General features: G+C 47.3%; 1 protein-coding gene across 2 annotated transcripts; it reads left to right on the forward strand.

Annotated features, from left to right (window-relative positions):
- The first annotated feature begins 170,673 nt into the window (after nucleotides 1-170,673).
- Nucleotides 170,674-485,660, forward strand: PSAP (prosaposin). Of its 2 annotated transcripts, none has more exons than XM_069610721.1 (14): nucleotides 170,674-170,858; nucleotides 186,631-186,764; nucleotides 190,155-190,229; nucleotides 217,918-218,043; nucleotides 246,809-246,991; nucleotides 271,713-271,853; nucleotides 319,089-319,145; nucleotides 368,521-368,628; nucleotides 397,263-397,355; nucleotides 411,213-411,399; nucleotides 443,875-444,032; nucleotides 459,622-459,702; nucleotides 484,341-484,445; nucleotides 484,753-485,660. In XM_069610721.1, exons 1-14 carry the CDS (start codon nucleotides 170,819-170,821, stop codon nucleotides 484,786-484,788), a joined length of 1,524 nt encoding a protein of 507 aa, XP_069466822.1. In that variant the 5' UTR covers nucleotides 170,674-170,818; the 3' UTR covers nucleotides 484,789-485,660. The 2 variants fall into 2 exon arrangements, with proteins under 2 accessions (XP_069466822.1, XP_069466823.1); XM_069610722.1 differs by having other exon boundaries at nucleotides 170,678-170,858; nucleotides 459,622-459,706; nucleotides 484,348-484,445.
- The last annotated feature ends 91,056 nt before the right edge of the window (nucleotides 485,661-576,716 follow it).

The following is a 576,716-nucleotide window of genomic DNA, read 5'->3' on the forward strand; positions in this document are numbered from 1 at the left end:
TCTCGGAGAGGACATAGTGCAGCCTGAAGCGGAGTGTGTGTCCCGGAAGCATCATTTACTTATTGGAATCGGGGAGTACGGTGGATTACTGAAGCAACGCTGAGTGAGGGAGGCCTAGCATTAGCTTCACACAGACTTGCATCATTCAAATGCTTCAGTGAGCGCAAGGTGCTGGAATATTGTCATTATGCGATCCCGCCGTTGGATGCAACCACCACCACTATTTACATTTAAGTTTATTTTAACTTTGCAGATTTAAAGAGTTTGGATTACTTGCTACTTTTGGGGAACAGTGCTTCAGAGGAAGAGGTTTGCTTGTACTGGGGGTGACAGTATCCAGGTTGAGACATGGCAAACATACCGGCTCCAGTTTTCTTCCTTCCAGCGCCAGGTGAACCTAGAGTGCGTTGGATAGACTGGAAGGAGGGCTTTTACAAATATGTGCTGGCTGCATTTGGCCCCAACTTTTCCAATGAGCGCAAAGAGGCACTCCTCTTTCATTGCTTAGGTGCTGCTGGGCAAGAAGTGTTAAAAAAGCTTCTGGAACCTCCAGATATTCCTGAGGGGGGCCATTTGAAAAAACTTTAGCAAAGTTGGACAAACATTGTGTTGAGGAGAATATAATACTAGAAAGGTACAAGTTTGCCACAAGAGACAAGAAGAGTGGGGAGAATATTGAAGAATTTATAACTGTCCTTAGAGGTTTGGCTATTAAGTGTAGATTTGGTCATTGTCATGACGAACACATAAGGGATCAATTGATGATCAAATGTTCAAATGACAATATCAGAAGGGATTTATGGAAGGAAAGGAATCCCTCTCTTGACAGGGCGATTGAGATAGCGAAAATGGTAGAACATACAGATAAATGTATAAAGGTTCTTCTACAAGACAATCCATCGCATGATAGGCCCAAGACAGATGACAATGAGGCTGCAATACAAAAGGTTTCAAAAGTGGTACAGAAAAGTGTTGCAGGGCCTCCCCGCCGTCCTTTGCAAATGAGCAGGAGGACAGAGAAAAGTCAAAGTCTTGCCACCAGGGCACTGGGCCAACAGTGGTTGTCCATGAGGGCAGCCAAAGGATCATCCAGTGAGACTAATGCATGTAAGGGTGGTAGAGATTCTAGTTACTCGAGAGGTACTCCAATAAGGAGGTGCTTCAGGTGTGGAAGTCTGTCACATTTAGCAAAGAGTGTTATGACAAAGAGTGTTATGCGATCCACATAATATGTAATGACTGTGGAGTGAGAGGACACATGGCCAGGTGTTGTAGGAATTTCAATGCGAGCTCAGGTCAGGTACATGAGGTCAACGTAGAGCATGAGTATGACCCAAATGATGATGATGGAAGGGAGGTGGTGTTTTCAGTCAATGCCATTGATGGGAAAGTGAAAAAAAAGAAAGCATATGCCACAGTGATGGTTGGAGGTATACCTGTGTTGATGCTCATGGATAGTGGAGCGGATGATATCTTGATAAGTGTGCATGTGTGGAGAGAAAAGTTTGGATGCTGTACCTTATGGGAGAATATAGTAAGAGCGAATGCCTATGGACATGTACCGATGGAAATTATAGGATGTTTTGAAGCGGAGTTGCAATTCAAGGATAGGAAGTCAACAGGAACAGTCCATGTGGCCACAAGAGGTGGGGAACTCCTGTCCTGGAGTGATCAAGCTGAACTGAAAATACGGCTTGAAGCAATTCACCCAGATCAAGTATTGGCTGTAGGGAGTGAAGCCACCACCGCCAGTACTGTGGTAAATGATGGGAGAGCACAATCTAATACCACAATTGATAAATTAGGATGTTTGAAAGGGTTTGTGCATAAGATTCGATTGAAGAGAGATGCCACTCCACAAATTACTAAATTACGTACCATCCCATTAGCCCTCCGAGAAGATACAGAAAGGGAATTGAAAAGAATGGAGAGTGAAGGAGTAATAGAGAAAATTGATTCCTCAGAGTGGGTTAGCCCTATAGTGATTGTGAGAAAGGGTAATAAATCTTTACGAATATGCATAGATCTCAGACATCTTAATAAGATGGTGGTAGCTGACAAATTTCCACTACCCAGGATAGATGATTTAATTGCAGGTGTATCTGGTTCTAAAATATTTTCCATTATTGACCTAAAATCAGCCTATCATCAGGTGGAGTTACATCCTGACTCCAGAGACCTTACAGCTTTCATTACTCCAATTGGTCTTTTCAGGTGCATGTGTATGCCGTTTGGATTGGTTTCGGCGGTGAGTGTGTTCCAGAGCATAATGTACAAGTTACTAGGAGGTGAAAGAGGTGTCATTTGTTACCAGGATGATGTGCTAGTGTGTGGAAAGGATGGAATGGAACATGATAAGAGACTAGAGAGAGTGTTGAAAATATTTAAAGAAGCAGGTCTTGCAGTGTCCCTAGAGAAATGTATATTTAAAGCTAACAAGGTAGAGTAGCTTGGTCATGAGATCACGGGGGAAGGAGTCAAACCCAGGGAGAAGGCCATAGAAGCCATATGTAAGATGGAAGTGCCAAAGTCAAAGGCAGATGTATTGCCTTTCCTTGGCCTGGTTGAGTTCTTTGGAAAATTTGTCAGAGGGCTGTCTCACATATCAAGAAATTTGAGAATGCTGACTCGGAAAGGTGTTACCTTTAAGTGGGATGATTTATGTAGGGAGGAGTTTGACAAGATTAAGGATGCCATTGCCAATGCTCCCATTTTGAGTATGTTTAAAGAAAGTAGACACTCATTACTGTTTGTAGATGCCAGTGAGTATGGTGTTGGAGCAGTCTTAATGCAGGTGGATCAGGAAAGACTGCACACAATAGTGTTTGCATCTAGGTCACTCAAGGGACCTGAGAGTAGATACTCTGTAGTGGAAAAGGAGGCACTAGCTTGTGTCTCGGGAGTGGAAAAATTCAAAAGGTTCCTGTGGGGCAGGGAATTCACTTTTTGCACAGACCATAAGCCTTTGATTGGTATATTCACCAAGGGTGGTCTGGAGGGAGTTTCCAGGTGCATTATGAAATGGGTGACCTCTTTATAAGGATTACAATATAATATGCTACATGTCAAAGGAGAAACCAATGTAATTGCTGATGCCTTGTCCAGATCAGTGCTGAGAGAAACTTTGACTAAAGAGGAATTTTCAGGTCATGGGAGCGATGGTGAAATATTTCAGGTTCACGAGTCGATAAAGAAGGACAATTGGGACATTGCTTGTTCCAAGGATGATTTGTATCTGTTACTCACCACACCAAGATTCGGAAGATTGAAACCGGATCTCGAAGACAAAAGTGGTGGAACTCTTGGAGCAACCAGTCTCGACCTCAGCTACCCTGATTTTAGTAAATCAGGCTTCCTCAAAAGAGGGCCTCTTTTCTATGATGTATCCCTCTGCTGTGTTGATAAGACAGACAGGGGTATCAATCAAATAAAAGAGCCGGGTAGACCCATCACCGCTAGACCAACAGTTGAAAAGAAACCACAGAAAGGGTTATAAGCGGTACGGATAAGAATAATAATTGTAAGACAATCAATTATTCATGAATACCTGAATAACACGTTGGTTGGAATAGCAGAGTAAATACAGAGCCTAAAAGAACAATGCAAATGACAATAAGGAACTAGCTTACTGAGTTAACAACTCCCCTTGAACTCCTAGGGAATGCACAACTGACCTGGAAGGAGATGGTTGAGGAGCCAAGAGGGAAATCCAGTTCAAAATGACACAACGACAGGAGAAAATAATAAACAGGAATTTTAGTGAGGGAGGAAACACCCGAACGGCACGAGGGACGCACTAGGTACGGGTTGGTGCAGGTAACTGGAAAGCGTCCTGAACTGCACTTGCAAGATAAGAGTACAAATCCAGCACATTGTCCAAGAAAAGTAATTTTCTTCACAGAGGAATAGGCAGTGGTTATCCAAGAAGCAAATCACAGGAAATTATGACCACTAGAAATGAAGACACACTTACTGAAAGCAATTAGTGTCAGGCGATGATTGTTTCGATGCAGCCCTTGAGGAAGGAACCAAAAGGCTACACAGCATAGGAAAACGACTTCTAACAGCCATCAACAATCCAGGAAACGTTCCGAATCGTAACAGCGTGTAGAACCAAAATCAGCAGGGCAATCCGTGAACAGTCCGAGTGGAAGGCAAACTCGAAAACCAGGGAAACTAAGTTGGAAGGTTTGAAGAAGGAATTTAGCTCGAGGGCTAAACACGTAAGAGTACGTGTAGACTACAATTAGCAGCAACGAGCCCCGAGAGGAACCGGATTAAGAAGGCAAGGGGCGGGGCATTGGTGTTCGCGTAGTGCGTAATGCGCGTGTCAGCTGACACGGCGATACTGATGCCGACGTCCATACAGTCTCCATGGAAACCAATGTCTTTCCTCGGACGGTGTGAACCGGTGTGACTGCCGAGGACGACTGGCGAGAACAGCGCTGCCGGAGCGTGACAGCACCACAGTGTTGGATTTGGTGGTTTCGCCAAGGTTAGAGATGAACTCTGGATTGATAAAGGGTATCATCAGATGGTGGTACCCCTCAAGATGAGGAAATTGGTAATTGATCAAGCTCATGTTGGGCACTTGAGACTAGCCAGGACCAAAGGTTTGGTTAGGTTTGGTTAGTTCAGAGTTCTGGTGGCCTGGCGTGGACAGAGACACAGAAGAAGTAGTCAACGGTTGTAGTGATTGTATTGAAGGGAATAGAGTACAGAAAGTTCCCATGACCGTGAGGAGATCACCTACAGTTCCGTGGGATGAAGTTGCCTTGGACTTGTTAGGCCCTTTTAATAAAAGGGGTGGGAGAGATACTTATGTATTGGTTGTCATGGATTTATTGTCTAAATGGCCTGAAGTTTTTATACTGAAGGATATTTCGAGTGGTGGAATCATAAAACATATGGAGCAATTATTTTGGAGAGAAGGATTTCCCAGGAAATGTTTGTCAGATAATGGTTCTCAATTGGTGTCCAGGGAGTTTAGAGAGCTTCTGAGCAGTCATGGCACAGAACAAGTAAACACCTCTTTGTATCATCCCCAAACCAATGGGTGCATAGAACGCTTCAACCGCACCCTCATGGATGCCATTAGAATTGCTGTGGCCACTAGAGGTGATTGGATGAGAACTGTAATGGAGAGGACATTTCAGTACAGATTAGCTCCACATAGTGTTACAGGTGTGTCTCCTTTTGAGGTGCTGAGGGGATCGAAGCCTAATTTGCATATCTGTCCTGGTTGGATGGGAAAATCAAAAGCAGTGGGAGTGAATGTGGAAAGTGTGAGAAAGAGAATATTGAGTCAGGGGTCAAATCCAAAGAGCGATATGACCAAAGGAATGCCTGTAGAGAGTTCAAACTTGAGGAAGGTGACTGGATTAAAATTAAACTGCCTACTAAAGTACGCAAAGGTGCACCTCTCTTTTCCCAGCTTAAAAAGGTTGTGAAAGATTTAGGATCTTCTGTCCTTGTCAAAGGAGGTGGTATTTGGAACAAGGAGAGGATAGCACTTTGCAAGAAGATTAATGGGACCAATGTAATTTAATATCATTTTTCCAGTAACCTATCCACTTTAACAACTGTTATTTCAGCAATGTTTTTTTTTTATTGCTTGTATACTTTTATACTTTATTATTGTTCTGTTCTTTGATTTGGTGTGAAAGGAAGGGAGGTGTTAGGAGATGCTTAGTACCAACTTGAGATCTCATCTCCCTGTGCAATATTGTTGTCACTCATGGCATTGGGTATCTTAGTTACAAGGGAACCATGGCTGTGTTGACTCAGTAAGGGTTCCAGATTCCAAGGGAGGTTGAGAGCTGAAGGAGAGAAGTGGTTCACTGCTGGGGGCCGTTCTCATGGATGTATATTTTCTGAATAAAACCTCTCAACTAATTTCAAGTCTCTGAAGTGTATTACAGAACCTTTTAACAGGAACTTACGTTGTCTCCTGTGGATCCTTCATACACTTCAATGGCCTAGGAATAAGGGATGTATCTTTTTTAATTAATATGATATGATATGATATGATATGGCATTTATAACGCACTTATACATAAGTGTTTCAAAATTGAAGGGAAAGCAGTCCATGGATCACTCTCCCCCTACTCCCATCTGGCTCATGTCCTGACGACCTTTCAGTTGTCCAAGGTTGGTCTGTAGGGAGCCAACCAATCAAAACTGCCAATGTTAGGCCGCCCAGTACCTAATAGACTAACCAATAATATATTGTAGAAGTGATGTCTTTTTATTGTTATCAATTTAGAGGTGTCCACGGAGGAACCATCAGATTGTTGTTATCCAATTAAAACTTTAATCCTCACAGAATGTATATGTAGTCCATCCACTTAACTAATCCCCTCATCCAGTAGGTTTTGGTAACTATGATCGTATGATGACGTTGCTGATGACACTTTCGCAGTATACAAATTGCTGCATTTGATAAGCACGCTAAGAGTATTCAGATTTGTATACTTGTATGCTGTCACTCCTTTATTTGAATGTTAATAAAGCTGCGTTTTGACTTTCACTTTGAATATTTCCATCATTGAGTCCAGTTTCTCTGGATCCTTATCTTATCGTAATTATGGGGTGCTCTAAATGACGCAGGTCACAGTGGTCCCAGGAGAACTTCACAGTTGAGCCAGGCCGAGTCAGTGTTTATCCGCCACGAGGTGTCAATGAGTGACGGGGGGCATCGATGTGCAGGTTGATCAGGTGGTCATTCAGGGGCTAGCTGGGCTGAGCCACGGATGTAACCCCTAGTCAGAGTAACAGTGTAACTCAGCAGTGATTCAGATCGGATCACAGCATCAAGCAGTCAATTCAGTGATGGGCTTTGATAGGGCACAAGGCAGCGTCAAGCTGGTACGAAGTGCCAGCGCCTTTCCACTCATTCATGGTGCAATAAACACGGATCAACCGGTTCGTAGAACAGAGAGCTTTGGCTGGTCTGGCCCTACAGCTGCTGTGAAGCCTGCTCATGGGGACTCAAGGACAGGATGGTTCCCTTCAGGATCTGCTCTGACAGATTCAGAAGATTCTTATGCAGATTATCATGTCCTGGTCCACCATAAAGGTCACTCCCGATGTGCCCTCGGACTGGGTAGGGTGCAGACCTTCCCTCCGCCTTGGATGGCTCCCTATTCATCTTAGGCAGAGGGCTTTGAAAAGCACAACTTCCCCAAAGGAAGTCCGGTGAGTTCTTCTCAGACGAATCTTCATGTCTTGAGAGGATATGAGAGGATCTGCGAGAATACAATGAAGGGGTGGCAGACCCCCTCTTTTAAAGGCAAAGGTCTTGAACAGAGAGGACCTTTTCCATCTGATTTCACACCCAAAGTGATTTTCTACAGAGGAAGAGGAGGAGCCAGTTAGGAGAAAGAGAGAAACATGATGGGAGTATCCTTCCATTGACCAGGCCCTCCTGCCTACTCTAATCCCAACCCCTTCCCTTGCTAATAAGAACAAAGGCCCTTAGAGATGCAGCGCCCTGGTGCAAAGCTACTCCTTTTGAGTGGGTGTGCTCTTTTGATGCCTGGGCCCAGGGCAGCTTTCTCTGGCAGAGGGGGTTACCTGCCCTTACAAAGAGATGAAAGAAGCAACCCGGTCCACCAGGTTCCTGTCCTGCCATTTGGCAGTCGCCATCCAGCTGGCCAGAATACACATCACCTTCCACAGCAGAGCTGACTCACAGGTGCTAGAACATGTGCGATATCAATTGGGATGTGGTGCACCATGCCTAAACTCAGGCATGGCTTTATTTAGAGTTTACCCTGCCACCAGAATGGGACCCTCATGATCATCATAGTTTTGGTACGGGTGTACATCTTAAATGCATGCTGTTGAGTGGGCATCTTCTGACCTAGGAATCTGCTCTACGATACGTGCAGATCAGGCGCTGTGGATCAGGCAACAGTTGAACAGAGCAGAAGTACACTATGATTTTCACACTGTGTACATTCTAAAATGTGACATATATCATGCTCAGAAATTGATTGACATTGATCAAAAGGGACCCATAATATAAAAAGCTACATCTCAAAGAAGGCACAAATTAAAGAAAAGTAAAGAAGAGATGAAGAGGGCAATTATAAGGGGATTTGAGAAATGCTAACATCACTTCCCTTTGCACATTTTGCATAAACCAGTAAGGTAAGTGGATAACAATGAAAAATGTAGCAGCTATCATTTATCTTGCAATGCTGTTCTTGCTATAAAAAGTATTGGTGTGAGGAAAGACATAAAACACCACTAACTTGACCAGCACAATAATGACGCTATTTTAGTTTACATAACTAGTTCTTTTTATTACAGGTATGTTGTTTAGTAGAAAAGTAAGTGCTCCTATCAACAGCACGTATATACACAAATATGAACCCAACATACAAACACATATCTCTGCAACAAGTACTGAACTCACTGATCTGTCTTCTTCACCATGGTGAAACTCAAACTTATAAATATTCATTTCAACTTTGATTATTGTATTTTATTAATATAGTCAATAAAGAAAGATGGAATCGCCACAAAGGTTATGCTGGATTGAATGCACAAACATGTATTGCCATGATGTGTTTAAGTCATTAAAAAAAGTGTACAACTTGTTTGTTGGATAGCCAGGTGGAGGCTCCTATCACAGTACAACATCTCAGAGTATGCAGTACTTGTCCTGCTGTTATTATTATTGATTGTGGGGGGCAGACAAACAGTAATAGTGGTGGCGAGATGCTAAACACGGGCCGAGGGAGGGTAGAGGCAGAGCAGCAGCCTCAAGCAAGCTGCTGTAGTGTGCCACCTGCACAGGAGCAGGGGAAGCATCCAATCCAAGGCAGGCAGGAATTAGAATAGAAGCCAGGGCCTGCTGCCAATCAAAGACTAGGCCCTCTTGCTGCTTTTCTCTGAGGCCCCTGCAGGATGCTCACTCACATTTGCACCCAGAGCCACAGCCAGCAGTCAGGGAAGGCAAGGAGAACACTGACAAATGATAGGCTCACTTCAAGGCAGGGTGGAGCCATCAGAAAACACGAGGACCTCCATGTAAATCATCATTACTGTTTTTCTAGTTTGGGCCACTAGGTGTCGCTTTAGTGCCCCCTATAAGCCACAACTATTGCTTTAGAGTACAGATAGGGAGAAATTGCATATTAGAAGGGACACAAAGCTTGTAGGTGCTGTTTGATTATTTGCCCATCAATTGACTGCACATGGTCATGCTAATCCCTGTGTCTATTCCCTCCCAGTTCTTGCCCCTCCCCACCCAAAACACACTCTTTTAGCTCGTTTTAATGAAGCCTTACCATCAAACTTTACATGCAAAGCACCCTGACATTTAATGACTTAACTGATGTAATAAACAAGCTACTGGCGTAATAAAAATGTCTTAACCGGGTCTGCCCCCAGCCACTCGATTTATATGCACCATGCGTGCCTTTCACTGAAGGCCTGTTAAAAACAAGCATTGGCAAAGCCAACAGTTTGGTCTTGCATATAAGTATTAGGCATTTACAGCCACTGTTATTGCACACCCAGGTACTCACATCATTTTGCAACTGCTACCATCAATATTCACTTAATACCACTGCAACAGTGCCTGGAAAGTGTCTTTCCTATGCCTACACAAAAGCCCAAACTGGTGGCATTGCAAATGCGTGTTTCTATATTTTTCTAGGTGCTGGCTGTCATAACCGCTCTGGCGCCAGCAGTGAGCAGCATGTGTCCAATAAACAAACTGATTGGGTGCCATGTGGTGGGGGCTGTATGGTCTGGGGGAGCAATGAGTCATCTCATTAGTTTGGGCTATTAGGCAGCAGAGATGCCTATAAGCCAAAACTAATGCTCCTCCATCCACATGGTCTGTATATAAGTGCATGGTTTCAGAAAGCAGGAATGTATAGCCCGAGAGGGCAACAATTCTGAAAGCAACTTGGTATAGTTTTTGCACAGCATGTCGTATAAGCTAAATGATGTCCTAGTCTTCTAATTGTTTGTATAGCGCCTTGTACCACACATAGTCCGGCGAAATGCTTTCTCCGTCAGATACAGGGCCACTTCCAAGCCATGGAACATTTGATTGACAGTTGTTATTGACTGGGGTAGCCTCCCTGGAGCCTGTGTCTCCAAGAGAAAACAAAAGCAGGTGACAGATAGGCTGCATCCCCAGATGTAACAGGAAAGTAATACTAATGGAAATTATGTTGACCAAATGCACAATCAATCCGTTTTGGTGTGTGAAGGCTTTTGTTGAGAATTAGTTCTCCGGCAATTATGTGTGCATTGAACTGTTGTAGGAGGAGCTGTACAAATTAGAATAAACAGAACATAGGTTGCATTCCCAGCTTAGTCTCTGATGCTCAATGTTGTCAATCATTTCGAAAAACAAAAAACACTGATATGCTTACTTCTCTGCAAGTGTGCACTTTGCAACATGCCTGTTGCAGTTTATCTTTGGTGCACGGCTGGCATCATCACCCTAGCCATTAGCACCTTGTAAATCTCGATCAGCGCCTAGCTAAGGTGATGGGTGAAAACAAAAGAGCGACAGCAGGCAGGACAAGTGTGAACTATTTGTATGCATACCCTGAGATGTTACATTTTGGGAGGGGCCTCCACCTGGCTACCCAGCAAAGAAGTTGTTGCAAAGAAGTTGTTGCACTTTTTTTTTAAAGACTTCAATATATTCTCGATAATGAATAGTGTGCTGATGAAGTATTGCAACTAAGTTCAGATCAGATCAACTAAACCTCTAAATGCCCAGTTTGTGCATTCACTTCAGCACAACCTTCGTGGCGATTCCATCTTTCTTTGGGGAATATATTAATTAAATGCAATAACCAAAGTTGAAATTAATATGGCCAAGATTGAGTTCCACCATGGTGAAGAAGACAGCTCAGTGAGTTAATCACTTATTCCAGAGATCTGTGTTTGTGTGCTCGGATCATATTTGTGTATATACATGCTGTTGATAGGAACTGTGCTACTACATACCTGCAATAAAAATAACTAGTTATGTAAAAGATAATAATATCATTATGGTGCTGGTCTAGTTAGTGTTGGTGCATGTCTTTCCTCAAACCAATATTTTTATAGCAAGAACAGCCGTGCAAGATAAATGATAGCTGCTACATTTCTCAGGGTCACTGTTCGACTGGTTTGCTCAAAATGTGCAATGGGAAGTGATGTTAGCATTTCTCAAAGCCCCTTTATAATTGCCCCCCTTACCTCTTCTTTACTTTTATTTAATCTGTGGTTTCATATTATGGGTGCCCTTTGATCAATGTCCTGTTTTTTAATCAATTCCTGAGCGTAACCTTTGTCACATTTTAGAATGTACACAGTGTGAAGAATTGCCATCTGGCAAGGGTGCAAAGCCCTGGCTTTTTTATTTCTGTTAATACATCAAATGATGCAGGTAATTCCATCTCCAAAAGACTAATTTGCCAACCAGATTCCCCTTTTTGTCAACTCCATGCCAAAATCATAGTGTGCTCCTGCCCGGCTGCATCTGTGACCTGATCCGCATCTCCTGCTCGTGGTGTAGTTCAAATTAAAAGGTCAGAGGATGCCCACTCAACAGCCACAATGACAGGCACGTTTCATGTGTTTCAGATATACCCCCACAACAAAACCACAATGATCATGAGTAACCCATGCTGGTGGCAGGGTAAACTCCAAATAAAGCCAAGCCTGAGTTTAGGCATGGTGCATGGTACTACTTATGATGATGGCCATCACATGCCAATTGATATTGCACATGTGCCAGCTCCCATGAGTCAGCTCTGCTTTGGAAGGTGATGTGTATTCTGGCCAGCCAGGCGGAGACTGCCAAATGGCAGGACAGTAACCTGGAGGACAGTGTCTCTGTTTTGATCTCTTTGAAAGGGCACTTAACACCCTCCACCAGAGGCAGCTGCTCTGGGCCCTGGCATCAAAGGAGCACACCCATTCAAAAGAATTAGTCAGAGTACTTCATCTCTAAGGACCTTTGTTCTTAGTGGGAAGGGAAGGGGGCAGGATTAGAGTAGGCAGGAGGCCCTGGTCAATGGAAGGAGACTTGCACCATCTTGTTTCTCTCTATCTCTTCTTCTCTTTCCTGTCCCCTCCACTTCCTCTGGAGCAAAGCACTTTGGGTGTGACATCAGAAGGGTAAAGTCCTCTCTGTTCAAGATATTTACCTTTAAAAGCAGCGGTATCCCACCCCTTCATTAGATTCTCTCAGATACTCTTGGATTCTTTCAAGACATGACAATTCATCTGAGAAGTACTCACTGGACTTCCTTGGGGAAAGTTGTGCTTTCCAAAGCACCCAGCTTGAGGTAAAGAAAGTGCCATGGAAGGTGGATAGAAGGTCTGCCCACTACCCACTCCCAGGGCTCATCGGGAGAGATCTTTGAGGCGGACCAGGGCCTACCACTCTGCACCAGAATCTCCTGAAGCTGTCAGAGCAGACACTGAATGGACCCACCCTGTCTTCGATTCCCCGTGAGCAGGCTTCATTGCAGCTGGAAGGCCAGACCAGCCAAAGCTCTCTGTTCTACCGTACCAGTCAATCTGTGTTTATTGCACCATGGATGAGAGGAAAAGCACAAGCGCCAGCTTTTGCGCTCCTCCACCAAGTCGAACTATTGCTTTCACTTCAAACCAGCTTGTCGCTGCCTTGTGCCCTATCTAAGCCCATCCTTTTGCAGCCCGAATCCACTGCTCGATGCTGGTAGCTGATCTGAATCCCTGGTAAGTCACACACCGACTCTCACAAGGGGTTGCAATCGTGGTTCAGCACAGCAAGCCCTTGAACGGCCGTCTCACTGGCCTGCAAATCGATGCTCCCAAAGTCACCATTTCAATGACCGTTGCCCACCGACTCGAAATGCTGGAGCATTACTCATTGACCCCTCCCAGCGGTTAAACCCTGACTCGGCCTGGGTCAACTGCAAAGCAACCCTGGGTCCACTCGGACCTGCATCATTGAGAGCACTGCTTCTGTAAAGACGGTCTGGGAAAACCCCAAAATAATGTAGAGGATCAGGAGCCAGAGAAAACTGACTCAATTACGGAAATAGACAAAGTGAGAGGCAAAACCCAGCTTTATTAACATCCAAATAAAGCAGGGACACCATAAAAGCATAAACATATCAATTTTGATACTATGAATGTGTCATCAACAACATCATCATACACTCACTGTTGGCAAAACCTAAGGGATGAGTGGATTGGTTAAGTGGATTGATTACATATACATTCTGTAAGGACTAAACTTCTAATTGGATAACACAAATATGATGGCTACTCATGAGACCACCTCTAAATTGACAAAAATAAAAAAACATCACTACTGCAATATTTGATTGGTTAGTCTAATACGTACTGAGTGGCCTAACATTGGGGGGTTTTGATTGGTTGGCTCTGTACTGACCAACCTTGGACAACTGGCAGGTCATCAGCACATGGGCCGGATAGGAGTGGGGGAGAGAGGCCCATAGACTGCTTTCCCTTCAATTAAAAACGATACCATCCATTATTCCTACGCCAGGAGCCAGAGTGATTCCTCTGTAGTTGGCCGTGTGTGGCGTCTCATGTCTGGAATTGTGTGTGAGGATTGAGGCAGGTGTCCTATCTGTGTTTGTTGCTAATGAATAGACAGTGTTCTTCAATTATGGGTCACGGTTGCAGCCCTCCTGGGGGTGAGGTCGCTCGGGTCCGACTTCGCCCTCTGTGCTTATGTGGTGACTGGTGGTAATAGGTGATGCTGCTTGGGATTGCTCCTGCGTGGAGAATAGGGGGCGTGAGTATGCCAGCCTGTGCACCTGATCCCCTTCCAGACCCCTTCTTCCAAACGGTGGTACTCGTGGGATGCACTGTCCCTGGAAAGCTCTCCTGTTGATTAGTTTTGGCGAGCACTCCATCCTGCTGCCTCTGGCAGGGGCGCTTGTATGATCTGGACCGAGTTCCTTCACTGGTTCCTTGCACATGTTAGTCCAGTGCTGCTGCAAATAAGCCACTATACTTCAGGTAAGTGTTCCTGTTTGCCTTTGTCTTTCTTTGTATGTTTTTGTTGCATTGTAAAGTTTGTTGTCTTGTATTGCTGTCCGTTCCACTTTTGATGTTTGCTCTTTTGCTTTCTTCCCTTACAGGTGATGTTGCCGGCCCGCCAGAAGCTGCAGAGCTCGAGGTGGCAGCCGGAGGGAATGAGGAATGAAACTGCGGCAGTACAGTAGCTGGTCATTTGTTAACTAGGGGAGCTCAGGGTTCAAATGAGGCGCGGCCCTAGGATGGATGTTCTAACCTTGTCTTTCTTCTTCTTCACAGGGTCCGAGTTCGTGGATGCGGAGTGCGGTGCTGCTGCGTTGGGATCAAGATCAATGGATGTCAGGAGATGAGTCTGCAGATGAAGCGATGAAGCACTGGTTTCCTGGAGGTGAGTATGCAGGAGGACGCCTGATTTCAAAGGTAAGTAAACTGGTCCAGCGGCGGGGAGCGTCACGTTGCATGCAAGTGCACAGTAACGCGAAGCACCGGTCTTAAGGATGGAGCAGTTTATATAGCTGAGCTTCTGAAGCCATGCCCATCAGGTTCAGCCTGCCTGCCACACCCTGCCACACCCGATGAGTCAGCACATGAAGACCAGACCTAGGGAGCAACACCCAAAGAGTCAGCACATGAGGATGTTCTCTGGAATAAAGGCTTTCAGCTCCTGGAAATTTCTTGTAAAATAAAAGCACTCCTGCACTGAAATAAAGTAAAAGCACTCCAGCACTGAAATAAAGTGTTCCTGCTCACATCTCTATATGAGCCTGGCGCCAAAGGTGCCAGGACTGAGTCCAGCCCTGGCCCTTGTGTTTATGGGTCCCAAAGGGACATAAGTGAGTCAGGTGACCCATTGCCCCCATCACTAGATGGTGTGGTTTTTGTGTTCTGGGACCTGTGGCGATGACAGTAATTTCATAGGCATTACTTGGCAGAAGAAAACCCCCTCCATCTCCAACAAAAGGCAAGATCTATACCAGTGGAGGGTGTAGATGACAAACCATTATCTTCCGGACCCATACACATGGAAACTGGTCTGGTCCAAGTAACCATGGGAAGTCACTCAGAGACTTTGATCTTCGATGTGATCAGGGCTGCACATTTCCCTGTTATTCTGGGTATTCCGTGGTTAAGGTTACACAATCCACAGATTGATTGGAGTGCCAATCGCTTAAGGTTTGCATCCGACTACTGCTGTCAACATTGTCACGAAGAACGAGAGACTGAAACTCTACAGGGGGATTCTGTCACCCTAGGACAGTCTACTATTTCGTCCATACCCAGAGTCTACCAAACCTATTCTGAGGTGTTCGAAGACAGAATGCCTAAACTTCTACCCCCTCATAGACCAGAAGATTGCAGCATTGATCTTAAGACAGATGTTCCTGTGCCTTTCGGAAGAATGTATCCTTTGTCCTTGCATGAGAAAGTGGTTCTGTGTAAATACCTTGATGCTAATCTGCAGAACAGACTTATACAAGAGTCTAAGTGGTCAGGAGGGGCTTCTCTCTTCTTAATATCCAAGAAGGGTACGTCGAAATTGCGCCCCTGTATAGATTACAGGGGTCTCAATCAAATCACTATATGGGTTCGCTACCCCATACCTCTTATCAGAGACATCCTAGGGGCAGTCCAAGGTTCATGTGTATTTACCAAACTGGATCTCAGTGGGGCATATCACCGGCTAAGAATCAAGAAAGTGGACGAGTGGAAGACCACATTCCGGACTCCGTTGGGGCTGTTTGAACACAGGGTTATGCCTTTTGGACCGGTAAACACTCCGGCGGTCTTCAAACTATTTATTGATAAGTTGTTTTCTGACCTACTGTACATCTCAGTCGTCGTCTATTTAGACGATATATTGATTTTTTTCCCCTAACTTGAAGGAACATCGTCGATATGTTGAGAAGGTGCTCAAACGTCTCCGGAACAAGCAGCTTTATGCCAAACCTGCGAAGGGCATTTTTGAGCCCTCTGAAGTCTCTTATTTGAGGTACATATAATCTTCTGAAGGCATAAAGATGGATCCGGAAAAAGTTAAGGTGATTCTGAATCGGGCTGCACCTACCATTGTGAAAGAAGTTCAAAGATTCTTGGGACTTGCAAATTATTACAGTAGATTCTTCCCCAATTGTTCTGCAGTGGTATTACCCATTACTTCCCTACTCAAAAAAGGAGTGTCCTTTTCATGGAGTCCAGCACCAAGACAGCATTCCAGAAGCTTAAGATATTGTTTACTACTGCTCCAATTTTAATCGAACCAGATCAGTCTCTCCCATTCATACTGGAGGCGTATGCCTCTGGGGGGGGGGAAATAGGAGCAGTTATCTTGCAAAAGACCCAAGACAACCTGGAGCACCCTGTTGCCTATTTTTCACGGACCCTCATCTCTAGCGAGAGAAATTACTTTGTGCTAGAGAAGGAATTGTTAGCCATTCAGCAAGCATCTGAAGAATGGAGCCATTTACTTCAAGGAGTAACTCATCAGTTTGTGGTACGCACTGACCATCGCAATTTGAAGGTTTTGAAACAGATGCAGTGTACCAACTCCAGACATGCCTGTTGGGCCTATTTTTTTCTCATTTTGATTTTGTTATAACTTACATACACATCCCCTCAATATTGTGGCAGATGCATTATCCTGGAGTCTGGGGGAAGACACTGGCATCTAAAAGGGTAGTGAGAGATTACTGCCAGAGGATCCTTTTTGGCTGTTATCAATCCTTTTTTGGAAGAGGTTTGAGAGGAGTCCAAGCTCCTTAGGGAATCCGACCTTCTTCGTTTTCAGTTAACAGAAAAGGGGAGGCCCTGTGTATCTACCTAATGAAGTTCTCCAAAAGAAAGCCCTATAATGTTGCCACAATCTTCCTTTAGCTGGGCATAAGGGACAGAAGGCAACACTGGATTTGATATCCAGATGTTTTTGGTGGCCTAAGTTGAATCAGGATTTCAAGTTTTATGTCTTCTCTTGCCCAGTTTGTGCCTCACATAAAGTCCCTAGAAGCAAACCATTGGGTCTTCTCCAACAAGATATACTGCCGTCTCGACCTTGGGCACATGTCTCACTGGACTTCACTGTAGACTTGCCTCCCTCTAAAGGCAGGACTGCCATCCTCGTTGCTATAGAGTCTTATAAAATGGCCCATTTTTCTACCTTCCCATGAGTACCTTTGGCTTCAGCGACTGCAGCTGTGTTTCTTTGGGATATAGTAAGACTTCAGCCTTCCCCAAACCATTGTGAGTGACTGTGGTATCCAATTCACCTCTAAGTTCTGGACAGCCTTATGTGATCAACTTGGTATCCAGAGAGCACTGTCGTCTGGTTACCAACCTTAGTCTAATGGCCAAACTGAACAGTTAAATACCAACTTGGAACAGTTTATGCGCTGCTTCTGTAACCAGAAACAAGAAGACTGGGCGGTTTTCATGTCCTTGGCAGAATTTGCCTACAATAATACCCATCATACAGCAATCAAGATAAGCCCCTTCATGTGTAATTACGGGTATAACCCCCAACATTTACCTTTGTCAGGGTACTCCACTTCCAAATCCCCTACTGTGGATGGACTATTGTCAGGACTCTGTCAGGCTCACAAAGATGCCTTAAGAGCCTTGGAAGACAGCCGGAAAGGCTATAAAAGATATGCCGAACTAAAGAGAGGTCCCAATCCGGAGTGGAAGCTGGGCACACAGGTATGGTTATCTACTAAATATCTGCCATGATGGACTACTTGGGCAAGTTCGCTCCATGATTTATTGGTCCCTTTCAGATTTTGTCACGGGTCAATCTAGTGGCCTTTAAACTCCAGCTCTCCGCTAAACTCAAGAGGGTTCACCCGGTTTTTCATACCTCCCTTCTCAAGGCCTATGTCAAAGACCCTTTCAAAAGGACTTACAACAGAGCCTCTCAGGCATTACCATCCAAACCTGAAGAATATGAGGTGTCAAGGCTCATTGATTCCAGATACAAAAGGGGAGTGTTGCAGTACCTGGTACATTGGAAGGGGTATCCTGATTCTGAGCGAACATGAGAACCAAAGTCACATGTACATGCCCCCAGGCTTGTGTGACAGTTTCACCGTCTCAACCCGGGGTCCAGCTGCCTCCGTGTCTTCATCACGGCGTTCTCGCGGCTCCCGCCTTCAGCATGGACGAGTGCATGAATCGAATGCGGGGCCGCAGGAGCATCGTCGGCCGCAGAGTCAGCGGCGGCCAGGGAAACATCAGAGCTCCCAATCGCTTTCCTTGCTGGATCCAACGGCGCCTCCGCGTCCTGGAAGGCGGGGGGCCCCGCGAGGTCGGGTGGGTCTCCAGACTCTCCACCGCCGCCTGCGCGGACCAGCACACGGATCTGGACCCACCAGAGGTCCTCCTCTCGACTGCAGACACAGCACCCCCTCTGGGGCAAGCCGGTAAGCGAGCGAGGAGAGGCATGGTGGGAGGGATCGTGTTTGGTGAACTTGAAGCGATATCAGAATTTGAATGTTGACTTTGGATAATAGATGTCTCACGCTCCTCGAGTTCCTCTGGTGGTTTCAAAAGAGGCTCAGTTGAAAATTGGGGATCATTCAGCGTCGGCCACAGGCTTTTGGTTAGAGTCCTTGTGGGTAATTTGAATACTTTTTTTCCCACTTTGTTTCCTGCAATTTTGGGAAGTTTGGTGGTTGGTGCTGAAGTATTTGGTGAGTTTTGCAGGTCTTCTAGAGGGAGTTTTTCGAAGGGTGGACGGGGTCGCAGAGTTTTTAATCGCCCGTTATCTTCTTCTAGAGGAGTGTTTGGGGGGGCAGTCAGACCAGTCATGCCAGCCATGACTGCAGGACTGCCACTCTCCGCCACTCCACGTCTGCTCCGCGGTAGGTCTCAGTCTTTATGGTGAGCAGGGTAGGTTTGACTCCTCCTTCAGGTAAGGGTGGCCAGGGAAAACAGACCAACAGAAAGTAGACTGCAGGACTGCCACTCTCCGCCACTCCGTAGTCAGTTATACCTCGAGAAGACTCTCACAAGAAGAACTTCTGGAGAAAAAACAGAGTAGAATGTCGGTTCAGTGCATGTTTCTAGAGGGATTATAAATACATTTGTCTGCCATCATTTATAAAATTGGTTCCTATGAAGAGGCCCTTAATATTAATGGAGTGAACTGAATCATCCCTCACACCCTCCTTAGTTGGCAAGCTAGGCAGGGGTAATTCTAACCTTAACAGTGTTCAGAGTAACTCGATAGCTCAGTGGCAAAGAAGGAGTTGGTTTGCTGGTTGGGTAATGACCTATCCCTCACCTCTCTACGCGAGGTGCGTGTGTGCCGAGTCGTCAGGTGTCCGGATCTCGAGGTGCTTCCTCCGGTCCGTGAACTTGCGAATGTAGACTGTGTTAGGTGTTGTTTAAGTACTTTTACGCATGCTTTTCGGCGGGCCAGGCCGCTTCCCAATCGCGCATGCGCATGTGGGGTGTTTGTAACAGAACCCACTGCGCATGCGCGGGTGATCAGCGCGACGCTCATTTCCTGATCGCATTTCGTTCTGCGCGTGCGCAGAGTGTGCAGCGCGCCACCCTAAGGCTCGCACACTACCGACCTGCGCATGCGTGCGTGCTTCTTCCCCGTTCCTGCCAGGGAAACGAGAATGTGTTGCGTATTTCCATGCTGATGGTGTCTAAGAGGTCCTAATAGTAGGTCAATTACCGGACTATTGGGGGCCACTGTTCTTACTGATGTAACCATATGATCATGGACAATTCTACTAACTCTGTGTCTCCCTTCCATATCCCACTACCTGGAGACCGATGTGCCAGATAGCAATGCCTGTTGAGCCTGATTTTTTAGAAATGCCTGTTAATCCTGTTGATCCTGATTTTTGAGATTCAGGGCCACGACGTCTTGTTAATTATGGGTTATTAATAGGTGTAGGAGATTCTGAGTGCTAAATGGGGAATCGTGTCATAGGGCCACAGCTCAGGTGAGTGGGGAGTAGCGCAGATAGTTAGTCTGCTCGGATCCCCGTCTATCCTATGCTGTAGCCAAGTTGGCACGACTCTCAGTCCCTCCAATTCTGGCTTTTGAAGAGGGTACATTGTTGACTGTATACCTAATGTTTTACATAGCCATGGGGTTTACTAGCTCGAATGTGGTATCATTCTCTCATCTGGTAGGGGCTTTTCCTGTCTCACTCATTACGACAAAACTTAGTCTTATTTTATGTACATTCCACATTTGTCCCTGCTGACCTGCCGGCTCGCACTCTACAGCGATTCCTCCTGTACCTTAGTTTCACAATTCAACCCGAACAAAAAGTTTTGAAACATGTAACAGACATATTTTAGTGTGTATTATTTTAGAGATCATCATATGACTTTAGGTCAAGGGCCCTTCACACCCTTAAGGTCAGGCATCAAGAGAGATCTACTTCTCGTTCATATCCATCAAACAGAACATATCAGATCGAACTCCAAATCAACTTTACATTGTGATACATCAAACAGAACACATCAGATCGAACTCTACATTCATGCCTCTAGGGCTAAGACAGTCAAGGGTATCAATCCATGTCATCTCCCTCTGGTGGAGAGCTCTTACAATATCTCCACCTCTAGGGCCCAGTTTCACATGTTCAAGTATTACACATTTCATTTGTGCTACGGAATGTCTGGCTTGTGAAAAGTGCATTGCAACAGGCGATTTCTGACTTTTTGTTCTAATGTTGGATTTATGCACTGACCATCGGATTTCAGCTTTTCTGGTGGTCATGCCTACATAAAATAGGCCGCAAGGGCATTTGAGTCCATAGATGACATTTGATGCATGTAACGCTCACCTGGTTCCCATGGAGGCGCGGCGTCGAAGGCGCAGAACTCTGAAGAAGGACAGGAAGGGCCCCTCTATTCTGGCTTCCCTGGCTCGTTGGATACCCTCCTTAGGGTTTGGAAAGATGAGCTCTCCATCCTGCTTCTGATGCAGGGGCGTGTTGAAACCCAGTTACTTCACTGGATTGAGGATTGATGGGAGTTCAGGTAAGCTTGACTGTTCAGGTAAGGCGCTGTAAAAGTTCTGTTCAAAAGTTCAAGCTTAATAATAATGTTCGTTGTCTAATTGCAGCAAGCGCTAATGCTTATGTCTTTTTCCCCTTAGGGGCCGGGGTTCGGAATGCCGGAGATATGGCGCCGACCCCAAGTGAAACAGTTCTGGATGAGCGCTCAGGTAATGTCTTTGCATTCACTCATTCAATGTCTTTGGGCCTCATTACGACCCAGGCGGTAAGTTACCGCCTGGGCCGTGACTTTACCACCATGGCGTAAACTACGTTTACGCCATGGTGGTTGGCGGACTTACCGCCCCATTCCGAGGTCGGCGGGGCGGTAAGTCCCCAATCCCCATTTACCCTTCCCCATTCCCATTTTTGCCCCATAGGGCATAATGGGAGTGGGGAAGGCGTTAATTACGCCACCGTAAATTACGGTGGCGTAATTAACTCCATGGTCCCTTAGCGTCATGGATTTTAACACCTGCTAAAAGCAGGTGTTAAAAGCGCCATGGCGCTAAGGGACCTCGTAATTGGCGGTAAGGGGTCGGCGCAGCTAACGCTGGCGTTAACCCCTTACCGCCAGGGTCGTAATGAGGCCCTTTGTCTTTTTTCCCCATAGGGGCCGGGGTCCGGAGATGCCAGGAAGCGGCAGGACCCGAAATGCAGTGGGAATAATCCAACAGGTAAGACTTAAAAGGAAACTGAGCTTTCCTTATTCCTTTTCTCCCTCTCACCTTTGTTCTTGTCTTTTTTCCTCTAGGCGCCGGGGCGTAGCTGAATCCGGAAGATCGCTGCTGAAGATGGAAGCGCCTTGCAAAGGTGAGTAAAATGCAGCGCTGCAGCGATCGAAACGAAATGCCTTTAAAATGATGTCTTCCTTTTCAGGGCCGTTGGAGAAATGACTCCGGGATGCAGATTAAGCAGGTAAGGGCTTTTCTTCTCCTATTCTCTTCCTTTCTCCCCTTGCAGGTGTTCCAGGGTGCTGGCAGGCGTGGCTGAAGTCAGGATGCAGGAGCTGACACGGTGAGCGTCCAGCTGCTAGGTGCAGAACAACGCGAAGCATGTGTGGCTGTTCGGGTGGGGTTTAAATAGCCTTGGAAGAAGTTCCTGGTATGTATCCTTCTACCAATCAGGTATGTATCCTTCCCCGACCACACCCGGGTGGTGAAGTAGTCCTACAGGTTAAGTAGTCCCATTCAGGCCTCAAGAGGGCCTGGATGAAGCAGCAAGGTCTGCATCAGGTAAGTGTGCACCCAAGCACTTAAACACATATCCTCTTCTATGAGCCTGGCGCCTAAGGCGCCAGGACTGGGGTCCGCTATGAGCCTGGCGCCTAAGGCGCCAGGACTGAGTCCAAAGGGCCCCGACTTGGGCCCGCTGAGACTTCCCTGGGGAAAATGATGTCTGCCTCTGGGGTTGCTGGGCCCGGCCTGGCTCCTTAGAGGTAGGCATCATGACAATGCATCACATGTGCAGGAGTGTTTGAGGGGGATGGCTTTCCCTGTATACAGGTGACTGATCGTGTTTCCTTTTAATATATTGCCACAGTGTTGGCAGTTGTGGCATGGGACCGTCCCTTTGAACGTGATTTTTCCGGTTCTCATGGTTGTTATGTCTGCTCTGATCAGGCTGTTGCGTAGAGATTTGTTATTCTTGTAGGCGAATGTTGGGATCTCCGGGAAGAGTTGTTGTAATTTTGGATCCATTTGTAGCAGGTTCCAGTGTTTCTGGAAGATCCTTTTTATCCTCTTACTATGGGTAGAATAAGTTGTTACGCATAACAATTTCTGTTGTCACTGGATACTCCTGGTTGTCAGGAGAGTTTCTCTTTGGGTCAAATTCACTTTCTCTTTGATTTCAGAGATTACATTTCTGTCATAACCCCTTTCGGTGAATTTCGTTTGTAAGGATAATGATTGCCTCGAGAATTCTCCCATTTCCGATATATTGCGTCTGTATCGTAAGAATTGACTCAATGGTACACTATCCAGTGTTCTTTGTGGATGAAAACTTGTGGCTAGAAGTAGGCTCTTCCTATCTGTCTCCTTTGTGAAGATACGTGTCTGCAATTTCCCTTTTTCACCTAGACTTCGACATCCAGGAAGTGTATTTTGGACTCACTGGTAGTTGTTGTGAACTTGATTCTAGGATTCATCAGGTTCATTACGGCAAAGAATTCCTCCAGCTCTTCTCTTGGGCCCGTCCAGATTCCAAACACGTCATCAATATATCGTGTGTAAAGTGATAGATGCCGAGACCATCTGGGGGAGGTCAAGATATTCTCATGTTCCAGATAGAACATGAATATGTTGGCGTACCATGGTGCCATAGCGGCTCCCATGCTGGTTCCTGATACTTGCAAAAAGTAGAGCTCTCCAAATTTAAAGAAATTATTCATTAGAACCAATTTCAGTAACGTCAAAACAAACACCGTCTGCTTTGCAATCTGCTGTTCTTAGCAATATCCATTCTACCGCCTCCAGACCCGTTTCATGTGTAATATTAGTGTAGAGGGATGTCACGTCCATGGTGAAAAGGATGTTGCGGCCCTCTGCAAATTCGACAACTTGTAGTTTCTGTAGAAAACTTGTTGTGTCCTTCAAATAAGTTTCTGTGTTCTGAATCAGTGGTTGGAAGATCCGGTCCAGATACTGTGCAAGAGGTTCTAAAATGCTGTTTGTAGCTGCAATTATTGGACGGCCAGGTGGTTTCAGTAGTCTTTTATGGATTTTAAGCAATATGTATAAGACAGGCATGATTGGATGTTTGTTATTTAGAAATTTATGTTTTTTACGAGATTTTCCCCATCTCTTCCGCTTCGTCGAGAGTTTCTTCGATTAGTGTCATAATCTGATTGGTGGGGTCCGAGTTAATTTCTCTGTAAGTTTCTGTATCTGCCAATTGCCTATCAATTTCGTCTTGGTAGTCACTTTTGTCCATTAGGACAAGAGCGCCTCCCTTATCTGCGGGTTTGAAAATTATTGTCTGGTTGTCCAATAGATTCCTAAGGGTTTGTTTCTCCCATGCCGAGAAATTACCATGGCTACTGGTCTTGAATTCCTGTTTTTTGAGGTCTTGAAGTATCATTTTTTCAAAAGTCGATAGTACGTGGTTCTGAACTTGAGGGTTGAAACTGCTTTTCGGGTTAAGTTCGAGGAACTCAGATTTCTCATTGGGGTCTTGGTCTTCTTCGAGGTCATCGAAGAACACTTCAAGTTTAATTTTCCTCAGAAGCCTGAAAAAGTCTATTTTTTCTTTCAGCAATGTACTATTGCTCTGAGGGACAAAGGACAGACCTTTCCGAAGTACCCGAAGTTCCAAGCGGGTCAGGGTATGTGATGAGATGTTAATCACTAGGGCCCTCATTACGACCCTTGCGGAAAGCGACTGACCGGAGCGCCACAGCGTAAATAGCGTTTCCGCCATTGCACGAAGGAGCAAAGTGCGGCCCATTCCGACCCATCGGGCACGAGCACCACGCCACGGCGGAAGTGCAAAGTCCGCGATGGCGGAAATGACCCCAAAACGGCCCACACCGCCGCCGTACGGCGCCCTAGGTGCAATACCGCCACCCCTCTTAGCGGTCACCGCAGTGTGCGCCTACCGGAAAGTACGGTGACCGGAAATATACGGAAACGGAAGTTAAAACATGGGCCCGGAACGGGAAACATCCCGGCGTACACCTATAAAAACACTAAAACCACACAACCACTAAAATCACTACCCTGAAACACACCCCAACCCGTCACCCACCCTAGCGAAACCAAGACAAATGGGAAAAGTAGCGAAGAAAGCGTGCGACCGCAAGCGGCAGGTCCACTTCTCCCGCGAGGAACTCACCGTGCTAACAGAGACCCTCCAGGAGAATGCTGCCGTCGTCTTCTCCACGCAAATGACCAGAACGGCACTTGCAAACAAGAAGACCATATGGGCTCTGGTGGCACAGCGGGTAAGTGCGGTGGGGACCGCACCCCGCACCCCACAGCAATGCCGCAAGCGATGGGACGACCTGCGGATACGCGTCCGCAGCATACTCTCTGCCAACCGCAACATTGCCACAGCCACCGGGGGAGGTCCTGAATCACCCATCAAGTTGACCCCCTGGGAAGAAATCTGTGCCTCCACCATCGGAATGGAGAGCATAGAGGGAGTCGGAGGGATGGAGAAAGGAGTGCAGACATCCGAAGATTCAGGTAGGTGTACCAGATAAAACAATGCCAAATCCACACAGTCCATCCATGTGAAGTACCATGCGTCCACATAGTGCAACAGAAACACATGTCCAGGAGAACGGCCACACACATCGGCCTGATAGCGCACGTTAAAACCCACAATAAATACATAAATAATTAAAAACCCCTAATACACGCACTACACGTGCAGCAGGCACACCCTAACTGCAGGCTGCCAAACAACTGCACCCTCACTCCACACACAAATCAAAGCACCTCCAAGGACCCGACCCAAATCACCCTCAGGTACCACCCCAGAGCATGTGATACAATGCCATTCCAATTCGCACAGACCCATCATTAACCCTCGCCCTCCTTTACTCCACCACAGGGTCCGATCCAAACGACGAGCTACAGGACACCCCTACCAGCACACCTGCAAAGAGGGCCAAGACCAACGGCCAGAGACCCTCCACCTCAGCTGCACGCATCAAGACACGGCAGCAGCACAAATCAGGTGGCAGCACAGAGGAGGGAACATCAACAGGCACCCCAGCAGCCAGCATGCCCACAACACCACCACCACAGGTCCCCCCAATGGATGCCACAGAAGGCACTGCCTCTGGTGGCAGCAGCACCATAGGTGACACCCCATTGATGGCAGCATGCTCCGACACAGAAAACGGGGATGTCGAAGTCAGATCCATCCATGACCTGTCCCAATCCCCCTGTCTGTCCCATCCCGTACAACATGAGGATACCACGCAGGGGCACCCACAAGACAACGACTGGCCATCCCCCCCAAGCCCTGTGGCAAGGCAACATGAGGACAACAGCCCCTCTGTGACACCCCCGCAAATGGGCATGGCCCAGCAGAGGCAACAGTCCCTCGACCAGTTAATCGTGCAACAGCAGCAAATGGCCACGCTCCTCAAGGACCATGCCGATGAATGTGGGGGCACTAAGGCAGACATAGAAACATCAACTGAGACACTTAGGGCAGAAATGGAGAGAGGCACAGAGACGCTGAGGGCACAAATGGAGAGTAGCACCGAGAGCCTGAGAGTCCAAATGGAGAGAAGCACCGAGAGCCTGAGGGGGGAACTGCATGCGACGTCCAAAGACGTATGTGCCGAACTTGCCGCAGTGCGCCGTGTGCTCACTGAGCTCTCGCAAACCCTTAGGGACATGCATGGACGTGAGCAGGCAGACACATCATCCGTTGCAAGTTCCGTCCAGGGCAGCCCCCAACGTAGATCTGGAAGGAACCTGCGCTCCACAGGCAGGGGTGCCCCTGATACCCGCAGAGGGGGCTTGCAATAGCGACAGCCCACTGACAATGAGCATCTTTGGACACTGGGGTTCGTGGGGGAGGTAGGAGGGTGGAGGGGGTGTGTTGGGCTCACTTGGGTGGCGGGTCGATAGGGTGTTCAACATGACATCACATATGCCATAAAAAGTGCACGATCAACCAATGAGATGTGTGGACATTGATTTCTGTGTACTAGGCCATCATAGGCGTACAGTCCATGTTGTGCATGTCCCAGACACGCACAGTGCCACGAGTCCCGTGTCCATGTATCAGCCACCAGGCGTGAGTGCTAGAAGCATGCATCAATGAGATGCTGACGAATGTCACGGGCCTCCGGTGCCTCGCAGACTCCATGAGGTGCTGCCACATCCCCACCCTCATCATGACCATCATCAGGTGCTTGCAGTTCTGCGTCAGGGGGCATGGGCACATTTCTACGTACGCACATGTTGTGGAGCATGACACATGCCATCACCATCTTTGCAACCTTCTCATGGCGGTACAGGAGTGCCCCGCCAGACCTGCTGAGGCAGCGGAAACGAGTCTTCAGTAGGCCGAATGCCTGTTCAATGACTACACGGGTACGTGAGTGGGCATGGTTGTAGTCCTCCTCATGCTGGTCCCGTGGGTTCCGGACTGGTGTGAGGAGCCATCTCTTCAGTGGATATCCAGCATCACCTGTATGTGGACGAGAAACGTATGATGTGGAATGCCATTGCTACGTACGCACACCCCCCCCCTTCCTGCCAGGTCATTGCCAAATCACATTCCCCACATAATCATGCATGTAATGAGACTCACCGAGTAGCCAGGATCTGTTCCCTGCGTGTCGCTCCATGTAGCGTGGTATTGTAGAGTTCCTCAAGACCATAGAATCATGGGTTGATCCAGGGAATCGGGCACAACAATGTGTAATGATCCTGTTGGAGTCACACACCATTTGTACATTCAGGGAATGAAATTGTTTTCTGTTGCGGTACTGGGCCTCCATGGCATGTGGGACGACCAATTCCACATGGGTGCAGTCGATGGCACCAATGCAACCCGGTATGCCGGCAAGTGCATGGAATCCCACTTTTGTGTTGGTAATTTCCTGCTCCGAGCGTGGTAGAGAGATGTAGTCGTCTGCGTGCTGCAGGAGGGCATCGAGCACTTGCAATAGTGTCCGTGAGAACAGTGGCTGAGAAATGCCATGTAACTGTCCGACTGTGTGCTGGTAGGTGCCTGTGGCCAGGAAGTGGAGTACAGACACCACCTTCAGTAGGGGTGGGATGGCGGTAGGGCTATCTATCATGCTGACAAGGTCAGCCTGTGTCATGTCCACAATGGCGGCTATGGTGTCCCGGTCCAGACGGTAGAGGGTGTGGATCTGCTCATCAGTGAGGTTGAACGGATGTGCTCGGAGGCGTGGGATTGCGGGCTGCCTGCGTGGTGGTAGTGGCTGTGCTGGCGGCCCTTGCTGGCCCTGCCTTGGCCTCCTCCTCCTCCTGCGTCTCCTTCGTGCGGCCGGTAGCAGTTGGTGTTCGTCTTCTTCTTGGAGTTGGAGTAGTTGCAGTGCTATCAGGTCCCCCAGGGCCAACATCGCGAGTCCTGCCGGTAGCATTTCGGTGTGGTTGTGGGAGGAGACTGGCTGTGCAATTTATGTGTTTTCAGGCTGTATGGCCTCCACCTGTGGTGATTAATTCCACCTGTGCAAGCTGCTCTCCCCTTTGGCCGAGCACGTCCCGCGCACAACGCTGCAAATCTGGGAATGGCATCTTGCTATTGCAATCATGTATTTGTACCCGATGGCCGTGTAACATTGGTTGACATGTTCATTCTGCTGTGGTCCCATTGTTGCACATACTATCTGTGCAGTCGCGAACAGACTTGTGAAGGGTCAGTGGAACGTAGTACTCGAGTAACGGTGGGCCCTCATGCATCACTTTACCGAGTTGCAATGACGGGCGGGGCGTCCCATTTGTGGGTGAAGGCAGTTGACATTTTCACACACAGCCGCACTCGATGGAATAATTAGTGATTTCAAACGGCCACAGATGCCTTTTCGGCGTGATGTTGCAAATGTGGAATTCCAAGGGCGGCGCTTTCGGTTTCCAGCTAGCGGCGAGGAGATGCCCACAGGTCTGACTGCAAATATAACGTTCTGTTGTTCAATGTCCTTGAGACAGGGCCCATGGCGAGGAAGCAATGATTGATATGAATAGTTTGGGATGCGCAATTGCTACGTGGGCGATGAGGCCGGCCGTTCCCACATACATGTTACTTCACAACACTGGAATTACGGGCTGGGGCACTGTGGATTTTGCAGGCTGCATAACGCACAGACTCAATGGATGTTTCTAATGTTATGTGAGTAATCATTCAGGCGTTTTGATTCCGGGATGAGGGAATGATGAATGGATGCATGGGCAGGGGATTTGATACAGAGTTTGCCATGTACAGGGCTTCTTGGGATCTATCCGCCTCCCCTACGCTATGTGATGCAGGGCTGCCATGGTGGGACCATCGTCTATCTGGCCTTGTTGAGCCCTCCCTGTCTCGACACGCCCTCAGACACTTGTGTCCATGCACATTAACATTCCCATCTGATGGATTCTGTTTTGACAGACGCATGCACAGGTACACTCGTTTGTGATGGTGTTTGCACCTCGATATAGATGGTTAGGAGTCGCAAGTGGTTTTGGGGTGGTGATGATCCTTTGGAGTGGGCTAGCATGCATATGGCTGTGGATTTCGTGTGATCATTGAAGTGAGTTGTTGGAATGTAGTTCTGATGGCCATTCTGTTCTTTTTCTTTTCTTTTGGTTGACAGGTATCTCCTCCCCTTTTGCCACTGCCATCTGTATGCCACTCCTGCAGATGGGTTTTACTCCCGACACCTGCTGCTTCGTGTTAATCAGTGGAGCAGCATTACGATCTTATGGGACGATCGCCAATGGCCCACATGCCCTTACGCAGTACTGGTGGCTCGGAGCAACATTTCGGCCTTTCAGCTGGACTAGTGCCTCCCCATTGGGACGGCCCTGCGGTTCTGTGCGCTTCCATGTTGCCTTTTCGTACGTGAATGTGGCTCTGTGTACCATGAGGGAACAGGACGACACACAAGTAGTGGCTGGTCATTTCTTGCGGATGCAGCCCACAATGGTGATTGGTGTTTAGGAGTTCATGGCCTGATGGCTGTATGGGCTTGTTGACTTTGATGTGCATTAAATTTCTATTCTGATTTGGCCCGTGTAGCGTTATTCTTTGCAAGTGATGTGGCATATGCCTATTTGGGGGGCGATGTATTGTGAGGAGATCTGCATTGGGTTCCAGCTTCGGAGTTTAGTTGCGTGGTACTGTACTGTGCGCGTTTGCCTACTAAGCCCGTGAGGTCAGGGATGGGGGCTGCCAATATGACAGTTTGAATGTTGTCATGCTCAGGGGCGGGGGATTGGGTTTTGTGTAACAGATGCCGGTCAGCCAGGTGGACTGGTGGAATGATGTGATTCTCGGAATATGGCTGGTCACAGGTGCCTGTGTTTGCGTGCGTTTCTTGGTGGGGGACTGTGGTCATGTCCATTGGGATGGCTTCTGTATTCGTGCCATCTGTGCCCTGCAGCTCCCATTGGCCCCTCTTGTGTTTCTTTTGTTCGTTGCCATGCACGGGTGACTTGTACATTTCAATGGTTGCATTGTGGCTTCATTGCGCCTACGGGGAGTTGTACTTTGTGGGCAGGGAGCGGTGTACAGGCACTCAGTGGGGCCGTTTACGGTTGATTCGCGATGCCGTACTTCTCACCATGGCGGAATGGTACATTACGCCATGCCTGATGGCGTTAGGTACATGTCCGCTAGGGTCGGAATTGGCGTACCGTTGCGCCATGGTGGTGTTTGCGGTTTCGCATGGCGCGCGCGCGCGTGCTTGGTGCAGTTAGCGTTGGCGTTCACTACGGTGTCGCTAATGGCTTCGTACTTTGCGGTGACGGGTCATAGTCGCACCGAGCGCTATTCGATGGCGGTATTGCATTTCCGCCATCGTTTTCCGATTTCCGCAAGGGTCGTAATGAGGGCCTAGGTCTTTTTCTGGGTCTTCTTTCTCTGTGCGTTTCTTCTTGTGTCCCCGTCTTGTTGGCCTTTTTCTAAAAAAGGCAGTTCCTCTGTTGCCGGTGTTTCTTTCAATGAACCGGTTGCTTGGGAGGTTTCCGGTATCACTGTCGGGTCCATTTCCATACTGGATGCGTCTGAGGTTGTGGCTTTGGTATGTGCTGTGGATTGTTTTGTTGTCTGTCCCTGATAAGGCCTGTTTGGACGTTGTCCATAGTATTCCTGCCATGTGTACACTATGGGCCTCATTATGACCCAGGCGGTAAGTATCGGACATTACCGCCATGGCGTAAATAGCGTTTACGGCTTGGCCCGATGGCGTAAAGTGCGGCTCATTCCGACCCATCGGGCACGAGCTTTACGCCATGGCGGTAATGTAAAGTACGCGATGGCGGAAATTACCCCAAAACGGCACTCACCGGCATCGTCCGCCGCGCTAGGTACACTTCCGCCATCCATCTTAGCGGTCACCGTACTTAGCGGTGACCGTAATTAGCGGTCAGCGTACTTTACGGTCACCGTAAATAAGCGGAACCGGAAGTAGCGCCATCGCGCCGGAACGGGAAAGAGCACGGCGGCCATCTTGAAAAACACAATCCATCGGCATCCTCCGCAACCACTGGACATCTGACCCTGAGACCCTGCAAAAACCAATACCTACCCATTTCCCTGCTCGAAAATGCCCAAATCTGTCCGAAAAGCCTGTGACCGGCAGCGGCAAGACCGGTTCACAAGGGAGGAGCTCAATATACTTGCTGAGACCCTACAGGAGAATTCCGCTGTGGTCTTTTCCACACAGATGACCCGGCCGGCTATTGTGAAGAAGAAGGCCATATGGGCCTTAGTTGCCCAGCGGGTTAGTGCGGTAGGGACCGTCCCCCGCAACGCAAGGCAGTGCCGGAAGCGCTGGGACGATCTCCGGCTCCGCGTCAGGAGCATCCTCTCGGCGAACCGCAACATGGGCATGGCGACCGGGGGAGGATCTGTGTCCCCAATCAAACTACAGCCCTGGGAAGAAATATGCGCCTCAACAATCGGGATGGAGTCCATTGAAGGGGTAGGAGGGATGGAGCGAGGAGCACCGGCATCAGGCGATGCAGGTAGGTGCCTCAAATGAAGCCATGCTAGAGTCACTGAAGTCCATTCATGTGAAGCCCAATGTTACCCCATAGTGTAAATGCAACACATCAGCAGGGCACTGCCTAGAGCCACATCTGACCTCCACCCAGTACGCATGCAATATGCACACCCTAACTGCAGGCACCCACATACCTCCATGCTACTTCCACGCAAAAGTGAGACAACCTGTATGCCCCTGCCTCAAATGTGCCGCATCTAGTAACCCAAATGATGTCATCCATCAGGATGCACGCGCAATGTACGCAGACCCATCAATAACACTCTTCCTCCTTTGCTCCACCACAGGCTCAAACTCAGAACCCGATGATGAGGACACACCTGACACCACACCTGTCAAGAGGGCCAGGACCACAGGGCCAACACTACAACCCTCCACCTCTGCTGCAGCAGAAAAAACACCACAGCAGCCAAAAGCCGGTGCCAGACAACAGGACAGGCCACTGACCGGCACCCCAGCAGGTAGCAAGGTAGCTGCAGCAGAAGCAGTAAACATCCCCCAAATGGTTCCCACAGAGGGGACAGGTTCAGCAGGAAGCAGCACTATGGGGGAAACTGCTGCCATACCAGCTTGCTCAGACAGTGATGCAGGAGATGCAGAGGATACTGATGTGGGACCCCCCACTGCCCACCTCCAATCCCCCACCCTGTCCCAAAGCAGCCCACATGAGGATGCCACACCGGTGCAAATCGATGATGGCGATTGGCCATCCCCCCCAAGCCCTGTTGTAAGTCTGCAGGAGGGGAGCAGCCCCATGGACACACCACAGGCAATAGGCATGGCACAGAGGGAACAACAGAGCCTGGAGGAGCTCATAACTCGCCAGCAGCAACTCTCCTCGCTCCTTAATGAGCATGTCACGGAATGTGGGGGTGCAAGGGACTCAATGGAACACTGCACCGAGACCCTGAGGGCAGCGATGGTGCAAAGCACCGAGACCCTGAGGGCAGCGATGGTGCAAACCTCCAAGACCCTGAGGGCTGACATGCAGTCCTGCACAAAGGACATTTGTGCCGAACTTGCTGACATGCGGCGCGTGCTGTCTGAGCTTGCACGCTCAATTCGGGACATGCATCCAACTGAGCAGCCAAGCACATCCTCCGCTGCCAGTTCCACCCCGAGCAGCCCCGTCCGCCGATCAGGCAGGACCCTGCGGAGCACAGGCAGGGGTGCCCCGGGGTCTGGGAGAGGGGGCTGCCAATAGTGCCTGCCCGGTGCAATAATACATCAGCCACTTGATCACAGGGGGTGTTGGGGTATTCAGGGGGGAGGGGGGAGAGGGGAGTGGGTGTGTTGGGGTATTCAGGGGGGAGGGGGGAGTGGGTGTGTTGGGGTATTCAGGGGGGAGGGGGGAGTGGGTGTGTTGGGGTATTCAGGGGGGAGGGGGAGTGGGTGTGTTGGGGTATTCAGGGGGGAGGGGGGAGTGGGTGTGTTGGGGTATTCAGGGGGGAGGGGGAGTGGGTGTGCCACGACATGTTATCTCCGAAATACACTTTTTGCTTCTCCAAAATGAATTGTGTCGACATTTTCATTGCATATGTGTGCTTTATTGGTGTACAGTCCACAGTGTGCATGTCCCAGGAACACACAGTGGCCCAAGTGCAGTCGCCATGTGGTACACACCAGCCGTGTGTGTTAGAAGCAGTGGTCGATGATAGTTTGGCGCATTGCATGCCCCTCCTGGGCATCGCCTCCTCCATAGGGTGCCGCCCCATCTGCACCCTCCTCATCCTCATCGTCAGGTGGTTGCAGTTCTGCGTCAGGGGGCAGGGGCACATTCCGTCTGACGCACATATTGTGTAGCATGACACATGACATGACGATCTTTGCCACCTTCTCATGGCGGTACAGGAGTGCACCACCAGACCTGCTGAGGCATCGGAACCGTGCCTTCAATAGGCCAAATGTTTGCTCTATGACCACACGGGTACGTGTATGTGCACGGTTGAAGTCCTCCTCGTGCTGGTTCTGCGGGTTCCGGACTGGTGTAAGGAGCCACCTCTTCAGGGGATAGCCTGCATCACCTGTATTTGGGCGAGATTGTATGTGTCAGTCATGACGTATGACAAAAACATGATGTGCCACCATGGCTTGTATACAACTGTTACTTTGGATCACTCCTACATGCACTGATCAATTCACACAATGCAACAAGTATATGCTCATGTCTCCCATGGCCTGTCTTGCATGCCATCACCCAATGTATGCAGTGGGGTGGAGTGCATTGTGAGTGCCCATCCACTGTGTCCGTTCATGCCGTTTGGTTAGTTGGCCTGGCACATGTCCTGTAATGGCAATGCGCACATCATTGCAACATTTCTGTGCGCCTCATCATGGCCCCAGTGAGCGATGGTGATGTGGACAGGGCCATTTTGGGGGCCCTGCTGTCTGTGTAATGGTGTGTTGATGTTTCTGTCCGTCATGTGCCTCCTTCGTGGTCAGTTGTGGGGGACAGGCCTGTCGGTTGATGGTGTTTGGTGCATTTAGGTGTTCTGCATTGTTGGCAATGGGGTCTGATTTGGTAAAATGCACATGCAGATGGTTGTGTCATGGTTGGGGCACGACCTCATTCACAGGGGAGGGCTGCATACATTGGGTATTGGCTTTACTGGCGTTGGGTGGAGTCTGGGTTGCTCTAGGGTATCATCTATCTCCGTTCTCTCTGCTACTCACAGCCAGGTGGAGTATGCATCATTCCCCCCCCCCCTTTCAGCCAGGTGGAGTATGCATCGGTACGTCATTCACCTACCCACTTCACATTTCCATGGTCATGACATTGGACTCACCGAGTAGCCAGGATCTTGGGCCTGCATGTCGCTCCATGTAGCGTGGTATTGTGGAGTTCCTCAGGACCATTGCGTCATGGGTTGATCCGGGGAATCGGGCACAACAATGTGTGATGATCTTGTTGGAGTCACAGACCATTTGCACGTTAATTGAGTGGTACTGTTTCCGGTTGCGGTACGGTACCTCCATGGCACGTGGAACAACCAATTCCACATGGGTGCAGTCGATGGCACCAATGCAACCAGGTATGCCTGCTAGTGCATGGAATCCCACTTTGGTGTTTTCTATCTCCTGGGCAGTCCGTGGTAATGAGATGTGGTCATCTGTGTGCTTGAGGAGGGCATCGAGCACTTGGGTGAGCGTACGTGAGAATAATGGTTGTGAGATTCCATGCAAGTGCCCCACTGTGTGCTGATAGGTGCCTGTGGCCAGGAAGTGGAGTACAGACACTACCTTCAGTAGGGGTGGGATGGCGGTTGGACTTTCTATCATGCTGACGATGTCGTTGTGTGTCATGTCTACGTTGGCGGTAATAGTGTCCCGGTCCAAACGGTACAGGGTATGGATCTGCTCTGCAGTGAGGTTGAATGGACTGGCTCTGATGCGTGGGATTGGGGGCTGCCTGCGTGGTGCCACTGGCTGTGCTGGTGGGGCTAGCTGGCCCTGCCTTGCCCTACTTCTCCTCCTGCGTCTCCTCCGTGCAGCCTGTTGTTGTTGTTGTTGTTGTTGCTGCAGTTGTAGCACTCGCATTGCTATCAGGTCCTCCAGCCCCAACATTGCTAGTTGTATTGGTATCGTTGTGGAGTGTGACTGGGTGTGGGAAGGGGTGGGGTGTGCACTTTTTGTACTTCCTGAGTCTGTATTGCCTTCACCTGTGCTGTTTCTGTGCACCTGTGGCAGCTGCATTCACTTTACATGTCCCTTTACGGTTGGTTCGCGATGGCGTAATTAGCACCATGGCGGTAAGGTACTTAACGGCCTGGGTGATGGCGTTAGGTGCATGTCCGCTCGGGTCGGCATTTGCGTACCTTACCGCCATGGCGCTAAGTACGGTGTGGGAGGTCGCGTGCGCGCTCCCTTGGTGCAGTTAGCGGCAGCGTTAACTACGATGGCGCTAATGGCATCCTAGTTAACGGTCACGGGTCATAATCGTGCCTGGCGGAAAACGATGGCGGTAACCATTTACCGCCATCGTTTTTCACTTAGCGCCTGGGTCGTAATGAGGCCCAATGTCTAATTTATAGTCAAGTGTGTCCCTTTGAAATTTTCGTATTTTTTTAGTCTCCAGTTCCTGTTTGTATTTTTGAAGTTTCTGATTGGTATCGTCCAAAACCTCTTTAAGTTGATCCTCTTGAGTAACATTTACTCAAGGATGCTTTAAGGATACCCACGTCTTCACTCAGTGTTTTGAGGTTGTGTACCAATTCTTCTATAGTTAGGAGTATTAGGTCCAGTGAGCATTTGTTTAATATCTGGCGCCACCTTTTAACAAATGCTGGGTTTTCTTTGCATAAAGTTGGTTCCAAGTTAACTCTTAAACCGCGGGGTATTCTCTGTGCTTTAAAATAGCGGGCTTGGGTCGAGGCATGTAGTTGGAGGTTGATTTCACGTCTTATTTTCCACTCCAGTTGTCTGATAAGAGCCTCTGGTTTTTCTGAGGTTGTCAAGTCTTCACTTGTTAATTTAATTAGTGCTAGGATCCGATTTGCTTCTTCCTCACTGAAGCCTAATGTTTCTGCTCTTCTATCTGTAGTTTGTTCAATTTTATTAAAGGGCATTCTGTTTGAGTCGATTACTGGGTGGATAGGTATGTGTGCTCTCCCAAAAATCGTGGCCGATAGAACAACAATTGTAAGGGGATGGAGAAGGAGGCACAACTGTTGTTTCAATTTAAAGTTTCTACTGCTTCAAAATATGTGAGATTCTATTTGTTGCTGTTGTATTGTAGTGAAACTTCAGGTGCACCAGGGCGAATGTCACGAGGCCACTCGGGACTGGTAGAAAGACTAGGGAAGAGGGCATGTATTGCTACATGCCAACCCTTAGTGCACTCCAAGGGGAGTTCAATCCCAAAAACATTAATGTTGCCGGCATGTGGGGTCTAACACAGTTCCCACTGCTTGCTGTTCAAAGTTTAGCGTACTATTATAAAGGCTTATATTAGGATTTCAAAATACAAATGTTCAATGAATTGTAGGACCCAGACTGCAAAATCGAAGTGACAAGTTGGACACTGGCAGCAATGGGAAAGGGCCACCCAACAGCCAGTAGTCAGACCTGTCCATTGTCCGCCACTGACACATAGGGCCTCATTACGACCCAGGCGGTAAGGGGTTTACGGCGCCGTAAACAGCGCCGACCCTTACCGCCTGAGTACGAGGTCCCTTAGCGCCATGGCGGATTTAACACCTGCTTTTAGCAGGTGTTAAAATCCATGGCGCTAAGGGACCATGGAGTTAATTACGCCACCGTAATTTACGGTGGCGTAATTAACGCCTTCCCCACTCCCATTATGCCCTATGGGGCAAAAATGGGAATGGGGAAGGGTAAATGGGGATTGGGGACTTACCGCCCCGCCAAGGTCGGAATGGGGCGGTAAGTCCGCCAACCACCATGGCGTAAACGTAGTTTACGCCATGGTGGTAAAGTCACGGCCCAGGCGGTAACTTACCGCCTGGGTCGTAATGAGGCCCATAGTCATACATTGTTTGCAGCACCAGGTACACTGCGAGCTGGGAACAGCGATGGTCTCAGGCTTTGGGGCTCGCGGATGAACCAATCAGAATACAAGGGGCTAACCACTGACGACACTATAGTTTAGCCAATCACTAACTTTTCCCATGTAATTATTTTCATGTAGCAAATCTTAGGGACGACCCAAGGGTGCCACTTGACCCCTTCTCTACCAATAATATTTCCTTCTATATGGGTCTATACTGACCCTACCACTCGGGGAGCCAACCTGAGATAGTCTTAGGTTTATGGGCTAGTTTTCCCAGGTGATGCACGTAGTTGCATCATCCAGTTAGAAAAAGGGCCTGCGATCCCATCACCAGTGAGATGTTCCTTGGGTACCTATGCTCCGAGAACCTGTCTCTGTCTGTTTTGTGCAATCAACAGCAGTAACTCTTTGCTCTTGTGTGTGCCTCATACTCCTTTGGGACGCTGGAGGAGTTGGGGCCTCCCCAACCCCGGAGGTCCGTGAACGGCCCTGCCGACACCTGGGAAATTACCCCGATAAGTTGGAGGCGCTGCTGAGATGGTGAGATAGACCACAGCGAGGCCGCTTGCGTCAAGGTGGCCCGGCAATGCAGCCCCCGCTGCCGTTGCCCCCTTTGGAGGACTGCAGGACCATTGCGGAGCTGAGAGACGACCGGACTGCGCAATCCGGAGATTGGCCATCGGAGCCGACTTCAGGAATATCCCACCCGCCATTGGCGAGTGTCCAGACATGGTCCAGACGATGGAAGGCGACAAGCTCATTGGGAGGGGTGCCCGCAGCCAAGCGGCACCAGCAGGCGAGAGCCCGATGTGAGTATGGCACACGCAACCAGCATTATAATGTTGTGCGGGTGGCAGGAGGAATTGTGAACAGGGTGGCGGGTGGTTTCACAGCGTGTAAGGAATGATTTTGGTCATTGAGGGGCGATTGATGTATAAGGTGTAGGAGAGGAACAGAGAAAAAGCTGTCCCTTCTGCTGCTACGGAGAGTGCTGGGTGGGGCATTGAGCTCTCATGTGTTGACTGGCAGACCGTGCTAATTGGTCTAGATCGCTGACACCTCTACAAGGGGTGTGGCATTCCTATGTGTTGGCGTTGTAGGTCAATGAATAGATGAGGATTCCTATTAATTCAGTGTTATAGCTCGGTGAATAGATGACGTATTCCCTCAGGAGGTAGCTAGATTGTTTCTTAGTGTTGAAGATATGTGGCTGGTTAAGCCCCCCTGGGGGGGGGGTCTATCACACACGAGGCACCGCAGCGGGTGCAGCACAATTATAATAACGAATGTGATTAATGAATACTCCACTCCGGGTGCGGTGGGAAGACAGCTGTGGGGATTGTGGGGAATAACCTTGTCAAAATTGGCATGCATTTTTGTTGCAACTGTACATACCGGTAACACATCGTATTAGATGGTGACGTCACCCATAGGACTTACATAGGACATCGCAGTCTTTTTCAGCGTAATTGGAGAAACGGCACATGGTTAAAGAGGGGTGAAAGGGGACAGGCGGCCGTGCACGGAGAACGCGGCACGTCCTCAACCGAAGGGGTCGTGCTGAGCAGCGGTGCAACCAGTGGGAGGGGGAAGAGGCGGCCATACACTGCGCAGGCAGTGGGGACAGAGAGAAAGGAGGAGGGGTTAGAGGAATACCGCAGGGGCGCCGTGAAGGCGGGGCGGCTCAAAAGCATGCCACACAGGGCGCAAGGATGCAGGGGGCCTCTCGTGCCATGAGTCGAAGAGGGCCCTAGTTCCGAACGGAGGGGTTTAAAGGGGCCAATAGCATTGTGAAGAATAAAAGGGCGGTAGTGACCAGCACAAAAGTATTGTAATAACAGCATTGCTTTTACTTGCAGCGGAAAGTCAGAGGTCCTCAAATTACAGGGCCAAGTAACGGCGGTAATCAACATCTGCAAATTTCAAAATGTCTGTGTATTATGGGATAGGGGCAGGGTATGGGGCCAGCACATTAACAACACCACTCCAGCATATCTGCGCAACACTAATACTGCACAGAGATAAAATAGTAAAGTACAGCATTGAGTGGACTCAAGGGACAGATGACAGGATTAGGATACCTTGGCCGCCCAACGGCAGCTTTGATATGACCACTCAACATTCACTGCTAGCATACCTACACAACACCTATAAGGCGAACAAGTTAGCAGGCACCTAGAAGTTTTCAATCTCTGGAGAATGTTTCAGGGGTATGCACCAGGGATGCTGAGCATGCAGGAGGTAAAGAAGGAGGAGGTGAGCGAGGCGGACAGGTGTAGCGCACCCCAAGCTCCCCCTACCGCTGAGGAGAGCAAGGAAGAGGCAGAAGGATCATACCCCATTGCAGAGATAAAAAAGGAGAGTGAGGAAGAGACACCCCCAATTAAAGAGGTGAAGAAGGAGACAGAAGGATTGTATCCAATGAGGGAGTTAAGAGAAGCAACACGACTGCAATTAACAGCTGCTGAAGGGTACTCAAACCCTGCATACAGCCCACCGCCATAAGCACCAGCAGACAACCACCAAAAGGGGCGGGGTGTGGGGAGTACAGTAGACACCAAACAGGCACAGGTAGGCTCCGGTTGCATAAAAAATACACAAATAGATTTGTCAAGTATAGGACCAGACGAATGGATAGCAGCACAGGTGTTATTAAAGCTTTGGGGGACGTTAACAGGAGAAGAGGAGGAAGTGATAAAAAAAGGTAGGTAAGGAGGAGGTAGAACACACTCAGAGAGGGTACGAGGTAAGTACAAGGGAAAAGGGAAGCATGACAAGGTAAGAAGAGGCGGTGTTGGAGGCGAAACTAGCAGAGCTGAGGGAGGCGCGAAGCGTGTTGATTAGACAGCGCGAGCAGGAAGAGTGGGAGAGAAAGGTGAAGAGGCAAGAAGGTAAGGAAGTGCAAGCAGGATGAAACCAGCAAGAGGAAGAGAGAAGGAAAAGGGAAGATGACTGCATAAGGGGGATTGCAGAAAGAGTAGCACGCATGGAGCAGCGGTAGATCTGCAGGACAAGAACGGTGTTAGAGAATGAAGGAGACCAACGAAGCAATCAAGGGCTAAGAGGAACAAGCCAAACACCTATGGGTAAGACCCATGCGTGTGATAATAAAGAGGTAACGATGACACAAGTACGAGTAGACACGGAGAAGACAGGTGAGTACACAGACATAGACTTAGAAACTGTAACAGTGGGGGGAAACGGCAAAGCACAAAATTGACATTCTCAGACGGTTTTTGTAGTGAGGAGGAAAAGGAATCTTGCAGAGGACGGAGTGATGGGAGTGGAGAGGGGCTAAGTAAATTATACATCACACGCACAGACTGTGGGTCGTCATGGGAGTGCAAGACACAAGAAGAACGAAAGACAGGATATGAGGGCAAAAAACAACAAAGAAAAGGGACAAAACGACCAATGACATCACCAGCCCAGCACACGCCATATGTTAACAGGCTTAGAGACCTCCCAGGACGCAGAATGGAGGGACCAGCCACCCCACATAACAAGTTTCACTTGGGTCAACGGAGAGGCCATAAGGGCGTAGGGGACACATGGCTTATACAACACCTTACAAACTTTCTCGAAGAATTTTCCGTAATTGGAAGAGGAGAGTGAACACACATACACATCACCACGTCGCCAAACGCCAGACGAGATAAAAGAATACACACAAATTCCATTATTAGAGAGAGGGGGGGCAAGGCCACAGTATGTCCGATGGAAGCATGCAGACAAGGAGACTATTAAATGTAGACTACCATCCTTGAGCAGAGGTGCGGGTAAATGGATAAATAAATAAAATGGAGAAGCTAACTGCATGGTACAAGCTAGCAGTAGACGATGTCAAAGGGTTATTAATTTCCGCAATAGGTGACACAGCAGATGACATTTGGAAAAGGGCGAGATTCCCAGGGGTGACCAATCAGCGACACGTCGCATGATGGGGCGCTATTTGCAAATTGCAGACACGCACTATGGCAAGCCCTGAGGGTACAATATCCAGACACTTCAGACATAGGGGCAATAACGTCATGCAAAATGCATGAGAATGAGGACCCTGTTAATTCCATCCAAGAAATTCAGGAGAAGTGGCGCTGGAAATGCTGGAACCGTGGGACAAAATATTTTTACCACATACTGGTACAGGGGCTCCCAGAACCAATACAGAGGCAGTAAATAAAATTGGTAGGAATGGAAGCAAAAGCATGGCCAGAAATACATTGAACAATAGTACACCATTGTAGGCTATGGCAAGAAAAGATGAAGCAGAAAGAGGAAGACAGAAAGGCAGATGAGGCAAAACTGGTCCAAAAGAAACTGTCAAAGTATGCCATGGAAGGTGCGCTAATAACAAGCCCCGCTCAAGTGACACCAGTACCAGCCGCACCAACACCAGCAACTACACGGCAGTCGCAACAACCAGCACCACCACTGCAGCAAGCACAAATTACGACACAGCAACTGCCACACTGCCTCCATACACAGCCCAACACATATACGCTCCTCCAATGGGGGAGGGTACACGCAAGTGGGAAACGGCTACACAAACAACTACAGGGGGAGGAGTGGGTTAACAAGAGGGAGGGGATTTGGACCAGCAGCAGGCCAGCCAAGGGGAGGGTTCCGAGGATATAACCAATACGAACAACAGGGGTACTTAGACAACATAGGAGGATAGCCATGGCAAGCACGAGAGCCGCCAACGTGCTGGACTTGTGGACTAGTAGGACACGTAGCACGCACATGCAGGGCAAGGCCAGCACAAGCAGGATGGGGAGAGCAAGGGCAACAGGGTTACAACGGGGGACAAAACTACTACCAACAACAGCAGCTACAACAAATGTCCGATACACACATGCAACAGAAAGGGGGTCTGGTACAACAAGTGCCACAACCATCACAGCAGTAAATATATATGACGCCCCTTGCACAACAAATACAGTACCAACCAGCCCAACAACAAGCACAACAGCAAATGACAATGTGACAACTACAACACATCCACACAGTACCACAGCTCACACAAATACAGGACAATAAACAACTACCTACGGACACACCAATACCACAGACGCAAATGGGAAAGGTGACGATACTGGGTCACAACCCATAAACAGGAAACAAACAATCACTATACCCCCAATAGGACAGCCCACAGACGTCCTTGTTGTGTCCCATCCTGTCGGTAACACCTAACCCTGTGGAGGAACCACGCATAAAGATGGCGATAGGTGACAAAACATTTTCCTTCCTAGTTGACAAGGGGCAACTAGATCATGCATTAGGGAAGGGAAGTTCAACTTGTCAGGCGATGGCATGCACACTCAAGTATTCTCTGGGGCTCGAGGGCTGGTTCCTTTTACCAATAACATCTCCTTATCTGTCAGAGATCACAACCTATCTCTGCCACTGCCATATGCAAAACAATCACCAGTTAGTATACTTGGGAGAGACATCATGAGCAGATTGAACATGACTATATCCTTCACTGACAAGGGAATAGTATGCTCCACGCCAGGCATACACATGCTCACCGCATGACATATACTTCAGGCTTACTGTGGCAAGACAGTGGCAAGGGCAGAACCAGTGGACGGGGACATCTTCCAATATGGGACAGACATGGCAATAGCATGGCTATCGGGAATTGAGGACAAGGTGTGGAGGAGGCAAGCAGCATAACTCTTCAGACCGGAAACGCCCACTAGTGAGGAAGAAGGGGCAATAATATCAGTGGACATCGAGAGTATTGTGGCAACGAAAGACTACATTGCAGACACTCAGGATGGGGAAGGGAAAGCGTGGAGAACAGTAATAGCATTGGCTGAAGGATGCAGGCTAACGCAGGTGTCAGACGAGGAACTGTTCTCTGACGACGTAGGAGATGAGGAGCTGGTGTTCCAGATGAACGTCTATGTTTGGTTGAGAGCGACCTACAAGGAGGTAACACAGAAAATGGCAATGGCACTAGAAGCGCCCGCCCCGCACAAGCGGACATGTACGAGGAAGACTTAGCAGCTGTACCCGCCTCACTATGGACTACTAGTCCCTATGATGTGGGATGCATAAAAAGCATTGGAGGAGTAAAAATAAAGTTAAAAAAGGGAGCTATGTCACCCAGGGTGAAGCAGTACCCACTGTCCAAAGAAGCTGATGAAGGGATTTATGAAACAATAAGTGCCCTAGTGCCCAGGAATATTGGAACCATCAGAATCTGCATTCAACACTGCGGTATGCCCTGTGCGCAAAGCAAAGGGAGGGTCTTGGCGTTTCATACAAGATTTGAGACCCCTTAACCACATTGTGGAGGCAGAGTACCCGATAGCAGCTAACCCAGCCACAATACTGTGTGGAATACCAGCAGAAGCGTCACGGTTCACCGTGATTGACCTCAAAAATAGATTTTTCTCAATTCCACTGCTCCCTGACTCACAAGATTTAACAAGTTTCACATAATGCAACACAAAGTGGAAACACACTAGACTACCCCAAGGGTACTGTGCGTCACCATCAATCTTTAACAGGGTAATACAAATGGACCTAGGGAACATAGACGTGGAAAGCACAGTGCTACAGTATGTGGATGATATCATCATCTGCAGCGCTACTGAGGATAAGTGCAGAAGGGACTCTGTAAAAATGCTCACAGTGCTGGCTGAGAAAGGATACAAAGTTGACAAGGAGAAACTGTAGTACTGTCAGGAGCAAGTATTATATATCAGGCAGATAATTTCACAAACAGGAAGGAACATTGCACCACAAAGGGCACAAGCAATAAAGAATACACTACAGCCACGAATGATAAGGGAACTGCAACAATGTATTGGCTTATGCAACTATTGCAGAGCATAGGTTTTCGACTACAGCACATACACAGGACCCCTATTAGAGGCTCTCAAAGAGGCACAGAGGGGAGCGAGAAAGTTAGGATGGACAAGGGAGATGACTGATGCATTTAATGAACTAAAAGAGGCTATTTCAACGGCATCAGTTCTGGGTACCCCTAACTATGATAATGAGTTTTACATATTCTCACATTGCGATGGTGTAGTAATGAAAGCAGTGCTAACACAAAAGACAAGCATGGGACACAAACCAGTAGCATTTTACAGCAGCCATTTGGATCCTGTAATGATGGGACACTTTCTGTGCGGACAACACTTAGCTGCAGCAGCATTTGCAGTAGAAAAATCATCCTCCATCACTATGGGTTGCTCCACCACACTACACGTGAAACATGCCCTCTTCGCAATATAAAACAAGCCAAAATCAACACTGACTACCCAGAGAGCAACAGGGAATGAGATTATTCTTTCCAGACTTGAATTTAAAATAGTAAGGTGTAAGAATGTCAATCCAGCACAGTTCATAGCAGCAATTTTTCTCATCCACTCGAAAGGTAGAGGAAAATGCCTTAGAGGGGGTGAGTTGTTACACACTGATGGGTCATCAACAATTGATCAAAGTGATGGGATGAGGAGGACTGGAGCAGCTGTAGTGCGACTGAGGGAGGATTGGGCATACACTCCAGTCAAATGTGTTAGATTACCACAACTGTACTCAGCACAAGCAGCAGAATTGGTAGCACTGATAATAGCTTTAGAAGAAAGCAATGAGAAAAGAGTAACAATATACTCTGATAGCGCATATGTCACTTCAACAGTACACTCAGGGTTGATAAAGTGGCAAAGAAGAGGATTCAGAAGAGCAGATGGTACTCCAGTGCAACACGCTCTCCTCCTAGTTGAACTAATAGAAGTAATAGCATACCCAACAGGAGTAGCCCTAGTGAAGTGTCAGGCACACACTAATGGAGAAGATCAAATAACAAGAGGTAATGAAACAGCAGACACACATGCAAAATATGCTCCATACTTTGGCGAGACATGGGACCTCCAAGAAAAACAAAAAGATAAAGGGTGGGTAAGACAGATGATAATGAAGGATGGGTATACACACATCCCAGAGACACAGATTATGGAACTGCAGGCGGCAGCCCCAATGGCAGAAAAGGAACTGTGGGTTTAAAGAGGATGCACCATATCCCCCACAGATGCACTATGGTGACAGAATAATACAGGGAAAGTTGTGATGCCCCTGGCCCTACTGAAAACAGCTCTGGCACAACTACACCACCCCACTCATACAGGGAAAGAAGTAATTGCAGCACGAGTAAAAGAATCATGGTTCTGCCCCAAGCTAAACTCACACCTTTGCAAATTTCATTAGCAATTGCCTCACATGTCAACAATGCACAGCCGGTCAAATGCTGCAAGTGATCAAAGGTACAATACCCCGACCTGAAGGACCCTTTCTACACCTACACATTGACTACGTTGACATGATCAATGTATGTCAAGGATACAGATACATGATTGTAGTAGTGTGCCCATTTTCAAGGTGGATTGAGGTCGACCCGTGCTCTCATGCAGATGCATTTAGAGTAGCAACATTTTTAGTATGGGAGGTCTTGCTGCGGTGAGGGGTTTGTGAAGTATTGAAGTCAGACAATGGTCCCCACTTTGCCAATGAATTATTTCAGCACATAACTGCCCTTATGGGGATCAAACATCAATTTTCCTGTGCATATCACCCACAAGCCAATGGTGTCTGTGAGCACCTCAATGGCCTCCTGAAAGAAGCAATAGCAAAGATCCAACAAACAACCAAAAAGTGCTGGCTCTATTGCCTCCCTCTGGCTTTGTTTGAATTGAGGAATAAACCAGGTTCGGACCACCACCTCATCCCACATGAAGTGGTGACCGGACACCAAATGCACCTCCCCCTCACACCACTGTCAAGGGCAATGAGTTTTTGTCATACTGCAAGTACTGTTTTTGGTGAAGAAATGCACGAGTATATCTCTTCCCTGGTTACTAGTGCCGCTTTTATCTGTCAACAGATTCAACGAACGCAGGACGGGTCAAAGAATAACCAACAGGAAACAGCAACCAACGAGGAACAAGAGCTGACTGAACAGACGAAGTTCTCCTGAAAAACTATCGGAGAAAATGGAATGCCCCTAGATTTACGGGGGCCCCACATCGTCCAGAAAGTAGCCCCTAGGGCAGTTAAATTATCCGATAAGGACTTTTGGACACACCTTCACGACATCAAGCCCTACACAAAGCCCAGACCTGGCCCCATCTCTACAGCGAAAGGGCCAACGCTTCAGAAACGACAGCTAATAAGAACGACACAGCACAGGCACCAGATACCCTAAAAGTCACAAATGACCAACCACCCATAGCCCACCCCATGACCATGAGGTCACAGACAAAGCATGCACACACACCAGGACAATACAATTATTATCGTTAAAAACTGGAAACTCTAAGTTTAATTAAGTAACACCCACCAACAAGGATGCTATCAGAGAGATCTGTAACATACACCACACTGTGTAAACACGTGCATGCTCTCTTCTCTTTTTTGTCTCGCACACGCAGGTATTACGCATTGTTACTGTATATGTAAGAGGAAAATGCTACCCACATATGATATCCCAGAAGCTCTGTCACACAAATTTGTATACGTTATAAAAAGACCAAAACACTTAAGACCACGCAGAATACGCATCTATTATAACGCGTTTCTCATGCTTATAGTATGCTCGTTTCCACACCTCCACGCAGCATTACCTGCCTTGAGAGACAGGACGGTAAGGAAGGCGTGGAAAGAGCTTTTTGCCTGGGGCATTGAATGACCACAGGCTTGATTAACAAGTACTAACAGTAATAACGCACATTTTTAGAGATTTTCAGATGGGCACCTATATCATCTAAAGTAATTAGCTGCAGGACAGCAGCAAAGATAAGATAAAAATGCCAATGATAATAGCAACTGTAATAAAGATGTTGGGGATATTTTTCACCACTGTTCTGATAACTGCCGCTGTCTGTCTGGCAGGCATACTCTGCTTTTCGTGTGACTGCTCCTCCCAATACTAACATTTCCCCTACCACAGCTGCAAGGAGAACTGTGTCAAGTGGTACAAGTAACATGGGGCCCAACGTAAGGAGGGGTAAACGTAGTGTTTCTATTGATGTACATGGGGTGGACACATACATTACAGAATCTGCACATGTCTCCAACAACATGTGGTATAAGCACATGGTCAAAATTGGTAAGGACACGACAAAGGACAACTGCTATGTGTGCTCATTGATCCCATACGCCATGAGTGCCTCAAGAACATTTGTGGCAACTGAGGTACCTGCAACGACTGCAGATTGCCTGTTATATTTAGCGTTGTTTTAAACACGAGGACGATTTCAAGGGAAAACGGCAACACTAAGATGGAAATCAAGGTCAACATACCCCTACGAAGACAACGTCATCAAAACACTACCGATGTTTGACAATTATTGGCAGCTGACCGAAGGGCTCCAGTACATAACAGACAGACCCGACAAGGGAGAAACAAAATAGGTAACACTGAACTACCTGCCATGCCAGTGGAGTGCAAGAGAGATTGGAGATGAACCAGGCTGCCGGGAAAGACCACTAATACTAGTATATGGCAAGGTATATACGAAGAACGGATGGGTGGATGGAGTTGTGGGAAGTAAACCTCTGAAGTTGGCAAAATCCTCAGTGATGACAGCGCCAGAAGAAAATGACAAATGCTACAAGGAGCGGACAAAGGGTGCGGCATTGGTAACATGGTTAGACAAAGAGGAAGAACCCATATCAATAATTCCCTTTACAAAACCCACACTATGTTACAGCATGACGGGGAAATTGATGTTGGAAAAAATGAAGAGTGCAAAAGAACGATCAAGCTTCCTGAGGGGGGTGCGGGATCAGCTGTATTGATGGCCACTACTGGGTCTGTAGAACCAGAGCATACAACAGTTTGCCACAGTCATGGAACGGAATGTGCACTATGGTACACATCAACGTACAATCACTGGTAGTACTGCAAAAGAACATCAACATGGAGAACTTCCCTAAGATGGACGAAGGGAACAAAAGGAAAAGAAGATCACTGAGGCAAACAGATAGCAAATCACAGAGCTGCACTGCACAAGACAGCCAACTATCCAGAATAAAAAGACAAGGAGAACCACTGACAGGAAATTACCTGTGGGGACGGTCACAAACAGCGCTAAGCAAGATTCCACCTGCACACAGACTAATCAGTAGGGAGCAATGTTCTTTTCATCTGTGATACATCCAGGAATACAGGCATATGTGAATGCAAAGTGGCTACAAATAACAAGGTGGGAACTGATGATGACGATTAACTCCACAGTGAACGGATTCAACACGATTAAAGAAGAATTAAGAGTAATTAGGATGGTGGCCCTACAGAACAGGTATGTGCTGGACCTTCTAACAGCAATGGAAGGAGGTGTCTGTGCAGAAATTGGAAGTTCCTGCTGCACATTCATTCCTGCAAACGACGAGGACAATGGCACTCTATCTGTAGCAGTATCACTGCTGGCCAAGATGCATGCAAAAATGGATGAAGAAGCTAAGGGGGTGAAGAAGAACGGTAACTGGTTTTCATACCCCTGGTCCTGGATGCCATCATGGCTGTCGGACACCCTCACGGTTTTGGCATGGTGCATGATCCTGGGAATGGCTTCTCTAATGGAAATAAAATTATGGATGGCAAGGTTGAAGAGTACTGCTGAGGAAATGATCGGCATGCACGTGCGAATGCCAGCTGAAGATGACAAACACACAGACATCATCATCAAGGAACACGAATGACTGCACCAGGAGATAGTGGAAGCAGACTTGTACCCACCATCCATAAAAGGTGAGAATCCAAGAAACACGAAAAGCTATGTTGGAAAATGGGTGTATTGCAAGCCCGGTGGTGGATGTGTATATATGTACTGGTCATTTGAAGACCATGTGGACCGGTGCAGAAACCTGGCAGGAATAACAAAGGTATGGCGAGTACGAGGAGATAAGAGAGTGGATAATGTTGTGGTCGACAAGTCAACTACAGGGGAGACTGAAGAGGCAAAATGGGACGATCCCTTTCCCCCATCCCCATACAAACTATGGCCTATGACCCACCGCGGGATGAGTTCAGCCCCTTGACCGCTGCCCCGGACATCAAGATCCACCGTGGCTACGCCCCGCACACCCAGGAAAGCTGTGCATCATCCAAGCCACGTGGTGGGACCTCGGGTGGAGCTGAGACCGACCATATGGACCAACTCAATTAGGCAATACCCACAAATATCGCCATTGTTAGAGATGACATGACGACATAGCCAACGGACAAGAACAACCATGCCACCAAGCACCTGGATCAGACACACACCAACCCACATGAAGAACATACTCAGTGGTATGACATAGAGGAGGACTCACTCTCACACATGCTTCATTGTTATTTTTCACATAGGCTAACTACAGCACCGCAGAAATGCAAAACACCAGAAGAGCTCGTGTATATGCTTGCAGACGCTTCCTTGCTACTAAAACCATGATGATGTAACCCTGTAGATGGACTAATGTATGAGAACCCATGTCGCCTGCACGACCCCCATGTTATGGACTGTATGCCGCCACCCATAGACTAGGCCAAGGTAGGCCACAAACCAGAGTCCCCAGGCCAGAGCAGCTCAGACGGAGCTGCAAGGTGCTGATCATGCAGAACAAACCCTGAGGAGAGTCCCACAGCCAAGGCCATGAAGTTGCAATCTACACGCTGCGCTCCCCGTGACAAGGCCACTGCTAAACACTCCTCGGAGCTGAAATACAAATACAAATCAAATACATGTAATTCTGATTCAGCCACGGTCTTCCAACACGTGACCAGGCCGACCTGATATGATGCCAAGCTCCAAGGACCACAGAGGCTCTGGGGTCATTTGTTTGGGACCCAGACTGCAACAACGAAGTGACAAGTTGGATACCGGCAGCGATGGGAAAGGGACACCCAACAGCCAGTAGTCAGACCTGTCCATTGTCCGCCACTGACACATAGTCATACATTGTTGCCAGCACCAGGTACCCCGCAAGCTGGGAACAGCGATGGTCTCTGGCTTGGGGGGTCGCGGATGAACCAATCAGAATACGAGGGGCTAATCCCTGACGACACTATAGTTTAGCCAATCACTAACTTTCCCCATGTAACTATTTTCATGAAGCAAATCTTAGGGACGACCCAAGCATACCACCTGACCCCTTCTCTATCAATAATATTTACTTCTATATGGGTCTATACTGACCCTACGACTCGGGGAGCCAACCCGAGATAGCATTAGGTTTAGGGGCTAGTTTTCCCAGGTGATGGAAAATGGCCTGTGAGCCCATCACAGGTGAGATGTTCCTTGGGTACTTATGCTCCGAGAACCTGTCCCTGTCAGTTTTGTGCAATAAACAGCAGTAACTCATTGCTCTTGTGTGTGCCTCATACTCCTTTGGGATGCAGGAGTAGTTGGGGCCTCCCCAACCCCAGAGGTCCGCGAACGGCCCTGCCGACCCCTGGGAAATTACCCCGACACATTTCGTAACAGAGCAGACTGTCTTTGTATTGGCAGCCTCTAGCAGCCTTGGAACTTGAGCCAGCAGCGTCAGAAGTGTATACTTCTGAAGGGAGGGCTGTTCTTATGGCCATCTCCGAGGCCTATGGCATTCCACAGATCAGCTGTGCTCTGCAACATCACTTCCATTGCTGTTAGTTGTTAGGCGAGTCCTTATGTATCCGATGAATCTCAAAGAAACCAAGAGAGAGTGCAGAATCAGAAATGCAACATGTAACATGTGCCCCTCTTTTTTCCCTCTCTTCTCATTTTACCTATGAATCGCTGACCAAAGCCTTGCACTACTTCTAGAAAAAGCACACTGAAATTAAACTATTCTTCCTCAATAAGGAAGCAAGAAAATAAAAAACATTATCAAACTAAGATGACTTATTTATGTCTTAACTAATCAAAAGCCATTCATTCACTGTACTGTATTGCATAAACACCCCCACCTATTAGCATCAGCCATATTCTATGGTGCATCTAAAACACCAAAAACAAGCATTATTACATGTTCCTCCCTTTCTAGCTCTGAGCATCTCTGTCACTCTCACATTCAGCACCAACCCTTTCAGGTGTCTCTCATGTTTGTGTGCACTGTCCAAGTCAAACGCAATGGGCCTCATTACGAGGTGGGCGGTAAGGGATTACTGGCACCGGTAAGGGCACCGGTAATCCCTTACCGCCCTACGACGAGTTCCCTTTGAAGGTCCTTCCTTAACGCCTGTTTTTTTCAGGCGTTAAGGACTTGACCCGCAAAGGGACTCTAGAGCTAATAACGGTACCGCAATTTGCGGTACCGTTATTAGCGCCTTCCCCATTCCCATTGATCCCTACGGGGGCTTAAATGGGAATGGGGAATGGCCCTGGTGAATGGGGAATTACCGGTCCCACCAACCTTGGAATGGACCGGTAATTGCTCCATTCACCAGGGCGGAGTCGGAACGAGTTTGGAGGCAGCCATAGCGCTAATAACGCCATGGCTACCTCCAGCCTCGTAATGAGGCCCAATGTCTCCCTTACTTTCCAGTATATAGTAAGCCTCTAGTACCTCCCAGTCTCTAAGGTGCACCCGCAGTCAGTGTCAGCAGCAACTTGTCAGTGCTTGTCATATTTTTCCCAAATAGCATCTTGCATGGTGAATACATGGTCTCTGACCGCTCTCTCAGTGGTCCATGGAGAAAAAACAACAGCCATTGTTTCCACTGTGTGCCTTTCATATCCATCTGTTTGAACTGCTCTTTCTTTTGCTCCTCTTTCTGTTTTTTCTTCCAATGAAACACACAAATGTCCATGTGCTCCTGCCAGCCTTCCTTTGCCATGGGCCACCAGGCCATCTCTGTCGGGCACTTAAATGCATTGTCTTGCCCTTTCTCTGCATTGATATATTGCATTATTTTTTCATCCTCTGCTTTCTAAATGACCAGGAGCCGCTCACATTTTGTCATGGTCATGAAGTCAGGGGCACAGGCATGCAGGGGTCGCATGCACAGGAGACCCGGGTGGACACTGTCCTGGTGCCTTTGACGGCAGGCTCATGAACAAAAGTAAACAAGAACATCCATTTAACACCAAAAAGCTTTTATTATGGACATAGCACTTCAGATGCATTAACCTTGAACATTCCATCCATTAAGCAGGATGCATTGACCTTGAACATTCCACCCATTAAGCAGCCCAAAGTGTATTCTTGGGTGTGGCTGCTAATGGATTGCCTTTGCACGTGCTCACTCTCTAGGAGTGGCAGGGCGTGGCTGGTAAGCCGGCCCTAATGGGCATGCCCACGATCTCAGCTATATAAGCTGCCCCGATTCCCAAGACAGACGCTTCGTGTTATTCTGCACTTGCAAACAGTGTAACACTCACCGTCGCCTGAGGTCAACCAATTTGACCAGAGGAGGGAGGCCTGGCTTGGAGTTTGGGTGAACTGGTTGGTCCCACCAGTTCAGGGGAAGAAGATTCCTGGTAGATCTTCTCTGTCATTGGAGTTTGAAGATTCGGACTTGCAGCAGGGCTTCACCGGGTGGTTCACTCATGGTAGGGGTCCTCTTCTGTCAGCTCCTCATCGGTTCTCTCGTTCCAGTGGCAACACTGCCTTTACAGCCCCAAAGACCTGCTTTTTAAGCAGTTTTCCCCCATTCACACAGCCTGGCTGTCAATCACACAACAGGGTGGCTGTCCTGCTGGGACAGTCACCACAACCAATCAGAACAGAGTGCGACATGGGTCTCCAAGGAGACCCTGTGCAAGGAGTCCTAAACCCCTCCCTCACATCCTGTCCCCCCCCCAGACATACAGGTGCCTAAGGAGGGCTTCTGTGTAGAAGCCCGCGAAAGGTCGGCGAACAAAGGAACCAAACCTGGTTTGGCGCGCAGAGTAAAACACGAGAAAAACATTTTCAAAAAGAAATGATGAATAAACCCAGCCAGAACCGTATAAAAACATATATGGTCTAGCGTATTTAAGTTCGAGGCTACCAAGATAGCCTAAAACAATACCAGGGTTATTTAAGATAACCGCGGTAGGAAAAATAGGGTAGTTACCACTGCCACCAGCCAAGTCTTAATGAAAAGGGAGCAAAACAATGTTCCAAGAGAAACAGACAAAAAGGGATAAGTATTAACCCTTTCCAGTACTCTATGTAAGATAGTTTGTACTGGGTCTGTGGATTTAAAGAGACTAATAAAGTTAATGGCAACTTTACATGTTCTGGGAGACAGTAGTCTGTCCCAGAAAATGGAGTCTGATTTGGGAAGTCTAAAAGACAACCCTATGTCACTGCACTGAAGGTGCTGTGTAACACACAGTAAAAAGATGATGCCTCTGCAGTAGGTGAGGCTCCACAGTCTATGAACACAAGAAAATGTTAAACACACACAGCAAAACACATGTAAGAGTGGGAAAAAAGGTCACACTCTTACCAGGTGAAAAAAATAAATCCTAGAAATCCAGCAAAGCTGCTGAGGGACTCAGTAGGTAAGGGAAATTAGACATTTTGGAGAATTCTCTGTAACACCCGACTTATATGACAGATCTGCCCCCACCTCATGCCTGGTTAGTGGACCGGCATCTTCCATATTGTTACTGAAACTGTAATTTGTCATTTGTCTTCTTCCAATTTAACTCAAGCTTCCAAACTCACACTCCTACCCTGTGCCCCTTACAGCATAGACCCTACACCGTCTTTCCATGACAGGTACTCTGATCATATCACAGGTGCCTAAGAATGCTCTGACCTTATTGCAGTCCTGTAGTTGCCCATGCAACCCTGTACTGTTTCACTACAGCACTCTGATGCACTTTTTCTGTATTATTCCTAGAGGCCCCCAAGGCTCCAAATTCCACTAGTCAAACGTGCAATAGGTACATCGAAAACATTTTTCCACTTAGCCATTGTATTGCTGTAATCCGCAGTCATGCACTTCATGAGGGGGAGCTCCAGGGTTTAGGCACCATATGTCACAGTCTTGTCCAGTGTCATGACCCTTGCCCTTGGCCCTCACTGGCAAGTCAGCCTTCCAGTTAGGGCCAGGTTAAAGGCCTTAAAACCTCATCCAAGACTCTCTTGGAGTCAGTCCTGGCGCCTTTGGCGCCAGGCTCATTACCATCATGATGACCAACATTAGAATGGGACTATTTACTTGGGATTATTTAACTTGGGGGGGGGTCCAGCCAACTTGGAAGCACACACATAGCTCGGTTACAAGGAACTGAGCTATGCGGTCTAGTCCTTTGGGTGTGGTAAACTATTTTACCTGCACTACTTTACCTGAGACTATTTAAACAACACCCAAACAGCAGAACGTGTTTGCGTTATTCTGCTTTGGGCAGCGTAACGCTCACTGTGTCCAGTTCTTTGATGCCATCTTACCTGAAACCAAGGACCTGCAGAGAGAAAAAGAACACTACGAAACTTACCTGGAACAGTATCCTGTCTTCAATCCAGCGCCGACTTTAGTTCCACTCATCTGAAGGTACAAACTCCATCATCCGGCACTGCATGCATCCTGGAATACCATAACCTGGAAAGAGGAGAAACAAAGACAGCATTAGTAAGCGTTTACTCACGTTTCCTCCCGAATGAAGAAAGCCACACAATTTTTACCTGGGTAGTCATCTCCTGGTCAGTATCATTGCTGGAACATTACGGGTCTCAGCTAGGAACATCGCACCTTGCAAGGAGAGAAAAGACACATGTTAGCAATATAAAAGGCAAAACAGCGCCGCGCATTGCGCATTACTCACCGGACAGCATCGCGCACACCGCGCTTTCACCTACCGGCCCATGCTCATCTTCAAACTGCATGACAACACCAAAATACCTTTCCAAACCTAAAAGGAAAGATGCAAGACATTATTATTCGAACTAAGAGGAACATAAGAACTGCATATAAAGACTGATTCTCCTGAGTCTGACTCTGCCAAAGGGAATGGGTTTTCTAGGTTGGTCTCTAATACTGATGGTCCCGCAACAGATAGTAGTTGGGTACCAAAAAAAAAAAAAAAAAAGGCTCAGTATGGGGGGTTTTAGGGCACGCGGCTTAATAAAGGTAAAGGCTGGTCGAACTTTCAGTATTATTCTATCCCACTGTTGTATATTATAATGAGAGAGTTGGAGGGTATCTAAGAGTATTTGTGTTTTGAAGAGCAGATTTCGTTGAACAGTCGGGATTCTTAGCTGAGAAAGTAAAACCTCTTTTAGAGTGGATGCACAGTCATAGTCAAGAGGATACAGTTCCAATTCCAGCATCTGGGACTTCTCATCTCCAGTCTCTTGATTCTGAGGGCCTGATGTCCCAAACAAAAATAGAACGTAATTTTCTTCTTATAAATATCTGATTTTGGTGTCTCTCCCTGGATCCCCCTCGGTGGGGCTCAGATCCCCTTTATTTTACGATTTCAAAAGTATTCCTTTTCAGATGACTCATGGTTCACCCCAGATCCCCCCCCCAGCTGGCCTCAAATCCCTTTAATCCTTATTGGGTGACTCAGGGTTCACCCCGCATCCCCCTCAGTTGGGCTCAGATCCCTTTATTCCTTCTTGGGTGACTCATGGTTCACCCCAGATCCCCCTCAGCCGGGCTCAGATCTCTTCTTTTCATTCAATTAGTCTCCCTCAGCCTGGCTCGGACCAATTGCAGTTCACTTTATACTTATAGAAGACTTTTGAATGTGCACAAGGTTTAGCTCGACCTGTTGCCGGACCCTTCGATACAAAGTTCCTTTTTTTACAATGCAGTTGCCACTCAGTTGGATACCTTACAGAGACCTTCGAATGAGCACCCATGTGCTGCCGGACCACTCTGTACCTGGTATCTTATTTAGCTTTTTCAAAATACATTAATTCCTTTAGCTTCCACTTGTTTGTGCCTCTCATCACTGTCCTTTGTGGATTTCATCATACAATGTTTCCGCTTGCAACCTTGCTTCCAACATAAGCTGATTTCTTATTGGTTTCTCTGACTCACCGGCTGTGCTGCTTTTACTGGCGTGGCTTTCTTGTAGGAGCCAAGGTCAGTACCACGGCGGCAATCGCTCTTGCCGGCCTGGGTTCTTAACACAGGAGTGCCCCGGATACCTTTGATGCACAGTGTTGGATAGATCAGCGTAGGTTCCCGGACTTAGGCTTCTTACTCTCCAAGGCTCCAGAAAGTAATGGTTTCTAGAGGTCAAGGGCACTTCCCTCCTTGCAAACCTCTCTGGTGTCGCCGCCTTTCCCCTTGTGTTAAATCGCCATCTTGGAACTGCTGCTTCTCCGTGTGCTTTTCCTCGCTCAGAGTGTGCTTTCTTGCTCCGCCTTTTATCCATGTGGGGAAGTGTGATGGGAGTCAGGTGTGTGTAATGATTAGTAATTGCCTGACCTTGCCTGACCAGGGTGTTGGGACATGTCAGGTACACGCGCTGGTGCTAGTCCGTTATCGCTCATGGTGAACTCTCCATGAGAAAGTGTTTCTGTCGGGAAAGGGGGCAGGGGAGGTGAGCTTCTAGGTATCCTACCTGGTAGGATGGGGAAAAGGTGTTACAGGAAAGGGGATACCGCGTCTCACCCTTCGGTGTCCCACTTCCACTCCCCACTCTCATCCAGGTGATCCTCCCACACTGGTCCACCCCCAGGAACTGGATCCAATAGCGATGGCCACGTCCTAGCCACCTGGATGACAGATCCCCGGAGACTAGCGGGTGAGACAGCTCAGGTGTCTCACAGGTTGTACACATTCTTGTATGCTGTTTTTACATATATACTTCAATCCTATCCAGCTCTAGTGAGACGAACCATTGATATTGTCACCTTTTTTGGAAATCCTAAAACAGCCCCCATTATTCGCAGGATCATCATTGCAATATTATTACAATTTCTGTTATAAAAAGGTGTGGTTATTATAAAGAGTAACAAGAACTAAATGATGATAAAGGAGAATAGGAATCTTCCATTTTGTAAAATAAATGTCATATCATATCATATCAAGATACACATTGCTAGTGAGAAGGCTGCTTAATATGCAAAATACAGTATGGCGCATTAATTATTTTGTAATATTCATTGTAGCTACATTTTGTACACTGTAGTTTGTATTTTGTTATTCTTATAGCATTTCGTCAAAGGATGTTTTACAATTTAGATGGAGTGCCCAACAATGAGACATCTGTTTCAATCCCTAACAAAAGCACAAGTGACATTTTCCCTGATATTTCTAAATAAATTAATCAGCTGGAGAAGATTATCAGGATGTAAATGCATACCTTCATAAGTCAGCCCATTACAAAAAATGGTACCAGCACATGAGTAAAATGGGGAGAGGAACATCACATGATATGCATGTTCTCTCATCCCTTATGCCATGAACACAGACAGAACATTTATAGCAAGAGAAATACCCACAGAGGATGTAAAGTGTCTTAGCATCTAGCAGCATGCATGACAAGAGGGCAATTAGAAGGGAAGTGGGCAACCCTATGATGGGTGTCAAAAACAATGTTCCCATATGAAGATGCCTACATAAAAACACAGAAGATGATAAAAAACCCTAGATGAAAGAGCAAAATTATCCTGTATGCGTTGAGTGCTCTGAATAGAGAAGAAATGAAGATTGTTGAACAAAAGAGACTGGATTGTTCAGATACATGGGAAACACCAGGATTGACAGGATGATGGGTGAGACCTCAGCTATTCGTATATGGACAAGTAGCCACCAATACAAGATGGGAAGAAGGAATGTTCGGATGTAGTGCACACCTTTTGATGATAGCACCAGTGTGAAGATAGTGTAAGTAGTAAATGACAAATGTCTTTATTGTTATGAAGTTGTCTCACTGTATGTAAATAGTTATGGCCATGCTTGCTATTCATAGAGAGCAGGGTGTTCACTGTGTATGATGTAGTATAGTTCTATGTGGAATGTCTCAGTGTAATATAGTTCTGAGCAGGGTGTCATAGACTACCTGTGGCCAGAGAATGTTTACCCTTAATGTTGCTTCTATAACTGTTTTCACTAGCCAGCCAGGTGTAAGGTTGAGCTGGAGGTCTGTACTTCATGACCTATAATAAGGGTTATTTTATCTCACTGGAAACTGTGGGGGACTTTTCTTCATTGGCGACAAAGATCTTCTGACAGACCCCCGGCACTGCAGACTAATGGATTAGAAACCCATTTGCTCAGCAGTTACAACCTTGAAGCCGCTCCGCCATCCGGCGTTTGCAGTGGCCAACGTGGGCGCTACAAGGAGTGACTTGCCTTGACATATTCACCTCCAGATTGAGAAAAGCCCCAAGTCGCTCCGCCTTATATTCCCTAATTAAGGTGTTCGTAGCGGCCAACATTGGGCAAGTAAAGCAACAGTGACATTGTGCGCATGAGTGAATTGAAAGACTCAAGTACGTTAGCATTTACTGTGTGAAACGATATTGGGCTGAAAAATCGAAATATTAAGTTTACACTAAACGCATCAGCAAGCAAAACAAATACTGCAGAAAACAAGGAGAAAGAACTGAATGATCACTTCATTTACATATACAAAATAAATTAAACAGGTGCAAAGCAGACAGCACTTACCTTTAAGACGAAATGCACAAAAAGTAAGAAATATCACCAAGCAAAATGTATTGCAAAATGTAAAGTGAAAGAACTAAATAGAAATTTAACCTACGTAAAGAGAGCAACTAAACAAGTGCACAGGAGAACATGGCCATGACAGGTGTGCCGGGACCTTCATTGTTTATGGCATGTCCAGGAAACCAAAAGGTGAAGTGGCCTCAATGGAAGGAAGGGTTTCAACACTACATTAGGGTCGTAACTCATACTCAATGGAAAGAAAGGTAGCACTGCTCATCCATTTTTTAGGTTATATGGGGCAGAGGATATATGACACTCTTCCAGATATAACAGGAGCGGGAGACGGAGATGACATGACAGAGTTGGATATTGCCTTAAAGAAGTTGGATATTTATTTTGAACCTAAAACAAGTACTATTCTTGAAAGATACAATTTTGGGGCAGGGTTCAAGAATCCGGTGAAAGCATAGAGGAATTTGTAACAGCATTGAGACATCTAGCTTTGTCATGTAAATTCAGAGACTAATTTGATGAACGGATAAGGGATCAATTTATAATCAACTGATGAAGTAACAAAGTCTGTGAAGAACTATGGTTGTGAGATGAACCTTCATTGGATGAGGTACTCAACATAGCAAAAAGAGTCGAACACTCCTTGGCATGTGTTGTGAAGTTGTCAGAAAAGGATGGCAATGAAGGAAAAATTGAAGTACTCAATGTATTATATCAAAACAGAAGAAAAAGCTGAAGGAAAAATGGTATAAAAAGGAGAAGGAGAAGCCTGAATTCAAAAAGGAAGCATGGAACTGGGAAAGAAGGAGAAAAAAGGACCGTCTATGTTTCAGGTGTACGAGTAATTCACATTTTGCAGCAGCATTAGCATGTCCTGGGAGGAGGACAATATGTGCAAAGTGCAAAAGACGTGGGCATTTTGCAAACTGTTGTAGAAATTACCAATCTTTCCAAAGAAGTGTTTCAGTAGTAAATGATGAGGAGAGCATTGGGTATTCAGAGAAAGAGGAAAATCCAAATGTGGAAAGGATTATGGTTAATGTGATAAATGATGATGATGAAATGGAGTGTGAGCATCCATATACTAGTCTGAAACTTAATGGGTGTGATGTTAGGATGATGGCAGATTCGGGACCTAAAATTTCATTGATGTCCAAGAAGGTGTTTGAAGAGGAAATGAATGGGGATGTTAGAAATGTACTTGAGCCAGACATTAATCCTGGTGGGTTTAATGAGGACCGGATTGAACTTTTAGGATACTTCATCGCAGATTTTGAATTTAAGGGAAGGTATGCTAAAGGAAAGGTTTACATCACTAAAAAGGGGAAAAAATGGGTGTGATTGAAAGAGCTGGTGGTGTGGAATGGATTTCACCACTAGTGATTGTAAAAAAGCCATCTGTAGATTTGGATTTAAGGGAGGCAAATAAAGCGATTATAGTTGATAGACATCCATTGCCCAATATGAGCGAAATGTTATCAATGGATGGGCAGGGAAAAATCTTTTCCAAACTTGATATGGTGTCTGCTACCATCAGGTTGAACTTGAAGAGAAGTCCAGAAAGTTAACGGCTTTCATCACTCATGAAGGTGTATTTCAGAACAAGCGTATGCCATTTGGCTGGTATCTGCATCCTCAGTTTTTCTGAAAATTATGGATAGGATGTTTGGCAAAATAAGTGATGTATTTTGCTTTCAAGATGACATTCTAGTATCTGGACAGAATGTGGAGAAACATGATCAGAGGTTAAATGAAGTGTTGAAAACTTTGAGTGAGAGTGGCATAACTCTATGGAAAGAAAGGTGTGTATTTCGTGGTGACATGGTAGAGTGCATGGGACATGTAATATCTGCCCCAGATATAAAGCTGAAAGACTCACTGGTCACTGCTATCAAAGAGGTTGCAGATCCCAAGAACAAAGGGGAATTACGATCTTTCCCTGGAATGTTAGAGTTGTATCAAAAATGTATAAAGAATTATGCAGAAAAGGTCACAGAGATGAGAAAGTTATTGAGGAAAAGTGAACAGTTTGTGTGGAATGATGTGTGCCAGATGGAATTTAAAAAAATTAAGGAGGAAATAAATCTTGCTGAACGTTTGAAGAAATTTGACACAAGAAGAAAGTGTGTGCTCACCGTTGATGCGAGCCATGTGGGTTTAGGGGCGGTTCTGTCCCAAATTAAGGCTGAGGGAGGTGAAGAAATTATAGCGCATGCCTCTAGAGCATTGAGAGGTGCAGAATTAAGGTACTGAGTACTGGAAAAGGAGGCCCTAGGTTGTTTATGGGTGATTGAGAAGTTCAAAGTTTTCGTATGGGGCACGCATTCTGTGATTAGAACCGACCACAGGCCATTAAAGTCTATTTTTGAAAGAAAAGGATTAGATAAGGTATCCCATAGAGTTGCGAGATGGGTTACCAGATGACAGTGTCATAGCTTTGAGGTGGTGGTCATATCAGGAAAGGACAATGTATTTGAGGTTTGTTTGTCCAGATTAGCGATGAAGGAGAATAAATAAATAAATGGTTTGGGCCAACACTGATAATGTGGTATGTAAGGAGTAATGGGTGAGAGCAGAAGATAATGATGAGTTGTTGTCAAAAGTGAAAATGTATATTCAAAGCAATTGGCCCAGAAAAGTGCCATTTTGGGAAGTTAGAGAGGAATTGAATATTGAAGACGGCATTGTGTTTCGGTGGCGCAAAGCTGTGGTGGAACAGGATGATTGATATAGCCCATAAAGGTCACACAGGGATCATCAAAACAAAAGCAGTTTTGAAGGTGGATTATTGGTGGAACGTATTTGACAAGGAGGTGGAAAAGAGATTGAAAGATTGTATAGAATGACAGCGGTAAAGGTTTGGTAGCGAAGAAACAGGCCATAATCTTTAAGGATATCTCGGGAAGACTGTGGGAGGAGGTGGCATTTGATGTTTTGGGTCCTGGGGAAACGGGCTATGGGAAAGTAAGGTTCATATTGGTAATGGTTGATGCATTCTCCCACTGGGGCGAGTATAAGATAGTTATAGACATAGATGGAGGTAGTATTGTTAAGTTTTTATGCGATTTATTTGGGAGAGAAGGATTTCCCAAGTATATTCTGATGGATAATGATCTTCAGTTGACAGGAGGATGCTTTAAAGAATATGTGAGGAATTATGGCATAATACATAAGAAGGCTGCATTGTACCATCCCGAAAAGAATGGGTTGGTGGAAAGAATGAACAGATGTGTTATGGAGGGTGTTCAATTGGCGAAAGCGTGTGGTGTGAGTAGGAGTTTGGCAGTAGAAGAAAGAACGGGTGCGTTGAGAATGGCACTGCATTCTGTTACAGGAGTTTCACCATTTGAATTGATGAGAGGGCACAAAGGATATTCTTTGGTGAGTCCTCCTTTGGATGGAAAGGGGAGTGGAATCAGATTGTGAGATTGAAAAGTTGAGAAAAGATCTCAGAAATAAGAAAGAGCAGTTTGTTATGAGGGAGAAACCGGAGAAGAGGGAATGAGGAACTCAGAGTGGAATGTGGAGATTATGTGGTGATCAAGAAGAAGGGAGATCCATTGTATTTGGATCCCGTATGTGTGGTAGCAGTGTTGAGGGGTGCTGTGAGGGTGAGTGGAGGACAAGTTTTTGCATAAAAATAGAATCGCTGTGGTGAGAAGATCTTGTGGGTAATAAGAGAGGGAGATATGTTATGAGGTTGTCTCACTTTATGTAAATAGTTATGGCCATGCTTGCTATTCATAGAGAGCATATGATGTAGTATAGTTCTATGTGGAATGTCACAGTGTAATATAGTTCTGAGCAGGGTGTCATAGCCTGCCTGTGGCCAGAGAATGTTTACTCTTAATGTTGCTTCTATCACTGTTTGCACAAGCCAGCCAGGTGTAAGGTTGAGCTTGGGATCTGTACTTCATGACGTATAATAAAGGTTATTTTATCTCACTGGAAACTGCGTGGGACTATTCTTCATTAACGAATGGGCCATGTATTCAAAGTTATTAACATCTATCTCTCTCTATCTATAGGTTTTTTATATTGCGCCACATGCCCGAAGGCCTCAGGGAGCTCACAAGACAAAAACCAACAAAAACAAAAACAGAGAGAATACATAAAATCCAGGTACCCAAGAGTCAGGAAGGTCAGTCTATACCCTCATCAAAAAGAAATGTTTTTAAGCATTTTTTGAATTGCACTATTGTGCGAATTCCAGTATGCAAGGAGCCCAGGCATCAAAGCAGGATCCTCCTATCTTCTTTAAAGCATCACAAGGCTGAAACAGCAGGTCATCATTGTTAGAGCACAAAAAGCATCTAATAGGTGCTTTCCTGCTTTGAGAGGAGAGATACACAGGGGCATGGCCAGTCAGGCATTTATATACCAGTCTAGAGGCCTTAAAACGCAGTCTTTGGTTCAAAGGAAACCAATGCAGCCTCTGGCGAGCCTCAGACACATTGGACTACCGTCTCATTCCACAGACTGCATGAACAGCCCCATATTGACTGACCTGGAGCCTTTTTATATTGGCCTGAGTCGTACCCACAAGAACACCGTTACAGTAGTCTAGTTTTGTGGTTAGGATGGCAGCTGCCATCAAAGCTCTATTGGTTTCAGAGAGATATGGGTGAATCTGCCACTGCAAGTGTATCATGTAGGAACAGGATGAGTTTAACTGGTATAGTGTGATGGATGGACGCCGTAGCTGGTCGCTGTGGCATCACTGGTGCCATGTTTTGGGTTTACATATTGGTCCTCGCAAGATGGCGTCGACTCTCCTACGCAGTGATGCATGCATCTCTGAGATACTGACAGGATTGACTCTGCCCTCTGTTCCAAAGGCAGTACTTCAGGAACTGCAGCCAGAGCAACAATGCATTGCTACTCTTCTAGTCGCCACGCTACGTGAGTTTGCTACTAATATTAAACTTAGATCTTCGTTAGAATAGTGCATCTTGCCTCTTTCACCTATCCGTATATCCTGTTTCATTGTTTTTATCTCCAGGCGTGGCTCCCCATCGGGTTCCGGCTCGTACACTCACGAACGCCGGAACACATATCAGACGGAGTAGTTCCAGCCCCTTGAAGTATGTAACTGAGCCCTATCTTCTGAACACGTTCAGTTCTTTCCCAAACCATTCACACGCTTACCGATCTCTATCTTGCCCGTAGCACGAACCCTGCATGCTTCACTTCCAGATTACAATTACCAGCGGCCTTCGCTCCTGTCCATGTCTCCCAACACAGTCTCCTTTGTTGTGTTATAACAGCGCTCGACACCCGGTAGGTTTATATTGCTTCTATACCCGCACTTTCTCCTTCCTTACTGCTTCATACTTACCTTGACCGCTTTCCAGATATCACCCACCATTAGGGTATCATTATTGGAAGCTGTCGAACCGTTTCCTTTCCGTCGGAAACACTTGACGGATGAATACTGAAGCAGGGTAAATCACCAGATAGTTTACTTAAGGCAATAGTGAAACGGAAACCTCCACTTATTGTGTGTATTTCCATCCAGTGAAGACAAGTCGAGCTGAAGGGGATTCACCCGGGACTTTGGACTACAAACATGACATCTCAAACCTTCGCTCTCAAGCCACACAGGGTTTTCCCCGCCTCACGGTTTTCCCTGGTGGCCTCTCTCTGCTCTGACGCTATTATAGGAGCAGAGAGGGGTGACCAGGTATATTCTCACATCAGCGGACCGTTGTACTGGATACAGATTAGTGGATGCCAGCTATCTTGACTGTGTGTATTGTGTATTCGGAAAGGTATTTTAGCACTGAACTCTTAAAGCTAGCAATGTTTCTAAATGGAAATAACAGTCAGATATTTGGCATCCGGCGACATGGATCACCAAGTGCAACAGTTAGTCGCAGCAGTACAATCACTGACAGCAGAAGTGCAGCATTTGAAACAGGAGAACACTATGTTGCAGCAACAAATGGTTCGTTCACCTCAGTGTTCCGAAGTACCACTCAGACCTTTACCTACAGGTCGTTTTGATGGTAATCCCCATAAATTTAAGGAGTTTGTAGAATCCTGCACAGCGCAGTTCATATTTAAGGCAACATATTTCCATACAGACCGTGATAGAGTCGGACACATGATTTCCTAAATGACAGGTGCAGCTTTGGCTTGGGCAACACCATTAGTCACAAGCAACAACCCTATCTTAGATTCCTATCCCGCCTTTTGCAACAGTATAAAGAGCATGTTTGGGAGGGAATACGTAACCATAGCCTCACAAGAGAATTTACTTGATTTCAAGCAAGGGAATCAGGGTCTCTGACATATATAACCAGGTTTAAGCAGATGGCCTGTGATACAGCTCGGCCAGATGATGCTTTAATTACTATTTTTCGCAGAGTATTGACTGAGGAATTAAAAGATGAGGTATCACAAGTTCCTCGTCTCCACAATTTGACCAAATGTATTGCTTTAGTGATGCAATTAGATTACAGGTTACAGGAGTGACATCAAGAACGGAGGAAGGGAAGGTCTTATAAACCTCCTCCAGAAGGAATCCCTTTCGCTGTAAAAGTCCTTCCTCAAGAAGAACCAATGCAGTTAGGCACAGTTAGGGGCCCATTATTAGTAGAGGAATGCACCAGGCGAAGATCGCAAGGTCTTTGTATGTATTGCGGGTTCAATACACATACTGTAAGAAAATGTCCAATTGCACCACCCAGAAAGTCGGGAAACCCCAGCGCCCGGCCGTAGATGGAACCACTGTTCGGGATCACCAACATAAAAAAGGTTCCCCTATTTTTGCACATTCCTCTCACCAAGTCTTCCCATCAGAAAATGCTATGATGGTATTAGGAATCTCCTTCATCTGGGGTGACACTCGACTCAATAAAATTCCTGCTTTAATAGACAGTGGGGCTGCAGGGAATTTCATAGATGAACTCTGGGCCTCTATTCATGGCTTCCCTCAGTCAGCTAAGATTATAGCTATTCCAGTCGAAAGTGTGGACGGGAGTCCTCTCATTTCCGGTCCAATCAAAGACCAGACCCAACCATTAATGGTGAGTGTAGTATCTCACCAGGAGACAGTGGTATTGGACATCATTAAAGCAGCACATTATCCCTTGATATTGGGATTACCTTGGTAAAGGGAACACAACCCCTACATTAACTGTTCTGCTGGAACCTTTTTTTAGGATCTGAATATTGCCTACATCATTGGTCTGGGTAGCACTTCAGGGGAACAAGTAAAGGCTTCCAGTCCAAGCTCCAGTACTAAGGGGCTCACAATGCTCAACCATATATCGGCTCTTCTCCAGGAATACAAACATTATCAGGCCTTCTCTCACTGAATATTCAGAACTTCCACCACATAGGAGGGATGATTGCGCTATTGATCTCATCCCTGACAGCCCTCTACCTTTCGGCTGTATCTGTATACTCTCTGCCAAGGAGAAGGAAGTCCTCAAGGAATACTTACATACTCATCTGAAGAATGGTCTAATCACTGAATCTACCTCACCTGCCGTAGCCTCGCTTTTTTTTTATTCCAAAGAAAAATATGTACGAACTTCGTCCATTCATAGATTTTCAAGGACTTAATAATATCACTATACCCGACAAATATCCTATGCCTCTCATTCCAGATATACTCGAGGCCGTGAAAGGTGCCACTATATACACCAAGTTGGATCTGCGCTGAGCCTATCATTTAATCTGTATAAAGAAGAGCGATGAATGGAAGACGACGTTTCGCACACCCTTCAGACATTTCCAATACTGAGTCATGCCCTTTGGTCTAGCAAATGCACCAGCCATCTTCCAACAGTTCATGGACCACTTATTTGCAGATATCTCACTACATTATGTTATCATCTACTCAGATGACATCTTGATATTTTCAGCATCTGCCACCAACCGCATCCAACGTGTATAGGAAGTTTTACGTCGTCTTCAGCAAAGCCATTTATTTTGCAAGCTAGCAAAATGTGAGTTCAATAAACCCCAAGTCGCTTATTTAGGTTACATCCTGTCTGCAAGAGGAATTGCAATGGACCCAGAGAAAGTCACTGCAGGTCTAGAATGGCCAACTCCTGTATCTGTCAAGGACATCTAATGTTTCCTTGGGTTTCCACATTTTTATAGGTGATTTATTCCACATTTTACCACCCTCACACATTCTATGAATCACCTCCTTAAAAAAGGAATTGTCTTTGTCTGGTCCCAGGGGACGCAACAAGCCTTCACAAGACTAAAAGAATTGTTTACTAGAGCCCCAATCTTAGTTACTCCAGATCAAAGCCGAAAATGTATAGTGGAGTCTGACGCCTCTCACCACGCCTTATGGGCAGTATTGCTACAAATTGATTCACAGGATGTAGAACGCCCAGTAGCTTATCTATGTAAAATGCTATCCCCGGCTGAGCTGAACTATACTGTTCTAGAAAAGGAACTTTTAGATTGGGGTGTTTGAAGAATGGTGTAATCTTTTGCTAGGAGCCCAACACCCTATTGAAGTGAGGACTGATCACCATAATCTCTGAGCACTCCAATATGCACAAACTCGCAATAGCAGACAAGCACAGTGGGCCCTTTTTTTCTCCCTACAGAATCATTTTCACATTTATCCTGGCCGAGTTAACCTCCCGGCAGATGCCTTATCAAGGAAAGACCATACGTCAGTATCTAAGTTCAAATCCGAATTGATTTTCCCTGAAGCCATATTTATTCATGTGGTATAAAATTTTCTGCAAAAGATTTAGGAGCAATCAAAAGACATTGAAGACGCACACCCCGAAAGTCATTCTAAAACATTAGCTTACCAAGAGTGGATTAGAAAGTATACATCCCTACTACAGAAGGAAGTATTGCGGATGTGTCACGACACCCAGGCTGCAGGACATAGGGGATTCATCAATACTTTAGATTTAGTGCAGAGACACTTTTGGTGGCCTTCATTTAGGCAGGATGTGCATGACTACATCGCCTCTTGTACCATCTGCCTACAAACTAAGACTCCTTGCATACCCCTAGTAGGCGAATTAGTGAAGATGCCAATCCCTACCAAACCATGGCAATTTATCTCAACAGACTTTATAGCAAATCTATCAACCTCAGGCAATTGTACCGCGATCATGGTCACTATTGATTCACTCACCAAATTGGCACATTTCATTTCATTACCCGGCGTTCCTTCAGCTGCTCAGATGGCAATGATATTCATTAATCACATCTTTTCTCTCCACAGTTTACCAGAAACCATCATTTCAGACCGGGGTTCACAATACATCTCATTGTACTGGAAACAGGTCTGCACCTTTCTTGGCATATCCTGAGTGCTCAGTTCAGGGTACCCCCTACAAACCAGTGAGCAAACCGAGCGTTTGAACCAGATACTGGAGGGGTACTTCACTGGTACATTTCTTCAGCTCAAGATAAATGAAAGGATATCTTACCTTTGGTGGAATTTGTGTAAAATAATGCTACACATTCTTCTACCAAGACCAGTCCCTTCTACTGTACCTTGGATATCATCCTGCGGTTTTTCCAACCCTGGTTCCTCCTGCCACCTCTTTCCCTGATATTGACAGACTGATGGACAACATCCAGCAGGGCCATCTGACTGCACATCTCGCTTTGCAGGAGGCACAGTCCAGAATTAAGAGCTTCGCAGACAGGCATTGGACACCAGCTCCCTCTATCGCAGTTGGTGACTTGGTATGGTTGGCTTCACTGTTTCTTCCCCGGTGTATGATTCCTTCTAAGTTCTCTCCCAGGTATTTTGGCCCTTTTCATGTTTTGGAGCATAAGGGGTCTGCTGCCACCAGATCCAAGCTTCCCAGCTCTTGGAGTCGTATACATTCTACCTTTCATATTTTCCAACTTAAGCTGGATGTCACACCCTCAAGAGCACACATCACGACACGATACCTGTACCCGGGTCCCCTCCCAACAGCAACAACGTGTCTCAGCAAATTGTCACGGCCCTTGCCCGAAACCCCTTCTGGCAAACCCATTGCCCAGGTGGAGTCAGGACTCGGGCCTCTAGAGCCTGGCATCCTCTTCCAAAACCCTCTTGGGGCCACTCCTGGCGCCTATGGCGCCAGGCTCATACACCATGAAAAACAGGTGCTTGGGAACTACTTAATGTGTTATCAGCCAACATGGAGGCTTACACAAAGCGTGGTCCCAAGGAACCAAGCTATGCGGTCTAGTGTTTTGGGTGTGGTAGCCTAGGGACTACTTTAACTGGACTATTTTGTTGGGGCTATTTAAACCATACCCGAGCAAGACAACACGCTTTGCGTTACTTTGCAGCTTGCAACGTGACGCTCACCGTGTCCAGCTATTCCCCCGAACCTCGGAGAAGCAGAACCTGCAAGGAGACAAAAGGAACATCATTAGCAGCAGCATCTTACCTGCAGTCTTCATCTTCAGCCAGTCGCAGGTACTGAGAACAGCTTCCTTGAATCTGCACGCCTCCCGGACAGAACGACCTGAAAGAGGAAGATAGAGTCAACATTTAAGAAAGCAGTAGAGACATTTGCAAGTTACGAACTGCTCAAAAGGCTTACCTGGCTGGTCACCTCTCGGCTGGCACCACTCCGGACATTCCACTCGCGCTGAAGAACACTGCGACCTACAAGGAAGGAAGACACAGTTAAGCAAAGGCAAGACTTTGCAGCGCTGCGCATAGCGCTTACTTGCCGCATCATAGAGCTCTTAATACGCCATCATTTACCAGCGGGGCTCAACCAAGCCAGTCCGCTGCGCTGAAGCTCTGCATACCTAAGGGAGAAAAAAAGAGACCTTTTAAACAGAGAAAGGCATGCAGGATAGCAACAAAACTAAAGAACAGCAATAAGACCTACCTGAACAATATCAAACTGGCCGGCGTCAGTGAAGTAACTGGACCGCATACACCCATGAAAGAAAACATGCCCCTGCAAAGAAAGCAGGACGGAGAGCACGCCTAACTCTACCACGAGGCAGAACCTTCCCTGCAGACCACATCTGGGCAAAGCTGAGAAGCATACAAGCGAGTAATCTGGCTGGGTGGCGTCTGTGGATACCAGTTGAGCATAACACAAATCCACGCCACGGCCATCAGTCCGTAAGAAGATCACTGTGTCCTCGGGCATGGCGGCTGTGGTCACGATGGCATTGGCAGTTGCCATGGCTCTCGAGGGGCACCCGCATCAAGCCGCAGTCCGTCCTCTCTCCTCGTCCCAGTTCACGTGATCTCACGTGGCCCGCTCACATGACCCCATGAGGGCTCGCTCACGTGGCGAACCAGGAAATACTCTGCAATAAAAGAACGCCGGACGCTCTGAACCACACATCTCAGCTGTTTTCTTCTGCGGCGAGTGGCGTTTGGAATCCTGACCTTCAGTCTCCTGGTATCTTGGACTTTGCATCACGTTTACCGACCTTGCCTTGCCTTATCCCTTCGATCCGACGCATCAGCTATCTGTCTTCACGGTTTTCTTCAAAATTTGGCTTTTGGACTTATGGACTGCATTTGGATACTCGTTTGGCAAAGTTACTCTGAATGGACATCTGGTTTCTGGCTTTCAGTGCCTATGTTCTGTCACAACCCCGTTCTTGCTTCTGACACCTGTTACTTCCTGATTCAGACTCCAGTGACTAACATCAGAAATTGCAGGAACCTAACATCACAGATTCCTATTCACCCGCTGCTATTACCTTGCTGCTGCTGGGTTCTCCCCTCTCTCCATCTCGCAGTCTTGGGGAAGGAGCCACAGGGATCATCCTCAACCACATAACATCCTCAAGTAGGTGTCATATCATTGTACTTACTTGTGGGTATTCCTTGTACTACTTACATTTTGGGGTTTCATGTGTGATTGACTGCTTCCTTTGCAGCTGCCTGGATACCAGTGTTCCTGTTTTCATCACCTGTGGCCTTAATAACTCGCAATGGAGTGGGTTTAGTTCGTCCCTGGTTGGTGCTTGGGGACGGAGGTATACATAGTCTGTGCGGAGCTGTTCCTTGACAGACTGAGAAGCCTTCCGCCTTGACTATGGATGCAGCCACTGGGGACCCGGTGCTTGCCTTGGTGCAGGCAATCACAGTGCTGCAACCTGATATGTCGGCCGCCACGGCTGCCATCCATCAGCGTTTAGATACAATCCAAAGCGAACGCCATGCATTACCCGCTGGCCCTGAGTTCGCGGATGCATCTCCCCAAGCAGGCCCACCTAGTACTCCCCCGACACCAGCACCCGTTTATGTGCCTACCCCGTTTCCTCTGGCACCACCCGAGAAGTTCCAGGGCGACCCCCGTAAATTCTGCACCTTCCTGAATCAATGTAAGCTCCACTTCTTGTGCCGCCCTCAGGCTTTTTCGGACTCCACGACGAAGGCAGCCTTCACTCTTTCACATCTGGGAGGCATGCTTGGGCCAATCCTTTACTGGAGGGCGATAGTCCCGTTTTGTACGATTTTGATTTACTGGTAACCGAAATGACCAGAGTCTTCACCACCCGGCACAAGGCCCAAGCCCGTGATTTAGAGTTGTTGGACCTAACCCAGGGTAAAACCACCTTAGTTGACTACATCACCCGCTTTAACCAGTTATCGGTAGAAACAGCCGGGCCAGAGAACAAGAGGCTTAGCGATTCAATGAAAGGTGCCTTAGCCGTAGTGCCCTCTTTACCAGCCCAGTATCCCGAGCTAGTAGATCTGGCCTGACAGGTGGATGCCCGAAGAGCAAATAGGCAAATGGAATCTGGGAAAAGAGTATGCCTTTCTCTCCCAGCCCTTCTCCCGCCGAAGCCTTAAGGGAACCCATGCAGATCGGGTGTGTTCACAGTCCGGTCACGGCTATAGAAAGAGAACGCCGCAGGACCTCAAATGCATGTTTTTACTGCAGACTCAACAGCCATTTTGTTAGGGAATGCCCTAGACGCCCCAAACCCAAACCACTGGGTTTTCAGAAGGCTTGTTCCTAAGCATGGGGGCACGGACGGGCCTATCACTGACCCCCCCAGGAGCCCTTTCCGGTCTTATGGGGTCTATGCTGATCCACGCCCTTTTGATATCGGCAGACAACACTCGACACCATGTACCACTAGTGTTTGAATCAGGGGCCACGGGCAATTACGTGGACATCTCCCTGGCCACCTCTCTTAATTTGCCCCTTCAGAACAAGAGACTGCCGGAACCTGTACAGGCTGTGGATGGTTCATCACTAGTATCGGGCACAATCAAAGAGCAGACTGCCCCATTGACCCTGATCATCCATGATGTACATAGTGAGACCTTGTCCTTTAACCTAATCTCTATACCCCAGTTCGGCCTCATCCTTGGTATTCCTTGGTTGCGAATACATAACCCGGTCATCGACTGGTCCCGGGGCGATGTATTCTTTGAATCAACCCATTGCCAGAACCAATGTCTCGTCTCTCCGGGCGAAGTTGTATTGCCTTCCAGGGCATTAGGTGCTCTTGCCCATTTAACGCTCAACGACGACCAAGCCATAGAGCTAGACTGACCAAGCCATGTTGTGGGGACAACAGTTTCCGGTATCCCGGTGGAATACCTAGACTTCTCGGAAGTCTCTGACAAGGGGTGTGCTGAGCATCTCCCACCCCACCGGTCATACGATTGCCCCATCAACCTCGTCCCTGGGGCCATCGTTCCCTGTGGGCGGATCTACTCATTATCACCCGCTGAAGACCAGGCTCTGAAAGACTACCTACAGACAGCCTTAACAGTGGGCCATATCTGTCCTTCCCAGTCACCTGCAGCTAGCCCCATCTTTTTTGTACCGAAGAGGGAAGGTGATCTCCGTCCATGTGTGGATTACAGACAGCTCAATCAAGTAACAGTGAAGAACCAATACCCCATCCCACTCATCAATCCTCTACTCGACCATCTTACACATGCCACAATCTTCACAAAGCTTGACCTCAGGGGGCCTATAACCTAATCCGAATCAGACAAGGAAATGAGTGGAAGACCGCCTTTTGTACCAGGCATGGCTTGTATGAGTATACAGTCATGCCTTTTGGCTTATGTAATGACCCTGCAACCGTTCAGAGGTTAATGAATGATGTATTCCATGACATCGATTCCTACGTCATCGTACACCTGGATGACATTTTGATATTTTCACCATCCCTCCAGACCCACATGGATCATGTCCACAAATTACTCCATCGACTCAGAATCCATGCCCTGTTTGTGAAACCTGAGAAGTGCCTCTTTCATGCCACAGAAGGGGATTTTCTGATTTCATATTAAGTCTAAAGGGCTTTTCATGAACAATGCTTGTTTCAATGTTTACAATGTGGACAATTATTAGTCAATTGAATTTGCAATCATATGAATTGGAACAGAAAGTTCATACGCAAAATTCTATTTTTTCAGATAAATGAATTGTTTTAGACTATTGAAATTGTATGGTATGTATCGATTATGAATTATGAATCAAAGCATTAGAAATGATCTTTCATCAAATTAGATTTGTATTTTCATACCTCAAAATAACCTTTTTTTTAAAATGAAAATAAAATAATGTTTATCTAGCTGCAGCTGTAGTCTCTACCTTCCTGTTTTTTCCCTATTTCCATCTTGGACCTTGCATCACGTTTACCGACCTTGCATTGCCTTATCCCTTGGATCTGATGCATCAGCTATCTGTCTTCACGGTTGTCTTCGAAATTTGGCTTTTGGACTTACAGACTGCATTTGGATACTCGTTTGGCGAAGTTACTCTGGATGGACATCTGGTTTCTGGCTTTCAGTGCCTCTGTTCTGTCACGACCCCGTTCTTGCTTCTGAACACCTGTTACTTCCCGATTCAGACTCTGGTGACTATCAGAAATTGCAGGAACCTGAACATCACAGATCCCTATCCACCCGCGGCTATTAACTTGCGGCTGCTGGGTTCTCCCCTCTTACCATCTCGCAGTCTTGGTGAGGGAGCCATAGGGATCATCTTCAACCACATAACATCCTCAGGCAGTCTACTGGTAGGTGTCATATCATTAGGTTGTAGGTCAACTGGTCGAAAACGAAATGATCGAATGACCATTTGATTGAAGTCAAATGGTCGAAAAAAAAAGGTTGTTTTTTTATTTTTTATTTTATGGGGGGGTTCCCTCCCCAACCCCCCTTTTTCTTTATTAAAAATATTGTTTAACCAACCAAAACTAAAGAAAAATATATAAATAAATAAATAAAAAAAATCGACCTTTTTTTTTTCCGACCATTTGACTTCGATCAAATGGTCATTCGATCTTTTATTTTCGACCATTTGATCGGACAGCATATCATTATACTTACTTGTGGGTATTCCTTGTACTACTTACATTTAGGGGTTTCATGTGTGATTGACTGCTTCCTTTGCAGCTGCCTGGATACCGGTGTTCCTGTTTTTGTCCCTGTGACCTCAATAACTGGCCATGGAGTGGGTTAGTTCCTCCCTGGCTGGTGCTTGTTCCTTGACACCGGATAAAAGCAGTCTATTTCATTGTGCGGTGTCTGTAAGACCCCCGCCGATTCTGACTTCCTCTGGACCATTGTTTGAGGTGGCCTGGATATGTGATTCCCGCTACCATAGGGGCTCACTTCAATATTTAGTTGATTGAAGGGCTATTTCCCTGCTGAACGCACTTGGGAGCCTGCTTCTGCGGTTCATGCACCGCATTTCGTCCGATCCTTTCATCTCCATCACCCGTGGAATCCAGGGGTCTCTCCCCTTCGCAGGGGGCATACTGTGATATTTGGATGCCATTGCTGCTCGCTGTGGCATCACTTACGCCGTGTTTTGGGTTTACATATTGGTCCTCGCAAGATGGCATTGACTCTCCTACGCAGCGGTGCATGCATCTCTAAGGTACCGACAGGACTGATTCCTCCCTCTGTTGCAATGGCAATACTTCAGGAGCTGCGGCCAGACCAAGAGTGCATTGCTACTCTTCTAGTCACCAAGCTATGTTAGTTTGCAACTAACATTAGACTTAGATCCTTGTTAGAATAGTGCATCTTGCCTCTTTCACCTATCGCTATATTCTGTCTGATTCTTTTCATCTCCAGACGCGGCTCCCCATCGAGTTCCGGCTCGTACACTCACAAACGCCGGAACACATATCAGATGGACTAGTTCCAGCCCCTTGAAGTACGTAACTGAGCCTCATCTTCTGATCACATTCAGTTCTTTCCGAAACCATTCACACACTTACCGATCTCTGTCTTGCCCATAGCGCGAACCCTGCATGCTTCACTTCTGGAGTACACTTACCAGCAGCCTTCGCTCCTGTCCATCTCTCCCAACACGGTCTCCTTTGTTGTGTTATAACAGCGCTCGACACCCGGTAGGTTTATATTCCCTCTATACCAACTCTGTCTCCTTTCTTACTCCTTCATACTTACCTTGACCGCTGTCCACACATCACCCACCATTCAGGTATCATTAGTGGAAGCTTTCGAACCATTTCCTTTCCATCAGAAACACCTGACAGATGAATACTGAAGCAGGGTAAATCACCAGATAGTTTACTTAAGGCAATAGTGAAACCAAAACCCCCACTGTTGTGAGTTTCTCCTTCCAGTGAAGACAAGCCAAGCTGAAGGGAATTCACCCGGGACTTTGGACTACAAACCTGACATCTCAAACGTTTGCTCTCAAGCAACACAGGTTTTACTCCCCCACAAGGATTTCCCTGGCAGCCTCTCTCTGCTCCAACGTTATAATAGGAGCACAGAGGGGTGACCAGGTATACTCTCACATCAGCGTGCTGTTGTACGGGATACAGGTTAGTGGATGCCAGCTATCTTGACTGTGTGTAATGTGTATTCAGAAAGGTATCTTTGCATTGAAATCTTACAGATAGATGTTTCTTAAAAGTTAATTGAGAGTCTATATATGCTCCCAATGTTTTTACATATTCAGAAACATGAATAATGTTGCCAGAAATCAAGAAATAACTATAACAGTAATCCAGTTTTTTTAAATCTGCGCCAGTACTGAGAATAAGCAAATCTGTTTTTTCATCATTCATGGCAAGCAAGTTCATTGCCATCAACAAATGGATAGCAGTACAAACTTCATTATCCAGCTCCAGATCTTTAGCATATGATCCAGATATTTCCAGGATGATCTGGGTGTCTTCCGCATATTTGGCAAACTGCATAACCAGATCATCCAGGAGATCGCACAAAAGTTTGGAATAGATATTTAAGAAAAACTGTGAAAGACACAAGGCCTGCGGTACACTGCAAGTAAGGGACGTTGTTTGAGAATATGCATCATCTTTAAACCAACCAGCAGCGCCATTAGAACATCTTCCTGTCCCGACCAATCTGTTCGCCAAAATATCATGATCCACTTAATCAAAGGCAGCAGAGAGGTTGAGTAATAGAAGGAGCGCTATTCCACCTCTGTCAATGATTTTTTACTATACTTGATTTCAAATCTACAAGGGCTGTCTCACTGCCATTATTTATCAGGAAACTGGATTGTCCTGGATTTACAAATGTCTGATATTGGGGCAAGCCGCTTTATCAAGTACTTTCAGCAAGACAGGCACATTCGTTATGGGCCGGTAGTTGCAAGGATATCCAGGATCAAGATTCTCTTTTTTCAGCAAAGGTGAGATCCAGGCCTTTTTAAGACATTCGGGAACATTGGCCTCTAAAAAGGATCGATTTATAAATTTAGTGATCCAGGGAACAAACAAACCTAACTATTCTTCATAGTAAGAAGCTGGGCAGGAATCTCCTTTGCAAGGGGTCAGTTTGATCCCCTGGAAAATCTCTAGAGTATCATTATTTGATATCTTCTCAAAAGAGAAAAGTGTGAGCGCAAGAACAAAGCTAAATTAACAAACCTCTCTAAACTGTATAAGAAGGAAATAATTAGCACAAAAAAGAACACATTTAACAACAGAATATCCAAGGCTAAATCGGACACCAAGGAACTGTTCTCTATCCTTCGTGAAATGGAATCACCAATACCACAGGTTGATAAAATTCCCAAGGACAAGCCTTGCTGTACCGACATACAAAATGCTCTATCGAATAAATCCACCTCACTCCAAATCAAAATAGCCAAAAAGAAAGCCTCTCTGCTCTTACCTGCGGAGCCCCTACCTCAACAGCAACTACCTCCAATTACATATATATATATATATATATATATATATATACACATACATACAATAGTACTACCCCATCCTTCAGCTTCAAGAACATTTCCATCGCTGAAACAGAAAAAAATCATACTCTCACTTAAACCCTCTAACTGCAAAGGAGATAACTGCCCAGCTCAAATTATAAAGGATGCAGCTAGAGACCTAGCCCCTTTCATCTCGAAGCTTATCAACGCCTCATTCAAGACGAATCTAGTGCCCAATAACCTCAAACAATCCTGGGTTCTCCAACTGCTCAAAAAACAAACTCTAGACCCTTCTATTCTTAATAATTATAGACCTATCACCCCAGTCCCTTTCTTGCTTAAAATCAATGACAGAGTAGCTTACCTACAAATACAGGACTACCTAGAAGCCAACAACCTATTAGGATCACGACAGTCTGGCTTCCGCCCCCTCCATGGCACTGAAACAGCCTTGCATGACCTCAAGACCCAAATTGATGAGTTGAAGGACAATGGGAAATCAGCTATGCTACTCCTGCAGTCTTATGCAACCACCTTAGGTCAGCCTCCTATTTCTCAAGTGATGCCATAACCTGGGTTCAATCCTTCCTAGCGAACCATACAATGAGAGTCTTCTCCCCTTTAGCAGCCGCTGATCCCATACAAGTCTCCTGTGGCGTACCTCAGGAATCATGTGTATCTCCCACCATGTATAACAGCTTTACTAAGCCCTTGTTTGACAAGTTGGACAGATTGGGTGTCACCTACACTAACTATGCAGATGACACCCAGATCCTCATTCCCCTTTTGGGCAACTTCTTGGAAGACTAAGCCTTAGTAAATAAGATATACCTCCTCATTCAGGCATGGATGGCATCCCATGGCCTATGCCTGAATGACGAAAAAACTGAGCTATTGATCTTAGGTTCGGACACAGCCATTAAAAAACTGAAGCTTAGCTATGCCTCATTTAACATTGACAATAATGTCATCAATGTGATGCCTGCAGTAAAAACCCTTGGCTTCTACCTTAACTCTGCACTCACCTTCAAGAAGCAAGTCAACTCACTAGCATCATCGACAGCATATACTTGTACATTGATCCAAGCCTGCAGACCATTTCTCTCCGAAACCAGCCGTATCACCTTAGCCAATGTTCTTATATTATCTAGACTGGATTACTGCAACTCATTATATGCGGGATCCAATAAGTACATTATTGACAAAATGCAAAGACTCCAAAATAATGCCCTCAGAGCAGCTCTAAATCTTCCGAACAGAGATCACATCTCTGCATTTAGAAGAGATGTCCACTGGCTCAAGATTAAGGACAGGATCCTCCTCAAAACACTTTCTCTCACATCCAAATATCTAATCTAAATAACATAGCACCACCCTACCTTATAGAACGAATAAACAAGAGAACTTCTGACCGACCCATGAGATCTGCCAATGCCTACACCCTAGAGGTTCCCAGATATAAATGGACTACAGCTGTTGGTTATAGCTTCCCGGTTATAGCTGCTCAATCTTGGAATGGACTCCCTTTAGATATTAGAACAGACCAACCCTACCCTTGATTTAGACGAAAAGTCCTCACCTGGTTACGGACCAATGATGCCTAATCTTGCCGACCACTTCACCTCCTATTGATCCCCCGCTGTACCCACACCTTGACTGCTTATTCTATATAATGACTGCTATATATGTTCTATTGTACTACGCTACTGTATTTTTTGGGATCACTATAAAATATGTAACAGTAACTACTATGTTTACCGCTCTATGTATGTACATATCTACCCTGTAACTAAGCTTTTAAGGGCCTCATTACACGGATGGCGGTAAGGATTTACCGGTACCAGTAAAATACCGGTACCGGTAAATCCTTACCGCCTTACTACGAGGTCCCTTTGCGGGTTGGGGGATTTAACGCCTGCTTTTTGCAGGCGTTAAAATCCAACCCGCAAAGGGACCTCGGAGCTAATTACGGCACCGCAAAATTGCGGTGCCGTAATTAGCGCCTTCCTCATTCCCATAGAGCCCTATGGGGCAGAAATGAGAATGGGGAAGGGCAATGGTGGAAGGGGGATTTATCGCCCCTCCAACCTTGGAATGGGGCGGTAAATCCCCTTTCCACCAAGGCAGTGCCGGTATTTTACCGGCATGAGCCATGGCGCTAATAGCGCCATGGCTCACCGCCTACCGTGTAATGAGGCCCTAAGTCTCTTTGTAATGATTGCACCCAGCTACCTGAGGGTTTTGGTTGCGCTTTATCAAATAAACAAACAAACAAACAAACAAATAAACTGGCATATCTGAGATATTAACTCGGTGAGAAGAATGTATCTCAGTTTCTGTACTCTCTATCAGTTTAACTCGTTCAAGAACACAGACTTGGTGATGCAAATTGTTCTGGGTAAAACCATCATGAATTTGCAGACACCAATTGTTATCAATAATAACTTGCGATTCAGCCATTGTCCCTTTTTATTTGTGCAGAATCAAAAACAAATCCCTTGAATTTGATTTTGTTATTTTGATCCGATCATCTAAATTAATCGCTTTTGCTTTAAAAATGACATTCTTAAAAGAAAGTACTGCAACCTTTATAGGTTTTAAGAGTAGAATCAGAGGGATGTTTCCTCCAGCTATGTTCGGCCATAGGTTTGATCCTCTGGGCAGATAAAACATTTTGTTCTACTGCTTTCTTCTAGGTTTGCTATGTATATTAATATAAGAAAGGAGATGGAGGTCAAATAAAAGAAGGGAGTGTTCGGACCAAATTCAGCTTTGCAGAACTACTGGCGAGATAACCTGATTTTTAGTCATAACCCAATCCAGGATATAGCCCTCACGATGTGTAGCAATTCTCACATGCTGTTGGTAGCCTAAGGCCTCTAAAGTATGCAACAGTAGGGAGGCAACTTGGTCCAGTGGATCATTTGCCCACAAATTGAAGTCCCCAAGTATTAATAAAGATGAAGAGTGTTTAGAAACAGCCCCGAGGGAGGCTAACAATTGTTCCCCAAATTGTGGTGTCTGTATAGGTGGTCTATATATTAATACATTCTAAGCTTAGTGGCAGGGTTAACATTTAACTTAATTAAAATGGATTCACAAAAAGCCAGCTCTACATTTTCTGATTTAAAAATATTCAGATGTTCTCTAAAAATCGATGCCACTCCACCTCCTCCTCTTGATCCAATACGATCAGTATGAAGGATGTTGCAGCCTTTAGGGGTCGCAATCTGAGTGGTATGTAATGTAGCTTTCTGAAGCCAGGTTTCTGTAATAGCTATAATATCTAGTTTTGACTCAAGAATAAAATCTGCCAACTCAACAGCATGACACACCATAGAGGGGTTGTTTAGCAATACAACTTTCAACACTAATGGTGTAGTTGAGGAAAAAGACTGACTATGATAAAAAGGGTTTTAAATGGGTTTAGTCATAACCAGTAATTGAATATGGCTTTTTAATTTCCGTTTTGCCAATGAGCCAATGAAAAAGCAACCAATATTGGGTACTGGTGTAATAGAGGGGGAGTCTGCCTCAGAATTAGTAAACAGAAATAACTTTGTGCCCATAGGAGAGTCAGATAGTGAAGCAGTTAATCTTGGACGGTGATTCCTTTGGATAACAGCAAGGAGATTGCAGCGTGATGTCATTATTTAACGTGGATCAAAAACCATTCTGAAAATGGATAAAACGTACCAATATAAGTAGGAGCGGGCAGCAACTGTGTGGCAACCAGTAGAACACTATCCAGACACTAATCGGTACAAATAGGCCCCGACACGCCGGTGCTGACACGCCTGACTCTGGGATAAATAGGTGCTCAAACTACAAAGATTATGGGAGTTGTAGTTGTATTGCGATGCATGCGCAGAAAACATGTTTGGAAGGCTAAGAAAGTGCGATGGCAGCTAACATACTTCAGAAACAGTGGGCTTCATTCCAAGTATGGTGGTCCAGAAATAAGGGTGCCAGCGGCAACCTACCGGCACCCTTTCCAGACTGCCATCCTTAAATGATGCTGGTAGGGGCCACAGATCCCCAGCAGGCCTGACCTGCCGGGAGTTAAGGCCATATCAGCATGGTTGTCACAGAAGCACTGACACCATTAGCAACAGTGCTGGTGCTTCTGTATCTCTATTTCGATGGAGTCCTACGGGCACCATAGAAATGGGGGTTAAACTTTACCGCCGCTGCTTGTGATAAGGCTGCAGCAAGGGTGTTATGGACAACATCCAGCAGGGCCATCTGACTGCACGTCTCGCTTTGCAGGAGGCACAGTCCAGAATTAAGAGGTTTGCAGACAGGCATTGGACACCAGCTCCCTCTACCGCAGTTGGTGACTTGGTATGGTTGGCTTCACAGTTTCTTCCCCGGTGTCTGATTCCTTCTAAGTTCTCTCCCAGGTATATTGGCCCTTTTCATGTTTTAGATCGTAAGGGGTCTGCTGCCGCCAGATTCAAGCTTCCCAGCTCTTGGAGTCCCATACATTCTACCTTTCACATTTTCCAGCTTAAGCTGGATGTCACGCCCTCAACAGCACACACATCACGACACGATACCTGTACCCGGGTCCCCTCCCAGCAGCAACAACGTGTCTCAGCAAATTGTCACGACCCTTGCCCGAAACCCCTTCTGGCAAACCCATTGGCCAGGTGGAGTCAGGACTCGGGCCCCTAGAGCCTGGCATCCTCTTCCAAAACCCTCTTGGGGCCACTCCTGGCGCCTGTGGCGCCAGGCTCATACACCATGAAAAACATGTGCTTGGGAACTACTTAATGTGTTATCAGCCAACATGGAGGCTTCCAAATAGCGTGGTTCCAAGGAACCAAGCTATGCAGTCTAGTGTTTTGGGTGTGGTAGCCTAGGGTCTACTTTACCTGGACTATTTTGTTGGGGCTATTTAAACCACACCCGAGCAAGACAACACGCTTTGCGTTACTTTGCAGCTTGCAACGTGATGCTCACCGTGTCAAGCTATTCCCTCGAACCTCGGAGAAGCAGAACCTGCAAGGAGACAAAAGGAACATCACTAGCAGCAGCATCTTACCTGCAGTCTTCATCTTTAGCCACTCGCAGCTACTGAGAACAACTTCCTCGAATCTGCACGCCTCCCGGACAGAACGACCTGAAAGAGGAAGATAGAGGCAACATTTAAGAAAGCAGTAGAGACATTTGCAAGTTATGAACTGCTCAAAAGGCTTACCTGGCTGGTCGCCTCTCGGCTGGCACCACTCCGGACATTCCACTCGTGCTGAAGAACACTGCGACCTACAAGGAAGGAAAACACAGGTTAGCAAAGGCAAGGCTTTGCAGCCCTGCGCATAGCGCTTACTTACCGCATCATAGAGCTCTTAATACGCCATCATTTACCAGAGGGGCTCAACCAAGCCAGTTTGCCGCGCTGAAGCTCCGCATACCTAAGGGAGAAAAAAGAGACATTTTAAATAAAGAAAGGCATGCAGGATAGCAACAAAACTAAAGAGCAGCAATAAGATCTACCTGAACAATATCAAACGTGCCGGCGTCAGTGAAGTAACTGGACCGCACACGCCCATGAAAGACAAGGCGCCCCTGCAAAGAAGGCAGGATGGAGAGCACGCCTAACTCTACCACAAGGCAGAACCTTCCCCGCAGACCACATCTGGGCAAAGCTGAGAAGCATACCAGCGATTACTCCGGCTGGGTGGTGTCTCTGTGGATACCAGGTGAGCGTAACAGAACGCAAAGCCTACCATAACACATCCACCTGGGCGCCATGGCGACATCAGAAATGGACCAATTGGTCCAATTACTTGGAGAGCTTCGTGCTGAGGTTCATTTTGCCCGACAAGAGACTAATGCCCTCCGGAGAGACCTAATAGTGACCAAAGAACACACAGAAGAGATTAGCAGGCAATATTTGCAATCACAGGCAGGACAGACGCCTCTACCTGGAAGCAATCCAACGATGCAAAACCCTGCCATACCACCCACTCCGGTACAGATCACGTTACCTGGAACAGTGCCCCTGGCACCACCAGAAAGGTTCTCAGGCGACCCACAGAAGTATGCGGCATTCATCAATCAGTGTCGCCTTTATTTTCTTTTTAGGCCTGGAGCATTTCCAAACAACCAAGCTCGGGTAGCTTTTGTCTTATCATACCTAAGTGGTAGTGCAGCAGATTGGTCGGTGCCGTTGGTAACCCATGATGATCCTCTATTACATGACTTTGGGGGGTTCCAGAGAGAAATGCAAAAACTTTTTTCTCGCCATACCCAGGAACAAGCAGTAGACAATGAACTCTTGTCCCTCCGACAGGGGAATTAGGACTTGTTAACGTACATTGCTACCTTCAACAGACTGGTTGCCGAAGCTAGGTGGCCAGAAAACAAAAGAACCACATTATTCCCTCGAGGCTTACGAGGCGAATTAAAGGACGTCTTAGCCCAGGTGGTTGATCCACCTAGAGACTGTGCAGATTTCATAAATCTGGTCGTGCAGCTAGACCACCGGTTGCAGGACCGAAAGGCAGACCATTCTAAGACGGACCCCCGGACCGTGTATGTTCGACCAAGGGAAAACACACCCTGTGTACCTGAAAATGCTGTAGAACCCATGCAGATTGGAGGGATACAGCCTCCATTAACAAAACAAGAGCGGGACAAAAGAAGACAACAACAGCTTTGTTTATATTGTGGGAAACCAGGACATTTCCTGAAGGACTGTCCAATAAAACCCCCAAGACAGTCGGGGCCACAGAGAAGGATGAAGCTAAGGAATCGGAAAACTACCAACCTCAACAAACATAGAGGTCAGTTTGTCGAGTGAGAAGAAAGAGTTGCTGACCTGGCACTTTGCAATACCAGTGATCTTAATTAACCACCAACAGTCGTCAAGAATACATGCCGTTGAAGCATACATCGATAGCGGAGCAGTTGGAAATTATATTGATCAAGAACTGGCAGCAGAGATGGGGCTTCCTTTGTGTTCTAAGCCAACTATGGACAAGGTAACCACCGTGGATGGGACAGAAATCGCTTCCGGACCAGTAACCCAGTGCACAGCCAGGGTAACCTTGCTGTGCCAGCACGGACATCGGGAGTCTATTTCATTTGATCTCATCAAGGCACCTCAGTTCAGGCTAATACTAGGGATAACATGGTTGGTTGCTCACAACCCTTTGATAGACTGGCGGGCATTAAAATTAACCTTCCCAGGTGACTGCTCCCCTGCCTGCTATTACCAAGAGGAGAAACCCGACGTCTGTATCCCCATGACTCCCGGAGCGACAGTATCAACCCTCGGAGCAGCTAATAACTTGCCAAGTGAATACCATGATTTCCAGGATGTTTTCCGAAAGGACCAAGCCAATACATTGCCGCCGCACAGGCCCTATGACTGTCAGATCGACCTTGTTCCTGGTGCACAAATCCCTTGCGGCAAGATCTACGCTCTCACAGAACCAGAAAACCTTCATTTGAAATCCTATTTAGACCAGTACCTTGCAAACGGATTTATCCATCCTTCGAAGTCGCCCGCAGCCAGTCCTTTGTTCTTCGTACCGAAAAAGGAAGGAGACTTGAGAACCTGTATTGACTACCGCGCATTGAACCAGATCACCGTGAAGAACTGCTACCCCTTGCCACTTATCTCAGAAATGCTAGACCAAGTTAAAGATGCCCAGATTTATACCAAATTGGACCTTCGAGGAGCGTACCATCTGGTCCGAGTCAGAAAAGGAGATGAATGGAAAACGGCCTTCCGTACTAAGTACGGCTTGTTTGAATATCAAGTCATGCCCTTCGGGTTAAGCAACGCTCCTGCGGCATTCCAATATTTCATGAATGACGTCTTAAGGGAGTTAATTGATGTGTGTGCCTTAGTGTACACAGACGACATCTTAGTATATAAAGAAAAAGGAAGACGAGGCGCACACTCCAAGTCCTGTTCAATTAATCTGTTGCCAAAAATTAAATATATCTGGGTTAAATCCCAAAACAAGTTGCTCAGTATTACCAGGGTTAAATCCCTTCAGCTGCAGTTCTGTTATCTGTCGTTGTTCTCCTTGTAGCGCTTTCTTATCTCAAATAATCTTCAGGAAGGCTGTGTTTCACTTGCAGGTGTTAATGATTAGTCTCAAAGGCTTCTGGTAGTTGTAGTGAGAGAGTGTTTTCCAATTCAGAAGACCAGCAACCGACACCCTTCCAATAGCACAAGTCCTGCCCAAATTTGGGGGAGGGGAGAGAACCATCAATGTGATTCTCCAAAGTGGGGCAAAGGCACCCCGGTGCAGCTGCCTCTGGAGCCCGGAACTCCCATGACAGTAGGTAAAGAAAAAGGAAGACGATGCACGCACTCCAAGTCCTGGTCAATTAATCTGTTGCCAAAAATTAAATATATCTGCGTTAAATCCCAAAACAAGTTGCTCAGTATACTCAGCCTCGAAACAAGATCATGTCAGGCACGTTTGTTCAGTCCTCAACAAGCTCCGTCAACATCGCTTGTTTGCAAAGCTTGAAAAATGCTTTTTTCACGTCACAGAAGTAGAGTTTCTTGGTTTTATCCTTACTCCAGGAGGCATCAGAATGGACGTGCACAAGATAGATGCCATTCTGAAATGGCCTTCACCGACGTCTCTGAAAGGTGTACAAAGCATGCTGGGCTTTGCGAACTTCTACCGCCGGTTCATCCCACACTTCTCTCAGATTGTGCACCCAATCACAGTACTATTACGAAAAAACAATAAAAAGTTTATTTGGACCGAAGAAGCAGAAGAAGCCTTTCAGGAACTTAAACAAAGATTTACCTCCGCTCCAATCCTGCGACATCCTCGTCCAGACCTCCCTTATGTCGTTGAAACTGATGCGTCCAGTCTCGCAATGGGCGCTGTCCTTTCACAGAGAGACCCGGAAACCGGCCAGCTACATCATGTGGCCTTCTGGTCGAAAAAGTTCTCACCTCCAGGGATTAATTATGCCATCACGGACAAGGAACTCCTGGCTATCAAATCTGCCTTTAAAGCCTGGAGGCACTACCTTCTGGGGGCCAGACACACCATTCCAGTCATCACAGACCACGGAAACCTGCAATATCTCAAAACAGCCAAGGCCCAGTCCTCGCGCCAATTACGGTGGGCCCTTTCTTCCCCGAATATGATTATGTAATCACATTTCGACCAGGAGTCAGAAACGGAAAGGCGGATGCCTTATCTCGCATGGGCATAGATGAAATAGTATATACAACTCCAGAGCCAGTACCTATTATACCTGAAGACAAACTCTTGGGTATCACGACAGCCTTAACACAAGCATAACTACGAAAAGAAATCCAACGGACAATGAATCCCGATGCCTTCCTCGCATGGCAAACCCAAAGAGAACAATATACCATCAAGGACCATCTACCCTTTTTTAGGGATATCCTATATGTACCCAAGAAGGAATTACAACAGCATATTATTTCAAACTATTACGATTCACTGATCAAAGGGCATCCTGGTATCGCCAAAACCCTAGCTAAGGTGAACGAGAACTTTTGGTGGCCTACCTGGCGTAAGGACATCATTCAGTATATTCAGTCCTGCGGTGTCTGCGCACAAAATAAATCACAGAAACAAAAACCATCTGGTCTCTACAACCATTGGACATTCCTCCAGTTCCATGGCACACTCTTTCCCTTGACTTCATCAATGATCTACCTCCAAGCCAAGGGTTCAACACCATCCTTGTAGTTGTGGACTTATTCTCGAAGATGGCCCATTTTATTCCTCTCAAAGGCCTCCCGGACGCAGCCACCTTAGCAAAAGTGTTCCTGGAGGGCGTGGTTAAGCTACATAGCTTCCCTTCGGTTATGGTCTCTGATAGAGGCAGCCAGTTTGTTTCAAACCTCTGGAAAAAATGTTGTGCAATGGCGCAGATCAACGTTCGGCTATCTACCAGTCACCATCCCTAAACGGACGGCCAAACCAAGAGAACCAATCAGACACTCGAGCAATATTTACGGTGCATGCTGCACCACGAACAAAGGAATTGGAAAGACCTACTATGGATAGCCAAATATGCATATAACAATTCTTTGCATTCAAGCACGGGACAAAAGCCCTTCTATACCCTTTATGGCATACATCCACATACCTCTGATCTAGACCTTCCAGCCAGCTTGGAAATACCAGCGGTAAAGATCCTACACACAACCATTACTCAGGCTTTCAAAAGGGCAAAGGAACACCTTATTCATGCCAAAGAAAAACAAAAGAGATTCGCCGACCAACACCGGAAAAGGCCTCTGATTATCAAGTAGGAGACAAAGTTTGGTTAGCCGCTAAATTCGTACCCATCAAGGGAACCCGGACCTTTTATCCCAGATTCTTAGGACCCTTTACCATTAAGGCAATTATCAACCCAGTTGCCGTGAAACTGGATTTACCACCTAATCTACAAATCCACCCGGTATTTCATGTGTCACTCCTAAAACCAATGCAACCCGGCACACGGATTGGGACACCACCTAAGCCCATACTTGTTGACGGAGAACCAGAATTCAAAGTCATATCTTGGACTCTAAATACTCTAGGACAAAGCTACATTATTTTGTCGATTGGAAAGGATTTGGACCACAAGATAGATCCTGGCAGCCCAGAGAGAATATCCATGCACCACGTCTAATCAGAAAATTCCATCGGAACTTCTCAACCAAACCTGGGCCAGACAGAAGGAACACCATGGGAGGGGCCTTAGGGGGGAGTGCTGTCACGAACCTCGCCCGAAACCCCCTCTGTCAAACCCATTGGCCAGGTGGAGTCAGGACTCGGGCCTCTAGAGCCTGGCATCCCCTTCCAAAACCCTCTTGGGGCCACTCCTGGCGCCTATGGCGCCAGGCTCATAGACCATGAAAAACATGTGCTTGGGAACTACTTAATGTGTTGTCAGCCAACATGGAGGCTTCCACATAGCTTGGTTCCAATGAACCAAGCTATGCGGTCTAGTCTTTTGGGTTTGGTAGCCTAGGGACTACTTTATCTGGACTATTTTGTTGGGGCTATTTAAACCACACCCGAGCAATACAACACGCTTCGCGTTACTTTTCAGCTTGCAATGTGACGCTCACCGTGTCCAGCTATGCCCTTGAACCTCGGAGAAGCAGAACCTGCAAGGAGACAAAAGGAACATCATTAGCAGCAGCATCTTACCTGCAGTCTTCTTCTTTAGCCATTCGCAGCTACTGAGAACAGCGTCCTCGAATCTGCACGCTCACGGACAGAACGACATGGAAGAGGAAGATAGAGGCACCATTTAAGAAAGCAGTAGAGACATTTGCAAGTTGCGAAGTTTTCAAAAGGCTTACCTGGCTGGTCACCTCTCAGCTGGCACAACTCCGGACATTCCACTCACGCTGAAGAACACTGCGACCTACAAGGAAGGAAAACACAGGTTAGCAAAGGCAACACTTCGCAGCGCTGCGCATAGCGCTTACTTGCCGCATCATAGCACTCTTAATACGCCATCATTTACCAGCGGGGCTCACCCAAGCCAGTCCGCCGCGCTGAAGCTCTGCATACCTAAGGGAGAAAAAAGAGACATTTTAAACGAAGAAAGGCATGCAGGATAGCAACAAAACTAAAAAACAGCAATAAGACCTACCTGAACAATATCAAACTGGCCGGCGTCAGTGAAGTAACTGGACCACACATGCCCATGAAAGACAACGCGCCCCTGCAAAGAAGGCAGGACGGAGAGCACGCCTAACTCTACCACAAGGCAGAACCTTCCCCGCAGACCACATCTGGGCAAAGCTGAGAAGCATACAAGCGAGTAATCCGGCTGGGTGGTGTCCCCGTGGATACCAGTTGAGCGTAACACAAATCCACACCACGGCCATCAGTCCGTAAGAAGATCACTTTGTCCTCGGGCATGGCGGCTGTGGTCATGATGGCGTTGGCAGTTGCCATGGCTCTCGAGGGGAACCCGCAGCAAGCCGCAGTCCGTCCTCACTCCTCGTTCCAGTTCACGTGATCTCACGCGGCCCACTCACATGACCCCATGAGGGCTCGCTCACGTGGCGAACCAGGAAATACTCTGCAATAAAAGAACGCCGGACGCTCTGAACAGCGCTTCTCAGCGGTTTTCTTCTGCGGCGAGTGGCGTTTGGAATCCTGACCTTCAGTCTTCTGGTATCTTGGACCTTGCATCACATTTACCGACCTTGCCTTGCCTTATACCTTCAATCCGACGCATCAGCTATCTGTCTTCACGGTTTTCTTCGAAATTTGGCTTTTGGACTTACAGACTGCATTTGGATACTCGTTTGGCGAAGTTACTCTGGATGGACATCTGGTTTCTGGCTTTCAGTGCCTATGTTCTGTCACAACCCTGTTCTTGCTTCTGGACACCTGTTACTTCCCGATTCAGACTCCAGTGACTAACATCAGAAATTGCAGGAACCTGAACATTGCAGATCCCTATCCACCCGCTGCTATTATCTTGTGGCTGCTGGGTTCTCCCCTCTTTCCATCTTGCAGTCTTGGGGAGGGAGCACTAGGGATCATCCTCAACCACATAACATCCTCAGGCGGTCTACTGGTAGGTGTCATATCAATGTACTTACTTTTGGGTATTCCTTGTACTACTTACATTTAGGGGTTTCATGTGTGATTGACTGTTTCCTTTGCAGCTGCCTGGATACCGGTGTTCCTGTTTTCGTCACCTGTGGTCTCAATAACTGGCCATGGAGTGGGTTTAGTTCCTCCCTGGCCGGTGCTTGGGGACGGAGGTATACATAGTCATCACGGAGCTGTTCCTTGACACCGGATAAAAGCAGTCAATTTCATTGTACGTGTCTGTAAGACCCCCGCCGGTTCTGACTTCCTCTGGACCATTGTTTGAGGTGGCCTGGATATGTGATTCCCGCTATGATAGGGGCTCACTTCAATATTTAGTTGATTGGAAGGGCTATTCCCCTGCTGAACGCACTTGACAGCCTGCTTCCGCTGTTCATGCTCCGCATTTAGTCCGATCCTTTCATCTCCATCACCCGTGGAATCCAGGGGTCTCTCCCCTTCGCAGGGGGCATACTCTGATGTTTGGATGCCATTGCTGGTCGCTGTGGCATCACTGGCGCCGTGTTTTGGGTTTACATATTGGTCCTCGCAAGATGGCGTTGACTCCTACGCAGCGGTGCATGCATCTCTAAGGTGCCGACAGGATTGATTCCTCCCTCTGTTCCAATGGCAGTACTTCAGGAGCTGCGACCAGACCAACAGTGCATTGCTACTCTTCTAGTCACCAAGCTATGTTAGTTCGCTACTAACATTAGACTTAGATCCTTGTTAGAATAGTGCATCTTACCTCTTTCACCTATCGCTATATTATGTCTGATTCTTTTCATCTCCAGGTGCGGCTCGCCATCGAGTTCTGGCTCGTACACTCAGAAACGCCAGAACACATATCAGATGGACTAGTTCAAGCCCCTTGAAGTACGTAACTGAGCTCCATCTTCTGATCACATTCAGTTCTTTCCCAAACCATTCACACACTTACCGATCTCTGTCTTGCCCATAGCGCGAACCCTGCATGCTTCACTTCTGGACTACACTTACCAGCAGCCTTCGCTCCTGTCCGTATCTCCCAACACGGTCTCCTTTGTTGTGTTATAACAGCGCTCGACACCCGGTAGGTTTATATTCCCTCTATACCAGCTCTGTCTCCTTCTTTACTCCTTCATACTTACCTTGACCGCTGTCCACATATCACGCACCATTCGGGTATCATTAGTGGAAGCTTTCGAACCATTTCCTTTCCATCAGAAACACCTGACAGATGAATACTGAAGCTGGGTAAATCACCAGATAGTTTACTTAAGGCAATAGTGAAACCAAAACCCCCACTTTTGTGTGTATTTCCTTCCAGTGAAGACAAGCCGAGCTGAAGAGAATTCACCCGGGACTTTGGACTACAAACCTGACATCTCCAACATTTGCTACCAAGCAACACAGGGTTTACTCCCCCACAAGGATTTCCCTGGCGGACTCTCTCTGCTCTGACGCTATAATAGGAGCACAGATGGGTGACCAGGTATATTCTCACATCAGCGTGCTGTTGTACGGGATACAGGTTAGTGGATGCCAGCTATCTTGACTGTGTGTAATGTGTATTCAGAAAGGTATCTTTGCATTGAAATCTTACAGATAGATGTTTCTTAAAAGTTAATTGAGAGTCTATATATGCTCCCTAATGTTTTTACATATTCAGAAACATGAACAATGTTGCCAGAAATCAAGAAATAACTGTAACAGTAATCCAGTTTTTTAAATTCTGCACCAGTACTGAAAATAAGAAAATCAGTTTTTTCATCATTCATGGCAAGCATGTTCATTGCCATCAACAAATGTATAGCTGTGCAAACTTCATTATCCAGCTCCAGATCTTTAGCATATGATCCAGATATTTCCAGGATGATCTGGGTGTCTTCCACATAGTTGGTGAACTGCATACCCAGATCATCCAGGAGATCGTACAAAGGTTTGGAATAGATATTTAAGAAAAACTGTGAAAGACACAAGGCCTGCAGTACACTGCAAGTAAGGGACGTTGTTTGGGAATATACATCATCTTTAAACCAACCAGCAGCGCCATTAGAACATCTTCCTGTCCCGACCAATCTGTTCGCCAAGATATCATGATCCGCTTAATCAAAGGTAGCAGAGAGGTCGAGTAACTGAAGGAGCGCTATTCCACCTCTGTCAATGATTTTTACTATACTTGATTTCAAATCTACGAGGGCCGTATAACTGCCATTATTTATCAGGAAACTGGATTGTCCTGGATTTACAAATGTCTGATATTGGGGCAAGCCGCTTTATCAAGTACTTTCAGCAAGACAGGCACATTCGTTATGGGCCGGTAGTTGCAAGGATATTCAGGATCAAGATTTTCTTTTTTCAGCAAAGGTGAGATCCAGGCCTTTTTAAGACATTCAGGAACATTGGCCTCTAAAAAGGATCGATTTATAAATTTAGTGATCCAGGGAACAAACAATCCTAACTATTCTTCATAGTAAGATGCTGGGAAAGAATCTCCTTTGCAAGGGATCGGTTTGATCCCCTGTAAAATCTCTAGAGTATCATTATCTGATATCTTCTCAAAAGAGAAAAGTGTGAGCGCAAGAACAAAGCTAAATTAACAAACCTCTCTAAACTGTATAAGAAGGAAATAATTAGCACAAAAAAGAACACATTTAATGACAGAATATCCAAGGCTAAATCGGACACCAAGGGACTGTTCTCCATCCTTCGTGAAATGGAATCACCAATACCACAGGTTGATAAAACTCCCAAGGACAAGCCTTGCTGTACCGACATACAAAATGCTCTATCGAATAAATTCACCTCACTTCAAATCAAAATAGCCAAAAAGAAAGCCTCTCTGCTCTTACCTGCAGAGCCCCTACCTCAACAGCAACTACCTCCAATTACATAATATATATATATATATATATATATATATATATATATATATATATATATATATATATATATACACATACAAACAATAGTACTACCCCATCATTCAGCTTCAAGAACATTTCCATCACTGAAACAGAAAAAAACATACTCTCACTTAAACCCTCTAACTGCAAAGGAGATAACTGCCCAGCTCAAATTATAAAGGATGCAGCTAGAGACCTAGCCCCTTTCATCTTGAAGCTTATCAACGCCTCATTCAAGACAAATCTATTGTCCAATAACCTCAAACAATCCTGGGTGCTCCCACTGCTCAAAAAACAAATTCTATACCCTTCTATTCTGACTAATTATAGACCTATCACCACAGTCCCTTTCTTGCTTAAAATCATTGACAGAGTAGCTTACCTACAAATACAGGACTACCTAGAAGCCAACAACCTATTAGGATCACGACAGTCTGGCTTCTGCCCCCTCCATGGCACTGAAACAGCCTTGATTGACCTCAAGACCCAAATTGACGAGTTGAAGGACAATGGGAAATCAGCTATGCTACTCCTCCTGATGGATCATGCAGTCTTATGCAACTACCTTAGGTCAGCCGCCCATTTCTCAAGTGATGCCATAACCTGGGTTCAATCCTTCCTAGCGAACCATACAATGAGAGTCTTCTCCCCTTTAGCAGCCGCTGATCCCATACAAGTCTCCTGTGGCGTACCTCAGAAATCATGTGCATCTCCCACCATGTATAACATCTTTACTAAGCCCTTGTTTGACAAGTTGGACAGATTGGGTGTCACCTACACTAACTATACAGATGACACCCAGATCCTCATTCCCCTTTTGGGCAACTTCTTGGAAGACTAAGCCTTAGTAAGTAAGATATACCTCCTCATTCAGGCATGGATGGCATCCCATGTCCTATGCCTGAATGACGAAAAAACTGAGCTATTGATCTTAGTTTCAGACACAGCCATTAAAAAACTCAAGCCTAGCTATGCCTCATTTAACATTGACAATAAGGTCATCAATGTGATGCCTGCAGTTAAAACCCTTGGCTTCCACTTTGACTCTGCACTCACCTTCAAGAAGCAAGTCAACTCACTAACATCATCGACAGCATATACTTGTACATTGATCCGAGCCTGCAGACCATTTCTCTCCGAAACCAGCCGTATCACCTTAGCCAATGTTCTTATATTATCTAGACTGGATTACTGCAACCCATTATATGCAGGATCCAATAAGTACATTATTGACAAAATGCAAAGACTCCAAAATAATGCCCTGAGAGCAGCTCTAAATCTTCCGAACAGAGATCACATCACTGCATTTAGAAGAGATGTTCACTGGCTCAAGATTAAGGACAGGATCCTCCTCAAAACACTTTCTCTCACATCCAAATGTCGAAATAACATAGCACCACCCTACCTTATAGAACCAATAAACAAGAGAACTTCTGACCGACCCATGAGATCTGCCAACGCCTACACCCTAGAGGTTCCCAGATATAAATGGACTACAGCTAGCGGTTCTAGCTTCCCGGTTATAGCTGCTCAATCTTGGAATGGACTCCCTTTAGATATTAGAACAGACCAACCATACTCTTGATTTAGAGGAAAAGTCCTCACCTGGTTACGGACCAATGATGCCTAATCTTGCCGACCACTTCACCTCCTATTGATCCCCCGCTGTACCCACACCTTGACTGCTTATTCTATATAATGACTGCTATATATGTTCTATTGTACTACTCTACTGTATTTTTTGGTATCACTATACAATATGTAACAGTAACTACTACGTTTACCACTCTATGTATGTACATATCTACCCTGTAACTAAGCTTTTAAGTCTCTTTGTAATGATTGCGCCCAGCTACCTGAGGGTTTTTCGTTGCGCTTTATCAAATAAACAAACGAACAAACAAACAAACAAACGGGGATATCTGAGATATCAACTGGGTGAGAGGAATGTATCTCAGTTTCTGTACTCTCTATCAGTTTAACTCGTTCAAGAATACAGACTTGGTGATGCAAAATGTTCTGGGTAAAACCATCATGAATTTGCAGACACCAATTGTTATCAATAATAACTTGCGATTCAGCCATTGTCCCTTTTTATTTGTGCAGAATCGAAAAGAAATCCCTTGAATTTGATTTTGTTGTTTTGATCCGATCATTTAAATTGATCTCTTTTGCTTTATAAATGACATTCTTAAAAGAAAGTACTGCAACCTTTATAGGTTTGAAGAGTAGAATCAGAGGGATGTTTCCTCCAGCTATGTTCGGCCATATGTTTGATCCTCTGAGCAGATAAAACATTTTGTTCTACTGCTTTCTTCTAGGTTTGCTATGTATATTAATATAAGAAAGGAGATGGAGGTCAAATAAAAGAAGGGAGTGTTCGGACCAAATTCAGCTTTGCAGAACTACTGGCGAGATAACCTGATTTTTAGTCATAACCCAATCCAGGATATAGCCCTCACGATGTGTAGCAATTTTCACATGCTGTTGGTAGCCTAAGGCCTCTAAAGTATGCAACAGTAGGGAGGCAACTTGGTCCAGTGGATCATTTGCCCACAAATTGAAGTCCCCAAGTATTAATAAAGATAAAGAGTGTTTAGAAACAGCCCCGAGGGAGGCTAACAATTGTTCCCCAAATTGTGGTGTCTGTATAGGTGGTCTATATATTAATACATTCTAAGCTTAGTGGCAGGGTTAACATTTATCTTAATTAAAATGGATTCACAAAAAGCCAGCTCTACATTTTCTGATTTAAAAATATTCAGATGTTCTCTAAAAATCGATGCCACTCCACCTCCTCCTCTTGATCCAATACGATCAGTATGAAGGATGTTGCAGCCTTTAGGGGTCGCAATCTGAGTGGTATGTAATGTAGCTTTCTGAAGCCAGGTTTCTGTAATAGCTATAATATCTAGTTTTGACTCAAGAATAAAATCTGCCAACTCAACAGCATGACACACCATAGAGCGGTTGTTTAGCAATACAACTTTCAACACTAATGGTGTAGTTGAGGAAAAAGACTGACTATGATAAAAAAGGGTTTTGAATGGGTTTAGTCATAACCAGTAATTGAATATGGCTTTTTAATTTCCGTTTTGCCAATGAGCCAATGAAAGAGCAACCAATATTGGGTACTGGTGTAATAGAGGGGGAGTCTGCCTCAGAATTAGTAAACAGAAATAACTTTGTGCCCATAGGAGAGTCAGATAGTGAAGCAGCTATTCTTGGACGGCGATTCCTTTGGATAACAGCAAGGAGATTGCAGCGTGATGTCATTATTTAGCGTGGATCGAAAACCATTCTGAAAATGGATAAAACATATCAATATAAGCAGGAGCGGGCAGCAACTGTGTGGCAACCAGTAGAACACTATCCAGACACTGATCGCTACAAATAGGCTCCAACACGCTGGTGCTGACACGCCTGAGTCTGGGATAAATAGGTGCGCAAACTACAAAGATTATGGGAGTTGTAGTTGTATTGCGTTGCATGCGCAGAAAACAAGTTTGGAAGGCTGAGAAAGTGCGATGGCAGCGAACATACTTCAGAAACAGTGGGCCTCATTCCAAGTATGGTGGTCCAGAAATAAGGGTGGCAGTGGTAACCTACCGGCACCCTTTCCAGACTGCCATCCTAAAATAATGCTGGTAGGGGCCACAGATCTCCAGCAGGCCTGACCTGCCGGGAGTCAAGGCCATACCATCATGGTTGTCACAGAAGCACTTACACCGTTAGCAACAGTGCTGGTGCTTCTGTATCTCCATTTCGATGGAGTCCTACGGGCTCCATAGAAATGGGGGTTAAACTTTACCGCCGCTGCTTGTGATAAGGCTGCAGCAAGAGTGTTACAGGGTTACCGCCAACCACTTAATGAGGCCCAGTGACTATGAACCAATTATTAAACACTGGCGAGTCCTGAAGTCTTTTTAAAACAGAATAAATAGCTGCTAAAATCTGTTCCTAAATCAATCACAGTAAATGCAGCACAATAACTAGCACAGACAATGTACATGGGTCAAAGGTGAAGCAGGACCCATATCCATATTGCCAACGAAAAATGTGAAACTGTGTTTCAGAAACAGTGGTCAGACCAAAGTTGGAAGAAATAAAGGCTGCAAAGACATAATTGATGTACCGGGAATGAAAGGAGGAACTGTTTTGCTGATGGACCACTATTGGGCCTGTGGATCCAAATCTTATATGAAGTTACCTATAAATTGGGAGGATATGTTCTATGGTGGTAATACATGTTCCTGCCCCCAAAGTGGTCTTCACATGACCAACGTTCCGGAAATTGATGCCCCTCAAAGAAAGAAGAGGTCCAGATGAGCATACATTGTTCAGTAGGAAGGCAGCGATCTTTGCAGCCATATTCATGCCAGGAATTCAAGCTGCAACAAACACCAAGTGGTTACAAATCACAAGGTGGGAGCTGCTACAAACAATGAACACAGCAATGAATGGATTTAATATAATTAAAAAAGAATTGATGGCAATCAGACTCATGACCCTCCAAAGCAGTTATGTCCTGGACTTAATAACAGCAGTGGAAGGAGGGGTGTGTGCCAAGATCAGGCCTTCTTGCTATACATACCTACCTGCCCATGATGGAGAAAACAGAACCCTGACAGAAGCTATAACTCTGTTGCCAACCCTGCATACTAAAATGGTAGAAGAAGTAGATGAAAGCGAAGACAAAGATTGTTTTTCATACCTGTTCTCATGGATTCCAACCTGACTGGTGAATGCATTCAATATACTGTGAGAAATGCTAGTGTTAGTGTTGCTGGGATTCTGTCTTATAAGAATAATCATAGTACAATGTAAGAAGACGGCAAAGAAAGCTGTTGGGATGAAGATAATGATCGATGTTAATGCTGTGACTAACTAACACACACAGACCGAGAACACCACCCATGAGCACCTGAAAGGAAGCCTTATGGCACCCCTACGAACAAAGTTTTATTACCCCTGGGAGCATAAGAATTATGTGGGACATTGGGTGTTCTGTTTGCTGTCTGGGGAGTGTTGCCATTTGACCTGGAGTGTGGATGAACACATAGACGATGCAGGTGACCTGAGAAGGGTGACAAAAATATGGATTCAGAAGAAACCATCATGTGAAGAAAAGTTTAAGAAAATGGAGGAGGTGATTGAGGCCTCAACCAAAGGGGGGAATGTAGAGAGGGAGATGTACACATCATTTACAGAGCCCACTGTCACGCCGTTTCCTCCGTGGTGCCTTTGGGCTAGATGGACTTTCCAAAATCATTAAGCCACCACGTAACTCTGATACACGGAGTTATGGTATAGTTGTTTTAACAATATGGCCGCCACTGGGTGAGTTAAAACACTCCAGTGTTCTCAACGCTATGCGTTGCAACCTTTGAGTGTCCTCTTTGGTTAACGCTACTTTAGTGCTCTCCATGTGCTAATTCTTTCTTGCCTACTTGCCTACTCTGCTTGTTTTGATCCACGCTCCTCCTTCTCATTGGACGCTGCTTTCTTGTAACAAGCGCTCTCCTTGCTTGGCTGGGGATTCTTCTGCTGATGTCCCTCTGGGCCCTGGATTCCTTGTTGGTTCATCTGTGGGCGCTGGACTCCTTGCTGGTTCTCCTGTTGGTTCCCCTTTGGGCGCTGGACTCCTCTGCTGATCCTCTGTGGGTGCTGGACTTTCCTGCTGGTTCACCTGTTGACTCGCTGGACTCTCTTGCTAGTTCTGAGGTCTCTCGCTGGGCTCACTATCTCTGGTTTTCCCCCCCAGTAGTCTGTGAGACTGCTCTTTCCCTTGATCCTCTGTGAAACTTGTGTAACTTACCTGTCTCTCCCCTGTTCTCAGCCTCCAGCCATTTCCTTGGTCTAGTGGAGTGTTTCTATCTTTCATCAGATCCAATACTCACCTCAGCCGACTGAATCAGTTCTCAAGGATACAGTCTTTGAAAAGTCTTCAGACCAATCCTCCTCACGGTTTTTTGCCTTACCGGCTTTTTTCCCTACTTGGCTGTTCCGGGGAGGGAGCCACTAGTCTGCCTGTTCAGCCAGACAGACATAGTGGCTTCCATCCAGGACAGACCATATCTCTTCAAAGAAAGAAAGACAACCAAGAAGAAGAAGAAGGGAAAGAAGGAACGGGTAGAGGATCCCACCAGTCCACCAGTCTGAGGAAATCAAGGGAGGAGGAAGGGATTCATTCTGATTCCGAAGACAGTTTGGGCACCCACCCCCTCACCTTCGTCATACTGGAAGAACGGCAAGAAAACACTGTGCATGACACCTGGTATCATCCCAATACCACATCGGACATATGAGAGATGGTATGCGCTCAGACACTGTATTGAATGTATCCCTGAACTGAAGGGGTAGACATGAGCCTGCAGACAGCACTGGACATAGAAGAACTATAAGTGATGTCTGACAGATGTGAAGTGACGTCAGGAAGAATGAAGATACGAGGATGCACTGAAACCAACATATGAATATCTAAAGAATGATGATGCGACTGAAGTGACAAAGTAAATGTATGTGCAAATATGAAGAAAACCACATGCACTAAGAAGATGAGTAACAAGAGATGTAGTAGATGTATATACGCAGAAATGCAAGGTAGATAAGACAACGTAGAAGCTTGCTAAAGTAGGAAATAGAACGTGGGCAAAGCAGCCATGTTGAGAACATTTATGTTGGCAAAGTGTAAAAATAAGCGAGAAACCTCTAGAGGAAAGACCAAGGCTGCATAGCTGACAGGCACTGGAATACAGAATCGTGCAAGAACAAGGGGCATTTGCTTGGCTCAGAATCAAGGATGCCACAGCAAGAAGCAACTGCAAGGCTTGAAAGGAGTCAAAGAGAATAAGCTACAGATGCAGGACACATTTCCCTTAGATTAAGTAAAGGAGTGAACAGTTGCGAGTACAAAGTATTGTTTAAGTAAAGATGCAGAAAGCCCATGCAGAATGGAGCAACCAAGTCTCCAGAGGCCAAGGAGAGTAATAGCACCCAATATAATCGAATCAAATAGCACTAAAGAGAAGGGCAAAATGGACATTATCATGGTCTCCTCACACGATTCATGATCGGAAAACAAGACCTAGTCATAAGCCGCTAGATGAAGATAGAAATGTAACTTCACTCACTTTAAAGTTCTGAGAAAGAGAACAGTCAGCTTTGGATTAGGGCCTGACTGATGAGAGACGGTTGGATAATTAGCTAAGAAAGACAGTTGTCTGATGTTCTCTTGCACACTCCACTCTGACAACGTTTGTGCGCTTGTCACGGTTTGCTAGCACTCCTTTCTACTTGCCTCTTGTGACTGCTTTTCGCATGATCTGGAAGCATTCAACGACCACAACGGCTCCCTGATTTCATCAACCAACATTGATTTCTGAATGGTCGCTTCTGTAACTAATGAAACGTATTCCTCAGTCAGGCATTCTTCATCAATCGACCTGATGTTGCGATAGGCAGGGTGTCTAACAAATAGTCTGCTGTATTATCGCTCCCTGGGCGATATACCAAGGTCACATTGTATTCTTGGTGGGCCAGCATCCACTTCTCGATTTGTGCTGGTATCTTCGAAGATGATCCAGCCAGAATGGGAAGGAGAGGTCTGTGGTTGGTGATCACTGTCACCGGCTTTCCGTACACAAACAGATGAAAATGCCTGCAGCCCCACAGCACTGCCAGCACCTTGTGTTCAATCTGCGAGAACCGCTGCCCAGTGGCCAAAACCGCTCTGCTTGCGTATGCCACAGACATCACCACACCCCTTTTGTTTGCCTTTGCCCCCTGGCTGAATGGACTTGCATCCACGACCATCTCTGACCTTGGCCAGGGTCAAGAAACGCCCTTGTGCTCTCCGCTGTGAGTGCACATTTGATGTTGTCAGAGGCTGCTCGTTCCATTGTTGTTCACTGAAATGTACTCTCTTTCTTCATCAGATTATGAAGGGGCTCAGACCGAGTAGCGAGATCCTTGATGAACCTCCCAAAATAGGTAACCATACCCAGAAAACTCTGCACCTCTGGCACATTTTCTGGAGATTTAGCAGTCTGGATGTCTTTTACTTTAGCAGGATCCACTGAGATACCTTCTTCTTGAAATACAAAACGGAGGAACTCCAGCCTCCTCTATAGAAATACACATTTTTCTTTGTGCAAGATCAGGCACAAGGATCGCACTCTCTTCAGTACCTTCTCTAACCGTTCCAGGGCTTCTACCTCAGATCGGGCAAATACCATAATGTCATCACTTACGTTTATGGCCCCCTGTATGCAAGCACGTGCCCCCTTCACCGAGTTCTGAAATACCTCTATGGACGAGGATATTCCAAAACTCAACCCCTTGTGGCAGTATAGTCCCTTGCGAGTCGTGAACATTGTGATGTACTATGAGGCAGGCTGAAGGACCAACTGATGATAGTCAACTCGGAGGTCTAACTTTGAGAAGAATACCACTCCCTGCAGGTCAGTCACAACGTCATCAATCGTTGGTATATTGTGCCTCTCACTTTTGATTGCCTTGTTTGGAGAGGCATGTCCACACAGATTCAGACAGAAGTAGGTTTTTTGGACTTGTATGCCACCACAATCAGGGATACCCACGTGATAGGACTGTTAATAGGCTCAATGATGTCCATTTGCACCAATTTTTCAGTCTGTTGCTCCACCTGTTCTCTTAGGTGAAAAGGTATGCATCTATACTTGAGAGCCACAGGCTAAACATCTCATCCACATGTAATTGAATACGGTCTCCTTTCATCCTCCCAATGCCTGAGACTATGTCACAGAATCACTCAATTAGCAACTGCACATCCTCAACATATACTCCGAATGCACAGTTCACAATTTTGAGAACCACAGCCGCCGCACAGTCAAGCAGCATGCCTTTTCTCACTTTTGTTACATGAAACTTGACCCTCATTTTCTTGGCCTGAGGTGACGAACATGCCCTTCAACAACAAAGGATTTGTTCCCCCAAACATGAATATTCACACTCATGTGCTATCCACTGATGGGCTTTACGTAGAGCTCTGTAATGGGATTAGGCCATCACATTCACTGACGCGCCCATGTCGATGAGAACAGTGGTATCCGTGCTGTATACACCTCGGTTGACATTTTCATTACCTCTCTATTTCCAGCACACTGGAAATGAAGAACACGCCTTCCTCATCGTCACTCATGGCTGACTGGTCTTCCTTCTTGGCCGGCTCTACCTATGCCACCTTCTGTCTTCTTCCATAAAACTGTTGTTTCAATTTCACTTTGCCCCTTGTCTGTACCGCTGGCACTTGGGCATGACCCACTCTTGAAAGATTATTCAGGACACCACATCTCCCACATGTGTGGCTCTTGACTGGGAAGTCTCCTGAGTGTGGCAGGTCATATCCACACTGTGGGCATATTGATGCAGGCTCGGCATGATTTTCTTTCTTGAATCACGTATTTTTCTTAGACAACCTGTTTATCTGCGGCTTGTCCACTGCACACACATCTTCCAACTTTATGGCCTTCATTGTTGCATCTGTTTTGGATGCTCTTACATCAGTGAACTCATTTCATCTGCCTAGCTCCAGTATGCTCACCACCGGGATTCCAGGTTCTTGTAGGACCCGTTTCCTCATTTTCACCAAAAAACAACCTTGAATCAATTGTTGCCAGACCTCCTCCTCTTCATTGGCCAGAGCAAATGTAAACACCAACTGGAGGAGCCTACCGTGGGAGAAATCAATTGTTTAATCCTATCTCTGCTTAGCAGATCTCATGATCGTAGTCAATCACTATAGGGGTGAAATACTCCCTCAACATCGCAGTGGCTGCAGAGTATGAATTGTCAGCTGGGCAAAGTGTGTTAAATACTTTATGCACAGCCGGACCTGCAGAATACAGTAAAGTAGATGTTTTTGCATTGTTGTTTACTTGCCAGTGGCATTGAAGTACACCTCGAGCATCTCAATCCACAGATTACATCTTGCACTGAGGCTTGAGTGGGGTCCCTGAAATGTCAAATTCCACCAATGGGGCCATCGACCCTTGTTGTCTCCTTAGCCTCCCAGCACCCTGAGCTTCTTCCATTTCATTCGCCATATGGGCAATCCGGGAAGAACAATATTCACAGTGGGAGAACCACTGGGATCAGCAACTGTGCTGTAATTACACACTAGCGGAGTGCACGCTCTGCACTCACTCCTGCGATACGGGCAAAAGGTGGGGTCCCATCCTAGGGAAACCACAGAGGCACACAAGCATGCCTTGTGGAGCCGCAACCTCCACCACTGCAATCAGCATGTAATCCTGCAGTGATGTTGTCTGCGGAGCTCAGTATTCATCACCACCTCAATATTAAAATGATCGATCAGCAGGCATCTCCTACCCGCTGTGAGAAACCTGAGGGTGTTCTCTCAAGTAGACCTCAGTAAACCCTTATTCGGGTGGCCAGGGGAGGGCTGGAGCTCTCAGATCCCAACCGTGGGGGTGGATGAGCGAGGGAGGATCCCCTGGATAGAGGTACCCGGGGTTATGCTCAGGGGAATGCCCCAGGTGAGATGCGGTATGTTACATGGGGAGAAGATGAGGAGAGTGATATCCCTGAGACCTTTATGGGCTGTGCCACATCTGCCCCCCTTCTTCCCATTCAATCCCTCTTACCCAAATCTGCCGACCCCTCTGTATATAACTGGTTCCCTAGGATATTAAAACCTGTCCCCTTTAGAAACCGTTTCTCCCAAAACCCCTGTAGTTCCATGCCGTACCCGCATACACCTGGTCATTCTTTTCCACGCCCCTCTGGTCCCTCTTTCCTGCACTCCCCTTTTGTTCCGACAGAACACTACCCTTACCACAATTCCCCCTGTTCACTTCATACTAATAATTCTAGTCATTCTTGTTTGCCGCACAAACCCTACCAATCCCTCCCCCCTGATTGTCATCTTCTGAACACCCACTCTACTATGACAAAATACTACCGTCCCCACGATCCTCTATGTTCTGTTCTTCATCCCAGTCATTCTCATTCATGTCACAAACCTTCCCCATCATATCCTGTAGGATATTCAAATTCTTTAACTTTCCCCCTTTTTCGGCACAAACTCCTTTTCGCGACGGACTTGTGATGTAAAACCTGTGAACCTGACATGTCCAAGCCCTGGCGTCAAGCAAAGTCAGGCAATTAACCTGAATCGCACACACCAGACAGCCCTTTCCTTTCCCCATGGGAATAAAAGGTGGAGCAGGTGAGGCCAGTACGAGCAAGGCAAGCACAGCAAATAGCACAATGAGACGGCTAATCAAGCACAGCAGTTCAAGAGAAGGAGAATTTTGGCAGGAAGTGAGAAGGTGGCAAGGAGAGAAGTGACCTTGCCCTTTTCGTCCCTGACCCGCAGACCCTTCGTGGAAGAGAGCCTAAGACCGTGGACAATAACACCAGGGTCTTGCAGCAGATGTCAACGGTACACGGGGCAAGCGTATGCAGATAAGCAGGAGCGAGGGAAGCTCCCACGCCCATGGTACCGGCCTTGACTCCAGAGAAGCCAAAAAGCCAAGTGGTTCATTACAGCCAGTGAGTCGAGGGGAGAGCTGGTAAGAACTGGGCTGTGTGGAATGATAATCGCAGAAGTGGCAAGTTTGAACCATGTGCAACAAACTTTAAAGAACTGTAAAAAGTGCTAAGGAGAGAGCTAAAGAGGGAGACCGGCACCATGTGGGTGCTAAACTCAAGAGACTCTGGTCGATATCCCCATATGAAGGAAACTACAGATATCAGAAGGCCGAAGGAAGGCCACCAAGTGAGGTCAAAGTGGTCATACGTGAGGTCAAGCAAAATCCCTGTACAATCGAAAGACTTTAATATACAATCTGTTAAGTGAAAGAAAGGGAAGTGAATCCCGCAGTGTATGTGAAAGCAAGGGAGACGAATCCCGCCATATGAGAAAGCAAGGGAAGTGAATCCTGCAAATACAAGCAAATGTGAAGTTGGAAGAGGTGAACCCGAAGGAGGGATGCCAGAGATGAAGCTATCACCCAAGTGCTAGCAGTCAAGAGGTTCTAAGTCCAGCGGAGAGAGACCAAGGGTTGAAGCCATCACACGAGTACTGGCAGTCAGCAGAGGTCTGAGGCCAGCAGAGGGAGATCCAGGGGTGAAGCTATCATCCAAACTTCAAGAAAACAACTAACATATAAAATGAAGGAATACGATACATGAAGGGTCAACTCCCAGAAGAGGGAGACCCAGGGGTCAAGCCATCACCCTATTTGAACTGTGAAAACAATTTAGAAGGGTCAGGGCCCAGCTGAGGGGGGCCCAGGGGTGAACCCATCACCCAGCGAACATTGGGAACAAACTTTCTTTTGTTAAAGGAACTTTATTTTTGTAACCAGAGAGGCCCTCGAAAACGAGAAAACATAGATATCTGGGGTCTTGATATAGATTAAGATCTTTCTAGGGATTTGCGCCCAGAAGAGGGGAATCGCGGGGTGAAAGTCGACACCTAACGCCCATGGAAAAGAGACTGTGTATTTATTTTGGTTCGTTGAGTCCATCAGGTCATCGAAGGCAGGAGACATTCAAGGAAACGAGACTTGGCCATTGACGGTCCTGAGAACTACCATTGGAACTGTTGTCTCGTGCTGGAGAAGCCCGAGACTGTGCTGTGCTCCCATATTACCCCGTGTCCAAAACATGGGGAAGGGAGACCCAGACTACCGCATTCTGATATATTATTTGAGAACACTTCTTTCTTTTCTTGAGAACTATCCCAAACCCATTCTTTGTTTTAGTTGTGAGACTTGCCAATAGGTTTCTTAGTATAGGCCTTCTTCATTTTGACACAATGCCACTAGGACTGCCTTATTTTTCATTTGATGGTCGAAGCTTGCTCCCATCTTAGATTTAGGCTTAAATTAGCCATTTTTCTAACCCGTATACAACTTTCATTGTTCAATAAACACCCTTGAACTGTGATCGCTTGTGTAAGTCTTACTTGTTGTCACCATGAGTTCCTCACACCGCTCTTCGTAGTCATCATACTGAGCGCTCTTTTTTTTCTCATTCAGCAGCCAGGCCATTATCTCCTAAGGACTTCTCTCACCGTTCAGAATGAGCGAGTGTCTCACAAGTTACAGGTTGCAGGACATAATGCTTCATGGAGTCGACACACAGGTTCAGGGCTCACTGAGCACCATGGCCCAGCGCACCCAACCCCCTCATTGCCATTGTTGGGGCCTGGGGGAATCAGCATCACCTAAAGACCCTCCGGCATAGGAACCACTCGGACACAGTATTGCTGGTATCGGGCTCCGATCCTGCACTGACTGTCTTCTGAACGTGACGCCCCTTTTATTACACAAGCACACCGAAATCACAGCGAGACTTGTCTTAAAGAGACCGCAACACGCGGGTCCTTGGGTGCAGACCCTCATTTTGTTTTCAAAAAATTGACAGGTCTCAAACATGCCAACATTATGAAGCACCTGGGAAGGACATTTTGCCAAGGAAAGAGAGAGAAATTCATTTTCACATAGAATTATTTTAGGAAGAAGAAAGCGAGAAATTAGCAATATTTTCAGTTGAAAACTCGGGAGGGTTGTCATGTATGCAAGGTCACTGTTAGAGGTGTGTGGTAAATACCCTGGATTGATGAGTACTATCCACACCAGACCAGTTGTGGAGCCATGATGGTAGTGCAGGTAGCTTTATTGTACATAGGTACATATTTACATATCTCCAGTTACTTGTATGGTATTTACAGAGTGCATGGGAAATAGATCAAGGTAAACATCCAGTGACACAGGAGACACCCACCGGCCATCCTCATCCATCCAGCTCAGGCCTCCAACTGACATTCATGGAACACTCATACATCACACTCACTCAGCATTCCCCTTAGCTGTCATCATCCATACACCAACATTCTCTAAGCATACATTCAAGGCCAGTGAGACAGAACAAGACCAACTCACAACATAACAAGGGGGCACCGCAAAAATGAGACGGACACAGCTGTTTGTTCTAGGGACACCACTCGTGCACTGCCAATGTGCTGAGGGTGATGCCCTTTTATTAGAGGTACACAGTGGCGTACCCCGTCACCGCTTCTTTACAGTGATAACACCAAATTCCTTTTTCAAATCTGTTTCAAAGAAGATCAACATGAACTATACTATACCATTACTTGGACACATTTTCAAACACTTATTACCACAGTTTTCAAATGTCCATCACATAGTCCCAGAGGCAGGTAGGACGACCTCTGGATACCCTCGAGGGATACCCCTTATTGGCTCTTGGACACATCCACCTTGGTCAGCTGGGCTCTCTTCATCATCCTCAGCTGGAGGTTTTGCATTGTCCATGTCCTCTTTTAACTCTGCCATCCCCAGGATAAAGCACTCATCCTGCCGTACATCTTCCTTTCTGCTCTCCTCTGGCGATCCCACCAGCTTTCTGAAGAAACTGGAGTTTCTCATGAGTGTTATGTCTATCCGACACTGCTATCATGTACCCTTTTACATCTACCATTTGGAATGGATGAGGCTTATATGGGAGGGTCAGTTTTCCTCCTGGGCCTCTTGAGTGCACCAATACTTCATCTCCCTCGCCAGCAGGTAGTCACGGAGGGAATCCGTACAAATGTACAAAGGAATAAAAACGAACAGGAAAAAATGCTGAATATGGCATATGAAAAAAAAACAAATGGAAAATATTTTGACCAAGGGAAGCTGGGGTGTCCCCCGCTCACCTTGATCGACATTCCGGGCCTTGGGGTCGCAAGGGTGTCCCCTGCTTTCTTAAAATGGAAAGGTGGAGACAAGTAAAGTTATTTTAAAAAAAGAAGACACATAAAAGGAATGTACCCTGCAGCGCCAGTTCCCTTCCATGTATGTGAAGTGAACCGGCATCGTAGGGGGATTTCGGAAGCAGTGGCACACTTCACTGTGTGCCACCAGAAGGTAAGTAAGAGTTTGGGGGGGGGAGCAGGTGGTCTGAATTGTCTGTGGGAGACAAAACCAAAAGTTCTTTTTGAAAAAATTACTTTCATTTTATTCTCCCTCAGACATTTCGATTTCGATTATTTCTCAGTAATCTGTCAGAGAGCCCTCTCCTGCTACTTTCTGCGTTGTTTGCCTACCTCTGCTGGTCAATGATCACTTGATCATCAATCACTCCTGGACTGCGGGGCACGTGATCTGGGAGAAACCCACTTGGACAGTGTTGGAATAATGTCTCTGCTGGGGGTACTCCCGTGGAGCAATGTGGGGTGGTGCGATATTCCAACAGGAACTTGTATAATGCCTTTTTCTCATGCCTGCCTTGCCCACAAGCAATTCTGAATACTTTGTTCAGGGTCCACATGAGCCTTTCAGCCTCCCCGTTGGTCCCCAGCAAGAGAGGAGTGATTTTCCGGTGATAAATCCCCCTGGTCCACAGGAACTCCGAAAACCCCTCACTCTGAAACAGGGGAACGTTGTCAGAGCATACTGCACCCAGCAGCCCATGTGTTGCAAAAATCTTGTCTCTCACTGGGATGACGTCTGAGAGTGATGTGGATGTTGCAAACTGTACTTCGGGATATCGCAACCTCTGGTCCACCATTACAAGTCCTGATGCACAACGTCCCAAGGCTGGCAGCTTCTGGTCATAGACTCAATACGTGGTTGCTTTTGTATGGGGGCTGCCACATGACGCCAAACACAAGCTTAGACACACTCATACACTTAGCCCTCTAGGCCAAGGAACCACACCTTGAGCCTAAGGAGGGCGTTTGTCTTCGCCGTTCCCTGGTGTTCATGATGTGCCAGCTCTATCACTCGAGGGTCAAGCTTGGTGGGGACTACCATCTTGGACCCTCTCAACACTATGCCATTGGTGTTAAATGTTAGTTCATTCCTTATCCGCCATAGTTGTTTGAGCGTCAGTCGCTCCTCACAAGTACGCTTGTCCAGTCTTGCGAGCACACTTTTCCACTCCATTTTCGCTACTGCTTCCATTGCCTCTACAAACATTTGAATGAATTCCTCAGTCTCACCTTCTGCCATACCTATGTCTGCCCTGTTGGGAGTGGAACGCCTGGATAGGTAGTCTGCTGCATAATCATTCCCTGGGCAGTATATTAAGTCCACATTATATTCCTGGAGGGCTAACATCCACTTTTCAATCCTGGCTGGGGGTTTTGACGATGAGCCTGCTAGCTTGGGATCAGTGATCACTGTCACTGATTTTCCATAGATGTATAGGTGAAAGTGTTTACACCCACACAGCACTGCAAGGGCTAGACATTCAATTTTGAATATCTTTGTTCAGTGGCCGATAGTGTCCTACTGGCATTCGCCACTGGCCTCACCACGTCTGACCGATCCACTCGTGTCAAGTCTGCCAACAGGCCAAGCAGGCTTGCATCCACTATTATTTCTGTCTTCTTCCTGGGGTCTAAGAAAGTCATCGTACCGACTGCTGCGAGTGCATTCTTGATGTCTTCAAACGCAGCCTGCTCAAGGGGCGTCCATTGACAGGCACTCTCTTTTTTCATCAAATTTAGAAGGAGGTTCCGAAATAAATAGTCACCAAGGTTTTTATAAACCTTCCAGAATGTGTGACCATCTCGAGGAAGCTTCTTACTTCTGACACGCTTTCAGGGGCATCTTGTATGTCTTCTACTGTTTAAGAATCCACAGAGATATCCCATTCTTGAAATACGAACTGAAAGAACTCAATTTTTTTTGTTAAAAAGGCAATTTTCCTCTGTGTGGGTCAGACCATGTGATGGTATCCTTTGTAGGACTTTCTCCAGCCTCTCCATGTGTTCAACCTTGGATCTGGCGAACACCAAAATGTAATCGCTGATATTGATGACCCCTCGAATATCACCCAGAGCTCCCCTCACTGCATTTTGCAATACCTCAGCAGCAGCGGATATATCAACATGTTGATGTTTATATCTATGCTAGCAGAGGTACCGTTCTCGGAATGGGTTCTGTAGACAGACATGATAACACTGATCTTGTAGGTCGCTGTTCTGATTCGCTTATCGCTTCATGTGCTTTGCACACTGAAGTAAACTGCACTGAGCAAGGGCGCATGTGGCTGGCTGACATAGCCCGGAGCAAATGTTGGAGGGAGGCGAGAGTTGGTGTGCTGCTGCATACTAGGACCTTCTGTGCACTCTCTCCACCTGTCGCCTCACCCTGGCACGGTGCAATTCATTGCAGTGCATTGCAGCGCAAATATATTGGAAACCGTGCATCCTAGAATCTAGACCTCAAGTTTTGTTCCTCGTGTCGGGACCGGTTCTTCTACAACTTCTTTGATGTTTCGCACATTTCAGGCAACCGTCTCATGTGTGAAGGTGCTTAAATCCAGGGAAAGGGGTACGGTGTCCAAATGTCATGTAGCTAGTAATGTCCTTAGGGTCCTCACAGGTAACTATGCAACATTTGGTGCAGATTGGTGAAACGGTGTGTAACTGTATAAGGAACAATGCTTCGCCAAGTCACAAACCCACAGACAAATGTTGACCTTTGCTGAAATCCACAGAAAGGGGTGGGGTGTCGAAATGTCATGTAGCCAGTAATGTCTGGGGGCCCTTGCAGGCAACTATGCAAAATATGGTGCAGATTGGTGAAACAGTGAGGAACAGCATTTTGCCAAGCCATAAACCCACAAACACATTTTGACTTGTGCTGAAATCCGGGGTACCGGGTGGGGTGTCCAAATATCATGTAGCCAGTAATGTCCAGATGGTCCTAACAGGTAACTATGCAAAATTCGGTGCAGATTGATGAAACGGTGTGGAACTGTATAAGGGACAACGCTTCACCAAGCCACAAACCCACAATCTCACAAAAAAATGTTAACTTTTGCTGAAATCCAGAGAAAGGGTTGGGGTGTCCAAATGTCAAGTAGCCAGTATGTCTGAAGGGACATAACAGGCAACTATGCACAATTTGGTGCAGATTGGTGAAACAGTGTGGAATTGTATAAAGAACAACATTTCACCACAAACCCCCCCAGAAACAAACACATTTTGACTTTTATATATATAGATAGGCCTCTGTGAGTGGTAAAGGTTGGTATGTACCTTGAAGCTAGGTCAAGAACCAACTGGTGGCAGCCTGATCTCAAGTCAAGTTTGGAGAAGTGCACCTCACCTAGCAGGTCGGCCACAATGTAATCGATTGTGGGCATGATGTGCCTCTCCCTTTTGATGGCTTTATTGGGGAGACACATATCCAATCAAATGCGGACTGAGGTTTTCTTGCCACTACTACTATGGAGGAGTGGGACGGGTATGCCCAGACGTGGATCCCGTGCCTGCTAAGCCTAGAGATCCACGCTACTCCTCACTGATGAGGCCCAACAAGGCTGAAACATGTTTGGGGATGCTTGTGGTCTCGTGCAGAGGGATGTGACCTAGCAGTTGGACTGGACTTCCCCTTTGGGGGTGGGACCAAGCATGATTTGCATATGGTCTTTCCCCTTTCTGTAATGGCTTGGCAGGTGAAGAACGATGGTCTGGAGGTTGCTCAGAGCAATGCCAGATGTTAAGATTAATTCTAAACCTTCCAGCCATCACCTCTTTTGTTTTGCTTTAGTCACCATGAGTGGGACAGGTATGCCCAGACGTGGGTCACGTGCCTGCTGAGCCTAGAGACCCAGGCTACTCTTCACTGATGAGGCCCAACAAGGCTGACACATGTTTGGGGATGCTTGTGGTCTTGTGCAGAAGGGATGTGACTTAGATGTTTGGGCTGGACTTCCCCTTTGGGGGTGGTACCAAGCCTGATCTGCATATGTCTTTCCCCTTTCTGTAATTGCTTGGCAGGCGAAGAACGATGGTCCGGAGGGTTGCCCAGAGCAATGCCAGAGGTTATGATAAATTCTAAACCTTCCAGCCATCACCTCTTTAGTTTTACTTTGGATGTTCAGTAATGTCCATTCGCATCAATTTTTCCAGGTCCTGTTCCACTTGATCTCTTAGGTGAAAAGGAATTTGCCTGTGCTTCAGGGCTATCGGCTGGACCGTTTACTCAATATGCAGGGGTACACGTTCGCCTTTCATCCTTCTGATTCCGGTGAACACATCTTGAAATCGTTCAAGCAGTAACTGGATATCCTCCATGTGCACCCCAAATGCAAAGTTTACAATGTGGAGCACTATTGCCACTGTGCAGCCCAGCAGGGTCACGTCACTTACTTTGGTGACAAAGAACTTAACCTTAATGGTCATCCCATTGTGTTGGACTGGGGCCATGAACACTCCTTCCAGAGATAAGAGATCTGTTCCTCTGAATTTGAAGATTCAGATACGTGTGTTCTGGAGTAGTAGGGAGATCCAGGGGTGAAGCTATCATCCAAACTTCAAGAAAAGAACTAACATATAAAATGAAGGAATACGATACATGAAGGGTCAACACCCAGAAGAGGGAGACCCAGGGGTCAAGCCATCACCCTATTTGAACTGTGAAAACAATTTAGAAGGGTCAGGGCCCAGCTGAGGGGGACCCAGGGGTGAACCCATCACCCAGCGAACATTGGGAACAAACTTTCATTTGTTAAAGGAACTTTATTTTTGTAACCAGAGAGGCCCTCGAAAACGAGAAAACATAGATATCTGGGGTCTTGATATAGATTATGATCTTTCTAGGGATTTGCGCCCAGAAGAGGGGAATCGCGGGGTGAAAGTCGACACCTAACGCCCATGGAAAAGAGACTGTGTATTTATTTTGGTTCGTTGAGCCCATCAGGTCATCGAAGGCAGGAGACATTCAAGGAAACGAGACTTGGCCATCGACGGTCCTGAGAACTACCATTGGAACTGTTGTGTCGTGCTGGAGAAGCCCGAGACTGTGCTGTGCTCCCATATTACCCCGTGTCCAAAACATGGGGAAGGGAGACCCAGACTACCGCATTCTGATATATTATTTGAGAACACTTCTTTCTTTTCTTGAGAACTATCCCAAACCCATTCTTTGTTTTAGTTGCGAGACTTGCCAATAGGTTTCTTAGTATAGGCCTTCTTCATTTTGACACAATGCCACTAGGACTGCCTTATTTTTCATTTGATGGTCGAAGCTTGCTCCCATCTTAGATTTAGGCTTAAATTAGCCATTTTTCTAACCCGTATACAACTTTCATTGTTCAATAAACACCCTTGAACTGTGATTGCTTGTGTAAGTCTTACTTGTTGTCACCATGAATTCCTCACACCGCTCTTCGTTGTCATCATACTGAGCGCTCTTTTTTCTCATTCAGCAGCCAGGCCATTATCTCCTAAGGACTTCTCTCACCGTTCAGAATGAGCGAGTGTCTCACAAGTTACAGGTTGCAGGACATAATGCTTCATGGAGTCGACACACAGGTTCAGGGCTCACTGAGCACCATGGCCCAGCGCACCCAACCCCCTCATTGCCATTGTTGGGGCCTGGGGGAATCAACATCACCTAAAGACCCTCCGGCATAGGAACCACTCGGACACAGTATTGGTAGTATCGGGCTCCGATCCTGCACTGACTGTGTTCTGAACGTGACGCCCCTTTTATTACACAAGCACACCGAAATCACAGCGAGACTTGTCTTAAAGAGACCACAACACGCGGGTCCTTGGGTGCAGACCCTCATTTTGTTTTCAAAAAATTGACAGGCCTCAAACATGCCAACATTATGAAGCACCTGGGAAGGACATTTTGCCAAGGAAAGAGAGAGAAATTAATTTTCACATAGAATTATTTTAGGCAGAAGAAAGCGAGAAATTAGCAATATTTTCAGTTGAAAACTCGGGAGGGTTGTCATGTATGCAAGGTCACTGTTAGAGGTGTGTGGTAAATACCCTGGGTTGATGAGTACTGTCTACGCCAGACCAGCTGTGGAGCCATGATGGTAGTGCAGGTAGCTTTATTGTACATATGTACATATTTACATATCTCCAGTTACTTGTATGGTATTTACAGAGTACATGGGAAGTAGATCAAGGTAAACATCCAGTGACACAGGAGACACCCACCGGCCATCCTCATCCATCCAGCTCAGGCCTCCAACTGACATTCATGGAACACTCATACATCACACTCACTCAGCATTCCCCTGAGCTGCATTCATCCATACACCAACATTCTCTAAGCATACATTCAAGGCCAGTGAGACAGAACAAGACCAACTCACAACATAACAAGGGGGCACCGCAAAAATGAGACGGACACAGCTGTTTGTTCTAGGGACACCACTCGTGCACTGCCAATGTGCTGAGGGTGATGCCCTTTTATTAGAGGTACACAGTGGCGTACCCCGTCACCGCTTCTTTACAGTGATAACACCAAATTCCTTTTTCAAAACTGTTTCAAAGAAGATCAACATGAACTATACTATACCATTACTTGGACACATTTTCAAACACTTATTACCACAGTTTTCAAATGTCCATCACATAGTCCCAAAAGCAGGTAGGACGACCTCTGGATACCCTCAAGGGATACCCCTTATTGGCTCTTGGACACATCCACCTTGGTCAGCTGGGCTCTCTTCATCATCCTCAGCTGGAGGTTTTGCATTGTCCATGTCCTCCTTTTAACTCTGCCATCCCCAGGATAAAGCACTCATCCTGCCGTACATCTTCCTTTCTGCTCTCCTCTGGGGATCCCACCAGCTTTCTGAAGAAACTGGAGTTTCTCATGAGTGTTATGTCCATCCGACACTGCTATCATGTACCCTTTTACATCTACCATTTGGAATGGATGAGGCTTATATGGGAGGGTCAGTTTTCCTCCTGGGCCTCTTGAGTGCACCAATACTTCATCTCCCTCGCCAGCAGGTAGTCACGGAGGGAATCCGTACAAATGTACAAAAGAATAAAAACGAACAGGAAAAAATGCTGAATATGGCATATGAAAAAAAAACAAATGGAAAATATTTCGACCAAGGGAAGCTGGGGTGTCCCCCGCTCACCTTGATCGACATTCCGGGCCTTGGGGTCGCAAGGGTGTCCCCTGCTTTCTTAAAATGGAAAGGTGGAGACAAGTAAAGTTATTTTAAAAAAAGAAGACACATAAAAGGAATGTACCCTGCAGCGCCAGTTCCCTTCCATGTATGTGAAGTGAACCAACATCGTAGGGGGATTTCGGAAGCGGTGGCACACTTCACTGTGTGCCACAAGAAGGTAAGTAAGAGTTTGGGGGGGGGGGAGCAGGTGGTCTGAAATGTCTGTGGGAGACAAAACCAAAAGTTCTTTTTGAAAAAATTACTTTCATTTTTTTCTCCCTCAGACATTTCGATTTCGATTATTTCTCAGTAATCCGTCAGAGAGCCCTCTCCTGCTACTTTCTGCGTTGTTTGCCTTCCTCTGCTGATCAATGATCACTTGATCATCAATCACTCCTGGACTGCGGGGCACGTGATCTGGGAGAAACCCATTTGGACAGTGTTGGAATAATGTCTCTGCTGGGGGTACTCCCGTGGAGCAATATGGGGTGGTGCGATATTCCAACAGGAACTTGTATAATGCCTTTTTCTCATGCCTGCCTTGCCCACAAGCAATTCTGAATACTTTGTTCAGGGTCCGCATGAGCCTTTCAGCCTCCCCGTTGGTCCCCAGCAAGAGAGGAGTGATTTTCCGGTGATAAATCCCCCTGGTCCACAGGAACTCCGAAAGCCCCTCACTCTGAAACAGGGGAACGTTGTCAGAGTATACTGCACCCAGCAGCCCATGTGTTGCAAAAATCTTCTCTCTCCCTGGGTTGACGTCTGAGAGTGATGTGGATGTTGCAAACTGTACTTCGGGATATCGCAACCTCTGGTCCACCATTACAAGTCCTGATGCACAACGTCCCAAGGCTGGCAGCTTCTGGTCATAGACTCAATATGTGGTTGCTTTTGTATGGGGGCTGCCACATGACGCCAAACACAAGCTTAGACACACTCATCCACTTAGCCCTCTAGGCCAAGGAACCACACCTTGAGCCTAAGGAGGGCGTTTGTCTTCGCCGTTCCCTGGTGTTCATGATGTGCCAGCTCTATCACTCGAGGGTCAAGCTTGGTGGGGACTACCATCTTGGACCCTCTCAACACTATGCCATTGGTGTTAAATGTTAGTTCATTCCTTATCCGCCATAGTTGTTTGAGCGTCAGTCGCTCCTCACAAGTACGCTTGTCCAGTCTTGCGAGCACACCTTTCCACTCCCTTTTCGCTACTGCTTCCATTGCCTCTACAAACATTTGAATTAATTCCTCAGTCTCACCTTCTGCCATACCTATGTCTGCCCTGTTGGGAGTGGAACGCCTGGATAGGTAGTCTGCTGCATAATCATTCCCTGGGCAGTATATTAAGTCCACATTATATTCCTGGAGGGCTAACATCCCCTTTTCAATCCTGGCTGGGGGTTTTGAAGATGAGCCTGCTAGCTTGGGATCAGTGATCACTGTCACTGATTTTCCATAGATGTATAGGTGCAAGTGTTTACACCCACACGGCACTGCAAGGGCTAGACATTCAATTTTGAATATCTTTGTTCAGTGGCCGATAGTGTCCTACTGGCATTCGCCACTGGCCTCACCACCTCCGACCGATCCACTCGTGTCAAGTCTGCCAACAGGCCAAGCAGGCTTGCATCCACTATTATTTCTGTCTTCTTCCTGGGGTCTAAGAAAGTCATCGTACCGACTGCTGCGAGTGCATTCTTGATGTCTTCAAACGCAGCCTGCTCAAGGGGCGTCCATTGACAGGCACTCTCTTTTTTCATCAAATTTAGAAGGGGGTTCCGAAATAAATAGTCACCAAGGTTTTTATAAACCTTCCAGAATGTGTGACCATCTCGAGGAAGCTTCTTACTTCTGACACGCTTTCAGGGGCATCTTGTATGTCTTCTACTTTTTAGGAATCCACAGAGATATCCCATTCTTGAAATACGAACTGAAAGAATTCAATTTTTTTTGTTAAAAAGGCAATTTTCCTCTATGTGGGTCAGACCATGTGATAGTATCCTTTGTAGGACTTTCTCCAGCCTCTCCATGTGTTCAACCATGGATCTGGCGAACACCAAAATGTAATCGCTGATATTAATGACCCCTCGAATATCACCCAGAACTCCCCTCACTGCATTTTACAATACCTCAGCAGCAGCGGATATATCAACATGTTGATGTTTATATCTATGCTAGCAGAGGTACCGTTCTCCGAATGGGTTCTGTAGACAGACATAATAACACTGATCTTGTAGGTCGCTGTTCTGATTCGCTTATCGCTTGATGTGCTTTGCACCCTGAAGTAAACTGCACTGAGCATGGGCGCATGTGGCTGGCTGACATAGCCCGGAGCAAATGTTGGAGGGAGGCGAGAGTTGGTGTGCTGCTGCATACTGGGACCTTCTGTGCACTCTCTCCACCTGTCGCCTCACCCTGGCACGGTGCAATTCATTGCAGTGCATTGCAGCGCAAATATATTGGAAACCGTGCATCCTAGAATCTAGACCTCAAGTTTTGTTCCACGTGTCGGGACCGGTTCTTCTACAACTTCTTTGATGTTTCGCACATTTCAGGCAACCGTCTCATGTGTGAAGGTGCTTAAATCCAGGGAAAGGGGTACGGTGTCCAAATGTCATGTAGCTAGTAATGTCCTTAGGGTCCTCACAGGTAACTATGCAACATTTGGTGCAGATTGGTGAAACGGTGTGTAACTGTATAAGGAACAATGCTTCACCAAGTCACAAACCCACAGACAAATGTTGACCTTTGCTGAAATCCACAGAAAGGGGTGGGGTGTCTAAATGTCATGTAGCCAGTAATGTCTGGGGGCCCTTACAGGCAACTATGCAAAATATGGTGCAGATTGGTGAAACAGTGAGGAACAGCATTTTGCCAAGCCATAAACCCACAAACACATTTTGACTTGTGCTGAAATCCGGGGTACCGGGTGGGGTGTCCAAATATCATGTAGCCAGTAATGTCCAGATGGTCCTAACAGGTAACTATGCAAAATTCGGTGCAGATTGATGAAACGGTGTGGAACTGTATAAGGGACAACGCTTCACCAAGCCACAAACCCACAATCTCACAAAAAAATGTGAACTTTTGCTGAAATCCAGAGAAAGGGGTCGGGTGTCCAAATGTCAAGTAGCCAGTATGTCTGGAGGGACATAACAGGCAACTATGCACAATTTGGTGCAGTTTGGTGAAACAGTGTGGAATTGTATAAAGAACAACATTTCACCACAACCCCCCCCCCAGAAACAAACACATTTTGACTTTTATATATATATATAGGCCTCTGTGAGTGGTAAAGGTTGGTATGTACCTTGAAGCTAGGTCAAGAACCAACTGGTGGCAGCCTGATCTCAAGTCAAGTTTGGAGAAGTGCACCTCACCTTGCAGGTCGGCCACAATGTAATCGATTGTGGGCATGATGTGCCTCTCCCTTTTGATGGCTTTATTGGGGAGACACATATCCAATCAAATGCGGACTGAGGTTTTCTTGCCACTACTACTATGGAGGAGTGGGACGGGTATGCCCAGACGTGGATCCCGTGCCTGCTTAGCCTAGAGATCCACGCTACTCCTCACTGATGAGGCCCAACAAGGCCCAACAAGGCTGAAACATGTTGTGGTCTCGTGCAGAGGGATGTGAACTAGCAGTTGGACTGGACTTCCTCTTTGGGGGTGGGACCAAGCATGATTTGCATATGGTCTTTCCCCTTTCTGTAATGGCTTGGCAGGTGAAGAGCAATGGTCTGGAGGTTGCTCAGAGCAATGCCAGATGTTAAGATTAATTCTAAACCTTCCAGCCATCACCTCTTTTGTTTTGCTTTGGTCACCATGAGTGGGACAGGTATGCCCAGACGTGGGTCACGTGCCTGCTGAGCCTAGAGACCCAGGCTACTCTTCACTGATGAGGCCCAACAAGGCTGACACATGTTTGGGGATGCTTGTGGTCTTGTGCAGAAGGGATGTGACTTAGATGTTTGGGCTGGACTTCCCCTTTGGGGGTGGTACCAAGCCTGATTTGCATATGTCTTTCCCCTTTCTGTAATTGCTTGGCAGGCGAAGAACGATGGTCCGGAGGGTTGCCCAGAGCAATGCCAGAGGTTATGATAAATTCTAAACCTTCCAGCCATCACCTCTTTAGTTTTACTGTGGATGTTCAGTAATGTCCATCCGCATCAATTTTTCCAGTTCCTGTTCCACTTGATCTCTTAGGTGAAAAGGAATTTGCCTGTGCTTCAGGGCTATCGGCTGGACCGTTTACTCAATATGCAGGGGTACAGGTTCGCCTTTCATCCTTCTGATTCCGGTGAACACATCTTGAAATCGTTCAAGCAGTAACTGGATATCCTCCATGTGCACCCCAAATGCAAAGTTTACAATGTGGAGCACTACTGCCACTGTGCAGCCCAGCAGGGTCACGTCACTTACTTTGGTGACAAAGAACTTAACCTTAATGGTCATCCCATTGTGTTGGACTGGGGCCATGAACACTCCTTCCAGAGATAAGAGATCTGTTCCTCTGAATTTGAAGATTCAGATAAGTGTGTTCTGGAGTAGTAGGGAGATCCAGGGGTGAAGCTATCATCCAAACTTCAAGAAAGAACTAACATATAAAATGAAGGAATACGATACATGAAGGGTCAACACCCAGAAGAGGGAGACCCAGGGGTCAAGCCATCACCCTATTTGAACTGTGAAAACAATTTAGAAGGGTCAGGGCCCAGCTGAGGGGGACCCAGGGGTGAACCCATCACCCAGCGAACATTGGGAACAAACTTTCATTTGTTAAAGGAACTTTATTTTTGTAACCAGAGAGGCCCTCGAAAACGAGAAAACAGATATCTGGGGTCTTGATATAGATTAAGATCTTTCTAGGGATTTGCGCCCAGAAGAGGGGAATCGCGGGGTGAAAGTCAACACCTAACGCCCATGGAAAAGAGACTGTGTATTTATTTTGGTTCGTTGAGTCAATCAGGTCATCGAAGGCAGGAGACATTCAAGGAAACGAGACTTGGCCATCGACGGTCCTGAGAACTACCATTGGAACTGTTGTCTCGTGCTGGAGAAGCCCGAGACTGTGCAGTGGTCCCATATTACTCCGTGTCCAAAACATGGGGAAGGGAGACCCAGACTACCGCATTCTGATATATTATTTGAGAACACTTCTTTCTTTTCTTGAGAACTATCCCAAACCCATTCTTTGTTTTAGTTGTGAGACTTGCCAATAGGTTTCTTAGTATAGGCCTTCTTCATTTTGACACAATGCCACTAGGACTGCCTTATTTTTCATTTGATGGTCGAAGCTTGCTCCCATCTTAGATTTAGGCTTAAATTAGGCATTTTTCTAACCCGTATACAACTTTCATTGTTCAATAAACACCCTTGAACTGTGATCGCTTGTGTAAGTCTTACTTGTTGTCACCATGAGTTCCTCACACCGCTCTTCGTTGTCATCATACTGAGCGCTCTTTTTTTTCTCATTCAGCAGCCAGGCCATTATCTCCTAAGGACTTCTCTCACCGTTCAGAACGAGCGAGTGTCTCACAAGTTACAGGTTGCAGGACATAATGCTTCATGGAGTCGACACACAGGTTCAGGGCTCACTGAGCACCATGGCCCAGCGCACCCAACCCCCTCATTGCCATTGTTGGGGCCTGGGGGAATCAGCATCACCTAAAGACCCTCCGGCATAGGAACCACTCGGACACAGTATTGCTGGTATCGGGCTCCGATCCTGCACTGACTGTCTTCTGAACGTGACGCCCCTTTTATTACACAAGCACACCGAAATCACAGCGAGACTTGTCTTAAAGAGACCACAACACGCGGGTCCTTGGGTGCAGACCCTCATTTTGTTTTCAAAAAATTGACAGGCCTCAAACATGCCAACATTATGAAGCACCTGGGAAGGACATTTTGCCAAGGAAAGAGAGAGAAATTAATTTTCACATAGAATTATTTTAGGCAGAAGAAAGCGAGAAATTAGCAATATTTTCAGTTGAAAACTCGGGAGGGTTGTCATGTATGCAAGGTCACTGTTAGAGGTGTGTGGTAAATACCCTGGATTGATGAGTACTGTCCACGCCAGACCAGCTGTGGAGCCATGATGGTAGTGCAGGTAGCTTTATTGTACATAGGTACATATTTACATATCTCCAGTTACTTGTATGGTATTTACAGAGTACATTGGAAGTAGATCAAGGTAAACATCCAGTGACACAGGAGACACCCACCGGCCATCCTCATCCATCCAGCTCAGGCCTCCAACTGACATTCATGGAATACTCATACATCACACTCACTCAGCATTCCCCTGAGCTGTCATCATCCATACACCAACATTCTCTAAGCATACATTCAAGGCCAGTGAGACAGAACAAGACCAACTCACAACATAACAAGGGGGCACCGCAAAAATGAGACGGACACAGCTGTTTGGACTAGGGACACCACTCGTGCACTGCCAATGTGCTGAGGGTGATGCCCTTTTATTAGAGGTACACAGTGGCGTACCCCGTCACCGCTTCTTTACAGTGATAACACTAAATTCCTTTTTCAAATCTGTTTCAAAGAAGATCAACATGAACTATACTATACCATTACTTGGACACATTTTCAAACACTTATTACCACAGTTTTCAAATGTCCATCACATAGTCCCAGAGGCAGGTAGGACGACCTCTGGATACCCTCAAGGGATACCCCTTATTGGCTCTTGGACACATCCACCTTGGTCAGCTGGGCTCTCTTCATCATCCTCAGCTGGAGGTTTTGCATTGTCCATGTCCTCTTTTAACTCTGCCATCCACAGGATAAAGCACTCATCCTGCCGTACATCTTCCTTTCTGCTCTCCTCTGGCGATCCCACCAGCTTTCTGAAGAAACTGGAGTTTCTCATGAGTGTTATGTCCATCCGACACTGCTATCATGTACCCTTTTACATCTACCATTTGGAATGGATGAGGCTTATATGGGAGGGTCAGTTTTCCTCCTGGGCCTCTTGAGTGCACCAATACTTCATCTCACTCGCCAGCAGGTAGTCACGGAGGGAATCCGTATAAATGTACAAAAGAATAAAAACGAACAGGAAAAAATGCTGAATATGGCATATGAAAAAAAAACAAATGGAAAATATTTCGACCAAGGGAAGCTGGGGTGTCCCCCGCTCACCTTGATCGACATTCCGTGCCTTGGGGTCGCAAGGGTGTCCCCTGCTTTCTTAAAATGGAAAGGTGGAGACAAGTAAAGTTATTTTAAAAAAAGAAGACACATAAAAGGAATGTACCCTGCAGCGCCAGTTCCCTTCCATGTATGTGAAGTGAACCGGCATCGTAGGGGGATTTCCGAAGCGGTGGCACACTTCACTGTGTGCCACCAGAAGGTAAGTAAGAGTTTGGGGGGGGGGGGCAGGTGGTCTGAAATGTCTGTGGGAGACAAAACCAAAAGTTCTTTTTGAAACAATTACTTTCATTTTTTTCTCCCTCAGACATTTCGATTTCGATTATTTCTCAGTAATCCGTCAGAGAGCCCTCTCCTGCTACATTCTGCGTTGTTTGCCTTCCTCTGCTGGTCAATGATCACTTGATCATCAATCACTCCTGGACTGCGGGGCACGTGATCTGGGAGAAACCCACTTGGACAGTGTTGGAATAATGTCTCTGCTGGGGGTACTCCCGTGGAGCAATGTGGGGTGGTGCGATATTCCAACAGGAACTTGTATAATGCCTTTTTCTCATGCCTGCCTTGCCCACAAGCAATTCTGAATGCTTTGTTCAGGGTCCGCATGAGCCTTTCAGCCTCCCCCTTGGTCCCCAGCAAGAGAGGAGTGATTTTCCGGTGATAAATCCCCCTGGTCCACAGGAACTCCGAAAACCCCTCACTCTGAAACAGGGGAACGTTGTCAGAGCATACTGCACCCAGCAGCCCATGTGTTGCAAAAATCTTCTCTCTCACTGGGATGACGTCTGAGAGTGATGTGGATGTTGCAAACTGTACTTCGGGATATCGCAACCTCTGGTCCACCATTACAAGTCCTGATGCACAACGTCCCAAGGCTGGCAGCTTCTGGTCATAGACTCAATATGTGGTTGCTTTTGTATGGGGGCTGCCACATGACGCCAAACACAAGCTTAGACACACTCATCCACTTAGCCCTCTAGGCCAAGGAACCACACCTTGAGCCTTAGGAGAGCGTTTGTCTTCGCCGTTCCCTGGTGTTCATGATGTGCCAGCTCTATCACTCGAGGGTCAAGCTTGGTGGGGACTACCATCTTGGACCCTCTCAGCACTATGCCATTGGTGTTAAATGTTAGTTCATTCCTTATCCGCCATAGTTGTTTGAGCGTCAGTCGCTCCTCACAAGTACGCTTGTCCAGTCTTGCGAGCACACTTTTCCACTCCCTTTTTGCTACTGCTTCCATTGCCTCTACAAACATTTGAATGAATTCCTCAGTCTCACCTTCTGCCATACCTATGTCTGGCCTATTGCGAGTGGAATGCCTGGATAGGTAGTCTGCTGCATAATCATTCCCTGGGCAGTATATTAAGTCCACATTATATTCCTGGAGGGCTAACATCCACTTTTCAATCCTGGCTGGGGGTTTTGACGATGAGCCTGCTAGCTTGGGATCAGTGATCACTGTCACTGATTTTCCAAAGATGTATAGGTGAAAGTGTTTACACCCACAAAGCAGTGCAAGGGCTAGACATTCAATTTTGAATATCTTTGTTCAGTGGCCGATAGTGTCCTACTGGCATTCGCCACTGGCCTCACCACCTCTGACCGATCCACTCGTGTCAAGTCTGCCAACAGGCCAAGCAGGCTTCCATCCACTATTATTTCTGTCTTCTTCCTGGGGTCTAAGAAAGTCATCGTACCGACTGCTGCGAGTGCATTCTTGGTGTCTTCAAACGCAGCCTGCTCAAGGGGCGTCCATTGACAGGCACTCTCTTTTTTCATCAAATTTAGAAGGGGGTTCCGAAATAAATAGTCACCAAGGTTTTTATAAACCTTCCAGAATGTGTGACCATCTCGAGGAAGCTTCTTACTTCTGACACGCTTTCAGGGGCATCTTGTATGTCTTTTACTTTTTAGGAATCCACAGAGATATCCCATTCTTGAAATACGAACTGAAAGAATTCAATTTTTTTTGTTAAAAAGGCAATTTTCCTCTATGTGGGTCAGACCATGTGATGGTATCCTTTGTAGGACTTTCTCCAGCCTCTCCATGTGTTCAACCTTGGATCTGGCGAACACCAAAATGTAATCGCTGATATTGATGACCCCTTGAATATCACCCAGAGCTCCCCTCACTGCATTTTGCCATACCTCAGCAGCAGCGGATATATCAACATGTTGATGTTTATATCTATGCTAGCAGAGGTACCGTTCTCCAAATGGGTTCTGTAGACAGACATGATAACACTGATCTTGTAGGTCGCTGTTCTGATTCGCTTATCGCTTGATGTGCTTTGCACCCTGAAGTAAACTGCACTGAGCATGGGCGCATGTGGCTGGCTGACATAGCCCGGAGCAAATGTTGGAGGCAGGCTCGGACTGGCGGCATCGGCCATCGGCCACTGGCCGATAACCTTTGAGGACCTGGGGGGCCGGTTTTCATGAGGCCACCCCAGGGCCGTTTTTTTTTCCCGTAAAAAAATGTTTACATTCTGCAGCAGGCTGCCAGGCAGGCAGGCAGTAGTGACTCATGTGATGTGGCCGAGTCGGGCCCAAGCTGGACCATTTTTTTTTCCTCTATTAATTACATTGTGTTGATTGCTATATCAATCGAGCCTCCCTGATGTGACAGTGCCGTCACCACTCACCGTGGCGGCCTGGCGCGGGCCGGGGCTGAAGGCGCGCAGCTCGCCTAAGAGGTTAGGGGCTGTGCGCTGGCGCCGGCCGGGCGCTGGAGAAGGAAACTGACACACACTCTCTCTCTGAGGGGATGCGGGGGCGGCCGGGTTACTTTGTTTAATTTCATCCAAGTTCCACTTCCAGATGCCGCCAGTGCCAGGCCAGCCCTGGCTTAGCCCATGGGGAGCCTGGAGGCGGTACTGCTGACGACGACGGTGACCTGACTGACCTGGAGAGAGAGCGGGACTCGGAAATTGCAAATTGCATTTGCAGTGCAGGTGAGAAGATGCATATCATATGCATGAGATGAGCAGCAGCATGCATGAATGCATCAAGGGCCGGCCACCGCCAGCGCCAGCCAGGCCGGCGGCGGCGCAGCAGGCCACCCCTGTGCCCATGTCGTGTGGCCCGCGGGCCTCCCCGTGCTCCTTTGATGTGGGGAAGTTCACAGACAAGTTCCTTTCAACTTTGCAGGAACTAACAACAACTAAATTGTTGTTGCCCTCAATGCCCTGCAAAGTTGAAAGAACTTGTGTTGTGCGCCTGGCCTGGGGGGTGGGCGCTGGCTGCCTGGGGCCGACACTCCGTGCCATTGGACACGTGACGTAACTCTCTCTTCTCTCTGAGTCTCTCTGAAAGAGAATATAGGACCACTCCCCCCCTCTGTTGGGCATTACACCCACCCACGACCGTCGACCACCACCGCGCCGGCCACCGCAGTGCACCCTGCCTGACCCACCAGCCTGATCCCTGAGCCCCCACAGCAGCAGGCAGAGTACGAGGAGAGTCCGCCGTCGCACACAAGTTGCAGCAGTGAGCCGCTTTCCTCTGAATGATTTCTGTGTCCGCTTTTTTCCACTGTGACTCAGGACGGAGGCATAGAGTGACTGCCGTCTACCTGGAACCCCAACGGCAGGTAGGCGGGATCATGTAACCTCCTTGTGTCTTTAATTGTGAATATGTTTAATGTAAATATGTATAAGAACAGACAGCAGTACAATGTATTGTCTAAATTACATATCCCTCTCACATCCTGGTTTCTGTGATAGGCAGGCAGGCAACTCATGAACAAATTGCTCCTTTTAATAAATGATTCCTGTGAAGCACCCACTGCCCTTCATGCTGGGTCAATGAAATATTAAATATACATTTTAAAAAAATGCCTATTATAGATTGTGCAAAGCCTGCCGGCTTAGGTAAGGGTCCGAGGAGAGGAAATTATTATGATGGCTATATGTCGAGCCAAGGCTCTGCAACCTTTGTTTGCCATGCCAGATGTTTTGACATACAGCTCCCATTTGCATTTGTTAATGGTGAAGGATCATGGGAGATCATGTAGTCCAACATATCTGGAGAGCCGCGTGTGTTGCAGACCCATGACCTAGGCACTCTGTTGCATAGATCCTCTCAACTTTCTGGCAACACCCTGTGGTAGTTGGCAACCCCTTAGCCTGATGTAAGTGTGCAAGCGAGATGGCCGAGGAAAGCGATATTGTTGCTGATGATTTCATGCTACAAAGCGTGCAATGCAGAGGAATTAACCTTGCATATATTCTATTGATAAAAAATATATTATTTGAGCAAGTTTCATCTGGTTTGGCACAAAGAGAAAAAGGACTTTCCCCGCTTGATGTTATTTTAGGGTCTTGCAAAGCGCTTCTCTTCAGTTAACTCTCCTTCGATGCACTTTGACAAGGAAGTGTAAGAAGCACTGGGTTGAAAGATGTTTTGGTGGTTCTCAAGGTGAAACGTCTGCCCTATTAGTCCCTATTCAGTCATCCTGGTGGTGGAAAGCTTGGAAGGCAGTGTTGCGGAGTCAAAGGTCAACATTACTCAAGAAGTCGGAAGTACTATGAGGCCTTTTTCCAAGTTGCACTGCCGCTGTGGCCTGCTTGCAAATCTCGTTGGTTTTAGTTCATAGTTTTGCATGGAGCTTGGTATGCTTCAAATACACGATGTCTCCCCTTGTGCACGCGTTCCCTGTTACCCCATGCATTTCATTAGTCGCGTGCAGAGGCGTTGCTAGAGGGAGGCTAAAGGGGCTATAGTCCCGGGTCTTTTGGTTGTAGCCCCGGATAGAAGCTCAGGTGCTACAACCAAAATGCTAGCTAGCCCCGAGTCCCACCAGTCCCGACATTAGCTTAGCCCCTGATCTTTTCCAGACCTAGCAACACCCCTGGTCGCGTGCACAGGCATATATCGGGTATAGTCATGGCATTGGCAAAGTAGGGGAATGATTCAGCAGCGGCAGTAATGCGATGTACCTCGTTCCTGCACGCCATCTGCTATGGCTTGATTTCTTGTTACAGCATGTTCTCAGGAAAGAAAAAATATGTTTTGCCACCCATTTTTTAGCAACCTATTATGTTGCTCAGAGTAAATAATGTCCTATGAGTGCGCTCTCTTTCCCTATTTTTGCCAACCTCTGAAGCCTGAAAAGTAGATGACCGCAGGGAGCAGTAACTGAAAGGAACATCTTCTATTACATTTACAGAAGGCTAAATTTGCACCAGACGTGCAGATGAACTTAACTGGTCTGCAGTTAAATCTCAGTTACCAGTTTAATGGAATCCACACTACAGAATAATTGCTCATTTTATTATAGCCAATATGATAGCTCACTGGGTTGAGTGCTGGCTGCTGCAATGTGTGTGTGATCTGCAGGTTGCAAGTTTGAACCATCTCAGCCTTTCATCCTTCTGAGGTCGATAAATGAGTACCAACACAGGTTGGGTGATATTGTATGCATATTTGTTCTATAAAAAAGGGCTTAAGCGTAAGTGCTATTCAATAACATATTATCATTTGGCCTTGGACGTATGTTTGCATTCACAGTAATTTTACAATATGGATCTTTACACACAGATATTAATGGTACATATGGTGATCCATTCTTGTATGAAATGAATATCACATTAGTGAAATCATAACCATATTTTTCGTAGTGTACTTGGGAACAATGTAATTTGATGCCTCTTCCTGTTTTGTCAAGGGGTGAAAGGTCGTGTTCATGCCACTCCTGCACCTCGGAGCTGTGGACCCTGTCACAGAACTGTATGCAAAGTTATGTTATTTTATGAGTTGTGTTGTAATGTAAGAGACACATGAACCCTCCATAAGTAGCATTTTCTGTAAAGTCATGAATTGACGTGATTCATGGATGATGCTTTGAGGGAAACTTTTTTGAGGCGCAGGGTGGCCACTTTTTTGAGGAGAGGGGTGGGCCACTTTTATTTGGTTGTCCGGGCCTATTTCTTGTCCCAGTCCGACCCTGGTTGGAGGGAGGCGAGAGTTGGTGTGCTGCTGCATACTGGGACCTTCTGTGCACTCTCTCCACCTGTCGCCTCACCCTGGCACGGTGCAATTCATTGCAGTGCATTGCAGCGCAAATATATTGGAAACCGTGCATCCTAGAATCTAGACCTCAAGTTTTGTTCCACGTGTCGGGACCGGTTCTTCTACAACTTCTTTGATGTTTCGCACATTTCAGGCAACCATCTCATGTGTGAAGGTGCTTAAATCCAGGGAAAGGGGTACGGTGTCCAAATGTCATGTAGCTAGTAATGTCCTTAGGGTCCTCACAGGTAACTATGCAACATTTGGTGCAGATTGGTGAAACGGTGTGTAACTGTATAAGGAACAATGCTTCGCCAAGTCACAAACCCACAGACAAATGTTGACCTTTGCTGAAATCCACAGAAAGGGGTGGGGTGTCTAAATGTCATGTAGCCAGTAATGTCTGGGGGCCCTTACAGGCAACTATGCAAAATATGGTGCAGATTGGTGAAACAGTGAGGAACAGCATTTTGCCAAGCCATAAACCCACAAACACATTTTGACTTGTGCTGAAATCCGGGGTACCGGGTGGGGTGTCCAAATATCATGTAGCCGGTAATGTCCAGATGGTCCTAACAGGTAACTATGCAAAATTCGGTGCAGATTGATGAAACGGTGTAGAACTGTATAAGGGACAACGCTTCACCAAGCCACAAACCCACAATCTCACAAAAAAATGTGAACTTTTGCTGAAATCCAGAGAAGGGGGTGGGGTGTCCAAATGTCAAGTAGCCAGTATGTCTGGAGGGACATAACAGGCAACTATGCACAATTTGGTGCAGATTGGTGAAACAGTGTGGAATTGTATAAAGAACAACATTTCACCACAAACCCCCCCAGAAACAAACACATTTTGACTTTTATATATATAGATAGGCCTCTGTGAGTGGTAAGGGTTGGTATGTACCTTGAAGCTAGGACAAAAACCAACTGGTGGCAGCCTGATCTCAAGTCAAGTTTGGAGAAGTGCACCTCACCTTGCAGGTCGGCCACAATGTAATCGATTGTGGGCATGATGTGCCTCTCCCTTTTGATGGCTTTATTGGGGAGACACATATCCAATCAAATGCGGACTGAGGTTTTCTTGCCACTACTACTATGGAGGAGTGGGACAGGTATGCCCAGACGTGGATCCCGTGCCTGCTAAGCCTAGAGATCCACGCTACTCCTCACTGATGAGGCCCAACAAGGCTGAAACATGTTTGGGGATGCTTGTGGTCTCGTGCAGAGGGATGTGAACTAGCAGTTGGACTGGACTTCCCCTTTGGGGGTGGGACCAAGCATGATTTGCATATGGTCTTTCCCTTTTCTGTAATGGCTTGGCAGGTGAAGAACGATGGTCTGGAGGTTGCTCAGAGCAATGCCAGATGTTAAGATTAATTCTAAACCTTCCAGCCATCACCTCTTTTGTTGTGCTTTAGTCACCATGAGTGGGACAGGTATGCCCAGACGTGGGTCACGTGCCTGCTGAGCCTAGAGACCCATGCTACTCTTCACTGATGAGGCCCAACAAGGCTGAAACATGTTTGGGGATGCTTGTGGTCTCGTGCAGAGGGATGTGACCTAGCAGCTGGACTGGACTTCCCCTTTGGGTTGGGACCAAGCATGATTTGCATATGGTCTTTCCCCTTTCTGTAATGGCTTGGCAGGTGAAGAACGATGGTCTGGAGGTTGCTCAGAGCAATGCCAGATGTTAAGATTAATTCTAAACCTTCCAGCCATCACCTCTTTTGTTTTGCTTTAGTCACCATGAGTGGGACAGGTATGCCCAGACGTGGGTCACGTGCCTGCTGAGCCTAGAGACCCAGGCTACTCTTCACTGATGAGGCCCAACAAGGCTGACACATGTTTGGGGATGCTTGTGGTCTTGTGCAGAAGGGATGTGACTTAGATGTTTGGGCTGGACTTCCCCTTTGGGGGTGGTACCAAGCCTGATTTGGATATGTCTTTCCCCTTTCTGTAATTGCTTGGCAGGTGAAGAACGATGGTCCGGAGGGTTGCCCAGAGCAATGCCAGAGGTTATGATAAATTCTAAACCTTCCAGCCATCACCTCTTTAGTTTTACTTTGGATGTTCAGTAATGTCCATCCGCATCAATTTTTCCAGTTCCTGTTCCACTTGATCTCTTAGGTGAAAAGGAATTTGCCTGTGCTTCAGGGCTATCGGCTGGACCGTTTCCTCAATATGCAGGGGTACAGGTTCGCCTTTCATCCTTCTGATTCCGGTGAACACATCTTGAAATCGTTCAAGCAGTAACTGGATATCCTCCATGTGCACCCCAAATGCAAAGTTTACAATGTGGAGCACTACTGCCACTGTGCAGCCCAGCAGGGTCACGTCACTTACTTTGGTGACAAAGAACCTAACCTTAATGGTCATCCCATTGTGTTGGACTGGGGCCATGAACACTCCTTCCAGAGATAAGAGATCTGTTCCTCTGAATTTGAAGATTCAGATACGTGTGTTCTGGAGTAGTAGGGGATCAATTAACTGTCGATAATGTATGTCTGCCATTACATTTACGGATACCTCCTCCGCAATCTGCCTCTTTCCTCCCTTCATCCTCTGCAACTAATCCAGAATAGGGCTACAAGATTTATCCTTGGCCTCAAGCCAAGGGACTACATCTCTACAGCCCTAAAATCTCTCCGCTGGCTCCCAGTGACTACAAGGATCAAATTCAAGACCTTTTGCATCATCCACAAGGCTGTCAGAGGCCTGGGACCTCTCTACATCCAGCTTTCTCTACCTAAATACCTTCCTGCTAGAGTCCTTTAGTCCTCTAGCTCCACCTCTCTGCAGGTCAGACACTTCTCCAAGCAGGGAGTGGGAGGTGGATCCCTCTACTCGGCAGGAGCCTCACTCTGTAATGGCCTCCCTGTGCCCCTCATACTTGAGCTGAATCTTCTTAAGTTCCAGACATTTCTCAAGACTTTCCTTTTCTCGTCCTCCATCTCTCTCCCCCTCCCTTGATGATGTCCCTATGCTGCTGAGACTGTTGCCTGGTCCCTTATAGGTCTTCAGGCCCCAGGACCTCCTTCGGCCAGTCTCCCCCAGCATCCCTAACTAGCATTTGCCTCTGGGCACCCTTCCCGGACTAGCCTAAATCTGGTCCACCACCTCCATTGAACTTGTCTTCCCTCTCCCGCTTATCCTCTGGAACTTGCCCTCCGTGGCTACCCGCTGCACTTGCTCTGCCCTTTGAGCCCCCCCACTCCTGCACTTCACCCCCTCTTTGTCCCCTCCCCGCCCTTCCCCCTATTTCCACCAACACCCTCTGCACTTCTTGTCTCTCTACAACTTTACCGGATTGTTCAACTTCTGCAACCTCATGGACCGTCTTCTGGAACTGCACTCCTGCTGTAGCTTATCCTCTGGAGTGAATTGCTAGCACCAGAGTGTGACATACTATTGCAAAATGGTTCATTGTTCCACATGTGCCACAAGTATGACCTTTTGCCGGGCAGTCTCCCGAGTGGGGGGAGATCATACCCGCATCAGGGACATATTGTTGAACTACCTGCATGGTTCTCTCTCTTGACCCATGAGGGCTTCTTACTTGACCTATTCGGCGGTGGTTTGTCTACAACACATACCTCTTCTAGCTTGATCGTCTTGATGCAGCATCCATCTTAGATGTCCTGATGTCCACAAGGTCATGTGAACGACCGAGCTCCAGGATCCATACTAGTTTAATGCCTGGATCCCATAGAATTTGTCACCTCAGTTTCACAGACGAGCACCCTTGGAACAGTTGCTGGCAGACTTCCTCGTTTTCGTTGGCTAGGGCACATGTGAGCACAAGGTGGCATAGCCTTCCTTGGAATACATCAAGAGAGTCACCTTCTTTCCTGCTGGGCAGATCTCATTCTAACATAATTGACATTGACCATAGGCATGAAGTATTCTCTGAGTGCCGCCTTAGAGGCAGCATGCATGTTGTCAACGGGCCGTAGGATCTTAAAACCCTTATGTACTGCCGGGCTAGCAGAGTAGAGCAGAGATGACTTCTTTGCATGGTCAATGAGCTCTCCTGTGGCTTTGTTGTACATTTCTAGGCATTTGATCCATAACGAGCCTGCAATGTAAAGCTCAACTGCGGGGCAGCGAGCGATACCTGCTGACGTGGCAATCTTCATACCTTTAGAGCAGGGTTGTCCAACATGTGGTCCAAGGGACGCAATGCGACCCTCCAAGCCATTTTATGTGGCCCTCAAAGCCCAAGAGCACAGACAACGCATTAGGGTTAATTTTGTACCTTTTGTATTTATTTTATATTCAGCGAGCGTTGTGGCTGCAGTTTCAGGGTAGGAATTGTAGTCCACACACATTACGATTTCCATTGGCTGAGAAACAGCCAATGGAAATACTGTTACTATGCAAGGCACGTCGTAGTAGTGGAAATAAATAAAATATATAAATGCATTGCATGGTAACAGTATTTCCCTTGGCTGTTTCCCAGCCAATGGAAATCATAATCAAGTAATGTGTGTGGGTGGAGTGACGGGCACACAGCGCCACCTTCACACATCTGTGTTGCCAAGCCCAGGAAAGGGGTCCACTGCCAAACTGAATTAATTGGGTGTGCTATTCACGTCTTTCAACATCGACAGCAATGTAATTGAAGTAGCCAATGTCGTGAAAACTCTAGGAATTTACATCGACACTGCGCTTACCCTATCGAGACAAACCAGTGCCTTGGCATCCTCCACAGCTTATACCTCCAAGCTCATTACGGCCTGCCGCCCATGCTTGACTACAACTAACTGCATGTCGATAGCCAGAGCATTAGTACTATTAAAGCTTGATTATTGTAATGCCCTCTACCTGGGTACGTCACAACAAAACCTTAAAAAAACGAAAGTCATGCAAAATAACGCTATCAGATCAGTCCTCAACCTACCCAGGAAGCAACACATCTCTGAGACCAGATACTCAATAAACTGGCTTAACATTAAGCAAACTACAACGTGCAGGTGGAGCCAGCTTCCCAGTCCTCGCGGCTAAGAAATGGAATACACTCCCAGTATCATTAAGTGAGGAACTGTCTCTTCCCTTATTCCAGAAAAAGGTTAAAACCTGGCTTCATGAGCTAGACCTTAATGTGCTAGGCTAATTGGATACAACCGCTACCTGTTGTACATATGTAAACTTGACTAGTTTGTAATGTTGACCTTGTATATTTGTATATACGTGTATCTTCATCTATGCTCATTTCTACTGTACTCCTGCTCTGTATTTTCTCTGTTGTAACCCGTATGAATAGCGCCCAGATGCCCGTGGGCTTGGTTGTGCTCTACAAATAAGTAAAATACAAATACAGAGCCTGCGTGAGCAAGCAGCTCAGCCCAGCCCAGGCTCACAGTGCTACGTGAGGTGCACACCGAGGCCTAGTTCTTCTTGCCTCCAGCAGTGGGAAGTACTGCCAGCTATATTTTCCGACGTGACATGATTTTACCACATGTGGGAATTAATTGCTTGCCAAAATGGCTAGGCAACACAATCACGCCATCCACACCCGGAAAGGTAGCACAGCGGGTAAAATGTCTGGAGCTCTAACTAGTTTTTGTTTTTGCAACTGATAAGTGCTAATCTGGATGAGGCAAAACAGCCCTTGGGAGGTGTCTGTGTCCCTGTTGGTGGAAGGCCAGCTGCGGGAGTGAATTTTCAGAGTGCATAACACCGTAGCCCACCAGATCCAAGACACTGTGGGCTTCACAGCAGACACCATCAGCTCAATTCCCTCCCCGGTTCCTAAAACATGGCCCTCAGCTCAGCTGGAGTGATCCGAGTACCAGCGCACCGGCTGCCCCTGGGCGCAGGTAGAGGAGGGCACTTGGCCATGTCTAGTTCTTCATACTTTAAGATTGTGCTCACATTGCGATTCTACTATTAGGTTCATCTTTGGGTGATCGCTTTTCCACATTTTATCTGTTGAATTGGATTATGCTTCTTTCATTATCACAGAAGTAATGAATGTGTATTACAGAGATAAACTGCCATATGTATTGGGCACAACACTGCACCGGCAGCATCACTCATTAACACAGAAGTCATGAATGTGTATTACAGAGATAAGCTGGCATTTGTATTGGGCACACTGCACATGCTCAGGCAGTATCAAACATGCTTTGTAAAGGACAATGTTGGCCTACATTGGGAATAGCCAGGATAGACATGTTGCTACAGAGGCCTATTTTGGGCACAACCAGCATGAAAATGTGTTACATCAGTGACAGTGCTGTCTTACACTGTGGTGAAAAGGCATAGGGGTCGTCAGGAGACCGTGCACTACCTACTACCAAAAATCACTGAATGAAATTAAATGCAAGGTAGGATCTGCTGTGTCCGTGAACTTCCACTGGTGCCCCTAGTAGGTACCAGGAAATATAAATTTAAATTATAAAGCAGTCAAATCTAGCGCACAAATCCTTGGTGATATTCATTAGGTCAATCCAAATGTCTTTAGAAAAATTGAGTCCTGCTCAAAAGTTCTGAGGATGTGGTAAATAAAGCCTTTGGCCCTCATTCCGAGGTTGGTGCTAGTCATGGCGCTATTAGCGCCATGACTAGCAACAATACCGGTACCGCCTCTGACATGGTGGTATGCGGACTCACCGGTTCATTCCGCCCTTTGCGGGACCGGTAAGTCCCGATTTGAAATGCCATTCCCCATCCCCATTTGAGCCCCCATAGGGCTCAATGGGAAGGGGGAAGGCGCCAATAATGGTACCGCAAATTGCGGTATCGTTATTGACTCCGGTATCCCTTTGCGGGTCCCGTCCTTCACGCCTGCTAAAAGCAGGCGTTAAGAGAAGGACCCGCAAAGGGACCTCGAAATAGGGCGCAAAGGGATTTCCGGCACCGGTGTCATTACCGGTGCCCAGTATCCCTTTGCGCCTGTGTCGTAATGACCCCCTTTATATCGAAATCATATGTTGAGTACAAACAGCCAACACATGTTTCGACCCCCAAGGTCGTTATCAAGGCTGTACAGATGCTCAAAAAATTAGAAATGTGAAAAAATTATTATCACAACAATTTAAACAATGTTAGCAAAACATGAGACATATATGGATGACATAATATTGTAAATTGAAAAGAAAATATAAAATTCCATACCATAATTCAGGTGTTCAGTATTGTAGTTGATACAAATGATGGAAAAGAAGGGGTCATATAAAAGGAAAAGCAAGGTCAAGCCATACTGGTGAGCACCATAATCTTAAGAAACACTTGACTGTTTTGCTAGGCAGAAATTGCTGATGGTGATGGAAAGTCACAGAAGTGATATTTAAAATAACATGTGCTCATAGTGTGTGGAGACATCCCATGGGTAGAGACATGTGCCCTGATGATTGTTATTGTTGGCTAACTGCCAAAATGTTGGATAAAAGAAATCACCCGTGTGGATTAGAAATCTGTGTTCAAAAGGAAAACGTGGCTGAATTAAAAATAAGTACTGAGAGCATACCGTAAATCCTTCTATGTAGTCCAGAAATATAAAGAAAATGGCTTTTTAAAAGCAAAGTGTGTAGCCACCCTAAAAGAAATAGACACAACAGCCTTAGGTAATGCAGGCGAAAAAGTGGCAAAATGATGAGAAGTAAAGCTTGGGAAAATAATGTAGCTTTCTTACCCTGTGGTGGTAAATGGTAACTGAAAATGTGGAGCAAAAAAGAGTACAATAGGTTCAAATCCTAGAAAAAGCATGAAGCTAATGTAAAAATGATGCGAGCGTCAGAATATAAGTAACAGCAAGGATTGGTATGAAAGTGATGCACAAAATACGTGAGCGGCATGGTTCAGGGGTCCAATCCCTATCAACAGGACATATAGCGGCAAAAATCTATTGAAAGAAAGGAGCGCGAGCTGTGTGTAAATAGAATGTCGAGCGGTAAGTCACGAACGCGTGCGCATCGCGCGTGACGTCACGCGTAGCCAGAACGCATGATGTCACGCGCATCATAGGGCGTCAGCGACGTACACAAAAGTAAATAAACAAGAATACTCGTTCCAATGGCTAGATTGAGAAGCCTACAAGTAAGGTGAGTTGGTAAATTAGTGATTGAAGCCACAAAGCTTATTAAAGGCTCAATTATTATGATAGTGTCAAAGAAAAGACAGTACTATATGAACATGCTGTGAAAGAAAAATGCTGTATGCAGACTGGACATTAATAGTCCTTAGATACTCACGGCCCCTGACACCAAAAGCTATCTTTGGGACTGCATAGCGCATCACTGCCTGTGATGCTATTGTGTCAAAGGTCACACAATATTGCTTTCTAATATACTGCTTTGGGTGAGGTTGTTGACTTTTGACTCGCCGGCCCAATGGGTGTCAAATAGTTAATGCTTCGGCCCCATATTCAAAAAGGTTGGACAAGCCTAGTCCTCTTCATCCGCCATGGTGTTCAGGAGGCAAAGATTTCCCCCTCGCCATCTTCCTGTACATGCCCTTTTCTGGAGATGCACAAAAGTTTTTCTTCCAAAAAGACACCTCTCTGGTGGTCTGATGTGGGGAGGGTCACCTGGATGTCAAAAGCAGGGACCAACTTTCCTGCTGCACCCCCTAAATGTATCCACCAGTAGCAGAAGTAGTGTGCACAGCCTTTTCTCTCCACTGGGGCACACGAGCAATCCAATAGGAGCTACTACCCCGGGCCTGCATGTGTTAATCCCTCTTGTGAGAAACCAGAAGGTGTCTCACCCACTATTCCATGCAGATCTCTCCCTCAGGTGGGCAGGGCACGGCCATCATCTTTGGATCCAGACCCTGGGGGTGGACCAGTGCGGGAGGATCACCTGGGTGAGGGGTCCTCGGGGAGTGGGAGTGAGACACCGGTTGGTAAGACGCAGGATCCCTCTCTTTCCTTTTAAGATATGATACGTAGGAACTCTACCCCCCCATACCCTTCATTACCTGCACAAACACTTTCACACGGACAGCTCTCTCTGGGAGAAAACAGACTAATACCCGAGCAATATACCTGATGTGTCCCAAAACAATGGTCAGGTGAGGTTAGGCAATTACTGACTATCACTCACAACTGAATTCCATTAAGCTTCCAACACAGATAAAAGGCGGAGCACGTAAACACACTCTGAACGAGGCAAAGCACACAAGGAAACAACAGTTTTGAGACGGCAGCTGAACGAGGGAAGAAAGATGGCAAAACAGGAGGGGAGCGCAAGGAGGGACGTTCACTTGACCTTTGCAACAAGAAACCATTACTTTCAAGAGCCCTTGAGATCAGAAAGTGTAAGACCAGGAAACCAGGCTAAAGAATCGTGTATTGTGCTGGAGATACCCGGGGCCCTCGCGCGTCACTGATCAAGCCGGGGAGAAGCAGCACCCGCCGTGATACCATTCTTGGCTCCAAGAGCAAAGCAGCAGCAGCAGTGAAATCAACACAGCCGGTGAGTTGGGGAGACTGATACAATAAATGCAGTCCGTTCCCAGCGGAGGAAGACCAATTCAAGGTTTTGTGTTAAAGTGAGTTTTGTGTTAAAGTGGGTCTGAGCCCGGCGCAGCGGGACCCGGGGTGAACAGTGAATCACCAGAGAGGTGGTGCATATGAGAATCCTTAGAAGAAAAGAACTTTGAACGTTTGTTTGTCGCATCAGGCTCACTGAAATAAGAGACTTTGAATGACAAAGAGACTTTGGCACAGAAGGTCCTGATGCTGAGATTTTGAACTGCATCCTCGTGCTAAGGAAAGTCAGAGTATGTGCTAAGCTCCAGTGTGCCGCCTTGTCCTGTGCTGAAAACGTGGGGAAGGGAAGCTAACGGCTAAACTATCCGGACATATCATTTCTTGAACACTTTTCTTTTATATAACATTGTATCCTACGCCATTTGAATTTAGAAGTAAGGATTGGCAATAGATTTATTAATATAGGCCCTTTTATTTTGGAAAGAAACCACTAGGACTGTGTTATTATTATTAGATGGTCGTAGTTTGCTCCCATCTTTAGATTAAGGATTAGATAGGCGTTTTTCAAACCCAGTGTTAAGAATGATGGCAAGGCGCGCACTTTGGTTCCCAGTCAAGTTTTCCTGCTGTAGCAACAAATTGTCTTCTCCTCCAAACGTTTTCTTGACTCCATCAATTATCAGGGAGGCTGTGTTTCTTTTCCTTTTCAGGCATGTTTAGTTACATTTCCTTTTCAGGTGTTTCAGGTTAAATCACATTGATGTCTCTAAGGATTCTGATACTTATGTTCTCACACTTTTTTCAATTGCAGGTGACTGGGAAACAACTCCCTCCAAAGCACAAATCTTACCCTTCACAGGGGGAGATGGGAATCCATGTCTATGGCTCTCCATAGTAAGGCATGATGGCCCTGGTGCAGCAGCCTCTTGAGCCCGGGACTCCTGGAACATAGTGTTAAGAATGATGGCAAGGCGCGCACTCTGGTTCCCTGTCAAGTTTTCCTGCTGTAGAAACAAATTGTCTTCTCCTCCAAATGTTTTCTTGACTTCATCAATCATCAGGGAGGCTGTGTTTCTTTTCCTTTTCAGGCGTGTCCAGTTACATTTCCTTTTCAGGTGTTTCAAGTTAATTCACATTGATGTCTCTAAGGATTCTGGTACTTATATTTTTGCACTTTTTTCAATTGCAGGTGACTGGGAAACAACTCCCTCCAAAGCACAAATCTTACCCATGATAGGGGGAGGGGGAAAACCATTTTTATGGCTCTACATAGTAAGGCATGATGGCCCTCTTGCTGCAGCCTCTTGAGCCCGGGACTCCTGGAACATAGTGTTAAGAATGATGGCAAGGCACGCACTCTGGTTCCCAGTCAAGTTTTCCTGCTGTAGCAACAAATTGTCTTCTCCTCCAAAGGTTTTCTTGACTCCATCAATCATCAGGGAGGCTGTGTTTCTTTTCCTTTTCAGGCGTGTCTAATTACATTTCCTTTTCAGGTGTTTTAGGTTGATTCACATTGATGTCTCTAAGGAGTCTGGTACTTGTATTCTCGCACTTTTTTCAATTGCAGGTGACTGGGAAACAACTCCCTCCAAAGCACAAATCTTACCCATGATAGGGGGAGGGGGAAAACCATGTTTATGGCTCTCCATAGTAAGAGTTCTAGGTCAAAGTTTTGAATGCAAAGGATCGAATGACCAAAGGGTCGAATCAAAACCACTTTTTTTTCCAAAACAGAAACCCACAAAAAAATATTTTAAAAAACAAAATTCGACCCTTTTGTTTTAAGTCAAATTGACTCTCACCTTTGGCATTCAATCCTTTTGAATTTGGTACTTTAACTGGACACCCATAGTAAGGCATGATGGCCCTGTACTTCCATTAAGCTTCCCACACAGATAAAAGGCGGAGCACAAAAACACACTCTGAGCAAGGCAAAGCACACAAGGAAACAACAGTTTTGAGATGGCAGCTGAATGAGGGAAGAAAGATGGCAAAACAGGAGGGGATCGCAAGGAGGGACGTTCACTTGACCTTTCCGACAAGAAACTGTTACTTTTAAGAACCCTAGACCAGGAAACCAGGCTAAAGAATCGTGTATTGTGTGCTGGAGATACCCGGGGCCCTCACGTGTCACTGGTGAAGCCGGGGAGAAGCAGCACCCGCCGTGGTACCATTCTTGGCTCCAAGAGCAAAGCAGCAGCAGTGAAATCAACACAGCCGGTGAGTTGGGGAGACTGATACAATAAATGTGGTCCATTCCCAGCGGAGGAAGACCAATTCAAGGTTTTGTGTTAAAGTGAGTTTTGTGTTAAAGTGGGTCTGAGCCCGGCGGAGCGGGGCCCGGGGTGAACAGTGAATCACCAGAGAGGTTGTGCATATGAGAATCCTTAGGAGAAAGGAACTTTGAATGTTTGTTTGTCACATCAGGCCCACTGAAATAAGAGACTTTGAATGACAAAGAGACTTTGGCACAGAAGGTCCTGATGCTGAGATTCTGAACTGCATCCTCATGCTAAGGAAAGCCAGAGTATGTGCTAAACTCGAGTGTGATGCCTTGTCCCGTGCTGAAAACGTGGGGAATGGAAGCTAACGGCTCAACTATCCTGACATATTATTTCTTGAACACTTTTCTTTTGTATAACATTGTCTCCCACGCCATTTGAATTTTGAAGTAAGGATTGGCAATAGGTTTATTAGTATAGGCCCTTTTATTTTGACAAGACACCACTAGGACTGCGTTATTATTATTTGATGGTCGTAGCTTGCTCCCATCTTTAGATTAAGGATTAGATAGGCATTTTACAAACCCAATTGAAGTTCAATAACACCTTTGAACTCTGATCACATTTATGTCTGTCTTGCTGTTTCATATCATGCCTTCCTTAAACTCTGCAGCGGGGCATGCTGTGATATCCTTACCTCACTCTGAGCAGCAGGCATGCTGCTCAGCGTTCATAAATCAGTCCTGCTAATTTATCAATCTTTTTTTGTATAGCTCCACTCACAGAGCACTTCAATCACTGCCACGTGGCCCAGGTCCCCAGTGGTGAGGAGCGCTCGCTGAGACAAGCCGCTCAGGGTTGGCACGCGGCCACAGTGAGGCACGCAGCAGCCATGACAACGTAGCTTGCTGGCATCAAGCGTGCCACATTTCCACGACCTCAGCGCCTGTCTGGCCAACCCTACCAGCATTCAGGGGTCTGAATTAGGCTCTCGTTGCCATTGTGAGAGGGGGGGGCGACTCAAGAATAGGATGGACGCAGCTGCTCATTCTAGGGGCTATACTCGTGCACTGCCAACGTGCCGAGCGTAATGCCCTTTTATTAGAGAAATGCAGTGACGTACCCCATCGCCGCTTCCTTATAGTGATAACACCACAGTCACCTTGTCCTGTTTTTATTTGGCATTCTGGGACTTGTCCCTGAAACCAAACGGAAAAGAGGACTGAATAGCCAGGAATGCCTTTGACAAATCTGAAAGCACTGCGTACAAACCCAAAGCCACAGGATGTTTTCGTTCCCCAATGTGTCCTCGGGTCTGTTATAGGCCTGCAGGGAGTTCGCAGGTCAGCAGCACAAAATGTCCACAGACACAGTTCTGATTGCTCTGGGCTCCTCTGCCGCACTGTCGCACTTGCCAGAGTTATGCCCATTTATTGACCTACTGTCTTGACGTCCTCATGACGGTGTTCCTTAAAGGGGCAACACCACACTCCTCCTTTTTCATAAAAAATAACCACAACAATAAAACTTTCTTAACCATAGCACAAACTGTTAACTAACCAAAACACAGTGGGCATATTGTAGTCCTCACCCACAAAAATCGATTGTCGAGCACATACTCCTGCAAATATGGAGGGCGTCCGTGAGATTCCCAGAGGGGGTATCTCCACTGCATCACCGCCTCACCAGCACAATTGTCATCATCCTGCTGGATCAGGATCGAGCTCTCATCAGTGGGGCAGGACCCTCCACTCACGTCTTCATCAAGGCCTCCACCTGTATCCTAGAATGGAACATCCACAGGCGAACTCTCTGAGACATCTTTGGCCACAACACCACACTTTCTGAAAAAAAACACAAGTTCCTCATCACAGTATCATGACCATTCAAAGCTGTTACCATCGATCCCTGCACATCGACTACCCGAAATGGTGATGGTTTGTAGATCAGGGATAACTTCCCAGTCAGATGTCTCACTCAGACAAGTACTTTGTCTCCTGTTGCAAGGGGAGATTTTCATGAATCCAGGTGGTGACCTCTCCCAATGAGGCCAGAGGAGGGCAGCCGCTACCTGATCCTGACCCTGGGGGGTAGTTTCATGAGGGAAGATCCGATGGGAGGAGACAGCTACCAGGGAGATGTCATGAGTTCACTGGATGAGACGTGGTATCTACCACTTTCCCATGAGGAAGACCCGCTTATACCCAAGACCGGTTTCCATGAGGAAGACCCTCTGATGCCCCAGTCCCTCATGGCATACTGTCAGATATGTGTTCCCATATTTGTATGGCCAAACACACAACCATGACACCAACTCACAATGCTCAAACATAACACCTTTTTCTTCTAATTTTCCTTATTGTAAAACTGGTGAACCAAACTATTCCAATGCCATTTATTTAACATCATCTAGGGGCTCCAACTCCCAGAATTCTCCAGGTATTGAGGTGAGGCAGATGTAGGAGTTTGAACCATGTACCAAGAACTTGAACCATAATGAGCAGACTGGTTGTTTTTCTAAAGCACCTGTTTGCGGTACATTTAAACCCAGTGTAGAGTAGCAGCCGAATGCCTCTGCAGGAAGTACCGGACCCCCTCCTGCCTATATGCTGGGAGCCAGAAATCACACCATGCATGGCACCAGTGATTGTGTCTGTTCCGCGGAGGGTCTTTGAGAAAAGGTATCCTCTAAGAAAACCCTATCTGATGTATCCCCGTAGAGATGACAATCTCTTGGAAGTGATCCCTGAAGGAATATGAAGATGAAAGAAAGAGAAATTGGTGACATCACAGGAGATGAGCGTGAGGCACTGAGAAGAGTGGCTGAAGGAGAGGAAGTATAGACCTTATGGAATCTGATGTCAAAGTAAAGAATTAGTAAACGTTCATATGCAAAGCAAAAAAATATGTGAAGAGCACTGAAGAAAATGCAAGCCGTTTAATAACTGTACAGATGCAGCAACGCAAGTAGACTAAGTAATCATAGAGGCTAGCAATACATAGTGAATAGACTGCAGGCGGTGCCGCGATTATATAGAATTGGACTTTGGTGTCATAACTTTAGTAAGCTCAAACACACAGAGAAAGAAGGTTTGAGAGCTGTGTGTCACAGCATGAAAGTAGCTGGAATTGAGGAAGGACTGAGAAAGGCTGTCTGGCCTGGTGTCAAAGGCTGGAGCAGCCAATAACTGGTTATTTAGCCTTGAAGAACAGTGAACGTGAGAGGTTGAGTCATCCCTTGTTAAGGTGCAAAGAAAGAACACTATGAGTGCCAAGGTTTATTCATTTAATACAATAAATGTTAGAAAAGGAGCCGAATTGTGGTCTCCTGTCACGTGGGCTATGGATAGAAATAGAAGGTGGGCATGCAGCTCCAGACATGCTCACATTCCCATATATTCCCAGGAGCAAGGATACTTTGCAAGGCCAAGTTCAAAGGCAATCTTCATGGCAGATGGCATGGGCGATGAGAGATGTTGGGCTATTGGGTGGGGAGGAAGTCCACCCACTGACACCTGGGGTACCAGCTTACGGGCTGCTAGTGAGTGGAATGTTCCAGAAGGGCACAAGCATGCCAACCAATTATAGAAGGCCATATAACGAATTATATAGTTTGATAGCCAATGATGAGCTGTGTGTCAAAGAACTGTTGAAGACGACTTGCACTAGGGGTGGGCATATGTTGTCCACCTGACTGTAGAGACCCAATCACAACCCGATCCCTTATAGAAAGTATACTTAGATGATCCCTTTAAGTCAACCACAACTCTGCGTAGGTTTTTCTTATTTGCCATGTAGTATGACGTCACGTGTGACAAGTCTTTACTATATAAATGTAATTTTTTATGAAATGCTTTGAGAGAGTCTCGAATGAGATATGCTGTGGAACGTCTATTGATGTCCATTTTAACTCCCTGTTTTAGACAATTAATATTAAAACAGTTAAAAGACTTTGCTTTCTTCCTGAGTTGTTTTATTTGGTGGAAGAGTTACTCTGCATCCCATCTACTGCACAATATGCTACTTATTTAAGTGTCATAAGCTAACACTTGGTAGCAGTGGTAGGATGGTTAGACCCATCGACTAAGTAACTCCAGTATTTCGGACGATCGGACATCCTCTGCTATCTAGCCGGAAGATCGCATGGTTTCCTGTGGAGATCGGCCAAATAGAAATCTTGCAAGATGAATCGAGACAGTGGGCAGGGTCCCTCTTTGACCAAATCCCTACCTGGTTTACACAGGCGCTTTGTGGACGGAAGGTGAAAGTGGACGGTTGGAGGAAGAGACGATACCGAGGGCCTTGAGTCAACTGAGCGAATGGAGAGTAGACTAAAGGGAATGGCAAACTAAGGGAACAGGGCTGTGGTCATTTTAAAAAGTAATCTTAAAAGTAACAAAAGTAACAAGAGTAACAGGAGTAACGGGAAATATTGTATAGAGATAAGAGAGATATATAGCACCTGAGAAACCTGACCCAAGGGGGCCAGAAGAGGTCGTCTCACATCCCAGTTGTGGTCCCTAGACTACGTCTAAACCGGTTTACATAAGGAGATGAGCTAAACTCTGTGATCAGAGTATTGATTAGAGGCAAAGAGGAAAAAGGGCAGTCACCGTGGTTTTTATGTGAAAAGTCAACTAGTTTGTCTGTTTGTGTTAAGTTGAATTAAGGTGTCGAAGAGCGATACGAACAGTTCCGAAAGAATTGAAATAAATGCAAGAAGTTATACTATCTATCTAGGGAAGTGGTTGCTACCAGCCCAGAGATAGACAGAGATAATTGGAAAATAGAGGTTTGAGTGGTGATTGTTGGAGCACCCACATATTTATTGTTTTTGGTGAAGGTAATTTATAAAGCCTGGTAAGTATTGACAGTCAATTGAGACTCGTCACAATGGGTGATACTCCTCTGATGCATTTATGTTAAACATTCCAAAACACATGCCCAAGCTCAAACAGTATAATGCAGAATGGGTGAAAGGCACAGCAGATAAGATGTTCATGCCATGGCCGAAAGGGTGATCATTGTCAAAAGCAGTATTAAAACACATGACCACATACTTGCATGCTGCGTATACAGGGAAGAAATTGGAGAGAAGGTTAGCTAGTTTAGAGCTTTGGAAAATGTACCAGGAAGAGAGGGAAGATCCAACACCCGAGGAGTGGATGCTTAACCAGTGTAAGGACGAAGGTATTGAGCTCTCAGCTCCCCTTTACTAACTAGACAATTGATATTAAAACAGAGTTGTTTTATTTGGTGTAAGAGTTACTCTGCATCCGATCTACTGCACAATATGCTACCTATTTAAGGGCCATAAACCAACACCAGCAAGCATACTATTAGAGGGGACAGTGAATGAGAAGACGTTGGCTCCTGTTCAAGAGCTCACAAACAGTACGTACCAGTGTGGCAGAGCAAAAGAGGCTGCCACGGGAGAGATGCTGAGTCAGAGACTGAAGTACTGTGGAGACGCTGGGAGCTGCTATGAAGGTCCTGGGTGCTCGGCGAGTCCAGAAGCTGGTGTTATCCATTTCGGATCTTGAAGGGAAGTAGACGTACAATCGCAGAGCCACGAGGGAGGCTGCAAGAACATCAACAGCCTGCACATTTGAAAGCTGGTGACAGCAGCACACTGTAGAGGTCCCAAACTGACCGGAGATGCTGAAAAAAGCCAGTGAGTCTACCCGAAGCCAGTGGGGACCCCAGGGCATCCAGCGACCAGGCCAAAAGCAATTTGAATATTGTAACTTTGTGAATACGACGAAAGGCTTCTTTGAATACCAAAAAGCAGAAAGGCAAACCCCAATGAACTGTGAATATCTGGAATGTAAATGTGGGGCCAAGCATAAAGAAACCTTACCACAAGTATACATATAAAGCCAAGCACCACACCTGCAATATCTATGATACTGAGAATGATATGAGTAGTCCTGCTAATGCAAGATACCACACCAGTGAAGTATATAAGAAAGTCCTGGTAAAGCAAGATACCAGGCAGGTAAATTACATGAGAGGTTCTGTAAACCAGAGACACCAGGTGAATGAAGCATATGAAAAGCCCTCGTAAACCAAAGACACCATGCGACTGAATCATATCAGAATGTCCTGGTAAACCAAAGACACCAGGCGAATGAAGAACATGAGACGTCCTGGTAAACCAAAGAGACCAGCAGAGTAAAGAATATGAGAAGTCTGGATAAACCAAAGACACCATGTGAATGAAATATACATGAGAAGTCCTGACAAGCAATACAACAAGCAATTGCTGAAGACATACATTTCCTGTCAGGGGAGTATACTAGGCAAGTGAAACTCATAAGTGAAGACCTGGCAGGTGAGTACACCAGGCAGGCAGCATTGCAGAAAGAAATTCAGCATGAAAGTACATCAGGCAGTCAGCATTGCAGAATGGGTCCTGGCAGGAGAGTACACCAGCCAGTTGGCATTGCATAAAGGAACCTGTCAGCAGAGTAAACCAGGCAATTTGCAAGCCCCAAGAAATAGTAAAGGAAAGATTGGCGTTAATTTATTGAACTCATGAAAGTTTGATGTTAAAGAAAGACATTGCTAGCCAGACCGCAGAGAAAGTTACATTAAAGAAAGACTGTTAAAGACTTGGTTGCCTAAACGTGAATTTTTGAGTCCAAACAAGATACCAAGGAAATGTTCAGAAAAGTGACTATTCTTCTTACAATTGAGAATCCAGGGGAAGGGAGCTACTCTCTTGAAACAAAGGTGCCCGCTTTAGAGAATATTTTTGTTGGAAATATACTTTAGTTGTGAATACTCTTTGGCCAGCAAACTATATTTTACCTTACACATTGCCATTTGTTTGTAGTGTGAGGGTCAAGATAGGATGTTTTTGGACACAAGGACAGTTTTTCAGTTATTGACATCCTGACACAGACAGATCCTTAGTTTTTGGTTTATAAGCAGGGAAACTCCTCTTTAGCATAGGGACAGAAAGGCATTTTCCCAACCCTTTTTCTTTTAATAAATATCTTTTGAGAAAACATCACAACCTTTTGTCCGGCTCTCATTCCTGGCCCCTCACAATATTCACATAATCTTCTTCTTGTGTTCTCCTCTTCATTTGCCCTCTCTCTCTCTTGGCCAACCATGATGTCATCAATCTCACAAGACATCCATGCCTCTTCATCTGAGATGAACCCATGAGGGCACCTTTGGAAGAGTGCTTCGGCTGTGGCCACTCCCGTCGAGCAGTGAGGCATGGTGCGATACTCCATCCAGTATTGATACAAGGATCGCTTAAGGCAGGTCTGCTGGCCATGTGCAATCCTAAGAACCTTATTAAGAGTCCTCATAAATCTCTTGGCATCCACATTTGCCCTTGTCCAGACTGGTGTGATCTTCCTGTGGTGGATGTCACACTTTCGCATGAATGATGCAAAATGTTCACCTTGAAATTGGGGCCCATTGTTCAAGCACACCTTCTCCGGCAGGCAATGGGTGGCTAACATTTTCTCCATCACCAGAATGGCGTCAAACAGGCTAGTGGAGACAACAAACTCCACCTTTGGGTACATGGACCACTGGTCAACCATCACTAAGAAATGGCGGTCCCTGCTGGTGGAGCCAAAACCAAAGTAAACAACTTCCCAGGGTGTTGTGCTTCATGATATGATATGATATGATATGGCATTTATAACGTGCCTATACACAAGTGTTTCAAGGCGTGATGAGGCAAGGGAGGGGGAACAGAGGGAAGACAGACAACAATCTTACTATGCCATGTGACATTGAGATTGTGCAAGTGCAGTGGAGGGGGACGGGGAAAAGTGCAGGGGATACTCAATCTCTGACTCCTACTGTGATGAAGCCGCAGCTTGGCAGCACACACAACTTTTTATTAATTCATCCACCTGCTCCTTCAGTCCTGTGAATTACATTTTCATCCCAAGGTGAACTTTGGTCTTGGTAGTCCCCTGGTGGGCTAACATGAGAATTTTAGGAATGAGCTTGGACGGTATCAACAGCAATCCGTCCTTGGTGAACGTCATCTCACTCTTTACAAGCCACTTTTGTTCCAATTACTTAGAGGCCTCTTCTTTGCGCTTGTCCAGGCCTACCAGCACACACTTCCTCTATCCTTTCATCAAGGCAGTTTGCATCATCTTGAAACATTCGTCATCTTTTGCTGCCATCTGGATCTCTTTGAACGAAATAGAGTTGGGAACGGTATCATTCTGAGGAACTCCCCTGTCCTCCATTCTTCATGTTTTGCCAGCTCATCTCAGGTGGAAGGGTGGCGGGATAAATAATCTGCGGCATTGTCACTTCATGGACGATAGACCAGGCTGACATTGTACTGATAGCATCCATTTCTCAATGCGTGCCGGTGGTTGTAACGATGACCACGCAAGGAAAGCAACAAAGGTCTTATGGTCTGTCATCACGGTCACCAGCTTCCGATAGGGGTACATATGGTAGTGCCGGCAACCCCATAGCACGGCTAATGCCACACGCTCAATCTGGGAATATCTCTGGGAATTTCATCAACAGAGCGCTTTGCTACCATATGCCATGGGCCTCACTTCTCCTCATTTGTTGAAATGAGTGAGCACTGCGCCGAGACCAAATGGGCTGGCGTCAACAATCAGTTTTGATGGTTGTCCCGGATCAAAGAATGCCATTGTGCTTTCTGATGTAAGGGCTTCCTTAATCTCCTCAAACATGTCCTGTTCTAGCATGTCCACTACCAAACTCTGTCCTTCTTCGTCAGATTTTGTGGAGGTTCAGAGAGGGTGCCAAGCCCAGGAATCTCCTGCAGTATTCGACCATACTGAAGAAACTGTAAACTTCAGACATGTTTTCTGGGAGATTTGCAATCTTGATGTCATGCACCTTGGCTGGGTCCACCGAGATTCCGCCTGCCTGGAATACAAAACCGAAGAATTCAATCTTCAATGGCAAAAATGTGCCCTTTTCTTTATGTAATATCAGTCCAAATGACTGAAGCCTCTCTAGTAATTGTAATTGTAATTGGTTATTTATAATGTGCTTAATAACCAGAGGTTTCTAAGCATGGGCCGGGGACCAAATCCGTGTTGCTCTGCGTCGTCTTGCTTCCAAGACGAGCGCATTGCCCTGTACTTTTTCTAATCATTCAAGATGTTCCAGTTCTGAGGATGCAAAGACAAGAAAATTATCGCTTATATTGATGGCCCCTTGGATGCTGGCCAGTGCTCCTCTTGCGGTATTCTGAAAAACCTCAGCTGGTGACCAAATACCAAAACATATAGCGGCACAGACATTTATGGGTAGTGAAAGTCGTTATGCAATGGGTATCTGGGTTTAGAACCAACGTGTGGTATCAGGTTGAGTTTGGAGAAGAAAACAGCACCTTGTAAGTCTGTTACAACATCGTCCATAGTCAGGGTAAGGTGTCTTTCCCTCCTTATGGCCCTGTTGGGAAGCTGCATATCTACTCAGGTTCGGACCGCGTCAGGCTGTTTCAGTTTCGCACCACCACAATGGGTGATACGGGCTTGATGATGTCGAGTTGTGCTAATTATTCCTGTTCACGCGCAACTTGATCCCTTACGTGGAAAGGAATGGGCCGATGGTTTATGGCTACTGGCCGATGGTGTTGTCAATGTGGAGACAAACAGGGTCTCCCTTCATCCTGCCTATACCCTCAAAAAACATCATGGAAGCATTTGTTATGCACAAGCATTCCGCTTAGAGGTAATGGTGCCCATCAAAAGAAAAAAGTACACACCCCTCTGCTTGTTAAGGAAGGAGGAGGATCCAGTGTGTTGTAATGCAAGAATGCCATCACGTCTACAGAGGCACCTGTATCAATAAGGACAGGGATGTCTGTGTCATTAATGCACAATGCGCACTTCGGTTGACACTTTTTCTTCTTTCCAATTTCAAGTACACTGGATATGAAGAAAATGTCCTCTTTGTCCTCTGCTCCCCCGACTGGTTTATGCTCTCCTTTTTCAGCATACTCCACCTGTGTCACTTTCTGTTCAGGCCGGTGAACTATGGGCTTCAGTTTAGCCTTGCCTCTCAACTGTGTAGCTGGCACTGGGGCATGGCAGAACCACACAAAGTGGATTGGCACCCCACATCTTGCATATGTGTTACCTTTTTGCAGTGTGAAGGCATCATGAAGCAAGACACAGAGAACAGAATTAAAGTCCAAATTAAAATACTTTATTAAATTAAATGTCAGGATGGTAGAGGCCTAACTTGCCCTATGTGAAAGTGGGATTTCCCTACCTGAATAAAATCTGAGTCAAAGAGTTCAATTTAAATGTCTGTCTGTGTCCAAAACCTATACTTGCCCTCATAACTAAAGCTAAACAATGTGTAGGGATGTCAATAATAAAAGAAATAGGGCCTCATTACACGGACGGCGGTAAGGGTTAACGGTCACCGTTAATGGTACCGGTGACCGTTAACCCTTACCGCCTTACTACGAGGTCCCTTTGCGGGTTGGAGAATTTAACGCCTGCTTTTTGCAGGCGTTAAAAACCAACCCGCAAAGGGACCAGGGAGCTAATTACGGTATCGCAATTTGCGGTGCCGTAATTAGCACCTTCCCCATTCCCATTATGCCCTATGGGGCAAAAATGGGAATGGGGAAGGGCAATGGGGGAAGGGGGAATTACTGCCCCACCAACCTTGGAATAGGGCGGTAATCCCCCTTTCCACCAAGGCGGTGCCGGTATTTTACCAGCCTGGACCAAGGTGCTAATAGCACCTTGGTCCACCGCCGTCCGTGTAATGAGGCCCATAGTGTTTAACTCAAAGTTCTGAGCTTCTTCCAGTTCCCAGCTCTCTTTCAGCTACCATTCACCAAGTGTAAGAAAGTTCCACAAAAGCCTCAAGATTACCTTTCTCAAGCTCTAGGCAATACAGTCCCAAACAACCCTCGGGTTTCCCTTCCCCAACTTCCAAGCAACTCAGTTCAAAAATAAAAGTTCTTGAGGTTCCGTTCTCAAGATGACACATGCAGTTCCTCAAGTCTCAGGGTTCCCTTCCCCAAGATTTTACCTTCATCACTTATATTTGTGCAGTGCTTTTCATCACAATGGGCCTCATTACACGGTAGGCGGTAGCCATGGCACTATTAGCGCCATGGCTACCCCCTTACCGCATTCCGGGTCCGTGTTCCCGGAATAGGGACTTACCGGGTCATTCCGACCTTGGAGGTCCCGGTAAGTCCCCATTCCGGGAACCATTCCCCGTTCCCATTTGAGCCCCCATAGGGCTCAATGGGAATGGGGAAGGCGCTAATAACGGTACCGCAAATTGGTAAAACCAGGCGTTAAGGAAGGGACCCGCTAAGGGACCTCGTAGTAGGGCGGTAAGGGATTACCGGCACTGGTGCCCTTACCGGTGCCGGTAATCCCTTACCACCTACCGTGTAATGAGGCCCAATGTCCTTGGTTTTCAGCATTCAGGGCTCACTGGTCTAGGCGCAATTGTCAGACCACACAGTTCACCCATCACAGGTCTCGCAACCAGTATCCCTGGGCTCTTCAGCCCACACAGGGTCTTTGCACCAAGTCACCTTCAATGAGTTACCCTTTATCTGACTCTTGGCTTTATGTGCAGATTTACACTCCTCTATCTTCTCTCTGTCAGCCTCGTGGCTCTGCCATCATGTGTCACACCCCTCTTGGCAGTCTTTGGCCTTGCCGCACTTCATTCGCTCATAAAAGTTCACTTGGGGGAGGGGGGTTTGTTCATACCCCACCTTTTCAAGTTGCTCTGTCACACGTGTCTTTTTCTGTTTTCACATGGGCACATGGGAAATCCTCTGTTACTTGCTTTGCCTATAAAGTTTTATTCCATTCAGTATTTAATATGCTTAACTTCAATGTTTCAGTCAATTTGTTGTTCAATATGCATTCATCTTGCTTAATTTTAAGTTTCCGTTCAGTTCGGAATTCAATATGCATTTGTTTTGCTTAATTTTAAGTTTCCATTCAGGTCAGTATTCAATTTGCATTTGTTTTGCTTAATTTTAAGTTTCCAGTCAGTTTGGTATTCACTATCCATTTGTTTTGCTTAATTTCCAAGGGCGATTGCTTATTTGCGACATGCTAGGAGTACCCTGGTGTTTGCGCACCCTCCCCGACACTCACCGACTTTCTGCGTCTCGACCTGGTGGCTTCCGGCTGCTTCCTCTTCACTTTGAAGCTGGAAGGTCAATGGTGCGAGCCCTGCTCACCTGCCAGTTGTTTCCCTCTGCATGCCGGCAACTTGAATGCTTCTTCACAGACGCGGGCAGCGTCCTCTCTTCTCATCCTTTGCTCGCAGCTCCTGCTGATCGCTCTGTGACACGGAGGCTCCCAGACCTGCGGCAAATACACAACCCACTTGTTCCATGTCCCACAGGTCCACTGGAATATCTGCTGGTGTCCTGGTTCCTTCACTGGTCCCACCACCGCTGCCTCCTCTTAAGATGGGTCTCCTGCTGCTCTGTCCCACACAGGCTTCTGTGAGAAACGCATGGTGACAACAAGTAAGACGGACACAAGTGATCACAGTTCAAGGGTGTTTATTGAACAATGAAATGCTGTATGTAGGTTGCAAAAACGCCTAATCTAAACCTAAATCTAAGATGGGAGCAAGCGTCAACCATCAAATGAAAAATAAGGCAGTCCTTGTGGGGTTGTGTCAAATCAAAAGTGCCTATACTAAGAAACCTATTTCCAACCTCACAACTAATACAAAAAAAGGGTGTGGGATAGTTCTCAAGAAAAGAAAAAAGTATACTTAAATAATATGTCAGGATGCGGCAGCCTGGGTCTCCCTTCCCCATGTTTTGGACACAGGGTAAGATGGGAGCTTGGAGCACAGCACAGTCTCAGACTTCTCAAGCACGAGCCAACAGTTCCAATGGCACTTCTCAGAACCGTCGCGGGCCAGGTCTCGTTTCCTAAAATGTCTCTTGCCTTCGAGGACCTGACGTATTTAACTAATAAAACCAAATCCACAGTCTCTTTTCTGTTGCTGTTGGGTGACGACTTTCACCCCGGGATTCCCCTCTTCTGGGCGCTAATCCCTAGAAAGCTCTTTAATGATATCAAGGCCTCAGATAGATACGTTTTCTCTCTTTCGAGGGTCTCTCCTAGTCCAAAAATAAAGTTCCTTTAACAAATGAAAAGTTATTTTCCAATGTTTACTGGGTGATGGGTGTACCCCTTGTGGGCGCTAACCCTTCTCAATTGCTCACAAATCTTGTTGTCTTTTCAAACATTTCTAGAAGACATGCCTCCGCCGAGTTCACTCTTGTCAACATACTGTTTCCTGGGACTTTAGACTTGCCCCCTTCTCATTAGCATCCCTCGGTCAGGCTCACTCTTGCCAACTTCAGACTGGCTTGAATTTGCGGGATTCACTTCCCTTGCTTCTCATGTGGCGGGATTTGTTTCCCTTGCTTTCACATTCACTGCGGAATTCACTTCCCTTTCTTTTCTTTAGCAGATTGTATATCAAAGTCTTTTGATTGTATTGGGATTTTGCTTGACCTCACGAATGACCACTTTCACCTCTTTCAGTGATTCTCCTACGGCCTTCTGAGACACGTAGTTTCGCTCAGATGGGGATCGACCAGAGTCTCTTGAATTAACACCCACGCGGTGCCAGTTTTCCCTCTGTGGCTGGTCTCACCTTAACACTTTTTACAGTTCATTACACAGTTAATTAGACTTGGTTCAAACTTGCCACTTTGCGCTTTTCATTCAACACAACCCGGTTCTTATCAATTCTCCCCTCGACTCACCGGCTGTGATGAACCGCTTGGCCTTTGGCTTTCCTGGATTCAGGCCGGTACCATGGCGCAGGAGCTTACCTCGCTCCTGCTTATCTGCATATGCATGCCCTGGTACCATTGAAATTTGCTGCAAGACACTCGTGCTATTGTTTCGCGGTCTTAGGCTCTCTTCCTCGGAGGTTGTGAAGCCCTGGGGTGATAAGGGCAAGGTTGCTTCTCTCCTCGCCACCCTCTCGATTCCTGTCACCTTTCTTCTTCTCTTGAACTGTCGTGTGGTAGCCGTCTCGTTGTGCTGCCTGCCGTGCTTGCCTTGCTCATACTGTGCTCTCTGGCTCCACCTTTTATCCCTGTATTGGGGGATGGGAAAGGGCCGTCAGGTGTGTGTGGTTCTGATCAATTGCCTGACTTTGCCTGTCCATCGTATTGCAACATGTCAGGTAAACGGGTCTTGTGTTAGTCTCCTTGTCCTTTGTGTTGTGCGAAAGTGTTAGAGTCTGGAAGGGGGTAGTGGTTTGGAATGTCCTACGTGAGAGGATAGGGAAAATGTGTCAAAGGAAGGGGAATACTGTGTCTCACCTGCCGATGTCCCACTCCCACTCCCCGAGGACCGCCCATCTAGGTGATCCTCCCTCACTGGTCGACCCCCAGTAACTTGATCCAATAGCGATGGCCATGTCCTGGCCACCTGGATGACAAATCCCTGGGGACCAGCCAGTGAGACAACTTCAATTTCTCACACTTCCCTGTTGCTCTTCCCCTGCTGTTCTCTGTCCCGTTTTTTTATACACCTGCAACCACTTGACAGGTTGCAGGTGTATATTCTTAATTGGGCTTACCTGACTATAATCAAAGGCACATACCTGACCCTCACAGCACTTTGCAGGCCTCTTCCTCATCCCAGTACTAAAGTGGTGAAATGGTATAGGGCCTCATTACGACCCTGGCAAATGGATGCGGACCCGTTAAACCCACTCCGCCTGATTACGAGGTCCCCTCGCGGGACTCAATAAGGACGCCTGGTAAACCAGGCGTTGTTACCGGGTCCTGCGAGGGGACCAGGGAGCTAACAACGGCCGGTCGTAATCGGCCCATTGTTAGCTCCCTGCACCCATTCCCATTGAGCCCTATGAGGACTCGAATGGGAATGGGGAAGGCCCGGGCCCGGGTTCCCTGAGGGAGGAATTACCGGCCCTCCAAACTTGGAATGGCCGAGTAATTCCCCATTCAGGGAACCCGGACCCGGTTTTGGTGGCAGCCATGCCGCCAATAGTGGCATGGCTACCCCCAAAGTCGTAATGAGGCCCATAGTGTCCATCACTCTTAGTCGCCTCTTCCTCGTCTCAGTACTGTCAAGTGTCACATGGGGAAATTAGGGGAACTGCCTTAAAATAGCCCATAAAGGTCGGAGGGGGTTAGGTTGGTAATCAATAGGGAAAGGGGGATACCATGTCTCGACTGTGTGCACCCCACTCCCAATCCCCAAGGACCCTCCACCCAGGTGATCCTCCCTTGCTTCTCCAGCCACAGGATCGCATTCAAGAGTGATGGCCTTTCCCTGGCCACCTGAGCAGAGGATCCAGGGGGAGTAGGTGTGAGAATACCCTCAGGTTTCTCACACCGGGTAATCTGTGTAATGTGGTAAGTCATACCCGCATTGCAATCATGTAGGCATGCCCTTGGTACAAGTGTCTTTCATTGGACATGTTCCTCTCTGGAAGGCCTACTGACTTGTTGTCTACCCAGTGCACAGACTTCTTCAAGTTTAATAGTCTTCATTGTGGCATCCATGGCAGACGCTCCCACATCCACTAGCGTGTGTGACGAGCCAAGCTCCAGGATCCTTGCCAGGTGATGCCAGGTTCTCTCAGGATCTGCCTCCGCGTCTTCACTGATGAGCACCCTTGGATGAGCTGTTGCTGGACCTCCTCTTCCTCATTCCCTAATGCACAGGACATGGCCAGGTGTCTCAGCCTCCTGTGAAAAGCGCTCAGCATCTCACCTTCTCACCTTCTTTCTATTTTGCCAACCTCATGGCTAACCTCTCGTAATCCACATTCACCATTGGTGTGAAATACTCCCTCAGTGCAGCTTTGGCAGCATCGTATGAGTTGTCTTGAAAACCTTACGGATGGCTGGCCCTGCGGAATGCAGTAACGTGTACCTTTTAGAATGATCATTTAGTTCACCCGTGGAATCAAAGTACATCTCAAGGCTCATCTCAAATGGATAAGCATTGCCTGCACCAGGGCAGTAATAAATGAACGGTCCTAGCTTCTAGACCACATCCTGGCTGACTACAAGACCATCCTGGCTGGCTATTATGCCACGGCATGAGGTATCAACCCCCACACGTGTACAGCCTTGCTAAATGCAGCTGACAGGGCTCAAACGGCACTCCCCCCACACAAGGTGTGGGCACAACGTCACATAGGGCGCACAAGCACTCCCGCAAAGGATCCATAACCCCACAGACATATCCTCTGCCCGAACAATTGCTTGTGCTTCTTTTTTGTTTTCTGACCCATTTTGGAGTCACAACACCCAAACCAGCCTCCACAGACGGGTCTGTGGCACTCCACACATGCAGGAATGCACACAGGGAAAAACAGCAGGCTGCTCTTTTCATCGGCAAGGGATTAGATCTGCTGTCAGGGAGGACCAGAGCGGGCACCCAGGGATCCATTAACTGTGGCAGCAGTCACAGCATAAACAACCACCTTGTCGCCATTGTGGTAGGAATGGGGTGTCCACAGGTTGGCCGCACAAAAGGTACACGGACACAGTTCTGTATGCTCTGGAATCCGCTGCCGCACTGTCACATGTGCCAGCGTGGTATGCTCTGGAATCCGCTGCCGCACTGTCACATGTGCCAGCGTGATGCTCATTTATTGAGCTACCGTCATGAGGTTTTAAAGGGGCAACACCACAAGGTCCCATACTGTAGAAAGCAGTGCTGAACTTAAAGTTAGTAAAGAGAACTGTGGTGTTGTCCCCTTTAAGGTGTTGAGTCATGACTACGTCATGATGTGCTCCAAATAAAAGGAGCTCACACAAGCACGTGAAGTCAGTGTTGTGTCCTGCCTCGCGGCCATGAGTGCATGGAGACAGGGGGTGCCGGGCCTAATGAGCAGGCCGCGGCATCGCAGCTCCAGCGGGAGCGAAATAAACACACGTCACACACTGTTCGTTGCTGTGCCCGGAACTGCCTCCCATGCAAGGGGGCGGGGCTTTAATTCAGACGCCCTGCGTCACCGCGGCGGATGTAACAGTCAGTACAGTGGCAGACTCCAAGAGAGGCAACTCTGTTTCCTGCTCATTATTGTGTGTAGTGTCATGTGCCCAGGGTCGTATGCATAAATGATCCGTGTGACCATGGATCCCTGTGTGAATGTTGAGTGATCCCGGCAATTCCAGCCATAACAATGGGAACGAGGGGCTGATGACCCCGTGGTGCTGTGGATGATCGCTCTGGCCGCAAGGAGGAGACTGCAGTGGCTTTCAGTGGCTCTGGACCATGATAGCTCTGCCCGCCCAGAGGCGTAGACAGGGCAGGGCCTGAGAGGCAAGGCCCACCCAAAATCTGTAAAATGCCCACTCAGCATAGCTGAGTGGGCATTTACAACTGCCACTGTGCAGCCTGAGCAGCAGGGTTCTCTCTCCGGGAAATCCACGCATTGAGCAGATGAGTTGGAGAACGGACCCTCATACATGCCAACCCTCCCGATTTAGGCAGGAGACTCCCGATTTTTGGGTGAAAAATACTGCTATTTTCCACGTTCTTCCGCCTAAAATAATGATTTCCCTAATGCAAATGCATGCCTTTGGGGAAATTGTTGTCTCCCGATTTCTCTGTAGAAATCTCCCTCCCAGGCTCATCAGAATGTTGGCATGTATGGACCCTGCTGCCTGCATGTCAGGAACCAGGAAGCTATCTCTGCTTCCTGGTTTCTGTCTGTGGTGCAGGAGCCGGAGGCCTAATGATCAGCTGAAGAGACGGCGGTGGCGAGTCTGGAGGGAAACAGGAAATGGAAGAAAACGTGTTTTTGTTTGTGTGCATGCATGTGTGTGAGGATTGTATGTAGGTATGAATGTATGTGCGCATGCTTGCGAGGGTGTGTGTTAGTGCATGTGTGTGTGTATGTACACATGTATGTATGTGAAGTGGTGTCTATAAGTGCATTCGCATAGCTTTCAACCATTTGTGTCGCAAAGGCTGGTGAAATCACCCTATTTTGTTTTTGGCGGGTGAGAGCCCATTGGAATGAATGGGTGTGCAGGAGGCTTGGTAGGTGAGTCAGCCCTATACAAGGCGGGTGACACCCACTAAAATCATGTGAGTTGAGAGCTATGCATTCGTATGAATTAATGCAGTGTGAATGGTGTACACCATACATGCCAACCCTCCCGATTTAGGCAGGAGACTCTCGATTTTTCAGTGAAAAATATTGCTATTTTTCACGGACTCCCGCCTAAAATAACTGTAGCCCCAATGCATTCCGATTGGGAAATGTGAGTCTCCCGATTTACCTGTGGAAATCTCCCTCCCAGGTGCGTCTGAATGTTGGCATGTATGGTACATTAGTGCGAGAACGGGTGTCAATGAGAATGCAGTTTGAATGTTCTGGGTGCTTATTTGAATGACAGACAAACTGTATGGCTATGTGACTGGTGGATGAATGTGTATAAATGTGCATCTGTTTGTGTGTCTGAATGTGTCTATGTGTGTGTCTTTGTATTTATTTATTTATATATTTATTTAGAAGTTCTAATAACATCACGCCACATGCCCATGGGCCTCATAGTGCACACACACAAGACCACATGATAGACAACTGAAACAAATATCATTAAAAACAGTGCAAGAGGATAAAACCAGGGGCTGAGTCGACGTAAACCAGCTCAAGATAAAATGTATGTGTGTGTATTTCTGTCTGTGTCTGTGTATGTGAGGCTGGGGCCAGCGGAAGGTCATTGGATCATAAACCATTTTTAACAGGAACATGGGTTTAACTGGTGTTTATGGGTGCAACAAAGCCAAATTGAATGTTATTATTTGAAGGAGAGGTCGGTGTAGGGGGAAGGTACTACACTATGAAAATGCATTGGAAACATCTTCTGTGCATTGTTGGTGACTTGGCTCTTCTAATGAATCCCCCATGATATTTTGGGCTCCCTATCTATGATCTGTCACTCCTGCGCATTCAGAACATATGCACGTCCCTCTACAGGCTCCCTTTAGGGTGGGCCCTACTACACTAGCTCCAGGCCCCACTTGTTACACAATCCTGGCTACACTTCTGTACCCGCCTTGCCCGCGCAATGAGAGCGCTCCTCCAAGAGAGTGCCTGGGCCACAAGAACAGTGTATTCTGTGCCTCTGTGATCCGAGCTACACACAAGGAAAAAGAAAAAGAGTTTGATGCCTCCGTGATCAGAGCAAGAAAAGCTGCTTTGTTGTGTTCCGTGCTGGGAGCATAAGCAGAAAGAAGGCAGTGTGATTGTGGCATGCTCAGTGACCCGAAATGGGGAAAGCCCTCTGGTGTCCCCGGACCACAGGGCTGTGATTTGGGAGCTCTGTGATCTGAGCAGAAATGAAGGTAAACACAATGAAGGTGCCACACACTTTGCTCTGTCTTTGGAGCTAGTGGAAACAGTGTACTCGGTGCACGCAGCCACAAGAGAAAGTTAAAAATGACTTCAGCATGCTCTGAGATCAGAGCTGAGAAAGCAAAAGAACTGTGTGGCTGGTGTCTCCAGTCAGTACTGGAAGGACACAGAAAGCAATAGTGCATGTTTGCAGTTACTGGAGGGAAGGAGTGCATTACAGTGCATGTCTGCACTTGCAAAGATAAGAGCTGAGAATTGTGAGAAACCTGAAGGCACTTTCACAACTACTCCCCAGGGATCTTCTGTTCAGGTGACCAGGGAAGGGTCATCTTTTTTGGATCCCGACCCTGGGGGTGGACTAGCAAGGGAGGATCACTTGGGCAGAGGGTCCTTGGGGATTGGGGAGAGAGTGCCAGAGGGCGAGACACGGTATCCCCCCTTTCCCAGCAGTGACTTACCTACCCTCCCACAGCCTTTGTAGGATATTGCTGTCCATATCCTAATGTTCTCCCTGAAATTTCACTAAATACTTCGTAGAAGAAGATGCTGGAAAGAGTAATGCAAAATACCTATAGGAAACACCACTATAGTGCTGGGACGAAGAAGAGGGATCCTGAAGACTACAGAGCTGAAGGTCAGGCATGTCCTAATAATTCATCTAATTGGTATCAGGTAAACCAGACAAGTGAATCACACCTGAAACCTCTTCATGGGATCAACGTGTATAAAAGGTGGAGCACCAGCAAACTTGAGTAGAGAGCAGCAGGAAGGCCAGTACAACGAGAAGCCAAAGGAGAATGGGACGCTGAGACACTGAAGGACTGCACAGTAAAACAGAGTGCAATTGCGTGGCGAGGGAGCCATGTGCCAGGGAGCTGGGGAAAGTAGGAGCAGGGAGCCGTGGAAAGTGTCGGTCCCTTTATTGTGGCCAAGCAGTGCTCGCTCCACTGAATGAAAGTAACAGTCCAGGGTTGTCTGAGGGGCAGGGGGTGAGACCCTGACCTCAAACACAAGAAACCCGCTTCACGAGGAAGCTAAAGAAAAGAGCATCGCGACCAGTGAGTTTCAAAACGTGTGAGAAACCTGGTGCGCGAATGAAAGTCAATGGGCCTCATTACGAGTGCGGTGGTAAGGGGTTAACGGCACCAGTAAGGATGCCGGTGCCGTTAACCCCTTAGCGCCGCATTCCGAGGTCCCTTAGCGGGTCCCACTAAGGCTGGCTGGTTTTACGGGAGCCGCTAAGGGACCAGGGAGCAAATAACGGGCCCGCTATTCGCGGGCCCGTTATTAGCTCCTTCCCCATTCCCATTGAGCCCTATGGGGGCTCGAATGTGAATGGGGAATGGTTTTCAGAATGGGTACTTACCGGGTCCTCCAATGTTGGAATGACCCGGTAAGTACCCATTCCGAGAACCCGGACCCGGTACGTGGTAAGGGTGTTGCCATGGTGCTAATAGCACCATGGCTACCTCCAACCTCGCAATGAGGCTCAATGTGTCTGAGAGTTACATTGGGCCTCATTACGAGGTTGGAGGTAGCCATGGCGCTATTAGCACTATGGCTGCCTCCAAACTCGTTCCGACTCCACCCTGGTGAATGGAGCAATTACCGGTCCATTCCAAGGTTGGCGGGACCGGTAATTCCCCATTCACCAGGGCCATTCCCCATTCCCATTTGAGCCGCCATAGGGCTCAATGGGAATGGGGAAGGCGCTAATAACGGTACCGCAAATTTTAAGATTATAATGGTTAGAACTGTATCCTGAAATTGAACAAGGAAACTAGAGACTGCTCCAGACTTTATTTTGAACACTATTTTAGTTAGAATAACCCTACACTACATTTCTGTATTAGACGTGAGGGCAAGCATAGGTTATGACACAGACAGACTCTTCATTTGGACTTACGGACATAGGGGGTCATTCCGAGTATGGAGGGCCATGCTGCTTTTAGCAGCATGGCTACCCCCATACAGGGTACCGGGTCCGGGTTCCCTGAATGGGGAAATACCGGGCTATTCCGACCTCGGAGGGCCCGGTATTTCCCCATTCATGGAACCCAGACCCTGTGCATCCCCATTCCTATTTGAGCCCCCATGGGGCTCAATGGGAATGGAGAGCATGCTAACAACGGGCCCGTTAATGACGGGTCGTTGTTAGCATGCTGGACCGCTCACGGGACACGCTAAGGACGCCTCGTTTTACCAGGCGTCCTTAGCGGGTCCCACAAGCGGACCTCGTAATGAGGCGGTAGGGGGTTAACAGTGACGGCAGCTCTACCAGCGCAATTAACCCCTACCGCCAGGGTCGTAATGACCCCCATAAACTTTCTTTTGTTTCTTTAGGTTGGGAAATCCCCACCATAGCTACTGAGCAAGTTAGGCATTACACCCATCCTGATATTTTATAAATATTCTACTGTTGAAGTCACAATATGTTGTCTGTGTCATCTCTTGATACCATACCTGCCTCACAGAATACATATATATGTTGAGTGGCATATGCCCAACAGATACAGGTGCGCCTGAAAGTACCTTCCAGTGTTGCGGCTCTGATAAGGAGTGTACATGCGCACTGGTTAGTCAACAAGAGTAATTCTGCAAAAGAGACTGTGCCAATCCAGTCTGCAGCGTCTGTTTTATAGTGTGGCGAGCCACTTAAGAGCCTGCAGAAACACTCCAGCACCACCAGAACCGGCCCAACACTGGCTGCATTGTTCCAACGGGACATGCCCCAGGCAAAGAGTCATAGTGCACGTTTGCACTAACTGGGGTGCCCACAACAACAGGTACGGCAAGGCCTGTGTGGGTTGCGGCTCCAGCGAGGAGTGACTGTGCGCCCTGAACAGTTGGAAAATTCTGGCCTCTGATTGTTCGCAACTTCTCACCCAGCCCTGTCTTGGTGGGGAGTTGAATCGGGGGTGATGGGCCGAATAAAGCCCTCCTACTCACAAGGCTGCAGTGTCAGGAAAAGAGAGCACATTCTGGTGGGGGCAAGCCAGACAGCATGCTTCCGAAAACCACAGCACCAGGAATGACCACCTGTGGCGATACTTCCAACAAGGCCCTGGTCACCCTGCCTGAACCACTGATTGGCCTCACAGGAGGTGGAGAAAAGGGAGTGTTGGACAGTCCAACTAGAGGTACAGAGAGAATTTTGGTCCTAACAACTGTCTGTGCAAATGAAAGGGGCCCGTGGAAGTGGGCGAGTGGTTGGTGGGGGCCTCAGGTGGACCGCCTTGGGGTAGAGACCCTTTCGGGTTGCAGGCCATCAGGGCCTGGATGACTGGCAGAGCGAACATTCTAGGATTAAAGTCCTTCCCGGAGCTTGGGTCAAGTCTCCATGTGGTGAACTAAGGGATGTATATGACCCAGGAATACCGGCAGTACTATTGTCCCAAGAAGTGAGCGAAATGGGTGCCAGGAATGGAAGGCACCCACTGCTGTACTGTTTAATAACATGTTTAATGCATATTGCTGTTTATTTGATCTTTTTTGAAAAAGGAGGAGTGTGGTGTTTTCCCCTTAAGGTGTTAAGTCATTACTCCATCATGACGTGCTGAAATAAAAGGCGCCCACGCCGGCACGTGAAGTGAGTACGGCGGCAGACTCCATGAGTGGCAACTCCATCTCCTGCTCATTATTGTGCGTAACGCTGTGTGCCCACAGTCGTATGCATAAATGATCCGTGTGACCATGGATCCCTGAGTGAATGCCGAGTGATGCCGGCAGCTGAAGAGCTGTGTTACTACAGCAGTATCCAGGTGTGCTGGGGAGCCCCCACCTGGTGGTGGCACTTAAACTGCTGTGTGGTATGCATCCTCGTCTGCAAAAACGAAGGAAATTGTGCTTTTTTGATGTGTAAAATAAAGAGATCTGCCTCCTTGAAATCCTAACAAAAGGGTTGTTTATTACGCATGCTGCAGGTTACCACTAACAAGGGCTTTAAAGTAAGAAAGCCCAGCTGAGGTAAAAGCCATAGCTGGGCTTCACAGGCCCAAGGTCCTTCGCCAAGTCTGCTTAATTGATGTCTTATCTTTTATTATTGGGCTGGGGCAGACACGTGTGGATTGGAGAATTCTAATGGCCCTTTTCCCTGACAAGTCACAGCTCACTGGGAAGGGGCCATAAGCATTCCAAAGCCCCTCATTCTGCCTATTCTCCACATTAAATGGCTGCACCACATAAACCTGAAACAGCGTAATGCATGCACACTTGCACATGTCATTCAGAAGATGCTTGTGTAAAACAATTCTGTGAGCGAAGACAAGTAGGGCAAAACACAGAGATGTCTTGTTGTCTTGTGCAGGTAAGACATTTTCAAGCATCAGGGTGTTGTAATTGTTTGTGGACTCTTCGGGCCTCATTCCGAGTAGGGCGGTAAGGGATACCGGGCACCGTTAACGAGACCGGTGCCGGTAATCCCTTACCGCCCTACTACGAGTTCCCTTTGCGGGTCCTTCCTTAACGCCTGGTTTTACCAGGCGTTAAGGACGGGACCCGCCAAGGGATAGTGGGGTCAATAACAGTACCACAATTTGCGGTACCGCTATTGCCGCCTTCCCCCTTCCCATTGAGCCCCATGGGGGCTCAAATGGGAATGGGGAATGGCCTTGGTGAATGGGAAATTACCGGTCCCACCGACCTCGGAATGGACCGGTAATTACTCCGTTCATCAGGCCGGAGTTGGAACGATTTTGGAGGTAGCCATGCCGCAAATATCGGCATGGTTACCTCCAAACTCGGAATGAGGGCCCTTGATTTTGAAAATAAGGGGTGTTTACGTGAATGCTAAAAACAAGGAAAGGGGGTGTTTTAAAGAAATGGAGGCAAGCATGAGTGAACTTTAAACTGAGAGTGCCACCGAGGGTGCACCCAGCACTGATCCGGTTTGGCTGTATAACCACATGTACAGCCATAACAAGAACAGATATGGTTATGCTACTGCGCGCAGGTGCGCAGTGCCATTGTGCTAAACTGGCTTCAGCCCCCTCTTCCCCGAAATGTGTGCTGAGGGGCGGTGCTTCCTAACATAGCTTTTTTTGTTAATCAGGGAGGGGAAGGAAGCCTTTCCTGAAACCAGTGGCTTTAAAGTGTTACTGTGTTCGTGCACAAAAACGTATTTGCACAAACGCAGCAACACTTTAAAGCTGCTAGTTTCAAGAAAGGCTTCCCTCACCTTTCTGCCTAAAAAAATCAAATGCACACATCAGCCCCCTCCTCATGGATGCGAGCGAACATATAACAAAGTGTGGGGACGCCGTCTCGCGAGACAGTTAGGACGCAATCTTGCGAGACTTCGGAGCGTGAAGCACGCAGCACGACGGAAGACACCAGAACTCGGCGGAGCTGGCTGAGAGTGACACACCGCCCAGTGCTCCTCCTGCCACCGGAGCCTGAATCTCCACGAGGCCCGCACGCAGTGGGGGCCTGGCAGCCAGGGCATAATACCACGGCTGGGCTCAGCCTCCTGAGTGCTCTGGTTGCACTGGTGTGAAATCCTGTCACACTGCAGCATACAGTGAAGCAACTGTATGAACTTGGACCCTCACCCCGTGAGTACTGTTATTGCCCCATGCCATGGACAATTGAATACCCCCTGTTGTGCATTTAAGTTCAGATGTGCCAATAAACACCCTGCCAAGCATCCATCTAGTCCTGTCATTATTCAAGGCCGCTACATAATTGGTGACGAGGACTAAAGACCCCCGGGCACAACCTGCACCGCGCCAAGCCACCCCCTGCTGTTCTCCCCTCTCCGGGCACCACAGGGTAGCAATGGGAACCACTGTTCTTCACGTACCTGGAGGCACTGGGTGGCATGGGATACGCACCAGTCAGGAAGAAGGCCATGCTTCTCAACGCCATGGGGGTTGAAGGACAATGTATTTTTGCAGGGTTCAAAGCCATACCCGTCGCAGACGAAGATGAAGATGTGGTGCTTCACTGGCTCAAATTCAACACCAGGAAGCAAGAGAGCAAAGAGCCCGTAGATGACTACATCACCAGGATGAGGGAGGTCGCATCCCTTGTGGGTTCATTGACAACCTCGAACAGGTAATCTGCGACATGCAGGTGGTCCACACGAATTCCAGGCAGGTCCAGGACAAATTCATACAGGAGAAGGAGATCGACCTGTACAAAGCCATACAGATCGCAAGGGCCGAAGAGGAGACCTCCAGCAGGTGCAAAAAGGTTTAAGGGCCATCACCCATTCCTGAAATGGCTGCGCTCCAGTAGAGAGGGCGCAGGGGAAGACAGCCCTGTGACACCGCCAGAGAAAAAGGACCCAAACTAAGGGAAGCACCCAAGTGCTAGAGATGCACCAGCACTAAGCACATGGCGAGTGATCCTGACTGTCCCGCAAGGAACAAAGAATGCTCCAAATGCAGACATTTCGGCCACGTGGCTGCAGCCTGCACTTGGTGGGAAAAAACTGTCACCCGTGTTGACGGCGACAGGAAGTCGAGTGATGACGACAACCAGCACAACAAACCCATTGTGATCATGGTCAATGTACCCCGAGCAAGGAGAGAAAAGCCCCATTGCATTGTGAGAGTAGATGGCATGGAGACGCGGGTCATGGCTGACTCAGGATCAGACCTCAACATACTCCCCATCCAAACGTACAAAGAAATGATGGGACGCAACCAGGTTGAAATCAGGAGTGCCAGACAGAAGCTGACGGTTTTCGGAGGGTCCTCCGTGGATTTACTGGGCTACATCAAGGCCAACATTGAATTCAAAGAAAGGTCCACCACCACGAAAGTGTACTTCTCGTCTCAAGGCCCAGCCATGTTGGAATGGGGGCGATCAACACAAGCTGGACCCCAGTACCCCCGATCAGGTACTACTGGTCTCTTCAGGAGGCGCGCTGAACCTAAAGGAGGTTTTCCTCAGCCTATTCACTGAAACGGCGGGAAAAATAAAAGACTACATGCACAAAATCGGCCTCCAACCCAATGCAGTTCCAGTAAAGCACAAAGTCAACCTGTACCAGCGACAGCGAGGTCAGCACTCGAAGCTCAGCTCCAGAAGATGGTTAACAAAGGCACCATTGAAACAGTGGAGTCCTCTGAAAGGCTGAGCCCAGTGGTACTCATAAAAAAAAATCATCAAACAAACTGAGAGTCTGAGAGTCTGCATAGACCTAAGAAGCTTTAACCTAGAAGTGGTCACAGAGAGTTTTCCGCTTCCCAGCATAAATGAGATGGTGCTCATGATGAAGGAAGCAACCATTTTCTCCAGGCTCGACATTCGTGATGCATACCCCCAGATAAGTCTACACAAGACGTCACGTGCACTCACAGCTTTCATCACCCCTTTCGGCAGGTACCAGTACACACGCATGCCGTTCGGCCTGTCCTCAGCGGCCTCTGCCTTCCAGAGGATGATGTGCTCCTCGTTGCATGCCATAGCGAATGTCTCGTACTTCCAGGATGACATCCTGGTGTACGCTAAGAACACAGATACCCACATCAGAGCACTAAACGCGGTACTGAGTAAGCTCCAGGAAGCTGGTGTCCACCTGTGCCACGAGAAATGCTTATACGGCGTGGCAGGGGTTGAGTACCTGGGCTATCGCATCTTAAAGGACAGGGTGAGCCCCAAGAAAAACCTACTCAAGGCAATAACCGATGTCCCAGCCCCGATGTCCAAGGACGAACTCCGGTCCTTCTTGGGCCTCGCAGAATACTATGCAAAGTTTGTCCCCAGATTCTTAGAAACCACATCCCCCATGAGGGAGCTCCTGAATAATGGTGTGGCTTACTCATGGGGGCCCCAACAAGATGAAGCTTACACTGAGGTCAAAAAGAGGATCCTGCATGCAGCCTGTCTCAAACCTTCCAATTCCGAATGGGAAACTTGCATCACAACTGACACCAGCGCATTTGGGTTAGGCCCCACCCTCACCCAAAAAAGGGGTGACACAGAGAACATAGTAGCCTTCGCGTCAAAAGCCCTATCAGCATCAGAGAAAAACTACTCCACTGTGGAGAAGGAAATGCTGGCGTGCGCCTGGGCCGTGTAGTACTTCTGATCGTACGTGTGAGGTACCAAGTTTCATTTGGTCACTGACCACAAATGCCTCATACACATGCTAAGCCCTGACGGCACCAAAACTGTGACTCCGAGACTGGCCAGAATAGCTGTGAAACTTCAGGAGTATATCTACGAAATCGCCCACATTTCCATCTGGAAGAATGCCCAGGCAGACTGCATGTCCATGCTACTCGACCAGAACGCCCCGGGGGCCACGTTCCTCAAAGACGAATGCGTGGTGGCATCCATAAGTGATCTTTAGAACAGCAAATTCATGGAGCTAAGCGAGCGACATTGGCAAGAAGAATACCAACAAGACGACGCCCAGAGTGGGTCTGCGCGGGATGGCCTGCGTCCGTACTGGAAAGTGGGCGACAAGATCACCGTGATGAACGGCCTCATACTGAGACACGACAGGATAGTTCCCCCAAGTGGCATCCGCAAGGTAATCCTTTGCAGAGCACATTCAGGTCACATGGGGAGCAACATGACAAGGCGCAGAGTCCGCGATGCCTATTGGTTGCTAGGCATGGACCAAGACATACGGGCAATGATTGAAAGGCACCATAACTGCATGAACAGTGACAAACGCCTGTCAGTGAGGTAAGCACATATGATTCCCACCGAAATCGTGCAAGGAGTGTGGCACAAAATAGGCCTGGACTTCATCGGCCCACTAGATGGCATGTCTGCGGACCACAAATACAGAATAGTCATGGTAGACTACTTTGTCAGTTGGGTAGAGATCGAATTTGTGGCAGACATCACCACGAGCACAGTTATAGAGGTACTCACTCCCGTTTTTCAACGAGAAGGACTCCCCGAGGAAATTGTGACCGACAATGGAGTGCAGTTGGTGTCCAGAGAAATGGAAAGGTTCCTGGGAAAACACAGTGTCCGCCAGCTGAGGGTGAGCTTGTACCACCCACAAGCCAATGGGCTAGTGGAAAGGGCGAACTGCTTCATCAAGGGCGCTTTGCAACTGGCGTGTGCGTCGGGGTTAGATCCCAACAAAACAGTGAAAGAGGCCGTAGCAGCCCACCACATCCCACCCAATGCCATCACTGGAGTTTCCCCATTTCAACTGTTGAGAGGGAGAAGGGCGGCGTCCATGTTAGTACCGCCGTGGCTACATCAAGTAGATGAGGACGTAGATATGAGAGACATCGTCTTCCGAATGCAGAAGAACAAGGAGACCATGAAATCCCAAGGCGATAAACGCAGAGCTGCTCATCGCATCGAAGTCAGCGAAGGCGACCTGGTGAAAATACACCTACCTCACAAAGATACCACAACTGGCTCCAAATACAGTAGGGCCATGTAGGTCACTGACAAGGGAACCAACCACGTCCGCACCAGCGATGGCAAGGGATGGAACCTATAAAGAGTGACTGTGTATCGCAGAAGAGCGTCCACCAACCACCCGTCCGTGGAAGCAGAGAATGACAATGAGCAGTGGGGTGCACCCAGCAACTCTCAACGTTCAGAGACAGATGCTTTGGGAGAAAGGGAGCAGGGTGAACAGACATACACAAGCCTCTCGCCCCAGTCCAGAGAACCACAAAGGGAGGCAACACAAGGAGGCTTGGCCCCACCCGAAACTCCCCACTTCATTGTTCAAGCCCCAGGCCTTGACTTCAACCAAGGCATACCCCAGCGTGAGAAAAAGAAGCCCACCAAGTTCACAGACTTCGTCATGGACTAGCCATCATCTTTTCCCACCAAAGGAGGTGTGTGGGGACGCCATCTTGCGAGATCATGAGGACTTTGGAGCGTGAAGCACGCGGCATGACAGAAGGCGACAGAACTCGGCGGAGCCGGCTGAGAGTGACACACCACCCCAGCGCTCCTCCTGCCACCGGAGCCTGAATCTCCACAACGCATGGGGCCTGGCAGCCAGAGCATAATACCACGGCTGGGCTCAGCCTCCTGGGCACTCTGGTTGCACTGGTGTGCAATCCTGTCACACTGCAGCATACAGTGAAGCAACTGTATGAACTGGGACCCTCACCCCGTGAGTACCGTTATTGCCCCATGCGCTGGACAATTGAATACCCCCTGTTGTGCATTTAAGTTCAGGTGTGCCAATAAACACCCTACCAAGCATCCATCTGGTCCTGTCATTATGTAAGGCCGCTACACAAAGTTATATGTTTTTCACATCCAAGGGGAAGGGGCCGATGGGCACACTTGCTTTTTGGTAGGTAGAGACATGAGGGAAGCCTTTTCTGAAACTAGCTCTGTGACACCTCTCAACTCACCCGCTTTTGGCGGGTGTCACCTGCCACTTAGGCAGCGCTCTCACCCGCCAAGCTTCCCACATGCCCATTGGATTCAATGGGCGTTTCACCCACCAAATACAAAATTGGGTGTTATCACCCGCCCGGGGCCAAAGAAAGGTTGAGAGCTATGGCACTGTTAAAGAGTGCTGCATGTTATCTCATGATGTATGCATATGTGCCAACCCTCCAGATTTAGGCGGGAGAAGCCCGACTTCTCAGTGAAAAATATTGCCATTTTTCACATTCTCACAAATAAAATAATTCCAGCACCAATGCATTCCTATGGCGAAAATTACATCTCCTGATTTCTTTCACAAAATCTCCCTCCCGGGTGCCTCGGAATGTATCAAATAATTCCAGCACCAATGCATTCCTATGGCGAAAATTACATCTCCTGATTTCTTTCACAAAATCTCCCTCCCAGGTGCCTCGGAATGTATGTGCGCAAGGAGTATGGGCCTCATTACACGGTAGGAGGTGAGCCATGGCGCTATTAGCGCCATGGCTCATGCCGGTAAAATACCGGCACCGCCTTGGCGGAAAGGGGATTTACCGCCCATTCCAAGGTTGGAGGGGCGGTAAATCCCCCTTCCACCATTGCCCTTCCCCATTCCCATTTCTGCCCCATAGGGCTCTATGGGAATGGGGAAGGCGCTAATTACGGCACTGCAAAATTGCGGTGCCGTAATTAGCTCTGAGGTCCCTTAGCGGGTTGGATTTTAACGCCTGCAAAAAGCAGGCGGTAAATCCCCCAACCCGCAAAGGGACCTCGTAGTAAGGCGGTAAGGATTTACCGGTACCGGTATTTTACCGGTACCGGTAAATCCCTACCGCCATCCGTGTAATGAGGCCCTATGTATTTAATGTATGTGTGAATGAGTCAGCGTGCCTGAATGCATACATGACAACCCTCCCAATTTAGACGGGAGACCGTGAAAAATAGCAATATTTTTCACTGAAAAATCTGGAGTCTTCCGCCTAAAATAACCATAAGCCCAATGCATTCCTATGGGAAAATGCATGTCTCCCAATTTCCCTGGGGAAATTTCCCTCACAGGTGCATCGCAAAGTTGGCATGTATGCTGAATGAGTCTATGATGTATGAGGCTGGGTGCGCATGTAAATGAGCGAGTGTATGGTGAATGGGATGTTTAAATGAGTAAGTGAACGTGTAATTGTGTGTGCCTTATGTGTAATGCTGGGCAGCTACCAAACCCTTGGGGGGCGGAGGGAGGGGGCACAACAGAGGGGGTGGAGCCTGTACGTTTGCCCCGCCCCGTTTCCGAAGTGGCCCCTCCCATCAACTGTTATTCCGCCCCCTAACCCTCCGAAATGTAGGTTTGCGCCATGACCGCGCGCCTTCCTCTGTATGGTGTCTGACCTCCGACAGCCGTTGCCTCCAGTCTAGTTTTAAACGGAAAACATTAAAATGGTATCGCTCCAGCCAGGTCAAGACTACCTGGTCAGTGCTATATCAATCTATATTTGTAAAATATTATACAAACATACTAAGTAGGCGATAATTTTATACAGATGCATAGTATTTTGAAGATTAAAATGCATTTTTCATAAATATTTCTATTTTATCTTTCTGTATTGTGGTTGTTCAGACGACGACTATGAAGAAGATTCATTACAAAGATGGCCACTTTGTTCACCATCACTTTGAAGAACTCACGCCTTTCCATCAAATGAGATAGAAGGAAGATGGCGGCAGATGTCACGTGAGAGCGGCGCGCGTTGCGCTGCTGAGTCAGGCTCAGATGATGCCTGTTTGAGGCGGGGCAGACACATTTTGATAAATAGGGAAGGAGGACTGTAGATCAGCTGACTTCTTACACTGGGACGCCGGGGTACAGCAGAAAAACGCATTGAAAGGAGTGCTGTGCGCGGTCTGGAGAGGGTAGCTTTGGACCATCCAACTCGCAGCTATGAAGTTTCTCCTCGTATTACCGCTGTTGCTGGCTTCGGGTGAGTGTAGATAGTGAGCAGGGTGAGCTCCGCTAGCATACATCCGCTGATCCACCGCCGCTAATGTGCACGGTCGAGCACGCCACTATACTAAATGCCTGAAAAAATGTACGGTACACACATGAATTTAACTAACCTAACCATACCGCTCCAGTAGGGAGTCTGACTGTGTGGATGGTACGATAATGGATACAGTCATGAAAGGGGTGGGTAAACGCCCTTGAAACTCAGACTAGATGCAGATGGACCGGTTTCAGAATCCTTTGGTAGAGAAGCGGAGTACAGAACATACATGGCAACATTTTAGATCACTCAAGCGCCTTCCTGCCGTGAGTCAGAAAGTAGGAGTGTTTTGTCAATTTTTTTGCATTTGGGTGAGCGATTGTAGGCGGGAGTCAGGAAAAATGGCTTCCGAAACCAAATAAAAGGACAGTTGTCCACCTAAATAGCGACCTCACTTATGTATGTATACAGGGATAGGTAGGTCGATACATGCCTTGGCGATGGGGTGTGCCATGCCTACAATATTGGCTAAATTGTATAGCCAAGTTCTCGTTCGGATTTTCTTTGTCATTCAATCATTGACTCCGCCACAAAGCTTTGGGCGATATTATGGCGTTGTCAACCGTAAGGGCTGTGGTTCGGCTCAGTGTGTTCCTACTCTGTTCTTAAGTGCGCTCCGTTATCCCTTAATAACTAGTGGCTCTTCAGTCCGTGATCTATTTGTGCCAGTCTTCCTTGTCTGGTGGGGCTATAGTTTTGTCCTTGGTCAGCTTCCAGATCTGTTCTTAAAGGCGTTTCTTTCTTTCATGTAGTGGAAGACTCGACAACCTGCTGCCCCTTGTTGATTCTTAATTTTTGTATATAAGACTCTTCTCTCCACGTTCCTTTTTTTTTTTTTTTTTCTCTGTATTTGAAATGTGCGGATTCTATGTCTACGCTGCTTTTGATACAAACCTATTTTGCTACACGCCCTCCAGGAGATTGGAATAAATAGGCAAGACCAGTTTTCAAGGTGGAAATCGGTGCCACTGGAAGCTTTATTAGATAAAGCCAAGGAGTTATCTTACAGGTGTTCTGTGTTTCTCCAACACAGGATATTCAATGCTGGGTGTGGCTTAAGTACACCCCGTCCCACTCCCCCAATGGCAGTGTCCTGAGGACCCTGCTGGGTGAGCCCGTTCCTCCCTAGACATTTCCCTCTCTACCCATGGCCATTTGTTTCCTTTTCGCATTTCACTTTCCCCAGACGATTTTTTTTCGGTGCCTTTATTCACAGTACACTGTCTTCTACTCTTCACTTTTGTTCCCAATTTCACGTACCTTCTTACATTCTAATTTTTATTCCCTTGTTCTATCCATCTACCATGCTAATTCTAGCGCTTAGTGTTCACTCCTTCCCTTCTATATACTATTTGTTTGTTCTGTCTAGTATGCTACTATTCAAATTCAATTTGCCGTCTTCATTGATCTTGCATCCAAACTTTTCTTCCATTTCCCCCCGCCCTATCTATTCCCCCAAGTTGCCGGTTCTAGCCATCGTCCCCCAGCAAGTTACTGTCCTCCCCTGCCATGCCAACCTTAACCCCCAGAGCCCTTCCACTCTCCACTCTCTCCCCCCCCCCCCCCCCCAAGTACTTTTTCTTTTATCTATTCCCCTACTTATTTCTTTCCCAAACCTTACTGTGACACCTTCTACCCATTTTGCATTTTCCATTCTCTATTCCGCCCCCCCCCCCCCGGGCCTCCCCTAAGTCTAGTACTCCAAGACACCATTCATTCTAAGCTATTGGCTGCGCAGTCCCTACGTGATCTGATAGTGCTTTCTATTTTATCGACCTGTGACGATGCCAAGACTCTCTGCTGGTTGATAGCGGCAGATGGTCCCCCCCCCCCTCCCAACCCCCTTCCAAGAGAACAGGTTGTGGCTCACCCTACTTCCTCATAACTTCTGCTTACCCGACTGCATTCACTTATCCGAACCTTCAATGACATTCACGAGGCCCTTTGGATGTCAGTGGCGTGCATGCACTCGCACTCATCCTAACATTAACTGCATTAAAGGGGCCCTGCGGAGGTGTCAGCGGTGTGCACAATTTCACTCATCCTGACATTAAAACATTAGAGGACCCTCTGGACATGTTGGGCAGCGTGTCGCAGTTGTAGAGGAGCACCAGCCTGTCCTTAACCCTCGTGAGAGTCTCTTGCGTCCACTGAGTTTCCACCATCACCTAATTTATTGTAGCCTGGTGCCCCTTCCCTCCCAGCGCAACCGACAACATACCCTCGAACCCACTTAACACAAAGAAATCCCCAGCCTTAACCAAAGGGTGACTTGCTTGTTTTTTTACCAACCTAAACCTTAGGACCTGTAAACCTGGGCCCAAGAAGTCTCGCTACATATATTCGATAGTAATGTTGGCCAACCTCTTGTATATCGCTGGCCATAACTCTTATAAGGTGCTGTGTTGTAAGCACCGAGAGCCCCAGGTGCATGGCCCAACAAACTTCCCCAACCCCTTCACCCCCCACACATAAACTTAAGGATTGATAGCTAGGTGTAAGTAAATATTGTAAATATGTGCCCAGAACAGCCTGCCACTCTCGTGGTCCACCTCCGCCTTGTGATGTGCTACCCCCATCTCTGGGCCTAAATTGGCCCTTGTTTCCTTGGGGTTGGCTGTGTGGGAGCCCCACTACGGGAGGCGCCTGCCATTTTGCCTCTGTTGTCGATGCGTTTGCCCACCAAGCCAGTGGTAGCACAGCAGCAAGGCTTATTCTCAGGAAGGGTTTTAAGTGTGTAGTGCTGAGTCCACACAGAGCAACATCAATCATTCTAGTTAAATGGAGGAGTGTACACATATTTACACTTGCATATCAATTCTGTACATTCCCCTTTAGGAGGAATAGCAATGTTTTCAGACCAGTGAAAGAACTCTATGCGCTCTGATGCCTTGGTCATAGAACAACTTTCTCAGCTCTTACAATGTTAAACAGATGGTTCGAGTCCTTGTGCCCAAAAGCTACTAGTGCCAAAGTCGATAATTCACAGGTAGGTTTTTAGTACTAGTTCAGGGATTAAGATTAGATAAGCAGAAGTTGGAGTTGAAAACAGCTCCTGGGTAGCCGGCCTAGACCAGAGAGCAGGGGCTAGTGCATAGCATTCCGCAAATCAAACTTCAACATAAGATGCAAACTAAACATTTTGCTTTTTATTTTGACTAAATTATGCTTTAAAGTGCATAGCATTCCGCAAATCAAACTTCAACATAAGATGCAAACTAAACATTTTGCTTTTTATTTTGACTAAATTATGCTTTAAATGTCTTATGTCCTTTGTCCCAACAGTTATTGTTTGGCATCACTTGGCCTGGGGAGCCAAAAGTAGCTTCTGGTTCTACACTCATTGGGCTCTGCAAGGCTGCAAGTAGGAGCTGAATGGCTCCCAGCTCCCTTCAATGTTGTACCCTGCAGTACTGTTAAGGAAAAATCTTTACTTTGCTAATTCCCTACAACCCCAGAGACCCTCATCTCTTTTGCTGGACTTTAGGACTTGAGTGAGATCTTTTTCTCACTCTTGTGTTTTGACCTGTTTACTCTGCTTTTGGAGCCTGACAAACTATGGGCATCTACCTTTTGTATGGTGACACACACCTTCAGTGCAGTGTCACTGAGAAATCCTTTTTAGATTTCTCATAAGGTTGTGACTTGCGGTTCCCAAGAATAGTAAGTGAAATTGACTATTTCTTTGTAGGTCCAGCACCCCCATCTTATGTAAGTGCTGGGGGTTTACCTAGTAGCCCCTTGTCCTACATTATCATGTAACATTTATGTTATCCTCACCACCTTAAATGGCTGGTGGCAGTGGTTTAATTTTTCTACTATTGTGCTTTCCTACCACAGGTTTAATTCTCAGCTGCAGTGCAGCACCCATGGATCCCCATTTCTGTCAAAATGGCCAGGTCTTTTTTTTTTTTTTGCTATTTTCTGTTTGCGGTCTTTCTTGCATAAGTCTAACACAAGTTACCATCTATGAGGGACAGAAGCATCAAAGTCAAGGGGTCGAGAAATCCATAATGAAGTGCATCTGAATCTGTCCAGGAGTCTCCTAAGCAGGACACCTCCCAAGCGCGAGTCCCCTCACGAGTGAAGGAAGCCCAACCGGTATCCGAGATCCCCAGTGGTATTTACCGAGCACTGAAACTGAAGTGCTGCTGAACCGAAAAGAGCCTGTAACTGCCTCCAAATTGCTGCCGCAGGAGCCTGCCAGACGTCATGCTTGTCCCCACGACTGGGGCTCAGGAACCCAGGGTCTGCACTGCTGCAGGACAATCCAGCTGGACCACATCAAACCAAAGATACTGTTGAGACTTGGGGTACTTAACTCAATGTCTACTTAGCTGTGCTCTTGCAAGTTGAGACTTGCATTAGCTTACTTTAGAGTTGGTTCTAACTCTGCTTTTCACAGCTTGTGACCCTGCACATGATATTTAAAACTCTAACTTTCTAAGACAAGTGCCTCAGGTCCCTAGACTGGGCTCCACTTGACTTTGGCTGTCCTGGCTCCCTGCAGACTCTTCTAGTCCATTGACTTTGATACTTAATCCTTCATAGATGGTAACTTGTGTTAGACTGTTATTGCTGGGAAAGGCTTGTCTAGACTTCATTGGAAGATTTAGTATAGTCAACCACCTGAGAACCTGTTTAACCTTTTTCCTACCTTAACCTTTCCTTTCTGCAAGTATAACTTGTGATGTATAAATGCCATTACACTCCTTGTGAATGAAGCCTCCTCCGGGTGTAGGAATTGTGTAAATGGCATATCCAGAGTATCCACCAACTTGTGCAGATTCTGAAATATATTTTAAAAGTATATTTGCTGCCTAAATGGCCTTTTTTTAAAGAATGCTTATTGAAAATTTATATTAGATAAATAACAGAAACCATGAGTATACGTGTTACTTGTAAATATAAATTTCATTGCTACAGCTCACATGTACCCCTCTTGAGATGGGTATGGCTGCTCATTCACACTACCAACTTGTGTATTAGACCAAAAGGTTGTTACTGAATACCAGCAGATAACTCTTGTGTAGTCTCGCACAGTGGGATTACTCCAATTCTTGCCTAACAAGTACTCAATCCCAGTCCTTTGGATAGTCCGAGGAAGTGATCCTTGAACATGCCTCCACTGACCAGACAAGGAAGAGTGATTTCGGGACAGAACTTTACACCCATTTAACCCCATCGAGTACAAGGTGGGGGATTAAAACAAGTATGTGAACTTAATCCCCTGACTTTGATTTCTCTAGAGACTACTACTACTGCTGGTGTTATGTATTCTGTTTGGGACACATTTTAGGGTTTGAAATTGAGGGGTGCTGGGTGTTAATCTACCGTTTGTGGCCTAAAGGAGCCTGGTTAGCTTGACTCCAACAGCTACTAGGAGTTACACTTGGCTCTCCAAGCCAACTAATGCTGAATAAACACTTCTATTTGTTTGAGCATTTGTAGCGCCCATACCACAGAATTGTTTCAAGGTCCCACACAGCTAAATATGGAAGGAAGGAACGAGGGGAATTCATAACAATTGCAAAACGGCAAATATACATTTGGTCCTACTAGGCGTGTGGCATTTGGATGTGCATTGAAGTGCAAGAGATGGGGAGGCGGGGTGGGTGGCTGGGAGGAAAGGACACATACTGCTGGATGCCTGTGAGGGAAGGCCTAGGGTGGACCTGCAAGGGACAGTGCAGTGTGGGGAGGTGGTGCTGGTGACTGGGCAGAAGGCCTCCTAACCTGTGAGATGCATGAGGACCATGCCACCAGTCTCGCTGGCAGTGGGGTTGTTAACAAGGGAGGGAAAGGGGTAGAGAAGAGCAGAGGCAGTGCTGAAGATGGTGGGGGCGGTGCTGGTGTCGACTTAGCAGAAGGCCTGGTAACCTGTTATTACTGAGGGACCAGGCTGCCAGTCTCGGTGGCAGTGGGAGTTACCAGGGGAGGGTAAGGGGTAGAGAAGTAAGAGTATTGAGAAGATTCCGGAACTTAAGGATTTCTGGCTGAATTATGACTGGAAAATCTATAAATAAATATTAGGGATCCTGTACAGTTTCCTAGTTCCCTAGTTGTAGCTGCATCTTCATGCTGGCTACCAAGGGGATGCTGCTATCTTTAAACTGCTGGGATGTCTGGTGCACTGGTCACCTGCACCTTGAGTTGGTTCAATTCGGTTGCAGTACTTGGGAATCTCTTCCAGATACCTTAAAACCCATTCTTGGGACGATTTCTGCAGGGCAGACCAACTTGGGACACCTCCAGGGATTGCAGGAGTATTGCAATGGCAGGCACCAGTCCTGTGGAGACAATCAGTGGATGAACAAATCGGGCCCAGCACAGCTTTCATTCATGCAAGAAGGCTGAAAATGCAGCAGCAGGTGTCTTATTACATAAGTTGAAGATCTGTGATGTAGTTGTAGTGGCTGCTGCAGTGAGGTAGCCCAGGAGAACTAGTCGGCACACTGCTTGGCCAAGGTAAGTACACTGCTTGGTCCCGGTACTCTAAGACCAAACAGTCATTAACACCCCCAAACGGGTATTAAGACTGCTTGGTGTGACTGGTTGAAGCACTGACTAGGGTCTTGATCAAGACAGTGGGGCTTTGCCAGGACAGCACTGGAGTTGATGCTGGCCAGCTGCGGGGGACGGCCTTGGTTTGTCAGCTGGCTGACTTCTTCATAGAGGTTTTCACTCCAACAACCTGTGGAAGGATACCTCCTTTTAGCCAGGATGTGGGCAGGAGGCATGTCCATGCCCAATTAAAACGGGCAATGGCTATCCAATCTTCAATTGCCACAACATCTTCCCAGCAAGACTTTCAGGCATCAGTTATGTTGGGACTGCAAAGTTCCTGCACCTTCTGGCCACACACAAACTGCCAGTGAGCCCCTGCTTTCCCTGGGAAATGGTATTCCTGTCTGAAGGCTAAAGAACAACCTAGCCAAAGTGAAAATCCTTTCGTAACCACGTGTGGTAAATAGTGCACCTGTAAATTGTTCAAAACTGTAAATGCAAAGCAGGTTAGTCCAAATCAAGTGAGGACAAACGTAAACAGACTACTTGTAGTAATATACAACAAAAGGCAATTTGAAATGAGCGGCAGAGGCAAGTAACATTTGCATAAAATGCTCAATTGGTTAAACGCACTTAAATATGAAATGCAACACATCAATACCAAAAAGACAAATTGTGACAGGGGGCAGGTGAACACATAGCTCAATATCAACTGAGTACCTGGTGTCACCACTTTGACAAATTCAAAAATACATAATCCAAATTGCATTTTTCAAATGCAGTTTAACATTTCAAAGAATAACATTTCTCATTGTCCATTTGTTTTAAATGTTGCTTGTTTTTATAGATTTTTGTCGTACAGTTAAATGCATAGGTTTGTTCCGCATCAGTCTGGTAGCTTGCTAGCCAGGCTCTTCTAGGTTATAAGCAGTAGCTAAATGGCTCTCGGCACTCCTCAATTCTGAACCCTGCACAGTGGGACAGACTTGTATGCACTTTCATGTGTGACTGAATCACACTATTAAAGTGAACCGCATTGTCTACACCTTCAAATGCCTTGCATTCTGACACTTTAGAGCAGATCTATATAAATACCATCGGTACTGTGCAATGTCAGATACTGTAGAGAATGCTTTCGGAGTAATGACAAACATGAAATTAATCGTATAACTGGGGCAAGTTGGCTCAATTTCATTCAGTATGTATTGCACCTGTTCCTGAAAACAGTTACACGATCTACTTTTGGATGCTTACAGTATTATGGCGCTTTGTTCTTGAGGTCTAGGACTGTGTGGGTTTGCCAGCAATGTAATTAAAAGAAATCTAACTTACTGTCCAAGCTTGGTCAATGTTGACATCTGGAGTAATTCACGATTCCTGGAGGAAATCTTAATCCCGATTTATATAAAAGGTTATTGGGCATAGCGTCTTTTACCATTGTTGTGATACGTGCTGTGAGTTGAACGCCCTCGGGGACCATAGTCGTCGTGGTCAATGGAAAAATAGGATGTTAAGTAGTGCGTGTGCACTCGGTGTGTGTGCAGGTAGGCTGAATTCTGCATTATAATACTAGGAGTGGTGTGGATATTGTGGGTAGCTGCATTATAGCAGGGGTGGTATCTGAGTGTGCGGCTAGGCAGTCTACTGTAGTCAATTTTGTTCTGCCGAGCATGGGAGTTTCTCTTCCTGGCTTAACGATAACAAAGTTGAATTTGGCCATTTCACAAACATGCTGTATCAGGTCTACTTGAGCGGTTAATTGCTTATAGGTTAAAACCTCAATGAGCAGTTGGATCCAGTTCTGTTCTGTTGGGATTACGAGTACTTGCTAGATAGTGGTAGGTTATTCAATTTACCTAAGACCATGCTGTTAATGCTGTGCCGCCTGACATTTTTAGGTGCAGTGGATGGCTGAGTATTCCATGTGTTTGAGTATTGGGCAAAAGCTCATTGTCATTTACAGAGATTGTCTCGCTAGATTCCTCACCTGATAAGAGCATTGTACATTGCCAGTAAAACAAATCCAGTACAGTCATGCTAATGGGCCCAGGGTTCTGAGTCCCAGGTCTTAGTGGATGGTTGAGTATTCCTGTAGTCTATGGTTTGAGTGGCGAGTAACACTGCATCATTGTCCCTTACAGGAGATGAACTTGCCAGAGACCTCCCCGATCAGGGTATACTGCATACGAGTAGGACAAAGAGTAAACCCCATCATTGGTACATATTGGCTACTAGGCCCTCTGGAGTTCTGGGCCTTCATTCGAGGCCAAGTTTTCAACATGTTAGTGCATAGGTGCTACTGGGCATTCATTGCCGACACATGCAAGGGGCCAACATAACTCAGTTGTTACTGGCAACTGGGTTCCGTCTGTTATTCTTGGCACATAGTGTTGACCTGGCAATGTCTTGGCTGCGGGTGGTTGGTCAGGAGGTATGGTTTCGTGGGGGTGCAAAGGCCAAATTGTTTTACACTTTTTTATGGGAAGAGCCAGTTTTAAGAGCTTTCTGGAATGCCATGTATTCTTGGATGTGGGGGGGCAGGTGGGAGCAGTGAGTTCCAGATTGATGAGTTGAGTAGGCTGACGTCCTGGAGGAATTGGAGGCAGGGACCACTAGGAGGGCTGTGCTTGACCCTAGAGTACAGGTTGGGAGGTAATGCATAATCTCTTGTATTTGGAGGCAGTTTGTTGAACAGCACGTTGAGTAATGCACAGGAAATCAATTTGTAACTATTAATACCTTCAAACGTACTATGCAATCCTACTTACTCCCCTCCACCACTATTGACAAAGCACCCAACTTTGCCACATGGACCATCTATTACCACCCATGCTCCCTGCCTGCCCTTGAAAAACGAGTTCCTAACTTCTGCTTGTTTTGAAAGCCCTGTTAATGTGTTCCTGCACCATCTGCTCTATTGCATTCCTAAATCTCTTCACTCCGTGACCACAATGCAATTTATCTCCCTTCCTCGCACCATTTGAACTACCTCTCCACGCTGAACATAATGCCAAGCTTCACTTGCACAATTCTGATCCCTCCCTGACCTCTGTAAATAACTCCACAGTACATATTTACCTAGTGTATACATTCACAAGGGACTTACTCTTTACTGCCTGGGCCTGTCTCTTCCATGTATTTTCCATCATTGGTATGAGTATTTCTCCGCGGATGTATGTCAACTGACTCAGGGTTTCACAGTTGAGTATTTCGTGGTCCACAAACCAGGTTACCCTCATACCCCAACAAGGAGGCATAACTGGCAGCTCTGATAGTTTGTGCCATATACTGGGTTTCCTTTGGGGTGACTGCCAGGGGCACCCAAACAACTACTTTGCTGCCTTTGTAAAATATAATGGGGCAATGGACCTGTTTTATCTGTTTCATGTGCCAATGATGCCAACCATTCTCTACATTTGCTAAAAATGTCCCCTTTGAAAAGAACAGAAAATGCCCAGGCAGTCCCTCACCTGCACCACGATAATGTCACAAACTGTCAAATTAAAGCTACACAAGAGGGTGTAAAGGTATTTTTATCTGCGTAACATAGGTTCATATCCAACTATTTTCACATCAGACTGATCCATATGCAATAGTGAATACTTTTAATCCACTGCACGCACCACAATCAAGGGCTTGTCAAATGTTCAGTCTTGAATTCCCATCCTGCAGTAAAACTTCCCACACTGATATTCTGAAGAAGCTTAGCTGCAAGTCGCTCAATGCAATAACAGTACATTTAACTAATTTCTTTACTTTCTGCTTAGGACTTGGTCTGGCACAAGCACTCTTATAGCACCATTGTTTCAGTTCACTAGAGGACTCGATTCAGTGCAATAGGCCAAAGTCAATGGGCTAGTGACTTGGATAAAGAGCAGTTTTTGTAGTAAACGGTAGTATTTGCCAATGTGCTCATGAGTAAAAAAGAATCATATGTTGGGTCACAAGCTGATTAGCCATGCAAATTGGGGAAAGTTTCACAAATTTACACGGTGAGTTAGTTCTCTCAATCGGATTGGCACCGTACCTTCTTAGTGTGAAGAAAGATGCAGCTGAAGACGTTGGTTTCCTGGCAGTTCCTGCAGATCTTGCTGTTCCTGAGCTTGTCGTGTGGACAAGAGGGGGATGCTGGTGACTCGTGCAGTGCACGGGTCAAAGAAGCTGGCAAAATGGAAGATCGGTTCAAGTAGCTGTTAAGCACAAGCTGGTGTCCTTCCCCCATGGTTAATCCTAACCAGCTCTGAGAATGGTATCCAGATGGCTTACGAGTTGATTGGCCCAACTCAAAGGAAGTCATCCGTGAAGGGGCTTCTCTGTTGAGATGAACTTGGCGATTCAGACCTGCAGCAGGGCTTTACCGGGCAAATCAACATTCCAGGAGTTGCAGCAGGCGTCCTCTTCCAGATCATCTTCAGTTCTTTCAACATACTCTCCTTTTTAAACAGTTTTCGTCCTTTCATTCCAGCCTAGCTGCCACTCACGCAGCAGGGTGGCTGTCCTTGCCGGACAGTCAGCCAGCCAATCGCGCCAGATTGCATTTTAGTCTCCTAGAAGACTAAGCACAGGGTAGTTTCAGGCACCTCCCTCACTTCTGCCCACCCCAGACACTGTCTTAAAACTTGATTATCCAAGAACATACACACACGTCAAAATACGAGTTGAAAAGCTCACTCTTTCCAGGTAAAAGAATCAAGCCCTCAATAAGTTGCTGGGGGTCTCTAAGGGGAAGGGAAGTGGCAGTTATGAGAATTTTCCCTAACACTGTTGTACCTGGCTTTCATTGTCTATTCGACAGCATTCAACAGTGTAAATCGGCTTCTGTGGGAGAAGTTGGCAAACTGGGGGTTGCCAGAAACCCCTCCTAAGCTGCATGAGGCTTGACCACTATGGCGTATTAGATTGCCCTGTTTACCTTGCTCAGCCTGTATTCTTCTCTTGGCCTCAGGGTTCTGCCCACCCACTTTCTCTGTTCACTGCAAGTTCAAAGGGGTTAATGAGTGCAGCTGTAATCCCCATTTTAAAGTGCCAAATGCCTGGGTGGGAGTTAATCAAATAATTGTAAATTAGTTGTTACAGTTCGCTTAAAGTATCAACTTTCTATTTGCTGAAGACCACTTTTTTTTAAAAAAAACCACCTGCTTTGAATCACAATTTACTTGATGTGCCTTACAAATGCGCAATGAACACAATCTAATTCCATGTGTAATGGGTGATTACAGTAGATCTACTGCAAACATGCATTTTCTTAAGTAGTTAGTGTAAGCCTTCTGTAGGGAAAGGTGCATCATTGAGAACACTTTTGAAAATGTACATTCCAAACGCTTTTGATGGAAAACCTCCCTCTGAACTGATAGTTGCATACATCTGTGCAACTGGTGCTCAACCAACGAGCTTATCCAACTCTTGTCATTCTGTTACCACCTATTGCTCCAATACATTTTACAAAGTACATAGATGACGATGAGGGGTACACAAACAGTACATAAAATTGATAACCACTTGTATCCGGAGACCCCGTTGTTGTGGGCATCTCAGATTCATGTTTCGGCCTTATTAGACACTATCCCTAGTGTCTTTTATATAGTCCAAAGTTAAAGGCCATCTTCAGGGCAACATTTCTTCAAAGTAATGGGTAATTCCTCTCTACCCCAAGTGGATATTCATGATTTTTTCCTCTCTACCCCAAGTGGATATTCATGATTTTTTTCAATCTCATTAGCCGAAAAAGTGGATTACAACAGTCGCATCTCATTGGACACACACCCTCCTTATTGCACGAAAACAAGGGAGAAAATATTATTGTGCTGCTGTAATGGCAGGTAACGGCAGCTTATTTTCGGTGGCATTGGAGACAAAAAAGCAGGGTAAACCACAAGGGCCACTTGTTGCGGGCGTCAGATTGGTCTCTGCAGGAGGAGTATGCGTTGGAGTCCTTAGTTATCGCAGTGACTGGTGCAGGATCCTCCAAATCGGAACCTTATGGCACAAAATGGTGCAGTGTGAGCTGTCTGCAGACTGCCAAGAATTGCTAACGTCACCCAGGCCTGGTGATTTTCTCCATTGGCTACCATTTCACCAACTACAAAATCCTTACATTGACATACAAATGTTTGGCAGGAAAAGCTCAGTGTTTAGCGATGAGGCTGAAGACTGCCCCTGCTACACTCTTTACGTTCCAGGGATCTTGACCTGTGCGAATTCCCCCTCAGCTGTTTTGCTGGACTTTAGGACTGGAGTGAGGCCTTTTTCTCACTCAATATATTTTTTTTGATCTGATTTGCATTCTGTATTTTTGAAGTCAAACGCCATAGGCATCTATTTTTGTACTGACACTGCACCTTCAGTGCAGTGCCACAGAGGTCCCTTGGATTTCTCATACAGTTATACCATCTCTTGGATAAACTGTTTCCAAGAGTAGTAAAGTGAAATTTACTTTACTCTCTGTAGACCCAGCACATGCATCCTGTGGGGGAGGGTGTTATTTAGTAGCCCATTGTCCACTTACTCATGTAACGTTTTTTTGTTCCCCTCACGACTTTTATGGCTGGCAGTTTTTTTGTGCGTTATTACCACAGGCTGAATCCTCCGCTGCAGTATTGCACCCATGTGTGGCCATTTTGCCACAATGGCCATGTCTTGATTTTTCGCCATTTCTTGCTTGTGAGGTCTGTCCTGTGTTTTACTATGTGCACCAAACTAGGTTTAACCCTTGTGCTGAAACCCGCCCTGGCTCCAGTGTCTGGCAGGAAGCGAGGGAGGTAACAAACTCAATGTCCTTGATTACCTGAATGCCACCCTGCTGAGTGACAGGCTTTGTACATAGGAGAAACCTGCCTAAACGGCATGCCTCTTGACCAGAAGGCAGTCGACCACTGGAAGAAACATCAGTCCAAAGACTGGAAGAGAAGCTTGTTGCACCCTCTTGGACTGTTTACTGCCCGGTGAACGCCTGATGTAGTACTGAAGCTCCAATTTCGTATCGATGAGGGAAGCCAAGAACGGATGACTTCTTTCCTTGGGTTGTTGGGACCAACTAACCCCAATACTAATTTACTGGAAATCCTCTCCCTGCTGGCTGTCCTTCTTTGCTGCTGGAACAGAGTGCCAAGGGTCAGGAAAACAAGAATAGAGTGCATCGTCTTTGAACTGGGCCAGGGCTCCAGGAAGATCCTGAGGACCCTCCTGAAGCAGGACGACCCATGTCACCTCACCAGAGGGAAGCCCATGGTGTCCAAGATCCACAGTGGGGCTATTGACGGGTGCTGAAACCGCAAATTGCTTCTGATAGACCCTGTCGTTGCCACCAACCTTCAAACTGCAGTGCAGGAGTCTCCATACGTCCTAACTCTTGTCCCCACGACCGAGGCCCAGGAATAGAAGCCAGCTGTATCCTCTTACAACCTAAGGTACTGTCTTGATTAAGGGTAACTTACCTCCTTGTGTCTGTAGTATTCTTGGTCTCACTGGAGCCTTGTAGCTGCTTTTTGCAAAGTTGATTCCAGCTCTGCGCTTCCCTAACCTTACAGCTTGTGGCCCAACAGTATCTTTTACTACAAACTCTGAAACGTTGCAAGACTTCTGCGCTATCTAAAGTGCCTCCGCTCCGTAGACCTTGGTCAAATTGACTTGGGCTGTCCTGGCGCCCTGCAGACTCTTCTAAAGCATGGATTTTGGTTCCAACTGTCCCTCATAGGTGGTACATTATAACTTGTATTGCTGGGAAAGATCCAATCTAGACTTCATTGGGAGATGTATTGACATTCTCTGAGACTCTGTAACCTTAACCTTTTCCTTCCCTAACGGTTTCCTTTTTCACAACCTCAGTGATATGCCAAACATTGTCCTAGCAATTGACGTCACCTAAGGTGTAGAAGATGTGTGGGGCATCCGATAAGGGTATCTAATTGTTGATCTTAAATCTGAACATGTTAAGGTATTTTTGCTGCTGCATATGGCCCTTTATTTAAAACAGACCTAAACAATTTTGCTTGACAACAAGTGTGATTTGTATAATCTCGGTGTTACCTCTAACTCTCTCCCTCTCATTTACCCCTCTTGAGATGTCTGGCTGCTTATTCACTCTTCTAACTTGTGTTGTACAGACCTATACCAATAGATGGGCTTACCCATTACCAAGAGGACACGACTGATGTAGTCTCCCACAGGGCTACTGCAGCCAATCTTGCTTAACACTTATTCCTAGACAAACTTAAACACTTTGGTGGTGCAAGCTTTGTCCATGCCCCTGGTCTCTGGAAGTATATCCTATTGGATCTGAGAAATCACTCTCCTTGGATTAAAACCAGTAAGGCTTTTCTCTAATTCTGATTAGATCTCCCTGATGTCTTTTCCTACTGATTTTGAGCCCTGATGCTGATCTTTCATCTCCTTACTGGGTTCCCTCTTGGTTTTCCTCACTTTTGCGCAATAATGACAAATGGTGAAAAGACTTGGGACATTTTGGGAAAATGGTGACCCCCATGGGTGTTGTCTTGCAGCTGAGCAATCTGCAAGCAGATGCATGGCACAAGCTAGTAAACTGCCACTGCCATTCTGTTTAACAGAATGTTACATGAGAAGTGGGATAAAGGAGTTGCTATTTAACCCCCAGCACTCCACATATTGTGCTATGTGCTGGACCCACAGAAGGAAAGCTAAGTAAAGAAAGGAGTGGTCTTACTATTCTTGGGGGGGGGGGGGGGGGGGGGGAGTAGTTTCCAAGAAAATGGAGTTAAGAGTCCAAGGGGTTTTCAGTGGCACTGCACAAAAGGTGCTGTCGCTGCAAAAGATGCCTATGGAGTTTACCAGACAGACTCCATTAAACGGTAAAACACAATGCCTAGCAAAAGTCCCACTCAAAGGTTAAGAGACCCAGAGTCCATCAAAAGAGCTGGGAGTTTCCAAGGTTAAGGGTATTGGCACACATGAAATTCTGCTTAACAATCATGGTCGGGTGTATGATTCAGCCACTAGAGCATTCAGTATTGAACAGCAAGACTGACTGTACAATAATGTGGTGACTGAAGATGATGCTGGGTTTATAAAGTGATGTAATGGTGCTTCATAGAAAAACGCATTTCTAACATTGTATTAATGTCCTGAGAGTGCCTGACAAGTTGACGGGGAGGTTCCTTAAAGATGCATTGCTAAAGATGTATGCACAAACATTGCTTGAATAACAGTTTATCTAACTTCTTCACAGTTGTGTCAATACCATTGTTGGGCAAGGAGCAGTGTGTCCATGGCCCAACGTTTTGGTGCCACAACCTTCAAACTGCATCACAGTGTGGGGCAGTCAAACACTGTCAGCAAAACGTATGGAACAAACCTACTGTGGTAAGTCTAAACTGGTCTTTGAGCTAGCTGCTTTGTCTACTGCCATCTTGATGGCTACAAAAAATGTTTAACACGTGTGCATTTAAATTTGAAATAGCAGTTCAAGGCAGCTTTCCTAGTCCCTCTGTAGGCTTGTAATATTCAAAAGACCATACCAGTATCTGGTGGCATGTACTCGATAAAGCACCATAAACTAACTTGGATTCCCCACAAACATGTTTGGTTTTTGCTCTTTTGGAATTTCAGTACAGGTGCTCTTGCTTTCAAATTGTGAAACTGCCATAATGAATTAATTGCTACTTGCTTTTTGTATTTCATGCAAGCCTGCTGCTTTGTTCATTGGATCAAAAAATGTGCTTTGGTGTAAAGTAAACGTGATTGGTAACTTGAATGCAAAGTAGCTGAAACTGCCTGGGTTTAAACGTATGTAACCAATCTGCAGGGATCAAAATTAAGACTGTAAAAGCAGCTCCTGGGTATACAGCAGTCACTAGTGTTATGCAAATTTAACTTCCACAAAAGATGCAAATCAATCATTTATTTCAGTATAGAACACCCTTATGCATTAAATGTTGTACAGCTGTCTCAACCTATATAGATTGATATAGGTGTGTATGGTCGGCATCAGTTGGCCGGGAAGCCAAAAGTTCCTCCTGTTAGATGTTGTCAGGCTAACCAGGCTTTTAATCTAGAGCCGGAATGAAATGGCGCCCAGCTCCCCTCAGTTAAAACCCTTATCTGTAGATGCTATATTACTCTTGGCTAAAAGGTAGCTTTTACTTCAGTAAATGTTGAGCACAATCCGTTTCCAACTAACTTTGAGTTTGTCTTACTTGGTGTCGGGCAAAGTTGTATGCAGTACCCTTTGTGACCACTACACACAACTAGGACTACAGGTGTAAGCAAACCAACCTTTGGTGTAAGTCTTGGTAGCGGAGATCTCCAGAGGGGAATGTGAGTAGTAATGTTACAGGTCTACAATCGCTAGTGTTCAAATTATTTGATAAATCTGTCAGTAATAAGGAGGCAATATAATCACACGAATATACTTCAATACTATTTCAGAATACTTTTCAAGAGGAGTAAAAGGCAAAGATTATTAGAACATGAAAGGTTACAATTAGGCGGCGCCAATACTTGTGTTCACCAGAAGAGTCCATTCAATAGGCTAGGCCAAAGTCGATGGGCTAAAAGTCTTGGATAGGATAAAGCGGTTCTGGTAAGTAAACGGTAAAGTCTCTGCACAAGGACTCAGAAGTAGTTTGTAACAAGAATTATCATATGTTGGGTCACAATCTGATTAGGTCTGCGAGTTGCAAATGTTTCTAGCACTTTCATTGTGAGAGGTAAGTACTGTCTTATTTTCACAGTACCCTACAATGAAGAAAAAGATGCAGCTGATGACTTTGGTTCCTGGCCGTTCCTGCAGATCTTGCCGTTCCTGCACCTCATGGGGACAAGAGGACGTCTGGACTCCTGCACTGGGACTGGTCGAGAAGCTAGCACTTGGCAAACTTCAGTGGCTGTGAGTAAATCACACAAACTGGTGTCTCTCTCCAGTGTCTCTCTCTCTGGTTATACGGCTTCCTGCAGCACTGAGTAAAATGCAACTGGCTCCGAGATTGGTATGCAGGTGGCCTGCTGTCACGTTGATTGGTCCCACCAACTCAAAGGGAGAAGCCTTCCATGTAGGGGCTTATCTGTTGATGTGAACTTGGCAATTCGGACCTGCAGCAGGGCTTCACCGGGCAAACCACCGGTCCAGGAGTTGCAGCAGCTGTCCTCTTTAAGCTTGTCTGTTTTTTTTCGTTCCATTGATTGACTCTGCCTTCCAAGCCAGTTCTCGCCCTTCATTCCAGCCTAGCTGTCACTCACCCAGCAGGGTGGCTATCCCTTGCCGGACAGCCAGCCAATCATCAGAGTGCATTTGGGTCTCCTAGGAGACTAAGCAGAGTTTTGGGCACTGCCCTCACTTATTGCCCACCCCTGACAGTCGGATGCGAAAGGTGGTCTTCACTCCTGAAGCCTGCCAAAGGTGAATGAACAAAGGAACAAAACTAGGTTTGGCGTGCGGAACAAAACTCTAGAAGGACCCTTCCACAATCGGTGAAAAAAGACTGGGACCTGTTTTTACAGAGGGGGCTCATTTTGAAAAATATAGGTCCTGTGATTTAACGCTACCATCACTCGTGGTCAGGAAAAATCATGGTAGTTTGTTGTAAAACCACTGCCACTTGCCATTTTGAGGAGAAGGGGTAGTGTTTGACTGCTATTATCTATACACAGGATACTAGGTAACACCCTCCAGCACTCAGGGTGTGCTGGGTTTAGGAATTTAAAGACTAGTAAGGTCAATTTCACTTTACTCTGGGAAACAGTAGTTTATCCAAGAGACTGTATTTAAACCTTGGCGTGGGGGAGGGAGGGGGAGAAGCGAAGCCTGAAGGGCTTACCTCTGTCACTGCACTGAGGGTTCTGTGTCACAAGAGTGGGTTAGACTACATAACCAAAAAAGAAACCAACACAACACATTGCTTTGGAAAGTCCCAAGTTTAGCAAAAGAGCTGGAGGGCTCGAAGGTGGGAGGAATTGGCACATTTATAAGACTTCTCCCTAACACAAGGCGCCCCCCCCCCTTGAATGGCTAATCATTTGCTTAAATTGATCCATGTGAAGTTTGCTTATGTGAGGATACTATTACTTTGCCTATTGCATAATGTGCTTCTGTGAAAAGGTGTCATGTCGTCATTGTTGGACTATTGCATGCCCATATCAAAGCCAACATTGGCAGCATGGAATTGCCATCTGGTCACCTTTGCAGCTTGAATTGTAATCTTCTTTTTGGTATTAAATTAGAATGGCCTTGTGTGATCTTTGGTTTGTTGGGAACCCTAACAGAGCCTGGCAAGTTTCTATTGCATTGCCAAAATGATGAGCATTTTTAGTAGGAAGGCCCCCTTGTTGAATAAGTCTCTATACTGATGCATTTTTCGGACCACCTGTATGGTGGGAAGTGAATGGCGATTAAGATAATATGCAGCATTTTCCAGATTGCATGACACGGGAACAGTCTGGGTAACAAAACACCCCAGACTGATTCAAACCTCATCACATGAGACTTAATGGAGCATTTGGAATACTGTACTTGTTAATACAGTTTACCCAGTTGCTTGATCTGAGGCTGGTATCTTCCTACGGGTCAAATTTGTGGTGTTCCCTGGCCTCTGCACCAGAGCTTGCTGCATAATTTATAGCGGTCTGGTTTGTTTCCCCTTCCCGCCTCCTCTCCCATCCCCTTACCCTGCTACCTCTGGCAAGCATTGTGGGATGACACTGGAACCTTTTTGTACATGGCTTGTTTCAGTAATTTATTTTTGTTTCTCATTCCAGAAAAATGTGATTTGTGATTTATGCAAACAAACCATATCAGTGATTGACAATATTCTGAAGGATAATGCCACAGAGGTGGGTAAACTCTTTGCACATTATCAATGTTTACACTTTCCAACAATTTAAAGCAAGATTGAGTAATGGTTTTTAAAAATCTGTTCTTGTCCATTCATATAGCAATATCGTGATCAAGTACTACATCCAAGGTGCACAGAGTAGGTTACCAGGCCCAAATGGCCAATTTTCAAGGCCCAGTCAAAGCTGTGTCTCCACTTTTCTCTGCTATGGATTATTATAGCTTTATAGACCTGCAGCTCGGGCTGTACTGGACGTTATGGGTCCTGAAGACCGAGTTAATGGCCCGAGCGAAGCAAGGGTCATTAACTCCCATAACGCCTGGTAAGGCCCGAGCTGCAGGTCTATAACGCTATTAGAGCACCCTCAGGGCCCGATTCTGAACTTGGCGCAGTGAATGTCCTAAAGCAGGATTCACTGTGCCAAATCAGTATGCCCAGTCTCCTCCAGTATTTTCAAGTGGGCCTGGGCGTCCTCATAGTGCCCGACCATGCACCTTCAGGATTGTGCCCGTTTGTCATAACTGGCGCAATCCTGAAATCTCAGCAGCATTTTTGTAAACACCATTCCTTATTTTACAAAAATGCTGCTGAGAACTTGGGTGTATATGAACACATTCACATAAACCAAAGTAAGCAGCTTTAAGGTTGCAGAATATGAACGTTGAAGCTGCTTTGCAAACACCCGATTTGCGGGCTCTAATCAATCTGCGGGCTAAATCGGTGGATATAGGCTGCACATCAGCTTCTCAGAAACACCACTAGGGTGTTGTAATTCTGCTTTGTTCCTCATCAGAATGTTTGTCATTTTTTTAACTCTACCACTAGAATGAATTATCATGTTGACATTAGACCAAAATGATCTACCGTCATTCAGTCCAAGTGCCCTTGTGATCTCCTTATACCCCAAAAACTCACACCAGGAAGTTGTTGGACCCTTAACCACCTTCTGCAAGACTGAGTGAATTAACTGTCATCTTCCACTCTACCAAAAATACATTGCTCTTTTCTTGGTTACTCTTGCAAACTCCTATGTCTACTACTTTGCCCCTGAATGAACTTGTGTATTTTGCAACATGAATGCTCGCACCGCCCATCACCTTCCCACAAGCAAAACCTCACCTGCAGGGAGAAGGGGGAGTGTTGTTGGGCATGGCACAAGTCTAAGGTTATTTTGCAATAAATAAGTTTCCAAGAGTGGCCAAGTACACTTGAGACTTATCTCAAGATTGTCGTTTTGTATATTAAGTTTGTCAAGTTTCATGTTTTGTCATACTACAGACCAGTGCACATTAACCATGCAAATAAGAAGCAATGCCTGTTGGTATCTAATGTGAGCTGCCAAGCACAGATTTAGCATTCCAATATGGTGTCTAGTAATTTGAGCAGAAACGTGCGACAGCCCACATGTGTATGTTGACCACTCGATAAGTGCCACGTTTGCAACAATTCACTATTTGGTAGTATGCTTAATTTGTCCAGGGTAGCTGATTAGGTGTGATTTTGGGGGTGGGGGGATGCTGGTGACACTGCCCAGCAACTGAGGCAAAAGATCACCACAAACCTATCCTGCTTCTTGTCAAGACCCATTAGCCAGAGTGTGCAGCTACTAGACAGAAATTGAGGTAACTGTGCTCCCTTCACCACTAGGTTTAAAGCCTCATGGATCAGAATAGTTTGTTGCTTGTCCCGCGTAAGTTAGCCAAATTCACACCATTACCCTGGGTGCTGGTTTAATGGGCAGCGTCTTGGTGGGCCGGTTTTCAGAGTTCTTGACGGCTAGCATTTATCTTAGACTTGCACTTCCCTGGCACTGGGACCATGCCTTGGTACAGTGGCACTGCATCAGCAAAAGGGCTGGGGGGGACGAAGATCCTGCTCTTTGATCATGGAAGAGCCTTTCAGCCCACTCATGGACTTCAGAGGGCATTTAATCTGATCAAACTCTCAATGGTAGAATGTTTGAGCTGTGAGGCTTGCGCTCAGAGGTTAAGTACCTTTTCACTTGATATGGTGCCCCTTGTACCCTTTTGCAGATCTATTTGACTGTTTTTCCTATTCTGGCTTGGTGTCTGCTTCAGAGTGGCTTTTTTTGTGCTCTGCTCATATAGCGGGTAGTCTAAAGGTGTCCCAGGGTGGAGTCTGGTTAGGCTGGGGACTGCTATTCCTTTATGGCAAATTACCTTCACCATGTGACATTATCTTTGTCGGGGCCCATCATTTTTGTGGGACTGATGCCACAGGTGTACAAAGTTCCCTGAGCTGGTGGCGGGGAGGTGGCTATAGCAGCCCTAACCAGACTGGCACATGTCTGTATTGGTGAATGTTTTTTGAGCCCCTTCCCAGAGTAATCTGTCATGCCATATTTGTTGACCTACCATTGGCGCTGTGCTGCATATTTAAATGCAACTTGCTGCTTACCTCAGCCTCCCATGTGGGGATGTAAAACCAATTGCTCTTGCAGTCTTCTGCAGCAAATCTGGACATCTGTTGCTCAAGCAATGGGTTTGAAGCACTACACCCGCATTTCAAACTCCAATCTGCTGAATAGCTGACACCATAGTTGCCAAGCAGGAACATGGAAATGTTGGTAGTTCAATCCCATCGTTTGGGTTTGTTTACTGAGATTACTGCATGTTTTGATTCCCCAGATAATCATGTGGCTGTTGATGCAGTAATCTACTAAATTAAGTTAGGAAATAAGTTTCAATAGAACCTATTCCTGTTTTCCCCAAGATACATACCTGTAACCAGCCTTTCTTTACCCTGTAGTTTAATGTTACTCACCCCATATTCCTGATGTTCCCACCCAATCCAAATACTTGTGACCAATGCCAATTACTTTATTTTTAAAAAGTACTCCCACCCATGTGCACCCCGCCTTTTGAGAGACAGGGTTCCATGTGTTAATATATATCACCCTACAAAAATATTTTTGCGGCGCGATTAAGGCATGGAACCTGCAGGGGACACCCCCACTCCCAAAATTATCCCCCAGGAATTTTGCCTATGGCTGTCTCAGTCAAGCATATATACAGCGGTATTATTGGTGGGGATAATATGTAGTGATACCGGAGACAGGCCAGCAGATGTGCATTTTCCAAGCAGCAGAACTCTAAACCAAGAGGGAAGGAGGGACCATGCAGGGCCTTAAACCCACTTACAGGGCCTGCCCACATCACTTGAGTGAACTTGGGAGTTGTTTGGGACTGTAAAGGGGCAGATGGTTGCCACAGAACTCTGGCACTTGGACTGGCCAAAACTAATTTAAGCCAATAGGAAGCTTCCTTTGCGAGCTCACTTGGGTTAGAACAGCCATTTTAAGGTCACCTGGTGGTTGCCCTAAACTACAAAATGACTGAGCAGGATTAATATAGACTGGTGACCAATGGCTACAATACAGTAAAATGGCTTTCACTTTTGAACAGAATTTGCAGCGCCACCAACTTTCTCCCTCCCTCTTATATAGGGGCACAGGCACCCCCCATGGTTGCCTTCTAGTTCTGAGGCACTGCTGGAACTGGATGCCTTTAGTCACCAATAGATATACCTTAAATAAGGTATTGTAGCAGTGTTTTCAAGTCACCTATATATGAATATACTTTGGGCAATACAGAAACGCCAACTCTTAGTAAAGCCTATACCACTCAAGGTAGTGATGATTATGATATGGCATTTATAACGCGCCTATACACAAGTGTTTCAAGGCGTGACGAGGCAAGGGAGGGGAACAAAGGGAAGACAGGCAACGATCTTACTAGGCCAGGTGACATTCAGATCGCGCAAGAGAAGGGTGGAGAGTGCGTGGGGAAGGGAGAGGGGAAGTGCAGTACATTGGGATAGAATAAATAAGATAAATGAAAAGCAGCTGGCTGGTGGCAGTGCAGACATGAGTGCTGGTAGGGGGACTGTAGGGATACAGAAAACATCCCTAGGTGCAGGATTGCCAGGGAGGCAGTGCAAAAGGCGAGGCCTGGGCCAGAGACCAGAAAGGGTGGCTAGGTGTCCAGTTTCAGCCAGGAGTTTAGCAGCGGAGAGAAAGCAGAAGCAAAGAGTAAGGTTTTGCGGTGTTTCTGGTACCGGAGATGGTTCACAAGTTTCAGGAAGGCTGTTCCAGAGGAGGCCCCAGCCGAAGAGAGATCTACCACCAACTCGTTGCTTGGAGAAGCGACTGACGCTGAGGGAGTTGGAGTTGGAGGCGGATGAGCAAAGAGCTCGAGGGGAGATTTAGGAAGAGTTGCATGCGGTCCCAGACCCCAGAAGGCCTTGTGATTGATATTTATTTCTATCGCGCTCGTACACAAGTGTTTCAGAGCATGGCAAGGCAAGGGAGGGGAACGGGGGAGAACAAAACGGCGATCTTACTAGGCCCAGTGACATTGAGAATGCGCAAGTGCATGGGAGAGGGGGGGGGGGGGAGTGCATGGAAGGGGGAGAAGTGGAAAGTGCGAAGCAGAGGAGAAACAGATAAATGACAATAAATACATAAAAAAGGCCGCAAACAGTGTTAATGCAGCCAGAAATTTGCAAGTGCTAGGTTTAAGGCAGCAGAGGTAGGTCTGTTAAGTGCAGGAAGAAAAAGGGGTGGGGAGGCTGCATGGGTACAGTTACAGACCCCAGTGCAGGGGGTGGCCTGGTGGCAGGGTGAGCAGGTACCTGAACCCGAATGACAGAGGGTGGCCAGGTGCACGGTGCCAAGAGAACAGATCAGCAGGGGAGAGGGGGAGCGAAGGCAGAAGACGAAGTTCTTGAGGTGCTTCCGGGACCGGTTCTCAAGTTTTAGTGGCTGGGAGGCTGTTCCAGAGGGAGGCCCCAGCTGAAGACCGAGATCTACCCCGGCTTGTTTCTTTGAAAAACTGAGAGCGAAGAGCTCGAGAGGGGAGGTATTTTGGACCCAGGCCCCAGAAAGCCTTGTGGACAGTGCAGATGGTTTTGAACTTAATCATCGCAGCCACTGGGAACCAGTGCAGAGATGTCCCATCCTGGAGAGAGATGATCCCTGGGCTTGAGGCCAAGGACAAGTCTTGCAGTCCTGTTCTGGATAAGTTGCAGAGGGCGGAGAGTAGAGGTAGGCAGATTTAGAAGGAGGCTGTTCAATAGTCCAGCCTAGAGAGAACCAGGGCTCTGGAGACGGTGAGCTTCTGGGGGAAGGAGGGGAAAGGAAGAATACCTGAGGAGGTGCAGCTGGTAGTGACTTCTTAGACGTCTGTGAGGAGGGAATGAGAGTGGAGTCGAAGATGACCCTGAGGCTTTTAGCCTTGCAGGTGGGAGCAGGAAGAGGTCCAAGAGGCCAGCAGAGCTGCAGGGAAGAAGGGAGTGGGTGTGCTGATGATTCTCTTACTGGCATTAAGACAGAGGTCATTGGCGGCACACCACTCCTGGATAGCAGACAGTCAGAGATTAGGGAAGGAGAGGAGGCTGAGGGCAGCCTGAAAATGAGCTGGGTATTTCCGCATAGCACTGAAAATTGGGTCAGAGCGGCGATGCAGTGGGCAAGGAGTGCCAGGTATTGGTTTAACAGCCAGGGAGAGAGGTTGGATCAGTCAGAATAAGCCTTCAGAATGTTAAAGGTATTTGTACTGCGCACCGTCACCACCGGCGTTGGTCACCAGGTTCTCTGGCGGATCTGTAAACAATAAGGTGGGATGGGTTAGTAAGGTCCAGAGGGAGTAGGGTAGTGATAGGAGTGGTGTTCTGTTGGCAGCTTCAACTCAGTATATACCGGGTGCTGTGTTTTGGTGCGGGTATTTGATAGGTGTTGGTCCGGCTTATGTGTTGCAGTGTTAAGTGCATGCGGCTTGTTGTGCGAGATGGTTGAGTTTTCTCTTAGTGAGATGAGTATGCAAAGTTTAAGCTTGTATTGGTTAGTGGGTTACCTGACATTCAGTTTTGTAGCACTTCACAATCTTATCTAGATGCGTTGCAGGCTTATGTTTAGAATGCTATCTAGGTGTGGGCATGCAACATTCAAGTTTCATCTAAGTGTGGCGCTTGTTGACCTTGACAAGTATGTTAGTATGTAATGCAGCTTCTACAATCCTGTCATGAATAGGTTGGTCACAAATCTTGCCTAGTGTGAGTTTATGGCAGTGTTATTGGAGGGTAAGTGTGTGGCAGGGGTTTTCTGGAGTAGAGTAGTTGCTCTACTCCCCTCCCATGCCACACTCAGTTTTTGTGGTGTCTGACTGCTGGCTTCACTGGCTTCCCCTGCAGACACATCTTGGAGCCGCCAATGTAGAAGCCGCCCTTTGCCTTGGGGCCCTTAGCTGAAGGGGGCTACTGGGCAGTAGGCTGCCCTGCGGAGGCCAGGTATGTCTGTGAGGTGGCCAATCACGGTGGGAGTGGTTGGGATGGGAGGTGGGAGGTGTGAAAGCACAGGAAGCTGAGGAACAATATAAGAGTAACACTCAAATATTCTTCATTAAATACTCAATATTTCTAAATCGGGTACCCTTTTGGGATGGCCCATAGATTCAACCTACACCCCCAGGTGACTTAAGTAGCTAGGGTGATGGGACATTAATATATCACTGTTGCATTTAGAATCGTCCATGAGTAAGTATTCTCTAGCAGGCAAATACTTTCAGATCCTCTGGCACCAGCTAAGCCAATCAATAGGCAAGTCTAGTTGAGCTGAAGCACTTTTTTGCAGGTAAGTAGAAAAGTCTTTGCACAATGCTCTAAGTCTTTGGAAAAAATAATCAAATGGGCCACATGCTGTTAGACTTGTGAAAAGTAGAAGATGCAAGCAACTCTACAATGAGGTAAGTACTCTCATACAGTAACTTTTTTGTATTGAAGTGCAGCAGATGACTTTGGTTCCTGTGCAGCTCTGCAGATTTTACTGTTCCTGGGCCTCAGTCGTGGGGACAAGAATGGGGGGGAAATCTGGGATACCTGCACTGCAATGGGATGGTCACAGCTCACAACTTGCAATCATCAGTGGCTGTTCAGTGTTTCAGCTCCCCGTGTCTACCGCAAATAGCAACACTGGTTTCTGGCTGTCGAGATGGGCTTTCCTTGCTTCTGGGGTACCGCACTCTGTTAAAGGCTCAGGCTGTCACTCCTGCTTCCTGGGAGTCTGCAGGATCTTCCTGGAGCTCTTGGCCAACTTAAAAGCAACACACAATCTGGTATTGGTTTCCAGCAGCAACTCTGTGGAAAGTCAACCAGCTCAGAGAATGTCCATGTGGCTTACATTGGAGTTGATTGGTCCCACCAACTCAAGGGGAGAAGTCCTTGCAGGGGCTTCTGTCAATACGAATTTGGGCTTCACCGGGCAAACAAACGGTCCAGGAGTTGCAGCAGGTGTCTTCTTCAAGTTCTTTGGTTCCTTCGCCAGTTGGTCGAGTCTGCCTTCCAAGAAAAAAGCTCTGCCTTTTTATTCAGTTCGCTCCCATTTATTCCAGCCTAGCTGTCAGTCACCCAGCAGGGTGGCTGTCCTTATCAGCTGGCCAATCGGAGTGCATTTGGGTCTCCCAGGAGACTAAGCGCGGGAGTTCAGGCACCTCCCTCACTTCTGCCTACCCCAGCCAGAGGCAGGTTTACTTGTGAATCCCGCCAAAGGCAAGCCAAATCAAATAAAGGTATCAAACCTGGTCTGTTGTGCAGAGTAAATCTCGAGGACCTTTCCACAAAGAAATGGTGAAAAAAGACCTGTGCCATTCTTGGGTGCTTCACTGCAGCTGCGAACACAGCCCGTGGCCATTGCACACCATGATGGTTAAACAAACCACTGCCACCAGCCATTCAGTGAGGAGAGGGTAACATCAAAAATTTTACATGAGAAGCTAGACAAAGGGATACTAGGTAACCCCTCGGCACCCTATTGTAAGTGTGTGCTGGGTCTAGAAAGTTACAAAAAAGGCGATTTCACTTTGCTGTGCTGGGAACAGTAGTTTATCCCCGTGAAGGTATTAAACCTTGGGGAAATCTGAACGACTTCTCTGTTTCACTGCACTGATGGTGCTGTGACATAATGCCAAAGATGCCTCTGGAGTTTGTCAGACTCCACAACCAAAAGACAGCGTATCAAATTGCATTAAAATACATAAGAGGGGGGTCTCACTCTCCAGGTAAAATCGTTTTCAAAATCCGGCAAAGTTGCTAGGAGTCTGTGGAATTGGCACATTTCTGAGAATTCTCCGTAACGCACCACTTATGATTTTAAATATAGGCATTTCTGTCCTTTTCCTTCCATTATCGACAATCATCGACGCGGTGGAAAACACCAGACAGCGCTGTCAGACCAAGTACAGTTTTGAATGACCCTTTCGGCCTTGGAAGGCCCACTGGGGCTAGATGCTTACAGTAAGGAGATTGGGGGGGGGGGGTTTGGGCGGGAGAGTCATTGTACAATGTATTTTTCCCACCTTTTCCCTGACATGGATAAAACACCCTTTAAATTCTGTCCCACATGTAAAAAAAAGTCAGTGGATCAACTGTGTGCATGTGCAACCTCTGTCTGAACCGTTACAACGAAGAAGGGCACAATTGAGCTTGCAAGCTCCTTACATCCAAGACCCTTCAAGATTGCAGAACCAAGCGCTGGGCCCATCACGCCATGCAGATCGAGGCCGCCATGGACGTGGAGGGAGCTTCCAGTGACTGCAGCGTCGCCGACGGGAAATGGACAGTTCCGAAGTGCATGCCTGACCCTAAAAGGCTGGCGGCTGTTACAGGGCCGACAGCAAGAGCACTTCCATTTCACACGCCACTAAGCACACACCCTGCGGCGATGCGTCGGCACCGCTGACCAAATGCCCAGATGCGGCGTCTAGGGTAAGATCTGCAGATTCCCTGTACTCTAGGTGCCGATTGCACTGACTGGCCCTGTGAACAGACGCTGCCCATAAAACTAACGTCGGCAAATGAGGCAGGGGTCCTTTCCAATACCGACACATCTTGCCGAAATCGGTTGTAACGTCTAAACACTAGGTTGTCACACCATGTCCCAGAAAGCCTGTTAAAGGCTACTCATTCCAAGAAGTCTTCCAAGAGTTCTGTCCCTATAAGACTTGTCCTTGGGATTAGACCAGTCTCATAAATGCAGATCTATCATAAATACAGATCTACCCCTTCTAAGGAAACTTTACTGGTCGCACAAGAGGAGGGTTCTTTGGCTGAGGCCTTTTTAGGAAAAAACCTCAAGCTGTCAAATGTTCAGATTATGCCTCCTACTGCTCAGGCTTCCAGCTCACAGCCCCTGTCTTCCACTTCTCAGCCACTGGCTTCATCCCAGCCACCAGCAAAAACGTCTCACTTTTGCTGACCTTTATGACATTCATACAGACGCAGAAGGGGATAATGAGGACTACCAGCACACTGATCACTACTATGATGGTGATCATGATGATGAGGCGGCAGAGGTGTAGACTAGTCCTTCACCAATTCAACAGGAATCCCCAGTTCCTGATTCTCCAGTAGATAATCGGGCCCCTTTTTAACGACATATTAATCAAAGCAGCTGAGCACTTCAGTATTCGAACAGAGTCGGCAAGACCAAGATTTCTTTCGAAGATATCCTGGGAGACCAGAAAGCAGCCACCCAGTTCATCTCCATCTTAGTCTGTCCAGTGAAGAATCCAACCTTAACTGGAAACGCCCAGTCAAACACGGGCAGTAAGCCAGTGGGAAGAAACTTTTCTGCCCAACGCCATCTGACCCTTTATAGATCGGGAGACAGCTTAAGCCTGATTTGCTTGTCACAACTACCCGAAAGAGGGCAGGTACACCACTAGCCTTGTCTGAGGGTCCTAGGAAAGGAGATAGTTAGGAATGATTGTATGCAGTACCCTTTGGGTGCACAACCCTGACCTCCTGACAGTAGGAACCCAACCTCTGGTATAAGTCTGAACTACACAGGTTGGTGGCATGTTGAGCAGCCGGGCTTCTCTCATGAGGGGTCCATGTGAGCTGTAGGGGCGTTACACAGATTCAGTTAAAGTATCCAAATAAACACTTGCACACAAGGTTTCTTGACTAATGGTTGAATGTGAGGTAGGGTCCCCAATAGAAATACTGCTGCGTTGGCAGTCATCTGTTGCAAATTTGGAAAACTGGGGATCTATGGGAAGAAATGTGAAATTTGAATGTACCCATAAAACGGGTCGTAGGATTGCTCACCACTAGGGGAAAGGGGATCTACATGGGTGAAATGAAGAGATGTGCACACTAATACTTTGAGCAGGGCCATGGTGAATTATGATTGTGAAGGTATGGATCCCAGGCAAGTGCATTAAGATCATAGAACACCGGGGGGGGGGGGATTTGTCAAATTCTTGATGCCTGTATAGTGGAAGACATTAGTGAACATGCAGACACTATGGGGAAATGGTTTTAGAATTGTAATAGGTGCTAAAATTGTGAATAGCAGATGCATACAAAATGGCAAGTAAAAATAGTTCACATGGAGATCAAGTAAAGGGGGGGAGGGATATGTGGCTCACTGAGGGATTATGTGGGGGGGGGATTGAGAAACTGGCATGAGCCGGTAATTATTGCTTGGAATAACAGGGTTCTGGTCCTTTCTACAGACAAAGTTTTATGAAAAACTATGTTTTCTTGAGACGTGTAAGCAGGACTCTCCTGATTGATGGGTTTAACAAATTGGTAAAACCTGCACTTAGCAGTGAATTTGGACGACTGGTGGTGGGGACTAGAGTATGGTAAATGTTTTACCTTTGTTCTATTTGTGATCATAAGAAATTTGGGAATGCTTATTGAATTGTTGGTGTGTATTCACATCCAGGTGGGCACATTTAGAATCTGTAACCATGGATCCCCTAAATCTGAAATTACGGTAGCGGGCAACTTTAATGCCTATTGTGACAAAGCTACTCACATCGTAGAAACATGGTATGAATTATGTGGTGAATTGGAGGTAGTGCCTCCACCTGAATTGGGACGAAGTGGAAAAGGTTTCAACTCCACCTTGCAAATCAACAGAATGAAATTGGTTAAAATGTTGCAGAATTGGGGATGATCTACCCAGACAATATAGGCGGTAAACATGTAACATGAAAAAGTGAGTTATCGAATTTGCTAGTAATGGTATACATGAACAATTGGATTCTTCGGAGCTCAGCAGGAGCATATGCAATACTATGGACCGAAAAAAGGCATAAATCTGATATGGTCAACCTACTAACCATAGATGGTGAGATTGCCACTACTGGGTTAGGGGTGTTGCTGAGTGTCACACATACTGGGAAGAAACCTGCTAATACACATGATCGTGTGATACAAAATGAGTAAATGGGGAAAGTAAATCAGGATGGACTGGGACAAATAGAAAGTTACCACCATATGTATGAAATTTATGAACTGGCTTAAGGCCCACAATCATGACCTCAATGCAAATTGGAGAAATCTTTACACTGCAAAACCAATGACTCTAACGTTGTGGTATTTGTATAGACTGTTAGGCAAAGTTTGCATGCAGTACCTTCTGGGTCCACTACACACAACTATGACTACAGGTGTAAGTAAAACCAGCCTTTGATAGAAGTCTGTACCACACAGTTTTTGGTAGCGAGCTGAGCAGCCAGGCTTATCTGAAGAGGGAATGTGAGGTTACACAGGTCTACAGTTACAAGTATTGAAATGGACACTTACACTCAAGCTTGCTTGGTAAAACACTTATTAATTGAGGCAATCAGTATCGCACAAATATTACAGTACTTCAGACATTCAGAGCATTTGAAGTAGGAGCAAAAAGGCCCAAGTTAATAAAACAGTGCAAATGGTTTGACTCCACCAGACGAGTTGTTCCAATGCACTAGGTAGACCAAAGTCAGTGGGCTGGAGTCTTTTTCTGGTATTTAAAATGAAAAGTCTTTGCCACGGTTCTCAGTAGTTCGAAGGATTCATGTCGGCTCACAAGCTAACTAGGCCTGCAAGTTGTCAAGTTTCACGCACTTTTGCAATGAGGGGGTAAGTTTTCTCGGGTGGGTTTTCTTACTACCTTCTATTGAAGAAAAGATGCAGTTGAAGACTTCTGTTCCTGGCAGATCTTGCTGTTCTGAGCCTCTGTCGTGGGGACAAGAGGGAGGATGTCGGGACTCCTGCACTGCACAGGGACTGGTCACACAGCTGGCAAGTCTTCAATTCCGGTAGTTGTCTTCAAGCACACACTGGTGTCTTCTCCCTGGCTATTCAGTTTACTGCAGCACTTTCCAACTCAAAGGAAGTTGTCTTTGAAGGGCTTCTCTGTCGAGATTAACTTGGCGATTCGGACCTGTTTGCAGGGCTTCAACGGGCAAACCAACGGTCCAGGAGTTGTAGCTGTCCTCTTCCAGCTCGTCTTCGGTTCTTTCGTTCCAGTGGTCGACTGCCTTCCAAGCCAAGACTCACCTTTTTATTCAGCTCTCCCATTCATTCCAGCATAGCTGCCACTCTCCCAGAAGGTGGCTGTCCTTGCTGGACAGTCAGCCAATCCCGCCAGAGTGCATTTGGGTCTCCTAGCAGACTAAGCACAGGGAGTTTTAGGCGCCAGAGGCGCGTCTTCAGTCCTGAATCCTGCCAAAAGCATAGGAACAAAAGGACCAAACCTGGTTTGGCGCGCAGAGAAATTGGACCTTTCCAGAAAGAAATGGCACAAAAAGACCAGGACCCCTTTAAACGAAGGCGGCTCAGATGCCATCTTGAAAAACGTGGCTCCCGCCATTTAACGCTACCAGTTTTCGCGGTCGGGAAAAATCATGGTAGTTAGTTGTAAAACCACTGCCACCAGCCATTTCTAGAGGAAAGGGTAGCATTTGGCTGCTACATGAGTTTCTAGACAAAAGGGATACTGGGGAACCCCTCCAGCCCTCTATTGTAAAATGTGGTGTGCTGGGGTCTAGAAATGTAAAGACTAAGTCAATTCAACTATACTTTCTCTGGGAAACAGTTTATCCCAGACAAGGTATTTAAACTTTGGGACAGCCTGAAGTCTTCACTGTCACTGCAGTGAGGGTGCTGTGTAAAACACATGAAAAGATGATGCCTATGGAGTTGTCTAAAACTCCCTAATCAAACATGAGTAAAACTCATCAAAATACATGAGGGGGGGGGGGGGAGGCTCACTCTACAAGAAAAAAAATCGGTCCTCAAAAATTTGCTGGGGGTCCTCCCTAACATTGACCACATCTAATAGAGGATATATTTGTTTTGGTAATGCGCACTGAACCCTTAAGTGGGTGCAGCAGAGACCAGTATACTTGAGGCTTAGTTACAACAGATACAATCAAGTCAACATGACAGACCTTAGTTCGCATGCGGATTACAGTGGTACTATAGGTCACAAAGCGCGGTCACATAGTGAGGAGGGGTTGACGACTTGGTTACAATAGATACAAAATTGCAGTAAACTCATAGGCCAGGGTTACCATGGTCATTAGGAATTTACAATAACTCAGATGGGGTATCTGAGTCGGGAAGAGGTCTGGGCCAGAATAGTCTGATTTATTTGTAGCCAGTTTAGCATATTGCATCTGAATTTTAGGTATGAGTGTTCAGTTTTCAGGGCTGATGGCGTGCATTCCAAGAAATGACTGCTTTGACGGGGAAGTTGGAGTCGCCTCCTTTGGTTCATTGAATCGCTAGAGGGTCGGCATTGGCTGATCTAGTAGGACGTGTTGCAGTTCTCCTATTTAATCTTTCTGCAAGATATGGGGGGGTGCTATGTTATGCAGACACTTGGATGTAAGTGATAATGTTTTGAGAAGAATCCTGTTTATTGTTAGCCAGCGGACATCTCTTCTGAAATCGGAGATGTGCTCTGTTGGGAATTCTCAGGGCTCCTCTTGGGGCATTATTTTGTAACCCTTGAACATTGTCTAAGATGTATTTATTGGCACCTAGGTACAAGGCGTTTCAATAGTCTAATTTGGACATTAGTGCATTAGCGAGAGTGATGCAGCTGGTTTCAGAGAGGGAAGGTCTACAGGCTCGGTTTACAGGTATAGGTGGTCGAGGAAGCTAGGGAGTTGACTTGATTCTTACTGTTAAGGTAGCATCAAGGTAGAAACCTACTACGGACATCACCTTGTGTTAGTCAATGTTGAGGTGTAGTTGGAGCAGAGTTTAAGTTCGCCTGAGCCCAGGATCAGTATCGGTTTTCTCATCGTTCAGGCAGAGGCTATGGGTTGCCATCCATGCCTGAATGAGGATGTATATCTTGTTTACCAAGGCCGTATCCTTGACAAAACTGCCCGATCAGGGAATGAGGATCTGGGTGTCATCTGCATAGTTTGTGTAGGTGACACCCAATCTGTCAAAGAGGGGCTTGGTGAAGATGTTATACATGGTAGGTGAGACTCTGGATCCCTGTGGCATGCTGCAGGAAATTTGGATTGGGTCTGCATAGGCTGAGGGAAGAAGACTCGTTGTGCAGTTTGCTAGGAAGGATTGGAACCTGGTTATAGCATCACTTGTGAAATGTGCAGCCGACTCAAGGTCTCTGCATAAGACTGCATGATCCACCAGGTCAAAGGCTGCCAATAGGTCGGAGTAGCATAGCTGTTTCCCCTTGTCCTTCAACTCATCAATTTTGAGTCTTGAGGTCTCTTAATGCTGTTTCTGTGCCATGTTGAGGACAAAAGCTGGACTGGCGGGATCCTAGTAAGTGGTTTACTTCAAGGTAGTCCTGAATTTGAAGGTAAGCTACTCTTTTGTTGGAAGGGGAGTGTGGTAATGGGTGTAATTGGAATAGCGGGGTCTAAAGTTTGCTTTTTCAATAGTGTGAGAACCCAAGATTCAAAAGTTATTTGGCACTGTTTGTCTTGAAGGAGGCGTTAATAAGCTTGGAAATGAACGGGCTAAGTCTCTAGCTGCATCCTTTAATTTGTGCCGGGCAGTTTTCTCCCTGGCAATTGGACTGCTTCAAGGAGCGTATAATTTTCTGTCTACAATAGATTTTTGTGAACCTAAAAGGTGTGGTTCTGTTGGTTGTGGAAGGAGAGGTGGGTTGCGGCTATTGGTTATTTTAATTTGGAGTGCTGCAATTTTGTTTGACAAGGCATTTTGATGTCAGTGCACCATTGCTTGTCTTTAGGAACATTGTAGGTGGGATAGGGGCTTCCATTTCAGAGGATAGTGAATAATTCTTTGGTATTGGAGTTGTCCTTTTTTTTTTTGTTACGTTGGCAAAGTTGGACTATTCTTTAAGGTGTGAGTAAACCAAGCATTAAGGTGTGATTTCTGCCTACTTTTGTGGAGTTCGACAGGTGCAATGGTATCTGGGGCCTTGGTCATACAATAAAGACCTCCACTAGGAGGTTGGGGTCAGTATTGCTGGCAAGGGTATTAATGGGGGACAGGAGGTGCGGTAGTAGTTTTTCTGCTGTGATATCCTTCATGCTTCTAGTTGGGAATGGAGGTGCCATGCCAATGGCTTTAGGACTATGATCTAGGGTGGAGGAGAAGCTGACTAGGTGGTGGTACGTCCATGATTGCAGGGCAATATTGGTAATTGAGATGTTAGTTAAGATTGGCCACCCAGTTGAGGGTCCTTCCTTTGATGTTGGTGGGGGCCAAGAACTTTGTGGGAGGCCATGATCTGCCAATATGGCTGCTATTGATTGGGTATGTTTATTGAAGTCTCCCATCAATAGTATCTGCAAGTCTTTCATGTTGGCCAGAAGTCTAGATAAGTCCTCCTCAAAGGTTCCCAGTGGACCAGGGTGTCTATATACCAGATCAATGGTTAATGGCTGGTTGCTGGATATGGGGAGTTTGGCTGGGAGTACTTCACATGATTGGCATGAGGGTGGAGTAGCAAGTCTAATTGCAAGGTTGGGATATAATGGCTAGTCCGCCTCCTCTGGCATTGCTAAGTATACGGTAACTATCTGGGATATCTATCATGAGGGCGTGCTGCATCATGAAGAGAGGGTTCTGTTATTGCTAGAATGTCCAGGTTCCCATTGGATAGGGTGTCTGCAATTTCAGTGGCATGTGCCACGAGTGATCTAGCATTAGTACGTGCTCCAGATAGTTGTGATACTGCTTGGTTTGTGGGGGGACCGGGCGAGGGGAGTTTAACTTTGGGTTTTGGGATGTATGCAGAGTTTTTTTATGCCTAGCCTCCTGCATTGGCCTAGACGTCAGTACCTGGGCCTGATAGTATTAGTCAGTAAGTAAAGATAGGATTGGGCAATGCTTACTGCGGCCTGGTCCTGCAATAGGCAGTTCAACCCTTACATGTGGTCCTGCGATATAAAGGCTAGTTGAGCATTGCATGTGGTCCTACACTAATGAGGTCCTATGATAGGCTATTTCAACATTATGGGGCAGTTCGCAGGTATTTGGGGCAATTCACAAGTGGGCTAATCCGAAATATACAGGCAGTTCAGCATAGGTTAAACCAACATATGTATGGCAATTGACAAATGGGCTAAGCTAACATGTGCGCAGCAATTGACAACCTAGGCTATTTCAGCATAGATGGAATGATTCAAAATGCAATACAGGATGGGCTGATCCTCATCCATGAGGCCATTGTTCTTCGAGTGTGCGCCCCAGTGTAGGATGGTAGTTTACATCACATGGGCTAGTTCATAGGGTTGTGCAGATGCTGTTAAGGATAGTCAGGCAATTGGGTGGTGGGGTGCCCTTTGGAATGTGGTGCAGCAGGGTTGTGTAGCCGTCGCATAGGAATAAACATACCATTGTGGAGGTGGCGAGTAGTTCGTCCAAGTCCTCCCGCATACGATGGTGAGCATACAATTTTGAATTCATGCACATTATCAGTGTATTATGTAATGTTAACAATGGATGCAGAGAGTAACGTACCGGGCAGGTACTAGAGGCATTGCGTGATGACTGCTTCGCATAGAGTAGGATGACGTTATCGATTCCGGTCAGAAAGGAGCAGGAGGAAGGTGTCAGCGATGTGATCCTTGGATGGGGGAGAACCGTGGAAGTTCAAACGGGTATATGCACACGGGTGCTAACGGGCACAAACCGGGTCTTCTCTCGAGGGCCTTGCCTTGAGCCGGCTTCCGCCTGCTGGTGGATATGCTCCAAGGTAAGTAGAGCCCATTGCTTAGCAACAGTATAAATGAATGGTGCAGGCAGCCATTTTATGAAGGTCGCGCGGTGCAGTTCCACAATAGTTGTTAGCATGATACTTGTGGGAATGGCTAGAATACAGGGGCCAGTTACATTATGTGGAGCACAGGGAATGCGGGATGACTGTTACTGCTGGGAAACTATATTAGGAGATTTAAGTATACTTGCATTCTTTGAGAAACAGTTTGACCCTTTTCTTTTAACCTTCCCTTTGTGCATCCTCAATCTGCATAACTAGTGATATATAAATGCCATATTGTCCTTGTCAAAACCTACAAGTCTAGGAAGTGTTAAAAAAAAAGCATCTGACAAGTATCTACTAAAAGTTGTGCTGATATATTTGATACCTATCTTGCCCTTAAAACTGATGTTGGATAAATGACTGTTACTTGGCTACTTTTTGTTTGCGAATTTCATTGCTACAGCTCATTTACACATCTTGAGATGAGCAGCCAGGCTGCTCAGTCACACTACCAACTTGTGTGGTACAGGCCTATACTAAAAGGTGGGTTGCCTAATACCAAGCAGATGAGTGCTGTGTACTCTGTGTTGCTACATCAATTCTTACTTGACAGTTACTATTCACACAGCTGGCCAAATCAGGTTGGGAGCATTCAGGCTGCGACCTATATGGTTCAGCTTTTCCATACGCATTGGTTCCAAGCCAAGGTGCAGTTTCTTGGTATCCAAATCACTGAATTCTAGGGTTAACTGCAGAGCACAAGCTGCAGACTATTTGACAAGTTCACATTTATGATCACTCTTCCTGACCCGTCAACCCCAGAACCTTTTGCTTGGTCTCTCGTTTCTCCCGCCACTTGAGGCCATCAATACTTAAACACTTCTAAAGGCCTGATTTGCAATCTGGTCTCCAATTCCTGAATGTATGCATCCCTGAGCTTTGATAATTTGTCCCACTCTTCAGCCCTGCCTCGTACCAGTTGTGATGACGCTGAGGGTCCAGGATTTCATTTCTAAAAGGGGAGCCCAAACGCAACTCATGGGAGCTAGCCACATTGAGTCATTTCTCCCTTATTCCACCACAGCTGCAGCAGTGTTCTTACTGCAAAATGATTGGCACTGTCTGGGTAGGACTTCTTTGGTGCCCAGAGCCATTCTCTGAGCGTCTCTGGTCTCAGTATATGGTATTCAATGGTCACCCACTGTTTCTGCTTATCCCCTCAAATGGGGCACTATGGCCCTGAACTGGGCTGCTAGATAGTACGTGTCCGGAAGCCCCTTTCCTCCTGCGGCTGGGTTAGGGCATCATAAGCTATACATTGGTCCCCCCCCCCCCCCCTGCCATAACCATTTGAGGATCCTTGCTTTCAATTTTATGGTGGGATCATGGGATGGAGATCGGGAGCATCTGGTACGGATGGAGAATTTTGGGGAGGACTACCTTATTTTTTTACTTAGGCAGCCCATCCACGATATCATTGGCTTAGCCCATCTTTCCAAGTCGCTGGCTACTTCTGCCCGCAGCGGGAGGTTTGCCTCGTACAATTTCTCTGCACCTTTCTTGACTAAGATTCCTAAGTATCTTAGTCTTTGGTGCTCTGCATTCCCCTGGGGGAGCATAACTCTGATCTGGGTGGTCAGGAGCTTTATATGGGAAGAGCTTTGATTTGTCCGTACCTTTTAGCCCGGCCAAATTACTGTATGGTCTTCAACACTTGGTTTGGTGTCTATTAACCACAGGAGTATGTAATCAGCAAACATGGTAGCTTGTTTTCAGTTTGCCCCCACCCTAATCCCCTTGATTGTGTGGTCTTTACTTATGCTCCCCACTGGCTCGATGGATGGGGCACAGTGGAGTGGTGACAGAGGGCACCCCTGCCTAGTCGTCCTTGCCCTCTCTAACTCAGATTATTGTTCACCGCCACGTTTCCCTTTGAGGGATTCAGGCCCTCTATAGATCCCCCCCCCCAAAATGAGCCCCTCCCCAAATCCCATGTTCATTACAGCCCAGTGAAAGCCCCAGTCGCCCCATCAAAAGCCTTCGCTGAGTCCATACTGAGGTCCCCAACCTGCCCTCTCGTGTGCTCCATGATAGCCAGGGTTTTTCGCATAGCGTCGGCCACTTGTCTCCCTTTTATGAAGGCCACCTGATCTGGGTGGATCAGGCGGAGCATTATCTCCATGCATGTAGCTAGGACTCTCGTGTAGACTTTAGCGTCTGCGTTAAACAGCGAGATTGGTCAGGTATGATTTGCTGCATGACAGATCTTTACCAGATTTTGGAATAACGACTGAGAATCTTGACCCGACTCTCGTATGGGATTAAACATGCTGGCTAGGTAGGGGGAGGGTTTCTGCAAATTGCTTATAGAATCTCATGTTGTAGCTGTCTTCTCCAGGGGAAGCCTTTTGGCTGCTTTTATTTCCTCTGGTGTTATGGTGAGTCTAGATGGGCCTGCTCTGTACAGTGCCAGACCCACCCTCTCTATATATTCCCCATCTTTCTGCCCGATTTCCCTCTGATGTAGAGATTTTCATAGTATTTGGCAAATTTGCTAGCTATTTCCTCTGTGGATCAAGCCCATCCACCCTCTGTTTTGACCCGCCCCCCCCACCCCCCTTTCTGCTCAGTCTAGCGGCTAGCATTTTGTCAGCCTTCTCCCCTTTTCATAGATTTTTTTGTTTGAATAGCTTGTTTTCGTACTAGGTTTCCTTCCCCAGCAATTTCAGCTCTTCCCTTTAAGGTTGCCAGATGTTCTGTGCAATAGGACCCCTGGGCATGTAATCTCTCCAAGCTTTGTGATTGCCCCCCTAGTTGCTCTTCCTGTAGCTTCTGCTCCCTTTTACGCTTCACTCCTTCCCTATTAGATGGTGTAAGAGTATTTAGCATTTTTCATGCAGCACCACTGCATGGGTTTGGTGCATTGCTAGAATGCGGTACAGCAAGGCATGTGTTTCCAGTGTGACATGGACATGTAAATGAAAACGGGCTATTCAGTCAAACGATTTCTACATCTAAAATGCACATTTAAAAGCATATATTTTTTCTCACCTGAAATTCCTCTGTTGCAGGAGACACATTTGATTAATGAACTAACCTCATTAACAATGCTAACGAATCTAACTCATTAATAATGTGTTCTCCAGTGCAAAATGAGATGGAAAATGACAGGCTCTGAAACGCGCAACCAGATTTTTTTTCTTTGCTTCTATCTGTGCTCTGTCCACAGTATTTGCAGGAAGCAAAGACTCGAATAAGCAGGAAATCAGTTTGGTTACAGTTGCAACTGTATAAGCCAAGCCATTGTTCAAAAGGAGGGTAGGACATGATTGAATTTCATTGGTTGAACTCATTTGGTAGGCTGTAACTGAGCTTTACTAATGAGCCTCAGGGAAGAAGAGAGGGAGAAGACATTTTACACAGCTGGGAGAAAGACGTGGCTGGGGAGTTTCCTGATTGAAAAAGCAGACCAGTGCACTGCTGCAGACTGGGAATTCCAGTCAATAAGCCCCGGTTTGAGTGACGGCAGATGCTCGTCCTTGCTGGGGTGATTTAAGAGGGACTTCCAGAAGGCGACCAGCCGAAGAATTTCACATGCTGGACAGGCTTGGTAATTATATTGCAGAGTGTGGGGGCAGTGTGTATGTGTGCGAACTACAGAGTAGAAGAGGGAATTCCAGTGTTTTATCAACATGTTTAATGTTGCAAATTGAATGTTCTCGCCGCTCTTTGTTACAGATAATGTTACTGTTCAATTTCCATTTATTTCTGTAAAGAGTAAGATTGTGATGAAATGCAATTTTTATAATGCACAAATATCAAAGCAGACGGGTAGTGATATTTCTCTTTTCTTTGTGCATCTACCATTACAGTACTGATAATATGGGGAGATGTTTAGACAGTGCAATTGTCATTTTTAAGGTAGCTAAAAATAAGACTTGGTGGTAGCTGTATGCCCGATTCCATTTAGTATATAAGTGTTTTCTGAATGGAACATAATGAAATAGCCTGCTGCTGGAGGTACATGAGTCAGCAGACATAAGATGTAGATAAGTTGGTGATGAATACCACATGTTAGCCTGCTGTCGTAGATAAGTCGGTGAGGACAGCCCATGGTGGCACTCCAAATGAAAATGTGGTGTTCCTGAAATGTAAGCCTGAGGCCTCTCGTGATCACACGAACAAACCCCCGCAAAGGTAGTCCACACAGATTCCCATTCGCCCTGAACCATTAGCCTTCCTTGTCTCTGGCCAGTGTCTTCCCCTTTCAACCCCTTAGCTTTAAATACATTTCCCTCACTAGCACCCTGCTGATTTTTGTGGAACTGCTTGTCCCTTACCTCCCCTCCCCCTTAACTGTAAACTTGGCTAAACCTGTTAACTGAGCAGCAGTCATCGTGAATGACTCTCACTCCTTGTAGTGAGACATCTTGGAACAGAGGGCCACCAAGGCTGAAACGCGTCCCTCTTTAGGATCTTCGATTTATTTTGCCACGTGTGTGTGTGTCATGGTGCATTTTTGTTAATTTGTTGGTGTCCCCTCCCCATACCTTGTCGGGGTGGATTGGTTGGCAATGCTGGGTTTGGCTTGAAGTATATTCTGCCCAATTTGCCCTTTCTCCCGCCACATGATAGTTCTTACTTGTCCTGTGGTCGAGGGGATTGGGTTCCCGTGGGACCAAGGGGCTCCTGGTATTACTTTGTTCTAACAAGCTTTTCACGACTTGTTTTGCTTTCTCGGTGTGGTTATTCTGTCGTACTCTCCCTTTCAAAGCTCAGGTCAAAGGGGTAGCCCCATCTGTAATGGGCTCCCTGCTCTGTGCCAGGAGGTGAGTGGCCTGCATGCCCTTCTCCTCAATGTGAAGCTAAATAGGTCCTGGAATTTTTTTTTTGAACATTGGAACTTGATGTCCTGTCTCTGCTTTGTGTCTTCCTTGTAACTGAGACCTTTCACCACAAATGAGTGGCCCCCCTGTGGGCCCTCTCAATGTGCACTTCGCCACCCTCTTCAAATAGGTGGCACCCTCCTCCAAATAGGTGGTTTACAATGTCCTGAACCTTTTTCTTGACCTGCTGGGGGTTTGCCTTCCTTATCCACCCAGCATTCGCAGGTTCAACCTGCTCCCTTTTCCATGTCACCCATTTTTAGCGTTGGTTCTTTTCGTAGTTCTAGGTCCATCATCCTGGCGTCTACTAGGTCCATGTTAGTCTGTGTTCCAGGTTCTCAACTTTCCCTCTATGCGTTCCATTTACCCTCGCAGCTCCAAAATGGATGTCATTATCTGATCGTAGTGTCTTAATTTCTGCCATAACCCTAGCAATATCCTTTGACGCCACCTCCCAGGGGTTACCCTGATACCACTGGTCGGATCTTCTATATTGCTGCAGTCTTGTCAGAGTTTATCTCCGCAGGATGAGGTTTCTCTGGCGGTGTGGAGATCATACCCTGAAGACATCTCCCTGGGTTGATGTTGCCAAGGTGATGCCCTTCAAGGGGGTTCCCTGAGGGTTGTTTCCTCCTACGGGAGGGCCGCTCAAGGTGGGTGCAGTGGCAGGGCCCTTCCGTTGTCTTTGTCATGTGGGCCCAAGCTTTGAGGGATGGCCTTTGCTCCACCTTCTTATCCAGTCTAGTGCAGCTCTTGTTGGAAGTTTGCCACAACTCTGGGACCCTCTGTGCCATCTCTTCGGATGTCCCTTGGTCTGTCTGCTTGGGTTCACCCCAACTTTTCAGTCCCTGCTGGTATAATCTTGCTAGTCCTCACCTTGGCTGTCCCCAGCTTCAGAAAATCCATGATCTGGTTTTGATTGGGGCAGTCTCTCAGGCTGTCGGCTCTCACCCACTCAGTTGTGATTGGGGGTTTTCTCGCCTGTATTGTCGCCACCGGCTGCCTTTTTCCGGCTACTTTGCTGTGGCTGGTCTCCTTGTCTCTTTGGTCTGGGACCCGATCTGGAGCTTCTGGTTTTGGTCACAGTACATTTCTCCCTCTGACGATCCCGCTGGGTCAGACCGCCACGGATCAGCCTCACTCGTGTACTGTTGCCGCAGACTCGGTGAGGGCTTTCTGCTGTCCTTGTTGGCCTCTCGTCTCCCAACATCTACCTTCTCTTACACCTCAGGAGTCCGTTGCTGGGTTGCACCAAGCTGCGCTTCTGCCGGTGATGACCTCTCTGTCCCTTCAGTCAGTGTTAGGGTGCACCTAGCCGCACATCTGCTTCGTTGGTCCTGCTTCACCTGCCAGTGTCCCACCGTGGAGTCCCTTGCGCTGGATGTTTCTTGCCCAGCACCGCAGTTTCGTTTTTTGCTCTGCTTCCTGCCCTTGGAAGCCATACCTGTTAAGGGTTCCACTCCTCCATTGGCTCAGCTGCCTTGAGAACCTGCTCGATTGCCTCCGTCTTTCCCCTGCTCCCTGGCTCTGGTTCTCGGGGGGGGGGGGGGGGGAGGCTGGCAGCCAAAATACTTTCCCACGGTTGCTCGGGTGTTTGAGGGCTCAGCAACATGCCTAGTGTCTGGGGCGGGGAGGGGCTCCACTGGGTGAAAAGCACTGCTGCTTGCACTCCGCCAACTGGGGTGTCTTGTTTGGCTGGAGCTCCACAGGGGAAGGGCGCCTCCGATCTCCATATTCTTCTCCCCCCCACGGACTCGTGGGACGCTTTCTCCTTGGTTTCTGCAGTTTTTGTACAGTTTTGTGGTGTTTTGTTTCTGGATTTGCTCTTTATCTCATATTTCCCCTCAGTGGAGAGCCGTGCTTCAGGCAGCCATTGCCATCTGCGCTCCCTGGTAGTTTCCAAACTAATGACTTAATCATTGCTCAGGTTATCAAAGCAGCTTCAGGAATGCCCCCATTATGCTAGAACGGTGGGTTTTTAAAAAATAAATTCTCCAGTTGCTCATTTTCTTGTTTGCAGTCTTCTGCCGTTCTATACTGGAAAGACTTTGAATTTTTTCTTCTAAGGGAGTTGAGGCTCAGTGTCTGAGAAGGCAGGAAGCGAGGGAGTCTAACTCTGCAGCCCTTCCACCATGTCTGAAAGGAACCAGTTCCCACTGGAGGTGCTGGCTGTCCTCATTGGACAGTCAGACCGCCCCTTTCTATACTGCAAGGAGTGCATTTAGTTCTTGCTAAATACTCCGATCCATGCCACTCCTGGCAGCTGCTAAGTTGACTAATCGAACAAAATCCAAAGAGGAAGATTAGGAAATGATGGCTGGAACAATTTCCAGTGAGCCTGATGTAACCCTTCCAGGCAACCTGGTGCCCCGAATGCAACTCCTACCCAGACGCTGTAGAGATCCACTAGTCTTGAAGTCCTTCAAAACCAGCCTTGCTGGGCTGCGAACCACCAATACCCAGTGATCTCAAGCCAGAGTGCAGTGCATCGTCTTCCAAGTCCGATTTCGTCAAACCTTGAGTTCTGCTGGACCTTCAGAGACATTATTCGAATCCCTGAAGGCCCCTCACCAGAATGCAGGGCCGAGTGTGAAGACTCTGAGGTTTGTCCTCCAGATGCCTGTAAAAGTGCACCAAATAGCTGCAAAGGATCCTTTCTGCCAAGCTTTCCTCCAGTGTCAATTTCTTAGTTTCCAGACCAAGGACACGGTCCTGTGCTGCTGCATCCTGAGGGCAACCACTCGGAAGCTCTTTTCTGCAGAGATATTGTGTTGACTTTGGTCATACTTAGTCTTGTGTGAATCCTGAGAGGCTGAGTGGTTATTCATGTGGTTGGGAGTTAATCCATACTGTTTGCTTAGCCCTAATGCTGGAATGCATAGAGGTAGCATTCTGTGAATTCCCAGAACACCTTTTAACTCTGAAGCAAATACATTTTGAGGATTGCCTTTAAGTTTACGGTTCCTGCAACTTAACCCTGACCTGACCCCTAGGGTCCTTCTGCAAAACTCCTGCTATAGACTAGGGAAGGACTTTGATTATAAGGATTCTGTCTTTTCAATTAAAGTACTTATTGAGTTGGTGTCATAACTGTATATGCATAGAATAAGTTGGTGTCTAAAAGTTAATACTTGCCTTAAGTTGCTTGTTGCACTAGTTAAAGATATCTGTACCGCGCACTGTCACCAACAGAGTTGGCCCCAAGGTGCTCTGGCGGATCTGTAAACAAGTGGGATGGGTTAGTAAGGTGAAGAGGGAGTAGGATAGTGAGAGGAGTGGTGGTCTGTTGGCAGCTTCAACTCTATACACTTGGTGCGAGCATTGGATCGGCGTCAGTCCGCATGCTGTTGATGGCGGCATGTGGTGTTGCAGTGTTGTGAAGTGCGTGCGACTTGTTGTGCGAGAGATGGTTGTGTTTTTTAGTGAGATGTATGCAGAGAGTTTGAGCTTACGTTGGTTAGTGGGTTACCTGACATTTAACATGCTAACATTCAGTGTGGCACATGCTAACATTCTTGTTGACCTTGACAAGTATGTTAGTATGTAGCGCAAGGCAGCTTCTACATTCTTGACATGAGTAGGGTCAGTCTGGTGGTCACAAATCTATCTTCGTATGCCTGGTGTGATCTATGGCAGTCTGTATAATGGGAAGGTAAGAGTGACGGGGGTTTTCTGGAGTAGAGTAATTGCTCTACTCCCCATCCGTGCCACACTTAGTTTTTTCTTGGTGTCTGACTGCTCGCTTCGCTTGCAGGCACCGCCAGGCACCTGCAGACACTCTGGAGCTGCCACTGTAGGAGCTGCCCTGGGGGGGGGCCTTAGCCTCAGCGGCTGCTGAGCAAGGGTCTGCCCTGGGAGGGTTCATGATATGGGGGTGAAGTAACCATGATTGGTGTGGGAGGGTTGGGGAGGCAGGATCGGGCTGGGGAAGGGGGCGGACATGGGGAAGACTAGAGTGCCGAGCGTGCGGATCACCATTGGTGCAGTGTTACCAATGTTTGGGAGGCATCTGGGGGGTGGCGGGGGGGGCAATGGGGGGTGAAGGCAAGGCTTCTGGGGTCAACTCGCCTTGGCCTGCTTCTTGTTGGAGCATGGAAGGCTGCAGCAAGTTCCCCTTTAAGATGTTACAACTTGGAGGTGGAAAACAAGCAAGTATGCTTACTCATACAATAAATAAGCTTTGCTGGCAGCAAATTTGCAAAAGACATCTGCCAAGAAATTCCCTTGGCACATGTGCTGCACGGCCATAAATAGGTCAGGAGGGGTGGGAGACGCACAAAAACATGTGGTAGTTTCAAACAAAATCGGGAAAAACCGCCACCTATATACCGGCCCGTGGGACCTCGTTCGTAGTTACTCCCTGATTGAAGTTATTTTACCGGGTTTGAATTGTGTTCATCACTTCTACAAAAAATATATATAAATTAAAAAATGTAATGGCGTTGGTAGCGTTTTGTATATCTATGCTTTTACACTGTGCTCTTCTAAATGTGGGGGGGCGGGGGGCAGAGGGGATGCATTCCCAGAACTATTTAGTGCCTGTCTGAAACGGTCTTGGAGCTAATATTTTGAGTTGCTTGAAGCCCCCCTTACTGTTCCTTACTTAACTTGAAATACATTGTTTCGAAGTGTGTAATTGGGTTATGCTTTCCCTGAACTGCTTTGGAGTGCCTCTAGCATAGTCATAAGATTGTAAATTTCACTTCTAAAATAACTTTGGTTATCTATAGTGTATCTATAGTGTAATGTGTAGATTTTTGTTGCACCCTGATGCCTGTGGGCTCTGGCGCAATAATATATATAAAAAATGGTTTACCTGCTGACCTTGAGTAGCTGCTGCTATAACAGTAAGTTACCACCACCACCTACTCTTACCACTTGTTGGTTGTGGTTTCTCTGAATTGCTTCTGGGCAGTTTCACCGAGTTCTTAACATGTCCATGAGTAGTTAAGGCCCCAAGTTTGAGTTCTAAAATAACATTTCTGTATAACGGTATCATTCAGATTAGAAGTTACATATGTTGCAAGATTTACTTGTAACTGTGTTGGGATGAGTTTAGAACTGATTGGGACCAATAGGGTCTACTGCACTTGAATTACTTAATGCATTCTGAGAGTATACCTAACCTGGTTCTACTCCCCATAAATAGCTTGGTTGCATTCTGAATGATCTAGGTGTAACTCGCCTTGACTAGTTATGTTTCACAAACCGAAGTATAACCTTAGATTACAATAAGCATTGAATTGGTTTTTATATTTGTCTTTATGCTATGGAACCCCACCAATGTGTCTTGGCATATTTGTAATTAAACCCTTTAATTTTACAGTACATAGTACTGTACCATATGTATGCAACAACTTCTTTGTACCAAGCTACAGCACTCTTTCCCGCCTAAAATGAGCCTGGCTGCTCTGGCTACACTATCAAATGTACTCTGGTGGGGCAGCCTTTACGAAGTGAGTTTTGTGCTGCCTCATGGTTTTGACACCACAAGGGTGTCACCAAACAGTGAGCATCTCAGCCTGATGGTGGGGTTTGGGGTGAATTGGAGGGGTGGGGGGGGGGGGTGTGGTAGAGGGTGGTGGCAAAAGGTTGAGCATTTGACTCCTGACCTGGGAGTTGCTACTTCCAAGGAGCTAAACAAATTGTAGCATCTCAGTGAAGCCCTAGATTTGGGCTGCTCCCCAGGGGAAGTTAAAGCAGGGAATCAAGTTTTGGGGTGCTCTAGGGAGGATGGAGAGGTACTTTTGACTCATTTTAAACTTTTTTTTTTATTATTGAAACAGACTAAAGCACTGGAGTTCCTGCAAAAGCTGTGTGAGCTGGTGCCTAGCAAAGATTTGTCTTTGCAGTGTAAAGAGATGGTGAATGCCTATCTCCCTGAAGTTTTCAACATCATTAAAGAAGAAATGGTGAGGTCTTGCTCGGTTCTTTTTAGTGTTGGTGCAGTGCATGATCCAGGCCTATAACTGTTACAATTGCACTATTTTCCTGATTGTTTGCTAAAATCACATTTGTGGGTATTACAAAAGATCCTTGGTGCAGTTTTCATTGCCCCTTATCAAGCATCTGCACCCATGTTTCTCAATTTGAAAAGAACTGGCATAAATCTAAAGTAATGTTTAATGTGTTCATTGTTTTAACTCGTTTTAATCTAAACATGGTACATTATAATGTTAGTTGTAGACTTTTTTGGACTAAAGGTGACATTCAGTCTCACTAAGGCCAAGCTCATCATTCTATATAGGCTTGATTTACATGTGGGGGGGAGCAGACGTCAGTGGGGTGCTTAACTTATTCTGTGTGCTCTCTTCAAACTTCTCCTATAGTAACGCTTCGGAGTTCTGAGGCTTGCTTAGAATCACATATGTATAGGCTCACATCTAGGTTTGTGCAGAGTATTACAAGATTACTTTTCAAAGTCATAGGTATAGTAGTATGCAAACACCCAATAGACAATCAACAATCTTGTTCTCTTCCCCCGTACCAATGCCTTCGATTGGTAACTGCTGGTGAAGATCTCTTTTGGCAATGTTCCCACCATAGTTCTGTGGACCCCTAAACAGTTGGTGACTTTTTACAGGGAAGTGAAGCCTCCAGCTTCAATCCCCTGTCATTGTCCTTTTTGTAACCGGGGGGAGGGAACTGGTAGTCTCTCAGATGCAGTACTGTCAAACTGTTTGCCTTTGACTTACTTTTGTAACGTTTTATCCTTGCACACTGCATCTTGGACTATAGTGCAATGGGGACACTGTTGTATCGCGCTAGTCTTTTACAGTAGTCTTTTACACTTGGGCTATGGTGGCAGCAGTTAGATTGACCATGTTTGCATTATTTCTAGTGTACATTTGCATTGACTGTGTGCCTAGTGCTCTAACATGGTCGCACCACAAGACTTTGTTTGGCCATGTTATTGGTTTGCCACCTTTCTGCCTTGCCAGGTAATCCCATATAAGGTCATGCACTTGCCCGTGAAAGCCCCGTGAAGGGGCTGGGTATGTCTGCGCTCTCCACATCCATGGTGCCTGAAGTCTAGGTGTTGGGGAGAATTTTCATTTTACTGTTTAATTCATCCCTCCTTGGACACACAGCTCTTTTGCTGGACTTAAGGAGCTTGTTAATTTTAACCTTGGAGTGAGTGAGCCCTTTTTCTCACTCACGTGATTTGATTTGGATTCTGTATTCTCTTCTGACAAACTCCATAGGCGATCACATTTTCTTTTGTGACACACTCGATCAGTGCAGTGTCACAGAAGTCCTTTGGATTTCTCAAAGGTTCAAATACCTTCTCTTGGATAAACTAGTGAAATTGACTTCACTTACCTTTTCTAACTTTGTAGACCCAGCCCACGCTAACTTCCAGAGGGGTTACTTCATATCCCCTTTGTCTACTTGCTCCTGTAAAATTTTAAGGTCGCCTTTCTACAATTAAATGGCTGGTGGCAGTAGGCGACTTTTTCCTACCATTGTCTTTTTACTGCAGGCTGAATCCTCTGCTGCAGTATTGCACCCATGGATGCCCATTTTGTCAAAATGGCCCACATTTATTTAAATTTTTGCCCTTTCTTGTTTTAAATGTCCTTGAGATTTACTCTGCACGCCAAACCAGGTTTGGTCCTTTGTTCGTTTTGTCTTTGGCAGGGTTCACTGATGAAGCCTGCCTCTGGCTCGGTCTGGCAGGCAGGTTCCCGAAACTCCCTGTGCTTAGTCTCCTTGGTTAAAGGAATGCAACTGTGGTCTGACGGCTAGGCTCCAAATGAATGGGAGAAACTTGTATAAAAGGTGAGGTATTTTGCTTGGAAGGTAGAGTTGACCACTGGATGAAGGTAGCGGCTTGCAACTCCTGGACTGTTGGTTTGCTCGGTGAAGCCCTGCTGCAGTGTTGAAGCTCCACATTCGCCTCGACTAGAGCAGCCCTGCAAAGGACTACTTCTCCCCTTGGGTTGGTGGGACCAAGACCCCAAGACTAACTCCTGCAAATCCTCTCGGAGCTGGCTGTACTTCCATTGCTGCTGCAGGACCAATTGCCAGCAGAGAGGAACACCAGAATCAAGTGCATCGTCTTTAAGCCAGGCCAGAGCTCCAGGGAGCAAGTCTGACCAAGCCTGAGCCACCTCAGAGTGCTAGACCCCAGAAGCAAGGAAAGTCCGAACTGCAATGGTGCTACTCGTGAGAAGCTGAAACCACAAAGTGCCACTGATTGCTGCTGCCAACTTTCAAAACGTAGTGTCGAGTCCCCAGACATCCATCTTGTCCCCACGACTAGGGCCCAGGAACGGGATCTGCCATACTACAAGAACAAAAGCCAGCTGGAACCAATTTCTTCAGCAAAGGGGTACTTTGCTCTTGCTGTGTAGTTTGCTTGCGCTCAGTTCAGACTTCATTATCTGGCTTTTTGTAGAGTTGCTTGCAGCTCTGCTTTCACAAGCCTCCCAGCTTGTAGCCCAACAGTGGTTTCTTTTGCAACAAAAACTAACATTGCAAGACTTTACTTGGCTTCAAGAACTTCAGCTCACCTAGACGTCCTCTTCTAACCTGACTTTGTTTTGATCTGTCCCTCCAAAAAGTCATACATTCTTTAACCCCTTCCCAGCTCCACGAGTAATCTACATTGCGGGTGGGGGCGGGGGGTTCAAAAATACTTACCAGTTTGAGAATTGTTAAACATTGATTTTCTCCTAACCTTTTCCTTAACACCATGTCCAGTGTCCTAGTTACTAAGTCATCTGAGGGTGTAGGAAGTGTCTGGACCATCCCAAAAGGTTATCTACTGATTTATTGAAACTGAGTGTATTTTGAAGTATATTGTGCATCCCTTCCTGCATCTGGCCTGGTGAAGTAGAACCAGGCCAGCCTATGTTAAGTTGGGAAGTATAGGTGAGCTTAAGCACTTGTAGGTAGTAAAGGTCTTGCACGTGGTTTTAGAAGTCTTTGGAGAAAAAGTAGGGCTACAAGCTGGAAGGCTTTTGAGCAGCAAAGATGTAAGCAACTCTAAGTTAACAGACAAGTCTCAACGTAGAACAAGTAAGGCTACACCACAAGAGGTAGGTCCTCTCAAACTTTACAGTACCTTTGGTTAGAAGAAATGTTTCCAGCTGGCTTCTGTTCCTATACAGCTTTGCCGATCCTGTTCCTAAGTCGCGGGAGACAAGAGGGAGGACTTCTGGGGACTCCTGCACTACAATTGCATGGTCCGCTGCAGCAAAGGGCAAACTTCAATTCAGCAGCTCTTTGCGTCTCAGAAAATAGCACCACCACAGTCTCTTGGATACCACTTTGGACTTGCTTCGCATCTGGGGTCCAGCACTCTGAGGTGGCTCAGGCTTGGTCAGTTCTGCTTCCTGGGAGTCCGGAGGATTTTCCACATGCTCGTGTCCTTAGAAGTGATGCTCTGTTTGGTGTTCCTCTCCCTGGCACTTCGGTACCAGCAGTGGAGTACAGCCAAGAGGATGTCACTTTGGAGTTGATTGGTCCCACCAACTCAAGGGGAAGTCGTCTTTGCAGAGCTTCTCTAGTCCATGTAAATTTAGAGCTGCAGCAGGGCTTCACCGGGCAAACTAACAGTCCAGGAGTTGCATCAGGCGTGTCTTCCAAGTTCTTTGGATTCCTTCGTCCAGAGGTCCACTCTGCCTTCCAAGCAAAACACCTCCTTTTATGCAGGGTCATTCCAGCCTAGCCTTCAATCACACAGCAGGGTGGATGTCCTACTTTGGGTGCATTCCTGTAACCAAGGGGATTAAGCAGAGTTTCGGGCACCTCCCTCACTGCACCTGCCAGACACTCTGGAGCCAGAGGCAGGCTTCTCTCATGAAGCCTGCCAAAGACAAAACTAACAAACGGACCAAACTGGTTTGGCGCACATCTCAAGGACCTTGCCAATAAGAAATGGCAGAAGACTGGGCCATTTTGACAAATGGGCACCCAAACACAGCCAGTAGTAAAAAATAAACTGCCACCAGCCATTAATTGTAGAAAGGGTTACATAAAATTGTTACATGAGAAAGTAGATATGAAGTAACCCCTCCAGCACCCTATTGTAAGATGGTGTGCTGGGTCTAAAGTTACAATTTAACTTCACTGTTCTTGCAAAGTTTCACTAACGGAAGGTATTTAAATGTTTGGGAAATCTAAGACTTCCCTGTCTCTGCACTGTAGGTGCTGTCACAATGTAAAGATGATACCTATAGAGTTTGTCATATTCCAAGTCAAAAAAGAGTGCAAATCACAGTAACTACATGAGTGGGGTGGGAGGAGAGGGGGTGGGGGGTGGGGTAGGGGGGGGGGGAAGGGTCCCACTGTCTCACACACTCCAGCTTAAACATTAAAAGGACTGTGCTGGGTCTCACAGGTAGTCGAGACTTCTCAGAAATGTGCCAATTCACACTGACCTGCTTTCTTCTCTAAACCTATCTTCATCTGTTATGTCAATCTGTACCCCTCTGCAAGAGTGATCACTGTTCTCCATGATCTACCCTCGTCATCGAACCCCTTCAAGCATAGCAATCTCTCATTGTACTATAGCTGCTTCCTGGTTATCGTCCGCCTGCCTTCCTCATACATAAGGATTGGAGTTCCAAATCAGGTATCGTTAAACTTTCTTACTAGCACAGGTAGCCATGTCAATAAAAGGCTCACTCCAGACAGGAAGCCTTCTGCATCTAACGGGCCTCCTTGTAGAGCCACTTGCCCTGTAAATGCTAGTATGAACTCTCCTACATTTAAATAGTGTTTCTGGAGTGGAGCACACCTGATAAGTTAATGAAATTGTCGTGTTGAGGTTTGTCATCAAATAGTCCAAGACTGCTCCCCATTCCTTTGTGAAGGATCAGCCTTAAAGACTGGAGGGGGGTCTGTACTTGTGCCTCTCCTCTACCATATAGAGAGCAGAGGCACAGAGGACCCCAGCCGAGATACTCTATTATGGTAGCAATGGACAAGCAATCGAGGCCTAGCTTCTCATGAGGTGATGCAGGCTGGTTCTAGTCCTCAAGCACCCTAGTTACAAGTCTTTATATAATGTTTATGTACAATATCGCCTCACTGTGCTTGGTTATCTACAATGGCAAATATCCAGTTCTACGTGGTACCACTATTACTATTAGATTGCATTAAAGTGCATCAACTGTACAGTTAAATGTCACACCAGTATGTAAAGGAAACCAACAATAGATATAGGAGGAAAGCAAGATGATAACAATAGGCAGAATACTAGCCTCTACCATTAGACTGTTCCGTGTGGAGATCCTACACTCCCTCCAGCAACCTGTAGAATAAAGATGTATCACAAGCCCAGTCCATATATCGTTCACAAGAATCTTTCCAATAGTTCAGCAACCCAAGTACCTGGTGTAGAGTTGCTCGTCGGGAAATCGATGGCCCTTCTTGAGTGCACTCCTTAGGCAGGAGCCACGAGTCATCGAACATCCAGCGATTACACGGTGAGCTATGGCGGTGAAGTGGCAGCTTCGTTCCTAGCGGTGCTCATCAACCGGGGAAGCGTAAACGCCCTGCAAGGAAGAGGCGTGCGGGGCACCTCAATGTCGATAGTTCTGGACCGCAAAGAGTTTGAAGAACTGTGCCCCAGCAAGGGGGTTGAGTTGTCGGCGTCTGGTCTTTGGGTGGTGGAAACCCACCGGCGGATGCTCCTCGGTGCTTCAACGGCCTGGCCGTTTCCGACAGGATAAGGTGGGCCGCGTGGTTGCATCCATGAATCGCAAGTTCTTGGGCAACAGGAGCACAGTGGCTCCAGTCGGCGAAGGCAAACAGTCCGGGCGCTTCTCTTGGGATTCTGCGGCAGTCCGTCTCCAGTCAGCAGCCTGTCGTAGGTCTGTCTACCAAGGAGCTTTGGCAAGGATCAGCTGGTGCACGATGGTCCCTCGTAGCTTGGGGAAGAGGGTGCTTTGCCTTACCAGGTCATATCTGGATCAGTCCTTGGAGACGCAGCAGCTTTCAGATTGATTGAAGTAGAGCATCAGCAAGAATTCTCTTCCAGCAGGGCTTCAAGGTTAAGCTTCAGTTTCAACTCCAGTTTCTCTTCAACTTCTGAACACAAATTCTAGCAGTGAGGCCCTAGATCTACTAGTTGATCATTCATTCTGCTGGGTCACTCGGGCAACCAATCGGTCAGAAGGGCATTCATGCAGGCAGGCATCCAATCGGGTGCATACAGGCCATTCACGTCTCTCCAGACACCAATTTATATGTATTGGGACAAGTACCCAGCCATTCAACACTCCACACTGCATTCATATCAGTTTAGGGCAGGGCTGTCTCAGTCATTGTGTCAAACACCAGATACTAGACCTCCACAACACAGAATGATTATTTGTCACAATTCACCCAGGTCCCACCCACAGGGTGTACCCACAACAGTCACTGGGAAGGCTCCAGCCAGTCTGGCCTGGGCTTCACAACACCATATATGGAACTTCCACCCAACAGCCAGTCGGGGGGGGGGGGAGAGACAGAGTAAGGGCTTCCCAGGACTTTGGGAAAACAAGGTAACGGGCAATAGAAAGCAAGAGGCCACAGGGGCCATCTTGTTTCCTATCAGGAATCAACTGGTTCCAATGGCAGGGCCTGGGTATCCCAAAATGGAGGATACTCAGAGCATCTGTCAAATTCAGCATGGAGCTGCCACCAGCCCATGCCCTGCTCTGTGGCCACACAGGTGCCCAAAAACATACACTAGGGGTACAGGGTTCTACCCCCACCCATGGGTGCCATAAAGGTATCCCATGGGTCTGTACACCAAACCAAAAGAGCTGCACTGCCAGGAGTCCCCCATGAACTCCTGCACCTAAAACACGACAGAACACACGATAAAAGGCAGTAATGGACAAGGATACTGAGGTCCTGTCCCTACAATGCATTTCCAGCATCACCCCGCCTGAGCCCTGAATAGTATGTGTTCGCTTTTTCATTGTCGTCTATGACCAGACATTCTGCAGCCATGTGTACACTATTGGTGGGTCATGCTATTGCTGCCCATGCCGCTATCACTAATTCCATGAAGCTCCTCCATTGTGATTTCAAGTGTTTCCTTGCTGCCTTATCTTTCATTCCATATAGCCACACCTTCTCCCCAACTGTTCCACATCTGGAAACATTTTTCCATCTGTCTTTACTTCACACCAGAAACCCTTGATCCCTGGGCAGTCCCACCAGATGTGTTTCCACATACCTACTTCTATGCAGCCTCTCCAGCATAAATTGGATGTATGGGGGGTTCGGGGTTCATTGTATGCAGTCTCTCAGGTGTGTAATTGGATTACTAGCTTTACCCACTTCTTCATCCCCTCCCCAACCATTCCTTCAGCACCCTTAGTTGCGCAGCTTGGAAATATTTTTGAAAGTGAGGGAGGGCCACCCCCTCCGCCCGATGGGTGCTGTGAGAACCGCTTCAGCGACCCACCAGTTTCCTTTTCCAAATATAGGATGTGATTGCATTTGATAGCGCTTTGAAAAATGATTTGGGAACATAATTGGGAGAGCCTGAAAATAGAACAACCTGGGGATAATCATCTTTACCCACTGTATTCTGCCCCACCATGAGACCAATAGAGGACTCGGCGCTCCAGATCCCTCCTTATGAGTTCTAGGAGTCGGGGATAATTTCCTTCATGTAGTAGGTCCACCCTATGTCAGGGTTATTCCCAGGTACTTGATTTCCCCCCTTTTCCATGATTGAGGTCTAGTGCTGCTGCCTTCCTACTTCACTTGCCAGCCAGGATTTTATTAATTTTTTTAATTGATTTTAAGGCTGAAGATGTCTCCAATTCTTATTGTTGCGGTGAGTGTCCTACCCGGGTCCGCTAGGGCTATCAACATTCTATCACTTATGAGGAAGGATTCTCTGAGATGGTTCCAGAAATATGGCATATAGGGGGGGAGAGGAGATAATGGGCATCTCGGTTTGGTGCCCCTTGAAATCTCTTCCCTATCTGAGACCCCCCCCCATTTATGGCTATCCTAATTGATGGATTGTGTAGTTGGCTCTTATCATATCTATGTATTGCTCTCCAAATCCATGCACTTCAGTGTTTTAAATAGCAGTGACCACTCCACCCGGTCGAATGCCTTTTCGGCATCTAATGAGAGTAGTATTGCCGAGTGTGCTTGTCTTCTCCAGTAGGTGTACGAGTCGTCTAAGGTTGACATGTGTTTGTCTACCCGGTACAAAGCCTGATTGGTCAGTATTTATCAGGTTGGGCAGAAGTGGGCACAACCTAGCTGCCGGGATTTTTGTGTAGATCTTGGAGTCCAAATTAATCAGGGCTATGTGGCGGTAAGAGCCAGGATGGGAGGAATCTTTAAGAGTCTGGTTAAGAATGGGGTTAAAATGTCAGCTTTTTTTTTTTTTTTTTTTTTATAGCATGGGCTTTAAAGCCATCTTGGCCGGGTGCCTTCTTTGGGAGATCTGATATTGCCTTTTTCACTTCCCTAATCGGGCTCAAGTGCCATTTCTATCTTCCGTTGTGGAATGGGGAGGGCTTGCAGATCCTTGTCTTGGGCGCTGCCATCCGGCTGTTCCGATGTATACAGCGCTTAATAAAACTCCCTGAAGGCCTCACCCATGTCTTGAGTGCTTGTTAGTATGTGTGCATTTTGGATATTTCTAATCGTCACTCCCTTTGTTTCTCGTGGAATTGTCTAGCCAATAATCTGCCTTGTTGGCCATGATGTAACTATGCTTGAGATATATAACAGCGTTCGTTTTTTTTTTTTTGGTGCCTAGCATTTCCAAGTGTCCTTGTACACGTCTCAAAGCTTGCTGCAGGTGGGGTGACTCAAACGTTTCTCTTTTATGGCAGCTATTTTCCTTTTCAAGTTCTTTTCCCACCTATGCCTCTGGTTGTCCCTGGCGTTTTTCAGTTCATCAATTTGCAGCAGATTACAGCTTTGAATGCCTCCCAGACCGTTCCCAGTGGGACATCTCCAGTGTTTTGTGCATATAACCATGTCACTTATCGATTCTCCCAATATCAGGTCCCGAAGAATGTCCTGCAGGAGCCTCCAAAGCCCACCCCCTTCCTAGCAACGCATGGTCTGACAGTGAGATTGACCCAATATCCATTCCCTGTATTTTGCTCTTCAGTCCCACCGATACCCAGAAATAGTCGCTTCTCGACAGTGTTGTATACATGCGAGAAATGTGTACCACCCTCCGTTTGCCTTTGAGTTCCCTCCGTACGTCGCAGAGAGCCATATGGTCACCTTTTGCCCGAGGTGCTTAGACGGCGCCCCTGGCCCTGGGACCTCCATGCTCCTATCTGTTCATGGGTACAATGCCAGATTTAGGCCCCCCTCCCTGTATCGCCTCTTTACAAAATCCTCCAACTTCCCCAGTGCGTCCCGTAGGAAGTAATCTTGCCCCGAGTTGAGAGCATAAATTGATGCCAGGGCGAGGCAATATCCACTTATCATGGTGTTGGGAACGGGAGGTTTGCATTTGCTATCAATTATCTTGTCTATTAGCCTAAAGTCAACCCATCTTTTACTGCTATCATAACCCCTGCTCTTATCTGTGCATTGGACTGAGCCCATATCTTATATCCTCTGAGGTGCACTTTCTGGTCATCTTGGGCTCTAATGTGGGTTTCTTGCAGGAGTATAATGTTCGCCTTATCCCTCCTGAGCAAGCTCAAGCTTTTCCTCTTCAGAGTTAAGGCTCCTTATGTTATAAATTAGAATTCGGAGCTTCCCCATGGTGTCTTAGCCTGTGGCCAATGTAAAGTATTCCCAGTTGCGGCGTCCCTTTCCATGTTCCGCCAACATTAAACCTTGAGCCGAAATTTGTCCCGAGGAGGGCCTGGGATCCTAAGGATGCTAGGGCGTTGCGCCCATCGCTCCCTGCCTTCATATACTCGGGGTGAACTTTGCAGAGGTTCCTATACCCTGCATCTACCTCTGTCCTCACCAGGTTCCAATTCCGGGTCCCTACCCCAGGCCGCTGTCTGATTCTCCAGATGCCATCAAGCGCTCACCTGGCCTTCTAGTCCTGCTGCCTGCATGCAGGTCATATCTAGCGTGCCCCTTTTACTCATCTGAGTTCGTTCTGCGGTTCTCTCTTCCTGTTTGCTTCTTTTGCCGAACCGTTTCCCATCCCCCTCGGCCTTCTCTGTTGCTCTCCCCTTGCTTTATTATCACTTTCGTCCTCCATCTGCTTGTATATCCCTAATGTGGAGCCCTTCCGCCCATGTGGTCACTCTTCGCTGTTTGCCCTCCCATGAGAACAGCAACCCAAAAGGAACGTCCATTTGTAGTGTATTTGCCTCGCCGCCAATTCCTTGACTAGAGGGGCCATTGCTCTTCTCTTTTGCAGTGTCACCTGGGCCAGATCTTGATACAGCTGGATTTCTGCCCCATTCATTCTGTGGTCAAGCCCCCTCGCTCGCCTCAAGATTTGCTCTTTCTGGGGTATGAGGAGAGGGCAACCAACATGTCTCTCTCCAGGTGCACCTGTTTTTTGGGGCCCACCCTGTGCTCCCTGCCGATCTGCCTCCTGTGCCTCTACAATGTCTGAACTCTTGTACTGCCATTTTAAGGTCTTTATCGAGTACTGACTCAGCCATATTTTTAATGCGAATGTTGGAGCTCCGTGAGCAGTTTTCGAGGTCTTCACATTGTATTTCTAGGTTGTGGGTGATCCTCACCAGATGTTCAGCGTCTCGCTGATATGCTGTGCTTCTATGCTCTGGAGTATTCTCTTGAGGGTATCTTGTTGCCACATCCAGCTTGAGGACCACCTGCTTCATGTCATTCCTTAACATGGCAAACTGATCCTGGACCGTTGATAACTTCTCTTGAAGCGCCCTAAACCAAGCATGCATGTCCCTTGAGAGTGGTGGTTGATGTGGGATGGGTGGATTGCAATCGTCGGAGGGGTCTTCCTGTGCCCTTCCTCTGGTTTGTACTGGGGTATCTGTGACCACATTTGAATTAGGTTGGCGTCCTGTTTGGAAGTTCGTTGGGGACGGGTTCCTTCCCCTTGGCATGATTCCCCACCCACCCCTGGGGTATTGCTGCCGGTTGGGGCACCTGGCACCTTAGGTTATCGTCGTACCTCAGCTCTCTGTATGTTGTCCCTCCGCTAGGTGATGTGTGTGGGGGAGGGAGGGAAGGAGGGAGGAATTCTGTAAGATGGAGGTGGCTTTTTTTTATATTTGCTCTAGGTAGCAGAGGACCTGCTATCTCCTGCCTCCACAGATGGGAGAACATGGTACGTAGCCCCAACCTGTTTGGGGCGGGGGGAGGGGAACACTTCACATCCAGACCCCCAACCGCCCAGTACCTGCATAGTGGTCTGAGTTGCTGGAGAAGTGGCACGTGAGCAGTCCAGCTGAAGGTGTTATGGTTGGGAGGTGTGTTGCGTGGGGGGCTGTCCCCTTGCCGCCTTAGTGGTGGGATGGGGAGGCCCTCACCTTCAATGCCAAGGGTGTAATCCCGACCGCCTTCCTGGTCCTGGGCCCTGGAACACTGTGCTCCCTGGATTACGGCCTCCCGTTCCCTCTCCTTACTCAGCCGAGGAACACTGCTGGCTCCTCCCTGAAGCGTCTTCACTAAAGCCTGGGGAAGCCCTCTGCTGTTCCCAGTGGCTGCCTCGGGTGCTGCTGTCTTTCTATGAGGGGCACCCCGCCAGTCATGGGCACTGCTTCAGCACAGGCGTCCCGGCTGCTGCCCATCACCTTCCACAGCAACCAAACCCCACTGTCGGCAGCCTCCCCCTGTGTTCCTCAGTGGGGGAGGCGCGGTCTGCGCTTCTCTTCTACTGCCCCTTTTGGACTGTATCCGCGGGGTCAGACCGCCTGCCACTTACGCCGGTGATGATGAAACTTATCTTGCGCATCCCGGCCTGTTTTGTAGCGCTTCTTAGTAGCGGCCTGGTGGGAGAGCGTCACATACGTCTCCCTGCCCTGGTGGACATCTTGGAATGTCCCTTGAGCATTCTTGGCAATACCTGACATGGGGATATTTCCCCTCCTGTGTACAAGAGCAAGTCGTCCAAGTGTCTACAAGAAACAAAGGATTTGCCTCCTTTCGTCACATCGACCCTTGGTTCCTGTGGGGGTGGTTAGGAAGGGTCTGGTGTCAGTACTGAAAACATCAAGTCACCATGTGAGCTGCCCTATTGAGGGTATAAATGCGTCCTTGTGAAAGGATTTCCTCCCTCCAAAGACACAGCACCTATCCTATGTCAGTATGTGCCCTCTATTTGTGTTTTGCTGTTTGCATAGGTGCTTGTTGCGACTGCCCTTACATTGGGTGCATTTGTACTTCCACCTGCTGTACTTGCTGTGTTTGATCCTTTTCAAAGGCCTCTTGGTTGTGTGCTGTATGGCGGTGGATAAACTGTCCCTCCCACTATCCGTTTTGCCCTTGATGGGGTTTGTTGTCTCATGGATGTGCCTGTCACACTCCGCCACTCATTGGTTGTACTGCTAAATAATCTAATTGCAGCATGTGAATCCACGAAAGATCCAATGCTGGATAAGGGAGTCGTTTTTTTAACCATTTATTTTTGATAGCATAGTCAATTACAACATATAATCATTATACTTTGTAACACAATGCAAATCAGTTTCATTTGGGGTTAATGTCACCCGATGTTGTGTAAATTGCCTCCAATTTTTAAACTATAAATTATTTTACTTTCAACAAATGTTCAAGAGTATAGCTTTTGACGATAAGAGTCTGCGTCATAACTTCGTAGTCTGCTGCTATACAACAGATTATTTCCTCACCCCCTACCCAGGTCCTTGATCTCTAGGTTCCAGAGTCTTTTGACCTTTCCGTTAATCCGTCCCCATATGAGGATTCCACTTTTGTGTTCCTGGCTGTCGGAGGGTATAAACGTTTTGGGAATCTGAGGTTTGAACAAACGGGCTTCCCTTTTTTTTTTTTTCGACAAAGATTCGTGAGGGGGAGCCAGTAGGCTAAAGTCTCTGCAGTGATCATTTCTTTCATACATAGGTTCTTGGGTGTATCGCTAACTCCCCCCCCCCCCTTACTTTTCGCCTTGTTTTTTTTTTCTCGTCATGCTGATTCTTTTTCTTCGCTCTGGCTTGTTAGGTGATTTCTGAGTGTTGTGTGGTTTATAGAAATGGGCTTCCCTGTCTCCAACCAAGTCTCTAAACGGGGACCATATGGATAAGTATCTCTGGTAAGGCTCTGTTCTTATGGCAGTTACCTTCTCCATTACTCCCAATATTTACACCCACCACCATGGTGTCGTTGGGCCCTCTGGCATTTTCCACCTTTGTGCCATATTCGTGCCGCCGATAGTAAGTGTGTTAGAGTGGATATATGCCCTGATGCTGCATATATACCCTCTGCCTCCGCTCCCAGCAGGATCACTTTAGGTGATGGTGGTAGTTCTCTGCCAGTAATGTCTTTGAGTCCCAGTATCTCCTTCCAATAGGTAATCGCCTTGGGGCATGTCCACCACATGTGGAACAGGTCTCCTCTCCCTCCACATTGTCTCCAACAGTTTGGGGGATATTCTGAGTTTATTTTGTGTGGTCTGTGGGTGGACATGTAGCATAATTTATATGTAACCTCTTTAATTGCTGTACATTTGGAGGATCTATGAGCTCTCGTCCATATCTGGTCCCACTCTTTCCTTTATCGGCTCTCCTATATCTTTTACCCATTTCTCTTTATCTTGGGTTGTCCATTGGTTGTTCATCGAGTAGCCTGTAAATTCTAGATATCCCTCTCTGGTTTCCCCTCTTGCATTGTTGGTTCCAAGCCGGTTAGTGTTCTTGTACCCGCTCTTTTCACTGATGGGTGGAAGATCCAGTGTTGTGTTGTATTTGCATGTATCTGAACCTTTCATTTTCCCCCAGATCGAATTTCTTTTTGCATTCTAAGAAAGGGATTGGGTCACCGTTTTGGTACATCACCTGCAGTGTTAGGGTATCTGCGCCTTTCCACCCTACCCAGAAATTCTTCTTCAAGCCTGGGGTGAAATCGATGTTATGTGTTATTGGGGATAATGGGCCCAACCCTTGTTTGATCTTTTTCATTTGCATGGCTCTGTCCCAGTTACTCAGAGCTGTTTTAGTAGGTTTCCTTCTGTTTCGCGGGCCTTGGGGTTCAGTGCTAAGAGCGCTGTTATCGGGATCTGTGTGGATGCTTGTTCTATGGCTCTCCATCCATTGGTGTCGGCTGGGTTAGCCCACTGTAGTATGGGGGGGGGGGGGCGCCAAGTGCGCTGCCATGATGTATCTGCCCAATTCGAACTCCCAGGCCTCCCAGGAGCAGAGGACGGGTCAGTAAACGTCTCTGTATTCTGGGTCTCTTTTTTTGCCCATAATCAATCCAAATACTGCGTTTTGAAGTTCTTTGATCATCTGTGGCGTGATCTCCGCGGGTATTGCACTGGTCACATATATTAGGCGGGGAGAAGGGTCATCTTTACTGCTGCTATTCTGGCAAACCACAACAGTTCCTGGTTATCCCATCTCAGCAGGTCCGCTTGTATTTGTTTCCAAAGAGTGGGGGGGGGGGGGGGTGATTTTTATATAAGTCCTCAAATTTCTTTGCCAGGTGAACTCCCAGGTATTCTAGAGTGTTTTCCTCCCATCTCAGGGGGAAACTCTGCTTCATGCCGTGTATTGTATTTGCGTCCTCCATTATGTTTAATGCCTTTGATTTATTGTAGTTGATGTGAATCCGGATATGGTGGCAAATTCCTCCAGTGTTTCAACGGCTCTCGGTAGTGTGTTCTTAGTGTCTCCCATATAGAGCATCACATTGTCACCATATAATGCTATTTTCTGCGTGGTCTCCTTGGTTTGCACTCCTTTTATAGCGGGGTCTCATCTGTACCGCGCTGCTAGTGGCTCCATAGCCATTGCAAATATTAGTGGGGAGAGGGGGCAGCCCTGGCGTGTACCCCTCCGTATCTCCACTTGTTTTGAGTCGCGAGTGTTTATCCGGAATGATGTTGATGGGCGTTGAAAGTTTGCCAGGATCATCCTGCTGAATTGTGTCCCGCATCGGAAGGTATTCCCAGTCCAAGCTGTCGAAAGTGCGTGAAGCGTCACTATTGCAAATTTCTGATTTGTACGTCTCCCCCATTCAATTACATTTATGGCTCTTCTAACGTTATCTTGGGTGTGGCGTCCCTAACAAAACCTGCTTGATCTTCGTGGATGATATCTGGGAGGATCAGCGATAGTCTATTTGCTAGTATCTTTGTGTATAACTTAGCACTCCTAAACACAGATGCAATCGGGCGGTAACTTGAACATTCGGCAGGATCCTTGTTTGGTTTCAGCACAAGGATTGTTGATGATCGTGCCATATCTGGGGAGATCGATCCAGTCTGTCGGGTGAGGAGGCCTAGTAGTTGTGTTCGGAATGTTTTGTAGTACGCATTTCCGAAGCCATCTGGGCCTTGGGGGGGGGGGGGGGGGGGGGGGTCTTGTTCCTTGGTAATGAAGAGATAGCTTCGTTGATTTCTTGGGCTGTGAATGGCCTCCCCAGGATTTCGGTGTCCTTGTCCGAGATTTGGGGTAGATGGGTAGCCAATAGATAAGATGTTTGGTCTGTCTCATTTAGGTTTGCGCCCTGTAGTAGTTCTTCATGAAGCCGGACCATTATTTCCAGTTTCTCGTCCTCTTTTGTGATAATGTCCCTGTTTTAATTTCTTAGGGCGGCTATATAGTTACAGTATTTCTGCTTGTTTAATTTGGCCGCCAGGAATTTATTTGCCTTGCCTCCGTGGGCGTAGTAGGATTGCTTTGTGTTAAGCAACGTCTGTGCATCCGCAGTGTGACCTTCTATTTGGGCACGAACCTTCTTTAATTCTTGCCAGGATTTCTGCGTTTGTTGGGACTTGTGGTTTTTCTCTGCCTCTTTTAGGACTAGTTCCATCCTCCGGTTTAGTAACGCCTGTTCCCTACAGTATATTGCTGCCTGGGCCATGAATTCTCCTTGGATTACAGCTTTCCCCGCATCCCAGACTGTTTTCCAGTCAACCTCGCCGTTGTCGTTCTCCTCAATCGTTGTTTATAGATTCCTCCATGTATGCCCTAAGCGCTAGATCGTGCAGGATCAGGTCGTTGAGTCTCCACGGCAGGTGTTTATTTTTCCCCTCTGTCTATTTCCAGGCTAACCAGTACTGGGGCGTGGTCCGAAATGTATTGTGTTCCTATTTCCACCTTTGTCACTTGGGGGGATTAGAGTTGCTGAGACCAGGATCATGTCTATTCTGGAGTATCCTCTGTGTACTGCAGAATAGTGAGTGTATTCTCTCGTGTCTCCTTGGAAGAAGCGCCAGGTCTCGATTACTTCTAGCTCTCTGAGGAACTTTCCCAACGCCGGTCTGTTTCTCTGGTCAGCTACTGTAGGGGGCAGGGTTTTATCGAGGCTAGGGTCCATTATGCAGTTGAAGTCCCCTCCTATGATCGTTTGGCCTTCGCTCCAACTCCCTATTTTCAGTAAGAGATCTGTGATGTATCGGTCTTGTTTGTCCTTGGGGGCGTATATCGCCAGGATCGTGTAGGTCTTCCCTTTGATAGTTCCCTTGATTCCCAGGTATCTCCCTTCAGTATCTCTAATTATCTGTTTGCGGAAATTCAGTCCCTTGGCCAACAGTATTGCGACCCGTTTTTGAGCCGCTGGAGGCGAAGTATTGTTGTGGGAATGCCTTGTTACGCATTCTTTTTTCATCCGTTTTCAGGAGGTGGGTCTCTTGCAGGATAGCTACCTTTGCAGGAAACTTCTCGAGCCTGTTGAGAATAGCTAGTCGTTTCCCGGGGGAGTTCAGCCCTAGTAAATTTAGCGAGACGATCAGTGTCTGCCATTTTTGTACGGGATATGTTTGTTGCTTCTGTCTTAGTGTTTTGTTTTAGTTTGAAGTGGCCCACCTGCTGTGTCGGGTGCTTCCTCCGTGTCGCTTCTTTATTTAGTGTCTTCAGGGTGTTTCGTTCATGAAATTTGAAGCGGCCTGCCAGTTTCTTTTCTGTTATGTCTTCTTTTCCTTTCTGATGACCATTCCCATTGGTTGTTTTGGCTGCTGGGTGTGCTATTTTGTGGGCTAGTTCCGGTTTGGCTTTGTTCTTCCTCAATTTGTAGTAACGCCAGGCCTTCCTCGCATGTACTGCCCCTTTGCTTCCCTTTCCAGGGGAAGGCTAGTCCAAAGGGGAATGTCCATCTGTATGCGATTTGTTCAGATTGTAGTGCTTTTGTGATTGGTTGCATAAGCTTCCTCTTATGTAGGGTAATCAACGCTAGGTCTTGGTACAGTTGGATTCGCCCTCCATTGATTGTTAGTTCTTTGTGGGTACGTGCGGCTCTCAAGATGTCCTCTTTCAGGCTATAAGAGTTCATGGCGGTAAGAACATCTCTAGGTCTCACTCCTGGTTCATTCCTTTTTGGGCCCACTCGGTGGATTCTGTCAAATTTGAAGGTGTGTGTGTGTGTGTGTGTCGTCGTTCAGGATGCTGCTGAAACAGTGTTGCATGGTGTCCCGTAGGTCTTTATCCTAGATTGTTTCTGGGAGGCCCTTGACCCGGATATTGGATCTTCATGATTTTTTTTTTCTTCCCCAGATCTTCGGTTTGGATCTCTAGGTTATTTGTAGCTCTGGCAACTTGGTCTAGCAGGCCATTGTATTGCTTTGCTTCCTCTGTCATGAGTCCATTTTCGAGTGTCCACTCTGCCTACAAGTTCGTCTATCTCTGGTCGTACCTCTTTCAAGGACGTCTTCAGCTCTTTCATTTTTTCTAGTTGGTTCTGGAGCGTGTTTGTTATCCTGGATTCCATGCCCCTAAGGCATTCAAGTAGTTCTTCCTTATTTATAGCCATGTCAGAATTGTTAGGCGTCGTTGATTCTCCCTGTTCTGGAGGGTCTTGAGGGGCACGTTGTGTTCCAGCAGCTTTCTAGCAAGCGAGTTTGGTTTTTCACTGGTGCTTTGGTTCTTGCGTGGGGAGTTTTCCCTTTAATCCCGGGCATCAGGTTCACTTCTCGTTGAGCCTCCATGTGGGTCTCCTGACACTTGTTTTTGTGGGTCTCCGCTAGGGGATGGCTTCGTCCGAGTCGCGTATGATTCGCCTTCACATGGGTTGGACCCCTGCCACGGGCCGAGGACAATGTTGATTGCTTTTGGGAGGCAGGCCCTCGTTTAGTTACAGCTTATTTGCAAGGATAAGTTGTCTTGTGGCCTTCTAGCACCCCAAAACAAACAGTGGTGGTGGAGGAGCTATGATCCCCTCTCGTTGGGACCTTTCGTGGTCCAAGCACAATTGTCTTCAGGGTTAATCACAGGTTTATCTGGAGATGTGTGATCCTGTAAGCCAGGGACGGTTTATTTTTGGGCCAGGGGTGTTGGAGGTGCGGCAGTTGGTGGTGCTGTGGGCCAGAATTGCTCCTGTAAACCACGTGTTCCACCCACCCACATGCAGGCTTGAATTATAGCCGAGTGCAGGGGAGGAGGAGTTCGAGGAGTCGACAGTTTTCTGGCCCTCTCCTGGATGGACTGTATCCTCCCACGTATTATGAGAATGTGAGAAGATGTAGCTATTCGTGCTGGCTTTCTCCCTGTGGCGCTGGTTCCTAACTTTATAGTGTTGGCGGGCCGCGTTCCGCCCCCAGTGCAGCCGCAGCTCGGTGTGCGCCCTTTGCGGCTTTCCTCCACCTCATTTGCGGGGCTGTGGGTGGATGTCGCTTCCACGGAACCCTGCCGTACTGTGGGACAGAGGGGGGAGTGTGGGGGTCTCCGGGTGCGCTCCCGTGTCGGCCCGAGGTGGCAGTAGGGCCCGGCTGGAGGACCACAGTGCTGCTGATTGGTGTGGGTCCAAGCCCCTTGCTGTTCGGATCCCAAAAGGGTGGGGGGAGGGCAGGGGGGCCGAATGCTCCTCCGCACCGGCCCAGATCCCAAAGAGGGGGCTCACCTGGGTTGGAGGCAAATCCGAGGGACCTCTCCTGTTGTCTTTTGCTTGGAAGGGCCCGGGCGCTCTCCCGCGACGGCCCGGACCGGTGACAGTCTTCACAGGGTGGAGAGCGTGAAGGACAGGCACCGCTCCCGCCCGCTGGAGGGGTGCACGGGATCCCCCCCCCCTCAGCGTCTCCGGAGCAGTGTGGTCGGCGGGGGCCCATCAGCCCACGCCACAGGAGCGGCCCCAGCGGGATGCCAAACTCCTCCCTCCGCGCCGGCGAAAAGCCTCGGCGCAGGCCTCTTTGTTGATGCAGGCGGACCGCCCGGGGGGGGGGGGGAGGCCTCGCAGTACGGTGTATCTCGGGCCCGGAGGGGGCTAGGATCTTCACCAAAAGACCAGTATGCACCCATGGGTTCGGACACCCGATTCTTGCGGTCAGCTAGGGTCTGGAGGACCATCCCGGGGTGACTCCACCAAGGGAGTCGTTTCTTGCCTGTAACTCCATTTCTCCAACGATTGCATCTTTCATGGATTCACATGTGCCTGCCGGCCGCACCTGCAGGCAAACCTGTTTGGGTTTCCTCTACTTTGGAGGTTACAATCTGAAGGGAAGCTTCAGGGGCGGGGCCACTTATACCACACGCCCTATTGGTGGGGCCTTAAGCACCCAAAAAGGACGTTGATGGGACACTAGTGTTTAACGTTTGCCATAGGAAAAGGTTAGGTTAGTGCTTCCCAACCTGACGGAATATTCACAGCATGTGAATCCATGAAAGATGCCAACGTTGGAGAAATGGAGTCACAGGTAAACTACTCCCTTCCCTGTGACACTGCACTGAAAGTGCTGTCACAATGTAAAGATGCCTATGAAGGTAAACAGGTCAAATGACAATAATACATGAGTGTGGAAAAAAGCTCATTGTCCAGGTTATATTTTATTTCTATCGCGCTTGTACACAAGTGTTTCAGAGCGAGGCAATGGAGGGGGAACAGGGAGAACAAAACATCTTACTAGGCCCAGTGACATTGAGAACACGCAAGTGCATGGGAGAGGGGGAGGGGAAAAGTGCATGGAAGGGGGAGAAGTGGAAAGTGCAAAGCAGAGAAACAGAAATAACAAATAATAAAGGCAACAGACTTTAGTTCAGCCAGCAATTTGCTAGGTATAAGGCAGCAGACATGGTAGGTCTGATAAGTGCAGGAAGAAAAAAAGGGGGGGTCCTTTATGGATACAGACCCCAGTGCAAGGGGTGGCCCGAAGGCAGTGCGGGGGGGTGGCCAGGTGCACGGTGCCAAGAGAACAGATCAGCAGGGGAGCGAAGACAGAAGAAAAGAGGAAGGTCTTGAGGTGCTTCCGGAACCAGAGATGGTTCTCAGGTTTTAGAGTGGCAGGAGCCAGCCAAAGACAGCTCTACCCCCAGCTCGTTTCTTTGAAAATCTACTGACCCTGAGGGAGTTGGAAGAGGAGCGAAGAGCTCGAGAGGGGAGGTATTTGCGGAGGCATAGCTGGTGGTATTTTGGACCCAGGCCCCAGAAAGCCTTGTGGACAATGCAGAGGGTTTTGAATTTAATCCTTGCATCCACTGGGAGCCAATGGGGAGATTTCAGGGCTGGATACAATCCCAGGGCTTCAGGCCAAGGACTCGTCTCGCAGTCCTGGATTAGTTGCAGAGGGCTGAGAGTAGAGGCCGGTAGATTTAGAAAGAGGCTATTACAATAGTCCAAGCTTGAGAGAACCAGAGCTTGGGATACCATGAGCTTCTGGGGGAAGGAGAGGAAAGGCAGTGTATCTCTGAGAAGGAGCAGTTGGAAATTTGACTTTAGAGACCTCAGATGTGGGTGGAGAAGGAAAGGGTGGAGTCAAAAATTACCCTGAGGTTCTTAGCCTCGCAGGTGGGGGGAGGAGGGCTAAGGGAGGCCGGCCAGAGTGAGGGGAAAGGATGGTCGAGGTGTGCCGATGAGGAGGATATCCGTCTTGCTGGCGTTCAGACAAAGATCATTGGTGGCACACCAATCTTGAATGGCAGTTAGGCAATCTGAGAGAGGGAGAGGTGGCAGAGGGCAGCCGAGTGTTAGCGTAGCACTGGAAATTAGAGCAGAAAGTGGCAATGCAGTGGACGAGTTGCCAGGTCTTGGTTGAAAAGCCAGGGTGAGAGGTTAGACCCCTGGAGAACACCACAGGTAGAGAGGAAGATGGATGAAAGGAAGGACCCAGTTTGGACCTGAGAGGAAAGGGGTCAGCCAGGCCAGAGCCTGATCAGTGATACCCAGGTTTTCACAGATGGTTGAGCAGGATGGTATGGTTGACCGTGTCGCAGGCAGAAGAGATCGATGAGGACAGAGGGAATGTTAGAGTCCAGGTTGGAGAGCAGATCTTCGCGGATGTTCAGGAGAGCAGTTTCCATGCTTCTGGCAGCTCTGAAGCCAGACTGGTGGTCATGGAGACAGCCAACGGAATTAGAATGAAGGTTAAGCTGAGATGGCCAACTTTTACAGGAGTTTGCCAAGAAAGGGAGTAATGGAAATTGGGCGATTAGCTGGACAAAAAGGATCGGCTGTGGGTTTCTTGAAGAGGCTGCACAAAGGAGTGCTTCGGAGGGGAAGGATCCAGAGGCAGAGGAGTGGCTGCAAAAATCAGCAAGGGTGTCATGTGGTCCTTGATGGTTTCAGAGGAACCGGGATGAACCTGTTTTGACAAGGCTTTCATAGATCGGACTTGTCTAGCGCCCTCGTCAGGGGAGGAAAGGACAGTGGGGTGGGTGGCTGAAGGAGGGTCAGCAAGCACAGATGGGGAGGGGAGATGAGGGGGGTGTGGGTGAAGAGGGTGGACAGGATGTCCTGGGTTTTGAATTGGGAGGCAAGGGCATTGCAAAGAGCCTCGGAGGCAACAGGCGGGGTAGAGACTGCAGCAGGTTTGGCCAGCTCCTTGGTTTGGCCAGCTCCTTGCAGATTTTAGAGTTCGACCGAGTTGTTTAGATGCCGCAGAGACACAAGCTTGAATGTGGACTCTCTTCTTGGTGAGGACAGTCGGTATTGCCTTTGTAGCAGGCGACAGTCGGAGGATGAACAGGAAGTCCTCCACTTCCTCTCAGCCACCCTACACTTAGGTTTAAGGGTAGCTAGGTCAGAGTCATACCAGGAATTGCACTTGGCTTTGGACTTCAAACGGATCCTCATGACTGGGACAAGAGCATCAAGCGTATCAGAGTAGAGATAGGGCTGTGTCACGATGCGAGACAGCCAAAGATGGAGGGGGGGGGGGGCGCGAGAAAGTGGTGGCAAAGCCTCAACTGACACACTTCATGGGCCGGATGTCCGAGAAGGTAGGTGGCAGTGTTGGGGTAGGCTTGGGTGGGGGGGGGGCGGGGGAGGATGAGATGAGTGATCTCTCCAGGAGAGAGGAGTGGTTAGAGGAGATCAAGACATCGAGTGTGTGCCCTGCAGAGTGAGTTGGGCCGGAGGGAAGGATGGATAGGGAGTCGCAGAGGTCCCGGGAGAGTAGAGGAGCAAGGAGTCTAAATGTATATTGAGGTAATCGAGAAGGAGTTGAGTGGTGGAGGCCAGGAGGAGAGGTCTGCCCACTCAGAGAAATGAGGTGATTTGACCAGGAGGCCGGTAGATGGTAACCACAGTGAGAGAATGGGTCGGTGAGAGCCTACAGACGAGGCATTCGAAAGAGGAGTAGGTCTGAGTGGGAATGATGGAGGCAGTAATCCACTCAGGAAAGATCAGGGCTACCTCCCACCAGGCTGGGAGGATCTGGGTGCTGAGAGGATCTTGAAGCCATCAGGGAGGAGTGTCAAAGCTTGTGACAGAGCTGGCTGTGAACCATTTCTTAGTAAGATCAAGGTCTAGTTCTTAAAGGAGGTGGCAGATGTCGGAGTGTTTGACGGCAGAGCGAGAGTGGCGATATGAAGAAGGTTGCCAGCCTTAAAGACCTCCCGGGGAGGGGTACAGATCAGAGGTACGCCCTGTGGAGGAGCCCTCGGAGGGGCAGAGTAGGAGCAGAGGGCAAGGTAGCCAAGGGGGAGAGGGGACAGCAGGAGATGAGAGGAAATTGAGGCGAGGGAAGCGCCTATCAAAGAGATTGGCCGGAAGGCCTTGGACCATGACAGTGCCTTTAGTTAGACATTGATGACTTTAGAGGAGTCGAAGGAGGCCATGAGAACTTCCCGGCGAGTGCCACCATTAATGGGGGAGGTGATGATGGGGCAGAGCGCCAAGATCATGAGTTCATAGATCTGGTGAAGGAACGACAAAGGATGTCTAAGGGTCTGTCTGGCGGAAGCTTGGAGTAGATGTTGGCGATAGGAAGACCAGGGTTGGAGGCCAAGATTGAACTGTTTCTTACCAGACTTAGTGAGAAGGGAAGGATAGTTGATGGAGAAGCAGTTGGAAAAGAGAGGAGAAACAAAGCGCCATTGGGTGGAAGCGAGGAGGATGGAGAAAATTGGGGGGCTAAGGTATGTAGGTGTGGGACAAGAGTGGTGGTACGGTATACAAACAAAGTAGAGAATTTCGCAATGGGCAGCAAGATTTGACTTTTTAGCACAAAGCAAAAACAGCAAGATTTGACTTTTCAATCTTGGAATCGGATGTTGGCAAGGGTTTTAGGAAGCACTGCGCATCAGGATGACAACATGGAAGTAACAAGCAGAAAGGATGACAAAATGGGAGTAACAAGCAGAAGGAACAGCGATGGTCAAAGGCGGTAGGAGTGAGTCCATAAGGAGGGAACTAACCCATAGTTCTGGAGGAGGCAAAGTCAAGGCAGTCTGGATTTCTTAGAGGAGTGAGTTGGCAGCATCATTGTGGTTAGGGTGCAGGGAGAGCCCCAATTAGCGTTCCGTAAGCGGACGGACTAGACTGGTGGGCCTTTGCTGAGAGGGCCAGCTGAAACCTGCCGGTCCCTGATTGGATGGAAGAAAACACTCCGCAACCAAAGGGAGTGCAGCACAGGGAGGAGATTCAGCACAGCCTGCCAACACAACAAAGAAAACCACAGTGGCCATCTTGGAAGGGCCAAAAAAGTCAAGCAGGCAATAGTGGGGGGGAAAACTTGTGCTTTCAAAATAGCAAGGCAGCTCGGGTATTAAGCTCAAATGGCAGCGCGCTGAAAATGCCAAATAACAGTCCTTTCCAGCAATTTAATGCAATTTCGTTTTTTCCAATTTTTTTGTTTTTCAGGTGCAGTAATGCACAGAAAGTGCACCTACCTAATGGACAGGTCAGCAGCCAGGCACAAACTCCACATGTGCAGGAGAACAGATGGCCAAGTGGGTGTAAACAGGACCTCACTCAGTGAGAAGCAGATGGTTCAAGCCAGTGGGCCTTGCTGAGAGGTTGGAAATTAAAGTCCTAAAGTCCAGCAAAAGAGCTGGTGGTCTCTAACATAGAGAAATTGCCACATTGCTGAGAATTCTCCCTAACCGATTTCAGTTTTATGCTTGGACTTCTGGACCTTCTGAATGAGGGCAGCCCCCCATTCTTTTTTGCTCTAAACATGGGAACCCTTGGAGGGTCCCTGTAATGCCCCTCACACCCTATGAGCATGACGGCCCGAAGAGTTAAAAACACAGGAAGTCCTATTCTCTGCCATTCAACCCTTAGCCAGTCAATGTCTTTATGGATACAGGTGCTTTGACATTGGTCATGGACCCAAATGCCACAATCAATGATGTTGATCAATGCTGAGAAACCATTGTGCTGATGTCATTAGTGACACCACGACATAACCACATTAGTCACAAAGTACACTTTCAGCCATGCACAGTTACACAAACACTTGTATACACGAACATGCATAAGCAGTTCTGTAGATGTAGGACCCATATGAACCTGGAGGCCTTGTCAAACGATAGGCTCTTTGAACGTGGCGCTCTACAATTAGTTGGCACACTAGTACCTTTCTGGAATATTCCACTTGTTGGCAGCCTGCAAGCTGGTACCCCAAGTGCTGGAGGGTTGGACTTGACCATACATCCCCACCCAATTAGCTCATCCATCACGCAAGCTGTCTGCTATAAAATAGTCAAATTGGTCATGCACATTTTGCAGCTCCTGGGAAAGAGTGTGAGCATATGCTTATCTTAAGGTCTTGGCGTAGCATGGCCTAGGCCATGTGGCTGTGGACCATGTTTTGAGCTACTTTGCATTTAATACTATTAAAATTGGCACTCATCTTTTCGTTGCACTTTAGCAGGAGCTTGCCTCCCACATTCATTGTATCTTTCCATAGACACAGATTCATGGTGGCCTCACCCTTGACACTGGGCCAAACCAGCCTTCTTGATTATTCCTCCACCAGCTGTTCTCTCTACTGCGCCACACTTTCAGCCCTTCTGCTCATAGGATCCCAGTTTGCTCAAATTCGATGTGGAACATCCAGATTCCATACATGTATATTGGCAGCACCGCCTGCAGTCTATTCACTACATATAGCCAGACTTCATGAATTTAGTCCACTTGCGTTACTGCATCTGTACAATTTTATTCCGGGCTCTTTACACATGCACTCTTCATTCTGCACATAAAGGGTCACTCTATTTACTTCAGCATCAGATTCTATTTGGTCTATTCACCAAGAATGGTCTTCTGAATAGATGTTTTGCTTCAAAGGCTGCTCGTGTTATGGGCATCATTACAGGTGTCTCCTTTTCCAGTCCCGCCCACATTTAGGCAAGATGGGGGTGGGACTTCAGTAGAGGGCTTTGGCTCCTCCTCTACACGTACATACTAGCTAAGTGCATAAACGCTGACCGCAAGGCAACCAAGATGCAGAGCAAGCTTGCAAATGATTATGGCAACTAACCCGATGGAACTACAAGAGCACATAAGGAGCCTGGCAGGACCAAATGACTAATCTATAGGAACATAGCTTCATATGTATAACCAGGATCACATAAGGCTGCGAGAAGAGGAGAAAGCAGAACCAGGCAGCACAGAACAAAGGCCAGGGCTTGCGGCCAATGTCACAGAAAAAGCAGCACATTACAAACCTAAAATGACAAGGGGCCAACTGCATAAAAATCTTCATAAATTGCAGACCAGAAGTCCTTGATTTTGAGGTCTTCAACCATGTGATGCACCCGCGCTAGGAAGACAGTTCTCAGCTAACAGACATGAAGTGAACCTTGAAAAACCTAATGTTGATTGCACTCGAGTGGTACTGCCAACAGATACACTGGGTACAGTCATTCACATCACCTTGAGGAGGTGCACAGTGCGCTGAGAACAGAGCTGGGACCCAGGTCTGGGGAGACAAGTTCCAGCCCGTCAGGGGACCAACATCCAGGGGACCAAGGGTCAATTGTAATGCTGCAGCAATGTAATAGATCTTCTTGTGGGAAGGCCAGCCACCTGACATGAGGGCCGAAGAGCCATAGGGGGCAATCCACTGCAACCACCCAAAGTGGGGTAGGTTTTTTTGGGAAAGTGCACATGTGACATTACTTTTCAGTAAAAAGGCATGACGCTGGTTTGCGAGCGATGCAAGATTTTTTTTGAATGTTGTAGGATCCCAGTCGGTTTATGTAGTAAGTGACGGTTCCAACTAGCCCTTGGCTGAGTGCTGTTTGTTCTGGGGAGGGTTGTTGGGAGCTAAACTGGTAAGATCGTAGTAGCCCCCAGACCTCTGGCATACCATACCTAACCAACACCCTGTTCTGTGCGTTTCACGTTCTGCAATCTTGCTTTCCTCCATACAATTTAAATGAATTTGTTTGACATTAACAGCACACAGCACACAGCACCTTGTGCAGTGTTTCTAGGGGGGCCTTGCGGGGTCTCCTTTTTGTTGATAGGGATACTTTATCCTTCCTAGGGTTTTCTTTTAAGAGATCAGCACCCCACCTTATGTGGTGTGCTGAGGGGCTACATAGTATCACCTTCCCGCTGCTCCTGTTATGAGTTACAGTAAGAAAGTTACAGCTGGTTGCAGTGGATGTGTTCTACCAATTTTCCACTGCAGGCTGTATTCACAACCCCCACTGCAATGGGGCGGTCACCACTTGCAACTGGCAATCTTCAAACGAGTAACACTTCAATGTTTCAGCTCCTCGTGACTACCACAAATAGCAACACAGCGGTTCCTGGCTGTCTGGATGGACTTTCCTTGCATCTGGGGTCACGCCCTCTGTTAGGGCTCGGTCAGTCCTGCTTCCTGGGAATCCAGAGTATCTTCCTGGAGCTCTTGGCTAGCTTAAACGCAAGACTCACAATCTGGTGTTCTGCTCCCTTGCTATTCGGTGGCAATTCAATCGTCTCCGAGGATGTCCAAGTGTCTTTCTTTGGAGTTGACTGGTCCCACCAATGCAAAGGGAGAAGTCTCCCTTGCAGTGGCTTCTCGTCAAGATGAATTCAGAGCTTCAACAAAGCAGCAGGTTCACCGGGCAAACCAATGGTCCAGGAGTTTCAGCAAGCGTCTCTTCCAAGTTCTTCAGATTCGTTCGTCCCATGGTCGACTCTGCTTTCCAAGCCAAAAAGCCTTGCCTTTTATTCAGGTTTCTTCCACTTGACAGCCTAGCTGTCAGTTACACAGCAGGGTCGCTGTCATGGACAGCACTCCAACCAATCGCTCTTGGGTTAATTCCTGTAACCAAGGAGTGTTGAACAGTTTCGGGCACCTCCCTCACTGCCTCTGGCAGGGTTCACTGCTGAAGTCTGCCTCTGGCTCCAGCGTGTCTAGCAAAGACCAAAAAGGACCCAACCTGGTTTGTCGTGTAGAGTATATCTCAAGAAGGACCTTTCCCGCAAGAAATGGTGAAAAAACAAGACCGGGCCATTTTGACAAAATAGGTCCCTGTGGGTGCCTTTTCTGCAGCTGCGAGCTCATCCCATGGTAAAAACGCAACAGTAGTAAAAAGTAAACCAGTGTCACCAGGCATTAATTGTAGAAAGGGTAACATAAAAATGCTATATGAGAACTTAAAGAGGACACTAAGTAACCCTTCCAGCACCCTATCCTATTGTAAGATGCTGTGTGTCAATTTCACTTCATTTGGAAACTGTTTCACCAATAGAAGTTATTTAAACCTTTGGGAAATGAGACTGCACTGTGAAGGCGCTTTGTGTCTCAATGTAAAGATGCCTATTGAGTTTGTCTCCAAAGTCAAAAGAAACTGTCCAAATCACAGAAGCCTACATGAATGGGAGAAGGGTCTCTCTCCAGGTTAGTAATTAAGTCCAGCAAAAAGAGTTGGGGGAGGGGGGGGGTGTTGAGGGGGGGGGGTGGACAGGTGTCTCTAGGGTATGTATGCTGCAATTTATTTGTACCGATCTACATCACTTGCTCCCTCCCAAGATGAGCCTTGCTGCTCTGTCTGAACTACCAAATGTCTTCCGGTGGTACACCCTTGTACTAAGAGTGGAGTTTCTGTATTGCCTCCAAACAGTTTTATGAATATTTAGTTGTCCTAACACTCCCACTTGTCACTGCCATGTAAAATGGATAGAATGTCACCCAAAGAGCTTTCTGCGATACCTAATCTACCTTGTGTGAATTACTTTGTTTTGTGCATGTAACCTCACATGCTATACCTTTCCACTCCTATCATCTTGGTGTTTTTGTGCATCTTACGATCAAGATTCTTAATCTATTGGAATGGCTTGGGAGCCAGTGCTACAGGCTCTTGTTCCTAGTAACAAAGTAATTAAAACTTCTGCATTGTCTTGGGCCTAATGTTTATAGGCACTCCAATTTGGATGGTTGACAGGTTGCCAATGTGTTCCTGATGCTCCTTTGTATTGCGCAAGTATTTAATGGATAAACACTTTACTTTTTTGGTTTAGGAAAACCCTGGTGTGATATGTTGTGCACTCAGATTGTGTACATCGCTGCAACACCAGCTTGGCGAAGAAAAACAGCATCAACTGAAGACCAATGAGATCCCAGAGACTGAATTACCCAAGGCAGAATCCCCTTTTATTGCTAATTTGCCATTTCTCCTGTTTCCTCCGAACAAGCCTCAGCAGGTAAATAGTGAATTATATTGTACTTAAGTTTTCTTGGTACTCTGTACATGTTCACTTAACTAAAATGCCTATGGAGAGATACTAGTGAACTTCATAGCTAAAACAAATGTGCAAAGTCAGTTACTTTTGTGAATTATGGGCATCATTGATGGCGGGAGGAAGAATTAGTTTGTGAAGAGTAAAGCTTGTTCCATAAGTTGTGGATGAAATGTAAAATGTGGATAATACTCTAACCTTTTGCCACTTCAAACAGTCATTGTGGCATATGTATTTTTGTGGAATGGCAGTGTAAACCATGGGCAGTCATCAAAGCTCTATGGTGTAGTGTGTAATGGGTGCCGGGATATTTTCCATAAATCGGCATCAGGTGTCCTGCAGACCAAAATACACTGCCTAACCTCATTGATAGTTCCAGGCTGTCATTTGTTCTTGGCAACCTAATTCTTTTCAAGTTAATACACTGGCAAAGGATAGGTGGCCTCCTAGTGAGATTACCAAACACATTGATTTGGTTTTAACACTGCATGAAGACTTGTGTGAAGAACCATCCAGCTTAAGGCATCCTGGATCCTATTAGCGAGTTTTGCGATGGTTTCTCTTTACTGCACCATTCCTTTCATTTTTAATGGAACCCCCAAACTTTTTGCTTTTTTGATCCTGACCTGTACTTTCTACAGTGCAGTGAAGCCTTAAGCCTCACTACAGTCTGTTTTGGGACAACTACTGGCAAACCTTGTTTCCCTTAGTCTAGTTACTTTGTTACTATCTTATATCACTTTTAAATCACTGTACAATGCATCTTACAATGTAGTACACTTTTTGTTTTTGCCCGACTAACGCTCAGGATTTTTGGTTGCCCTAGGTGTGCTAAATGGACAAAGCAAGTGGCAGCAGTGACTTGGCTAGTGACCAAACCTGGCCATGCCACAAGGGTTTTCGCGTGTCCTTTGGCCATCTTGTTGGCTTCCTGGCCTGTGAGGCCAGGAAAAACCTATGAACTTCCAGTGCCCATGTTTAGGCAAGAATTAACTGTGAGACACACTTGTCTACTTGGTATTGGGTAACCCACCTTTTTGGTATAGGGCTGTACACAAGTTGGTAGTGACTGAGCAGCCATGACTATCTCGAGGGGTAAATGTAAGCTGTAGCAATGAGAATCGCAAATACAAGTAGCCAATTAACACTATACTCAAGGTTTCAGTTATAATTATATTACATTTTTTAAATGAGGAAAAAAAGGTTAAGATATGTAACGATAGTACTTTTCTGGAATTGCCATAAGCTTAGTAGGTACTCTTTAGAGATGCTTTTTTACACTACACCTGCAGGTGACTGCATTCGTAAGGGCAGTAATGGCATTTATATAATAACTAGTACACTTTGAAGATTCTAAGGTTGCAGAAAGGGTAAAGGAAGGAAAAGGGTTTAACTGGTTGTCGGGGCTTGCAAGTGTACTTAAATCTTCAAATGAAGTCTAGACAAAACATTGCCCAGGAATAACAGTTCAAACACCAGTTAACAATCAGTCCGTGTACTAGAAGCCAAAGGCAGTTGGAGTACAGTCTAAGGAGCTGAGGCACTTCTTGCACAAAGTTAGTTTTGTGGAAAATCGCTCTAGGGTCACTTGTGGCGAGCAGAGCTGAAATCCACCAACAAAAGTAGCTACTGCAAGTCTCAACTGAAGTGGTCCTGCTGGATCTGTCCTGGTCTGATTCAGATCCTGGGTTCCTGAGCCTCAGTCATGGGGACAAGAGGGAGGATGTCTGGAGGACTCCTGCGGCAGCAATTTAGAGGTTGTCTGCAGCTATGGGCCCTTTTCGGATCAGCAGCACTTCGTGGTTTCAGCGTGAGGTAAACGGCACTACAGCAGATCTTGGATACTGGTTGGGCTTCCTTCACTCCCTGAGCCCTGCGCTGTGGTGGGACTCGTGCTCTGGTCGTCCTGCTTCTGGAGGTTCCTTTTGACTCCTGGAGCTTTTAGCTGGATTGCAGACATTGCACTATACTGTGGAATTCTTCACCCCCCTGGCATTTGCTTCCTGTATCTGCAAAGTACAGCCAGGGGAAGATGGTCCAGTGGAGTTCTCTGGGTTAGTTGGTCCCACTAACTAACCAAAGGTAAGTAGTCCCTTCCGGAGCATCTTTTGTCGAGCAGCACAGCAGTGCTTCACTGGGCAATTCAAAGGTCCAGGGGATGCCACAAGCTTCGTTAATGGCTTCTTCGGGTGTTCTTCCCAGTGGTCAACTCTGCCTCTAGTCCCAAAACCCTCACCTTTTTTAAGCGGGTTCCGCCCATTCATGTACAGCCTTGGCTGTCGAACAGCATGGTGACCGTCCTGAAAGGTCAGCCAATTGGGACTGGTTGCATTCCAGCACTCCTTGACAAAGGATGGGGGAGTTTCATTAACCTCACTCAGTTCTGCCCTTCCAGACACACCGGAGCCAGAGGCGGGTTTCAGAACTGAAGCCCGCCAAAGGCAGAACGAAGGGCCGAAACATAGCTTGGCGCGCAGAGTAAAACCCAAGGAAGACCTCCTAGTAAATTGTGAAAGACCGGGGCCATTTTGACAAAATGGTCACCCTTGGGTGCTATACTGCAGCTGAGGATTCAGCCTGTTTGGAAAGCACAGTGGTAGGAAAATTAAACCACTGCCACCAGCCATTTAAAGTAGTGAGCGTGGGTAACATAGAAAATGCTACATGAGTAGGTAGGATAAGGGGCTACTAAGTAACCACAAGCACTCCAGATAAGCTGATGTGCTGGACCTACAAAGAGAAAAGGGGGGGGGGGGGGAAGTAAAGTCAACTTATTCTTGGGAACGGTAGTTCACACAAGGAAAAGGTATCCACAAACTGGTTTGAGTGATACACATCTGTTCTTGCCAGTGGTCCTGATTGGACCACTGCTGGTGTGTGCGGCTAGTTCTGCTATTGGGAGTTTCTGCTCTTACCTGGGTTTGGGGATAAGCACATGGCTCAAATTGGCAATGTGCAACGCAATCACGCTCCAGCCCCCCCTTACAACATGCTGAAACAGCATCACGCCATCTTTGTCATCTATGAACTTGGCAGCCTTGCTCCTGAAAGCATAGATTGCTGTCATTTAAATCTTAGAGGAACGGAAACCCAACACCAGACAATGCTACTTCAACAAGTGGAATGAGGTTTGTTATGGTGCAGGTCACAATCCATAAATCCAATCGAATGGTCTCCAGCCAACGTTCTACATGACTTGCTTTACCTACTAGACAATGGCCTAGTATTTAGGTACTGGCGGCTCGATCAGCTTACACAACTTCACATAATGTGTCCTGGTGGAAGATTCCTGTCATTAAGGCGGAGTTTCGCGCTGAGTTGCAGTCTTCGGCAGTCACCCCTGTGAGGAGCTGCAGCGACTACCAGCGACTTCCTGATTCATTCATTTTGTTTATGTGCCTTTAAGGAAAATAAGGCCAACTTTCTACAAAAAGGCCTGGTCAGCGCGGAGCGCGCGCGGAGTTTCGTGCTGAGTTGCAGTCTTCGGCAGTCTTCGGCAGTCTTCGGCAGTCTTCGGCAGGAAGCCGGCTGCCAGGTAAGACCCTACGATCATGGACTCTCGTCCTCTGACTCGCTCAAAAGCAAAACAAACCTTCATGAGTGCTGGGGATGAAATGTCTGAACTTGATGTCTACTGAAGCAGATACAAGCCTCCAGAGTGTTGAAACAGGGGCTGGTAAGACTGGTGTTCTGGGAATGGGGGTTGTGGGGAATGAGACGGGATCATCAAGTTCCCTACCAAAGGGGCCGGTGGCGGTCGCTCCATCGACGCAAGCAAACTTTGAACCCCCCCTTTCCTATCTTTACTTCAGTAGTAGGACGGTCCAAAACGGGGGTTAGCACTCATCTAGCAACCTCGAATGATGAGGATAGCCTAGCACCCGGTGCCACTGTTACTACGAATAACAGAGGTGAAGAGTTCCGTAAATGAAGAAAACGGGCTTGAGAGAAATGCTAGTTTGGATACCCCCACAAAACCGCATTTTGCAAAAATTATCAACTAAACTCTCGAGTGAGCAAGAGCTCAACTCACAAAGCAAAGAGTATGTTGACATTCAAAATGTAGTAAGTGCCGTCCAACTGGCCTGCAAAAAGAATCCCGAATCCTCAAGAAAAACCACACACGTGTTTTTACCTAATGGGAACAACGAGGAAGGGGAAGACAACTCTCCCTTTGATGTGACAGATGCCGAGCTCTTGAGCGCAGAAGTAGCGCGGACTCATAAGAACATCAAAACACTAAGATTTCATTTCCGGAAACAGGCTCAAGAGCATTCTGTTACTCAAATTGAAGCTCCTCCTTCGACCCAGATAAGTCACCCACTGATTGGTCAACTGGCGACCAGCATATCATCGAAACTGGACACAATAAATATGGAGCAATTGGTGTCCAATGGAAAAGCGAAAAAACAAGTTGGCAATACACATTTGACTTCATAGTCGAGATCGAACAACAACAAAATGGATCAAACAGGACGGGAGGCCAGACTCAACCTGAGACTACAGGCTGACTTCAAAGCAATGAAGGCGAAGCTTGAAGATAGCTACTCAAAGGACAATCTTGGATCAGGCCGTAGGATTCGAAAAATGTCATCTTCAGAGCAATTGAATGCTCCGGAAATAGGAATTACAAATTCACAATCAAAATTATTCCATCAAGAGCAAAAGGCGACCACGGCTGTTTGTTCACTGAAATGGGAGGATGACACCTTCGGCCTACATTCGTCCCATGATAATGGAGATGGTCGGGCTGAAAAGAGGATCGAGGAAGTACAGCGACTGAAACCTTCTCTTAAAAGTGGAAATAACGCTCCAAACTGCTCAACCCCTTTAAATACACATACAGCTGAATTTCCAGAGACCCGACGAGAGACTGCCCATCCCTCGCGACAATTCGAATGAGCCAACTACAAGTGTCACTGTAAGGACAAGATAGTACATCCGACTGACTCAATATCAGAAGCTAAATCCAATTTATCTGTTGCTGCGGCAATTCAGATACACAATGTCCTAGCTGCTACATCACAGGCTTTAATCCCTTTCATAAAATTATATGAAAATCTGAACGAAACGATGCATAACGGAGCCATAATTGGACACCTGGCTGAAAAAATATCATCAATGGAATTCAATCAACACTCAAATCAAGAAAGAGTAAACGAACACACCGAGATAAACAAAGGTTTTAAAAAAATAATTCAGTTGGTTGATAAAAACTCAAATGAAGCCAGGATTCAAATGGATGAGTTGCTGCACTTTATGAAAAAGACTTTCGAACTTAAACCCAGTTTCTCCAAACTTGGCCAAATCAGGGAGTCGTAATTGTCTCGATTTAAGTCTAAATAAAAAAGCTCTACCACAAGCAACACAAACCGAAAATGATGTTTTCATAAGCGCAACAGCCAGTACATCTCTGCGGTCACACTTTGACATGGGGAATAAGAGATCTCACTCCAAAAATGATTGAAAATGAGCAAAAAATTGATAATCAAGCGAACCCCCAGATAAACACAACAGTTTCAACAACCAATCGGAGAGAGGCATACATGTAATGCTATAAAAGGATCAGTCCCCTCCAATGCCCGGGAGCCTTCATTTGTGGCATCGAGTAGCTCCAAACTAAAGGCGTCCTTCGGAATTTTTTATGGAGGGGCAAAACCTTTTCAACCTGAAAAAAATCCAGATCCAACTCATGACGACGGGCAAGGAGGTACAACAAGTTTATTTCAAAACAAAAAAAGAAAAAATATAGTTGTCAAGAAACATACCTCAAACTCGAGGAAATTTCTTAGAAACTTAACAACCCTTCCTAAACCTAAAGTCTTCGTCGATGGAAGGCTGTCAGGGAAAATGACGAACAAACAATCGTCAACGATCGCCTTGGGGTCAACAGTGGAGAATGAGCTTGGAAAAAATAAACAAACACAAACGACTCGTTTCTGGCTAACAACGATGTAAGACAGGCGTCTAAGAAAGATAGTAAAAATCCAAACAAGCGGAGGAGAGTCGACTCTGACTCTAGCTGTGTTTCAACAACTGATGATACTGAAGAACTTTGCAATCTATCTACTTATTCTTACGAGGAAAGTGAAGAAGATAGTAGTGCTCCATATGATAACATTTCGTTTGAAGGAACAACTCTTCACGATCAAGTTCAGAGCCAGCAGAATTTACTGAAAACAAAACAGACTCATCGTTTTCCAACACAAAGAGAAAATTGTACTACAGTTCCCGTGGAGCACGACAAACAAACGGTTATAAGTTGGAAAATCCTTGCAATAGCAAAGGAAAACTTGTAACAGTATTAAATCCAAAGCGAACTGCTCAAAAACAGAAAACTGGAGAATTAAAACCGAGGATATCCAGCTCTGGGCAACAAGCGAACTCATCAAAAAAAATAAAACTAGTGAATGTGTTGGCAGATGATGCTGATGTGAATCTGAACCGTGGTAACGTAATGCGTTTACTGCACTCAGTACCTTTACTACGGACAATCACCTCCGATCTACAAATCGTGGAATACATCTCGGAAGAACGAGTTGACTGTGTATTGTTACACATTAAGTCCAACGCAGTAAGAAGGCTATTGAAGGCAAAGGATGACATCTTAGGTCTCAGTTTCAAAATTTCAGAATATTTCGAGCCGCTAAAATCGAACGCTTTAGACGTCTCAGACAGGCACGAGACAGAGTTCCCAGAGACAACGGCGTGACCAGATTCGAAAGTATCTGAACTCAAATTCAATATCTGGAAAGAATAAGATCGATGTGCAAGAGGGAAAAAAACACTAACTAGACAACGATGGATTGGACACTGTTAATTCCTTGATCTCGTGGAACACCAGAGGCTTTAGCCATTTATATAACAGTGGATCTATCAGACAACTTCATAGTATGTTTGCAGGAAACTTGGATGCGCCATCCCCCTGTAAAGGATGGATATCAAATCTTGATAAACCCTGCAAGGAAAAATACAAGAGGACGTCCTTTTTCTGGCCTCCTGACGTTAATAAAAATAGGAACAAGTTGGGAAGTGGCAGTCAACAAATCCAAACGGATATGTGCAATCGACCTTGCTGATAAGAACAACCATAAGAGCTGGAAAAGTGGAACACCCACCTCAACACCTGCTGCTATTCAATGTATATTGGAATCTTGCAAAGATTTCGACTGGGACTTTTATCCAATCAATAACTACAATAATTGACAAAACAAAGACTTCTTCAAAATCTCTGGATAATTGTATGTGGTGACTTTAACATATCGTGGTTCAATGGAAATCAACAGAAAAATATTTGCTGCCGCGAAGATCAGAAGTCTTCCTCCAGAAGAACACGATGGTCAGAGGCAATGAAATCCAGAGATTGTACCATGGTAAATGGAAATGTGCCACCACAAATTACGTGGCAAAACATGGGGTTAAAAAAAACTCTGGATTACATCTGGGCATCGAATAACTTGATGCATAAAATAACCAACTTACAGATAACGCCATCGACCAATAGTGACCACTATCCATTGAAATTGTTGTGGCAACCACGGTGCAGATATCTGAGTGGCACAGCGAGTACTCAATTAGAAGTAAATCCTGGTCGAAACAGACTCAGGATGAACATAAAACAGATTCAGCAACTGACTTCTGGTTTTCAATATGAAAGTCTCCTCAGATTTCATAAATTATCCAGTCATTCTTCCTAAGCCGAATATAGCAAAGGCAAGAAACCCTCTGTTGGCATCAAATCACAAACATATGTGGAGCATGAGTCTGAACAATGAAAAGAAGAAACTGAGAAAAGACTTAAAGGATCTATGAACCAGATTCGGCACAAATGGTGCAGAAAAAATAATTAAACAACGAAAACAAAGATACCGAAATTGGCTAAAGGCATTTGTGCACCAGCGAGATCAGGAACGTGGGGAGGTGATGCTCTCCTTGATCAGAACAAACACAGATATTTGGAAAATTCTGAACCAAGGTTACTCAAATCAAGCAACAATGGCAAATGGAGTACCTGAGGCGAAATGGGTGTGTCACTTTCAGGAAGTATTCTCATCCAATGTTCAGCCTAAGGAGGCGGAAATTGACTCTGTGGATGTAGCCTGGCACACAAAGGAGACGGTAGACAACATAGTAAGTGCCATAGCAAAGCTAAATTCCCAAGCAGCCGGCCCGGATGGCATCTCCAATGTGATGCTAAAACAACATCCTTGTGAATGGGCCATTTTCATAGGCGAATTGTTTGAGATAATAGCGAAATCCAGGAAAATTCCATCATCCTGGTCTGAGGCAATAATTGTTCCAATCCACAAAAAGGGCAGCAGGGATGTCCCCGCAAATTATCGTCCAATTGCCCTATTGGACACCATAGGAAAAGTGTTTGCAACCTTCCTACAAGAAAAGATCTCGACTTGGGCCCTCGAGTTTGAATTAAATGATATCCGACAAACTGGATTCACGAAAGGAGTTGGAACCGAAAACAATTTAACCATACTGAATCTTCTGAAGTTAGAAACCTTGCGAGGAAAAGGAAAATTGTTCCTTGCATTTATCGAAATGCAGCAGGCCTTTGATGGCATCAATCGGGAAAAACTCGGGGAGAAGTTGAAGAATTGGAATTGTCCAGCGAACATTCTGAATCCCATAAAAGCTCTACATGACCAAACGTCAAGAAGGTTAAATGAAAACTGAGACCTTTCTGCACCAATTGTAACAAATAAGGGAGTAAAGCAGGGCTGCCCTTTGGTAGCGATGCTTTTCAAACTATATATCGCTGATGTATCTGGAACACTAGCGAAAACTCATTGCTCTCCTCCCAAAATTAATGGCAATCCGTTAAGTTATTTACGCAGATGACCTAGTACTGATCGACAAAACACAAGTTGGTCTACAGAGGTTATTAAATACACTAAAAACATACATGGTGGAAAACTATCTGAAGATCAACGTAGAGAAAACAAAGATAATGAAACTTGGTCATGTTGAGTCACAAAGACAAGAACTTCAAGTGGACAATAAATAATGCCCAGATTGAGGAAGTGAATGAGATCCGTTATCTGGGCATATTTTTCAGCACCTCGATAAGAGAATGGAGCTGGGTGACTGAACTTGGAAAAAGAATAAAAACCTTGGCTCTCCAAGGATCCAGAATTCATTCACAGTATGGGAAATTCTCCTTGATCACAGTACGAACCTTCTACATGCAAAAGGTGATTCCATCTATAACGTTTGGAGCCGAGACAGGCTGGAATATTGACCACAAGATCTGGGCAAAATTTGAAGGTCTGTTTTGGAGACGTGTACTAAGATTGCCTAAATATTTATCAATCATAGTCATACGCCATGAACTAGGGCTGGAGCTGATGCGTGGAACTGTTATTTGGAAATCGATGGCTCTGCTACGCAAGATGTCGTTGGAAAAGAGCGAACCTGCATTTAAATTCAGACCACAGACCAACTTGAAAACGGACAGTTTACAGAAATTGTGGTCAGAAAAAGTGAAGGCAAATATGCAGGTCGCCGATGTTTCCATGGAAAGTTTACAAGAACAACCTCAATATGCAAAGAAAAAAATGAGACATTGGCTATGGATTGGGAATTTGGAAAAATACCACGAACTAAAAACTGCCCTGGATTTGAGGCCGATGATGAACAAATTAGACAAACTGCCAAAATATTTGTGTAAATTTCCATCTCGACGTCATAGAGATGGCTTTTTACGTCTAAGAACAAACACATATAAGACCAGGCAAATGTGTTTCATCCGGCATATTGATAATATAAAGGATCCCTTATGTAGGTTCTGTGCCATTCTTCCAGAAACGCTAAAACATTTATTGATCGAATGTCAATTGCTTAAAGATTTAAGATCTGTACATCTACATAAATTTGCTCCTCTCACTGATAGCATGGACGAATTGTGGTTACGAATCTTAGGTGGGAATTCAGTGCATCTGACATGTGCTGTCATAAATTTTCTAGAGCAAGCACTAAATGAAAGCCTACTAAAACCTTGAGAAATGGCACTTCATAAGATGTGGAATAAAGAAGAGACTAATCAGTTGTAAGAAAATTGTAATAAAAGTTTGTAAGAAACTAGAAATTACAAAAAAAAAATTAAGGCCTTCATTGAAGGGGTAAAGAGGCTATGCCCTCCCATACCAACCCTCCACTGGGTTGGGATTTTAATGTCCTGCTCGCCAAACTCATGGGTCTGCCCTTTAAGCCTGTGCACAAGGCCAGCCTAAAACTCTCCTTTTTATAGAGGTGATGGCTACCAGGAATGCAGTTTTGTAGGTAGTCTATGAGCTACAGGCTTCAACTGTTGTGTAAGGTTTTCATAGAAAGAATCTTCCTGACCCGCGTACCCCAGAACCTTTTGCTTTTACTTGTGGATTATATTTTCTTGTACCTCAGAGCAGGAACCTTTGTTCCACTTTTTTTTTTATTTTTTTTTTTTAAATGGGTGTAATTGAAGACGCTCCATAGTGTTATCCTTTACCTTTTTGCCAATAAGCACCTATTGTTGCTGGGTTGCCCTATGGGCTCCCCTTTTACTGTCTCTGGCTAACCTTGTGAGAACTACAGTTCCCAAGGATCTTTGGATCTCACCTTATTAGGAGAGACCATCATCCCCCCACCTTATGTGGAGTGCTGGGTAGATGTGTAGTATGGAAACACGCAAGTTTTGGCCACAATGTACTTAATTGGTTAGGTGGTTGGTTTTATAAAGTTTATTTTTTACAGTACATAGTGTGCCAGTGTTTCTCTGGATCCAATGATTCTACAGCACTCCCTCCCAAGATAAGCCTGACTGCTGTCTATGCTACCCTGCTGTCTACGCTCCCCTGAACTTGGGTGGTAGAGCCTTATACTAGGAGTCTTGTACTGCCTCAGTTGACTGTTTTACTAAGCCCTTAGGTGGACTTAGAAAAACTGTGCTAACGACCCTTTCTTATCCACAAGGTTTTCCTCGGAACACACCCTAGTTTTTCACCTAAATTAATTTCAAAATTCCATGTTAATCAAACTTCCTACTTTCAAAATCCATTCAACTCAGTTGAAAGAAGCCACTATTCACTAGATGTACGTACGGCGGTCTTGTACCATGTGAACAAAACTAAACCCCCAAGAAGCTTTGAGATCGCCTTCTCGACCAGGTGCCATGGAAACAAACGCTATCTCCATATTGATCGTCAAATGCACACAACTCTGCTATTCCCATCAAAGATTGACCTTTCACTCCCAGGGCTCACTCTACCAGAGCTACCTTGGCCTTCATTGCAAAAACCCCCTAGCACCATTTGCAAAGCAGCTACATGAGTTCTGTTCATAAATTCACACAGCATTATTGCAATGTGTTTAGCAGAAGTTTGAATGCAGTATCAACTGGGAACACCACAAGCAACTGAGTACAGGTATAGATGACCCAACCTTTGGTATAAGCTTGTACCACAGTTTTGTTAGCGTGTTTAGCCGCAAGGCTCATCTCAAGAGGGGAAATGTGAGCTGCAGTTGAGTTAAAGATTCAGTTACAGGTATTCAAATAAACTCACCCAAGGTTTCTTGCCAAAACAATTTAAGCCTTCTTTAGAAGGGAGCAATATACTAGGAACACAAATACTGTACACTGACCAGTCCCTTTTGCGATGGCCCACAGACACAACCTACACCCAATAACAAGGGTGCTTGGGACAGTAACATATTGGCATTCAGAAAAGGTAAAAGGCAAAGGTTATTGGAACATGAGATCACCAATATTGGCAAATACTTTAAGATCCTCTTAGTCTTCATACAATTCAATAGGCTAAGTCAATGGGCAAAAGCCTTTGTATAGGATACAGCACTTCAGGTAAATGGAAAAGACTTTGCACAAGTTCTTAGTAGCCTTTGATAAAAAGGAATCAAGTAGGGCCACAAGCTGATTAGACTTGAGTTGCAGGAGTTACAAGCACTTCCACAGTAAAAGGTAAGTTCTCTAAGACTTGTGTTAACAGTATCTTGGTAAAGAAGAAAAAATGCAGCTGATGACTTTGTTCCTGTGCAGCTCTGCAGATCTCTCTGGTCCTGGGCCTCAATCGTGGGGACGAGAGGGAGGACGTCAGGACTCCTGCAATGCACTGGGACTGTCAAAACTTGCAACCAGTAAACTTCACTTTCAGTGGCTGTTTCGCGCTTCAGCTTGCAGGTACCGCAAATGGCAATAATGCGGTTCCTGGCTGTCAAGGTGGACTTTCCTTGCTTCTGGGGTCCTGCACTCTTGAGGGGGCTCAGGCTTGGTCAGTCCTGCTTCATGGGAGTCCGGATGATCTTCCAAAAGCTTTAGGCCAGCTTAAAAGCAACACGCACAATCTAGTGTTCCTTTCCCTGGCTATTCAGTTTCCTGCATCAACTCTGAGGAAATTCAACCAGCTATGAGATGAATGTCGAGGTGGCTTACTTTGGAGTTGATTGGTCCCACCAACTCAAAGGGAGAAGTAGTCTTTGCAGGGGGTTCTGTCGCTATGAGCTTAGCAAGTTGATACTGCAGCAGGGCTTCACCGGGAAAACCAACGGTCCAGGAGTTGCAGCTGGCGTCCTCTTCAAGCTCTTTGGTTCCTTCATCCAGTGGTCCAAGCAAAAAGACTCCTTTTATTCAGTTCTCTTCATTCCAGCCTAGCTGACTCACCCAGCAGGGTGGCTGTCCTTGCCGGACAGTCAGCCAAATGCCACAGAGTGCATTTGGGTCTCCTAGGATACTAAGCACATGGAGTTTCGGGCACCTCACTTCCTGCCTACCCTGGACACTCTGGAGCCAGAGGTGGGTTTCACGCAGAAACCCTGCCAAAGGCAAAATGAACAGGCCAAACCTGGTTTGGCGCGCAGGGAAAATCTCTAGAAGGACTTTTCCCCAAAGGCGTGGTAAAAAGACCAGGGGCCATTTTATCAAAGATGCCTTTGTGCCATTTTGAAAGATGGCTCCCGTGGTTGCTTTACCAGAGCTGCAAACGGTTGTGGTAAATGCAAACCACAGTTCAAAACAAAACCATTGCCACCAGCCATTCAGTGAGGAAAGGGTAACATAAGAAGCTAGAAAAAAGGATTCTACCTACAGCACTCTGTAAGAGTGTGCTGGGACTAGACAGTTACAATGCTTAGTAAAGTCAATTTCACTTTACTTCTCTGGGAAAAAGTAGTTGATCCCAGATGCATTTAAACCTTGGGAAATCTGGATGACTTCCCTGTCCCTGCACTGAAGGTGCTTTGGGACACAATTGTAAAAGATGATGCCTATGGTGTTTGACTCCATAGCCAAAAGAAAGTGTAGAAAATCTCTTTAAACTACATGAGTGGGGAAAAAGGGTCTGCTCTCAGTTTAAAAAAATAAATCCTCAAAATCCAGCAAACTTGGAGGGAATTATCACATTTCTGAGAAGTCTCCCTAACACAATGACACTCTAAAGCAGATTCACAGGTGGGGCAAGCGGCACCAAAATCTATTTTCTGCTGTATCTTCTCTCATCCCCACCTCACTAATCTATGCAGCGCATGTGATCTAGGCAGATCCACATGCTTCAGGATACATTACTCACCATAATCTAATTTCTGATGCTTAGATTCTTATGCGGAGGATGCGCCCACCCTTTTGGAGTCAAAAGCGCATGGATGTGTTCTGCTTTCTCACTGTTTCTGCTTGATCACATCTGTACTCCTGCTACACTTCATGCAACCTCCTGCCAAACAATCTGAGGAACCTCGACAAGTGAAGGTTTAAATACCCTTTCTTGCATGAACTATGTTACTAAGAATAGTAAAGAAATTGACTTCACTTTTTCTCTTTGTAGGTCCAGCACACACCATCTTATGTGGAGTGCTGGGCGGGCAAACTAACAGTCCAGGAGTTGCAGCAGGCGTCCTCTTCAAGCTCTCCTTCGGTTCCTTCATCCAGTGGGCGACTCTGCCTTCCAAAAGACTTGCCTTTTATTCAGTTCTCTCCTGTTTGTTCCAGCCTAGCTGTCACTCACCTAGCAGGGTGGCTATCCTTGCTGGACAGCCAGAGTGCATTTGGGTCTCCAAGGAGACTACGCACAGGGAGTTTCAAGCACCTCACTTCCTGCCTACCCCAGAGGCGGGCTTCACTTGTGAATCCCGCCAAAACTAACAATGGGACCAAACCTGGTTTGGTGTGCAGAGTAAATCTCAAGGACCTTTCCACAAAGATGTGGAAAAGACTGGGCCATTTTGACAAAAATGGAACCCTTGGGTGCTTTACTGCAACACAGCACGCATTAAATGCACAATACAGTAGTTAAAACTGCCACCAGCCATTCAGTGAGGAAAGGTTCACAGAGTGTGCTGAGTCTAGAGTTGCAAATGTTAGTCAATTTCACTTTACCGCTCTTTGAAACAGTAGTTTAACCAAGAGAAGGTATTCAAACCGTTGGGAAATCTGAAGACTTCACTGTGCCACTGCACTGAAGGTGCTGTGTCACAATGTGAAAGATGCCTATGGAATTTGTCAGAATCCACAACCAAAAGTATGTGTTCAAAAATCACATTAAAATACAGGAGTGGTGGGTCTCTCTCAGTTGAAAACCTCAAGTCCTCAAAATCCAGCAAAGTGCCTGGGGGTCTCTAAGGTGGAGGGAATTGGCATATTTCTGAGAATTCTCCCTAACAGTGCACCATCGCTTCTTCATCTGACCAGTGGGGACCAGTTTGTCGGACAGCTTTCATCCTCAAGGTCCGACTCGTCGTGTTTCTCTGAAGTTTCAAGAAGCCCCTAGGGCCTACACTGTATGCTGGACCATGGCAGAGAAGAGAGGATCCCTATTCAAGGTCTGAACCAGCTGTAGTTTGAATGTTTTCGTGGATGACTAGCATTCCCAGTGCCTTTATTATCTTCACACGACGCACAAGGAGGAAGATTGCAAGATCTGCCGTAGTGTTCCCAAGTGCACAGTGAAGGATCAACACTGCCGACTGACTTCATTCCTGGGCCTCTACTGCAGGTGGCTCGCGGGGCATGCCTTAACTGGATCCAAGCAGTCAGAGCAGGCTGCCACCTGTGGGGGCCCAAGATGAGGCTTGGCACCGAGTTTGCTGCCGTTGGTCGCTGCACAACCTCTAGCTCTTCATCGAAGAGCAAGTGCACTACCCTGGGGAAACTGAGGGAGAAACTGGGGAAGGCCAAGCAGGACATGATGGCTGACATGCCTGCAATGGCTCAGGTGACTCGAGATACTCCTCACTGACGCCCAACAAGGCTGAAACATGTCTGGGGATGCGTGTGGTCTTGTGCAAAAGGGATGTGACCTAGCAGTTCGGGCTGGACTACCCCTTTGGGGGTGGGACCAAGCCGGATTTGCATATGGTTTTTCCCCTTTTGTAATGGCTTGGCAGGCGAAGAACGATGGTCTGGAGGGTTGCCCAGAGCAATGCCAGAGGTCAAGATTTATTCTAAACCTTCCAGCCATCAACTTTTGTTTTGCCTCAGGTGACTCAAGCTACATCGTCCTCCACTATCTATTTAGTGGTGGCCTCCCTTGCAAAGGCGAAAGGGGCTGACCCGGACCAGGGTACCCTGGTGGCGGCCACAGTGGATCTTTCTCCCAGGGGAAGATTTGTCCAAGCCAGTAGACCAGACTCTGGAGAAGATGATGCCAGACCTTAGCCTGAGACTGACCTCCTTAGAAAAACTGGGCAGGGGGCATGCAAGAGCTCGGGGCCACATATCTTACAATATGGAGGAAATGGTTTCTGTCCACTCAATCCCAGAAGTCGGCGCAATGTCCATGGACTAGGACAGGGGCCCTGGGCTCAGCAACCCTACCCTGAGGCACCTCCTGGAGACCTGATGCAGGACTTTCTTTGGACCCTCCACACTCTGGTGTCGGATATTCAGAAACTGATGCCAACAGCACCTCCGGTTACACTGCCAGCACTGACCCAGTTGACTCTGGGGCCACCACCGCATAAGTCACCCTATACCGCCACACCAGCTGTCATTGCCCCTATAGGGATACGGGGACGGACACCGATGACTGGTGGATGGCGTATCTCCACATCTGAGCTTCTCTGGTGGACGAAGTGGGCTCCTGTCATGATCGCCCATGTGTCGCACTATTCCAGTTCACTCTGGAGGAAAAGGAGGTTTCTCCAACCTGGAGTTTGGCATGGATTCACATGCTCATGAATATTCCCCGTCAGGCTGGGAGCGGGATCTCGTCTGCAAAGCTTTGACACCTGTATCCAGTGAGCACTCAGGAACTCCTGAAGAGGTTGCATCTGTAACCTGCAGAGCCAGATAAATGCGAGACATCATGCTGAGCAATGATGTGGTGATTCACACTATGGCGGTCTACAACAGCAAGGTGGTGAGGATCTTCAGACAACACTACAATGTTCTACATCAGTAAACTGGGCGACTCTATCCCAGCGCTCTCCAAGGAAGCACAGGACTTGTGGCCCTGGGCCATCTGCCTTTTCAGCTAGCGGGAGTCAAGAACACATTGCAGACTCACTCAGCAAGTGTTGGCATATTTTTGCGAATTCTCCCTAATTGCCTCCAATTTGCTGAATTTGAAGACTTTTTTTTTTAACCTGTAGAGACCCTTTTTCCCCACGCTCGTATTTTAATGTGAATTTTACTGGTTTCTTTTGGTTATGGAGTCTTAACAAACTCAATGGGCATCTTTTACAGTGTGTCACTGCACATTCGATTCCTAAGGTTTAAATACCTTCTCTGGGAGGAACTGTTTCCCAGAGCAGTAAAGTGAAATTGGCTTTACTTAGCATTGTAACTTGCTGCACAAAGCACACCCTATCTTACAGTAGTGCTGGAGGGGTTACTTAGTATCCCTTGTATAGCTGCTCATGTAACATATTTGTTACCCTTTCCTCACTGAATGGTTGGTGGCATTGTTTCTTCTTGAACTACTGTAGTTTGCATTTACTGTGGCTGTTCAGCCTCCGGTAAAGCAACTGCTGGAGCCATTTTTTTCGAAATGGTGCAGAGCCATCTTTGACAAAATGGTCCAGGTCGTTTTTCTGGAGATTGTGTGCCAAACCAGGTTCGGTCCCTTTGTTCATTTCACCTTGGGTTTCTGAGTGAAACCCGACTTTGGCTCCAGCTTGTCTGGGGTACGAAGGGAGGGAGGGGTTGACCTCTGCTTCGTCTACTAGGAAACCCAAATGCACCCTGTGGTGATTGGCTGACTGTCCGGCAAGGACAGCTACCCTGCTGGGTGAGTGACAGCTAGGCTGGAATGAATGGGAGAGAACTGAATAAAAGGCGAGGCTCTTGGTTTGGAAAGCAGTCGACCACTGGACGAAGAAACTGAAGAACTTGAAGAGGATGCCTGCTGCAACTCCTGGACCGTTGGTTTGCCCAGTGAAGCCCTGCTGCAGTGGCAACTTGCCAAGTTTGCATCGTCAGAGAAGCCCCTTCAAGGACAACTTCTCCCTTTGAGTTGGTGGGACCAATCGACGGCAAAGTAAGCCACCTCGATATCCGTCTCATAGCTGGTTGAATTTCCAGAGTTGCTGCTGGAAACCGTACAGCCAGGGGGAGGAACACCAGATTGTGTACATTGCTTTTGGAAGATCCTCGACTCCCAGGAAGCAAGACTGACCAAGCCTGAGCCCCCTCACCAGAGTGCGGGACCGCAGAAGTAAGGACAGTCCATCTTGACAGCCAGGAATCGTGTGGTTGCTATTTGTGGTAGCTCAAACACGAAAAAGCCACTGAAAGTGAAGTTTGCCGGTTGCAAGTTTTGACAGTCCCAGTGCAGGGGTCCCCTGACGTCCCCACGAATGAGGCCCAGGAACAGTGAGATCTGCAGAGCTGTACAGGAACAAGTCATCAGCTGCATCTTTTCTTCTTTACTAAGGTACTGCAAAACAAGTCTAAGAACTTGCCTTTTACTGTAAAAGCTTGTGAGGTGCAGAAGTTACAAGCACTTCATTGGCTTGTAGCCCTACATTTGATTATTCTCATCAGACGCCTAAAAACTTGTACAACGACTCTTCCATTTACTTGCCAGAAGTGCTGCATCCTATACAAAGACTTCTGCCAATTGACGTTGGCTCAGCCTATTGAATTGTATGACTCTTCTAAGAGAATCTAAAAGTACTTGCCTGCTTAGCAATATTTGTAGTGGTCAGGCAAAGTGTGAATGCAGTACCCTCTGGGAACACTACAAGCAACTATGACTACAGGTATAGGCAACCCAGCCTTTGGTACAAGCTTGTACTACAGTTTTGGTAGTGTGAGCAGCCAGGCTCCTCTAAAAAGGGGAAATGTGAGCTGTAGTGTAGTTACACAAAGATTCAGTTACAGGAATTCAAAAACGTACACGCAAGGTTTCTTGCATAAACAATTAATTTAGCTGTCGGCTATAAAGCCTTCTTCAGAAGGGAACAATAGAATAGTAACCCACAAATATACTTTATTGTACACTGAGTTTCTGAATCAGACTAGACCCTTTTGGGATGGCCCAGACACAACCTAAGCTTATGCAAAGACTTTCCCATTTTCTTACCTAAAGTGCTGCATCCTATACAAAGGACTTTGCCCATTGGCATAGGCCATTTGAAAGTGCTATCTGAAAGTATTTGCCCTGCCTATGAATATTTGTAGTCTATTGTGTTCTAATAACCTTTGCCTTTTACCAACTTTTGTGCTGTGAATGCCAACAGTAAGCTTACTGTCCCAGCACCCTTGTTGTTGAAGTCGTCTGTGGGTGTAGATTGTCTGTGGGCCATGCCAAAAGGGTCTTGTCTGATTCAGAAAAGTGTACAGTATGAAATGTATGTTACTATTCTATTGCCCCCTTCTGAAGAAGGCTTTATAACTGACTGATAAATTATTGTTTATGCAAGAAACCGGAGTGTAATTTTATTTGAATACCTGTAACTGAATCTTAACTCACCTACTACTCCAATTTCCCCTCTTGAGATAAGCCTGGCTGCTCAACATGCTACCAAAAGTTGCCTATACCTGTAGTCAGTTGTTTGTAGTGTTCCCAGAGGGTACTGCCTTCAGACTTTGCCAAACAGCAGGGAGTTGCATGTTCCTGCTACAAGTGGGATCTTCGGCAGGACCTGGTGTACCGCATCTTTGTCAAGTGGGGCAGGCTCCAGATTGATGTTTGTGACGGCGACTAACTCCAAATGCCAAGGTTTGCCAGCAGATCACCAACCAAGGAGCGTGAGGGACTTTCTCCTTCCCGTGGGAAGGCATGTTCCTGTACATGTTGCCTCGCTTGCTACCAGTCATGAAGCCACTCGGTGCCAGAGCAAGATGATACTCATTGCCCAGGTGTGGCCAAGGCAGATTTGGCACCCGGACCTTCTAAGTTTGTCCACATTTTCTCCGGTCAAGCTGCCGGTAGTTCCGGATCTTCTCACCAGAGAATGAGGTGCAATCCTGCATCGCGACGCAGGATTGCTTAACCTGAAGGCTTGGCGCCTGCAGCCCTAGTGTGTGGTGGATACGAGTTGCCTGTGACTGCAGAGATGCTCACTAAGCCTACGGTGCCATTGGCTTTGGTGCTACATTCACAAGGGGAAGCGTTTTGCTTCATGCCTCTGGTCGCAGAAGTTTAACCCACTGAGGGTCACAGCCCTGCATATTCTTCCATACTAGTTATCTAATCCTGGTTTCTCCAATGTGGGTAAGACCACCTTGGGGTTCTGCATCTGCTCAAACTGGCTATGTGTAACCAAATCAAGCTCCCGTGCTCCAACATGGGGTGGGGGGTGTTTTGGGGGGGTATAATGTTACACCCACATCCTTAATCTATGAACTTGGCAGCTTGCCTCAAGTCCTAGTGTGGTCATTTAAAACTACCTCAAAGGTGTATGGAAATCCTCAAGGTGGCATGTAAACCTAACACCAGACACTAACTTGAACAAATGGAAAACTATTTGTAATATGGTGCCAGTCAAGATGTAAACCTTATTGAATGTACTCCATGACATATTTTTCACTACATGCCCCACTTGGTAGACTATGGCCTAGTATCCAAGGTTCACCTAGTGGCTCGATCTGGGCACACCACTGCACAAAACAAGGTGGCCTGGTTGAAGTCCCTATTAAGGCTTTCATGGAAGGAGTAAAAAGACTTTACCGCCCCCATTTCCAACCTTAAAAATGGCATGCAAAAGCACGAAGGAAGGTCCAGGACATTGCGCCTTATTTCAGTTTTAATTTATATTCTCATTTTACCATTTTTTTCAAAAAAGTGCCCTTGTTAAATTACACGTGTTTCGGCCATTGAAGGCCTTTTTCAAATTAGGGCTCATATGTTAAACTGAAAAGCATCGTACATGTTCAAGTTGAAAATAAATTAAAAAGCATAATTACCCAGAGAGTAGTGGGGAGGGAGGACATACAAACAAGGCGAGAGAAGAGATAAATGTTAAATTAGTAACGGTTATTACCTGTTTACTATGTACAGTGTATAAACCATGGCGATTACAGGCCAAAACTTACCCACAATGGGGCTCATTGACGTCTTATTCATGGAAAATATAATGGGTTAGATCCCGTTGCTATCTGTTGTGTATAATAAAAGAAAAGTATAACGTCTTTCAGTTCCAAGATTGAATATGTGCTGTGTATAGTACTACATTTTTATTGCAATTCCCCCTACGTTACATTAGCTTCTTTTCCAGGCCATTACATTTCAGAGTAAATATCCTATTCCTGAACAGATGAATCATTTATCAAATTGTCACTGAGTCAATTGTAATAATACACTTTGCATATCTGTGTATGTTACATTATTATGCATTTATCTTGTAATGTGCACTAGAGTGCATGTGTGGTATATTCCTCCGTTACAGCACTTAAAAAGTATGTCTTGTAGGATCGGCAAATTAATGTTACGAGGATGATCCTCTCGTGAAGCGCTGATATATTTTACTTCTACCGGTTAGGCTGCATTTATTTAACACGTTTCATGTGCCGTGCACTATGTTACTCCATTAAGATATATAAGAATGTTCAGTCTACACAATATATGTCCTGTAAGGTCAAAGAAACCACATTTACTGACAATGTCATCCTATTAATGACTAAAGGGCTTGTGCTTCAAGCTATAAGCATCACTTACTTGGCAGGTAACGGAAATCACACGCGTCGGCTTCACTGTTCTAAGCCGTCGCCATCTTGGGACTATTTTATTAGTTCCCATGGCTACCCGACGCCGTGTCCGGCGCCTCGACCTGTTGGTTAGCAACGTACACGTAAAGCTTCGAAACAATGTGCTCGGGTGCCTCTATTCGCATTCACTCAGGTAGTGAGTGCCGGATGTGTTGCTTCGCCCTGTTGCTTGGCAACATGTGCGTGAGGCTATTCATTCAATTCGTTATCTACCCTTTGTGGCCCAAGTAGTTTCATTATCGGTTTCACTATTTATTCAAACACAGAGCTAAGCGCTATTTAGTTTGGACTGTGCCGTACATTCTTTCCTTAGACTTTTTGGTCGATTTGTTTGCGGATAGAAATAAGCAGTATTCGGTATTTCACGAAATGCCATAAAGGGATATACTCACGGAAATAGTGCATAGCGCTTAGCTCTGTTGAATAAATAGTGAAACCGATAATTAAACTCGTTGGGACACAAAGGCCAGATAACAAATTAATTGAATAGCCTCACGCACATGTTGCCAAGCAACAGGGCGAAGCAACACATCGGCATTCACTACCTGAGTGAACGCGAATAGAGGCACCTGAGCACATTTGTTCGAAGCTTTACGTGTACATTGCTAAGCAACAGGTCGAGGTGCCGGACACGGCGTCGGGTAGCCATGGGAACTAATAAAATAGTCCCAAGATGGCGACGGCTTAGAACAATGAAGCCGACGCGTGCGATTTTCATTACCTGCCAAGTAAGTGATGCTTATAGCTTGCAGCACGAGCCCTTTAGTCATTAATAGGATGACCTTGTCAGTAAATGTGGTTTCTTTGACCTTACAGAGGACATATTGTGTAGACTTTGAACGTTATATCTTTTAATGGCGTAACATACCGCACGCTGACTAAAGTGCACGGCACATGAAACGTGTTAAATAAATGCAGCCTAACTGGTAGGAGTAAAATATATCGGCGCTTCACGAGAGGATCATCCTTGTAACATTAATTTGCTGATCCTATATGACATAGCAGAACTGGCAGACTAAACTTTTTAAGTGCCGTAACGGAGGAATATACCACACATGCACTCTGGTGCACATTACGAGAGAAATGCATAATGTAACACGGATATGCAACGTGTATTATTACAATTGACTTGCATAGTGACAATTTGATAATTGATTCATCTGGTCAGGAATAGGATATATACTCTGAAATGTAATGGCCTGGAAAAGAAGCTAATGTAACGTAGGGGAATTGCAATAAGAATGTAGTACTATACACAGCACATATTCAATCTTGGAACTGAAAGACAACATTATACTTCTTCTTTTTTGATACACACCAGATAGCAACGGGATCTAACCCATTATATTTTCCATGAATAAGTCAATGAGCCCCATTGTGGGAACGTTTTGGCCTGTAATCGCTGTGGTTTATACACTGTACATAGTAAACGGGTAATAACCGTTACTAATTTAACATTTGTCTCTTCTCTCTCGCCTTGTATGTCCTCCCTCCCCACTACTCTGGGTAATTATGCTGTTTAATTTATTTTCAACTTGAACATGTATGATGTAATACATTGTTATGCGTGTGCTTTTCAGTTTAACATGAGCCCTAATTTGAAAAAGGCCTTAAGTGGCCGAAACACGTGTAATTAAACAAGGGCACTTTTTTGAAAAAAAATGTAAAATGAGAATAAATATAAATTAAAACTGAAATAAGGCGCAAGTCCTGGACCTTACTTCATGCTTTTGCATGCCATTTTTACTATTTTTGACGGCTTTATCTGTGGTTTACCGTCGGTCTAGTGATTTGCGACAGAAAAAGTCTTTAGGAATAGAGAACTGTTTTATTCCATTGGAAGGAGTCGCCCAACAGACCAGCTGTCACTACAAGCCCAGCTTTTTTTTGTCCTTACCCGTTTCTAACCTGTCTACAGGGTGGGATCTCAATGTGGTACTCTGAAAGCTCATGTCCCTTTGAGCCTATGCACAAATCCGGCCTTAAACACCTAACATTGAAAACTGCTTTTCTGGTGGCCATCACCTACATAAGTCAGTGAGCTACAAGGGTTGCCAGTGCAAGACCCTGTCTTTTGTTATCCACAAAGACAAGTTGGTACTAAGAACACACACTAGGTTTGCACCCAAGTTCAATGTTAACCATACATACATTGATCTACCCACTTTCTTTCAAAATACTACTCAGCTGAGAGGAACCTCCATAAACTAGATGAGGGGAGGGTGGTTCTTTACTATGTAAACCAGACAAAACTGCTAAACCTGTTTCCAAGGCACCTGGTAGTGAAGGAGATCACGTTTCAAACGGCATCTCCAGATGGATGGTGAAAGGCATACAGCTTTGCTACTCCCTATCAAACAAAACACTGCAATAAAGGCCAAAGTAGCTCCTGTTTCCCTGGTAGTGAGCTTGTGAAATGCAAACGTCCCTCTGACGTCATATGAAAAACAGCTATATGGCGTTCCATACACTCAGCATTACTGACACATTCTTAAGCAGATTCACAGGTGGGACAAGTGGTGCTAAAACATCTATTTGACTCAGTACCTGCTCACAACCCACCATCTTCAGACACTGCTTGCTAGTCTATGCATAGCATATGATCTAAGCAGATCCACAAGCCTCACACCAGAAATGCAATTATGGTGAGTAGTTTAGCCCTTCTTTCTGCTTGGATTCACGTGCCCACCCCTCACCTGTGGAGTAGAAGGTGCATGTGTGTTCTGGCTTTATCTACTCTTATCTGCTTTATTAGATCTGCACTTGTGCTACACTTCATGCTACCTCCTGTCAGAAATAAAAGAATCAGAGTCCTCTATACGTGAAGGACCATGGATACAGGGGACATCCCACTAGGGATGGCATTACTGGCATGCCCTGTCAACGTCACTTTCGAGTTTTAAAAACAAAATGTAATACTCTGCGGCTAACACTAGATGTCTGCCTATGCATGGCATGCATATGCCAAGTACTTTTCACTTACCTACAGCTCATCTCCCCCTTGATGAGCCTGGCTGCCTTGCCATACTACCAAAACCTTAAGTACAGACCTGCTAGAAGTTGGGGGAGCCCTTTATACCAAGGGATAGTTTGAAAGTCCTGCCATCCAGGACTTCCCCAACAGAGGAACATAACCTTTACTATTGCTAGGCATTGCCCCAGCATCCTCTACACCACAAGCAACCTGTAATGTTTCTGTAGAGCTGAGTTGGGTAATGTACATAGAAAGATTAGTACTAGTGTCTTGTACTCTCCTCTAGAATGGGCCTGAATGCTTAGTTTAACTCGATGTGTTGCACTGAATCGTGATGATGGAATGGGCTAATCTCAGGAAATATCTTGGTGAAGGCTCTAGCATGAAGGTTCACTGGGTTTCTGAAAGTATTTGTGCATGATCAGTTCCTGATTCTGGCACGAACTACAACCTACTACTTTGTTTGTGGGTGCCATTGTGCTTTCTTGGGAAAGGGTTCGCTGTTCTAATTCGTTTTTGTAGTGTGTGCATATTCCGGTAACATTCTTTTTTTCTCCCCCCTTCAGGAAGGTGATGTCTGCAAGGATTGTATCCAGTTCATCACAGATGTTGTCGATGCTCTTAAAACAAATTCATCATTTCTTCCAAACTACCTTGAATCCCTTAAAAAAGATTGCGATGCTTTTGCAGGCAGTATGGCTGAAACGGTAGGTGACCGTGAATGTTCTCACACATTGTGCCCAAGGTGCTATATTGTATTGTATTTTGCATTTATATAGCGCCTTATATACCATTGGTATGGTCTGAAGGCGCTGGTTGAACGCCCTTGGGAACCGAGGTTCGAGTCAGTAGAGAGGGTGAAGAGAGACAAAAGGTGCGTGTGCGCACAGAGTATGTGTGCAGCTGGTGCGGGGTTATTGTGGTAGCTGCTTCTTAGCGGTAGGTGTGGTGGTTGAGAGGTCAGGAGAATGTGTACGCTCTGGCAGAATTAATCCAGCTCGAGAGTGGCTGCGTTAGGCCTGAGGAGAGACGCCTGGCTGGGGGTGTTAAACCAGCGGTGGTTACTTAGAGTGATGGGGAGTGAGCGGGAGATGTTGATATGAGAACAGTTATACCGAATGGTGTCATAGTATCCCTGTGTTCTATTTGAGTGATGGTGTAAGGAGGAGAGTAGGCGTGAGGTGTGGTATGATATATGTTCATTCGAATGTTCCCGCATATCAATGCATATTGTGTACGTTCCTCACACTCAGCCGTTTCCCACACTCAGCCGTTTCCCACACTCAGCCGTTTCCCACACTCAGCCGTTTCCCACACTCAGCCGTTTCCCACACTCAGCCGTTTCCCACACTCAGCCGTTTCCCACACTCAGCCGTTTCCCACACTCAGCCGTTTCCCACACTCAGCCGTTTCCCACACTCAGCCGTCCGCTCTCCAGACCCATCCGCTTTCCAGACTCAGCCGTCCGCTCTCCAGACCCATCCGCTTTCCAGACTCACACTCAGCCGTCCGCTCTCCAGACCCATCCGCTCCCCACACTCACATGTTCTATACATTCATACGCTCCCCACACTCATATGTTCTATACATTCATACGCTCCCCACACTCAGTCTCTCCCCCCCATTCGGTTGTTCCCCACATTTCTCCGCTCTAAATGTGCCTCTGTTCTCAGCGCTCTTTCGTTCTGCATGATCTTGCGCTCTGCACATTCTCCAGGCTCATTTGCCAACAGCATTTATCCTCACATTCACCCATACTCATCTATACTCATCCATACTCATTCGTTCTTTCTACTCATCCGGTCGTGCCCTCTATGCTCATCCGCTCTCCTTGTTCATCCGCTCTCCACGTTCTCTTCTTTCCATTATTCAGTGATTTTTTTTTTCTATTTAATCATTTCCCTGTTTAGATCTAGTTTATTCGTTTTAGTTCTGTTTGTCAATGTAGGTTACAATCTGGTTCGGTTACTTTATTTATTTTAATATATTTGTTTTTATTTGTTTTTTTATCTTTTTTTTTTTTGGGATGATGGTGGTTTAGGGCTGGTTGGTTTTAGGGAAAGAGCCAGGTTTTCAGTAGTTTGCGGAAGGCCGTTAGGTCCTGAGTTCGGCGGATGTGGGGTGGGAGCGAGTTCCATAGGGTTGGGGCCAGGGCTGAGAATGATGCTCCGCCTAACCTGACTGAGTTTGTTTTAGGAATTACTAGGAGGCCGGCTGAGCTTGATCTAAGGGTGCGGGTGGGGTGATAGGGTATTAGCTTTTTTTGAAGATAATAGGGTCCAGTTTTATGTAGAGCTCGGTGGGTGAGGCATAGGGTTTTGAAAGCTACCCTGCGGGCTACTGGAAGCCAGTGCAGTGTTTTAAGGGCTGGGGATATGTGGTCCCTTGGACCGAGCGCGAGAAGCACTTTGGCTGCTGCGTTTTGTGCTCTTTGTAGTTTATTCAGTTGGTAGGCATGAATTCCGAGGTACAGGGGGTTACCATAGTCCAGTCGGGATATGACGATTGATTGGACCGCGGAGACTCCGTTAGGGAATGAGAGATATGGAAAGATGCGCCTAAGGTTTTTGAGGTGGTAGTGGCAGGACTTGGAGACATTGTTGACTTGGCGCGAGAGTGTTAGGTCGGAGTCCAGGGTGCACCCAAGATTTTTTACTATGTTAGAGGGGGTCGGTGAGATGCCCATGGTGGGTGGCCAGGGTAGTGGATGCAGAAGAAAATCTGAGTTGCCGCAGACCATGATTTCTGTTTTGGAGGGGTTTAACAGGAGGTGGCTTTGGGTCATCCAGCGCTCGATGTTGAGGAGGCAAGAGGTCAGGTCAGGTTGGGAGTTTGGTTTCGCGTTCAGGAACTTTAGAATTAGTTGAGTGTCATCTGCGTAATTGTAACACAGGATGTTGTGAGCACGAATTATTGGTGGGAGGGTGATCAGGTAGAGATTGAAAAGGAGGGCGGATAGACCTGCTCCTTGTGGGACTCCTGTGTCAACTGGTCGGGCTTGTGATGTAAAGTTGGAGAGTGTCGTTATTTGGTGTCTGTCTTTGAGGAATGAGGCTATCCATTTAAGGGCGGTTCCACGGATTCCTAGGGAGTGGAGGCGGTCAAGGAGTATAGAGTGATTGATCGTGTCAAAGGCGGCTGATAGGTCGAGAAGGATTAGTGCGGCGCATCCTGCAGAGTCAGCAGTCATTTTTAGGTCATCCCAGATCGAGGTTAGGGTGGTTTCAGTTCCATGGCAAGATCTGAATCCTGATTGGGCGGGCTCTAGGAGATTGTTGGCTTCAACAAAGGCGTTTAGTTGGGAGTAGGCTGTTCGGTCAATGAGTTTTGCAAGGAACCTGGTGTTAGAGATCGGGCGGTAGTTTTTTGGTTCGAGAGGGTCGAGTGAGGGTTTTTTAATCAGAGGTTTGACGTACACTAATTTGAATGCATCTGGAAAGATACCGGAGGAAAGGGAGGCGTTTATGATAGATCTTGCGTGTTCTCCTGCGCAGGTGGAGGCAAAGATTTCTTTAAGGGTTGTGGCTGGGCAAAGGTCTAGTGGTGATCCAGATGGCTTGCGGTCGGATAGGAGTTTGAGATTGTTCTGGTGATATTGGACTGAAGGATTCGAAAGTTGGTTGCGTAGTGGTCGTAGTTGGGGGACTGGCTGGTACGGGCTGATTGCCTGGTGGTTGTAAGAGAGCCTGTTTGGTGGTCAGATTTTGTCCTTTCAATGGCCGTTGAGTAGAAATGGAGGGAGAGTGAGTCACATAGTGATTGTGACGCGGTCGGGATGGTTGTGTTGCATGCCGGTTTGGTGAATTCGGAGATAATTTTGTGAAGTTCTTTGCATGGGTTTTTGCAGTTTAGGATTCGTGAGTTGTAGTGGGTTTTTTTTGCTTTCCGGATTTCGGCTTTGTACTGGTACAGGTGTTGTGCCAAGGTGGTCCTGCTGTCTTGGGTTTTCTCTTTATGCCATTTGCGTTCTAGGTATTTGTAATGTCGTTTAGTGTTTTTTAGCTCAGGAGTGAACCATCTGGGGAAAAGGCCAAGTCGGGTTGATGGTTTGCACGAGGGGGTCAGGCGTATCAGGGATGAGTTGAGCCATGAATCAAAGGCCTCAGGGGTTAGTTGATTGTTGAGATGGCAGGTAGGTTGTGGGGACTGGAGGAGTGCCTCGGCTAGGTCCGGGGTGATTATTAGTTTCTTCCAGCTTTTGCGAATGTTCGGAGGTTCAGATAAGAGTATGGGAAGGGGTTCAGGTGAGTGGATGGCGAACGAGAGAATGAAGTGGTCGGACCAGATGATAGGTGTGGGCGGCATTAGATGAATCAGGGTGTTGGAGCTGAAGATGGCATCAAGAGTGTGTCCTTTATAATGAGTCGGGCCGTTTATGTGGGGTTGGAGATTAATTGCATCTAAACCGTCAATCAGGGAGTATGTCATGGGGTTGGTGGGGATGTCGAGCCATATGTTGAAGTCTCCAAGAAGGGTGAGGTTGGGATGGTTTAGTTGGAGGGTGGAGATGGAGTCGCAAAGGTTGTTTGCGAAGTGTCTATCATAGCCAGGGGGCCTGTAGATTATTAGGAAGCTGTACGAGAGTGAAAGGGAGAGGGATAGTTTAACAAGGAGCGATTCGCAGGATGGAATGGAGGGTTGGTTGTCGATGATTGAGGCGCGGAAGAGGGATTTGAAGACGAATGCTATCCCTCCTCCCCTGGACGTGCGGTTCAGTGGTATGAGGGAGTAGTCCGGAGGAAAAGCTTCATTAGCGATTGGGCCGAAGTCATCAGAGAACCAGGTTTCGGTGATGAAAACTAGGTCTGGTGTGGCAGAGGAGAGGAGGTCAAAGATGGAATGTCTGTTTTTTGCTACCGATCGGGCGTTAAATAGGATGCAGTTCACATCGGCAGCTAAGGATGGTCTCGGTGCTGGAGCGGGACGGGGCGGTGGAGGGGGGTGTGGACAGAAAGGGGTAGGGTGGGTGGTGATAGATGGGAATAGTGGGCGAGCAGTGAGATTGGCAGGGCTCGGGAGGGGTTGGGAGGCAGTGTGTGATAGGATGGTCGGGTTTTGATTGGGGGGTTTGAAAGAGGGATGTTGGCGGTTAGGAGTTTCAGTTGGAGTTGATGAGAAATCGAGGGAGAGGGGTTTCAGGTAGGGAGAAGCGACGGGGGAAGGAGGGGATTGTTGCGGGATAGAGGTGATGGGTCGAGCCAGGGGAGGCGAGGAGTGCTGGGAGGTTGAGGGGGACCAAGAACGTTTCCTCTTTAGTTTCTTTGTTGCGACTGGTGTGTGGGAGAGAGTAGGGGGGTCGGAGGGTGAGCAGGAGGCAGCTTCGGTTCTTGCTAGGGCTAGCCGTGCAGTTGTTAGGGAGGGGAAACGGTGTGGTCGGGGGGGGGGAGGGTGGCAGGTGTATGAGGGGAGGGCGGGAGGTTGGTGATGGCAGGGGTATGAGGGGAGGGCGGGAGGTGGGTGATTGCAGGGTGGGGTGTGCTAGGTATGGTAGAGATGGGAGCGGGAATGGGGAGTGCTGGTGGGTCGGGAGTGGGGTTCAGGGGAAGAGTGGTTTTAGGGTGGGTGGCTCGCCATTGTTCTCTCCTGGCTTGGTGTTTGGAGAGGGGAAAGGCAGGGCGAGAGGGTGCGGGGGTTTCGGGGGGGCGGGATGGGAAGGAAGACTGATCGGAGGAAGGGGGTGGTCCATGGGAGATGTTTCTGACTGATTCTGGTGGAGTGGGTGCACTCATGATTGGTGTAAGCTTAAAGGATGGTTTAGGAGGGTTTTCTGATTGTAGTTCTAAGATCGGTGATGACACGCTTTTAGGTACGCTTCAAGGTTCAACTGCTCGAAGATGGTCTTAGGTTTACTTGGTGCTTTTCTAGTTACAGTTGTAGATGGAGATTGTTTTAGTTTATTGGGTACACTTCTAAGATTGTTTGACCCCAGGAGGATATTCGGTCAGCCTCTAGATTCTATTTGCTTAGAGGGGGAGTCAGATTATTAGTCACAGTTTTAGATTCAATAATATACAGGGTACAGTGGTAAGCGATTGGGACACTACTAATGCAATTGGGAACACTACTAAATGCAACTTTCCTCAGACTATTGGGCGCAACACCTAAATGCAATTTGTAACACTAGTAAAAGCAATTGGGGACACTTCTAAATGCAGTTGAGAACACTTCTAAATGCAGCTTTCATCGGAGAGGGTATTGGGCGCAACACCTGAATGCAATTTGTAACACTAGTAAAAGCAATTGGGGACACTTCTAAATGCAGTTGAGAACACTTCTAAATGCAGCTTTCATCGGAGAGGGTATTGGGCGCAACACCTGAATGCAATTTGTAACACTAGTAAAAGCAACTGGGGACACTACTAATGCAATTGGGAACATTTCTAGATGCAACTTTCCTCAGAGGCTATTGGACGCAGCACCTAAATGTAATTGGGAACACTTCAAGAATGCAGTTGGGGACACTTCAAGAATGCAGTTGGGGACACTTCAAGAATGCAGTTGGGGACACTTCAAGAATGCAGTTGGGGACACTTCTAAATGTAACTTTCCTCAAGGGCTATTGGGCGCAGCACCTAAATTCAAATTGGGAACACTGCTAATGCAATTGGGGACGCTTCTAGATTCAACTTCTCTCAGGGAGGCGTTTGCGCGCAACTTCAGAATGCAATTGGGAACATTTCTAAATGCAGCTTTCCTCGGAGAGGCTATTGGACGCAGTGCCTGAATGCAATTGGGACACTTCAAAAATGTAATTGGGAGCAATGCAATGCTGGGATTCCGAGTTTGACTATAGAGGGATTGATGCTGAGTTAGAGGGGTGGTAGGGTAGTATGGCCTGAAGTAGTTGCTTCTGGCCCTGCCCTTGCCACGCTTACTTGTTGTTGGCTTCTTGCTTCTCCTGCGGATACCTGCAGATACGATCTGGAGCCGTCCAGTTGGAGCCGTCCTTTGCCTTGGGGTCCTTAGCCGATGGGGCTGCCGGGCAGGGGCTGCCCTGGGGAGATTGGCTATGAGTGGAAGTCCTCTTGATGTGACCAATGGGAGGGGGTGGGCGGGAGCAGGAGGCGGGGAGGGCCGGGGAATCAGGAAATGGATGCGGGGAGGGAGAGGGAGGCGGATGGGCTATCGAGGGGGGCAGGGGACCACGGAAACCACCAGATGGGCGGAATTGGAGGCCAAAATGTAGGCTGCTGCACTCACCTGGCTCTGGGGGCTAAAGTAGGAATCCAAGGTATGTAGTTAAATTTACGGCAGCCTTGTAGGGGAAGAATGGAATGCTCATATTGGTTATGGAAAAGGACTCGGCCCGCTAATGGCGCATGTAAAAAAAAATATGCCATATCTTCACTAATTTCATGACCGTTGATGCTTTATTAGAATCTGTAGGCTTTAAACAAAACTTTTACCCATACCTATTAACATGTACATTGCCTAGATTACCATGCAGTCCTGTTTTTAAATTAGAGCAATTGTCTATTTTAGTGGGGTTATTTGGAATTGTTTACCAGACAGTGAACAAACATGACATGGTTTGAATGGCCACAGGAAGTAATGAGGGGTGTTTCCTGGGGTGTTGAGAAACTTCTGCACTCATTCCCTTCAAACTTGGACCCCCAGCTTTTTTGCTGGACTTCAGCCTTTTAAATTTTAACTCCTGTGGCACCTTTTTTTTTTTTCCTCACAATCGTATTTTCCCCTGATTGGGATTGTTTTCACTATTTCTTTGCAGCTCCATAGGCAGCTGTATAGTGATGCACAGTCAGTCCTGTCACTGAGGTCCTTTGGGTTTCTTTTCAGGGTTAAATACCTTGTCTTGGGTGAACTACTGTTCTCCAGCATGGGGTCTGGCATGGATTCACATGCTCATGAATATTCCCCATCAGGCTGGGAATCCTTGGTAAAGAGAAAATCAGTTTGTTTCATTTCTGACTGTCTTTCTACTAATAACCAATCACTGGTCTCTGGTTCATACTGCCCCCAGCCAATGACTGCCCTCTACCTAAGCCCCTCCTCTGGCAGCCATCTTCAGATTTTTACCGCACGTTATGTTGGGAGCCTTCGTGCTATAGCTCTCGAGCGGACCTGTTTTTGGAAGAATCTTCGCCGCTCAAGAGCAATTTTTCGCCAAACTTCACTTCTTGGAGGATTCCAGAAGATTCTTGAGGCCTACCCTGCATGGACATGGCTGAAGATGAGGGAGACTCAACGCCTCCGTTTGGGATCTGCCCAGGATGTGGACTACAGAACATTTTCCTGGAGGATGGGCAATCCTGGTGCCTTTACTGCCTACATTCAGACAAATCGCACGTGGAGGAGGTCTGTGCGTTCTGCAAGGACATGTCCGCCTGCACCATGAAGGACTGTCGCAAGCGGCTTGCAGAGTGGCTGGAGACAAAGCACCTGGCGGCAGGTGAGCCCCGGCAACCTACTTCTCCCAAGAGCAAATCTGATCGGTCTTAGAAGACCTTTGAGGGTGCTCTGGCGACTGTGGCCCAACAGAAGGCAAAGCACTGCGAGTCTGCAGGCACCAGAGTGCTGTTGGTACGGGCTCTGTGGCAGCCAGGCTGGGCGCAGCATCGCCGATGCCGTCGACCATGAGCCAGTGCTCTGGCCCAGGGAAGAAAAGGAAGTCTTGAGCACCCGGGTAAGCTTCCAGAGAAGGTCCAACCGACCCTTGACGGAGAAAGCCAAGGGGGAGCAAGGCGCTGACCCCCCCCCCACCCCCCATGACTCCCCACGGTGAAGGCCTCAGATGCACCCAATGTCACCAGGTGAAATTTCTATTGAGGGAGTGGTGGTGTCCTTGGTGAAGGCCGCGGATGCAGGTTCCCAGGAGACATACACCAAGACGAGTTTCCCTGCCTGGCGGGAACCGTCATTTTTGCCCCTTGAAGACTCCCATGAAGATGCCAATCTCCCTGAGACCGTCGCCCCTGGCCGAGAAGGGGGGTGCAGGAAGGTTTCGCAGTGGTCCAGCTGGACTCCATCTCTTCCGAGGAGCTTTCACAGTGCCTGAGAAGGGTCTTGTGGCCATGTCCTACAGGGAAGGACCCAGACTAGGCGGATGGGGAGAGCGACTAGGAACGGCAGGGTGGTGAGGAACCAGACCCCATGCCACTTCCGATGCAACCGCCTCCACCAGACAGGTTGGACGTCCTACAAGCTCTGCACATCCTGTGCATAGAGATGCAGACAAGGCTGCCCATGCCTTCGACGGGCAATCCAGTGCCTGGACCGTCAGGATTCTCCAACTAGGAGACTAATCCATCCTCCACTGTACCGTCCCGTGGATACTGGAGACGGAGCTGGATACGGCGACAATGGGTACAGACGACGTAATAGATCTCCCGTGGCCGGTACCCAGGGCTTCTCCCCCGATGAGATCGGCTTTTCACGCCATGTGCTCTAGCTCCTCGGAGCTGGTTCAGCTCAACCCTGAGGAAAAGGAGGGAGTCCTTTATCAACGAGATGCCAAGAGGAAGACTGTGCTTTCAATCCCACTGTTGAACGACATTTGACAGCTGTCCCTGTCTCGGCAGCAGCCAGGAAGAAATATGCAGGGTCGGCAGCATCAACTGCCACTTTCCCACTGGCGAGGAGAAATAGGCTAGATGCCGTGGGACGTCGGGCCATGTTGGTGGCAACCACCATTAAGGTGGCCAATGCTCTCACCATCGTGGCCCGCTATGACTGGGAGCTGTGGTTTAAAATCTCCCCTCTCCTGGACTTCTCCCAGACAAGAGGCGGAGGCCCTTGAAATCCTACAAGACAAGGTGGCATCAGACCATGCCTTCACGGTGGCCACGGACATTGCCGACACAGGTTCTGCCAGATGGCCAGCAGCATTTGCTTTCACTTGCCTGGTTGGCTCAAGGCCACCAACTTCCGTCAATGTTCAGGCGAAGGCATTGGGTATGCCCTTCAACAACTTGCAAGAAAGTGGATGAGTCGCTGCAGGCCATTAAGGCAGATACCGAGACAGCCCATGCCTTGGGCACACTCCAGCAACAACGGCTGTCCTTTTGGGCTTCCGGAGGCAAGTCACAGGGTGCCTCCAAAGGATTCAGTGGCAGCTTTTCCTTGTACCTAAAGCGGCCCGTTCTTCGTCCCAGGAAGCCTACAGAGGCTGCAGGAAATCGTTGTCAAGGGGCCCAACTTGGTACAGACTCAGCAAAGCAGGACTGAACTGGCTGTGATGTCAGGCACCCCGGTGGGAGGCCAGCTGGCAGACTTCATTTGCGTGTGGAAGTCCATCTCCACCAACCGTTGGCTGCCCTGGTCCGTGGACACACCCTGGAGTTCCAAAGGAAGTGTCCCAGTTTTCCACCTGTGGCCAGGAAAGAACTACGTTCCACAACTGCTTCTAGAGGTACGAGCGATGCTGAAGGGGCGCGCTGGAACTCGTCCCAAAGAGACTCCTAGTATACTTGCGGTCATCATTCGGCACATGCTGGGACAGCTGGAGGAAGGAGATTTCCTGTCAGCGCTGTACTTGGAGGATGCTCATTTCCACATCCCCAAGCACAAGGGGAATCTAAAGCTTTTGTGGTCCAAGGACAGCACTATCAATTAAAGGCCCTTCCCTTTGAAGTCTGCTCCAAGGGTCTTAAAGTGCCTAGTACCAGTGGCGCGCAGCTGCGCCTGCGGGGGGAGGGGTGGGCCGGGGTCCACAACCCCTATCTGGACGATTGGCTCAGTCGAGGGAACTCGCCGGTGAACACACAGCTAGGACCATCCGCCTGCTCATGGAATTGGGGTTCTCAAATTATGCAAAGTCCTGCTTGGTGCCATTGTAGGACGCTCTGTTCCTAGGGTGGGGGAGGAGTGGGGGGGGGGCGGGCAGGGTTCAACATGGTGGCGAGCCTGGCCTCACCATTTGAGGACAGGATAAAAGCTATCCTGGGCAAGGTACGGCTGTTGACAACGGAAGTTGCCAGGGTGAGGTCCAAGTTCCTGCTCGGCATGATGTCGTCATGCATTTACCTCCTTTGGCTGTGCAGGCTGCGGAAGCGGCCGCCTGCAGGAGTTCCTCAACGCCTGTTGGATTCAGAAACTTCGAGGACAAGATTGTAAAGACTGGAGGGGGGTGTCTGTACTTCCGCTCTCTAGGCACGGAGGACCCCAGCCAAGATTCTCTATTGATAACATAGTAGAGCAATCAAGGCCTAGCTTCTCAGGAAGGTGATGCAGGCTGGTTCTTAAGTACTGTGTAGTCCCTAAGCACCCACAAAGGAATGTCCGCTCACTATCAGTTAAAACAGTCTTTATGTAATATTCAATGTTATATACAATATCACAATTACACTTTGTACTCGGTTATCTATAATGGCAAATATATACTTATGTGTTACCACAATTACTATTGGAGCTCTCAACTGTATGGTTAAATTGCACACAAGTCGTAGGGAAACCAACAGAGAAGAGGGAAGCAGTTGATGAGAACAGTTGGCAGAAATACTGGCCACTACCCTTAAACACAGCTGTGTGGAGATCCCCCAACCTGTAGAATAAAGTTAGCCCAGTCCATATACTGTTCACAAGACTTCCCAATAGTTCTGCAACCCCAAGTACCTGGCGTTGTAGTGTTCCTTGCCGTGGAATCGACGGCCCTTCTTGAGTGCCCTCCCTTTAAGGCCGGAGTCACGAGTCGTCAGAGAACAGGGTGAGCTACAACGGTGAAGTGGCAGCTTCATTCCTAGCGTTGTTCGTTGACTGGGAAGCGTCAACATCCTGCAAGTAAGAGGCGTGCAGGGCACCTCAGTGTCCATAGTGCTGGACCGCAAAGTTTGAACTGTGGCCCAGCAAGGGCGTCTAGGAGTCAGCATCTCTGGTCTTTCGGTGGCGGGAAACCCACCGGCAGATGCTCCTCAATGTCTACGGTCAGTCCTTCTCCAGCGGGATACAGCAGCAACGATGGAGACGAGAGCGTCCTTGGATCAAATGAAGTTCTTAGGCAAACAGGAACACTGCGGCTCCGGATGGCGGTCGTCGACAGTGGCGGACAACAGTCCGGACGCTTCTTGTGATTCCGCAGCGGTCCCCCATCTCGGGTCAGCAGCTTTTCGAATGTCTACCAGGGAGCTTTGCCAAAGATCAGCTGGTACACGATGGTCCCTCATAGCTCGGGAAGAGGGCGCCTTACCAGGTCCTCTGGGTCAGTCCTTGGAGACACAGTAGCTTTCAGATTGCAAAGGAGAGCAACAGCAATTCTCGTCCAGCAGGGCTTCAAGGTCCAGCTTCAGTTACTCGTCGTAGTGGACTTCAGCTTCTGAACGCAATTCCTAGCAGTGAGAGGCCCCCAGATATACTAATCTCCCATTCATTCCGCTGGGTTATACTCAAGCATCCAATCACGACTAAGGGCATTCATGCAGGCATCAGGCATGCAGTGCATTCAGGCCATTCACTTCTCACCAGACACAACAAATTAGGTGTATTGGGACAAGTACCCAGCCATTCAACACTCCATACTGCATTCCAGTTTTGGGCAGGGCTGTCTCATTCATTGTCAACCACCCGATACTAGAATGCGTATTCTTCACTCCATTCACCCACGTCCCACCCACAACATACGGTCGTTGGGAAGGCTCCAACCAGTTTGGTCAGCACTCCCCAAGCCCCCCCATCCCACCCTATATGGAACGTCCACCCAACAGCCAGTCAGGGGGAAGGGACAGTCGGCTTCCCAGGACTTCGGGAAGATCAAGGTAACGGGCAATGGAAGGCAAGAGGCCACGGGGGCCATCTTCTGCATCAGGAATCTAATGATTCCAATGACGGGGCCTTGGCATCCCAAAATGGAGGACGCTAAGGGTACCTGTCAATTCAGCACGAAGCTGCCACCAGCCCATACCCTGCTCTGTGGTCACACACATGCCCAAAAACACACTAGGGGCACAGGGTTGCACCCCTACCCATGGATGCCATAAGGGTATCCCATGGGTCTGTTCACCAAACCAAAAGGGAGAGCTGCATCATCAGGAGTCCCACGGAAAACACGACAGAACACATGATAAAAAGCTGTAAAGCACAAGAATACTGAGGCCCAGTCCCTACGATGCATTTCCAGCATCACAAAGATCGCCCTCAATGAGACATTTGGTGGTGGGGCGTCCGCATCTAGCGGCAGGAACAGACTTTCAGACCCCAGCACATCAGGTGGTGATAATGGACACCTCCCGGGAGGGATGGGGTGCACACACAAACTCTACGCAAGAGGCCTTTGGCTCCTGGAGAAGTCGTTGCACATCAATGTCCTAGAGCTCTGGGCTGTATTTTGGGCCCTCATCATTCCTTCCGTCCCTCAAGGGCAAGGTGGTGCGGGTCTTCACGGACAACACCACAATGTTCTACATTCGGAAGCGGGGGGGGGGGGGTGCACCAGCTCTCCAAGGAAGCACAGGATCTAGGGCACCGGGCTGTCATCCAAAATATGTTCCTGGTACCCTTTCACCTGGCAGGAGTGAAGAACATTGTCACCGACTCACTCAGCAGGGAGGAGCTGTGCTCTTGCCACGAGTGGGAGCTTCGGCAGGATCAGGTGGCCCTACTGTTTCGATGATGGGGCAATCCCCAGATCGATACGAATACCAAGTGCTGGAGGTTCGGCACCAGGTTTCCCCAGCCAGGGAGCATGGGGATGCATTCTCCTTTCCCTGGGACAGCCTATTCCTCTATGCATTTCCTCCATTGCCGTGGCGACTCATCAGTCAAATCGTACAGGCCTGGTGCAGGATTATCTTGTTGCACCAGCATGACCGAGGCAGATAAGGAATCCAGACCTTCTGGACATGTTGGTGTCCTCTCCAGTCAAGCTTCCGGCGGACGCAGATCATCTCGCCAGGAAAGAAGGCGCAATTCTGCACTATGACCCAGGGTCGCTGAACCTGTAGGCCTGGCTCCTGCTGGAGGGTACAAGATCCTGGCGGCCAGCAAGGAGGTACTTGCCAGGGCGGCTTCGACTCCAAGTGCTATGGACATAAATGGAATAAGTTTACCGTCTGATGCCGTGCACAGAAGATGAACCCTCTATGGATTACAGGCCCTCAATTGCTGTTGCTGGCGCACACTTCTATCAAATTCATCTGGCGGCTCTCCCACTACACCAGAACTCTGGGACAGTCGTTGCTGTGGTCGCATCGTCCGGTTAAGGAGTTCATGAAAGGACTTTTCCACTCATTCCTGCCGGTGAAGGCTCTGGCCCCGGTGTGGGAGCTCAATGTGGTGCTGACTAGGCTCATGGGTCCTCCGTTTGACCCTCTGCATTCGATGCCTCTGAAATTTCTATCGTGGAAGACTGCGTTTTTTGTGGCCATCACCACTGCACGACGAGTGGGAGAGATCCAGGCCCCTCCTGTAAGCCTCTGTACTCGACATTCCAAACAAGGGTCGTGTTGAGGACACACCCCTCCATGCCCAAGGTGCCGTCAACTTCCATCTCAACAAGCCCATGGTGTTACCTGTTTTCTTCCCTTCGTCGTCGGCTGAGAGGACTTTGCATTCGCTGGATGTGGCTAGAGTGCTGAAGTTCATGAAGCATATCCAAAGATTATGCACTGTCTTGACTGACTCGGAAAAGTAATTTCTAAGTTGTTTTTTTTTTAAGTATGCAGATTTAAAACTGACATTCTATAACTAAAACTGAGTGTTTAAATTTACAGATTTCATTTGTACTGTGCTCCATTTACCCCTCTTGAGATGGGCCTGGCTGCTCAGTCACATTACTACTTCTGTAGTACAGACCTATACCATGGGTAACCTTATACCAAGAGACAAGGTTGTGTAGACTCCCACATGGTTGCTACATCTATTCTTGCCGAACAGATGACTAGGGCCATTCAAGAACCCTCTTCACTTGGGGACCTGGAGCATGCCCCTGTACGCTCACCAGAATAAATACAGCCTGCTAGGTAAAAAGGCCCAAGACACAAGGATAACTAGTATTTAGTTCTACAAAATATAAATTCATCAGCAAAGAACTCTGTGCTTATAATGTACCACATCCCTACGGAGCTCAGAACATTTGGCAGCAAACTACGTCACTAATGTAACCATATATAGTACATACGGATTGGAGGAGCCCTATACTTGTAGGGCCTACTCCATATGGGATGCTAGGCCCATTGGTCCATCTGCATCTCTCCACATGGGCGCTACTGGGCTTGTCTGAAGTGAATAACATTGTCAGAGTAGCTAACTTTATCCAGCATGGGGTCTGGCATTAATTAACCTGCTCATGAATGGTCACTGTTGGGCTGAGAATTCTCTGTGAAAAAAGTTAGTTTCACTTGCAAACTGTATTTCTCCTCCAATCACTGAGTGCTGGGTCATATCCCTAAGCTCCTCCTCTGGCAGCCATCTTCAGATTTTTATCGTACGTTCAAGTGTTGGGAGTCGTGTTGCTCCATGAGCTATTCTACATTTCGTCCTTTTTTTTTTTCCGATTTTTGTCAATGGATCCAGTGTGCTATTTTGCTCCGTCAGCTGACAAGTGGGGACCCGTTGTTGGTGAATTTAAACACCCCTCGAGGACAAGCCTCTAACAAAGATCCTGTGTTAGGGAGAATTCTCAGAAATGTGCTAATTCCTCTCTACCTTGGAGACCCCCAGCACTTTTGCAGGACGCTAGGACTTTTGACTTTTAACCTGCAGAGACCTTTTCCTGTTTTACTTTTGGTTTTGGAGTCTGACAAACTCCACAGGCAACTTCTTACATTGTGACACACTGCAACTTCAGATGTCCCCAAGGTTCAAATGCCTTCTCTTGGATAAACGGTTTCCAAGAGCAGTGAGGTGAAATTGCCTTTACTTTTTGTACCTTTCCAGACCCAGCACACACTCAAACCATAGGGTGCTGGAGGGATTACTTAGTATCCCCTTTGTCTAGTTTCTCATGTAACATTTGTGTTACCCTTTCTGCAAATAATGGCTGGTGGCAGTGGTTTACTTTTTACTACCGTTGGGAGTTTTTATGATGCGCTGCGTTCACAGTTGCAGTGAAACACCCATGGGTGCCCATTTTGTCAAAATGGCCCCTTTTTTTTTTTTTTTTTTTTCACCATTTCTTGCTGGAAAGGTCCTTGAGATTTTCTCTGCGTGCCAAGCCAGGTTTGGTCTTTGTTCATTTTGTCTTTGGGATTCACAAGTGAAGCCCACCTCTGGCTCCAGTATGTCTGGCAGGGGAAGTGAGGGAGGTGCCTGAAACGCCCTCTGCTTAACCCCCTTGGTTACAGGAATGCGCCCAAAGGTAATTGGCCGGCTGGCTGTCCGGCAAGGACAGCAACCCTGCTGTATGATTGCCAGCTAGGCTGGAATTAATGGGAGAAACCTGCAGAAAAGGCAAGGCTTTTTGGCTTTGAGGGCAGAGTCCACCACTGTACGAAGGAATCCGAAGAACTTGGAAGAGACGCCTGCTTCAACTCTTGGACCATTGGTTTGCCCCGTGAAGCCCTACTGCTGTTCTGAAGCTCCAAATTCGCCTCGACTAGTGGAGCCCTGCAAGGACACCTTCTCCCCTTGAGTTGTTGGGAATTCATCAACTTCAAAGTGAACTTGTTTGGACATCTTCTCAGAGCTGGCTGTACTTCCGCTGCTGGAACCAAGTGCCAGGGAGAGGAACACCAAATTGAGTGCATCGTTTTAAGTTTGGACCTGAGCCTCAGGAAGATCCTACGACTCCCTCAAAGTAGGACTGTCAAAGCCTAAGCCACCTCCAGTGCTGGAGCCCAGATGTGCGGATACTCTAATGTGGTATCCGGTGGTGCCATTTGCTGTGACGTGAGGAGCTGAAACCACGAAGTGCACTGAATCAAGCTGCCGGCGGACTGCAGGAATGGCATTGACTCGCGTGTAAGTTTTGCGACTTGGTGCTGGTCGCAGAAGATCAACCCTCTGAGGGCCACAGCCCCTTGGATCCTTCCCTATTTGTCATTGGTGATGGTGGGTCTGGCACATCTGGCAGCTTTCTCCCGCTACACCAGGTCTCTGGGACAGTCTTCTCTTTGGTCACACCGTCTAGTCAAGGAGTTCCTCATAGGACTGTTTCAGTCGTTCCTGCCGGTGAAGGAACCTGCCCCAGCGTGGGAACTCAACCTTGTGCTGCTGAGGCTCAGGTGGGCCCCCCTTTGAGCCTATGCATCAAGCTCCTCTCATTCTTTTTCGTGGAAGACTGCTTTTCTTGTGGCTATCACCTCTGCAAGGAGGGTAGTTGAGATCCAGTCCTGCAAGCGCCCTTATCTTTCCATAATACTAGGGTGGTGCTGCAGATGCACCCCTCCTTCATGCCTAAGGTCCCATCTGAATTCCATCTCAACTAACCTTTTCATTTTATTTTTTTCTCCAGTGACTTTGAAAGAACTTTGCACTAGCTGGATGTGGTGTGTGATCTGAAGTTCTGTGACATGCAGTTTCTAGAAGAAGTCGCAACGTTTCAGGAACTTTGGTTCTATGAACCATGGGAAAGCTTTGTCCAAGGCTTACATTTCCAGGTGTCTCTCTAGCGGTTTCACTCACTGTCACCAGGTGGCAAACCAACCACTGCCTGGCCGTCCAAGAGCCCATTACACCAGAGCGATTGCTGCAACGACTGCGTTTCTGTCTGGTGTGCCCCTGCTGGACAACTAAATGGAGGTCTGTGCACCTTCACGAAATTCTACTGCATCGACTGATTCCAGAGCGCAGTCCAGGGTCTGCCAAACAGTGTTTAACATTTTCGCTTGAAGGTGAGCCTGGTCTGGAGGTGAGGGAATTTCTTCTGTGTAGCCTTGCCACCTCGCATGGTTTTGTATGCACATACTTTCCTGATGCATTCAAAACAGTCCATGGCAAACCTGATTAAAAAAAAAAAACCTTCCCTCGACTCCAAAACCTTCCGCCCCATCTCAAACACCAGGTTCCTTGCCAAACTCATTGACCGAGCTGCCTACTCCCAACTAAATGCCCTTGTCGAAGCCAACAATCTCCTAGACCCCGCACAATCAGGTTTCAGAGCCTGGCACAGAACTGAAACCACCCTAACCTCAATCTGGGATGACCTTAAAATGACGACAGACTCCGCAGGATGCGCCGCACTAATCCTTCACCTATCCGCCGCCTTTGACACAATCCTCCTAGACCGCCTCGACTCCCTAGGAATTCATGGAACCGCTCTTAAATGGATAGCTTCATTCCTCAGACAGGTACCAAATAACTATTCTCTCCACCTATAGCTACTAAGCCCGACCGGCCGACACGGGAGTCCCATAAGGAGCATGCCTATCCGCCCTCCTGTTCAAGCTCTACTTGATCACCCTCCCACCAATAATCCGTTCGCACAATATCCTGTTACAACTATGCCGACGACACTCAACAAATTCTAAAACTCCTGAACTAAAAACCCAACTCCCGACCTGACTGCCTGCCTCCTTGACATAGAACTCTGGATAACCCAAAGCCACCTCTTGTTAAACCCCTCCAACGGAAATCATGGTTTGTGGCAACTCTGATCTTCATCCGCACCCACTACCCTGGCCACCCGCCATGGGCATCTCACCGCCCCCCCCTTAAACTCAGTGAAAAATCTTGGTTGCACTCTCGACTCGGACCTAACTCTTCTCGCGCCAAGTCAACGTCTCAAAGTCCTGCCACTACCACCTTAAAACCCCTTAGGCACATCTTTCCATATCTCTCCTTTCCCAACAGACTCTGCGGTCCAATCAATCGTTAAATCAAGACTAGACTACGCAAACCCCCTATACCTCAATCAACTGAATAAACTCCAATGGGCACAAAACGCAGCAGCCAAAATGCTACTTGGGCTCAGTCCAAGAGACCACAGCTCCCCAGCCCTTAAGACGCTGCACTGGCTTCCTGTAGCGCAAAGGGTGACTTTCAAAACCATATGCATCTCCCATCGAGCGCTGCATAAAACCGGACCTCTATCGTCAAGACAAGCTAAAACCCTATCAGGCACCCGAAGATCAAGCTCAGCCGGCCTCCTAGTCATACCTAAGACAAACGCAGTCAGATTAGGCGGCGGATCATCATTCTCAGCCTTGGCCCCCACCCTATGGAACTCATTCCCACCTCACACCCGCCTAACTGAGGATTTAATGTCTTTCCGCAAACTGCTGAAAACCTGGCTCTTCCCCTAAAACCAACCCATACCAAACTAACCCAAACAGACTAACAGCATCTCAATGACACCACCCAACGACACCAACCCAACGAACTACCTGATGCGAGAAATTGACAGCTAGTAAACCCCTAACATACTAAAAGGACAATCAGAATTCTCCGAATAAATTAGATCAAAACAATGAAGTGGTTAAAGAATAAATCTGAGTGCGTAGAACGGATGAGTGTGGGGAATTGATGGATGAGTGGAGCGGGATGGATGAGCTGACCAGAAGAACCTATAGAATGGAGGCTGCATTGAACAGACTAGTGTGTAGGGCTGACAAGTACATAGAGCAGACGAGTGCATATGAAAAGGTGCGTAGAGGGGGCGAGTGCGCAAAACAGATGAATGCATAGTGCATGTGCAGGGTGGCCTGGAGCGCGTGAGTGAACCGGAGTGTGGAGCAGATTGGGATGCATGGAGTGGATAGGATTGCATGGAACGGACTGGAGCTCATAGACTTGCGTGACGTATATAGTATGGTTTAGAATGCAGAGAACGCTTTGAAAGAGCATACAACCCATCATATCACACCACCACTCGACTGAAATACACATACTATTACACCATTCGGTATAACTGTTCTCATACCAACATCCGCTGCATACTCCACATTACTCGAAAGTAAAACACTGCTGGTTACACACCCCAGCCAGGCGTTCTCCTCAGGCCTAACGCAGCCACACTTGGTCTGGATAAATCCTGCCAGACTGAACACATACTTGTGATCTCTCAACCACCATCTATCGCACGAATACTGCCCCAGTGCTCACACGCCCCTCTCTACTGAGGGCGTTCAACCTACCAGTGCCTTCAGACCATACCAATGGTATATAAGGCGCTATATAAATGCAAAATAACAATGGATTTATACATGAACATGTGAATCCATGCCGGTCCCCATGCTGGAGAAGTTACAAGTTACTTACCTGTAACAGTTGTTCTCCAGCCTGGGTCTGGCATAGATTCACATGCAAACCCTCCCTCCTGCCCCTCTGTGGCTCTTGGTCATACTGCCACTTTAGGTGCTACCAAATCTGAAGAATGCTGCCAGAGTAGGGGCTTGGGAGAGTGCAGTCATTGGCTGCTGTAGTATGAACCAGAGATCGATTTCTTTATAGGAGAAAGAGTTTGTAAGTGAAACGGTTTTTATTTTACCGAGGATTCCCAGCCCGAGGACTGGGAATATTCATGAGCATGTGAATCCATGAAGGATACCAACGCTGGAAACTCAATTCAGCCTTAATGTGGCTAATGGCGCTTCCCTTAGATGGATTCAGAAAAATAGCAAAGCAGAGTGGCTGCAGTGTCGGAATCAAATTGTCCTGAGGCTGACCAGAACTTTGGACTAGGAGAAAAGAGAAATTTTGATAGCAGAAGCAGTTGTATTTTTATCTTTTTATTGGCAACATTTCTGTTCTGAGATTTGGAACAATTTGTCTACATTCAGTGACATTTCTCGTATACAGTTTATGATTATTGCATCATGTGCTTAATAAATTGTATTCATTCAACAGTATAGACTTATAATTCTTTCACTTGGTTGCTGAATTTGATTCATTCAGTTGTATTTAGGATATATTTTGATACCTCATTCGAGTTGCTTGTATCCCTCCGAGTATCAAATTATAATGATTCAATAGTGCACACATTTCTAAGTTTGGATTCCTCTTGTTTGTTTAAGCTCATTAAAACTTGTTTCCCTGTCTTAGATTTGGTGGTTCATCAGGTGGGGCTATAAAGCATGTCTATAATTAACACACTTATTACAGCAAGAAAGCAGACATGTTTAGCCTTTTTGTGTTTTGCAGAAAAACAATTCAAATATGGTAATCGGGGCTTTTTTATACTTGCTGTTAAATCTAGTATTTTGAGCTTTAGAATTTATTGATTACGTTGTTTAACCTTTATGCTTAACATATGATATTGGTAGGAGCCTTCACATTAAATATATTTTACGGTTTGGGTTCATTAGTTGAACTTTTGGTCTCCTTTTGGTTACTTTTATTGCACTTGTAGACATCAACGTATACAGTTGTGAGTAGTAATTTCCCTCCTATACAGAATATTTTATACCTTATTTCCCTTATGGGTTGGATATCCTTCTGACTGCATTACATTCATGACATGGGTGTTTCACTAAATTAAAGTGAAAGGAATCACCATTTACCTGTTTGATGCAAGGATGCGGTTTGATTCCTCATGGTGTGGTTGCTATCCGTTTTGATGCAAGCTCAAACTTTTGCACAATGACGCGAAAACCTGCGTCTGCTCAATGACATCATGCATTGATTTGACGCAGCTGTCCTCTTGCCTTGGGTAGGCAAATATTGTATTTAGGTCCCTTAATTCGTAGCTTCAAAATTCTTTTTTTTATCATTTCAAAATGTATTAAACTTTTTTTTGTGAGGCTGAATTTCCTTGACTGATTATTCGTACTTTGAACATGAAATTCAAGATGGCACATGGATTTAAGTTATTGTATATATTTGATTATATACTGTTATCAATATGCTTGGTCATAAGAATGACACTTTATAAAATAAGACAAATCATTACTGCAATGCTTGTTGGTAAATTAAAGAAAGTGGTGCATTTTCTGTTCCATGTTTAGTCTGGTATGGCATGTGTCCATAAGGCATATCCAATAGGCATCTTTTTTCTAAATTACCTCCTTGGTGGTGGTTTCACTTTTTCTAAACCAAGGAACTGAACTAATGGAATACTACTAGCACCTAAATAATGCATACAATATTCAACTTACAATACAGCAAAACTGCAAGACTTTCTGTATCTCCAGCAATATATTTTGTACAACACAGTTCGTACTACACTTCATGAAATCTATGGCAGTAATTGGCATATTACATGTCTCCAGTAATCACCCAAAACGTGTCATACAAAATATACCATATGGAGAACTGAGTCAAATGGAATTGTACAACACAAGAGTTCGAAAGAAACTCCCACAGTAGCAAATTCAAGCAGCGAGGATACTGACGCACTTGCTATCAGAAAACCATAAGAACCAGAGAAGACCTCCTTCGGGATAAATCAAAACTATCCCAAATGACTTTGAAGTACGCTCACAACGCATGGCAGTTGTTGGGGAGAATTTTCATAAATGTGCTACTTCCCTTCACCTTAGGGACCACCAGCAACTTTGCTGGATTTTGAGGACTTGATTTTTACCTGGAAAGAGTGAGCTCCCCCCTCCCCCCAAACTTGTGTTTTGATGTTACTCTTGTGTTCTTTGATTATGGAGTTTTAGATAACTCCATAGGCGTCTTCATGTGTTACACAGCACCCTCAGTACAGTGACACAGGATGTCTTTTTAGATTTCCCAAAGGCTTAAATACCTTCTCTGGGATAAACTGCTTCCCAGAGAATGTAAGGTTAAATTGCCTTTACTAGTGTTTAAATTCCTAGACCCAGCACACAGTATCTTCCAATAGAGTGCTGGAGGGGTTAGAATCACATGATGTACAAATAGTTCGACATCCAGTGGTAACCGCAGAGTATTGCATCTCGTCTTTCAGGGACCGAAGCGGGACGTCAGTTTAGGTGTCTAACACTATCCCTATCGTGATGTGTAGTGTACTCCAAAATCCCTCACGCGCCGAGGTCCCTCTGTTTTTTTTTTCTACCCAGATAACTGGTCCCCCTATAGCGGAGCTCTTCATAAGAGACATTGTTTATCTTTATCGACTATTTCACCAGAAGTCACTTCAACAGCAATTCAAGCAACTTTGGCAAAGACTGCGGGAAGTTCCTACAGCAGTGGATTTCGGCACCTAAGATCCAGCGGCTGATCCATCCACATGGCTGGGCCCTCTGACTGGCCTACGCAGGTAGTGTGGTTCGGTGGCCATCTTTCGTTATGTCTCCTTTCCCTATGGCCATATTTTGTTATCTCTGGTAATCTTTGTCTATACCTTTCGCTATGGAAAGACATTTAGCTTCTGCCCTAAGTGTAGGGTCAGATACCCGTGGAAAGACTAGCACAGTACATGTAATTCTTGTCTACCCCTAGATCACGAGAAGCAGTGTGCGGCCTGTAGGCTCCTTCGGCCTAAGACACTGAAGGAGCGCCATGTAAAGTGGTGGGCTGCGTATAGCATGTTGCAGGCTGAATCGTCTTCCCCACTGAAAGTGACAGGGGGTGGGGGATGATGACCAGACATCTGTGATGTTGTCGACCTTGAGGAGGATGCATCTAGGTCTGCCACGCCCTCCCTCCTCCCGCTGCCTGACTCAAGTCTTGCTTTGGTGACCACCCCTGGCGACAAGGGCGTACAGAAACCGCACACAACCCCCTCACTGGCGTCGACAGTCCCGTCAAAACGTGTGAGGGTGCCAACAGGGCCACTGATAATTTCAGCTGATTCTCTGGTAGATCAGCAGCCTTCCCTGCTTCCGCCGCAGTGTCTTTGACTGGGCACTCCAGTTAAGGGTGCTACTTCTAAAACCAATTTGGATACCGAAGGAGCTCTGTCCAACAGCCTTGGGGACAAATTTCTGGGCCAAAAAGAGGAAGGTCATGGTTTTCCAACCTTTTGCCCCTTCTGGTTAATCTGTGGACAGGCAAAAGTTTGAAGGGTGCATGGACCACCTAGAAAGGATTCTCTCGTTCAGAGCATCCTTCCCCCTAAGAGGTCTCGAAGACCCTATTTTTGTGTTGACTTCACGTTTCCCTGAACTCTCAAGACCCTTTTGCTTCTGTCCACCATGAAGATGTGGTCCAGATGGACACTATGATCAGGAAGAAGACCCTTCCTGCAAGACTACACTAACCAGGCGGATGCCATGGGCAACTGGGAGTAAACTCAGCAAGTGGAGACGGAGCCATGGGCGCTCCTACACAAGATTAGGACACTGATGTCCTATACCTGGATACCACTCCAACCTGCCAGGCCTCGCCTGCAGGCTATCAATTGGCTTTGGCAGCAGACCATTTTAAGATGCCACCCAGGAGATTGTACCCGAACAAGACATCGTGGAGGACATTCTCAAGGAGAAACCTCCCTTAAGCCACGCTATTCCTCTCTTGAACTATTAAAAGAAGGTTGGCCCCTTCCCTGGTCCCGCCAGCACAGACCCGGGCAGTAAATCCAAGAGTGGAGAAACTATTTCAGCCGTCTCCTACTGACCCTCATATTAAAGGCCACGCTGCCCCTGACTCATTGGTAGTGACTACCACTCGGAAACAGGCAGGGGTAACCCTTGCTATGGGGAGGCAACTCCGGATAAGGAATCTAAAAGGTTGTACACCTTAGGTAAACGTGTTACCTCGGCAGCTGCGTTCACAATATACATAGCAAACACTACGTTGCTTGCCAGTTATGCAGACGCACAATGGAACCTTGTAAAAGTTCTCCAGGAGGTTCATGAACCTGCTAGAGCACGACTACTCACCATCATGGCCAAGGGCAGGTAGGTAAATCAAAATGTAATTTAAAACATTCTGGACACTGCAGAGATGGCAGGTCCCTGGCCCAGGGCACTCTACTCAAGCAGCACGCTTGACTCTGCAACGCTGGTTTTAAGCCTGAAACACATGCCGCCCTTAACAAATCTAAAGAGGCCAATCTCTTCAGTAAACGGCCAAGAAAGAGCACAGGACTTTGTCCTTACAACAAAAACACAAACTCCCCACACCAGAACGGAGGTGTTTCTCGTCGGTCCTTTTGAGGCCAATCCTGTGCAGGTCAAAACTACAATACGGGATACTAACGCTGGACAAGCATCCGGAAGCCCCGCCAACTACCCACCTAGGTGGTCAATGACACGGCAGAGGCCCCAACCCCAGAGGAGCCACAGCCTCTGGTCGGAAATGAACGGATCCAGGTCCCCTCCCATGTCACCACGGTCGGGGGGCGTTTAACATCTTTCCTTGCAGCATGGGAGGGGAATAACTTCAGACCAGTGGGTCATGGTCGCCCACAGGTACTGCGTGGAATTCGCCCGACCACCACAATCTCAACTCCTCACGTTGGACCATCTGCAGATCCTGATTCAAGAGGTGGAAGCACTTCTGGGACAGGACGCCACAGGAGCTGTCCCTATTCAGGTAAACTAGGTTTTTTATTCAATGTACTTCCTTGTACCCCAAAAACGACCTAACCATGCACCCTATTCTAGGCCTGCAAACAAATTTATAAAACCTTGTTTCGTATGGTAACGCTACAGTAAGTGATCCCACTGTTGAAACCGGGAGACCACATGGCAACACTGGACAGGAAGGATGCGTACTTTCAGATTTCAATGTTGCCAGTGCACAGGAAACATCTAAGGTTCATGTTGGAGGACAGACGCTACCAATTCAAAGGGTTCCCCTTCAGTATTGCCTCGGCACCAAGGGTGTTTACAAAGGTCCCGGCAGCACACCTACACGGACTATCCGTCCCGGTTTACCACTACCTCAACAACTGGCTCGTAACGGGGGACTCTAAGACACATGCTTTTTGAACACCCAGAAGACGTAAACCTGGCAGTCTGGGAGTCTCAACGAGGTCCAGTCTAGTCCCCAGTCAAACAATTTCTGGGGGCCCTAATTTGGACGAAGGACGGCCTCATCTTCCCCTCCAATGAGAGGGTTCAGAAACCTGCTTTTTCAGATCCTCTGTGGCCAGGCGAGAGGTGATGGTATGAAAGGCCATGCGATTGCTAGGTATGATGGCGTCCTGCATATACTTGGTTCCCCACGCGTGCCTGCGTCCCATGCAAAAGTGGCTCAACAGCCAGCAGTGTCAGGCCAGTGGACAATGGGAAGATCTGGTAGTTGTCTCGCCAGCCCTCGTCTCTCTGCAGTGGTGGTCAAGGGAAAACCTCTTGAGGGGTAGGGGCAGAGTCCTTCACCACCCCTGCAGTGGAAGCCACTCACAACAGATATATAGCTCATGGATGGGGGCCCTCACCTGCTGCAGCAGGCGGTGCATGGAATGGTCCCCACAAGTAGCATCAAACTATATAAACCTGTTAGAGCTATTGGCAGTATTCAAAGCCCTGAAGGCCTTTAAGAAACAGCTAAAGGGGAAAACAGTTCTGATACTGACACAGCACCACAGCCATGTACTACCAAAAGAAAAACAGGGGGCACACACTCCAGGGCTATCCAAGCTGTCTCAGAACATTTGGATGTGGTCTCAAACACAAGATGTTCCTGCTGTCCCAATACGTCCCAGGAGAACTCCGTCTTCTAGCGGACGTGCTTGGCAGAGATTTCCCACTGCCTTTTGAGTACGAATGGCGTATGCATGAAGACCTCATCTCTAACGTCTTCCCAGAATGGGGCTTCCAGAGATCGACTTGTTCACAACTCCGGAAAACGCCCAATGCCAAGACTACTACTCCAGATACCCCAGAACTGCTCAAAGGGGAACACTCTGGATAACGATCAGGGAAATTCGTCTACGCTTCCCTCTCCCACCCCTCCCCGACTCCTCTGCTCAACAAGATTGTGCACAAGATGCACCTGGAACCAGTTACCATGATACTGGTGGGCCCGCCAGCCCTGGTTCTCCCATCTGATGGAAATGTCCCTCTCCCCTACTGTGAAACTACCCTGTCTGTACAACGTCTCAGGATGGAGGGGAGACACTACATCCATGCCTGCAAACTTTGAACTTGGCGGCCTGGCTCCTGAGGCCATAGTTTGTACACCTTCAGCTCCCTAAAATGCTTCAGCTCCCTCAGATGCATGGACATACTCTGGGAAGCCAGAAAACCTAATGCTCGTTATTGCTACTCCAGCAAGTGGAAGCGCTTTGTCATCTAATGCAATAAGTACGTCAGTCCCCTTGACTGCTTGTGTTGTATCTGACCCACTTGTTAGACTTGGGTCTGGTTTTTAATTCACTAAAGGTACACTTGGCTGTTCTCTCAGCCTACACCACATCGCAACAGAAGATGCCATGAATTCACTAAAGGTACACTTGGCTGTTTTCTCAGCCTACACCACATCGCAACAGAAGGTGCCATGGTGGAAAATACCTTATTAATTAAAGCCTTTATGGAAAGGGTTAAAAGAATTCATCCCCCCACTTCTAACCAAACTTCCGGATGGGATCTGAATGTGGTTGTAACCAGACTCCTGGGGTCTCCTTTTGAACCAATGCATAAAGCAAGCCTAAAAGATCTTGCTTAGAAGTGATGGACACTAGGAAGGCCGTCTTCTATCAGAGTTGGCGAACTACAGGCCCTTTCAGTCCTTGGCCCTTTTGTTAGTCCAGAGTGGTTCTGCGCACTCATCCCCGATTTGCACCAATTCCGCGTGAATCAATCTATCGAACTACGGAAGTTCTTCCAGAATCCAACTAGCATGGCCGAGAGAAGCCTACACACACTAGATGTGCGCAGGTCAGTCATGCTTTACATGGAAAGGACGAAACCACTGAGGAAAACTAACCAGTTTTTCCTTTCAGTGGCAGCTGGCAGAGAAGGGGATCTTGTCTAAGTCAGCTATCTCAAGGTGGATAGTCAAATGCATCACACTGTTACTCTTGCTAAGAGAACTGCCCTTCGAGCCTAGAGCACACTACTCTGGGCACTGGAGCTTCCATAGCATTCATTGCAAATGTTCCCCTTGAATCCATTTGCAAGGCGGCAACCTGGAGTTCTGTGCACACCTTTACCAAACATTATTGCCTAGACACTCATTCTAGATCTGATTCTCGGGTGGGGACAAGCAGTATAAAGACATCTTTTCACTACTGTTCCCTCTCACATCCCACCTCCAACACCGGGTACTGCTTGCTAGTCTATGCACAGCATATGATTCTAAGCCGATTAACAAGTATCAGAAGACCTGCATTACTCCCCATAATAGCATTTCTGATTGTATCTGCTTAGATTCACATGCGCCCACCCTACCTCCCTGCTCTGGGTAGAAGGAACATAGACTTCTTACTACTTTCTTTCTATGTACTCGCTCACAATATCCTTGGGCTCCATCGTTGCAGAGAAAATACAATCTGCGGGACCTCGGCACGTGAGGGTTTTTGGGTACACTAAACGTCGTGATGGGGATAGTGTTACAGACAAGCCTATGCCAACGTCCCCTTTCGCTCCCCGAAAGACGAGATGCAATACTCTCCGCTTACCACTGGATGTTGGACTATATGCACAGCATGTGAATCTAAGCAGATACAGGTGAGTAATGCATGTCATCCTGTGTCTAGAAACTCATATCAGTCAAATGCTAGCCTTTTCTATAGAAATGGCTGGTGGCAGTGGTTTTACAACAAACTACCATGATTTTTTCCCGACCGCAAACCATGGTGGCTAAAAATCACAGTAGCCATGTTTTTCAAGATGTTTTTCGAAAGGTCCTAGTGTTTCTCTGCGTGCCAAACTAAGTTTGGTCCCTTTTTGTTTCTATGCTTTTGGCGGGCTCCAGGACTGAAGACCGCCTCTGGCGCCTGAGTGTCTGGGTTGGGGAGGAAGTGTTTGAGGTGCCCAAACTCCCTGTGCTTTGTCTCCTAGGAGACCCACATGCACTCTGGTGTGATTGGCTGGCTGACTTTCCGGCAAGGACAGCCACCCTGCTGCGTGAGTGGCAGCCAAGCTGGAATGAAAGGGCGAAAACTGATTAAAAGGAGAGTATCTTGGACTGGAAAGCAGTCGACCAATGGAATGAAAGGACCGAAGAGCTGGAAGAGGATGGCTGCTGCAACTCCTGGACGGTTTGTTTTCCCAGTAAAGCCCTGCGCACGTCCGAATTGCCAAGTTCATCTTGACAGAATCCCCTTCAAGGACGACTTCTTCCTGGTGGGACCAATCAACTTGTAAGCCACCTTGATACTATTCTCAGAGCTGGTTAGGATTAACCAGGGGAAGGACACCAGCTTGTGTGCTTGACAGCTACTCAAACCAATATTCCATTTTGCCAGCTTGTTTGACCCATTCAGTGCTGGAGTCCCCTGATGTCCTCTTGTCCCCACGACTGAGGCTCACGAACAGCCGAGATCTGCCGGAACTGCCAGGAACCAACGTCTTCAGCTGCTACTTTGCTTCATATTGAGGTACTGCGCCAACTCAATTGAGAGAACCTGTGATTGAAGGCCTAATCGGCGTGACCCAACATTCTTTTTCATACAAACTACATCTGAGAACGTAATCAAAGACTTTACAGTTTATTACGAGAACTGCTCTTTCCTATCCAAGACACTAACCGATGACTTTGGCCTAGGCCTATTGAACTGAATAGTCCTTGTGAACTGAACGATTTGCACTGCCTAAAAGTAGTTGGATCTATAAACTTTTTACTCCCATTCAAAGTAACAAATGCCATTTTGCTCCTAATTTACTCAGACCTATTGGTTTGGTATTGACGTAAATTGCCTCCTAGTGAATTTGTCATTTAGAAAACATGTTTTACCAAGAAACCTTGAGTGTAAGTGTGTACTTGAACCTCTGTGTAACATCCTTTTACTGATCACATTCCCACTTGAGATGAGCCTGGCTGATTGGCTCGCTACCAAAAACTGTGGTACAAACTTGTACCAAAGGTTGGTTTTGATTACACCTGTAGTCCTAATTTTATGTGCTGGTCCCAGAGGGTACTGCATGCAATTCTGCCTAACGGACACGAATATGCAACACATATAACGGATCACAGATCACCATTGGCAACTCATTTTTAGGAACACCACCACAAGGAACTACAACACATTCAATTCTTTGGTATCGAAAAAGTGAAGCCACCAGCAGGAGGTAATTTAGAAAAAACACGAAGGAAAAAAGCCCATGGATATGCCTTAAGAACACATACCATACCGGACGAACACCGACCAAGAAATGCACCACTTTAACAACTAGTTTACCAATGAGCATTGCAGGAATTATGAATGAGCATCTTTAACAGTATATCATCTAATGTATACAATAATAGTTCAATCTATGCACCATCTAGAATTTGCATGCTCAAAGTATTTAGTGCACAAATAAGTGAAGCTGAATGATCTCCTTGACTAATTTAGTATTTGTGCTATACTATCTTGAATTTCATCAGTCAGGGAAATTATTCAGCCTCACAAGACAAATGTTTTAAATACATTTTGAAATTAATGAATACTAAAACCAGACAAAATATAACTAAATTTAAACAGAATATTGGTTTTTGAAGCTACAAATTAAGCAACCTAAATACAATATTCGCCTTCCTAAGGCAAGATGGCGTCCGCATCAAACTGGCGCATGACGTCATGTCTGTGTAAAATGGAAGCATGTCATTGCGCAGATGCACATTTTTGCGTCATTGCGCAAAATATAAAGTGTGAGCGTGTCAAAATGGATGGCAACACCACGAGGAAAGCAAACAGTGTCCTTCCATCTGAAACGGGTAAATCGTGTTTCCTTTTTACTTCAATTTAGCGCAGTACCAGAAAAACTCTTTGTGGGGAAATTACTCCCAACCGTATAGTGTTGTCTACAAGTGCAATAGAAGTAATCAAAGGAGACTAAAAGTTCAACTAAATGAACCTCTAAAACCAAACAAAAGAGCATAGATTTAATGTGAATGCACCTTGATAAAATATAAAAGACATGATAAATAACATGTTTAACATAAATGTTAAAATCCTCCTATTTGGAGGGGTAACTATTAAAACTAAAGCCATACTAAGTTGTTCCAAAACAAAAGGAATCCTAGTTAAATCTAGTTTCATTTACAGCTTTTTAAGGAGTATAAAAAAGGCCCAATTACCATATTTTTAATTTTTTTTTTCCTGCAAAACACAAAGGCTAAAAACATGTCTGGTTTGTTTCTGTAGGAAATGTGGTCATTATTGAAATGCTTTATAGCATCTGAACTGCCAAATCTAATACGGGGAAACTTGTGTTGAGGGGCTTAAACAGACTTGAAAGATGAACCCAAACCTAGAATTTGTGCATTATTGAATGACTATAATTTGATAGTCGGAGGGGTACAAACAACTCAAATGAGTTATCCAAATAAATCCTAAATGTTAGGCAAAGTTTGAATGGTGTACCCTCTGGGAACACTACAAACAATTGTGAACTACAGGTATAGGCAACCCAACCTTTGGTATAAGCTTGTACTACAATTTTGGTAGCATGTTGAGCAGCTAGGCTTATCTCGAGGGGAATGTGAGCTGTAGTGGAGTTGGAGATTCAGTTACAGGTATTTAAAAACTTAAATACATTATCAGTCCATTATAAAGCCTTCCTCAGAAGGGAACAAATCTAATAGATACATTTCAGTACTTAGTTTCTATATCGGTGAACCTTTTGGGATGGCCCAGACACAACTTACACCCACAGGTGACTTCAATAACTAGGGTGCTGGGGGCATTAATATCTTACTGGTGGCATTTGGAATACTCTTAGAAGTTGTTAGAAGGCAAAGGTTATTAGAACAAGAGACCACAAATATTCTTAAGCTGGCAAGTACTTGTGGATCCTCAGTCAAAAAATTCAATAGGCTATGCCAATGGGCAAAAGTCTTGTATAGGAAGAAGCACTTCTGGTAAGTAAATGGAAAAGTCTTTGAAAATAAGAATCAAATGTAGGGCCACAAGCTGTTAACACTTGTGAGTTGCAGACGTTACAAGCACTCTACAGTAAGAGGTAAGTGACGCTTTACCATAAAGATGAAGAAAAGATGCAACTGATGACTGCTGTTCCTATGCAGCTCTATAGGTATCGCTGTTCCTGGACATCAGTCATGGGGACTCCTGCAATGCACTGGGACTGTTGCAACTCGCAACCAGCAACTTCACTTTGAGTGGCTGTTCAGTGTTTCAGCTGCGTGCGTCTACCGCAAATGGCAACACTGTGGTTCCTCACTGTGGAGATGGGACTTTCCTTGCTTCTGGGGTCCTGCACTCTGGTGAGGGGGGCTCAGTCAGTCCTGCTTCCTGGGAGTCCAGAGGATCTTCCAAAAGCTCGGCCAGTTTAAAAGCAACACACCCATTCTGGTGTTTCTCTCCCTGGCTATACGGTTTCCAGCAGCAACTGTTTGGAAATTCAACCAGCTCTGAGATGGATTCCAGGGGGCTTACTTTGGAGTGGATTGGTCGCACCAACTCAAGAGAAGTCGTCCATGCAAGAGCTTCTGTCTATGTGAACTTGGCGATTCGGCACTGCAGCAGGGCTTCACCGGGCAAACCAACGGTCCAGGAGTTGCAGCAGCAGTAGTCCTCTTCAAGCTCTTTGGTTCCTTCGTCCAGTGGTAGACTCTGCTTCCAAGCCAAAAGACTTGCTTTTTATTAAGTTCTCTCCCACCCAGCAGGGTCAGCCGGCCAGTCATAGTGCATTTGGGTCTCCTAGGAGACTAAGCACAGGGAGTTTTGGGCACCTCCCTCACTTCAACGCTACCCCAGACACTCTTGAGCCAGAGGCAGGCTTCATTGTTCAATTCGCCTTTGGCGGGATGAAACAAAGACAAACTTGGTTTGGTGTGCAGAGCAAATCTCTAGAAGGACCTTTCCACAAAGAAATGGCAAAAAAAGACTGGGCGCCATTATGACAGATGGCTCCTATGGGTGCATTACTGTAGCTGCGAACGCAGCCTGCGGTAAAGGCACACTATGGTAGTTCAATGAAACCACTGCCACCAGCAGTTCAGTGAGGAAAAGGTAACGGTGTTACATGAGAATCTAGACAAAGGGGGGAGGGCGTGAAGGGGGTGAGGGGGAGGGTGGCGGGGGGGGCGGCGATAAGACCTAGAGTGCCTGAAACTGAGGGCATGGCTTCTGCAGCCTTTGTGTGGAGGTTGTGCTTTACCTGCAGAATGTAAAGACGTTTTTTAGGCAAAGATTGAATGCAGTACTCCTATGGGAACACTACAAACTAGAACTACAGGTATAGGCAACCCAAACTTTGGTATAAGCTTGTACCACAGTTTTGGTAGCGTGTTGAGCAGCCAGGCTTATCTCAAGTGGGGAAATGTGAGCTGTAGTAGTTACATATATTCAGTTACAGGTATTTAAATAACCTTACACAAGGTTTCTTGCATAAACAATTATTAATGTTATCTGTCAGTTATAAAGCCTTCTTTAGAAGGGAGCAATATACTAGTAACATGCAAATAAACTACAATACTGTACACTCGTTCCTGAATCAGATGACCCGTTTGGGATGGCCCACAGACACAACCTACACCCACAGGTGACTTCAATGATAAGGGTGCTGGGGACATTAATATCTTACTGTTGGCATTCAGAACACTTTAAAAGTTGGTGAAAGGCAAGGGTTATTAGAACACAAATTTACAAATATTCATAAGCAGGGCAAATATTTTCAGTTCGCACTTAGTCATTCAATTCAAATAGGCTAAGCCAATGGGCAAAAGTCTTTGTATAGGATGCAACACTTGGGTAAGTAAATGGAAAAGTCTTTGCACAAGTTCTTCGGAGCCTTTGATAAAAAGGAATCCACTGTAGGACCACAAGCTGATTAGACCTGAGTTGTCGAAGTTACGAGTACTTCTACAGTAAGAGGTAAGTTCTTCTTTACAGTGCCTTGGTAAAGAAGAAAAGATGCAGCTGATGACTTTGTTCCTGTGCAGCTCTGCAAATCTCACTGTTCCTGGGCCTCAGTCGTGGGGACAAGAGGGAGACTCCTGCACTGGGACTGTCGGAACTGGCAACCAGCAAACTTCACTTTCAGTGGCTGTTTACATTTCAGCTCCTTATGGTACAGCAAAAAGCAATAAACGCAGTTCCTGGCTGTCAAGTTGGACTGTCTTTACTTCTGGGGTCCCACACTCTGCTGAGGGGGGGCTCAGGCTTGATCCGTCCTGCTTTATGGGAGTCTGTAGGCCAGCTTAAAAGTAATGCGCACAATCTGGTTTCCCTCTCCCTGGCTATACAGTTGCTGCAGCAACTCTGAGGAAATTCAACAAGCTCCGAGATGGGTGTCGAGGTTGCTTACCAGTTGTTTGGTCCCACCAACTCAAGGGGAATGTCGTCCTTGAAGGGGCTTCTGTCGATGCGAACTTGGCAAGTAGACACTGCAGCAGGAGTTCACAGGAGTTGCAGCAAGTGTCCTCTACAAGTTCTTCGGTTCCTTCGTCGAGTGGCCGACCCTGCCTTCCAAGCCAAGAGACTCTCCTTTTCAGTTCTCTACCATCATTTCTGCCTAGCTGTCACTCACCCAGCAGGGTGACTGTCCTTGCCGGACGGTCAGCCAATCATTTGGGTCTCCTAGGAGACAAAACACCGTTTCGGGCACCTCGCTCACTACTTCCTGCCTACCCAGACACTGGCAGCAGAGGCGGGTTTCTCAAACCCCACCAAAGGCAAAATTAACAAAGACCAAACCTGGTTTGGCACGCAGAGAAACTCTCTAGAAGGACCTTCCCACACAGACCTTCTGGGAAAAAAAAGGGACGGGGCTGTATGCCATTTTGAAAAAGATGGCTTCTGTGATTACTTTACCGGAGCCGCGAACGGTCGCGGTAAATGCAAACCAAGGTAGTTCAAAACAAATCCACTGCCACCAAGTCAATTTAGGAAAGGGTAACATAAAAATGTAACATAAAAAATGTTACATGAGTATTTAGACACAGGAATACTAAGTAACCCCTCCAGCACTCCATTGTAACATGGGATGTGCTGGGTCTAGGAAGTACAATGCAAAGTCATTTCACTCTGCTGCTCCAGGAACAGTTAATCCCAGAGAAGGTATTTTAACCTTGGGAAGTCTAAGACTTCTCTGCCACTGCACTGAAGGTGCTTTGGGACACAATTGGAAAAGATGCCTATGGAGCTGGTTAGACTCAATAACCAAAAGAAACTGTGTATAAAATCACATTAAAATACATGAGTGGGGGGAAAAGGGTCTCGCTCTCTCCAGGTTAATAAAATCAAGTAGTTGCTGGGGGTCTCTAAGGTGGAGGGAATTTTCACATTTTTGAGAATTCTCCCTAACGTCCTGGCCAGAGCCTCTTTAAAAGTGCTATGGACTTGAATTTAAAAGCTTCTACCCCTCTGCATGTCATGGCTCTAAGTTCTACCATCCTTGCTTTCCTTGGCTAAAGCTGGTCTGGGTCATGCCGTGATCAAGGTGCATCTCGCTCGCCTAGCCATGTCTCACAGGCTTATCGAGGTTTCTTGAGGGACTCCTTCAGGACTTTACCACTGGTGACAGTCCCTGCCCTTGGAGCTCAATGTTGTGCTAACGGGAGCACCCTTTGAACCTATGAATGAGGCCCCACTCTTGGAAGACCACTTTCCTCGCGACTCTGGCCTCTGCCAGGCATTTAAACTACTTGGAAGTAGGAGCAAAAAGGCATAGGTTAATAAAGAATATTTGTTACTCTAGGACAATGCAAATAGTTAGTCGACCAGCCAGAGGAGTCGATTCAATGGAATGGGTTAGGCCAAAGTCAATGGGCCAAAGTCTTGTATAGGATAAAACAGTTCTGGTATTTAAACAGAAGTATTTTCCAAAGTTTTCACAAGTAGTTTGTGAAAGTCATATGGACTCCTGCACTGGAACTGGTCAAAAAGCTGGCACTCGCAAATCTTCAATTCCGGTAGCTGTAGTCAAGCACACAAACTGGTGTCCCTCTCCCTGGTTATTAGGTTTCCTGCAGGAAAATGCAACGAGCTCCGAGAATGGTATCCTGGTGGCTTAGTGTAGAGTTGATTGGTCCCACCAACTCAAAGGGAGAAGTCGTCCTTGCAGGGCTTCTGTCATGGTGGCGCTTCGGACCTGCAGCAGGGCTTCACGGGGCAAACCAATGGTCCAGGAGTTGCAGCAGCCGTCTTCAAGCTAGTCTTCGGTTCTTTCGTTCCAGTGGTCAACTCTGCCTTCCAAGCCAAGAGACTTGCCTTTTTATTCAGTTCTTTCATGCCAGCCTAGCTGCCACTCGCCCAGCAGGGTGGCTGTCCTTGCAGAGTGCATTTGGGTCTCCTAGGAGGCTAAGCACAGGGACTTTCGGGCACCTCGCTCACTTCCTGCCCACCCCAGACACTTGGGTGCCAGAGACAGTCTTCAGTCCTGAAGCCCAGCGAAGGAACAAAGGGACCAAACCTGGTTTGGCACGCAGAGACCCTCTAGAACAGTGGAATTCAAACTGTGGGGCGCGACCCCCCCCCCCCCGGGTCCGCGAATGCATCCCTGGGGGCCCTGAGAGCTCAGCATGAAATATAAAAAATATATTTTTTTTTAGATTGGAAGAAATGGGCAGGGGTGGCTCACATGGTCGGGCTGAAGTATGAAACTCTCGGGCAACAATGAAAAAGTGGCCCGCAGTTGTAAATGGTATTCATTCCTTTAGTCACAGACTGGGCCTCATTACAACTATGGAAGTACGGTAACAACGGTGGCGGTAAGCTACTGGCATAGGTTGCTACCATACCCCCATAGTAAGAGTTGTGCTCGTGGGTGCCTACAGCCCGCCAGGTCTGACCTGGTGGGCCGTGCGGCACCCGCGAGCACAGCTTGTCAGCTGCACCGTTCACTGTGCTGGTGCATCCAAGCTCCCATTCCCATTGAGTCCTATGGGGATCTACCGTACTGGCACCCGCAAAATCAGGTTTGCATGACTCGGTAATTGCCCATTGGTGGGTGCCAGACCAGGATGCAGATCCGGTGGCAGCCGTGCCGGTTTTATCAGCACCGCCACCGCCAGGGTTGTAATGAGGCCCACTGTTTCAATAGTACCCAAGGGGGTGCATTGTGTTAAAATGAAAGTAAATTGTGATATATTCAGCAACAATGGTCAAAACTACTAACTGCATAGTTAAGTAACTCATAAAACTGGTCCACATTGGCCAAAATGGTGGCCCATTTTGACTGGCCCACACTAGCATTTTACACTTTTGGTAAAGGCATTGCCCTATAGTCCAGACCGAGCCTGGCGGCTCATCCATAAAGGTCAGTGGGTGCTCACCCATTATGGAGGAGCTAAGGAGCCAGCCCAGTGAACAGTGAGCATTCCCTCAGCTGCTTTTTCCAGCTGATGGAGTGCTCCTGGGCTGGCTGAACTGTCAAAGGGGAAACCCTGTTTCCCTGAGCCATGCAAGTGCTGGGGCATTTTGCTTCGCCAGCATTGCATAGCTCATTGGAAATGCAGGCTGGGGAACTGCATGTCTATGTCCGAGGGTGGGTGGGGGAGGGGAAGCTCATGCGCCTCCTCGCATATACGCACAGAGCAGCCTGGAGCAGGGCGTTTCAGCACCCACACGCAAGCCAATGCAGAATGTACATTTATGTTCATTGTTTAAATTAAAACGGGTGTATGGTGATGGATGCTTGTGTGAATGATGGTTATTGCTGTATGAATGTGCAGCGCCTTGCATACACAATCATGTTGATTGTGTTAGGCCCAGCGGGGGACAGGGTTGGTATCAGTTTACTGGACATCTATCATAGATGTCCAGTAAAAAATGTCATGCCTCTCCCTAGGCCCCCCAGCACCAATTGCAAAATGTTTGGCTATTTACCAATTTTTTTTTTTTTTTGTTAAATGTATGCTCTACAATGCAACATTTTAACCCATTTAAAAAAAAATCACAGGGCGAACCCCCTTTTCTTTTGGTTCGGGCTCCCTCACTATGCTCGGTGGCTATGGCATTTTTGGGGAAAATAGTTATGCCCCTCCACTTAAAAAAAATCACCAGCTGCCACTGGCACTCAGATTGTGTTGGGAACAGGATGGGGGGAACCCAGGGACTATGGTGGGAGCACAATGGGCTGGAACCATGGGATAGTGGTGGGAGCAGAGTGGGGAGAGCCCAGGGTGTGTGGGGTGGGGAGGTTTATCAAGGATTGAGTGCGATCAGGGAGCCCAGCGACTGTGATGGGAGCAGGTGACGGTGTGCAATATTTACTGTCCATTTGGCATTTCTGGATGGACCTGACCTCCCCAAATTCTGCTCAGGGGGGCCCTGGCCAAATAAGTTTGAAGACCACTGCTCTAGAAGGACCTATCCAAAAAGAAATGGTAAAAAAAGACCAGGGCCTGTTTAAACAAAGGGGCTCAGATGCCATCTTAGAAAACTTGGCTCCTGTGAACCCTACAGTGTTGGTGTCCGGGGGTGGGGCGCATCATGGTAGTTGGTGGTAAAACCACTGCCACCAGCCATTTTGAGAGGAGAGGGTAGCATTTGATTGCTACATGTGTTTCTAGACATAAGGGATACTAGGCACACCCTCAGGGTGTGCTGGGTCTAGCAATTTGAAATGATTAGTAAAGTCAATTTCACCATTTCTTCTGGGAGTTTATCCCAGAGAAGGTATTTAAAACTTGGGGCAGCCTAAAAGGCTCCCCTGTGTCACTGCACTGAGGGTGCTGTGACACAAATGAAAAGATGCCTATGGAGTGGTCTAAAACCCATAACCAAAGAACATGAGAAACACAGAATACAAGAGTGGAAAGTCTTGCTCTCTCCAGGTAAAAAAAATCAAGTCTTCAAAATACAGCAAAGTTGCTGGGGTTCTCTAAGGTGAAGTTATTAGCCCATTTATGAGCATTTTTTTTAACGGTACCCCCCCTTTATGACCAAGGTACAGTTGGAATTCCACCTCAAAACCTTTGTTACTGGTCTTCACAAATCAGTCGACAGCAGAAGGGGCCTTTCATTCGCTGGACGTTGTTCGTGCCATGAAATTCTACATGGCACGAACATTTTCATATGACTTCTCAGTTGGCAAACTTTAGACCTGTAAATCAAGGAAAGGCATTGTTGAAGGCTTCCTTCTCCAGGTGGATCTCCGGCTGATAACTCATCGGCTGGCCGAGAGCCCACTCCACCAGAGCCATTGCAGGAAGAGTTTCTCTCGGGTGTGCTCCTGCTCTACTTCTGCAGGGTTGCTACATGGAGGTCTACGCACACCTTAATGAAGTTCTATTGTATAGACAGGGATTCCAGGGAGTTCATAGTTGACCAAGCGGTGCTACGCAACTGGTTTGTTTGGGGAGTGGGGGGAGGAAGAGTCTGTTCCCGGGGTGTTTATTGCTTCTGTTGAGTCTTGCCACCTCCCATGGTTGTGTATGTATTGCTGTGTAATCGTTATTCATGAGCATGTGAAACCATGTCAAACCACATGCTGGAGAAGGAACAAGTTACTTAGCTGTAACTAGTGTTATCTAGCAGGGGTATGGTATGGAGTCACATGCAGACCCTCCTGCCTTCCCCTGACCCTTCTTGCTTTATATGTCCGCTTAACTAAATCTGAAGATGGCCTCATGGGTGGAGCTTATGGAGAGGGCTGCCATTGGATGGGGGCAGTATGACTCAGGAGTTATTGGCTTAGAGGAGAAATGCAGTTTTTCATTTACTGAGGATTCCCAGCCTGACTGGGAATATTCATGAACCTGTCAATCTATGCCAGACCCATACTGGAGAAGAATAGTTACAGGTAAGTAACTTCTCCAGCATTGGATCTTTCATGGATTCACATGGCTGTGAATATTGCCTGTCGGGCTTAGAACCTGTCATTTTAACTTGGCATTTTCCTATGGAAGACTTTGACACTTCAGTGTCCTATCAATGTCCTATCAATGTCCTTTTTGGGTGCTTTAGCCACCACCAATAAGACGTAGGGTATAAATAGCCCTGCTCCTGTGGCTTCCCTTCAGATTCATCCGTCTCAAATGTTGATCACCTCGTGCTCGTTGTTTGTGCTATTGGATTTTGCAATGTCTTCAGGAATGAAGTCCCTGTGCGACTTGCGGGCTGAAGGTGTATGAGGGGGGATGGGCCTACATCACTCGGACGATTGTTGCGAGATCTGTAAAGGGTTTTCGCAGAAGGCTTTTAAGGACCGCAATCAGTGGTTGGTGTGTTGGTTGAATTAGGGTACCTACCCTACCCTGCCTCGGAGGAGGGGTCGATTTGTAGCCTGGCATCTGAAAGGCCTGTTCACGCGGCAGGTCATTGCTGGGCGGCATCAGCTGAACCTCCGGCTAAGAAGTCTCGGCCTGCCCCTGGGGGGGGAGGTCAGGAAGAGTGGTCGCTCCTCTTCGAGTAAACACTTGTCAAAGGGGGTGTTGTCGTCAAAGCATGGTCGGTCTGACCAGTCCCTAGGGTCTAGAGGTAGGCCTGAGAAGTCAACGTTGCAGGTGAAGGCCAAGAAGGACTCTACTCCTCTTCAGGGGACCATCACAGGTCGTCCTCTAGCAGGGAGTTGTCTAAACACTGGTCCAGTGGGGCCCGGCAGGATCGATCACCTGGAAAATCTGTTTCTCTTCCAGCTCTGATGCGGTTGTCGACTGTCGTCTCCGGCGACGACCGGAGATAAAGACACAATGTTCTCATCGAGGATGGATACGGACAGCTTGCTGCCGAGTGAGTGGCAGTCTTCTGCTTTCGCTTCTGCCTGACACTCTTCTACAAGAGACTGATGCTTTGTGTCATCGGAGGTGGAGGACGAACGGGAGCCGGTGTTGGGTCCGTTGGCCCTGGGCCTGCAGTTTTGGTCCATTGTTGATGGGTGTGGGGGCTGGGGCTGGTCCGTCCAGTTAACCGCTGGTGAATCCGCAGGCGATGTTGCGCCAGGTGCTGTCCATGCTGCAATCCTTGTTGGGCCAGCTGGATTCCAGGTTGCCTAGTGTTAGGGAGAATTCTCTTATGGCTAATTTCCCAAACCTAGTGAGTCCCCCAGCAGCTTTGCTGGATTTTTGGGGTTTGTTTTTTTTTCTCCTGCTAAGTTAGACTTTTACTCCCACTCTTAGGCTTGATTTATGTGCTTATGGGCGTTTCTTTTTACTCCATAAGGTATCTGTTTTTCTGTATGTGTGGTACACAGGACCCTCATTGCAGTACCACATGGGTGTCAGTGACCCCCAAACATAGACTCCATACCCTGGGACTGACTACTGTCTCCCAGGGCATGTAAAGGCACCATTGGCTTTACTAGTCAAAAATTGTGAACAGAACAAAACATATTGTGGAAGTACTGGTAAGGGGTAATTCGATTGCCCCTGGGTCTGTTTTCAAGGGGGCACTGTCCCGTTCTCCCCCCGTTCTCCCCAATCCCTTGAGTTTCTGGCTGGTGACAGTGGTTACCATGCGAAATATTCCACCAGAATATTCTCTATGGGATTTTCCCATTGATTTTAAACGCACCACTTTTTGGTGCAATGTTAAAGATACCGCAGGTTTATTTAACTCTCCGGTTGGATCTTTTTGCCAGACCTCTATTCTAAAATGGCGTTTGTGTCCGTCTCTAACTCTGACCAAGGTTGAGCCCTTTGTTCCACTTTTTGGCGTGCTCCGCCAAAGAAGCACTCCAAATGGTGCCACTCTGTCTGGGTTCCACAGGAAGGGGGAGGGGGAATTGGCACCCTGGACTGCATTGCCTTAGCAACCCAAGTCGCACTCTACTCTGATTGGCCCAGTGGTGAGCTGCCCGGCTCACCACTTAGCATGTGTGATTGACAGCTAGGCTGATGAATGGGGGTTTTTCTGCATAAAAGCAGGGCCTTTGGGACTGGAATTTCGCCACAGGACCTGAAGAATCCGAAGAGGGAAGACGCTGAGCCATCTGCAACGACGACCGCACCAGTGAAGCCCTGCTGCAGCCACCTCACCACTTTCCCGACAGATCTTCTGTTGGACGAGTCTTCTTCCCCTGAGCTGGTGGGATCAACCAGTTCGCCCTTTTCGCCTTCCAAAGACGTCTCTTGGTCGAATCTCCTGTGCCAAGCACCCCGGTGGCCGGATAGCCAAGCTCACCACTTTTGACCGCGAATAAAAGGACCGCACCATTGGGAACTCTACGGCTGGGTTCATCCCTGTGCAATGCAACGACTCCACGTTTCCTCGACGAGATCTTCAAGAGAAGGGAAGCTCCAGCGGGGGCAGTTCCTGGCAGTGGTTGAAGTGTCCTACCTGGCCTCCCTTTCTACAGATTGCTAAAGGTGACCCTTAAATCTTTGCCTTCTAAACTGGGTTGGCTCCAGGCCGTCTATCTTTTGAATCGCCCCAACCTCTTTTGAACACTCTGCAAAGACTTTCAGTGCACTTTAAACCATGTGATCCTGGGCATATTTCACTTTGCTCCATTTAAAGTGGGCCTGACCTATGAACTTTGGCTCTACAGTATAACCTGTCTTTCTCCCCCTTGCTCTGAACTCTTAATAGTTGGGAACTGTTTTATTTCTATGCTGTCTTTTTCTCTCCCTTTAACTGAATTATTGGAGTGCCATCTGTTTTTACAAATAGTGGTGTTTTGACCTAGACTTGTTAATCCTTAAGGGAGGTGTGTATACGTTGCCTGACTGTGTTTTAACTTGCTTTTGATTGAGAGTGCTAGTATATGCCATAAAGTCTTTTATAATTTTATACTTTTTATACAAAGCTCTGGTCAGTGTTTGTTTGCTGTACTGTGCTTTTGCCCCTATTGTGTATACTCTACATACTGCCCTACTCTTCTTGAGAGGTCTGACTGCTCAGCCACAGCTACCGGTTAAATCTGGGTGGTGCAGACTGCTACCAATTGAGTTTACTGCTTACTCCTGTAGTCTTAATCTATTTGCAGTGTTCCCCAACGGAACTGCACAGGATTCTGCCTAACAACTCCTGAATGTGTCTCCGGTGGGGCCTATTGTCGATGCTGCAAGTGTTGGCGCCTCTGCCAGTGAGTGAAGATCGTCCACACTACCATCCTGAAGAGGTGAGCTGCTGGACTCATGAGGCCGACAGTGTGCCTAGGGAGACCGTGTCTACTGGCTCTTCAGCACCGTCAAGGGATCCGGCATGGGATTTAGATGTTGAGGTGGATATGCCTCGTAGTCTGGCACGTCTCCTCCCAATGATGTTTGGGTGTTCCACGCCATGATGGTGAAGGCATGTGTGGAAATTGGGTTGTCTCCTGAGGAGCGGAAGGAGTGCTTCCTGTTTGACCACATGGGCAAGAGACCGCTGTGTTCGCAGTGCCTATCCTGGACCACATGTGGCAGGAGGGCCTGCGCATGATGCGACGCCCCTTCTCGGACCGGCTGTCAAAGGGAGGCTGGAAAAGAAGTTTAAGGCCCCGACTCGTGCTTAGTTTCACAGCCCACACCTGAGTTGGTGGCGGCAGCTAGCCATAAGGCCGGGAGTCAGCACAAATGTGTTACCCCCTCCCAACAATGACGCCAGTAGACAGGATGCTTTCGGGGGAAAAGGTTTTGACTGTTGGGGCGACGACGGTGAAAGCAGCCAATTTGTTGATCATGGCTTGCTATGATCGTGAGATGTGGCATCAGCTAGCGCCTCTTTTGGAACATTTGCCTGAGGAACACCATAAAGCTGCCATGCAGATGGTACGCGAAGGGGGGGAGGCATCATTCATCTTATTAAAATTGCTGTAGACTTGGCAGTCTCTGGTTTTAAACAGATTAACAGCAGTGTTTTGCTGCGTCAACCAGCCTAGCTTAAGTGCGCAGACTTTCACCCGGAGGTGCATTGTAAGGTTCTGGACATGTTTGAGAAAATTGAGGGCCTCCAGGGTTTGAAGGAGGACTCGGACTGCTATATCGTTGGGAGCTTTGCAGATTAGGTGCTCCTTTTGCCCCTTTCATCCCTTTCGTGGGGTGTCAGGAAATGCCTGGTTTATTTCCTCCAGAGACCAGGTCTTCGGTCGGTTACTCCTTCCAGGGGTATAGAGGTCGACGCAGAAGAGTCAGACTTTCAGGCGTCCAGGAAAAGGTGGGCAGGCATCTTCCTCCAAGGGGAGACGAGCTAAACCACAGCAATGACTGTCATCCGGGAACTCTGCTGGGGGGGCAGGGTAGCACTGCAAGTGGTACAAGATTACATCAGACCGTTGGGTGTTGGACACGGTGCGTCTGGGCCATTCACTGGAGTTCAAGTGTCCCAGTTCCCATTCCTCCAGTGTATACCATGCAACCTCACCTTCAAATCCTACGGCCGGAGGTTGTACTGATGCTACAGAAAGGGGCTATAGAATTTGTTCCGGTGGCCAAGAAAGGCCAAAGGGTTTATTCCCATTACTTTGTGGTGAAGAAACCCAACGGCAAGTGGCGACCCATTCTGGATCTTCGGGCATTGAACAAGACTCTGCAATGCCTGATGCACACACTTCAGGAAGTCATTCCCATGTGTCAACTGCACCGTAAATTTCTGTAGCAGATCATTACCAGTTCCTCCCGTTCGGTTTAAAGTGGTCTCATAGGACGTTTACAAAATGTTTGGCAGCGTGGCTCAGACGGGAAGGTCATCGCGTCTACCCATACCTGGGCGACTGGCTGGTATGCAGTTCATCGCCGGCAGAGGCACAGGAAAGTCTCGGTGTTACCATGCAGCTGTTGCAATGACTCTGCTTTGCCGTCAACTTCGAGAAGTCCTTTCTATCGCTTTCCAAGCACTTGGTTTTTCTTGGGGCAGAGTTTCAGACTCGGCTAGGTCTTGAGGCCCTCAGGTGAGAGGGTCCTGAAGCTCTGGCAAAGAGCAGCAGAGTGGAAGATTGTTACAAGGATGTCTGTCCGGACCTACAAGTCACTGCTGGGGGCCATGGTGTCCTGCATTCTGCTGGTGAAACTGTTCTCTTCATGAGGTCTGTGCAGGAGTTCCTCGCCGACTGGTGGGCTGTGTCGTGGATCGTGGTCCGATAAGGTGATTGGCGGTCTGGTGGAAGCTCATCGATGGTGGCCGTAAACAGACCATCTGGTTCGGGGCATGCCGTTGCTGGACCCGGAGTTCCACTTTACAATTGTAACAGATGCCTCTCCAGACAGGATGGGGAGGGCTCGCAGGTCCATGGCCTGTGGTCTCTGGTGTTGCGGTTCCACATCAATGCGCTCTGAGAGCGGTACATTGGGCCCTGAAATCGTTTGTACCGTGCATACGCAGTATGGTGGTGTGGGTGTTGAAGGACCATACCACCACAATGTTTTATCTCAGGAAACGGGGGGGGGGGGGGTTCAGAGGGCATCGGGGTGCTGTAGAAAGCACAAGAACGGCATTGGGCTCTGTTGCATGACATTGGCATTGTGGTGTTTCATCTGCCGGGAGTGTTGAATGTGCAGGCAGATGTGCTCAGCAGGGAGGTAGGCCAGCTCCACAAATGGCAGCTGAAGCAGCAACAGGTGTCCATGATCTTCCAGAAATGGGGCCATCCTCCGTTGGATCTCTTCACGAGGGAGGACAAGCAGTGCAAGGAGTTTGCCAGCAGGTGGGCTCACCCCGAGTCTCTGGGGATGCGTTCCCGTGGACAGACCGGTTCGCTTATGCATTTCCTGTTTCTGGTCATTCGACGGACCCTCTAGTGGATTCGGAGATGCCCATGCCGTGTGATTCTGGTGGCTCCATTCTGGGCCAAGCAGGCGTGGTTCTCGGATCTCCTTCGTCTGTTGCGGAGCCAATTCGGTTGGAATTGACGCTGGACCTTCTGTCTTCAGGACACTTGCGCTTTCTGGCACCACGATCGGGATCGCTCAGCCTGACTGCTTGGCGCCTGACTTCTCTGAGTTTGGCCTGCTAAAGTTTTCTTTTGACTGTTGCCACATTTTGGAGGCGGCAAGAGCTCCGTCCTGTCCACAAATGTCTCCTATGCATGTAAATGGGAAAGGTTTTGTGTGGTGTAAGGGCCAGTTTGGCGTGGACCCTTTGTGAACAAGTAGTGCAGAAATTGCTCCAGTGAAATGTTCAGTCTTCTCCTCCATAAAGGTACACTTGGCAGCAATTTCTAGATTTACTTGGTTTCGGCATGCGGCGCCTCTGTTTAGTGATGGTCTCATCAAGCATTTCTTGAAGGGGTTGTTTTGGATTTTTCCTCCAAAGTTTCCGCCAGTGTGGAGCCTTAATGTGGTTCTGTCAGGTCTGATGAGACTGCAAAGGTGTTGACAGTCGTTCAAACGGCAGTTTGTCTTGTAGGGTGGCTTTTCTGGTGGCCATTACTTCGACCAGAAGGATGTCTTAGTTGCAAGCTTTGGTTGTGACCATCCATACTTGAGGTTCTTCAAGGACCAGGTGGTGTTGGCTACTAATCCGCACTTTATCCCAAAAGTGCCAACCACATTGTGTTGCCCTCGTTCTTTGCGTAAGCCTCCACGCCTGCAGAGCGGGCTTTGCATTTGCTGGATGTCAAGAGAGCGTTAATTTGAATCGTACTCAAGAGTTCAGACTTTCTAAACGGCCGTTTGTGGCTTATGGACCGTCCGTCAAGGGACTGGCAATCTCCAAGCAAGGACTTTCTTGTTGGGTGTAATCTGCTATCTCATTCTGCCACTTTAAAGCTGGGAAGCCTTTGGAGAAGAATCGAGGGCACACAACGAAGTCTACAACTTTGTCAGTGGCATTATGCTCGGTGATTCCACTGGTGGACATTTGCCAGTCAGCCTCTGGGCAGTGCCACTTACTTTACTCGACATTACTGTCTGGAGCAGCAGCATGGTGAGGATGTGCAGGTGGGACTTGCGGTCCTGCAACACCTGTTTCAATAAGGTAAGCCCCACAGCTTCGGGGTATTTGAACTTAATCACTGGATGGGTTTCTTTGTCTCATGTATGTGATTCTGTTCCTATATTGGTTTGCATTTACACTCCACCATGCATGATGGGTACTGCTATGTAATCGATTCACAGCATGTGAATCCATCAAAGATACCACGCTGGAGAAATGGAGTTACAGGTAAACTACTCCCTTCAACCTTGTGACCAGTTACTCCTATGACATTTCAGCTCCCTGCTTTCAACTGGTCCTGAGCAAGGAGGCTTTCTTCAACTGACAATTGTGATGCCTGGTGGCCGTCCATATAACCTCCTTTCCTGCACCTGGTTGAGTGCCCTGAATGTTGTAGCGGTAGTTCTCATTGTTGGTTGGATGTTTCAGCCACAACAAACTCTTCTTGCACCCTCTGCTCCTGGGCATCAATGACCCAAACCAAAGCTGCGAAACCCTCTGACCAGCCAAGAAACCATATTCATGTTTTAGTTGCAATACTTGCCCCCAAATCCCCATCCTTGAAGTTTACAACTTGTTGCCAAAAGCTAGGAACTGTTTTCACTAGATCTTCACATCCACAGGACCCGTCTCCTAATTGTCTCCCCAACTCCTAAACTAGCGGGACACATTTGCCACAGGATCCCATACAACAAGTTAGGGTTTTGCACCAACTACAATAACTAAATATTATAGTACTTGCCATTAGTAATTTTTCTTGGGCCTAAACTAAATATTTTTGTCATTGTTGGTTCTGTGTGGACTTGTTGTGGATCCCATTCACCTCTGAGATTTAGCCTTGGCCTCTCTCCATGCCATCTTGATTGGTTTACCTCCCAGAAGTGGCTCCCTGTTCACTAGAACACTGGTGGCCTCTTAAACTGTCCCCAGGCCAGAGTTCGGCAATCCAGTCGACCAGTATTGTGGCAATCCAGTCGACCAGTAATTTTGACATGAACGATCGGCAGTGCATTTTGCATGTACTTCAATAAAAATATGTACTTCCTGGCACACCCTATTAAATTGCCTGTGTTTAGCACCCAAATAAGCTAAAATATAGAACTATGCACCACTGTGTAAACCGAAGCTACCTTGCTGAGTTCATGTTGTGCCTCATGCCGTGCCAGTTACATGATGTATTTCCCTATGTTTACTCACAGATCATGCCAGCATGAAAAATATATTACAAATGTTTAAATTGTCTTAAATCCTGCATTTCAAAAAGATCCCTTGCTTTTCCTGTGAACAGAAGCTTAAATGAGACATTAAGTTTTGTACTTGGGCTGCTTGTACCTGGACTAACTTGCGATTAGTTGTGCGAAAGGGTATTAAAGTTGTAACCACTGCTACATGACTACACAGGTGGCTATCATACAGAATATTTGGTAGACGGGTTGTGTTAATCTATAATTTTTTGTTTCAGTGCAAGAACATGATCTCGGAGTACTCTGATGTTGTTGTTCAAATGCTGATTCAAATGGTAAGTGTATGCAGAGCAGGCTTTCTGTTAAACTCTTTATTGGTAAATCTCCATGCAAAGAGCAGAAAATCGTACTTTGACACATTGTACATATGCATCGTGACAGTCATATAGAATTTGCAAACAATTTCTGGAGTTTACACATTTCAAAACTGTTTATTTCTATCCGATTAAATGAACTTGACTAAACCTTGGCATGAATAACACCAATAATTGACCTTTGTGGCATTCGCACTGCCAAAATCTGAGTGTGCAATGGTCTGTCATACCCAAATATGAGGGACCCCTTTCAATATGGATAAACGCCATAACGGCCTGTGATAATGGTGCTGTCCTTTACCCATTTGTGAAACGGGAGCCAAACGTGCAGGAATTTCTGATGGTCCCCTGAGGCCAGTGAACCCACCTTTTCCAAGGATATACCTGTTGGGGAAAGACTCCTCTTTACTGCACCTTTCCTTCCATTTCTATGGTCTGCCAAACCGTTTATTTTTGTATCTTCACTGTTTTTCAGTGAAGCCTTAAACTGCACTACACCGGCTTTTGCTAATCTGGTATTGGGAAACTGACATTTCCTTCAGGCTGTAGGTACTGGGAAACACTATATCCCTTAGTTTTGTTACTTTGTTACTACTTTTAGTAACTTATCACTTGTGGTTTTTCTATCATTGTACAATGCATTTTCTCCAGCATTGGATCTTTCATGGATTCACATGCTGTGAATATTTCCCGTCAGGCTGGGAAATCCTCAGTAACTTGAATATAGCGTTTTCCTATGGAAAACTTCGACACCTAGCGATGTCTTTTTGGGTGCTTTAGGCTGCACCAATAGGACGTCTTGTGTTTTGAGTATTCTCAAAAAGGTGCTAATTCACTCTACTGTAGAGACCCCCAGCAACTTTGCTGGATTTTTAACCTGGAGAGACCCTTTTTTCCACTCTCAAATTTGAGGTTTGTTTCTTTTTGGTTATGGAGTCTATCCAACTCCATATGCATCTTTTGCAATTGTCACACTGCACCTTCAGTGTAGTGACTCGTGGAAGTCTTTCAGATTTCCCAAGGTTTAAATACCTCCTCTTCTCTGGGATCAACTACTGTTTCCCAGACTAGTGGAGTGAAATTGACTTCACTTAGCCCTGTACATGTCTAGACCCAGCACACGCCATCTTAAATAGTTACTTGGTATCCCCCTATGTCTAGTTACTCATGTAACAGTCAAATGTTACCCCATCCCCTCAGAATGGCTGGTGGCAGTGGTTTTACGATTTACCCCGACTGCAAAATTGCAGGAGCAGTTTCTCAAGATGGCGCCTGAGACCCCTTTTTGTAAAAGGGGTCCCGTCTTCTTCTTTTTTGCCCTTGGTGGGCTTCTGGAGTGAAACCAGAGTGTCTGGGGTAGGCAGGAAGTAAGGGAGGTGCCCGGAACTCCCTGTGCTTGGTCTCCTAGGAGACCTAAATGCACTCTGTGGTGATTGGCTGGGTGACTGTCCGGCACGGACAGCCACCCTACTGGGTGTGTGGCAGCTAGGCTGGAATGAATGGGAGAGAACTGAATAAAAGGTGAGTCACTTGGTTTGGAAGGCAGTCAACCACTGGACAAAGGAACCGAAGAAGAGCTTGAAGAGGACAGCTGCTGCAACTCCTGGACTTAGTTTGCCCGGTGAAGCCCTGCTGCAGGTCCGAATCACCAAGTTCAGCATCGACATAGAAGCCCTGCACAACTTCTCTCTTTTTTGGACCAATCAACTCCCAAGTAAGCCACCTGGACACCCATCTCCGGGCTGGTTGAATTTCCTCAGTTGCTGCAGGAAACTGTAGATCCAGGGAGACACACCAGATTGTGTGCATTGCTTGTAAGCTGGCCTAAAGCTTTTGGAAACTGTAGTACAAGCTTATAACAAAGGTTGGGTTGCCTATACCTGTAGTCATAGTTGGTAGTGTTCCCAGAGGATACTGCATACAAACTTTGACTAGCATCTAGTATAAATGGCTCCGTCCCGCGGCTTCCCTTCAGAAGTCAACTGTTGCGATCACCTCATGTTTTCTCTCGAGGAAAGATAGCTCTTGCTGTTTTATGTGCCTTTGCTGTTCTGTGTATTTTAGGCCCATGTCCTCAGTTGGCCCGAAGAAATCATTATTTCGGCTGTGTAAACTGCGGCCTCAACATCTACAAAGGGATGGGGATGCAGTCTGTATTGCCTGTATCCCAATCATTCTGTGGACAACTGTGGTTTGTCAAGGATTCTCCCAGAAAACGCTAAGGGACTGCAACCGGCAGTTGATATGCTGGTTGAATGAGGGTACTTATCTGGGTTCGGAAGTTGGTTTGGCCCGTGGGGGCAAGTCTTCTACTGCGGCAGAGAAGGTGTCTTTGCACCCGAGGGTGATCTTCGCGGAGCCCCGTCTAAGAAGCAGCACACGGCATGCATTGGATGTGGGTAAAGGCGGTGAGTCACCTGGAACCAGGTTGGTTCTTCAGAGTAGAGGGTCGGAGGCCGCTCTCAGGACAAGGCACGAAGGGCCGAGGTCGAGGGAAGAGAGTGCCAGGTTGTACAAGTCAGCGGGTCGCACAAATCCTTGGCAACTAAGTCAGTCATGAGCATCCTACTTGTTGACAATGTGCTTGTCTTCGAAGGACTGGCACCATTCTTCAGGCCAGGAGTCTTCCAAGCATCAATCCAGCTCCACGTCCAAGCAGTCCACTTCACCAGAGAAGTCAGGCCAGGGGCGGCCTTGGTTCATTCGCCGACCGGTTCATCTACAAGAGAACCTCCGTCGACGGTGGTTATGCTGCCTTACTTCAACCATTGTGATGGCGGCACCGCCGTCGACAGGACTGGATACTTTGACGACCACTGTGGCAAGTGGAAAGCTATTGAAGGCCTTTGCTCTGCTGGGGCCTGAAGGTGGTCTGTTGACATCGGAGGTGCCATTGTCTGGCCGGCTTTGGGCCACTGTTCCTGTTGGCGATTCTTTAGCAAGACCCCATGCTGTAACTTGTGTACGGCTCTGCTGGCTGCAGATCCGTCAGGCTGCCTAGGTGCTGCCCTGCCACAGTATCGTTGGTGAATCTGCGCTCTTTGCTGTCGATGCAGGTGCTGAAAACGCTGAAGTCACTATTGTTGGTTGCATGACTCCTGGTACCCCAAGCCCTGTGGAGCAGGATGTGCGGATTGTGCCGTGACAGAAGATGGTGTGGGTGCCCCTTGCCAGGGCCTCCCGCAGAAGTCTCCTATGGTTCGGCCACCGGTGCAGTCTCTGGCAGGTTTCACCCCTCCCTGGGGCCACCCAGAAGTGGAGCTGTTGGATCCTGATAGTGTTCCATGTGACTGTCGTCCAGGTGGGTGGATACCTTGGATGCAGACCCGCCGGATGATGTGGGCGCCTTTCACACCATGATGGCAGGCAAAGGCTTGTCAAGAGTTTGGGTTTAACTCTGGCAGAGGAGCAAAAGGACTTTGATCAAATGGGGAAGAGACGGTCCAATATGGGGGCCACAGAAGACAGCCTTCGATGTGTGGCAAGGTCTGAACACGATGCGCCATCTGTTTGCTGAACCTGTGGTCAAAGGCCACTTGGAGAACGTTTAAAGTGCCGAGATTTCACCCAAGTGCCGAATGTCGCAACCCACGTCTTGTTGGGAGTGGCTTGTCGAAAGGCGTGTAGTCGGCTCGGCACAAGTGTACGACTCCCCCTGACAATGAGGGCCATAAGCGGGATTCTTTTGGCAAGAAGGTTGTTGGGCAAGATTGTATGCAGTACCCTTTGGGTGCTTATAACAACCCTGACCTCCTGGCAATAGGATTCCAACCTTTGGAAGTCTGTACTGCACTGGTTGGTAGCGTGTTGAGCAGCCAGGCTTCTCTCGTGGGGTCAATGTGAGCTGTAGGGGAGTTGCAGATTCAGTGACTAGTATTCAAATACATTTGTACACCAGGTTTCTTGATTAAACCATTATTAAACAGTGAGTAAGCTTTCTTCAGAAGGGGCAATATAATAACACACAAATACCCTCTTAATTTGTCTAAATCACCAAGTACCCATTTGGAATGGCTCCCACTTCAAACCCTCCAGTGACTTAATGTCCAGTGTCCTAGCTATTTATCACAGTTTGCATTTAGAGAAATACTTGTAGTCAAAGAAAAAGGTTATTCGAACAAAACAAGAGATCACAAATATTCTGAACCAGGTAAGCACATTTGGTAACCCCAATGCAAAGCAAGGTAACCCCTTCCTGGAAGGAAGACCAACAATTCAGGGAGCCAGGCCAAAGTCAATTGGACAAGTCTCAGTGAGCTGAAGTAATTCTTGCAGGTAGGTGAGTCTTGCAAAATGTGTTCTAAGTCTTTGTAAAAAGAAATCAAAGCAGGTCCACAAGCTGAGGTGTCAGGTGAAGAAGCTGTTGGCAACTGTACAGAAGCAACCATGACAGGTCTCACCTGAGAACAAGTGAGGTTGCACGAGAGGTAAGTTCTCTTAGACTGTACAGTACCTTTGGTTGGAACTAAAAGGCTTTGGCTGGCTTCTGTTCTTGTGCAGATCCTGTGTTCCTGGGCCTCAGGCATGGGGACAAGAGGGAGGATGTCTGGATGACTACTGCAACGGGACAGCCAGCGACCAAAAAGGACCAACTTCTATTCAGTGGCACTTTGCGTTTTCAGTTCCTCGCGTCGTTGCAAATGGCAACACCGCAGACTTGTCTGATGGGCTTTCCTTGCATCTGGAATCCAGCGCTCTGTTGTGGCTCAGGCTCTGTCAGTCCTTCCTGGAGCTCTTGGCCAACTTAAAAGCAACACGCACAAACATCCTCTCCCTGGCTCTTCAGTTCCAGCAGCAACTGCAGTGGAAGTACAGCTAGCTCCACGAGGATGTCAAGCAAGTTCACGTTGGAGTTGATTGGTCCCACCAGCTCAAGGGAGAAGTCTTCCTTGCAGGGCTTCTCTAGTAGACGTGAGTTTGGAGCTTCAGCGCAGCAGCAGGGCTTCAATGGGCAAACCAACTTTGTCCAGTGGTCGACTGCTTTCCAAGCCAAAAAGCCTTTCCTTTTTATGCAGGTTTCTACCATTCATTCCAGCCTGGTGTCCTTGCCCGACAGTTAGTAAATCACCTAGGAGTGCATGCATGTCTCCTAGAAGACTAAGCAGAGTTTCAGGCACCTCACTTGCCTTCTGCCCCACCAGACACCCTGGAGCCAAAGGTGGGCATCACTTGTGAATCCTGCCAAAGACAAAACCAACAAAGGGACCAAACAGGGTTTGGCACACCGAGTAAATCTCAAGGACCTTTCCACAAAGAATGGCAAAGACCGGGGCCATTTTGACAAATGGCTCTCTGGTGCTTTACTGCATCTGTAAATGCAGCCCGCAGTAAAAGCACACCAAAGTAGTTAAAAGTAAACCACTGCCATCAGTCCATCATGGAAAGGGTAACATAATTGTAACATGAGAAACTAGACAAAGGAATACTAAGTAACCCCTCCAGCACCGTATTGTAAGATGGTGTGTACTGGGTCTAGAAAGTTTCACATATAAGTAAAGTCAATATCACTGCTCTTGGAAACAGTAATTTATCCCAGAGAAGGTAGTTGAATCTTTGGGAAATCTGAGACTTCCTTGTGGCACTGCACTGAAGTTGCTATGTGACACAATGTAAAAGATGCTTATGGAGTCAGACTCCACAACCAAAAGTAACAGAAAATACATAGGTAAAAGTCTAAGGTGGGAGGAATTTAACACTAAACTGAAAGTTCTCACTAACCAAGGTGCTTACGGTGGGGGCTACAACTGTCAAGGCTGCCAACTTCTTGGCCATTATGGCTTGCTACGACACATGCTCGTGTCCCTCTCCCTGGCTATATGCTTGCTGCAGATGGGTGTCCAGGTGGCTTACTTTGGAGTTGATTGGTCCCACCAACTCAAAGGGAGGAGTCTTCCTTGTAGGGGCTTCTGTCGATGCAAACTTGGTGGTTCGGACCTACAGCAGGGCTTCACCGGGCAAACCAACAGTCCAGGAGTTGCAGCAGCTGTCCTATTCAAGCTCTTCTTTGGTTCCTTTGTCCAGTGGTCGACTCTGCCTTCCAAACCCAAAGACTTGCCTTTTATTCAGTTCTCTTCATTCATGCCAGTTTAGCTGGGTGGCTGTCCTTGCCGGACAATCACTACAGAGTATGTTTGGGTCTCCTAGGAGACTAAGCACAGGGAGTTTCAGGCACCTCACTTCCTGCCTACCCCAGACACTCTGGAGCCAGAGGTGGGTTTCACTGCTGAAGCCTGCCAAAGGCAAATGAACAAAGACCAAACCTGGTTTGGCGCTCAGCAAAACTCTCTAGACTTTCCCACAAAGACCTGGTGAAAAAAGACCGGGCACCATTTTAGCAAAGATGGCTGTATGCCATTTTGAAAAAGATGGCTCCTGCAATTAATTTACTGGAGCCGCAAACTGTCGCGGTAAATGCAAACTGCAGCTGGACGGGTGACATCGGATAAACAGGAACACAGGCGGCACACGGAGACTGAGTCAACTAACCCAGACAATCCCACCTACACTTTCGTCCGCCCCGTAATCTAATTACCGCCAGGTACCACGTTGGTGTGGAATTATCGAGACATTGACAATCATCCCCACTACCTGAGAGGTTGTCATTAACAGACGCACTGGCCACCAGAGTCTAAATGGAGGACAAGGGAGCCATGATAGAGCATGTTAGAGGTGGGGGCCAGAGGAGTAAGGAACCTGTAGGCCAGTCAGACCCAGATCAGGATAGAGCCGCAACAGGGGAGACTACGCAAGCAGAGTTCTTCAATTCAGGATAGAGATGCAAACTAGCCAACGCTACTAACAATTTCCCTTTCTGCATACACCGCTCAAACTTCAAACCAAACGCAACCAAAACCTATCGCACAAACTTCACTACATTGCAACAACAAAACAAAAACACACACAGCCTTGCACAACAGTACACGAAGACTACCGGCCGCAAACACCCCAGGCCCAGCCAACAGACCCACCGGCTGAGGCCGCCAACAGCACATCACTGCTCTCTTGCACTTTTCCTGCTGCCGCCCACTAACTCAATCCCCCTCCCCCTTTTTCAGAGCCGCCAGAGCGCCAAGGGACCACTATGGTGGTGATGGTGCGCGGTACAAATGTCCTTTAACATTAATAAACCAAGGTAGTGCAAAACCACTGCTGCCAGTCAATTGAGTTAAGGGTGATATAAGCTGCACAAGAAGCTAAACAAACGGAATACTAAGTAACCCCTCCAGCACTCTATTGTAAGAGTGTGTGTGCTTGGTCTTGAAAGTTACAATGCAAGTCAATTTCACTTTACTGACTTGGGGAAACAGTAGTTGATCCCAGAGAAGGTATTTAAACCTTGGGAAATCTGGACAACTTCACTGTGGCACTGCTATGTAATCCATTCACAGCATGTGAATCCATGAAAGATCCAATGCTGGAGAAGGGAGTAGTTTCTTACCTGCAACTCCATTTCTCCAGCGTTGGTATCTTTCATGGATTCACATGCGCCCGCCGGCTGCACCTGCATGCAAACTTGGTTCAGGTTGCCTCTACTTTGGAGGTTAAAATCTGAATGGAATCTGCCGGGGCTTTTTTTATACTAGACCTCCTTTTGGTGCAGCCTAAAGCACCCAAAAAGACATTGCTGGGACACTCTGTTTTCCATAGGAAAACGCTATGTTAAAGTTTCCGAGGTTTTCCCAGCCTGATGATGGGAAATATTCACAGATTTTGTGAATCCATGAAAGAATACCAATGCTGGAGAAATGGAGTTCATGGTAAACTACTCCCTTATAGTGGGGTACACTTTTGACTATCAGTCAGGATTTTTGGTTACTGTAGGTGTGCTAAAATGATAGGTTGGTGGCAGCAGTGACCTTTTACCACTTTATATTGGAGCATTTCATTTAGCCTTACTGCTTTTGGCTACTAACTGTGGCTACTGGTCAAACATGGCCATGCTGTTAGGCAAAGTTTGTATGCAGTACCCTCTGTGACCACTACACACAAAGTACTGCAGGTGTAAGCAAAACCAACCTTTGTTATAAGTCTGTACCACAGTTTTTGTTAGCGAGCTGAGCCGCCAGGCTTATCTGAAGAGGAATGTGAGCTTGTAAGGATGTTAAAGGTCTACAATGACATCTGTTCAGAGACGCTTATACTCAAGGTTTCTTGGTAAAACATTTAATGGGGCAACCAATGTCACACACATTGTACTACAATACTGAATACTAAGCAATTGAGCTCCCTTGAAGTAGGAGCAAAAAAGGCATAAGGTAATAATAATTATTAGTTGGTTTAAAACAGTGCAAATAATTTGAGTTCACCAGAGGAGTTTATTCAATGCAATAAGTAGCCCAAAGTCAATGGGCTAGTGTCTTGTATCAGTAAAATGCTCTGATATTTAAAACGTAAAAGGCTTTGCCACGGTTGATGGAAGTAGTTCTCAGAAGAGTTGATGTCATGTCACAAGCTGACTAGGCCTACAAGTTGCCAAAGTTCCACGAACTTCGGCAGTGAGAGGTAAGTTCTCTTGGTCGGGTTTTCACTGTACATTATATTGAAGAGAAAAGATGCAGCTGAAGACTTCTGTTCCTGGTAGTTCCTGCAGATTTCGCTGTTCCTGAGCCTCAGACGTGGGGACAAGAGGGAGGGAGGGAGGGTGTGTGGGTGGTGGGGTGGGGTTCAGTTCGAGTAGCTGTTCTTCAAGCACACAAGCTGGTCCTTCTCGCTGGTTAATCCTAACCAGCTACGAGAATGGTATCCAGGTGTCTTACAGGTTGCTTGGTCCTACCAACCCAAAGGAAGAAGTCGTCCTTGAAGGGGCTTCTGTCAGTGAACTTAGCGATTTGGACCTGCACTGGGCAAACCAATGGTCCAGTAGTTGCAGCAGCCGTCCTTTCATCTCTTCTTCGGCTCTTTTGTTCCAGTGGTCAACTGTCTTCCAAGCCAAGAGACTGTTTTCTCCCATTTGTTCCAGCCTAGCTGCCACTCACCCGGCAGGGTGGCTGTCCTTGCCGGACAGTCAGCCGATCACGCCTCAGTGCATTTGGATCTCTTAAGAGACTAAGCACTGAGTTTCGGGCACCTCCCTCATTTCATACCCACCCCAGACACTCAGGTGCCAGAGGCGGTCTTCATTCCTGAAGCCTGTCAAAGGCATAGAAACAAAGGGACCAAACCTAGTTTGGCGCACACTCTAGAAGGACCTTGGGACCTGTTTAAACAAAGGGGCTTAAGGTGCCATCTTGAATAACATGGCTCCTGCTATTTTTAGCTACTAGTGTTCGCAGTCGGGGGGGAATCATGGTAGTTGATTGTAAAACTACTGCCACCAGCCATTTTGTAGAAAAGGGTAGCATTTGACTGCTACAGGAGTTTCTAGACACAGGGATACTAGGTAACCCCTCCAGCACTCTATTGTAAGATAGTGTTGGGTCTAGGAATTTAAAGACTAGTAGTCCAGTCCATTTGGAAAGCTTATCCCAGTGGAGAAGGTATTTAAACCTTGGGACCGCCTAGAAAGGCTTCCCTGTGTTACTGCACTGAGGGTGTTGTGTAACACATAAAAAAGATGATACCTATGGAGTTATCTAAAACTCCATAATCCAATAACACGAGTAAAACACACTTCAAAATATGAGTGGGGGGGGGGGGGGGGGGGAAAGGTCTCACACTTTTTCCAGGGGGAGAAAAAAATAAAGTCCTCCAAAATCCTGCTGGGGGTTTCTAAGGTGTAGGGAATTGGCATTTTTATGAGAACTCTTCCTATCACATGCCACAAGGATTTTTGCTTGGCCTTTGTCCATCTTGTATCCGCCTTCCTGGCCTGAGAGGCCAGGAAGGCGGATGGGACTGTCTGGTGCCAATCTACAAACTGGTGCCAGGGTGTCTGATATAATGTTTCGCTGCCAGTGGTTCTGATTGGACCTCTGCTGGTGTTTGTATGGGCCAGATCTGTCATTGTCTAGTCGGGGGGGGGGGGGGGGGGGGGGCTGCTGCTCTGGCGTTTAGGATAACAAGACCCCTGCACCAACTCCAAAGACTCTAGTCAGTGTTGGGGAGAATTTTTAATTTGTGCCAATTCCTTTCAACCTTCGAGACCCCAGCTCTTTTGCTGGACTCGGGCTCTTTAATTGTTTACTCCTGAGTCGGTGGGACCTTTTGCCTCACTCGTGTTTTCCTGACTCTGATTTTCTGTGTTCCTTAATGTTTTATGGGGTCTAGTAAACTCCATATGCATCTGCTTTTTAAGTTGACACACAACACATTTTGTGCAGTGCCACTGAGGTCCCTTGGGCGTCTCTTAATGTGTTAACTTCATTTTCTTGGGTGAACTATTCTTCTCAAGAATAGTAAGATTATCCCCGTCTTACCTTTACTTTGTGGTCCACCATATGTGGAGTGCTGGGGCGTTTCATAGGAATTCCTTGAATTGTTAGATGAGGAATGGGTTTGTTACACTAACACACTTGAATGTCTGGTGTAAATGGTTATTTTACTACCTGACATGTATCTGCAGGCTGATGCCTCGGTTGCAGTGCTGCACCCAAGAGTGACAATTTTTCACAATTACCCAGTCTTCTTTTATCGCCATTTCTTGTTAGTTTCTTCTGGGCTTTTATCAGTTTCAAGTCCTTTGTTTGTGTGTCCTTTGGCAGGCTTCAGCCCTGAAGCCTGCCCAGGTTCCAGTGTCTGGAAAGGGAGGAAGCGAGGGAGGGTCCTGAAACATCCCTGTCCTTTGTCTCTGGGTATGCCTGAGTGAAACCAGTTCCAATTGGCCCGCTGGATGTTCTGAAGGACAGCCACCCTACTGTGATTGAATGGATACGGTTTTTGATGAAGAGCAGACCCTGCCTCTGGAGGTTAACATCCCAAGCAGAAGATGAGAAAATGCCGGCAGCATCCTCCTGGACGAAGTGCCAAAGCCCTGCAGCTGTGCTGACCGACTTTTCGTATCAACTGTACCGGCTTGTACGGGGTGACTTCCTCCCTTAGGCTGGTGTGCTCAAGACACTCCATTTGCATCAAGGACCCGAGATGGGAGGGAAAGTGAAACCACGGCCAGTGGGTACCTTTTTCCGTGGCTGCCTTCTAAAATTGCCTACCTGTCCATTCTTGTCCTGGGGGGGACTGCATAGTGCATGCTTCAACTGGGAGGCATTGCACAAGCATTGGACATGGATTGGAGAGCTGCTTGAACCTGCAACCCCTGGGAATCAAGGGTTGAAGCGGACTGGGGAAAAGCAACCTTGAACTTTCTTCAACCGACCTGGCAAGACTGAGAATCGGTACGGTGGTGAGTTATCGCAACTCCCTTTTAAAAGTTAGATTACTTAAAACTTTTCTAACACTAAGCTTTGACATTCTTGTTCACAAAAGTGCTCAGTTGTTTGTTAAATTAACTTGTCCCTGATGCTTGGTACTGACCCCAGAGACCCTTCATTTTTTTTTCTGCTTTGTAAACTGGAACTTTGCTCAACACTCGGCACAAGGCCCCATACATCCTAAGGATGGTTAGGAAGTTGGGATTCATTCTCTTGTAGTGAAAATACTAATCTGTACCCTTATCTTCACAGGTATGATATATTTTGCCCTACAACAGTAATTGTATGTCTTTATTGTGATAGTACCGGTTGTCATTTTTCACTGTCCTTTTGGCTAGAAGTATGAAGTATTTGTATACCTGTTAAAGTGTTCCTTGACTTCTTCACTGTGTTCATTGTGGATTGTTAGGGATAATTTACAGTTTGTGCTAATTCCCTTTAACCTAAGAGCCCCAGCACTTTTGATGGCTGCTGGGATTTATTTTTAAACCTGGATGGAGCTTTTTGCCACGCACTCTTGGGATTTTCTTTTTTTTTTCCCTGTGAATAGGATTTGTTTTTTACTGTTTAATGGAGTCTGGTAAACTCATAGGCATCTGCTTCTTGCATTGACACACTGCACCTTTTGTGCAGTGCCAGAGTACCTTGGTCTTCGCTTATGTTCAGTAACAGTAACTACTGTTCCCAATAATGATTCCTGTCTTTCATGGGGCCCAGCACACACCACACTTTGTAGTGCTGGGGGTGGAAGGAGTATATAGTAATGCCTTATCCCACTGACTTGAATGGCTGGTGGCAATTGTTACATTTTACTACATTTTTTGTGTGGGCTACTAGCAGCCTGATTTCTCAGCTGCAGTACAGCACCAATGGGTGACCATTCTTTCCAAAATGCCTTCCCCATTGCTTGTTGGGGCCTGCTGGGCTTTTACTGTTTAAATTAGGTTTGAGTCTGTTTTGCCTTTGGCAGGCTTCAGCCCTGAAGCCTACCCAGGCTCCAGTGTATATTGGAAGACAAAGTGAGGGAGGGGCCCCAAAACTTCACTTGCTTTTGTTGGCATGCCTGGCTGAAACCAGTTGCAACTGGGCGAGTGGATGTCCTAGAAGACTCCTGCACCCCCGTGCCAGCTGTAGGGCTGGGATTTTAAAGAAAAGGAGAGGCTTTTGGACTACAGGCAACCAACCACTGGAACAAGACATTCAACGAAGATGAGCAGAGACGCCAGTAGCACCTTCTAGGACTGCAGGAGTACAGGTTAAGCCTTGCAGCTGTTTTGACCCAGGTTTCATTTCAACAGGGTAGATCCGTGCAGGGTGACGTCCGCCCTTGGGCTGGTGGGACCAACTAGTGTCAACCTGCTTATTTTTGGCTCATCCGGACTTGCTGCCACTTTCTTAGGCTGCAAAATCCCAATGCCTGGGGACCCTTGACAGTCAGCTTTGAGAGAACGAATCTGGCCAAAACTTCATGGGGACCTTTTGGAGGTGGATTTACGCAAAGGCCCTATCGGCAGTGAGGGGTGTAGCTCTTGCTGTTCCTTTCGGGGCCAATCATTCCCACCACAATCCAGACAGAACATGGATTAAACCATGGTCCCCCAGACAAGGGAGGTCTCGGGAAATGTGAAAAATAGCACTCCTGTGCACAAAACCAGGACATACCACGAGAGGACAGCCCAAGGCCAGCCTGGTAGGAGCCCGATCCAAGCTGTGCATCCACTGAACCTCCATGTACCTAGGGGGGAAAATGAGGCAAAGACATTAATCGCAAGAAAGGAAAGCAAGGACCTCTTAAGACTGCTATACAGACTTACCTCCTTAAAGACACTTGAATGGGTTAGCACCAGTGAAATTAACTTGGTCGCTCAAACCCGCAGGACGTGCCCCTGCATGGAAGGCAGGATGGAGAGCACGCCAGACCTCCCAACCAGGTGAGGAGTGGGCCATCAGATTGCGTCCAGTCCCCCTGTTTTCAGGCCCGACCTCCATAGAAGGCACCTTCTGGAATCGAGAAGGGTCCAGGGTGAATCCGGCATCCAGGGCATAAGGGCATCTCCATGGCTACCAGGTGAGCCTAACGAGGGGACTACAGAAGACTTGTAGTGCCCCAGGAGGTGAGACTTCAGTTTCTACAGTTAGCCCATGAGATTCTTCTAGCTGGTCACGCTTTAAGACAACCAAGAAAGGATGTCTTTAATTCTAATGGCCTAAGATGGGGTCGTCTGTAAATGAATTCTATAGAAGCTGTCCCACTTGTCAGATTTCTGGCAAGAGTGGAGCCAAGAGCGAGGCACCTTTTGGTGCCTATCTCAGGAGTCCCTTTTGAGTATAGGGATTGACCTTAGACCCTCCCACACTTCAGGCAACCGATTTATATTGGTTGTGATAGACCACGCTACCAAAGCCATATCCCGAATCCATACATATGAGGACTGTGCTAAGGCCCTCCTTGGTGTAGTTAACCAAGTAGGTTTTCCTAAGGAGGTGATCTCAGACAGGTGAACCAATTTTATGTCCCATTACATGCAGGCTGTGTGGAAAAATTGTGGAGTGACCTACAAGTTCTCAACAGCCTACCAATGGGTTGGTGGAGAGATTAGAACTATGAAGAGAATGCTAGGTGCTGTAGAAGAACCCCTTAGAAGAAAGTGGAACAGTCTACTGCCATGCCTTATCTTTGCTTATACAAGCCAGTGAGTGACTGACTAGGTGTTAGGTCTCAGAAGGAAAATGACATAAGCTTCTGATAACTTGAAAGCAGGTCAAGCTGTGGATAAACATTGGCATGACCAGAAGGCCAACATGGTTGAGTTTACTCAAGACCAGATAGTTCTAGTTATGGTACCTACAAAGCAGAGGGCCTTATAGGACAAATAGATTGGACTCTTCAAGGTTGTGGGCATACTTGGATTATTTGGTGGACTTGGGCAATCCTAAGGAGGCCCCCAGGGTCTTTCTCACAACCACTTAAAGGCCTATGTCTCTAGACCAGAACTGAGCTTTGCTCTCCTCCTCTGCTGAGGAGCAGAGTGAGCCTCTTCCTGACCTCCTCGGACAAACTTTTAGAGGGGAATATGGGAGTTCATCTAATCTGACGCTAATAACAGGAGTGCAAAATTCTGTTGGTTTGCCCTTCACCAGGCTTGACCCCTTGGGGCCAGCATGAGATTCTCACTGGATACTGTTTCCCTGTCAAAAGCAGGGGTTACAGAATGTCAGACCATGTAAGAACCCACATAATGGAAGAGGTCAACAAGATGCTTGATATTGGGGTAATGGAACATCTATAAGTTTGTGAGCTATTCCAGTTGTACTAGTGCCCAAGGCAGGAGCCAAGAAGTTGAGATTCTGTGTGGACTATAGAACTCTTAAAGCAGTCACCCCAACTGATGCCCATCCTTTACCTAGGACAGATCAGCTGGTGGACAAACTTGGTTCAGCTAAGCTCCTCAGTACATTGGACTGAACATCAGGTTATTGGCAAATGGTTCTGACAGACCATGCCAAGGAGAGAACTGCATTTTCAACCCCAGCAGGCCTCTACCAGTTTAAGGTTATGCCTTTTGGACTAAATGCACCTGCTACATTCTAAAGGATGGTAAATCGTGTTCTGAATGGGATGGACATCTGCATGGCATACTTGGATGACATTGCAGTTTTCAGCCCTACTTGGAAGGAACATATTGACCACCGAGGCTATGTATTGCAGGCTCTAGAGCGGTGACCATCCCATTGCAGTTCAGGAGTCCCCAGAACCCCTCCCTCTTGTCCACACGACTGAAGCCCAGGAACGGTGAGATCTGCACAGCAACAGAAGTCATCTGCTGCACTTTTTCTTCAACCTAAAGGTACTCTACTTGTTTAGCCACTTGTCCTTGTTGGAGGCTTGCTTGGTTGCATGTGTAGAGTTGCTTGTAGCTTCTTGAAGTACTTTGCTTTTCTTCTAGTCTAGAAAGACTTTAAACATTGGCAAAGACTTTCTACTTGGCTGCAAGAAGTGCTTCAGTTCACCTTGACTTTTGCTAACTGAACATTGACTGGGCTGGCCTGGCTCCCTGAATGACTGACTCTTCTCTTGTGTTTTTGCCTTCCTTCCAGGAAAGGGTTAACTGTTTTTGGGGGGTGTTTTAAAGTACTTTAAGAATAACTGTCTACTTGTTTTGTTCTGAACTCTTCTCTAACACTACTCCCAAGAATATTCTAAATGAACAGTGCTATATTAATACCAACAGCACCCTAGCTATTAGTCACCTGAGGGTTTAAGTAGTGCCTGTCATAGAAAATACAGTTATCGAAATCAGCAAATACGTATTTGGGGTGCATTTGTGTTGCTTTATATTGCCCCTTCTGAAGAAGGCTTATTATAAAATGTTGAATATTAAAGTTAAAGGTATTTGTACCACACACCGTCGCCAACGAGTTGGTTCCCAGGCCCTCTGGCGGAGCTGTAAAATGATAGGGTGAGATGGGTTAGTAATGTGAAGAGGGAGTAGGATAGTGGGAGGAACCATGTTCTGTTGGCAGTTTCAACTCAGTAAACACCAGGTGCTGAGCTTTGGTGCGAGTATTGGATCGGTGTCAGTCTGTGTGTGCTATTGGTGCGTCGTGTGTTGCAGTGTTAAGTGCGTGAGGCTTTTTGAGTGAGATGTATGCAGAGTTTGAGCTTATATTGGTTAGTGGGTTACCTGCCATTTAATATGCTAACATTCACAGTTCTGTCTAAGTGTAGCACTTGCTGACCTTCATAGTTCCGTGTGCCACTTGCTAACATTCACAATCTTATCTAGATGCAACGCAGGCTAATGTTCACAATTATATCTAGGTGGGATTATAACTGAAATTGTCTAGTCAAGAAACCTAAGTTTATTTGAATGCTTATAACTGATTCTGTGTAACTCCCCTACAGCTCACATTAACACCGCTTGATGAGCCTCGCTGCTCCACGCGCTACCAACCTGTGTAGTGCAGACTTATACCAAAGGTTGGGTTTCTATTGCCAGGTCAGGGTTGTAGTGCACCCAAAGGGTACTGCATACAATCTTGCCCAACGCACATGTCCAGTGTCCTATCAATTGAAGTCACCTCAGGGTGTACATCCCAAAAGGCTATCTACTTAACTGAAACTGGAGTATATTTATGAAGTGTATTTTATTATTGCATATTGCCCTTTCTAAAGAAGGGTTATTTTAAAACGACTGTTAATAAATGTTAGGCAAAGTTTGCTTGTTTGGTAGCATGTTGAGCAGCCAGGCTTATGTCAAGAGGGAATGTGAGCTTGTAATGAGGTTACAGAGGGCTACAATCACAAGAATTCAAATACTCCAAGGTTTCTTGGTAAAACACTTAAATTACATAGTCAGCCTCCTTTTAGTGAAGGTTTTCTAACAATATCACACAAATATATACTACAATACTTCACACTATCTGGTTCTGAGGCATTTAAAATACTTTGAAGGAGCAGCAAAAAGGCATAAGTTAATAAAACAAATGGAATTATTCTTAAACAGTGCAAATAGTTTCAGTTCACCAGAGGAGTTGTTCCAATGTAATAGGTAGGCCAAAGTCAATGGGCTAGAGTCTTGTATAAGTAAAAACAGTTCTGTTAAACAGAAAAGTCTTTGCCATGGTTCTCAGAAGTAGTTCATAGAAAGATTCATGTCTGGTCACAAGCTGACTAGGCCCGCTAGTTGCCAAATTTTCACGTACTTTTGCAGTGAGGCAAGTTCTCGCAGTCGGGTTTTCACAGTACCTTATTTTGAAGGAAAAGATGGAGCTGAGAACTTCTGTTCCTGCAGATCTCACTGTTCCTCAGTCGTGGGGACAAGAGGGAGGTATTCGGGACTCCCGCCCTGCACGAGGACTGGTCACAAAGCTGGCAAGTCTTTGATTCCGGTAGCTGGCAAGCACACAAACTGGTGTCCTTCTCCATGGCTATTCTGTTTCCTGCAGCACTCTGAGGAAAATACAGACAGCTCTGAGAACGGTGTCCAGGTGGCTTATGAGTTGATTGGTCCCACCAACTCAAAGTCGTCCTTGAAGGGCTTTGCTGTCGATTAACTTGCCGATTCGGACCTGCAGCAGGCCTTCACCGGGCAAACCAACGGTCCAGGAGTTGCAGCAGCCGTCCTCTTCCAGCTCGTCTTCGGTTCTTTCGTTCCAGTGGTCTGCTCAGCCTTCCAAGCCAAGAGACTTGCCACAGTTTTCTCCCATTCATTCCAGCCTAGCTGTCACTCACCCAGCAAGGTGGCTGTCCTTGCCGGACAGTCAGCCAATCAGCCAGAGTGCATTTGGGTCTCCTAGAAGACTAGGCACCTCCTCACTTCCTGCCCACCCCAGACACTCAGGCGCCAGAGGCAGTCTTCAGTCCTTCACCCCGCCAAAGGCATAGGAACAAAGGGACCAAACCTGGTTTGGCGCGCAGACTCGCAGGACCTTTCCAAAAAGAAGTGGCGAAAAAAGACCAGGACCCGTTTAAAAAAAGCGGGCTCAGACACCATCTTGAAAAACATGGCTCACTGATTTTTAGCTACCGGTGTTCGCAGTCGGTAAAAATCATGGTAGTTCCTTGCAAAACCACAGCCGCCAGCCATTTCGATAGGAAAGGGTAGCATTGGACTGCTACATGAGTTTCTAGACCTAGGGGATACTAGGTAACCCCTCCAGCGTTCTATCAGAAGATAGTGTGTTGGGTCTAGGAATTTAAAAACTAGTAGTCAGTTTAACCATACATTCTCTGGGAAACAATTTATCCCAGAGAAGGTGTTTGGGAGAGCGCAGAAGGCTTCCCAGTGTCACTGCAGTGATGGTGCTGTGAGACACATGAAAAGATGCCTATGGAGTTGTCTAAAACTCAATCAAAACAAGAGTAAAATGCACATCAAAATATGAGAGTGGGGGGGTGGGGGAGGCGCGCACTCTCTCCAGGTAAAAAAATAAAGTCCTCAAAATCCAGCAAAGTTGCTGGGGGGGTCTCTAGGGTGAAGGGAATCGACACATTTATGAGAATTCTCCTGAACAAGTTTCTTAAGAAACCTGGAGTATGAGTGTTTGAAAACCTGTCACTGCACCTCTGTTGCACCTCTACAGCTCATATTGACCCCTCTTGAGATGTATGACTGCTCACTGTAGTACAGACCTATACCAAAGGTTGAGTTGCCTTTTTTCATGGTAATTGACTTGATATTTGACTTTCCTACACTTTTCTCAATTTGTGTTTTTGTTTGCCTTCCTGTCTCGTCTAAATGTTCTATAAGCAGCAGGATAAGGTATGTTAAGTTTCTTCTGGTCACCTTTTAATATGCTTTATTTCCAAGTATTGATTTGGCCTCAACTGAGTTTTTGCAATAACTATTATTCCCATCTTTATAGTGATGCATGTTTCCATATGGTTGCGTCTTAATGCACGCTAACTGCTTGGCCTGTAAGTGTTGGAAGTACATTTGTTAGCATGCCTTACAAACATAGCCACCTTTGTCAATTGGGATAGGTGCATGAATATGTTCTATAAATTCAGTACGTCTGATGTATCTCGCAGCATAGCTGATCTTTCTGTCAGTGGATGCAATGTGGCTCTGTACCTCCCTGCTCCTGACATGGGACTAGTATATCAAGACACTGCACCTTGTGACAGTTCCTTATTTCCATGCACTGCTTTTGTTGGAAGTATTTACTTTGTTCTGCGCCATGCGGAATGGTTTGAATGAGACTGATTTTGAACCCTGCTCCAAATTCTAACCTGAAATGTCAGCCTCTAGCCCCCACAGGATTTGCCTGTCCTGCCTCAGTGAGGAAAACCACAATTGTGGCTAGTATCAGTTGATGCACCCTGTGTTGGGCAAGAATGGATCTAGTATCCCTGTGGGTGGACAACCCTTGTCTTCTTGGTATTGGGTAACCCACCTTTTGGTATAGCCCTGAAAAATCATTTTTAGGGGACTCTTAATAAGTCGCTCTCGTTTGTAGCACCAACCCAAAGAACATTTAATGAACAAAATACAGAATTTCCTTTCGACATTCGGGATGGAACGGACAATAACTGTCCAATTGTAACTCATTTCCAGAGGCACCTGCCCTAAATAATACATTGGGTGCAATGAATTGTTTTCACTAGCAAAGCTATAAAACTTAGAGTGAAAGTCAACAAGCAAAATGACCTACTGATTACGTTAACAGCAAAATTGAAAGTCAAACCCACATGGTGCAAGTGCAAAAGCTCATCACTGATTTGTTGGAATTTGAAAGTATAAAGGCTGGTGCCAAACAGTGCTGTACTGATGTCAACAATGTGGAGGCCAAAACTGGGCATCAACAGACGGGACCCTCAAGCCTAGAAATAACAAACCAGGTCGACACAATAAATAAAGACAAATTAGACTTAACGGAGTTGGAGAAAAATGAGAATAACTGAGGTGGTGCTACTGCCAACACAGGAGGGGGAACAGGCGGAAGGAAGGTATAAGTGCATCATGCAAGCCAATCGCGGATGCAGCGTTGACTGAGGACCGAGCCAAAAAACCACAAAACCCTTTCAATATATTTGCGGGCTCAGCTATGTTAAACCTCAGCACTGCAAAACAAAAGCATAAAAGGCAAAAGGAGAAAGCTTAATAAGCCAAGGAAGTTTATAAGAATTAGTTCAGCAGTGCATGGGGGGAAATAACCACAAACATAAATAGTAGTGCTCACCACCGCTCAACCAGCTCAAACAAACTGCCAGATTTGGCAGCCTTATCTAAATCGTGGGCTAGTGTCCCAAATCTCTGCATCACAACAGTGGAGGCTGAAGAGGCCAATGCACAAGCCTCAAATGGAAGCCGATCTGATCAAACGGGTAACCTGGCTCCTATACAAGTTTCAATACAATTGAGTGATCTAATCAGAACCTCCATAGAACAGTATAAAACATCAAACCAAGAACGCGATCACAAAATAAACACAACCAACAATTATATAGGTATACGACCATCACAACAAACATTACCTCATAGATCACCTTCTGAAGGATCTGGGTACAGCTGCCAAATATACTGCAAGGCGCCTATAAAAATAGTGACTCGTGAGGAAATGGAGCAGAGGCCAATAAAACTGTCCCTGCTGTATTCGATCATGAGAAAGTTGAAGGCCTTGTTTCTGAGGAGTAATCTGGCTGCTGTAGTTTGGTGTCACTGTCCAAAAGAGACATCACCCCTGCCCTAAAACACTACACTGGCTCCCAGTAAAACATTGCATCGCCTTCAAAACAATGTGCATAATGCACAGGGCAATCTGCAGACAAGGAGCTGAATTACTACAAAAGAAAATAACAATCTACAAAAAAATGAGACCACTCGGGTCAAGCAATGAAATCCGCCTGGAACTAAAACCATACGCCAAGAAAAATTAGGAGGCACCGCCTTCTGCCACTTAGCCGCAAAAAACCTGGAACGACATCCCAAAAGAAATAAACACCAAGATCACCTAAAATGCAGGAAATGACTTAACTTGGCTTTTCAATACCACAGACTAAAAACCAAAACAGCTGAAAGGAATAACTAAACCGCAAAGGACACTGGGAACCGCCCAGAACATAGGTGACACCCAGGGAGACAGTCAAATGCCTAAACCAACATCTTAAACCATCCCTAGCTGCAACTAGATACCACTGGGCTGCAGAATTGTCGAGACTGAGTTGTAGACGCTGGCAGGTGCATTGACTATACCAACTCTTCAATTTAGGATACAGATGCCAACTAACCAATTCCACTAACAATTTCCTCCTCTGCATACACCTCTCAAACTCCACACAAACCTACAGCACAACAAACTGCACAAACTTCACTACACTGCAACAACAAAACATAAAACCCTCTCACAACAGTACACGAAGACTACTGGCCACAAACCTAGGCCCAGCCAACGGACCCACTGGGCTGAGGCTGCCAACAGCACATTACTGCTCTCTTGCACTTTTTGCACCCCCTCCCCCACACTAACTCACCCTCTTTCAGAGGCACCAGGGGACCACTCTGGTGGTGATAGTGCGAAGTAAAAATGTCCTTTAACATTCTTATAACATCTGTATAAGAACTACCTTCGCCTGACAATAAAATGCAGACCACATCCGCACCAGAATTATGACCTAAAATAGTACAAGCATTATAAATATATCTGCCGAAATCACAGCCCTTCAAGATCTATCGGCTGACATTGGCCTGGTAGAGTCCTTGCACGATAAATTAGATATGGCAAGAATATATATACAATCTGGGATTGTGTTAAATGCTCTCTGGCAAGCGACTGCGTTGTGCAATTTAGGATATATCTTAAGTCAAGATATATCAAGCCAGGAATTAAAGGTAGGTTTGAAGATATACCCAGAGCAAGTATATATGGACTAGTGATGAATAAACAAAGCAGAGCTAGCCACTCCAATGGCAAGCGCACAGCGGCCAGGGAAACTCTTAACTGGGAGATCACTGAATCTATAAGCTTAGTATGCTGGAACACAAGAGGGCATCACCATTTCATTAATACCAAAAATAACATGCTACGAGAATGTGTTCCAGGAGACTTGGCTTATGGTCACACCTATATGGGACTTGTATATTAAGTGCCCGCTCTATGATCTAGACAGGGGCGTCCAATGGCAGGCCTTATGATGAACCAGCATTTTCATGTTAGTCCATCAGATCCAATCCCCTTATTTTCAAGTGACACAGGTACAGAGGCCATTTTGTAATCGCAATTGCAAATATATACTGGAGCAGAAAAGTTATCCGTAGATTAATTTTTTGAGAACTACTCCATCTTGGATAAGCTGTTACTAGACCACACTGAGCCACACCCTCATCAAATGATGCATTCCAAGAACACACTGCTCCACAAATAACATGGCAAAGGGGCAGTCAACAAGCCATGCTACACTATATATATGCTGACGCTGCATTTATAAATAAGATTGTTGCATGGAATGTCAAACCATCTATTATGAGCGACCATTACCAAATATGTCTGACCTGGAATTGGTCCAGCCTTAAAGATGAGCACAAGAAATCACAACATGGCAGCTTATCAGTGAACAATGCGAACAATCGTTTTAGATGGTCGAAGGCCAAACGTGTTCAATATAATAAAGTACTAATACATCAAATTAACACTTCACATGAAGACTGGCCCATGAACTATGCCCAGGCAATGCAAGTATATAAATGAGATGGGTCAAAAGGAAATCAAATTAAAAGCCACCATCATGCCTTTGACGAAGCAGTAAAAGAGAAAAGCTAGTCTGTGTAAAAATATACAAGCTTTGAAGTATATACCTTCGCACATCAAACAGCCAATCGGACAACTGATGCAGGGTTATAAAAATTGGCAAATCGAGACGCAGCCATCAATATCAGAATGACGGCGAAGCCATGATGCAACAAATTGTGACAAACATCAGGAGGTATATGGGCCCTCAACAGTCATCTTCATCAAAACCAACTGATATCTCAAATAAATCCTATTGCAGAGTCAGTTTGGCATATGATCTTCACGAATATTATGGTAACGGGACAAATCCCATCGTCCTCAGAAGTTAATTATATTGCCCATTTTCGAGAAGGGCGATGGGTCTGATCCTAAAGTTTACAGGCCGATGGCCCTTCTTGATTGCCCTGGAAAGATATTTGCAAGGCTAGTATTGGCCGAATTCAATAAGTGGCTGGATGAGACAACTAAGAGACCCCTATCAGACGGGATTTATACAAGGATTGGGCAAAACCATCAATCTAATTACAATAAATTCCATCATTCAACAGGAAAAAAAGTAAACCAGCATTGGTGGCATTTGCTGACTTTAGGTCAGCATTCGCCCTTGTGCCTCGTGAAATATTGTATAAACGGTTATGTCCTTGGCACATATTACACACACCACAATTCAAATAAGATTATGGAATGATGGCTTACTATCTGCCCCAATTCGAACGACACGTGGGCTGAAACAGGGTTGCCTATTGGCCTCTGCCCTATTCAATTTTTACATATCTGATGTGGGTTTCTGGCTGTAACACTCACTGATGCCCCTAAACTACAAGGTACAGCAATCAATTGGCTCTTGTATGCCGATGATAGTCCACTTGATGTTTTTGATATAAGTAGCATAAGGAAATCACTAGAAGCATATGCAGAAGAGAACTTTATAAGCATAAATACAAAAAAACTCAAGTGATAGAATTTGGTACCACCACGCAGAAGTGTAAACAAAAATGGCACATACAAAACCTACATAGCTACTGTTAATTCCTACATCTGGGTACCTGCATAAATCATACAGGTGATTCACTCTATGAGGAACAGATGAGACCAAATGCATTTCAGCCCTATCACAAATGTCAATCATAAGATCAAAATTCTGTAAATTTTCCATTGTGCCTCTGGTGTACTATAGGCAGAAAAGTCCCCACAATTTTGTATGGCTCTGAAACGAAGCAATGCCGAACTTGCGCTTACTGGACTAAAATAGAAAGTACATACTGGAAGAAAGCCTTGGCGTTACCAATGTCAATCAATATGCCTGATTAGGCACAAATTAGGCCTTACATCTTTTATATGCAGTATACAAATAACAAATGTGTATGCTATACAGGAAATGCAAGATGATTGCAAGTTCTAATGGTTTACTAAAAATTTCAAATCATCTCGACAAGGCAAAATGCTTTTTTATGTCCACATGGCGTGTTACTGTCAAATTCTGCATGATGCGGGAATAACACTAAAACTGCTAACAGATAATCCGACATAGGCCAACAAAATATTATGGGCATATGACTGGATTTAAACCAGGGAAAGTTGTATGAAACTACAGAAATGAGCACAACATCCTTTTAACTGAAGACTACAAGGCACAATTGAGCTCCATTTGCCACAAGCACCTTTACTGAGGCATCATGCAGACTTTTTACAGTACAGATTAAATATGGCCAATGAAGGAAATTTTGTATAAACGAAACCTGATACTGCAAGAGGAAATCAATTGTACATTCTGCAAGAAAATGCCAGAAACTATCAAACGTTTAGTAGTGTGGTGATTTATTGCAACAAAGAGTAAAATATTTTCATCAGTACTTTCAAGAACATAAATGCTTAACTGAAGACCAGTTATGGTCTGAACTATTCCACACATAGGATCTCCTAGATATGCAGTGATAAACTACCTAAATTGTTTGCAATTGAAAGATCAAAAGTGATTTAGAAAGGCATTAATGGTCAATGCATTGTAGATCTTTAATCAAAGGAATTGGAATAGGCGCATGACACTGAGTTATGATTAATTACATCAAATTCATGATAAATGTATAACCAAGTGACAATGAACAAACTAGCCAGCCCTAAGGTTACATCGGCTAATGTACACATGTATAAGCAAATTAAAATTTTGCATTTTTGGTCAAATGTACTATTAATGTGTTATCGTGATTGTAAAGTGAAAATCTTATGTTCTGCATGTTGAAGTTGGAATTTTTTGACTGAGCAGCCATGCTTATTTTTTGTTTTATTAATGCTGGTAGTCACACTAGCAACTTGTGTAGTACAGGCCTATCCCAAGAGGGTTAAATGTGAGCTGTAGAACTGTAGCAATGACATTGGCAAATACAAGTCGCCAAGTAACACTTAAAATAAGTGTTCTTTAAAAAGGTCAATTTGTGTAACAATTACATACTATAAAATACTCTTCCAGAATCAATACAAAGCTAGTTGTTGGGGAGAATTATCAAATGTGGCAATTCCCTTCTACCTTAGACCCCCAGCTACTTTTAATTTTTATCCTGGAGAAATCTTTTCCCCACATGTATTTCTTTGATTTGAGCCCTTTCTTTTGGTGTCTGACTAACGCCATAGGCATAATCATTTTACCTTGTGACACACAGCACCTTCAGTGCAGTGGCACATGGAAGTCCTTTAGATTTCCCAAAGGTTTGAAAGCCTTTTCTTGTTAAACTGTTTCCAAGAGCAGTAAAGTGAAATTATCTTGAAGCAGCACACACTATCTTCCTTAGAGTGCTGGAGAGGTTACTTAGTTTTTATTTTGTTTTCCACAGTACAATTGTACTTTTAACACATTACATAAAGAGAAATATACATAAAAGCAGAAATGCGTAATACAAAGTACCCATTTCATAAAAACAGACAAAATATCCCACAGTAGACAGCGTTATTTAAAAGTTCTAAAACATGTATACTCGGACTTAGTTCATTGCAATTTAAAATTCTCCTCCAATCTCCTTCCGATGAGTACCTTATCCTAGAGAAAGCTCGAGTTCTGAGACATACCAAATTAGGACACCCCACATGTGATTTAAAGTTTCAATCTGTCTTACAATGGCGGCATAATCTTTGATCTCGCTGGATGTTAAGGCGCCTGCCCACTATTTCGTTAGTTGGGGCCAAATTCAACCTAATTCTTAATAATTGAGATCTATAAGTCCTTGAAGGGTGTTTTTTCAGGTAAGGGGTAAGCACATTGAAACTTTTGCAAGTCCACACAAGTATTACCTTTTTGTCTAGTTTCTCATGTAACATTTTTGTTACCATTTTTACAATTAATGGCTGATGTCAGTTAAGCACGATTGTATGCAGTACCCTTTGGGAACACTACTATAACCGTGAGTACAGGTCATAGGAAACCCAACCTTTGGTATAAGCTTGTACTACAGTTTTGGTAGTGTGGTGAGCAGCCAGGCTTATCGCAAGAGGGTAAATGTGAGCTTTAGCAGAGAGACAGATTCAGTTACAGGTATTCAAATAAACTTGTATTCAAGGTTTCTTGCATAAACAGTTAATAATGTATCAGTCAATTATAAAGCTGCCTTCAGAAGGGAGCAATAGAGCAGTAAAACACAAATGTACTTCAGTACTGTACACTTTGAGTTTCTGAATCAGACAAGGCCCTTTTTGGCATGGCCCACAGACACAACCTACATCCACAGGTGACGATAACCAGGGTTCTGGGGACATTACTACCTTACTGTTGGCATTCAGAATGCTCTTTAAAAAGTAAAAGGCAAAGGTTATTAGAACACAAGAATTTACAAATATTCTTAAGCAGGGCAAATACTTTCAGATGGCCAGGGAAGAGTCAATGAATGCAGTAGGCTAAGCCGACGTCAACGGGCAGAAGTCTTTGTTTAGGATGCAGCACTTCAGGTAAGTAAATGGAAAAGTCTTTGCACAAGTTCTTAGGAGTGTTTGATAAAAAATCAAATGTAGGGCCACAAGCTGATTAGACTTGTGAGTTGCAGAAGTTACAAGCATGTCTGCAGTAATAGGTAAGTTCTTAGGCTAGTGTTACAGTAACTTGGTAAAGAAGAAAAAGATGCAGCTGAAGACTTCTGTTCCTGTACAGCTCTGCAGATATCACTGTTCTGGGCATTTGTCGTGGGACAAGAGGGAGGACGTTGGGACTCCTGCACTATATTGGCAGCATCAAAGAGGGTAACCGGCAAACTTTACTTTCAGTGGCTGTTTTGCGTTTCAGCTCCTTGCAGTACAGCAAATAGCAATAAGCGTGGTTCCTGGCTGTCAAGGTGGACTTTTCCTCACATCTGAGGTCCCACTCTCAACTGACGGGGGTCAAGCTTGGTCAGTCCTGCTTCATGGGTGTCCGGAGGATCTTCCAAAAGCTTTAGAGCTTACAAGCAACGCACACAATATGGTATCCCGCTCCCTGGCTCTATGGTTTCCTGCAGCAACTCTGAGGAAATGCAACCAGCTCCGAGATGGGTGTTGAGGTGGCTTACTTGGGAGTTGATTGCTCCCACCAACTCAAAGGGAGAAGTCATTCTTGCAGGACTTCTCTGTTGCTGCAATCTTGGCTATTCGGACCTGCGCAAAGGCTTCACCGGGCAAACCAACTGTCCAGGAGTTGCAGCAGTCATTCTCTTCAAGCTCTTTGATTCCTTCGTCCAGTAGTCGACTCTCCCTTCCAAGCCAAGACTCCCCTTTTATTCAGTTCTCTCCCAGTAATTCCACTTTAGCTGTCACTCACCCATCAGGGTGGCTGTCCTTGCCGGACAGTCAGCTGGCCAATCACTACAGTCCATTTTGGTTTCCTAGGAGATGAAGCACAGGGAGTTTTGGGCACCTCCCTCACTTCCTACCCACCCCAGACACCCTTGAGCCAGAGACAGGATTCACTTGTGAATCCTGCCAAAGGCAAAGTGAACAAAGGACCAAACCTGGTTTGGCGCAGAGTAAATTTCAAAGGAACTTTCCACAAAGAAATGGCAAAAAAACACCAGGACCAAAAATTGTACCCTTAGGGGCTTTGCTGCAAATGCAGCCCACGGTAAATGCACACCATGGTAAACGTAAACCACTGCCACCAGTCATTCAGTGAGGAAAGGCTAACATAAAAATGTTACATGAGAAGCTAGACAAAGTGGACACTAGGTAACCCCTCCAGCGCCCTATTGTCAGTTAGTGTGTGCTGGGTCTAGTAGGTTACAAATGTAAGTAAAGTCAATTTCACTTTGCTGCTCTGGGAAACCGTTCATCACAGAGAAGGTATTTAAACCGTTGGGAAATCTGAAGGACTTCCCCCGTGTCACTGCACTGAAGGTGCTGTGTGACACTATGTAAACGATGATGCCTATGGAGTTTGTCAGACCCCACAATCAAAAACTTTGTACAAAATTACATTAAAATATGAGGGGGGAGGGGGGGGGGTTGTCGCTTTCTCCAGGTTAAAAAAAAATAATAATAAAGTACTCAAAATCCAGCAGACTTGCTGGGGGTCTCTAAGGTAAAGGGAGTTGGCACATTTATGTTCTCCCTAACACAGTAAAAGACTCCACTCTCAGTATAACGCTGTACCACCTGAGTACATGGTAGCGTAGACTGAGCAGCCAAGCTTACCTTAGGAGGGAAAGGGAGCTGTAAATCAGTACAAATGAAATTGTAATACAAATGGTCCAAAGAAAAACTTTGTATGTTAAAAGCCCAGATAAATCTAGGGGTAAATAAGTGAAGCTTCTGGTGGTCGCAGATCTTCTCACCAGGGGAGGAGGTGCTATTCTGCACCATGACCCAGGATTGTGGAACCTGCAGGCCTGGCTCCTGCGTTAGTTCAGGGGGTGCGGTCTCCCATCGGACTGCAAGGAAGTGCTTGCCTTGGCCAGAGCATTGTCTACTCTTAAATGCTATGGACATAAATGGAAGAAGTTTGTTTGGTGCCGTACACAAGATCGACCCTCTACAAATCACGGCTCCGCAAGTGCTACCGTATTTGCTGTTGGCCAAAGTGGGACTGTCCCATGCCTCCATCAAAGTTCATCTGGCGGCTATCTCCCGCTACACCAGATCTCCAGGGAGGTCGTTGTTGTCACACCGTCTTGTTAAGGAGTTTGTCAAGGGACTCCAGCTCCAGCGTGGGAACTCAATGTGGTGCTGACTAGGTAAATGGGCCCTCAATTTGAACCTAAGCAGACAGTTCCATTGAAGTTTGTCATGGAAGACAGCATTCCTTGTGGCCATCGCATCTGCACGACGAGTGGGTGAGATTCAGGCCCTGTCCTGTATGCCACCTTTGACATTTCACAACACAAGGGTGGTGCGGCGGACGCACCCCTCCATACCCAAGGTGCCATCAGACTTTCATCTAAACGAGCCCTTGTGTTGCCTGTTTTCTTTCTGATGCCTTTGTGGCCAGCCCAGAGGACTTTGCACTCGCTGGATGTGGTTAGAGGGATGAAGTTCTACGTGGACACGACAAGTTTCTGGAAGACGCAACTTTTCGTGGACTTTGGCCCTGTGAACCAGTCTCCAGGTGGCTCTCCGGCTGCATCACCCATTGGCAGCAGTTGGCAAAGCGAGCGTTGCCTGGCTGTCCGAGAGCCCACTCGACCAGAGCGATCGCAGCGACTTCAGCGTTCTGTGTGGTGTACCCCTGCTGGACATCTGCAGGGCTGCTACATAGAGGTAGACTCGCACCTTCACGAGATTCTATTGCGTCAACCTGGATTCCAGGGTGGAGTCCAGAGTCGGCCAAGCAATGCTTCGCAACCTGTTCGCTTGATGGTGAGCCTGGTGAGGAGGTAAGAGATGCTTATGTTGAGCCTTTGCCAACTCCCATGGTTGTGCATGTGTACTGCTGTGTTCTTTATTCAGGAGCATGTGAATCTATGCCAGGCCGCATGCTAAAGAACAAGCTACTTGCCTGTAACTGTTCTCCAGCATGGGTCTGGCATGGATTCACATGCAAACCCTCCGCCTACCACTATGCGGCTCTTCTCTTGATCCTACTGCCATTTTACATGCTACCAAATCTGAAGATGGCTGCCAGAGGACAGGTTTAGGTAGAGGGCAGTCATTGGCTGGGGGCAGTATGACCCAGCGCTCAGTTAAGAGACATTTCTTTTTTCTTTACTGTGGATTCCCAGCCTGACGGGGAATATTCATGAGCATGTGAATCCATGCCAGACCCATGCTGGAGAACAGTTACAGGTAAGCAACTTGTTCCTTCTTATAATTGTATCTGCTTAGATTCACATACACCCACCCTTCCTCCCCTCGTGGAGTAGAAAACCAGGACATCTTAGTCTCTTCTGTACTTGCTCACGCTGACTATAAGGCTACCTCACGGCAGAAAAAACCAGAGAGACCCATGCATGAGGGTTTTTGGGTACACTACACGTCACGGTTGGTGTTAGTCACACCCATGTCGACATCCCTGTTCGATTTTCGAAAGAAAAGTGCAATACTTTGCGATTACCACTAGATGTCAGGCAGCATGTGAAATCTGTGCGGATACAATCAGCATTGCTAGTACGTTGAGTAATGCATGCAATTTATTTCACATCAGTTTCAGTTAAGGATTCTTTAGAGGCAACTCTTTAAAGGCAATTGTAACAGTCAGGCAAACATCGGATCACTTTGTAAGAAGTTAAAGTTGGTGAATACTCGGTATATGCGAAGACATTTCTCCTACATCCTGAAGTGACTTCAGTAACCAGGATAGTTTTGTATCTATCATGTTAAAGGTATTTGTACCACGCACCGTCACCAACGGAGTTGGTCCCCAGGCACTCTGGCGGATCTGTAAACGAGATGGTGGGATGGGTTAATGGGTGAAGCGGGAGTAAGATCGTGAGGAGTGGTGTTTTGTTGGCAGCTTCAACTCGGTATACACTGGGTGCTGAGCTTTGGTGCAAGTATCGGATCGATGTCAGTCCTCGTGTGCTGTTGGTGCGGCTTATGTGTTGCAGTGTTGTAAAGTGTGTGCGGATTGTTGTGCGAGAGATGGTTGAGATTTTTGAGTGAGATGTCTGCAGAAATGCTGAGGTTTTTAGTGGGTTGTATGAAGTTTAACATGTGAACATTCAGAACTCTGTCCAAGTGTGGCGCTCGCCTATCCTCCCAATCTCATCAGGGTGGTCGAAGGGGTTACGCCTGGCAGTGTTAGGTTTGTGTGAGGCGCTCCCTGTGCTTTTGGCTCCTTGCCGTTCTGTTCTAGTGAGCTCTGTAGGTGTTCTAATGCTGATGGATTAATGTGGGTTGGGCGTCTATTCTCCTCCTTGGGTGCTGGGGGCTGGTGTGGTCTCCTCTCAAACTTTCTTTCTCAATGTGTCTGCTTGGGGTTTGAAAATGATACGTCTGGGAGGCAGTGGATGAGTCATTTAAGGGCTTTCGTCTTGGTATGTGATCAGTCTATGGTGACCTCCTTTTGTGGCTCTTTCCCATAATATCTTATGGTGTGTTCTTTGGGTTCTGTGTATGTCCGTTTTGGGAGTGACCGAGGTTGGTGTTCATCGTTTAAGAGTGGGCATTCTAGTGCGTCGCTTTCGTAGTTGTGCTGTGAAGAGCCATGATCTGAGGAGTTTCCTGAATGCTAGGTGGTTTGTTGTGTTCCATATATTCTTGGGTAGGTCATTACAAGTTTTCGGTGCCTCGTGAGCGAAAGAGGATCCTGAGTTTTCTTCCGTTATAGGGGTTTGGTTCCAGGCGGATGTCGGTGCTTGATCTGTGGCCTTGTCGGTTAATGTAGGCATAGTTTGTCGCTTAGGAATTCTGCGCCTTGTTTGTGTAGTGCTCTGTGCGTGATGCACATGCACATGGACTTGAACTTTATTTGCTGTTTTAATGGTAGCCAGTGTAGTATTTTTAGCGCGGATGTGATGTGTTCTCTTCTGGGTAGCTTGAGGTGTCTGGCTGCCGCATTTTGTATGCATTGTAGTTTTTTAGAAGTCGTTCGGGCATGCCCAGGTATAGGCTATTGGCGTAATCTACTCTGGACATGATCAGAGCGATGATGTTAAGTGGTTGGTTGGTGAATGACAAACGGTAGGATTCTTTTTGCTGCTCGCAGGAGGAAGAAACATTTTTTGAGTAGAGCGTTTGCTTGTGGCTCTAGAGTGAGGTTATCCATCAGGACCCCCTAGGTTTTTTTTACAGTTGCTGGTGTGGTGCCGAGCTCTCTTGGCCAGGGGATGTAGCTGATGTCTCCTCCCTTTTTTGAAACCATCTGTTTTGCCTCGGTTGATTTTGAGGTGGTTGAGGTTCATCAAGTTGAATATATCACGAAGGCAATTCTTTAATGTAGTGTGTTCCTCGGGTGTCTTTTGTCGAAGATTATTTGAGTATTGTCTGCGTAGTTGTAGCTTGTGAGGCCTTGTTTTTTGATGAGTTTGATTAATAGGTACTTGGAGATGTTGAATAGAGGCGGGAGAAAGGTGATCCTTGTGGTACTCTGCACGTCGAGTCTCTAGTTTTGGATTTTCATCCATACGGTTTCAGTTCTGTTTGTTAGGAAGGATTTGATCCATAGTAGGGTGGTGTCTGTTCCTAGTCCTTATCTTTTTGAGGATGTCGTGGTTTGTGTCGAGAGCTGCGGCTAGATCAAGGAGAATCCGGGTGGTACGGTTGTCTGAGTCTGCATTCGTTTTTAGGTCGTCCCATATTGAGAGCTGATTCTGTTCCTCTCATTGGTCTGAAACCAACTTGTGCCTGGTCTAGTAGGCAGTGTTTTATGAATTCTTGGGTTATTTTGTAGATTTACGTTACTAGCAGTTTGGCTATGTAGGGTATATTGGAAATGGGTCTGTAGTTGAAGTCTACATTTCCGGTTTTCTTTGAGTAGCGACTTGATGTAAGCCAATTTGAAGGCCTGTGGTACTTTACCTGTTAAGATTGAGAAGTGATTCCTATGGTATTTCATTGGGGGTACCTTGTTTGAGAACTATTTTGTATATAAGGCGCTATATAAATGCAGTAACATAACATATGTCCGGGGGGGCAGGTGTCTTCAGAAGAGCCTAATTTGTTGCTTTGGTTTACCAGTTTGACAAAAGTCTCCACTGATATTTGTTTAGCTTTATAGCTTGTTTGGATATTACTGTGTCGATGGGGTTTGCGTGTGATTGCTTGGTCTTTTTGTATGGTGTTCGATGGACGTTATTTTGTTTTTGAAGTGGTCTCCTAGGTCATCGCAAAGTTTCATCGATGGAATTGGCGTGTTGCAGCCTAGTGGGTTTTTTGTTTATGATTTTGAATAGTTCTTTTTGGGCATTTGATGTTCTGAAGATTCGTTTGCCGTAGTGTTTCCTCTTCGCTTTTTGTATTCTTTTTTTGAGCGGATCTGTTGCAGGAATTTCAATTTGTTTGCAGTGGTGGTGTTGGTCCTCCATTCAGAGTCTAGTTTTAGTTTTTTTTCTTTTCATGGCGCTGAGTAGTGGGGTGAACCATTTTGCTGTTATCTTACGTGATGGGGTGAAGGACTTTTCTTTTGCGATGTCATCTAGAGTTGTTGTGATCTAGCTATGGAGTAGGGCAACTTTGTTTTTTTTGTCTAGGTCAGCTTCTCTGGTTGTTTGTGGTTTGCCGAGGTCCAGGAGCTTGGTTAGGTTTTTTATGGGTCTCATTTCATCATGATCGGTGGCTTTTCGTGTTGCTGCTTTGTTGGAGCAGCCGTTGTGATTATGAATGGCATGATGAGGTGGTCGCTCCAGAGTATTTGAATTGGGGTGCCGTGGTGATGAGATCGTTGTTGGCGAAGATTACATCAAGTGTGTGCCCTGCTGAGTGTGTTGCTCCTTTGACTAGTTGTAGGTTCATGGCTGTTAGTTGGGCGGTTAAGGATTTTTCTCTGGTTGTGGTTTCTTCGTCGAACCAGATGTTAATCTCCGAGGATGATCAGATTTTACTTTATGGCTAGGATGGTGATTGCTTCCGTGAAGGCATCTATGAAGGTCTCCTCGTAGGTTGGTGGTCTGTATGTCCGTATGAATTTCAGGTTTGTTTTGGGGTTTACTGATAGCTGTAGTATTGGATTTGTATTATCGATATTTAGTGGATCTTCCATTTTGATGGCCAGTTGCTCCTTGTGGATGATCGCTTGAACACAATATACTTTTTAGACTCTTGGTTGAAGGAAGGGTTAAGGAAATAGACAGGTTAGGACATATATTATAACAGGTAGTTTAACACTTACTGCTGGAAAAGTCTTACCTACATTTCACTAGGGGAGTCAAACTACAGAAGTGACTAGCAATGCCAAAGTCAATAGATTTGAAGGATGCCTTTAAGGAGCCAGGACAGCCAAGTCAATTGAATAGTCTTTCACAAAGTCTGATCAAAAAGATCACTAAAGGAACACAAGCTGGGGGGGAGGGTTGACATCTCAAAAGGTAAGCAAGTGCACTTAAGTGAGAAAACATGACTTGGGGCAATTAGTTGAGTACCCACGCCCCCAAAGTACCTATTCGGCAAGACTTGATGTAGTAACCCCGAGGGAGACTACACAACCCTTGTCCTCTTGGTATTGGGTAACCCACCCTTTTGGTATACCTGCAATACACAAGTTGGTGTGACTGATCGGCCAGGCTTATCCCAAGAGCGGTAAATGTGAGCTGTAGCAATGAAATCCACAAAGACAAGTAGCTAAGTAACACTTTAGTTGGTTATTTCTCCAGCATGGGGTCTCGCATGGATTCACATGCTCATGATTCCCTGTTGGGCCGGGAATCCTTGGTAAAACAGTTCCACTTTTGTTTATGTATTTCACCTATAAACCAATCCCTGAGCTCTGGGTCGTACTGCCCCAACCAATGACTTGCACTCTGCCTAAGTGCCTCCTCTGCCATCTATCAGATTTTTACTGCACGTTAAAATGTTGGGAGTCCTCGCGTTTCGCTCTTCAAGCTTCTGCGTTTTGATACGCAAACTGTTTTTGGTTCAATCAAGCCAGTGTTCTCCATCGTTTATCCATCTGAATTTTAAAAGGGACTCCTTTTTTTTTTTTTTTGGGCATTTATCGCCCTCACGGGCAGACATTTTCAAATGGTCCTCTGTTCCCAGAAGTTAATCAGGCCTGCGCCGGATCATCTCGGAGGTTGGAGCTTCCCTCTTAAAGCTGTGCACTAGCTGCAGTTTGTGGAATGGTTTGAGCATTCCCAGTTCCTGTATTGTCTACACCTGACTTACTGTGAGATCTGCCATGGCTCCCCCAAGTGCACGATTAAGGAGCGACTCCTCTTGCTGACGATGTGGCTCAAGGCCTCAACCCTGTCCGGTCCACTAGGGAATGCCTCATCTGGACCCAGCCAGCCAGAGCGGCATCTAAGTCCTTTGAGGGTGCTCCTACTGAGAGGGGGGGGCAGGGGGTTAGGGGAGATGCAAGACAAGGCCAAAACTGCAATTCAGTTTCTGCCGCTGTTGCCGTGCAAGCGGCTCCCGCAACAGTCATGGCGTATCCATCTCATACATTGCTCCACCTCTTCATCAAAGAGTCAGCTGCCCCAGGGCAGCTGCAAGAGAAACCGGCGAAGGCCAAGCAGGACAAGGTGTCCATCCTGCCAGTTAATGCCCAGGTGATCCAGGCCAAAATGTCCTTCGATCGAGATGGTTGCTGCCTCCCTCGTGAAGTTGGCTGACCTGGTCCAGGGTGGTGCTCCCAAGCGGGAGGCTTCGGCCAAGCCAGTGTAGAAGAGTGGAGGATGCCAGACCTCAGCCTGCCCCCACACATCTCCCTCAGGACCCAAAGGGGGCGTCTGGAAGAATGACAGGGTACGGATATTTATTCACCCAATGAGGATGTTTCCATCCACACCATCTCGGAGGAGATGGGTGACCAATGAATGTAGAGGAATTGCCCACTTGAGGTGGTGACATAGGCGCTGGGCCCAGCGATCCTATCCCCCAGGGGCTTGTCACAGGATATTCTTTCGACCCTCTACACACTGGTGTTTGAGATTCAGCAGAGGATGCCGACTGCATCGCCAGCAATGACCCAGTTGACATCGGGGCTGCCACAAACTAAGACTAGAAGGCACCCTACGCCTCAACTCAACCATCACTGCCCGCATACCCCCTAGGGACAAGGGGACAGACATGGCTACATTGGGCCGCCACCGCCGGACAAAGTGGGATCCTTCCACTCCATGATCGCCTGTGCGTCAAACATTTTCAGCTCACCAATGAAGAGAAGAAAAAGGAAGCCTTCCTGTACAACGCAGGGAGGCGAAAAGGAAGACCATTCTGTCGGTACAGCTCCTGGATGACGTCTGGGATGAGGGGCTGGCACTTCTGAAGAACCCCCTCAGCACCAGCAAAGAGGAACCGGCTGGAGAAGTATCAAGTGCCGGAGTCTGCATCAAATTGTCTGCAGTTGCAACCATCGCCGGACTCTCTCGGCTGCAGCAAGGAATCCAATCAGTCTCTTCAACTTTTCTTCCCCTGTACAGCGAGGGGAAGAAATTGGACACTAGGGCGGAAGTCATTTACTCTGTGCCGACGGTCCAGGCAGCCAATGCCTTGGTGATCTTGGCCAGTTACGACGAGAGCTATGGCTCAGAACTTGAATTTCCTCCCTGACAAGCGGGTAGAGGCAATGGAGATCCTTCAGGAAGGTGAGGTGACGTCAGACCACGCCATCAGTGGCCCTGGACATTGCGGACTCTGGGTTCTGCCATATGGGAAACAGGGTTTGCCTCCGTCTGCAGCTGAGGATTCAGCCTGCGGTAGAAAAGCACAATGGTAGTGTTGGGCAAGATTGTACGCCGTACCCTTTGGGTGCACTACAACAACCGTGACCTGGCAATAGAAACCCAACCTTTGGTATAAGTCAGCACTACACAGGTTGGTAGCGTGTGGAGCAGCCAGGATTTTCTCAAGAGGGGTCAATGTGAGCTGTAGGGGAGTTACAAATTCAGTGACAAGTATTCAAATAAACTCTTACAAGGTTTGAGTAAACTATGATTTTTATTTACCATCAGAATAAGCCTTCAGAAGGGAGCAATTTAAAGCAACACACAAATGAACTTATCTAAATCTGCAAATACCCATTTGGGATGACTGGTACTACCTACACCATGAGGTGACTTCAATAGCTAGGGTGATGTTGGCATTAATATATCAGTGTTGCATTTAGAATATTCTTGGGAGTAGTGTTCAAGAGTTCAGAATAAAACGAGTATCCAGTTATTCTTAAATAGGTAACTACTTTCATAACCCCACTGCAAAGTTAGTTAACCCTTTTCTGGAAGGGAGGCAAAATACGAGCAGAAGAGAGCAGCCATTCAGGGAGCCAGGCCAGCTAATGTTAAGTTTGCCAAAGTTAGGATGAACTGAAGCACTTATTGCAGCTAATTACAAAGTATTTTCCAATGTTTAAATAGTCTTGGTAGAATAGAAGGAAGAAAATCGTAGGGTCACAAGCTGGCTAGGCTTGTGAAGTAAAGAAGCTGCAAGCAACTCTACACATGCAACCAAGCAAGTCTTCAACGAGGACAAGTGGCTACACGAGAGGTAAGTTCTTAGACTTTACAGTACCCTTAGCAACTCTGCAGATCTCACTGTTCCTGGGCCTCGGTTGTGGGGCCAAGCGGGAGGACTTCTGGGACTCCTGCACTGCAATGGGACAGTCACTGCTTGCAACTGGCAAACTTCAAATGTGGCTCTTCAGTATTGCAGCTCCTTGCGTCTACTGCAAAGGGCAACACTCTGGTTCCTGGCTGTCGATGGGCTTTCCTAGCATCTGGGGTCCCACACTTTGTTGGGGGCTCAGGCTTGTTCAGTCTTGCTTCAAGGGAGTTCGGAGGCTCTTCCTGGACCTCTTGTGCAGCTTAAAAGCAACGCACACAAATTGGTGTTTCTCTCCCTGGCTATCCGGTTCCAGCGGCAACTGCAATGGATGTCCAGGTGGCTTGCTTTGGAGTTGATTGGTCCCATCAACTCAAAGGGAGAAGCCGTCCTGGCAGGGGCTTCTCTATTGATACAAATTTGGAGTTCCAGCACAGCAGCAGGGCTTCACAGGGCAAACCAACGGTCCAGGAGTTGCAGCAGGTGTCCTCCAAGTTATTTTTCGGATTCCTTTGTCCAGTGGTCAACTCTGCCTTCCAAACCAAAAAACCTCTCCTTTTATGCAGCTTGCACCCATTCATACCAGCCTAGCTGTCACCCAGCAGGGTGGCTGTCCTTGCTGGACAGCTGGCTAATCTTCCTGTCTCCTGTGAGACTAAGCACAGAATTTCGGGCACCTCCCTCCCTGCCCCGCCAGACACCCTGGAGCCAGAGGCAGGATTCACTTGTGAATCCCGCCTAAGGCAAATTGAACAAACCTGGTTTGGCGCGCAGATTAAATCTCAAGAAGGACCTTTCCACAAAGATGCCGAAAAAAGACCAGGCCATTTTGACAAAAATGGCATCCATGGGTGCTTTACCGTGGCTGTGAACGCAGCCCGTGAACACAGCCCGTGGTAAAAATCCCATAATGTTAAATGTTTTGTACTGTGCTCCATCACCATCTGAGTAGTCCCCAGGCCCTCTGGCGGATCTGCGAAGGCGGAATGGGTTAGTAGGGTGAAGAGGGGAGTAGGATAGTGAGTGGTTTGTTAGCTGCTTCATCTTGGTATACACAATGTGCTGAGAGTATCGGAGCGATGTCGGACCTCGTGTGCTGTTGGTGCGGCTTGTGTTTAGTTGTGGTGAAGTGCTTGTGGTGCATGCGGCTCGCAGTGCAAGAGGTGGCTGTGTTTGAGTGAGATCAGTATGCAGAAAGTTTGAGCTTTTTTGGTTAGTGGGCTATTTGCTGCTATCTTGCCAGTATGGCTGAATGCCTAGATGTGGGGAATCCTGCTTGATGGGAGTGGCTGTATGCTGCAACGGAGTTTACTGTGAAACCACAATGGGCAGATACGTATGCCACACCCAGGTTGCAGTGCCCCACAGAGTCGTGAGGTCTGGGCTTCACAATAAACACTCACCATACAACGTGCAGAGACTGAGGCTTTTCCCAGATAGGAGTCCTGCACACTGGGAGAAAAGGACACTGGTCACATCCTAACTTGGACTTGACAATCCTGCTGAGTTGGAGAGGGCCAGGCATTGCAATGCATTTAATGCGCTTGCTTATATGCATGTCTATGGGACGCAGGCCAGCAGCCACAATCCAATCGATGTGCGACGCATGCCAACACCCACAACCCCATACAACTGGCACATGCTAATATTCAGTTCTTAGAGTGTTGCTTGTTAATTTTCACAATATTATCCCAGTGTGGCACTAGCCAACACCCGCAATCCCTTCTAGATGTGAGGCAGGCCAACGTTTTACAATTCCATGTAAGTGAGGCAGTTGCTGACCTTCACAATCCCATCCAAATATATGTCCAAATGTGGCACCTGGCAATGACCACTGATCTGTCTAGGTGCGACGCAGGCTAACTTTCTTAATTCTATCCAAGTGTGCTGCTTGCAACTTTCAAATTCTATCTAGGTGTGGCATATGCTAATATTCACATCAGTCTAGATGTTGTGCAGGCCAACATTCAGTTCTGTCCAAGTGTGGCACATGTTAGTATTCACAACTGTCTAAATGTGGTACATGCTAATCTGTCTAGATGTGATGCAGGCTAATATTGAGATTCTCCCCAATTGTGTCAATTGCTAATCTTCACAATTCCGTCCAAGTGTGGCACATGGTAACATTTACAATTCCGTAGAAGTGTGGCGGCTGCTAATGTCCACAAATCCGTCTAAATGCGACACAGGCTAATGCTATCAAAGTGTGGTGATAGCTAATATCCACAATTCCGATTGTAGTTTGCTGACATTCATGGTTTGAGTTAAGGTAATGGAGAGTGGCAGGGCTTTCTGGAGTAGAGTAATTGCTCTACCCCTTGCCCCCATGCCATACTTTGCTGGTTGATGGCACTGCCTTCCCCTGCTGACATCTGCAGACCTGCCTTGGAGCTGCCACTCTAGGAGCTACCCTTAGCCACAGGGGCTGCCGGGCAGAGGGCTGCCCTGGTACAGTTAACAGGTGGAAGCAACAATCCAAGTCAAAGAGTGGTCGGAGGTGGGTGAAATGAAAAAGGCGTCCAGGGGGAGGGAGCGGAGAGTGCGCAGCGGGGAACACCCATTTAGTTCAAGAAACATCCCAAAGTAAGTTTAGTTAGTGCTTCCCTTAATTTGTGAACTGAAAAGCAACTGAAAGTCACACCCCAAGGTCCAACTCCCCCAGAATGACTTATCCTGAATCGGAGTGACAGGTCTACACCTGTTCTGATCTAGTGAGGCGCAGATTCTAGGAAAAGTATATTGTCCAGTTGATATATTACTATGATTTCCTGCTCAGCACCACGGCACACCCAATGGGGTCCACCACCCTGGCATCTCTGAATGGCCAAAAGCAACTACTGGCCTTGACTTCCCTAGAACTCGCGCTAGGTGTTCCAAACAAGGTTATGTGTCTTGGTCTGTGCACTCACTCTCGCACAGTGCTGCATTCTTCCATAAAATGCCTATAATCTGTGACAGTGCTTATTCCCCCCCGACTCATCTGGGCCTACCTGTATCTAAACAATTTATTTTTACAATCCATAGTGTTTCAGTGTTTCTTTCGACCATTTGTATTAAAACTTCACTTGCACTGATTCCACAGACCCCTTGCCCCGCCAAGACTAGCCTAGCTGCTCTTCCCACGCCACCACAAACGCAGGTGGTACAGCCCTACACCAAGAGCTCAATCCTGCATGTCACAGCTGAAAGGCCCTACAAAGTCCTGGTTTTACTGTCGTAACAATTTAACTTTGTTTGAAAAGCGCGCCATTCTGATGGCTAGGAGTTCAGTTTGAGTGGTACTCCCTTTCCATTTGTGAACATTCCCCTTGGGCTGTTAGTTTTTGGCAGTGTGCACCTCCACCCCAGCAGGCATCGGTGGGCAGTGTTAACTGGATTGGTGGTTGTCTAAATTGTTTGCCCTATTTCCCCTTGTCCACCATTGCAGAGAATTTGACTTCCTTTGCTTATAGCCCCTAGACCGCCCAAAACACCTTCAATCTGAGATCACTGAATTGAGAGCCAATCTTGTGGTGTACGCAGCATGTTTAGCTGTGCATGTGCGACAATGCATATGAATTATGCTATGTTTAGCAGTTTAATTACTTACGTAGTCTCTGGTGGTTCGCGATCTGTGCTAGGATTGTTGCACTCTTTGCTCCGATGGGTAAGCCAGTGCGTGTTCGGAGTCTAATATGGAACCCAGGAACAGTTTTATTTGTGATGGAATTGGGCTTGATTTTGTTTGAAAACTAGCATGTGGGAAAGGTTTACCACTTGTGTTCTCTATGCATGACTGCAGAGTCTCGCACGTTATGAGCCAATCGTCTACATGGGGATTGACGGGTATGTTCATGCGTAGCTGACTTGCCACTACTACACACTTGTGAACACTTGTGGTGCTGATCTAATTCCAAAAGGTATCTTGAACTGGAAATGTCTTTCCCTTGCATTCAATTTTAGGAATCTTCTGTGGCTTGGGAACATAGAAATATGAAGTATGCATCTGTATGGCGGTCATGTATATTCCTTTCTCGAGTAATGGGATGACCTCCTGCAAGTTGGACATCCTGAACCTTTGGGGTTTTACATATTTATTTCCTGGGAGTTTGTCTAGTCTAGTACTGGTCTGTTTTTCCTTTTTGGGGACTAATGCCTTAATGTACCTAATGCCGTGGTACAGGTTTGATGGAGCCACTTGTAGTAGTGCTTCTCCAGCATGGGGTCTGGCATGGATTCACATGCTCATGAATATTCCCCGTCAGGCTGGGAATCCTCGGTAAAGAAAAAACCAGTATCAGTTTCGTTTCTGATCTGTCTTTCGTAGTAATAACCAATCACTGGTCTCTGCGTCATACTGACCACAGCCAATGACTGCCCTCTACCTAAGCCCCGCCTCTGGCAGCCATCTTCAGATTTTTACCGCACGTTCATGTGTTGGGATCCTCGTGCTATTGCTCTCGAGCGTTAGTGCTATTTTTCGCGCTTTTTTCACAAAAAACTTCGATTCTTTCGGTCAAAAGAGCCTCAAGCTCCACCGATCCTACATCCGATCAACGGGGACCCGTGTCGGATTCGTCTGTGCCCCTCAAGGGTGAAGATTTCGTCGAGCTACACTTCGGAGGACTCCAGAAGCTTCTCAGGCCCGGTCTCGGAGATGGCCCAGGAGAAGGGAAGCTCGACGCCCGGAAAGCTGTTCAGGGTCTGCCCTGGATGCCAGCTGCAGAACGTCTTTAAGGAGGACGAACACTCTTTCTGCCTTTACTGCCTTCATGAGGACAAGACGCACGGAGAAGGACTGTGCGTTTTGCGGCAACATGTCGGAACGGACCATGAAGGACCGCCATCAACGTCTCGCCAACTGGCTGGAGGGTAAGAGCCCGTCTGGCGAGAAGAAGAAATCCGAGCGGTCTTCTAAGACCTTTGAGGGCGCCCCGGCGACGGGGGCCCAACATAAGGCTAAGCACCGCGAGTCCGCTGGCACCGGGAGCGCCGAACGGTCGGGCTCTACGGGCGCCAGGCAGGGCGCACCCTCCCCGGCACCATCAACCACGAGCCAACGCTCTGGGTCGGGTAAGAGGAAGGCCGAGCACCCGGCGAAGCTCCTGGAGAGGCCCCGGTCGAGCTCTAAGGCAGAGGAGGAGCGTGGCAGTGCCCCCTCCCTCAAGGATAAGGCGGTGAGCGCACCTAAGGTGGTGAAGGCCTTGATCCATCCGACCAAGCCCTCTATCGAAACGGTCGCGGCGGCCCTGGCTCAGCCTGTGGAGGCTACACCAGTGGTGGCGACCTCGGGGCCCAGAATCTCCCTGCCTCCTCGGAGGGAGTCTTCTTTTGTGCCCATCGATAGGACCCCCGTGAAACCCTCCGTGGGGAAGAAGGGGGGGCAGGGCGTCGTCGTAGATTCGGCCTCAACCTCAGAAGAGGAGCTGATCGAGGTCTTAAGCCACGGCCTAGGCGTGGAAGAAGGCCAGCCCGTCGGAATGGACCCCGACGCAGGTGACGACGACGACATCGTCGAGGATACCGACGGGGCCCCTGCTCGCCCGTCGGATTCCCCTCTGCCAGCGCCGCAAGACAACTCGGCGGCCATTTTGTTGGCCATACAGTCCTTATGCTCCGAGATAAGGACGAGGCTACCGTTACCGACGGAGGAACCTCTCCCGTCGGGGGATCCAGAACCGGGACCTTCTGGTGTCCCCCCTACCAAGAAAAGAAGGATCCATCCACCACCTCCTTTTCAACCGTCGCGCCCCGTCCAGCCCTCCTCCCCGTCCACCCGAGGGGATGATACGGGGACTGACACGGCAGCGACGGGTACGGACGACGAGGCATACGACGAGGATTTTCCGTCGTCTCCTCCCGCCAGGGCTTCTCCGCCCGACGAGATCGGATCTTTCCACTCCATGATCTCCAGGGCTTCCGAGCTTTTCCAACTCTGCCCTGAGGAGAAGAAAAAGGAAGGCTTCCTTTATCAGCGGCGCGAGGCCAAGAGGAAGACGGTCCTCGCAGTGCCTCTGTTGGACGACATTTGGGATGAGGGCCTTTCCCTCCTCAAGAACCCTTCCACGACGCCAGCTAGAAGAGACCGGTACGAGAAAAAGTACCGGGTCCCGGACACGGCCCCCCTGTGCCTCCGGGCGCAGCCTACCCCGGATTCCGTCGTCTCCGCGGCAGCCAGGAAGAAAGCGGGGGGGGGGGTGCGGCCTCCACATCGACTTCCCCGCCGGACGGCGAGGGAAGGAAATTGGATGCTATGGGACGTAGAGTCATCTCGTCGGCAGCGACGACGATTAAAGCGGCCAACGCCTTGGCTATCGTGGCTCGCTACGACAGGGAGCTCTGGTACAAGATAGCTCCCCTGCTGGATTTTCTGCCGGACGACAAGAGGGCGGAGGCCCTGGAGATCCTGCAGGAAGGTGAGGTGGCCTCGGACCACGCCATCACCGTGGCGACGGACATCGCCGACACTGGGTTCCGCCAGCTGGGCAACGGTGTTTGCCTTCGACGTCGTGGATGGCTCAAAGCTACGGACTTCCGGCAGGACGTCCAGACCAGAGTCCTGGACATGCCCTTCGACGGGAACAATCTGTTTGGGAAGACAGTGGACGATTCCCTTCAGGCCATCAAGGCGGATACTGAGACGGCCCGGGCCCTTGGAGTTCTGCAGCAACGACGGACGCCCTTTCGGAGCAGCGGAGGCAAGGGCGCCTCCAAAGGTTCCGGCGGCGGTTTCGCTTCCTACCGTCAAGCGGCCCGCTCGTCGTCGCAAGAGGCCTACAGAGGACGAGGCAAGTCTAGCGGACCCCGCCGTCGTCGCCAAGGAGGTCAAGGCGGCAAGGCCGCGTCCAAGCAGGATTGAACCGGCCGTGGGGTCGGGCCCCCACCGAAGCACCCCAGTGGGAGGCCGGCTGGCGGGCTTCGTCAGCGTGTGGGAGTCCATCTCCACCGACCGTTGGGTGCTGGACGCCCTGGCCCGGGGCCACGCGCTCGAGTTTCAAAGAAGGTGCCCGCGCGTCCCCCCCCCCCCCTGTGGCCAGGAAAGAACTTCACGCCCCTCAACTTCTCCTGGAGGTAAAGGCGATGCTCAGGAAGGGCGCCATCGAACTCGTCCCAAAGAGGCTTCGGGGCTCCGGAGTCTACTCGAGATACTTCCTCGTGAAGAAGAAGACGGGAGGATGGCGCCCCATCCTAGACCTGCGACGTCTGAACAAGTTCATCAAGGCGCAGAAGTTCCGGATGGTCACCCTCCAGCACGTCCTCGGTCAGCTGGAGGAAGGAGACTTCCTATCGTCGTTGGATTTGGAGGATGCCTACTTCCACATTCCCATCCTAAAGGGGCACCGGAAATTCCTCAGGTTCGTGGTCCAAGGGCGTCATTACCAGTTCAAAGCCCTTCCCTTCGGACTACGGTCGGCACCCAGGGTATTCACCAAGTGCCTCGCACCGGTGGCGGCGCAGCTGCGCCGCGAGGGGATTCACGTCTACCCCTACCTGGACGACTGGCTCATCCGCGCCAAGACGAGGGAGCTCGCTGTGGTCCACACGGCAAGGACCGTCCAACTCCTCACGGACCTGGGATTCTTCGTGAACTACGCCAAATCCCACCTGGTGCCCGCGCAAGTCGCACTGTTTCTGGGAGCGAGGCTCGACAGTGTCCCTTCTGGCCTCCCCGTCGGAGGAGAGGACCAGGACCATCTTGGGCAAGGTGCAACGGATGTTGGTGGCCGACGCGGCCAAAGTGAGGTCCATCAAGTCCCTCCTCGGGATGATGTCTTCCTGCATCTACCTCATTCCCATGTGCAGGCTCCGGATGCGCCCGTTGCAAGAATTCCTGGATGCGCGCTGGATCCAGACGGGCAGCTTCGAGGAAAGGATCAAGCTCGACGAGAGCTTCCGACGAGCTATACGGTGGTGGGGCACCCGCGCGCATCTGACGGCGGGCATGGACTTCCAGGCCCCAGCCCACCAGGAGACTGTGACCACGGATGCCTCCCTGGAAGGGTGGGGAGCGCACACCGAAAATCTGCACGCAAGGGGACTCTGGCTCCCGACGGAGAAGTCCCTGCATATCAACATCCTGGAGCTCCATGCAGTGTTTTGGGCCCTCAGGTCCTTCCTTCCGTCCCTCAGGGGCAAGGTGGTGAGGATCTTCACCGACAACACCACCACCATGTTTTACATCAGGAAACAGGGCGGAACCAGGTCCCCAGCGCTGTCCAAGGAGGCGCAGGACCTGTGGCATTGGGCCGTCGCCCAAGGGATTTTTCTGGTGCCGTTTCATCTGGCAGGGATAAAAAACACCATCGCCGACTCACTCAGCAGGGAGCTGCGCTCGTGCCACGAGTGGGAACTACGGCAGGATCTGGTGGATCGCCTCTTCCGACGGTGGGGCACACCCCAGATTGACCTGTTCGCGACGGCGACGAACACCAAGTGCCGGAGGTTCGCCAGCAGGTTTCCCCAGACGAGGAGCATGGGCGATGCTTTCTCGTTCCCCTGGGAGGGCCTGTTCCTCTACGCGTTCCCTCCTTTGCCTCTGCTAATCCGGCTCATCAACCAGCTCAAGAGGTCACGGTGCAGGATGATCCTCGTCGCACCTGTGTGGCCGAGGCAGATATGGTTCCCGGACTTGCTGGACTTGTCAGCGTCCCCGCCGATCAAGCTCCCGGTGGACGCGGATCTACTCTCCAGGGAAGGAGGCGCCATCCTCCACCACGACCCGAAGTCGCTGAACTTGCAGGCCTGGCTCCTGCAGCGCTAGAGTTTGGAGGATACGACATACCGGCCGATTGCAGAGAGGTTCTTGCAAAGGCCAGGGCGTCCTCGACTCTTAAATGCTACGGACACAAATGGAAGAGGTTCTCTGTCTGGTGCCGCGCACAGAAGATTAACCCTCTACGGATTACGGCTCCCCAAGTACTGCCGTACCTGCTGACGCTGGCCAAAGCTGGTCTGGCACACGCGTCCATCAAGATTCATCTTGCTGCGATCTCCCGATACACCAGAACCACGGGGCGGACGTCCTTGTGGTCTCATCGTCTGGTGAAAGAGTTCATGAAGGGACTGTTCAGATCGTTCCCGCCGGTGAAGGCTCCGGCCCCGGCGTGGGAGCTCAACGTGGTGCTGACCAAGCTCATGGGACCTCCGTTCGAGCCTCTGCACTCGGCCCCGTTGAAGTTTCTATCGTGGAAAACAGCTTTTCTTGTGGCCATCACCTCCGCACGACGAGTGGGAGAGATCCAGGCCCTTTCCTGCAAGGCCCCGTACTTGACTTTCCACGACACGAGGGTAGTGCTCAGGACGCACCCCTCCTTCATGCCCAAGGTACCGTCGGACTTCCATCTCAACGAACCCTTGGTGTTACCTGTGTTCTTCCCGTCGCCTTCGTCGCCGGCTGAGAGGACTTTGCACTCGCTGGATGTAGCTAGAGCGCTGAAGTTCTACGTGGACCGCACGAAGGGTTTTCGGAAGACGTCACAACTCTTTGTGAACTTTGGACCTGTCAATCAGGGGAAGGCTCTCTCGAAGGCTTCCATCTCCAGATGGCTCTCCGGCTGTATCATGTGCTGTCACCGGTTGGCAAACCGACCGCTGCCTGGCCGTCCGAGAGCCCATTCCACCAGAGCGATCGCAGCTACCACGGCGTTCCTATCTGGTGTGCCCCTGCTGGACATATGCAGGGCTGCTACGTGGAGGTCGACGCACACCTTCACGAAATTCTACTGCGTCGACCGGGATTCCAGGGAGGAGTCCAGGGTCGGCCAAGCAGTGCTGCGCAACCTGTTCGCCTGAGGTGAGCCTGGTGAGGAGGTAAGATGCTTGATGTTGAGTTGATATGATGCTTAATGTTGAGCCTTTGCCACCTCCCGTGGTTGTGCATGTGTGTACTGCTATGTATTCTTTATTCATGAGCATGTGAATCCATGCCAGACCCCATGCTGGAGAAGGAACAAGTTACTTACCTGTAACTGTTGTTCTCCAGCATGGGTCTGGCATGGATTCACATGCGAACCCTCCCGCCTACCCCTCTGCGGCTCTTCACTTGGTCATACTGCCACTTCACGTGCTTCCAAATCTGAAGATGGCTGCCAGAGGCGGGGCTTAGGTAGAGGGCAGTCATTGGCTGTGGTCAGTATGACGCAGAGACCAGTGATTGGTTATTACTACGAAAGACAGATCAGAAACGAAACTGATACTGTTTTTTTCTTTACCGAGGATTCCCAGCCTGACGACGGGGAATATTCATGAGCATGTGAATCTATGCCAGACCCATGCTGGAGAACAACAGTTACAGGTAAGTAACTTGTTCCTTCTATCTCCTCTTGTAGTAGTTCCTTGTGGTCTGTTTTCCTTTCCTGCAGTGATGGACTGTTGGGAGGCTTCTGAAGCTCAATGCAGTACCCCTGGGCCACTGTTTCTAACGCTAACTGAGCTGATCTGATGCACTCGCATGCGTGGTTGAATGATTTTGAGGGTACCGGAATACTCATTGTTAATGGGTGGAGAACCGTCTTGCAGGTTGTCTTCCCTTGTGTTCCGTGAGGGTGCTGTCTATGTGGGTTGTTGCGATTGGGACCCTGCGACTCTGTTGGAACCTGACTGTTTTTGGGGAGTATTTGGCTTTGTATGAGGTGCTGTCCGAAGGACCACTGTTTTGAACAGATCTACCTGAGATTTAGCCCAGTCTTTTGAGAGCGTCATGATCTTTTGGAGCTTGTTCCAGTGTTTCATCTACCTTGTGCCAAAAAGCTATGATTCTTCTGAAGGTTTATTTAGTGAGATTAGCCAAAGTTGCTGGTTTGAACCCTGTACTCCTCAGCCACACATGCCTCTTGATAACGGCTGCAGGCATTTTTTGTTACTCAACTGTTTATGCCACGTCTGTTTCTAATAGCATTTACCTAATGTTTTCCCTCTGCTGATCTCTTTAAGAATGTGTTGGACCGTTTTTCTGAAGTCCAACTAAGGTTCACAAAACCGAGACTGTGCAAAACTCCACTATGAGCACAGAGCAGCCAGGCCCATCCCAGGAGGGAGGGGGCTGTATGAAAGCACAAAACCCATAGCATACAAATGGTTCAAAAAAGTATTATATAAAATAAAGGCCCATTATAAACTCAAGCAGGCCAAGGCAAATCCTGGGGCTAAGCACTTTGTCACAGAATCATAAACACAGCACAATGCTGAAGGCACACAGACCAAAGCATAGACCCAGCTGAGAATAGTAGTTCCAGGTAAGTGTCCCAATTACACATTTAGAATAGAACACTGCAGTAAAAAGTAAACCACTGCCACCAGCCATTCAGTGAGGAAAGGGTAACATAAAAATGTTACATGAGAAGCTAGACACAGGGGGTACTAGGCAACCCCTCCAGGACCCTATTGTAAGAGTGTGCTGGGTGGAAGTAAAGTCAATTTCACTTTACTGCTCTGTAACGGTTTATCCCAGAGAAGGTATTTAAACCTTTGGGAAATGTGACTTCACTGCAAAGATAATGCATATGGAGTTATTCAGACTCCACAACCAAAAGAAACAAGATTACAAAATCACATTAAAAAAATGAGTGGGGGAAAAAGGGTCTCACACTCCAGGTAACAAAATCGAGTCCTCCCAAATTCAGCAAAGTTGCTGGGGGTCTCTAAGGTAGAGGGAATTGGCACATTTCTGAGTATTCTCCCTCACATGTAGGAACATTTAACCACCGCTACCAGCCTTTTAAAGTAGTGAGGGTTACATTAACAAATGTTACATGAATGGGTAGGACAAGGGGCTTCTAAGTAACCCCGAGCACTCCAAATAAGATGGTGTGCTGAACCCAAAAAGAGAAGGCAAGTTAAGTCAATTTCACTTTACTATTCTTGAAGTATTTCACACAAGAAAAGGTATTTAAATCTTATAAAAAATCTAAAGGATTTCTGAAACTGACCTGAAGATGCTGTCAGCATACACAATGTACTTGGCTATAGTCTGCCTCCAAAACACAGGAAACACATAATCCAAATCGGGTCAAAACACGAGAGTGAGAAAAGGGGCCCACTCAGACCAGCAAAAGAGGTGTGGGGGGGGAGGTCTGGTTGAAGGAATTCTCATTTCTGTGCTAATTCCCTTGTCGGCTGGATTTGCAGTTGAGGCAATTGGTACTGGTTCTAGCAGTTGACTGCATTGCTGTGTAGATGACTTCATGCTGGAGATTGCATAACCACTTTGGGAGCCATACTCTTATCTTTTTGTTTTATAGAAACCAACTGCTGTATGCTGCATGGCAGGGTTTTGCCATGATGTTGCCGACCAGCCACTTGTTCCGACTAAAGTGATCCCTGCAGTGAAATTGGTGAAGGCTATTCAGGTAAATATAGATTTTTTTTTTGTTAAACTGTTCTTTGCCTTTAGTGTAATCACTTGAACTGTTCCTTTTATTCTCCCTTTTTGTGAGCTTGCCTTCCAATTACAGAATTGCAACCATTATTAGTTGCACATCCAAGGAGCAAGAGGACCATGAGTTGCGCCATGCAACAACCATATGATTTCAGTGACAGACGTGTGCTCTTTTGACCTCCCGGCAAGCATTTAAGTCATACAGTGCTTTCTTTGGGCCCCCGGTGAAATGTTCAGGAAAGGGGATAATATTACAATAACTATCTGGACAATGTTTAAGCTACTGCCCTCAACTGGTTTTACTTGGGAATATCAGTCTGTAATGCCAAAATGCAGGTTTATCCTGAGTGAATTCTTGGAATAAATACAATGGTGACTAGAGAAAATCTATCCCTTACACTTTCTAATGTTCCCAATTTGAGGCAAGCAGCAAGGGGAGAGTTGCTACTGCAGTTGCTGCACATATTGTGAGCTATAGAACTGGTAGCATTTTACCACCCTGCACAAAGTATTAGTTGTACAGTAGAATATACATGTTTCATGTACTTGATGTTTATATTTGCCGATCTTGTCTATGGATTCTGCTAGTACATTACCCATCTATTTTTCTCCAGCATAGGGTCTGGCATGGATTCACATGCTCATGAATATTCCCTGTCAGGCTGGGAATCCTCAGTAAAAAGTTTGACTTTCACTTACTGTTTTTTCTCCTATGAACCAATTGCTGAGCTCTGGGTCATACTGCCTTATCCCTCAGCCCCTCCTCTGGCAGCCAACTTACATTTTTACAGCACGTAAGTGTGGGAGTCCTTGTGGTTTGCTTCATGAGCTTTCGAGGTTTCACACTTCATTAGGTCCTAATTTTGTAGGTCCTAATTTTGTCAAATGGAGCCAGTGTGCTCTTTCGTTCCTTTGACTGGCAAGCGGGAATCTGTTTGTCGGCGTCTCATCAACAGTTCATGGAAGATTCCAGAAGGCTTTCAGGCCTTCGCTGCATGCTGGACAATGTGAGAAGGACAGACGTTCTCTTCAAGCTCTGATCCAGCTGTGGATTGAGGAATGTTTGTGGAGGTCCAACACTCCCAGTGCCTGTCCCTCTGGATCACAAGGAAGCAGATTGCAAGATTTGCCTGGGATTCACCAAATGCACCGTCAAGGATTGGCACAGTAGATTGGCGGCATGGCTCAATGCCAAGGACTCTAGCCTGTGTGGCAAGCAGGGGCATGCCTCACCCAGGACCGGCCGGTCCGAGAAGCAGGCTTCTAGTCCTTTGAGGGCACGCATCCATGGGGCCCAAGACCAGGTCAAGCACTGCAAGTCCATTTCCGTCAGTTGCCACACAAGCGGGGCATGCTCATCTTCACCGTCTGTATACATCTCAAGCCATCGCTCCAGCTCCTCCTCGAAGAGGAAGTCTGCTAATCCCAGGAAACTGCAGGAGAAGCCAGAGGACGAAGGCTCAGGGTAAGGTGTCCGACCTACCCTTGAAGGCCCATGTAGTGCAGGAGAAATCTTCCTCGACAAGCTGGTAGCGGCTGACATCTGGAATGTGAAAGGGGCTGACGCGGTCCCTGTGACAGTGGTCCTTCCTCCCAGGCGGGAGGCTTCGGGCAAGCTGGTGGAGAAAACAGTTGAAAAGGATGCCAACCCTGAGCCTTGCCTGACCCCTCAGGATGCAAAGGAGGGGTTGGGGGGGGGGGGGAGAGAAGGGGGTGTTGGTGGAGGCCTCTACCATGCTCCAGGGCACTGATATTTCTTCTTCGGATGAAGAGGACATGGTGTTTGTTTACATGGTCTTGGAGGATGTGTGCACGATGACAGAGAATGCAGAGGAACCCTACAGTGGAATCATGGAGCGGGACAGCAGAGCCGACGATTTGGGCCCTGGACACTGCAAGCTTCTCCCAGGGACGTGTCGCTGGACATCCTGTCGACTCTCCACATGCTGGCACTCGTCACCGGCCCCCCTGCCAGTGAAGAGGAAACTGCATCCCACACCTCCTTTTCAACCCCCTCACGTATTGATATTTTATTTCTATCGTGCTCATACACAAGTGTTTCAGAGCGCGACAAGGCAAGAGAAGTGGAACGGGGAGAACAAAAACAATCTTACTAGGCCCAGTGACATTGCGATTGCGCAAGTGCAGGGTAGAGGGGCAAGGGGTAGAAGTGCACGGAAGGGGGAACAGAGTGCAGAGTGAAGGAAAAACAAAAATAATAGATACAAACCTAAAATGGGAGTGCAGCCAGCAAGCGCTGGGTTTATGGCAGCAGGCCGGGTAGGTTTGAAAGTGCAGGAAGAAAAGGGGGGGGGGGCGGGCTGTATGGGTACAGATAGACTGCAGTGCTTGAGGGTGGCAAGATGAGCAGGTACCTGGGCCCGGAGGACAGAGGGTGGCCAGGTGCATGGTGCAGAGGGAGAATAGAATCAACAGGGAGAGGAGAAGAGAGGAGGCAGAAGCAAAGAGGAAGGTTTTGAGGTGCTTCCGGAACCGGAGATGGTTCTCAAGTTTTAGAGTGGCGGGGATGCTGTTACAGAGGAAGGCACCAGCTGAAGACGGATCTACCCCCAGCTCGTTTCTTTGAGAAACGACTGACCCTTAGGGAGTTAGAGCAGAGTGCTCAAGATGGGAGGTATTTGCAGAGGGATAGCTGAAGGTATGCTGGACCCAGGCCCCAGAAAGCTTTGTGGACAATGCAGAGGGTTTTTAATTTAATCCTGGCATCCACTGGGAGCCAAGGGAGATTTCAGAGCTGGAGAGATGCGATCCCAGGGTTTGAGGCCAAGGACAAGTCTCGCAGTCCTGTTATGGATAAGTTGTAAAGGGCGGAGAGTAGAGGCAGGTAGATTAAGAGGCTGTTGCAATAGTCCAACTTGGAGAACCAGAGCTTGGGAGACACTGAGCTTCTGGGGGAATGAGAGGAAAGGAAGAATACCTCTGAAGAGGGGCAGTAGGAAGTTTGACTTACTCCCCCTCTAGGCATACAGATACAGGCATGGCGTCAATTGACAGTGGTTATCCACCGCCGAGAGCTTCTCTCCAGGATGAAGTGGGATCGTTCAGTCTATGGTCTCCAACGCATTTGAGCTCTTCCAGCTGACGCCAGGAAAGACCAAGAAGGAAGGGTTCCTTTACCAGCAAAGGGAAGACCATCCTGGCAGTGCCTCTCCTGGATAACGTTTGGGATGAGGGCCTGGTGCTGATGAAGAATCCCACCTCGGCCCCAGCAAAAAGGTACCGGCTGGAAACTAAATACTGGGTTCCGGAGTTTGCACCCAGGTGCCTGCAGTCGCAGCACTCCCTCACAGCTTCCGAGACGAGAAAATCGGGGAGTCCTCAAACCCATCGTCTTCAGCCTCGGTTCCCCAGACAGTGAGTGGAGGAAGTTGGACGCCCTGAGGAGGAAGGTGATCTACTTGACGGCAACAATGGTTAAGGCGGCGAATGCTCATGCAATCCTGGCCAGATACGAGGGGGAACTGTGGTATAAATTGGCCCGCTGGTGCAATTTCTCCCTGACAAACTAGTCGAGGCCCTGGAGATCCTCCAGAAGGGTGAGGTGGCATCGGACAATGCATCACTGTGGCCCTGGACATCGTGGACACGGGTTTCGACAGATGGGAAACGGTGTCTGCCTCTGTCGTGGGCTGTATAAAGCCACCAACTTTCGGCAAAAGTTCAGACAGGGTCCTGCACATGCCATTCGATGACTCTTTGGGAAGGCAGTCGACAAATCATTGCAGGCCATCCAGACCGACACACGGCCCATGCGCTGGGCATGCTGCAGCAACATCACCCTTCATTTCATACCTCGGGAGGCAAATCTGGAAGATCGCTGAAGGGGTTTCAGCGAGGGAATGATCCTTGTACTGCCAACTCTCCCGTTCCACGACCCAGGAGGCCTAAGTGGGTCATTCCAAGTCTTTCGGCGGCGGCCCGCTGTCATTGCTCCCAAGGTAACATGCAGGCCCGATGCAAGATTGAACCAGCCAGAAAGTTTGACCCCCACCTATGCACCCCAGCAGGAGGCTGGCAGGCTTAGTCCGTGTTGGGCAAGATTGTGTGCATTACCCTTTGGAAGACTACAGCAACCTTGACCTGGCAATAGGAACCCAACCTTTGGTAGTAGTCTGCTCAGCCACACTAACAACCTGTGTAGTACAGTCTACTTATCTCAAGTGGGGTCAACGTGAGGGTTAGGCAAAGTTTGAATGCAGTACACTCTGGGAACACTACAAACTATGACTAGAGGTATAGGCAATCCAACCTTTGGTATAAGCTTGTCGGGGCGATTTCCCAGGGGTCGGCAGGGCAGTCCGGATCTCGGGTTTGTGAGGCCCCAACTCCTCCCGCAATCCCCAATGAGTATGAGACACATGCAAGAGCAAGGCCTTACTGCTGTTTTATCAGAAAACTGCAGCGGCAGGTTCTGGAATCGTAGGTCATCTGGGAACACGCCTCATGAGTGGGCTCGCAGGCCCTTTTTCATGTGACGCCTCATCGTGCGCCACCTGGGAAACTTCCCCCAAAACCTACGCCACCTTGGATTGTCTCCCTGAGTAATGGGGTTAGTATAGGAACATATAGGTGAGTTAGTGGTTGGCGGAGAAGAGGTCAGGTGGTACGCTTGGGTCGTCCCTAGAAATGGTTACACCAAAAATTATGCATGAGAAAGGTTAGTGATTGGCTAGGTTATGATGCCGTCAGTAGTGGCTCCCTCCCCGTGTCCTGATTTGTTCATCCGCGAGCCCCCAAGCCTGGGGCCATCGTCGTTCCCAGCACGCAGTGTACCTGATGTTAGAAACAATGTGTGACTGTCAGTGGAGGACAATGGACAGGTCTGCCATTTGCTGTATGAGCACCTTTCTCAACGCTGCCAGTCAAGTATGTCACTTCATTGTTGCAGTCTGTGTCTCAAGCGTGAGACTCCAGAGCTTCCGTGGTACTTGGCACCGCCTCAAGTTGGCTTGGTCACGTTTGAGACCATGGCTGGAGCAGAATTATGAGCATTTGATTTGTATTTTGGCTCTGAGGCCGTTGGCCGCAGCAGGTGTAACCTTGGTTCCAAGCACGCAGCGTGTAAGTTGCAACGTCATGGCCTTGGCTGTGGGGCTCTCATCAGGGTTTGGTCTGCATGATCAGCACCTTGCATCTCCGTCCGAGCTGCTCGGGGCCTGTGGCTTCTGAGTTTGCGGCCTACGTGGCCTGATCCATGACAGGCGGCATAGTTTGCATCACAGGGGTTGCAGTGAGTGGCAGGGGTCCTTGTACATAAGTGACTTATTTTCTTGTAGTAGTTATAGTAGCGATGAAGCATTTGCAACCATGTACACAAGCTCGTCTTGTGATCCTGCAATGCTGTAGTTTAGCCTATAAAAAAACAATGCATCAGTGTTTGTAAACGGTCCATTACATCATGGCATTGAGTATGTTCTTAGTGTGGAATTTGTGTGGGTCTGACCAGCCGTGCAGGGAGGCACATGTTACTGTCCATTGGCTATGTTGTCATGGCGTCTCTAACGATGGTGGGTTTGATTGCTGCTGTGTTGGTCGAGTTGATCCATATGGTGTCAGTTTCGCCAGAAGTCCCAGCATGTGGCTTGACTGAAGGGCAGTTTCCCTGGCTCTGTGGGGCATGGCCACAGTAGATGTTGACATCTGGGGCATCTGTGAGCCTATCAATTCCTCTCGTGGTGGGTGCTTAGGCTGTGATCTAGGCCATGGTCCGGCTGAGAATTGGGAAGGGAGCATCCCATTTTCCCTCTTCATTGTACTACATTTTTGGTAGCGTGTTGAGCAGCCAGGCTTATCTCAGATGGGAAATGTGAGCTGTAGTGCAGTTAAACAAAGATTCAGAGTTGCAGGTATTCAAATAAACTTGCACTTAAGGTTTTGTGCATAAACGATGTATCCGTTATAAAGCCTTCTTTAGAAGGGAGCAATAGAACAGTAATACAAATACTTCAGTATTGTACACAGTTTCTGGATCAGACAAGGCCCTTAATATTCTTAAGCAGGGCAAATATTTTCAGATAACCAGTCTTTCAATTGGCAAAGCCAATGTATAACTCTTTGTATAGGATGCAGCACTTCAGGTGAGTAAAGGAAAAGTCTTTGCACAAGTTCTTAGGAGTCGTTGATAAAAAGGAATCCAATGTAGGTCCACAAGCTAATTAGACTTGTGAGTTGCAGAAGTTACAAGCACTTCCATAGTAAGAGGTAAGTTATCTTAGGCTAATTTACAGTACCTTAGTAAATAAGAAAGATGCAGCTGAAGACTTCGATGCAGCTCTGCAAATCTCACTGTCCCTGGGCCTCAGTTGTGGGGACAAGAGGGAGGACGTCTGACTCCTGCACTGTTGCCACCGTCAAAGCTAGCAACCAGTAAACTTTACTTTCAGTGGCTGTTTCGCGTTTCAGCTCCTTGCGTTACAGCAAATGGCAGTAAGCATGGTTCCTGGCTGTCAAGGTGGACTTTCCTCACATCTGAGGTCCTGCACTCAACTGAGCGGCGGGGTCAGGCTTTGTCAGTCTTCCTCTGGATTCCCATGAAGCATCTTCCAAAAGCTTTCGGCCAGCTTGCAAGCAACGCACACAATCTGGTGTCCCTCTCCCTGGCTCTATGGTTTCCTGCAGCACTCTGAGGAAATGCAACCAGCTCTGAGAGGGTGTCCAGGTTGCTTACTTGGGAATTGATCGGTCCCACCAACAAGTCCTTGCAGGGCTTCTGTCACTGCAAACTTGCCGATTCGGACCTGCACCAGGGCTTCACCAGGCAACGGTCCAGGAGTTGAAGCAGCCGTTCTTCGGTACCTTCGTCCAGTGGTCGACTCTACCTTCCAAGCCAAGAGACTTGCCTTTTATTTAGTTCTCTCCCGTTCATTCCAGCCTAACCGCCACTCGCACAGCAGGGTGGCTGTCCTTGCCGGACAATCAGCCAGCCAATCGTCTGTGCATTTGGGTCTCCTAGGAGACTAAGCACGGAGTTTTGGGCAACTCGCTCACTGCCTTCCCCAGACACACTGGAGCCAGAGGCGGGTTTCACTCCCGTAGCCTGCCATAGGCAAATTAACAAAGGGACCAAACTTGGTTTGGCATGCAGAGAAAAACTCTAAGACCGTTATGAGAAGAAATGCAGAATGCCGGACTCGGCGCCCAAGTGAGTACAATCCCAGCTGTCCCCGGCCTCCTCCCCCGGACATTGAGGGTAAGAAGTTGGATGCCATGGGGCGATTATCATGTCGGCAGCGACTATCAATAAGGCTGCAAACTTCCTCGCGGCATGTTACGACGGGGAGCTTTGGTTCAAGATCGCTGCCCTCCTGACAAAAGCAGAAGATTTAGGGATTGTATAGGAAGGTGAGATGGCATCGGACAATGCCATTAGGTTGGCCACGGACATCACTGACGGAGGCTTCTCCCAAATGGGCAGCAGCATTTGCTTTAGTCAGCAGGGTTGACTTGGGGCCGGTAATTTCCGCCAGGATGTTCAGTCGAAGGTTTTGGACATGCCCTTCAAAAGGGCATGTCCAATTTGTTCAGGAAGACTGTGGATGGGTCTCTTCAGGCCATCAAGGCGGACAGACTGCTTGTGCCTTGGGCACCATTCAGCAACAACGGCTGCCCTTTCGGACCTCCAGAGAAAAATCCCAGGGTTCTTCCAAAGGATTCGGGGATGTGCTTCATCCTACCATGAACCCTCCCGCTCGTTGACCCAGGAGACCTACAGGGGCCGTGCCAAATCTGGAGGACGTCGTCACCAAGGCCCCTAAGGTGGCACTTCCATGTCAGAACAATCGAACCGGCTGCAGCATTGTGCCCCCACCTGAGCACCCTGGTGGGAGGCTGGCGAGACATCTCATCGACCATTGGGTGCTGGACGCTCTCACCCGCACACACCCTAGAGTTCCAACAGAAGTGTCCCCATATACCACTAGTGGCCTGACAGGAAAACCACGTCCCTCAGCTTCTGCTGGAGGTGCGGGCCATGCTAAAGGGGGCAATGGAGCTCGTCCCAAAGACTCCGGGGCATAATCTCGTTACTTCCTCGTCAAGAATGGTGGTTGGAGGTCCATCCTGGACCTCCGCTGTCTGAACAAGTACATAAAGTCTCTTTAGTTTCGGATGGTGAATGTATGTGCTAGGACTGCTGGAAGAGTGGGACTTTGTAGGCAGATGCCTATTTTCACATCCCCATACACAAGGGCCACCGCAAGTTCCTACGCTTTGTGGTTCAAGGGCAACATTACTAGTTCAAGGCCCTTCGGATTGAAGTCGGCGCCAAGGCTTTTCACAAAGTACCTGGTGCCGGTGGCAGCACAGCTGTCTGAGGGATCCACATCTACCCTTACCTGGACGACTGGCACAAATGGGCAAGCTCAAAGGACCTCACTGACACACAGCGAGGACGTCCACTCCCAACGGATCTGGGGTTCTCTGTGAACTATGCAAAGTCCTGCTTGATTCCATCGCAGGACTCATGGTTTCTGGGACCCCGACTCAACCGTGTTGTCGGGCGTCTGTGGGAGGAGAGGATAGTGGCCATATTCAGCAAGGTACAACAGCTGTTGGCCCTGAAGATCGCAAGGGTGAGGTCCATCAAGTCCCTACTGGGCATGATGTCGTGCATATACCTCACTCGGCTGTGCAGGCTACAGATGCATCCACTGCAGGAGTTCCTTAACGCCAATTGGATGCAAGTGTTGGGAAGCTTTGAGGGCAACATCACACGCGCCAAGATTTTCTGTCGAGCGATACAGTGGTGGGGAGTGGGCGCACCTCTCGGGCGCAGATTTCCAAACCACACAGCATCAGGAGACTGTCACAATGGACGCCTCCCTGGAAGGATGGGGAGGGCACTCCGCAAGTCTTCATGCAAGAGGCCATCAAAGTGTTGGAGCTACAGGCAGTGTTTTGGACCCTCAAGTCCTTCAAGGGAAAGGTGGTACAAGTCTTCACGGACAACATCACCACAATGTTCTACACCAAGAAGCGGGGAGTAACCAGATCCCTGGCACTCCCTGGAGGCACTGGGCCGCAGCCCAGGGGATGCTCCTTATCACATTTCATCTAGCATGAATGAAGAACACCATTGCTGACTCTCTCAGCAGAGAGCTGCGCTCTTGCCATGAGTGGGAACTTTGGCAGGACCAAGTGGATCACCTGTTCTGCAGCTGGTGAAATATCCAGATCTATTTATTTGCAACAGCAACAAACACAAAGTGCCGGAGTTTCGCCAGAGGGTTTCTCCAGCCGGGGAGCATGAAGGATGCGTTCTCTTCCCCTGGGAAGGCCTGTTTCTGTAATGCGTTCCCGCAGTTGCTTCGATTAGTCAATCAACTTAGATGGTACCGGTGCAGGATGATCCTTGTCGCACCAGCGTGGCCGAATCTGGTACTCTGACCGTCTGGACATGTCGGCATCCCCTCCAGTCAAGCTTCCGGTGGTCGCAGATCTTCTTCCCAGGGAAGGAGGCCTGATTCTGCACCACAACCTAGGATCGCTGAAACTGAAGGCCTAGCTCCTGCAGCACGAGTTTGGGGACTATGATCTCTCAGCGGATTGTAAGGAGGTGCTCGGCAAGGCCAGAGCTTCGTCTACTCGAATGCTACGGGCACAAATGGAAGAAGTTTGCCGCTTGATGCCATACTCAGAAGATCAACCCTGAGTCACTGCTCCGCAGGTGCTTCCATAGTTGTTGTCCCTGGCCAAACCAGGACTGGCCCACGCTTCCATAAAGGTTCATCTGGCAGCAATCTATTGATACACCAGATCTGGACTATCATCCTCCTGGTCTCATCGATTGGTCAAGGAGTTCGTCAAAGGACTATTTTGCTCATTCCCACCGGTTAAGGCTCCAATGTGGGAGCTCAATGTGGTGATGACTAGGCTCCTGGGTCCTTCGTTCGAGGCTGTGCATTTAGCACTGCTGACATTTTTGTCGTGGAAAACTGGTTTTCTTGTGTCCGTCGCCTCCGCACGACGAGTGGAAGAGATCCAGGCCCTCTTGTAAACGGACATTCACACGAGATGAGGGTAGTGCTACGGACGCACCCCTTCGTGCCAAAGGTGCTATCAGACTCTTCTAAATGAGCCCTTTGTTGCCTGTATTCCCGATGCCTTTGTTGCCGGCTAAGAACTTTGCACTTGCAGGATGTGGGTAGAGCGCTGAAGTTCTTTGTGGACCACAGTTTCCGGAAGATGTGTTCACTTTGGCCTTATGAACCATGGAAAGGCCCTCTCCAAGGCTTCCATTTCCAGGTGGCTCTCTGGCTTCATCACCCATTGTCACCGGTTGGCAAACCGACCATTGCCTGGCTGTCTGAGCTCTCTACCAGAGCAGTCGCTGCAACTACGGCATTCCTGTCTGGTGTGCCCCTGATTGACATCTTCAGGGCTGGTATGTCGAGGTCGACGCACACCTTCCCAAAGTTCTACTGCGTCGCCGGGGATTCCAGGGAGGAGTGACGACTATTGAGGAGCATGTGAATCCATGGCAGACCCATGCTGGAGAACAGTTGCAGGTAAGTAACTTGTTCCATCTTCTACTACTCGCGTATAACGGCTCGTGGCCCTACATTGATTCTTCTTTTTCTTCAAAGACTTCTAAAACATTGTGCAAAGACTTTTTGACGTTTGCCCATTGACTTTGGCTTAGCCGATTATACTGTGACTCTAAGGGGATCCAAAAGTATTTGCTTGCTTAAGAATATTTTGTTTGTTCAAATCACCTTTTAGCAACTTCCAAGAGTGTTCTAAATGCCAACAGGAAGATATGTCCCCAGCACCCTAGCTATTGAAGTCACCTGAGGGTGTAGGTTGTCTGTGGGCCATACCATAAGGGTCTTTACTGATGTGTTACTATTTTGCTCACTTCTGAAGGCTTATTCTAACTGACTCATAAATGAATTGTTTATTCAAGAAACCAGTTTATTTGGATACTTGTCACTGTGAGGCTAACTCCCCTGCAGCTCACATTGACCCTGCTTGAGAAAAGCCTGGCTGCTCAACGCACTACCAAACTGTAGTACAAGCTTATACCAAAGGTTGGGTTTACTATACCTGTAGTCAGGATTGTTGTAGTGTTCCCAAAGGGTACTGCATACAATCTTGCTTAACAGCAGGTACACACCCAAGTCAACACAGTACCTCAGCATTGAAGATGCAGCAGGAGGACTTCAGGATCTGCAGCCAAATATCCGGTTGGTGGATTCCTTGTGACTGGAAAGAAGACCTTTGAAGAAACTTTCTAGCAGAGATCTAGGCAAGGTTTTCCTTGCGGTTGAACGCAGTTCTGCAGGTTTGGTGCCTTTTCAAGGAGCACAGAAGACCATTGCAGTCAAATTCTCATTGTTACAAAGGTCCAGCACTCTTTTGGGACTTTAGGCTCGATTAGTTCTGATGATAGAGGCCCCTGCAGTTTCAGTGAGATTTGGAATTTGGAAAACTGCATCACAGTGGCTCGATGTCCCTGGTTATTGGGTGTATTGCAGCAACGCAAGTTCACAGCAATGCTTGGGGGGTGGGGGGGGCTCAAAATGCAGGTCTAGTCTCACCAGGCAATGGTTGTTTTCCAAGTTCCCAGGTCGATTGGCAGGAAGGGCTACAGCAGGCTCCCCGATTGCTGGAAATGGTTTCAGCCACTTTCCAAATTAATAAAGGGATTGCTGCCACCAACCATTGCCGGTAAGCTTGTCCCTGTAACACTATGTATCCCCTTCACACTTAACAATTCTATCTCCCCAGCATTTCATAAGGTAGGGTTTTGCTTGCTTCACAGAATAAAATGTAAAGGGGATCCAAAGATCCTCTCTACCATTGGGAACTGTGGTTCTCTCAAGGTTGCAAAAACTTAAAATGCAGGAAAACTCTAACCTCTGGACCAGAGAATTATTATACCATCAAGACCAGAAAAATTGTCCAGAGAAAATGTTTACAAAAGTATATCCATTTATTTTTAATAATTTGTGATTGACTCACTTTCCAATTTTTTTAACACTACAGTTTAGAAAACACAGCAATCGGTGACATTCGTATGAATTGTTAAAAACAAGAAAAAGATGAGCATATGGGAAGTGCGATTCATGATTTCCCCCTGAAGACCATTCATTATTTTAAAGTGTATATAGAGACCAATAGAAATCATTGAAACCAAATCTATTGTAAAGGTGGATCATGGCAAACCAATAAACGAATCTCATCCCTTTAGGTTGTTTCTCAACCGGTTTTGACGTGGAATGTTAATTTAAACGTCTTTGTCAGGAGGAAGATGTAACCATATTGCAAAAACAAACATAACTATATATTACAAAAAAAAAATTGAAACAAACTGCCTGCACACTGGAATTAGACTAAAAAATCTGAGTTTTTTTTAAAGAATCAATAAATTCCTAATATACCAGTGTCTAACTATTGACATCTCTAAACACTAGTTGAATCCCAGAGCGTAGGGTTAGTGAGACCCAAATTAGAGCCGTGCTGAGTGCTAGTAGACTGACTTCACCCAGGTGCGTCTCCAAGAATGGAAAATTGCTAAAGCAAGTAAACAGCTTAAAGCCATGCTAGCACAACTAACCTGGTATGCAGGGACTGCTGTTAGACAGGTCGGCGGAGTTGGCTGTCTGGCCAGTGGTACTTCAACTTGTACCCCAATATATCCCAAAATCTATATGAACTAAGGCATAAGGTTAGCGAGGAGCCCCTCAGTGTACCACCCTAAGATAGATGGAAGAAAAATAACCAGGGGCTCACCTTAAGGGGGTCGCGACTTGCTTTTAAAATGTCAACAGCTACTGCTTAATGTGAGCTGAAAGGACGCACCCTGCAGGAATAATCGGCTGGATGGGCTCTAAAATAACAAGGGTCCCAAAGCACCAATTGGCGATGAATACCTACGAGTAGAAGCATTACACATCAAGCTGTGCTAAGAGCCGTTACCATTGTAAATTTTGATTCTACACAGAAATTTAAAAACGGCCCAGTGTCAGGGGGAGGTGGGAGAGGGGGGGGGGGAACCAGGAAAGGGGAGGGAGGGGGGACCGAAAGGCATGGAGGTTGATGCATGTTACTGCGTAACAGGAATCTAAGCAGAAATGCCCAAGATTGACAACAGTACTGCCTAAGCTCTTACAACAAATAACTGCTAAGCATCTCTAGTGGCGCTGTACTGACCTGCCTTGACTTAATAATCAAAGACAACCTTCAAGTTGCCAAATGTCCCTAAAGCGGGCACATACTTGAATCAAACAAGTCCCCAGAATCTGAGCAGCTCACCTAATCTAAACACGGTACTCAAAATAAACAGATGGCAGCTGTAAGTCTTACAAACTTCAAGAAAGACAGCTGCGAATGATACGCATGCGCGTTGAGCAGGAAACAAACAAGAGAACTCTCAAGGTTTGCCAGAGAAAGTTAAAAGGGGCGTCCCTAGGCCAACCCAGCAACAGGTTGTTTAGAGTCAAAAATGACACCCATAAAGAGTAAAAGAATCTGTGTGGAGAAAGGTTCCCACTCGGAGGCATTCAGGGAAAATATACCACTGAAGTTCTGGGGTTGACCCAGGTCAGGAAAATGTACCTTTTCTATGAAAAACCTACTTGCCTAACAGGTTGTAACTTGTTTTTAGACTGTTATTGCTGGTAAAGGCTTGTCTAGACATCATTGGAAGATTAAATATACTTGCATGCCCTGAGAACCTGTTAAACCTTTTTCTTTCCTTTAACCTTTCCTTTGTGCAAACTCAATCTGCAAAGTAAAACTCAATAAACATAACCTAAACATGTATAAATGCCATTACTGTCCTTGTGAATGAAGTCACCTCTAGGTGTAGGAAGTGTATAAGTGGCATCTCTAAAGAGTATCTACTAAACTTATGCTGATTCTCAAAGTATTTTAAAGTCTATTTATTACAAAGCGCGCCCTTTTTAAAGAACGCTCATTTAAACTGATGAATAACTATAACCTTGAGTGGAATTGTTACTTGCTACTTGTATTGCAAATTTCATTTGCTACAGCATTATGGCTCACATTTACCCCCTTGAGATGGGCCTGGATGCTTAGTCACACTAGCAACCTGTGTAGTACAGACCTATACCAAAAAGGTGGGTTGCCTGCAGGTTAGTGTAGTCTCCCAAAGTGTGACTACACCAATTCTTACCCAACACTCTGCTCTTCCAGGTTCCTTATAAAATATGGTTACTTGCAGTGAAGCTACTGCAAGTGTGCTGACTTTTTGCTTTCTTGAGTTTCTGCGTTTGGCTAGTGAAGAGGCTTCTGACCGTATGCACATGCAGCTGTCCTTTTAGGCAAAGTTTAGTTGCAGTAACCTCTGGTAAAACTACACAACCGTGACTACAGGTATAAGCCAAGGCATAAATTAGGTTTCAGGAATTGATTAGCAGAGTTTGCTAATCAAGAACATTTTAAGTAGGAGTACATTGTTAATCAAATAGATTTGTTTGCTATTTGTCGCCAGAATGTGTACCCGAGACACAAAATGAGCAACAATATAGCAGTTTTGTACCACTGAAGTTGCATATTAGGAGGAGCCAGGTCTTCCAAATTCTTCATTCCACTAGACCTGCAGGTCAAGTAACTTAGTTTACCTACTCGACCGCAGAGAAATGCACTTGACCCATGGCAAAAGGCGACAACACATTTAAACTTGCTTTCTGTGAAATGGTGCATGCCACTACAAGCCCACTTTGTTTGGCCCACTCCTGGCAACAAGAGGCCACCCATGCACAGTTAAACTTGTATTTGACATTTACTGCAAACAGTGTTAAATGTTTCAAACAGCCCCTACAAAGGTGCTCCCTTCATAAAATCTACTCTACTTTGCAAGTGGGCGAAAAGACTGAGCCCTGGATTAGTGTCGTTAAAATGTAAAGGGTTATCTGCATGAATTGACACATAGATCTATCAAGACTCTGAAAACAGTTTGGCTACCTCTGTCCTGCAGGTTCTAATATATATATAATGCAATCATGATCATATATCAAAGCGAGCTCTAGAGGCTAACTACAGTGTATGGTAGTGCAGTAGGTCTGTAGACTACAAACTGGCTGGCATTATTGATCAATCACTATTTTGCATAAACATCTAGTTTTCTGTATTCAGTATTTAAGAGAAAAGAGTGCAAGTCTAAGTTGAGTGGATGGCATAGCAGGCAAAGAACTGGGCAAATTACGGGTGGGGCGGGGAGATTTTGAATTATGCTCCCACCTCATTTTCAGAGTGGCTGATATAAAGCAAAGGGATTGTCGAGGAGTATAGTATGAGCTCCTAGGTTGAGCACCAGCTGCTGCAACCAACAAGTTGTATAACTAGGTTTGCCATCAAAAGCATTTGCTTGTGTGCATTTTCAAAGTCTTCAATCGCCAATATGATGCATCTTCCCCAACAAAATGAAATATAGTTGACATTTGAGATTTAGATGCACTAAGCTTTACTGTAAAGAAGGGTGATGCTGTGTAACAGCATTAATACTGTAATTCTGCATTATGTAACAACTTAACATTTTACGAATGGAATTGCAAGACTGTCTTTTTAAAACAAATAGTTACCACATAATGGTCTTTAGGAGACAGGATATAGTTGGCTTAATAAGAGACAGGATATAGTTGGCTTAATAAGAGGAGCATCCCAATTATCTCTGGAGAAAGAAAACAATTCTTGCCTAGCCCCCCCATATGGGCCTTTTGCACAAGTGGAGGAGATGGTTACTGCTGCACTCTCTCCACTGGCCCCTTTGAACTTGCAGAGGAAATGGGGTGAAGAGAACTCTGAGGACAAGAGAGGAATACGGGGAGAGCTGTGCTTTCATTGAAAAGGACAACTTAAATAGTTAGCAAACCTACAGAATTGCATAGCAAATTGCTATGCAACACTGCTTATTGTATGCCTTGTAAGCAAACCAACCTTTGGTAGTCTGAACTATAGTTTTGGTAGCGTGTTGAACAGCCAGGTTTATCTCAAGAGGGGAATGTGAGCAGTAATGTTAGAGGTCTACAATCACAGGTGTTCAAATAAACTTACACTCGGGGTTTCTTGGATAAATACTTATTATACAATTGCTTCCTTCTAATGAAAGCTTTATTGCTGACTGATAAATTAATAACACACACACACATGTACTTCAATACTGTTCAAGAAGAGTAAAAGTCAAAGGTTATCAGAACATAAGACTACAATTATTCTTAGTCTGGGCAGATATTGAGTTCACCAGAAGAGTCAATTCAATAGGCTAGGTCAATGTCGTTAATTCTTGGATAGGATAAAGTGGTTCTGGTAAGTAAACGGAAAAGTCTCAGCACAATTTCTCTGTGGGGTCACAAGCTGATTAGGCCTGTGAGTTGCACAAGTTTCAAGCACTTACCGGTACCTTTCAATGAAGAAAAAGATGCAGCTTATGACTTCTGCTCCTGCAGATCTCACTGTTCCTGGGCCTCAGGCGTGGGGACAAGTGGAGGACTTTGGGGGACTCCTGCACTGGGACTGGTCAAAAGCTTGCAACTGGTAAACTTCAATTTCAGTGGCTGTTCGCCTGTTTCAGCTACCGCACTGGTAACAACGCTGGGCCTGGCCCTGGCTGTTAAGGTGGTCTGTTCTTGCTTTTGGGGTCACACACACACTCAGCAGAGGGGGTGGGGGAGGGTCGGGAGGGTCACTCAGTCGGTTCATCATGGGAGTCCAAAGGATCTTCCAAACGATTTAGGCCAGTTTACAAGCAACGCACACAATCTGGTGTCCCTCTCCCTGGCTCTAGTTTCCTGCAGCACTCTGAGGAAATGCAACCAGCTCCGAGATGGGTGTCCAGGTGGCTTACTTCGGAGTTGATTGGTCCTAACAACTCAAAGGGAAACGTTGTCCTTTGTAGGGTTTCTGTCAATGCAAACTTGGTGATTTGGATCTGCAGCAGGGCTTCACTTGGCAAACCAACAGTCCAGGATTTGCAACAGTCCTTTTCAAGCTCTTCTTCGGTTCCTTTGTCCAGTGGTCGACTCTGCTTTCTAAGCCGAGACTCCCCTTTTATGCAGTTCTCTCCCATTCATTCCAGCCTAGCTGTCAGTCACCCAGCAGGGTGGCTGTCCTTGCTGCCCAGCCAGCCAATCGCAGTGCATTTGGGTCTCCTAGGAGACTAGGCACAGTTGGGTGCCTCCCCAGACCTTCTGGAGCTAGAGGCGGTCTTCACTCTGAAGCCTGCCAAAGGCGAATGAACAGAGGCCGAACCTGGTTTGGCGTGCAGAGAAACTCTAGAAGGATCTTTCCACAAAGAAATGGTGAAAAAAGACTGGGACCTGGTGAAAGGGGGCTAGGACACCATTTTGAAAACATGGCTCCCACAATTTTAACGTTACCAGAGCTACGAGTAGTTCACGGTCTGGAAAAATCATGGTAGTTAGCTGTAAAACCACTGCCACCAGCCTTTCTGAGAGGAAAGGGTAACATTTTACTGTTGCATGAGTATCTAGACATAGGGAATACTAAGTAACCCCTCCAGCACTCTATTTAAGATTGGGTATGCTGGGTGTAGGAATTTTAAAGACTAAAGACCATTTAACTTTATTTACTCTGGCAAACAGTTTATCCCAGGGAAGGTAGTTAAACCTTGGGAGGGCTTCCCTGTTACTGCTCTGAGGGTGCTGTGTGACGCAATTGAAAGATGCCTATGGAGTTGGTTAGACTCCTTAACCAAAGACAACAGAGGTAAAACACATATCATAATACATGAGTGGGGGAAAAAAGGGTCACCCTCTCTCCAGGTAAAAAAATCAAGTCTTCAAAATCCAGCAATGTTGCTGGTGGTTTCTAAGGTGAAGGGAATTTCTGAGAATTCTCACTAACTGTCCTCCATCTACCGAACTGTGTGCATGTTTGTGTGCATGTGTCTGTAAATTCGTGCAGGTGTTTTTACTTCATAACTTACATTACCAGGTGGTGTCACCTACATCAGCACAGCTGGATATTTATCATTAGTCAACCTGCACACATGTGGAATGCACCGGTCCACCTGGGGGTTGGCCTAGCAGTGACTGGCATCTGTAATTTCTCGTCCTTTGGGCAGTCATGTGAATAGGGGACACAGACCATTCCAGGGACCCTCTTCAGTGGAAAAACATTTGCCTCGCACACCTATCTGCTAGGCAAAATTGTATGCAGTACCCTTTGGGTGCGCTAAAACAACCCTGACCACCTGCCAGTAGGAACCCAACCTTTGGTATAAATCTGTAACAGGTTGGTAGCGTGTTGAGCAGCAAGGCTCCCCTCCACAGGGGTCAATGTGAGCTGTAGGGGAGTCGAATTTCACAATGACAAGTATTCAGAAACTTACACCCAATGTTTCTTGATTAAATTATTAATGTATTTAACAGTCAGCTAGAGTAAGCCTTCTGACGTGGGTAACATAAAGCAACACACAATACACTTAGTTTTCTAAATCAGTAAGTACCCTTTTTGGATGGCCCATAGACACTACCTACACCCGGAGGTGACTTTAATAGCTAGGGTGTTGGGGACATTAGTATATCACTGTTGCATTTAGAATATGCTTTAGGAGTTTCGGGGGGTGAGGGGGGGCTGTTGGGTGCCACCCAAAATGGCAGCTTTCCGTCGAGGCACAAATCCTACAGATGAGATCCTGCAGGTTTGAGCGGCTGTCAGGGCTACAGGTGACGGCATCTGAAACCTGCGGCATACATTTTCAGGTCGCTGTGGGAAATCTGAATCTGGTTCCCCATGTTACAGCGAGGGGTTTTGCGCCATGCCGGTGTCCGGTTGATTGCAGCGGAGACACAGATTCCAGCCACCCATCGGATTCAGTTATACTGCGCTTGGAGAGGAAGCGCCGTGCAGAGCCAGACTTGCAGAAACATGTAAGGGAGAACGGTGAAGCCTGCTGCAGAAGCAGTATGTTGGGCGAGCAGGACGCCAAATAAAACAAGTGACCCGGGCTGCAATCATTAGTGGACGGCAGGGGCAACTGCCGCGCTATTCATGCATACATGCTACATCTGCACCATAAGCGACTAGCGAGGGGCTGTGAAGGGGCGGCCACAATACGCAGTGATAAGCAGTGTGATGTGGACCAGTTTACGTAAATCCAGTGACCACTGACCTGTCACCCCTGGTCGCTCTAGACTTGCCATTTAAGTAGCTATGCAAATCACGTGGTTTCAAGCGGCTGGGAGGAATGACCCGCAGTAACGAGACAGGCTCCCCTGCTTGTACACTTCTGGAGCAGCAAACGTAGCACCCGGTGGGTTAGCGGGGAAACCACGTCATGAAACTCTGGAATCGACAACGCAGCGAAGCCACCACCACAAGCTAGCACAGCTTATCTGCCATTACGGTAGCGGGTTGGGAAATGCACGCCCAGATACATTTGGGGCCCCCTGGAGCGGCACAAGGTACTTTCAGGGACTCCTCTGTTGGTTTTACACCTCTGCACTTCAGCGGTCCCCGTCTGACACTGCCTGGAGAGGATTGGGATCATTGCTGATTGCATGACTGGTTTAGCATAGGGGCAACACATCTCCCAATTTCACCCCCACGGTAGTCGGCAGTGTCAGCATTGGTTGAAACACATAGTGAGATTGTAGGCAGGCAACTCTCACATTACTACCTCGAGTCCCACATCAAATGGTCAACCGCCACTGTAAGCGGGTTGCTCATACAAATCCTGGATGGTGGTCATGAGCCTGGAGGAACATGCATAAAGTGGCCCAGGATACCTTCTAAGCACAGCAATAAGCATAACGGCCAACTCCTGCACGAATAGATACGCCGCACCCTCTCCCTCAAGTGCAGAGCTGACGTGAGGGGCACAAGGGGCCCCTGGATGCTTATACCAGCACTAATGCTGCTGAGGAAGAAGCAAACTTCCCACTACCCACCCCAGCACCCAGTCAAGCGCAGATGGTGAACTCCATGCCTCCATATATGGCGGTTTGCGACGGTTAACAGCAGACTTGACGATCAGTAGCAATATCTCCATCAGACTTGCAGAAAGTGAACTCTAGAGTTGGCACACTGGAGGATACAGTCACAACGCACAACACGGAGATCGAGAACGTTAGAAGGTCCTTGAAAGAAGTCCAATCCAAATGTGAAGATTTGGAATCCAGATTGTGCAGAAATAATACCTTGGAGAGTCTGGCAGAGAAACGTTAACGTGTCGATGGATCTGTTCATAGAAGAGGCACTATGAGAAATGTTCCCAGATGCCACCTTTTCTCAATTCCTGGTTGAGTGGGCCCACAGATTGCTCGCCCTTCCGCCCGAGCTGGGCACCCCACCACATAGTCCTCATGCGCCTGCTTAATTATCGAGACAGGGACCTGATACTCCGTCTTTCACGCAAAAAGGGCACACTAGCATTCGACTCCTTGAGGGTACATGTATACACCGATTTCTCAAGCAGAGTCCAGGCGGTGAGATGTACTTTTGACCTGGTGAAGAGGGCTGGGGGCTAGGTCTAGCCCATATGCCATGTTCCCTACAAAACTCTGACTGCAACATGCAGGGAAAGCCCATGTTTTTGAGAAGCCATGTCAGACATTGAATGCAATATCCCAGCTCCCTCGGGTGAGAAGGCCTGTAACCCGCGGCTTCAAGAGATTAACTGATCCAGATAGCTGGAATAAGGCCAATACTTTAACATCAGCCCGAACCGCATGGAAACTCCATGGTGGCTCCCTAATATGGCCTGGAGTGTCATGTTAATGTCCGGCTACACACCACCACCCACAGTTGCAGGTTTTGCATAAACAAGTTGGGGTTACACTGTCCAGTTATTGGGATGGTGAGGGAGGAGGGCCTGTTGGGTATTCGGTGGTAGTAAAGGGAAATTTGGTTTAACAAGAAAAGATGACAAACATGTACTCGTGGGAAGGTTATAGCGTCACTGCAACAGATTTGGGGAATATAGGGTCACAATGTCTACAGTTGGTCGATGTCCATCTCTTAAATTCCTGTTGGGGAGAATTCCCAAATGTGCAAATTCCCTTCCTTAGAGACCCCCAGCAACTGCTGGATTTTGAGGTCTTGCTTTTCTTTTTTAGAGTGCCTTTTTTTTCACACCCTCCCATGTATTTTGAATGTCTTACTCTTGTGTTCTTTGATTGTGGAGTTTTAGCCAACTCCATAAGCATTTGTGTCACACAGCACCCTCAGTGCAAAGACACAGGGAATCCCTTTAGGCTGTCCCAAGGTTTAAATACCTTCTCTGGGATAACTTACAATAGTGCTGGAGGCGTTACTTAGTATCCCCTATGTCTAGAAACTCATGTAGCAGTCAAATGCTAGCCTTTCCTCGAAATGGGTGGTGGCAGTAGGTTTACAACAAACTACCATGATTTTTCCTGACGACGAACACCGGTAGCATGAAATTGCGGGAACCATGTTTTTCAAAATGGCGTTTGAGCCCACTCTTTAAAAAAAAACGGTCCCAGTCTTTTCTCACCATTTCTTTGTGGAAAGGTCCTTCTGGAGTTTTGCTCTACACGCAAAACCTAGTTTGGTTCTTTTGGTCATTTGCCTTTGGCAGGCTTCGGAACTGAAGACCGCCTCTGGCACCTGAGTGTCTGGGGTGGGCAGGAAGTGAGGGAGGTGCCTGAAACTCCCCATGCTTAGTCTCCTAGGAGACCCAAATGCACTCTGGTGATTGGCTGACTGTCCGGCAAGGACAGCCACCCTGCTGGGTGAGTGACAGCTAGGCTGGAATGAATGGGAGCGAACTGACTAAAAGGCGAGTCTCTTGGCTTGGAAGGCAGTTGACCACTGGCACGAAAGAACCGAAGACTAGCTGGAAGTGGACGGCTGCTGCAACTCCTGGACCATTGGTTTGCCTGGTGAAGCCCTGCTGCAGGTTTGAATCGCCCAAGTACACCTTGACAGAAGCCCCTACAAGGACGTGGGACCAATCAACTGGACAGTAAGCCACCTGGATTCCAATCTCTGAGCTGGTTGCTTTTTTTTCTCGGAGTGCTACAGGAATCTGTATAACCAGGGAGAGGGACACCAGTTTGTGTGCTTTACTCACAGCCACTCGAATTGAAGATTTGCCAAGTTCTAGCTTCTTGACCAGTCCCAGTGCAGAAGTCCCCGGACGTCCTCCCTCCCACGACTGAGACACAGGAACAGATCTGCAGGAACAAGTCATCGGCTGCATCTTTTTCTTCATTGTAAGGTACTGTGGAAATAGTACTCGAGTACTTGCCTCTCACGGTAAAAGTGCTTGAAACCTTTGCAACTCGCAGGCCTAATCAGCTTGTGACCCAACATGATTCTTTGTTTTACAAACTACTTCTGAGAACTTGTGCAGCGACTTTACCGTTTACTTGAACTGCTTTATCCTATCCAAGAATTTCGCCCATTGAGTTTGGCCTAGCGAATTGAATTGACTCTTCTGGTGAACGCAAAGTATTTGCACTGCCTAAAAATAATTGTAAACTTTCATGTTGTAATCTTGGCACCTCTTGGAAAGTATTCTGAAATGATATTGGAAGTATATTTGTGTGATTAAATTGCTTCCATATTAATTTATCTGTCGGTTATAAAAAACATTCATAAGTATTTATCAAAAAGACCTTGTGTAAGAGTTTATTTTAACACTTATGATTGTGTTCCTCTGTGTAACATCATTACTGCTCACATCCCCTCTTGAGATGAGCCTGGCTGCTCAGCTACCAAAACTGTAGTACAGACTTACCAAAGGTTGGTTTTGCTTAGACCTGTAGTCCTAGTTGTGTAGGGTCCCAAAGGGTGTTGTATACAAACTTTGCCTAACAATCCCAACCTCTCTAATAAATTCAGACACTAAAATATTCGCCAAAGCGATTGCCAACAGTTTACTTCCCCACAAACCAATTAGTCCACCCAGACTAGTCTGCCTTTGTTCCCACATGCTCCACAGCCCTAAATTTATGCAGATTTTTTCATCACATCACTAGATCTGATGGCCAAAACTATTGTCGCCCCTTGATGCCAAAATGGCTTTTGATTGTCTCTTAGTGCTATATGTACGCTATCCTGCGGATGATGGGATTTGGCCCAGGATTCCTGAGATCATCCAAATATTATACAGGGAGCCGAAGGCTAGAGTTAGGGCGAATAAAACCATCTCGCCTGAATTTTCATTAGAGGCACGCGTCAATGACGTCCTCTGTCTCCTGTCATGTTTGCTCTTGCCATTGAAGGAATGGTAGCATGCTTGCGTCACAAACACTCGGGGCGGGGAGGAGGGAGATTCGCATTAGGGGTCAGCTCATTTCGTTATATGCTGTTGATGATGTATCTTAGACCCTGAATGCAATCCCCCCAGTGATGCAGGAAATGTGCTGTATTAAGGCACAGCTCCGAATCTGAAATGATCCCCCTCGCTCCGGGAGCGGTAGAATCTGAAGCTACCACGTAGTTCCAATGGTCCCTGTTGGGGAGAATTCTCATGTGCTAATTCCCTTCACCTTAGAGACCCCCAGCAACTCTGCTGGATTTTTGAGGACTTGATTTTCTTAACTGGAAAGAGTGAACCTTTTTTCCCACTTTCATGTATTTTGATGTGTGTTTTACACTTCTGTTCTTTGATTATGGAGTTTTAGATAGGCATCATCTTATGTTACACAGCACCCTCAGTGCAGTTACCGGGATGTCTTTTAGACTTCCCAAAGGTTTAAATACCTTCTCTGGGATAAACTGTTTCCCAGACTAAATTGAAATGTAGTCTTTCAAATTCCTAGACCCAGCGCACGCCATCTTACAATGGAGTGCTGGAGGGGTTACATAGTATCCCATATGTCTAAATACTTATGTAGCAGGCAAATGCTAGCCTCTTTTAAAGGCTGGTGGCAGTGGTTTTACTACTACCATGATTTTTCCCTACTGCGAACACCAGTAGCTAAAAATCACGGGAGCCATGTTTCAAGATGGCGCCTAAGCCCCCTTTGTTTAAACAGGCCTGGTCTTCTTTTTTGCTGTTTCTTTTTGGAAAGGTCCTTCGTGTGTCTCTGCGCGCCAAACTAGGTGTGGTCACTTTGTTCGTATGCCTTTGGCGGGCTTCAGGACTGAAGATTGCCTCTGGCATCTGAGTGTCTGGGGTGGGCAGGAAGTGAGGGAGGAGCCAGAAACTGTGCTTAGTCTCATAGGAGACTCAAATGCACTATGGCGTAACTGCCTGGCTGTCAGCTCGGCTGGATGAAAGGGAGAAAACTGTTTAAAAGGCGAGTCTCTTGGACTGGAAGGCAGTCTATCACTGGAACAAAAGTACCGAAGATGAGCTGGAAGAGGGCGGATGCTGCAACTCCTGGACTGTTGGTTTGCCCAGTGAAGCCCTGCTGCAGGTCTGAATTGCCAAGTTCATCTCGACAGAGCAGCCCCTGCAAGGACGACTTCTACCTTTGAGTTGGTGGGAACCATCAACTTGTGAGCCACCTGGATACCATTCTCGAAGCTGGTTAGGATTACCCAGGGGGCAGGACACAAGCTTGTGTGCTTGAACAGCTGCTCTAACTTAAGTGACTCTATTTTGTTTGTGTTTTCCGACAGTCCCCTGCAGTGCAGGAGTCCCTGACGTTCTCCCTCTTGTCCTCATGACTGAGGCTCAGACAGTGATCTGCAGGAACCAATGACTTCATCTGCATTTGTTTCTTCATACTAAGGTCCTGTGCCAACCTGTTTGAGAGGATGCCACTCTCGCGGTGAAAGTTTGTGACACTTTCCCAACTTGCAGACCTGATAAGCTTGTGACCCGACAAATGATTTTTTTTCGCCGAAACTACTTTTGCGAAGACTTTACCGTTTGATACCAGAATTGCTTTCCTATCCAGCACACTAGCCTATTGACTTTGGCCTAGGCCTATGGACTTGAATTGAACTCTTCTGGTGAACAATGGATTTGCACTGTAACAAGTATGTGATCTATTCTACTTACCTTATGCCTTTTTGCTCACTTCTGAGTAACTAAACTGCCATTTGGCTCCTATTTCAGGGGAGCGCAATCTTTGTGTGTTGGTATAGAAGTTGCCTCCTTCTAGTGAAATGATTTTGTAATTAAGTATTTTTACCAAGAAACCTTGAGTATAAGTGTCTACTTGAACAACTGTTGTCCATTGTGTAATAATTTGTACTGCTCACATTCCGTCTTGATAAGCCTGGCTGCTCAGCTTGCTACCAAAAACTGTGGTACAGACTTATACCAAAGATTGGTTTGACTTACACCTGTAGTCCTAATTGTGTGGTTCCCAGAGGGTACTGCATGCAATTGTTATACCTGTTTAACATCCCTATATGGCCTGGGTGCCTCTTGTTGGATAAACTCCAGAAACTTGCTTCCAGCTGGCCTCAAATGTGAATAGTATGACACGTGGCTTGGCCGACCCAGACTTCCTATTATATTATGTCGCTCAAGCCCACTTTGCCAAATATTGGTTCCCCAACACAGAGCTCTACGCTCATATTCAAGCAAAAAAGTGCTGTGGCCCCTATGAATTTGCAGACCATGATATACGCCAAGTATAAACGATACAAGGATGAAGTGGAACCAGTCTCTAGCACAGTGCGAGCCTGGATGGCGCTGTTCAATAAAGTTCAGTGAACGGAACCATACTGGCCAAATACCCCCCTTGTGGGGCCACCCGGACCACGCACCTACACTGGATAGAACATTACAGAATGGGTGGGACCCAGGAATGGAAATGCCAGTGGGAGGGACCTGTTCCCTGAAGGGAGGTTTGTACACCTGGAAGAGGTTCAGGAGAAGGTAGGAACCAATCTCGCCACAACAATGCAATATCGTCTGAAGGCAGCATGCAAGCTCAGATGGGTCTTTCCCAGTAGCCCTGACCCCACACACTTTTGTTTCCATTTTGACACAAGATTAATTCAGTGGCTGTATATCTACACTGCATAATACAGCCCAACTACATGCTCCTCAAAATTCAATGAAATCCAAGTGGGGGAAAATTACTTTAACATGGTTATAGGGGATGCACAATGGGTGAAATGCTGTTACTTCACCAAAGCGATGGCCCTTTGTGCCATTTTCAGGCTAATAAAATTCGAACTCCTAAATCAATTACATATAAAGCCAAGCAAGATGGGTGAATATGGTCACGTTAGTCATGCTGTCCCAAATGCAAAGCCCTGGAAGCTAATTCGATTCACATGTTCTGTGAATTTCCCCGGATCAGAAGATTTTGGGAAGAAGTGACTGGCATCCTCAGACATACTCTAGATATGCATACCAGCCACTCCGCCTAAATACCTGCTAGGCGATAATGGGCAAAGTTTCGATTAAGGTACAAAGACTCTTTTCTGTAGCGGAGGCATTGCTAAGCAAAACATTCTTAAGTTTTGGAGGGCAATGACCCTACAATTCAGACGTGGCTCAGACTTGACAGGTACATATGAATGTGAGGACAGTTGTATAAAGGGAGTCTCTGAGGTATGTCGACCTAAGGACATTTGGGCACTTCTACAGTGTTACTTGGCAGAGAAACACGATTAAGAGGGAGACCATTCTTCATAGCCTCTTTTGAACTATTATGCATTAACCTGTTATTTTTCTCATCTAATACTGTATGACCATGCGTCACCCTGTAATGTATACTGATGTTATAGAAATGTAACTGTCAGTTGAAAAAGGTTCAAAGAGGTTTTGGAATAAGACAATTATTCTTAAGCAGGTAAGTACTTTCAAAATGACCCTCCAATGCAAAGTCAGTTAACTCCTTCCTGGAAGGGACACAACCGATGAGCAGAGGGAAGAGCCATTCAGGGAGCCAGGCAAGCCAATGTTAAGTTGGCCAAATTCGAGGTGAACTGAAAAACTTGTTGCAGGTAAGTAGAAAGTCTTGCACAATGTTTTAAAATGGAAGAAAATAAAGTAGGGCCACAAGCTGGTTAGGCTTGTGAGGTAAAGCTGTCGGCAACTCTATAGAGCAACTACACCAAATCTCTCCAACAGAACAAGTGCCGTTACACAACAAGAGGTACATTCTTAGACTGTACAGTACCTTTAGGTTGAAGTGAAGTGCAGCATATGACCTCTGTTCCTGCGCAGCTTTGCAGATCCTGGCATTTCTGTGCCTCGGTCATGGGGACATGAGGGAGGAAGTCTGGGGACTCCTGCAGTGCAATGGGACAGTCGCTGACCACAACAGGTAATCTTCAAACAAGTGACACTTCAGTGTTTCAGCTCCTCATGTCTACAGCAAATGGCAACACTGCGGTTCCTGGCTAGATGGGCTTTCCTTTTATCTGGGTCGGCACTCTTGAGGTGGCTCGGGCTTGGCCAGTCCTGCTTCCTGGGAGTCCAGAGGATCTTCCTGGAGCTCTTGGCCAGGTTAAAAGCAACACACATGATCTAGTGTTCCTCTCCCTGGCTATTCGGTTCCAGCAGCAACAGCAGTGGAATTTCAACAAGCTTTGAGAGGATGTCCGGGTGGCTTACTTTGGAGTTGATTGGCCCCACCAACTTGATGGGAGAAGTAGTCCTTGAAGGGCTTTTCTATCAGTTTCAGCACAGCAGCAGGGCTTCACCAGGCAACCCAACTGTCCAGGAGATACAGCAGGCGTCCTTCAAGTTCTTCGGATTCCTTCGTCCAGTGGTCGACTCTGCCTTCCAAGCCAAAAAGCCTCGCCTTTTTATGCAGTTCTTTCATTCCAGCCTAGCTGCCAGTTACCCAGCAAGGTGGCTGTCCTTGCCAGCCAGCCGGCCAATCACCTAAGGGTGCATTCCTGTCTCCTAGGAGACTTAAGTACAGGGAGTTTCGGGCACCTTCCTGCCCAGCCAGACACGCTGGAGCCAGAGGCAGGCTTCAGGAGTGAATCCCGCCAAAGAGGGTGAACAAAGGGACCAAACCTGGTTTGGGAAGCAGTAAATCTCGAAGGACTTTTACAACAATAAACAAAGGCGGGCCATTTTGACAAAATGGCACCCCTGGGTGCTATACTGCAGCTGCAAACGCAGCCCGCAGTAAAAACGCACGCTGGTAGGAAAAAGCAAACCATTGCCACCAGACATGAATTGTAGAAAGGGTGATATAAAAATGTTACATGAGAAGGTACACAAGGGGATTCTAAATAACCCCTCCAGCACTCTAATGTAAGATCGTGTGTGCTGGGTCTACAAAGAGAAAAAGGCAAGTAACAAATTTCACTTTACTACTCTTGGAAACAGTAGTTATCCAAGAGAAGGTATTGAAACCTCTTTGGATTTCTTCCAACGCTGCACTGGTTGCTATCACAATGTAAAAAGATGCCTATGGAGTTTGTCAGACTCCAAAACCAAAACAGTCAAATCAAAGAAAAATGCATGAGTGGGGGAAAAGGTCTCTCGCTCTCGGGATAAAAATTAAGTCCTAAAGTCCAGCAAAAGAGCTGGGGGGGGGGGGGGTCTTGGGAATTGGCACACTTCTGAGAATTCGTCCTAACCACTTATCTTGCTTTTATTTGGTAAAGCCTTGCTTTACATTTTCTCCCATCTGTTCAGTTAACATTAGTGACTGGTGTTCCTCCCACAGCATTTGCTTAAATCTGCGTTAGTGTAACCATTCAGTTTAATGCTGTGATGTTGCTTATGATTGAATGGTCTTCTCTCTGTTCTAGGCAAAGAGCCAGCCGCAGGAATCGGTGCAGTGCGTGGTTTGTCAGATGCTCATTGGAAAAATTGAGGAAATGATTGCGGACAACAAGACTAAGGTATGCTTGGTTTTTATTGCATATTTAGTCCAATGCTATGTGCAAGTTCACATGTAATGGTTTGGTTCTTATTTTATGCATTGAGTGTTAAGACAGTTTTTCTGAAGTCCAACTAACTGCTTAGTAAAACCATTCAACTGAGGTGGTAAAAGACTCCACTCTTAATAGAAGGCTGTACCACCTGAGTACATGGTAACGTAGACTGAGCAGCCAGTTTTATCTTAGCAGGGAGAGGGCTGTAGAACCAGTACAGATGAAATTGTAATAGAACTGGTCCAAAGAAACGGACACTATATGTAAAAATAAAGGATTGAAGTACAGGTAGGCCCAGATAAATCTAGGGGTGAATAATTGCTAAAACATTACATGAAATCATAATTATAAAAAACACTATACTTGAAGGTACACATACCAAAATATAAACCTTATTTGGACCACCCAAGTCAATTTCACTAAACTACAGTTTCCAAGAAAAGGTATTTAAACCTTAACACACATCCAAAGGAATTCTGACTCTGCACTGAGGGTGCTGTCACAATGTAAAAAGATGTTGCCTATGGAGTTTGTCAGAATCGGAAACCAAAAGAAACGGTGTTCAAATGAAATACAACTGCATGAGTGGGGGGAAAAAGGTCTCCTCTCTTGGATAAAGTCCAAAGTCGAGCAAAAGAGCTGGGGGTCCCTAAGGTAGAAGGGAATTAGCAAATTAATTCTCCTTAACTGAATCCGCCAATTCTAGCCTTTCCAAGCAGTAACCATTGTTAACCTCGCCACAACCTATGGGGGAGCAGAAGCAATACCAAAGTCGATGGATTTAGATTAGTGCCTTTAGGGAGCCACAACAGCCAGTCATTTGGACTGTGTACAGTTCTAATGAGTCTTGCACAAAGTTAGAGTTCAGAAAAATCACTTGTAGGGCCATACGCTGTTAAGCCTGTAAAAAGGCCTCAAGTGAGACGGTACTGCTAAAGGCAAGTACTCTCAGCCCAAACAATACCTCTGGTTAGAAGAAAAGGTGGTCCAGTTGGATTCCATCTTGCTACAGCCAGGCAGACCTTGGTTCCTGAGCCTCAGTCGGGACAAGGACGTCTGCAGGGCTCCTGTGGCAGTACTTGGGAAGGTCGGTAGCTACAGGCTCTTCATTTCAGCTGCACTTTGCGGTTTCATAAAGAGCACTGATGCAGAACGCTGGACACCAAGTTGGACTTTCCAAGTTCCTGCACTCTGGATGGGGATATCCTGCTTCTGGGGTCCTTAGAAGGGAGGCTACTGGAGCTGTTGGCCGGATTCGTTCCTCGGCAGATGTTGCACTAGCAGTGGGCTTTTGCAGCAACGGAGAGGCCCAGCAAGTCGGATGGCGCCAAGTGTAGTTGGTCTCAGGGGGCTTAACTAACCGAAGGGGAGAAGTCGCTCCTGCAGATGGGCGAAAAAGGTCAGCACAGCAGCAGGGCTTCACCAGGCAATTGAAGGTCCAGGAGGTAGCAGCGGGCTTTGCTCACGGTTTCTTCTTCGGATGCTTCTTCCAGTAGTCAACTCTGTAGTCCCAAAACCGTAGCCTTTTTAAGCAGGTTTCTCACATTCATGCACTGCCTAGGCTGTCAATCACACAGCAGGGTGTCTGTTTCAGGACAGCCAGCTAATCGGGACTAGTTTCGTTCAGGCACTCCTAGAGACAAAGGCCAGGATGTTTCAGGACGCTCCCTCACATCCTGTCCTAGACCCTGCTGGGTGACTGACAGCTTGGCTAGCATGGGTGGGAGACACCTGCATAAAAGGCAAGCTTTTTGGCTTGGAAGGCATTTGAAAACTGGACGAAGGAATCTGAAGACCTTGGAAGAGACACCTGCTACAACTCCTGGACTGTTGGTTTGCATTGTGAAGCCCTGATGCTGTGCTGAAGCTCCAAATTCGCCTCGACTAGAAGCCCTGCGAGTACTACTTCTCCCCTTGAGTTGGTGGGAACAATCCACTCCAAAGTAAGCCACCTCATCCCCTCAAAGCTGGTTGTATTTCCACTGCAGTTGCTGCTGGAACCGAAGTGCCAAGGAAAGGAACACCAGATTGTGTGTTGCTTTTAAGTTGGCAAAGAGCTCCAGGAAGATCCTGTGGACTCCCAGGAAGCAGGACGGACTAGCCTGAGCCACCTCAAGAGTGCTGGACCCCAGATGATGGGAAAGCCCATCTCAATAGCTAAGTTTGTGGTGGTGATATTTGCCGAGACGCAAGGAGCTGAAATCACAGTGCCACTGAATAGAAGTTGGTACTTTTCTGTTGCCGACCGTTGGTGCAGGAGTCCTCATGTTAGGCAAGATTGTATGCAGTACTCTTGGAACACAATCCTGACTACATGTAATGGGAAACCCAACCTTTGATATAAGCTTGTACTACAGTTTGGTAGCATATTGAGCAGCCAGGCTTATCTCAAGAGGGCTCGGTGTGAGCTGTAGGGGAGTTGCACAAAGATTCAGTCACATATTCAAAAACGCTTACACACAAGGTTTTTTGAATAATGATCAGTCAGTTAGATGAAGCCTTCAGAAGGGAGCAATAGCAAAGCAACACGCAAACTTAAAAACTACTCTAAATCGGTAAAACCCTTTTTGGGATGGCCCACAGACACAACCTACACCCACCGGTGACTTCAGTAGCTAGGGCACTGGGGACATTCATTTATCACTGTTGCATTTAGAATCAATTCAGAGTAAGTCGAAGGAAAAGGTTATTAGATCACACAAGATCAAACGACCACAAATATTCTTAAGCAGGCAATTGCTTTCAGATCTCCCAATTAAGTCAGCCAAAGTTAATGGGCAAACCTCGCTGAGCTGAATCACTTATTTGCAGGTAGTAGAAAGATTTGCACAATGTTTTTAAAGTCTTTGAAGAGAAGAATCAAATGGACCGTAAGCTGTTAGACTTGTGAGTAGGAGATGCAAGCAACCCTAAAGCAAGATGTAAGTTCTCAGACATTTACCGTACCTTTGTATTGAAGAAAGTACTACAGATGACTTCTGTTCCTGAGCCGCTCTGCAGATCTCCCTCTCCCTGTTCCTGGGCCTCAGTCATGGGGACAAGAGGAGGACTTCTGGCGACTCCTGCACTACAATGGGACGGTCACTGCTCACAACCGACAATCTTCAAATCGGTGGTTGTTCGGCATTTCAGCTCCTCGCGTCTACTGCAAATGCGAGCACTGCAATTCCTGGTTATCAAGATGGGTTTTCCTTGCTTCTGGGGTCCCGCACTCGCTGGGGGCTCAAGCTCTGTCAGTCCTGCTTCCTGGGAGTCCACAGGATCTTCCTGGAGCTGTAGGCCAGCTTAAAAGCAACACACAATCTGGTGTTCCTCTCCCTGGCTATATGGTTTCCAGCAGCAACTCTGTGGAAATTCAACCATCTTTGAGAAGGATGTCCAGGTGGTTTAATTTGGAGTTAATTGGTCCTACCAACTCGGGGAGAAGTCGTCCTTGCCGAGGTGTTAGGCAAAGTTTGTATTCAGTACCCTTTGGGACCACTACACACAACTAGGACTACAGGTGTAAGCAAAACATTTGGTATAAGTCTGTACCACAGTTTTTGGTAGCGAGCTGAGCAGCCAGGATTATCTCAAGAGGGAATGTGCGCTTGTAATGAGGTTACACAGAAGTCTACAATAAAAGTATTCAAATAGACACTTACACTCAAGGTTTCTTTGTGATAAGTTTTACTGTCCGTTAGAAAACGTACACTAAAAGGAGGCAATCAATATCCTACAATACTTCACACTAAGTGGTTTTGAAACATTTAAACTAGATTGAAGTAGGAGCAAAAAGGCATAAGTTAATAAACAAATAGTAACTTTAAAACCGTGCAAATAGTTTGAAGTCACCCGAGGCGTTGGTCCAATGCAATAGGTAGGCCAAAGTCAATGGGCTAGTTTCTTGTATAGGTAAAAACCGTTCTGGTAGATGAACGGAAAAGTCTTTGCCACGGTTCTTGGAAGTAGTTCTCCGAAGAAGCAGAGGCGCACGAGGTGCTGCAAAAATGTGCAGAAAGCGCTGAACACATTTCTGCACATTTTTGCAGCACCTCATGTCACGGACGCAGTTTCACACACCCCGCCCGAGCCTACCATTAATAGGATTTTTACCTACATGAGTACAACCCAGAGCACTGCGTTGCAGCACCCATTTTGAGATAAATAGGAGCTTACTTTTGGGACTTACTTGAGACGGCCTCCCACACGAGTGCCTGTGGTGAATCATCCCCATAGCACTTCATGAACTACTTTCATACAGTCCCCCGTCCTGATGGGCCATGTTAGATATGAGGCTCATTTAGCCCAGACGGCTGAAACACCTGGTATAGACTCACCCTTTTTTCTAAAGAATCAGTGTATTGTCACTATTCTCTGAAGGAACTTTGTATTAATGTGATTGTAAAATGTTCAATATTTCCATATATAACACTGTCCAAGTCATGGCAGTGAAGGTTTCATTTTCTGCTCCAGTACACAAGAACATGGATTAATCATTGTTCATCCTGTATGGTTATGAAATTGTCATTTTTGAGTAGTGTATTTTGTATAACTATATAAATAAACAAGCAATTACCATGCCTCAATACTACATATTGAGTGTTGTGGATACTTTTTGGCCTATGACCATAGGACACCGCGGCAGTGCAAAAGGGAATTCCTCTTGACATATTCATGTATCTTTGTTCCATGTGTAGCCCTCCTGGGCAGAGTATGGTCCGCACCTGGAGCCTAAATATTTAGAAATCTATTTGGGATACAGTTTGGGGGAAGAGCACAGGAGCTATGATGTGCTGTTGGCAGCTTCAGTTTGGTAACTGTTCGCTGAGTTTTTTGGTGCGATATCCTGTTGAAGTCTGTGTGATGCTTTGTAAGGCTGTGCAGTGTTGCGGTGTAGTGCATGCTGGGTTTTTTGCCAACTTTTTTGTTTTGTTTTGTACAAAGTGTTGCAGCATAGCATTATAGCATGCACCTTGTTGCACACTTGACTGTTTGATAGCAGATAAAGAAGAAACAGAAAAATTAACAATGCATTTTTGAAGTCTTAATGAGGACAGGGGAGAGGGACAGGAAACGCTGGTGGGGGGTGGAAGTAGGGCACATGATGCTGGCGTTTACAATTTGATTGAGGGGGAAGCTGTGGCTCTTGTCACTTGATAGTTGGCTTTCTCTGGAGGGGAGCAAGTGGGCCTCAGTCATGGGGACAAGAGGACAGTCCCCGGCCACTTGCCTGTGCTTATCCCGTGGGGTTCAGCTGGCGATGGGTTGAGTTTTGTTCCTCCGGCCTCCACTCTAGTCCTGCTTGTCCATCCATTGGAGAGTGGGAGGTTGTTTGGCCAGCCCTGGGTATTGGTGTCTTGTCCAGGAATTGAGACTTTGGTCAAATGTGTCCCTGTTCCGAACTTGAAGGCTGATTTTTCTCAGCCGGCATATATGTCCCAACACTTCGACCACCACATCTGAATTGCCGGCTCTTCTGGGTTTTTCCCCGAGCCTGGCAATCGAGATTTTAGCAGCTGTTAGGCCGTAGAGCAGAACTATGCTCTCATCTACTGTCTGGAGAAATTGGCCTTCACCCCTAGCTCCCAGTAGGATCACTCCTTGGTCCCATGGGATTGTGAGGACAGTGATCGCTCTGACCTGATCTAGTACCGAGTTCCAAAATTGGGTGGCCTTAGGCTTCTGTGTGCTCTGTACCAAATGTGGCCCCATTCCTCTTGTTCAATAACCCTCCCTATGTTTCCCATTTGTGCATATAGGCTTCCTTGAAGTCTGGGTCTGTTCTGTACAGATGCTTGTTGAGGGATAATATTCTCCCTTTTGGGGAGTAGCTGTCGGGGTGCGCTCTAAGTGGCTGTAAGTTTTCTGCTTCCATGGTTTTTCATTGGGTTACCTGAGAGCCAGTGCCAAGTTGTGCGTATCTGAACCTCTGTCTCAGGAACATTGAATTTCACTTTGCAGGCTTCGAAGTATAGGGGGGGGTTCCCATTCTCGAACTTGGACCTTCTCCAACCCTGCTTTCCATCTGTGGAAATTATTTGGGTTCGCCCCTGGAGTGAAGTCAGGGTTCATCCAGATGGGGGCGAGTGGGCCTGTCGTGCTTCAGCTTTCCTCCAGCTCAGAATCATGTTTCCGTTGCTGACGGAGGATTCAGGGTTGTTGGACCCGTAGGCCTCTTCATGTGTGGCAGGGAGTCTATTGGGAACAGGCTCCAGGCTTCCTCTAGCTCCAACCAACGTGGTTTCTGGGAGACTATGTTCCAGGCGAACGCATGTGAGCTGCGCTGCCAGGATGTATCTTGCTACATCTGGAGCCCCAAGGCCTCCCACCGCCCGTCCACAAAGCATGATCCACTTTGGAATTTGCGGTTTCTTTCTTTCCCATATGTAATTCATGATCTTTTGCAGCTCCTGTACCGCCTTCTTCAGGATAGCTGCTGGCAAGGCTGTGCAATGGTAGAGCAGTCTAGGAATAGAGTTCATTTTCAGGGCTGTAATTCTCCCAAACCATAATTTCTTGTTTCCGCCAGCCTATCAGGTCACCTTGAGGTCTTCGAATAGTAGAGGGTAGTTTGCTTTATATATCCTTTTGAGCTTGTTTGGTAGCTGTACGCCCCCCCTCCTCTCCCTGATAGCTCAGGTGCCCTCTCGCCCAAGGTATTTGGGTAGTCATTTTCCAGCACTGATTCCGAGGCAGGTTAATGCTCATCGCTGTGGACTTGGAGTTTTACCTGGGATCCTGATGCCTCCTTGAATTCTTTTAGTTCTGACCATAACGCTTTCATGGACTCCTTGGGTTGGGAAAGTTTTCACAGGACATCGTCGGCGTATAAGGCTGCCTTATAGGATTGGTTTTCGATGTCCAGGCTGTGAAGTCTCGGGTTGTGGCAGATACTGTTGGCAAATGGCTCAGTCGAAAGTGCAAATATGGGGGCGGGGGGAGATAGAGGGCACCCTTGTCTTGTGCCTCTCCTTATCTTGATTATGTCCGATCTAGCCGCATTCATTGAGCCTGGTGGAGGGATGCTGGTAGTTGGCTAATGTCCATTTTATAAAATTTGGGCCAATCCCGTAGTGCCTTTAATGTTTCTTGGATGTAGCCCCAGTCTAGCATGTCCAAGGCCTTGTGTGCATCAAGCGATAGGACCATCATTTGGAGGCCTGGTATGTTGGCTGATTCGATTGGTTATGGTTCTACTGATGGTGTCGTGGGTGTTGTGACCCAGAATGAATCCAGTTTGCTCCGGGTGTATAATCTCAGAGTAGGCGCGCCAGCCTGTTCCAAAAGATTTTTACAAATATTTTGGTTCATTGTTCAATAGGGTGATGGTCTGTACGAGGCGCATTGGTCAGTCCCTCCCGGGCTTCAGAATGAGGACTGTTAGCGGTTCCTCCTTCCATGGAGGAAGAGTTACAGGGATGCCAACTGAGGTGCAAGGATGTAGGCGAATTTCTTGTAGAATTGAGCCGACGGCCCATCTGGGCCTGGGGTTGTTTTTCAGTTTTAAGGTGTCGCTCACCTCTTCAGTGGAGATTGGGTCTTCTAGGGCTTTCAATTGGGGGTTTGGAGGGCCTAGCTGGACCCTGCTAAATATCAGAGCTGTGCAGATTTTGCAGTTGGAGGCCCTGACATGATACTCCTGTGGTGATCTGTCATGATTTCCAATTCCTCTAAGTTTGTGTAGCAACAGGTACCTTGGTTGTCGGTTAGACATTGGATGTAATTTCTCGACTGCAGCTTAAGTTTGTGGACCAGTAGCCAGTTTGCTTCGTTACCGTTTACATAGAATTGTTTAGTGTAGGTTAACGCTCTGGCTGCTTTGTCCGCTAGGAGCATTTCCAGAATTCTTTTCACTTTCTTGAGTTCATGGCTAGCATTCTTTGTTTGGCCTCTTTTGAGGTTACTTTCTGCCTCGGCGACCTTTGCCTCTAGTTTCTCCTGTTGTAACTTGTTCAGCCGTCTGAGCTGTGCAGTGCAGTCACACGCGACTCCTTGGATGAATGGTTTCATTGCATCCCAGATGGTTGATCTGGGTGTCCAAGGTGGTGTGCTCCCTGAAGTAATTCTTGAGCGCTTCTGCCATTTCGGTTCTGTTGGCCAGATCAGTCGGGATTTGGTCTTGTAGCATTGAGCCAGTTCCAGCAGGCCATGTATGCTTAGATTCATCGTGAATGGGCTGTGGTCCAACAGGGCTCTGTGACCGATTTGTATGCTTTAGGCACAGGGAATGAGGACGCTGGAGAGGAGCAGTAAATCAATCCTAGAGTGCCTGAGGTGGGCGTGTGAGAAGTGTGTATAATCTTTCGCCCCGATTGATAGTCTCCATAAGTCTTTCGTTTCGGTCTCCCTCAAATTTGGCCATAGCAAGAGCTTTGCCAAAGTCCTCTTTTGTTGGAGTTTTGTCCAGATTCTGGTCTGGGGTCAAGTTGAAATCCCCTCCGTAATGAGATGGCCCTCAGTGAAGGTAGTGATTATTGGTAGGAGATTGTGGAGGAAGAGAGCTTGTGCCATGTTCGGGCAATAAATTGCTGCTAGAGTGATGGGTAACTCGACCAGAAGGCCTTTCAGGAGTATATAGTGCCCCTCTGGGTCTTTTAATTGAGATGTGTTAGCGGTAGGTCTTGGCTTAGTAGAATGGCCACCCCTATTTCCTTTTGATCTGCAGAGGCAAAATAGGGTCTTCGATAGCGTTGCAAGGAGATGCGCTTTTCGTCTGACGCTAGCAGGTGAGTTTGCTGCAGGAAGACAACGTCCGCTGACAGCCTATGCTCCACAGATTTCCTCTTACGTGGGGCGTTTAGGCCCTGCACATTCCAGGTGGTCACAAAGTTTGTTATTCGGCCAGGCCATTTTTGTCCAGAGAGTAAGTTAGCCACTCCCCTGTAGAATTGCAGTTCCTTGGTCTCCCCTTTCCCCGATGGAGTTCCTATTGAGATTATTTTGCCTCAAAGGTTGCCTTTTCTTGTGATGGGTTTCATGCTGGGTGTTTCGCCGCCCCCGTATTCCCCTGGCCCCCTCACACCCTCCCGCAACCACAAAGAGAAAAGGAACAAGAACTAAAACTGGTATTTCGGACCAGCCTTCTACCAGCGAGGCAATCAGCTGGGCCAATGCTTCCAGCTCAGTCGGAGGTTATGGGACCTCTTACTGGGTCACTGGGTTTGCTGAAATTGAGGCTTGTTTCGTTAGTTCCTGACAACCAGCCTTCGTGTAGGTGGCTGAGCCCCTAGGGGGGGTCCAGGAGATCTATTTATTTATGGGGCACTTGGCATTATCGTGAGGTCCATTGTAGGATCACCTAGGATCCAAGCCACCGGGTTCTGCTGTTGTGACACTCTGCAAGGAGCCAGTTTACTCCGAGGTAGGCATCAGCGATTCTGCCTTTTCCCCCTTCGTTGGTGGGCCACGCACTCTGTGGCGACTCTCAACCCTGGACGGGCGCATAGGGGCTCCCACTGTCCCCTCTGGGCTTGGGGCTGGCTTATCAGAGGTATCGTCTTCTGTCTCAGGATTCATAAAGGTTTCGGCTTCTTTCGGCAAGAGGATCAGTCAGTTTTGCTCCCCATGTGGAGGGGAGTAGGGAAATTCAATCAATAGATGACTGTTCTCGGAGCCAGTCAGTCATGGGCTTGAGAGCCTTTCTTTTGGCTAGTGTGGATGTGGCTATATCCTGATGGAGGGAGATTGTTGCATCTCGGAAGTGTATCCGCTCAGTGGTTCTGGCTTCGCGCATTCTCCTCTTTAATCCTATAGAAGTGGACTCTCGCAAGCACGTCTGCTGTGGCGGCAGACCTTTGGCTGGGTCTTGCCCTGTGCACTTGATCAAGTTCTATCTGAGAGTTGTCTGAGTTATACTCTGAATGGGTCAGTTGCGTCGGCTCTGAGGTCCTTATCTGAGACCGACATTGGGATTCCCTGCAGACAAATGTTGTTGCGCCTGGATCGATTTTCTGCTTCCTCTTGTTTGCCTTCTAACGCCATACACCTGGCCTCCAGGGCACTGATTCTATCTGCCACTTCTCTGATCTCAAGTTTTGTTTGTACAGTGTGGACTCAATTTCTTCCGTTCGCGCTTCGACTTGCCCCACACGCTTGTCCAGCATTGCCATCTTGCTCTTCACCTTCGGTTCCTTTCTGAAATTCCTTGGTGAGAGCCGATGGGAGATCTTGTAGGTCTGATTTTGTGACAGATTGAGTTGCCATGTCGGAGTTTTCAGACAGGTTACTCGCTGTCCCACTATCATTGCGCTTGCTGCTTTTGGCTCCCCCCCTCCCCTCCATAGGTGTTAATAATGCTGCAATGTCTGTTTGCTTGATTTGAGGGCCTTTGCCATAATTTCGCGGTCTGTTCATTTCCGTTTCGGAATGGGGAGATCATACAGTTGGTACCCTCCTTACTGCTTGCTCGATGTAGGACTTGGCCCTGGATTGGGGCGAGAGACCTTGTAGACCATGCCGGTTGGGCTGCTGCAGTTCAGAGGGATCTTCGTTCGATTAGCTTTGATAGTACAGAATTTGCTGAGGGCAGAGGTGTGGGGTATGGACAGTCCTTTGGGGAGGAACCCAGCTGTTTCCCCTCACTACTCTGGGGCCCGCTGGTCCACAGGCTCTTGATTGTGGTGTTCACGTCGGACTCTTTGTCTGGCTGTTAATTTTACTGTAATGGTGCAGCGTGGGCCTACGGTCTGGCAGTGCAGTTCCCCCGCTTGATGAGCTGCCTCTGCCAGGCCAAGTACCCCAGCCCCTGTGCCTGAGGATGTAGACTGGATTGTCAGTCTGGGGAGAGGGGCGGGGATTGTACTCCCTTCAGGCGACATGGGCACCCTCAGCCTTCGGAGCCCAGAAGCAAATCTACAGCAGCTAACAGCCAGACTTGGTAGTGCACGACAGCCCCACTGTGGTGTAGTTATGTGGCCCCCTTACATCGCTCCAGGTTCCTGGCCAGGCTGTTGGGAATGTCACTTGCAGGGCTAGTTGCGGATGGTAGCCCTGGACACCAGGTGCATGTGCTTGTATGGTTCCTTTGAGAGTTCAGGGCTGTCACCGAGCGGGACCTGGGGGCCCTGGTACGCTGGAGATGCAGAGGGCTGCTTAATCCTGGGCGCTTGAGTGCGGCAGGTGCTGCCTTACCTTACATTGGACCCCGGCTGGTCCGTTGATTTGGCGGCAGCTTGGGGGAATCCCGGGCACACTGGATGTGTGGCCGGGAGCTCAACCCGGAGCAGGAGCCACTTGGGAACGGTGCTCCGGCTGGGTTGAGGTCTTGCGTCGTTCTTCTCCGTGCCGCTGCAGGGTGTAGATTACAGGCTTCAGTCGCTCGGCCGCCGGGATAATTGCCTGCTCAGCCCACAGTGGTATTTTCTCTCGGGAGGGTTGCCACACGTTTGGTGGCTGGTGAGCTGCTGAGGGAGAGCCGCACCAGTTGGGACATGCTTGGCAGCAACGATTGGTTTAGCCCAGCTTGTGGGTCTGATGGCCGGGTTCTGGGCTTGGGGTAGCCATTCACCTTCTCCAGAGGGGCACCTGACTGTATGGGCACGGAGCCCCAGAGACTCACTGTTCTGATGTTTGGGCAAGTTGTAGAGCCCAATGCTGAGGAGGCCTCTGTTGCTGCTTCAGTAGAGGTGGATGGTCGCTCCCCCCCCGCTGTGGAGCTGGTGCTCGCTCTGCTGGGGGTTAGCGACTGCTGGTACCACAGCTTCTCGTTTAGCAGGATGAAGCCTCCCACAACCTGGTCATGTGTTTAGCCTTTGCTGCAGGAGCGGGAGGAAGAGCTCCTGTACCTGCTCATGGGCGGAGGATCGTTGAGGTTCCTGGCGTAGGACAGCAGCACAATCTGAGTCAGTGGGTTGGCGATGCGAGGGGCTTCGCCTCGCTTCCCAGGAGGGTTGACACCGCAGCTACCACATTGCAGGATGGTGCTTTCAGCGGCTTGGAGGATTGTCGTGTGCAGAGCCTCCGATGGGCCTGCTGCTGTCTGGATGTTAAGGCGGGAAGGGCAGGTAGTGTGCGGGTGGGCGCGGAGCACTGCCCGCTGGGGCCCCCTCGTGCAGGCTAGCAGAGATGATGGTCCGCTTCAGGAAAGGGGGGGGGGCACAAGGGTCCGCAACTGCCTTGTGCTTCACTATGACTCCATTTGGGCCACCCCGGCTGAATTCAGGCTGGGGTGGAGTCCACCATTTTGTTGACCACTCGTCCGCCGAGTTCCCTGCAGCTTCAGTTTAGACCTCACAGTTCCCAGTGTTGTAGGAAGACCAGGACTACGAAAGCAGGCCACTTTGCCTCACTTCTCGTGAGCGTTGAAACTCTGGATTCACCGGGGCATTACAATTGGCAGCATGGAACGAGCTGGGAGCTCTTACAGAGCCGCACTGACCGCCATGGCTCCAAGCCATGCCCCGAGGTTGCATTGTTTTAAGAGGTATGGTTGTGTTTGGGGTTTGAGAGGTGTATAAAGAGGGATGAGGTTTTGGTAGGGTTGGTTATTCGCATTGCCTTGACACTTGTGTATAGGTGTTATAAATGCCATTTCATATCAAATGCACTCATTTTGTCTTTCAATATTTAGATGAATGTGTTCCTTACTGTGATCTAGTTTCAGCATGACACCGGGCTGTCTCACCTCTGTCCATATGTTGCACTAGTCAGTCTCTGCAATTCTTTGTTACTCAGCCCACCCCTTACATCCTGGTCTGTACCTGATGCAAACTGGTCCCTGTGGATCTATCTAGTTATGACCTATGCCCATACCCATTGCTGTATCTTTGTGCGATGTGGTACAGTTCAGTCCTTAACAGCATGTCTAACCCAACAACAAAATGTATGATTATTCCCTTGTGTCAATCTAGTCGTCTAGGAAGTCAGTACTTCTGCAGGAATACTGCTAGGTTTTCATGTATGTCACTCGTGCATTCATCTTCTACTTACTAGCTTGGGTTTCTTAGTGCAGCGCTATTGGCCAGCAATCACAGCTCTATCCCACTGTGGGACAGGCCAGTATCCCGTTACAGCTCCATGTGGCAGGGGCTAGTATTCACGGTTTTAACTCTGTGGCACAGGCTAATGGTCACGGTTAGTGTGGCGCAGGCTAATCTTTGCAGTTCTGGCTCAATGTGGCGCAGGCTAATCTTTGCAGTTCTGGCTCAATGTGGCGCAGGCTAATCTTTGCAGTTCTGGCTCAATGTGGGGCAGGCTAATCTTTGCAGTTCTGGCTCAATGTGGCGCAGGCTAATCTTTGCAGTTCTGGCTCAATGTGGCGAGGGTAATATTCACGCAACTGTTATAAATTCCCCAATCCTCACTAGTTTTGAAGATGGTTAGTATGAAGTCTGCTGTTCTGTTCTGAGGGTAGGAAGAGTGGCAGGGCTTCCAGAGTAGTGGGTGATCTACTCCCCACCCAGGCCACACCTACCTTGATGGTCTCTGCTGGCCACTGGCCTCCCCTGCAGACAGTTTGGAGCTGCCACTGTAGGAGCTGCCCTTTGCCTCGTGGCCCTCCGCTGCAAGGACTGCTGGGCAGGGGGGCAGGGGATGGGGGATGTGGGAGTGTTGGGAGGTGGGGACAAGGTACAGTGGGGAGAAGTGGGGTTTCGGGGGGGGACGAGCGCTGGGGTGAAATTAAAGGACCAAGTTGGCTCTGTGCAGGGGAAGCAACGCTCACCTGATGACCGGGATGGAAAAAGGCAGGTGAGGAATACATATGTAAGATGCATCAAAGAACTAACTGCTATTTTTTCATCTGATTACTTTGTCTATTCAGTGCTTTAGTGTCAATGTTAATTATTTTAAATGGTATAGGATGTAACCAATAACTTATTTTTCCTACATTTTCTTTTATTGCAGGAGCATATAGAAGAGATTTTGGATAAAGCTTGCTCCCTTCTTCCCACGGAGTACAGTGCGGAGTGCAAGGACATGGTTCACAGCTATGGCCCAGCTATTTTAGATTTATTGTTGGCAGAAATGAAACCAAAAACAATTTGCTGCGCACTCGGACTATGCAGCAACCGACCACAGCAGCTCCAAAATGGTATGTATGGTAGTCTTCAGGTTTAGAGCCTTTTCTGATTTTCATTGTCAAAGTTGTCCACTGGAATCCACTTTTCTGATGCTTGTCAATCTGCTTAGAATCATGGTCCGACATCCAGTGGTACCCGTGGAGTATTGCATCTCGTATTTTGGGGACTGAAAGGGGATGTCGTGTTGGGCGTGTCTGTAACACTATCCTTATCATGACATGTGTAGTACCCAAAATCCCTCGCGTGCTGAGGTCCCTCAGATTATTTTTTTTCCGCCCAGATAACTGGCCGCCCTATAGCGGAGCTCTTACTAGAGACATTGTTTCTCTTTACCGAATTGTCTGTCTTCCCCGTTAAGTCACTTCGCCAATAACTACATCTTCAACGAAGACTACGGGGGGAATCGCCTACGGCTGTGGATTTTGGCGCTTAAGATCCAGCGGCCGGATTGTCCACGTGGTCGGGCCCTCTGGCTGACCTATACAGTAGAGTGGGGTCGGGGTGGCCATCTTGTTTAGTATGTCCTTCCTCTTTCCCCTTTCGGTCTGGTCATCCTTCCCTTTTGCTATCATCCTTCCCTTTTGCTATTGAAAGGACTCCTTTTTAGATTCTGCCCGAAGTGTAGGGTCAGAGATCCTTGGAAGGACGAACACAGGACGTGTAACGCCTGTCTCCACCTAGAGCATGACGAGAAGCAGTATGCGTCGTGCAAACTCCTTTGGCCTAAGACCCTTAAGGAGCGCCGTGTAAAGCAGTTGGCTGCATACAGTAGGTCATGCGTGGTGCCCCCGCCCCCCACCGCCACACCAGCCAAAAGTGACAGGGTACTTCGGATGACCAAACGTCCAATGCGGATTTTATAGACCTTGAGGCGGACACTTCTAGATCCGCCATGCCCGTCCCTGACACTTCCAGCTTCGACTCTGGTCTTGCTACAGGGACCACACCAGGCGACAGGGGCATACAAGCGCATCGCACTAAGCACACAACCCCTACGCCAATTTTGACGCCTTCGTTGAAAGAAGCAAAACCGCCAACGGGGCCGCGGAAGTCTTTGCCGGTTCCCCCGGATTACACTGATCCAAAGCCTTGCCAGCATCCGCAGCAGCGTATTGCGACTAGGCAATCAAAACTAACCAAGGGCGCTACTCCAAAACCTACAAGTGTCGCAAGTCGGGAACCCAACGCTTTGACTATTGCCAAGGCCTCGGTAGGCCCGAAAACTACGGCTAGGCCTCTACCCGGAAACCTGACCGCTAAGCCTCCTGGTGGCGTGGACAGTATTTCTACTGCCGACAAATCATTGGAGCTTTTGTCTCACGATTCAGTGACTATCCAAAGAAGCATTGGAAGAATTGCAGTGGCGGTGGGCCTTATTCCGGTTCCGCAAGGTTATGGATCAATCCACGGAAAAGATTTCGGCGGATGGGATTCCCGAGTCTCTGACACCCTTAGAAGTTCCCATCGACGCCACAGCGCAGACAACGTCACTTCTCATGTAGGCCCGTTTGGGTCCTCTAAATGGACTACAGAAAAATTCGAGGGTTGTATAGATCGGCTGGAGCAGATAAGTTCTTCTGATCATCTGCCCCCAAAAAGGGCTCGGGTAGACCCTAACCCACAAATTCAAGTAGATCAGTCTCTTGTTTTCTAACAAGACATTATCCATATGGATAAGAAGAGGAAGCTTCCTTTCTCAAACTACGAGGAGGAGCGACGGGATACAACTGACAACTGGGAGGAAATCCAGCAGGAAGGTGAAAACCCTTGGACACAAGATCAGGATTCTGATATTTTGTGCCTAGGTTCTCCTCCGTCCACCCCTGCTCGCCAGGCCTCCCCTGTGGATGACCAAGTGGCTTTCAACTACTTGTTGAAAAATGCAGCACCTGCTCAAACACGGGCAGTGAACCAGAGAGTCGTAAAATTATTTCAGCCTTCTCCTACCGACCCTCTGTATATTAAAGGGCACGCCATTCCCAGACTCACTGGTAGTGACTACCCTTTGAAAGAGGGCAGGGGTAACCCTTGCCACGGGAGAATCACCACCGGACAAGGAGTCTAAAAGGTTGTATGCCCTGGGCAAACGTCACATCAGCAGCTGCATACACCATTTGGATTGCTAATAATACTGCGTTATTAGCAAGCTATGCTGATGCCCAATGGAACTTCAAGAAGGCCTCCAGGAGGTTCCTGAACCCGCCAGAACAAAGCTTCTCGCCATTGTTTCGGAGGGAAAACTGGTTAACCAGAATGTGAACACCCTGGACACTGCAGAAACAGCAGGCAGGTCTCTTGCACAAGGTACTCTTCTGAAAAGACACGCATGGCTGCGTACATCGGGCTTCAGACTTGAGACTCGGGCCTCCCTCATGAGTAAACCCATTGAGGAGACTAACCTCTTCGGGAAAGCAGTTGATGAAGCGTTGGAGACGGTCAAGAAGGAGCACAAGACTATTAGGTCTTTGCACCAAATTACACAAAAACCCTCCTCCCAGAGGGATAACTATTCTCGGCGGTCCTTTCGAGGACAAGCCCGTGCCGGCCAGAACTACGGCACGGGTAACTTCAACACGAATCAAGCATCCGGAAGCCCTACTTACTACCCCTCAAGGGGTCAAACGTGGCAAAGGTAGAGGCCCAAATCCCACAGGAACCACAGCCTCTAGTCAGAAATGACCACAAGGTCCCCTCCCATGTCTCCCCGGTCGGGGGGCAATTAACATCTTTCCTCAAGGCATGGGAGGGGATAACTTCCGACCAGTGGGTCTTAAAGACGGTTGACCACGGTTATTGCATGGAATTCGCCCGACATCCACAGGTCAGGCCGCCGCGCTCATGGCGCCTTTCACTGGACCATCTGGAGATCTTGATCCAAGAGGTGGAAGCACTGCTGGGAAAGGACGCCATAGAAGCCGTCCATATTCGGGTAAAGGAGGGTATTCAGTGTTCTTCCTTGTACCCAAAAAGGATCTCACATGAGTCCTGTTCTGGATCTGCGCCCAGCGAACAAATTTATAAAACCCCAGAAGTTTTGCATGGTAACACTGCAGGAGGTGATCCTATTGCTGAAACAGGGGGACTTCATGGCAACATTGGATATGAAAGATGTATACTTTCATATTTCAATGTTGCCAGTGCACAGAAAATACCTAGGTTCATGATCCAGGACAAACGCTAACAGTTCAAAGTACCCCCCCCTTCGCCATCACCTCAGCGCCAAGGGTGTTTACCAAAGTCCTGGCAGTGGCAGCAGCACAACTGCAGACTATCGGTCCCAGTTTACCCTTACCTCGACTACTGGCTCATTACGGGGGACCCGTTCAACGCTTGTTGTTCGAACACGCAAAAAACAGATCTCCTCTTCAGCCTGGGTTTTTCAATCAACGAGAAGAAATGCAGCTTAGTCCCCAGCCAAGTAAAACAATTTCTGGGAGCGCTAATTCGGACGGAAGATGGCCTTGTCTTCACCTCTAGCGAGAGGGTTCAGAATATGCTCTCTGATTCCTCAATATGTAGCCAGTCGGGAGGTGACAGTACGCAAAGCGATGCATTTGGTAGGGATGATGGCGTCATGTATATACTTGGTGCCCCACCGTGGCTGCGCATGCGTCCCATGAAAGAGTAGCTCAACAGCCAGTGGTGTCAGGCCAGCAGACAATGGGAAGATCTGTTGTCTCACCAGCCCTCGTTCTCTCTGCAGTGTTGGTCAAGAGAACCTCTTGAAGGGGAAAACCTTCACCACCCCTGCAGTGGAAGCCACTCTTAAGAGGTGGGGGGGAGGGACCCTCACCTGCTTCAGCAGACAGCGCACAGAATGTGGTCCCCTCAAGTAGTGTCCAACCATATAAACTTACTGGAACTACTAGCGGTGTTGAAAGCATTCAAAGCCTTTCAGGTGCACCTGCAGGGAAAGAGGACTGATCCTAACAGACAGCGCTACAGCAATGTATTATTGTATATGGGCTCTCAAACACAAGATGTTTTTGTTGTCCCAACATGTTCCAGGGGAACTCAATCTTCTGGCAAATGTACTCAGCCGAGATTTTCCTCTGCCAGAAGAATACGAATGGCGACTGCACAAAGACATTGTGTCCAACGGCTTCGCAGAGTGGGGTTTCCCAGAGATTGACCTGTTCGCTACTCAGGAGAACGCCCAATGCCAAGACTACGCCTCCAGGTACCCTCCGAACCGATCCAAGGGGAACGGTCTCTGGATAACCTGGTCAGGGAAATTTGTCTATGCTCTGCCCTCCCCTCCCCCCCCCAGACTCACCTCAACAAAATAGTGCACAAGATGCACCAGGAATCAGTCACCATTATACTGGTGGCCCGCAAACCCTGGTTCGCTCACCTGATGGAAATGTCCCTCTCCCCACTAGTCAAGCTGCCCTGCCTGTACAAAATGTTGTCTCGGGACAGGGGGTGGGGGGGAGAGACCCTTCACCCATGCCCACTAACTCTGAACTTAGCAGCCTGGCTCCTGAGATCATAGTTTGGACACCTGCAACTCCCTCAGATGCATGGACATACTCCTGGAAGCGAGAAAGCCTAATACACGTTATTGCTATGCCAGCAAATGGAAACGTTTTGTCATCTGGTGCAATTTCAAGTGCGTCAATCCCATCGATTTCTCACCCTCCCATTGTGTTGTATCTAAGCCACCTGCTGGACTCTGGGTTAGTCTTCAGTTCCCTAAAGGTTCATCTGGCTGCTCTGTCAGCCTACACCACACCACATCACTACAAAAGGTGGTAGGGTGGAAAATACTAGTAATTAAAGCCTTTATGGAAGGGGTCAAGAGGATTTATCCTCCCATCTCTCACCCAGCCCCTTCGTGCGACCTGAATGTGGCTTTGACCAGGCTCATGGGATCTCACCTCAAGCAAGTCTGAAAGATCTGACTTATAAAACGGCCTTCCTAGTGGCTATCCCTTCTATCAGAAGAGTTGGCGAACTACTGGCCCTGTCTGTATTAGATCCCTTTGTTACAGTCCACAAAGATGGTAGTTCTGCGCGCACATCCCAGGTTTGCACCTAAATTCATTTCAAAGTTCCATGTGAACCAGTCAATTGAACTACCCAATTTCTTCCAGAACCCCACTAACATGGCCGAAAGAAGCCTTCACACACTAGACGTGCGCAGGGCAGTCATGTTTTATCTGGAAAGAACTAAACCACTAAGGAAGACTAAACATTTCTTCGTTTCAGTGGCAGCTGGTAGAGAATGGGATCCTGTCGCTAAATCGGCAATTTCAAGGTGGATTGTCAAATGCATCACACTGTTTCTCTTGCGAAGAGAGAACTGCCCTTGAAGCCTAGAGCACGCTCCTCGAGGCACTGGGGCATCCATAGCATTCATTGCAAATGTTCTCGAGTCGATTTGCAAAGCGGCAACTTGGAGTTCTGTACACACCTTTACCAAACACTATTGCCTGGACACTCATTCTAGGCCTGTTTCTCGGGTGGTACAAGCAGTACGAAGACATCTTTTCTCTACTGTTCCTTCTCACAACCCAACTCTGGGTACTGCTTGCTAGTTTATGCACAGCATGTGATTCTAAGCAGATTAACTAGCATCCGAGGACATGCTTTACTTAACGTAATAGCATTTCTGATGATTGTATCTGCTTAGATTCACATGCGCCCTCCCTACCTCCCCGCTCGGGGTGGAAGGAACATGGACGTCTTACTTTCTCTTTATGTACTCCCTATAGCCTTGGGCTCCCTCATGGCAGAAAAAATACAATCCGAGGGACCTCGGCACGTGAGGGATTTTGGGTACTACACACGTCACGATAGGGATAGTGTTACAGACGCGCACATGCTGACGTCCCCTTTCGGTTTCTGAAAGATAAGATGCAATACTTCGCGGTTACCACTGGATTTCGGACCACAGCATGTGAATCTAAGCAGATGCAATCATCAGAAATGCTATTACGGTAAGTAATGCATGTCATTCCATAGCTTTAAGGTTTGCTTTGAATGTTGCTTGCATGGGGTGCACTTTATTTTCCTCCAATAACTAATATTCTTTAACTGTTTTGAGGGTTGATCAGTCACTCCCTGAGTAGTGATCTGGAAGACTTTTTTTAAATTTTATTTTGCCGATTTTCTGTAGGGACACCTTTCTTTTGGCTCTTGACTTTTTGAAGTAAGTTGAAGCCGCCGTCTTTACTTTGTGCTTATTTTTGTGGGCAAACCAATCAGTCCATAAGACAAAGAACTGAGACTCTTTGTGGATTTCTTGTATTTTAGAAATGCACACATCTCCCTAAAGGAGTGTTCCGGATACTTTAGAGCCTTTACTTCTACAGCATGTGCATCATGAAAGTTCCAATGATGGACTGTTCCCCGTCACGCTGGGAATTGTCTAAGTTTTTTTTTGCATTGTTAAACTACAATAACTTTATTGTAGTATTGGGGTTTTTGCCCTGCAGCCACTGGGCTGCATATACCTCTGCTTCTCACTTTAGATTTTTGCCAGCTCAAGTGATGAGTCCTATACCAGTTCTTCTGTCGACCATCCATTTTCAGGATCTATTGTACACTATCTATCCTGACGATTTGTGGCTTTGTTTAAACTCCAGCTTTCTCTTTCGTGAAGTCCACTCAGCACGCCTCAATCCAATAAACCATGCCTTCTTATTTCCTCTTGCCATGGATGATCCAAAGGCTCAGCATTTTCAAACCAGGCACTACCTGCTGCTTAAAAAATTTTTGCGCAAGACCAGCTCAAGCAGTGGATATAGTGACAATATCTGGAGCACGATGTGGCCGCCTGCTCCAGATGTGACACTATCTCCAACAAAACACTTGAGGGCAGACATTCAGGTTAGTGGCTTGGCTGGCTGAGGGGCCTATGTGTTAGGACAGTTTTTCTAAAGTCCATCTGTGTAGGACTTTGGAACTATCCCTTTGGCTATACAGACCCCCACTCCAAACTCTTGGTGTAGACCTGTACCACTCAAGGTACTAGTAGGCGGCAGAGCTGCCATGCAAATTTTAGTAGGATACATTGCTTTTGGAAGGTACAAAGAACTTGTAGCATAGACTTGGGACAGCTAACCCTCCAATGGGGACTTGATTCACTGTTTCTTTGGCCATCAGGCACGCCTGCGGACGAAGGAGAGTGAACTCCCTCACTTTCTGCCTTCAGACACGCTGGAGCATCAGCGGGCTACACAAGGTTCCTGCTGAAGACCAAAAATCAGGACTCCCCAGCACGGCACATGGACTGGGCAAAGGCACTAAATTGTAAAAGGAGAAGCCACTATTCTAGCAAAATGGTGACTCTTCTGTGCATTACTGCAGCTGTAATGACAGCCTGCATGTGAAACGCACAAGTAGGGTATGTTCACTGCCACCAGCCCTAATGGCAATCTTGCCACTAACGGAAAAGTTACAGCTGCAGTGAGAAAGGGGATACTAGGCATCTCCCCAGCACTCCATATGCAGTGGGATGTGCTTGTCTCAATAGATGAATTGTAAAGGGGATGGAAACCTCAACCATTGAACAGTAGGTTCTGCAAGGTAAGTAAATGCCCAAGGGGCAACCCAGCAACACAAAGGGTGCTGTAAAAGGAAATTACAGATGTCATGAACACTTGATGGAAACTTTCTCCAAGGCTGCAAGTATTTAAGTACTGAAAGTAGGGGGAAAAATTATTCCCACTTAAGACCAAAAAGTTCAGTATAAAGTGCTGTCGGGGGCGGGGTCTCACAGGTAAAGGGACTTTGGCATAGACATGAGAAGCTTTAACACCATGGCCTTGGACACAGCTTGCATGCTTGGTCGGGCCTCCCTTTGCCATAAACCTCAGGGGAGAATAGTCACTGTCTAGGTCGCATTACTGTTTCTAGTGGCAACCGTGTGACGGACCATCCGGTTGTTGGGGGACAAATCTCAGTTTGCTGCTAATTCCCTTCAACATTAGAGACCCTCAGCTCTTTTGCTGGACTTTAGGGCTTTTAATTTTAACCCTGAAGTGAGACCTCTTCCCCCTTTTTATTTAAGATGTCTTTAAATCTTAGATTGCTTCCCCTGTTTTGGTGTCTGAGATGGGCATCTACTTTTTGTATGTGACAGACAGTGCCTTCAGTGCAGTGTCACAAATCTGTTGGATTGCTCAGGTTTAAATACCTTTTCTTGTGAGAACTACTGTTCCCAAGGATAATGAAGTGAAATTGGCTTTACTTAACTTTTTTCTTTTTAGGTCCAGCACACCATTTTATTTGAAGTGCTACGGAGTTACCTAGTAGCCCCTTATCCTACATTCACTTGTAACATTTGTTACCCTCACTACTTTAAATGGCTGGTGGCAGTGGTTTAAGTGTCCTACCATTGTGCTTTTCTACCGCAGGCTGAATACTCAGCTGCAATATAGCACCCATGGGTGACCATTTTGTAAAAATGGCCCTGGTAGTCTTTTTTTTTGGCCATTTTTCCGAGGTCACTGAAACTCCCCTGTCCTTTCTCTAGGAATGCATGAATGCAACCAGTCCTGATTGGCTCGCTGTACTTCCAGGACAGCCCAGGCTGTGCATTCTGCAAGATTGTATGCAGTAACCCTGTGGGAGACTACACCAGTCCTGTATTCTTGGTAATGGGGACGATGGGGAGGATGTCTGGAGGACTCCTGCAGTGCACTTTGCAGGTCAACGGCAGCTACAGGCTCTTTTTAGTTCAGCGGCACTTTGCGATTTCAGCTACCGGTCAATGCCACCACTGCAGATCTTGAACACTTGGTGAGCTTCCTTCACTAGAGTCCAGCACACTGGTTAGGTGATTCTAGTTTGGGTCTTCTGGAGGATCCTCCTGGAGCTTCGGTTCAGTTTAAATATGATGCACTGGACTACAGATGTATAGAGCCCTGGCACTCGGTTCCAGCCGCAGCAAAGTACAGTCAGTTTGAGAAGGTCTTCAGCAAAGTTAGTCTTGGGGTTAGTTTGTCACACTAATGCAAAGTCCTTTCCAGAGCTTCTCTATTCGATTTTGGAAAAGCAGGTTCAGCACAGCAACATTGCTTCACTGGGCAATTCAACGGTCCAGGAATATGCAGCAAGCTTCTCTTCACGATTACTTTGTCCATTTCATGGACTGCCTTCAGTTCAAGAAGCCTTGCCTTTTTATGCAGGTTTGCACAGCCTGTCACTCTCCCAGCAGGGTGGCTGTCCCGCAAGGATAGCCACCCTACCAATTGGGACAGGTGCGTTCAGGTTACCAAGGAGACTGGACAGTTTCGGGCACCTCCTCACTTCCTGACCTGCCAGACACACTGGAGCCAGGGGCAGGTTTCAGTACTGAGGCCCGCCAAAGGCAAAACTAACAAGAGTCAAACCTGGTTTGGCGCACAGAGTAAAACCCAAGAATACCTCACTAACAAGAGATGGGGAAAAAAAGACCAGGCCATTTTTGAAACCAGGGTCATCCATGGGTGCTATACTGCAGCTGAGGATTCAGCCTGCAGTAGAAAAGTAAAATAGTAGGAAAAATAAACCACTGCCACCAGCCATTAAAGTAGTTGGTAAAATAAATGTTACATGCAAAAGTAGACAAAGGGGCTACTAAGTAACCCCCAGCACTCCACATAAGATAGGGTGTGCTGGATCTACAGAGTAGGTAATTAAAGTGAATTTCACGTTGCTGTTCTTGGGAACAGTAGTTCTCACAAGAAAGTTAAACCTTAAAAGAAATCTGAGGCACTGAGGGTTCTGTCACATCCAAAAAGTAGATGCCTACGATTGTGTATAGGCGCTATATAAACTGTTTCAAAGTGCTTCGAGGAAAGGAGGGAAAATGCAATGACATTCTTGCAGACCATGAACAGTAATGATGTGAAATTACTATAACTCTGCCTGAGGACATTTCAGATGGTGCAAGTGCTAAGACATAGATGAGGAATGGAAGGGGTGAGTGGGAAGGAAATGGAAACGGACAGGCGACTACTGTACTAGGCCTGATGACATTTCTTGTAGAGCCGGAGAAAACAAAAGGGGGGAGAGGGGTGCGGAAAGTGAGGGGAGGAACAAAACAAGCGACTATCCTAACTAGGCGTGACGACATTTAAGATGGTGCTGGTGGGGGGGGGGGGGCGGAGGGCTATTTGGGTGGGCTGGTGGGGGGGGGGCGGAGGGCTATTTGGGTGGGCTGGGGGGGGGTACAGGTACGGACAAGTAAGGAGAGGTGGGAGGAGACGGGCGAGTTTGCTATCATACTAGGTCCAGGGATCATTCTGATCTAGTAAGTGCATAGAAGAATGGGAGGAGGTGGCGAGAAAGGAAATGGAGATTGGAGAGAACAGAGTAAGCAGTCAGACTTTGGAGAAGCAAGAGGGGAGATCAAATACAATTGCAGAAGTCAGTAACACAATGTTGCAAGCCTGGATTCAAGATGAAGATGGGAACACCATGGTTCGGGGCCAGCATGAAAGGGTGACTCACCATGAATCGATGCAATCCAGCATTGACCAGTTTGCCGACTCCAAAAACAAGAGGCCGAATCAGATCAAAAATACATGAGTGAAAAAGGTCTCACTCAGTATAAAATTAGTCCTAAAATCTAGCAAAAGTTAAGGGAGAGGCCTCTAAGGTTGAAGTGAATTGAGCACAAAAATGAGAATTCTCCCTAACACTTGTCCCCCCCCCCCCCCCCTGACCCTCCCTCCCCCGACTAAGGGACATGAGGATTTAATCCACTCCTGGATGAATCTCCTAATACATTCAGTCCTACTTTACGGAGACACAAGCATTTTGAGTGTATCCTGACCTGTGTTCTATGGTGATCTAGGCTGATTGACCACCTTAACAATTTAGGATTCTTCGCCCTTCATCTGCATTAACCATCTCAAGGGTTGGCGGTATGTCCGAATAACAAGTAGAACACTAAAAGTATGGTCTTGCGCTTTTTAAATGGCAAAACAGTCACGTTCAGTAGTTGCCAACCTTGTCTCCCAGTACTTAGTTGCCTACTGATGAAGCAGATGGGGTGTTACCTGCCTTTCTCATCCAGTTCACTCAACCGCACCTATCCCTGTATTGGAATATTAGAAGCATCTGTCTGTACAATAAAGGATTGGTTGCAGTTGGGAGCTCTCAAGACTGGAGCTTGACAAAGGGCATTCTTTAGTCCGTTAAAAAGCCTTATGCACTACTCATTCCACCTGACCTTCTTGGGAATTTGGGTGAGATCACATTCAAGTGAGAAGCTATGGTACCATCATTCTCTATGAAGTTCCTGTAGTACCCAGTGAGACCTAGTAAGGCTCTAACTTAGGTTTTAGTAGGTGTGGCCCAGTCTTGTACAGCTTGTACTTTGCTAGGCAATGGCCTCATTTCAAGGTAGACCACTTTGCTCTGACCCATTTGACATTTACTAGCCTTTATGGTCGGATGGGCCTGTTCAAGAGCCTGCTAACATTATCCACGGTGGTGAAGATGTTCTTGCCAAGGTGGTATAAACACTGCAATGTCATTCAAGTATGCCATGCAGAAGTCCTCATTCCAATCAGAACTTGATTCACCATCCTCTGGTATGTAGCGGGTGCCTTTTTTGGAGTCCTAAAGGCATAACCTTAAACTGGTAGAGACCTCCTGGGGTGGAAAATGCAGTTTTCTCCTTAGCATGGTCTCCGCTATTTGCCAATCGCCTGAGGTCAGCTCAAACGTAATGAGGAACTTGGCTGAAACAAGATTGTCCACCAGCTCATCTGTCCTGGGTAAAGGATGGGCATCAGTCTTGGTGACTGCATTAAGAGCTCTTTAGTCATGTAGAATATCAATTCATTGATTCCTGCTCTTGGCACTAGTACAGCTGGACTAGCCCATGGACTTGTAGATGGCTCTATAACCCCAAGACCAAGCCTCTTCTTGACCGCTTCCTTTATGGGGCTCTTACATGGTCTGACATTGTGTAGCCCCTGCGTTTGGCAGGGAGACTATCACCAGTGAGTATATCATGCTGGCCCCCAGGGGGGTCAACCCTGGTGTTGGTGAGAACAGGGAGGCCAACTGATTTAACAGAACCTTGCACTCCTCCTGTTGCAGAGTCAGATCAGAGCTTTACTCCTTCAATTCTTATGAGGGTTGTCCCCTGAGGAGATCAGGGAGAGGCTCACTCTCCTAGCTTCTGATCAAGAGGAGTTCTGGTCTGGACAACTAAGCCTTCAGACGGTTAGTGTGCTGGACCCTTGGGATTGGCCAAGTCCACTAACTGACCTCCCAACATTGAAGGGTCCAATCCGTTTGTCCTCTAAGGCCATCTGCCTTGTAGGTACCATAACTAGCTGGTCTGGAGTCCACTCCATGTTGGCCTTCTGGTCATGCCAATGCTTGACCAGAGACTGACCTGCTTTTAGGTTATCAGAAGCTTCAGTGCCATTCTCCTCCAGAGACCTAGCACATAGCCAGTGAGTCACTGGCTTGAGGGAAGGAGCACCCTCCAACCCTTCCTTGATCAGTGCCAATTGACCACTAACCAGATTACCTTAGAGCAGTTCAAAGGGGCTGAACCAAACCCCTGCTTCAGGGACTTATCTATAAGCAAAGAGAAGGCATGCAAGTAGAAGGTCTGACTTATGTGCAGTTCTTCGAAGGCACCTATCATGCTTGTCATAGTTCTGTTAAACCTTTCCACCAATCCATTGGTTTGGTGATGGTAGGCTGTTGAGAATTTGCAGGTTACTCAGGTTCTCAGCATAGGCTCTGGCATGGATTCACATGCTCATGAATATTCCCCGTCAGACTAGGAATTACAGTAAAACAGAACAGTTTCAGTTCCGATTCCAAACGGTCTCATAAACCAATCACTGAGCTCTGGGTCATACTGCACTCTACCTAAGCCTCTTCTCTGGCAGCCATCTTCAGATTTTACCACATGTTCAAGTGTTGGAGTCATCATGCGTTGCCCTTCCAGCTTTTTGCTTCATTTTCTGCTTTTCTTTTTTTTTTTTTTAAGTTAAACTCCATTCTGTCAATGGAGCCCATGTGCTCCATCGATCAACCATCTAACCGGGACCAGTTTTTCAGTGCCCCTCAAGGGCTGTTTTTGTTGAGTGCTCTTCTTGGAGGCTTCAAAAGATTCTTCAGAACTACACTGTGTGGATCATGGCTGGTAAGATAGCTCAGCGGGTTGAGCACTCGCTGCTGTGATCTGGGTGTGATTCGCAGGTTAAAATCCCGGCAAGGCCAACTGAGCCTTTCATCCTTCCGAGGTCGATAAATGAGTACCAATTTCAGTTGGGTGCTATTGTATGTAAATGTGCTCTGTAAAGCGCTTTGGATTAAGGCGCTATATAAATAACACATCATGATCTCGGATGAGAAGGGCAGCGCTTCTCTCCAAGCTCAGCTCCGTTTTGCAGAATGTTTACATGAACGACTGTTAGGGAATTCCTCCCACCTCGGAGCCCTCCAGCTCTTATGCTAAAGTTTGGGTCTTTGAACTTTTTTAATCAATGTGTGCTTTACTCTTGTTTTCTTTGGTAATCGTTTAAGACAACTGGATAGGCATCTTAATTTGTCACACAGCACCCTCAGTGCAGTGGCACAGGGAAACCTTTCCAGGCTTTCTCAAGGTTCAAGTACCTTCTCTGGAATAAACTACTGTTTCCCAGAGTAGTCAATTTCACTTTACTTGGTCTCTTTAAATTCCTAGACCAGCACACACTAGTGCTGCAGCGGTTACTTAGTATCCCCTGTGTCTACTCATGTAGCAGTGAAATGCTACCCTTTCCTCTCAGAATGGCTGGTGGCAGTGTTTTTACAACAAACTACCATGATTTTTTCCCAACTGCTAACATTGGTAGCGTTCAGTCGCGGGAGCCATGTGTTTCTAGATGGCCCCTTTTGTTTAAACAGGACCCGGTCTTATTTGTTGGCCATTTCTTTGTGGAAAGGACCTTCTACAGTTTGCTCTGCGCACCAAACCAGGTTTGGTTCCTTTGTTCATTCGCCTTTGGCGGGCTTCAGGACTGAAGACCGCCTCTGGCGCCCAAGTGTCTGGAGTGGGCAGCAAGTGAGGGAGGTGCCCGAAACTCCCTGTGCTTAGTCTCCTCGTTGACCCAAATGCACTCTGTTATGATTGGCTGGCTGTCTGCCAACGACAGCCACCCTGCTGAGTGAGTGAAAGCTAGGCTGGAATGAATGGGAGAGAACTGAAGAATAAAAGGAGTCTCTTGGCTTGGAAGGCAGTCGGCCACTGGAACGAAAGAACGAAGACTAGCTTGAAGAGGATGGCTGCTGCAACTCCTGGATCGTTGGTTTTCCCGGTGAAGCCCTGCTGCAGGTCTGAATCGCCAAGTTCACCTAAACATGGAAGCCCCTTCAAGGACAACATCTTTTTAGTGGCACCAATCAACTCGCCAGTAAGCCACCTGGAAACCTTATCTCAGAGTGCTGCAGGAAACCGTATAACCAGGGAGAGGGACACCAGTTTGTGTGCTTTACTACAGCTACCGGGATTGAAGATTTGCCAAGTGCCAGCTTTTTTAACAGTCCCAGTGCAGGAGTCCCCTGACGTTCTCCCTCTTGTCCCCATGACTGAGGCCCAGGAACAGCAAGATCTGCACTAACTGCCAGGAACAGAAGTCTTCAGCTGCATCTTTTTCTTCATTTGTAAGGTACTGTGAAATGAGACTGAGTACCTGCCTCTCGCGGTGAAAGTGCTTGAAACGTTCGTAACTAGCAGGCCTAATCAGCTTGTTACCAACTTATAATTCTTTTGACAAACTACTTCTGAACTTCTACAGAGACTTTACAGTTTACTTACCAGAACTATTATCCTATCCAAGACTTTACCCCATTGACTTTGGCCCAGCCTATTGAATTGACTCTATCTGCACTGTCTAAGAATAATTGTAATCCTTCTGTTCTGAACCTATTCCTCCAGTATTCTGAATGCCATTTTGCTCCTGCTTCAAAGTAGCCTGAAGTATTTTTGTGTGATATTTAACTGTCTCCTAGTGAATGTTTTATAACTGATGGTTGGATACATTGTTTAACCGAGAAACCTTGAGTGTAAGTTTCTTTGAACACCTGTGATTGTAGACCTGACATTACTGCTCACATTCCCCTCTTGACTTGAGCCTGGCTGCTCAGCTAACAAAAACTGTAGTACAGACTTATACCAAAGGTTGGCTTGCTTACACCTGTAGTCTTAGTTGTGTAGTGGTCCCAAAGGGTACTGCATACAAACTCTGTTTAACAACCAGTGCCTGTATTGCTTGCACCAGACTCACAAGGAAGATTGTGCGTTTTGCTGTGGCTTCTCTAAGCCCATGTTGAAGGATCAACACCAACGTTTGGAATCGTGGTTGCAGTACAAGACCTCTACCCTGGTTGCCACCCAGGGGCATGCCAGATCTGGCAAACCTGAATGGGCTTCGAAGTCCTTTGAGGGTGCCCCACCCATGGGGGCCCAAAATAAGGCCCAGCACCACAAGTCCGTCAGTCTGGGACGCCACTGCTGCGGGTCCCACAAACGGTCATGTCGCAATCGTCGGCATCGGCCTCCAGTCACCACTCTGGATCGTTATCTAAGGGGAAGTAAAATACCCCGGGGAAGTGGAGAGAATCCAGAGAAGGCCAAGCAGGGTGCAGTGTCTGACCCACCCACGACTGAAGGCTAAGGTAGGCAAGGGGGTCTGACAAGGCCCCGAAGGAGGCCAAGCAGGACAAGGTGTCTGTCATGGTCAGGAAGGCAAAGGCCAAACTGGACAAGGCGACCAGCCTTTCCGTGAAAGCCCAGATGCACCATGCAAAACCGCCACCCTCCCTCGAGGTGGTGGCGTTGCTTTCGAGGGGTGTACCCATGGGGTGCCGCGGCGGCAGCCAGGATCTCTTCCTCCCAGGAGGGAGGCTATGGCCATGCCTGCTGAAAACTCCAGAGAAGAGGATGCCGGACCTCAGCCCAAGACCGACCCCCTCGGGTCCCGAAGTAGACATTTCTTCGGCTGATGGACGAGATTGTTCCATCCACACCATCCAGGATGGCTATGACTAGGAAACTCCAGATACTCACTCCACGACCGGGGGCGATGACGGGATTACCATTGATGGATGACAAAGTCCCCAGGACAACAAGGTCCCAGATCCCAGCGTCCCTAGACCTGATTCCGCCTAGACGTCTCACTGGACATCCTCAACCCTACACAAGCTGGCGTCTGAGATGGAGGAGGCACCTTACACCTCCATGCCACCCATCACCACCTTTGCTGCCACCAGCCCCCCTTACCCCTGAGGGAGACTGAGTCGGACATGGCGACAACAGGCACGGATGACGGCAGGATGGGGGACCTCCTGTTGCCTCCACTCGGTGCGCCTCTGCCAGATTTATTTCAATTTGTATAGTGCACATTGGCCCGGGGGCTACGGGGCGCTGTTATGTATGTTCACTTACACTTATAGTACAAGAAAATATTACAGCAGGAAGGTAAGGCAGGAAAGTACGTTGGCATACAGTAGGCTCACTTGTTACAGGAATACATTACAGCAGGTAAGTACAATCCTTTCGTTACAAAAGTCAATATGTAGAGGATGGTGAAGAGGCGGTTAGTTGTAGGATTTTTAATTTCTTAGTGCAGTGGGTAGAGCGTTCCAATTTTTATGTTCAAAGTTTTGAAAGCTGGACCCACCTGCTTTCTTTTGAAGGTGGGTACATGGATCTGGTTGCTCAGATGGGAATCTTGAGGGTTTGGTGGACATGTTGAGGGTGATACTTTCAGATAAGTAAGGGGAGTTCTTTCCATGCGATTGCCAGCGCATTAGAGCTGTTCAGCTCACGCCAGAGGAAAAGAAGCAAGCCTTGTATCAACACTGGGAGGAGAAGAGGAAGACCTTCCTTCAGTACCGCTCCTTTACGATGTTTAGGACGAGGGGCTCGCTCTCCTGAAGAACCGTTCTCCAAACGGTCCCCCTTTGCTGAGGCTACAGAATTAGAGTGCCTGACTCTGCACCCAAGTGCTTACAGTCTCAACTGTCGCTGGATCGGTGGTCTTGGCAGCCGCTAGGAAGAAGTCGGGCTCTGCTTCTTCCATCCCCCAGACAAAGGGGGGAAGAAGTTGGATTCGATGGGTAGGAATGTGGGCTACTCCGCGACGACTGTTATGGCAGCCAACGCCCTCACCATCGTGGCCAGATACGACCAGGAGCTTTGGTTTAAGCTGGCCCTGCTACTGGACTTCCTCCCCAATGACAAGCAGTTTGAGGCTTTTGGGATCCTTCATGAAGGCAAGATGGCGTTGGACCACACTATCACAGTGGCCCTGGACATCACGGACACAGGTTTCTGCCAGATGGGAACCTGAGTTTCTTTGCTGTTGTCGGGCTAAAGGCCACAGACTTTATACAGGAGGTCCAGACAAGTGTTTTGGACATGCCCTTTGACAGGGACAACCTGTTGGGAAGGCTGTGTATGAATCTCTCCAGGCCATCAAGGCGGACACTGACGGCATGTGCCCTGGGCACCCTACAGCAACGACAGTCCTTTCTTTCCTCAGGAGGGAAGTCGATCTGCTCTTCAAAGGGTTTGGGGGGGAGGGGCTTGTCTTTGTACCATCGGCCCTCCTGTTCTTCGACCCAGGAAGCCAATGGGGAAGGCCTCTGGGGGGTGGATGCCGCTGGGGACCGCAAGGTGGCCTGTCGAGCTCAAAGCAGGAGTGAACCAGCCAGGCTGCCTGGCCCCCACCCATACACTCCAGCGGGAGGCTGGCAGGCAAACTTCATTGGCATGTGGGAGACCATCTCCACTGACAGATGGGTGCTTGTTAGGGAGAATTTGCGAATTCCTTTCTACCTTAGAGATCCCCAGTGCTTTTGCTGGACTTTAGGACTTATCTCATTTTTTTAATGTTTCATTCTGTTGCTTGTAACTTTGGAGTCTGACGAACTCCATAGACATCACATGTGACGCACAACACCTTCAGTGCAGTGGCACAGGGAAGTCTTACATTTCCCAAAGGCTTAAATACCTTCTTTTGGATAAACGATTGTTTCCAAGAGTAGTGAAGTGAAATTGACTTTACTTTTTAGACCCAACACACTTACCATAGGATGCTGAAGGGGTTACTTAGTATCCCCTTTGTGTAGTTTCTCATGTAACATTTTTGTTACCCTTTCTCAATTAATGGCTGGTGGCAGTGTTTACTGCAGTCAGCAATAGCAACCTTGGTAAAGCACCCATGGGTGCTCTTATTGTCAATGTCCCCGGTCGTCTTTACGCATTTCTTGTTGGAAAGGTCCTTGAGATTTACTCTGCGTGCCAAGCGAGGTTTGGCCTTTGTTTGTTCGTTTTGTGTTTGGCAGGATTCGTGAGTGAAACTTGCCTCTGGCTCAAGTATGTCTGGTAGGGGCAGGAAGTGAGTGAGGTGTCTGACACTCGCTGTGCTTAATCCCCTTGGTTACAGGATTGCACCCAAAGGTGATTGGCTGTCTTGTGGAATCAGAAAAAATACAATATTATGGCTGTTACACCAAGCAAAGGAAAATACACAAACACAGGCTTGTAAAGATTCCCAGAATCTTTATTGCAAAACTGAACAGTAGTCAACAAAGTACACAAATAGCTATATACATCACAGACCACCAGCAGGGTTCAATGTGAGCAGAATTTGCTAGCTGGACATCGGCATATTTATACAGTTTGTTATAATGTCCAGCCTCTTACAAGTTGATAATACATTGGGCTAGGGTCGCGCCAGGTTCACTTTCCTAATTTACATCTCGTGCATGCGGTTTACTTTTGAATACATTTACTAACACTTTATTATTTAATTTAATGTTACACTCTTTACATATTTTAATACAGATCAAACAAATGTTTCGCATATCGTATTTGGATAGCATTACTGTTCTTGTATACTCGTAGTTTAACATTTGCTAATTCAAGTAATTCCCTGATCCCGAGGTCAAAAAAGGACAAGGTCTACATGACCCTAACATGTAGCCTGGAGGCAGGTTGGACATTAACCCTCCTACAGAGGTTGAAGAGGTTAAGGCAAGAACAAGAGCACACGAGACGGCCATTTTAGACTACAGGGAGCTTTCCACAAAAAACTAAAATGGCGGTTCTAACCTAAAATGGAGGCTCGATTTACTTGGGGTCATGACCTTGTAATAGGGGTTTCCTCGCAAAGCGACTGGGCATAGGCCAACATACGATGAGGACGAAACAATATTATATCAGTTCTAACAGTCTGGCAAGGACAGCCACCCTGCTCTGATTGACAGGTAGGCTGGAATGAATGGGAGAAACAGGCATAAGGCAAGGTTTTTTGGCTTGGAAGGCAGTCGACCACTGGCAAAGGAAGCTGAAGAACTTGGAAGAGACACCTGCTGCAACTCCTGGATTGTTGGTTTGCCTGGTGAAGCCCTGCTGCTGTGCTGATACTCTGAATTCACTTCAACTAGAGAAGCCCTGCAATGATGACTTGTCCCTTTTGAGTTGGTGGGACCATAAACCTGTCTGGACATCCTCTCGGAGCTAGCTGTACTTCCACTGCTGCTGAATTCAAAGTGCCAGGGAGAGGAACACCATATTGTGTGCATTGCTTTTATGTCGGACCAGAGTGCCGGGAAGATCCTCCAAACTTCCTGAAGCAGTAGTGACCAAGCCTGAGCCACCTCAGTGCTGGACCCCAGATGCGAGGAAAGTCCAGAGTGGTATCTGAGAACGCAGTGTTGCTATTTGCTGCTAGATGCGAGGAGCTGAAACACAACCACTGAATTGAAGTTTGCCAATTGATGCCGCAGATCTTCCCATTGCAGAGCAGGAGTCCCCAGATGTTCTCCCTCTTACGACTGAGGCTCAGGATCAGGATCTGCAGAGCTGTACAGGAACCGAAGCCAGCTGGAACCATTTCTTCTAACCAGATGTACTCTAAAGTCTAAGAACTTCTTGTTCTGTAGCCTTACTTGCTCTCATTTGAGACCTGTCTTGGTTACCTTGCAGAGTTGCTAAAGCTTTGCCCCTCAAAAGCCTCCCAGCTTGTGGCCTGCCAGTGTTTGATTTTCTACAAACATTTCTAAAAACATTGAAGGACTTTTTACCTACCAAGATCTACAGCTCTCCTTGGCATTGTGCATTTAACCTTGGTTGTCCTGGCTCCCTGAGACTCCTCTCTTCCTTTGACTGTGCTTTATCTTTTTCCCCAGGAAAGGGTTAATTTACTTTGCTTTGGAAGGTTTTAAAAGTACTTACCTGTTTATGAATTCTTTATTAACCTTGGTTTTATTCCTGTATTCTCTTCTGCACCAAACTCAGTATTGCTCCAAATGTACCAGTGATGAATCAATGTGCATAGTGTCCTAGCTATTTGTCACCTGACAGTGTAGGAAGTGCCTGTGTGCCATCCCAATGGGTTTTGAAGTGTATTAGAAGTGTTATATATTGCTCCCGTCTGAAGAAGACTTGTACAACTGACTGTGTTTATTTGAGTAACTGTACTGTGAAACTGTATCGCAACATTACTGCTCACATTGACCCCTCTTGAGATGAGCCTAACTGCTCAGCCACCCTACCAACCTGTGTAGTTCAGATGTATACCAAAGGTTGGATCCCTATTGCCAGGAGGTCAGGGTTATTGTAGTGCACCCAAAGTGTACTGCATACAATCTTGCCTAACTGTGCCAGACACCTTAGAATTCCAAACGGAAGTGTTTGTGCGGTGGTGCGGCAGGATATCCACGTCCCTCAGCTGCTGCTGCTGCTGGTTAAGCCCATGTTACAGAAAGGGGCGATGGCGCTGGCTCCACGGCGACTGCAGGGCTCTGGAATATACTCTAGGTACTTGTAAGAAAGGAGACCGGAGGCCCATTCTCGACCTACGATGGCTCAATGTACATAAAGTACCAGAAGTTCAGGATGGTCACGCTGCAGCACTTGCTTGGCCAGCTGGAGGAGGACTTTCTGTTGTAGTTGGATCTGGAGGATGCGTACTTCCACGTCCCCATGCCGTGTCCTTTGTGTAAGTTTCTGCACTTTGCATTCAGGGGGAAGCATTTTCCGTTCAAGGCCCTTCCATTCGGGCTGAAGTCGGCACCCAACGTCTTAAAGTGCTTGGCACCAGGGACGGCCAATCTGCAACTGCAGGGGATCCATGTTTACACCTACTTGGACGACTTGCTTCTCCAGGCCAAGCCAAGCGACTCTGTGGTCAAACAGAGCAGACCGTCTGTTTTCTGATGGAACTGGGGATCCCTGTGAACTATGCAAAGTCCTGCTTAACTCTATCACAGGAAGCCCAACACTGTCCTGCTTGGCACCACGGTTGGAAGAAAGGATATCTGCCATCTTGGGCAAGGTGCAAAGACTGTTTGCACTAAAGATTGCCATAGTGAGGACCATCAAGTCGATGATCAGCATGATGTTGTGTATTTACCTGATTCGGCTTTGCAGCTTACGGATGCAGCCTCTGCAGGAGTTGGACGCCTGTTGGGTCGAGGTGCCCGTAAGCTTCCAAGCCAAGACTGCACTCGAGTTCCCACAAGCTATCAGATGGTGGGGCATGCGCTCCAATATCACCCAGGGCACCAATTTCAATTCTCACCCACCTGCTAAATTCCCTCTACCTTGGAGCCCTCCAGCTCTTTTGCTATATTTTGGGACTTTGAACTTTTCATTTTCAATGTGTTTTTCTCTTGTGTTCTTTGGTTTTGAAGTTTTAGGTACCCCTGTAAGGCATCTTTTTGTCACACTGCACCTTCAGTGCAGTAGCACAGGGGTGTCCCTTGGACTGCCCAAGGTTTAAATCCCTTAGCTGGGATGAACTACTGTTCCCCAGAGAATGTAAAGGTAAAGTCAATTTAATCTTTTTTTAAAAAAATTCTTAGGGTGCTGGAGGGGTTGCTTAGTATCCCCTAGGTCTAAACACTCGTGTAGCTGTCAAAATCTACCCTTTCATATTGAAATGGTTGGTGGCAGTGGTTTTATAACTAATGATTTTTCCCGACCGCGAACACCAGTAGCTAAATATCGGGGCCGCCAAGTTTTTCAATGACACCCAAGACCCCTCTGTAAAAACACTCTGGTCAGTTTTTTTTTTGCAGTTCCTTTGTGGAAAGGTCCTTCTGGTGTTTAACTCTGCGAGCCGGGGGCGTGGCTAACTTGCCACGGATTAGGACGTGCCTACGAGAGCTGCTCCAGTGATCCGACTTTGATCCGAACGAACACGCATCAAAAATCAATCTGCTTTAAGAATGGATGCACAAGCGTAGGAAAAGCACTGTCATGTCTACAGAAACCAAGCTATTTGTATGAATAGCTGAAGTGAAACTGACTTAAACATTCGGCCGCATTGATACAAGTATCCAAGATGGCGGCTAACTAAGGAAGGCTGTGGCAATGAGAGCAGGTGTATGGACTCAAGCGCGCAGAACATGAAACCGACATTGTCTCTCGGAGATTGCGCAGATCCTTACATTTGTTGGGGTGAGCAGAGACTGAGAGGCCGTATGTTCATGCGGAGCTTGTGAGAACGAACCCAGGCTGCGAGCGCAGCAGCTGTTCGCGCGGTTTCGGGGGAAGCGGAGCTTGGACTGTGCCGCACGAGAAGATAAGGCTCCCTGCCGCCTGCGTGGGCTAATACGTTGGCAGCTACAGGAGCTGCATACTAGAAGCGGAGGTGTGGCGTGGACCAGTGTGAGGAATAGCCGCCGGGTACAGAATTAACACGCAGCAGTGAAGTGTGCGTGGCGGGTGCCCTATGAAGACCTGAAGGCGCTGCGCGATGAAACGATTGCTTAGATCATGCGAAGTGACGAAGCACTGCAAAAGTGCGTTACTAAGTGCACCAATGGGACTACAAATACGCAGGCATTCCTATGAGGTGCCCCTGGCCACATACGGTCAACAGTGAGAGTAGGCTGTGGCGAAAAGGCGCTTGCGCCAAGCATTGGTGACAGTCCACTGCCATTTGCAATGAAGTAGGTTTGACAGGCAGTGCTGTGGGGAGAATACAAGGAATCGGCACAGGGCATTCTTTGAGTGAGAAGTGAAGCCAGTCTAAAACGTGGGAGGACATAACCCACCCGAGGACAAGGCTCACTGCATTTGGGTCTCTACAGGCACACCAAGGATACCAGCCTGCAATGTTGATGTGAAGTGGCCGTGGCAAAGAGGTTCTTGCGCCGAGCACTAGTGGAGAGCGACAGCAGCTAACAGGAGATGAATTCTCATATGGACATCGAGAGACCAGAGCCTGTGACCAACTGCTCGTGGAGCATTGCTAAGCAGTTCATTGCCCTTGGGAACAAGTACTGCATGGCAAGCAGTGGTGTGAGAAGGATAAAAGGGACTGGCACCGCCTGTGGACTAAGATCAGAGTACAGCAACCCATGCAGGCATAACGAGGGTACTAGCCAGGGCTTGGAGTGACTCACTGGCGACGAGCAGTGATGTAGAGCCAGAGCTGCTACGCCGTACACAAAGGAACCTTAGAAGTAAGGTAACTAGAAACGCGGGAGGAAACAGCCCGCCCGAAGACACAGCTTTACAAATAAGAACGCATACGAGGGCTCCCCAGAGACAACTGTCCTGGCCCTGAAGCGACACACTGGTGTCACATCATGACATAGAAGCAGGCTTGACACGCCACGGACCGAGTAACCCCAGACAATTAACGGCGATTGCAAGATGGAAGCATTGGAAGCATTTGCCAAGACGCAGCAGTCTCCTGTGACGACCACGCACAGTGGTGCGACGGCATCGGCAGGGAGCACCACAGCGGCCGAAAACCACCAGATACTAACGGCTATAACTGAGCTGAGAGACTTGTGGGGGATAGCGATGGCGGACCTGTGAACTTCTTTGGAGGCTAAAATATACGCAGTAGGCATAGAAGCCACCCTACTGCGACAGGATGTCAGAACATTGGCAGAGAGAACAAGCAGCCTGGAAAGTGCGGTGAAAACCCACACAGGCACTAGCAACACGAGGTGCACATACTGAAGCAACAGGTGGCCAATTTGGAGAACCGTGCTGAGGAGGCGGAAGAAAGGGCACGAAGAAACAATATCCGCGTGGTTGGACTGCCGGAGGGGGAGGAGGGCCAAGACCCTATGGACTATGTGGAGAACTTGATCTTGCAAGAAATTGGAGCTGACAAACTCGCAGGGATTCAAGGTGGAATGCGCATATAGAGCCCACATGAGGAAACTGAAGCCTGGGGCGGCTCCTTGTGCGACAATCGCCAAGATACTGAATTATAAAGGCCGCGAGAAGATTTGAGTACTTTCGCAAAGGGAACAATCGAAAGGGCCTCAAGTACATCACAGCGTATCCTGACTACACAATGTTGGTCCAGAGGCAACAGTACAGCTATGTGGCAATCAAGAGAAGGTTACGCATGGCGGGAAGCAAATGCCTGCTCCTGTGAAAGTGTTGCACAAAAGTAGGATGGTTTTTCGACAACCCGGAGGAAGCAGCGGCATGGCTGGATCTACAGGGTTGCCCGGAACGAGATGCAGAGAAGACACTAGGAGCACGATAAGTGATTGGGATATTGTATGCACATTGATTGGATGCAGAGCAGGTACCCGAATAGAGACTACGATTAGTGATGAGATGAAGGGGGCGATCGATTAATGCTGACATTTGGCAGGATATCTGCGACTTTGTTGAACTTAAAGGACTGGAATATAGCACATTGAATATATAAGTAGCAATGTGTGGTTGAATTTAAGCGAACAGGAGCGGCAGGACAAAGGCACCCTAACCCCTGCGTAGCAGTAGTAGTTGCAGGATAGCCATTAGGGCGACCTCACCCTGCAGAGCTTCGAGTAAAGGCTATTGCCAGAAAGAGCTAGATGCGTGGGTGACTGAGATCCAGGGATGGAGCTGGGCAACAGTGGGGGGTGGGGGGGCTTTTTAAGGGAATACGAGTTTAAATGGACTGAGATGGAAGTGGGATCTGGACTGCACCGAGGGGAGGGGGACTCTAATGGGCCATGGGGACCTTAAAATAACGTGGAATGTCAGGGGGCTCAATAGTCCTCTTAAGAGGAACAAGGTTATTTTGTATCTGCGCAGACAGAAGATGGATATTGCACTGTTGCAGGAGACTCACCTGACACGGGAAAAGATGGAAATGGTAGTGAAGACATGGAAAGGGGTTGTGGTGGGCTCGACATATTATGCTTATGCTAGAGTGCTCACATGGGTGGCGCCGCATGTCCCATTTCAACTGTTGCAGGAAAAGGCGGAAACGGATGGGAGGATGGTCATATTGAGGGGATTGGTGGAGAATAGGGAGAACTATTGTAAACACATACGCCCCCAATCAAAATACTGCAGCATATTTCAGGACTGTATATTAACCTTAGTATGTGCATGGGGAGTGCATTGATCTGGGGAGGGGGGACTTCAACTGTGTATTAAACCCCAGAATGGATAGGTCAGATGGGAAGATTGACAGACCCACCCCAGCGGCTAAAGCATTGCAGACACTACTAGATGACTTTGTTCTGGCAGATGTGTGGAGAACAAGACACCCCCCAAGATGGGCAGTATTCACACTATTCACCCCACAGCAGTTGCATACGAGGCTTGACTATGTCTTTGCTACGTCCGAGGTTATGACATTACTCGGGCAGAATACAAGGCAAGGGTCCTCTCTCACTCGCCCCTGGTTCTCGGATGGCAATATTGCCCCCTGAGAGCAAGGATCCCGACATGGCTCCTCCGGGCAGAGGCACTTAAGGATCCCTGTTTTAGAGCAGACGTAAGAGATTATAAACTATTTTGATATAAATACAGGTAGTGTGGAATCGGCCAGCACATTATGGGAAGCTTTTAAGGTTGTGGTGCGAGGTGTAGCCATAGCAAAATCAAAGGGCCTGCAAGGTGGATCTTGGCTGATTTACAAGAAACGGAAAGGGAGCTGGGAAAGGCATTGAAGGGGGGAGGTTAGACGGAGCGATATGGAGCTTATAATTAAACTGCAACAGAAATGTGCAGAGCTGTGGGAAAGACTGCAACCTAGACTATAAAAAAAATATATAAAGGCAGCATGCGGGAGGGGATAAAACAGGAAGGCTGTTGGCATGGTTATACAAGAGTGAGACACCCAGACCTACGATTAGAACGATAACGAGAGGATGGTAGCGTAGCTGACACCCAAGAGGGAGTTAACCAAGAGTTTGCAAATTACAGGTTGCTATATGGTGACAAGGAGGGTAGTAGTCAGGAGGAGATGATAGAAACGCTGGGGGATATTGGACTGCCCACGATAAGTTCTGAAGAAAGAGAAGCGTTAGATGCACCTATTACGTTGGGGCGAGTGGTGAGGCAGCTGCCTACCAGTAAGACCCCAGGGGCGGACGGGCTCCCAAGCAAATTTTATAAAGTCTACGGAGAGGAAGTGCCCCCCCTCCCCAATGTTAGAAATGTTAAATGAAGCGTTTGAGGTGGGACGTCTGCCGGAGTCACTCAGAGGCGATTTATGCTTCCCAAACCCAACAAGCCTGGGCATAGCTGTGGATCCTACAGACCTTTGTCGATGTTGAAGCAAGATACTGAGTGCGGTCTTGGCAAACGGGCTGCAGAGAGTTATTGGCAAACTAATACACCCCGACCAGACAGGCTATGTCCCGAATAGAAATATAACACAATCATAGGAGACCAAAGGGTTGTCGAATGGGGGAGTAAGAATGATGGTAAAATGGCAATTGTGTCCTTGGACGCGATAAAGGCTTTTGATTCGGTCAAGTGGCCTTGGCTGCTGGCGGCCCTAGCGGGCTATGGTGTGGGGCCTGGATACATAAGGTGGGCAAGGATGCTATATAGTGACCCGCTGGCCAGGGTCAAAACAGGATCAGTGATATCTGAAAGATGGCAACTTAGTAGAGGCACCAGACAGGGGTGCCCTTGGTCCCAAATGCTCTATATACTGGCCCTGGAACCCTTGGCAATATACCTTAGACAACAAGATATCATTGGTATTGAGATTGGAGGGAGCGACACTTGATCTCCTTATATGCAGATGACTTTTGCATTACTTTAGGCACCCAGAGGAAAATCTCCAGTACATCCTGGAAGTGATGGAAAGATATGCGGGGTTGTCTGGTATAGCGGTGAATCCTCAAAAATCCAGCATTTTCCCGCTAGGCAGTTACAAGGGGATCCCGGTGGGACGGTTGCCAGTGTTACAAACACCATGGGCAGGTGAGCCTTTCCGGTATCTTGGGATAGATGTGTACCACACAGTGGAAGAGCACAGACATAATACTGAGGTAGCCATCCAGAGAATTGAGAAGTGTATGCAGCTCTGGGAGAAGTTACCCTTAGTAATGATGGGGAGAGGGGCAATGCTCAAGATGGTGGTCCTACCTAGGTTCCTGCATTATTTTGGGAATATTCCATACATGATGCCCAAGAAGTTCTTTACTAGACAGAATAGCTTGTGTAGGGAGTTGTGGCACGGTACCCAGAATAGGGTGGCACTATAGAAACTGCAGAATTTCTATGAAAAAGGGGGGATAAAACTGCCTAATTATGAGGTTTACTATGTAGCGAGCCAGCTGCAATACGTTGCTAAGTGGTTCTCGGATGAACAGACCCCCAAATCCAGGTTGTTTGGACAGGACTGTGCCCCATTTTACTTAAGAGATGGTATGGCTGCCCAATGCAGAAATTGAAGGCCGCCCTAAGATGTTGGGGTGGAAGAAGTGGCATCAAGCATTGCAGATGATGGGGAACCCATTCCCATGCTTCCCGCAGGTGCCACTAGTTGCACTGACGGGGGAGATGAGCAGCTGAGGATGATAATTAGGAACCACGGAGTCGGTGGGGTTAGTGACGATGGGAGATATTTGGCAAGAGGGGACCATTACAGATTTTGAAGTACTGGGGGAGGAAATGGGATTACATACGGGTCAGTATATCACATATCATAGAATGGCGCAGATAATTAGGAGAACATGGCCCGAAACGGTCCTGGAAGAACCAGATGCCAGCATAGACATGATTTATGACTTAACGGAGGGAGTGCATGAGATCTCATCTATGAGATGATGTCCAAGGTTGGAAGGGAATTAACACAACTGAGACTAGATTGGGAAGGGGAACTAGGAACCTCGATAGAGGTTGGGATGCAGGAGCGTGCCCTGGGGTACCACAAGAAGGTATCCAGAAATGGTAGACTAAAACAGATACAACTATATATTACACACAGCGCCTATGACACCCCAGAGGATATCTAGGTTTAAAAATGCTGGAAGACAAGCATCTCCCAAATGTGATGAAGAAAAGGCCGGTATTGTACACGTTTTGGTAATGCCCAGTAATTGAGCGTTTCTGGGGTGAAGTAGCAAGGAAACTGGCGGAAAAAGGGGTCACGGGTGTTATCGATACAGCCTGGGTATGCTTGCTGGGGGGGGGTTCCCCAGATTGCAGAAACTTAAGCATGTTAGCAAATTGAAAGATCCAGCATATGTGCTTGCAAAAAGAATTGCCATGGGATGGAAGACCTGTCGCAGGCCACGGCCACGGGTGCTGGTGTGGTGGGGGGGGGGGGGGGGAGTAGTTGCAGAAATGGGCGGAGGCTGAAACCATGGTATGGCAGGAGGCGAGCAATGGTGGGGGAGAGGAGGAGGTGGGAACCCTGATGGCATGGAAATCATTAATAGCGGGATTGTTTGGAACAACACAAGACCTGACAGACTCCACGGAATGCGAGACCCCACCAAGCGAGGCAGGTACAGAAAGCGTGGAATAAACAGGCTCGTAAGGGAGGGTGGGATGAGGGGAGCAGTGACCAAAAATTAAGCAATGTACAATGGAACTGTTGATATTTGTACTGCGTGTTTGGTTTGGATTGTTTTTGTTTGAATAAATCAATAAAATTGTTTTTAAAAAAACTCTGCGCGCCAAACCAGGTTTGGTCGCTTTGTTCGTGAGTCTTTGGCAGATTTCAGAACTGAAGTCTGCCCATGGCGCCGAGTGTCTGGGGTGGGCAGGAAGTGAGGGAGGTACCCAAAACTCCCTGTGCTTAGTCTCCTAGGAGGCCCAAATGGACTCTGGTGTGATTGGCTGACAGTCCAGCAAGGACTGCACCCTGCTGGATGAGTGGCAGCTAGGCTGGAATGAATGGGAGAAAACTGTTTAAAAGGAGTTTCCAGGACTGGAAGGCAGTCGACCCCTGGAACAAAAGAACCAAAGACAAGCTGGAAGAGGGCGGCTGCTGCAACCACTGGACCATTGGTTTGTCTGGTGAAGCCCTGCTGCAACCCTGAATTGCCAGATCTCCAATTGACAGAAGCTCCTTCAAGGATGGCTTCTCCCTTTGAGTTGGTGGGACCAATCAACTCAGCAAACGCCTGGATAATATTCTCGGAGCTGGTTAAGGACACCAGTTACTTTGGAAGCCAGTTACTTGAGCTGAAGTGACACAATTTTCTTTGCTCAGACAATCCCGTGCACATGTCCCCTGACGTCCTCCCTCTTGTCCCCACGACTGGCTCAGGAACAGCGAGACCTGCAGGACCTGCCTGGAACCAACATCTTCAGCTGCATCTTTTTGCTCCACTTTAAGGTACTGTCATACGGTTGAGATCCCAAATATCGCGGTGGAAATTCGTGAAACTTTCCCAACTCGCAGGCCTAATCAGCTTGTGACCCAGCAGATCTTTATCGCCTGAACTACTTCTAAAAACGTTTACAAAGACTTCTCCCTTTGTACCAGAACTGTGATATTCTATCCAAGAATACTACACTATTGACTTTGGCCTATTGAATTGAACTGACCCTCCTGGTACATTGAACCTTTGCATTATCTAAAAGGTGTTTTCTAACCTTTTGTACAAACCTATACTTTTTTATTCCTATTTAAAAGTACTGAAGTGCCATTTGGCTCCTTTTTCAGGGTAGCGCAAACTAGTTTGATACTGTAGTATATTGATGTTTAATATTGAGTTGAAGTAGACATGAAAGTTTTCTAAATGACTGTAAATGTTGAAGTATTTTTTACCAGGAAACCTTGTGTATCTACTTTAACCACTGCGATTGCGATACTTCTGTGTAACTTCTGCTCACATTCCCTCTTGAGATGGCCTGGCTGCTCAGCTCGCTACCAAGTGTGTGGTACAGACTTATACCAAAGGTTGATTTTTGATTACACCTGTAGTCCTAATTGTGTGGTGTTCCCAGAGAGGTACTGCCTGCAATTCTGCCTAACTTGGGGCACCAGATCCCCAATGCTCTCCAGGGAGGGGCAGGACGTGTGGCACTGGGTGGTCGCCCCGGGGATGTTTCTCATTCCATTCCACCTTGCAGGAGTAAAGAAAACTGTTGACTACTCCCTCAGCAGGGCGCTGCGCTCTTGCCCCAAGTGGGAGCTCCCGCAGGGCCAAGTATACAACCTGTTTGACAAATGGGGCAATCGCCAGATTGGCACTGGTGTTAATCACAAACAGATCAGAGGTTCGCCAGCAGGTTGCCCCCAGCCAGGGATCATGGGGCACACATTATCATTCCCCTGGGACGGCCTGTTTCTGTATGCATTCCCTCTGTTGCTTCTTCTAAATCGACTCAGCCGTTGCAGGATGAGCCCTGTCACACCAGCATGGGCGAGGCAGTCAAGCTGCCAGTGGCTGCAGATTTTCTGGCCAGGGAAGGTGGCACAATTCTGCACCATGACTCAGGATCGCTGATGGCCTGGCTTCTGCGGCATTAGAATTTAGGGGTTACAATCTTCTGGCGGACTGCAAGGAGGTACTTTCCAAGGCCAGAGCATCTACGTTGATATTCTACGGACGCCAATGGAAGAGATTTGTTATTTGGTGCTGTTCACAGAAGATCGACCCTCTGAGGGTCACAGCCAATCTGCTACTTCTGTATTTGCCGTTGTTGGCCAAATCGGGGCTGGCTCACACCTCCCAACGTTCATCTGGCGGCTATCTCCCGCTAACCAGATCACCTGGACGACCCTCCTTGTGGTCGCACCTGTTAGTCAAATTTTTCAACGGACTACTTTGCTTGTTCCTGCCGGTTAAGTCCCCCGCGTGGGAGCTCAATGTGGTACTTACTTGGCTCATGGGAGCCCCGTTCGAGCCTATGCATTCTGTTCCACTCAAGTTTCTGTTGTGGAGGGCAGTTTTTACCGTGGCCGTCACATCTGCACGACTGGTGGGTGAGATCCAGGCCCTATCCTGTAAACCGCCTTGATTTTCCACGAGACAATTGGGGCTGTGGACGCACCCCACCTTCATGTACAAGGTGCTGTCGCTCGTTTCATTTAAACAAGCCCTTGGTGTAACCGGTTTTTCTGATGCCTTCGTTGCCAGTTGAAAGGACTTTGCCCTTGCTGGATGTAGCTAGAGTGCTAAAGTTTGTTTACCAGAGTAAGTAGACAAAAGGGATACTAAGTAATCACCCCACCCCCCCTCGTTCAACATAACATGGTGCAGGGGTCCACAAAGAGAAAAGGGCAAGTAAAGTCAATTTCACTTTCCTACTCTTGGAAACAGTCGTTTATCCAAGAGAAGGTATTTAAACCTTGGGACATACAAAGGACTTCTCTGTGATGCACACTGTGCTGTGTCACATTACAAAAGGTGATGCCTATGGAGTTTGTCAAAATCGGATAAAAATCTCAGTCCCTTCAGGATAGAAATGTAAAGTCCTAAAGTCCAGCAAAATAGCTCGGGGGGGGGGGGGGGGGCGGGGTTCTCTAAGGTAGAAGGGAATTGGCACAGATTAATTTTCCCTAACACTACTGTTAAATAATTACAACATACATCTTGTCTAAATGCTACTTGTCTTGGTGGATTTCATTGCTACAGCTCACATGTACCCCTCTTGAGAAGTCTGGCTATTCAATCGCACCACCAACTTGTATAGTGCAGACCTATACCAATAGGTGGGTTACTGAATACCAAGAGGACAAGGTTTGTGTAGTCTCCCCCAGGGTTACTACATATGTTCTTGCCTAACACTTTCCGTACTCTTGTTCAGAAGAGAATTGCCTGACATTTTGGTGCTGGACTGCCCTTGGGCAGGACAAAGACCGATATGTAGTGGACATGTCTCTTCTGTGAAAGGGATGGTGAGCTAAAGAATATGGTTGAGCCTCCAACCCGGGATATAGGCCAGTAGAGAAACATTCCCAGAACCCCCTACTTGACATTTGTTTTGTTTCAGTGTCTACTGTAGCATTTAACCAGCCAGCTCACTTCTCAAGATTGGCCTAGGTTCATCAATCCCCTCTTCATAACCCCCCCCACCGAGAGCAGTGAATGGAAATGTGGCTCTGTGAATCCCCACCCCCACACTCGCAGCCTCCTGTGGAATTAATGTGGGCCATTAACTTCATATTCGTTACCCTTCAATACAGTTGCCAACTGCTGTATAATCTTTTACTCTTCAACTGACCTGCTTGAACAGGGTTCCCAGTATTTAAAGGTGGGGAAGTATACTATTAGACTATTCCCATGTAATTTAATTATTGTAAAGATATTATTTGTTTTTCTGAAACTAAACTGCTATTGTACTTCAACAGTGATTGCTCCAAAAAATGTAAAATCTGACTTCTGTGAAGTATGCAAGATGATTTTAAAGTACCTGGATATGCTTTTGGAGAAAAATGCAACTCAGGCTCAGATTGAGAAGAAACTGAAGATGGTCTGTAACTTCATGCCGTTTAACCTACAGAAAGAGGTAATGTGTGTTAAAAATGCATGTAGTCTTGTCATGGCCTCTGCATGTAGAATCCATTAATGGGTAGTGGACATGCTGGGGCTGCCTGTTGGTTTGGTAGTTTTGCCATGTCCGTTAATCGGTCTTTATTTTACGGCATACATTCAGTCTTGCACAAGTCATCTGTTGGGACAGTTCCTCAAAGGACTTGACCTGCAGCTAGATAACATAAATTCCCTGGTGCTTTCTGTACTGCCACTAACCATAAAGTGGGGCATAGCAACCCACCAAAAAATGTGGTAGCAAGCCTGATTAACTACTGTATGGGATAGTAGGTAGTTGGTTGAGTTTTAACTATCCCTTAGTATACAATCTGGTAGGGCAGTTTTTCTTCCAGCTAAGGGCTTGGCAAAACCATTGAACTGAGTACAAGAATCCACTCTTAGTATAGGGCTGTAGCAATTGAGTATATGGTAGCATAGACTGCTCGGCCAGGCTTATCTTGGGAGGGTAGAGGGCTGTAACTTGATACTAAGATTGTAGCATGCATATGGGCCAAAGACGTACTATTGTAAAAAATGTATTTAAATGCATGTAGACCAAGATGAATCTTGGGTAAATGAGTACTGTCACATTTTTTATATATATTAAAAACACAACACGAATTAAAGCACACAGACCAAAGCATAGAACTTGTTCAGAAAACTAACAGTAGTTCGAATGGATTGTGTCCTCCGTGTTCCACATATTTGACATGTAATGTCCACATCTGTGCACGTTAAACTTTTCGGCAGAGGGCATCCTGTGTCGATGACTGGTCGATGTCCCTCGAAGGCCCTCCATCGAGGGTGACCTCACCGGATGTTATAAATGGGACGCACGGCGCCCGTAGACTCAAGTTCTGTTTTTTCTGCAAATGTGTTTGCTTTGCGAACTCAGCGCGCCTTGTGTATTCGACCCCCACCCCCTCAGACTCCGCGGTCTGGCTGCAAGTCTAACGGGTCGATCACTGACCCGTATCGCATGTGTGGTGTTCGGGCGAAAGTTACGACACCGACTGTTCCAAATGCCAGTCGCTGACTGCTAAGGCCTTGCGGGAACGTAAGGGGAAGCTTCAAGTAGGTAAGTCTAAAAGTAAGTCCAAGGCTATGTCCACAGATGATTCGAGGGGTGACTCTGCGCCTCGGAAGAAGTCCCGGGGATCTCTGTCCCAGAGTGGTTCCTCCATTGCTCGTCCCAGCGTTCTAGGAAGCGTCATCACTGGTCACGTTCCCTGATGTCCTCGGAGGATGGCACTGTGAGGAAAATGGCTTGCCAAACTAAGGCCTCGACCCTGGAGGAATGGCTGCTTTTTGGAGCAGATGTTGATTTTCCAATCGCAGGGCACAGTTCGTCCACGTGCTTCCAGGTCTTGGTCCTCGTCCCCAGCAAGACCACAGAAACCTGCTACGGGCTCGAGGCTGACTCCGTCAGTGCTGTGTCAGATACTGACGTCAAAGCTTTGCCTTTGTATCAGCCCACGGCGCCGTCGGCTCCAGTGTCTACATCAATGCCGAAAATCGTCTTCAAAGCCTTTTGGCTGCAATTTACCGCCTGAGATCTTTACTGCTGTGGCTCCTCCTAGGAAGGCTACTTTCAGGTCTGAGACCTGTTATAGACTCTAGGCCCTTGGCTGGGTGACATGTGAGGAGGATAAGTCAGATTTTGATCTTGACCGTGTTGAGCCTGATGGTGCTCCTGTTTCAGGGGATAGCCAACTGGAGGAGTTGAGACAAACTCTTCATGACGCTAGTGGCCTGGACACTTCTCCGGAAGGGGAATTTGCATCCTACAGGAGACTCATGGCTAGGGTCTCGGAGTATCTGGGCTGGTCCAGTCCTGAAGATTTTGTGCAAGATGATCTCACTGACATTTTAGATCAAGGTCCGTCCTCTGACCCGGTGTTACCTTTTTCATCTTGCCTTACAGAAAAGGGTGGTGGCTGCTTGGCAGTCAACAGAATCGCTTCCGGCTGTTAAAGAAATACCGCACTTCAGGTAGCGAACCCAGCTACATATCCACTCACCCCACTCGTGAGTTTGGTTGTTTATGGCAGCGACAGCCACCTCGAGGCAGGCAGCATGCCCTACCATCCCTCCTGATGGGGACGACAAACGCTTCAACGGTTGGGCACCCAAGGTGTTTTCTGCACAGAGTATGACGCTGAAATCGGCCAACTCCACTTGTGCCTTGGTAAGATTTTCACACGAACTGTTTCTCCAGCAGCTGAGCATATTCCTGAGGGTAAGAAGGGGATCGGTTCCTTGCTCTCGTGCAAGAGGGCAAGGATGCCATGTGTGAATGCCTTCAGTCGGGTTTGGACACAGTGTTAGCCGGTCCATGGCTGCAAGCACCATTATATGCACATTTACCCGGTTGCGGAAGTCTGCTTTTGCTCTGGATGTGCAAGCCCGTCTTTTGAACATGCCCTGATGAGCATTTGTTTTCCAGCAAGGCTGATGAGAGCCTTGAGGTTGCAGGCCTCCAAGTTGCGGCCAAATCTTTATGCGCAGCTGTGCGTCAACCTCCTGCTTTTCGTCCTAGGGGACAGCAGTGGAGGGGAGGTTCTTTTCGTTACTACTCCTTTGGTAGAACAAGAGGAGCCGCCAGTCAAAGTGGTCAGCGTAAAAGTACCCGTGGTGGTCGGGGGGGGGAGGGGATGGAGGTGGCAAAGCCACTCTGGCAGCTGCTGCAGCCGCTCCAACAGTCATGAGACCATGTCCCATGGTTCGCCGGTTGGGGGCAGACTGTCTCAGCATCTTGAAGCGTGGCGAGCCAATAAAACTGATGCGTGGGTTCTGGATTTACAGGGTCACTCGTTGTGCAGAGAGGTGATGCAGCTTTGATTCTGGGCGATCCAGCAGGGGATTTCGCTCTCGGCAGTTCATCTGGCTGGCGACAAAAATGTGGCGGACGCTCTGAGCAGGCAGAGCACCTTCTCTCACGAGTGGCAGTTGGCTCAAAGTCCTTCTGGAGATCTTCATCCTTTGGGGAACCCCACAAGTGGATCTCTTCGCGACAAGTGTCAACAGAAAATGCAAGAGATTTTGCTTAAGGGAATTTCCTCCATGAGGAGCCTTAGACGCGTTCTTGGTAGACTGGTCATTCCCACTGCTGTACGTGTTTCCTGCAGTCACCGTCGTTCCTCAAGTGTTACAGATGTTCAGATCCCACATGAGCCTCATTGCTCCAGATTGGGCCAGGAGAGCGTGGTACCCAGACCTAGTAATGTCCACCTGCCCTCCATGCTGTCTTCCCTACTGAGAGCCTCTGCTCTCGCGAGGGAGTGGGGTGTGTGGGGGGGGGGGGGGGTCAGGTTCTCCATCCAGAAGTCAGGACTCTCAACCTTCACGCTTGGTATCTGAAAGGTTGAGATATAGGGATTGGGACCTCCAGATGATGTAATGGAGGTGTTGCTTTCGGCCAGAAGTCCAGCAACAAAATCCCTGTACCGTTGGCGTACGTTTTGCGACTGGTGCAGAGGACCATGTTTATCCTTTTCACTGTTACATTCCTATGGTTTTGTCTTTCTTGCTTTCTTTGGCCCACAGGGGCCTTCAATTGGGTAAAGGTTACCTGGCGGCGCTGTCTATATTTAAGTGCTCGTCTGAAGAATGTTCTTATTTTAAGATTCCTTTTCATTTCTCAATTTCTTAAAGGACTGACTGTGTTCCCGCAGTCCCCTTTCCAGGTCCCGGTTTGGGATTTGAATTTGGTTTTGAAATTTCTAATGGGTGCTCCACTTGAACTTTTGCACTCTTGTCCTGAGATTGTCCTTCAAGACAGGGTTCTTGGTTGAGATTACTTCCGCTTGCAGAGTGAGTGAATTGCAGGTACTTTCATCTAAGCCGCCCTTTACTTTGTTATACACAAGGACAGGGTTGTACTACAGGTACGTCCTTCCTTTCTACCTAAGGTAGTATCTGAATTTCATTTGAGCCAGAAAGTGGTTCTTCCTGCTTTCTATCCTCCTGGTAAGGAGTGACTCCATAGGTTAGACTGTTTAAACAGACAAAATGGAAATCCTCATCCTGGGACCCAAGGAAATTCTCGCCATTCTAAATTCTCCCACTTCACCATAGACCACACTAACATAGCAGTATCCACTTCAGTAAAGACCCCCAGTCTACTAAGACTCTACACTTTCCATGACTAAACAGTCAGCACCATCTCTTCTGCCTCCGCCCACGCCACTAAACTGATCACGGCAATAAAACCTTTTCTAACCACTCATAATTACCTCTCCATAGCCAGAGCCACAATAGGAGCCAGATTAGACTACTGTAACGCCCTCCTGGCAGGCACCTCTAAAAACCTAAACATGCTCCAAATAACACAACGCACTACATGCAGCCCTACACATTCCCAAAGGTGACCACATAGCCCAGGCCAGACTCGAAGCCCACTGGCTCCCCGTCAAGGAAAGGATCAACTTTAAAATTCTCACCCTCACACAAATGCATCCATCTCTCAGCCCCATCCTACCTCCCAGAAGCAACTCCACACGCCCTACTAGAAGCCACTATTCCAACCACCTCCAGGTCTCCTCCATAAAAAGAGCTAATGCAGGAGGCATCTGCTTCTCCCACATAGCACTGAAGCTCTGGCATGCCCTCCCCAATGCTCTGAGCTAAACCCTCCCTATTGGTATTCTGCAAATCCCTCAAAACTACACTATTTGTATAAGCCTACAATACACCTCACCTGTCTTCACAATGGAACATCTTCAACACCTACACTTTATTACCTACACATACAATGCACCTGTATTCCCACTATGTAACCTCTAAATTGAACTGTAAATTCTAATTTCTATGTAAGTTCTAAGATTTCTTGTAACGAGACGCTGATTTGTAACAGTGCCACGATGCCTATGGGCGCTTTAAAAATACAAATCAAGATCCTAGGAGAGCTCTGAGCTTTTATATTTCTAGGATGTCCATGGTCAGAGTGGACGATCAACTCTTTGTGGGATATTCTGGACAATGATTGGGCCAGGCTGTTACCAAACCTCACCATTAGTGAGTTACCGATTGGTAGGTAAGGACCCTCCTGTAGGGTTGCTAGCTCATTACACTAGGGCTGTGGCTACTTCCACCGCCCTACAACTAAGTTCCTATTCGAAACATTTGTGATGCAGCCACATGGGCTTCTATCCACACTTTTGTTAAACATTACTCTCTGGATATGGGCCGTGGCCAAGATATAGCCTTTGGTAAGGCGTTTCTTTATTCCACCATCTGATTGGATATTCTAAATTCTTTTCCCTCCGTTTTTCTGGTACTGCTTTGGGAGTCAAAGATGAATACGTTGGAGGACACAATCCATTCAAAGAACAAGTTACTTACCAACTGGTAATGTTCTTTCGATTGGATGTTCCTACAACTTATTCCACATCCCCCCTCCCAGCCTACCCCTCTGGAGAATTTCCTATGCGACTGCAGCTTGTTTCTGCAAGGCTTTGTGCAGTCGGCAGGCATCGGATTGGTGCCACACGTTCTGAGGGAAAAAATATACTGAGGCTACGTGCGCCATGTGTCCTATTATACCATCTGGTGACGTCTCCCTCAACGGAGGCCTCTGCGTGCCATTGACCCAATGTCGTCAACGCAAGACGCCCTCTGCTGAGTTTCTGAAGAGCACAGCTGTGGACATTACATGTCAAAGATGTGGAATACATTTGAGGAACATCCAATCGAAAGAATGTTACGGGTTGGTAGGTAACTTGTTCTTCTCCAGCATGGGGGTTTGGCATGGATTCACATGCTCATGAATAATACCTGTCAGGCTGGGAATCCTCGGTAAAGAGAATCTGTTTCACTTCTGAACTTTCTCCTAATAACCAATCACTGGTCTCTGGCGGGGTCATACTGCCCCAGCTGTTAGGCAGAATTACATGCAGTACCCTCTGGGACCACGACATACAATTAGGACTACAGGTGTAAGCAAAACCAACCTTTGGTAGAAGTTTGTACTACAGTTTTTGGTAGCGAACCGAGCAGCCAGGCTTATCTCAAGAGGGAATGTGAACAGTGAAAGGATGTTAGAGGTCTTAAAATCAGTGGTTCAAGTAGACACTTGCACTCAAGGTTTCTTGGTAAAACACTTTAAAGTCATTTAGAAAACATTCACTAGAAGGAGGCAACTTAATATCATCCAAAACACACTTCAATACCAAACCAGTAAGTTTCTGAGTAAATTAGGCTCCCCTGAAATAGGAGCAAAATGGCATTTCAGTCACTTACATAGGCACAAGTTAATAAAATAGATCGCAAATACTTTCTTAGGCAGTGCAAATAGTTTTACTTCAATAGAGGACTCGCTTCAGTTCAATAGGCCTAGGCCAAAGTCAATGGGCTAGTGTCTTGGATAGGAAAGAGCAGTTCTTGTAGTAAACGGTAAGTCTTTGCCAAAGTTCTCAGAAGTAGTTTGTAAGAAAAAGAATCCTATGTTGGGTCACAAGCTGATTAGGCCTGCAGGTACTGGTCAAACAAGCTGACAAATGGAAGATCTTCGGTTCAAGTATCTGTAGTCATGCACACAAGTTGATGTCCTTACCGCTCCCTCCCCCCCTCCCGGTTTAACCTGAGTTGGCTCTGAGAATGGTATCCAGGTGGGAAGAAGTCGTCCTTGAAGGGGCTTCTGTCGAGATTAACTTGGCAATTCTGACCTGCAGCAGGGCTTCACCGGGCAAACCAATGGTCCAGGAGTTGTAGCAACTGTCCTCTTCCAGCTCCTCTCCAGTTCTTTCGTTCCAGTGGTCGACTCTGCCTTCCAAGCCAAGAGACTTAACTTTTGAATAGTTTTCTCCCTTTCATTCCAGCCTAGCTGTCACTCACCCAGCAGGGTGGCTGTCCTTGCCGGACAGTCAGGCAGCCAATCACGCCAGAGTGCTTTTGAGTCTCCTAGGAGACTAAGCACAAGGAGGTTCAGGCACCTCTCCCTTCATGCCCACCCCAGACACTCGGGCACCGGAGGCGGTCTTCAGTCCTGAAGCCTGCCAAAGGCATAGGAACAAAGGGACCAAACCTGGTTTGGCGTGCAGAGACACTCTAGAAGGACCTTTCCAAAAAAACAGTGAAAAAAGACTGGGACCTGTTTAAACAAAGGGGCTTAAGACACCATCTCGAAAAACATGGCTACCACGATTTTTAGCTACCGGTGTTCGCGATCAGGCTAAATCATGGTAGTAACCACTGGCACCAGCCATTTCAATATGAAAGGGAAGCTTTTGACAGCTACAAGAGTGTTTAGACATGGGGATACTAAGTAACCCCTCAGCACTCTATGGGACAATAGTTTGTTAAATTCTATGAATTTAAAAAGACTAAAGTCAATTTAACTTTACATTCTCTGGGAACAGTATTTCATCTCGGTGAAGGTATTGAAACCTTAGAGTCCAAAGGACACCCCAGTGCCACTGCACTAAAGGTGCTGTGTGACACAAGAAGATGATGCCTATGGGGTTATCTAAAACTCCATAACCAGAGCACACAAGAGTAAAGCACTTTGAAAAGTTCAAAGTCCCAAAATATGGCAAAAGAGCTGGTGAGCTCTAAGGTAGAGGGAATTTAGCACTCGGGTGAGAATTCTCCCTAACAATGGGTAACAACGTTTTCCTTCGGTGGGGCTGTTTGAAGGCCACCAACTTTCGCCAAGAGGTGCAATTGAGGGTATTAAACATGCCCTCCGACAGGGATAATTTATTCGGAAAGACTGGATGAGTCCCTCCATGGATGGACGTGGATGCCGAGGCGCCTCGTGCCCCCTGCAAAAGCGACGGCTGTCATTTTGGACCTTTTGAGGAAAGTCCCAAAGTTCCTTCAAGGGCTTCAGCGGAAGCGCATAGTCTTACCGTCAGCCGTCCCACTCTTCGGCCCAGAAGGCCTACATGGGCCGCCGCAAGTCCGGAGGAGTTCGCTGTCGTCGCCAAGGTCCCCAGGGCAGCACCTCCATGGCGAAGCAAGATTGAACCAGCTGTGATGTCGGGGGAGGAGGGGGCACACACCCCAGTGGGAGGCTGGCTGGAGAACCATCAGCGTGCGTGTGGAATCAATCTTCACTGAGACACTCTGGCCCACGGACACACCCTGGAATTCCAACAAGTGTCCGCGCATACCACCCATGGCCAGGCAGGAAAACCACATCCCTCAGCTTCTGCTGGAGGTGTGGGCCATGCTGAAGGGTGCAATAGCGCTTGTCCCAACGAGGCTCCAGAATGTTACTTCCTTGTCAAGAAGACTGGCAGAGGCCCATCCTGGACTTTCGCCGTAGTACATCAGATCCCAGAAGTTTCGGATGGTCACCCTTCAGCATGTGCTAGGACAGCTGGAAGAAGGGATTTCCTGTTGTCTCTAGACTTGAGGATGCCTGCTTTCACATCCCCATTCACAAGGGACACCTGCAAGTTTCTGCGCTTCGTGGTTCCAGGGCAACCTTATTGGTTGAAGGCCCTTCCCTTTGGATTGAAGTCGGCGCCAAGGTTTTTCACCAAGTGCCTGGTGCCAGTGGCAGCGCAGCTGCATCTACGTTTACCCCTACCTGGATGACTGGCTCATCCGAGGGAGATTGCTATCGCACACATGGCGGAAAACGTCCAACTGCTGATGGTGATGGAGCTGGGGTTCTCAGTGAACTATGCAAAATCTTGCTTGGTGCCATTGCAAGACGCTTTTTCTGGGGTCTCAACTCAACACGGTGTCATGCCTGGCATCTGTTGGAGAGGGTAGCAGCCATCCTCGGCAAGGTACACCAGCTGATAGTGAAGATCGCCAGGGTTGGGTCGATCAAGTCCCTTCTCTGCATGTCATTCATATACCTCGCAAGGCTGCGGATGCAGCCACTGCAAGAGTTCCTCGACGCCAGTTGGATCAGGTATCTGGAAGCTTAGAGGACAAGATCTCACCGAGAATTTCCATCAAGCGATATGGTAGTGGGGTGTCGGCATTTGTTGCCGGGCTTGGACTTCCAGACCCCACCTCTTTGGGAGATGGTCACGACAGACGCCACCCTGGAAGGATGGGGCGCACACACAGGTCTCCACGCAAGTGGCCTGTGGCTACTCGAGAAGTCATTGCATATCAACGTACTGGCGCTATGGGTAGTGTTTTGGGCCCTAAAGTCTTTGCTTCCGTCCCTCAAGGGCAAGGTGGTGCGGATCATGGACAACACCGCCACTGTTCTACATTTGAAAGCAGGGGGGCACCAGATCCCTGCCTCTCTACATAGAGGCGCAGGACCTATGGCACTGGACCATTGCCCAGGGGATGTTCCTAGTCCCATTTCATCTGGCAGGAGTGAAAAACATCGCAGATTCCTTCAGCAGGGAGCTGTGCTCGTAGCACGAGTGGGAGCTTAGGCAGGACCAAGTGGATCTTCTGTTCAGACAATGGGGCAATCGCCACCTCAATCTGTTTGCGGCGGTGACCAACACCAAGTGCCCGAGGTTCGCCAGCAGGTTTCCCCAGCTGGGGAAAATGGGGATGCATTCTCATTCCCCTGGGACGGGCTGTTTCTGTATGCGTTCTGCAGACCCGCCATTGCTTCTGCGACTCATCAATCGACTCGGACTGTCCCAGTGCAGGATGATCCTTGTCACACCAGCGTGGCTGTGGCTGATATGGTACCTGGACCTTCTGGACTTATCAGTGTCCCCTCAGTCAAGCTTCCAGTGGCCACAGATCTTCTTGCCAGGGAAGGAGGTGTGATCCTGCATCACAACCCAGGGTCGCTGCACTTGCATGCCTGGCTCCTGCAGCGCAAGAGTTTGGAGGATACGATCTCTGCGGACTAAAAGTAGGTACTTGCCAGGGCTTCGTCAATGCTGAAATGCTACAGACATAAGTGGAAGAAGTTTGCAGTGTGGTGCCGTGCACCCTCTACGGAGTACGGCTCCACAATTGCTGCCATATTTGCTGTTGCTGGCCAAAGCAGGGCTGGCGCATGCTTCCATCAAGGTTTATCTGGCGGCTATCTCCCGCTACACCAGCACTCCGGGATGGTCGTCTGTGGTCACACTGCCTGGTCATTGAATTCATCAAAGGACTTTGCCGTTACTTCCTGCCAGTGAAGGCTCCAGCCCTGTCGGAGCTCAATGTGGTTCTGACTAGGCTCATGGGTCCACTGTTCGAGCCTGTGCATTTGGCACCACTGAAATGCTTATCGTGGAAGACTGCGTTTCTTGTGGCAATCACCTCCGCACGACTAGTGGGAGAGATCGGGACCTCTTGTAAACCACCGTACTTAACTTTTTACAAGACGAGGGTTGTGCTACAGACGCACCCCTCCTTCATGCCCAAGGTGACGCCTGACTTTCATCTCAACGAGCCCTTGATGTTACCTGTTTTCTTCCCTTCGCAGCCGGCTGAGAGGACTTTGCACTTGCTGGATGTGGCTAGAGCGCTGAAGTTCTATGTGGACCACACTGTTTTTGAAAGACATCCCAGCTGTTTGAACTTTGGCCCTGTGAACCAAGGGAAGGCCCTCTCCAAGGCTTGCATTGCCAGGTGGCTCTCTGGCTGCATCGCCCATTGTCACTGGTTGGCAAACCAACTGTTGCCTGGCCATCCCTGCCTATTCGAACAGACAGCTGCAACTACAGCGTTCCTGTCTGGTCTGTCCCTGCTGGAAAGCTGCAGGGCTGCTACGTGGAGGTTGACGCACCTTCACGAGTTTGTCGACCTGGATGCCAGGCAGGAGTCCAGAGTCGGCCAAGCAGTGCTGCGCGACCTGTTCGCTTGAAAGTGAGCCTGGTGAGTGAGTAAGATGCTAAATGTTGAGATGCTTAATGTTGCGCCTTGCCACCTCCCGTGGTTGCATGTGTACTGCTATGTATTCTTTATTCAGGAGCATGTGAATCCATGCCAGACGCCATGCTGGAAAAGGAACAAGTTACTTGCAACTGTTGTCCAGCATGGGTCTGGCATGGATTCACATGTGAACCCTCCTGCCTATCCCTCTGTGGCTTTTCTTCCTGAGGACCAAGAGAATTCTCATAAATGTGCTAATTCCCTCTACCTTGGAGCCCTCCAGCTCTTTTGCTAAACTTTGGGGCTTTGAAATGTTTAATTGTTCTGCATTTCTTTTGGCTATGGAGTTTTAGATTACTCCATAGGCATCTTTTCATGTGTTACACTGCACCCTCAGTGCAGTGACATGGGTGTCTTTTAGACTTCCAAAAGGTTTAAATACCTTCTCTGGGAGAACTACTGTTTCCGGAGAATCTAAGGTTAAATTGACTTTACTAGTTTAATTCCTAGACCCAGCACACACTATCTTCCCATAGAGTGCTGGAGGGGTTACCTAGTATCCCATGTCTAAAAACTCATGTAGCATTCAAATGCTAGCCTTTCCTATTGAAATGGCGGGTGGCAGTGGTTTCACAACAAACTACCATGATTTTTCCGACTGCAAACACCAGTAGCTAAAAATCACAGGAGCCATGTTTTTCAAGATGGCGCCTTAAGCCCCTTTGTTTAAACAGCTCCCAGTTTTTTTTTCATCTTTTTCTTTTTGGAAAGGTCCTTTTAGAGTGTCTCTGCGCGCCAAACCAGGTTTGGTCCCTTTGTATGCCTTGGCAGTCTTCAGGACTGAAGACTGCCTCTGGCGTCGTGTCTGGGGTGGGCAGGAAGTGAGAGGTGCCTGAAACTGCCTGTGCTTGGTCTCCTAGGAGACCCAAATGTACTCTGGCGTGATTGGCTGGCTGCCTGTCCGGCAAGGACAGCCACCCTGCTGGGGGAGTGACAGCTTGTCTGGAATGAAAGCGAGTAAACTGTTTAAAAGGCGAGTGAGTCTCTTGGACTGGAAGGCAGTCGACCACTGGAAGGAAGGAAAAAACTAGTTGGAAGAGGACGGCTGCTGCAACTCCTGGACCGTTGGTTTGCCCAGTGAAGCCCTGCTGCAGGTCTGAATTGCCAAGTTCATTTCGACAGAAGCCTCTTCAAGGCCGACTTCTTCCTTGAGTTGGTGGGAGCAATCCACTCCTAAGCCACATTGATAACATTCTCTAAGCTAGTTAGGTTTAACCAGGGGGAAGGACACCAGCTTGTGTGCTTGACAGCTACTTGATCTGAAGATCTTCCATTTTGCCAGCTATTTTGACCAGTCACCGTGCAGTGCAGGAGTCCCCTGACGTCCTCCCACTTGTGCCCACGACTGAGGCTCTGGCACAGCAAGATCTGCCGGAACTGCCAGGAACCAACGTCTTCAGCTGCATCTTTTTCTTCATATTAAGGTACTGTGCCAACCTCATTGAGAGAACTTGCCGCTCACTGTAAAGTTTGTGAAACTTTCCCAACTTGCAGGCCTAATAGCTTGTGACCCAACATGATGATGCTTCGTACAAACTACTTCTGGGAACTTTGGCAAAGACTACCGTTTACTACAAGAACTGCTCTTTCCTATCCAAGACACTAGCCCATTGACTTTGGCCTAGGCCTATTGAACTGCATAGAGGTCTCTAGTGAACTATTTGCACTTAATAAAAGTATTTGATCTATTTTATTTAACTTTTGCCTTTTACTCCTATTTAAGTGACTGAAATGCCATTTTTCTCCTATTTCAGGGGAGCCTAATTGACTCAAGGGCTTCACAGGGTAATTCAAAGGTCCAGGAGGTTGCAGCAGGCTTCGTGGTGAACTGTCTGTAGACCCAAAACACTGAAGTTTTTAAGCAGGCATTCATGCACAACCTAGGCTGTTGATCACACAGCAGGTTGGCTGTCCTAAAAGCCACCTCACATCCCTTCCTTCCAGAAACACTGGAGCCAGGGGCGGGCTTCAGGGCTGAAGTCTGCCAAAGGCAAGACAAAGGGCTCAAACCTGTCAACGCAGAGTAAAATCCAAGAAAGTCCTCACAAACAAAATGGTAAAGACCGGGGCCATTTTTATAAAATGGTCACCCATGGGTGCTGTACTGCAGCTGATGGTTCAGCCTGCGGTGGAAAAGCACAATGGTTGGAAAACGTAAACCACTGCCACCAGCGATTTAAAGTAATGAGGTAACATAAATGTTACATGAGAAAGTAGGGTAAGGGGCTACTGAGTAACCCTCAGCACTCCACATAAGATGGTGTGTGCTATATCTACAAATAGAAAAGGTAAGTAGTCATTTTCACTTACTTTTCTTGGCAACTGTAGTTCACACAAGAAAAGGTATTTAAACAAAATCTAAAGGTTTTCTCAGTAACACTGCACTGAAGGTACTGTCTCCATACAAAAAACAGGTGCCTATGGAGTTTGTCAGACTCCAAAAACCACATAATCCAAATCGGTTAGCAACACGAGAGAAAAAGGTCTCCTGCCAGGATTAAAAAGAGTAAGTTCTAAAGTCCAGCAAAAGAGCTGGTAGTCTCTTAGGTTGAAGAGAATTGGCACAGAAATGAAAATGCTCACTAACAGTAAGACTCCGCACTTGATTCTAAGGGGGTAGGGGTAAGGGTGTTGCAGGTTAGATAGAGCTCATCTCTGGTCCGTGTCTTTTGCTGGTGCATTGACTATGGGATGAAGAATGCAGTAAAGCACGAAGCTGGACCCCTCTGAGGAATTGACTCGCCGCAGGTAAGCTGTTTCAGATGGTGGGCACAACAGCACAGTGACGCAAAAGGCCTCACTTGTTGCAGTCACTTTCCCTCCCATCTCGGGTTCCCTTGAAGCTAGAACTCCGGAATTTCACTGAACTAAGTTTTGTAGGACAAGCTGAAGATCCTCCAAGTTCCACACCGCAACTCTGAACGGCGACGTCGGTAGAACAAACTCTGAGCTGGTCAGCCACAAGCCTGTGCCAGGACACTTCAGACAGCTCTATTTTGCAGGGTACTGAGCAATGTATGATCCCTCCACTCAAAGGGTCTCTGGTACTTTACGGACTGCTGAAGATGCACCGTACAACGGGGCTCCACCATGGCAGAAGTTGGTCGCCAGACCTCCTTCAGTCTGGTTCTGGTTTGTACATGGCTTTCACAGCTGGACAGGAGTCTTGGTGCCTTCAGGCTACTCCAGGATCAGGGGGTCCTCTTATCCTAAAAGCCAGATAAGAGCTGAAACTCCCAATAGCAGGACTAGTGCCACACACCCCAGCAATCGTCCAGTCTGGACCACTGGTGGGACTGCATACTGTTCAAACACTGAAACCAGTTTGTGGTTTGGGACCATACAGTCCCAGTCCACATTCTGCCAGAACACACATGGCCCTCCAGTAGCCTGCAAAAATCCTCTCCTTATCCAGGCACTGTCCATATAAGGATTTGTCTGGCCTCACAGGCCAGCAAGGAGGACAAGATGAAGGGCAGGCAAACCATGTTTGGACACTAGCCGTAGTTGGTAGCCAAATGCAGCAAACGCAGTAAGGCTAAAACGAAAAGCGCCAGATACTGTTAGTTACTGCCACCAGCTTGTCCATTTAGCACACCTAGAGTAACCAGAAATCCTTTGAGTTAGTCTAGGGCAAAAGTGTACCCCACTGTACCGCATTGTACAATAAGTTACCACAAGTGATAGTTTCCCTTGGTTTTGCGACTATCGCTACTTTTAGTAACTGTTTCCCAGTACTGGCAGCCTGAAGGACATGTCAGTTTCCCCATAACAAAAAAAGCTGTCGGTCAATACAAATGGAAGGAAAGACGCAGTAAAGAGATCTTAACACTCATACCCCGGAGCAGTCTTTTGGGGGTGGGAGGGGGGGAAGGCCAGTGGTTGCATGCTACGGCATAATCGGACCTACTGTGCTCTCCTAGTTGCCTCACCCTGGTGTGGTGCAGTTTGTTGTAGTCAAATATCCCGGAACACATGCATTCTAGGTTTGAGGACCGGTCCTCTGACTAAATAGATGTTTTGCTGATTTCAGGAAAGTCTTGAGTGTAGGTGCTGAAATCGGGGTAAGTGTGCAGTGTTCAAATGGTATGTAGCCAGTAATGACTGGAGGGTCCTAGCAGGTAACTGCACAATTTGGTGAAGATGAAACCATGAATTGTACGAGGAACAACGCTTCGCCAAGCCACAAACCAACACTTTCACTTTTACAAATAGATATAATTGTACTTTAACCAAGATGCATCTTTGCCTACATGTATTTATAATCATTTTTACAATAGTGTTTCAGTATTTCTTAAAACCATATGTATTCTACAATTTCTTTGTACCTTCCTAGAGCCCTCTATCCCTCCTAAGATGAGCCTGGCTGCTCTCTACGCTACCAAATGTTCTCGGATTGTACAGCCTTCTACTAAGAGTGGAGTTTGTGTTGCCTCAGGTACGGTTTTATGAAGCCCTTAGTTGGACTTCAGAAAAGCTGTCCAAACAAACTTGGAGAGGAGGGTTCTGTCTCCACATTGAGGGATGTATTGATCCATCATGGAAACCATGATTTACCATTTGAGCATAATAGAAACTAATAAACGTGTTGACTAGACATATGTAAACTGGCATGCTAGCTAGTTTAAAATCTACAGAAATCTAATTTGTGCCTTGGTGAAATTGCCATTGGTTCTTTTCAATGACCATAAATTGCATGTTGATGTACGAAGTAAACGCCTTGACTAAAGTGACATTTGTTGATACATTTCTTTCTTTTTTAGTGTGATGATTATATTTCACTGTACAGCCAAGAGCTTTTACAGGTTCTCTTGATCGAGATGGATCCTACTTTGGTCTGCATGGCAAGTATCTCAAGGCTTCACCCACTTTGAAAATGCATCCTCCATTTTCAAGCTTTTTAGCATGTGCATTACACACCCTAGATTTGTCATTGCCAGTTTTTTCAATAGCCTTGAGGTTTGAAGGGACCTATTGAGTGGAAGAACAGGGTATCCACCAAGTTATGCCGAGTTTCTTTTGGTTAAGGTAGCAGCCAACCGGTTTCCATCCTAGAAGGCATGGGCTGGTACCACGGTAAAATTAGTCCATTAAACCACACAATATACTGTTTCTAAAATATAAAGAATTGCATTAAGGTTAAACCTTGCCAACTCGGTACTTAAAAATAAATACTGCACGAGCAAAAAGAACAAGGCATTGGTTCTATTTCACCCTAAAACACAATAGTTGTTGAATGTCAAAGGAGAGTATTGGGCCTCTGTAACCTGTAAAAGGGAGAGAAGGGCTGGTGTTTAGTTGGAATTCAATTCATGTTTTGGAGATTTGCTTCCATAGTTTTTCTTGGGACATGGTGTTGGGCAAGATTGTATTCAGTACCCTTTGGGTGCACTAAAACGGCCCTGTCCATCTGGCAATCGAAACCCAACCTTTGGTATAAGTCTACTCTACACAGGTTGGTAGTGTGTGGCGCAGCGAGGTTCATCTCGAGGGGTCCATGTGAGCTGTGGTAGTTGGATTCACAGTGACAAGTATTCAAAAACTCTTACACACAAGGTTTCTTGAGTAAACGATGAATTTACCAGTCAGTTAGAATACTCCTTCAGAAGGGAGCAATATAAAAACGCACAAATGCACTTGGTTCTCTAAATCAGCAAACATGTCACATGGGCACTACCTACAACCTCAGGTGACTTCAATAGCTAGGGTGCTTTTGGCATTAATATAACACTGCACACTAATCAACAAAATTCTAAATGCAACAAAGTCAGTTAACCGGAGAAGAGTCCTTCAGGGAGCCTAGGTCAGCCAATGTTAAGTTGGCAAAAGTCAAGGTGAACTGAAGGACTTTTTGCAGGCGAGTAGAAAGTCTTTCAATGTTTAAAGTCTTGATAGAATAGAAGAAATCCAAGTAGGGCCACAAGCTGATTAGGCTTGTGAAGAAGCTGCAAGCAACTGTCACAACCCTCACCCAAAACCCCCTCTGGCAAACCCATTGGCCAGGTGGAGTCAGGACTCTGGCTTCTAGAGCCTGGCATCCTCTTCAAAAGCCCTCATGTGGCCAGGCTCATACATCATGAAAAACAATGTGCTTGGGAACTACTTTATTGTGTTGTCAGCCAACATGGAGGCATCCACATAGCTTGGTTCCTAAGAACCAAGCTATGCTGTCTAGTGTTGTGGGTGTGGTAGCCTAGGGACTACTTTACCTAGACTATTTTGTTGGGGCTATTTAAACCACACCCGAGCAAGACAACACGTTTCGCGTTACTTTGCGCCTTGCAACGTGACGCTCACCGTTTCCAGCTATTTCCCCGAACCTCGGAGAAGCAGAACCTACAAGGAGACAAATCATTAGCAGCAGCATCTTACCTGCAGTCTTCATCTTTAAACACTCGCAGCTACTGAGAACAGCTTCCTCGAAGCAGTAGAGATTTACAAATTACAAACTGCTCAAAAGGCTTACCTGGCTAGTCGCCTCTCGGCTGGCACCACTCCGGACATTCCACTTGCGCTGAAGAACACGCGACCTACAAGGAAGGAAAACACAGGTTAGCAAAGGCAAGACTTTGCGGCGCATAGCGCTTGCTTACCGCATCATAGCGCTCTTAATGTGCCTGTGCCATCATTTACCAGCGGGGCTCAACCAAGCCAGTTCGCCGCGCTGAAGCTCCGCATACCTAAGGGAGAAAAGACATTTTAAACAAAGGCATACAGAATAGCAACAAAACTAATGAACAGCAATAAGACCTACCAGAACAATATCAAACGGACCGGTGTCAGGTAACTGGACCGCACTCGCCCATGAAAGAGAACGCGCCCCTGCAAAGAAGGCAGGATGGAGAGCATGCCTAATTCTACCATAAGGTGAGGCGAGGGCACCAGAGGGTGAAATCATATGTGGGTGGAGGGAGGATACTTAACCCAATCAGTCTTGAACGCAGTCGTCCTGTATTTTCAGGCAGAACCTTCCCCGCAGACCACATCAGGGCAAAGCTGAGAAGCATACCAGCGAGTAACCCGGCTGGGTGGTGTCCCTTTGGATACCAGGTGAGCGTAACCGCAACTCCACACATGCAACCAAGCAAGCCTTCAACTTTCACGACCCATTTCCTTGAAACCCCGGGCAGGCACATGGGCCAGGAGGGGTCTCGGTTCGGGCCCCCAACAAGTTTAGGCATCCTTGGCCAAGGCCCTCTTGGGGCAAGTCCTGGTGCCTTTTGGCGCCAGGCTTGTACTTAATGAGACTTGTGCTTGGTGCTGGGCACTACTTTTTTCAATGCCAGTCAACATGGAGGCATCCACATAGCTTGGCTCCTGGGAACCAAGCTATGCGGTATAGTGTTTTGGGTGTGGTAGCCTAGGGACTCTATTTTTCTTGAGGCTATTTAAACCACACCCGATTGGAAGAACACGCTTCGCGTTACCTTGCGATCCAGCAACGTGACGCTCACCATGTTCTGCAGCATCTGCAAACCTCGGATGAACCGCACTTGAAAGGACAAAAGGACATCGTTATTAGAAGCAGCTTACCTGAGATTCCACCATTAGCTGTCCACTGCTCCTGCAAGCAGCATCCAAAGAACAGCATGCCTCCTGGATCGTCGAACCTGAAAGAGGGAAAAGACATTAGACAATACATTTGAGCCGGCAGCTTACCTCAAGTCACCCCTCGATCAGCACCGCTCTGGAACTACTTGCTCCAGTGAACACAACCTGCGGGAGCAAAAGACAGGTTAACAAGGCAAGACATCATAGTCCTGCGCAAGCGCTCACCTACCGCATCAAGGCACTCTCGAAACACCATCACTCGCCGGTGAGTCCAAATCCAGCCAACATTCCACAGTGGACTTCCGCGCACCTAAAGAGAGACATTAGTAAATCAAGGAAAGGCTTAAAGTGTACAGTAATAAGACCTACCTGAGAGACTCTAAAAGGGCAGCATCAGTGAAGTAACTAGAACGCATTCGCCCATAGAGGACAATGCGCCCCTGCCAAGAAGGCAGAACGGAGAGCATCCCAAAACAAGGTGCGGAAAGGTCCGGGAGGGGCCGCGGGCATACCAGATGTTGGGAGGCTCTTACCCCAGTTGCCCAGACTTGAACATTGCCCACCTATTTTCCAGGCAGAACTTCCCCGCTGATAAATCCAGGGAGCGACTGAGAGGGGTGCCAGAGTCCTGGCAGCTGGGTGGCATCCCCGTGGATACCAGGTGAGCGTAACATCAACAAGATAAGTGGCTACACAACAAGAGATGTTCTCTTAGACTTTACAGTACCTTTTTAGGTTGAAGTAAAAGTGCAGCAGATTTGTGCAGATCTTGCTGTTCCTGGGCCTCAGTTGTGGGGGAAAAGAGGGAGGTTTTCTGGGGACTTCTGCACTGCAATGGGACGGTCACCACTCGCAACTGGCAAACTTCAAACAAGTGGCTGTTCAGTGTTTCAGCTCCCCTCGTCTACCGCAAATGGCAACACTGCGGGTCCTGGCTGTCGAGATGGGCTTTCCTTGCTTCTGGGGTTCTGCACTCTGAGGGCGGGGGTCAGGCTCGGTCAGTCCTGCTTCCTGGGAGTCTGGAGTATTTTCCTGGAGCTCTTGGCCACATTAAAAGCAATGCACACAAACTGGTGGTCCGCTCCCTGGTTATCTGGTTCCAGCAGTGACTGCAGTGGAAACTCGACCAGCTCCGAGAGGATGTCCAGGTGGCTTACTTTGTAGTTGATTGGTCCCACCAACTCAAAGGGAGAAGTCGTCCTTGCAGGGGCTTCACTGTTGATACGAATTTGCTTTTCAGCACAGCAGCAGGGCTTCACCGGGTAAACCAACGGTTCAGGGGTTGCAGCAGGAGTCCTTTTAAAGTTCTTTGGATTCCTTTGTCCAGCGGTCGACTCTGCCTTCCAAGCCAAAAAGCCTTGCTTTTTTATGCAGCTTGTTCCCATTCATTCCAGCCTAGCGGTCCGTCACCCAGCATGGTGGCTGTCCTTGCTGGACAGCAAGCTGGCTAATCACCTAAGAGCGCATTCCTGTCTCCTAGGAGACTAAGCACAGGGAGTTTCGGGAACCTGTTTTGCTTCCTGTCCCTGGCAAACACCCTGGAGCCAGAGGCAGGCTTCACTCGTGAATCACGCCAAAGGTGAAATGAACAAACGGACCAAACCTATTTTGGCATGCAGAGTAACTCACAGGAAGGACCTTTCCACAAAGAAATGGTAAAAAAATACCATGGATCGGTGGGGGAGAGAACAGATACCCTGGAGAAAATCACACAATCTGGATGAAGTGCAACAGCAGGCGAAAATCCAGGAACAGCTACTGAGACGCACCCACAATTTAGAACTGCAATGCGAAGACTTGGAAAACCGCTCTAGGAGTGCAAACATGCCAGAAACAGTGGAAGACAGATTTAAAAGAAGCAGTCCAACAGATATTCAAGGATAACCTGGACGCAAGGAAGAGGAAATTGCAATTGACAGAATACATAGATTGGGCCCCAAGATAACTGGAGAGCCAGGTGCAAGACCCCAAGATGTGTTGGTGGCCTTATCCTCCTATCCTCAAAAATTCTCCGGCAAGCCCAGACAATGGAACATATAAGAATGAATGAGGAGGACATCCAACTGTATCGGGACCTGGTTCAGTCCACACTGCAGAAACGAAGGGAGATGGGCCCAGTGGTAAAGTATCTAATTTGTTTTGACGAAAGTTCCAAGTGGACCTTCCCATTCGGCTTGCTGTTCATGTGGGAAGGGTAACTTCATGTAAGGGGAAGCATATTGGAAATACAGGACCAGGATGAACCAAGCCAGAGGACGGACTGAAAAATTCACTCTAGGATCGGAATGGAAAGACTGTTGGGAGAGGCAAAAGGGCCTCAACCAAAGCAATGAGAACCCGATCGAATCTCCCAGAAATACAAGACTCGCAAAACGCCACAAATCCAGGGACATCGCATCCTGCCCAGAATGGAACGGTAATTTGGGGGGGGGGGAGCAGGACCAACATTCACATAGGGGCGGCGGAGGGGAGGTATTGGGTCATTGTTTGGAACCGGAGGGGTTTTAGAATACCCCACAAGTTATCCCTGAGTTTAAGTGGGCATGGCGCGACGGCGCAATGCCAGAGCGGTCATAGGAACCAGAGTCCACCTCAGGGCAGTTTAGGGGCGAGGAGGTATATTTTTGAACAAGTTGGGGGTTGCTCAGTTTGAGGGGGAGTTCAGTATACAGGAAAGATCAAATGAATCTAGGTCCTGTCTGACGCAAAAGCAAGCAAAAATCCAAAACTGAACCATGGGGATAAAAACACTAACATATAATGTCCGAGGCCTAAATTCCCCAGTCAAAAGGAAGAAAGTGGAGGCCTTCTTAAAGCAAGGGAACTATGATATACTGCTGCTCCAAGAAACGCATACGTGGACAAGATGAGAATAAAATTAAAGGGCTATAACGTGATCATACATGCTAACGCACACGAGCAAAGAGTCGGGGGTCATGATAGCCATCCGAGACCCTTAACCCACAGATATTCCAAATGGGAGATACCTATTAATACTAAATTTGACAGAACCCCAGATCACACTGGCTACCATATGTTCCAAACTCGGGCCAAGACTGTTTTCTTAAACTTAATTGGAAAAATATGCCGGGGGGGGGGGAATCATTATGGGAGGAGACCTGAATATAGCGTGGGACCCGATCCAAGATGGATCAGGACCCAGACAGCAGGGACAGGGAACCCCATCAAAAGCATTAAAGCAGAAAATGTCTTACCTATCCCTGGAAGATGTATGGAGGCACACCAACCCCACCCAGCAGGGTTAAACATACTTTTCACATGTATCTGGGACAATGTCCAGGATAGATTATCTTTGGGTCACAACGGGCCTATTGGACAAAATACGAGACAAGTAGGATCCATCTTGTCAGACCATGCCCCCCTCTGGGTAGAGATGGCAATACTTCATAAACCATCAGGGCTGTGGGACTGGAGACTCCCGGAGGAAATAATTAGGGACCCGGTGCTAGGAAACACTGCGAGAACATATAACGGAATATCTAGAATTAAACCACCTTCCAGAAATCTCCATAGAAACTCAATGGGAGGCCCTAAAAGCAGTCATCTGGGGACACATTAGCCCTAAAGAATCAAAGGGAGAAACAAAATGCCCAATGGGAAAGAACTAGAGGATAACATGGCAAAGATCCAGGTAGAACTAACTCCGAAATCCACCCCAAAGCTGCACAAGGCGCTTAGACACGTCCAGGGCCAGCTAAACTCCCTTTGTACAAAAAAAGCAGAAAGACAAGCACTGGTATTACATAAAAGCCAATAAAGCTGACACATCTGGCTAGGCAACTTAAAGGGCAAAAACAAGAGGACGGTAAAGGTGTTGAAGAATGAAGTTGGGGAAAGAATGACACAAACGGAAGACATGGGCCATAGTCTCACAACCAGCAGCTATAAACATCTGACCATCCAGTTGGTTACAAACCACATACCTAGAAGGCATTGATCTCCCAAAGGTAACTGATCTGGACAGCCAAATGCTGTGCGAGGAAATCATGCAGGAAGAAGTCAACATAGCGATTAGAGAGATGGCCCCGGCGGTTTCACTGCACAATTTTATAAAACATATGGGCATACTCTTCCCCATACTAACAAATCTATCCAACTCCTTTAAGAATAAAGGGGATATCACTAGATCAATGAATGATGCCAAGATGTTGGTTCTCCAAAAACCGGGAAAGTATCCTCCGCTCCCTAGTTCTTATCGCCCCATTGCCCTGATAAATCAAGATGCGAAGTTATACACTAAAATACTGGCCTCCAGACTTAAGCAAGTACTGCCTACACTCATCCACCAAGACCAAGCCGGGTTTGTCCCGGGTACACAGACACATGACATTAGTAGAGTAATAAACCTGGTGGAAAAATTGGGAATTAAGCAATCTCTGGCGGTGGTTCTCGCACTGGATGTGGAAAGTGTTCGACCGAGTAGAGTGGCCACTCCTTTTTAATATACAAAGGAAGATGGGGGTGAGGGGGGGACATACATCCAGATGGTAAAAGCAATATACAACTCCCAACATACGAGTAGCAGTGAACGGGAGTCTAACAAGTAAAATACATATTAGAAGAGGGACAAAACAACGATGCGCACTCTCCCCTCTTTTGTCATTTTAGAACCATTGCTGGAAAGGATAAGGGCCAAAAAAGACATCCGGGCATAGACCTGGCAGGATAAATAGCAGCACACATGGATGACCTGCTGGTGACCCTGGGGGGACCTGGAGCATTCTCTCCCACATTTGATGCAAGAAATGGACACATTTGGAGCAATTTCGGGACTGAAAATAGACAGAAATCAGAACTTTTAGCTCTGGCAGGAGATACCGCACAAACCCAAAAATTGGCCGCGGCCTTACAGTTTAGAGTTGCAAAAACTGGGGTTAAATACCTGGGAATAACACTGACCGGGAAAATATAAGACTTCAACCCACAGAACTACCCCGCAATCCTGCAACAAATCAAACCGAGAAACAATGAAATGGAATCCCCTATCAATATCATGGTGGGGCAGGATGGCGGTAATTAAAATGTCGATACTCCAAGGCTAATACAACTTTATGCCACACTAAACCTATGGGGCATATACCTGGTCACTCTAATTGAGAAAATGTTTCAATCAATTCAGAAGATATTGGCCCTTTTCAATCAAACTTTCAGAAAACAAACACCTACTCCGTAAATGTCTTTTAGTAGGTAATTGTATTAATCATTCCTACAATATTCTTGCTCATCTGAATTTCACGATTTCATCAAATACAAAGATATTTCATCAAACAATATTTGTAGAAAACTTTTTTTGTTCAGCAAATTTGCCGGATTTGTAATTTCTAAGTTTCAATTTAACAAAAGGGGTTTTGTTTCCCCTCACAATCGCATGATTTTTGTCCACTAAGCGTTTCGGGGTTATCTTCACCCCTTCAGGTGTTGATGTGGTGTTTTTAACAATTTCTCTGTACCCTAAAAGTAAATAACAAAAATCAGAGATGTGTACTAATATTGCCTCTATGGTCCAGCAAGCGCCAGTATCCCACAAATGAATTTTAAGCTAATTTCACTGACCTTGGAAATATCCAGGGTCTCTATAGACAATTCTGACTGCCGTGTCACTTCCTGATTAATCTTCCAAAGGTCTGGCCAGATATTGCAATCTCTCTGTAGAGAGAACAATAATGAACTTTTTACCCACCACAATCTGCTATTTGCTACATCTGTGTCAAAATAAATAAAAAAAAAAAGCCAAACTCCCATTTCCCAAACTTACTTGCCGTCAACTCGACTTATCACAAACGTGACGCTGTGACGGCGAAAAGGCTGCAACCACAGCCTCCTGTCCCACGGTGCGGTTTTAAATAGGATATCAATGATTCACGTGATCGTGATTTCGATCACGTGACCCAACGTACCTTTCTTACGGGACCTACAACAATACCAACGCTTGTAAATACAAATATGTATCAAACGCAACACGAATGGCGCATTGGCTGCAATCACAGCCTCCCATCCCGCGATGCGTGAGGTTTAAATATATTAAATCCGTCCCAAGGTTGTTGTTTCCATTCCAAGCCATCCAATTAGAATCCCACCGGCCTTTTTCAGAGCCCAACAATCATGACCTACATTTGGCAAGGGAAAACCCGCAGTATCAAGGACAGTCCTCACGGCCCCAAGATGTGAAGGAGGATCTGCACTCCCACACTTTAGAGGTAATACGAGGCAGCCCAGATGTGGGTACTAAAGGAATGTATACAGTCGAATCACAAAGTATGGGCAGCCCAAGATGAAGCGGTAGCGGCAACTTCCACCAGACACATGCTCTGGGTAGGGACCACAGGCACCCAAACGTACAAATTAGCGAAATCATAAACGGCACTAGAAATATGGGGCAATGCCTCACAGAGTAACACTAACAAAAGATCCGTCTCCCTTCATTCCTCTTTGGTAATCCTGAATTCCCGCCAGGGCTGGAGAAAGGGGCGTTCCAGAAATGGGAAGAAGCAGGTTGTAAAATGGTTGCGGATATGTATGAAGATCAAAGCATAAGAATCCTTTGTGGAATGCACATCCATGCTAAAACTCAGCAACACAGACATTTATATACGATCAAATATGTCACTGGATGAACACACTGAGAATCAAGGAAGCAGTATCAAGGGAATTAACTCCATTTGAAAAATACATTATGACAAACAGGCTCAAAAAAATGTCTCTCCGATAAATTTATAAATATCTCTGTAGACAAAGTAAAATGGAGCTACATCAAAAGATGGTACCGCACTTAAACAATACTATCAGTAAAGGGCAATGGGAATTTATATGGAAAATGATTCCAAAACTGACAACGGCGATTCAAACGAGATGTGGATGAAAATCCTCCTGCAATGGCATTACACACCAGAAAGGTTAAGTCAAATGTTCTGGAATGCCTCAATTATGTTTGAGGGGTTGTGGGTGTGTAGGAGCTTGGAGACCTATTTGGTGGGACTGTCCAAGATTACAGCAATTCTGGGGAGAAATAAAGACCCATATGAACTCGATGTTCCTGACAATGGATACTATAGAGGAAGAGATATGGATGTGTGGTCTGTGGGCCCCCAAGGACAAGCAACTCACAAACGAACTGAACTTTATTGGACTTCTGATAGGAGCATGGCTGGAAATAGCCCATAAATGGAAACCAATCCATCCGCCTGTGTCCATAGACTGGACAAGGAGGGTATGGAACCATGTGGCAATGTAAAGGTTAACTTACAAGGGGCCCATCAGAAATTTCAAGATGAATCGGGCGAAATACTGGAGTATCTCCACTATATGGAACAATGGTGCCCATACAAGTTAAGGATTTTGGATATGTTTAATTGGCAAACCATGCGAAATCTCGGACAGGTCGACAGGAAGATGTGGACTTTCCCGGGGGAGGGGGGGGGGGGAATAAGAGGGAGTTGTAACCGTTGTAAAACCAATAAAAATATTTAAAATAAAAGAAATACCAGGGACATTTTGACAAATGGCACCCATCGGTGCTTTATCATGGCTGCAAACCAAGCACACAATAAAATCCCATAATGGTAGTAAAAAGTAAACCACCGTCACCAGTCAGTGTTAATTGAGAAGCTAGACCAAGGGGGGTACTAGGTAACCCCTCATCACCCTATTGTAAGATAGTGAGTGCTGGGTCTGGAAAGTTAGAAATGTAAGTAAAGTTAATTTCCCTTTACTGCTCTGGGAAACAGTTTCTGATGCTTGCTAATCTGCTTAGAATCACATGCTGTGCATATGGTCCGACATCCAGTCATAACTGCGGAGTATTGCATCTAGTGTTTCGGGTACCGAAGGGGGACATCGGCATAGGCGTGTCTAACACTATCCCTATCGTGATGTGTGGTGTACCCAAAATCTTTCACACGCCAAGGTCCCTCAGATTGTTTTTTTTCTGCCCAGATAACTGATCGCCCTATAGCAGAGATCTTAAGAGACCTTGTTTATTATCCTAACCAACTTGTTCGTTATTACCCCCTTAACTGCGGCGAAGACTACGGGGGACTTGTCTACGGTGGTATTCAGTGCCTACGATCCAGCGGCTCAAGCAGCCACGTGGCTGGGCCTTCTTGCCGGCCTGTACAGTAGGGGGATTTGGGGTGGCCATATTTCCGGTATGTCTTTCCTCTTTCCCTCTCTTTACCCTATAGATCTGGTCATCTTCCCCTTTGGCTATGGAAAGGACTCCTTGTAAGTTCTGTCCTAAGTGTAGGACTAGATACCCTTGGAAGGACAAACACAGGACCTGCAACTCCTGTCTCCCCTTGGATCACAAAGAAAAGCGGTGTGGCTTGCAAACTCATTCGGCCTAAGACCCTTAAGGAGCGCCGTGTAAAGCGGTGGGTCGTGTAGTGTCACGGGCGGAATCCCCTCACCCCCTCCACCCCCCCACCCCCACTGCCACACCTGCCGAAAGTGATGGGCACACCTCCGCTGACAAACATCCGTTGCGGCTGTGATGGACCTCGAGGCGGACACTTCAGGGTTCGCCACTCCTGTCCCTGACCCTTTAAGGCCTGACTCTGGTCTCGCTTCAGGGACCACACCTGGCGACAGGGGCGTACAAACACATTACATTAAGAACACAACACTTACCTTTTTCGACGTATCTGTCGAAATAGGTGTAGAAGCGGCAGCAGGGCCGTCGAATACTTCAGCGGATTCCTCAGATCCAAAGCCTTCCCCGCATCTGTCTTGCGACTGGGCATTCCAAGACAAACAAGGGCGCTATCCCTAAATCGGATTTACACGTCTAAGCACGGAAATGCAACACTACGATGAAGGCCGCGGTAGGCACAAAAATCACAACTAGTCCTCAAGGCAAAAAACCAACCGCTAGGCCCTCTAACACTGCGGAAGGCAGTAAGTCTGCTGATAAACCTTCGGGCCCACTAACTCACAGATTAGACGCTAATTGAACAGAGCATCGTGAGAATTACTTGGGCGGTTGGCCTTATACCAGTTCCAAAAAACATGGGGCAGGCTGCGGACAAATCTTTAGAAACGTCTGGATGCCCCTATTCTCAATACCTACGAGGATAGTCAAGAGCCTCTTTCCAACACCCTAAGACCATTTTTGACGCCAAAGGGTGGAAGACGATGCTTTTCCATCCGTAGGCCCTTCTGGGTCCTCTAAATGGACTAGAGAGAAATTTGAAGGGTGTATGGACCGTCTTGAGAATTAACTTTTCTGACCATCCTTCCTTAAATATCTCATGGTGAGCCTACCCTTCAATCTGCTTCACATTTCCATGAGGATCAGCCTTCTGTTTCCGTCCATTATTAAGACACTGTCCAGATGGATATCTACAGTGAGGATGAAGAACCTTCCTATAGAATTACGATGAGGACCAGGCGGATGCCACGGACAATTGGGAAGAAACCCAGCAAGTGGTGACAGACCCATGGATGCTTCCACATCATGATCGGAACACTGATGTATTGTGCCTGGATTCCTCCCAATCCACACCGGCTCGCAAGGCCTTGCCTGTAGACGACCAAATGGCCTTCAATACCATGTTAAAGAAGGCATCTGAGCATTTTCAAATATCTACTCAAGAGGCAGTGCCTGAGCCATACTTAGTAGAGGATATCCCTGAGGAGAAACCTCCCTCTAGCCAGGCCATTCCCCTCCTTTCTTCTATTAAGAGAAGATTGGCTCCTTCCCTAGGGTCACCAGCTCAAACCCGGGCAGTGAATCCGAGAGTTGAATTATTTCGGCCAGCTCCTTCAGACCCTCAATATATTAAAGGGCACGCCACCCCAGATTCTATGGTAGTGACTACCACCTGGAAGGCACCTCCAGATGGAGAATCCAAAAGGTTATATGCCCTAGGTAAACGACTTACCTTGGCTGCCGCATATACTACACGCATAGCACTACACTACTGGCAAGTTATGCTTGCGCTCAAAGGAAACTAGTACAAGAAGGTCTCCGAGAGGTCCCAGAGCCCATTGGGTTCCAAGCTTCTCACTATTGTGGCCGAAGGCAGGCAAGTGAGAGAGAATGTAATAAAGAACACTGGACACAGCTGAAACAGCAGGCAGGTCACTGGCCCAAGGAACCTTACTCAAAAGGCACGCTTGGCTGCGTACCTCGGGGTTTAAACGTGAAACACAGGCCTGGCTCATCAAACCAAACGAAGAAGCTAACCTCTTCGGAAAGGCGGTCGATTAGGCCCTAGAAACAGCCAAAAAGGAGCATGAGACTCTTATGTCTTGGCAAAAAAAATCACTCAAAGACCAAACCCCTAAACCGCACCTCCTGCTGCCGCCCCCTCCCCCCCCCCCAACACCCCCCGCTGCCCCCGACAGGAAATCTTTCTCGACTGGTCCTTTATAGCGCAGTGCAATGCAAGTCGGAGCTATGGCACGGGGAACTTCAATACTGGACAAACATCAGGAAGCCCCGCATACTAACCTCCAAGGGGTCAGTGACGCGGCAAAGCTAGGGTAGATGTCCCAATCCTAGAGGAACCGCAGCCTCCGGTCAGAAAGGACCATCAGATCCAGGTCCCCTCCATGTCAGTTTGGTTGGGGGGGGCTTAACATCTTTTCGCACAGCATGGGAGGGGATAACTTCAGACCAGTGGGGTCATAAAGACGGTCGCCCACAGTACTGCGTGGAATTCGCCCAACTTCCACAATTCAGACCACCGCGCTCATGGCGACTTTCACTGGACCATCTGGAGATCCTGAATAAAGAGGTGGAAGCGTTGCTGGGAAAGGATGCCATAGCAGCCGTCCCTATTCTTCAGGTAAACTAGGTTATTTATTCAGTGTACTTCCTTGTACCCAAAAAGGACCTCACCATGTGCCCTGTTCTAGACTTGCGCCCAGCGAACAAGTTCATAAAACCTCAAGTTTCGCATGCTAACACTACAGGAGGTGATCCCACTGTTGAAATGGGGACTACGTGGAAACATTGGACATGAAAGATGCATACTTTCATATTTCAATCTTGCCAGCGCACAGAAAATATCAAAGGTTGATAGAGGACGGGCATTACCAATTCAAGGTACTCCCCTTCGGCATCGCCTCGGCACCCAGGGTGTTTATGAAGGTCCTGGCAGTAGCTGCAGCACATCTGCGCAGCTTCTCCGTCCTGGTTTACCCTTACCTCGATGACTGGCTCATAACAGGGGACTTGTACGACACGTTTTTTGATCACACAAGACTGTAGACTTCTGTTCAGAGTGGGGTTCTCTATCAATGAGGAGAAATCCAATCTAGTCCCCAGCCAAATAAAACAATTTCTCGGAGCTCTAATCCAGACCAAAGACTGCCTCGTCTTCCCCTCTGAGAGGATTCAGAACATGCTTTTTCAGATCCCTCAATATGTAGCCAGTTGGGAGGTGACGGTGTGCAAAGCCATGCATTTGCTAGGAATGATGGTGGTGTGCATATACTTGGTTCTCCACACGTAGCTGCGCATGCGTCCCATGCAAGAGTGGCTCAGCAGCCAGTGGTGTCACGCAAGCAGACAATGGGAAGATCTGGTAGTTGTCTCGCCAGCCCTCGTTCTCTCTACAGTGGTGGTCCAGAGAACCTCCTTGGAGAAGACCTTCACCACCCCTGCAGCGGAAGCCACTCTCATGACACCTCTCACGGTGTGGGGGCTCACCTACTTCAGCAGACCACACGGAGTGTGGTCCCCTGAAGTAGCGGCCAACCATATACATTTACTGGAGCTATTAGCGCTGTTCAAGGCATTAAAGGCCTTTCATGTGCAACTACAAGGGAAGACGGTGCTGATTCTAACAGCACTACAGCCATCGATCACCTGAACAAACGGGGGCACTCCCTCTCCAGGGCTATCCAAGCTGCCACAAAACCTCTGGATATGGGCGCTCAATCAAGATGTTTGTTGTCCCAACATGTTCCAGGGGAACTCAATCTTGTGGCAGACGTGCTCGGTAGAGATTTTACTCTGCCCGAAGAATGCGAATGGCGTCTGCACAAAGACATTGTGTCCAACAACTTCACAGAAAGGGGCTTCCCAGAGATCGACCTGTTCGCAACTCCGGAGAACACCCAATGCCAAGACTACGCTTCCAGGTACCCCCAGAACTGCTCCAAGGGGAACAGTCTCAGGTAAGCGTAGACACATTTCCCTGACCATGGTATCTAACCCCCCCCCCCCCCCCCCCAACCACACCCTTCTCAACAAGAGTGCACCAGTTACCATGATACTGGTACATCTGATGGGAGAAGTCCCTCTCCCCACCAGTAAAATTACCCTTCCCATTCAACCCGTCTCAGGACGGGGAGGGGAGAGACCCTACACCCATGCCCACAAACTCTGAATTTAGCAGCCTGGCTCCTGAGGTCCTAGAGTTTGGATACCTAAAGCACCCTCAAAGGTGCATGGACCTACTCGGGGAAGCTAGAAAAAATAACACGCGTTATTGCTATGCCAGCAAATGAAAATGTTTTGTCATCTGGTGTAATTCCAAGGGCGTCCATCCCATCGATTGCTCACCCACACACCTTGTGCTGTACCTTACCCATTTGTTAGACACTGGATTGGTCTTCAATTCCCTAAAGGTTCATCTTGCTGCTCTCAGCTTACACCACATCATAAGGTGTCATGGTGGAAGATACCAGTGATTAAGGCCTTTATGGAAGTGGTTAATAGGATTTATCCTCCCATTGCTCACCCAGCTTCTGGGTGGGACCTAAATGTGATTTTTGACGAGGCTCATGGGAGCTCCCTTTGAGCCAATGCATAAAGCAAGTCTAAAAGACCGGACTTTACTGCCTTCCTAGTGACGATAACTTCTATCAGAAGGGTTAGCGAACTACAGGCACTTTCTGTTCTAGAACCCTTTGTTACAGTCCACAGGGATAAGGTAGTTCTGCGCACTCACCCCAGATTTGCACCTAAATTCATCTTGAAGTTCCATGTGAACCAGTCTATGGAACTACCTACCTTTTTCCAGAATCATACTAGCATGGCTGAAAGCCTGCACACACTAGATGTGCGCAGGGCAGTCATGTTCTACTTGGAAAGAACCAAACCACTGAGAACCAATTTCTCAGTGGCAGCTGGTAGAGAAGGGGGATCCTGTCTCTAAATCGGCTATCTCAAGGTGAATTGTCAAATGCATCACCCTGTTACACTCTTGCTAAGAAAACTGCCTTTCAAGCCTAGAGTGCATTCTACTCTAGGCACTGGGGCATCCATATCATTAATTTCAAATGTTCCCCTTGAGTCCATTTGCAAAGCGGCAACCTGGCGTTCTGTACATACCTTTACAAAACACTATTGTCTAGACACACATTCTAGGTCTGATTCTCAGGTGGGACAAGCAGTACTAAGACCACTCTACTGTTCCTTCTCATAACACACCTCCGGGTACTGCTCGCTAGTCTTTGCACAGCATGCGATTCTAAGCAGATAACCAGCATCGGAAGACGTGCATTACTTACCATAATAGCATTTCTGATGATTGTATCTGCTTAGATTCACATGCGCCCCCTCCCCGCTCGGGGTGGAAGGATCATAGACTCTTCCTACTTCTCTCCATGTGCTCACTATAGCCTTTGGCTGCCTCATGCCAGAAAAAATACAATTGGACGAACCTTGGCATGTGAGGGGTCTTGGGTACACTACACTACACGTCACGATAGGGATAGTGTTAGACATGCCTATGCCGACGTCCCCTTTCGGTCCCTGAAAGACCAGATGCAATTACCTGCAGTTACCACTGGATGTCGGACCATATGCACAGCATGTGAATCTACGCAGATACAATCATCAGAAATGCTATTACGGTAAGTAATGCGTATCTTATCCCAGAGAAGGTATTTAAACATTTGGGAAATCTGAGACTTCCCTGTGTCACTGCACAGAAGGTGCTGTGACACAATGTAAAAGATGCTTATGGAGTTTGTCAGACTCCACAACCATAAGAAACTAAGTACAAAATCAAACATGAGGGAGTGGGAAAAGGGTCTCGTTCTCAAAGTTAAAAAAAAATGAAGTCCTCAAAATCCTTCGTTGCTGGGGGTCTCTAATGTAGAGGGTAATTGGCACATTTCTGAGAATTCTCCCTAACACATGGCCAGAGTGACTTCTCATGTCTCACTGCCATTGCAACCCTTTATACCTTGTTGTATTGGGGTCCCCTCAAAATGTCCTGTCGTAAGAGTGCCTATTTGCCTCTCCTTTTTTTTCTCCTACGGTGATAGAATCGCCATACAAAGCATTGAGGGTGTAGGTTGGTGGCAGCTAGACTTAGTTTTGGCTTCACAAAGGATGCAAGCAATTTGTTAGAATTGATGTAGTAACATTACACACTTATTTGCTTGGTATTAGATTAACCACCTTTTAGTATAGGCCTGTACTACACAAGTTGGCAGGGTGACTGAGCAGCCAGGCTTCTCTCTAGAGGGGCACATTAGAGCTGTAGCAATACATTTCACAAATACAAGTAGCCAAGTAACACTTGCACTCAAGGTTTCAGTTAGTTTGGCATCAGTTTTAAATGAGCGTTCTTTAAAAAGGGCAAGATGGGTAACAATCAAATACAAAAAAAAAAAAGAAATTCCAGAATCGGCACAAGTTTAGTAGGTACTCTTAAGAGATGCTTTTTACACACTACACCCTGAGGTGACTTCACTTACCAGGACATCAATGGGATTTATATATCACTAGTTATACTTTGCAGATTCTGAGGTTGGACAGAAGGGTTAAAGGAAGGAAAAAGGTTAAACAGGTTCTCTGGGAATGGGAGTATACTTAAATCTTCCAAATAAGTCTAGACAAGCCTTTCCCAGCAATAACAGTCTAACAAGTTACCCCCTGTGGGGTACAAATATCAGCCAATGGACTAGAAGAGTCTGCAGGGAGCCAGGACAGCCAAAGTCAATTGGGAACAGAGTCTATGGAGCAGTCACTTGTGTCTTGCACAAAGTTAGTTTTGTAGAATCACTTGTAGGGTCACAAGTTGGTAAACTTGTGAGAAGCAGAGTTGGAATCAAATCTAAGGTAAGTTAATGCTAGTCTCAACCGAGACGAGTGCAGCTCAAAAAGACTGAGGTAAGCACCCCAAGTCTAAACAGTACCTCTGGTTTGAAAAGTGGTCCTTCTGTATTCTGTCCTGTTGCATCGATGCGGATCCTGTGTTCCTGAGCCTTAGTCGTGGGGACAAGAGGGAGGATGTTTGGAGGACTCCTGCAGCAGTAATTTGGAGGGTGGCAGCAGCTACAGGCGCTTTGCGGATCAGCGGCACTTCATGCTTCCAGTGCTCGGTTAACGGCACCACTGCAGTTCTTGGACACTGTTTGGGCTTCCTTCACTCCTAAAGTCCTGCACTCTGGCGAGGGGACTTGAGCTCTGGTGGGTCGCGAGGAGCTTCCTGGAGCTTTTGACCAGCTTACAGATGTTGCGCTCTACTATGGATTTCTCTACCCGTGGCACTCTGCTCGACAGGCTGTACTTTCCTGCTGCAAAGTCTTCCAGTGGAGTCTGTCTCGCGGTTAGTTGGTCCCACTAACCCAAGGGAAGAAGTCGTCCCTTCCTGACCTTTTCTTGTCGATCAGAAAAGCTTCACCGGGCAGTTCAACGGTCCAGGAGTATGCAGCAAGCTTCGATAATGTTTTTTTGGGTAGTTCTTCCCAGTGGTTGATTCTCTACAGTCCCAAAACCTCCTTTTTAAGCAGGTTTTGCCCATTCATACACAGCCTAGCTGCCACTCGAACAGCAGGGGTGGCTGTCCTAAAGGACGGGCCGCCCCTCAGGACTGGGTGCATTCAGGTTTACCTAGAGACAGGCAGGGGAGTTTTTGGAACCCCCACCCCACTTCCTGCCCTTTCAGAGACACTGGAGCCAGATTTCAGTACTGTAAGCCCACCAAAGGCAAAACTAACAAAGGGCTTAAATCTGGCTTTGTGCGCTAAGTAAAACCCAAGCAAGACCTCAAAGAAAATGGTGAAAAGACTGCGGCCATTTTGACAATGGTCGCCCATGTGTGTTATAGGTGTTATACGGCAGCTGAGGATTCAGCCTTCACTCGAAAAGCACGATGGTAGGAAAATTAAACCACTCTCACCAGCTATTTCAAGTAGTGGGGGTGAAACGCAAATGTTACGTGAGTAGGTAGGGAAAAGGGGCTACTTAGTAACCCACTAGCACTCCACACAAGATGTTGTGCTGGACCTACAAAGAGGTAAGTAAAGTCCATTTCACTTTACCATTCTTGGTAACAGTAGTTCACACAAGAAAAGGTATTTAAACCTTATAATCTAAAGGATTTATGACACTGCGCTGAAGGTGCTGGGTATTGCCCTACAAAAGATGCCTATGGAGTTTCAGACTCCAAAAACAAAGGAAATAATCCAAATCAGGTCAAAACATGAGTGAGGAAAATGCTCACGCACTCGGGGTTAAAATGAAGTCCTAAAGAGCTGGGGGGGAGGGTGGTCTCTAATGTGGGAGAAATGGAGCACTAAAATGAAAATTCTCCCCAACAGACAGGTTTCAGTAGAACACTGAACAAAGGATAATGACTTCTGCACATCCAGGCATCGAATGAGTTACAAATGGAGTCAACATTGTCATGCGCCGACAAGCAATCGATGAATGAACAAAGGAGCAGGCCAGCACTGCTTCTGATCATGCAATTAGGCTGTCCATGCAGGAAAGGCATCTTGTTACAGGTTGACAATCCAAGTTTCAAGGTTGAACTCTTAACAGCGATTGCTGCAGTGAGGTAGCTCAGGAGAGAGCGGGTCAGTCCACTGACACTTCTGAATGCTCAACAGGAATATATCCTCTAGCAGGGGTCACAACAAGCTTCATCAGAGAAGCAGGGCTTCACAGGACTGCACTGGAGTCGCAAATGTGTGCAGGGACCAGACAATTAAAGGCTCGCACAGTGCCCCATTGCACTTTAAAAGGGCATTCCTATATGGAATTTTCTGACCCAAGAAGGCAGGAAGGCCAAGGAACAATATGGCCAAAGAAGCAAAAACGTGTAACGTCTCGTAGGGTGCTGGACATTCTTGGTAGCACTTGGTAGTAAATGCAAAAAACGACAATCTTTAGTAAAAGACCTAACCGTTCATACTAGGCACATTATATTCTTTGGTATATTCCCGTTTGGTTACTTTTACATCCTAATCACGCTTCACTTTAAACTGATGCGTGCAATTGTATTAACATGCATTCAGAAAGCCTTATGGACCAATACGTTTGCTCATAAGAATGAGAAAAAGGGCAAGGGAGGTAAAGCATAATGGTAAAGCATAACCTTTACTTGCCTTGCAAAAGTGAGGTCGGTAGTCAAAGCAAAAAGGTGTCCCTAGAAGTCTGCAAGGATAGCGGCCACAAGAATGGTTTCTTAACCGCCACCATAGGGAAAGTGAACCTAGTGGTAAACGTGTGAATGGCAGGTGACTGGACTGGTACTGCATCTTCTCCAGCATGGGGTCTGGCATGGATTCACATGCTCATGAATATTCCCGTCATCAGGCTGGGAATCCTCTGTAAAGAAAAAAATCAGTGTCCGTTTCGTTTCTGATCTGTCTTTCTTAGTAACCAATCGCTGATCTCTGGGTCATACTGCCCTCTCCCTAAGCCCTGCCTCTGGCAGTCATCCTCAGATTTTTACCACACTCGTGTTGGGAGTCCTCGTGCTGTAGCTTGAGTTTTTGCTGCGTTTTTGTGCTTTTTTCAGGAGATTTTCTCATTTTTCGGTTTAATTGAGCATCAAGCTCCACCGATTCTACTTCCGATAACTGGGACCCGTTTCAGAATTCTTCTACGCCCCTCAAGGGTGAAGTTTTCGTCGAGTTTATGCTTCTTGGAGGAGTCCGGAAGATCTGCGGCCTACCTCAACGGATATGGCCCAGGACGGGGGAAGCTTGACGCCCGGCTCCAAGCTGTTCAGGTGCTGCCCTGGATGCGGATTATAAAACGTTTTCAAGGAGGACGAGCATTTGCGATGTCTCTACTGCCTTCATGAGGACAAGACTCACGTGGAGAAGGACTGTGCGTTCTGCAAGAACCTTTCGGAACGGACCAAACAAGATCGTCGTTCCCGCCTCGCCGCCTGGCTGGAGAAAGGCACAGCAGGTAAGAAGGCGAAGAAAAAGTCTGAGTGGGCTTCTAAGTCCTGTGAGGGCGCCCCGGCGACAGGGGCCCAACAGAAGGCCAAGCACCGCAATTCTGCGGGCACCGGGAGCGCCGAAAGGTCGGGCTCTTTGGCTGCCAGGCAGGGCACGTCTTCCCCAGCACATTCAACCACGAACCAGCGCTCTGGTTTGGGGAACAGGAAGTCCGAGAACCCGGGTAAGCTGCTGGAGCGGCCCTGGTTGATATCGAAGGGGGAGCAAGGCGCTGACCGGCGAAGGCCCAGGATGTACCTAAGGTGGTGAGGGCTCTGATCCAGCCGGCAAAGGCCTCTATCGAAGTGGTCGCTGCGACCGTGGCGAAGCCGGCTGAGACTACGCCAGTGGAAACGGCCTCTGGGCCCGAGTATCCCTGCCACCGCGGAGGGAATCCTCTTTCCAGCCCATCGTTAAGACCCCCGTAAATTCCCTGGTGGAAAAAGAGGGGGGGGGGGGGGGGGCAGTGGCCATTAGACTCTGAATCAGCCTCTGAGGAGGAGATGGTGGAAACCGAAGGGCCTCAACGAGAGGTTTGAGAAAGTTCAATCCCAGGGGACGATCCCCGCTGACGTGATCGAAGAGGTCCTAGTGGAGCGGCCATCCCGTCCATCACAGACATTAACCAAGCCCCAGGATAGCTCGGTGCCATTTTGTTGGCGATCCAATCCTTATGTACTGAGATGAGGACGAGATTACCACGGACCCCGACGGAGGAACCAGAACCAGGCCCGTCGGGGAAACCCTCCGAACAAGCGGAGGAGAGTCCACCCCTCTCCGCCCTTCGTGCCTGCGAGGCCTGTGGACCCCTCATCCCCCCTCGCTGGACCCTAGAGGATACAGCGACGGGGACGGACGGCGATGACTCAACAGACATCCCATCATCACCCCCATCGGGCTTCTCCAGCCGACGAAATTGGCTCCTTCCACGCCATGATAACCAGGGCATCCAAGCTCTTCCAGCTCTGCCTTGAAGAAAAAAAGGAAGGGTTTCTTTACCAACGACTAGCGGCCAAGAGGAAGATGGTCCTCACGGTGCCTTTGCTCGACGACATCTGGGACGAGGGGCTTGCTGTCCTCAAGAACCCTTCCACGACACCCGCTAAGAGGGACAGGTACGAGAAGTGCCGAGTCCCCGATGCTGCCCCCTTGTGCCTCAGGGCCCAGCCCACGCCAGACTGTCGTCTCGGCAGCGGCTAAGAAGAAAGCAGCAGGTGCGGCGGCTTGAACTTCCACTTCCCCGCCGGACAGCGAGGGCAAGAAGTTGGACTCCATGGAACGAGTCATCTCGTCGGCGACTACGATTAAGGCGGCCAATGCCTTAGCGATCGTGGCCCGCTACGACAGGGAGCTCTGGTTCAAGATGGCTCCCCTGCTAGACTTCCTACCTGACAAGAGGGCGGAGGCCCTAGAAATTCTGCAGGAAGGCGAGGTGGCGTCGGATCACGCCGTAACTGTGGCAACGCACATTGCTGATACTGGATTTCGCCAACTGGGCAACAGAGTTTGCCTCAGACGAGGATGACTGAAGGCGACAGACTTTCGCCATGATGTCCAGACCAGAGTGTTGGACATGCCGTTCGGCAACAACCTTTTTGGTAAGGCGGTGGACGAGTCTCTACAGGTTCAAGACCGACTCGGAGACGGCCCAGGCCCTAGGGGTACTTCAACAACGACGGCCCTTTTTGAGCTCCAGAGGCAGACAAGGTGCCTCCAAAGGATCCAGCGGTGGCTCGCCAGGCAGCCCGCTCCTCTTCCCCAGATCGACCTTTTCGCGACGGCGACGAATTCCCAAGTGCCAGAGTTACGCCAGCAGGTTCCCGCAGCCGAGGAGCATGGGCGATGCTTTCTCGTTCCCCTGGGACAGCCTGGTATACGCGTTGCCGTTGCTGCTCCGCCTCAACCAGCTCAAGAAGTCCAGGTGCAGAATGATCCTCGTCGCACCGGTGTGGCTGAGGCAGATCTGGTTCCCGGACCTTCTGGACTTGTCAACGTCCCCAACAGTCAAGCTGCCGGCGGACGCGGATCTTCTCTCCAGAGAAGGGGGCGCCATTCTCCATCACGACCCACAGTTGCTGAACTTGCAGGCCTGGCTCCTGCAGCACTAGAGTTTGGAGGGTACGATATCCCGGCTGACTGCGAGAGGTTCTTGCAAAAGCCAGGGCGTCCTCAACTCTTAAGTGTTACGGCCATAAGTGGAAGAGGTTCTCTGGTGCCGTGCACAGAAGATTAACCCTCTGCGGATTACGGCCCCTCAAGTACTGCCGTACCTACTGTCCCTGGCCAAATTCGAGCCTATGCATTCAGCGCCTCTGAAGTTCCTCTCATGGAAGACAGCGTTCCTCGTGGCCATCACCTCTGCACGACGAGTGGGAGAGATCCAGGCCCCATCATGCAAGCCGACTTTTCATGACACGAGGGTGGTGCTGAGGACGCACCCCTCCATGCCCAAGGTGCCGTCGGACTTCCACCTCAACGATCCCTTGGTGTTACCAGTTTTCTTCCCGTCACCTTCGACGCTGGCTGAGAGGACTTTGCACTCGCTGGATGTAGCTAGAGCGCTGAAGTTCTACGTGGACTGCACAAAGAGTTTTCGGAAGACGTCACAACTGTTCGTGAACTTTGGGTCTGTGATTCAAGGGAAGGCTCTCTCGAAGACTTCCATTGCCAGATTGCTCTCCGGCTGCTTCATGCATTGTCACCGGTTGGCAAACCAACCGCTGCCCGGCTGTCCGAGAGCCCATTCGACCAGAGCGATCGCTGCTACTACGGCGTTCCTGTCTGGTGTGCCCCTGCTGGACATCTGCAGGGCTGCTACGTGGAGGTCTACGCACACCTTCACAAGATTCTACTGCGTCGATCGGGACTCCAGGGAGGAGTCCAGGGTCGGCCAAGCAGTGCTGCGCAACCTGTTTACCTATGGTGAGCCTGGTGAGGTAAGAATTGCTTAATGTTGAGTTTTGGGTGTAATGCTTAATGTTCAGCCTTTGCCACCTCCCGTGGTCGTGCATGTGTATACTGCTGTGTATTTTATTCATGAACATGTGAATCCATGCCAGACCCCATGCTGGAGAAGGAACAAGTTACTTACCTGTAACTGTTGTTCTCCAGCATGGGTCTGGCATGGATTCACATGCGAACCCTCCCTCCTACCCCTCTGCGGCTCTTCACTTGATCATACTGCCACTTTGCGTGCTACCAAATCTGAGGATGGCTGCCAGACGCGGGGCTTAGGGAGAGGGCAGTCATTGGCTGGGGGCAGTATGACCCAGAGATCAGTGATTGGTTACTAAGAAAGACAGATCAGAAACGAAACTGATACTGATTTTTTTTCTTTACCGAGGATTCCCAGCCTGATGACGGGGAATATTCATGAGCATGTGAACCCATGCCAGACCCATGCTGGAGAACAGTTACAGGTAAGTAACTTGTTCCATATAAATACACTGCCACCAGTTTGTCTGGTGGGCATGAAACTGAGAAATGCAGTCTGTGTAAAGACAAAGGGTATCCTTGCCATTGTAACAGTCACTACCAGGTCTTGCCATTAAAAATAAGGTTTAACATCCTCGTTTTCTCCAATAAAAGTTGATTTTAACAGGAGCTTATTTTTTTAAAGAAATTAAATGCTTAAGCGTGAATATGGAATTGAGTGTTCTTGTAGAAATGTGTCTCGGTGGTTTCAAATGGAGGGAAATGTGCCATTAGATTGGCTGGGAAGAGATCGGTTCTGGTGGGATGGCATTCTTAAACTTGTCTCTCTAAACAGAAGGCAGGTGCATGTGAAGGTACGCCACATCTTTTGGGAACTGAGGAGTGCACCTTTGGTCCAAGCTACTGGTGCAAGAACATGGAGACTGCAACAAACTGCAATGTAAGTTAATAGCCCTGTGATCGTGTTAAGAAGGACTGTAAACAGTTGATTGGCGCTAGTCTGCATGGTCATGCATTCTATCTAGACCATGTACTGCAGTTTCTGATTGACCATTTGACAAAAATGGCTACTATACTAAATGCTGAAGGTCATGTGCTTTGTCTGCTGTACTTATACCACCCACCTTGAATGACTCTTTGAAATATTGCATTGTCAAAATGCATTTGCAATTCTATTTCTTTGTAAAACCACCTTTTTATGCATCAACTTGGTTGGCGCAACTTTATATATATTTTTTTCTTTCCAGGCTGTAGAACACTGCACGCGTCACATTTGGAACTGAAAGGATTTACTCACTGGAATTTTTTTTCCTTCTGAATGGGGTTGAATGATGGGCTAGCAGTTACTAAGATTCATTTAGTATTTGCAACTACATTTGCCTAACTTGCTTAATGTCTAATGTGATAATACTTGTTTGTACAATTTGGTTGTAATTTTTCTTAATGTACAATATAATGTAGCTGTTCAAAGGGTGTTGCAAGGGTGAACACGTGTTTTATATGAACTATCCTTCAGCATATTTTTAGACTAATTTTGGTCAATTGTGGCAATACATTCAGTCTGTATCGTTATCTATTGCCAATTGCAGAATGAGTGCATGACAGTTCCCGAGTTACTATTTTTGGAAATTACTAGTACTGCATGGTGTAAAGTTAGATTTGGAAGTGCTGGGGACTGGGTGAAAACTCCTGATTTAGGTGGATGCCTTTGCTTGCAGAACATGGCATAGAAACTTTTTTTTTTTGCCTTAATCTTCTGTTTATAGATTGACTGGTTCACTTATGTGCCCTGTCTAATGATTCGGGAAAAAAAATACTAATCTTTGTTGCTAAGCAGTACATCAACCACACTTGTCTGGCTAGATTGGTCTATCTGCAAAATTTGTGACCTACCTATTCAATTCGAATTTGAAACCTGAATTGTATACTAGACTGTTGAAAAGTAGGTCCAATGCAGATTATATCATCAAATTGGCTAGAGTTTGACAACCAAACACTTTTTGTGAAAAGCTGGTGATTTGCTGCACCTGTAACTTCTTGGAATAGTCAGTGTTATGGCATGAACCTTTTCAGAGTTCATGAAAAGTATGTAACGTAATGTATTGCTTTTGAGCTAATTGCAGTTTAAATTGTCTAATAAAATATTTTAACACTTGCTTTTTGTCTGTTACAATTGGTACTCCATATAATTGTCATTTTACACAGTGGCTCAAGTTTTTTTTGGATTTTATGAAGTTTTAACACAACGGTTCTCTCAATGAGAAAAGTTACATATGCATCCATATTCGTTACACAGGTGGAAGTAATTCCAATATACAGTGCTTAGCTTCGTTTCTATACATCCAACGGTATAACAATGGAAAAAAAACCAACATATTTTTCTTGTTCTCTTTATTCTTTTACACCTTCCTCACTTCCCCACGGACTAAGAAATCATGTTACCAATGAGTTGTTTTCATGGTCATGTGCTCGTTGTCGCAGGCTGAAACTTTCGATGTTGTGTTCAGGGACTCGCCGCAAAGAGGGTGTCTTGTCATGGTCCTACTGATGCCTGAGAGGTAGCGTAGAAGCGGTCACATAACGGGTAGAGGGGGAATGGTACCCAAGAGAAGGACCTAGTCGGGCCCTATAGACACGACTGTCTCCATTTGGGGTTGGATGTCTGATGTGTTTGCTTAGGAAATCTGCCCACAGGCCTTCACACTGTGCTGCCGTGGAGTGATGCAGTAATTTTCTCCATGGTACATATGTTCATTGCAACATTGATCGATTCATTCTCGGTCGGGGTCATAATTGATTTCCATTTGGTAGCAAGTAATGCCCGAGCAACAGATGGGGAGCTAGGCCTTGAACTCTCTGCCACTCGTCCTATTTTCGAGCGACTGAACAGGACAAGATTGGGGTCCGCTGTTCTTTGAATCCCATACAGGTGTCTAATCCACAGGTGTCTAATCCATCCCAAGACCTCATCCCAATAGATCTCCCCACCACATGTGCCAATAGTCTGTGACTTGTCCACATTCACACCAACAGAGGGGGGGGGGGGGAGGATGATTGATACATTTTGGATAGTTTGTAAGGGTCATACTGCCAGCTGTGCAAGAGTTTGATGGAATGAAGTTTATATTGGCACGATATGGAAGTGCGTGTTGCCATGTGGCACATTTTATCCCACACGTCTTCATCAATTTCCGACCCCATGTCATCGCGCCGAACGTGCTGAGGTTGTGTTCCCTCTGCCCGCCTCCACTAATAATTTGTACACAGCAGAAATCAAGCCCTTCCTGTCAGTCTTGGAGTCCCAACAGTTTTTCGAAGGGGGTAAGCTCCCTACTCAGTTTTTCCTTCCATGCTGCCTTTGTCAGGACCCCTTTGATCTGTAAGTAGTGGAAAGTGGACAGCATGCCTATATTTGGAGCCTCTTGTTAGCTCCGGGAGAGTGATAAAGGAATCATTTCGGAGAAGCTGGCCCACCCTTTCTAGTCCTGCTTCATATCACGCCTGGAATCTTTCAACATTGGGGATGTGGTTATTTATGCCCGGGGATGATGGGTGGCTCAGTGGAGACGGCCATGTTGTGATTTCTCTCATCTCTGGACCCTCCCTCCATATTTCCCATATGGTGGCAAAGAGCGAATGCTCCTTCGTCCTCAACACTCTTTCGTGGGGCCCATAGCCACTCCGAGTGTTGCTTGGTCTAAATAGTGGTTGTCCATTGCTATGGTTCTTTTTGGATACGTAAGTGAGGGACGAGCACCTGTAATTGGGCAGCAACGTAATCCTACTTGAGGTCTGGGAGGCCTACCCCTCCTTTATCTTTGGGCAACGTTAATGTGTTGTAGGTGATCCTGGCTTTTTTCCCACGCCACAGGAATTTCAGGGTCGCTTTTCTAACCTCGGTGAAGTATTGCTCCAGTATTTTAATGGGAAGCCTCTGAAAGGGGTAGAGAAACCATGGGAGACTAGTCATTTTAATGGTGTTAAGCCAGCCAAGCCACGAGATTGTCAATTTGTCCCACCTGGCCAGATCTGCATGGAATTTGGCAAGAAGCTGTGGAAAGTTCGCTTCATAAAGTGTATTTGTTTCGTAATTCAAATCCCCAAGTATCACATGGTGTCGTGCTCAAGCGTCTGTCCAAGGGAGGAATATTTTGTTTCGTTTACCTCTGCTGCCCCCTGGAGGGGGAACGATATGGATTTGGACCGATTGACCTTGAACCCTGATAACTGACCATATTCTTCAAGGAAGGATATAGCTCGGGGAATGGATCTTTCAGGATTGACCACATGCAGGAGAATGTCGTTGGCATACAATGCCAACTTGTACTGTGTCCCAGGTGCATCCCTTCTATACTGGTGTCCGTTCTCATCTTGTGTGCTTATGGTTCGAGTGATAAAGCAAACAGGATTGCCGACAGCGGGCATCCCTGTCGGGTACCCCGCTTTAGTTGGAACCACCTAGAATATACCCCATTTACAAATGCCAAAGCTGTAGGTATCGAGTAGACCGCCTGGATTCCCTTTCTAAGCTTGGGGCCCATCCCAATTTTTCGAAGAACTCACATTAGAAAGTCCCTATCAAATGCTTTTTCTGCATCGATGGAGAATAGCGAGGGATCAGTGTTCAGGTTGTGGGAGGCATGTACCAAGTGCAGGGTCTTGCGCATGGTGTCTGCACCCTGGCGACCCAGTATAAGGCCCACCTGGTCAGGCTGGATGAGGCGGGGCATGTATGTTTCAATTCTAGCTGCCAAGACCCTTGTGTATCTTTGCATCTAAGTTGAGTAGGGAGATGGGACGATATGATCCGCATTTTTTGGGATCTCTCCCTTTTGGGATGACAGTTATGAGTGCTTTGACAAATGAGTCCGGAGGTTCCCTGTCTCCAGGATCTCATTAAATAGTTTCATTAGGGTGTGAGCTGTGAGGCAAATGTGTTGTAAAAACCTCCAGTATACCCGTCTTCGCCCGGGGATTTACCTAGTGTTAGTCGTTTGATGGCCCCCTGAATCTCCTCCTCAGTTATGTGGGCGTCCAGCGTCTCAGACTCGATGTATGTCAGTTTGGGCATATCGATTCGATATCGAGGATCGAATGCTAGAGTGGTCCAATTCCGTCTCTGGGGTATACAGGGCTTCATAGAAGTCTGCAAAGGCTTTGGGGATGGTGGTCCTACTTATAACTCTGTTGGGTCCTCCAACTATTTCCTGTACTCTGCGTTCTGCCTGCTGTGCTCGTAGCCTAACCGCCAGCAACGCGTCTGCTTTGTCTCCTTTCTCGTGAATTTATTTTTTTTAGGAAAAGTTTACAAGCTATTTGGTCGTGTTCTAGGAGACGGAGTTCCTCCCTTTTTTCCTTGCTTCACTGACTTTTTCATGGTCCATTACATCCCCTTCCTTTGCTTCGTTATCTAGTTGGCGATTTCTTTACGGAGTCTATTTTCAATCAGGGTGTTCTTTTTATTGGCTCCCTCCCTCATCAGGACTCCCCTCCAGGTCGCCTTGCCCGCATCCCAGACCCCTTGTGTAGAGACCTCCCCTGTATCGTTCAATCGAAAGTAATCATCAATTTCAGTTTCCATCTCCGACTTAAAAACAGGGTCTTTCCATAGGGTCTCGTTGCATCTCCATTTACCACCTCTAACTGGTAGGGATTCCCATATTATATCGGCGGTCACCATGTCATGGTCCAATCATGTGATCAGTGTGATTGCTGTGTGTGAGGCCGTATCACATGGATCTCTTCAGAGGTAGAGGTAGTCAATGCGGGTGAGTATTGTGTGGGGCTGAAAAAAAGGTGGAAGCTCTCTCCATGGGGTGCATTCGTCTCCACACATCAGTCCATCCATAGTTCCATCATCACCCTGAATTGGGCGTGGTCTCCCCGAGTTTATCACATGTTTCTGGGTTACTGGTTTCCAATCTAACGTGGGATCTGCCCATGTATTAAAATCTCCAAGGATGATATGACCCATGGACTCTAGCATGATTTTAGGGATTGTTTTGGAGAGGAAATTAACCTGTCCTACGTTGCGATTGTAGTGGACACATTCCCAATGGTCCCTGAAACAAGCAAGGCTCGGCCTTCTGCATCTGACCAAACTTTTGTGGTCTTGAAGTCTATCCCCTTCCTAATGATGATTCACTCTCCCCTCTTTAATGGTCCAGAGCCCCAGAATTCAATCCCGGATCGCCTCCCCAGGACCGCCCTCTCCTCACCCTTCATATATTTAGTGTCCTGTAATAAAAGGATATCTATTTGATCTGCGAAACTCTCTAAAGACAAGTGATCTCTTGGTCGGTGAATAAGACCTTTGACGTTCAGCGTAGCCACCCTTATGGCACCCCTGCTATATGGTACAGCGGTCATCGTAACAACGGAATCTGAGACCATACATACTCTTTGACCATTTCAACCCGCTTCCTTAGTGTTTAAACAACCGCGTAACCATTGTACTGTTCATAGTTCTCGAATATACCCTTGATTTGACACGTGCCTTTGTCCGTCTTCCCCACCCCCCTACCTGCCTTCTTCCTGAGTTCAGTGGCGTCCGATCGAGCTTAAACGTACTAGCCGGAACCGAACCACCAGTAGGGACCGTTGCCTCACGGTCCCCTTGTAAAATAAGCATCAAAATAACTAATGAGCCCCCGGTAACCTCCCCCAGAGCGAGCACATTTCTGCAAAACAAGTGGAGGTCTCAATCACATTCCCCCAATAGACACCCATGTTTTCCCCTTATTAAATGTCAATTCAAGTAAAGAGTACCATACTTGTCGAGGATTACCTTCTGGGGAGCCGTTTCCCCTGCAATATTTCCTCAAGCCTTTCACCTTCCTCTTCGGGCCCTTTATCTGCCATTCCCTCCCGTCCTTGGGGGCATGGTCACGGGATTCCTCCCAATCCTGCGGGCCTACTAAGTCGGATATGCAAGCTTTGATTTGTTGCTCAGAGCTCAACCTGATCCTTGTGCCTTCATGTTCGAAAGAAAGAGAAAAGGGGTATCCCCATCTGTAGCGTGTCACGAGATTTAAGCCATGTCGTGAGTAGTTTACACATTTTCCTCAGGACCAAGGTCCGGGAGGAGAGGTCCTGGTATATCGTTATTTGGGATCCATTTAGGGAGATGGTTCTCCCGCTCCTCGCCTTTTCCAACATTCTCATCCTATCCTGATAACGGTGAAATCTTGCCAGAACTGATCTCGGGCCTCCAGGTGGGCTTCTCGCTCTATGGATGCGCTCTGTCTTGGGTTCATCAATGTTGTCGTCGGCAACCTGGAGCTTGATGTCGTGAAGGGTTGTTTTCAGGTCCTCTTCTGTTTCCCCTTTCTCGGGAATCCCAAAAAAAGTAGGTTTGTCTTTTCACGATTCTCCAAATTGTCCATCTTAAGTCTAAACTCCTGCTTTCTTTGTTCCAGCTCAGTTATTCTGTGGGCCAGCTGTGTTTCCAAGACATCGATTGAGGCCTGGTTGTTTTCGACACCTTTAACCCTATCCTCGCTGTTGTCAAAGCGCTGTGTAAGTTTATCAATCTTTCCTCCTATATTTGCTCCCATGTTTCTGATTTCTGCTAGTAAATCTGCTGTCTCCTTTTGTGGCGGCGGTTTCTGTATCTGTGATTGGCGATGTGGCCATTTTGGAGCCGAAGTCGATTCAGGGTATCGAACCGTATGCGTATATGGCAATTTTCTGTCGGGCGTTCATGCGCCTGATGTCGTAGTTTCAATGTGTCGGGCAGTGCCGCTGCTAGAACGCCTGTTACCACAGAGGAGGCACACGCCCCAAGGTCACTTATTTCATTCTTTTACTTTCCGTCCCAAGTGGTCTCCGGGGGCCTTTCCCTCTGTGAGGTAGATGCGTCCGTTATTACAGTCTGGGTAAGGTCCTTATCCTTTGGCGGGTGAACGGAGTGGGGGACAAGGGTAGGCACTTCTCTTGGGCTGCGGGGAGTCCCAGGTCCAAGGCTGCACCCCAGCCTGGTGGTGGGCCCGCCTCGCTTGGTCCGTCGGGGGGAGGTGATCTGATCCCGCTGCAAAGGTTTGTTTCGGCGGAAGAGGAAGCGTTTTCTTCTCGGGGTGCCCGGCGTCGGACTGCTTCCAAAGTTCCTCCCCGATCCTTCCTCCACTATTGCAGTCTATCGTCTGCTCCGCCGGGGCCCAACCTCCAGCGTGCGCTCCACTGGGTGTTGCTCCCAGTAGGCCAAGAGTTCCGGGCAGAGTCGAGGCCGATTCTAGTTTCATTTTCACCTTAGTTTCACGACGATATTTGGTGGAAGCGGGGGCTGTTTTCACCTGGGATTTCTTCCGTACTTGGCGAGTACCTTCACAGACCTTCGTCTTGAGTTTCCACCCCAGGGGGGGGGGGGTCAAAAAACAGGGGCTCATTCCGTTTTTCGTGACGGGAGCTCACACAGGAGAGGATCTCATCCATGCGCCCCCTGAGACCACTAGTTACGTTTTAACATCAATTACCTTAAAGGTGTGAGTCTTGTGATTCCATATTTGGAGTACCTGACCAGCGCCCAGTGAATAGTTTTGGCTTTCCTTTCAGTTCACATTCGTATGATTGGCCAGTCAAAACAATGTGCATTTTCAGAATTTGTAAGCTCTACAAGAAATGCCGTGCTTTGGTTAGACATCCCAAGGCTAGTAAATCTTGATTGGAAACATGCACGTTTCCAATCGTTGTTGCTCTCACAAATCTAGCTTTAATGCACTCTGCATGAACAGTGGAGCTTGTCCAAAAAGTGCTTGTTGATCTAATTCAAGTTTTTCTCGGTGGGTTGGGGCTACGTTAGGCAAGTTTGTATGCGGTACCCTTTGGGTGGACTACAACAACCCTGACCTGGCAATAGAAACCCAACCTTTGGTAAAAGTCTGCACTGCACAGGTTGATGGCATGTCAAGCAGCCAGGCTTATCTTAAGAGGGGTCAATGTGAGCCTTAGGGGAGTTGCACAAAGATTCAATGACAAGTATTCAAATAAACTTACACACAAGGTTTCTTGAGTAAACAATTATTTATTCAGTTATAATAAGCCTTCAGAAGGGAGCAATATAAAACCACACACATGCACTCCAAAACTACACTTGTCTAAATCAGAAAATACCCATTTGGGATGTCACGCAGGCACTACCTAAACCCTCAGATGACTTCAATAGCTAGGGTGCTGTTGGCATTAATAGATCACTGTTGCATTTAGAATGTTCGAGAGTAGTGTTCAAGAGAAGAGTTGAGCATAACTGAATACTTGTTTTATTCTGAAGTAGGTAAGTACTTAAAACAACCCACCCCCATGCAAATCCAGTTAACCTTGTCCTGTAACGAAGGCAAAACACCCAAGCATAAAGTCATTCTCCAGCATGGGGTCTGGCATGGATTCACATGCTCATGAATATTCCCCGTCAGGCTGGGAATCCTCGGTAAAGAAAAAATCAATATCAGTTTTGTTTCTAATCTTTCTTAGTAGTAACTAATCACTGATCTCTGGGTCATACTGCCCCAGCCAATGACTGCCCTCTCCCTAAGCCCCGCCTCTGGCAGCCATCCTCATTTTTACCGCACGCTGAAGTGTTGGGAGTCCTCGTGTTCAGCTCTCGAGTTTTTCACTGCGTTTTCATGCTTTTTTTAGGAGATTTTCTCATTTTTTTCGGTTTAATCGAGTCTCAAGCTCCACCGTTTCTACTTCCGATTACGGGGACCCGTTTCGGAATTCTTCTACGCCCCTCAAGGGTGAAGTTTTTGTCGCGTTTATACTTGGAGGATTCTGGAAGATCTGCGGCCTACCTCACGGACACGGCCCAGGACAAGGGAAGCTCGACGCCCGGATCCAAGCTGTTCAGGTGCTGCCCTGGATGCGGATTACAGAACATTTTCAAGGAGAACGAGCATTCGCGATGTCTCTACTGCCTCCATGAGGACAAGATGCACATGGAGAAAGACTGTGCGTTCTGCAAGAACCTTTCGGAACAGACCAAACAAGATCGTCGTTCCCGCCTCGCCGCCTGACTGGAGACAGGCACAGCAGGGGAGAAGGCGAAATCTGAGCAGGCTTCTAAGTCCTGTGAGGGCACAACGGGGGCCCAACAGAAGGCCAAGCACCGCGAGTCCGCGGGCGCCGGGAGCGCCGAAAGGTCGGGCTCTTCGGTTGCCAAGCAGGGCGCTACTGCCCTTGCACGTTCCCCACAAGCCAGCGCTCTGGTTCGGGGAAGAATTCCGAGAACCCGGGTAGGCTGCTGGAGCAGACCCGGTCGATCTCGAAGGGGGAGCGAGGCGCTGACCCCCCCCCCCCCCAGTTGAAGGCCCAGGACGCACCTAAGGTGATGAGGGATTTGATCCACCCGGCAAAGGCCTCTACCGAAGTGGTCGCTGCGACCCTGGCGATCCGGCTGAGACTACGCCTGTGGAAACGCCTGCAGGGCCCAGAGTATCCCTGCCACCGCGGAGGGATTCCTCTTTCCAACCCATCGCTAAGATCCCTGTGAAGCCCCCGGTTGAAAAAGATGGGGGGAAGGGGGGGCGGTGGACATTAGACTTGGAATCCGCCTCTGAGGAGGAACTGGTGGAAACCGAGAAGGGCCTCAACGAGAGGTTCATAGGCCTCAACGAGAGGTTCATAGGCCTCAACGAGAGGTTCATAGGCCTCAACGAGAGGTTCATAGGCCTCAACGAGAGGTTCGTGAAGGTTCGATCCCAGGGGGCTGTCCCTGCTGACATGATCGAAGATAGCGACAATGACGACGAACAGGGCCCAGTGGAACGGCCATCCCGTCCATCGCATCCATTGCCCGAGCCCCAGGATAGCTTGGCAGCCATTTTGTTGGCAATCCAATCCTTATGCACCGAGATGGACGAGATCCAGAACCAGGCCTGTCGGGGAAGCCCTCCGAATAAGCGGAGGAGAGTCCACCCCGCTCCACCCTTCGTGCCTGCGAGACCAGTGGACCCCTCATCCCCTTCGCCGGACCCTAGAGAATATGGGGGACGGACGATGATGGCGGCGACACAGCGGACACCCCGTTACCCCCCTCCCCCGCGGGCGTCTCCAGCCGACGGAATTGGCTCCTTCCACGCCATAACCAGGGCATCCAAGCTCTTCCAGCTCTGCCCTGAACAGAAAAAAGAGGGGTTTCTGTACCAACGACAAGAGGCCAAGAGGAAGACCGTCCTCGTGGTGCCCTTACTCGACTACATCTGGGAGGAGGGGCTTGCTGTCCTCAAGAACCCTTCCACGACACCAGCCAAGAGGGACATGTACGAGAAGTAGTACTGAGTCCCCGATGCCGGCCCCTTGTGCCTCAGGGCCCAGCCCATGCCGGACTGTCGTCTCGGCAGCGGCTAGGGAGGCAGCGGGTGCGGCCGCTTCAACTTCCACCTCCCCGCCGGACAGCGAGGGCAAGAAGTTGGACTCTATGGGACGACGAGTCATCTCGGCCACTATGATTAAGGCGGCCAATGCCTTAAAGATTGTGGCCCGCTACGACAGGGAGCTCTGGTTCAAGATAGCTCCCCTGCTAGACTTCCTGCCTGATGACAAAAGGGCAGAGGCCCTAGAAATTCTGCAGGAAGACGAGGTGGTGTCGGATCACGCCATAACGGTGGCAACGGACATTGCCGATCGGATTTTGCCAACTAGGCAACAGTTTGCCGACGACGGCTCAGGGCGACATACTTTCGCCAAGACGTCCAGACCAGTGTGTTGAACATGCTGTTCGACGGCAACAACCTTTTTGGTAAGGCGGTGGATGAGTCCCTACAGGCCATCAAGACCGACTCGGAGACGGCCCGGGCCCTGTGGGTGCTTCAACAGCGGCGGCCCTTTCGGAGGTCCGGAGGCAGACAGGGTGCCTCCATAGGATCCAGTGGTGGCTCCTCCACTTACTGCTAGGTGGCCCGCTCCCCTTCCCAGGAGGCCTACAGAGGTCGCAGCAAAGAAGGTGCTGTCGCCTCCAAGCAAGACTGACCCAGCCGGGTTGTCGGGCCCCCACCAAAGCAGCCTGCTGGGAGGCAGGCTGACTAAGCTCGTCAGCGTGTGGGAGTCCATCTCCACCGACTGTTGGGTGTTGGACACCCTGGCCAACGGGCACTCACGAATTCCAAAAGTGCCCTCGCATTCCTCCCGTGGCCAGGAAGGAAAATCACATCCCTCAACTGCTGTCGGAGGTAAGGGCGATGCTCAAGAAAGGTGCCATCGAGCTCGCCCCCAGAAGGCTCCGGGGCTCCGGAGTGTACTCAAGGTACTTCCTCGTCAGGAAGAAGACAGGCAGTTGGCGCACCATCCTGGACCTGCGTCGCTTGAACAAGTACATCAAGGCGCCGAAATTCAGGATGGTCACCCTCCAGCACGTGCTGGGACAGCTGGAGGAAGGTGACTTCCTATCGTCTTTGGACCTGGAGGATGCTTACTTCCACATCCCTATTCTAAAAATTCACAGGAAGTTACTCAGGTTTGTGGTTCAGGGACGTCGCTCCCAATTCAGGGCCCTGCCGTTCAGATTAAAGTCAGCACCCACGGTTTCACCAAGTGCCTGGCACCAGTGGCGGCACAGCTGCATCTGCAGGGGATCCACATTTACCCCTACCTGGATGATTGGCTAATCCGGGCAAGGACAAGAACTCGCCGTTGAACACACGGTGAGGACCGTCCGGTTGCTCACGGAGCTGGGGTTTGCCATCAACTACCCCAAATCCCACCTGATTCCATCGCAGATAGCACTGTTTCTGGGAGCAGAGCTCGATACAGTGGGGCAATTGGCCTCCCCTTCAGAGGAGAGGACCAAGACCATCCTGGGCAAGGTGCGGCGCCTGCTGGCCACGTACGTGGCCAAGGTGAGGTCAATCATGTCCCTCCTCGGGATGATGTCCTCATGCATCTACCTTGTCCCCCTTTGCAGACTACAGATGCGTCCACTACAGGAGTTTCTCGGCGCCAGCTGGCTCCAAGCGAGGGGCGGTTTCAAGGACAGGATCCCTCTCGACGAGTTCCGTCGGGCGATCTTATGGTGGGGCATCCGTGCTCACCTCACGACAGGCACGAAATTTCAAATCCCGGTGTTTCAGGAGACGGTGACAACGGACGCCTCTCTGGAGGGTTAGGGGGGCCCACCCCGGAGACCTCCACGCAAGAGGCCTTTGGCTCCCGGAGGAGAGGTCTCTCCACAGCAACATTCTGGAGCTCTTGAGTAGTGTTCTGGGCTCTCAAGTCGTTCCTTCCGTCCCTCAGGGGGAAAGTGGTGAGGATCTTCACCGACAACACCACCACGATGTTCTATATACAGAAGCAAGGAGGCACCAGATCCCCAGCCCTATCCAAGGAGGCCCGGGATCTGTGGCACTGGGCCGTCGCCCAGGGGATGTTTCTGGTTCCCTTCCACCTGGCCGGAATAAAAACCATCGCAGACTCACTCAGCAGGGAGCTGTGCTCGTACCACGAGTGGGAACTGCGCCAGGACCAAGTGGAACGACTCTTCCAGCAGGTTCCCACAGCCGAGGAGCATGGGCGATGCTTTCTCGTTCCCTTGGGACGGCTTGTTTCTATACGTGTTCCCTCCGTTGCTCCTCAACCAGCTCAAGAAGTCCAGGTGCAGGATGAACCTCGTCGCACTGGCGTGGCCGAGGCAGATCTGGTTCCCGGACCTTCTGGACTTGTCAACGTCCCCACCAGTCAAGCTGCCGGCAGACGCGGATCTTCTCTCCAGAGAAGGAGGTGCCATTCTCCATCACATCCCACAGTCGCTTAACTTGCAGGCCTGGCTCCTGCAGCGCTGGAGTTTGGAGGGTACGATATCCCGGCTGATTGCAGAGCGGTTCTTGCAAAGGCCAGGGCGTCCTCGACTCAAGTGTTACGGTCATAAGTGGAAGAGGTTCTCTGTCTGGTGCCGAGCACAGAAGCTTAACCCTCTGCGGATTACGGCCCCTCAAGTGCTGCCGTACCTACTGTCGCTGGCCAAAGCTGGACTGGCTCTCGCCTCATAAAAATACATCTGGCTGCCATCTCCCGATAAACCAGGACTACGGGACGGGCGTCCTTGTGGTCTTATCGCCTGGTAAAGGAATTCATGAAGGGATTATTCTGATCATTCCTGCCGGTGAAGATCCCTGCCCCGGCGTCGGAGCTTAATGTGGTGCTGACCAGGCTCATGGGAGCCCCATTCGAGCCTATGCATTCGGCGCCTTTGAAGTTCCTGTCATGGAAGACGGCGTTCCTCGTGGCCATCACCTCTGCACGACGAGTGAGATTCAGGCCCCATCTTGCAAACTTCCATACTTGACTTTTCATGACACGAGGGTAGTGCTGAGGACGCACCCCTTCATGCCCAAGGTGCCGTCTGACTTCCACCTCAACGAGCCCTTGTTACCAGCTTTCTTCCCGTCGCCTTGGAAGCCGGCCGAGAGGACTTTGCACTCGCTGGATGTAGCTAGAGTGCTGAAATTCTACGTGGACCGCACAAAGAGTTTTCGGAAGACGTCACAACCAACTGTTCGTGAACTTTGGGTCTGTGAATCAAGGGAAGGTTCTCTCGAAGACTTCCATTGCCAGATGGCTCTCCGGCTGCATCATGCATTGTCACCAGTTGGCAAACCGACCACTGCCCGGCCGTCCAGCCGTCCTAGAGCCCATTCGACCAGAGTGATCGCTGCTACCAAGGCGTTCCTGTCTGGTGTGCCCCTGGACATCTGCAGGGCTGCTACATGGAGGTCGACGCACACCTTCACAAGATTCTACTGCGTCGATCGGGACTCCAGGGAGGAGTCCAGGGTCGGCCAAGCAGTGCTGCGCAACCTGTTCGCTTAAGGTGAGCCTGGTGAGGAGGTAAGAGATGCTTAATGTTGAGTTGTTGTATTGCTTAATGTTGAGCCTGTTGCCACCTCCCGTGGTTGTTCATGTGTATACTGCTATATATTCTTTTATTCATGAGCATGTGAATCCATGCCAGACCCCATGCTGGAGAAGTAACAAGTTACTTACCTGTAACTGTTCTCCAGCATGGGTCTGGCATGGATTCACATGTGAACCCTCCCACCTACCCCTCTGCGGCTCTTCACTTGGTCATACTGCCACTTTGCGTGCTATCAAATCTGAGGATGGTTGCCGGAGGCGGGATTTAGGGAGAGGGCAGTCATTGGCTGGGGGCAGTATGACCCAAAGATCAGTGATTGGTTACTAAGACAGATCAGAAACGAAACTGATGCTGATTTTTTTTCTTTACCGAGGATTCCCAGCTTGACGGGAATATTCATGAGCATGTGAATCCATGCCAGACCCATGCTGGAGAACAGTTACAGGTAAGTAACTTGTTGCTTCAGGGCGCCTAGGCCAGCCAATAAGTCAGGGTGAACTGAAGGACTTCTTGCAGGTAAGTAGAAAGTCTTTTCCTATGTTTAAAAAGGATTGGTAGAATAGACGAAATCCAAGTAGGGCCACAAGCTGATTAGGCTTGTGAAGTAAAGCAGCTGCAAGCAACTCTGCACATGAAGCCAAGCCACTCTCCAATGCAGACAAGTGGCTACACAACAAGAGGAGTTCTCTTAGAGTTAGCAGTACCTTTAGGTTGAGGAAAAAGTGCAGCAGATGACTTCTGTTCCTGTGCAGCTCTTGCTTTTCCTGGGCCTCAGTTGTGGGGACTCCTTCACTGCAATGGGACGGTCCCCGTTCGCAACCAGCAAACTTCAAACCAGTAGCTGTTCAGTGTTTCAGCTCCTTGTGTACCGCAAATGTCAACACTGCGGTTTCTGGCTGTCGAGATGGGCTTTACTTGCTTCTGAGGTCCTGCACTCAGTTGGGGCTCAGGCTTGGTCAGTCATGCTTCCTGGGAGTCTGGAGGATCTTCCTGGAGCTCTTGGCCAGCTTAAAAGGAATGCACACAAACTGGTGTCCCGCTCCCTAGCTATCCAGTTCCAGCAGAGACTGCAGTGAATACTGTACCATCTTTGAGAGGATGTCCAGGTGGCTTACTTTGAAGATTGGTCCCACCAACTGAAAGGGAGAAGTCGTCCTTACAGGGGCTTCTGTCAATATGTATTTGGAGTTTCAGCACAGCAGAAGGGCTTCACCAGGCAAATCAGCGGTTCAGGAGGTGCAGCAGGCATCCTCTTAAAGTTCTTCGGATTCCTTCGTCCAGTGGTCCACACTGCCTTGCGAACCAAAAAGCCTTGCCTTTTTATGCCGCTTGATCCCTTTCATTCCAGCCTAGCTGTCATCCAGCAGGGTAGCTGTCCTTGCTGGACAGCCAGCTGGCTAATTACCTGAGAGTGCATTCCTGTCTCCTATGAGACTAAGCACAGTTTTGGGCACCTCCCTTGCTTCCTGCCCCCGCCAGACAACCTGGAGCCAGAGGCGGGCTTCACTTGTGAATCCTGCCAAAGGCAAAATGAATGAAGGGACCAAAATTGGTTTGGTGCGCAGAGTAAATCTCAAGAAGGACCTTTCCACAAAGAAATGGCGAAAAAGACGGGCCATTTTGACAAAAATGGCAGCCATGGGTGCTTTATCGTGGCTGCGAAAAAATTCCAAAGTGGTAGTATAAAGTAAACCACCACAAGCCATTCAGTGAGGAAAGGGTAACCTAAAAATGATACATGAGAAGCTAGAAAAAGGGGATACTAGGTAACCCCTCCAGCACCCTATTGTAAAATGGGTCTAGACAGTGACTTGCGTTTGTAAATTTCACTTCACTTTACTGTTCTGGGAAACAGTTTATCCCAGAGAAAGCATTTAAACCTTTGGGAAATCTGAAGGACTTCCCTGTCACTGCGCTGAAGGGGGGTCTCTAAGGTAGAGGGAATAAACACATTCATGAGAATTCTCCCTAACAATACTGTTGGGTCAAAGATTCCTCACCAATATGAAAATCCTACCTGTGTCCACCCCACAATGTTTTGCCTGGGTTTGTTGATTTCTTTACCTTTCCCTAGATGTGTGGTGTGTATATATATTTTTGAGGCTTGTGGAATATGTTTAGATCGCATAGGCCGACATCTAGTGGAAGCTGCAGAGTATTCGTTCGTTTTTCGAAATTCGAAAATGTGCGTTGACACAGGGCGTGCCAGTAATACTATCCCTAGTGCGACGTCCACTGTACCCATGATCCCTCATGCGTCTAGGACCCTTAAATTGTTTTTTTCTGCAAAACTGGTCAGAAGCATTCCACGGAGTTCCCTGGCCTTAGCCATACTTTTGCTAAAATATTATATTTCCCCATTTCTCCACCCCAACGTCGAGTCACCGAACATCCACACTTGATGCTGGCACAGAGAAAGAATCGACCGTTGAGAGCTGCACGACAGATTTGTGCCTCGGAAGGGCTCTGGCCTCGGCCCAGGCCTAGGAATGCCTGTGGCCTCGGCCCTGCAAGTAGGGAGAGTGGGGGGTGGGGTGGACATACTCTACACTCTTTTGGTATATAGTTACATTCTTATATATTCCTACACTTATCAGCCTGCTGCCACAAGGTGCGTATGGAGGGTACCTCTTTGCAATTTTGCCCCAAATACAACCGCAAGTACCCTTGGGTTGACACACGCCATGTGCAATCTCTGCTTACCGAGGGACCACCCCGAGGCTAACTGCAGAGCGTGTAGTAGGTTCAAACCAAAAACACTCAAGGACCGTTTGATCAAGCGTTGGGCCCACCACGCCGGCGTCAAGAGGCCATGGCAGTGGAGGGCGCCTTCAGCGATGGCAGCGACACCATGCTTTCGGACGTCGAGGGCAACGTGGCGTCAATTGACAGCCAAGCACAAGTCCCTGACCTCGGAAGGTCGTCCTGCAGGGCGGCTATGGGGAAGACCCCTGGCAACACAAGCACTACCCACAGCACTGCCACAAAACACATGAAGTCCAACCGAGACTTGACGCGCGCGTCCAGTACTCGGAAAAAGGCACATAGAACGCTCCGAATCAATGTCCTCTGGGCGTTCTCGATCTAAATCGCCGCATGACTCCAGGCAACCATCCACTGTTGCCAGAAGTGCCTCGCTCCCCAAGGTAACGGGAGGTTCGATCATTGGAAGATGGAGCCGACCTCTATCCCCAGACCGCGCTCCAGGAGTCGGCGTCAACAGGCCACAACGGCGGTTCCCGTGTCCCAACCTCCAGAGATGGGGACACTACCCCCGAACCTCAGCGCCAAGCGTCAAAAGGCTCCGAAGGGGCGAAAACCGGGGTAAACACACTTCCGGCAAGGGGGAAAAAACAGAGGAAGCCGTCTCAGCCTCCTTCCACACCTCAAAAACATTCTACCCCACATAAACAGATGGACAAGTCTTGGTCTTCTGTTATCCCAAAGACCCCTGTTCAAACCAGTAGGTATAGTCAAGGTAAAACGGGGAAAGGCCTTCAAGAGAATCATTTCCAGTTCAAGAGAATGGTCTAGTGATGAGTCATGTCAAGGATGTCATCATTGGCAGGTTTCTACGCCAAAAACCCTGAACACTTTTACCCCCGACGGTCGACTCCCTCAGTCTCTTAAGGATCCTATACCCCCAAGTAAGAAGTCCCGGGGTTGAAGCTCCTACTTCATACCACTTCAGTATACAGCCCTATTGTCAATATCAAGGAGATCCATCCTTGTGAGGATCCAGATTTGAGCATGTTGGAAGAACAAACTGGGACGGGCTACTATGGGGATGACTAGGACCAAGAGGAGGAGGACAACCCAGAAACCTACAGGCTCGATTCCCCGGTAGATTAAGAACCCCCGGTAGATGAAGAACCCCCGGTTACCGACTCCCCTGCCGATAACCAGCCTCTCTTGAATTAAGTGCTGTTCAGAGCGGCAGAACACTTCAACATTGACACCCAGGGTGCTCAGGAAGATAGGGACTTTGCTGAGGAGTTAGTGTGAGAAAGGAGACGTGTTGCCCAGTCCATCCCTATCCTTAAGTCCATTCAAAGAAGGATATACCCTTCCCATGTTAATCCCTATCTCACTAGGGCGGTAAACCCCAGAGTTGAGAAGCTTTTCAGGGCAGCCCAAACAGACCCACTGTACATAAGGGGGCATCTGAAACCGGACTCCCTGGTAGTGACAAACGCCTGTAAGAGGGCGGGAACACCCTTGTCATCGTCGGAAGCTCCTCCCGACAAGGAGAGCAAGACTATGGCTTGGGCAGGAAAGTAGCCTCCACTTCCGCCTACCAGGCAAGGATTGCCAACTCCACCACCCTGCTGGCGAGTTACAACTGCCACTAGTGGGAAGAAGTCACGGCACTCATAGATTCCGCACCAGAACCCTTAAAGCCAATTGGCACGAATTTCAGTGGAAGGAAGAGCCGTGTCCGGTTGCATATTAAAAGCAACCTTTGATGCCGCGGATAACGCCGGTAGATTGATAGCAGAAGGTACTGTTATCAAAAGGCATGCTTGGTTGCGACAGTCTGGGTTCAAAGCCGAAACCCAGGCATCATTGATAAACCAGTGGAGCCTGATCTATTGTTTGGAAAGGTGGTCGAGGATGTGCTGAAAAATGCCAATGACGAGTATGAGACACTCAAATCCCTAGGCCAACTAACCAATAAACCCCAAACCAGAGAGGGAATGGCAATTTTTGGTCGCACACACGGACAAAATTACCAGAGGGTCTAACTATTCCCAGGGGCAGGGTACACAGTGGAACAGCCAGCAGTCTACCCAGGGTTATGGCAGGGGTAATAAGGGGATGTGGTAAAGGTAGAGGCAGCCCCAGTAGAGGCAGCGGCACACCTTCACCAAAACAGTGACACTCCGTTCAGGGTCCCTTCTTGCGCATCCCCAGTAGGGGGATGCATTTCCAACTTCACCCAAGCTTGGGAAGGGATCACATCAGACAGATGGGTGCTGTCCAGTGTCTGCAGGATACTGCATAGAACTGTTAGAGCGTCCCCAAAACCACCCTCCACGACAAAGAATACTTTCTTTGGACCACCAGAAGATCCTCCTCGAGGAGATGGTCAATCTTCTAGCAAAGGACGCGATAGAACTCGTCCCGGGACAACAGGTAAACAAGGGTATTTATTCAACTTACTTCCTTGTGCCAAAAAATATTTGACAATGCGCCCAGTATTGGAATTACGGCCTGCAAACAAGTATGTCATGCCCCAAAAATGTTGCATTACTACACTCCAAGAGGTAATCCCTCCTAAAAAAGGATTACATGGCAACATTGGACATGAAAGATGCCTATTTTCATATCTCCATGTTCCCAGTGCACAGAAAGTACTAGCGCTTCAAGGTGGACAGTCGGCACAACCAGTTCAAGGTACTGCCCTTAGCCTCGGCTCCAAGGGTGTTCACTGAGTTACTGGCGGTGGCACACCTACGCAGGGAGGCAATCCCAGTGTACCCTTACATGGACTGGCTCATCACGGGGGAGACCCCAGTAATTTGCAGAACAACCATTCAAAGGACGATCGACCTCTTCGAATTAGGTTTCTCAAACGAGAAGTCAAGTCTGGTGACGAGCACCTCCCAACAGTTCCCAGGAGCTATCCTGGACACGCAAGAGGGATGACCTTTCCATCAGAGGAAAGAATTTGGAATATACTGCTGCAAATTCCGCAATATCAGGCCAGTCGCCAGATAACGGTACGCAATGCGTTTGCTGGGCATGATTGTGTTGTGTATTTACCTGGTCCCCCACGCGTGCCTGCGCATGCGTCCCATGCAGGAATGGTTGGTGAAACAGTGGTCTCAGGCAAGTGGTCATTGGGACGATCTAGTGGTCGTTTCGCCAACACTGGTACAAAGCCTTCACTGGTGGACAAGGGAATCTGTCCAAGGGGAAACCCTTTTACGATCCCGAGATACAGGCGGTAGTTGCAACTGATGCATGCCTGACAGGGTGGGGAGCTCACCACACAGTTCAGGGTCTCTGGTCTCACTCAGTGGCCAACCACATCAACCTGCTAGAGCTTCTGGCAGTATCCGGAGCGCTTCAAGCGTTCGAGCCCTATCTGCTGAATCTGTCAGTGCAGATCCAGACGGACAGCACTACAGCCATGTTTTACCTAAACAAGCAAGGAGGGACTCGTTCGCCAAAACTTGCCCAGAAAATTTGGATATGGGCACTGACGGAAGATCTTGTCGTCACAACATGTTTCAGGGGATCTCAATTCTCTGGCGGATGCTTTGAGCAGAGATCCCCCTCCCAGAGGAACACGAATGGTGTCTACACAGAGAAATCGTAGAAGATATCTTCTCTCAGTGGGGATTCCCCACTACAGACCTATTCGCCACAAGTGAAAACAGTGCCCAGGATTTGCATCCAGGTTCCCCCAGCCAGACTCGCAGAGGAACGCCCTGTGGATGAACTGGGCAGGGATGTTTGAGTATGCTTTTCCAACACCTCATCAGGAAGGTGGTCAACAAGATGAACAGTCAATGACGCTTGTCCTAGTTGCTCCCATGTGGGCGAGACAACCGTGGTTCCCACACCTACGCAGACGAGCGGTGTGCAAACCCATCAAACTCCTGGGCTGGTACAACCTACTGTCCCAGCACCAAGGTCAAACAGTGCATCCTCAGCCCAACTCAATGAACCTAGCAGCATGGCTTCTGAGGTCATAGAGTTCGGACATCTCAAATTACCACAGAGATGTATGGACATCCTAAAAGTGTCATGATGCCTACCTCCAAGGAGCCAGGTCCGACCCAGCAACCCCAGAGGCAGGCATCATTCCCCCCCAGGGAAGTGCCAGCGGGCCCAAGCTGGGGCCCTTTGGACACAGTCCTGGCGCCTTAGGCGCCAGGCTCATGTTGGACCCCTGTCCTGGCGCCTTAGGCGCCAGGCTCATAAAGCTAGACATGTGTTCAAGTGTTTTAATGTGCACTTACCTGATGAGGCCTGAATGGATCTACTTTACCTGTGGGACTACTTTCCACCTGGGTGTGGTCGGGGAAGGATACATACCTGGAACTTCTTCCAGAGCTATTTAAACCACACCCGATCAGCAACTCACGCTTCGCTGCGTTCTGCTCCTCGCAGCTGGACGCTCACCGTGTCAGCTCCTGCATCTGGACTTCAGCCACGCCTGTCGGCATCCTGGGTCGCCTGCAAAGGGAGATAAGAGAGAATTGGAGAGAAAGAAGACCTTACCTGCTAAAGCTGCATCACGGAGACATCACACCGCCGATCCTGAAAGGGAAGACATCATTTTAAAAGCATTTCGCTTCGATCGCTGCAGCGCTGCATTTCACTCACCTTTCCTGGGCGCCCCCATCTTCAGCAGCGATCATCCGGATCCGCACCCACTTCCCAGAGCCTAGAGAGAAAAGACAAGAAAACAAGGTGAGAGAAGGAAGGGAAATAGGAAAAGCTCAGTTTCCTTCTAAGACTTACCTGTTGGGTCATTCCCATTTCATTTCGGGTCATGCCGCTTCCTGGCATTCCGGACCCCGGCCCCTATGGGGAAAAAAGACAGACATTGAATGAGCGAATGCAAAGACCTTACCTGAACGCTCATCCAGAACTTTCCAGTCATTTACTGGAACTGCACATTTCACTTCGGGTCGGCGCCATATCTCCGGCATTCCGAACCCCGGCCCCCAAGGGGAAAAAGACAGAAGCATTAGCGCTTGCTGCAATAAGACAATGAACATTATTATTAAGCTTGAACTTGCAACAGAACTCTTACAGCGCCTCACCTGAATAGTCGAGCTTATTTTGAACTCCCATCAAACCTCAATCCAGTGAAGTAACTGGGTTTCAACGCGCCCCTGCATCAGAAGCAGGATGGAGAACTCATCCTTCCAGACCCTAAGGTGAGGCTTCACGGGGAATCGTGGAAGGGTATTGTGGAGGGTTGGAAGGGAGTGGGAGGCTTGAGCATTATTCCGTCAGTAGGTAATACTCCCTTTTCACGCACAGGGGAATATTCCTGTGAGCCAGAAAAGCCAGAGTAGAGGGGCCCTTCCTGTCCATCATCAGAGTCCTGCGCTTCACCATTGAAGAAGCATCAGCACTCGAAGCCAGACCTGCGCCTCCGTGGGAATCAGGTGAGCGTGACAAAAAGAATCTAAGAAGCCAAACACGTGGCACTACTACTTTAACAAATGGAAACAATTTGTCATCTGGTGCTAGAATAGGCAAGTCAACCCAGTTGGTTGCACTCCTTCCACAATTGTCACAAACATGCTCCACCTGCTGGATGCAGGACTGGTATTTAACTCACTGAAGGTACACCTTGCAACGCTGTCTGCATACACCACATCCCATAACAAGGTGTTGTGGTGGAAGATATCAGTGGTTAAAGCTTTCATGGAAGGAGTAAAGAGACTTCACCCTCCTTTTTCAAACCCACCACCAGGATGGGACCTTAACGTGGTGCTATCTAAACTCATGGGCCCCCCATTTGAACCCATGCATAAAAGCAGTCTCAAACACCTGACTTATAAGTCAGCCTTCTTAGTAGCAATAACATCTATAAGAAGGGTCAGTGAAATTCAGGCTCTGTCAGTGCAGGATCCATTCTTTACAGTTCATAAAGATAAACTGGTTTTACGTACACACCCTAGGCTCTCACCTAAGTTTATTTCTAAATTCCACGTGAACCAGTCCATCGAGCTTCCGGCTTTCTTCCAAGACCCACAAAGCTCAGCTGAGGTGAAACTACACACCCTAGATGTGCGTAGGGCGGTCCTCTATACAAAACCAGACCGCTAAGGAAAACCGATCAGTTTGTCTCCGTAGCTACAGGCAGAGAGGGAGATAGCGTCTCTAAAGGTGCCATCTCTAAGTGGATAAACTGTATCCAGCTGTGTTGCTCTTTCTGAAAATACGCTGCCTTTTACGCCAAGAGCCCACTTTACTAGAGGCATTGGGGCCACTCTGGCTTTCATTGCAAATGTACCCCTTGACGCCATTTGCAAAGCAGCTACTTGGAGCTCTATTCACACTTTTACACAGCACTACTGCATTGACACCCATTCCAAGACAGATACTCAAGTGGGACAAGCGGTTTTAAGACATTTATTTGCTCATGACCCTTCTCACATCCCACCTCCTTCTAACACTGCTCGCTAATCTATGCATAGCATGTGATCTAAGCAGATTCCACAAGCCTCAGAAGGGATACATTACTCACCGTAATCTTATTTCTGATGCTTGTATCTGCTTAGATTCACATGCGACCCACCCTTCCTCCCCTCTGAGAAGGCGCATGGATGCTTGTAGTCTTATCTATCTGCTTGGATTATCTGTACTCGCGCTACTCCTCATTCTACCTCATGTCAGAAAAAATACAATCTGAGGGTCCTAGACGCGTGAGGGATCATGCGTACAGTGGACGTCACACTAGGGTTAGTATTACTGGCCTGCCCTGTGTCGACGCCCATTTTCGAGTTTCGAAAAACAAACTGTAATACTCCGCAGCTTCCACTAGATGTCGGCCTATGCACAGCATGTGAATCTAAGCAGATACAAGCATCCAAAATATGATTACGGTGAGTAATGTATCATATATATATCTCCCACTCATTCATTTTTTTAGGGGTGACATTTTTAGGTCTCTCCAGTGTACTTTAGGCAGGAGGTTCAGACGAGGGTCCTGGACATGCTGTTCAATGGGGACAATCTCTTTGGAAAGGCTGTCTATGAATCACTGCAGTCCCTCAAGACTGACAGACGGCCTGTGCCCTGGGCATGCTGCAACAGCTGTCCTTTTGTTGCTCAGGAGGGAAGTCAGGCAGATCATCGCAAGGTTTCGGCAGAGCATTGTCATACCGACAAGCCTCCCTTTTCGGAACCAGAGGCTTATAGGAGTCGTTCCAAGACCTTCAGAGGTGGCAGCCATGGTCAAGGCTCCCAAGGCAGCTGCAGGATTGAACCGGCCAGGACGTCTGGCCCCCATCCCTTAACCCCGGTAGGAGGCCAGCTGGCGACTTTATCAGCGTGTGGGGAAAAACTCGCTACTGATCAATGCATGCTAGACGCTCTTGCCCACGGACACTTTTGTTTCAGTGAAGTGTCCACAGATGTTATGTTAAAGGTACTTGTATAGCGCGCCGTCACCAATTGGTCCCCAGGCGCTCTGGTGAATCTGTAAACCGGAAGGACGGGAAGGGTTAGTTTGGAGGAAGGGAGAAGGAGAGTGGGAGAAGTGGTGTGCTGTTGGCGGCTTCAGCTTGCTATACAGAGTGCTGGGCTTTGCAATTATCGTATCGGGCGAGACCTTGTGTGCTGTAGGTGCTGTTTGTGTTGATAGTGTGGTAAAGTGGCTGCGGTTTGCTGAGAGAGAGGTGGTTGTGAATTTTGTGTGTAAGTATTCAGAAAATTGAGGGTTGGGTTAGTGGAGTCTGTATCCTGATTTGGGTACTTCTGGTTCCGTTGGAGATGTATCCCTGCGGGTGGGGTTGTTGCTGGTTCCTTATGGGCCGTCTCCCTGTGGTGGTGCTGCACTGATCCAGCTGTATCATAGTGAGTATTGTACAGAGTGATAGGTCAGTCTGAGCCTTTCCTTCGGGTGTGGAACTGGGTTGGTAATATCTATTCTCGTTATCTAATGTGACACTGGTCGGTTGAGGCGTTCAATAGTTCAGGGTCAGAGTGCTGTTGATTGGGTGTCCTAGTGCATCTGTCTTGGTTAGCCTGTGTATTCAGTTGTTAGTTTCATCCTATCATGACTATCTTTCAGTTGGTTGTTAGGCTTCCATGTGGGTGGGGGGGAACTTCCTTGGGTCTATTTAGTTGTAGTTTGTGTCTAATGGGCCTTGTGCTTCCCACTGCGTATTGATGAATATTGTGTAATGATGAAATATTCTGTTTCTCAGCCTCTGGATTGGAGCTGATGTTGTGGGTTTCCTATTCCCTTGCTATCTGTCGTGATTAGGTCGGTTTGGAAATGTCTATGGTTTAGGGTCATGGTCCTTTTGATGGGTCGTCCTGGTGTTTGCTTTGCTATGTATTCGGTCTTTGTTCCTATTACGGCTGTCTCCTGGTTAGTAGTTTGGAATGTCGTGGGATATTCCTTGGTGTTTTTCCATTGATTGCTTGGTGTGGATCAGGGTCGGTCTCTTCGTTCATCAATGTTTTACTTATGCGTGTGCCTCTTTGGCTGGGCTTTCTAGTTATGACGTGAAGAACCAAGTTTTGAGTAGTTTCCTGAATAATAGGTGGTTTCTTGTGTTACGTATGTACTTTGGAAGGTCTTTGGTTTTCGGGGCATGGTGAGAGAAGGAAGATCCAAGTTTTCTTTTGTTGTAGGTATTAGGTTCCAGGCGCATGTCAATGCTTGGTCTGAGCGTTCTTGGTGGTTGATGTAGATGCAGTTAGTCTCTCAGGAACTTGGTGCCTTGGTTGTGTACTGATATATGCATGATGCACATTGTTTTGGATTTTATTTGTAGCCAATGTAGTGTTTTCAGCGCTGGTGTGGTGTTCTCTTCGGGGTAGTTTCAGATTTTGTGTGCATTGTAGTTTAAGTACTTCAGCATTACTCGGGACATGACAAGGGTGATGATGGTGGTTTTGTTGGCGAACGGTAGGATCCTCTTTGCTGCTTGCAGGTGGAAGACTCACTTCTTGAGAAGGGTGTTAACTTTTGGCTCTAGCATGAGATTGTCCATCAGGACCCCCATTGAAGAAGATGCCACCAGTGGCTTGGCAGGAACCACACATTCCTCAGCTGCAGGTTCGGGCCATGTTTAAAAAAGGGGGTGTGATGGCGCTGGTTCCAGTGGCTCCGGCGTTTACTCCAGATACATATCGGTAAGGAGGAACAGGGGCTGGAAGCCCATTCTTGATCTACGACTCAAGTCCCAAAAAATTCAGGTTGGTCATGCTGCAACACATGCTCAGCCAACTGGAAGAGGGAGACTTCCTGTCGTCGCTGGATCTAAAGGATGCCTACTTCCACGTCCCCATTCACGAAACGCATTGCAAGATCCTGCGCTTCATCGTGCAGGGGGAACACTACTAGTTCAAGGCTCTCCCCTTTGGACGGAAGTCAGCGGCCAGTGTCTTTACGAAGTGCCTGGCTCTGGTGGTAGCCCATCTGTGCCCACAGCAATACATGTGTACCCATACCTAGACTGGCTTATCCAGAGCAAGTCTAGGGACATTACAGTCGATAACGGAGGACTGTCCAGCTGCTGACACATCTGGGGTTCTCTGAACTATCCAAAGTCCTGCTTGATTCCATCGCAGGACACGCTGTTCCTGGGATCCAGGTTCAACACAGTATACTGCCTGGTGGCCCCCTCTAAAAGGATGGCTGCCATTTTGGAATAGTGCAACAGCTGTTAGCACTGAAGATCGCCCCAGTGAGGACCATCCAGTCACTGCTCGGCATGTGTGTGTACCCGATTAGGTTCTGCAGGTTGTGGATGCTGCCCCCTACCCCCATTTCCCAGGAATTTCTGGACACCTGTTGGATCCAGCTGTCTGAAAGCTTCAAGATTGTGATCAAAGATGAGTTCCATCAAGTGATGAGGTGGTGGGGCTCGTGCCCCAACATCGCCGGGGGCACAGACTTCCACCTCATACCAGGAGATGGTCACGACAGACGCTTTCCTGGAGGCCTTGGGAGCCTGCACCGAATGTCTCCATGCCAGAAGCCTGTGGCTGCCGGAAGAGAAGGTGTTCCACATCAACAACGCAAAAACAAAGGGGTGATGGCTGGAAGGTTTAGAATGAATCTTAACCACTGGCATTGTTCTGGGCAACCCTCCAGACCATTGTTCTTCGCCTGCCAAGCCATTACAGAAAGGGAAAGACCATATGCAAATCAGGCTTAGCCCCACCCCAAAAGGGGCAGGCCAGCCCAAACTGCTAGGTCACATCCCTTCTGCACGAGACCACAAGCATCCCCAAACATGTTTCAGCCTTGTTGGGCCTCATCAGTGAGGAGTAGCTTGGGTCTCTAGGCCCAGCAGGCACGGGACCCACATCAACATCCTGGAGCTGCGGGTTGTGGTTTGGAGCCTAAAGTCATTTCTGCTGTCAAGGTGGTGGGTCTTCAGACAATGCCACCACAATGTTTTAAATCAGGAAGCGGGGGCCATCGGGTCCCCAGTAATCTCCAGAGATGCAGGAAGTGTGGCACTGGGCTATCACCCAAGGGATTTTTTCTAGTTCCCGTTTACCTGGCGGGAGTAAAGAACAGTTGCTGACTCTCAGCAGGGAGTGCTTGACACGAGTGGGAGCTTTGGCGGGATCAAGTGGACAGCCTTGTCCAAGGGTGGGGCAGGCCCTAGATCGATTTATTTGACACAAAGTGCCAGTGGTTTGCCAGCAGGTTCCCCCAGCGGAAGAGTATGGATGCATTCTCCTTCCTGTGGTAAGGCCTGTTCCTGTACGCCAGGGGTGCACAACTGATTTTGACAGAGGGCCGAAAGTACCTTACATGAGGGCTATAGTGGGCTGAAAAGTATATGTTGGCGGGCGGTAGGCGGGGTGTGGCAGGAGGCTTTTAAAACCCCCAATTTGTATTAAACCCATGGAAAAAGAATGTTTTTGATGGGTAATGATTTTTATTTGCATTTCAAACTTCCATTTTGTACTACACATTTTCCATTGTTATAGTTTATTTCTATTTAGTTATTGTATCTCGTCTGTTTAACTTGTATATATTTTATTGACCCTAGATTGGACATTCTGTTATTTTGGACTGCTATAGTTTGCTGTTTGGGTTGCCCAAGAGAAGTATGGCCTTCGTTGAGTCAGGTTTCCTCAAAAAGCAAAGGATGTACATTGCCTAACTGTGCCTGTTTTAGCTTTATTATTGGGTTCACTCTTGAAGTGCAACACTATGCCCCATGGCCCCCACCCCTCAACCAAACACTATGCCCCATGGCCCCCACCCCTCAACCAAACACTATGCCCCATGGCCCCCTCACCCCCAACCAAACACAATGCCCCATGGCTCCCTCAACCCCCAACCAAACACTATGCCCCATGGCCCCCTAACCCCCAACCAAACACAATGCCCCATGGCCCCCTAACCCCCAACCAAACACAATGCCCCATGGCTCCCTCAACCCCTAACCAAACTATGCCCCATGGCACCCCCACCCCTCAACCAAACACAATGCCCCATGGCTCCCTCAACCCCCAACCAAACACCATGCCCCATGGCACTCCCCACCCCCCAACCAAACACTATGCCCCATGGCACTCCCCACCCCCCAACCAAACAGACAGTTGGACCCCCAACTCAGCACACACACATGCACCCATACAGACCCGAACCCCCAACTCAGCGCACACACTCAAGCATGCACCCATACAGACCCGAACCCCCACCCCCTAAATCAGCACTCTCAAACGTGCACCCATATAGACCAGAACCCCCATCACCCAAATCAGCATACAAACTAGCAAGCATGCACACATACACCTTTATCTCAACATACACTTACACTCAAACATTCATGCACACCCGACACCCCCCCCACCCCTGCATCTCAACGTACACACAAAAAATTCAAATTCATACACATCCGACACCCCCCCCTCACCCCTGCATCTCAACATGCACACAAAAAACATTCAAATCCATTCATACACATCCGACACCACCCCCGCATCTCAACATACACACAAACATACAGCAAAACAAACCCAACACACAGACCACTTACCGGAGACGTGCTGGAAAGCAGGTAAGCTGGAAGTCGCTGGAATCGTACTACGGCTGGCGTGGTCCAAGGCTGAAATGCCTTCCGGCATCAAGCCTTATGGACCACGCCAGCCATAGTGCTGGCCCTTCATTGGTGCAGCACACACGCACTACGTGGTTCGTAGGAGCGACGTGGTGCGTGTGTGCTGAGCCAATGAGGGCCAGTGTTTAGTCTGGCCCGGAAGACAACAGACTTTCCTAATGGAGGGCGGCCGATGCTGCTTGCGGGCTGCCCTCCATTAGGAAAGTCTTTGTGCCTCGCGGGCTGGACAAAAGAGCATGGCGGGCCGCAACTGGCCCGCGGGCTGTATGTTGTGCACCCATGCTGTACGCATTCTATTATGATTCGTCAGTCAACTCAGACTGGCTGTACAGGATGATCCTCGTCTCACCAGCATGGCTGAGGCAGATCTGGTAGCCAGAACTTCTCAGCATATCTGCGTCTCCTCCAGTCAAGCTACCAGTTGTTGAGGATCTGCTTGCCAGGGAAGGAGGTGCAATCCTACACCACAACCCAGGATCGCTGAACCTGTAGGCCTGGCTCCTGCAGCATTAGAGTTTAGTGTTTAGGCGCTGCCAGCAGATTGCAGCTAGGTCCTTGCCGGTGCCGGGTTGTCATCGACTCTGAAGTGGTACCGGCACGAATGGAAACGTTTCACGACTTGGTGCAGGTCGCAGAAGATTAACCCTCCGAGTGTCGCTGCCCCCGTTGTTGTCGTTGGCTAAGTCGGGGCCTGCTCACACCTCCAAGGTGCTGTTAAGGATTTCAATTGGGCGACACACCCTGGTCTCAGCCTAATATGTAGCGCACAACTGAGGTGCCTTTCTCTTTATTTTATGTGGATTCAATTTGAGATGGTACTCAACTTGTCTCACACCCTTTTTCAAATACCTTTGATCACAATGGACCATGAACCGGGCCGTTTGGTGAAATTGCAATATTTATTTTTAAAATTCGAAAGGAATCATCCATTTTTTAATATGGGCCAGCAATCACCAATGGGGCGATGATTACAATGAAAACTGAAACAATGTACTTGGTTGACCTTTTAGTAGAACATATACAAAGCACAAGTGAATAGGAGCACTTTTTGAATTAGGATAGATAGTAACCAAAGTAAGGATTTTAAACCCCTTGCAATGGCATGAAATGACTCGGAAATGGTCAAAAATAATTGTGTGGTTAAATGTGAGGCAAATATGACTTCTCACCACAACCGAAATGCATAAACACTAGCAATCACAATGCAATGGATCAACAAGAAGCGTACAATTCGAAAATGAGTGAACGTTTGAACATGCTACAGCCAAATGACACATTGGAAGTTGCAGTTTTCTCAATTCCCGCTTTAAATGACCCAAACCTGTTTTTAAGGAAAACTGGTGAAATACTGAAAGTCGCAATGCAGTTTTTGGTCTGGGGGACAGATGTATATCACAGGGACAATATCAAATTGAAAGAATGGTGGTAGCTGAAGATTTGGATGAGATTGTTGGGGTGGAATGGGGTTCAGTTTTAGGAAAAATAGCAGTTAAAATGACATCGGTTTTTAAAGAAAGACAAATGTTAAACTCAACTATCTAGACTATATTGTTAGAGGAACACAGTAAGCTCCAAGGGTGAGTCGCGAGGTCAACCTTCTCACTGCAGTACTCAACCGTAACTGGAAATTAGTTTGATTACTCAAATTATGACTAAGGGCTTATCTACACCAGACTAAGATGGCGCTAGCACTTAGAAAGTCATGGGCAGGGTGCACTGATGATTCTCAGTTTTAACAAGTTACCAGGGCATGGATAGGATTGTTTTGAGTGGAATAAAGATGGAGTAGATTATGGGTTATGGGATGTGGGATACTCGGTCCACTTTTGGCTGGGATTTTGGACAGTCAACTGGTTCTGGTCCCAAGATTCTAGTCGCTGGATAGCGCACCCTCCTGGCAAAAGACAGCTGGGCAAAGATCTGGCCACCGGATAACAAGGACAGCTGGATGATAGGGTTGCATCGGGCATGCAGGTAGTGGGCAGCAGCCGGTCTGATTTCAGGATGCAAAAGGTACCACAGCTTTTCCCCTTTTTGTTTAATGGGATTTTAGTGTTTTTTCTGGATCAATGGCCTTGCTGGAGTAGTCTAGTTGAAATTCAGGAGAGTGTCTAGTTCTGTCAACCACTCTTTATATAGAGCATGGTGACATCACAGAAGTATTGGTGGACCTACCTCCAAGAAGCAGATAGGACAATCAATATTGGTTGCCTCCTCTAGGAGGAGTCCCAGTTTGAGGTTGCATTTTGAGGTAAAAAGCCATCCCACAGTCCTTTGCCAAACATCAGTCATAACCTCATTTACACATTTATACATTTGTGGCACTTTAACGAATCACATGGGCAGATTACATATTGTAGGTAGAGCATAGCAGTCCAATCCTCAGTTTTGGGACCTTGTTTCTCCCTTCTACCAGTTTTTCATGCATTTCACTGAGAATTATATTACTTAAAATTCTACAACTTAATACATGGGTGTGGATTATCATTAGGCATGGAAGTATTAAAATGTGCAAAGGCATCATGGATACTTTCCTTATAATACCCAATTGGAAGGGATTGTGTCCTCAGACGTAGTCCTTATCTTTAATAAATCCACTTCCAGCTTGCTGGCCTGTGAAAACCTTTTCACAGTAGAGGGCGCTGCCCATCGACGTCCCTCGAAGGCCCCCATATCGGTGCCGACATCACCATGAGTACAAATAGTCTCGCGCAGCGTCCGTTGCTCAGTTCTGTTTTTCTGCGCTTCATGAGCCTCAGACGTAAAGCTTGGTTCCTTTCTTTGAAAAAAAGCTTCATAATTCTTCGAGAATCTATGTTTCTAATGATGGCATCTTCATCCGAACCATTGACTCCACGATCCGGTTTTAAAAAAATTTGAGACTGTGGACAGATCTTTTTGTGGTGCCTGTGATCAGAGCATCAGTGTTCAGAGTGTGAGGGCCTCATGTACATGACGGCGAAAGCCTTGAAGGAGCGTAAGGGAAGTTACAAAGAGGTAAGGCTGTTAAAACTTCTACCCCTTCAAGTTTCCTCGGCTGAGTCGAGACATTAGTCTCCTCGCCGTCAAAAGAAACATTCCCGATCGAGATCTCAAAGCGGTTCACATCATTCTTCGAGATTGAGACACTCAAAGAAGAGGCGCCATACATCTCACTCTTCTTCCTCAAGTTCCCCGGAAAGGGTCACCTGCCTCACAAAACACAACTCTCTGGCTAAGTGGGAAGAATTTTGTAAAAAAAAAATGCTTAGGGTCTTTGAGAAAGCGGCCTCGACCCCCTAAGATGCTGAGATGTGATACTCTGGGTGAAACACCCGAGAAACAAAAAAGCAGCGAGTCGTTGAACCCGGTGAGCAAAAATACTCAAGCGTCATGAACCCTCATGTAAAGGCAAAACATCGGATAAAACTGCGTCATCAACGCCATTGTCGAAGGGACCTTCGATGCACAGATCTGTGTAATTGACGCTGTCGTTGACTCGATGAAAAATAACCCTAAAACCTCTACGACGGGCACCAGAGATGTCGAAAGCCCCGACCATGTCGAGTGGCGTCAACAATATCGAGGACGCAGAGTATTATTCTGATCCTCTCGAGTTCGAGGCCTTTTTCGACACCTTTTTTAGGTTTGTCGAAGCCTACAACGTCCACGTAGACGACCACGTTTTCACAAGCAGTAACCACAAATTTGGCTCCTTCCTATTTAGAAATGGGTTTTACTTCCTATCCAAAATCTGATTACTTCCGAGCTTTATCCTCTATATATGAGGAAGGGCAGGACACCTACTATGATAGACCTTTTGGACTACAAAGAACAGTACCCATTCCAGAGGAATTAATTTCTGAAGAAAACAGTTGGAAAGATCTACAAGAGTCTCTGGAGAGGTATCTATACCACTGGCCTCCTCTAGAGGCAGAATTTGCTAGACCAGAACCTGGAGAACATGCAGAGATACCTTACAGGGCCCTTATGGCTAGAATAATGCAATTAATGAGGTGGACTACACCTGCACCCTCTTCAGCAAGATGACCTTACTGATATATTAGATAAAGGACCCCAAGAGGATCCCATTGTCCCTTTTTCATGCTGCACTGCAAAGGAAAATATCTGCAAATTGGGAGACTCCTGAAGTTGTCCCCGCAGTAAATAAAAAGACTCTGCTAAATAGTCAGCTTCAGATCCTGAATATCTAAGCAAGCATCCAACTCCAGAGTCTAGTTGTGCAGGCAGCGACTTCGTCTAGCAGAAAGTCTGCACACCCCACTATTCCACAAGACGGGATGACAATATTTGACGGCATGTCCGTTTTTTTCCGGCATGCAATATGGTGCTTGAATCGATCAATGCCACTTGCACGCTAGCAAGATTCAGCCACACCCTTTGGGAGTGTGCTTCATCTGCGGCTGATTGCCTTCAGAAGGGGAAGAACGGGGAGCATTCTTGAACATCAAGGATGGGAAGGATGTGATGTGAGTCCCTTCAAACAGGCATTAACTCTGCTGACGGCATCAGCAGGGCTACGGCGGCGAGTACCACAATCTGCAGATTTGTGTGGTTGCGGAAGTCTGGTTTTGCTCCTGATGTACAAGCCAGACTTCTAAATATGCCCTTTGACGGCACTTCCCTATTTGGAAAAAACGGATGATAGCCTTGAGAAATTGCAGACATCCAAAGTGCCAGCAAAATATCTTGGGGCTGCAATCCGGCAACCTCCAAATCACCCCACAGGTACACCCTGGAGGGGTAAATCCTTTTGCTCTTACTCCGCATTCGGAAAAGGCAGAGGACAGCCAGCTCAAAGAGGCCAGAGCCGATTTACCCGTGGTGGACGGATCAAAGGTACCAAATCCGCACCAGCTGGTGCTACTTTACCCTCAGCGTCTGCGTCAGCCGCTTCTAAACCCCTTTTTAGGCCTCCCCTCACAAGACATCAGTAGTTGGCAGGTTAACTCAACATCTGGCAGAATGGCAGGCTATTACATCAGATGCTTGGGCATTGGAGACAGTTGCCCAAGGTTACTGCCTGCCTTTCCTAAAAACTCCTCAGCCATCCACCAGGGAACAACTCTTTGAAGTTTCCAGACCCGCTCCTTATGCAGGAGATTTCAGACCTGCTAGAGAAAGGTGCCATAGCTAATGGTGGTTGTGGCTGCAAGTCTAAGGATGGATGGGATTCACGTCTACCACTACCTGGACTGGTTGATCAGAGCAGTATCCCCGGAATAAGCTCATATCCATCTAGATTATGTTTGCCACTTCCTCCACAAGCTGGGCTTCTCCCTCAACTTGAAGTCACAGATGATACCATCAAAGAACCTCCAGTTCATTGGAGCAGTCCTGGACACATCCCTGGGAAAAGCCTTGCCGCCAGAGGTGAGGGCTCAAGATACCAGGTTTCAAAATGCCCAACGTCTACAAGCTACTTTTTGAGGTTGCTCGGCCTCCTGGCATCCTGCATCTTCCTAGTGCCAGAGGCTCGCCTGACAATGAGGTGTCTCCAGTGGGCACTAAGGACCCAGCGGTCACAATTCTCGGAGAATGTCAGATCTCCTACTAATCCCGGACAGATTGGCTCGAGACCTTCATTGGTGGGCCTGTCAGGAGAACATCTTGAAAGGAGAACAGTTTTGGCAAACATGGCCAGCGATGACCGTCACGGATGCCTCACTCACGGGGTGGGGAGCCCATGCCAACAACTTGACAATCAGCAGTCGTTGGTCTCCATCGGAGTCCAGACTACACATTAACCTATTAGAGCTGAGAGCGATCAGAGACTAGTGCTGAAAGCTTTCCTGCCATCCGTACAGGGGGAGAAATGTCTTGATAATGACTGACAACAGTGGCCATGCACTACCTCAAAAGAGGCATAGGGTCACTGCCAATGTGCAGAGAGGCAATGCAGCTCCTGTTTTGTACAATCCAAGAAGGAATCTCTATCGGCAGTGTCGGGTGTATTGACCCACGTTCGAGCTATTATGCTGCAACATTTGGTGCTGTGGGATTAGAAAATCCAAGATGGTCCAGGAAAACTGCGCAGTTTTTGTGCACACCAAAATGGTCGCTTAACCTGCCACCCACCAGTGCGAGCGTGCTGGGCCAGGAGTGCCATGAGTGGAATGTGTGCCAAAGCAAAAACAGCAGTGCCCGTTAGCTCAAAACCACTTTGAAATCACCTTTGATTCTCTGAATGCAAGCTCAAAATGCATATTTCAAACATTGCAAGATATTCAAAAATCTCACTGAACACCAGCAGACATTTGGCAGAATGAAGTCTTGTGTGCGTACAAAATCTGGGAAAAGAAAGCCTAAAATAATGTTCATAATGAAACTGGCTGAGCTGTGGATGTCAGCACCTTAAGTTAAATTGGACTGAAAGCCACTAAAATCTAAATGTTTAAAATAAATGAGTGACCTACTGTTGAGTGTCACATAGGTTGCAACTGTTAAATGTCATAGTTTTGAACTTAGAATCGGCATTCTAGCTGCATGTGTAAACATTGTAAGTTTGATTTGGATGTAGAAAACTGGAACAAAAGTGACATTTAGCTGAAGCCTGGCTTAAAGAGATTGAATTCTGCCTGGCAACTACCCCCGACAGGAGTTGAAACTTGCCCAGCAACTCTTCGCAGGCCCGGCTGCATTCTGCCGCCCCCACCAAAAGGAGATGACACCTCTCTGAATCAGGGGAGGAGCACCTGGGAGCAGGGAAACAGAACAATGAGCCTTCCTTGGCTCAGGCAAATGTTAAATTAGGGGGGGGGGTCGTAAATGGCTTCCTCTTGAGAGAAACTGGGCGGGGCAGTGCCTCTGTGAGCAACTTGAGTTGGAGGAAGTGGACAAACCAGAAATTCCACCATGTGCTTTGGGAAACCACACCCCTCTGGGCCAGAGCATAATTATAAAAAGATGGATAATTCATAGTACGGACTTGTCAAAATTATAGAATTAATATCATTATTCTTCTGATATTTCTGTGCACATTTTAAGAGGTGTTAGGACTCTGTGGTATGATCTGGGGGTAGTAGCAGAAAAGGTGTTACTCCGAATGTCTGTTAAACATCTGACACTTTATCATCTGATGCCCATATTCCTTGTGCATGTTTGTGTAAATTCTGGAAAGGTTTAGAGGTTGTGTTCTTGATGAAAAGGGCAGAATTCTGTCATAGGTGGACACGACCTCTTACAAAGACAGGGATCGGATGGTTTGGTGCTACAGAAAATGTTAACTGGACATATAATATTAGAAAAATGGTACATAGATAAATATGTATGTGGATCAAAAATACATTTGTGGGCAAATTGAAAAGAGGAGTGTTCTTTCTGTATGCCATAAAATTAATGCCTGATGACACTCAATTCCTTCCCCCAATCAAGGGAGAGAGGAGGACTTGGCCAATGATAAGCTGTGAGGGGCAGGCTTAGTTACGCCCACACCCACTTGCAGAACCCACAAAAAGAGACTGCTTGGACAGGCAAGGGATTAATTTTCCATTTTCTTGCGGAGCATTTTGCCGGACCACACAACATCTAGAAGGAACATCCAGAACTTAGACTCCAGATAGACTACAGAACTTAAAGCAAAGGCCTAACACACAAGCTGAGAACTCTTCTCAGCAGGCCTTCAGAATCCAGCAATCCAACCAAACTATTCTACAGCCGGACGACCTGTTGGATTCTTTGCCAAGAACTTTTACCAGAACCGGTAGCAGACCCAGAAAGCAGTGCTGTATCCAGAACCAGAGAGACCCAGACTGCTGTGAAGTGCAGAGCAAAGCTGACCCAGAGAGCTGTGACTTCAGAACCACCCGCCAGGAGTCCAGTCCAAACCTGCTGACCAGACCCTGACGGCCTATTTCAAATTCATAGTGTGAGTACTCAGCCAGAACTGTGCAAAACCAATCTTAGTTTAAAATAATCTAATTCAAACTATTCAACCTATTAGAACTGCATCATAAGGAATCGTGTGTCCATCCTGTTGATTCAAACCTTCCAAGCGCATCTGTCATTCTGAAACTGTAATTTCATTTCTGAAAATCTACCTCCACTAAATCGTCCGTATCTCTTGAACCGTTTGTGCTAGAAGTTTTTCCAACAAGCCTAGAACCGACTCCTTATAGTTCCGCCGTAATCGTGATCGACACACTCGGAACTGATTTAAAGTATCTCTCCCACCCTGAACCTTTAGAGGGAACTAAAAGCATTTTCAGCATATTTTTCACTTCATTGCCACCACATTTAAAAGGATCTTGCCTGCTTTAAAATCATACCCATTTTCCTCTAATCTCGCTGGGGGGAACTGGAAATTTGTATTGCATTTTGTATTCCTGAGAATTGTGTACTCTCCTTCCATCTCCTTATCTTGCATAGGGGGGGGAGGGAATTGTCAAAGAAAAAGTGATCATATTATCTTTTGTTGAAATCATATCAAGTTTATTTCTGTGCTGCAATTTTCCCTCATTGCTTTTCCTTGAAACCATAAAAGTATTTTCTGCTACCTTATCCTTCCTATACTAGCTCCTCATTGATTGTAAAGAAGTGTGCTAGTATCAGATTATCTATTGTTGATCAACATTATATTCATAATTTATTATAAGTGATATATAGTTTAATTTTTCCAATAGATCTTTTAAATTGAAAAACAAACCTTCTTGGCTCAGTGAGGTCAGGGGGAGTCAAAGAGAGGGGCGTTATATAAGGGTTTATCATCCAGAGTATAACTTGTCATAAAAATATATAAATAAGGGCTTCCCTTGGGCGTCCCAGACGAGGCACTGACTTAGTGGGATTGCTGAATTCAAGTCACTTAACAGATTGGGGGCTCGAGCCGGGGATTCTGGATTAGACCTATCACTTGTGCAGATTAATACAGTGTACTAACTGACAGGATATATAAATTCTGTTGGATCACCACGCCGTGTTACACTGTAAAAACACCCCTCAAAGGAACGCTCTAAGGAAACGGTCTGTTTTGCAAAATAAAATACAAACTTCTGTAAATCAGGAAGGAAATCAATTTCAAGAATGACGACCTTGGTAGATATCAAAATAGCCAGAGAACACCTCTTACGTAAGCTATTTGTGAGAGGTGAGTGGGCTCATGAGGACCAGGCTCTGGTTGCAGGCAATCGCACCCCAGATCACTGAAACAAGGTCAGATATATGGAGAGAGCAGGGTCCCTTACTTGTGGCCCTGAGTGAACTATATATGGCCCCTAAGGCCAAGGATGAGCACAACAAGATTGCCAGGGTAGCGGCATATTTATATATGGGAGCCATACAGAACAAATGTGCTGAAGGCCAAGATCTGGCAAATAGGCAACTGATGGCATTAGAGAAGGCCCAATCTGACCTGGTCACTTCTGAGCAGAGGCTGCAGAGGAGCTAGAAGTCAGAAAATGATAGTCGGCAGTATATTATTAAAATAAAGGAGGATATGGATATCCTGCAATAGGAAAAGTCTGACCAGGAAAACAGATTTCTGGCCTTGCAGAAGGAGTACCAAGGAGGTTTGGACGCCCTACTGCAGAGACAGAAAAAGCTGGAGCAACAATCAATAGGGCATGCGCAGAGCAGGTAGTCACCCTGCAAAGCCACCTAGATAGGGAGAGGACAGAGAGCAATAAATTGATTTTGAAAGACTTGGATACCCAGGCAGAGTTTGATCAAGAACGCCAGAAAGCTGGTGCCTTTCAAAGGCAGAGGGACGACCTGGCGGCACAGATGCAGGCTCTTAGTCAGGAAAGGGACACCTTAGGCCAGGAAGTCTACCAATTAAAAGAAAAAATTGAAGAAAATCACTTGGCCCTCCAGGGACTGGGTGACCCCCCAAAAAGAGCATCAGAACTTGTTAAAGCACACCAGGAGGGTGGAAGATGCTCTGGCAAGAAAGGAACAGGCCAGTAGGGATGGGACTCAGGAGGTAACCCTCCTGCAGCAAAGACTGGCCCAGTATTCTAGGACCAACCAGGAAGCGCAGAGAGAACATGAGGCTGTCAGCACAATGATGGGCTCCAGCAACAGGTAGCCATGCAGGAGAGACTGATAGTCTAGTAAGGCCTTAACTGAGGAACTGAAAGCGCAGGCTCTTGCATTGCAACAGGGAGCAGGGGCTGACAGAGATGAAGTTCGCTGGGAAAGGGAAACACCTGAGCATAACCTCAGGAGCCCTAGTACCAGAGGCCTTCATCTCTCCCAGTCCTTGGACTCTGCCACCCCCATGTCCCCTGGCGCACATGAGCACAGGGATAGCAGATTACTATCCAGCCAAAAGTATGGGGTTCATAGGCCAGTACCTCCCAGGAATGGATGGCCGGGCGGGCGGGCATCCGGGTATGGGCACCCAAGCACAGTGCAATTTAGTGGGGAACCCCAGGAAAGTAGGCCCACTAAGGGCATCCTAAAAACCTCTGCCCAGTTAGGTCAGTGGGGGGGGACCCATCAAATCCTGGCAGCAAGGAGGGATCGAAGACTCCTCTGAGCGGCCCAGGACACAGGAGACTAGGTCCCCACATTCTGCCAGCCATTCCCAGGCTCGCAGAATCCAGGAAAACCTGGAAGATCAGACGGGCACCTCTGGGAACAGTGCCTCTGAGTCAGAGGATGAGTGGACCACGGTTACCCAAACCAAAAAGGCCAATAAGGCAAAAAGGGCCTTGCTTAAGGACCCCTTAAAGCAGATCAAGGCAATGAGGAGTGTCATCACCCCTTATCACTAGAACGCCAAGTATTCTGTTTGGGAACACTTGGAGCTTTATGAGCAAATGATGGAGACTTTCCATTTGAAAGACAGCAGTAGCTGCATTCAGTATGTAAAGTGGACATTCTCCCCAGAATACTCCAGTTTCTTTGCGGGGCTGGAGGACCAAAATCATTCAAGATGGTCTACCTACAGGGCGGCCATCTTGAAACATTTTCCTGTTCACAGAAATCCCCAAGAGGCTCGCAAAGCAGCCTACAATTTGCAATGTGAGGAAGATCAGGCCCCACAAGAATTTGCAGGAGTTAAAGCGTGCTTTTGCGCAGACTACAAAAAGGGTACGCACGGACTGTAAAGAATTTGTTAATGCATTTTCCATGCCTTACCCAAATACATAATGACCCAGCTCGTGAGAGATTTTCACGAGAAAAGATCTTTAGACTGGGTCATTGAGCAAGCCACCCGCATCTGAGGTGCGGAAACCGGTGGAAAATAAGAATCAGCCCAAAAACCCCAAAACCAACAGCACCACTGCTGCTGCCACGGTAGCAGAGGTAAAGGTTGCCCACATTTTGGATTTGGAGATGGGGGGGGGGGACCTAAAAACCTGCCGGCACTGAATAATTCTAAGCCAAGAAGGCCCTCGGGCCACTCAGACAGGGAGTCTAGGAGGTAGTCCCACAAATGGGGTCCCTCGCTCCCCTGACTATGTAAGTCCCCGCTATAAGGGAAACAGTCCAATCCTGTGTTGTGTGGACTCCTCCGGCCCAAGGGGGGGGGATCCAACCAAGGGCCCAACCCAGGGAACTTCCCTCCGCACTTCCCCCAGGAGGGCAGAAATTCACCAAGTTCTGGGCAGAACTTGTTCCCCAGGTATCCACCCAACTTCCAGCCCCAACATCATCCATCCTTCTTTCCCCAATTCCCTGAGCCCAGACAACCGAATCCGGGAGAGGGGAGGCCAAGGGTGGAAGGGTACCCAAATCTTCCCAACCCATGGTACTACCAGAGAAGGGATAGCTACCCTTTCCGGGATCAGCCCAGAGGAGAAAACGGAACCCTGTATCAGCCTGAGCGGGTTTCCCAACTTGAGCGCCAGGTCCAAAATATGGCACAGGAGCTGGGTCACGTGCTAAGGTCTCAGCAGAACCCTCAGATGGGCATGCCGGCACAGAATGCACCAAACTCTGGGCCTGGTGCTCCAGAACAATGACGGTGGCAGCACCCAGATAACCCACCGGTTCCCAGGGAGGAGGCACAAGGGGAAGGGGGGTGTAAAGCCTTGGAGGAAGCTTCCTTCCCCACTTGTAAACAGCCCCTGGAAACCCAGGAACCGGAAACAAAATCTCCTGCCCTTGAAAGTCTGCCTCCCAAGGAGCAGAGGGGGGGGGGGTATGAGAAACAAAGTACCCAAACAGACCCACATTGTGGAGGAGGTACAAATCTTCAAATTTGAGGGGGAGGGATCCCAAGAGGATCCTGGGGAAAGGATCTTCTTAAGAGATGGGGGAACTCCTACCAAGGAAAAATGGGTCCCAAGGGATTCCAATCCACACTGGGTAGATGTGGGGATCGAGCTGTCGCCGCCCATCATCCTATCCCAGAACCAACAATACCAAAAACCCCTAGTCCAAACCCATCCTGGTGACTGCCTCCAAAAAGGGAGGGGGGCGGCCCGGAACCAGGGGAACCCAAAACCATATCCAGTTGCCAACTTTTTCTTTCAGATTCCTGAGACTCTCCACAGAATTTTGCCCAAATCTCTTCTCTCAATGTCCAAAACCAGAAAATTAGCCCACCAGTTGTCCAAAAATGTGCATTATCTGTGCCCCCTTACAGAGAAGGAGGGAAGATACTATGCCCCGGTACAAGTACAATGGCAGGGTACAATTTTGGCACTGGTGGACACTGGATCCCAAGCTACTCTTCTGTCCAAAAGGGCCTTTGATTAACTAAATGCAGAAAGGGGGTAGAATTACCGTATTCCTCTCACCTCTCTTCCTGGACAACTCCAGAACTTTGACGGGAAGGAAATTGCCGTCGAGGGGACTGCAAATTTGGACATCAAAATTGGGCGACACAAAATGAAACACCCGGTCATAGTAGTGACTCCAGAGGGCATCCCTTGTTTACTAAGGAATGACCTCCTGAGAAGGTTGTCACCCTTAATAGATTGCGTAAACAAGGTCCTCTGGACCCAGACTAGCCGACCAATAAAATTAAAGCAGTGTGTCAACTATGTTAGCTTAAACGGCACCTGCCACATGGTTGAACAAAAATCTGACCAAGTAGAATTTCACTTCCAGAATAACAAAATTCCAGACGTGACAGTAATAGCAGTAGGACAACAGACTGGTGGTGAGGGGTCCTCTCTATTTCTGAAAATCAACCTTCCTTCCAGTTAAGGTGGTATTCCACACTGGAAGGAAACACTCTGAAATTCTTTACTAATCCACAATCAGAAACTCCCACTCCTATAGTCCAGAAAGATGTGAAATCAGCTCAGAGCCTGGCTGATATTCAGCAAATTGGAGAGCAGTTGTTCATCCCTGTTTAGTAAAATGATGGGAAGGACTCCGTTCTCGCCCGAGTTTGTGTGAACAATGGTAAGAGCTTCATCAGCGAAGCCATGTTTCGCCAACTCCAAAAAGATCCAGCCATTCCCACATTCAAACTGATAGACCAATGGGAAATGGACCTGGAAGCACCCAATTCCAAACATCTCCTGCCAAGCAGGTGTATGCTCAAAATCTCCATTGGCAACAAGAGCATAGTCCATAATTGTTGGGTCGTGCGAGACGTCACTGCCGCCTTTTACTTAAGCTGTGACATTCTCAATCGCTTTGCCATTAGTTTGGACCTAATAAACTTCAAAGCTTTGTCCCGATTAGCCGATAATCGCATGGGCTTTGATGATCAAGAAAAAGCATTTATGTCAGCTCAATTGCTACCTTATGCAGTTGAAATTCAGGTTAAAGAGGAAGTCACCATCCCAGAAAGGACCCGACAATTCTCCCTGGAAGTGAAAGTTAAGAGGACAAAAATTAAAAAACCCTGATGCTTATATTCATCTAAATGCTTCTCTCCAACAGCAAGGGTTGGGGGTAAACCCAACACCATTAGTCAATATAGAACATGACACCATTCCAATAGAGGTGGATAACAGCGACTTAAAGAGTATTACTCTAGCCGCAGGCACCATTATTGGAATGGCGGTTGATGACCGACATTTTTCCATTGATCTAGGAAATGAACTGTTAAGACCAATCCCCAAGGACTGTTTTGACAGTGACAGTGATGACAATACAACACCAGACAGGATCTTTACCCGGCATGGGGGTGAACTTCCTGGTGTACACTTCCTGCTCTTATGGTAAGGAAGATGTGACTTGTGACTTCAGGAGGGATGAGGTGATTTTCCAGGTCCATGAGGGCTGCCTTTCCCACCTGAAGCCTCCAGTCCAAATTAGCACTCTGACCAGGGACTTCTCCACCCAGCTGGAGGAGGCCGCTGAGATAGCAAAACCAGAAGTCTTTCCAGGCTTCAGGCAAATGGTGGAAGAGAGAGTCAACCTAGCTGATGCGTGTGACTCTGGAACAGAAGCAAAAGTTGAAACAAGTTTTCTTGGTATCCGGTATTAATATCGCTACATATATGGTCGCCGTAAATAATATCACCGGGAAAATGTTGTGGCGATATTATTTGGGTGACCATATATGTGGCGATAGGGGCAAAAAAAAAAAAAAAATTTGGGGGTTGCGGGGGTGTCTCCCGCATGTTCCATGCAATAATGTCGCCACAAAAAACAACCATTTTTCGGCGATATTTTTGTGGCGACATTATTACATGGAACCTTTTTCTCTGATTTCCAAGATCTTTGTAGTAGACTCATATGACTGGTTGCACCAACATCCACACAATTCCCACGGACCCTGGCATGACTCCAGTGTTTGTGAAGCAATATCGCTTGCCTCTCGCATCAATGGAGTCCCTTACTGAAATAATTAAGAACCTTGAGTCCCGGGGAATAATCCATCCAGTACACAGCACCTTCAATAATCCGGTGCTGGGAATATTGAAGCCAAACGGCCAGTGGAGACTCTGTGCCGACCTTAGAGAGCTCAACAAACGGGTCCATACTTCCCTACATTGACCAAGGGCTGGCCCAGATTCAGGGGTCACAGGTATTCACTGCAATAGACCTGACCAATGGATACTGGACTGTGCCTGTCAGCAGGGAGGACCAATACAAGCTGGCTTTTACCTTCGGGGGCCAGCAGTACACATGGACCCGGACTCCCTTCGGATACCTCAACTCCGGAAATGAATTCAACATTTTCCTTCACAAGGCCCTGCCCGACCTGGGTGCGAGGGGTAACCTGGCTTATGTAGATGTCCTCATCAAAAGTTCAACTGTGGAGGAACACATATTGGAAATCCGTTATGTTCTGACCCAGTTGAAGGCCGCCAGAGCAAAACTTTCCTTTCAGAAAGCACAGTGATGTAGAACCTGTGTTAATTTCGTGGGGCATGAGATTACTCCTCAGGGTCTCTGTCCCCAGGAAAAGAAAGTGGAAGCACTTCAGAAACTGAAAGATCCCACAACTCTGCGGGAACTAAGGAGCCTCCTTAGACTGACTAATTATAGCAGAAAGTTCATTGAGGGCTATGCAGAGATCACCAGACCCCTGATTCATCTCTTGAAGGGGGGGGGTCAAGTGGGAATGGGGCCCAGAACAAGCCGAGGCAGTAAGACAGCTAAAAAGAAGCCTCTCACAAGCGCCCTGCCTAGCTTACCCTGTCAGAAACAAGGGGTTTTTTCCTGGAGTCAGGGTTCTCTAATACGTGCTTGTCAGCAGTATTATACCAAAAGCATGACTAGGTCCATAAAGTAATCTCTTATGCAAGCAAAACTTTATCCTCTATGGAGGAAAAATTCAACGATTGCGAGAAGGCACTCCTGGCAACGGTGTGGGCATTGAAGAATTACAGCCCGTTCATTCAAGGGGAACACATCATAGTGGAGACTCCACACCAGCCTCTGCAATATCTCCAAAGTGACAGAATCCAAGCCGGAAATGTGAGTAACTCCCGAATTACTTCCTGGACTCTGTCAATGCAAGGCTTTCCTGTGGAGGTCAGATATGGCCAAAACAAGAAGAGTCCCCTCGCGCAAGGTCTGGCTGACTTGCATGATTGTGCGAGAGAAAACTGTCTCGAGGACGAAAGTCTGAAAATCAAGGACAACATGGAGGCATACCTTAATTCCCCACACAAAGTATTTGAAGAAGACAAGTGTGAGGGAATGCCCACTGTCTATGTGGATGGATGCTCTTACCATGTTGACAACAATGGGGAGAAAGAACTGGTGGCTGGCGTAGGGAATGCATGGGTGAATGAGTCCCCAGAACCCTCCGCTGGGTACAAAATTGGTCCCCGAAGTATTCAGGTGGCAGAATTGATGGCTGTGCATCAGACCATCCTCACTGCTGGTCATAATCACAGATTCAGATTATGTACGGAACGGGTTTGTGGAGCACCTGGGTAACTGGAAAACCAGAGGCATGTTATGTGCTAATAATAAACCCTTGAAACATGGAAAGCTAATCCAAAATATTGATTATCTGGTCACCATGAATGGGATGACCATCTATTGGAAGAAGATCAAGGGTCATTCTGAAGTAGAGGGACCAGACAAAACTGGAAATGACTTAGCTGATCAGCTGGCCAAAACCGGGACCATTCAAGGGGATCTAATAGAGATTGAATCCCTGTTGGGGGAAATCCAGGTCACTGCTATCACTAGGTCCCAGACAAATGCTCACGGTGATCTTTCAACTGCACAATGGAGTAAGGAGACCCCAGATGCTGATTTAATTACAGCTCAGAAAGGGGATCCAATAATTGGTAAGTTTTACCAACACATTGAGGACCCTGAGACCTTTCCCCTGACGGATACCGATTACATTGGGAAAGAGGACCTTGGAATGTTGATGAAATGTCCAAAATGTTCCGAATCCAAGACGGTTTGTTGGTAAGGAAATCCCAAGCTGGCCATGATCAGTGGGTGGTCCCTACCTCATTCCGTAGCCTGATGTTAATTCACACCCATGATGAGGCCACCGCTGGTCATAGGGGGTTTCATACAACACTTGAGATCTTAAGAGAGGTTGCATACTGGCCACACATGGGGCAGGACCTCGACCAATACTTGAAGGGGTGTCTTGTGTGTGCACAATTTCAGCCAACATCCCTCACACACCGGGTGCATCTCCAAAAGAGGGGATGACACTGCCATGGTCAGATTTGCAAATCGACTTCATAGGGCCCGTGATTCGCTCCTCTAGGGGAAACAAGTACATGTTGACGGTCACATGCTTGTTTACCAAGTGGGTGGAATGTCTCCCGGCCCCGAACTGCAAGGCAGAAACAGCAGCTGCCCTGATGATCAACCACATCTTTTCGCGTTTTGGTCTACCCCAAAGGATTGAGACAGAGGTAGCCATTTTACCAGCGAAGTAATGACTAAGATGTGGGAGATACTGGGGGTTAAAAGAAAGCTACATATTGCTTACCTGCCAGCCTCTTCTGGTGCAGTGGAGAGATACAACAGAACCATAGTGAGCATCTTAAAGAAGTTTGTGGCAGATTCTGGGCCAAGTTGGGATATCCGATTACCTCTGGTCCTAATGGCCATCAGATCTACCCCTTCATCTGCAACTAAAATGTCACCGTTTGAGCTGATGACTGGACGCAAGATGGTGCTTCCCCAGCATTTGCTCTACAGGACCCAAGAGCAGACATTGATACATGCCTCCACAACTCATGAGTATGTGGAGAATTTAAGGAAACGCCATCAACACGCTTTTGCATATGCTCAGCGGAATCTAGAAAGATCAGCTGATAGCATGAAGACCCATTACGATTTGAAAGCCGCCATGAAAGAGTACAAGGTGGGAGACCGGGTCCATCTATACAATTTCCAAAGAAACCAGGCCAAACAGCGAAAATGTTTGCCTACATGGAAGGGACCTTTTAAAATTATAGACAGGATCTCCCCAGTTGCCTACAAGATCTGCATCCCCAAAGGTAGTTTGGCAGAAGGGGAAGACAAGTGGGTCCATATAAATCAGTTAAAGTGTTGTCATCCCAGGCACACTCTGCAGCAACGGGAGGAGTCCTCTGCAATACCAGAGGGGGCCGCTCCAGAGTAATTCAGTTCCAACCCTAAAATATTCCACATATAGCCTATAAAATTCTATGTTTCTTGAATGCAAATTGGCTCCTGATTAAAAAAAAATGTATATGTTCGTGTCCTTTGATTTATAAAATGTATATGCCGCCCCACTATATCAATAGTGGGGGAGAAATGTCTACGAATAGGTATTGCTGCTTTGCTTTGTCATCCTAGGAGAAATGAAACCATGGAGACTGACCAAGGAGGACGACCCGGGGACCGGGAGCAAAGGTCCGAGGGGATAGTGGTACCGCCCGATGCTCCCATCAGGACCGGCAAGGAGAACAGATCGATCCACCCTGATGAAGGAAAAGATGCTGAACATTGCATTTGCGGAATCGGAAGAAGATGTGGACATCCCAGCGTGTGGATCAAAATATCTTTTGCACCCGACTCCCCCTCGACTCGAAATCAAAGTGCAGTCAGGCGGGGGGGGCTTTGTCGGGTGTATTGACCCACGTTCGAGCTATTATGCTGCAACATTTGGTGCTTAGAAAATCCAAGATGGCCAAAAAGGCCACATTGTGCCAGAATTCAGGAAAACCTGCAGTTTTTGCGCACACCAAAATGGTCGCCGACCTGCCACCCACCTGTGCGAGCGTGATGGGCCAGGAGTGCCATGAGTGGAATGTGTGCCAAAGGAAAAACAGCAGTGCCTGTTAGCTCAAAAACACTTTGAAATCACCTTTGTTTCTCTGAATGCAAGCTCAAAATGCCTATTTCAAACATTGCAAGATATTCAGAAATCTCACTGAACACCAGCAGACATTTGGCAGAATGAAGTCTTGTGTGCATACAAAATCTGGGAAAAGAAAGAGCCTAAAATAATGTTCATAATGAAACTGGCTGAGCTGTGGATGTCAGCACCTTAAGTTAAATTGGACTGAAAGCCACTAAAATCTAAATGTTTAAAATAAATGAGTGACCTACTGTTGAGTGTCACATAGGTTGCAACTGTTAAATGTCATAGTTTTGAACTTAGAATCAGCATTCTAGCTGCTTGTGTAAAAATTGTAAGTTTGATTTGGATGTAGAAAACTGGAACAAAAGTGACATTTAGCTGAAGCCTGGCTTAAAGAGATTGAATTCTGCCTGGCAACTACCCCCGACAGGAGTTGAAATTTGCCCAGCAACTCTTCCCAGGCCTGGCTGCATTCTGCTGCCCCCACCAAAAGGAGATGACACCTCTCTGAATCAGGGGAGGAGCACCTGGGAGCAGGGAAACTGAACAATGAGCCTTCCTTGGCTCAGGCAAATGTTAAATTGGGGGGGTCGTAAATGGCTTCCTCTTGAGAGAAACTGGGAGGGGCAGTGCCAGTCGTTCTTCTGTCCAAGAGACTCGGCTCAGCTTGCTTTACCCAGGTCTTGCCAGGTCGCAGATCGTGCCAAGCTGATGATCAAAACCCCAATCCCCACCCCAATTGCACCGCAATTCCAAAATACCCTTTTGTGTTGTGTGGGGGAGGGGGCACGGAGCAGCCTTGCATTAAAGTAGTAAGGCATTCCTGGGCGAGTGGTAAAGAAAATTTGGTTAGGTGGGGACTGCGGGCAATTCGCCTTTGACCCACTTGGCAGTTGCTGCAGAGTTTCTGCAGTCGGAGCAGTCTTAGCAGCGATAGCGACGTGGGCTGCCACTCTCCATTCTGATCTACAGCTACAGTCAGATGCCGACTCACAGAGCAGGTTACAGAGCGGTCGTCTAAGGCAAGATCTTATTACACAAACAATGATCAGTTCCACAAAGTATGCATCTAAAACAAGACCAAACACACGATGTGTTAACGTGACCAGGTTCACATTTGAAATAGCCAATGACTTGAAGTCGGGGCTGGGATCGGCATCAGCCCCACCTACCTTGTCTTCCTTCGCCCATGCTGCGTCCCTAGTGCCCCCGGGCATAGAAACGCCTCCGGCTGTCTCACCGGCAGGGAGATGTCTCTTCGCTCCTGCTGTTCTCCGGGGCAGGGATTGGGGGGAGGGTGGCAAGAGCAGAGGACAAAGGCCCGCCAGGGGGAGAATCCCCAACACTGAATGGCGGGGTTCCCACAAGGAAGGCCCTGGCCACAGTCCTGAATGAAGGAACGAGCTTGCAACAGACTCGAGAAGACGAGAGAGAGCCCTACAGAGCGGTCAATAGGAGGAAACAACTCTTCCATTCCACACTCCGCCCCTCTGAAAGACTCCAAAGAGGTTGGAGGGGAAAGAATAATTGAACCCTTACCTGCAGATCAGGGCAATGTGTTTGAAATCCATCTGATGTTAACCATGTTTGAACTTAACATTATCCCGAATTACTTGACCTGGTTGGACTCCTCATGCAGAGAAATGAGTACCTCATGCACCACGGAAGACGAGACCGATAGTCCACCAATTCAAAATGTGGCACAAAATGAAACCCTAAAAGAAGAAAGTAAAAATGCGAAAACAGGCGATAGGGAAACAAAGTGGCTTGAAAGGGGGAAGACAAATAGAAAGTACAATTCTAAACCACCGAAACCACTACGGCAGCAAGCCAAATTAAGTAAGGAAACGGAATCGAATAGGCTAAACATCATTCAGGGACCGAATAAAGAAAATGGCCTGATAATAGATAACATTGCCGGAGGGAACAAGGGGAAGAAACCCAGTGGATTTATATTTGGCCCACTAGACAACTTCTTCCTCAAACAACTGAAAACCACATCAGCGCCAACAGAAATGTCGGACGCGGAAATCCTAGAAGGAGCAGAGATACCTTTCTGGAAACCATCATTGACGGCACAGAATGAGGAGGGAACAAAACCAAAAGACAATGAACAATACAAGAAAAGACAGATACAAAATACAACCACTCCAATTAGATGGCATTTTGGAAAACATATGGAGCTGTCAACTCCAAACAATGGTGAAGGGATAAATAAAATGAAGCTGCAAAAAAAGCCATTTGCTCCAAAGAAACACAAGAGCAAGCCAGCACACCTGGTATTCAAAGCACAGAAATTAAACTGGCACAGAGTAACAAGCAAGAAAACCAGAGTTTAAAAACGCCACCAGACGACCTAGGTGACCTAACTAAGACAGAGGGTCAACAAAAAACGATTGCCAACAACAAAAATGCACAGATCGACAACGGAGGCAGCGCATTTGGAAAATGTAGCAAAGGACACAACATGGAAGCTGGCCCAGCAAGAAATCAAGGGCCAAAGAGACAAATCGACATCAACCCATATAGTAGAACTCTAATCAACACCGGTTAAAAATAAGACTCAGTGTCAACCAAAGAATCACCAAGCAAAAAAACGGACTTGATGTCAATAATGTCCACTGTAACCATAGCATTGGCACCTTTCAGTAAACTTTGAGTCGATTAATGATACACTCAAGGACCACATAACTATGGTGGCTTATATGCAAACGAAAATCACCTACTTAGAAGGTTACCTCATGTCACTAGAAGCGCATAAACAGAACACCAGAGAGTGGGGAATCCAAACTGAAGATAACAAAAAAAACAGGTCACAGGCGACACAGACAGACCAACAAGAAACTCAGACCAAAAATAAGGGGGCGGAAGAGCGACAGGAAACGCCTATAATGCCCCCTTCTGTGGACCTGACAAAAGAAAACAAAAAGGACACAAGTGAATCACGCAATAGATAAATCTCAGAATCTTTTCAAAACACAAAAAGAAGCAGCAACTCAGTCTAACCAAAATCGGCCTGAACGCCACATCAACATTTAAACTGGCCAAGGGGTCTAGCCAATGAAGTACAAGGGAGAGCCCCAAGGTACAGCAAGGGAAGAAACAAACAACATGAAAATGAAGAAAATATGGAAACCATACAACAAATGGAAACTAGATTTTGCAAAACACCGAAACACAAAACGGAAGATTCTGCAGTACGAGGGGAAACCGGCGCTTTCTTCTAACTCAGATATCTCGCCTATCGATTCCAGATTTACTGGACGTCAGCCAATACCCGGTAGAAGACGCACAAAAGGTGCCAGCGGACAACAAAGACCTTGAAAACCAGCCAGCAACACCAGAAGCTATCTCTAAAAACATAACAAAGAAAATCTCCAATGGGGATACTTGAGTCTCCAACTTTTCAAACTTTGGAGCAGAAATGAAACAAAACAAAGAACCTTGAGAGGCGAGATAACCAATCTCAGTGTAGACACCAAGAAGAGCCCAGAAGTAGCACAGAAAGAAACAGACACAAAAGGGAATACAAACCCTGGGCCAAAAACATTGACACCAGCCATTGGGAAGCCAACTACAATAATTCAGAAGGGCAAGAGCGCTGGGAAAATTCATAGGGGACTGTGAGGTGTCAAAGCCACGCCGTAACGACAATAGGAGCAGATCAGGATACAACAGAAGATCGGTATCAAGCAAAGACTTGCACCAAGAAAGTGTCCACTATAAACAAAGACATGACAAAAGGAGGACATCTTATCATGAGTCGACTACTACGAAAAAGAAGACGGATTCAAAGAGAAGAAACACTATATAGTTTGAAATAAATAAAAAGATCACAAATGACGAGAAATAAGAGGTCAACAAACACAAGATCCTTTAAACTAGAAAAATTACTGGAGGAAGGAGGAAATGTGATCTTGAGCAGGAAAACGTTAAAGCTCTTAACGCACATTGAAAATCTGATAATCATTAGAACAGATGATATAGATATCATTGAATTCATGGACAACAATCTCACGGACAGAGTATACCGACATATATCATCTCACTGGGTGAGACGGAGGATCTCAGGAGCCACGGACCAACTACGAGCCATGGGCTACCATCTGAGCCCAATAGCCTCCATAGGAAGCAGGGAAGAAGGATCACAGGTAGAGATGTAAGATGAAGTTACAAAGGGATAGCTCGCCAACAAGAGCAAGGGAGGGCCCATATAGATGTCTCAAAGGAACCTGAATATAATAGAAGAAACGAGGTCCCCAAAGCACAAAGAACGCGGAAACATTACGACAGTTGGGACCACAAAAACAAAATCAAGTCAACGTATGGATCCCGAAGAGAAAGTGAGAGGGAAGAAGAAAATGAAAAAACCTTGAAACAGACCACTCTGCTAAGAAAAACCGAGTACAAGAAAAAGTTCACTTCAAGAACGGAAAATCAACGACGGCAAGAAGATTACAAAAATCGCAATAACAGAGTATTAAAACTCAACCAATGAAGAGCGTCTGCCACATGGGCCCCTGCAAAATTGGAATATTACATTCAGCAGGGAACAGTTAGTGCGAACCCCTGACGATCTAATCCAGCAGAATGAGCTGAACGAAAGGAAAAGGGAACAAAATAGTTGGGAATGGCTACCTAAAGTACTAGCGGAACCTAGAAGATCCTAGCAGGGGAAAAAGCTCACTGAATCGAGACAAATTCAATAACGGAACAAAGACCAAATGTAACATCGTTGGGATCATGGAACACACAAGGGTTTTCCCACCTCATGGATCCAGGGTAAGTAAACTTAGGAAACTACGATCTGCCATGTCTACAAGAGACTTAGTTGCTTGATCCACCAACTCTGGATGGTTATGAAATACCGCCAGCCACCAAAGGCCTGAAGGGCAAAACCAGCAGCAGGACTGCTGATTGGAATAAGATGCGGATACAAGCTGGAATCTGTAGAAAGGGAAGACACCTTCTTAGCCGTAACGATCTCGGGAAACCAACTATATACAGCAGAGACGAAAAGGGCCAAAACACTCCTACTGTTAATCACGACATACTGGAACCCAAAAGCACAACCTGACAAAAGCTTCACAAGAGAACTGGAACACACTATTGATGAAGCTTCAGTCAAAAAACTCACCAGTCAAACGGTGGTATGTGGAGACATGGACGCAACCGGCTCTGATGCTACAAAAGAATACTGCTGTCGAGCATGTATTTGAGAACCCTGTCTCCAAGAAGAACTCCTTGTTTTTGACTGGTTAAGCCAGACCAGGTGCTTGTGAGAGGCTTCTTTGAGTTGCTTCAATGCCTCTGCTTGTTCTGGACCCCACTCCCACTTGATTTCCCCCCCTTCGAAAGATGATCAGTGGTCTTGTGATCTCTGCCTAATCCTCAATGAACTCCCTACTGTAATTAGTCAGTCCAAGGAGGCTTCTTAGCTCACGCAGAGTTGTGGGGTCTTTTAGTTTTAGGAGTGTTTCCACTTTCTTCTCCTGGCGACAGAGACCCTCCAGAGTTACTCATGCCCCAATAAATAGACACGGGTCGTGCACCACTGTGCCTTTTGGAAGGAGAGTTTTGCTCCGACAACCCTCAAGTGTGTCATAACATAACGGATTTCTGCTATGTGTTCCTCCACAGTTGAGCTTTTTAATCAGGACGTCGTCCTCATAGGCCAGGTTACCCCTTTCACCCAAGTCTGGCATGGCCTTATGCAGGAAGATGTTGAATTTGTTGCCGGAGTTGATGTCTCCGAAGGGAGTCTGGGTCCACGTGTATTTCTGCCCCCAAAGGTAAAGGCCAGCTTGTATTGGTCCTCCCTACTGAACGGCATGGACCAGCACCCATTGATCAGGTCAATGGCAGTATATACCTTGACCCCTGGGCCAGCCCCTAGTCAATGTAGGGGAGAGGCCATCGTGACATTTGGACCAGTTTATTCAGGTCTCCTAGTTCAGCACAGAGTCTCCAGCTTGTTTCAACTTTTGCTTTTGGTCCGGAGTCTCATCAGCTAGGTTGACTCGCTCTTCAACCATTTGCCTGAAGCCTGGAAAGACTTCTGGTTTTGCTATCTCAGCGGCCTCCTCCAGCTGGGTGGAGAGGTCCCTGGTTAGAGTGTTGACCTGGACAGAGGGTTTCAGAGGCGAGGCTGTCATTGGGGACCTGGAAGATCATCCTGCCTGATGTTACAAGTCAGCTCTTGCTCCCCGTAAGGGCAGGCAGAGTACACCAGGAAATTCACCCCCTTGCTGGGTGACAATCCTGTCTGGTGGTACGTCATGGTCACTATCACTGTCAAAACAGTCATTGGGGATTGGTCCTATCAGTTAATTACCTAGATCCATGGAAAAATGTCGGTCATCAACCATTCCAATAATGGTGCCTTTGCCCAGAGTGATACTACTAAGCTTGCTGTTATCCATCAATATTGGAATGTTGTTGTGTTCTACATTGACTAATGGTGTTGGGTTTATCACCAACCCCTGCTTTTGGAGATGGGCATTGAGGTGTACATATGCATCAGGATTTTGCAGTTTCTGTCCTCTTCATTTTTAATTTGAATGGGAATAGTAGTGTCTGACCTGGGATGGTGACCTCCTCTCCAATTTGAACTTCAACTGCATACGGCAGCAGTTGGGCTGACCGAAATACTTTTTCTGAATCGTCAAAGTCCATGGGATTGCTCCTAGTCGGGACCAGGCTTTGGAATTTATCAGGACCAATTTATTGGCAAAACGATTGAGAATGTCACTGCCTAAATAGAATTCTGCAGAGACATCTCTCATGACTGAACAATTATGTATTATGCTTTTGTTTCCGATAGAGATTTTGAACATGCACCTGGAGATGTTTGGAATGGGGAGTTACCAGGCCCATTTCCAACTTATCGATCAATTTAAATGTGTGAATGGCCGGATCTTTTGGGAGCTGTCGGAACATGGCTTCGCTAATGAAGCTCTTACCGTTGTTCACGCACACTCGGGCGAGAACGGATTCCTTCCTCTCATTTAACTGAATAGGGATGAATAACTGTTCTCTAATTTTCTGAATATCGGCTGAACTTTGAGTTGGTTTCTCATCACTTTTGACTATGGAATTGGGATTTTCAGATTGTAAACCAGTATAGAATTTCAAAGTATTTCCTTTGTGTGGAATTCCACTTCAAACTGGAAGGAAGGTTGATTTTCAGGAATGGAGAGGAGTTCCCATCACCAGTTTGTTGTCCCACAGCAATTATTGTAACGTCTGGTATTTCATTATTTTGAAGAAGAAACTTAATTTTATCTGTTTTTTGTTCAACCATGTGGCATGTGCCATTTATCCTAACATGGTTGACGCTCTGTTTTAATTTGATTGGCCTGAGAGTCTGGTTCCAGAGTACCTTGTTCAGTCTATTAGGGGAGACAACCTACAGAGGATGTAATTCCCTTATAGACGGGGGGTTCCCTCTGGAGCCACGACTATGACCGGGTGCTTCATCTTGTGTTGCCCTAGTTTAATTTCCAAATCCGCATTCCCCTCGACAGGAATTTCATTTCCATCGAAGTTCTGGAGTTGTCCAGGAAGAGGGGTGAGAGGGATCTGGTATCTCGCCCCTTCCTGAATTTATCTGATGAAAGGTCCCTTTTCACAGAAGAGTGGCTTGGGATCCAGTGTCCACCAGTGCTGAAAATGTACATTGCCCCTGCACTTGGAACGGGGCATAAAATCTACCCTCCTTCTCGTCAAGGGGGCAAAGATAATGTGCATTTTGGCCGAGCTGGGTGGTCCATTTCCTTATTTCGGCCTCTGTCACAGAGGTTGTTTGGACATAATTCTGTGTAGAGGTTTGGGAATCTGCAAGAAACATTTTGCACTCGGAGATTCAAGGAGTTTTGGGCTCCTCCTTTTCTGATTCTGGGCTGCCCCCCCCCCTTTTGGAGACGGCCACCAGAATTGCTTTGGGAAATTTGGGAATCCTCTTTTAATATGTCTTCTTGATGCTCGTTCTGGGGTTCTAAGATGGGTGATTCAGAATCAGTCCCCACTCCCACCCAGTCTTCATCTAGATCTCTGGGGACCCATTTTTCTTTGGGAGGAGTCCCCCCTTCCCTGAAGGAGAATTTTTTTCTCAGAATGCTCCAAGGATTCTTCTCCTTCAAATTGGTGGACACTAACTTCCTCCACAAACTGTGTCTTTTTCAGTTCTTTATTTCTCCTACCCACCCTTTGTTCCTTGGGTGGCAGGTTTTTGGGCGCAGGATATTTTGGTTTCAGTTCCTGGGTGTCCTGGGGCTTTTCACGAGTGAGGAAGGAAGCTTCCTCTAGGGCTTTACACCACCCCTGTGCCTCCTCCTCTGGAACTGGTGAGTTGTCGGGGTTCTCGCCCGTCATTGTTCTGGGGTGCCAGATCCTTGCTTTGTGGGGTTCTGAGCTGCCATGTTTATCTGAGGGTTTTTGTTGAGCCCTCAACATGCGACTCAGATCCTGGGTTAGGTTCTGGACCTGGCGCTCCGGCTGGGACACCCGTTCCAGCTGGTACGGGGTCTCTGGTCAACCCTAGATGGATCACAGGAAGGGTAACTATCACTTCTCCCGTAGTACACTGGATATGGTGAATTTTGGTAACCCTCCACCCTTGGCCTCCCCTCCCCTCTCCTGGATTGGGTTGTCTGGCTTCCCGAAATCGGGAAATGAAGGGAGGGTTTTCCTGCAGGTTGGGGTTTTGTGGGTATCTGGGGAAAAAAGCTTAACCCAGCATTTGGGGAATTCCTGCCCTCCTGAGGGAAGTTTCCCGGGGCAGCACTTACCTGGTTGGATCCCCCCCTTGGGCTGGGGGAGTGCATACATACCCCGGGATTGGTCAGTTGCCCTTATATCGGAAGCTGATATTATCAGGGGATTTAGGGGTCCCATTAGTGGGATTACCTCCCTGACTGCCACCTGTTTGTGACTGGCCAGAAGGCCGCCTGGGTCTTTGATTTTGCTTACTTTGGGCAGGTGTATTTTTAGGCTCCCCCATCTCTAGGTCTAAAATGGGGGCAACCTTCACCTCTGCCACCCTAGCAGCAGCAGGGTTGTTGGCTGGTTTGGGGTTTTTGTTCAGATTATTATTTTCTGCAGGTTTTTGGACCTCACAAATGTGGTTTGCCTGCTCTATGACACAGTCCAGAGTTCTTTTCTCGTGGAAGTCCCACACGAGCCGGGTCATTATATACTTGGAGTGCATGAAAGGTGGTTACAAACTCCCTGCTATCTGTGTGCACCCTCCTAGTGGTTTGGGCGAAGGCGCGTTTGAGCTCCTGCATACTCTCATGGGGCCTGATCTTCACCTCACTGCAGATTTTAGGCCGCTTTGCGAGCCTCCTGTGAGTTTCTGTGGGTGGAGAAGTGTTTCAAGATGGCCGCCCTGTAGGTTGACCATCTTGAATGTTTCTGGTCCTCCAGTCCAGCAAAGAAACTGGAGTACTCGGGAGAGAATGTCAAATTTACATACGCTATACAGTTTTGGTTGTCTTTCATAAGAAGTGTCCATCTGCTCCTAGAGCTCCAGGTGTTCCCAAACAGAATACTTTGCATTTTTATGGTAGGGGCATATGACACTCCTAAGGGCCTTAATCTGCCTAATGGGGTCTTTGGTCATAACTCCTTGAGTTTGTTTGCCTTCTTTGGCTTAGTCACCATAGTCCACTTGCCGTCAGACTCAGAGGTGCTACTAGTTGAGGTCCCCTCATGATCATCTAGGCTCTCCCGGATTCTGTGAGCTTGTGAGGGGCTCGCAGAATGGTGGGGTCTAGTTCTTCACTACTGTGGGGCACAGGAGGGTAGTCTTCTGACTCTTCCTTAACCCCAGGATTGGCAGAGTATTCCCCCCACTGCCCTAATTGGGTAGAGGTCTTCTGGATACTCTTTTTGGGCCTCATTTAATCGTTTTCTTTTTTAATCAAATTGGACCAACTGGTCCCTTGGAAAGTAATATTTCTGTGGATATAATTCCCAGACCCTCCCCTCATAGGAGACTTCCTTGTCAGAGACATCCGCCTTACTGTTTGGGTATCTATAGAGTGACGCCCGTCCATCTATTTCTGGGGGGCGCTGATCTGTTATTTCCATCATGCTGGGTCTATTGAATTCTGCCAGCCTCATGGTTTCTGGCTCATGTGAACCGGTAGACATGAAGCTGGCAATGTTCACAGTATTAAATGGGTTCGAGTCCCTTAGCATAGAGGTCCTTCTACTATGATCAGGGGTTACCCTGTCCCTCTCTACCTGTTCGGGTTCCCTCCAGTTGAGATTAAATCTAGCACCCTCTTTCTCCAACCTCGCTAGTTTCTCCTTTTCAGCCCCTGCTTCTAGAGAAGAAGCAGAGATCTGAGCTTTTTGTTCAGCTATCAAGGCTTTACTGACCTCTATGACCCGCTCTTGCACTGCCACTTGTTTGTTGAGCCCATAATTCTTTTCACAGAGAGCCTCAATGTCTCTCTGCTCTTCCTGTATGGTCTGGGAATAATGAGATCATTTCTGCTGCAGGAGACTTGCCTCTTGAGTTTTAGCATCTTTGGTCTGCGTGTTCTCTTCCAGAGCACCTCCTACCCGTCTGGCGTGCTCCATTAGATTCCCATACTCTGTTAGCTCATTGAGTTTCTGGAGGGCTAACTCACTCTCCTGTAACTCTATTTTTAATTTGCTGATTTCCTGGCATTGGGGCATCTTTCTCCTGATTTAGGGTGCCTCTCTGTTCAGCCAGGTCATCTTTGTTGCCTGATGATATTGAATTTCTGGCGCTCTATCAAATTCTGTTTGAGATTGGAGGTCTCTCAAAATTAACTTATCATTTTTCTCTTCCAATTTATCTATCTGATTTTGTAGAGTAACTATGCTCTACGCCGGCCCCGTTATAGGTTAATTGTTGAGTCCGCTTCTGTTGACTCTCTTCTAGAGTCAACTTTTTCCTGACACTCTATTTTTGCTGCTTCTAGTTGGGTCTCTTGATCTGCATTATTTTGCTGTTGGCGTGCCAAATCTTCTTTTAATTTTATATAGTTTGCAGATCCTGCCTTCAACTCTTGGCTCTTTTGTAATGTTTGTTCTGCTAAATTGAAATCAATCTGGATTTTATTTAATAGTTCAGATTGATTCTGCGCTAGAGTTTCATTTTCCGCCTGCTTTTCCCTAGCCATATTGATTTCTACTACTGTCATTTTGGACATGTTCGTTCTTTATTTATGTATGGGTCACCTGTATTCTATTGCTTTTTCTGTCTATTTTGGGGTTGATTTAGCTTTAATTTTAGACACAGGCCTGGTACTCGGAGTATTTGTTTTGGGAGGCGCTTGTACAGTGTAACCCAGTATTCCAACCCCACAAAGTATTACTACCTTGCAGGTTAGTCTGTGACGGATGGCAACCAAAACCCAAATCCCGGCTTACAAGCCCCCAGGTTTGTTAAGGATTTCAATCAGGCGACACACACACCTTGGTGTCGGCCTAGTACGTAGCACCTAACTGAGGTGCTTTTCTCCTTATTTATGTGGATTACATTTTTGGATGATACACCACTCATCACACCCCCTTTTCAAGTACCCCGGGTCACAATGGACCATGAACCAGGCTGGTTGGTCAAATGTAATATTTATTTAGAATTCAAAAGAAATAAAACATTTTTAAATATGGGGCAGCAATCACCAATGGGATGATGGTACCAATGAGAATGTGAGCAATGCACTGGGTTTGACTTTTAGTGGAGCATATACACAGCGCAGAATAGGAGCACTTTGATTTAGGGCAGATAGCACCCAAGTTCGAACTTCCCCCTGCTATGTTCCCTCAACCCACCAATAATCAATTCTAAGTGGATACAAAGGAGCAGCAGGTACTCAGGAGTTAGAAACTGAAAACGGAATCTAAATCTGACCTTCCCTCCCCAAATATGAGCGAAAACACATTTTAAACCCCTTGCAATGTGGTGAAATGACACTCGGAAATGGATAAATCAATAACGAATGTGTGTTAAAAACCTTAAAGCAAATACGATTCCTTACTAAAGCAACAATGCGAAGATACTAACAATCACAACGAATGGATTACCCAAAAGCATACAGTTCAGAAATGAGTGGAAAGTTTAACACAGATTGCAGTCAAAGAACAAGTTTGAAATTTACTCTTTTGCAATTCCCGCTTAAAATTACCCAAACGGGTTTTAATAAAAGCGGGTGAAATGCACTGTTTGGAGTGCGGTTTTTATTTTGGGGGGGGGGGGGTAGATGTATATCACAGGTACAATCTGGAATTGAAGGTAAGTCTCTAGGTGGTAAATTGAAAGAGTTATGCAAGATAGGAGGCACCCTTTGAGTAAAATGAAGGGTGTAATTGGAAAGGAAATCAGTTTGTGAAATGAACAGTTTTACTTTAAACTAGATTTACTGACTAAGAAAAGAGGAATGCCACCCGTGAATTCTCTAGGTTATGCTGCAGATGTAACCCTTCACGCAGTGTACCCCTTTTCTTTAAGTCTAATTACTTTATTTGATCAAAATATCGCTAATGACATATGATCTATGGAAAACGGAAATTAAGAGAAAAGTAGCGCTGATGCTTAGAGACTAAGGACAAAATGCACAGAATTCCGACAGTTGGACAAGTTATCAGGATAAGGATATGATGATTTGTAGAGTGGGGATGAGGACAATGCAAGACAAGTTAGACTAGGGATTTCTATGGGGTGATGAAATGCAATCCACTTTTTAGTTTTGGGCTCTTTGGACAGTCAACTGGTCACTACAGGTCTGGTCACTACACGGCAGGGCACCTGGTAAACAGCTGTGCGGTTCTGGTCACCGGCTGGCAAGTACTGGACGGGCAATTCTGGTCACTGGATACTGCAGGTCATCAGGATAGCAGGATGGCAGCAGCATGCAATTAGTGGCAGCAAGCAATGCTGGATCAGGATGCCAAAGGTACCACAGCTTTCCCTTTGTTAATGGGAGATTTAGTAGGTTTTTAGATTTGAGGCCTTGCTGGGAACAGGATCAGCACTGCTTGGCTTTTGCAGTGGGACCTGGAGTAGGCTCAGCAATGCTTGGCCTTGTAGTTGTAGTCTGGATCTGGAAGATGACGGGATCAGGAACGCAGCGCAGGAAATCGGGACGAGTGTCTGTCTGGAGTCTTGTCAGGGACCCTTATTTATAATGCATAATGACCTCATCAAAGTGTAGGCTGGGCAGGGTTAACTAAGCGTGACTCTAAACTACTGGGATTGGACAGGGGTACTAGTCTCCGCCTTGCTCTCAACTGGTTGGATTTCCAATTGAATGTCAGATTTGAGGTGAGTTTTACAATATCCATAAAAATTGCCAACAACATACATTTATACAATTTCAATCTCTTAGCAAATTATATACACAAGTTACATATTTTGTGCAGCACATATCGGTCCAATCCTTCAATCGGTGGGACCTTGTTTCGCCCTTCTGATACATTTATTGTAGTTTTGAGCATGAAAGATTCGGCCTAAAATTCCATAACTTTATACACAGATGTGAATTATCCCATAGGATGTATGTACATAAATGTATGTTTGCAACATTGATACTTCTATGTTTATCCTCAATACTTTGCCCTTTCTGTCTCCAAGGTGTCAGTGAATTATACCATGTCTCAAAAGAAAGCACAAAAAAATCATCACTTTTAAACTGCAAAATGTTTACAATTTTTCAAAGTCTTGCTGCAGAGATAGAAGTGTTTAAAGTTTATTTCTGAAATAGTTTTTGTGAACAAATGGCAGTCCCTTTGCCCCTGGGTCAGTTTTTTCTTTCCTTCAACTGCTGCCAACTGTCATTTCCTTCAGAGCATGGTGTAGGTTTCTCCCTTGATTAAAGTTGTATTGCCCCCTCACACTTCAGACTTCCTTCCCTGGAAGCTTCATTGTCCCAGCAGATACAAAAGTCTGTTCAACCCCTTGATTATCAGGGGGTTGTCAGTAACTGCTGAGAGGGAGACCTCCTTTTGGTGCCTCCCCTCCAAGGAGAAAACCTTTTTTTCAACTTGCAATTCCAGCCACCATAGTTGTAACCTTTATTTTCTGATATTAGATCCAGAATTACAACAAGCCTGTTGCCTAACATAACCCATGTTATATAGTCTCACCAGCAACAAACCCCTGCATATTGCTAAAGACTAACAGGCTTTTATTCACCAGTGTACTGTTCCAACACACTGGCATTTGTTTATCGTTAGTTTTCAAAGGCCCATTTTTTTTTTTTTTTTACCCGTGGTGCAGCTGGACTTCTTTCTTAAATTTAACTTTTTATCTCCCACAGATTCAAACACTGCCTTGCAGCCATAGTTTTTCTCTTGAATGCTGGAGTTGTTCTGCAGCACGGATACATTGAAACAGACATGGCTCAGCTATTTGGTCTCTCTGAACAGCTGAGTTGTGGATACTTTTGCAAAGAAAATCACTGTTTCCCGTGTATGTAAATGTGAAGTTCCTGGTTGGGTTTTAATTTTTTATTTTTAAGAGTTGGTGTGACGGGGGCTTGCCAATTCAGACTCATGCCTGCTCTTGCTGTGGCAAAGTGAGACACAAAGGGCTTGGTAGGGCTTGTTAATCAGTGACTTTAAGGAGCAGAAGAATTGGCGTCACAGCGGCAATTTTTAAAGGTAAAAAAGGGTTTCTTTTCAATGGAGATTTTGGCTTTTGCAGCAAAGCAGTGCTGCTTTTTCCACTTTCTTCCTTTAGTTTATGTTGGAACCCACTGTCAATCTCCTTCAATGTGCTCCCTGGTTCCATCCTGCCCAATGTGTGCTTGGCAAGACGGTGCAGCCATTGTTGTTGCAAACTGCAGTTTTGAGCCATGGCACTCACAGGAGCCAGCGCAGCCATATGGCTGTTTCTGCGCAAATGCAGCTTAGTGTTGTGGGGAAATAATGTTGATTTTGTCAATATGTACCACCCCCCCCGACTTCTTATGGACTTCCAGTCGCGGGGAAGTCGGATTTCTCAATGGAACAAATCAGGCAAGTATGAGACCTTCCATCAGAGAAGAGTGCATCCTGCTCCTCTCGTTGTCTCTGGTTGGTATGTGGAACGACATCCCCAGCTTTCTCTTGAATCTTACTTTCATGGTGTAGAGTGACGCTCCCTGATCTCCTTTGGTTTCTCCCTCCCAGGTTGCCAGGTAGGTCCTGCTTAGTCTTTAGATAGGCGCAACCAGAACGAATCTATGAAAGAACACAAGCCGGTTACAATTTCCCACTAACTGCCCTCCAATCGGGTTGACAGCAGTGGGGTACGCAGGCCTTTAATTATCACAGTTGATAAGGAAGAAAATACTCCCTTTTACATAATGAGATTTATAAATCATATCGGTTCCCTTCTGGTTCTTCTTTTCCTTATTCTCATGTTTAAGATGTCTCCTGTTTGATTCTCTCAGGGCACCTCAATTTGTTGCAAAGTGTGCCTAGGGTGACAACTCTTTAGCTGATTTTTTTTGGACCCATTTCTCTTCTGTCAATTCGCCTTTGGGGATGCAGATTCTGTAGGCGACAGGTGAAATTTTATATACAATTTCAAAAGGTCCTCGCCAGCTAGGCAAACATTTGCACTCTTTGGTCTGGTTCCTTTGGAAATTGTACAAGTAGACCCTGTCTCCTACTTGGTATTCCTTTTTGGTTGTTTTTACATCACATTAAGTCTTCATCCCCTTTGCAGATCTTTCTAGATTCCGCTGCACGTACGCAAAACCAAGTTGAAGGTGTTTTCTTAGCTTCTCAACATACTCATGAGTTGTGGAGGCGTTGATCAGTGTCTGCTCCTGTGTTCTATAGAGCAGATGCTGATGTAGCACCATCCTTCGTCCCGTCATCAGCACAAATGGAGACATCTTAGTTGCAGTAGCAGGTGTAGATCTGATGTCCATCAGGACACATTGTAATCAGATGTCCCAACTAGGCCCAGAGTCATCCACAAACTTTTTTAGAATGCTCACAATGGTTTTATTGTACCTCTCAACTCCACCGCTAGAGGACTGGCGTTGTGCAATGTGAAGTTTCCTTTTTACCCAAAGTATCTCCCACATCTTTGTCATCACTTTGCTGGTGAAGTCACTACCTCGGTCTGACTCAATCCTTTGGGGTAGACCAAAACGAAAGATGTGGTTGATCAGGGCAGCTGCTGTTTCTGCCTGCAATTTGGGGCTGGGAGACATTCCACCCATTTGGTAAACCAGCATGTTACTGTTAACATGTACTTGATCCTCCTAGAGGAACGAATCACGGGCCCGATGAAATCTACTTGTAAATCTGACCAAGGGCAGTGTCATCCCCCTCTTCTGGAGGGGAGCTCGTGTGTGTGATTTTGGCTAAAATTGTGCACTCACAAACTCACAAGACACCCCTTCAAATAATGGTCAAGGTCCTGCCCCTGTGTAGCCAGTATGCAACCTCTTGCAAGATTTCTAAAGTAGTGTGAAAGCCCTGATGACCGGCTGTGGCCGCATCATTGGCGTGACTTGGCCGAACGCTGAGCAGAAACTGAGCTCCGACTTGGATTGTGCTTGTGGAGCGGGGGAGCAGACCGGGGGGGGAGAGGAGGACCTCTGTGCTCCGCATTTTTGGTGAAGTCTCAGCCCAGGCTCACATTGCTGGGAGTATTGCTGGTGAGTGGCTTGGTCTCTGGCCAGTCGTTCTTCTGTCCAAGAGACTCGGCTCAGCTTGCTTTACCCAGGTCTTGCCAGGTCGCAGATCGTGCCAAGCTGATGATCAAAACCCCAATCCCCACCCCAATTGCACCGCAATTCCAAAATACCCTTTTGTGTTGTGTGGGGGGGGGCATGGAGCAGCCTTGCATTAAAGTGGTAAGGCATTCCTGGGCGAGTGGTAAAGAAAATTTGGTTAGGTGGGGACTGCGGGCAATTCGCCTTTGACCCACTTGGCAGTTGCTGCAGAGTTTCTGCAGTCGGAGCAGTCTTAGCAGCGATAGCGACGTGGGCTGCCACTCTCCATTCTGATCTACAGCTACAGTCAGATGCCGACTCACAGAGCAGGTTACAGAGCGGTCGTCTAAGGCAAGATCTTATTACACAAACAATGATCAGTTCCACAAAGTATGCATCTAAAACAAGACCAAACACACGATGTGTTAACGTGACCAGGTTCACATTTGAAATGGCCAATGACTTGAAGTCGGGGCTGGGATCGGCATCAGCCCCAACTACCTTGTCTTCCTTCGCCCATGCTGCGTCCCTAGTGCCCCCAGGCATAGAAACGCCTCTGGCTGTCTCACCGGCAGGGAGATGTCTCTTCGCTCCTGCAGTTCTCTGGGGCAGGGATTGGGGGGAGGGTGGCAAGAGCAGAGGACAAAGGCCCGCCAGGGGGAGAATCCCCAACACTGAATGGCGGGGTTCCCACAAGGAAGGCCCTGGCCACAGTCCTGAACGAAGGAATGAGCTTGCAACAGACTCGAGAAGACGAGAGAAAGAGCCCTACAGAGCGGTCAATAGGAGGAAACAACTCTTCCATTCCACACTCCGCCCCTCTGAAAGACTCCAAAGAGGTTGGAGGGGAAAGAATAATTGAACCCTTACCTGCAGATCAGGGCAATGTGTTTGAAATCCATCTGATGTTAACCATGTTTGAACTTAACATTCTCCCGAATTACTTGACCTGGTTGGACTCCTCATGCAGAGAAATGAGTACCTCATACACCACGGAAGACGAGACCGATAGTCCACCAATTCAAAATGTGGCACAAAATGAAACCCTAAAAGAAGAAAGTAAAAATGGGAAAACAGGCGATAGGGAAACAAAGTGGCTTGAAAGGGGGAAGACAAATAGAAAGTACAATTCTAAACCACCGAAACCCCTACGGCAGAAAGCCAAATTAAGTAAGGAAACGGAATCGAATAGGCTAAACATCATTCAGGGACCGAATAAAGAAAATGGCCTGATAATAGATAACATTGCCGGAGGGAACAAGGGGAAGAAACCCAGTGGATTTATATTTGGCCCACTAGACAACTTCTTCCTCAAACAACTGAAAACCACATCAGCGCCAACAGAAATGTCGGACGCGGAAATCCTAGAAGGAGCAGAGATACCTTTCTGGAAACCATCATTGACGGCACAGAATGAGGAGGGAACAAAACCAAAAGACAATGAACAATACAAGAAAAGACAGATACAAAATACAACCACTCCAATTAGATGGCATTTTGGAAAACGTATGGAGCTGTCAACTCCAAACAATGGTGAAGGGATAAATAAAATGAAGCTGCAAAAAAAGCCATTTGCTCCAAAGAAACACAAGAGCAAGCCAGCACACCTGGTATTCAAAGCACAGAAATTAAACTGGCACAGAGTAACAAGCAAGAAAACCAGAGTTTAAAAACACCACCAGACGACCTAGGTGACCTAACTAAGACAGAGGGTCAACAAAAAACGATTGCCAACAACAAAAATGCACAGATCGACAACGGAGGCAGCGCATTTGGAAAATGTAGCAACGGACACAAAATGGAAGCTGGCCCAGCAAGAAATCAAGGGGCAAAGAGACAAATCGACATCAACCCATATAGTAGAACTCTAATCAACACCGGTTAAAAATAAGACTCAGTGTCAACCAAAGAATCACCAAGCAAAAAAACGGACTTTATGTCAATAATGTCCACTGTAACCATAGCATTGGCACCTTTCAGTAAACTTTGAGTCGATTAATGATACACTCAAGGACCACATAACTATGGTGGCTTATATGCAAACGAAAATCACCTACTTAGAAGGTTACCTCATGTCACTAGAAGCGTATAAACAGAACACCAGAGAGTGGGGAATCCAAACTGAAGATAACAAAAAAAACAGGTCACAGGCGACACAGACAGACCAACAAGAAACTCAGACCAAAAATAAGGGGGCGGAAGAGCGACAGGAAACGCCTATAAAGCCCCCTTCTGTGGACCTGACAAAAGAAAACAAAAAGGACACAAAAGTGAATCACGCAATAGATAAATCTCAGAATCTTTTAAAAACACAAAAAGAAGCAGCAACTCGGTCTAACCAAAATCGGCCTGAACGCCACATCAACATTTAAACTGGCCAAGGGGTCTAGCCAATGAAGTACAAGGGAGAGCCCCAAGGTACAGCAAGGGAAGAAACAAACAACATTAAAATGGACTCTAAGACAAGAAGAAAATATGGAAACCATACAACAAATGGAAACTAGATTTTGCAAAACACCGAAACACAAAACGGAAGATTCTGCAGTACGAGGGGAAACCGGCGCTTTCTTCTAACTCAGATATCTCGCCTATCGATTCCAGATTTACTGGACGTCAGCCAATACCCGGTAGAAGATGCACAAAAGGTGCCAGCGGACAACAAAGACCTTGAAAACCAGCCAGCGACACCAGAAGCTATCTCTAAAAACATAACAAAGAAAATCTCCAATGGGGATACTTGAGTCTCCAACTTTTCAAACTTTGGAGCAGAAATGAAACAAAACAAAGAACCTTGAGAGGCGAGATAACCAATCTCAGTCTAGACACCAAGAAGAGCCCAGAAGTAGCACAGAAAGAAACAGACACAAAAGGGAATACAAACCCTGGGCCAAAAACATTGACACCAGCCATTGGGAAGCCAACTACAATAATTCAGAAGGGCAAGAGCGCTGGGAAAATTCATAGGGGACTGTGAGGCGTCAAAGCCACGCCGTAACGACAATAGGAGCAGATCAGGATACAACAGAAGATCGGTATCAAGCAAAGACTTGCACCAAGAAAGTGTCCACTATAAACAAAGACACGACAAAAGGAGGACATCTTATCATGAGTCGACTACTACGAAAAAGAAGACGGATTCAAAGAGAAGAAACACTATATAGTTTGAAATAAATAAAAAGATCACAAATGACGAGAAATAAGAGGTCAACAAACACAAGATCCTTTAAACTAGAAAAATTACTGGAGGAAGGAGGAAATGTGATCTTGAGCAGGAAAACAACGTTAAAGCTCTTAACGCACATTGAAAATCTGAAAATCATTAGAACAGATGATATAGATATCATTGAATTCATGGACAACAATCTCACGGACAGAGTATACCGACATATATCATCTCACTGGGTGAGACGGAGGATCTCAGGAGCCACGGACCAACTACGAGCCATGGGCTACCATCTGAGCCCAATAGCCTCCATAGGAAGCAGGGAAGAAGGATCACAGGTAGAGATGTAAGATGAAGTTACAAAGGGATAGCTCGCCAACAAGAGCAAGGGAGGGCCCATATAGATGTCTCAAAGGAACCTGAATATAATAGAAGAAACGAGGTCCCCAAAGCACAAAGAACGCAGAAACATTACGACAGTTGGGACCACAAAAACAAAATGAAGCCAACGTATGGATCCCGAAGAGAAAGTGAGAGGGAAGAAGAAAATGAAAAAACCTTGAAACAGACCATTCTGCTAAGAAAAACCGAGTACAAGAAAAAGTTCACTTCAAGAACAGAAAATCAACGACGGCAAGAAGATTACAAAAATCGCAATAACAGAGTATTAAAACTCAACCAATGAAGAGCGTCTGCCACATGGGCCCCTGCAAAATTGGAATATTACATTCAGCAGGGAACAGTTAGTGCGAACCCCTGACGATCTAATCCAGCAGAATGAGCTGAACGAAAGGAAAAGGGAACAAAATAGTTGTGAATGGCTACCTAAAGTACTAGCGGAGCCTAGAAGATCCTAGCAAGGGAAAAAGCTCACTGAATTGAGACAAATTCAATAACGGAACAAAGACCAAATGTAACATCGTTGGGATCATGGAACACACAAGGGTTTTCCCACCTCATGGATCCAGGGTAAGTAAACTTGGGAAACTACGATCTGCCATGTCTACAAGAGACTTAGTTGCTTGATCCACCAACTCTGGATGGTTATGAAATATCGCCAGCCACCAAAGGCCTGAAGGGAAAACCAGCAGCAGGACTGCTGATTGGAATAAGATGCGGATACAAGCTGGAATCTGTAGAAAGGGAAGACACCTTCTTAGCCGTAACGATCTCGGGAAACCAACTATATACAGCAGAGACGAAAAGGGCCAAAACACTCCTACTGTTAATCACGACATACTGGAACCAAAAGCACAACCTGACAAAAGCTTCCTAAGAGAACTGGAACACACTATTGATGAAGCTTCAGTCAAAAAACTCACCAGTCAAACGGTGGTATGTGGAGACATGGACGCAACCGGCTCTGATGCTACAAAAGAATACTGCTGTCGAGCATGTATTTGAGAACCCTGTCTCCAAGAAGAACTCCTTGTTTTTGACTGGTTAAGCCAGACCAGGTGCTTGTGAGAGGCTTCTTTGAGTTGCTTCAATGCCTCTGCTTGTTCTGGACCCCACTCCCACTTGATTTCCCCCCCTTCGAAAGATGATCAGTGGTCTTGTGATCTCTGCCTAATCCTCAATGAACTCCCTACTGTAATTAGTCAGTCCAAGGAGGGTTCTTAGCTCACGCAGAGTTGTGGGGTCTTTTAGTTTTAGGAGTGTTTCCACTTTCTTCTCCTGGCGACAGAGACCCTCCAGAGTTACTCATGCCCCAATAAATAGACACGGGTCGTGCACCACTGTGCCTTTTGGAAGGAGAGTTTTGCTCCGACAACCCTCAAGTGTGTCATAACATAACGGATTTCTGCTATGTGTTCCTCCACCTTTTTAATCAGGACGTCGTCCTCATAGGCCAGGTTACCCCTTTCACCCAAGTCTGGCATGGCCTTATGCAGGAAGATGTTGAATTTGTTGCCGGAGTTGATGTCTCCGAAGGGAGTCTGGGTCCACGTGTATTTCTGCCCCCAAAGGTAAAGGCCAGCTTGTATAGGTCCTCCCTACTGAACGGCATGGACCAGCACCCATTGATCAGGTCAATGGCAGTATATACCTTGACCCCTGGGCCAGCCCCTAGTCAATGTAGGGGAGAGGCCATCGTGACATTTGGACCAGTTTATTCAGGTCTCCTAGTTCAGCACAGAGTCTCCAGCTTGTTTCAACTTTTGCTTTTGGTCCGGAGTCTCATCAGCTAGGTTAACTCGCTCTTCAACCATTTGCCTGAAGCCTGGAAAGACTTCTGGTTTTGCTATCTCAGCGGCCTCCTCCAGCTGGGTGGGGAGGTCCCTGGTTAGAGTGTTGACCTGGACAGAGGGTTTCAGAGGCGAGGCTGTCATTGGGGACCTGGAAGATCATCCTGCCTGATGTTACAAGTCAGCTCTTGCTCCCCGTAAGGGCAGGCAGAGTACACCAGGAAATTCACCCCCTTGCTGGGTGACAATCCTGTCTGGTGGTACGTCATGGTCACGATCACTGTCAAAACAGTCATTGGGGATTGGTCCTATCAGTTCATTACCTAGAGATCCATGGAAAAATGTCGGTCATCAACCGCCATTCCAATAATGGTGCCTTTGCCCAGAGTGATACTACTAAGCTTGCTGTTATCCATCAATATTGGAATGTTGTTGTGTTCTACATTGACTAATGGTGTTGGGTTTATCACCAACCCCTGCTTTTGGAGATGGGCATTGAGGTGTACATATGCATCAGGATTTTGCAGTTTCTGTCCTCTTCATTTTTAATTTGAGTGGGAATAGTAGTGTCTGACCTGGGATGGTGACCTCCTCTCCAATTTGAACTTCAACTGCATACGGCAGCAGTTGGGCTGACCGAAATACTTTTTCTGAATCGTCAAAGTCCATGGGATAGCTCCTAGTCGGGACCAGGCTTTGGAATTTATCAGGACCAATTTATTGGCAAAACGATTGAGAATGTCACTGCCTAAATAGAATGCTGCAGAGACATCTCTCATGACTGAACAATTACGTATTATGCTTTTGTTTCCGATAGAGATTTTGAACATGCACCTGGAGATGTTTGGAATGGGGAGTTACCAGGCCCATTTCCAACTTATCGATCAATTTAAATGTGTGAATGGCCGGATCTTTTGGGAGCTGTCGGAACATGGCTTCGCTAATGAAGCTCTTACCGTTGTTCACGCACACTCGGGCGAGAACGGATTCCTTCCTCTCATTTAACTGAATAGGGATGAATAACTGTTCTCTAATTTTCTGAATATCGGCTGAACTTTGAGTTGGTTTCTCATCACTTTTGACTATGGAATTGGGATTTTCAGATTGTAAACCAGTATAGAATTTCAAAGTATTTCCTTCGTGTGGAATTCCACTTCAAACTGGAAGGAAGGTTGATTTTCAGGAATGGAGAGGAGTTCCCATCACCAGTTTGTTCCACAGCAATTATTGTAACGTCTGGTATTTCATTATTTTGAAGAAGAAACTTAATTTTATCCTTTTTTTGTTCAACCATGTGGCATGTGCCATTTATCCTAACATGGTTGACGCTCTGTTTTAATTTGATTGGCCTGAGAGTCTGTGTCCAGAGTACCTTGTTCAGTCTATTAGGGGAGACAACCTACAGAGGATGTAATTCCCTTATAGACGGGGGGGGTCCCTCTGGAGCCACGACTATGACCGGGTGCTTCATCTTGTGTTGCCCTAGTTTAATTTCCAAATCCGCATTCCCCTCGACAGGAATTTCATTTCCATCGAAGTTCTGGAGTTGTCCAGGAAGAGGGGTGAGAGGGATCTGGTATCTCGCCCCTTCCTGAATTTATCTGATGAAAGGTCCCTTTTCACAGAAGAGTGGCTTGGGATCCAGTGTCCACCAGTGCCGAAAATGTACATTGCCCCTGCACTTGGAACGGGGCATAAAATCTACCCTCCTTCTCGTCAAGGGGGCAAAGATAATGTGCATTTTGGCCGAGCTGGGTGGTCCATTTCCTTATTTCGGCCTCTGTCACAGAGGTTGTTTGGACATAATTCTGTGTAGAAGTTTGGGAATCTGCAAGAAACATTTTGCACTCGGAGATTCAAGGAGTTTTGGGCTCCTCCTTTTCTGATTCTGAGCTGCCCCCCCCCCTTTTGGAGACGGCCACCAGAATTGCTTTGGAAAATTTGGGAATCCTCTTTTAATATGTCTTCTTGATGCTCGTTCTGGGGTTCTAAGATGGGTGATTCAGAATCAGTCCCCACTCCCACCCAGTCTTCATCTAGATCTCTGGGGACCCATTTTTCTTTGGGAGGAGTCCCCCCTTCCCTGAAGGAGAAAATCTTTTTCTCAGAATGCTCCAAGGATTCTTCTCCTTCAAATTGGTGGACACTAACTTCCTCCACAAACGGTGTCTTTTTGAGTTCTTTATTTCTCCTACCCACCTTTTGTTCCTTGGGTGGCAGGTTTTTGGGCGCAGGATATTTTGGTTTCAGTTCCTGGGTGTCCTGGGGCTTTTCACGAGTGAGGAAGGAAGCTTCCTCTAGGGCTTTACACCACCCCTGTGCCTCCTCCTCTGGAACTGGTGAGTTGTCAGGGTTCTCGCCCGTCATTGTTCTGGGGTGCCAGATCCTTGCTTTGTGGGGTTCTGAGCTGCCATGTTTATCTGAGGGTTTTTGTTGAGCCCTCAACATGCGACTCAGATCCTGGGTTAGGTTCTGGACCTGGCGCTCCGGTTGGGACACCCGTTCCAGCTGGTACGGGGTCTCTGGTCAACCCTAGATGGATCACAGGAAGAGTAACTATCACTTCTCCCGTAGTACACTGGATATGGTGAATTTTGGTAACCCTCCACCCTTGGCCTCCCCTCCCCTCTCCTGGATTGGGTTGTCTGGGTTCCCGAAATCGGGAAATGAAGGGAGGGTTTTCCTGCAGGTTGGGGTTTTGTGGGTATCTGGGGAAAAAAGCTTAACCCAGCATTTGGGGAATTCCTGCCCTCCTGAGGGAAGTTTCCCGGGGCAGCACTTACCTGGTTGGATCCCCCCCTTGGGCTGGGGGAGTGCATACATACCCCGGGATTGGTCAGTTGCCCTTATATCGGAAGCTGATATTATCAGGGGATTTAGGGGTCCCATTAGTGGGATTACCTCCCTGACTGCCACCTGTTTATGACTGGCCAGAAGGCCGCCTGGGTCTTTGATTTTGCTTACTTTGGGCAGGTGTATTTTTAGGCTCCCCCATCTCTAGGTCTAAAATGGGGGCAACCTTCACCTCTGCCACCCTAGCAGCAGCAGGGTTGTTGGCTGGTTTGGGGTTTTTGTTCAGATTATTATTTTCTGCAGGTTTTTGGACCTCACAAATGTGGTTTGCCTGCTCTATGACACAGTCCAGAGTTCTTTTCTCGTGGAAGTCCCACACGAGCCGGATCATTATATACTTGGAGTGCATGAAAGGTGGTTACAAACTCCCTGCTATCTGTGTGCACCCTCCTAGTGGTTTGGGCGAAGGCGCGTTTGAGCTCCTGCAGACTCTCATGGGGCCTGATCTTCTCCTCACTGCAGATTTTAGGCCGCTTTGCGAGCCTCCTGTGAGTTTCTGTGGGTGGAGAAGTGTTTCAAGATGGCCGCCCTGTAGGTTGACCATCTTGAATGTTTCTGGTCCTCCAGTCCAGCAAAGAAACTGGAGTACTCGGGAGAGAATGTCAATTTTACATACGCTATACAGTTTTGGTTGTCTTTCATATGAAGTGTCCATCTGCTCCAGGTGTTCCCAAACAGAATACTTTGCATTTTTATGGTAGGGGCATATGACACTCCTAAGGGCCTTAATCTGCCTAATGGGGTCTTTGGTCATAACTCCTTGAGTTTGTTTGCCTTCTTTGGCTTAGTCACCATAGTCCACTTGCCGTCAGACTCAGAGGTGCTACTAGTTGAGGTCCCCTCATGATCATCTAGGCTCTCCCGGATTCTGTGAGCTTGTGAGGGGCTCGCAGAATGGTGGGGTCTAGTTCTTCACTACTGTGGGGCACAGGAGGGTAGTCTTCTGACTCTTCCTTAATCCCAGGATTGGCAGAGTATTCCCCCCACTGCCCTAATTGGGTAGAGGTCTTCAGGATACTCTTTTTGGGCCTCATTTAATCGTTTTCTTTTTTAATCAAATTGGACCAACTGGTCCCTTGGAAAGTAATATTTCTGTGGATATAATTCCCAGACCCTCCCCTCATAGGAGACTTCCTTGTCAGAGACATCCGCCTTACTGTTTGGGTATCTATACAGTGATGCCCGTCCATCTATTTCTGGGGGGCGCTGATCTGTTATTTCCATCATGCTGGGTCTATTGAATTCTGCCAGCCTCATGGTTTCTGGCTCATGTGAACCGGTAGACATGAAGCTGGCAATGTTCACAATATTAAATGGGTTCGAGTCCCTTAGCATAGAGGTCCTTCTACTATGATCAGGGGTTACCCTGTCCCTCTCTACCTGTTCGGGTTCCCTCCAGTTGAGATTAAATCTAGCACCCTCTTTCTCCAACCTCGCTAGTTTCTCCTTTTCAGCCCCTGCTTCTAGAGAAGAAGCAGAGATCTGAGCTTTTTGTTCAGCTATCAAGGCTTTACTGACCTCTATGACCCGCTCTTGCACTGCCACTTGTTTGTTGAGCCCATAATTCTTTTCACAGAGAGCCTCAATGTCTCTCTGCTCTTCCTGTATGGTCTGGGAATAATGAGATCATTTCTGCTGCAGGAGACTTGCCTCTTGAGTTTTAGCATCTTTGGTCTGCGTGTTCTCTTCCAGAGCACCTCCTACCCGTCTGGCGTGCTCCATTAGATTCCCATACTCTGTTAGCTCATTGAGTTTCTGGAGGGCTAACTCACTCTCCTGTAACTCTATTTTTAATTTGCTGATTTCCTGGCATTGGGGCATCTTTCTCCTGATTTAGGGTGCCTCTCTGTTCAGCCAGGTCATCTTTGTTGCCTGATGATATTGAATTTCTGGCGCTCTATCAAATTCTGTTTGAGATTGGAGGTCTCTCAAAATTAACTTATCATTTTTCTCTTCCAATTTATCTATCTGATTTTGTAGAGTAACTATGCTCTACGCCGGCCCCGTTATAGGTTAATTGTTGAGTCCGCTTCTGTTGACTCTCTTCTAGAGTCAACTTTTTCCTGACACTCTATTTTTGCTGCTTCTAGTTGGGTCTCTTGATCTGCATTATTTTGCTGTTGGCGTGCCAAATCTTCTTTTAATTTTATATAGTTTGCAGATTCTGCCTTCAACTCTTGGCTCTTTTGTAATGTTTGTTCTGCTAAATTGAAATCAATCTGGATTTTATTTAATAGTTCAGATTGATTCTGCGCTAGAGTTTTATTTTCCGCCTGCTTTTCCCTAGCCATATTGATTTCTACTACTGTCATTTTGGACATGTTCGTTCTTTATTCATGTATGGGTCACCTGTATTCTATTGCTTTTTCTGTCTATTTTGTGGTTGATTTAGCTTTAATTTTAGACACAGGCCTGGTACTCAGAGTATTTGTTTTAGGAGGCGCTTGTACAGTGTAACCCAGTATTCCAACCCCACAAAGTATTACTACCTTGCAGGTTAGTCTGTGACGGATGGCAACCAAAACCCAAATCCCGGCTTACAAGCCCCCAGGTTTGTTAAGGATTTCAATCAGGCGACACACACACCTTGGTGTCGGCCTAGTACGTAGCACCTAACTGAGGTGCTTTTCTCCTTATTTATGTGGATTACATTTTTGGATGATACACCACTCATCACACCCCCTTTTCAAGTACCCCGGGTCACAATGGACCATGAACCAGGCTGGTTGGTCAAATGTAATATTTATTTAGAATTCAAAAGAAATAAAACATTTTTAAATATGGGGCAGCAATCACCAATGGGGTGATGGTACCAATGAGAATGTGAGCAATGCACTGGGTTTGACTTTTAGTGGAGCATATACACAGCGCAGAATAGGAGCACTTTGATTTAGGGCAGATAGCACCCAAGTTCGAACTTCCCCCTGCTATGTTCCCTCAACCCACTAATAATCAATTCTAAGTGGATACAAAGGAGCAGCAGGTACTCAGGAGTAAGAAACTGAAAACGGAATCTAAATCTGACTTTCCCTCCCCAAATATGAGCGAAAACACATTTTAAACCCCTTGCAATGTGGTGAAATGACACTCGGAAATGGATAAATCAATAACGAATGTGTGTTAAAAACCTTAAAGCAAATACGATTCCTTACTAAAGCAACAATGCGAAGATACTAACAATCACAACGAATGGATTACCCAAAAGCATACAGTTCAGAAATGAGTGGAAAGTTTAACACAGATTGCAGTCAAATTACAAGTTTGAAATTTACTCTTTTGCAATTCCCGCTTAAAATTACCCAAACGGTTTTTAATAAAAGCGGGTGAAATGCACTGTTTGGAGTGCGGTTTTTATTTTGGGGGGGATAGATGTATATCACAGGTACAATCTGGAATTGAAGGTAAGTCTCTAGGTGGTAAATTGAAAGAGTTATGCAAGATAGGAGGCACCCTTTGAGTAAAATGAAGGGTGTAATTGGAAAGGAAATCAGTTTGTGAAATGAACAGTTTTACCTTAAACTAGATTTAATGACTAAGAAAAGAGGAACGCCACCTGTGAATTCTCTAGGTTACTCTGCACGCAGTGTACCCCTTTTCTGTAAGGAAAATTACTTTCGTCAAAATATTGCTAATGACATATGATCTATGCAAAACAGAAATGAAGAGAAAAGTAGTGCTGATGCTTGGAGATTAAGGACAAAATGCACAGAGAATTCTGAAAGTTGGACAAGTTATCGGGATAAGGATAGGATGATTTATAGAGTGGGATGAGGACCATGCAGGACAAGGTAGGCTAGGGATTTTTATGGGGTGATGAAATACTCACAAACCACTTTTTAGTTTTGGGCTTTTTGGATAGTCAACCGGGTCTGGTCACTACACGGCAGGGCACCTGCAAACAGCTGTGCAGTACTGGTCACCGGCTGTTAAGGACTGGATGGGAAATTCTGGTCACTGGATACTACAGGTCATCGGGATAGCAGGATGGAGCAGCATGCAATTAGTGGCAGCAAGCCAGACTGGATTAGGATGCCAAAGGTATAACAGCTTTCCCCTTGTTAATGGGAGATTTAGTGGGTTTTTAGATTTGAGGCCTTACGGGGATGGGATCAGCACTGCTTGGGTTTTGGAGTGGGCCCTGGAGTAGGATCAGCAATGCTTGGCCTTGTAGTTGGAGTCTGTATCTTGAAGATGACCGGATCTGGAACGCAGTGCAGGAAATCAGGAAGAGTGTCTTACTAGAGTCTTGTCAGGGACCCTTATAAATAATGCATAATGACATCATCAAAGTGTAGGCTGAGCAGGGTTAACTAAGTACACCTCTAAACTACTAGGATTGGACATGGGTGCTAGTCTCCACTTTGCTCTCAACTGGTTGGATTTCCAAGGGAATGTCAGATTTATGAGGTGAGTTATACAATGTCCAAAAACTCCCACAATTACTTTACTTAAAATCCGATTTTGCCAAAAACACATTCATACAATTTCAATCTCTTAGCAAATTATATACACAGGTTAAACATCAGTCCAATCCTCCAGTGTGTGGGACCTTGTTTCGCCCTTCTGATAGATTTTGGTAATTTTGAGCATGAAAGATTCGGCCTAAAATTCCATAACTTTATACACAGATGCAAATTATTGCAAGGGATGTATGTACAAAAATGTATGTTTGCAAAATTTATACTTTTCTGTTTATCCTCAATATTTTTCCCTTTCTGTCCCCAAGTTGTCAGTAAATTCTACCATGTCTCAAAAGAAAGCACAAAAAACTCCCTTTTAAACTGCAACATTTCAAAGTCGTGCTGCAGAGATAGTCTTTAAAGTTTATTCTGGAAATAGTCTTTGGGAACAAATGGCAGTTCCTTTGTCCCTGGGTCCATTTTTTTTTCTTTTTTTTAACTCCTGCCAACCGTCATTTCCTCAGAGCATGGTGGGGGTTTCTCCTTTGAGGTTTTATTGCCCCCTCACACTTTAGACATCCTTCCCTGGGAGCTTCATTGTCAGGGTCCCAGCAGAGACGAAGTCTGTTCAACCTCGTAATTATCAGGGGGTTGTCAGTATCTGCTGAGAGAGACCCCCTCCTTTTGGTGCCACCCCTCCAAGCAGAAAACCTGTTTTTCAACTTGCAACTCCAGCCACCATAGTTTTAACCTTTTTATTTTCTGATCTTAGTTCCAGAATTGCAACAAGCCTGTTGCATAACATAACCCATGTTGTATAGTCTCGCCAGCAACAATCCCCTTCATATTGCTAAAGACTGGCAGGCTTTCATTCACCAGTGTACTGTTCCAACATACGGCCATTTGTTTTTCGTTAGTTTTCAAAGGCCCATTTTTTACACGTGGTCGTTACGCTCACCTGGCTCCCACAGGGGCGTCGGTCGGGCCCGGACAGCTGCGGTCTCCACCGTAATGCGTAGTGCAGAGATGACACTGGACTGGCCCTCCTAATCTCGTCTGCTTGACCCGTAGAAGTATTCTCCTGCAAGTGGAGAGAGGAGTTTAGCCACCCGTGGATTCTAGCGATGGCACCCTGCTGTTCTCCCCACTAATCACCTCTCAGTAATCTCACCTTATATTCTTGAAAGATGAGCTCTCCATCCTGCGTGGATTGCAGGGGCGCGTGGATACCAGTTACTTCACTGGTTCGAAGGTGTTGGGAGAGTTCCGGATGGGTATTGACTCTGAGGTTCCTGGCGAGGACCAGTAAGTATAAGGTTCATAGAGTTCAATATGTCCGATGATCACTGTTGTCCCATCCCTATCTTATCTTGCAGCTGAGTCCAAGAGAAGTTAGTCTCGTGGCAGCTGATGGCATGCAGGTAAGAGTCTGTATTACCCCACGCTGTCTGGTAAATGATGCATGTATTTCACGTGTTTTCTCTCCGTTTACAGGTGCAGCGTATGAGGAAGTGGAGAGTTAAAGAATAATGCCTCCGGTGGTAAATCAGGTAAGTCTATGGTGGTAAAAGAGATTGTATTTGTTGTTTCTTTTTGTCCCCTAGGTGCCGGAGTCCGGCGAAGAAATGGAGGCAGCGCCGAATCGAAAGATGCTGTGAGGACTGGTGAGTATGGCGCGGCGCTGCAGCTGGCGATACGACGCCTGCAGAAATAACATTCTTTCCAGGTTAGGAGACGTGATGGATCCGGAATTAGATGAGGAACTGAAATAATGTTCGTTTTCTAACCTTGCCTCTTTCCTCTTCTTCTAGGAGCTCCGGATTCAAGACGGGCGTAGCAGAAGACTGGATGCTGACTTGCAGGCACGGTGAGCGTTACGCTGCTGGATGCAGAATAACGCAAAGCGTGTGCTGCTGTTCGGGCGTGGTTTAAATAGCCTCCAAAGTAGTTCCAGGTAAGAAGTTCCCCAGAACCACACCCGAGTAAAAAATAGTCCCTGTAGTAAAATAGTCCCATCCAGGCCTCACGTTGGCTTGGATTCATTTACAGCATGGTCTGCATGAGGTAAGTGATGTCTATGAGCCTGGCGCCTATGGTGCCAGGACTGATTTCTATTATGAGCCTGGTGCCAAAGGCGCCAGGACTAAACCCAGACAGCCCCCAGCCGGGGCTGCTGGGGTTTTAATAAATATCTGGATGCCTGCTTCCGGGGCTGATGGGCTTGATTCGGATGCCCGGTGGTAGGCATCATGAAAGCATCCCCCCCCTCCAAGGGACCCTCCTAAAGTTGTTCTTCCCCTTGGTCCTCGTTTGTCTGGGAAGTTCCGATGGAATTTCTTCACCGACCGAGATGCATGAACATGGTCACTATGCTCCCATGACCTTTCTTGTGGTCCGTAACCCTTCCAGTCGATTAAATAAAAAAGTCTTGATTTAACCATCTTAGAGTCCAGGATATTTTTTTACCTCTTTCAGGTTCTCCGTCTATTAGGATGGGGTCAGGTGGTTTGGTTAATCTTGTCCCGGGTTGAACTGGTTTTAGAAGTGAAACATGAAAGACAGGATGAATATGCATATTACAGGGTAATTCCAATTTGACGGCCACCGGGTTGATAATGGTCTTAATGGTGTAAGGGCCCAAAATATCTAGGATTGAAAGTCTGAGTTCCCTTTAGAGGTATGTGTTTTGTAGCTAGCCAAACTTGATCTCCAATCTGGTATTGTGGAGTTTCACTTCTATGTAGATCAGCATTTTTCTTGTATTTCTCTTTTGCTTGTTTCAAATGTTCTGTTGCCTCCTTAAAGGCTTGTGTAATAGTAGAGTACAGATGAGTCACTGCAGGCATTTCTAAGTGTTGAGGCGAATCGAGTTCTGAGGTTTGAGGAGGATGTCCATATATGGTATAAAAGGGGCTTTGTCCGGTTCCTGAATGTACAGAGTTATTGTATGCGTTTTCAGAAATCCATAAAATCTTTCCAATTGCTTTTTGGTTTGGTGTAGCATACAACGTACCAGACTCTTGAACAATACGTACTGTATTGAACGTACTGTACTGGTTGGTCCTCTGCGTCTGACCGTCGGTTTGGGGATGGTGATTGGTTGATAACCTTACGTCGATTTGCGCCAATTGACATCATTTCTTCCAAAATTGCAAAATGAATTGACTACCTCGATCAGAGACCAATACGGAAGGAAATCCATGTATTCGAACAATGTTTTTGAGAAATTCCTTGGCCAAAATTAAAGCGGAAGGTAATCCTTTTAAAGGAATAAAGTGGGCCATCTTGGAAAAAAGATCCACAATAACTAGAATGGTGTTAAATCCATTACACGGAGGTAGATCTGTAATAGTCTACAGACAAGGTGTGCCATGGTGTAGGTGGAATATCCAAAGGTTGTAAAAGGCCAGCTGGTTTTTTCTTCTGACTTTTTTGTTTTAGGCGCAGATACCATAAGACATCACAAATGACTTTACTACTTTTCACCAGGTGGACCACCAGAATTGTCTTTTAATTTTAGATTCAGTTTTTGCGATACCTGGGTTTTTCTTCCATAAGGGCGTCATGATAATTGGAGATGACTAGTTCTTGTAGTTCCTTGTGTGGTAGAAATAGACGTCCTTGATAGTAAGGTAGGTCATTGATGACTGAATAATCTTGGCCTTTCTTTACCCAGTCCTGCAGGGCTGCTGGATCAAAAAGTTGTTGGATTTTTAAATGAATGTCTTCTAGAGTCTGTAGTGTAGTTATGCCAAGAATTCTTTGTTCTGAAATTATAGGCACCGGTTCCGGGTTCGAATATGCTTCTCCCATCCCTATTCGGGATAAGGCATCTGCCTTGCCATTTTTACAACCTGGTCGATAAGTGATCACGAAATCGAATTCGGCAAAGAATAATGCCCATCGAAGTTGACGTGATGATTGGGCCTTGGCTGTTTTTAAATACTGCAAATTCTTGTGATCAGTGATTACATTAATGGTATGCCTGGCACTGAGAAGATAATGCCGCCAACCCTTGAAGGCGGATTTGATGGCCAACAACTCTTTATCAGTAACCGCATAGTTTAACTCGGGTGCCGAGAACTTTCTGGACCAAAATGCTACTGGATGAAGTTGACCGGTTTCAGGATCCTTCTGGGACAGGACAGCCCCCATGGCTAAACTGGGTGCATCGGTTTCAACTATGTATGGAAGCTTGGGGCGTGGATGCTTTAAGACAGGTGTCGACGTGAATTTCAATTTCAGCTCTTGGAATGCTTTTTCAGCCTCTTCGGTCCACAAGAAGCGTTTGTTTTTTTGCAAAAGTGCTGTGATGGGGTGTACAACATGTTGGAAGTCAGGAATAAATCTGCGGTAGAAATTAGCAAATCCAAGCATGCTTTGTACCCCTTTAAATGAACTGGGTGATGGCCACCTGAGAATTGCGTCCACCTTTCGAGAGTCCATTCGGACTCCTTTTGGAGTCAGGATAAATCAAGGAATTCAACTTCTGTAGCATGAAAAATACATTTTTCCAATTTTGCATATAACTTGTGCTGGCGTAGTTTCTCAAGGACTGCACGAACGTGCTTAACATGGTCTGATTTTGAGGAGGAGTACACTAGAATATCGTCTATGTATACGACAACACAGATGTCAATGAGTTCTCGAAGGACATCGTTCATAAAATACTGGAAGGCTGCTGGTGCATTGCACAACCCGAAGGGCATCATTGATATTCGAATAATCCGTACTTGGTGTGAAAGGCAGTCTTCCATTCGTTGCCTTTCTTTACACGTACCAGATGATAATATGCCCCTCGGAGATCTAATTTAGTGTAGATGCAAGCATCCTTTACTTGGTGTAGTAATTCGGGGATCAGAGGCAATGGGTATCGTTTTTTTTACTGTAATCTGATTTAATGTGCGATAATCTATGCACGTTCTAAAGTCACCTTCCTTTTTAGGCACGAAGAATAATGCTGAGGATGCAGGAGACTTGGAGGGACGAATAAAGCCATTAGCAAGGTATTGGTCCAAGTATTGTCGTAGGTGAAGATTTTCGGGTTCCGTAAGGGCGTAGATTCTACTGCATGGGGGTTGTGCACCGGGTAAGAGGTCAATTTGACAATCGTATGATCTGTGAGGTGGTAATGTGTTTGCCTGTTCTTTTTGAAAAACATCCTGAAATTCTTGATATTCTTGAGGTAACTGCACAATTGGATTACTGACTGTGGCCAGGCCTTTGTTCAAGGTCTTTTCCGGGTAACAGGTGTGTGCACAATCCGGGAAGGTTATTCTCTTCTCTCGCCATTTAATACAAGGATTGTGTTTCCAACCATGGGATCCCCAGTATTTGGAACTGCAGGGCTTTGATTAAATCAAACACAATAGTCTCTCGATGCCCATCTTGACCCAACAGTGTCATCTCTGTAGTGGAATGAGTTACAGGTCCAGAGGCAATGTCAGTTCCATCGACTGTGGTGATGACATCCAAAGTGGTCTTTTTGCAAAGAGGTAGATTCATCCTTGAAGCCAATTTGTGGTCCATATAGTTTCCTACGGCCCTGCTATAAATGTATGCCCTTACTGCGTGCATACGTGATGGCTGCCTTGGATCAATTGGTATGCCTTGGTATGATTAGGTGCGAGGTCTGAGTGTCCTTCTTTAAGCGTGGTTGTTTCCCGAATCAGGCTCTATTTGGCTTTTGTCAGCAACTCCGACCACTTTCTTGGGTGGTTTTATAGGGCAATCCCGTAGAAAATGTCCTGAAGTTCCACAGTACAGACACAATTGCATCTGCCGTCTCCTTTCTCTTTCCTTTTGAGTTAAGGGTCCTTTAACACCCCCGATCTGCATAGGTTCTGATGCATCTGTTCCTTTCAGGGTAACGTTGGCTTTAACCAATACCCGATTCTCGAACTTAGCTCGATCAGCCTTTCTATTCTGAAGTTGGTGGTCTAACTGGACCACTAAGTCTATATATTCTGCGCAATCTTGAGGTGGGTTCACAACTTGGGCCAAAACGTCTTTGAGCTCTCCCTGAAGTCCACGATGAAATAATGTAATTTGTATTACCTCTGGCCATCCGGTTTCCACCACCAACCTATTGAAGGTTGCGATATACGTTAGCAGATCCTGGTTACCTTGTCGTAGGGATAAAAGTTTGTTATCCAGGGCCTGTCCCCGTGAATGTCTGGAGAATAGTCTTTCCATGCTCAATTGAAAATCCCGAAGAAGAGGGTCATCCTGGTTGACTAGTGGAATTGACCAATCGGCTGCACTGCCACTCAGATATGATAATACAAAGGCTACTTTGGCTTGGTCATTTGGAAAATCTCCAGGTCTGCATAAAAAGTGCAAGCGGCATTGGTTCATAAACACGGCAAACCTTTTTGGGTCCCCAGCGAAGCGTTCAGGTGGAGCTAAAGCCATAGCCCCTGATAAAACCACTTGCACAGGATTGCTCGATGAAACAGGAGTTGGATTCCCGACGAGTCCAGGTAGGGGTGTTTGCCCAGCTTGGTTTTGCAGCAGTTGCCTAGCAAGATCATCAGTGAGCTCTTTTGAGACAATAAGTTATTTCCTAGTCTCTTGGCGAGCGGAGTGCACTTCCGCTCTAAGTTCCCCCAATAATTGGGCCAGTTGGTCGGTTTCTGAGGTGTCATAACGCCCGGGTGGGGATTTGTAGAAAGGCTTTGCGTTCTGTTACGCTCACCTGGCTCCCACAGGGGTGTCGGTCAGACCCGGACAGCTGCGGTCTCCACCAACGTGATGCGTAGTGCAGAGATGACACTGGACTGGCCCTCCTAATCTCATCTGCTTGACCCGTAGAAGGATTCTCCTGCAAGTGGAGAGAGGAGTTTAGCCACCCATGGATTCTAGCGATGGCACCCTGCTGTTCTCACCACTAATCACCTCCGAAATTCCCTTTCAGTAATCTCACCTTATATTCTTGAAAGATGAGCTCTCCATCCTGCGTGGATTGCAGGGGTGCGTAGATACCAGTTACTTCACTGGTTCGAAGGCGTTGGGAGAGTTCCGGATGAGTATTGACTGAGGTTCCTGGCGAGGACCAGTAAGTATAAAGTTCATAGAGTTCAATATGTCCGACGTTCACTCTTGTCCCATCCCTATCTTATCTTGCAGCTGAGTCCGAGAGAAGTTGGTCTCGTGGCAGCTGATGGCGTGCAGGTAAGAGTCTGTATTACCCGACGCTGTCCGGTAAATGATGCATGTATTTAACGTGTTGTTTTCTCTCCGTTTACAGGTGCGGCGGATGAGGAAGTGAAGAGTTAAAGAATAATGCCTCTGGTGGTAGATCAGGTAAGTCTATGGTGGTAAGAGATTGTATTTGTTGGCTCTCTCGGCTCACTTTTTTTCTTTTTGTCCCCTAGGTGCCAGAGTTCGGCGAAGAAATGATGGAGGCAGCGCCGAATCGAAAGATGCTGTGAGGACTGGTGAGTATGGCGCGGCGCTGCAGCTGCCGATGTGACGTGTGCAGAAATAATGTTCTTTCCAGGTTCGGAGACGTGATGGATCCGGAATCATGTGAGGAACTGAAATAATGTTCGTTTTCTAACTTTGCCTCTTCTTTCCTCTTCTAGGAGCTTCGGATTCAAGACGGTCGTGGCAGAAGACTGGATGCTAACTTGCAGGCACGGTGAGCGTTACGCTGCTGGGTGCAGAATAACGCAAAGCGTGTGCTGTTCGGGCGTGGTTTAAATAGCCTCCAAAGTAGTTCCAGGTAAGAAGTTCCCCATAACCACACCCGAGTAAAAAATAGTCCCTGTAGTAAAATAGTCCCATCCAGGCCTCACATTGGCTTGGATTCATTTGCAGCATGGTCTGCATGAGGTAAGTAATGTCTGAGGCTGGCGCCTATGGCGCCAGGACTGATTTCTATTATGAGCCCGGTGCCTAAGGTGCCAGGACTGAACCTAGACAGCCCCCAGCCGGGGCTGCTGGGGTTTTAATAAATATCTGGATGCCTGCTTCCAGGGTTGATGGGCTTAATCCGGATGCCCGGGGGTAGGCATCATGACAGTGGTGCAGCTGGCCTTCCTCTTTAAATTCAACTTTTCATCTCCCGCAGATTCACACACCGCCTTGCAGCTATAGTTATTCTCTTGAATGCTGGAGTTGTTCTGCAGCATGGATACATTGAAACTGACATGGCTCAGCTAGCTAGTCTCTCTGAAGAGCTGAGTTTTGGATACTTTTACAAAGAAAATGACCATGTTTCCCATGTATATAAACGTAAAGTTCCTGGTTGATTTATTTTTCTTTTTTTTTTTTTTTTTAAAGAGTTGGTGTGACGGGGCTTGTCAATTCAGAATCATGCCTGGTTTTGCTGTGGCACAGTGAGACACACAGGGCTTGGTAGGGCTTGTTAATCATGGTGGCTTTAAGGAACAATGGGAATTGGCGTTGCAGCCGCAATTTTTAAAGGTGAAAAAAGGTTTCTTTTCAATGGAGATTTGGGCTTTTGCAGTAAAGCAACGCTGCTTTTTTCTCCTCCTTCCTTTAGTTTGTCAGAACCCACTGGCAATCTCCTTCAATGTGCTCCCTGTTTCCATTCTGCCCGATGTGTTTGGCAGGACAGTGCAGCCATTTTTGTTGTTGCAAACTGCAGTTTTGGACCATGCGCTCACAGGAGCCAGCACAGCCATTTGGCTGTTTCTGTGCAAATGCAGCTTAGTGATGTGCGGAAATGCTGTTGAGTGGGTCATATCCCACTCAAGAAGTGGAGATCCTTCAAGAAAAGGGCGCAATAGAAGTCGTCCCCATTCTACAGGTAAACAAGGGTATTTATTCAGTTTACTTCCTTGTACCAAAAAAGGTTCTCGCCATGCGCCCTGTGTTAGGCTTGCGCCCAGCGAACAAGTTTTACAAGCGACACGAGTTCAGAATGACAACATTGCAGGAAGTAATCACACTGCTAGTGCATGGGATTACATGGCAACATTGGACATGAAAGATGCATACTTTCAGATTTCTATGTTGCCTCCTCACAGAAAATACCTAAGGTTCTTGATAGAGGAACCGCACTATTCGTTCAAGGTCCTTCCCTTCGGCATTGCATCTGCCCCAAGGGTATTTACAAAGGTACTGGCAGTAGTAGTGGCTAACCTGCACAGTCAGTCAATTCTGGTCTATCCTTACCTCGACGACTGGCTAATAACGGGATTCGTACGTAACATGCCTATCGAATACCCAGAAGACAGTAGATCTCCTTTTCAGTCTGGGATTCTCAATCAACGAGAAGGTCCAGCCTAGACCCCAGCCAAGAGGAGCAATTTCTGGGGGCCCTAATATAGACCAAAGACTGCATTGACTTTCCCTCCAACGAAAGGGTGCAAAACATGCTGTTCCAAATCCTTCACTATGTAGCCAATCGTGAGGTGACCGTACACAAAGCCATGCGACTGTTGGGGATGATTGCCTCCTGCATCAATCTAGTCCCACACCCACGTTTGCACATGTGCCCCATGCAAGAGTGGCTCTCAAGCCAATGGTGTCAGGCCAGCGGACAATGGGATAATCTAGTGGTTGTCTCGGCAGCCCTTGTTCTCCCTGCAGTGGTGGTCAGGGGAAAACCTCTTGCAGGGGAAGACCTTCACCACCCCCGCAGTTGAAGCCACGGATGCATCTCTGACTGGGTGGGGGGGAGTCTTCATTAGACTGTGCAAAGTCCACTTGGCTGCACTTTCAGCATACACTACGTCCCAGAAAAAGTTCTGTGGTGGAAAATCCCAGTAATCAAGGATTTTATGGAAGTGTTGAAAGACTTCATCCCCCCTATTTCCAACCCAACTCCAGGATGGGACCTGAATGTGGTTCTAACAAGACTAATGGGACCTCCCTTTGGACCTATACATAAGGCTAGCCTTAAAGCACTCACAAGACCGCCTTCCTGGTGGCAGTCACTTCAATAAGAGTTGGTGAACTTCAGTTCAAGACCCATTTGATACAATTCACAAATATAAGGTGGTTCTACGCACTCGCCCCTGGCTTGTGCCTAAATTCATATCTAAGTTCCATGTAAACCAATCAGATCTTCCAACCTTCTTCCAGAATCCCACTAATGTGGCAGAAGCCTCCACACACTGGATGTGAGGAGAGCAGTCATATATTATCTGGAAAAATCTAAACCACTAAGGAGAACAAACCAATTTTTCGTTTCAGTGGCAGCTGGTAGAGAAGGGGACCCTGTCTCTAAATCAGCCATCTCAAAGTGGATTGTAAACTGCATCACACTGTGCTACTCTTGCCAAGAGAGATCTGCCCTTCAAGCTTAGAGCACGCTCTACTCTGGGCACTGGGGCTTCCATAGCATTCATTGCAAAGGTTCCTCTTGAGTCAATTTGTAAAGCAGCAACCTGGAGTTCTGTACACACCTTTACAAAACACTACTGCCTGGATACACTCTCTAGGTCTCATTCTGAGGTGGTACAAGTGGTACCAAGACAGCTCTTTACTACTGTTCCTTCACACATCCCACTACCATCTCTGGGTAGCTCCTTCACACATCCAACACCATCTCTGGGTACTGCTCGCTAGTCTATGCACAGGATGTGATTCTAAGCAGATTCACAAGAATCAGAAGACATGCATTACTTATTGTATTAGCATTTCTGATTATATCTGCTTAGATTCACTTGTGCCCACGCTTCCTCCCCACTCTCAGTAGAAGGAACATAGACATGTTACTCCATTCTCTCTCTCTGTACTCTTGATAGTCCTAGGCTCCCTCACAGCAGAAAAAACAACCAGAGGGACCTCGACGCACAAGGGATTTTGGGTACACTACACGTCATGGAAAGTGTTAAAGGCACGCCGATGTCAACGTCCCCTTTTGATCCTTGAAAGACGACATGCAATACGCTGCGATTACCACTAGATGTCAGACTATATGCACAGCATGTGAATCTAAGCAGATACAATCAGAAATGCTATTACGGTACGCAATGCATGTCATGTCATACACTTATAGTAAAAATATGTATTTATAAATACACAAGGATAATTAGACAATCTTTAAAAAGCAGCAACTAATAAGATTAAATCAAAAGTTAAGATTCAGTTCAACAAGAGCAATAAAGTAGGTGAGTGAACTTTTCTTATGCTAAACATGTTCCGGCACACTGAGTGACGTCATTTGAGGTCAGTATTAACACTTATTTATGACCACCATTACAATATTGAGTTTTAAGGAGGGAACGGTTAGTCTGATCAGAACATAAATCGTAAAACAGTTTGCCTACTTCCCTCTGGGAGAACCTGTCTTTTATCCCAGCAATAAGTGTTTAATTAAGACCTGTAAGGGAACATGCACTGCCAAAGCCAATGGGTTCAGAAGAGGAGCCTTTAGGAAGATAGGACAGCCAAAGTCAATTGGCCAGTTCAAAGTTCTGATGCACTCTTATTAGAACAATGTTTTAAAATAGTTTAAAATGTCAGTAGTAAATCACAGATGTCTAACGTAATCAATGACAAGCTACAACTGTATAGCTCTGTATATCTGTATGTGATTATTTTGCCTTCTCTAATGTAAATATCCCTGTAATGTAACTGCAAGAAATGCACCCAGATGTCTTAGGGCTTGGCACGCTTTATAAATAAAATACAAATACAGAAGCGCAAGAGGAGCCCCCTTGAAGCACAAGCTGGGAAGCCAGTGAGTTGAGGTCAACTCAAAAGGGTGAACTATAGTACTCCCAAGCTAGGAAGCACCACAAAAAGTAGATTTACCCCAAGCCCCCCGGTACCTGAGAATTGAAGAATTGGTTCCAACTGGTTGCCTTCCTGTTGCAGTGTAGCACACTTCTTCCTGGTCATTGGTTGTGGTGATGAAAGGGAGGACGTCTGGCAGGCTTCTGTTGCATCACTCGAGAGGTATTCTGCAGCAATGGATTTAGCTGCCTTTTGTGGTTTTGGGGCCTTTTTCTCAGCACCAAAGAATGAACAGCTCTGGCTGGAAGTTACTTGACCCTCGGTCCTGGATTTCCTGCTTGTGTGGGGATCTCTGGATGGCCATTAAGTTTTGGCCAGATTCGCACATCCAGAGACAATTCCCTCTGATGGTCAGAGATCCTTGGGCATTGGCATTCTGCAGCCTTGGAAAGTTGCAACAAGTCGGGGGTTGTGCCAAAATGAAGCTCGTCTCAAGGCTAGTTGGTCCCACCAGCCCAAGGGAGGAAGTCTTCCCTCGTGGGTCTTCCCATCGAAACAAACACGCGTCAGCACAACTGCAGGGCTTCACTGGGCACTTTGTGGTCCAGGGTGGTGCTGCTGGCATCTCTTCACGTGGGATGTTGTCCTTCAGTGGTTGACTCCACCGCTAGTGCCAAAAACCTTGCTTTTTAAGCAAGTTCCGATTCATTAACAGCCGTAGGGCTGTCCATCACACAGCAGGGTCGCTGTCCTCCCGGATAGCCAGCCGGCCAATCAGAACTGGTTTCACTCAGGCACACACAAACGAAGGACAGGGAAGTTTCAGGACCCTCCCTCACTCCCCGCCTTTCCAGCCACATTGGAGCCTGGGGCGCTTAGGCAAAATGCATAAAGGCCTCAAACCTGATTGAAACAGTAAAATCCCAGAAAGAACTGACAAATGGCAAAATAGAAGACGGGGGCCATTTTGGGAAAATTATCACCCTTGGGTGCTGTACTGCAGCTGATGAATCAGCCTGCAGATACATGGCGCAAAGGTAGTAAAAGAAACCACTGCCACCAGCCATTCAAGTTGGTGTAACAGTTATACGAGAAGTGAGGATAACGAGTTACTATGTAACCACACATGCCACCCCCCCCAACCACTCCACATAAGGTAGTGTGTTCTGGACCCACAAAAGAAAAGGTAAGTAAGACAGAGGTCATCTTACTATTCTTAAACAGTAGTTCACCCAAGAAAATTATTTAAACATTGAGAGAAGCCCAAGGGACTTCTCAGTGGTACTGCACGAAAGGTGCTGTCACCATGCAAAAAGCAGATGCCTGTGGAGTTTACCAGACTCCATTAAACAGTATGAAACTAAAAATCCTAGTCTGAAAAACACATGAGGGGGAGTGCAGGTAAAAGTCCCACTCGGGAGTAAAAATTAAAAAGCCTTCAGTCCAGCAAAAGAGCTGAGGGTTTCTAAGGTTAAAGGGAATTGGCATAAAATGAAAATCCTCCCCAACACAGGAGCAGTAAAGAGACTCTTGGTAAAAGTTTTACCAAGAGTATCTCTGTACCTTTTTTTTATTTTTTAAATATCAAGATGCAGCAGCACAATGCAGTAGCAGCAGACCCGGTCACTGGTCTATCAGATTGATGAAGGGACACTGCAGGTATCTCACGGCAGCAGTCGAGTGTAAAGACTCTCCGCAAAGGATTCTTTGCAGTTATGTCCCCTGTTAAAAGCATCAGTGAATAACTGTTGTCGCCCGGTTAATTCAGCTTGATTTCTCAGCCCAGCCTTCTTATCAGTGGAATCTGGTCTCTGGAGGTCTGGAAGAAGTCCAGTTTCAGGAAGATTTGATCTTTGGAAGGCCATTTACTGGTCACAGGTCTCTGATATAGGAGGTTTGCAGCCGGTGAAGGTCACAGCTCATCATGGGATGTGTTGGGTAAGATTATCATATCTATGATCTTCCTGACTGGTCAACCCCAGAACTTTTTTGCTTTGACTAGGTAACTATTTTACAAAGAGAAAGCTTCTCCTCTTCCCCCGCCACCCCCCAACCCACTTCACCTTTTTTTAAATGAGTGACCTTTTTAGTGTATGGTTGAAGTTATAGGTTCCTACAACTTTGGGCTCCCCTGTCAATTTCTCTTTGATGTACTTGAGTGATTTACAGTTCCCACAAGTAGTAGAGGGATTTTCATCCCCCTTTACATTTTATGTGAGCCAACACACCCCACCTTAAGTGGAGGGCTGGGGGGATACAATGTATCCCCTTTCTGACTTACCTGGTAAAACTTTTGCAATTGTGAGTTTTAAATCAATGGCTGGTGGCAGTGGTTTTACCTTCATGACTTTTAGTCTGTTACTCACAGGCTGTTAATTCAGCCTTGGTAAGGCACAGAAGGCCCACCATTTTTCTAAAATGGTGGGCTCCTTTTTCCACCATTGCTTGTGTGCTTGCTGGTTCTGAGGTCTTCCCATGCCATTCTAGGCGGGAACAACCTCAGTAGCTGTTTTGTATTTGGAAGGAATCCTGTGGATTCCCCAGCCAGGCTCCAGAAAGGCAGGAAGCAATGGAGGAGTCAAAACTCTGCAGCCTTTTGTCTTCCACCTTGCCTGTTGTGATTGCACAGCCAGACCGGCCTTTGCTGTAATATACTGGGAGAGAATGCAGAAGTTGTGCTGTTCCTGATAAATACTGCACACCTGGAAGCTGCTGACAAATCAACGACTGGAGCTGAAACCGAAGGGGGAGATGAAGAAACAAAGTTGTAGGAATTTCCAGTGACCGCACAGCCTGCTGTGTAATGGGAGCCTGCTGGAACCCTTCCTTCCAATTGACCTGGTGATCCCGAAGCGGACAACCCCAATTCAGAGCCTGGTGAGATCCACTGAACTCTAGACCTGCTTTTTGAACCATCCCACGTCGTGCTGTGAACTTGCGGGGCTGCAATACCCCAATACCCTAGGACCTTGAGCGGTGCAAAGTCTTCCGAATGTTGCTCAAATTTTGTGTGCATCCTGCTGGACCGCCAGTGATGAGTAGTCTGAAAAGTCCCCGCACCATCCAGAGTGCTGGACCTTGCAAACAATGAGAATCAACCCCACAATATTCAGTCTTCTGGCTCCTGAAAAGGGCGCCAAAACCAGAGATGCATGCATCCGCAAAGAAATGCCTAGAGCCTTCTCCATTGATCCCTACTTCAATTTCCCTTTTGAAGTCCTGTCTTTCTGACAAAGGAATCCATTGACCAGGTTTTTGCATGCAGATTCTGAAGTCTTCCTGCTGCAACTCTTCTGTGCTGAGGTACTGTTGGCTCAGGTATTTACTTACCTTAAACCTGTGTCCAGGCGACGGTACTGGACATGCCATTCAACAGAGCTAACCTCTTTGGGAAGGTTATCAACAAACCCTGCATGCCATCAAGGCAGAGATGGCATGTGCCCTGGGCACGCTCCACCACTGCTCTTCCTTTCGCGCCTCGGGCAGAAAGTCCGGCAGATCGACAAATGGTTTCTCCTTGTACTGCCAGCCCTCCAGGTCCATGAATCGGGAGGCCTACAGAGCCTGTTCCAAGGCCTAAGGTGGAGGTGGTCAGCACTGCTGTCTCCCTCAACGCAAGGTGCCGAAGTAGGACTGAATCTGCCAGGGCGTCAGGGCCTCCACTCATGCACCCCAGTGGGAGGCCGGCTGACTGGATTTGTCACCGAGTAGATCTCCACCGACAGATGGGTGCTGGACGCTCTCGCCCATGGGATTACCCTGGAGTTTCAGCACAGGTGTCTGCGGATCCCTCCGGTGGCCAGACAGGAGCAGCACATCCCTAAACTCTTGGAGGAGGTATGGGCCATGCTGCGAAAAGGGGCAAAAGAGCTGGTTCCACTGTGACTCTGGGGCTCCGGAGTCTACTCCAGACACTTTTTACTCAAGAAGACCAGAGCTGGAGGCTCATTCCAGACCTACAACATCACAACAAGTACCTCAAGTCCCAAAAAATGTATTCTGGTCGC

This window comes from Ambystoma mexicanum, chromosome 8 (genome assembly GCF_040938575.1).
Source record: "Ambystoma mexicanum isolate Mex_15411 chromosome 8, UKY_AmexF1_1, whole genome shotgun sequence".
Taxonomy (NCBI): Eukaryota; Metazoa; Chordata; class Amphibia; order Caudata; family Ambystomatidae; genus Ambystoma; species Ambystoma mexicanum.

Excerpts from the sequence above, each read along its gene's own strand:
- PSAP (XM_069610721.1), top strand. The coding sequence starts at position 170,819 with ATGAAGTTTCTCCTCGTATTACCGCTGTTGCTGGCTTCGG. Across the intron at positions 190,230-217,917 it reads TGAAGGATAATGCCACAGAG|ACTAAAGCACTGGAGTTCCT; the intron begins GTGGGTAAACTC and ends TTATTGAAACAG. Across the intron at positions 368,629-397,262 it reads AATTGGTGAAGGCTATTCAG|GCAAAGAGCCAGCCGCAGGA; the intron begins GTAAATATAGAT and ends TCTCTGTTCTAG.